The 460,720-nt window shown below is 39.8% G+C and overlaps 3 protein-coding genes, 3 long non-coding RNA genes and 1 pseudogene across 17 annotated transcripts; 2 read left to right on the forward strand and 5 right to left on the reverse strand.

Moving 5' to 3' along the window:
• Window positions 1-28,154: 28,154 nt before the first annotated feature.
• ARL5A (ADP ribosylation factor like GTPase 5A) lies at window positions 28,155-57,375 on the reverse strand. Its single transcript, XM_003990761.6, has 6 exons — window positions 57,009-57,375; window positions 45,690-45,750; window positions 44,845-44,992; window positions 42,906-42,989; window positions 37,490-37,641; window positions 28,155-34,570 (listed from the first exon to the last, which is right to left on the reverse strand). Exons 1-6 carry the CDS (start codon window positions 57,052-57,054, stop codon window positions 34,522-34,524), a joined length of 540 nt encoding a protein of 179 aa, XP_003990810.1. The 5' UTR covers window positions 57,055-57,375; the 3' UTR covers window positions 28,155-34,521.
• Window positions 57,376-61,605: 4,230 nt separating this feature from the next.
• Window positions 61,606-318,808, reverse strand: CACNB4 (calcium voltage-gated channel auxiliary subunit beta 4). 8 transcript variants are annotated; one of them, XM_045033810.1, is made up of 14 exons: window positions 318,301-318,808; window positions 317,725-317,808; window positions 118,860-118,979; window positions 116,905-117,027; window positions 107,415-107,545; window positions 104,946-105,022; window positions 103,389-103,408; window positions 103,086-103,166; window positions 101,714-101,772; window positions 92,485-92,594; window positions 86,729-86,880; window positions 84,300-84,395; window positions 70,562-70,747; window positions 61,606-68,300 (listed from the first exon to the last, which is right to left on the reverse strand). In XM_045033810.1, the coding sequence occupies exons 1-14, from the start codon at window positions 318,358-318,360 to the stop codon at window positions 68,040-68,042; spliced, it is 1,560 nt and encodes a 519-aa protein (XP_044889745.1). In that variant the 5' UTR covers window positions 318,361-318,808; the 3' UTR covers window positions 61,606-68,039. The 8 variants fall into 8 exon arrangements, with proteins under 8 accessions (XP_044889745.1, XP_003990811.1, XP_044889746.1 ...); XM_003990762.6 differs by lacking the exon at window positions 318,301-318,808 and adding an exon at window positions 318,035-318,242; XM_045033811.1 differs by lacking the exons at window positions 317,725-317,808; window positions 318,301-318,808 and adding exons at window positions 203,843-204,002; window positions 209,901-210,701.
• On the reverse strand, window positions 270,502-275,643 carry LOC123379147. Its single transcript, XR_006583200.1, has 2 exons — window positions 275,155-275,643; window positions 270,502-271,474 (listed from the first exon to the last, which is right to left on the reverse strand). It is a non-coding gene; the product is annotated as an uncharacterized LOC123379147 (long non-coding RNA).
• A 13,178-nt stretch (window positions 318,809-331,986) lies between the features above and the next one.
• On the reverse strand, window positions 331,987-383,841 carry STAM2 (signal transducing adaptor molecule 2). 4 transcript variants are annotated; one of them, XM_006935283.4, is made up of 15 exons: window positions 383,656-383,786; window positions 367,092-367,203; window positions 362,273-362,357; window positions 360,832-360,907; window positions 360,615-360,713; window positions 359,539-359,685; window positions 357,316-357,385; window positions 356,536-356,722; window positions 347,259-347,353; window positions 344,604-344,686; window positions 344,376-344,463; window positions 343,310-343,364; window positions 339,247-339,400; window positions 336,448-336,617; window positions 331,987-335,024 (listed from the first exon to the last, which is right to left on the reverse strand). In XM_006935283.4, exons 3-15 carry the CDS (start codon window positions 362,308-362,310, stop codon window positions 334,796-334,798), a joined length of 1,491 nt encoding a protein of 496 aa, XP_006935345.1. In that variant the 5' UTR covers window positions 362,311-362,357; window positions 367,092-367,203; window positions 383,656-383,786; the 3' UTR covers window positions 331,987-334,795. The 4 variants fall into 4 exon arrangements, with proteins under 4 accessions (XP_006935345.1, XP_006935344.1, XP_003990813.1 ...); XM_006935282.4 differs by lacking the exon at window positions 367,092-367,203 and having other exon boundaries at window positions 344,604-344,683; window positions 383,656-383,841; XM_003990764.5 differs by lacking the exon at window positions 367,092-367,203 and having other exon boundaries at window positions 383,656-383,841.
• Window positions 336,617-343,170, forward strand: LOC109502694. Of its 2 annotated transcripts, none has more exons than XR_002161456.2 (3): window positions 336,617-338,575; window positions 341,193-341,413; window positions 342,709-343,170. It is a non-coding gene; the product is annotated as an uncharacterized LOC109502694 (long non-coding RNA). The 2 variants fall into 2 exon arrangements; XR_006583201.1 differs by lacking the exon at window positions 342,709-343,170 and adding an exon at window positions 341,686-341,742.
• Window positions 383,842-399,354: 15,513 nt separating the features above from the next.
• On the reverse strand, window positions 399,355-400,801 carry LOC101080815 (annotated as a pseudogene).
• A 2,399-nt stretch (window positions 400,802-403,200) lies between these two features.
• On the forward strand, window positions 403,201-412,658 carry LOC123379148. Its single transcript, XR_006583202.1, has 2 exons — window positions 403,201-405,602; window positions 412,297-412,658. It is a non-coding gene; the product is annotated as an uncharacterized LOC123379148 (long non-coding RNA).
• The last annotated feature ends 48,062 nt before the right edge of the window (window positions 412,659-460,720 follow it).

The following is a 460,720-nucleotide window of genomic DNA, read 5'->3' on the forward strand; positions in this document are numbered from 1 at the left end:
CACACACACACACACACACCAAAACAAAACAAAAACCAGGCAATATAACCAATGCAAGTGATATCCGTAGGCACATGAACCAAGCTTGTACAGCAGACACTGGATGGACCAGCAAGCAGGACTCTGCCTCAACTCAAAGCATTCACCCAGCAAATATTTATCAAGTGTCAACTATGTGCTAGGAACTGTAATATGGATATGACAATGTCTAAAAGAGATGAAGTCTCTGCCCTCTCGAGTTGACATTCTAGTGAGGGCAACAGAGCATAGACAGCTTAATATCCTAATAGGCGAGGGAAGGGCAGCGGGGCAAGCTGTCTGGGAGAGCCACGGGAACTCTGTGAGGAGGTATTATTGGAGCACAACCCTCGGCCAAAGTGGAGAGTGTCTGAGGGAGCCCCTTCCAGGCAGAGGACACAACAAATGCAAAGGCCCTGAGCGAGGGATGGGCCTGACCTATTCAAGCAGAAACCAAGGCAAGAAGGCTGGAAGGGAGACACAGAGGGGATTAGCGAGGAACCTTTGAGGAATACACGTCAGGGTCAGATGCTGTTGGTCTAGATTATGTGCTTGGAAGGTTTGGGGTCAGGAAGTGGGATCCCATCAATAACCTTGGAAAGGGCATTAGGTGTGATGTGTGGGCTGGTGTCCCTGGCAGACTTTTCGGGGATGGCCAGAAGGCCCCTATTACTTGTGGAGAGTAAATTCTGATCCAAGTCTATTGGACACTATGGGGCTAATTCTGGAACTGGGCATCAGTCTGCTTCCTGTTTCCCTCCTTACTGCAGCTACTCACCTCTGGAGCTGCTCCTCCTCAATAGACTTCCGGGAAAGGTGCTGGGGGAGAAGCAATGTGGATTGTTTGTATTTGCTCTTTGCTTTAAACTCATTAATCCAGCTCCAGCCTGGCTCTTCCTATTTATTTATCAGTTTACTTTTTTTAATTGTTTAAACATTTATTTATTTTCAAGAGACAGAGAGAGACAGAGTGTGAGAGGGGGTGGGTAGAGATAGAGGGAGATACAGAATGCAAAGCAGGCTCCAGGCTCTGAGCTGTCAGCACAGAGCCCGACGCAGGGCTCAAACTCACAAACCGTGAGATAATGACCTCAGCTGAAGTCAGAAGCTCAACCGACTGAGCCACCCAGGCACCCCATCAGTTTACTTTTTATTAGTTCTTTTATTTGCTTTAGAGGACGTGAACATGCCTGTACCCCTTCTGGAAAGTAGATGTCCACTTGCCACACCCCCCTCCCTCAGGAGAAACCCAGGGCCAGGAAACAAGTGACTTTTTCTTTTCTTTTGCTTTCAAAAGGTTTTTTTTTTTAATCAAATATCAACTTTGGAAGATAATATGACAACAATTTCTGCACAACACATAATGATTCGGCTTTTGCCAATATTTTAAAAGTAAGCCAAGAGATAAAACATAGGCAATGACATCAATTATCTCTATGTTCTCGCTTGAGGAGAAAATACACGGGAAAAAGGGAAGGTTGGAGGATTCAGGGTTTCTCTCCTCATTGTTCTACATTGTGAGTTCAGAGTTTGAAAATATGAGATGAACTGGAAGGCATCCCCTTCCTAGCCTCCCTCCTTCAGTCATGAACCCTACAAGCTCCCCAAGGAGCCCTACCATGCCTGCCTATCCCTCTTCTCTTCCCAGCCAAGTCCCATCTCTCCCTTCTTGCCACTTAGGACACGGGTCACACACAGACTGAACTACAGCTCTGAGAACTGACACAGGACGAAAGCCCTCACCCTTGGAATGAAATCCTGTCTCCTCCCTCGGCCTCCTGCCTGTGCCCCCAGGCTCACCTCTCCCGCACTGAATGCGCTCCAATCCCTTGGCCTTCTTGCTGGGAGCTCCAGGCTTCAGACCCGCTGTGTGGCCCCTTGCCTGGAACATTCTTCCCCCAGATAGTCACTGGGTTCCCTTCCTCCCGTCATTAAGCTCTCCGCTCAAAGAGCTCTAGCCTCCCACAGTGTATGAGCCAGCACCCACCAGCCACATCCGTCTCCATCACTTTGCCCTGCTTTACTTCCTTTTGTGGGGCTTATCACCATCTGACCCTTGCCATGTATTCGTCCATTTATTATCCGTCTCTCTCCCCAGGACACAGGCACCTTGAAAGGGACCTGGGGGGGGGGGGGTCATTCTGGTGTGTGAAAGGCATGCCATAAACTTGAATGTGAGGACAGGGTCAGACTTTTTTTTTTTTTTTAATTTTTTTTTCAACGTTTTTATTTATTTTTTGGGACAGAGAGACAGAGCATGAATGGGGGAGGGGCAGAGAGAGAGGGAGACACAGAATCGGAAACAGGCTCCAGGCTCTGAGCCATCAGCCCAGAGCCCGACGCGGGGCTCGAACTCCCGGACCGCGAGATCGTGACCTGGCTGAAGTCGGACGCTTAACCGACTGCGCCACCCAGGCGCCCCCAGGGTCAGACTTTTTGTATACTATGAAACACTAGAAATTGCTTCCTCATTTACAGCATTCATTGTAGAAATGAGGAAAATGAGGCCTCCCTGGAAAGGTAGAATGTTTTCCCCCAAAATCACACAGCCAGTTAGCAGCAGAACCAGGGGGTCCTGATTCTCCCAGGCCCAAGATTTCTCTATCTCTGTCTTTTCTTTCTTTCTTTTTAAAAAAAAAAAATTTAACATTTATTCATTTTTGAGAGACAGAGAAAGACAGAGCACAAGCGGGGGAGGAGCAGAGAGAGAGGCAGACACAGAATCCAAAGCAGGCTCCAGGCCCTGAGCTGTCAGCACAGAACCCACTGCAGGGCTCGAACTCACAAACCGAGAGATCATGACCTGAGCCGAAGTCGGACGCATAACCGACTGTCCGTCCCTCTCTGTCTTTGGTTTCTAATGAACTGGAAGGAAAATTCAAGTAAAAGATATTCAGTAAGTGGTTTTCTGCCTCAACATTCAAAGATAGAGCCAAGAAAGGAAGTTAAGAGCGATCTAGTAAACTTCAGGTGCTAAAGCCTGCAAGGCAGGGATTTGCACAGGGCAGCTGAAAACACTGGCCCTCAGAGAAGGTAAGGAATGTTGCTAATGAGCTGCAGCACTGACACCAGAGCCCCTTTTCCTACATGCACAGCTAGGCACCCACACCGAACTCTTCTAGCAGCCTCCAGGTCTCCCTTTGGGGGTCCCAGTCACTGGTGGATGCCCAGTCACTGGTGGATGCGTTTGGGACTGCAGTAATCTATAGCCTCTCAGATTCTTAACAAGCTGCTGAGTATCCCTCATCAGCTCTGAGGCCGCAGCCCTATGTTTGATTCAGAGTTTAGGGTACATGTGCTGGGGGTTTGAGGGAGGCATGTGGGCGTAGAGGGTGCTTTCTAGAACAATAGCTCATCTGGACACCTTTCTTCTGAGTGTTCCAAGGACTGAGACAAAGTCAAAGTCACCTGCCTTTCCCAGGAGTCACTCTCATCCTCTCTCGTGTCGTAACTTAGCGGCAATAGAAAGAACAGTTGGATGTTCCAAACTAGAGATCCCTGGGCAAAACCGCCATCAGAATTAACAAGCCCATTTAGCACTTTGCAAAGGTGGACTCAAACATGCATGTTCAGGCACCAAAGTTAGTCAAACAGTCCTTGAATAGTTACCTGACTTTGTCTTTTCTGCTTCCTTTCCCCAATACCTACACACACACACACACACACACACACACACACACACACACAGTGTTACTGTTTGATCAGAGGCAGACAACTGAGAGTTGGAACTTGGAAACAGGGTCATATGTTAGTGTTATGTAGACAGAAATTGAGCAGCTCCAAAGGGCAGAATAAGGCTCAAGGGAAGGCAAGGGTAGGCTGTAGACACATAGACATGGGGTTAATATAGAGAGGGATGTCTAATAACTAAGAGCTGTTGGAAAAGGGGTAGCCTGCAAGGTGAGGCAGCAGTTATTGTAACTCAAAGAATAGAGAAGATGGCTGCACAACCTCTCATTAGGAATGCTGGGGGGCATCAGCACCCCACGGCCTTCCAGACCTGAGATGCTAGGACAGCTTGAATGGTTCGCTTACTGTCATCTTTTGTTGAATCATTTTGCTGAACCATCATTTCCTAAAGTCATAGTGACTCATCCATGGTTCATGAGGAAAGCTCTTATCTTTGTATACCAAATGCATCATTTTGAATCTTTAGGGAAGAAGACAGATTTACAAGCAGGGAGTTTATGTTTGCCTTTTGAAGTTAGTTACGTATATTTCTGATATTTTCGCTCTCTCTCTCTCTCTGTGATACATTTAAAAAGAACATCACCACAGATAGCATGCTTGGAGGGTACTGTCAAAATGTCCTCAAAACTCAGGGAGTCCAAATTGATGTCCTTTTCTCTGAAACAGCCACATGAATCCTCCCATTAGCCTAAAAATCTCTGCTCAGCATCCTTGACTCAGCTCGTATCTCTCTGCGGTGAGAGAGGACTCACTAGCCTTAAAGAAAAGGGAAATATTTGCCATTGCCACTGTGAACTTGGGCAAGTTACTGAACTTCTCCAAGACTCAGCTTCCTCATGTGAAATATGGAGACTATAATAGTACTTAGCGTACAGAGTTACTGCTAGCAATAAATTAGATAATACTTTTTGCGATATCTGACACATGGTAAATACTCAAAAAAAACCACAACAAAACAAAGGCTAGCTATCATTAATCATTGTCATCTTCATCATGACCTTTATTAGAAATTGCTACTACTCTTATACTTTGAGCATAGCAAAATGCATAGAGCTGAATCACCCAAAACTATGTTGTATACCTGAAACTAATGTAACATTGTATGTCAACTATACCCAAATTCAAATACAATTTTTTTAATTGCTATTACAAGGAGCACTTAAAGATCTAATGGATTGCCATCCTGGAGGTGCAACATTTGTAGCATTAGAACAGCACAAATATTCTTTGGCCATCGATGTTTTCCTTACTTTGCCTTGGGTGTCATCCTTAATGGCATAGGGTCCATGAGAAGCTGAATAAAAGCACTTCCTAGGGTCAGTAACATTTTTCTAGACAATTGCTAGGAAAAGTGTGGTCTGTGGGCCAGCAGCATTGAAAGCTGGTTAGAAAATCAACTTTGAGGCAGCTGCCCTACTTTCGATTCAGTGCTTAGGGCATGGAGGGAGTTGTTAAATTTGCTCCCAGTTTATGTTTTAAGCAAGCACTAAACATATTAATGCTTATATGCTTAAAATGCTCCAGCCATCCCACCTCAGCCAAACACACTCATGAATTTGGTATATTGTAGGTGCTCTTGGGCAAGAAAAGCATAACCAAGGCTATTTCTCTAACGGTGCATGATGAGCCAAAGTGCATGTATATGTCACTATAGAGGAAGCCATAATTCAATTTAGATGAACAAAATTATTGTGGTCTTCAGAAAGTCAGCTTAACATCTCTCCAACATCTAGGGTCTACATCTAGTGTAGTATACATCTAGTGTATAATAGCAGTTGTTCAAAATATATTTTACAGATTGATTTAAAACTCTGTAGGGTTTTCTAGTTTCTAAAGGATTAAGTCTAAACAATTTATTCTGGAATCCTGTATTTAGCACAATCTGATTCTTCTTTAAATCGGAGATGTACACACACACACACACACACACACACACACACACACTAGAAAAACACTAACTTAAAATTCTCTCTCATGTAAAACAAGTCTAAAGATAAGCAATAAGTAGCCCTGGGCTAGTATGCAGCTTACAAGCATTATTAATGATCCAGCCTCCTTTTCTTCTCTATAAACTTCAATATATGATACCCATTCTCAAGTTACCTCCTGGTCTAAGATGGCTGCTAGAGCTCCAGCCATCTCATCTGCATTCCAAGTCAAAGGAAGAAAGGGGGAATATAATCATGCACTTTCCCAGAGTCCCCCAGAACATTTCTGCTTATATTTCATTGTCCAGAACTCATCCACATGACCACACTTAACTGCAAAAAAGGTTGGAAAATATAATCTTTCTCAGCAAGAAGCTCAGCTAAAAATCAGGGCTAGGTTAAGAGAAGAAAAGATACTGGGGTAGGCAACTAGCAGGGTCTGAACCTTGAACCTCACTTCCAGCCAAATCTACTGCCCACTTGCTTTCATTGGTCTTGACCTGCCTTTTAGAGGTTCCTCCGCTCAATGTCTCACAAACATGGCTCTTGTGTGTCCCACTCATCACATCCCTCTGGCTTGCAGAAGCTTCCAGCTCCCCTTCACTGCACTGTGGTCTCCTCCTTCAAGACTCCTGTCAGGGCTCTCCCCATCCACAAAGCATCTCATCCCATTTTCAACTCACATCTACAAAATGCCACCCCCCCTGTGTTTTACCTTGTTATTTAAGATTTACCTCTACACTGACGGTGTGAGTCTGTTGGGCACAAGGGAGATTTTGGTTTTGTTTGTTTGTTTTATATTACATAGGTTCCATGTCCAAAGTGGGTCTTGAACTCACGACCCTGAGATCAAGAGTCACATGCTTTACCGAGTGAGCCAGCCAAGTGCCCCAAAGCTGATTTTGTCTTTAGCCAAGTTCCTGGTATAGTAAGTTCCTCATTTATTGGGAATAGTCGATACATACTTGTTTCTGTTACCAGTGACAACAACAGACGAAAGTTGAACTTGGAATTTAAGATGTGGAGCGATTGTTCCAACTTGTCAAACTCCCTCTACTCCACTGAATGAAATCATGAAACTACACCATCTCTCCAGTCCTCTTCGGGGTACAAAGTCTAAGAAACGTGATTGAGGGAGTGCCAAAATTTACATAAAATTCACCAAGGACATTTACAACATTTATACACCCTTCTTATGGATGAAGTCAAGGTCTCCTGGATAGTTTCTGATCTCTATTTAACTTTGCAAAGATTCCTGGAGGTCTTAGAATGAGAGGCCAGAAAGGGCCTTAGGGATCATCTAATGAAGTCTGAGCCTCCCATTACATAGATGGGCAAATTGACATAAACTACGCCTAGCAATATAACGTCTCGGCCAAAGTAGAGCCAGAACTAGCAGTCTGTTCTCCAAAAACACTGCGAGTCTCTTACTGCTGTTCTACACCAGCACGTTGGAAGATGTTCACTCTCTTCACTAGCCTCCTCTGGTCAGAGGCCCAAGGGAGGAAGGCCAGATCTGAGGAATTTTCATGCTAAACTAATCTGGACTTTCGAAGGCCTTAATTCTGAAAAGGGCAACCCGGATTTTTGGCTTAGCCACCCTTTTCAGCCTTCAGCCTGGCCTCTATGGAGCATTCCCAATAGCTAAGCAAACAAGCCATTTTCATTGCCACATCATGTTTACAGTTTAGTTTGTTGTTTTGTGTTTTCTTTTCTCAGATTGAGTCCATGGACTAAATAGAGAGGTGACCTCAAACAGTCGGGCAAACACAGCTGTCGGAAGCCACCCCTGTGCACCCTGGGAAAGCGGCTGGTTCTCCTCCAGTAACAGCCAGGAGCGGGCTCGCCCTGAAAGGTCATTGGCTACCAAATAGCAAGCTTGCTCTGAGGCACCTGAGATGTGACAGTTGTTTGGAGTCTACTAATGCTGGTTTTACTCAAGGGTTTGTTTTTTGAGGCAGCCAAGGATTATTATGACTACCACCATTTGCTATTTATTGAGTGTCATGGTGTAAACAGAACAGGGAATGTGTCCATCTTCAAGAAGTAGCTAGCAAACACACAGCGTGTGTGCCGGAAAGGGGACTATGCTGTGTTCTGGCTGATCAACAGATGACTCCACAGCAGCCTGTGGGGGCCTCACACATTACACAAACCTACTCCACCTGTACCGGGGCAGGGGGGGGGGGGGGGGGGAAGGGGGAGGGGGTGGTGCTCAGACTTCCAAGGGCAGAAATGTGTGTGTGTGTGTGTGTGTGTGTGTGTGTGTTGGGGATGGGGGATGTTGGCCATAGCCTGAGCTACCGCTCTAACTTCTTTTCTTTCCTGAGTGCCACATGGGTTTAAATCACAGCCAAGAAAGAAAAGTCCCCTATAATAAACGCGAGTAACCACAGACCAAGGAGCCAAAAAGTGCTCATTCTGAAAGACCACAAAATAACTTCAAACAAACTCCACAGCACCATGGACTTTATTGAGAATTGGAAGGAACTCTAGTATCTTCCAATCCAATCTCCCTGTCCTCCACACAACATTCCTGTCAGATAAACATTAATGCCTGCCTGAAACATTCCAGAGTCTGGGATCCCAGACTCAATTCTGTGAGGCAGGTTTATTAGCAACGCTCTGCTTCGGTTCTGTAATTGTTCAATAGGAAATCGTTGAGTGGCAAGAACTCAGTCTAGAGTATGAAAGAAAAGTAAGAAAGAATATAATTCTGCAGGATCAAAGTCAAAAGAAAATAAATTGGTTTAAAAAAACGTGCAGTACTTATGAGAATGGTGTTAATTTCCCTCATATACAAAAGCACTCATGTAGCGATTTGAAAAAGGAATTCAATAAAAGAAATGAGAACAGACTACGAATAGGCAGTTCAAAAGGAAAAAAATATATACAAAGGACCAATAAACAAATGAAAAGTTTATAATCTCACACATAATTAAGGAAATGCAAATTGAAGCAAAATGTCATTTTTCAATGCCCGATTAATGTTAAATCATTTGTTAATACCCAGAATATGGGAAGACAGGCACTCTCATGCTTTTCTTTCTTTCTTTTTTTAAATTTACATCCAAATTAGTTAGAATATAGTGCAACAATGATTTCAGGAGTAGATTCCTTAGTGCCCCTTACCCATTTAGCCCATCCCCCCTCCCACAACCCCTCCAGTAACCCTCAGTTTGTTCTCCAGATTTATGAGTCTCTTCTGTTTTGTCCCCCTCCCTGATTTTATATTATTTTTGTTTCCCTTCCCTTATATTCATCTGTTTTGTCTCTCAAAGTCCTCATATGATTTTCGTCTTTCTCTAATTTCACTTAGCATAATACCCTCCAGTTCCATCCATGTAGTTGCAAATGGCAAGATTTCATTCTTTTTGATTGCCGAGTATATACCACATTTTCTTTATCCATTCATCCATCGATGGACATTTGGGCTCTTTCCATACTTTGGCTGTTGTTGATAGTGCTGCTATAAACATAGGGGTGCATGTGTCCCTTCAAAAGAGTACACCTGTATCCCGTGGATAAATGCCTAGTAGTGCAATTGCTGGGTCCTAGGGTAGTTCTATTTTTAGTTTTTTGAGGAACCTCCATACTGTTTTCCAGAGTGGCTTCACCAGCTTGCATTCCCATCTCATGCTTTTTAAAAAAAATTTAATTTACATCCAAGTTAATTAGCATATAGTGCAACAATGATTTCAAGAGTAGATTCCTTAGTGCCCCTTACCCATTTAGCCCATCCCCCCTCCCACAACCCCTCCAGCAACCCTGTTTGTTCTCCATATTTAAGAGTCTCTTCTGTTTTGTCCCCCTCCCTGTTTTTATATTATTTTTGTTTCCCTTCCCTTATGTTCATCTGTTTTGTCTCTAAAAGTCCTCGTATGAGTGAAGTCATATGATATTTGTCTTTCTCTAATTTTGCTTAGCATAACACCCTCTAGTTCAAACCACATAGTTGCAAATGGCAAGATTTCATTCTTTTTGATTGCTGAGTAATACTCCATTGTATATATATACCACATCTTCTTTATCCACTCATCCGTTGATGGACATCGGGTCTCTTTCCACACTGTGGCCATTGCCAATAATGCTGCTATAAACATTGGGGCGCGTGTGCCCCTTCAAAACAGCATACCTGTATCCCTTGGATAAATACCTAGTAGTGCAATCGCTGGGTCGTAGGGTAGTTCTATGTTTAATTTTTTGAGGAAACTCCATACTGTTTTCCAGAGTGGCTGCACCAGCTTGCATTCCCACCAGCAGTGCAAAAGGGTTCCTCTTTCTCCCCATCCTCTCCAACATCTGTCGTTGCCTGAGTTGTTAATGTAGCCATTCTGACAGGGGTGACTCTCATGCTTTTTGAAGAGGAATTTAGTTATGTCTGTCAAACTTTAAAATGAACACACCTTTTGAAATTTAACTCACAGATATATTCTTATGAGTATGTAGAAATAACTTCAGCAGTATTTGTAATACAGGAATGTTTGCAATAGAGGAAAGTAAACAACTTAGATGTCCATCAATAAGAAATTAGGATAATAAATTAAAGTCCATCTAAAATGGAATACCTACAGCTGTTAAACCAAATGAGGCAGATCTATATGGATGAATATCAAAAGATACCTAAGATACATTAAGTGAAAAACACAAGGTGCAGAAATGAGAGTGTCTGTGTGTGTGTATACATGCTTATACGTTCATAGAAATTTTTGCAAGACACAAACTAGTAGCAGTAGTTACCATTTATTTAAGATTAAAAATATGCAAAAGCAATACTGTATTTCATCTATAGATACATACATATATAGCAAGTAGAAAACATGCAAGGAATGAGACATAACAGTATAGTTTAAGTTTACCGAAAAAAGAGGAATGAAATTGGTGAGGCGGCCCTAAGAATCTTTAAATGTATTTTAATGCTTTATTTCATTAAGACTATTATCTGTAATATCCTTACGAATATTTGAAGGGGAAAAATAATTTAAAAAGACTCATTTGACTCTACACTTGTTAACCTTTATAAAATCTTAATCAGTGATACAATAATGACTCATTTTAATGTGAAAGCCTGTAGTGAATAGGGATTAACATTTCCCTAGAGAAACTGGATCTACTTGATAGAACATTCTTGTACTAATCTTTCTTGTTTACCAGATTTTTCTATTAATACAGTCTGAAAAGAACAGTTGTGCTTTCATGGTGTGTTTCCGTTTGTTGTCAAATAGCAGCTGATATTTTATCAAGTTAGCAGCATTCTGAGTGCTGGGGAAATCATCCTGGGAACCCCTTACCTTTCTTGCCCCTGTCTTGGAAATCTCTCACCAAAAGTACTATACCTTTTGTAAGTCATGGATTCCCAGGATTCCCAGCAAAATACTACTGGCAGATATTCTTTGAAACTTGGGGTGTGGGGTCTTCATTTTCTGGAGAAGTCAAAATATTAAAATTATTCACTCTGAGCTGTGGGCTGGATTCTTGTATCTGCAGTGAAGGATTCTCCCTTAAATATTATAAACTCACTCCTGCTTACAGATACCCTACTGACGCTTCTGGGAGCCCTCGGTACAAAATGATTCAGAATATACCGCTCAGATTGCTTCTAGGAGCAAAGAGATGGGCTTGGTGGCTTGGCAGTAATTGTCCTTTTGTCCTTCTGATGACAGGAGATAACAGCACTGAGCGATGAAACATAATCAATAGTCAAATGTGGGCAGGAGACAGTTTTTGCTTTGGATACCAGAGTAAGTGGCTTATCTCTTTGCACTACACACATTTTACTCTCATAGTATTGAAACTGAGTTTTAAATACACATAGTGGATTTTTCTCCTGAGCACTGTGCCATGAATACGATGATGAATAATTTTTAGTGAGTGGCTCACATCTAAAAGTCACTTTTTAGGGGACAGTTTCCTGCCCAGAAACATGGGTAAAACTTTTTTCAGTAGACAGCCTGGTTATCTAGTTCCAACTTCCTAACTGGAAACATGGAAACTTGCTGGCCACAAATTAGCGGAAGGAATTTTAAAGAAGAAAAAAAAAGATCGATGTTACATATTCTGCCACCAACAAATCCCAGGAACAGTATGTTTCTGCAAGATCTCTGATAGTGTCTGGATGCATTCCATTTTGAGATACTCTGCTGGCAGAGGCCTTCCCAGCAAAGCCTGCTGCCTACTCTCTCCTCCCACTCCTGCAACAAAGCCTGTTGCCCTCGGGCTGTCCTCTGCTCTCCAGGCTCTTCACAGGTATCTGACAGTCAAGGGCTTTTGCACCTTGCAAGGGATGTCCACCTCCCTCTGGGTCCAGCTGTCTTACTCATCCATCCAGGGCACTCATGGTATCCCTCCCGTTCCAGATGTTAACTGGTGAATGAAGCCTCATCCTGTTGACTTGGCCAATGGGTATAGCTCTCTCCTCCACCTCTTAAAATAAACCTTTCTTCTGAAGCTTTGCATTATTTTTATCCAGTAGCTACCATATATTGGCCACTAGTATGCTCCAAACCTGCACTGTCCATAGAGAACCAATAGCCACATTTGGCTATTAAACACTTAAAATATGACAAGATCTGGGGTACCTGGGTGGCTCAGTCGGTTAAGCGTCTGACTTACTCAGGTCATGATCTCACTGCTTGTGAGTTCAAGCCCCACATCAGGCTGTGTGCTGACAGCTTGGAGCTCGGAGTCCGGAGCCTGCTTCAGATTCTGTCTCCATCTGTGCACAGCCGCCTCCCACCCCCCCGTGCCTCCCCCTCCCCCGCTCATGCTCTGTCTTTCTCTCTCAAATATAAACATTAAAAAAATTAAAAATAAAATAAAATATGATGAGTTCAAATGGAGATGTGCCATTAAGTGTAAAACACACAACAGATTCTGAAGACTTAGCACGAAAAAATGTAAAATATCTCATTAGTAATTTTTACATTGATTACATGTTGCAATAACATGTCATATACTACGTACATAAAATGATATGTGTTCATTCATTCATCCTTTAAACATTTATTTAATGTCTACCAGGGTTCAGGTACTGAACCAGGTGCTAGATGTATGGTGGGGTTTGTGAAATAACCAAAGCCTTTGCCCCTACGGAGATAGTAAATAGGAAAGCAAAAAGATGAATACTCACAAAACCACATGAAGTGTAATGAAGAAACAAGCAGGGTGCTGCAAAACAACAAGGGTCAGAGAGTGAGACCTATTTACCTAGAGTGAGCAGGAAAGGTCTCACCAAAGAGATGACATTGGTGCCGGGACCTGAAAGTGCGATGAGTCAGACGCGTGCAGAATAGGAGGAGGAGGAGATCAGGAACAGAGAGGAAAGTTCGCGCCCTGAAGGTCCTGGAGTGCAGTCGGTGAAGGGGCCACTGGATACCATGTGAGGCTGCTCATGGAAGCAGGGGCAGAGGATGCAGACCTTCTAGGTCAAGGTAAAGAGCTGTGACTTTATCCAAGGTAGAATTGGGAAGCCAATGAAAAGATTTAAGAAGGTTGGTAACTTGATCCATTTTATGCTTTAAATATGTTCTGGCAATTGTGTAAAGAATGGATTAGAGGGCACCTGGGTGGCTCAGCTGGGGAAGTGTCCAGCTCTTGGTTTCAGCTCAGGTCATGATCTCACGGTTCAGGGGAATGAGTCCTGCTTGGGATTCTCTCCCTCTCCCTTTCTCTCTGCCCGTCTCCCACCCTCTCTCTTTCTCTCAAAATAAATAAGTAAACTTTAAAAAAAAAAAAAAAGGATGGATTGGAAGGAACAACAAAGGATGCAGAGAAACTAATTTAGAGGCAATGGAACAGTCCAGACCAGAGAAGGCAGCAGCTTATACTAAGGGGGTGGCAGGGGCAAGTGCATTTCACTTGTCCCTTGGCCCTCCAGCTTTCTGAGTTCAAAGGACTATAAAGACAATAAAATACAAATATATTAATAAGTAGATAATATTAAATATATTAATAGCTAGGGAGAGTCTAGCTATTTTCCTGGTGTTTCCTCTTGCCACACGCTGCTGCTCTGTTCTAGAACTTGATCCCCTATTGCCATCCTATGGGCTACTCCAGCTTGCTCTGAGCATGACCTTCCCTTGATTCCCCAAAGCAGTGCTAATGCAAGTCTAAGGAAGCTGAAAGCTTTGTAGAAGACACAGGAAGCACCAAAGGAAAAGCAAACTTCACTTTATCATCCGCTCTGCCTGTTGCAAAAGAGTGCTCTGGACAAGCTCTCCATCTCTTTTTCCTCTAGTTCCAGGGTCCAAGTGCCTTTTTTGGGGCTTCAGGGGAAAAAAATTAAACTCTCATAACTTCATTACTTACAAATTACCTTTACTACCCACTTTATCTCAACCTCTCACATCCAGATGGGTGCTCAGGTTTGCCACTAAGAACGAAACGGCCCATTGATGCCTGTTCCTAAGCAAAAGGGTACATTTTCCTGTTGAAGCCCTTTCATGCAGGAGCATGTGAAATTAGGTTTTTAAATCACATATTCTTTCCTCCACACTTGTATGACCTTACTGAATCCTCACATAAGTAGATGCTATTCCCATTTGTGAACAAAAGCAAAAGCTGGAAGAGGTGGCTAAGAGAGTAATTTGCTCCAAACCATACAACCAGTAAGGGATGAAGAGAAGATTCAAAACAATCCAGCTGGAATGCTGGCAACCACCAGCCTACAACTCCTCTGCAGAGACAAGGTCACAGGGCAAGGTCATTTTTCTCCTCACAGCTCCACCATATACTCCCCTTCCTTTTGGAAACCTACTTTTCACCTAGATGACTAGAGACACAATAGAGAACAAATTCTATGGAATCTGTATGAGCAAAAAACACATTCCAATTTAGTGCCATTCTTCTTCCTTGTTTTTTCTCTCAAGGACAAACTCTGTGTGCCCAGAATTTATTCTCCCTAAATTTAAATAAAAAGCAATCATTTCCTTTGGAGATCCCAAGTGAAATTGTGCCAGATGGCTATTCCTTGAATTCTAAGCAAGCTTAAGGAAGGGTATGGTCACATTATGTGCATTGACTCATTCTTCATATCAACTCTAATAAGTTGTTGCTATTAGTAACCCCATTTTACTCAATTTGAGAAGAAATTAAATGTCAGAAATAACTTGCCGAAGTGTACAGTCTGTACTTTTGGTTTCAAAAATATGTGGACTGGGACGCCTGGCTGGTTCAGCAGGTAGAGTATGTGACTCTTGGTCTGGAGGTCATGAGTTCAAGCCCCACATTTGGTGTAGATTGCTTGAAACAACAAAAAACAACAAAAAAACAAAACATGTGAAATTCTGAGGCTGTTTAGTAAGACAAGTTCCACAGGAGCCTGTGTGAAGTTCAGTCCCCAAAGCCTCTGTCAGATAATAGAGCATCTCAAAAAGACAAACATCACCTGGGTGTTATTAAGGGCTGGTGCATGAAGCAGATGCCTATCCCATATTGATAAACCAAGGCAAATTAATTTGTATTTAGGTTGCCCCATTTAATCATTGATGTTTTATTTATTGCAATTGAATGAATATGATTTATTCATTTACTCATTTAGTCATTCACTAATTAACTGGCATATGCCAGGTAGTGCAAGGCACTGAGAATACAAAGATTAATGAAAGACTGTACTTCAAGCCCACTGTCTTTAAGGGACAAGCTTGGCATTCTCCCCTCTCTGCCCTCTCAAGCCTGGTGCTTCCAAGGCTAAGGTAAGAGAAGGGGTCCTTCTGTACTGTGACACAGACGGACGTCCACTTTTAGTGGCAGAAAGAGGATTCATGTCAGTAGGCGTGCAACCATCCCAGTTTGTTTTCCAGATTTTCTTTTCTCAGGTCAGCCCCTGCGGTGGCTTCCTTGCTCTTCTTTTTGTTTTAGGATCAGAAACTCTCAGAGCTAAAAGGAGACCTGTGGGGAGCAGAAAATGGCAACTGATATGTGAGGTTACAACACCCCGAGGGGTGGAGAGGCTGTAAAGGTCTAGGGGGAGGGAGGGAAGAGAGGAATTGAGAGAGCGTATGCTCTGCACTGAGTGTTGGGTGCGGCTAAGTGGTCTCGGAGAAAGATTCTGCACCCACAAGTGTTTCATTTTCAGCAAAATAACACTGTCTTGTTGAATTAATGTTGCTTATTTGGATGGTACTGAATTTACAGTTTTAAAATTGGATTTGTAAATGTATTTTGGTTTAAGTGTATAAATAATAAACATCATTTATAAAAATACACTTGATTTAAATGCGTACCGTTATGTGGAATTTTAATTAAAACACGATGGTTCATTAACTTATTTATTTTTAAATTTAAGCCATAATTTATATACAATAAAATCTCCCTCTTTAGTGTAGAGCCCTGTGAATTTTGACAAATGTATAGTCATGTGGCCATCACTACAATCAAAATAGAGAACGATTTCATCATTCCAAAAATGTCCCCATGCCACTTTTTTGTCCCTATAATTGTGCTTTTCCACAAATGTCATATTAATGGAAATGGAACATTATGTAGCCTTTAAAAATTATCTTTGTTGAAGTACAACTGACATATAATTCATTGCACATATTTAAGGGCACGATGTGATGAGTTGACATATATACAGTACATATATAAAGCTATCATCTCTGTGAAAATAATGAATATATCTATCATCCCATGATGTTTCCTCATGCCATGTAATAATCCTACCTCCCACAAGTCCCCCAGCTCCAGGCAACTACTGAACTGCTGTTACTATAGATCACTTTGCATTTTCTAGAAGTTTATATAAATGGAATTATGGGGTATGTAATCTTTTTTTGTCTTGCATATGCCAAGCACAGTAACTTTGAGATCCATGCTCGTTGTTTTATGTATCAATAGTTTATTCCTTTTTATAGCTGCGTAGTATTCCATTATAAGGCTAGAGCTCAACGTGTCTATCCACGCATCTGCTCAGGGACATTTCGCTTGCTTCCAGTTTGGGACTACTGCAAATAAAGCTGCTCTGAACATTTGTGTACAAGCCCTTGTATGGAGCATATGTTTTTTCTCACTTGGGTTAAATACCTACTAGTGAAATGGCTGAGTCATACAATAAATGTAGAGTTAACTTTTTTGAGGAACAGATAAACTATTCTCCAGAGGGACTGTACTATTGTACATCCCCACCAGCAGTGTATGAGCTCAAGTTCCTCTTCATCTTTACCAACACTTGGTTTAATCAGTCCTTTAACTTTAGCAATTCTAGAGGGCAATGGTAACTTCCTTGTGATTTTAATGTGCGTTTTTCTAATGACTGATGCTGTTGAACATCTTCTCATATGCTTATTTGTCGTCTGTAGGTCTACTTTAGTGAAATGCATGTTCAGATCTTTTGCCTATCTGTTAATTAAGTTGGTTTATTTTCTTGTTGAGTTTTGAGTTCTTTCTGTGTTTGGGATACAAATTTTTAATTAGATATGTGATTGCATACATTGTGTCCCGGTGTGTGGTTTATTTTTTCTTTTATCAGTGTCTTTCAAAGAACAGTTCTTAACTTTGATGAAGCCCAACCTGTCATTTTTTTCTTTTATGGCTCATATTTTGTTAATATAATCTAACAAATCTTTGCCTATCCCAAGGTCACAAAAATGTTCTTCTAGGTTTTTTTAATGAGGTTTTATAGTTTTAAGTTTTACAGTTAGGTTTATCTTCCATTTTGAGTTCATTTTTTTTATAGGGCACAAATATGGATCAAATTTATTTTAAAATGGCTCATGTGAGGGGTGCCTGGAGGGCTCAGTTGGTTAAGTGTCCGACGTCAGCTCAGGTCATGATCTTGTGGTCTGCAAGTTTGAACCCTGCGTCAGGCTTTGTGCTGATGGCTCAGAGCCTGGGGCCTGCTTTGGATTCTGTGTTTCCCTCTTTCTGCCTCTCCCCCACTCAGGCTCTGACTCTCTCTCAAAAATAGACATTAAAAAAATTTTTTTTAATGTTCATGTGAACTTAAGTTTTAGAAACACTAATTATTTACTCCAGAGGCTTGGATGACAAGGAGGGATATAAGTAGTTAACAAGAAGAGGGCATAAAGTCAAGAGACATTAAAATTTTTTCTATTTGTTTATAATAGGGAGAGAATTAGATATGGTTTTAGACTGTAAGGATGGAGCCATTCAAGAGAAAGAGATTTAAAATCTAATAAACATTCTTCTTGTCAAAACTGACCATGACCATCTTGATTATCACATATATATTCCCAGCCTCAAACAGAGGCATGCACATAGCAGGTGCTCAATAAAATGTTTTAGAATGAAGGAAGCAAACATTTAAGGAATTAATGTGAGAGACTATGTAACCAAGAGTACAGTTATGGAAGGAGACTTGAGTCAGTCTTAGTGAGGGAACAAATTCCCAAAAATAGGCTGAGGAAGTTAAATATGTAGATAAGAGGGCAGGAAAATCAAGAAGTTCATACCCCATAGCCTTGATTTTTTAAGTTATGAAACAAAGCTTTTATCTGCTAGGGATGGAGCAAAGTGGAGACGACATGACTTGTCCACTGAAGTATTGCAATACCCTCACGAGTGAGGAGGAGCATCGACTATGTGCTGAATTAGGTGCCTTGGGAGACAATCCAGCTGTTGATGCATCCACCGTATCAGGTAAGGATATTTCCCCTGTTCTCAGAGAGATAAAAATCTTACCCCAACCAATAGAATGACATTTTAATGACAAGCACTTGGGAAAGTTCCTGGGGTCAGTGAGGGGTTGCAGGGAGGCACTTTGAATGAGAAATCCTTGCAGAAATGCCCCTCATATCACATTCTATAGGCAACTGTGTCAGTTTGCTCTAGAACTCTCTTTCCCCTCTTCTAAAACTATTCCTTGGGTCTAAAGAAGTCACTTTTAAAAGTGCATTTTCAGATTATCATGTCCCAAATTCTTATTTAGAAGCAGGAATTTTCCAGTTTCTAATTCTCTTTAATTTCTTTTGAACTCTTCCCAGAATCCTCTACATGAAGTTGTGGGGCCAGTGCCTTCCACAGACTCCAAGAGAATCAGGGCACAGCCTGTGGGAAAAATGACGCCATTATCTTACGTGAAAGAAACTTTCCTGTTGGGGACCTCCTTCAACACACGATCTTGGCTTGGCTTTTGCAAAACCATACCCAAAATGTTCCATTAAAAAAAAAAAAAATTAAGATGAGCAACATTTGGCATTATTTTCTCATTCCGTGCCCTCCCTATACCTGTTGTCTTTCTCTATTTCTGTTGCATATGAACTTGTTTTTCTCACCATGAGACAGCTGAGAGTATTAATTCAAATAAACATGTCAATGTCAATCTAAAATGATGAATTCCACACTAGCACACTGCATTGACATGCACCATTTAGAAAACACTGTATTTTGGGGAGAATATGTTTGTTATGACGGAATAAATACATGTCTTTAGTGTAGTCTTACTGCACAAAGATATCACTTCCCTGCTTAAAATCTTCAAATAACTCTCCACCGAATTAAAAAAAAAATTTTTTTTAATGTTGATTTATTTTGGAGAGAGAGAGAAAGAGTGTGAGCAGGGGAGGAGCAGAGAGAGAGGAAGACACAGGACCTGAAGCAGGCTCCAGGCTCTGCAGTCAGCACAGAGCCCAACACGTCCATTGGATTTAGAATAAACTCCAAAATTTCCTCATGGTTTAAAAGGCCCTCAGTGATATGGCCTCTGTACCTTTCAGACCTCATCTCCTCCCACATATGCTCCAGCCATAGTCTTCATTCTCCTCAGACACACCAACTCCATTCCCACCTGAGGCCTCTGCACTTGCGGTTCCCTCTGCCTGGCATGCGGTGTAGACCCTCAGGGACCAGACTACTTCTCCTCATTGAGGTCCTATGCCATTCCCAACTTCATGGGTTCTACATCCTAAAAATCTCTTGAACACATAATTTTACCCTTGAACCCAAAGACTCTTTGCCACATCATCATGGTTCCACGATCCAACCCACCTATACTGTACTACTTTTGTCCCCGATAGGCCATATTCCTTCATACTTTTTGCATGTATGCATATCTTTCGCATGTATTTTCTCTGCCTAAAATCTTTTACCTCTTTTTCACCTAGTTAGCTTACCTGCTTCTTTCACAACACAGCTCAAATACCATCTCTTCCCAAAAGCTTCTCTTGATCTGTCCCCCGGTCTGAGTTAATCGAGTTAAACGTATTCTCTGTGGTACTGTAATCATGTTAATTTGTCCAAATGCCCTCAGTGACAGCACGCAAACCAAGCCACACGCTTCCCAATGACTGGGGGGTATGGTGGTTAAGTGAGAAGTGGATTCCCAGCAGGGATTACACTTCTGAGCCAACAGTGCGTCTCAGGGTGGCTACAGTTAGCTCTTGCCAATGGAACGTGAAAGGAAGTGAGGCATTCCACTTCTAGGGCTGAGGCCTTTAAGAAGCAGACATACCTCCTCCACATTCTCTGTTCACCTTCAGGCTTGATGCAGATGACAGCAAGTCCCTCTGGATGGTGGGGTCGCAAGATGGAAGGACCTGGCCTTCAAACTGGAACACCTGCCCTGGACAATTATGGGAGAAATAAACAACTTCGAGGAATCTCTGACTTACCTTGTTCTAAAGAACAGTTGTTAAGAAGAATATTACACCAAAAATAAAAGAATTGGTTTATAGGTAAATCTGTGGAAAATTAGCCAGCTGAATTCAGAAGCATCTGATTCTTTTTTTTGGATTTTCGGTTCTTATATACTAAAAGATTCAATAAGCTTATTTAGGTTGTTCCAATATTTGAAGGAAAGAATAATGGTTTCGACAACTACAAAATCTCTAAATATGTTAGAAGTTTAACTCAGAGCTATTCTCTATCCATTTGCTTTCAAACAATACTTTAGAATTGTTTTTAATCCCATTATTGTTGAGTGGCCATGGAATTCAAGACACTTGTACATTCAGAACATTAACTTAAATGTATAATTACCAGAAATTATCCATTTGAAATAATGATGCTATTGTTCTACTAAGTCTGTCATTTAAAAGTATGTTGATATACCAGCAGTTTTGTAACACTGTAACTGATTAAGTAACTTCAGTAGTATTTTAAAAAGGAAACTTCAGAGTAGAGTTTCATGAGAATCAGAACCTTCCAAAATTTGAGGGTTGGGAGTTTGAAAGGAAAAAAAAACAGCAGTAACAAAGACAGAAAGAAGAGAGTGGGGGAGAAAGAAAACAAGGAGAGGCCATTCTATTGAAGGAGGTTGTTACTTTGCAGGATCACGAGAAGATCAATGGTACTGAAACTTGGGAAAATTGGGAAGAAGGAAGCAGGAGGTGGGTGGTTTTGACATACACATCACATTTCAGACATCATCTGAACAATCACATAGGGAGCATGAGTCAGTAGGTGACGCGGGTCTAAATAAAGAACAAAGGTCAAGGATGGAGAGGGAGATTTGGTAAAACCCTGGATGACTTCAAGTAGCAGAGCATGGCATGTCTTGAGAAATGCCCACAACACAGGAGTGAAAACGTCAGTAGATGACATATAAAAAATATCCCAATAAAAAGAACCAAACTTGTTAGCTTAGTAGCTAATACAAGGGAGATGCTCTGGCACAGATTTACTTCTTATAAATCTTTGGGCCATTCCAAGAGTACACAGGTCAGAAATTTTATGACTAGAAGCAGAAATACTTATATCTGTTATGTTTTTTACACGGCACAAGCTATTTGTTCATGTATCTCCCTCCCCCCGCCCCCCCTTCCCCAGCAGACTAGGCAACCCTGGAGCATAGGTGGTTTCATGCTCTACATCCATGACCCCTCAGTTTCTAAGACATGGTAGGTACTCAGCTTTTTACTGAATTTTATTTTGCTACTGTATATAGTAAGTCAAAGGGTATATTTTTGGGCATAAGAAAAGCGGAGTGAGGAGATACACACAGCATCAAAAAATCATTTGCAGCTAAAATACTGCCCTAAGAAAATTAGATACATACTTAATGGATTTTTGGCCAGGTCCATTGAAAGCTACTCACTTCATTTGTTTCCTTTGAGCCAAGGAAGGTGGGAATTCTGACTGCTTTCATGCCACTGGGACTCATGCACTTGTATGCTGGTCAGCCTGACACTGTGAGGGAACAGATAACTAATAAATACCTCTGAAACACATTTCTTAAATGTCTTACATGAAATTAGCAATGTAGGTTTAAATTCCAGACACCTATATAATTTTTCCCTCCAAGATCTTACTCTAAAGAACTTTTCCAACAAGCAAAATTCTTAACACTGTCCCCTTTTCCTGAATTCCTAATGTAGGCTATGCAAGTTGGTATGGTTACACTTTGAAGAGACAAAAATATTAAAAAAAAAAAAAAAGCACAAGGTTTTCTTTGATTTTAATGAGTAGACTTCGAGTTCACTTCCCTTAAAATATTGCCCCTGAATTGCAAATTACTTCATGGTCTTTTTTTAAGTGAGCTCTCTTCCTAGACTGACAGAGCCAGCTGCAGCATTGTGCTGTCTATGGAAATGATATCATCAGCACTCTGTCCTTGAATAAGACCACAATCATTACATTTGGCTCCTCTTCACATAGCAGGAACCGAAGAGATGTTTGTTTATAGCAACAGTATTCAGAAGTTATCATTTCTGCACTCTATCAGTTGGCAGCTTAAAATCAAAAGAAAGTTTAGCATGAATTACCTGAATTCCCTTCTAAAGTCAAAGTAGTTTTAATTATAATACATTTAATACATTTGAAACAATTACTGTTTAAAGCGTTCTCGTTTTCTAATTTTCAGTGTATTACAATTAATTTTGATACTAAGAGTAGAAAATTTTAAGAAATAATATATTGTTTGCTTATATTCATTATTTATTGAATATATTTATATTTCTTATACCTCTGTTTTCCAACTTATCAATAATTAACACTGTTAAATATTTGATACTAATTAACAATTCAACCTAATAATTATTAAATTAAAAAATAATTTAATAGTTATAACTAAGTCATTTTTAGACCTGATATAAAACTTAGACTTGTTCCCACAATCCCATTCCTTAGAGAAAGCTACTGTTAACCATTTGGGGTCATTCCCTTCCGACCTTCATTCATATATCAATTTTGCTTTTTCATAGAAGGGTTCTTATATTCATTTTAAGGGGTAGCAAATTATTTTCTCTGAATCAAATAGTTTATTCAATCAAATAATAATTGAAAAAACAAAATATTTGAAATCCATATTCACCATGATAAAATGTTGTATAAATTTAAGTCCCATCTTTTATTAAAAGTTCTTATCTGACAAATATTAGTAAAAGCAGTCCATTAAACTATAATTTTAAATACAAAAATAAGCAAGTGACTTTATAATCCGAAAAAGATTTTACATTTTCTTAAAATAATTATTGCTGTCCCTAAAAAACATCGTTTAAGTTTTATTTTTATTTATTTATTTTTTAATTTTTTTTTTCCAACGTTTATTTTGGGGACAGAGAGAGACAGAGCATGAACGGGGGAGGGGCAGAGAGAGAGGGAGACACAGAATCGGAAACAGGTTCCAGGCTCTGAGCCATCAGCCCAGAGCCTGACGTGGGGCTCGAACTCACAGACCGCGAGATCGTGACCTGGCTGAAGTCGGACGCTTAACCGACTGCGCCACCCAGGCGCCCCCATTTAAGTTTTATTAACATAAAGCTAAAGTGTTAGCATCATTTATATGTACAGTATGACCATTAACTCCAATCTTATCATTTCTATCTTTAGTAAATCAATCCTTTCCATTTTTGGTCAATCATTTTCTGACTTTCAAAGATTGACTGTGAAACATTAATAAATTTAAAAATAAATGTAAAGTTTAAATTAAACTTAATTTTAATTAAACTGCTCTTGTTTTTACCCAGTAAATATTATGGTAACTAACAGAAAATGCACAGAAATAAAACAACTTTACTTGTTTTTTATACAAGCGTTCCACAGAATACCACTTGTGAAAAAGGGTTCCATTGTTTAAAAAGGTCTTGAAAACTGGTGAAGTTGAGGTTTTAAAGCACTGGAAATATGCATAAAGTCATGCATACCGGAATAGCAGGCCTATGCTTACAACCCAGGCTATGATCCAGTCCAGTGTCTAGTTTACAATACCACCGCACTTAAACGAAAACTTCTCGAATCCCCCACTAGAAATAATACTTTTTTCTAATTCTCATTGCATTTTGCTTGTGTCTTTTAAAAATCACCATCTGAATAAAGATGATCTATGCTCAAGAAACCTTCAAAAGCAGTGAAATATCAAGATAATAAATTAAAACAGTAGTTAATCTTTAAAAGAAAAAAATTTTTAAATCTTTAAAAAAAATAAATGTTCATTTATTTTTGAGAGACTGAGAGAGACAGACCACAAGCAGGGAAGGGGCAGAGAGCGAGAGGGAGACACGAATCTGAAGCAGGCTCCAGGCTTTGAGCTGTCAGCACAGAGCCCGAAGCGGGACTCGAACCCATGAACTGCAAGATCATGACCTGAGCCGAAGTCAGACACTTAACCAACTGAGCCACCTAGGTGCCCCAGTAGTTAATCTTTTTATATCCACAACAATTGATGAGAATTCTATCAAAATCATTCAACTTTGCAATGGAGACTGCAATTGGTATTGTATTAGTTGATCAATTTTTATTAATTATCTTGATCTCTCTTCATAATGTCCCCAAATGTAATATTAGATGAACAAAAAGAAACAAAACCCAAGCATCTCATTTACTTATAAATTAAAAACTATTTTTGTATTCCTTGCCATCAAGATGATTCTAAAAACAAAAAAAATGATCCAATACTGCTTTCTAATTATCAATGTAATATGCCTGATATAGAATATTTAGGATACACAAAAGCATAAAGAATTAGAAAAATACCAACCATAATGCTATTGCCTTACAACAACTTGTAATAAGATATTTTCTTCCTCTTTTTTCTATACTTATTTTGAGGTCATACTACATCTAAAAGTTTGTTTTCCCACTTAACATGTCACAATCATCATTTCCCCATGTTATTAAAACCTTTGTAAAAAACATTTTAATCGTACGTTTCATCATATAATTTAATATATCCCTTAGTATGTCAGACATTAACAGATGGACATTTCAATGTATTTTTTGAACGAATTAGCACAGGACTTCCAACACTTATTTTATATCTGAACTGTATTCAATGTAGGGCTTAGGTAGGATCTGATAAAAAGGCAAAACCTTATGAACACTCAGGTCAATCCTCTTTACTGATCCTATCACATTAACTATAAACCATTTATTAAGGGAGAGTAAGGAATAGTCACTATTATCCACTCAGAGTACAGATAAAAAATATCCTACAACCATTAGCTATGTTATTTTCCATCTTACCCACACAAAAATTTTGAACAAGAGGCACAAAGTCTAACATATTCAACTAAAATTTTAAACTTTTATGAGAACAACTTAAGATACCATAAAAAAGGTAAAAAGATTGACACATGGCAAAAGATTAATTTTCTTTAAAAGAACTTTCGCAAAGCCAGTAGCAAAATGTACAAAGGACACAAACTTTTATATAAAATGACCAAAAATCTATGAAGATATTCAAACTCAGTTATAAACCAAAGAAATGTAACTATACAGGTGAGGTATCACTTTTTACCCAGAGATCAGCTGAGACTTAAAAAAATGAAACAAGTTATCACTCGAAATAAACAAAGATGTGTTCCTGCAACTTAATAACTTGTTCATCAAAAGCAATTTTCCTACGAAAGAATGATGAAATGGGAATTCAGTCACACTTGGGAAAGAGTATAGTCCAAATTATTAAATTGAATATGAACTTCCTGTAAGACAAAGAACATTTAACAAAAAAGTAAAAGAAATAGCATTGAATGCTGAGAGTTGTACACTGACATGCTGGCAGGAAAGCATCACTAAGAAGGAAGACAGGTCGTCTGATGCTACATGATAAAACTGGACAGTATTCTTACCCAATGTTAAATAAAAGGGTCAGCTGGAAGAATATTTTATATATATATATATATATATATATATATATATATATATGTGTGTGTGTGTGTGTGTGTGTGTGTGTTACACATATATGTACGTTACACATTTATGCATGTTACACATATATGTATGTTACCTATATATACATACATACATACATATGGTTGTATGTATGTATGTATACATTGGGGAAGACAATTGGGAAATATGTCATGTCGTTTAAAAGTCCATACACTTTGGGGCGCCTGGGTGGCGCAGTCGGTTAAGCGTCCGACTTCAGCAAGGTCACGATCTTGCGGTCCGTGAGTTCGAGCCCCGCATCAGGCTCTGGGCTGATGGCTCACAGCCTGGAGTCTGTTTCAGATTCTGTGTCTCCCTCTCTCTCTGCCCCTCCCCCGTTCATGCTCTGTCTCTCTCTGTCCCAAAAATAAATAAACGTTGAAAAAAAAAATTAAAAAAAAAAAAAAAGTCCATACACTTTGACACAGATTCTTGACTTGTAGACTAAATGAAAACTAAATTCAAGTATTAATTGCAGTATTGTTTTTAATGGTGAGAAATAAGTAACAAGTTAATGTACATCAACAGAAGACTGGTTAAATAAATTGGGACGACCCAAACAGCAAATACATCATTAAAATAATTTTTTATATGTGAAAAATGTCTATAGTATATTGTGGAAAAATTACAGGGCATTTTAGAATTCTATGTTCAACACACACACTCAAATATATACATGTCCATCCCAAAGTGTTGACACTGATTTTCTTAGAATGGTGGGACAATGGATGATTTTAATGTTCTTTTTGCTTATTATATCTCTTTCCTGGTTTTCTTATGTGAATTTTTTATATTAATAAACATGTTTATATACTATAAAGATAATTATAAAAATTAAAGGGGCAAACTGGGAAGTCTGCAAAAATAATGATTAAAGGATTCGACTGATTTATAAGAAAAACACTAGGATTCTAATAATGAAAAGAGTGAAAGAATAAGACATTGAAATACACAGAAAAATAGTATCAATAAATAATTAAGTTCAAAATAAGACAACACGCTTATCCTTTTATTTAAGTGGAAAAGGTTTTTAAAAACCCACAATATTAATTAAATATGAATAGACACTCTGAAATCCCGTATCATTTAATCCGAGTAGTTGCACTTCTGAAATTCTAGCCAAAAGAATATTGCTAACTACAAAAAAATACTCCTAACTATGAACCAAGCTTTCAGTAGAATATGTCCATCACAACGTTCCTTGTACAAGAAAATAATGAAAATACAGCAGAATGTTATTTGGGAATCCTAAACCTAGAAGCATCCAAACATTGTAACTGTTTCAAAAAGATTTCATCCATGTTGATATAGAATGATTTGCTAAAATGTAAGGCATGTAGTGATGTGAATAACTGGTCATTTAAGCAAGTCAAAGTCCCAGAATCACAAAACGTTGGTACCAGTCATAAGAAACCAGTTCACAGGAATGTCAGAGGCTATTTTATGTTGTGAAAGTTTCATTCTTTCATGGGACAAAGGTTATTTAGTAGCAAAAGGGGGATACTCCAGATGTAAAAACGAAAAAAAAGGGCATAAAGATCAGGAAGATGATAGAGATTTTTTTCCAAAAGAGCTGTTGCACCATTTACCATTTCAATGTCTGCAGATGCTTACAATAAACTCTGGTATATTCCTGACATGCCTAGCTGTCAATCCATACACGTTTCAAATAAATAAAATTTGTATATACTTATTACACTGCATGATGTTTTTAGGAACATCATTTTTAAGGAAATAAATCTGATTTCTATCACAAGAGCTAATGAGAAAAACATACAGTCACTTTCAATCCCGTCTGAAATAAGGCGGAATTAAATAAGAACTAAGAATTAAATCAAGCAGTATGTTATAATTACATAGGTAAGAAAAACCTATCTATGGAGGGAAAACCCACAAAAATATTAATAGTTCACTCATTAATTCGTCAACATATATAAATCAAACACCTCTTACATGCTCAGCACTGTGCTCAGTTCGGAGAGATACCAACTGGTAAACATAAAGACTCATAGTCACTGGCTGTCCTGGAGCTTACACTCCAGTGGAGGGAGACACACAATTTTCAAATAAGCATATGCATGGGAGTAACTCCTCACCCCCAACTTCTTTTCTTCATTTTTCTTGTTTACTATCAGACATTCTCATGAATGTTCACTTTAATGATACTCATTTTAAATGACCGGACTTTTCTCATATTTTAAGACAAATTAGTCACATAAACTGGTCGCTATTTACCTGATTCATGGCCAATTCAAATATCCAGATGAAAAAGATAGAAAGCTCTGTATTTATTATCTAAGTTCCATAAGTCCTTAGAGAAGATTAGGACAATCTTTTCATCATTTGCATAATGCAGCTATCATATCTTTTCAATTGCATTGGCAGATCCCAGCCCTGGCCAGTACGTAAAGCTATCATCACTAAATCTAAACATATTCAGAGAATAAGTCAGAATAAAAACACTGACAACACAGATGTGTGAATAATAATTATAATTAACCCCTTCTAAAAGAAAAGGTATATGTAATAGTACATAATAGAGTAACAATTTAACCCATCTTTTTTTTTTTTTTTTCCTTTTTACTCAAAGCATAAAGCAGAGGCAACACTTCATCCCAGGTTAACATGCAACTTAAAAAAAAAGTTAATATACATATTAAACATGGAAATTCACAAGTAAAACCTTATTTGTCATTTCCCCCCAAACATACCTTAACACGATTCCTTTATTTCTTAATAAACAAGGCCCTACCACTGGTCACCTGACCAATGCCTTACATTTCTGGAGCTTGACAGTTTAGTGAGTTATGGACATAAGAACACTGTTGTAAGTAAACTGAAGTAACACATCTGCGAAGCAGCTGATCAGACTGATTTACCAATTGAGGGGTCTCTACTCCAGTCTGCCACTCCCTCCCAGCCTCTGCAAAAACATAAATATCCTCCAGCCACCATGAAGTTTTCTTGTCAAGAAGGCCCTGAAGCATGATTTCCCTAGTTTTCTAACACACATCAGCAGTGATGAACTACAAAGCACCCACATGCTCAAAGATCCTTACTTTTTGGAATATTCCTTGAGTGCAAAATTTTCTTAGGATTCAGAGAAATGCAAGTTCAAAAAAAGATAAAGAGATAAGACAGATTTTTTTGTCTCTTCATGCATGCAAAGCTTGAGTTAAAACCTTTTATCATATTAGAAATTCCAATACAACAAACCTAAAAACTTTCAAAAGGTTTCCTAATTTCTTTGTTGTATTAAATGTGGCTTCAAGTACGTCAATAAACATAGAGCTCAATTTGGGAGGGGTAGATAGACTACTTACAACATATCTTCATCTAGGCTTCTCTAGGAAAATACAATAAACAAAGAAGACTATAAGAAATGTGTCATCTTTAAAATCAATACTGTTAGTAAAATGTATTTTAAGCACCAATTAAAATTAGTATATGTTTTTCTCATCTCTAGCAACCAAAAGAGCCCTTCTTAGATGTAATTATAGCTTCCTCCTCAATGTGTTACCTTGACAATTAACCCAGAAAATATCTTTAAAAGTGCTCTGCAGGTATTACCTCCTCTCAAAAAACCACAGAGGGACAATATAAGAAAAGTCTACTCCAATCTAAATGGCTACTTTAAGCAAAAATAATTAGAGGAATTCTGTATATCACCAATGTAAGAAGTTTTGGAGAAGAGAGTAGTATACAATTATTTAAAGTCATGTACACATTTCACTTTTCCATGCAAGATGATTTAAAATATAAACACAATGTGGTTGTAAATCACTGAAAATACCGTCAAGTCTCTGCCCCCAGAATTTATAGTCCCACTCTATGGTCAAAAAAAAAAAGAAAGGAAGGAAAGGAGAGAGAAAGGAAGGGAAAGGAGGGAGGTAGGAAGGAAATATGAAAACATAATAGTCTATCAAATATTTTAGTTTGTAAGTAGAATCTAAACAAAGAGGAAGGATTTGTCTTGAGCAACAAAATGCATCAAGATCTAAATGATAAAATCAAAATTACTAACCACTAAGTATGAGGAGAATTAAGAGGATACTCTTATACAAGCAATAAACTTTTACTCAGGTTTTAAAATACACAATACAATCTTCTGTGTGAAAACTATTAAAAAAAAAAAAAAAGAAACAGTTCAGTTTTCTAGCCTCTGCAGTAACTAAAAGGCAATGGCGTGGTTTTATTAGGAATGAGAAGAAATGGTTTTGCTCATGTTTCCTAAACTATGGTTTGTTATCTAGTTTTTTGTTTTGTTTTTTTCCCCTCAAATAAAGCACAAATTGTGACTCAGAAATCCTCAGGGCTGTGCCATCAGTACTCCAAACATATAATACCATAGAAAACACATATAATTTATTAGACGGACTTAAAAACCCACACAAATCAATTTTAGGCACTTCTTGGGTACAGACTATGGGCATCTTCTTTCAAAAAACAGGATATCTAATAGGCAAGACCATAAACTTTAATTTTTAGAACAATACAACAACAATTAAACAATTGATTTAAAAAATTGCATAAGCAACCCAACTGTATCCTGTTATAATTTCTTCACAATTCCACACACCATTTTAGGATTTAATAGAAACAGCCATTTTTTAGCATCGAAAGTTTTAAAACTCTCCTTCCTTTACTTCACCGATATGGTCTTAAAACTCATATATTCTTTGAGGAAGCATGATATACAAGTTCTACTTTTATATAGGTAGAACTTTAAATTAGTATTTTTTATACTGTGTCTATATCTATACAGAATCAACATATTATGGTTGATGATTTTGATATCTTCTAAAGTCCACTTCAACAGGTTTATTTTGTAAAGATAGGCTTCTCATTACTAATTCTTTTAGACATCTAATGTTTATCTGTGTTCTTTAAGTAAACATGAGGAAAAAAACAGAATGTGAGCTATGGTTTTAAGGATATCTTCAGGGTAAATACTGCATATACATATGGTTTGGCATCTTTTTCTAACTCAAATAGTTTTATGGGTATCCTCCAAAATGTAATCGATTTTTGGTAATGGGAAGACAACATGCACATAATGTAATCCCTTCCGTGCGTAACTAGCAGCTTAAGGAGCTGGCAAAGTCTAGGTAGTTCTGTTATCTTTCTGAATCTGCTTTTCAGCATATGAAGCTAAAATTAAGAAACATTAAAATGTTAAATACAGTATGAAGGATTTTACTACTGGCTTTTATTTGCTGTATATACAGCAAGCCAATCTTCTGATATACCCCACAACCCTGACAATACACTCTTAATGAGCAAAGTACAAATCAATACATAAACCCAGTAGTGGGGACACAGCCAAAAACTAGAGAACCTACTTAGAAACTGGTGGTTTGGGGAACAACGGCTGTAAGGCAAAGTTCAGAATACCTCCAAGACTGAGTAACATACCTTCGCTGATTGTGAATGAAGATACAGGAGAGCAAGGGATGGCTGAGCTATGAGAAAGCTGATCCTGAAGCAGGAAGTTTTAGAGTACATTTGGACATCTGGGAGGGGTTACTAAGTCATGCAAAGAAACCTTGCCTCTACCCAGCCTTGAAAGAGGGACTGATGCCAAGATACAACTGGGCAATTGAGAGAAGATGACCCCAAAGTCCACAGGATAATCTGGGATGTGCTGCTATCCTCTATATACAAAGTAGAACACATTACAGATATATTCCCAAAAATGCCTGCAGAGAAAACTAGAAAGCTGTCTATAGGTTTTCTATTTACATTAATATAAACAGATTTTGAGGTTGTCTGTACTGTATGTGGTTGCTGTAGTCACAGCAAGAAATGTAAAGTGCCTATGAGAGAGGACAATAAAATCCCATTTCCAGGCATCTTAATTCTATACACTCAGACAATAAAGAAAAGAACATCTCAGGGACTTCCTGCCTTTCCTCAAGCTCCCTGTATTTTCTGTTAACTACCTACTAGGCACTTCGTAAAGGCCAGAAACAACACTCTTCCATCTCATGCCACACTTCTAAAATCACTTTAACTATCTGCATTAAAAATGCCAAGCAGCAGTGCTAAAGCACTTTATTCTTAAGGCAAAATGTCATATTCCATACCCACTTCCCCCTGTCCCCCAAACCACCTGCCTTCACTATATTCTTTGCCCATCATGAGAGCCAAAGAAGTTAGAAAGAACTGAAAATTTTCAAACGAGACTCCTCAATATAATGTGTAAGATATACTTTATAAATGCTATTATCACAAAATTAAACACATTTAAATGCTTATAGCATATGGTTACTTTTATCAAGATATCAAGAATAAGTGTATGACTTTCAAAATTAATATCAAACACGGGATATTTAATCCAGCCACATGTACAGGGGTATGAGGCTTTGTTCTTTTCAGAGGTAAGCACAATGACTCTAAATAAGATGATTGTTTACCCCCAAAAGTAGCATATTAAAAACCAAAAGCATTGCCCTTCACTTAATTCTACTTAAACTACATATAAATTGCCAATATAACTATTCATAAGGCTCGTCATCATATTTGGAAAGAATACTGTTAAAATTATCTTGATGTATATTTATACATGAATTAAAATTTTTTCCTCATTGTAATTTTGGTTTTATGTACAAGCATACAGGTACAACCTTATTTCTAATGCTTGGCCTAGAAAGGTAGAATGTCACAAAAAATAATGTCTCATAAATGTGGTATAAGACTTCATGCATTCCCATGATGCCATGTCAATAACCTACTACACTAAACCAACTGTAACAATGCAGTGCATGCTTTAAACATCCAATTAAGAATAAATTTTAGCCAACAGCTTGTCGACAAGGGAATGTGCTGGTATACTGCTGAATTCACATGGCAGTAACCCACAAGACTAAACCATGAAAATTCAAATTAAAAGATAAATAGGGTAAAAGATGTAGATTTGCTGGACTACTTTACAGAATATTTATCTCAGATGAAAATGCAACATCTGCAAAATGGACCTGGGTTTTTAAGGGAGTTTTTAATATAAAACAAGTGATTCCTAATAGTGATTTGAAAAGTATGAGAACATATGAACAAATAAAGCTTAGTAATTTAGAATTTACTTTTGCAAAAGCAAGTTGACAAATATTAAAATGTTATACTTGCATTATGAACATTATAATATAAATATAAAACGCAAAACATCCACTGTTAAACACTGATCTCCCATGCCTGACTTGGATTTAGCTACTGAGTATATTATATTTTACAGAAAGAAACTTTCAAAGTTTTGTCAATGCTTGTAGTATATACTATTACTCCTCATCAAAATCTGCGTGAAATCCAAAAGGCTCATATTCAAGGTAGTTACTTCTCTTCTTGAATATTCTAAAACATGCCACTTTGGATCAGCCTTCAGATTTTCAGGGCATGAAACATACACAAAGAGAGTACCCAAAACTATGTGTGAACACATTTAGGATAAGTCTGTTTACAATTACAATAAAAATACCTTCAACCTTCATATCTTTCCATTTTCAGTGAAAAACAAAACACCCTAACCAAACATAAGATATTTGGGGCCAAGTTACTTCTTTGTAAAAATAATTTATCATGTGTTGATCGACTTTTTAAACCAAACTCTTAAAAGCATTAAAAAAATTGTGTTTTATAGCTGTCGATGCATTCATGTTGGTTAGTAAGAAGTGAAAAAGAAAAAAGTGTAGAAACAAAAAAATCTCAAAAGTATCCCAACTCCAGAAATAAGAAATTTTCAAATTAAGAAATAACCTTTGTTGCTTAGAAAATAAGTACTTTTCATCTCAAACTCACTCTAAATGCTTGTATAATTCAATACCTAAGAAGACTCTAGGTAAATTATTTTGTAATATTTATAGGATGATACTTCTCTGGGTAGGCATATTTTACACAATAGCTTCCAATTAATGCGGGAAAAAAATCACTTGATAATTTTAATAATTAATGATTGACTGATTAATGGATTAACATTTTTCTCAGTAATTCAGATGGCATAGATCCAACAAAGGGAACAAGGATTGCTCAATGTGAAATTCTGTCCATTCGTAACACTAAGCCAAAAATTTGTAGATACTCCACTCAGATTACATGTTTTCACGTATGTAATTTGAACAACAAAAAAATAGGTACAAAATGTCGAGCTTTCTCCTTTTCTTTCTTTTTCGTTCGTTCTTTCTTTTTTTTTTCAGAGCAGTTCAATGATTTTGGGGGTTAGTTAGTACAATACAGAGAACACAGGGGAAAGCACAAAATGGCACTTAACACCACTGCCAGTACTCATCTCATTACGTTTATAACTAAGGATAGTATTACCTTTTGTGTTATTTGCTTTTCTTCAGAACATAAATCAAAGCCATAAACTTGAACTTGAGGTATATACACAATAGATACACAACCTTATGCAAAATACTTTTCATAAGTAACCTTACATTTTAAAATATTGGAAACTGAATATCTGTGCTGATTTGTATTCTGACTTAATGGAACAAGAAGAGAACAACATTCAACTAGGGAGGCCTATACTGACAATAAAGCTCTTAAAGTTAGAAATGTCTCCTTCTCCCTTTGTACTTACCACAGGCTACACAATGTCCTGAGAGGATTCATTATGAGAAAAATGGCAATCACAGCTTTAAAGACCTTGCTTTGGAAGGGACTAATGAGAAAGCAGATTGGAAAATGAGACTTCATCTTTGTTCTCAAATAAGTGGTCTTAATTATTCTTCTTATAGAAAAAGTTTAAATCAGTTTATTATAAATATATCTAAACCATTAATTTTTGCAGCTTTCAGATAAAGTCCAGCACTTCGTTTATACAAAGTCTATGAGAAGAGGTCAGTAGAGATCATCTAATCTTAAGTCGTGACATCATCCATTCAAGTCCTTGGCATAATCTATAAAGAATATAAAAATCACTTGATTAAATTCAACTAAAAAACTATGAACAACAAACTAAAAGAAGATACCATTTTTCATTTACCTAAACAACAACGATTAAAAAAATCATTAATACCCAATGTTGGTGTTACTGTGGTGAAGCCATACTCTCATACACACATCCATGTTTTTGGTTCTTTTTTGTCTCTAGTGCCTAGGATACTGTCTGACACATAAAAGGAGCTGAGTAATTATACAATGAATATCCACAGAAAATAATTTAGCAATGTGTATCAGAAATATTTAAAATATCAATACTCTACCTTTTTTCTACTTCTAGAAATATATTCTAAAAAAACCATCAGACACAAGGACAGGTTGATGTATAAGACTGTTCAAAGCATTTTTAATGGGTAAAGGTGAAATTTAACTACTTAGAAATAGAGAAAATTAAATTATAGAACATTCATATGATGAAATATTAAAAACTTCCTTTCGAAGACTATATTACAGTATGATAAAATGCTCACGATATAAATGAGGTAAAAGTGGCAGGATACTAAACTAAATATGTAGCTGAGCTGCTAAAACAAAGTATATTTGTAATATGTATATTACATCTGTATATTTAAAAAATTTGAAGGAAATAAAGTCTCTCATCACTAATACTAGTTACTACTGAATAAGGTGTAATTGAACGCAATGCAAAATACAGAAAGAAATGTTCACTATGATAAAACAAACTAAATGTTTACCAAGAGTAAAATTATATTATAACAAGAAGACTGTTAAAGACTGTTATATAATTATCTATGAGGAAGTTTGATGGGTATGAGAAACCATGCTATCGCACTTAATTGAAAAACACCACAACCCAGATTTTTTGTGGAAGTATGAATCTAATATTATAAAAGAAGAAAAAAAAGAAGAAATCACAATGAGGTTAAAAAAAAATGGTTATTTCAGTGTTGGCCCATACTTTCCCTCCTGTTACCAGATTCCTTACTTTTAAACTACTAACAGGAAATGGTACAAAAAATAAGCAAACAGATTAACTCCAAACTGTTAAATGAACAGAAGTTACCTAATAGCAAACTAGAAACCATGCTAAGCATTTAATATCCATTATCTTAATCTTTACAATGTTGAGACCAGAACCCTTCCCATACTACAAGAGGGAATCCAGGCTTAAAAGATGCTAGTAAATGGAAGAGGTGGGGGTCAAAATGCCAACCAATACTAAAACCAAGAATTTAGATCAAGGTGGCTAGACTGCAGAAGGGAAACATTTTCACCCAAACCAAACATTTCCACTTGATAACTACTGCAAAGGGAAGCCCCCATAAACCCAAAAATTGAAAAGATATATGATCATTCATTGATTTCCTCTTTTAAGAATGAAATTGCCAGGGTTCATATCCATCCTAACTAATGATGTATTTTCCACACAATTACTCAAAGTATGTAAGTCAATCATCTACCAATTCTAGATGATCTTCTTTGCTGTCAAATTTATTAAAATCAGTGCTTTTGCTTAAAGAGACCTTTGGTAGACAAAGACAATGTATAAAGATATATCTATAACTATAAATGTATCTTAACATGTATTAAATTATTTGACAAAGAAATATGCAATGGATAAGGTATTTTTTTTTACCTAAATGAGGATGTGGACAATTGGTATTATTTGTGACTTTTTAAAATGCACATATTTGCTTTCTTAAGGTTCTAATTATGCTCTATCAAATGTCTGTCATCAGGTAATACTGCCTTCTAGTTCACTAAGATTCAGCTTCAGCTCCATTTAATTCGTTTTTTCTCTGCTTTTAAATAGATACATGAGGGATTCTAAATAGAGGTCTTAAATTTGGGGTTGAGGTTCTTCTGATGTTAGGTTAAGAGCAGAAGCTTGAGGCAGACACAGATGAGTTAGCTGAAGTGAGAGAAATTCTCTTCCTCACAAGACCAGGGTGAAGGGTGAACCAATATAATGGATTACTGAAGCTATCTTATCTCTGCCCCGAGCTTCTGCCCTTTCCAAGTACCTGAAGATCCTCAACTTCAAATGTAAGACCTCTAATTAGAATCTTCATCTCCAATTTATTTTTCACTGCTTTTAAATATATACAGATCCACCATATTTTGGAAAAACTACACCAAAAATCTTAATTTGCTCATCTTTCTAGCTCTTTATCCTATTTCTAACCTCCTTTATTCCATCTCTCCTAACAGCATTCTCTCCATCCTCCTGATCCTTGACCTTACATTTGGCAATGCTGACAACCACATCTTTCTTGAAATCCTTTCAGGTCTGGGCATTAGACTAGGGCAAAATTCTACTGTAGGCACCTACCTTTCCTTCCCAAACCAGGGACACACTCTCTCCAATTCTAACTTTTTTTTTTTTTTTTTTTACGTGCAGCGACCTCCTCTTGACAAAATGAGTGGCAAAATGGTAGCAAAATGAGTATTCCCAAATTAGTCTTACATTTGAACCCTTTTCTAGTTCAGCTTCTTTATGGATAAAATGCAAACTAAAGACACTTGGTCCACCAGATTATTACGAGGAATAAATGATACACCTGATACATGATACACCCTATGAAAAGCACTGGAGACACAGACTTGCTACAGTGTTAAATCCCACCATCAGTGCACGAACAGTTTCCTGACTTGTCGAGCTCTCCTTCACACTTCCATTTCCCTGAATCCCTACAGCAACTCTATCACCTACACGTTCACATGGATTTGTTCAGTATGTTCATATGTATTACGTGTATGTTACAGGTTTTATTTATAGAACCAAGGTAAAACTCTAATTATAGATATAGATTATCCCTTACGTTGTTTTATACATGGTAGCCTAAATATTTATTGACTTTAAGAAAAAATACATGTTTGTAAACTAAATACATGTTTTCTAAAAGACCTCTTACCCCTCGCCAGTAAGAGCACAGCATGCTTGGATATGCCACTGGTGATCTTTAATAGAAGTTAATTTCAAAAACTGGGAGATTTCTGCTACAGTCATGCATTCTTTAACATCTTGTTTATTAGCAAAAATCAGCAATCCAGCTTTTCTTAGGTCCTATAAAAGCAAATAAAACTGTAAAAAGGCCAGTGCATTTTTATTCACAGATTTTCCAACTTAAACAAATACTTTTGACAATCTTTTAACCTAGAATTCGACTACCTGACATAAAAGCATCTCATGGCTCTGATGCTGATAGATGGCAAACTTAAAACTAAGCACATTTTAAATAAACACATCTGTATTTGTATGGATTTACGTATTTCTTATAGCCCTAAATTACATTTTTTATGGTCCCAATTGCTATATTTAACAATAGTCATGACTTCAAATACATATTTACCCCTTCCCCTAATCCAAAACTAGGTTTCCATGGCCAAGAGCTACTCTTTAGCCTGGCACTCAAGAACTTTTCAAAATTTTACCCCTATCTATTCTTTAGGTACCCATACCTAAAGCTAGTATCTTCTAGGTGCCTAGGAAACACACTATGTACGCCTTAGGGCCTTAGAGCTTAATTCTCAGTTGAGAAGTGCTATCCTAAACCAATCCTATTCTTCTGAGACCTAGCTCCTCTTTGTCCATGTAGATTCCTTAGATTTGAATATTCAATACGGCCATTTTGGACTGGCATTAAACTTAACAAATTTCCCAATTAGACAGTAAGTTCTACCACTTCTATGTTCTGCCTCTGAAGCAAATTCTTTAATCTTACTGAATTTGTTCTTCATAACATTTATTGAGTATCTAATCTGAGCAAGACACCCATTATGTTAACCATTTTCCAAATAAAATCTCTTTTAATACTCACAGGATTCCTGCAAGGTAGGTCTTACTATTCCCATTTTATAGATAAGGAAACTAAAACTCAGCAGTAAGTAACTCATACAAGGTTATACAGCTACTCAATGACAGAACCAGGTTTGAGCTGAGATCTTCCCACTATACCTGCTGCACCTCATCTATAAAATTCTGAGACTATCACCTACCTCCTGCGGATATAGTTTGAATGAATGAACTACTACATGAAAAACACTCAGTTCAGTACCTGGCTTCAGGTAACAGTTCAGTAAATGTTAGTTCGCTTACTGTCCTGAAAACGTGGATCACCTTTATCTTTGTGCATACCCCAAACTGACTGGTCTAATGTTTTATTCACAAAGCAGGCCAATGGTTAGTCATCGCCTTTTGCTCTATCCTACCCTCCCCTCTCCCATTTTTAAAGACGGAAACTTCTTTGATAATCTGCTGAAAGTCATGGACCTTTTCCTCATAAAAATGTATATATGTATATATGCAAAAAAAAGTTTATATGTAATTTTAGGGTGTTAATAGATACTCTAAAGTCCATTCATGGTTCCTAGATTAAGAACCCATGATAGATGCACTCATATATATGTGTGTGTATAGATACACGCGCACACGCGCGCGCACACACACACACACACACATATATGGAGAGATACTGAGAAAACTAAGGTTTTGGTGCTGTGCTTGCAAGTTTTCTCAACTGTGCAGAATGACATCTTTATAGGATATTTTTATTTCAATCATGTGTATCTGTGTCTGAAATAAGAAAGTCTTTAGTAGATACAAATTGACATTGCTCCACATTATTTTACTCTTATGAGAACATAGTTTCAACAATTTATACGATTTTATTTCTGATGTCAATAAAAAATATAAATAGTAAATTTCTTATTTGTTAAAAGGAGTCATGCAAAATGTTTTATACAACAATCAAGACAGACTTTTAGCTACAGCGCCCTCTCCAGGATGGCAGCTATGCTACCATGGTTAATGACAGTTACCTGAAAAACAGGGTCAGAAAAGGATACTCTAGAATGTTAAGTTTTAAGATTTTATGTTCAATTTATTTCACCTATGTTCAGTTCACCTGTCTTATAAACAAGGCAAAAAGTTGAAGGGATGGGCTATAACCAGGATATCTATTATATTCATTATCAAGGATCAAGTACTTTTTCTCCTACCCTAAATGGAAAATAGCATACTTATCAATAGTTGATATGTGGCTGGATCACTGAGTAGATGGACTTTCCATGGAATGTAATCCTTATCTTCCTATCTCCCAGGTTTCAATACCTCTTACTAGTATATGCTGAAATCTTATATAGGTCAGGATTGCTAATGCTGGCATGTTTAAAGAGCACATTTCTGACATTAGAAATACCTGGCACAAGTTGAAACACATAGTTTATGCTATATTATTTGTATATAATCTATACTCATCACTCTTAGTGATGAAATTATTCGAAGAAGCCCCTGGACTAAAAATTGAAGAACAAAAAATAAAGCCATTCTATTGAAAGATTTCAAAGTAAAACCCATATTGAATATAATTTTTCTAGATCTCATAGGTTCAAGTTTTTTTATTTGGGGTTCTTATTTCTTTTTCATTTTTTTAAGTTTATTAATTTGAGAGAGAGTGCATGTGCATGTGTGCACAAGCAAGTGGGGACAGGTAGAGAGAGAGGGAGAGAGATTCCCAAGCAGGCCCTGCACTGACAGTGCAGAGCCCGAAGCAGGGCTTGAACCCATGAACTGTGAGGTTATGACCTGAGCTGAAACCAGGAATCTTAAATGACTGAACCACCCAGGTGTCCCAGGTTTCTTGTTTTAAAAAAACAAACAAACAGCTATTTTCCCTATTTTTAAGCAGTATTTAGCAAGAGAAGAAAATCTTCCTTTACTTTTTTTATTAAATAACTTCAGGATCAATTATACATTATGCTAACAGAAAAGAGATATATTGGATTAAGGCTGTTCATCAACTGGACTTAGCAAGAGGTCAAAGTACAAGGTGAACAGTGGTGATTTTTATCTATTAGCCATTTTAAACTTTGAAAAACTTTCTGCTACCTGTTACAGATTGTTGCTAAGAGTCTAAAAATATTTTTTCATTTAGTGAAAAAGATGAATAATTGCAGCACACGCAAGACATATTTATTTAGCATCTTCCATATGCCTTATGCAGTTGTCAATATGTTTCTCCAAGCTTCATTTGCAAAGATAATTCCTAGAAGTTGAGTTACTCCAAATAAAACGTCATCTACCCTTTTGTGTTTGGAATGATTTTAAAATTCATGATCTTCAAAGTTTTGCACTTCATTTAAGATGAAGCTTTCGGAAATATTTAAAATCATTTTATAGTTTTATGGTTTTGTATTCAGTAATACAGATAAAGCATCATTAGTGATGGTAAAAAGATTTTGTTGGTTGCTATGATATATAAGAAACATCTGACTAACCCCATGTCAAAATCTGTCTTTCACTCACACATTCTCATTCTTTGATCCATTTGCCCCTTTTCAGATTTCTGCCTATTTGGCTCTTTCTGACCCTATTAATTGGTTTAATCCAGCTCCCAACTTCATCTGTAATTCCTTTCTTCTCTGGCACTCTCCCCATTCAGTCTCTTTCACTTTCCAACTAGGCCTTATTTCTGTCTTTTTTTCTTTTCTTCTTAGCAAAGAGTCTGAATAATGAGAATATTTAAGTTGAAATCCTGGCTCTTAAAAATCTGGTCAAGTCAAATAAATTTTCAGGACCTCACTGTACTCATCCATTACAGATGAGTAACATCCACAAGAGAGGAAGTGACCAGCTCAATTTAATGTCCCCAGCTAGTAAAATTCAATGACTTTGAGTCCTACGACTGAGCTCTTTGATCCTGCTATATATTGGCCAATTAGAACAAGGATCAAAGAAGAAGACTATCTGTTAAGAGTATAAAAAACATACTCAAGATACAAATACATTTGTGTCTTCTTTTTCTTTTTCCTAAATCTTCAAACAACAATAACTCCTTGGTGTAAAATACAAAAGGAAAATTAAAAAAAAAAGAAAATCCTTAGTTTTCTACCTTTTTTATAGTTTATTTTTTGTTTCCCAAACTAGAATCAAAACTCGTTAAATGCATGAATAGCAACAGGTATTATCTTTTTTAAAAACCCAAGGGGTTTCACAAAGCTGCCAGAATGAATCCAAGACAGGAGAAGGTGCATCTTTGGTGGGCGTGATCACCACATGGAAAACAGAACTTCAATTAATACAACCACTTTATTAGGTGTCCTTACATCTTGACCAGATGCCAGAAACATTCCAAAATTCCTAATGCAAATCTCAAAAGCAAATCATCAAATCAATATTAAAATTAACATAAAACTTCCTTACAGATACACCAGCTTTTTTAAAGCTTTGTTAAAATTCCACTAAAATTAACAGTTACACATACAAATCTAAACATTAATTTTTCTATTTCTGTCTATAAATATGAGTTAAGAATGTAGTATCTGTTGGGTTCCTGGGTGGCTCAGTCGGTTAAGCGGTCAACTTCAGCTCAGGTCATGATCTCAGTCTGTGAATTCAAGCCCTGCATCAGGATCTGTACTGACAGCTCAGAGCCTGGAGCCTGCTTCAGATTCTGTGACTCCCTCTCTCTCCTGCCATCTCCCCCACTTGCACTCTGTCTCTCTCTCAAATATAAATAAACATGAAAAAAAGAGTGTAATATCTGCAATAAAAGGCACACAAAAAAAATCAACTGCTACTACAGTAAATATTATATGATTTTATAACTTATTATTATTAACTATATTGTTTAGTTTATTTCATTTTTAAATCATGCTACCTATAATAATTCTCAAAGACTAAGAAAATGTGGCTAGTCACGTAGTTTTGTTTGTTTACTCAAAGGGACAATATCAGAGAAACCTAAGAGCGACAACATTTAAGTATTAGTCTGATAACTAAGTTACAATCAAGCCTTACTAAATGTCCATGAGACCTTAAAATCTCATTTCTAGTGATAACCTTCTATATAATTATTGTTATAAAAGGCAAAATGAAAGCCAATTTAGGTCTTTTCACCCAGGAAAACTTCTAGACCAAATTAATCTAGGATAAAAGAAATAGAAATCTATAACTGACTCCACAATCTTTCTGTTGTTTCCAGATACACTTCCAATTTGGGAAGTGTCAAACTGATAAAGCAGAATGGCCAACAGATTTAAGCCCGTATTTAAATCTGAAGTACGGGCACTTGGCTGGTTTAGTCAATACAGCATGTAATTCTTGATCTCAGGATCATGAATTCAAGCCCCACACTGGGCATAGAGCTTACTTAAAAAACCTGTTTTACAAAAATTAATAAGTAATATTATTTAAAAAATAATAACAAATAAATAAATATTTGAAGTAATATCGTAACAAGAAAGTAGAAAGAACAAATGTGATAGCAATATCTCTCACACACACACACATATACACACACACACACACAATGCCAGAATTCTACTTACCTCATGGGCTAACATTTTATAGAGTTCTTCTCTAGTTACAGAAATTCTTTCTCTGTCTGTACTGTCCACAACAACAATTACAAACTAAAATAATTACAAAAAAATAGTGATTACACAATTCAATATTCATAAAATTTATAAAGTACTTAATTGATTTACAGACCACAAATACCAAGAAATTAGAGCCTCATGGTATGGTGTTACTGGAAAACCAGAGATACCTTCTATATACATTGTGAAGCCTGAAGGTTTGATCCATTTCTATTCAAATATCATTTGCTCATTTTTAAGAGAAAATAAGAGAAAAAAGAATACAATGCTAACACTATTAGAATGTTAGTTCTACTACTCCGTTAATATTCTACTCCATTAATACTACTCCGTTAGTATTCTAACCAATATACATGTTTGTTTCTAAATTAATGTCTTGAATGGTAATGAGCTTGTATCCAACTACGTGCACTACAGTCAATATGAAAAAAATACAGTGAAGCTAATATAATGTACGCTAATTAGACTTTAATAAAAAAAATCTTACTGAGAAAAAATATGAAAAAGAATACATTATAATCCTAGATTTTAGATATTTCTACAGATATTATTTATTAATATCGATCTGAAACTCTAAAAGGGCATGATACGGGAGTAATGTGACAGTTAAATCAACTTTTAAAAATCAACAAAGGAAAGAATACATCTATTGAAATCCATGCTTCTCTTGTTTATGTAAATGGTACCTGCTGTCTGCCTGCAAGCACAACTCTTTCTTGAACTAATGATGAGACTAGGGTCAGAAGATGTAGTGAGACCTGTGAAGGAGCCAAGGAGGACTGAGCTACACTGTACCTCTTCTTCACCTGCACGAGTACCAAGAACCACCATGGAAGCAGAACCCGAAACAGTCACTTTATGATGGCACTGGTGATGCCCAGGTTAACTCTGCTTATAAAGAACAAGCACTATGGATTTTTTAAAACCAGCTTTCCATTTCCAGATAAACCACTGTTAATTTTCAGAGTCTTTTCTATTTATCAGATGTCATTAACCATATGGCAGATGGCTAAGAGAACTGCTACTTTACCTCTTCTTTCACTTGACACTCACCTAAGACCCATCCTATTCTAAGGCATTTTAATAAAACCATTAATTTTTAAGATGTTGTCATAACTTTGATACTTGCAGCATTATACACAGAAATACTAACCATATATACCTTTCCTTCTCCAAAATACATGATCAAATGCTTAGCAAAGTGTTAGGGGATCAGGTCATTAGAGACAATTAATAGTGTCTTAATGATACAATATACATCTTTATATACATTTGGAGTTTTATAATCAGTACTACAAAAACAACTGTCACAATAAATTGAACTTTCAATTTACAAGGTCTATACAATAAAGGTCTCAAATGTCATAGGTCTGAATTGCCTCTTGGGAAATAACATATAAATAAAAACATATGATTTATGTCCAAATTGCTTTATAACCAAAAGAAGAATTATTTCATGTGCAATTGTGCTGCATAAAAGAACATACATAGTAAAGGTCTGGCCAGGATTCAAGCCTCCAGAACCCTCTCATTTAACTAGGATTTTCTGTATGCAGACAAAAATAAATACTGAGAGAGAAATAAAATGACAAAGTGTGAGATTGAACTTACTGTAAAAACAACTATTTAAGATGAGTTCTGGGATCCATACATAATCAGACTAATCAATCACCCCTTCATTCCATTTCTCCCTATAGACAGGTTCAATGAGAGTGGATATACAGAACAATGACCCTGAAACAGGGAATCAAAGATTCTATCATGTTTAAATTCTACTTTTATTAACATATTGGGATATTTCAAAAAGATTAATTATAAGAGTTCACATCTAGAAGATATTTCCCAAGCATTCTGTTCTTAGAAGTTTTAGTATATTAAGAAACATTACCTCTGTGTTAGTATAGTAAGTGTTCCAGGAAGAACGAAGAGATTCTTGACCACCAATATCCCACATTAAGAAACGTGTATTATTAATCACTATTTCTTCTACATTACTTCCAATTGTAGGTGATGTATGTACAACTTCATTCATAGAACTAGAAAAAAAAAAGTTCAAATATATTACAATTAGCAGGGAAGCTAGATTGTTTGAGCATTTTGCAATCAAAGGATAAATCAGCATGAGTTTTCATATTTTATATCCAAATGGCCCTTTCCCACTAGCTCAGAAGAGTAAGGTAAGGGTTGGGGCATCTGGGTGGCTCAGTCCTTAAGCATCTGACTTTGGCTCAGGTCATGATCTCATAGATCATGAGCTTGAGTCTCACACCGGGTAAGCACATGCCCTGCTTTGGGGGGAGCATGAGCTCCACTTCAGGTGAACACCAGCCCCGCCTCAGGTGAACGCCACTTCTCTGTCTCTGTCCTTCACTCACTTGTGCCCTCTTTTTCTAGAAAAAAAAAAAAAGGAGTGAGGTAAGGGTTTAAACAGGGATGGAACTAGGTAGTGGATGATCCGGAATACTCTAGATTGAATCCCAGAAACTATATAAACAATATTTCTCTACTTTCTATAAGTAAAAATACTGAACAACATGCTCTACATCATATAAATTTCTAGCTGTCCTACAACAGTTGCTTAAATCTGGCTCCTGGTTTAGAGTCAACCTGACTTCTTACAGAATATTTTAGGTTCCATATAACTTTTTATTGCTTTTGCTAATCAAATATTACCCAGGCAGAAAAAATAATTATGAATGATAAAATAAAAATTTTAAACTAGTTAATACTTACAACTGGTAAAGAATGGTAGTTTTCCCTGCATTATCCAGCCCAACAATGATAACTTTGTGCTCTGAAATTAAAAAAAAAAACATTAATCATTTATTAATTAAAAACAAAAATAGGCCATTTAAGTTCTAACTGTGAATTTTAGGCATCAACTGGGTACATAGTGGGGTGGGGTAAATTAGAAAAAAAGGTCAGCCTTTAAATCTGGTAGCAGAAGGCCAGGTCCCATCATAGATAACCGTAAACTGAGCACATTTAGACCACAGAATTGTTCTAACACCCAATCTAACCAAATTCTAAGGTTAGAATTTGTTCTAACCAAATCTAACGACGTATGGCTATGGTGGCAGCGACTCCCTCTCCCTTGGCTTCTATGACACCACTTTCTCCAAGTTCTCTTCCACTCTCTCGATATATATAGATTTTTTACCACAGATTCCTCTTCCTTGGGTCTTCCTTCAAAAACATTCATGTTTCCCAAAGCTGTCTTCTTCCATTCTCTTCACATTTTATTTAGCAGGCGCTCTTAGGGCCTATCTAGTTCTATGCTATCTAAAAACTATTCCAAAGATAGTATGTGGAAGAAGCTCATTTCCAAAGATGGTGTCTGTATAGTCTCCTCCCTTCCCTGATTCCATGTGAATCTGAGCTGGTCCTGTGACTCACTTTTAACCAAAAGAATATAGCAGAAGTGATGCTGTGTGACTTCAAGCCTAGACCATTACAAACCTTGCAGCTGCCTGGCTCTCTTGGACAACTACCCTTGGAGTAAACTGGACACCATGTAACAAGTCCTACTATCCCCAAACCACTATATACATAAGTCAGAAAGCCTAAGCTGATCATGTGGCTTGACCCTGTGGAGACAGATCACCACATGGTTGCCCCAGCTGTTCTAGCCATTCCAGATGAGATGCCAGACACACAAATAAAGAAGCCATCTTGGATATGTAGCCAGGTCAAGCTATAGATGACTCTAGTTCTAGATGTTAACTGCAACCAAATGAGAATCCCAAGCTAGAACTTCCTAGCTGAGCTCAGTCAAATCACAGAACCATGACAGATAAATGATAAATTATTGCTTTAAGTCACAAAATTTAAGAGCGGTTTGTTACGCAGTGGTAAATAACACAAGCACTATGGAAAAAGACATGCAATTATGTGATCTTGGGCAAATGACTTATTTCTCTAATCCCTAAGTTTTCTCGCTATAAAACAGGGACAACAATACCTATCTTTCAGAGTTGTATAATGATTAAGATAGCACATGAGCAGTGCCAACCACTAAGAAAGATTGTTCCTAATCCCAAATCTCTCCTAAACTCCAACCTATCTAGTAGACACAGTGCCACTCAACATATCCCAAACCCAACATTCAAACCTTTTTCTAATTCTATTCTACCTAATTTGCTTAATGGCATTACCACAAATTCAGTTGCCCCTGGAGCTTATTCAATGTTTCCCTCAACCCCAACAACTAATTTGTCACCAAGTTCTATGGATTCCACCTCAAAAATATATCCTGAACCTGCCTCCTTTCACCGGTCCTAGTTGTAGTCCTTCTCATTTCTTATTGTAAAACCTTCCCTAAGTAGACTGTCTCCAATCCACCTTCCCACTGTTTTTACAGTAACTGTTCTACACTATAAAGCTGATACCACCACTCTTATTGAAATGATGGCTCTCCATTTTGACAGAAAGACATGGCACAAGTTCTCAGCCTTGTAAATAAAGACAGTCATAACTGACTAAGCTCCGGCTTTATCTCTCACCACTACCACCAGGTACCTAGGCTGAAATTCAAGCCATTCTCCCCACATAAGCTGCCACATGTCTTTACAGCAAACATTTCTCTACCTCTACTCGGTTTTTCCCAGAGCCAGAATTATCTTCTCCAATTCTCCATTTAGGGAATTCCTACTAATCTTTTAAGTTTAGTTTTCCCCCCAAAATCACTTTCTCATGCTTTTCCACAATATCTCTAACTAGCACTTATCATTAACTATTTACACATACACTAACTAATCTTCTCAGCCCAATGAGGCATGCTTTATGTGTATAGATCCCAGTCACTACAACTTTTCCTGGCACAAGGTACTCAACAAATGTTGAATTAATTACTATTCATTCTATAAATAATAGATGCTGAGGATTGTAACACCTCACAGTAAGGATATCTTTGAGAAAAAGCCTTTTCAATGAGATGGCATAAGTTTTCCAATAGTTGCCATTTACCGTAGAGGGGAATTCCTATTATACAAAAATAGGAAGATCAAGTAAATAGAAAATTTTAATACAGTCTATTTTCTCCAATCACTCATTTTTCTGAAGAGAGGGCAGGCAGCTTAGGACCACTAGGGTTCTAAAGGGAGATGATCATGTTTCCCCCATATAGGTTCTTAAAAACAATTTTAAAGATGCAGGGCCCAGTACATTTAATCTTTCGAGGTGACTAGGGTAAAGGAACTGAGAAAATGATCAAATACAAAGATGATACTTATTTTAAATAAAGGGTTAATAACATGTAGAGGGCTTGCTAAGGGAAGTTCAGTTGAATGACCACCAAAGGCCTCATCAAGTGATGTTTCTCTCTGGTGAATTTACCTAGTGCATGGCCCTTCATCTCCCAGGTCCACAAACTCAATCCTGCTAGTATCTCAGAGTAGACAGGGCTCAGAGAAAGCAACTCACAGAAATGACATATACACAAGAATGCCAAAATGAGTAACATACAATGAGATCAAATGTTCAAAACTAACCTGGCAAGTGCAGTCTCTCCCTAAGGAAAAGCAATAGGGTGGTCAGATTATTTGGGGAACATGGGCTCCCGTCAAAGGGTGTGTTTTATAACAGACTGGATATATCCATCTTCACATTAGGGCCATACCTGCATCAGGGCCAGATTATAGAGTTCTTGAAGGAAGGTACCATTTTACCTGGAAAGTTTTTAAAATGCATGGCAATTCTGTCTAATTCTGTATTTTTCTATGCCCCCCAGAATAAGCATTCTTCTTTTAATGGTGTATCTCTTCTTCACTTCTATTACTACAACCACTTATAAACATTTTAATTAAGCAGAATTCACATCAGGCTATACTGTGATCTCTGGCTTGGATGAAAATTTTTAGCTTCCCACTTGAATACTAATTTTTAATAATACCATTCTCAAAATGCCAACTATTTTTAGTTTCAGGAATATCATTTTCTAACCTCCACTGTATCACCTGGACTAAATTTAGACAGACTAGACTAAGAGTAGACAGACTAGACTTTAGGCCAATACGCAGGAAGAAAATACAATTAATCTGACCCATGTGAGAAATATCATTCTAAAAAGTATCAAATTAATAGGGGAAAAAGAAACAATACAAATATAGGCAAGAATCTATGAGAAATAACTATAGACTGACTTAAAAAAGTGTGTGTGTACAAATAACACATACAGACACCCCAAATACAAAAAGCATTGTCTGTTACAAAGTCCTTCATCACTTAAAGAGGTTGGAGTTTTATTCTAACCATGCTTCCATTTTTCAAAGTATTTTGCTACATTTCATTTGTAACTGCTATCAGAGCCTGTGGTACACTGTTTTGAGCATTCACACAGAGCCCCTTAACAGCTGAAGACCCCTTAACAGCTGAAGATGAATTTGAATTTAAAGGGGGATGGGAGCCACTTGGTATTATCTCAGCCATAAAGTAAAAGATGGTTCAAATGAGTGCTATCTTTTTTCCATTAAATGAAGTGTAACCCCTAAATGATAAGAATGATTTATAGATTTGTCTAAAAAATTCTAAAAGGAGTTTCTAGGGGCACCTGGTTAAGCGTCGGTTAAGTGTCCGACTCTTGATTTCGGCTCAGGTCATGATCTCATAATCAAGCCTCACTTTGGGCTCTGCTTGGGATTCCCTCTCTCCCTTGTTCTCTAAACAAATAAACTTAAAAAAAAATAAATAGGGGTGCCCAGGTCACTCAGTTGGTTAAGCGTCCAACTTGGGCTCAGGTCATGATCCCACAGTTCAGAGTTTAGGCCCTGTGTTTGGCTCTGTGCTGACAGCTCAGAGCCTAGAGCCTGCTCCGGATTCTGTCTCTCCTTCTCTCTCTGCACCTCCCCTGTTCCCACTCTGTCTCTCTCTTTCTCAAATATAAACATTAAAAAATAGTAATAATAAATAAATAAAAGGCGTTTCAATACATATTTTGAGTAATAGCAGGCGTATATGTAGAAAAGCTCTCCAGCCTTCTAAAAGCTTTTGGGGCACCTGGGTGACTCAGTCAATTAGGCATCTAACTCTTGATTTCAGCTCACATCACGATCCCAGGGTCGTGGGATTGAGCCCTGCATCAGGGTCCACACTGAATATGGAGCCTGATTAAGATTCTCTCTCTCCCTCTCTAAAATAAAATTCTAAAAAAACATTTTTTAATAAAGTAAAATAAAATAAAATGATAGCTTTTAAGGTGAAAACTTACCTAGCTTTGTTTTTTAAAACGGTCTCCTTATTTTAGCCATGCCCCATAGGACTTATTTCCTGACTCCAACCATAGTACTTTTCTACCACTTCTCTAAGGAAGGACTACTAGACAAAAAAATACTACAGAAAGATTCTTTATCATACCTGACCACAAGCTGAACATAAGCAAGGTAAAACTGCTGTGAACAAAACCCACTGTGCAATAACACACAGACATAAACTGAGATAAAGCACATGGCAGAAGAGGCTCATACCAGAGGATTCCATCTTCTCATAACACAAGTTAGTTGCCTGCTGAGCACAGGATGTGATTTTTACAACCACTGCATAGAATGAACTAGAGAATCAATAAGATGGAATCAGATAACAACATATCTTGTTGTGGATAAATATTTAAACTGCCATAAGTCTGTCTTCAGTAGTGCCTAGAAAAAAAAAAAAGGATACTGGGAAGAGAAGGCATGGAGGATAGTAACAAGATGATTCTTGTCTGGCATGGTGGAAAATAAGAGACAAAAGCATCAAAGATGGTGAGAGGGGAAGTAATGTAGCACTGGTTTCTGTACTGGAAACCTCCTTCTTCTATTTAATTTTACAACCTCAATACATTCCTTTGTCACCTGCAAGTGCATAAATATGCAAACATGCCTCCAAATTCTTAAGACATAAGAGAATTTCTAAAGTCCCTCAAGGGAATACAAGCTAATGGAATTAAAAATATAAAGTTTTTTTGTTTTTTTTTTAATTTTTTTTTTCAACGTTTATTTATTTTTGGGACACAGAGAGACAGAGCATGAAGGGGGGATGGGCAGAGAGAGAGGGAGACACAGAATCGGAAACAGGCTCCAGGCTCTGAGCCATCAGCCCAGAGCCCGACGCGGGGCTCGAACTCACGGACCGCGAGATCGTGACCTGGCTGAAGTCGGACGCTTAACCGACTGCGCCACCCAGGCGCCCCAAAATATAAAGTTTTTAAATTGGTAAAAAAAAAATTTAAAGAAAAAAAAAAAAGAAACTCCAATCAAATGTGTGTGGCACCTGGAAAATCTCCAAGGAGCTGCATGTTCTATGGGGCAGTCTAAGATCTCTTTGGAGGGCATTCCAACGAGGAATCCGTGATGCAGAAGACCTTCACCTTTTCACCCCACACGAACACCTACAAGCCACATTCATCACCAATTTCTATCCACCCTTCTCCCCAAGATTTGTCTGTATTTGAATTTTTAAGTGTTTTACAATAAAGCACCAATGGCTGTTTAACTGCTTCCTAAGTCTAAGGTATAGCACATAGACCACAGTGAGAACTACAAAATTAAGATATAACTGCGTAATAGGCTCAAAGATAAAGGTGGCAACTTCATGGTGAAAAGCCAGTTTACTACCAATGATAGGGTTAAATTATTCAGACTTTCTAATACTGTATCAACCTCCTTTGGAAATTCTTAGGCTCCTTCACCACCCCAGCCTGTTCCTCCCATTACCAAGATGGGAGCAGAATTCTACGCAAAACCTAAAGTCGTAGCCCAAAAGTGTTCTAAGGCACTCCAAAACAAATTTTCTACAAAACCTAAAACATAACATGCATACTAAAAGATAAGGTTATTATGGGCAAGTGCAGTAAGAATTTTGGCTATTCCAATTCTTTGATTCATGTGCTTCATTACGAGTTTAGTGTTTAGTATGATTTTTCTTTTAGAGTATCTATGCCACAGCATTCTTATTCAGATAAGCCAAAACAACTACACACGGTTACAATGCTTGGATAGAATTTGGAATTATCATTTAGGCTTCAGTTTCCCAATCAATACTTTACTGTTTTGTCATGAAAATGCTCCTAGTTTCCCCTCTTCATTTCCTTTTGTCACACCCAGACAGCCTATCAGTTCCATTCATTGCCAGGTTCTAAAACTCAATTTATATATATATATTCCTCCAACCACCAGTCAGCAAATTAAACGAAAAGATGTCACTGTCATCCTGGAGGACTTCTAGTTCTGTGAATCATACCAAAGTCAAAAAACACAAATGCTAAGGCAGATAAATTGAGAGTCATTCTGACCCTTCATTATCATCTCATTTCTACACTACACAAAACCCTAACTCTATCTTACATAGAGCAAAAAATCCACCTGTCATGTTGTCTATCGTAGCACCGAACCTGGAATAAAGCAGGTGCTTAATAAAGTATGAATGAAGAAATAAATCAGATCTGGAAGATATAAAGGTTGGACGTGAAATGTCTGATCAAGTCACTTTGTATTAAAAGTTCAATTTTCAAAATCTAGAAGCATCATTAACAAAAAATAGTTTGAAAATAAACTTACTATTTATAACAATAGTAGTAAAGTCTCAGGGAAAAAACACCTCTTTCACACTAAGGTTGCTGAATGAAAAGCGATGATTATACATGGCAAAATCAGAGATGCAATCAGGAAAGAGAAACCACACAATAATTTGAACTTGCTAAGTTTAGTGTAAAGAAAACAACTGGGGCAGGGAGCACCTGGGTGGCTCAGTGGGTTGAGCGTCTGACTTCAGCTCAGGTCATGATCTCACGGTTTGCGAGTTCGGCCAGGCGTCGGACTCTGTGCTGATAGCCCAGAGCCTGGAGCCTGCTTTGGATCCTGTGTCACCCTCTCTCTGCCCTTCCCCCACTCATGTGCTCTCTCGCACGCACGCGCTCTCTCTCCCCAAAACAAATAAACATTAAAAAAAAAGAAAGAAAAAACTATTAAATGGGATCAAAGTAATGAGGGCTTGGCTAATAAAAAATAACGCTAAAGACTATTGGACTGACAAATATAAGGAGAATCCACTACACTTAGGGGCTTAGACAGAGCTTCCCCAGAGGCCCCTGGACTGAGATGCAGACCTCATTGAAAGCCTTGGTTGTGGCGCACAAAAGTAGCTGTGGGGATCTGCCAGTGAATCTTGCTGGAAATCTTCCCTTTAGGGTGTTGGGGAAAACTTCATTGAGAGAGATTTTGCTGGAGGTCCTCCACAATGAAATCAACTGAAGTGGGTGCTAGAAACAGCTGGTGATTGCTAACCACTATGCAGTGCAGGAGCCAGCCACTAGAAAAGGTGTTCACCCTCCTAAAGCAGGACAGAACCTGCTAAAAGCACACTGTACCCAGGAAGAAAAACTGTTTCCTCATTCAACGTCCCTCCAATGCCTTGTCTACTGATAAAGCTTAATATTGTGCCAGCTGGCAAAAGAAAAATATGTAAGGATCCAGCTCCATATCCACAGAGCGTGCAAGAACGAGGATTATGGAGCTAAATTTTATTGCCATAGTCCATCTCTTTGACTGAGCTTCCATATGTACTCTACTCTTCTACACAGCTGAACTCCCATACAAAAAAACCCAACAGCAGCAGGGGTGGCCTTCCCAGCACCAGGCTCCAGCAGCACAGGCAGCTTCATCAGCATTCATTCATAACTTACTCCTTTCCTAAGAGCCAATCAGAAGAATAATACAGGCTATCAATAAGGAAATTTCACAACTTATTCATAGTTCACGTAAATGACAAAGTTCTTAAGTTTAGCTAACGTGAATCCTTCTTACACAAAGAAAGTTTTTTTGTTTATTTGTTTTTTAAAGAGCACTAACTATGGCAATAGATGACCCTGGTTAAAATCCCAGGTCTCTTGGGGCGCCTGGGTGGCGCAGTCGGTTAAGCGTCCGACTTCAGCCAGGTCACGATCTCGCGGTCCGTGGGTTCGAGCCCCGCGTAGGGCTCTGGGCTGATGGCTCAGAGCCTGGAGCCTGTTTCCGATTCTGTGTCTCCCTCTCTCTCTGCCCCTCCCCCGTTCATGCTCTGTCTCTCTCTGTCCCAAAAAAAAAAAAAAAAAAAAAAAAAAATCCCAGGTCTCTTAACTGTAGTGCCTTAAGCAAGTTACTTAATGTTTCTTTGTCCCTATAAATTCGGGAGAAATCTTCCTCCTAGGGTTGCTGTCAAGAGTAAATCAACTGAAGTGAAGACTAAATCAACTAATCTGCGTTGAACCTAACCTTGCAAAAGTCAGCAAATGTTAACTATTATTATCTCATCTCTAGAGATGGAGTTAGCTTATATCCTGTCTCCCCACACTAGAATGAACCCTCCACAAAGGCAGGGAGATTTGTCTGTTTTGTTCCCTGCTTTGTTTCCACCACCTACAACAATAACTGGCACAAACAGGTGCTCAAAAATATTTAATAAACCACTGATCACAAGCCCTTCTATACTAAAAGACACTCATGACAATTCTTCAAAGTCCTACTGTTATAAAGACTTATAACTTAGTAACTGAGAAACAATAAATGGGGGGGAGGAGAATCAAATAAAAAAATTATGCCAATCTCTCCTTTAATAAGACATGTATCTGCAACATATTTCTTCAGTGTTTTAACGTGGCATTTACCAGTTGTGTGGCCCAGGAAAATCACTCCACCGGAACATCAGTTTCCTCTTTTGAGGGGAATAACTACAAAGAATAACTACAAAGAACTGTTGAAACATTATTTTTTCTTTAAATAATGTATATAACACCATTTAGGACAAAATTTATATTCTATTGAATTTAAATATCACCTAAAGGCAACCCCTGGTTTTTCAAGTTTGAGAAGTATGCAATTAGCTTTCACTGTGCACTCAACCAAGCTAAACTTAAACTGAAAAAAAAAAAAAATTCTAAAGGTGTTTCAGAAAAAAAGAGATATGGCATGAAGTTCCCTCAGCACAGCCAATTCTGTAATCCCCTAAAATTTTCCTTCCAAGAGTTTATGTGAAAAGAACATAGGATTGTGTTCTGTACCTTCTGAAGGTAAAATAAAGCATCCAAGATCTATCTGACATATATATCATATCTCCAATTTAAAAGCATCAAAATCTGACATTAGATTTAATGGTGAATATTCTGAAATATGATCCTACTGATTAACAACCACATCATTTAGCAGAATAGTTTATTCACATTTTCACAATATTTTGACATCTAAATTTCTAAAACTTAACTCCACTAGTTCCTCTTACTATTAATTTCTCAACACTGAAAGAAATGTCCAGTCAAAAATTACCACAAAATACAAGCAACAAGAACACCACTATTAGCAATTTTTAGTAGCAACGATGCAGTAACATCCTTATTGTTTACTACTTGCAAGTAGCTGTTGGCAAAGCTGTAATTCATTCTTAAGTTACAGACACAAATAATTTTATCACTGACTTAAAATAGAAAGTGGAGATATCTCATTTTTCTTGCAGGACTAGAGCTCAATCAACAAGCAATATAAATTTCATAGCAGAGCTGAAATACTAGCTTTGCTAAAAATAATACAAAAATTATGGAGGTAAAAACTAGAATAGATCCTATCTACTAGAAACACTACCGATTTTACAGCAATGTGAGTTCCTATTCTTGAGACCTAGAGATTACCTTTCCAATATCTGTAGGCTCCACAGTCACTCACCCAAGATCCCTGGTGTTCTACATTGAGAACATCTAGACCCAAAGAGGTTAAATGACTATGTCTCACTTCCCCTCTCCCAACAGAAACAGCTAGCTAGAGACCAGGCAGATTAGAACTGGTTTTCTCCATTTTAAGAAAAATTCCCATATCAGAAAAATCATTTTAAATATTGCTCTTCCGAGTGTCATGTGATCTACACTACTTTTTTTTTTTTTTTTTTTAAGATACACAGCAATTGCAAGTCCCAGTTCTGCTCCCTTCCTATCATCTTCTTATAGGAGGCTGGATCATGAAGGAGAAAGTGGGGATACGTTGTACATAATAGATGCCACCACTCATTCAGGTCTTTATTGGAAAACTTTGGGATGTGACACCACCACCAGCTCACCCAAGACAAAATAGCAAACTAAGTTACTGACAGCAGAAATGATAAATCAGCCAACATGCGTTAAAAAGGAACAAAAGAGCACCACTAACTATAGTATATCTCAATGACTATGGAGTTTTGTTAAAGTTGTATCCTCTTTCCTCAGTTTTAGAGATTCATCTTGTAACAAATTTTAATAAACCTGATATGCATTTCCAGTCAATGTTTGAGTTCAGATAAACTTAAGCATCCCTGTGTGATAATATATTCTGTATGTAGTAACTTGCTCGTTACCTACATAAACAAATGTTTCGTATGGCATGTTTTCACATGCTTTCAGTGAAACACTTTAACACTTTTCATCCAGCCAAAAAAACCCCAAACCCTCCACTTAAATAAGGAACACAAACAGGAAAATGATCTTAAGCTTAACCTTAAACACAAATATGAATATAGGAAAAGGAGTGAGATCCATTGCCATTCGGGATGCACTAGTCTCCCCAAGGAGAGGGATGGAGGTGCAGGGAGAGCTCATAAACCGAGGTGTACTGGACAACTCCAGAGCGATTCCTCAAGTTTCCCGCATTCTGCAACCCTCCATCGCTCAGTGGTGCGGCTCGGGCCATAACCTATAACCTTCATCCCAGAGGACCCCAGCATTTCTATGTGGTGTCCAAACCCAATTGCTGGAGGAAAAAGGGCCATAAGATAGGCCAGGCCCTACAAAGGGACGTCGGACGTGGGGCAAGAAACCTTTTCCTTTCCAAATCGAAATCGGAGCAATGGGTGCATTTGCAGAATGGATTTCGCAAGTAGGTCCCTTAAGAAAAAAACCATTCCCGAACTCGGGACTCGGGGACTGAAAGCCCCCGGACCAGCATCAACGCAGCCCGCACCCAGAGCTGAGACGGCGCGCAGTCGTACCGCCCACATTCCGGAAGTATTCGGAGACCACCCCCCCCCCCCTCCCGGCCAGGGCCGACCCTCTCCCCCAATCGTAAGCCCTCGGCCCGCACCCCTCACCCTGGTGATTGAACAGTCTCCATATCCTGGTGAAGAGAATTCCCATTCTTGGGCAGCGGACCCCCCCTCCAGCCACCCGGGCCGCCTGGCCTCCCCCGGCTCAGGCTGAAGGGGAGGAGAGAGACGCGCCGGTGCCTCCGCCTCTGCTGCTGCTGCTGGTCCCGCGCTGGCCGCCAGCTCGCTTCCTGGGAACCGGAGGGAGGCCGAAGCCCAGGCCGCCCTGCCGCGTGCGAGGCCCCGCCGCTGCCGCCGCGGCAATCGCCTGGCTCGCGGACATCGCCGCCGCGTTGTCTGCGACGAGCCTCGCGGGCCACCGTCCTCCCCCAGCTCCTCTCGGGCGGCTGCGGTGGCGGCGACCACGCGGGCGGGGGAGGAAAGGGGCGGGACGAACGGGACCTGAGGGCGCAGGCGCGCGGACGGAGGGGCGGAGCCTGAGAAAGGGCGCCCGCTTGGCCCTCTTTCATTTGCTTTTCGGAACGACCTGTAGCCTGCGGGACTGAACCCGGGGGGAAATCGAGGCAGTGCGGACTGCGGGTTGTGACAGATAGCTTTTATCTACTTGCTTTAACGTCCTTGCCCTTTTCATGTTTTTCCCTGCATTTCCTCGACGGAACCATAATGTAGATGTGTTAATTGAATGCCTAATACTCATCCGCAATCTTTCATACACACTACACCAAAAGTTCCACGTCTTGCCCCGCAAAGACTTTGGGGTTCTGTGAGGGAAGCTTAACCTTTCTCTCGCTCGCTGTCTCTCTCTCTCTCTCTCTCTCTCTCTCTCTCTCTCTCTCTCTCTCAAACCTCTTGCCCCTGCCATCCAGCTGAAGCCAGTGGCCTTACCTACGCAATCACTTATTGCACTTAAGGATTGTACGTCAGGGCTCTTCCCTATCCAATCTCCCTCCTCTTTCCAGTCAATCTTGCTCCGAGCAACGATTTTGATCAAGTCCCTCCTAGGGTTAAAAAAAATCTGCGGTAGCCACTAAAACTGAGCAGGAGAGTCCAAATACCTTAGATACTAATTTTTCTCCAGACTGTGGCCCCAAATAGCCTTTCCAGCTGGGATTTCCGTTATTCCAAACTGGTTACGCAGCAGGTCAAATGTTTTCCCCTGCTCTTACAGTCTCCTTGCCTGGACACCTAGAATAGCTATGTCCCATGCTCTGCATGTGTCGCATTGTATTTAATCAACCTTCTACTATGGGATATTTCGAAACTAGCATAAAAGTGAACCATTAGGTTACTTGATATCAGAGTTCTGCTTCCACGTGTTATATTTTATCTGGGTAAATGGCTTAATCTCTCCAGGCCTCAGTTTTCACATAAGGAAAAACAGTGGGTTTGTCCCTAAGGTCTTTCTTTGATTCTAGGTCATCCGATGAAGAGGTCATTTGATAATCTGCTAATTAGTCTCTACTCTTGTTAAAGGCAAGAGGTGGGAAAAGAGAAACTAAAGTTGTTTACTTTTCTTTCAGGAAGAAATCAGAAACAGCTCCGTCCCTTTCTATTCTCCTTAACTTTGGTAAAAAAAGAAAAGAAAGAAGAAAATGTGAAACTTATAAAAGGCATTTTGAACTGTTCTGCCCCTCCATGCTCAAGATCTGAATGAAATTAAACAAAATCAACAGTAAATCACATCTTTCCACCTTACATCTACTAGCTGTACAATATCTTGTCTCAATATATAGAACAAGTAAGACCTTGACAGTCTACATTTCTTCTTAATTGAGCTAGAAAATTGTACCCGTAATACAAAGAGCAGCATAGAGGACTAAAATGTGTCTCTTTTTAAACATCTGTGCAAGAAGGAAGTCCTTTGACTTCTTTTGGAGCTTATGGTTAAAAAACCAAATTTTATTTTATTTTTATTTATTTATTTATTTTATTTTAGAGAGAAAGAGTGTGTGTGAGTGGGGAAGAGGGGTAGAGAGAGAGAGAGAGAGAGAGAGAGGGAGAGAGAATCCCAATCCATGCTTGGCATGGAGCCTGCTATGGGGTTTAATCCCACAACGCTGGGATCATGACCTGAACCAAATTCAAGAGTTGGATGCTCAACTGAATGAGCCACCCGGGTGCCCCAAAAGCCAAATTTAGAGGAGACATATGAAAGGAAAGAAAATACTACATTAATCCATTTTATGTTTATATTTGCATAATAAAGTTCTTTCTAGGCTATTTAGAAAAACAATATTGTTTGTGTAATCAATTTACATTAACTCTTTAATATTTCCATTCTTGCACACTGTAGGTGGTACTTTTGGCAGCTCTTAAGACATTTTACAAACTCCCCACACATCTCTGTCCACCTATTAAATGGTTATCATATCCATATTTACTTGCAAAGTTAGGGCTTAGTCTGCCAGATTATCTCTAAGTGGCTCTCAAAAAAAAGAAAAAGAAAGAAAGAAAGAAAGAAAGAAAGAAAGAAAGAAAGAAAGAAAGAAAATAAAATAAAAAGGGAATTTGCCTAATATAATATTGTCCAACTATAGGATCCATAGGTGAAATATAAATTTGGACCACTATGTAAGTACAGTAATTGAAAATGTTTGTCAAGTAGTATGAAGCTATTTGTGAAAACGAACTCCTTATAAAATCTTTTAAAGACTATCCATGATGATAATAATATGCAAAATGTCATTAAAGAGACTTCTGCTTCCAGGTATGGGAAAGTGGGATAGTCCAGAATTGTCCTCCCATCATTAACAAATAGGAAATTGGACAAAATGTAGAAAACAACTGTTTTCAGATATTGGGCAACATACAGCACAGGATTGTGATCTCTGATAAGAGTCACGAATGAGGTGAGTCTAACCATTACCTGGATTTTCTGCCTGGAGGCAATGCCTAGCCAGTGACAGAGGGGGTGGGAACTCAAATTGAGTCTAGCAGTCTCCTTGAGTTGAAGACAAAGATCAGTGTTCCAAGGTATCAAGGTGGCTAGAATTTGTGAAGCAGAGTGGCTGAAAGGAGGGAGCTGTACAGAGAAAAGCTCCAGAAGCCTGCTGAAGTCAGCGACTAAGTCTTTGGCTATGTATCAACCTGTATCCGTGCAGAAACCCGAGACTAGCCAATAACAATTTCTGAGAAAAAAAAACAAGTACCAGGGAGCCGTAAAACATGTAATTCTTAGAGTTTACTAAGGACCAGGGATGATCTGAGTTCCCTTCCATCAGAGTCAAGAGAACTCACTAAATATATGGGACATTTGGTAGACACCCCAGAGACCTTAGAAGAGGAGCTAAATTAGCCTAAGAAGAAATCCTACTCTAGACTAGTCCTAAAGGAGCTTAAAAACAAACCTTCAGAGGATCAAACTAATCTACAATTGCCTGTCAAAACAAGTCCAGCATTTTTTAGAGGAATATAAGAACAAGCCATCCACAATGGAATATTTACAATACCTTGAACCCAGTAACAAAATTACCGGACCTACAAAGACGCAAGACAATGTGACCTGTAACCAAAAGGAAAATTGCTCTACAAAAACAGATTAAAGTACAGGCAGGTTAAGTGATTGCCCCAAGCTCATAGTTGGTTACTGCCAGATCCAGGCTTTGAACATAGGCCGGAGTTATGGCTTACAGTTTAACCACTATCCCAATCTGCATGTTGTATGACAGGACAAGCAAGATTTTTCTTCACAACCTATCCTATCAGTAGAGATGTGTTAATGACCAGAGAGGTGGCTTCAGGCATATGGCCTTGATGGAGTCGTTGCAGTGAGCTGCAATTATTCTATTTGGGAATTTCGGATTGTTGGTTGAAACGCCTTAATAGATAGGACAGCCCTATTTAATATTTCTCCAATAACTGAAGTATCGTTCATTTAGCCAACATTTACTGTATTCCAGCATTGTGTGCTTCAAACGACTACCAGCGTAAAAACATTTGATGTATGTGTTTTTAGACAAAAGTATTTTGCAGAGAAAAGTTACCATGATCTTTGTTTTTCTCATTTGTAATTGGGTCTAATAATCTATGCCCTTCCTATTTTCCAGGGTGGTCAGATGGATTAAATGAGATAATGCTTGTGAAACAACTTGGCTGCAATAAATCACTGTGTAATTCTAATGCAGTAATTATATTCAACATAGTGCACATTTCTTTTGAACTTCTTGCGCACTACAATGAGAAAAAAGTCAAATGCCAATCAATTCACAGCATGGTCGACTGACATGGAGCACATGAAATGTCAAGTCATAAGCTATGTGCCATCCATGAAATGCTTATGGGTACAGGATAACCTCTGGAAACTTCTGGTAACTACTACATTAAAGTAATCATTTAGAGATTTGTCGGGAACAATAAAGTTTACCTAGTTTAATTTTCTCTACTGTATTTGATCCTGTTTTACACACACATTTTGTAATATATTCTCTGTGTATGGATTTAATTTAAATGCTGTTTCCTAATATAATACTTCTTTTGTAATAACTCATATATCCTAGCAGAGTATTCAGGAAATCATCATTTAGTTGAATCTGTGTTGTGAGAGTAAATGTTTAGGCTTCTTTTTTTCCTGCAAGAGGTATAGGAACATACCTCCAGAATGACATAAATATCTCTAGAATAATATAAAGGAGAGGTATAAGGCTGATTTCAGTGTTTTCTCATTTATTATATAAAAGAAAAAATTAATGCAGTTGATTTATACACATTTAAATTCCATAAAACAAATCCATAGAAATTAGGATACTCTATGCATGCACTCTGCATTTTCTCTGTTAAATGTTTTTCTTCACAAAAATAACAACACATTTTTTTCTTTAAAGCCACAAAAGCAGAGGGAGAACAAAACATGCAGCACTGTACACATTTGCATAGTATATTTTACCCAGCATGCCTTGTAGAATGCTACACATTTACCTATATAAGAAAAATAAAAGGGGGTAAATTTTTAAAATAAATAACTAAAATTTAAAGAAAGAAAAAACATTATTTAACAAAGGCAATATATATTTGTTTCCACTTAGTAGCCGGAGATATAGCAATAGCTTGGGATATCAACAGCCCTCAGAATAGTAGGGAAAATCTTTTTACATCAATTTGCCATGTTTATTTTTAGTGTTAATAAACGTATGTTTTTCCCTCCCGCCACCCAGTCAAAAAAACAACTAATGGCTTTAACTCATGTTTCAAAATAGTATTCAGTACAAAACAAATTGAAGAATCCCTAACTACTTTTTTGTTGTTGTTGGGACATTTGTATTTATTGTTCTGACTTTAGGCTGTGAAAAATAGAAAACATTTCAAGTATGTCCAAAATTCAGAGGAGCCCTATGAGCTCACTTGCCGTACTTTTTGCAGTTGTTGCTGAAGGAGCAGAAATAAGAACAGTAAATATAATATGAATCTTATCACAAAATAACATTTAATAAGTTTTATGCCAGGGAATAAAATAAAATAAATTACATCCACAGGTTGCAAGGCTATGAAATAAATTGCTGGAAAAGGATCAAGCAGCAAGTTAAAAAGATGGTAGATGAAATAAATCTGATAAAACTTAGAATTAAATCTATATATTTTTAAAAAATACGACTGCCAGATTTAACAGTGGATTTTGTTAAGTTTGTGCTATAACAAATGTGCTTCTTTCTCCTCAATCTATTTTCATATTATTGGCAAAATATATATCTTTTATAATTTTGTACTGTACAATATATGTTTTGCTACATTATTTATTTTTCTACTGCTAATGCAGATTAGAAGTAACAACATAGATTTATTTTGGCAATAAAATGCTTTCATTTTAATAACGTCCCAGAAAATATCGTAAGGCATATGAAAAATAGTATGCAACAATATAGCATTAATGATCCTGTATCTTTAATACATCCCTTATGCATACGGAATTCACACTGACTTCAGTTAAAAGTGTGTGAAAATGGCATGCAAGTAGGGCAAGAGTGGCCCTTACATAAATATAGACATAGCCATTTGTTGAGAAATCTGAGTGTTCAAAACATAACTAAGAACACTTACAAAATTGAAAAGCTAGAGGCCAGCCACTTTGGGTTCTCACATAGCTCTCATTTTAACTCCTAATTTTCAAAGAGGATGCATTAGCATACACCCCAGACCACTCTAAATTCATTGGTAACATTTTCTACCATGTTTCAGCAAACGCTTTACATACGTCACAAGAAACAGAGGAAAATTTTTATATGTAACCGTGACTCTCCAACAGTCTTGTTATTCACTCTTAGTTATATGCTTTTCACGGTAAATGGGAGTTACAGCCCTTGTTCAAGATTATCTGATGAGATATTTTATAATCGTCTTTTTTGTCCCTCAATTACAGGAAGCATTTGGGATTAAACGATCCACAAGTAGATAAAGATAGTTGCCAAAAGAAGATGTATTTCATTGGAGAAAGTTCATTTTAATAAAAGAAGAAATCTTTAAAAAGTGATTTTTGAATGCTGTAGCTCTCTGCCCATTTGAGCCAGTTTTACTATTTTGACTAACTTGACTGCTTAAGTCAACAACAAAAAAGTCACCCTTATTGTCTGCAGACAACTATCTTATTGACTGGTTTGCTCATAATTATCATTTAAAAGAGAAGGCCTGCTCTTTGTCCTATAGACACAATTTGAGTAAGTAACTCAGTAACAAAGTATTAACAGTATTTAAAGGTATGAGGAACTAATAAAACAAATTTTATTACATAATTTGCTCTGTTTTCATTCATGTAGTCATCCAAAGATGAGTTTCATATAATTAAAAAGAAAACAACAGGCAACATTGTCATGAAACACAAAGGCAGAAATACAAAAGAAATGAGGGGTACATTCCCATTTATTTAAAACATTTATATGGAATTTGCTCCAATGACATGGGAGTCCAAGATAATGCATACCCTCACCTAGTAAATGGCTGTCCACGGGAGACATTAAGGATCAAAATTTGAATTTTCAAACCAGCTGCACTTAAATATCAAGTCTCTGGATCTATCCTTGCAGGCTTAGAGCTAGATATTATAACAAATTTCACACAAAGGCAATTCCCTTGCAGATTATTTTATTCCCTCTGATGACTGATTTCTTAAATTAACTTTGTGTGCTGGTAAAATGTGAACCAATTCAAAGAAAACTTCACTAACATGGAAGAAATGAAGGGTGACAAGAGTATTTTGGATACAGTTTAAAATTTAAAGGGAAAGTATATTTTAAGAATCTATGCTTTTAGTTTTGCAGCTGGGTTAGCAGTAAGAGTAATAAATTTGATCACTACTTATTGAAAAGTGTTTTTCTCCTTAAAGACAGATTGTCTTCTCTAGAGAAGAGGTAGTATAAATATTAATATATAGGGCAATTTCTATAGTGGCATTACATCATTTTTATTTTTTAGCAAATACCAAAATAAAATTGTATAACTGAAAAAACACACTAGCATGCAAATTAAAGTTGCCTAGAAACATTCTTAACTGACATCCTGGGTCTCAACAGCATTTTGTGATATGTTCATTCAGAGTTTAAATTTGCAAACCACCTTTTGGCATAATTTCTTTCTCTCCCTCCCTTTCACTGACCTAGCTTCCTAGTATGAATTTTAAGGCCCCCACACAAAAGACAAGTTCAAGTATGCAGGTATGAAAAGAGGTTAACATTCCAAAAATACGTTTTGCAAACAACGACAATAATAATTAAAGTAATTAACAAATTACTCAAAGGGAACAAATAATTTTCTTAGAATTTGTTTTATATTTAAAAAGTTCATTTCATTAAGGACTAAGTGCAATGACATATTGTCACATAATTAAGACTCTCTTATTAGGAAAGACTATCAGTCTAAATTGTTAATTTCAATTTTCTTTCCAATAGAACTGTATAAAGATAAGAGAGAATAATCAGTCATTTATAAACATTTCCAAGTGTTGCTTTAAATATTGGTGTAAACAAGATAACATTGTTGATTATAATATTGGAGTCACATTGCCTTGAGAATTAACATCAGGATTGACAAATTGCATTCCCTTTTTTCCAGATCTACATTTCCACATTGTCACACGTGTCTACAATGTTACATGTTCGCAGACTGAAATTACAGAATATGTAATTTACATATTCTGATATATATACTGAAGTTACAGAGTATGTGATTTATACTACAAGTTAAAACATACTTAAAACATTGTAAGACTTGTTTCTCCTGCTTATCATTTGCTATTTTGAAATGAAGTCAGTTAAAAACAAAGTATTTGAGGAATATGTATTTTTCAAAGGTGCTTGATATGCTTGGCAAAAATAAAACTTTCATTTAGTATATATGTGTATTTAAGTATCATTTACACAGTAAACTCTAACACTTAAAAAAAAGGAAATGCATATTTCTTTTTCATTTGGAGAAGATAAACTTGTTAATTACAAAAGGAATGAAAAGAATATGCCAAATCAAAGTAAAAATTTAAATATATCCATCAAGAAAATATACTTTATACCCCTTCCAAGATTGTTAGCTTTTGAATAAGAATGCAAAGCAAAACAGGTACAGACACTTGATGGTAAACGACAGATTGGTTCTGTGCACAGATATTGAACGGACCTCTCTTTATTAGCATATGACATGGGAGACTTAGAAACAAGGCTTTGAGAGGTTTTTAAAAACAAGTGATTTTCAAAAGTTGAAAGAATATGGTAATCTTGCTGACTAGGAAATATATGTAAATGCTGTTGCAGCTACCTGCCATAAAATGTAAATATCTTAAAGTAGTTAAATGACCAGATTGCTAATGCTACTACAGAAAAAGCTGAACAGCTGTCTAGTCTAAATTTATCACCTTGATGCACTCTTTGCAATTAAATACTTGAATGCGCACAAACAAGAAACCAGTAAAGCATATAGAAAAATGTTTTGGCTAATGTTCTCTTTCTCATGCAAATATGTGCTGTACATGTAATAAATATATTTTCATTTGCTGGAAAATGCTCTTCTTTGTTCTAACAAAGTATTCAGTAATGGCAGGTTATATGTTTATTAAAGTGCCTAATGAATACAGCTCTTTGAAATGTCTTAACTGAAAGTTCTGTAAGCTTCATTAGATGACAAAAGAACTCACAAGCCAATATCACATGTTAACTTTTAGAATTTACCGAGCCCATATTTTCAGTTGTATCAAATATGTGAAATAACTTACATAATTATAGGCATCCCCATCATCAGCTAAACAGGTTCATAATGGAGTATGCACAGTGAACAGGAGGAGGAGAGGGAATGTGGGAGGTCACCATGGGCGTCAAGAGATGTATAACTGATCAAGAAATTGGAACTTGTTTTCATGGCGAGGAAGATTATTTAACTGGTGCATGCTTTGAAAGCCTAAATATTGAAAGGCTTGGGAAGAAAATAAGGTAATAGAAATCAATTATCATTGTTTTCAAAATACAGTCTTCATGACATGTACCAGTACAAAGGGATTTTTATGTCTGGTCCTTTGGGGGCTTTAGAAAAATGCATGCATTGTGGATTTTTAGAAACAAGAGGCTTTTCTGAAAGATATTTGTATAATATATAAAAGGGTCAATTTTCAGTAATTCCTTGGATCATAGTGAATCTAAGGCTTCCTTGATAATATAAGACAGAAGGTCACCAATTTCGTAATTACAGCCACTGGAAAAACTGTGAAGATTTCACAGGTGAAGAGGAGTGTTCATTAGAAATAAGGCAGCTCAATCTCCAAATTCTTTATAATTCTCGTCAGTAAAAATGCTATAATTTTAGTGAACAGATATACTCTGAATCTGTGAGTTTGCTTTATATTGCAAGCCTTTAAGTTCATCATTTTTGTTTTCACATTTTTCATTTCATTATTTTGTATAAACACAGCTCTCAATATCAAAATTGAATGTTTCCGTGTAAAACAAGTCCTTAGCACGATTATAAAGAATTTGGGGAAGGGCTAGAACATTCATATATTCAAAGACAGAGACTGAATGAAGCAATGGAAAGATATGCAACTGTGCTGGCAGGAAACACAGGCCCCATGTTTGTGGTAAGTTGGACAGATGAATTCCCATCTGGAGATGTTTAGCTTCGCACTCAGGAGGCTCTGTGCCCATCCTTACTGTCTGACTTCGGATTCCTGGATGTTGTTGTGTATGTAGTTATGCTCAGATTGAGTAAAGGGGAAACAACTCCTCTTTTTCCATTTCCTGTGACCAGCTATGATTGGGCTTCTTTATATTATTCTCTCTCACTGCTAAAGAAATTTTGAGGGTTTTTGTTTGTTTGTTTGTTTGTTTGTTTTTTGCCAACTTCAGACAAGCTAACAGTAGTGACTAAACACAAAGCAAAACACTTTGAATACAACAGCTGTGCCAGGAAAGAAACAAAAATATTAAAATCTGAGGAGAGTGAATAATTTCTGCATTAATTGGAGACTTTTTTTTTTTTGGCATCATCAATACTTTTGGTGAGTTTGAAAGCCATTCTGGCAACGTTAACATATATTAAAATGTTTATACATTCCGACTTTAAATGTAAATTTAGCTTCCAGCAAATAAAACCATACCTGGTTTTGGCTTCTTTTGGTATTTTGATTTTCTCATTAATTAGGTTTTTGGTTTTTTTGTTTTTTTTTTCAGATTTTTAAATTGACTACAACATGCTCAAGTAGACTTTCTAGTCGATTCACCCAAATTCCAACAGGAATTGGTTTATAAATTGGTTCCAACTGGAACTGGTCATTTGGAATTTCCAGCATGGGAAATTATTTTATATGTGCCTTGATAAGTACCCTAAATTACAAATCGATGTGTCTAAATCTAATGAAGAAAACAAAAGGTACTGTTATGTAAATGCCGCGCTTAAAAATATCTATATGACTGGGCATCTAATAACCATCTCGACTTAAGGGCATAATGTTTTTTTGTTGGTTTTTTTTTTTTGCCCCTTACCTAGCATCAAATGACAGCAGCCCACAAGCACAGGAAACACTGTGCTGTACTTGCCAAGTTAAGATGATTGGTTTATCCTAGCAGTGCTATGGCAAATTGTCAACAGATGAATTTTTTGTTTGCTTCTGCAGACTCAAAGCCTATGTCGGGAGTCATGGCTATATCCCCCAGGCGATCCTCGGTTCCTATGGGGTTTGTAAGTGTCCTGGTATGAGTCAGGGTAATCTTCTTCCACAAGAGGGTAATGATCTCGGCTATGCTGGGAACTGGAAGACAAGCGGTTCCTACTCTTCCGAGCCCTTTCATTGTGATAATTTTCATCAGAGGTCATTAGACTTCGTCTTTCAATTGGAGAGTTCTCTGTGGAGTGGTTGCTGTGCCTCATACGCTGACTCTATAAATATCAGATAGTTCAATGGTTAAATCATGTCAGCCTCATTCATCTAGAACATTTAAATATACGTACAACAGTAGGCTATGTACAATAAAACGCTAACTATCAGACTTAATAAAACATTTTGATGCACAAATGGTCTGCTCAAAAGATCTGGTCTATTCCATTCAGGACACAACGTTGCAAAGATACTAAAATGCTGATAGTTTATGAATTTAATTACATAATGCTAGGTGATTAGGCTGCCTATTAAAAATAGAGAATTGAAAGTTAATTGCTGAATGGAACTTAATATATCTAGGAATACCTAATAATTCCACTTCTACTGTAAAACTGAGGATTATTTTACTCTTGGGAAATAAGTTAAAGTTCAGAATAGCATCTGCTATTTTATTTCTCTCTTTAACAGGTAAAATCTTTCTCCTCCTAAAGTCACACACTTCACCTTTATCTAGCTGAATGTCCCTTATGCCCTATAAAATATTTTCATGAAATTACGATTTGTGCTGCCCATAAAATAATGTGTTTGTTTCTTCATCACACATAAACATTAAGGCTCTCAGCAGTATTCTTTCCAAAGGAGTGTGTAATAATTATGGAGCTGGCTAATTGATATTTGCAATTCTTGCTTCCTCAACTGAAATGTCCTGCAAAAATTATCTTCTGATATCAACTAAATTCCTCTAATACCATTTATTGAAATTAATATCTTCAGATACTTATTTGATGGCTCAGAAAATGTTATTCAACATTTTTCTTTAAATCATGGGAAAACACGTATCATAGCTGTGGCTCTCTACTTAGGTAGGTCACCTCCATTAAGAAACAGGATCCCGATGAAACCAAGGACCAAGATACATTTCCTCTAAAGGGACACTCACCTTCACCCAGTGGGAAAATCATTCAATAATTAGAGCCTGTGTCTTTCACCCCGGCCAGGAGGCTAACAATTAAATACTCATGGTCACTGAGAGAAATAGGCTCCAGGATAAAGGGCACCACATTAACTCAAGTGAAATTGGGAGAACCACTCTAGGTGGATGCCTTAGAGGTGATGAGTCCAGAGTGTTATATTCATAAATAAAGTGCATTTCGCTTCTACCTGCATTATAGAAGCATATTGCTTCATGCATCCATTTCTCTCCCATAGTATACAATTTGGAGCCAACCCAAACTAGTCAGTGGATATGACACACTTGGATTAGCACACAGGCAGCGAAACCAGGCAAGAAACAGTCCTGGTGCATACATATATATGTGTATTACCCTAGCACATTTCCCATGTTCATTTCCAGCCTCAAAAGCTGCTCCTTCATAGGGCAGTTTTTTGCTTATAAAGATGAAATTTTGTAGGAGAGTAATACAGTTATAACACAGTATTTCAGAGAGTGCCCTTCCTCTCAGGCTTAACTTTACATGATCTATAATTACGATTATCATTATAACTCTTTAGTATAAAACTAGTCATGATACAAGAGGCTCAATTGACTAGATGTACCTCAGCCACCTGTGGGTTGGGCTCCATTCCAGCAGACTCTCGATAAGTGGTAAATAATTATTGATGTCAAAAGGCAAAATTCACTTTGTATCATAATGCCTCTGGCTCCTGACATCTAGCCCTGAGTGCAACACTAGAATAGCAGAAGAGAAAACCTCCGGTCCTTGAACTTGTCCCCAGGTTTCCTAAAGGAGACCTACCATAGCCGCTGACCAACATGGGCCCCCACACTCCCCCCACCCCAAGAAAACGCAGGGATCCGTCACTGTTTCCAAACAGAGTGACTCTACTTGTGTGCACATTCTGTGTTGAGGAAGCTAAGGGACAGGCCCTATGGGGCAGGATTAGTTAAGGGCAGTCAAAAGGTCCATCTGTCCCCAAATAACTTACTTAGCTTGCCATGGTGCCTTACGCTGCCACCAGTGTATAATCTTTAAGAAGGGACCTGGAGAAGTATTGGACAGTTGCACTGAGTAAGTAGTAAGTGTCCTGGAAGGGTTTAGACACAGGAGGGATTAGTTTGTCTAAGCAAAAGTCATTACACATTAACTCAGAGCAAAGTTCTATGGAAAGGGCCACTGGGGGGAACTTTGCCTAGGGTAGATCACAGTGAGGTAATATTTTGGATTTTTTTTTTTAAAGATAACACCCACATATGTTTTCCTCTTCAGATTAAGGATAATCCCAGTCTTCATCCCCATTAAGTTCTCTGTAGAATCTTCAGTTGTAAGACTGTAAAAGCATGAGTGGAAAGTGGCAATACCTGTAACCCAGAAATTGCTGTGGGGTATGGTGACAGTGCGGTTGAGCCCAAATTCCTTCCGAGCAGAGGGGTCATGGGGGTGCTACTGGTTGTGTGGGTAGCACGCCAGTATGCTTCAAGGTACTCTCCCAGATGTTCACACGCATCCTCCAGCTGATTTTCATCCAATATAACATCAAACATTTCCTGCGGGTGACAAGACAAATCCGTTTTACTTATACTTCACGTTTTAAGCAATGAAACCTAAAATTCCACTTAATGCAGATAAGAGCACCCCTAACATCTAGTAGCAAATATCACATTGGAGAGGCTATGCTGGCAGTTTCTAAAGTTAAAGTCCAGTGAGGAGCTATACAGTTAACCAAGTGCAAATTTGGACATGGTCACGAAAATGAGAGTGCTCATGAAATATTTAGATCTTTCACTATTTAGAAGAAAAAAGATGACGTGAGTGTAAAAGTGTTATATGTAGGGGCGCCTGGGTGGCGCAGTCAGTTAAGCGTCCGACTTCAGCCAGGTCACGATCTCGCGGTCCGGGAGTTCGAGCCCCGCGTCGGGCTCTGGGCTGATGGCTCAGAGCCTGGAGCCTGTCTCCGATTCTGTGTCTCCCTCTCTCTCTGCCCCTCCCCCGTTCATGCTCTGTCTCTCTCTGTCCCAAAAATAAATAAATGTTGAAAAAAAAAAGTGTTATATGTAGAAGACAGCAAAAACATATTTATATTTATCCATACATTCCTATAGAACTCAATTGTACTTACTTCAGAATATTAATGGCATTGAAAGAGGTGTTCTCAAAATATTCTGGGCAATGACCATATCATGGGAATAAACATTTCTCCCCCCCCCCCAAATATCTATGTTGAAGGGAATAACATTTACTAAGGCACTTTTCAGGATGTTTGTGAAAATGTTATCTGTCTCATGATAAAGCAACATGGAAAGAAGGTTTAGGATTAATAATAGAAATGCACATTACAGTGATTTCTGCTACCAAAAGATCATTGTGTGAAATGGTTTAAAAAGAACAAGGACCAGGAGTATTTAATTGTGGGAAGGATGGGGTGACACACAGGAAGTATCTGGTATCCATGTTTCTGTCAGGAAGGACTTTGTTCAACATCTGGCCTGTAAACAGGATGTGTTCTACCCCAGAGGGGCAAAGTGGCACTTCAGTGACCCTGCAGTGTGGCTGGGAACACCGACAGCATTTACCCAGGATGCAGATTCCCTGGAGAGACAGTCAGAAAGCCGTGGCACCTCACAGAGAGAAAAGCCATTCCATAGCTAGTGAAAGCACATCCCCAGCTTTCGACCGCTGCATTCACACCTGCCCTCTCGCAAAATCTCCACCACTACCTACCTGCTTTCACAAACTCATTTTGTCAAGATAAGAACCTTTCACTAACGAATCAAATACAGGGTTACTGCCACCAGCACTGATACTGCAGCTAGATTGTAGGTTCACGGAAACTGGACGACTATGAGTTGGTGGTAGGTCAGCCGACTCACCTGCATCAATGTGAGGCTTCCCTTAAGCAGAAGTCCCCATGGAAACAATCTTTTCCCCAACATTTATACTGGAGCGTTTTCATCACATTGATCTCTACTGCATATTTGGACCCTAATATGCAAAGCAGTTTGCAAGTCATTGGTGCAGTGAGAAATGTTTTGCAACTGGGCAAAGAATAAGGTGACTTCAGTCCAAACCGACTGCTGTTTGAGAAGACTCAGCCAGTTCAACTCATGCAGAGGCTTTCCCCTTATTAGTAGACTTCAGGTGTTGTTTCGTATGTTTTATTTATTCATCAAATATGTAGTCAGGACCTATTTTGTGCTAGGTATTGTAAGTGTACAGAAAAGAAAACAGACATCATCCCTTGGCTTAAGAAGCTCCCCTCTTCTAGTGGGAAAGACACGTAATAAACTCCTTAATACCCCAAGTCACACTGGGACTTTAATTCAGAGCAATCTAGAGACAGTTAATGGTCTCAGCTGCAGCTTCCAATTCTGAATTTAGAAGGAGGCCCAGAGACACATGTGAAAGTTGGACTTTAATAAGGGAGGTAAAATTATGAGTAAATCAAAGAATTCTATCTGTAGAGGGAAGAGAATAAAACAGAAGAAGCAACGGAAGAAAGAGACCATGTGGCCCATGAGAGAATGGAAAAACAGCTCGTTCCTACAGAGTCAGGCAACATACACCCTTATAATAAATCCCCTGTTCCACTAAAGTAACTCACAGACATTTCTGCTTTTTGCAATCAAAAGCCCTTTCCCCACCTTAAAGTAACCCATCAAATGTCGAATCTGAGAATTATTCATACTGCTCTGATATGAACTTGCATTCTCTGACAGCTTTGCAGCACTGACTTGAGTGGGACGAGAACAGGCTTACCCCAGAGAATGTTGCACAGACTCAGACAGATGACACAGGGAGAAGAAAGTTGAAACTGGGCAGCACTGGAACAAAGGCCCACTCTGTCAGCCAGTCCAGGCTAACATGGTTCGCAGTTTCTAAACTGTGTGTGATTTGGAGGCTGCTGTTTACATAATTTCATTTATGTTAACTGTCTAATTCACCCTCATAGGTCTCATTCTATAATGTGGGTTCTCAACAAGCTGTGGTCTCAAAAACTCAATTTTTTTCCTTTCATAGAGTCCCAAGTTAAAGAACCTCCAAGGACACCTGGACTGAGGGTCCTGACTGTCACAGGACAACAAAGCCCAGAGAGGGCAAGACCAGGCAAGCAGCCTCCACAAAAAAGTATTATTTGAATAAGGTTTATATCCACTTGGCTGTTCCACACGCTACAGCTATACCGTCATGCTGCAGATACAATTAAGCATACAGTTTATTACAAGTAATTTTAACAAAGTACTCCTCTTTGCCAATGGACAGAATTTGTATCCATCAGCACACGGCTGTTTGCTCAGCCTCAATCATTTCTAGGAAACGATGCTTTTGCACCTGCTAAAAAAGACAGTTATATGATGGAAGATGATTTGAAACTGCTTTCATGCTTTCAAAAGCACAGAGGAAAGCAAATTTCAGCTTCTGAATGAATACTGACATATGCGGCTTATTTTCAACTAAGAAGAATTTCACAGCCTGTATATCTGTGACAATTTTTCTTTTCAACTGTTGAGGAAATAACACAGCTGATTAGACCAGAGTGTTAGAAAGTGAGTATAAGGGCATAAATTTTTAAAAATATTATACATGAAATTCAGAGAAGCAGCCCCATGAATTATGCAAACTGGCTTTGCCAATTTTTCAAAAATGTAATGGTTCAAGTCTAATTAGTTCCTTACTGTGCAATACGTGAGGCCTCCAGCATGGAATACGGACTCAGAGGGTTATCTGATCAGCAGAAGAGGGTGTGGGTAATAGGACAGTCACAGGCAGTGAAGAGGGACCCACTCAATGACACCATGCCCTTGGTGAGTGCCAGAGATAGGGTACCACTAAGCTGTTTTCAAAGCTCTACCACAGCAAACGCCTCTGCTATACTGTGATGGGATATTTTCTTTAGCTGAAGTGGGCAGAAATAATGTGGCTGCTAAAGTAAATACATAGTGAACACAGGAGTCAAAACCATTGGAAAACCAGGCACAGTAGGTCCCTTTTCTGGATAAGCTCATTCAGGAAAATGAAATACTAAAGCTTTATAAATAAAAGAGTGAAACCCAGGCCTCCAGCTCACCCAGCAGTTCAGAGAACTAGATGACAGGGACAAGAGAAAGCAAAAGACTGATGCTGAACTGAATGGACATGAAGAAAATCGGCAATATCTTTTTAAAAAATTTAAGTACTTAACAACAATCTGTCTGGTTCTCCATCCACAGAGCATCACAAAGTTTCCTACGAAAGGCACCTGAATTAGGGCAACCAACTATCCTTATGTGCCCAGGGCTGAGTGTTTTTGGGTACTTGGGACTATCAGTGCCCAAATCTGGAAAACCCAGGGGGCACTGGAATAGTCGTCCTCCTAGTTTTTACAGAACATAGAGCACTTCTCAGTTCCTACAGTGAGAACTGGAGCAGGTCCCATTTACTTCTGGTACATTCTTTGAGGAGGGGAGATACAGAGACAGAGTGTACAAATCTTTCTTTATAACTATGAAATTCATCCTTTCTAGCACAGAAGGGAATGTGACATATAATTTGTAATAAGTTTTATCTAGCAAGCTTAGCAAGTTGCTAAACATTTTCTAATAAAAAGTTTATTAAACTTAGAAATTAATTTTGCAAGTTAATTTTACCTTTTTTTTTTTTTTTTAAAGCTGGTGCATGACAGAATACTAGCTAGTGAGGAGATTAAATACAAACTCTCCCACGGTATACGCATTGTTTTACATTTACTTGTTGTGCATAGATAAAACCTCATGTGGGGAATCTTTCCTATTTCTAGGAGGAAAAAAAATAATAGGGGTGGGTACGCTTTTATTTCTTTGCTACTAGAATAAAGAGATCCTGAATCTGCCACCATTAAAAAAAAAAAAAACTGGAGGGGCGCCTGGGTGGCGCTGTCGGTTAAACGTCCGACTTCAGCTCAGGTCACGATCTCGCGGTCCGTGAGTTCGAGCCCCGCGTCGGGCTCTGGGCTGATGGCTCGGAGCCTGGAGCCTGTTTCCGATTCTGTGTCTCCCTCTCTCTCTGCCCCTCCCCCGTTCATGCTCTGTCTCTCTCTGTCCCAAAAATAAATAAACGTTGAAAAAAAAAAAAAAAAAAAAAAAAAACTGGAAAATACTATTCAGTAAAATAAAATGGCTGAATGGCAACTATGTAATGCTAATTATAAAATAATTAACCAATGTTTCTTTCATATCACAAGTGCATTTTTGATATTATTAAAGCTTTTGAAGTCCTGAGTACTTAACTCAGTGACCAACTAGTGATGGGAAACTGTTACTAAATTAAACAAATCTAGGAGGTATTATGGGGATAAAGGAAAGCCTACCGATATTGTGGGGCTCTAGCAGTTCATCTCAGGTACAGTTTCCAGCTTTAATAAGCTGCACAGGAAAGACAATCAGAATTTGCCACTAATTTCGGGGGCGGGGGGACATGAAGGCAAAGAGTATCAGTGACTTTGATCCCTTGTAGTTCCTGTCTTAACAATCAATGATGTTCATTAATGAACCCACGCACATTTCCTCACTACCCCCCTCCATCCTGTCCATTCCTATTCTTCAAAGAATATAGCAACATCTACCCGTGTTACTGTCTGTAGAAGCACCCAGTGTTTTTGTTACGTTCAAATTAATCCAATGCTTTAAATCATAGCACTGTTGGGAGTGAACTATCCCTAACTCCATATATCTAAGTTGGGTGGCTAAAATCCCTACAACAAGAGAAGTCTCCTTTGGATTGAGAGAACTAGATCCTATGTGGCCTTGTTTCATGAAGGAAACATCTCAAATTGATTACTGTCTTTTTCAAAAGCAGTATTATGATTAAGCTGTGGATGTCCAGAGGCTCTGTAATAGTGAAAGCACCGCTGGTGACAGTACTTTAAATAGATGGATGAATCCACACGAGTCTAAATAATTTACATAAAGTGGCAGGAAGAGGGCAGTGGAAAATTACTACCATGATAGCAATATGATCAAGGATACGGGGCACCATTATTCACTTCAGAGTGCTTGTATTTAATAGAATAAATCTGAGTCTATTCAGCAGTGGAAAATAAAGGGTGACAGAAGAGAATTCCTATGGTGACTGTAATGTTAGAGGTTTGCAAGACTCCGTGAGGAGATGAGTTCCCCTCTTGCAGAGAGAGCGATCCATGTCATTTTACACGCTCAAAAAAATCACCCAGCTCAGAGAGCCACAGGGTCATCTTATGGTAACACAAGCCAGCTTGTAACTAAGTAGGATTAAAGGATTACATTTCATTTATATATTCAATTGTCTGCCTGTCTACTTTTCTCACCATGTATTATGTAGCTCTTATTACCACAGTACTGGGCCAGTTCGAACTTCGGCCTTCTTAAAATGTACTATTTTCAATTTCTCTGAAAAGGACAAGGGTACCGATACCCAGTGAAAGCAAAATGAAATCTAATCATGTAGTGTATACATGAATATTCCAACTACAAATTCAGGCCAGTCATGTTAAAAAAAAATGGGTCCTAGGTTCATTGGCCCCTCTTCTGTCTGCATCCCACATTTTCTTCCGTGAATCCAGGGCAGTCAATGAGGCACTTCTTCCCTCTTCCAGAGTAGAGCTGTCTGTGGCAGATTAAACATGGCCACATATTCTTTTGACGCTCCCTGCACTGAGATGGAGAATTTATGTCCTCTCTCCTTGAATCCGCGCAGCTTCTGTGACTCCTTGGCCTGGCAGAATGCTGTAGAAGTGACGCTGTACCATTATCTAAGTCCAATATCTAAGCTTAAGAGATTGGAATGTTTGGCTTTCAGAGCCCTGGGAGCTGCCATGTAAGAAGCCTATATCCTTGTGGGAGAGAGCCCATGGAAAAGTCCAGCAACCATGTGGAGACAAAGAGGAAGGAGCTGGCTAAGCCCAGCCGTCCAGCCATCCCCACTAAGGAACCATGTCAGCCACCGGCTGAATACCACCAAATACTCATTGTTTGAAGTCACTAAGTTTGAGGGAAGTTTATTGCACAGTTATGGATAAACAAAACATTGTCCCAGAACAAGGGTGGCGACTTCGGTGCAACTTTGGTAGGGTGGCTACAGGCCTGCCTCCTGCTTCTATAAACAAAGTTTCACTGGAACACATGCACTCACTTACACATTGGGTATGGTTGCTTCCCTGCTACCAAAGCAGAGTTGAGTAGTTTTGTGAAGAAGACCATAGGGCCCACAAAACCAAAAATATTTGCCTTCGGGCCTTTACTGAAAAAGTTTGCTCACCCCTCTCTTAAAAGAAGCTTCACCAGGGTGCCCGGGTGGCTGAGTGTTGGACTCTTGATTTTGGCTCAGGTCATGATCTCATGGTTTTGTGAGTTCAAGCTCCATGTTGGGCTCTGTGCTGACAGTGCAGACCCTGCTTGAGATTCTCTCTATCTTTCTCCCTTTCTCTCTGCCCCTCCCCCACTCATGCTATCTCTCTCTCAAAATAAATAAATAAACTTAAAAAAAAAAAAAAAAGAGAGAGAGAATCTTCACCTGTGAAACCCAAGCTTCTCTTTCCAGGAGGATATATAATAACCAGTTTGCTGCCATTCACTATCTGATGCTGACTTTGGCCAAGTCTTATGTTCTTTGGAAAGCCAATTCACCTCTCTTGGTCTCAGTTCCCTCCTTTGAAAAATGAGGAGGTTGGACTGGATCAATCTTTCCCTAGAAGTGTTCCACGAAACACTAGATCCATAGGATGCTCTGTGGAAAAATGGTTCCACAGTCAAAATTTAAGGGAAACACTGTATACTATCCTGATGGAGATATAAAACACTCATTAGCATATTAAGGCATCTGTAGTAGAGAAATCAGTTTATCTTTGTTTACATAAGTTGTTTCTTCAAACATTTTTGGTATCAGAACTCTCCCCATAGCACCTGCTGACATCACATGGAGATCATATTGGGAAGAAAACACTCCAGGAAATACTACACTGGCTGCTTTTCAAGGTTCCTTTCTGCTTCAACGATCCCTGAGCCTAGGATTCATTTTTCTGGCTACAGAGAGCTAAGTTTTTTCAGCACTATTTTAGACTTCCCTTTCTAAAGACTGCTGCCTTTAATTTCTTAGCAATGTGCGACTCTGCCAGTATAATTTGCTGACTTTTCAGATTGGAGATGTAGTGGCCAATTAAGCAAGTTGTAAACTCTCCTAGAGGAACTAAAATGACACAGTGATCACCAGTCTTTCAGTGACAATTATAATCACGGTCTTAAAGTAAAGTAGGGACAAATGCAGACACATTTTTAAATTACTACTAGTTTTTATAATCCAAAGATTTTTTTTCACATGTGCCAACATAGAGTGTAAAATTCCTTCTTAGCATTACAAATGCTATTCAAACAATATCAAATGAACATGTTTAATAATGTAAACAGTGTTTAGAAAATATTAAATACAAAGTAACCTTACTTATCCAGACTGCTTGTTTAATATTTCAGGTTATCCGATCAATTACATAAAACAAGAATTTGCTGCAGAGGGGAGCCTGGGTGGTTCAGTCGGTTGAGCGCCCCACCCTGGATTTCGGCTCAGGTCATGATCTCACGGTTTGTGGGTTTGAGCACTCACAGTGTGGAGCCTGCTTGGGATTCTCTCTCTCTTTCTCTCACACTGACCCTCTCCCTCATGTGCACGCACATCTGCCCATGCTATCTCCCTCTCTCTAAGTAAATAAACTTAAAAAAACTTTTGCTGCTGAGACATAATAGAGCAAGACTGTCTCCCAAGTGCCTGAGGCTGTGTGAGATTCCTGACATGTGGACAAGTCCTAAGGGACCTCACAGTATTATTTGCACTTAAGTATGCGCCTATATGTTCTTGGTTCCAGCTATTTCAGAGGTAACAGATGCATTATATACACAACTATTCAATTTTCAGCCCTCTCAGAAGCTAAAATGCCTCAGTTTTAATAGGACACAAGTATTTTCTCTAATAGTCATGAGGAATAAATATTAATAAACTCATTCCCATAAAAAGATCAAACTAAAAAGAAACAAGTTTAATTCACCTAGACCGTATCTCAAGAAATCACTTACTAAGACTTCTAAAACATTACTCACCGAGACTTACGTATATATTAGCCTAAACCAGTGGTTCTCAACCAGGAGTGATTTTTTTTTTCCCTAAAGGACATTTGGCAATGTCTCGAGACATTTTTGGTAGTCACAATTTGGAAGTTGTTGCTGGCCAGGGATGCTGCTAAACATCCCACAACGCATAGGACAGGTTCCCATAACAAAGAATTATCCAACCTAAACGGTCAATGGTGCTGAATTGGAGAAACCCTGATCTAAACCACTCTTTTGGGGTCCCTGGCTGGCTCAGGTGGAAGAACATGTGGCTCTTGATCTCAGGGTCATGACTTCAAACCCTGCGCTGGGTGTAGAAATTACTTAAATAAATAAAACTTAAAAAAAACCACTTTTAATCTATAAGACATTTCTTAAGTAATATCTGTAAGGATATTATGATCTACCAAATTGTTTGCTAAGATCTGACTTAGTCAACTGCAATCTATTTTTTAAAAAGTGAAGTGTAGTTGACATATCCTATCAGGACACACTGATTCGACAATTGTATACATTACAGAATGCTCACCACAAGTATAGTTACCATCCGTCACCATAAAAAGTTATTACAAATTATTGACTATATTCCCTATGCTGTACTTTTCATCCCCATGGCTTATATTCATTTATAACTGGAAGTTTGTACCCTGTAATTCCCTTCACCTATTTCCCCTGCCTCCCCTCTGGCAATCATCAGTTTGTTCTCTGTATTTGAGTCTGTTTTCTCCTCTTTGTAGCCAACTGTAATCTTATTAGATTATACAGTCCTTGAAGGCAGGCACGTGCCTTTGAATCCCTAGCACCTAGCAAGGTAACAGGCCTAATGCTTGAATAATATTTGCTAAATGTCATTCTTGTAAGTGAGCCACACAGAATTGAGATGACCAAATATTTGAGTTTGTCTGAGTTAACCATACGGTGACGTGGATACTATGTCCTCAGACATGCTCACGGACCATCGGTAGAAGTATCTGATCTTAATGCCATTTTGTTTGTTTGTTTGTTTGTTTAGCTTCTTTTTTTTAATTCAATTTTTTATTTTTTTAAATTTACATCCAAATTAGTTAGCATATCGTGCAACAATGATTTCAGGAGTAGATTCCTTAGTGCCCCTTACCCATTTAGCCCATCCCCCCTCCCACAACCTCTCCAGCAACTCTCAATTTGTTCTCCATATTTATGAGTCTCTTCTGTTTTGTCCCCCTCCCTGTTTTTATATTATTTTTGTTTCCCTTCCCTTATGTTCATCTGTTTTGTCTCTTAAAGTCCTCATATAAGTGAAGTCATATGATTTTTGTCTTTCTCTGACTGACTAATTTCACTTAGCATAATACCCTCCAGTTCCATCCACATAGTTGCAAATGGCAAGATTTCATTCTTTTTGAGTGTCAAAAAGAATGATCTTAATGACATTTTGAAACAATGAGGATATCACTTTACTTGACATACTTTTTGCTTTTAAAATTTTAAAAAAATTTTTTTAAATGTTTATTTATTTTTTAGAGAGAGAGAGAGAAACAGAGCACAAGCAGGGGAGGGGCAGAGAGGGGGAGAGAGAGAGAGAGAGAGAGAGAGAGAGAGAGAGAGAGAGAGAGAGAATCCAAAGCAGGCTCCAGGCTCCGAGCCATCAGCACAGAGCCTGACCCGGGGCTCAAACTCACGAACCGTGAGATCATGACCTGACCCGAAGTCAGACACTTAACCCACTGAGCCACCCAGGTGCCCCTCTGCTTTTTTTTTAAATACTCTTCTCTTCCTTGGGCTCCATAGCCTTCATGGTTTCACTAACATCTCTACACTGATAACTTCCAAAATCTAGATAGAATCAGTCTTGCAGTTGGAAAGGGTCTTAGACACCATATCCTTCAGCCTTCACCAGAAGAGATTCCTCCCACATCTTGACATCTGTTTCTAGAGGCCACTCCACCCCCACCCTGCCTTCAAATGAATGCAGTGAGAGACTAGGAGCTCAGTACTTAGAAAGGCATCCCATTCTTCCTGGCATTTGCATTTGAGTAGACTTGTAAAATGCCTTGCTCCTTGTGGATGAGTCTGCTCACTCTGTCCAGTGAAATTAGACACGCCTACCTGCTCTCTAGTCAACACAGATCTGCTCCCAAAACTTCTGCAGATCTTGGGGCCACCTCAGGGACCTCACAGAACTAGGCTGCCTGCACAGCATAGACCCTTCTACTTCTCTGAAGGTAGATATGATCAACGAATTTTGAGGTATTAATCTGTGTTTCTCCTTTTGTATTTCCCCCTTTTCTTTTCTACCACTCATGCAGGTGGCAGGGTCTGGGCTTCCTTGTCTGGGGGGCAGGGGAGGGGGTGCTATGGCAGGAAATTGCCAGCTCTCCATTTCCCTTCCTGGGTTTTGTTTCCCAAAAGCCTAAATTGGTTGGAGAGATTTTGCTAACTGACTCAGGAAACAATAGAAGGTGGGGATGCTTTTAGATACAACAAAAGCAAAGAGGAAGTTCCGTTAATAGCAACACTAGGGGAAAAGAGGGAGACACCTCCTCTCCCCCAGACATAGAAGAGAAAGGAAGTCTCCTGCCAATGTCCCAGAGAGGAGGCGCTTATCTAAAGATTCCCTGCCTTACCAAAGATTCTCTGTTCCAGATGAGGTTTGATGCAGCAGAATATCCATCCTTAAGGACCACATGGGCATGGCCAATGGTTGTCTGAACTGGAACTCCCACCCCCAGCCCCCATCCCTGCCCAGTTGAGGTCTTTGTTCTGCCCTGAAGATATTTCTTGCACAGCAAAGTTGGGGCCAAAGATTCACCTGCACTACACAGCTCTGTGCAGAGGTAGAGAGGCATGGGAAATAGAGCTTTGTTGGAGTCAGACAGATCTAGGGTTGAATCTTGGGGCTCATTTACTAATTGTCACCTCCAACAAATTTCTTAGTCAGGGACTTAGCTTCTTTCCCTTCTAGAAAGCAGGGATAGTGTTATCTACTAGAGTACTCTCAGATTTCCTGGAAAATTTGCTGTGATGAGTGAAGTTAGCAGAAACCTCGGGATGAGGGTTAGGGGACCCTGGCACCTTCCAGAACCACTACAGCATTCAAGCCAAGGCCACGCTCTCCACAGGCTGCTCCTAGCCAGTGCCCGAGCACAGCGTGGGGACTAGAGCCTGGACATTTCTGCTAACATGTGACAAACATGCAAGAAATCTGCATCTCAGTCTGAGGCTCCTTCTATCCATTTCTCCTTCCTTCCTCCTTTCCTTTCATGAGATCAGACTTAACGTCTGATCAGAAGGCTCTCCCGCCTTGTTCTGCCCCCTTTCTCAGGCATTTTCTCCAATCAATTTTCAGTTCTAATTCCATTTAGGTGTCTGCTTCCCAGAAGACCCAAATTGATACAACTCTACATAAAACTATTCTAAAAATTGGAAACAATAGCATAGTTCCTAGCTTTTGGTAACTGTTCGATAAAGGTTAACATCCTTTAGCTGGGAAAGATTATAGAGTCAGGGCTGGGTAATACATTCTTCAATATACATGCAGTGCTTTAATCATACGTTCCATTTTGCAAGTGGACTTCATTCACAGGCCATGTGTAGTGAGGCTTCTTGACATAGCACTCCAGCTATCCAAATTATCTGTGGACAGGTAACCAGGCGTGTATATAGGTGGGTGGGGCTGTGAGGGCAGGAAACTGGCTTTGACACCAGATAGATCTAATCTAATCCTAATTTACTGTGTTACCTTAGTAAAATCATTTAACCTCTCTCTCTCTTCAGTCGCTTCATCTACAAATGGGGATAATATTGCCTACTTTACTAGATAACAGTGAAGATTAGAGATAATCTATGTAAAGCATCTAGCACAGTATCTGGCCTATCCAATAAAAGGATGCATCATACTCTTATTACCTTTCATTCACTCACTCGCCAAAAAAAATATTTACTGTGGGCCTACCATAATAAAGGACTCAGATAAAACAGTAAAACGGACAGGGACAGATCCTTACAGAGCCTGGCAGGTTAGGCATGGCACAATGCAAAGTACATCCAATAATTATAACAGAAACACCTAGATGGTGCTTAGTATGTGCCAGTCCCTGTTCTAAGAGCTAAGAGTCACTCGTTGAATCTTTATACCAACCCAGTGAGGTAGACACTTGCTGAAGATTACATAACTAGTGTGGACTTGAACACAGGCAATTTGGCTCCACAGTCCATACTTTTTACAGCTATGCTGTATTGTCTCTCTAAACATCTGAACTAGATTTTATGCTTCCACAGAGCATAAATGATCCTTACACAAGTATATGAAAAAATCTAGTGAATCAAATCAGTAGGAAAGACAGTTATTTCCTTTAGACAAACACAGGCACAGAAGTAGTAAATCAGTAGACACTGATCAGCCACTGGTGACCCATATGATAGCAGTTATGTCCCCCAACACCCACCAAAATCTCTGCCATTTTCTTGGCTTCCAACTCAGCAGCTGTTTTCTGGCAATGGCACTAGGAGTAGAGTTGCTATAATACGGTTTTTCATTTTTCTTAACCCTGACTTCTTCTTTATCTGCTATAACCACAGGGCTCTTCTTGTTCCCATAAATTCTCAAACTTCAAGGTCCTATCTTTTCTGCCTACTGGAACTTCCTGGCAGAAAAGTTAAAGAAAAGTCAAATCAGTATGTTTTATTTTTCTTCTCTGTTCATAAAAGTGCCGACATGACTGGATTAAGTAGTTTGCTGAGTGTTTGCGAGGTAATCAAGGTAGCAGGCAAGGACATCAGATGCTGAACACCAGGTTTAGTTCTTACTACATGGCAGACACCCCCCGTTTCTGGATGCCTGAATGTAGCCAACATGACAGCAGCAGTTTGTTTGAAAAATACCTTAATGTTTACGACAACATGTCATTACCATCATTCTAGAACAAAAATGGCAATGGTAACATGAAAACAAACAACAACAACAACAACAACAAAACCACCACTCTCTCCTGTCTAGGCAAGAATGATTATGACTAAACACGATGGTACTTACTGGGGGGCATTGTGCAAGTTTATCAGCTGCCACCAGTTGAACATTTAAGTGTTTACTTTGGGACTTTCCTCTAGATTTAATCAACCGCTGTAAAACCTGATAGAATAAGACATAAATCAACAAGTTAAAAGAAAACTAAAAAAAAAAAAAAAAAAAGGACAAGATCTTTTAAATAGTCTGTTTAAGCCCTATTAATAGAGAAGAAATACAATATGAAAAACCATATATATATATATAAACTCTGTAATGACATCACCCACTTACACTGGCTCTCAGTTATAGTGGATTTGATAGGTTCATCCTATTCTCGCTCCGTGTGAGGCCTTGGTGGGATCTTGAGTTCCCGCCCTAGATTTTACCCAGAGAGTTCAAAGAGAGCCCTGCAAAAGTGGAGGAACTGATCTGTACCAGGTCATTTATGTCCATATTCAGTTGAGTAATATTTTAGTTCACTATCTCAATGTCAGATAAATATCAGTCATTTATATATTTGGTTCTTTTGGTCACTGATAATTATTAAGGTGTTCCAGTTTAACTTTACATTAATAAGAATGATTTTATGATAGAAATCTAGGCAAAACATTTGCACTGGCATATTGCTACATATAAACCAGTGAATATCTGTTCTATAAATGCTATAACCGCATTTGCCATATACTCCCCTCTCCCTTACTTTTTTAAGCTGAAACAGGGTTCTTCCCCCCAAACAGTACTAGTCAGTGAGGCTCTATGATAACTCAGTGCATATATCCATAGGTACCCCTGTTCCTACACTTAATGACCCCATGGTGACTGGCGCAGGGGTGATGGAGGTTGAAATCTATTCTACTGCAGTGAAGGATGCTTGAATCTCCTTCAGTTCTGGGCCAAATAGACCTCCAGGTGGTCAAGGCAATTTCAATCCATTCTGATGGTTCTCCAAAGGCCCAGGTTTGGTCAGGATCCCCAAATCCATCCTGTGCAGAACCAGTGCCCAGAGAGATGGAAAGCTGAGGGGTTGGGGAAGGGCACAGCTTCTCTAGACATTCTCCACCTGTGAGAGATGACTGGTTGGAAGCTGAATTGGCATTTTAGCACTAAACTGCACTCTTGGAGGCATTGAAAATAAACTGATTATTAAGCTTGTACCTCTCCAGAATATCTATTTCACATTACTTATTACAATATCATCTACCTTTGCGGCATAAAGGCACATGGCAGATATCCCATTGTGTTTAATCACAGCGTATCTTATTCCTTAAAGAAGCCAATCTAAGCATATATATACACACATCAATTACTTTTCCATAATAGATTCTATACAGTAATGTTTGACTCTATACACGATAAATGTAGATTCCTTTCTTGAATTACATACTCTCTCAACTGGGGAGAGAAGATAGGTGTTACAAGAATCAATACTACTCAAGAAATTTACTAGGACAGAACATAAGTCTCTGAAAAGCCATACTTTACTTTTCCTCACCTTTCTTAATCTTTTGTTTCTATTTTGCTCTTGCATAACTGCCCAGTTGGGGAACCACAACAGACAGGGAACTTCTTTAAAACAATGGCTATTCTTTATTTGCTATCTTAGGATTTCTAGAAGCTGTACAGACTACAGGAATTAAAAACCGCCCATTAAAAAGGGCCTCAAATGTGGAGAAACGGGAACCCTCTTGCACTGTTGGTGGGAATGCAAACTGGTACAGCCACTCTGGAAAACAGTGTGGAGGTTCCTCAAAAAATTAAAAATAGATCTACCCTATGACCCAGCAGTAGCACTGCTAGGAATTTACCCAAGGGATACAGGAGTACTGATGCATAGGGGCACTTGTACCCCAATGTTTATAGCAGCACTCTCAACAATAGCCAAATTGTGGAAAAATCCTAAATGTCCATCAACTGATGAATGGATAAAGAAATTGTGGTTTATATACACAGTGGAATACCACATGGCAATGAGAAAGAATGAAATATGGCCCTTTGTAGCAACGTGGATGGAACTGGAGAGTGTGATGCTAAGTGAAATAAGCCATACAAAGACAGATACCATATGTTTTCACTCTTATGTGGATCCTGAGAAACTTAACGGAAACCCATGGGGGAGGGGAAGGGAAAAAAAAAGAGGTTAGAGTGAGAGAGAGCCAAAGCATAAGAGACTCTTAAAAACTGAGAACTAAATGACGGTTGATGGGGGGGTGGGAGGGCGGGGAGGATAGGTGATGGGTATTGAAGAGGGAATCTTTTGGGATGAGCACTGGGTGTTGTATGGAAACCAATTTGACAATAAATTTCATATATTAAAATAAATAAATAAATAAAATTAAAAAAAATAAAAAGGGCCTCAATAAGATACTGTCCTTACTCATGAACAAAAAAAGCACAGAGCAAAGACTATTTCAAAAGAAATGAGCTTCTAATTCTTAAGGCAGAAATGAGGTAATTACCTTTGGAGATGAAACTTTAACATGAACAATAATTGGCGCTAAAGAAGTCTTTATAAGTTGTGCTGGGTGATTGATGGTGTCTGCGTCAAGAACAACCAGTTGCAAAGATCTTGCCAACTCAAAGATTCTTTCAATTTCACTTTGCACTTCCGCTAAAAGGAGAAATAATAAACAACAGGACATGGTTATTTTTATTAATTAGTTCTTATATGTAAAACCATTTAAAACCATTTGGATGTTTGTCTATATTGCACAACAGAACATTCTGAATTTCATGCTTCTGTTAACTTAAGATCTTTCCTAAAGAGAGAGAGATGGGTTGAGTTTTTCATAAAACCAAAAAATTGGTGAAAAAAAATTGAGATGGCTCTCTTGACTCACTTCTTACACTTGCCCTGATATTCAGCTACTTATATAGCTATGTTGTTTTTGATTATTGCTTTGTTCCAAAGAACTTTTATTTTAGCTATAAAAGCTAAAACCACAATTAGGAAAGAATTGAAATACATGCAGAGCAACATTGCATAGAAAGCAAATTATACTGAAATATTCCAGCTAAGCAAGAATTTATATATTGATATTTTGTGAATATGTTTTTTAAAAAATCCCACAATTCATCTGTTTTGACTGATGTGCACATTTTTGTATCCAGGGTTAAATGTTCTGGGTCTACACTTATGTTAACAAACTGCTACGCTTTAATTCAAGTATTAGGGCCAGTACACTTGTTCTAAGGCATAATCTTCAGCATTAAAAAGAAAAACAACTAAGGCCAATTATATTATAAATGCTGCAATGCCTTGAGAATGCAAATCTATTCAATTGGCTGTAACAGCCAAGTGACTGAAATCTCTGTGTGAATCTGGTCGAATAAAAAAATCTAGTTATTTGTCTGAAGTACTCTAGCTATTTTTAAAGCAAAGCAGATTACCTATAAAAACATAATACATCTTTCTAAAACATAAAAAACTTTTTCACATATGTTTTATAAATCATCTGACTTACTGGGTCATGTCTAAAGTCTGAATTAGACTACTTAATTTTCAGAGAGATGATCTTATTTTGCTTTTTACTTACTTTTATTTTTGGCCTATTTATTACAGGCATGACCCAGCAATGTTGTAATCTCATTTAAATTACACAGAGCAAACAAGTTACCTAATTTAAATAGCTTCAAAGATGGCCTAAGTAAGAGGTGATGTTGCTCTAAAAATAACTCTAGAAGAGCTTCTACCACAATGTTGTGATTTGTTTTGCTTATCCAGTATACATTCAAGTTCACGTCACCCACCATAAGCCAAAACCTTCCATAACCAAACATACAGACAAGGTGTGTAGGATCATGGATGTTCAAGACTATCATGTAACTCTAATTTGGGGGGCTTTGCATAATAGCATAAAATTCTGACTTCCCACCAAATCACTGATGTTTAATGCATGATTTGTATTAGAAATATGAATTTAGAGAGTCAACATAGCAATCATTGTTCATATCATCCAATTCCAATGGTCTGAAAGATGTCATGTTACTTTGGACTGTGACTAGCTCTCAAGGTATTTATGTAAAGAATCTGGACAATTAGGCTTATTTGCAAAATTCTTCTGAAGTCATCTAGTACATTTGTCAATAATAAATAACATACCCATCCCTTTTTTCTCACATGTCAAAAACACTTTTTAAAAAAAGAGATCTTTCTTATGAGAGAAGTTCAGAAAATAAATTTTATTTTTATTGTAGTATATTTCAGCCTCAGGCTGTTGGGGTGTGTTCTCCATTTGTTATTGTCATTAAATTGACACTGGTTTAAGGCAACTCCTGGCCAGGACTGTTGTAGAACAAGTCTGCATTGCTTTAAATTTCAAATCTGAATACAACATTTTCTCAAGTAGCAAAATAGCAGTGAGGCAAACTGGACTGCTCTGGTATAAAGAACCCTTGAGACACACTGTGTAAATAACTCAGAAATGCCTGGGCCTTATTTACTCTACACCAGCAATGAGATAAGTGTGGTTTTTGACCTGTGCGGAGGGCAAGCACATCCACAGCTTAGGCAACACAAAACTCTTAGGCAATGGCATTCCAGCACAAGTGGAGAGGTCCTCAGGCAAGCAAGCCAGGAGGCTGCAGATGGCCACACTATATACTAGAGTGGGTCCCTATGTGGATAATAGATATATAGAATTCAATACCTAAACTGTCAGAGAAAGAGAATGGCATATGTATCTACATAGCTCATTTTCTTAAAAACTTGGAGCAAGCCCAGCAATCCTCACTTTCCATGCTGATTCTCAGAAGGTTCCAAAGGAAGTTTCACCATGATCTTATTACAGACAAATGGGGCTCTGAGAAATGTGGACTATGATGCTGGAGGGACCTCAATGAACACTTCTATAACTTGACCACGACTGATCTAGATCCACTTCTCTCTAGCATCTCTGACATCTGTGATCTTTCTTATATCCAAATGCTTAAACTACTTCAATGGCTCCTTTGGGTTCAAAACAACATTGCCCAAAGTGAATACCCTGGAACACTAATCCCGTAAGATATCCTAAGGGGAAAAAAAGATTTTTTTTTTTTTGCAGGCTATAATAATTTCTTTTGGAATTTCAAACATGCATTACCCTTTGTATCTTAATGGCTCTTCGAAGTCTTGCAGTAAAGAAATCTGCCAATTGTTTAATCCAAATTTCCAAATTTATCTGACTGAGGAAAATGTTTGGATGTAACAACTATTAGTATCTTTTAGAACCCACATTTCATAGAATCTACCTTGGAGGAGGTTTCTTTAGCAAGGCATACTAGAGCCCTAACATACTAGCCTCAACATACTTTTTCAGTCTCTTTCCCTGTTGCTCTCAAACCATGCCACCCACTCTCTTTTTTTAAGTATGCTGTGCACAAACTATTTGTTTATCACCTACACAGTGGTTTTTACATGTTGATACCTTTGGACATTCTTGTCTTCCATGAAGAACCAGCTCAAATATAACTTCTTCGAACTCTTCTCTTTCACCTCTTACTCCCTACGCTTCTTTCTCTATACCCCTAGCTTTTTGTTCATAAATCTATTATCAGACAGTATTTTAACCACCTGTCCCTTCTTTCTGTTGGCTTATAGGTAAGACACTGTCTTTAGTTATGTTTGTACTTACTAAGTCTGGCATAATTTGTGGCATATAACAATAACCATGTGATGAGGAAATCTACAAATGTGCATTAACAAGCAGGCAAATGGACATAAGTGGCTCACATAGGGATTATTATAATAGATTTCCATTAAATTAATTCCAATGGCTATAGGTGTATGAATTTACAAAGCAAAGGAAAAAACCAGTGAACTGACACTGCCTTGTTTCTTCATCAATATTTACACTAGCTCCACTCCACTGACTGAAACAGGTGACTAGATTACACAGAATGACTTCAAAGAATGTCCATAAAACCCTTGGCTGGTATAGATGGTTAGAGTCAGGCAACCTCACTTATGCACCTAAGTGTTTTTTAGCCTCTCATTATTTATCAGAAGAAGAAGTAATTAAAAGTCAAAGGCACTTTGTGGAGTGAGGAGAGTGGAAGAGGGAAGAACAGAGAACAGATGCTTGTTCAAGAAATCTTCAGTCTAACTTTTCCAAAGAAGACATCCAGATGGCCAACAGACACACGAAAAGATGCTCAACATCACTCATCATCAGGGAAACACAAATCAAAGCCACACTGAGATATCACTTCACACCGGTCAGAGTAGCTGAAATGAGCAAATCAGAAAACAACAGATGCTGGTGAGGATGTGGAGAAAAGGGAACCTTCTTGCACTGCTGGTGGGAATGCAAACTGGTGCAGCTGCTCTGGAAAACAGTGTGGAGGTTCCTCAAAAAATTAAAAATAGAACTACCCTATGACCCAGCGATAGCACTACTAGGAATTTACCCAAAGGATATATATATAGGAGTGCTGATACATAGGGGCACTTGTACCCCAATGTTTATAGCAGTACTTTCAACAATAGCCAAATTATGGAAAGAGCCTAAATGTCCATCAACTGATGAATGCATAAAGAAGATGTGGTTTATATATACAATGGAATACTACTTGGCAATGGGAAGGAATGAAATCATGCCATTTGCAGCAATGTGGATGGAACTGGAAGGTATTATGCTGAGTGAAATAAGTCAGTGAGAAAAGGACAGATATCATGTTTTCACTCATATGTGGATCTTGAGAAACTTAACAGAAGACCACATAGGAAGGGAAGGGGGAAAAATAGTTACAAACAGAGAGGGAGGGAGGCAAACCACAAGAGACTCTTAAATACAGAGAACAAACTGAGGGTGGATGGGGGAGGGTGGCATCGAAGGGAAAATGGGTGATGGGCATAGAGAAGGGCACTTGTTGGGATGAGCACTGGGTGTTGTATGTAAGCCAATGTGACAATAAATTATATTCATAAAAAAAAGAAATCTTCAGTCTAATTTGGCATCCTTGTCTCTCACAGTATTTAACTTTAGTCACCTAATCTGATTCATCATCATCAACTCTTCCATTGTTACCACCTCAAGGTCAAAATTACTGTCTCTTTAAGAGTGTTTCACTCAGCATGTGAGGGATCTAAATACAAAACTAAGGAAAGAACCACTGATGTCCAAGCTCCTGCCTTCACAAGAACAAACAACTATTCATTTGGTACGTTTAATATTCTTTTTATAAAGCAACCATGCAGCAGACATTTATTGAACAATTACCATGTGCCAATCCCACGCTAGGAATATACAGATGATACTTTGTAGCCTGTTTGCAATCTGTACAATTCTTAGTGCAGGGCCAAGGTATAGCCTTCAATGAATTCTCGATGGGATGTTTAGGCATGCAAGTGATCTTGGAATTTTTTTGTTTTCTATCATCATCTCAGTAGTTTAAGAAAATATAGTGACAGAGAAGACCCTTATCTTTCCCACTCTGCCCATAAGGGAGGAGGTAGCAAAACAAACTGCCCTCAGAATGTGAATGCAAAGCAGACTCCTAGAAAGTTATAAGTGGACTGCACCACTCTTGGCAATCATAGAAACCACAAACAGGCTTTTGAGATGAATGTCATGATTGCCCAGCAGTGTGGACTTGTGTGGATGGTAATTCCATCTTCCACAGCCCTGCTCATAACATGGTGTTATGTAGCTAACAATATAAGGTGTTCTTCCATTTTCCATCATGGTGAATTTCATAATTCTTTCTAACTAGTGCTCCAGGAAAGACACATTTGAACTCCCTACATGTTATTAATGCTCATTGCTATTTCCACTTAAAGATGCGACTGTTCTGGATACTACCAGCTAGCAGCAGAAGCTATACTAAGACACTGTTAGCTAGCTTTCTTCTAAAGATCTGAGAAAGTTGAACATCTCATTTCTTTTCATGTCAGCTGTGATGCAGGTATGGCATATCATTAGCATCACTGAGAAACTTGGGCAGAGTAGAGATGAGTGCTTTCACGTGGTTAGGCAGTAGCAGACCAGGGGAGCCCAATGAGGGTTCTTCCCACCAGACTACTGATTAACTGATTGACTAGAGCTGAGACAGAGGAGGCTCTGGCTGTTGAAGGAGTCTGCTCCCTTCTTTTCCATGATAGCATTCTCTTCAGTTAATCAGCACTTCCCCATTCAGAATGGGGAGAAGACTGGAAAAGACATTCACAAGTGAAACATGTGTCATCCCACTCCGAAAACACAGCTTGGAGAAGTACCATATTTGAACATCTTACCTAAGCTGGACCGAGTGTTCGAACGTTCAATTATTGCTCGCTTGCTGGGATTATTTAGGACAGACCTCTTAGCAAGAGAAATGTCAGCTGTCACTCTTGTTATTGATATCCTATGAATAGGAACACAGAACAGAACAAGCCAGTAGAAATGTTATGGGGCTCTCAAGTGATTTATAACCACAGTATTTAGTAACCACTTTACATACTGCATTGCAACCACAGTATAATAAACATCGCCACAAGTATTTTAAATAGGCTTTGGCTAGTATTAAAAATATAAGTCAGGTATAATGGAGGAAGGTTCTGGCTATTTAACCAAAACAAAAAGCAAACCTGTGGTTAAAAACAAAGCTCTTCCTCCACTACTGTCTAGCTTGTCAAATTCTCTTTATAACGCACACCACACCAGGAGGGAATCAAAATATGTGAATAAACATGCTCTTTCTAGGAAGCATCAATACAATTTCCCTACACTTCACAGTTGATTTGCTCTTGAATAAGACCTTCAGGAACTACAAATGTTCTGCCCAGGCATATCAACCAGAGGGGAAAACCCTGTTCATTTTCATCAACACTCAACCAGTTGGTAGTGATGTTGTATTCCTGATGCCTAACAGTTAATTCATGATACAAGAAGCATCTCTCCACGAGCCCAAAGGAATGTTTCATTTCGAAGAATATGGAAAATATGACTTCTATTCTGCCTGCACAAGATCCGTCAGCATATTTGCTTAGGACTTTGAATGCATAAAGTGGAAAGACATAAGACACTATAGTTGAGGGCAATGTGAGGATTGCGCCCGGATTTTGGCAAGTCAGAAAGTTTCCTGCAGTTACACAAGAGAAGAATAAAGCAAAGAAGTTGCAGATGAACAAAGAGAGGAGTCCATATGCATATGATTTATCAAATAAGAATCTCTGGAATTTACAGCCTTAAAATTCTTTATTTTAAACCGTGACTGATGAATTTCAGGTTATTATCTACCTGTAGAATGCAAAGCATGCCTCTCTAAGCCAGTTACTGCCACCATGGACCTTTCCCCATTCTCATTTTCAGAGCTTTGGCAGAGTTCTGGAATGGAGACAAGAGAGTAGTGCCCCTTCCCTTTTTGCTCAGTGCACCAATTTGCCTTCATTTTTATATTCCTTTGGCAACTGGTGCAGGGAAGAGGTAGAGTTGATATCAATTACTGAGCCATAGTTTTGGTATACTGTCAGCACTCTCAAGAGACTCTTCACCTGACTTCAGTGACCCAAAGCCTTAAGGAAAATTTAAAGTATTCCTTGTCACAAATGGTTCTTTAAAGCTATACAGGCTATCCAAAAGTTCTGATACCATTTTAACGCAAAGCACCTTCTTGTGTCATTGTATTGTATTTATATGCTGTAGATGGTCAGTGAGTTTTAAATTCTTAATGTTTTTAGAATTTTTAGTCACTAATAAATTATTGGAGTCATCTTCATATTATCTTCTACAGAAACCAAGAGTTTTGTGAAATACTTCTGGGCCACCGAGAACACCAAGGGGAGGCTGAGTTGGCAGACCTCCAGCTTTCCCACCTTCCATGTCAGGCAAACGCCTCTGCATTTCTGTTTTCTACATTGGGGATTTATATATGATTTCCTTGTAAAAAGCTGCCCAACTGCTAAAAGACATTGGAAAACACTGGTCAAGTACAACTGCTTCATTTTACCAAGAAAACTGAGACACAGAGAGGAAGTTCCACATGATTAGTTAGAGACTAAGAAGACCTGAAACACAGGCCCCCAAGCACCAGGCCAATCCTTAGTCACCTGAGTGATGATAAGTCTCACAGAGCTTCAGTTTTCTTCTCCAGCAACCCCACATCCCCAGATGTAAGCCAAATCATCAAGTGCAGATGCAATCGATCTTGGCCATGTGCAGAGAAGTGGTCAGGACTTTAGTGAGCTTAAAGTCAAGGGAACCCCATGTCTGAGTCTGCATTACTCAGTTGGCTTTTGCAACTTGAAGTATGAAATCTCATAGGCATCCTGTGTTCACAGCTTCTTTACTTTACAGAATAGAGATTGCTCATTTATTTTTGTGTGTTTGTTTGTTGTTTTAAGGACAGAGTTGTTGGTTAGAAACATACAGTCAAGTTCCAGAGCAATTCAAATACATGACTGGAGGCGAATGGGTTAAATTAGGAACAGAATTCAACTTTCTAAAATAAAGACTTTTGAAGGGCCCAAAAAGTCTATTCTGCTTATGGGAGATCAAAATTTGTAGTTCTATACAAGCCAAATAGTGAGTCTTGGTTCTTAAAATTTGAAAGGATTACCACCATACCATCACATATAGAGTTTTATAAGTTTTTACAAGTTTTACAAAAAAGCAAGCAAACAAACAAAACAATAACACACACACACACACACACACACACACACACACACACACCTGCTTCATATATTCTCCAGACAGAAAAAGGTATGGACAATACAGGGTTCTTTTTCTTGTTTTGTCACCAAAATACCAGCGAATTTGTTAATACAAGTTATTTCTTTAAAAAAAAATGTTTAATGTTTATTTTATTTTATTTTATATTTTTTGAGATAGAGACAGGGCATGAGGATGGGAGGGGCAGATGGAGGCGGAGACACAGAATCTGAAGCAGGCGCCAGGCTCTGAGCTGTCATCACAGAGCCTGATGCGGGGCTCAAACCCACAAACCGTGAGATCATGACCTGAGCCGAAATGGAAAGCTTAACTGACTGAGCCCCCCAGGCACCCCAATACAAGTTATTTCTTAATAAAAGTACACATGCATGCATGAAGGAGCTCAGGACAAGATAGACACAGCCCCAGAAACCCTTCAGTAAGACAAAGCAGAGTTTTCTGTTTTCTACTGCAAAGATGCTTACTATTATCAAAATAAAAAACCAAACCCACACTTTTTTTTTGTAAAAGATTCTCCAGAAATATAATTGAATACTTTTAGTTTATATACTTTTTTTAGTTTTATATACTTAAAAAATATTTTATATACTATATATTTTTATATTTTTATATACTAGTTATATATTTTTGTTACTTTTTTTAACTTAAAAAAATGCCCTTTCCACTTCTTTTCTTGCTGTACTCATTCCCTCCAGTACTTCCACGCATCTTGTTTGATGTATGTTTTTACGAAGTTTCCTAGGAAACTTTTCTGTGACATAGTGTTAGTAGTTACTGGCTGGTCGATTAATGCTAACAGAAGTTCAGCTCCTCAGCAAACTGGGTTTAGTAGCAAATGTCACTGAAAACTAGCAAAAATTGTTCTCTAACTCTAGCAAATCTGAACCCCACCTGTTCTTTATTTCTGTTTTCGAATTCATCATAATTGCCCCAATCTATCATGACCTATGAGTATTAGTTTTTGAGAAAAGATATTACTTTCAGTTATAACATATCCATTCAAAAATAATTGTTATTTCCATATTGGTTCAGAATGGCTATAAGGTCCTTCTATGCTCTATCCTTGCTACATCTAATATGCAACACTGTTAGTACATTAATTAAAAAAAATAACTCCTAGTATTCATAGAGAAGAGTATTCCAAAGAACAGAACAGTGCACTGTCAAGAGAATTGGGATGGAGGGCCTACATAGACCTGAGTATTCTTCCTGGATCTTGCTCTTGCTGGTTGTGTGACCATGGACAAGTCAGATTAGCATCTGAATCCTAATCAACAAAATGGTGATACTGGTCAAAACAGCTAAAATTAACAACTCAGGAAACAACGGATGTTGGTGAGGATGTGGAGAAAGAGGATCTCTTTTGCACTGCTGGTGGGAATGCAAACTGGTGCAGACACTCTGGAAACAGTGTGGAGATTCCTCAAAAAATTAAAAATAGAACTACCCTACGACCCAGCAATAGTACTACTAGGAATTTATTCAAAGGATACAGGAGTGCTGATTCATAGGACACATGTACCCCAATGATTATAGCAGGTCTATCAACAGCCAAATTATGGAAAGAGCCCCAATGTCCATCAACTGATAAATGGATAAAGAAGCTGTGATTTACATGTACAATGGAATACTACTTGGCAATGAGAAAGAATGAAATCCTGCCATTTGCAATAATGTGGATGGAACTGCAGGGTATTATGCTAAGTGAAATAAGTCAGAGAAAGACAGATATCATATGTTTTCACTCATATGTGGAATCTGAGAAACTTGACAGAAAACCATGGGAGAAGGGAAGAGAAAAAATAGTTTTAAACAGAGAGGGAGGCAAACTGAAGGTTTAAGGGGGGCAACAGGGGGAGGGGAAAATGGGTGATGGGCATTGAGGAGGACACTTGTTGTGATGAGCATTGGGTGTTGTATACAAGTGATGAATCATGGGAATCTACTCCTGAAGCCAAGAGCACACTGTATACACTGTATGTTAGCTAACTTTACAATAAATTATATTTAGAAAAAAAATAATAAAATAAAATAAAATAAAATAAAATAGTGATAGCAGCTTTGCCAAACTATCTTCTGGGACTGCCAGTAGGGGCAAACGAGGTAATATACAAAAGTGCTTTGTTAACCTAATATATAGAAGACAATTACTTCTTGTATTTGAAGACTTGAAGGGGACAGTTTCTTTATATTCTGTCCTCGAAAAAAAGCAGTCTACCATGAACTCTCCCACCAGAGTCCGTGGAATTTATATAGACTTTCGGGGGAGGAGAATCAGGTCAGACGTGTTGTAATCAAAACCTGCTAATTTAAGTATTCATGTTTGGCATTAAAGTGTTCAATTACTTATCTCTAGTGTTTGACCACTGATGAGTCTGAATGATTCTCTGAAGAGAGAGAATGGTAGAAAGAGATGATAAGAGGGTGATATTGACTTTGAAACAGAAGGTGCTGTGTTGTTCTTTTCCATTTGTTGACGGCAGTTACAAGGTGTTTTGATTCTGCCATGACTTGGCTGCTCTGTTGATAGCATCAAGGGTTCCCATTGCTGTTTATGAACAAACATTACCTCTCTGAGTCTCCTAAGTTGTATTCTCAGCCTCTTTTCTTCAAATTCTTCCTCAAACCCTTTTTAAAAAAGTATTCCCCCTCCCTTTATTTTTATTTTGGAAAGAGAGAGAGAGTGAGGGAGTATGAGAGGCAGAAGGGCAGAGGGAGAGGGAGAGAGAGAATCTCAAGCAGGCTCCACCCCCAGTGCAGAGTCCTGACACAGAGCTCGAACTCAGGAACCATGAGTTCATGACCAGAGCCAAAATCAAGAGTCAGACGCTTAACTGACTGAGCCACCTAAGTGTCCCTCAAACCCCTTTTTCCTTCGAGTGGCCTTTGGCTAATAACTTCCTTTAACTTCAGATTTTATCTATATAGATTACAGGATGTTCATTTAGGATTTTTGGCCACGATCATGTCGATTACAAAGTGTTCAGTAATTGCCATAGAGCTGATCTGATCTAGTCATCAAAATGCCTAAAGCCAGCAATTTTATTGGAATTTGAAACGATTAGCATAGTTCAACAAATGGCAGTTGGTTGGACTGCCTGCTGTTCTATGAATGGTATATTCAACCAGCTGAACAAACCTCATCCCAAAGGATGATCCCCAATGAATGTTTGTGGTAGAAAATGAAGAGAGAAAAGTTCCACATTGTTGTGAACCCTGTGTGTTCACCAGGCTGATGCCATCGTACCAGCTGGTTCGGCTCATCTAATTTACGATCTGTGCACAGGCACTGTCACCACGTGTGGATATGCACATGAACGAGGGTTCCTCAGGAACTTTTTGGTACTATGCTTTTCATTTTTCTCCCGCGTATTACAGTTAGGCCCTACAGTAGCAATCATGGCGATAAAACTGTCTAATAAGCAGCTCTCAACGGACCCAAATAATTTCTAAGGTATCAAAAAAGGGCAAGTATATGATTTTGTAACAATCAAGCTACTGGACTTTAATCCAATTTGTTGAATTACTGCCTAACCAGGATCTGGAAAACAGTACTGAAGAAAGCCTCTTAGCCAATGGATCCATTTTTTGCTCTTTCTGGAAAATAATAAGACTTTCTCTTGACTATTTTGTCTAACCTACTACATTCATAGCCAATGAAACACTGAGTGGGTTTTCATTAGAACATACTGTTTATGCTGTATCACTGTGCTATAGCCTTCTGTGTAATTGTTCTCTTGGCTGGTTTCAGTTAAAGACTATTTGTTGTTTTCACTCTCTTTATTAATTGGTAAAACATAATACAGCAGATTGTCATAGCTCAAAATGTAAGGCTATTTCCCACACAGCAGATGTGTCAGAGTCGGCGTGAAGCTACAAGCACATGGCTTCTTCCTTATCAAAGTCTCTACATACCCTCAACTAATAAATTCATTACTGGTTTTTCTGCAGCACTGTCCTCTTATTATCTGAAAGCAAGTCCACTCTGCTACTCCCACCTTTACTGTCCATCTTCTATCAACTCTGCCATAAATCAGAGCTCTCCAGCACCGAGTCTCTTTCTCTGGCTATTACTTTGGCTGCTGTTGAAATCTTCCTTTTATCTCTAGATCCTCTGCTGTGCCATCAGACCATATGGAACACTTGGCGTTGACATTTCAATCCTATTTCTACTAAAACCATCTTCAACAATGTGTATAAATGCTTGATGCAGCAACTTTACCTGACTCAAAACAAATCTCTGCTGTTACAATCAAATGCACTTCCTCTTTCTGGGCCTGAAAATTGAGGAAGAACCTCAGATGCTTCATTCTTGAAAGCAGTAATTAAGCCATTCACTTTCTCTTTGTGAAATTTTAAAAAATCCCCTTCTTCTTTTCCTTTCTGTCCTACCTTTCAGACAGTTAAAAATACTGTTATTTATAAGGATGTTACATGGTGATGGAAAGAATCTAACACAAACAGGCTGTGTTATGGGACACGATTGTTCAGCTTGAGGACTGTTACCAGGTCTCATGATGAGGTACAGCTCAGAACTTCCTTAGGTAAAGACAACAGAGGTTAAAACCATGTGACTTCAAGCATAGTTAAAGGAAGTGTGTGTGTGTGTGTGTGTGACCAAGAACACAGAAGACTGAGGGCGCCTGGGTGGCTCAGTTGGTTAAGCATCCAATTTTGGCTCAGGTCATGATCTCGTAGTTCATGGGTTCAAGCCCCACATTGGGCTCTGTGCTGACAGCTCAGAGCCTGGAGCCTGCTTTGGATTCTGTCTCTCTCTCTCTCTCTCTCTCTCTCTCTCTTTCTTTCTCTGCTCCTCCCCCACTCATGCTCTATCTCTCTCTGTCTCTCAAAAATAAATAAACATTAAAAAAAGAAAAAGAACACAGAAGACTGAGCCATGAATGTTAGCTGTCAACAATCCACAGACTGCTGCATGAAGGTAAGGATTAAGGCCCAATCATCAGAAGGCAAGACTAAGACCAATGCTATTAAATTAAAGAGTCGGAGTTCAGCTGTTCTTTGCAATGCTTTTTCAAGAAGTGAATTCTCAATAACCAAACATTCTCAAACAGAAGCAGTTTATCCATCTGTTTGTGGTTGCTGAAGCAAAGAGATTAGAATAAAAGAACTTTTACATTTCCTTCCAACCCCAATATTCTAGTATTCAGTGCTTCATTTGTTTTCTTTGAAACGACCTCATTCTCTGTGTATCTTCTGTTTAAAAACAAGGAGGGTGGGGAGAGGAGCAGGATAAATCCAAGGCTCTCTTAGTAAGCCTTTTGGGTGCACTAGATGAATGTGGCAGAGACGGTTATTTGTTCAGCAAAATCTATTTCCTCTTCCTCCTGAGCCATGGCTAGACTGCATTTCCCAGCCTGTTTTGTAATTCAGTGTGGACACACAACCAAGTTTTAACCAATGAAAAGTGAGGATTCATGTGCGTCATGTCCAGGCTGGCATGTGCCTCTCCCCACCAGCTGACCGGAGAGCCCCCCTCAGGCCGAGGGCTCCAAATGATGGATGGAAGAAGCTTTCTGCCCAATCCTCCCCTCCGCCACTCTATCACTTCCTCCTCGCTGAGGGACACCTGCCTCAGACTGTTAAATGAGCAACAGTAAGCTCCCACTTGTGTTTAAATCATTATATATTTTGGGGTCTATTCATTAAGGCAGCCTGGCACTGTATTAATGTACTCAGCTATTCACATAATGGCTCTGAAGCATTCTGATTTCTTGAACTAAAATCTCAATTATTGGAACTAAAATCTCAGTTTCTTTGTATATAGTCCCAGAAGCTAATGAATATTTTAAGTACGATTACCCAGAAGGCTTTTCTTTTGACAAATGTATACAGTTTGTACTCAAAGCATGGTTTGCTTTTTTCCCTTAAAACAGCATATTTTTCAAAATGTATTTGATGCTATTTAAAAAATATATTTGGTAAGCTGGATGCATGTACCCATACTTCTCAGTATACACTGTGTACATTTTCTTCATTTCTACTATGTCTTCGATATTTGCATGTTATTTTTACAAGGAAGGAGTGTGTTCTGCATTGTAAAAGAGCTTAGTACATCGTATCAAGTCAACATGGACTTTTTCCCATTTCTCTGCGAAACACAGGAACTCTTTCTAGACGTTTTTCACAAAACCTAAATGATAAAATTATTTGATGGCTAAAGACTGAGCCGTATGAATAAGAGGATACATACAAAATACACTAACAAACTACAAGGTGATTTCTGATGAAATGAACCCAGAACTAAGCATCCAAACAAGTACTATTCTCTACAAAGTAGTCACTTAGGGAGGTTTATGATGAAAACATTTCTTGCACTCTTCTTCTGAGAAAACGCTGCACTTTACACCTTCATATGATACACACGTACATGCATACACACACACACACACACACACACACACACACACGCACAGTTCCCAAGTGCTACTACCAGCTTGACCAGCAAGCCACCACATTTATCAAAATATTCTATATTTTCATTAATATATTTCATAAAAATAAGTTTGATATGAATTCACTAACAAGCAAGGAAATAAAGACAAACACATACACTTAATTAAAACAAATGGGTTATTTTCCTTCTCAAGGTCCTTTCTCCCTTAGGGATTCAATGCTATACTTCATAACTTCATATCTTCAGAATTCTCTCATTGTATTCTTCCCTGAATACTGAGTTAACTTTTAATTAGAGAACTTCTGCAATCGCTGGAAACACAGATCCACAAATCAATTTATCATACACGTTCGGTTAAAGGAAAATAAAAATACAAAAACATCTGTATGTCTCACCTCCCATCAAACCTGTGCTTCAGGAAATCAAAGAGGGCTTTCTGCATCATGTCTGTTACCTTTGCAGAGGTGAGAAAAAAAGAATGAGGCAAACACACGCAGAGAGACAGAGAGAGAGAGAAGTCAAAAGTGAGAGAGGTGGAAGGGAAGGGCACTTTGTCTGAGCAAAGACCTCACACAGCCTGTTGTCTCTGAGGGGTAGGGCAGGTTGTCCTGGAAGGCGTTTTTCATGCTTAACCACTTACACTTACTCAAATTTCCCCCTTGGTTGTCCTCTAGGGTGTTGAACGAGCCAGCAGTGTTCACTAGACCTAAGGCAGACTCCCTTCCCTTATTAGGTGATAGAACTGCAGCCAAGAGACCACAATAGGCTGGCTTTGCTTGCAAGTGCTGCCTGTCCTTGACTCGCCCGAATGGGTGCTTGCCTCCAGTGAGGACCAGCTAGAACTCCTATGGCCAGCCCTGGGCTTGGCCACCTGCTAGTCTGTGCATGCTGGTAGAAATTCTCCATTTCTACAGATCACTCGCCTGCTTTTCCTCGGACATTCCCCACTGAGAAGCGAAGGGAAGGGGGAGAGGAAGGAAGGAGACACATTTTAATGTCCCACCCCACCTAGTTTTATCTATGCTAGCACAAAATCAAAATGGAAACACCCGAAACATAGTACTTCTAAAGCCTTCACTCTTTTCCTTCTTACATGGTATTGTTTAATCTCTGAACAAGTTCATTAATACTTTCGTGGACAATTTTTCCCTTCTATGTGTCTTTGAAATAAATGAGAGAAGTATTTGGTGGGGTATGGCATCATGTTGAGCACCCAGCAAGGTGAGGTTTGTTGTGCTTTGAAGGTTTAAGTTTGCTGGAAGATTGCCTACATTGTTCTCTTGTGCTGTTCATACTCATTTATTTATTTATGCATTTATGTATGTATTTATTTATTTAGTTTTACGTAAGCTCTACAGCATGGGGCTTGAACTCACCACCCTGAGATCAAGAGTTGCATGCTCTACCACTGAGCCAGCCAGGTGCTCCCATACTTGATTATTTCTAACAGTAATGGAAATGGTTGAGACTACATAGTCCTTCACTTTGAATTTAATGCAGAGGAAACCTTTGACCACAACTTTCCATCATAAATGTTTTAAGGGATGTATTTCTAAACAAAGTGATACATATAAGATGAGAAGCGTGCCAGAGAGGGAAGAAAGAGTGAAGGGCCACATGAGCCCCATGCTGTGCCACCCGCCTTCACATGTGGAGAATTGGCCCCATCGGTACCTCTCTGTAAGCAGACCCTAGAGGAGCAAGCTCCCAAGGCTGTCTCCTAGGTTCTTGATCAAGAACTGAAGCATAACAGACTGGTATTTGTACCTCATAACCCTTCAGTGACGGCCCCACTAACACCACCGGACGCATGGATGGCACAACATCATAAGGAGGGATGTGCTCCGTCTGAAAAAGATGATTGGACAGCATGACAAGGTGAGGATAAGCATGCCTTCTCAAAAGCCATAGCATCGTAAGTCTCAGGTCGAGCACAAAATGATTACCACAGGTCCCCACCAAGGAGGCTCATCCCTTATTTTATAGCCATTTGGGTCACTGAAATGGAACACTGCAGGCACGTGCGGATAGAAACCTTAAAGGAAGATTTAAAAAGGAAACACAACTTACCACTTTTTGCTTCTGTTTTGCTAAAAGACAACAATGAGAGCCATATCAAAATACGTAATCTCTGTAAATGATAGTACATGATTTTAAAAGATGGAAGAAAGTACCAATTTGTCCCTATAATTCTCATCATGTCACTATTACCCACTCTGTGGAGAACTACTCTATTATTTCATTCTGGACAAGACAATTTTGAAGACAAATGAAAAAACAGACAACTTCTCCCTGTACGAATGACCTTATATCCTCATTTCATGTTGGGTGTGGAGGGTGGACTGCATGAAAACACTAGAAATTCTGGGCCAGCCATGGGCCATAGGTTGTTTCCTGCTACACACAGCATACAGTGTGGCTGAGAACAACTTGGACAAATACAATTTGATAAAAAGGAATTAAGAACGACGATTTGGGTAAAAATGATCATCACCTTAATCAGGAGTTATTTTTGGATTTGTAATTTTGATGAACCAGGAGAAAATTCTGCAGTCCTTTGTGTGTTCGTTAAGTTTTTGCCTGCTTTCCAGGATAGTGACATATTTTTCCTACTATTTTGTTCTTAATTTCAAATAAATTTATAACCGTTTATTCCTGTTCTTTCTTGTTTGTAATAGTGTAATAGGTTTGTAATGACCTAAATGTCCAACAAATGGGGATGAGGCAAAATACATTTGATACCTGATTAAACTGATTTTGTTTGAACTGGTTTTGTTTGGCCATCAAAGTGGGTCCGGTCCATCTGGGGACAACCCAGAGACCTAGTTCAGTTCAGAGCACAGGATATGAGGAAAGATCCACCCAAACAAGGACCCAGCAGTCAGCACTACTCCAGAACCAATCCCGTTTCCTGCAGTTACGGTAGGCCAGGCTAGACCTTACACTTGCCCTTCTGAGTTGGTAATACTGGATGCCCTAATGCAGCATCAATTCTGGGCCAGAACAAATTAGACTATAGGAGTCAGAGAATGTGGTAGAAGGAAAATTCCTGCTTGAATGTCTCCATAATTATCAAATATATAACAACTCTTGATTGGACCACCACTGTCCCTTCATTTCCATTAATTCCAGGGCTTGGTTATCTGCTTTCCAAACAGAAATGAGGTCATCTGGGCCCATTTTCTGCTTCAACCTTTCCAGTCTCCACAGCCCAGGCTGTACCATCTTAAAGTTCCCCATGGAGACTGAAATAGAGCATTTTCTTCAGAGTCTACAACTTTTTTTTTTTCTTTTTAATTGGCTTTCACCATCTTAAAGTCTGTTGGGTTCTTGGGTGGAATAATAAACTTGCTTCAGATTGGTCTGCACAATGGACAGTTACTGGCTCTGGGGGGTAAACAAGATTTTTCAAAATCAGATTGTAATGATTTGAATTTTTAGTATCACAAGTACCCTTTAAATCAAATCAAATTACTATAGAAAGCAAATGAGCAATGAAGAGTTAAGTAGAAGAATTTTTAAATCAAAGCCTTAAATTATTTCCAAATTAGTAAAACTACTTGTGTGTATGTTCAAATCCTAAGGGAAAAAAAAACATTCCATTAAAAAACCCCCTAAAACCCTTACCTGTTGATGTGGGTGTTGCTCGAAATGTCCCTGATACCATTTCTCCAAGACTTGAAGAAGAATTTCCACTGGATTTCCTAGGATAGAGAAAAGGAACTTAGGACTCATTCCCCAGATTCCTTGAAAATAGAACTTGAGAGTACAAAGCTTTCTTTGGCCTAAATCCTACTAAATAATTCAAAACACACCAAATCCTGCCTTGGAGAAGAACTTCAAGAATCTGTCCACATGTTTTCTTTGACCTATTTCTTAGAGAAGGTGGGGAACAAACTGGACCTGGAAATACTATGCAAAAATATCTCTCCTAGTTATTCAATACAGAAATTAGGCAGAAAAATCACTGACAGAAACACTCTTGTGAACTGATGCTTAATACCAGTCACCAATGCACCAGTCAGATGTCAAACACAGCTCAAAACAGCTGTAAGACCTAGAAAAAAACATTTCCTTTTAAAAGTGATTTTATTGGGTGGTGCCTGGATGGCTCAGTTGGTTAAGCATCTGACTCTTGATTTTGACTCAGGTAATGATCTTACTGTTCTGGGTTCGAGCCCCTCATTGGGCTCCACACCGATAGTGCGAAGCCTGACTGAGATTCTGTCTCTCCCTCTCTCTCTGCCCCTCCTCTACTCACGTGTGTGAGCTCTCTCTCAAAATAAACTTTAAAAACAAATTTTTAAAGTGATTTTATGGGAGTCAGAATTAAAAAAAAAAGGTAAGGATTTGGTCACAAAAAACATTAGTTGTGACCTACTGGGCAATTGTTCCATCAGTCTCCTCTTGCTGCTTTGGAAGCTTCCCAGAAGCCCACAGAGTCCCTTGGGAGCCTACCTTCCTAATGTTCTTCCCTTTTATGCTTGAGAGTATGGGCCCTAGGTCAGAACTATCTAATTTCTCATCCTGGCTTTTCCCCTTACTAGTTGTGGTAACTTGGCACATCATATTTCATGTCTTTGAGCCTTAGTTGCCCTATCTACAGAAAAAGTTACACCTCACAGGGTTGTATAAGATCATGGCTGGGAGCTCTTGGTTTTACTCCTGGCCTGCCACAAAAAAAAAGCTTTTATTCAAAAGTACATAATAACATAATAAAATAATAATAAAATAACAATTTTGGAAATGATAAAAATTCATTTATTATTTCATGCAGCGAATATTTATTGAATATCCACTGTTCTAGAAACTAGGAATACAACAGTAGGGGGGAAAGACAAAATCCCTTCCTCACAGAGACAGATTTTAGTGGGAGATATCACTATCAAACAGATGAACAGGTAAATACATAGTATTTCTGACAGTAATAACTGCAATAGGGAAAACGAAGTCAAGGAGAGAGATAGGAAGTAAGGGAAGGGAAGTGGGTACAATTTTAAAGATGGTGGCAGAAAAGGGGTCACTGAAAAGATTATATTTAACAAAGATCTAAAGCAGATGAAGGAGTGAGCTGGTGGAAATATGAAGCAAAGTGTTCCAATAAGAAAAAAAACTAGCAGGTGCAAAGGTCCTAAAGCAAGAACGTGTGTTCCTCATGCTTAAATGCAATCGAGACAAAACAGTCAAGAGAAGAAGGGATAAGAAGAATTAATAATTAATAATATTACAGGCATGTTATATACTAAAGAAGATTGGCAATTAGAAGTGGGGCTAACTGCACTTTTGTGATGTTTTATCATAATTAAGAAGTTCCCATTAAGACAAAGGCAAAGGGCCCCTTAAGAACACAGGAGTTCTTGAAGCAGAAAAGGATCCAACAGAAAAAGGAAGTGAGAGTCAAGAGAAAGAACTGCTTCTATTTTAGGTCTTTCAAAAAATGATAACACTTATTAAATTCATGCTTCATTGTAGGTTCTCAATATATGCAGGCTCAGGATGATTCTGATTTCTCTTTTCTCAGGCTTTGTTTGTATCCTTGGGACCTACAAACACCTGCACTCTGAGATTTTTGTAGCTATTTCTTTAGTGTACTACAGGTTGATTCATCTGAAGTTAGACAGAATCTTCACTCCATTATCAAGAGACGGTAGATGCCGTGGGGTGGAGGCAACCTCTAGCCCTGGGATGGTACCATATGTACCACTACATTACATGCCCGCTTGAGAGAGGGTCTCTGAAAGTTAACCAGGAAGAGCCCTGATGCCAGGTCAGGTCAGGTTCCCACTTACTGTACTGAGAAAGAATGCCCCGTGACCATCACGGAGACCTTAATCTCCAAGCAGGGTTTGCTGAGGCCACAGAAAAATCTCTGCTGTGGAATTCATGGTGATGCCAATGAGGTGAGACTTTAGCATGCAGTGGGGAGAATGAACTCTCTGAAACCCCTCTGTGTCAATGTCAGAAACACCTCATATACAGAAAAGTACCTTTTACTCTCAAAGCATACATATTTAACCTGATGAGCAAACTTGAAAACATCATCTTATTTTTCTACTCACCTCCCAAAATAAGTTTCTAAGAAGGAAGGAGCCTTACCCTCCGTGAAAACGTCCCCTTTTTTGTTCTTGCTGAATCCGTATATTCTCCAGTCTAAGTGGACTTGGGATGAAGCCAATCTCACAGCCCTCTTTCACCAGTCTTCCTATCCACCAATCATTGTTGTATTTCTGGAATGCAGAAATAAAACTGCTATCAATAGTAATTCACTTATCTTCACATTCCATTAATTAATTTCTGGGGGTGAGAAGAACCAAAAATACTCTTTACATTATACTATACTATATTATATATACACACTACATTATATTATACTATGTTATACATATCAGAACATGTATCAACTAAAGCCAAAGTCTACAACCTTTGTATCTAAAGGCCCAGATAGTAAATATTTTAGGCTTTGGAGGCCACATGGTTTCTGGTGCAACTACTTAAATCTGCTATTGTCACATGTTAGTGGCTATAGACAATACATAAACAAATAAGCATTTGCTATGGTTCAGTTAACCTTTTCTTTCCAAAAAAGACAGCAGGCTCTAATCAGCCTGCAGGCCACAGTTTTCCAATCCCTGGACTAAAGTTGGGTCCTAATCTTTGGATTCCTTTGGTCCTTGTCAAGAAGCCCTAGCCAAGTCTTAAGGAATAGATAGTATAGGGATAATTATGCATCAATGTAATTGGAACCCTGGAGAACAAGACAGACAAGTCTGAGATGAAATACACTCAACTGTCTGTTATCTGTCGAAAAGTTTCAGGTAAAGATTCCACAATATTGTCTGTAATCTACTCTCATTGGAGAACTGTAATCTTCCAAACACTGGTTTACAAACTAAGGTCCATCTCACTATCTGCTGAAAAAGGTTATTCTTACAAAAGAAGTATATTGTATATATGTGGAAGTTTTGAAATAATCTCCAGATGGCCTGAAGTTCAATAGAAAAACCAGGATTTCCATTTCAATAAAGTTCCATGACACATAAATTCAGAAAACAAACCCACACAACTGCTTCAGACAATATGGGGTAAGACCCTGTGAATGTGATCCTATTCGGTGGGTCAGCAAAATTGTATTTGGAAATACAGATTTGCTGGAGCCTAAATCAGAAGGTATATTTAATCCAAGCCACCTGCCTCAAAGGAAGGTTTCAGGTAGATGATTTTTAGAATGCAGGTATCAGTCTTATTGTTTACATCCTCCAGAGATGATTCCAAAAACTCTTGTCTTCATCAGCGTGGGGCAAGGTAATTCTCTCTTTTTTTGATCCAAAAAGTATCTGCTTTTTTTCAAAATGAAAAACTATATGTAGTACACTTTGCTTAGCTCAGAGAAAAGGGAAATTTATGTGTATATGACATTGATACACTGTGAAGGAGGAATGGATGGTTTCATTAACTCACTGCAGCATGAAATTCTGCATAGCTTTGAGTAATTCTCAGCAACAGCCTCACACTCAAAAGCAAAATGATATGCCTTACGGATTTGGCCTTTACTATGCACACAGCTCCTACATGAGGCATGCATGGCATGTAGTATGAGACTGCACTGAAGAAATGTGAGTTGACCTAATATAAAATCTTGAACAATCTAAGTCGTGGTTTTTCTATCTTCCCATCTTTTATTTCAGGATAACAGGGCTGAAATAACAGGCCTGTTTATTTTGGAATTAACAAAAGGCAAGAGAGCCCTTTTAGAATCTTTGGTGCACAGGTCTGGAATTCAAATCTTATTGTGGTGGGGACAAAGCAGACTATGAGTCAGAGTGTCCTAGGGTTTAAGTTATTTCCTGAACTTTAACTGAGCCTGCTAGAACGCTAATTTATTAAATGATACCCAAGTGACCTTAAAGGGCTTCCTGAAATGGTTAATGGCAACTTCCCAACCTGTTTTAGCCTAGTTCTAGGAAACAGCGAAAGCTTGGTGATAATCTGGCTCAACGTAAATGAAAAATTCTTTGAGCTACCGGGCGGGAAGTTGCTAAGTACATTCAGGAGCTTAACACACTCGTCATTTGGTGTATGTGATAAGCAGAACTGTAGCTTTTCTTTAAGGTTAGGCTTCTCATTACTGAAAAAAGTGTTTAAAACAGTGCATGAGAGATGGTTTTCTAGATGACAGAAGAGAGAGGAGGCTACAACCTGATTACACAAATGTGTGCAAATGTGGATGTTCCAGGAGCTTGTGCCAGCGTTCTGGGGAGGTCACCTTAGTGTTGCTCCAGTCCTCATTTTCATCTCCCTAACATGATTAGCACTTTCTCTTTCTAAGATGTTTTCTTATCTGTTATCGCAAGCTCTGAAAACAAGTGGCTCTAATCCACATAGGATTACCAGCTCAATACCATCCATCCACCTGCCTGTGTGAAGAGAAAGTCACTGATCAAGGGACATGTAGATCAAAAAGCAACCAACGAGACAAATGGAGAATATTGATGGCATGGAGGAAAGCAATAAAGTACAGCAAGATTGGAATGCAGGTGTGAGTGGGTATGGATAAAATATGTGAGAACCTCTTACCTTTTAAAATTCTGCTTCTCCTTTGAAGCAAGGGGTGTTAGTGACTAATGAACATGGTTTGGTCATTTTTGGTGGAAACGGTGAGACAATCAACTTAACCATTCAGAGGCTGGGGCACATGTTTCAGGCTGAGAGTCCCCGTCTACTAGGCAAATATGGATATCCTCACCACATACACCTTGAGAATGCAGAAGCCATCAAGTCAATGCTACCCCAGCTTCCTGTTACCCATCAAGTCAATGCTACCCCAGCTTCCTGTTACCAAGGCTCTGAACTGTCTGTGCCTTCACCCATCCTTTCCCTGCATGTTACAATAAGTAAGTGGATACCCTGCTGTCAAAAATCTCTCTCCCCTATTCAGGGTTTGGATCCCACCCTTCTTGCTTCCCCCAAAACTTTACTCCATTGCCTATCTTTCCTTTCCCATCAACCTTTCCCTCTCTCTGTTTGTTAATATCAGCCTGTGCAGATGCTCCAAGCGCTTCTCTCTCAAAGAAAACCTCTTTTGACTTCACATCCTCCTCAGTCCACTACCTGGTCTGTGTCAGCTTCCTTGAAAGCATGGTCTGTGTTTACTAAACATACTTCCTAACCCCCTTCCCACTTCATCCCCTTTCATTTGGCTTCCAGACCATGGTCCCAGTGACTTCCATGCTACTGACCACCATGTTGCCGATCCAAAGTTCGTTCCTCACTCCTCATCTTAGGCAACGTGTGACACCATTCACTACGGCTGACTTCTTCCTCCTTTTGTACACACTCCTCTCTTGATGTCTATGTATCGCTCTGTCCCGGTTTTCGTCCTGTATCTCAGGCTTCTCCTTTTTAGTTTCCTTATTTGTTGAGTCATTTCACATAGCCCACCTCTGCAGAATGGAGTTCCTTCAGGTTTGATGCCCAGCTGCCTTCTCTTCTCCCTCTAATCTCCCTTAAGTGACTCTGATCACTGACCCACACAAACTAATGATCTAAATTTACATCTTTGGCCCAACTTTTTTCCTTGGAGCTCCAGATTCTTATATCTAACTTCTACTTGATATCTCCATTGAGATGTCCACTCCTCATCTGTCCTCTTCGCACCCTCATCATCTCCATCCCCATTGATCAATTCATAAACCTTGATTTCCTTGATCATGCTGGATTTCTCCCTCAATCTTAGTTTCTACACCTGACCCATCACCAGCACTCTTCATTGAATGTCTGCAATAGATCTCAAGTCTGTCTACTTCTTTCCATCTCACTGCTGTAATGCTGGCTCAATTCCATTATCTCTCACTGAGAATGGTTCTAATGGGCTCCCTGATTCCATACTTATCCCACTCCAATCCGTGGTCTCTATAACAATCAGAGTAGCTTTAAAAAAAATAATAAATTCATCCCATTCTTCTGCTTTTAAAGTTTTCAATGGTGGGGCGCCTGGGTGGCTCAGTCGGTTAAGTGTCCAACTTCGGTTCAGGTCATGATCTCACCGTTCGTGAGTTTGGGCCCCACATCGGGCCCTGTGCTGACAGCTCAGAGCCTGAAGCCTGCTTTGGATTCTATGTCTCCCTGTCACCCGGCCCCTCCCCTGCCCGCACTGTGTCTCCCTTTCTCTCTGTCTCTCAAACATAAGTAAACATTAAAAAAAAAAGTCTTCAATGGCTTCTCATTCCACTTAGAATAAAATCTGGTCTCATGATCACTTTAAGGTTCTCCTTGACCTGTGCCCCACTTAGTTCTATAACGGTCTCCTACTACAGGTCCCTTGTTTATTGCATTCCAGCCATATGGCCTTCTTCTAGTTAACTGATTGTGCCAGGCTATTTTCCTACTACAGGGCCTTTGCACATAGTGTTTCCTTTCCCTAGAAGGCCTCCTTTTAATCGTTTTAATGCTGGCTCCTCTTCATCCCTCAGGTGTCTGCTTAACAGTCATGTTCTTTAAAAGGCCTTCTCTGGTCACCTCTGTATTTAAAAGTATATATAGGGGCGCCTGGGTGGCGCAGTCGGTTAAGTGTCCGACTTCAGTTCAGGTCACGATCTTGCGGCCCATGAGTTCGAGCCCCGCGTCAGGCTCTGGGCTGATGGCTCAGAGCCTGGAGCCTACTTCTGATTCTGTGTCTCCTTCTCTCTCTGCCCCTCCCCCCTTCATGCTTTGTGTCTCTCTGTCTCAAAAATAAATAAACGTTAAAAAAAATTAAAGTTTTTAAAAAATAAAAAAATAAAAAAAATAAAAGTATATATAACCTCCTCATCCCTATATTTTAATTTTTTTTAGCATCTGCTTCATTTTTTTCCCCAAAGACATAATTTGGAAGTATTTGTTCATTATCTGTCTCCCCACTAGAATTTAAGTCCATGAGGGAAGGAAATCTGTCTGCTTTTTTTATAGCTGTCAGACAACATCTGCCAGGGCCTGGCACATACTAAATGTTCAAGAACTGTATCTTGAACGAGTAACTTAACAAAGGAATCAAATGTACAGCCTCAACCAGCTCACATGGGCACAGCAAAGAGAGACATCTGTAGACATCCAGATGTTTGACCTACTTGCTATCAAGTGGTTAAAATGTTAAAACTATGTACGTCTTGGTGTCAATGATGCCATCTTAGAATGCAGAGTTTCTTTCTTTTTTTTTATGAAATTTATTGTCAAATTGGTTTCCGTACAACATCCAGTGCTCATCCCAAAAGATTCCCTCTTTAATACCCATCACCTGCCCTCCCCACCCTCCCACCCCCCATCAACCCTCAGTTTGTTCTTAGTTTTTTAGAGTCTCTTATGCTTTGGCTCTCTCCCACTCTAACCTCTTTTTTTTTTTTTTCCTTCCCCTCCCCCATGGGTTTCTGTTAAGTTTCTCAGGATCCACATAAGAGTGAAAACATATGGTATCTGTCTTTCTCTGTATGGCTTATTTCACTTAGCATCACACTCTCCAGTTTCATCCACATTGCTACAAAGGGCCATATTTCATTCTTTCTCATTGCCACGTAGTACTCCATTGTGTATATAAACCACAATTTCTTTATCCATTCATCAGTTGATGGAGATTTAGGCTCTTTCCATAATTTGGCTATTGTTGAGAGTGCTGCTATAAACGTTGGGGTACAAGTGCCCCTAGAATGCAGAGTTTCAAAGACAATGATTTTCAAAATTGTTACATATTTAGCATGCACATCACGTTTTAGACTGTGGGATAAGTGCAGGTATCTCAGCAACCTGGAGTGATAGGTTTATGTTGACCACACTCCTGTTTCACTTTACTGTTCCCCCTGTACACTCTTTCCTAAGACCCATTTTCTAACACCTCCCTCTAAGCAGTGTCACTGGAGACCAGCAAGCCTACATGCCCTCTGATGTTAAGCCCCTGAGTCCAACGGGAAGTCCTGTGCAGAACAAGAAAGGCAAGACTGTGCTCCTGACTTGACCTAGTTCTTGTGACCATCTCCCAGATGCCATCCTCACCACCCCCCACCGCCACCCATCCCAGCCCCTCATTCAATCAGCGATGGTTTTTCCATCCAATATATTTCACTAGGTTCATTATCTCAGTATGGGAAACATGCTGAAATCTTCCCTGTTTAAAAAAAACTAAAAAACAGGGGCGCCTGTGTGGCTCAGTGGGTTAAGCTTCCGACTTTGCCTCAGGTCATGATCTTATGGTTCATGAGTTTGAGCCCTGCATTGGGCTCTGTGCTGACAGCTCAGAGCCTGGAGCCTGCTTTGGATTCTGTGTCTCCCTCTCTCTCTGCCCCTTCCCCATTCACACATACTCTCTCTCTCTCTCTCAAAAAATGAATAAACAATAAAAAAATTTGGGGGGAGGCACAAAAACAGATACTCAGATCAATGGGACAGAATAGAGAACCCAGAAATGGGCCCACAAACATATGGCCAACTAATCTTTGACAAAGCAGGAAAGAATATCCAATGGAATAAAGACAATTGCTTCAGCAAATGGTGCTGAGAAAACTGGACAGCGACATTTAGAAAAATGAACCTGGACCACTTTCTTACACCATACACAAAAATCAACACAAAATGGATGAAAGACCTCAATGTAAGACAGGAAGCCATCAAAATCCTCGAGGAGAAAGCAGGCAAAAACCTCTTTGGCCTCGGCCGCAGCAACTTCTTACTCAACACGTCTCCAGAGGTAAGGGAAACAAAAGCAAAAATGAACTATTGGGACCTCAAACCATCAAAATAAAAAGCTTCTACACAGCAAAGGAAACAATCAGTAAAACTAAAAGGCAACCGACACAATGGGAGAAGATATTTGCAAATGACATATCAGATAAAGGGTTAGTATCCAAAATCTATAAAGAACTTCTCAAACTCAACACCCAAAAAACAAATAATCCAGTGAAGAAATGGGCAAAAGACATGAATAGACACTTCTCCAAAGAAGACATCCAAACAACACATGAAAAAATGCTCAACATCACTCATCATCAGGGAAATACAAATCAAAACCACAATGAGATACCACCTCACACCTGTCAGAATGGCTACATTAATAACTCAGGCAACAACAGATGTTGGCAAGGATGGGAGAGAGAGGATCTCTTTTGCACTGCTGGTGGGAATGTAAACTGGTGCAGCCACTCTGGAAAACAGTATGGAGGTTCCTCAAAAAATTAAAAATAGAACTACCCTATGACCCAGCAATTGCACTACTAGGCATTATCCAAGGGATACAGGTGTGCTGTTTCAAAGGGACACATGCACCCCCATGTTTATAGCACTGCTATCAACAATAGCCAAAGTATGGAAAGAGCCCAAATGTCCATTGATGGATGAATGGATAAAGAAGATGTGGTATACACACACACACACACACACACACACACACACACACACACACACAATATGGAATATTACTCGACAATTAAAAGAAATGAGATCTTGTCATTTGCAACTACATGGATGGAACTAGACGATATTATGCTAAGTGAAATTAGTCAGAGGAAAACAAATATAATGTGACTTCATTCATATGAGGACTTTAAGATACAAAACAGATGAACATAAGGGAAGTGAAGTAAAAATTATATAAAAACAGGGAGGGGGACAAAACATAAGAAACTCTTAAATATGGAGAACAAACAGAGGGTTATTGGAGAGGGTGTGGAAGGGGGGATGGGCTATATGGGTAAGGGGCATTAAGGAATCTACTCCTGAAGTCATTGTTGCACTATATGCTAACTAACTTCATTGCAAACTAAACAATAAATAAGTTAATTAGTTTTTTAAAAAGGTAAAAAAAATTTTTTTTAATAAAAACAAATACAAATTTAAAAACACTGCTTCAATTCTATGTTACTTGTCTCTGGCAAGAATGTATTCTCCTTTTCAACTCAAAGCATTTAGGAAGAGCAAATTGCAGTTCCTCTCCTCTGGCCTTCAGATTATGTGGGTAAAGTCCTATTAAGTGTCTTTTTAAAAATAAAAATTTCATGTTTACTTATTTTTGAGGTGGAGGGAGGGACAGAGAGAGAAGGAGACACAGAATCCAAAGCAGGTGCCAATCTCCAAACTGTCAGCACGGAGCCTGACATGGGGCTCAAACCCACGAACCGTGAAATCATTACCTAAGCCACTCAGGTGCCCCAAAGGCCTATTAAGTGTCTTCACTGGGGTTTCAGAGTACCCCAGACACAGTGTACCTAAAAGCCAATTCATAACCACATCCACCCTGCAACAGGCGTCTCCCCTCTCTGCCTTCTTTATTTTGAAAGCTGACACTGCCCATCTACCCTTTCTAGCAAGCTGTAAAGCCTTTCTCCATCCTTCCTTTCTATTTCGCTTTCTCTGATATCCCTTCCCCATGTGAAGTCTCCCAATCCTGTCTGTCTGCCTTGTCATTCTCCCTCCAAGCTGCTCCCTCTCTCCAGCCTCTCTGCTGCAACCTTAGTTCAGCCTCTACAATACTCCCTGGACCATCAGAGTTATTATGCTAAGATCCAAGGCTGGTTGTAACTGTCCATTATTTAAAATTCCTCTTCAGCCCACTGGCTGGTGATAAAGTCCAGTTTTCTTGTTAGGGCCAAAGAGGTCTTTTCTTATCAGGCCCCTGCCTCTGAGACCTGGCTCATCCCCTGCACCACTCCCTATTTACTGCCCTCCAGCCATGCTGCAATGCTCCTGGCTGTCCCTTCCACCAGATGCCACCCCCATCCCACCCAGCCTGAATGTCCTCAGGCTTTACCACTTCTGTAGAGCTCTCTGGCCCTGTGATCCTCCTCCCCACCAGCCAGGTGGTCCCTCCTGCTCCTTCTTCAGGCTCCCACAACACCCATTCAGTTTTACTATAATAGAATTTGTCATCCTTGGCAGAAACTAGGTGCCTGTTAGTCTTTTCCACCAGATTCGGAGCTCCCGGGCAGTGGGGACAGCGAGCCTTCATCTCCAATCTCTCAGTGCCCTGCACAATGTCTGAGATGAAGTAGGATTTCAATTTAGAGTGACTAAACGGAAGTTTTTGATGTAATTATTCCACCTTTCAAGTTGCAAGGCCTCAAGTCCTTCTTGTACTGCTCAATCCTTTAAGCTTTCTGTTTCCCCAAAGTCCTCTGCCCTCTTCTTAGCTTTAATACTCTAATGATTATAATGTCTAGTGTCAGTTCCAAGGTCAAGGTCCACAGGATTACAGCACAGATGTTTGTAATTAAAATATCCCTTGTAAATGGTGCCTCATGAGTAGGGCACCATGCCACCAAATTCACATTTCCCTAAGTTGGATCCATAGATCTGTGGCTCTGCAGTCATACAAGGTGGTTAAAAGGTGACCAGGAGACCACAGGTCTGTCTTAAATCCGTCCTATGATGACGGTGATCCAATATTTTCAATGTGTGATAATGCAAGCGATGATGTCAGTCTTCTAAATCTCAGTGAGAATGAATGGATTTGGAAAGCCCACCAAATTAAATGAGGTAACACCCTGGCAGTTCCTCAGGGCTCCTCTCTAGTTTGGCACAGAGTGGATTCGAGCTCTGGCCTTGCGGCAGTTGCAGAGAATCCTACATTTACCTCTTTAATGTGGAGAAAGTCCTTGGCATCAAAGGAGATGGCCGTGCTTGGAACAGGCACATCCTCATCCAACGCGCCACAGTAGCTCACGTTCGTCTTCACAGCAAATGCTACAGGCTTGGACTTCGGGCAGAACCATGGTGTGAGGATGGGGGAGGAAGACAGAGCAGGATTTTTCATATTGAAAAGTATAATAAGATAATTGATAGTACCAGGCCGGAAGGGAAACCACTTTTCAAACAGGTGTCTCCAATGGGTTCCCTGGCAGCATAGAGAAATCTGTAGCAATGACTCTAACGGTGATTCAACCAGATCAGCCCAACCATTTCCCCCCTCTGTGGTACTTCCCAGCATCCTAAAGACAGAATTCTACCCTAAAGTATTGGGGACGGATGGAAAGATGGAAAGAGGCTCTCTGCTTTCTCCTCTCGTCCTAAGCTTATGTTTGTTTTTTAAAATGATAACCAGTGTCCCTTGGGATACAGGAAACGTGTGCTAGGTCTTACATTAAAAGGTGGTGGTGGGAGTAAAATAAATAGTTTTGAAATAGCCTCCTATTTCTGAAAACCTGTGGGATCTCATTCAGTAGAATACCTTGTCCTGTCAGGAAAAAAGAAAGGCCATTCAGGGGGTAGACAGCAAGGACAAACATCATCTTCTCTCTAGGTAACAAAAGCCGGTTCTGAAACTCTGTTGAGACCAATTCCTCCTCGGCAAAGTGCTTAGGCTGGTGCAGCCTCACAGAGGCTCAGCAAACCAACAGCCTGAGCTGACGGCACTGTGGCCGCCATCTGGGTGACCACAGAGGCCACAAAACACTCTGAAAGAAAACTAAAACAAAAATTAAACACAAATGAGAACACGAGGTTCCTGCAATCTGGGGCTACTTTGTTAGTGGCTCATTGTTTGTGCTGAGAATGTGAGTGGGGGGCAACAGCTGAGGGGAGACCCCAGCTAGGGTCTCACTTTCACGGGCACCACCCCAAACCCCCTTTGGCTAACCGAGCACAGACAGCATGGGTGTTACAGCAAATGAAGACGCCTCATTCTCCTCTTACTACTCTCATAAGATTTTATTATAAAAACAGAAAAAGGAAGGAATTCATATTATTTGAGTTTCAGTTTTTCTTCTAAAAATAAGAAAGATTGGATCAATATGCTTTAAGAAGTCTGTCATGGAAGGCAAGGAAGAGAAGCCGGCGATGACCCCCGTCTTATATTTTGCTATTATGCATAAAACCTCATCTGACAAAGGAATTCTACGCTAAAAAACAAAAACAAGAAGTTTGAGAGACACAGAATGGGAGATCTCTAGTGACTGTTCCGATTCTAAGATTCAAAAATGCAATTTGCTCCTGTGGCCTCTTGTGGGTACAGAGGTTTGGGGCTGGGGGGGGGGTCATCCTTTTGTGTGATATCTGAAGTTCGGCAATGCCTTCTACTGCTCATCTTTGCTGAAATGCTAGTAGTTGTTCAAAGCTCTGAACGTCACCCTGAACTTGAGACAGGAGACTGAAACCAAGAGGCAACTGGTAGAGAGACCCACAGGGAAACCCACAGAACGATAGTGCACGTGTAGCCTGTGATGAAGGCTGAGGTCACGGACAATGAGGGGTCAGGAACAGATAGAGAACCTGTACCTTAGGAGGCTCTCTGCCAACACTGGGAGCGGCATGCTTAATATTAGCCACAACCGTGAAGTTGGAATATAGCCGATAATTGAGCCCCAAACCTAACACAAAGGGTGAAGAAGGATCTGTACCTCAGGAAATGGCCCCCTGGGAAAGTTACTAACCTCTCTTAGGGGATGAATGGATCAGGGAGCCTTGAAATCTGGTGCCTCATTAGGATGATCCTAAAATGACTGTTCCAGAGGAATTTGAGGCAGGGGAAGAGCAGCTGATACCTGCTGAGCAACATGACACTTTGGAACCCAAGAGGGGCAAGAAAGTCACCTTTGCTCTCTCAAGCTGGATAGCGGCTTGTTGCTCTCTCTCTTGCCGAATCGCTTCCCGATCCTCTTCCAAAGAGACATCGGAGTCAGACGGCCTGCTCGTGTAGGAATCCGCTGAACCCTGGAAAGGAGAACCCACAGTGGTTTAAATGAGGTGATGTGGAGCTTCTTAAACTGTCACGTCCATAACAGCATCCTGGAATGAGTTCTTTTCACTTGCATGGGGTTTGATGCACACACTCTGTGCCTCTGTTGCAGGTATACATTTAGACAGCAGAACATAGTGAAGCATCTGAGGGATCCGGAAGGTAGGAATGTTGTGAAGGAAAAGAGTTTGACTAGATTAAGCGCTAGGAAGTGAACTGCGATGAAAATTATGTGATATTTGGTCCCAATTCTTCTTGCTTTATGCTATGTTTATATTAAGCTCACATTAATTTGTAGACCTGAAGTTTCATTCCATTCTCTTATACATACATCTAAAGGAAAAAGAGGCTCCGCTTATGACAAGAGCTAAATTCTACCTGTATCTCGGACTACAGAAGATAGATTTGTCTAAGGTTGCAATACAGGCAAGCAGAATCCTGCATTAGCACATGAGTTCCAGTTCCAGCATCCACACCATCGAACTCTTTCACTGTGAAAATTTCAGTCATTGTCCTATAGTAGCCATACCTGGTCACTATGGCCACTAAGCCATGAGCCTTGAGGATGAAAACAAGGATGTCCTCAACTGAAGCACACAACCTAGAAGGGCTATTTGAGCAACACTGAAATCCAGTCTGACAGAAGTGACAAGGTACTGGGGGTGCCCAGCATCACTCAGTATTCATGCTGTAAGAGCTGAGAACTACGGCAGCTAGTTAAAAGTTAAAAACAAACAAACAAACAAACAAACAAACAAACACCTCTTTGTTTGCCTCTGATTGCTAAAGGAACATCACTGTGACAGTTTCCTTAAGCTGGCATTACCAGTTGATATTTGCATAGATGACGGCATTTACACAGCAAAGGTATTGATGGAACTGGTGTATTTGGCATTTTTCATAAATCATGCACAGATTTTGAAAAGCATAGCTTAATCCATATAGCTGTGAATTTGTTATCCACCTCAGAAAAGAACTCTAAGAATGGTTGACCGCTGAAATGGATCTTTTGAAAGTTTTTCTAAGCTTAGAAATGTTACCATTAGCACAGATTCTCCTGGTAGCCTAGAACAGTAACTCCTGATCAGAGGTTTAATCAGAATACCCGATAGACACTGGTTCTAAATTCTGCCTCTGCAACGTACTTTTGAAAACCTTATGCAAGTGACTTCGGCCACTCCAGACTCAGTCTCCTCATCCACACAATGGGGCACTGCTTGCTTCAAAGAATTAAATGGAATAAGACATAATGAACAGCTAATATTTACTTAGCCCTCACTATCATAGTAGCACAGAGCTAGGGGCTTATCTCTCTGAATCCTTGTAGCAGTGTAGAAGCTGAGATTCAAACTTGGGTAGTCCAACCTTCAAACCAGCAGTTTCAAACCCTACATACACTGAGCTGCACTGGATATTAAAATATTTACTCCAGGATCTGGCATCTGGTAAGCACATAATAAATGGCCATTCTCATTCCTATTTCCTGGTCCTGACAGCTCTACATTGATTAAAAATTAACAGATTTTAATCATTCTTTCAACTCACTCATAATATATATTCATAATAGCCCATCTTGAAATGTATCCGTTTTTCTTATTGTATTTGTTGCCAAGAAAACACGATGGCTTTCCCCCAGCTCTGTTGAAATATAATTGACATGCAGCATTGTGTAAGGTTAAGGTATACAATTTTTTTGATTTGATATATACTGCAAAATGATTACACTTTAAGTTTGATAACTACCATGTGCCCAAATCCATGCACTTTTGAAAATGCCCTTTATGGAGGAAATGGATTTGTTAACCAAATTATAACCAAATTCTTCTGTGCAAACCTACTGGGGAAAAATTTGGACCTACAAAATGGATAAATACAGAGCAACGGACTATTCTCTAGATTCCTCATTACTGGAAAAAAAAAAAAAAGAGCTACCTTGCAATCTTTAAACAAATTCTCTTAGAACACAACTTTTGTCCAGATGCATAAAATCCAGAGTAAGAGAGAAAGAAAACAGCATTCCTAAAATATATATGAGAAGAGTTTTGAGTTAGTTCTAGGGAATGCTTTGCTGCAGTGTGATATGTGCAGTAGATCTTTCTAAGGTACTGGACTGGCTACATGAAGATGTCTGGACTATAACATGATTATGATGCAGGAAGTCAGGAAGGAGGCACTTGCCTTGTTTTGAAAACATGCTGGGGAGGCTAATAGTGAGCACAGGCCACAAGCAAGCAGGCTGCCTGCTGGAGCGGTGGGGTGAACGGCTAGAATACACAATCTACTGTTGACACAAGGAGACGGCTAATTCCCAAAACAACCTTAATGACTTTTCAAATCCTGGCCTTCCGTCATCTCTGAGCACACAAGAAGCAACTCAAGGATTCCTGCAAATGAACTTTACTTTGAAATGTGAACAAGACTGAAAATTTCACGATTATTTAATAAGTTCTACTATTGCCAAATATGTAAAAGCAGAAACTTCTGTTTACTTCCCTATTTCTAAGAATATCGGTTGAAGGAAAGATAAAGCACTGGGGTATCCATTTTCACAATTACAGTTGTTCCATCATTTCAGCATTTACTCTGCTTTTTCTTTTTCTTTCTTTCTTTTCTTTCAATGCTGGCTACATTCTTTGAATATGGAAATCACTGCTGCTGTGTCTCAGGATCCTAGGGAAAACAGAGGTCCAACGTCAAGAGCCCAAATTTGGCCCATGGACGTCTTCTGCTGGCTTGGTACAGAATTGGTTTCTTGTTTTTATTTATTTGTTTTGTCTTGTTTCAGCCGGGTGAAAGAGAGGAGAGACATATCCCAGGGGAAAGGAAGGAAAGGAAAACAAAAAGGATCTGCATTATTTATAAAGACTCAGAACAATAGAGCCACCAAGAGGCAAGAGGAGAGTGCCAGGCCAGACCAGAGGAAGGATCTGGAAGGGAGGGGGCTACAGGAAGCTTAGTACAACTGAGGGTTGGAGGGACTACCAGAGAGATGGTTAAACATTTGTGATCAGGCACAGGGACCTGGCAAGAAGAGAACAACGCTAGATGCTGAGAGGATATAAGTGAAGATGTAAAGGTTACTAGCTCTGGCAAAAGCTGGAAAATGCAGCCCCATCAGCTTTTCATTTTCCAGAATTCCATTTCATAAAATAGGTGAAGAGCGAGCTAACCAGCTTATCAAGTGAGACAAGCCTGTACAAGAGGCACAACAGGGGCTCGCCTCAAAAATTCCTAAGCAGACACCACTGCAAGTCACATCCTGAAGATTCCAATGAACCAAGTAAAATCAGGAATAAAAATGGAAATAAATGCTGCAAATCTCTTCATAAATATCATATTGTATGTAGACGTGTATATACAGGCATACACGTATATGCATATATGTCATTTTAAAAGCATCTTGGTGAACACCAAGAGAGAAACGCACTATCTTTTCATTAACCTAAGGTTTGGCGTCTCCGCCCGCCTTTTATTCAATATTGAAAACAGATTCATGCCTTTCAGGAATCCTTTTGAGTACAAAATACAAAACACTGATAGAAACATTGGGAAATCGGTTTCCCGTTGTCCTGGAAGAAGGAAAGTGACCTCAAGTCAAGCAATGGAAGGACTTCTTCTCAGAGAAAGGGCACGATGTAGGGGAGAGTGCTACCATGTGCTGGTGGGTCAGACAGTGTTACATTTAACACTCTTGCCAGTTCTCACTGGCTGTGGATCTTGGGCAACTTTGTTTTAACTTTCTGACTCTCAATTTCCTCCCCTGTGAGATGAGGATAATAGTAGACACCTTGCAGAATTTCCCAGTGTTTGGTTAGAGACAGAGCATCACTTCTTTTACCATCAATAGGGAAATTCAGGAAATTCCACCAACTAATCTTTGACTCACTAAAATTCTGGACAGCTTTCAACATTAAATTTGTGGCTGCCCCAGAGTTTTAGGGTTTACATCTTGCTCTTTAAAAAAACAAAACAAAACAAAACAACAGCGTTTCTAAGGCATAATTTATATACCATTAAATTCACACATTTTAAATGTACAATTCAATGATTTTTAATAAACTTACAGAACTCAATTTAGACCACAATCTTGTATTAGAGTATCTCTACCACCTCCAAAGAGACCTATGCCATCTGGGCATCCACTTACTTACTTTGTCCTTTTATTATTTTTTTTTAATGTTTATTTATTTCAAGAGAGATTGAGTAAATGTGCACATGCACGCATGTGGGAGAGAGGCAGAGAGAGCGAGAATCCCAAGCAGGCTCCATGCTGTCAGCACAGAGACTGACGCTGGGTTCAATCTCACTAACCATGAGATCACGACCTAAGCTGAAATTAAGACTCAGATGCTTAACCAACTGAGCTGCCCAGGGTCCCCTTACCTTGCCCTTTTAAAACTGAAATATACTCTCTCTCTTTATATGTAATTTTGATATTTGTATTTTATTATTTTACTTTATTATTTATATTTTGTGAGTATTTTACTATTATGTCATTAAACTAGATTAAGGAGGAGGGAAAGTTCACAAATGTTTGATATTAAAATGCACCAATAGCGGAACAGAATCTTGTTCTTGCCGGAACTTCTGGGCTTTCGGGTCAGACAGTCCTGGGCCTCTCACTTGGTAGCTCAGCTGTTCGTTCACTGAACCACTGGTCAGGTTCTGCAGTGTCCACTATGTGAGAGGAGAATGGCTTAACTTTCAGAAATTCTTTCCTCATCTGCAAAGTGGAAATGAAACCCTTCAGGGTTATTTTGGAGAATTAATAAGAGACCATAGCACAACAAAGTGAACAAGCATAATAATGGCATGTACTAAACCCACGCTGTCCAGGAGAACTTTCTGCAATGATGGATGCTCTTTCTATGGGTGCAGTCCAATATGGTAGCCACTGGTCACAGGTGGTTATGGAACACTTGAAATGTGACTAGTGAGACCAACAAACTAGATTTTTCACTTAATTTTTAAATGCTTAAAATTTTATTTTACTTCAATTAATTTAAATAGCCACATGTAGTCAGTGGCTACCATATTGAGCTGCGTGAGAAATAAGCCCACTGACCCAATCAAAAGAGGGACTGGGAGCACAATGAAGCAAGGCTTTAATCAATGTTCTTGCAAGAGCAGATGTCTGATGGACAGGCACACTGGGGTAAGTTACAGCAGGCAATTTATCCCCTAGCATACAAATCCCTCCCCTGGTTCCTCATTGGCTGAGTACTACAGAGGTTACAGCCTTACCCGGATGTCACCTATGCCCATGTAAGGCAAAAAGTCATCTGATTGGAACAAATATACATTCCTTGAGGTGACGCAGAGACTTCAGTTCTCTGGCGTGTGCTCATTGCAAAGCCCGCAAAACAGAGAGGGGAAGAACCAGAAAGCGATGTGCCAGGGTTTGGGACTCCATTGTGGCAGGGCCAGGTGGTGGGGATGGGAGGCTCATACGTTTTCCAATAGGTTGTAAGCCTATTGTTAATTAGACAGCACAGCTTTTACTCGGTACTTCTGAAAATGAATCATCTCCCTTCCTTCTCACAAGCTGTGCAGTAGCAGACATTCCACATGTCAGTTTCGCTTCCAGATCAGATAAGTGAATGTTCAACTTGGTGTAAATTTGGTATGTTAATAGCTGCACTGAGTGGACTAAATGACAGTGGAATGTCCACAGAAACCTGTCCCTCCCAACAGATTTGAGTTTGTTTCTCTCCAACGAGCTTGCAATGACTGGGAGGATGCACTTTTCCACACTGCAGAAGAACAAACCCTTTCCGGATTACTTTCCAAGATTTCCCAGGGTAGAAGGATGAATAGCCCACTCACAAGGCTGCCCTAGGCAAAAAGGTCTCTTAGGCATCCCTTATGTTTACAACCTACCCCCACTTTCTTACAGATGCTTTCTTTTCCCTCACCCCTTTCACCCTTGGAGATGAAGGGTCCAGGCTGCATCTCCAAGTATGCAGGCCTTGGCAGTGTCTGGCACACTGCACAGCCTGAGTTTTGTTGAAAGAAAGACACTCTTGCTCCCATAAAAATCTATCTATTCTCTATTCCATGATTTTAAGTTCTAAGATGGCTGGTTAAGTTCTAAGATGGCTGATCAAAGTTTATGCTTACTGGGTGTGATGGTAATTGTTAGCAGTCCCACCCCCAAAACATGAGTGGGTTTTTTTTTTTTTAGTTTAGTTTTATTTATTTTGAAACAGAGATAGAGAATGGGCAAAGGAGAGGCAGAGAGACAGGGACAGAATCCTAAGCAGGCTCTGTGCTGTCAGCACAGAGACTGATGCGGGGCTTGAACTCCTAAACTGTGAGATCATGACCTGAGCCGATACCAAGAGTCAGATGCTTAACTGACTGAGCAACCCAAGTGCCCCATGATTTTTTTTTTTTTAAGAATTGTGGTTTTCAATGCCTTAAACCAAAGCACTGCATAGTGTGTGCATTCTCAGCACTTTGGCAGAACAAGGACCTTTTGAAACTATACCTTAGAGATGACAATTTAACTTTGCTTTAAGTTACCTTCTGCCATTTCTTATAATTAGGAGGTTGGTTGAAAGAATGAGGCAGCTCTGCAGCCCACTTCTACCGGACAGAAGACCTGAAGGCCAACCACAGCCATAAATCCAAGCTTTGTTTTGGGGCTTCAAAGAGCAGTCAAGTGCAGCAAAGCAATATGACAAATGCTTACTCAACCCTTACTTTATGTTGAAACAGGGAAACTGGATGCCCTTTTTTTTTTTTCTTTGTTCCTTTTCCAGCTTCTATTCTTGTTAGGGCCTGCATGCCCACCCCACTCTACACATGCCTGGTAATGCAAACAGCATATGTCCTCCTTGTAAGGGATAAAGAGATAATGGTATCTTTGGAGTCTTTCAGCACAAGAGATAACATCTAAGGAGTGACCAGGTGGGGTCATCATAAATGTTCTCCAAGACCACTGACTCCAAAGATCTGACTTCAGGGAATGAGCGACTTGTGAAGGACCCCTGGACCTGTCCTTGCTCTGACCAGTTCCTGGATGCCTAAGAGTGACATGTGTACCAGATCACAATCATCGATAAAATCCTAGACTCCAAAGATGAAACTCATGCTCTTTTCCTTTCTGAGTCTCCCAGATGTTCTGTCCACAGCTCTCTTTCTATATCTATATCTTCAGTAAACTCTGCTTTCACTTCCTGCTGGCTCCCATTTGACTTCCATCTTGCATAAAGCTAAGGACCTTCTTGGCTAGTCCTGTGGGACCCTCTTTCTGGGTCCTTGGACCTGACCTGCTGGCATCAATGTGAATTACTAACTATGGACTTTATATTATCCTATCAATCCTATGAAGTAGGTTATAATTATCCCCATTTTGCATATGAGGCATCTGAAGCTCTTAGCCAGTAAGAAACTTCCTCCATGCCACTCTCACAGGGCATTGTGCAGGGGGCAGGAGTGTGGCTAGAATCTTTTTAAAAAATTTCCCCTACAAAATCAGATGCAAAAACTTATGTCCAATATTTTAGTTGCCTTCAGTAAACCAAAACAACATTCTGCAATATTTTAACACTGATCATATACTAAAATTCAGTAATTTGGAATGACAGATGTAGGTAAAGAAATGAGAATCCGAGGTCATAAAAAGTGAATTGCAGGCTACTTTTCAAAAGACATGTTTGCTAACTCCACATAGTATCTCTAGATTATTAAAGTTTTGGTTTGTGGATTTCTTTGAGCATCTGTTCTAACGACAGGATTTTGCTAACTCCACATAGTATCTCTAGATTATTAAAGTTTTGGTTTGTGGATTTCTTTGAGCATCTGTTCTAACGACAGGATTTTGCTAACTCCACATAGTATCTCTAGATTATTAAAGTTTTGGTTTGTGGATTTCTTTGAGCATCTGTTCTAATGACAGGATTTTGATGCTGCATTTTAGTTACTGGTAGGAAATTCGAAGGTACCTTTGAGAGCTTTCTTTTTCTCTTAAATGATAACTCCTTCAACTGTGTTGACACTACATATCTATAGACTATGTCTTATAATTAAATTGTAATTATATATAAATATATAGTTAAAAAGAAAATGCCTACTTTGAATGATCTCATTAGTGGAATCCAAATTAATGGGTTCTAATATAAGTGTTTTACACAATTTATTTAAAAGGAAGTAATATTCATTTAGCAAACTTAACCAACCTCACCCTTCTTGTTGACTAGTTTGACAATTGCTGTAATTGACTAATTTCAGATTGCTATTTCTTTCGCTTGCGGAGAAGACCCATTAACGGAGGTACGAGAACAGCAGAAGAATGTCAACTGACCTCACAAGTACAAAGAGGGAAGTGACAAAAAGGCCTCGATGGAGACGGACAGGAAATCTGCATCAGCCAGAGCCATGTAGGTGCTGTGGGAAAGGAGAAGTTGAAATGTGGGCTGAAGAGCAGATTTGCAAACTAATCACTGGTGATGATGGTAACCAGGGCAGCGGATTCTTTCTATACTGGGCTACTATAAGAGCTGCAATTTCATACAGTTCTACTTAAGATACTGGGGGAATATCAAAAGATAAAGATTACTTCCTGTAGATGGTATCGGGCAAAAACTGCTCTGATAATTAGTGCCTAATATTATACACGTATGTAAAAAGTGCTGCATCAGTGAACACAATTAGTAGTAAGTCAAATCCCGTCTGGGAGACTGAGTGTAGCATAACTTGAAAAGGTCATGATCAGGGTCTTTTTGGGCATCCAATAAGAAATTGTATCCTAAAGGTGGGGATGGTGAGATTACGGGGCTCACTCGCCTTTTGGGAAGGCGGAAGTGATCACCTGCTGGGAAGGTGGCCTCAAGCAATCAGCTTTACCACAGTACAGGCCACAGAACAACTTCATGGGCCACCGAGCTGCCACCCCAGCAACCACCCCTGCCTGGTCAAAACTTAGCGAGAGCTTCTGACCAATCCATGTGACACAGGTGAGTGCCTTGGCGGCTCCACCTGACTAAGCCCAGCCCTGGCACCTGTAAGCGGTAGCCACCGCACAAGGTCTTTATTCAAGGGCAGCAGCTAGAGCAGTACTAATCTAGTTCCCGCTGAGGCGTTAAAAAGGAAATGACAGTATTTGCTCAGGAAACCCTGGATATGCTGCTGGTAGATGCAGCCCTGGATACTGATGAGGTGACTAATAGTTTCTTGTAAATGTGGACTTCTATGGCCCTTCTGGAAGTGCTTCCTTCTCATGTTGCCCCATAGTGGTTTGCAAAGTAACCCACCAAACACTACTTTTATATTGTGGTCTATTTTTGAAAATCATATTCGAGATATGACAGTAAATATGTTTCTCCTAAAAGTAGCTCCAGGCAATCACTTACATCTTAAAAAAAAAAAAAAAAAAAAGACCTTTCCTTCTAGCATATAAGGGGAGGGATAATACAGGCTGGTTTAGAAGAGAAGAAAAACGTATGGAAAGACTTAAACCTCTCCTGTATATTATTTCTGTAGCCTCAGAAACTGATGAGAAAGTACCTTTAATTCTCTGGAAATATTTTCATTCATTCAATTTCTCATTGAGTGAATGTGTTTTGACCGCTAAGGAATCGAGGTGTGTTGTCAAGAAGCAGAAATGCTTCCCTCAGGGACAGCCGCAGGTATAACAGAAGCCACAGGGAAGCATCTACTTCATTTCAGACGGAGACCGTGTCTTACCAGCTTTTGTTGTCCTCGGAGCGTCCAGCACAAAGCCTTGTACCTCAGGGGAGCTCAAAACCACTTACTGAATGAAAGAGTACATTAACCTCAAATGGAAATTTTGATAGGCAACATTAAATATGAATAATCATTATAATATCAAAAACAATAGTAACCGATATCATTTGCTGAGCACTTACTATGTCCATATATACGTACTATGGTTAAAGTGAAGCCTTTTGTTAATTGTGCTCTTTGGAAAAGAATATTTCCTGTTCCTGCGAAAAGGCCCAGCAAAGAAGGCTAGATTGGTATGAGATTTTCTCTTTGGTTGCCAGACAATCTCCTAAATTTGTGAAACCTGTCGGTGTTAAGTTAAAAACAAGATGATATAATCTCGTGGAGTTGTTTACACTTAGGTACAAATGCTATTATTAGACAGTGACTGATTTGAGGATATTTGAGAGGTGTCGTGGGTCCCTTCTCTTCAGGCAGAACACCTGCCACTCTAGGTCAGAGCTGTGTCAACGCTTCCAGTAGCTTAATGTCACAGAACTTGTACCCTAGGCAGCCGTATTCCTTACACATTTGCTATCCCTCTGCTCTTTGGAACCTCGAAAACGACTACACAGTGCCCAGCCCTCCTCATCAGTGTGGACCAACCCCATTTGGAGCGGGGAGTGGCCAGAGCTCACACCCTTCCCCTGGGGTAGTGCCCTTCCTCCCCAGCGCTTCAGAAGTGGGAGGAGATGAAAGTGAGGCTTGTTTTTTGACTCCCATCTGATAATTCTGAGTTGGAGCACAGGAGGTAGAGGAAAAGGACTTATTCTTAGGTCAACCTTTGGAACCAGGAAATGAAGCTTTAATCAGAATAAAACAGCACTTTACAGATGTTATCTAATTTAGGCACCATAAAAACTTTAAGAGACAGAGTTCATTTTCTGCATTGAAGTAAACATGGTTACAGACACCAATAACATGCCCAAGCTTGCACAGCTGGTGGCATGCGGTCAACTTTGGTGTGACCGACTCTAGTCTTTGCCAATAGCTAATAACCAAGCCCAGCAGAGGTGCTGGTAGGCACTGCTGGACGAGCAGATCACTGAGGTTCCAGGCTTAAAAAAAAAAAGTGGAGTCAATTTCTCTCTTTTTGCATTTAAATTGAACTAATAATTACTAGGATGTTATGTTCGCTCTAGCACATTATCTTGATTTCTCTCCAAAGTTCTTTTGAGGCCTTACCGACAGGTCAGGCTGCATGCCCTAAGTCACCCAGCCATTAGCTGGTGAAGCCAAGACTTGCATTTCTTGGCAAGAGCGTCTCTTGGATGATCTCTGAGATTCCTCTGAGATCTGTTCTTAAGGATGTCTTCACGGTGCCAGGAATTAGGTCTTTAAGTACTTGGAGATGGAGTGTTCATTTGCATTGACATCAGAATATGTATAATCAACTATTACTAAGGATGTGACCATCAAACCTGTGGCCTTTCTCTCCCGTTTCTTCAGTCCTATCCATTGCTCATTAATATATTCAGGGTGATCAGAGAGAAAATCAATAGCTGCTCACTTTTTGTTGGAAACTTTTTTGGAGCAAACAAACAAAAACACATTAAGAGATGAAATTATTAAAAACAAAAATAAAAAACAAAAACAAACAAAAAAGATTGAATTATTGATGAAAATAATCCTGGAAGAGATACTATGATATAATTTAATCTTTTTTTTTAAGTTTATTTCTTCATTTTGAGAGAGAGAGAGAGAGAGCATGCAGGCATGCCCACAAGAACACATGCCCATGAGTGGGGGAGGGGCAGAGAGAGAGGGAGAGAGAATTCCAAGCACGTCAATCCCAATCTCTGCATGGTCATCCTACAGACCCCGACGCAGGCTCGATCTCAAGACCCATGAGATCATGACCTGAGCCAAGATCAAGAGTCTGACACTTAACCAACTGAGCCACCCAGGCACCCCTGATTTAATTTATTCTGATCACCTTTATTTTTCATTAGGAAACATAAGGAGAGGGAGAGATTATTCAGATGAGAGCTGGAATAGAAAAAAGCCCAAATTCAGGCTTGGGCTTTGAAGTTAGACTGACCTAGTTGGCATCCTCAGGCAGCACTTACTAGATATTTGCTTCTGAACAAGACATTTAATCGTTCTATGCTCAACAACCTTTCTGAAAAGCAGCATGTTAACCTAACTCATGCACTGCTGTGAAGAGTATGCACTCAGAACAAGTTGAAGCACTCAGCAGAGGAATCACTCCTTAGAGGTTAGCAAATACACTTCAGTTGACAGATTTATCCCAGCTCTTCCCCTGCCCCTTGAGCTCAACTTGCTGTTTTTAACCCCTTTGTAACAAATGGACAGCTGATGGCAACATCACATTCTTTTCTACTACTGGGTAATATTCCACTCTGTGTGTGTATGTGTGTGTATGTGTATCTCACATTTTCTTTATCCATTCATCTATTGATGAACACTTGGATTGCTTGCACAGCTTGACTACTGTAAATAATGCTGCAATAAACATAGGGGTGCATGTACCTTTTTAATAAGTGTTTTTGTTTTCTTTAGGTAAATAAAATGGATGGACCTAGAGAGTATAATGCTAAGTGAAATAAGTCAGAGAAAGACAACTACCATATGATTTCACTTATATGTGGAATTTAAGAAGCAAAGCAAAGAACAAAACAAACAAACAAAAGAGACAAAAAACCAGACTCTTAAATACAGAGAACAAGGTAGTTGTTGCCAGAAGGGGGGGGTGGGTGGAAGGATGGGTGAGACAGGTGAAGGGGATTAAGAGTACATGTGATGAGCACTGAATAATTGTAGACTCGCTATATTGCACACCTGAAACTAATATAACACTGCATGTTAATTATACATCAATAAAAAATGGATAATGATGTAAAGCTTAAATTAATCAACTGAGTAGGAATTAAATGCTCTAGTAAGAACTGTTATCGAAACAATTAAAGGTATTGGCTAAAATGAAATTTAGAAGTCGGGATGGCTTTATTCCTCCATATTTTCTCTGCCTGCCAAAGCTATGTTTACTCAGGAGGCATTCCCTCTTTGAGAATAACCTGAAGATAGTCAGTTGTTTTGTTTTGTTTGTTTTGTTTTGTTTGTCAGAGAGTAGCATGGCTAAGATGACAGTCTTTTGTTTTTTTGTTGTTGTTTTTTTTCAACGTTTATTTATTTTTGGGACAGAGAGAGACAGAGCATGAACAGGCGAGGGGCAGAGAGAGAGGGAGACACAGAATAGGAAACAGGCTCCAGGCTCTGAGCTATCAGCCCAGAGCCCGACGCGGGGCTCGAACTCACAGACCGCGAGATCGTGACCTGGCTGAAGTCGGACGCTTAACCGACTGCGCCACCCAGGCGCCCCAAGATGACAGTCTTTTGAAAGCAGGAATGGTGTGCATGACCCACTCTCCACTCTGAGCTGCGTGGTAGCCCCAAGTGACATGAACACTCGCTGGGCTGATGTGGTGGCCTTGCTCTTTAAGACTCCTGCACCCACTTCACGATGCCTAGGGCTGGGGTAGTCACCAGCACAGAGCATAGTCATGTCCTTTGCTAACCCACCCTCACCAGTCACGGAGTGTAGTCACATCTCTCCTCACCCACCCATACCTCAGGCTTCGGGGCCAGCCCTCTCAACAAAATGAACCAATCCATCAGAAACTTTTAGAATCCTAAATGGGTTCAAAGAGTTACCTCCAAGAGATAAGACACTCTTTTCCCTTCCAAAAACAGAATATGGAGTCTCTGGCCACAGGATACACCTTCAGTTGTTTCAGTTAAGAATATAAGGCAAGGGGCGCCTGGGTGGCTCAGTCAGTTAGGTGGCCGATATCAGCTCAGGTCGTGACCTCATGGCTCATGAGTTCGAGCCCCATGTCGGGCTCTGTGCTGACAGCTCAGAGCCTGGAGCCTGCTGCAGACTCTATCTCCGTCTCTCTCTGCCCTCCCCCTGCTCAAGCTCTCTTTAAAAATGAATAAATGTTAAAAAAATTTCTTTTAAAGAATGTAAGGCAGCAGTTGCTTTACCTTCACTACATTTTGCTTTCTTCCCCCCTATTTCCTCACCCTTTTTGCCTCCTTGAAACATACACTTAAAAAATGAAAACACTCTCATTTTAAAGCTGTGGAGAATTTATTTAAAATAGGCCTTTTGTTATCACTCTCATTCTGAATCTTAATAGGAAAAAATTCAAGAACCATATACATACATAATTCAAATGGCTAGATTTGGAATAAATTAACAAACATTTGAGTACCACAGTCCTACAGTCTCTATTGTTAGGGGTGACGATGTTTCTAGAGCAGAACCCAAGTCTGGGTGAAGGCGAGGCCGGAGAAGAGAAGCAGGGGTTCCCATCAAAACCTAAGAGACAGGATGTCCATTCAGTGCGAAAGCTTTTACCTCACTGGGCTCATCCTGGAAGCTCTTCTCCTTACCCCCCAGCCCCGGTACTGCAGGGGATATAAAACTCCTTCCATGCTGCCACAACACTCAGAGAGACCCACGGTGCAGAAGAGGACAAGTCTGGGACCTGCAGCCAGCACCAGGCAGGCTGACGGGGAGGAGACAGGCACCTCCATCTTTCCAGTGCTGTGTGTACCTATGTACTGGGTGGTGGAAACAGAAGGGACAAGTTCAAGAAGTTCAGTTCAGGGAGACTTGGTCCTTAAATGGAGAACTTACAGCTAATGCAGACACATACACTAACAGTTCTCTGCCCCTTGAATAAAAAGGTTCCAGATGATGAAGGATTATTTCAGTGAAGGTGGCCTTCACTGTTTCGGTAGAAACAGAACAGCACTGGACCAGTGAACACGGATGTGCATGGGCCCTGGGAAAAAGAGGGACCAGAGGTATTTTCCTTGTGTCCCCAGAGTAAGGGTGCTACCAACACCCAGTGGCAAGGGCCAGAAGTCAGTACTCAACAGTCTTGCAGAGGCTGTATAGTCCACTCTACACACAGTGGTGAAATTATGCTTAACTGCTTGGTTCTAACCTCACAGTCTAGCTTTAGTCATTAATACTGGGCATTTTATGGTCTTCATTATTTTCCAAATAAAAGAATCATTTCAAGTGTTGTTAAAAATATATATGTGGGGGCGCCTGGGTGGCTCAGTCGGTTAAGCGTCCGACTTCAGCTCAGGTCACGATCTCGCGGTCCCGTGAGTTCGAGCCCCACGTCGGGCTCTGGGCTGATGGCCAAGAGCCTGGAGCCTGCTTCCGATTCTGTGTCTCCCTCTCTCTCTGCCGCTCCCCCGTTCATGCTCTGTCTCTCTCTGTCTCAAAAATAAATAAACGTTAAAAAAATTTTTTTTAAAAATAAAATAAAATAAAAAACTCTAATAACTTTTACCAGGCTCTGGATACCCCAAGAAGACAGAGCAGGTGAATGGCCCTTCATACATCAAACATACTCACAGGCCCCCTAACAGTGCTTAGTCATGTCTGATTGCCTGCCATCTAATATGGGATTCAGAGTGACAAACACTTGTTAAAAATCAGTATATATATGACCCATGCTAAGTGCATGAAGATGAATAAGGTGTAGTCCTTGCACAACAGGGGCTCATAATCTGAGAGGGCGAACAGTTACCCAAATGACCACACTATGAAGGAGAGCATGAGAAGTGCTATAACAAAAATACAAATCCAATTCGCGAGTAGGAGACAGCAGGTTAATTCTTTTTGGGGAAACAGGAGATCGTAGTGAGAAGGTAAGAGAGTGGTAAGCAGGGCCACCAGGAAGAGGCTGTACAGCAAAAGACATCAGGATAGGGCAGTCCAGATGGAGAGGGCAACAAAGCCAAAGGGCAGGAAAATAAAGGAAATCTTTGAAGAAGGGAGAATTTTGGTAACTGTGTAGTCAGAATTGGGGTGAGAGTTGTGCAGGATAAAAGGCATGTTTCTTGCCATTAAACAGTCTGTAATCAAGTTCAGGGGATATGTGTTCATGAAACAGAGCAATTCGATGCTAGAATAAGATTATTTAAAAAAACAATCAGGGCTACTGATTTTGGAGCTGCAAGAAGGTCAGTCTGAGGTGGCCGAGCCAAAGAACCCTCATGGAGAAGGCAGGGTTTGAGCTGCATCTTAAGGACAGGCTGGGGTCAGGCAAATATTTCCCGGGCATCTCAAGAAAAGGCAGAGGCATTGTGAACACAAGCATGAAAGTAGCACCTTGCCTCGTGTGTTGGGGAATGAGAAGTTCAGAGGCTCCTGTTGACAAGTAGCTGGAAATAAAATCGTGGAGTGAAATAAATGCAGATCACAGCGAACCAGCGGAGCGGGGCGGGGGTGTTTGTAGCCCTCGCGGTTCTGAGTACCTGGCTCCCCCTGCCAGGTTGAGTGGGAGCTTCGGATGGGGAAGGGTGGTTGGGAAGACGGTGGAGAAGCGCGAAAGAGTGCAGTCACAGAGACTGGGTGACCGACGGGATCATGGTGGTGTAACACATTCCAAAGGACATATTCTAAAAATGGTTTAGACGCACGGTAGCTAAACTTGTGGTGCGCAGAGCATAACACGGAGAGTTGTGGCATCACTATGGTATACACCTGAAACTAAGGTAATGTTGTATGTCACCTAGACTTCATTTAAAAAAAAAATCACCAAGTTAAATGGTAAACATCACATACAGAATTTTTACAATAAATGTATGAAAGATAAAGTATTAAAAATAATAGGTACCATGTATTACCTACTCTATTCCAACAACTTGTCAAAATCATCTTATTGGGTACCCAGTGCCTTTGGGATGTTTGTTTTTGTAAACTGTCTTATAAGTGAAGAAAGTTTGTGTTCGAGAGACCCTTTAATGTGCTATTATGGATTGTATGTTTGTGTCCCTGCAAAATTCACGTATTAAAGCTCGAACCCCCACAGTGACTGTATTTAGCCTGAAAGACTTTATGGAAGTAGTTACGATTAAATGAGGTCATAAGGATGGGTTTGGCCTGGCTTCTGTTTCCATGTGGTGCCGGCTCTTCATAGTGGCTCAGCTCTATATGCAAACCTAGCCCTAGGAGATATCCTGGCACCATGTGGAGGCTAGAGCCCCTGAGGAGGCTTAACGCCTTTTGGAGGCCTCTTTCTCCCCATGGGCTTCTTCCCTAGAATGGCTTCTTTCTGAAGCAAGAGCTGGTTTTGTGAGAGCTGGTGCTCACATTGCATGGGTTTTATGGGTGGAGGAGATGGTCTGGCTCCATGGGACCATCTGGTTCAATGGCCTATCTCCTTAGGATGCCCATCTGAGGCTTAGTCAACAAACACTGAGTGAGTGCACTTGAAGTCTTTGTTTCTCTGAGAGGAATCTGATCTTCCTGCTGTTGAGTTCTTTGCAGCTAGCTCTGGAAGTCTGAAAATTAGGAGGTACTTCTCAGAGACCCTTCCAGGAAGAGAGGACTGAGGGTTGGGAGTCTGGAGGTGTCTACAGACTCCTGGCTGTGGTTCTGATGTTAGCCCTCAAATGTGCCTTTCACCAGGCAGAGAAATCTCTTTCTACAAATATATATTCATACATATATATACTTGGCTGTATTCATACACTTTTCTAGAGTTACACAGCTAAAACTTGAAACAGGAGACAAGCAAATTCTGATTCATCTGGCTCCAAATTCCACGCTCTTTCTTACTGTACCTTCTCTAAAACATTTATTAAATGTATAAAATGCTACAGATAGTAATAAAAACAGCAAAAGAACATTTCATGAATAATGAAAGAAGAAGAAATATGATCAGGAGAAATGTGGTTTTGGCGTGGGTGTGCACATCACTTCATGTTGTAATAACAACAAAAATTTACACAAGAACAAAGATTAAATAAATTAATTAATTAAAAGGGTTGGTAAGATACAGGGGATATATACAATTTACTGACCATTTAGCATGTGCCAGGCACTGTTTTAGAGGCAGGCTACAGAGACATAGGAGGTGAAAAACATCTTTTAATTTAATCATTTTCAGCTTGAAGATCAGTCTTGTCCACAGTTTGTTTTTAACTGTATTAAATCCATCAACAAACCGTCAGCATTTGTCTATCTTCTCTGTTCAGCAGAGACAAGGAGAAATAAAAATCATAGCTGATAAGAGAGAAAAAATGGAGTAGAGGTGGGAAAGTTTTAAAATATACTGAGTCCTTTATCTAACAAGTCCAATAAATCCTCATTATTAACTTCATATCTTGTGAAAAGATTCTCAACTTAAGTTGTACAGGCTCAAGGCAATCCTACCTCCAACACTGTACAATTAGTAAATAATCCTACTGCAAAAGATCACAAAGAATTTAAAAAGGAATGTGGATTGAGTTTTGGACATCGCTATTGAAATATATAGTTTTGTACTTGTTCCCGGAGTTATTTATAACCAAAGAGAGCATAAAAACTGACCATGATGAACAAGCAAAATGCCTCACTGGGTGGAGGCTGAAGCTTATCTTAATTTCAAGAATAAGAATTTGAGAAACGAGTCTTTCTCATTTAACGCTTTACTGAATGAATTCCGGATACCCTATTTGTTTTGCAAATTCTATTACTCCACTACAAAATTGGAACCGCAACAAAACCTATTACCATCGGGCATGAAATGCTGTAAAGATGCTGAATATGAAGGAAAAATGAAGCTCACACGGGCAGAACACCTAAACTTGACCAGAAAATAAATCGCTACGTGCGCTGTCATAGACCCGTTCTCATGAGAATAAACTGGATGCAGCTGATGCTGGCAGTACCCTCAGTGGATAACATGGTCACTCATCTGTTGATGGAATGCCTATTTAAGCTTGCATAAAAACTCTGCGGCAAAAAGGCCCCATGAACACCCTGGGAAGTCCTTCAGTGAAAACGCTCCCGGAAAACATGCAAGGCTGAGTTAACCAACTTACACCTCAGATGACTAAATGAAAAATAGTTCTTTGCAAATACTAGAATCTCGTGTTCTAGATAATAAAAGTTAAGTCCTGTCCTGAGATATTGTCTCCATTGATCTTATTTTGGTTTTTGCTTCAGCCACCGGGAAGCTCAGAGTTAAGTTCTAACTTTCCTCTTGACACAGATCTTCTTTAATTTATTATTTCCATGACCCTGATCTTTGCTTACTAACTTTTGTTTGGCTTTATATTTCTTTGAATTCACCTCAAAAACTAGAATGAGATGAGAATAGAATTAAAAAAAAAAAACTACCATGATTTTCACCAAGTTTTATTCTACCGTTTTTGTGATGAGTGAAACTTTTGTTTGTTTTCTATAAAGATAATTCTTTTAAGCCCTTGGTTGCTGCTATCTAGTTAAAATAATTGTTAATTGTGTCTCTTTTTAGACCAGATTTTTTTTTACTCCCTCTCTTGCCCAGGTTTTGCCCAGGTTCCTATTAGCCATTTGGAAGTTTTCAAGTGAGAAATTAGCAATTCACTGTGCCACAGGCTGGCCGACTTCTGCCCATGAATGCTGAATTTGTGATTCATTCAGTATGTTTCTTTCTTTTTTTTTAAATTGAGGTATAATCGACATATAACATTATATTGGCTTCGGGTGTACAACATAATGACTCAGTATTTGTACGTATCGCGAAATGATCACTACAATAAGTCGAGTTAACACCCACCACCACATAGTTACAATTTTCTTCTTGTGATGAGAACTTTTAAGATCTACTCTCTTAGCAACTCTCAAATATGCAATACAGTATTATTAGCTACAGTCATCAACCGTATGTTTCTTTGTGTATTTACAAAGATCAGGCATAAACATGTAGTAAATCAACTCAAAATCTTTGTCCCATTACTCTTTATTTCATCCACATCGAGCTAAAACAGAATTTAAAAATGTCTGTTCATTTATTTCACAAAAAGAAACAAAACCAGGGGCAACGTTGCTAAAAATGATATTTTAAATTGTCCCTGCCCACACTCAGGCTCATCGTTCATCTCTCTCCTCCAGCATGCTCTGGTCATAATATACTTCTCACGCTTTTCCAAAGATGCTTCCTTCCCAGTATGTAGCACATGGTAGAATGTGCTAGAAAATACCTGTTGAATAAGGGGGTGGGGGGGATGCTCTGATACCAACTTGCCCTTGTGCAGGGTGTTGACTATTATTTGAGAACCCCTTTTCTCCTGTCCCTGCGGCAGACTCCATTTCATTGGGCCGCTGTGTTATAATTGTCCGTAAGTGTAGCTGTTTTACCTGATAATAACTACTCAGGGCAAGTACTCCATTGTTTTCATCTTTGTGCCTGCCACGTGGACTTGGCAGATGTGTAATAAATATTTGCAGGTAGGTAGGAAAGGAGGGAAGGAGAGAAGAAGGGAGGGAGAAAGGGTGAAACAGTTTTTTGCATTGCTCTTTAAAAAAGAACGTGTGGCACTTTGCTCTCCACTCAGAGTTGCATTCCACAGAGAAAAATGCTTGCCTCCAATTTTTCAAAGCCACTCCTGCAAAAGCAGATTGTATTTTGTGTTTTACTGAATCTATCCATTCATGATTAATTGAGTAGTTAAGCACTTCCAGTTACATGTGTAGCTGGGAATTCTTCCAGCTGTCGTCAATGTTACTAAAGATTCAAATTCGCAGTATTTATCTGCTGAAATGAAGCCACTGTTACTCCTCAGCCTATCAAAATGGAGTAATAAACTGTCTGTTACTGACAAACAACTGAGTATTTTACAAAAGCTACAAGTATGCTAACTCTAGTTACCCCATTGGTTACTATCATAATAAATATGATGCCATTCAGTCTCCTGTTTTCTTCCACAAACAAGTTAAAAAAATGCAGATATACCCTCAAATTACTGAGCTCCGAGACATTCAACAAAAAGACAGTAATAATAAGCAACATCCTACCAACTGAAATGCAAGGAAATACAGTTTCAGCTTCCAGTTTATTAGTTGGGTAGGAAGAGAGGAAGTGCATGAATTCCATGCAGTATCTGGTGATGAAACGTTCTGAAGTATAACACAGTCTTTTCCAAAAAGAAGAACTAGAATACTATCATTTCCGCTCACAGCCTGCAATCATGCAATGAAGCGGGTCATGATCCAACTCATTTTAGCTGCCAGCCTCTCAGCACGGTTCAAGCACGTGCTAGGATGCTGTGCTATTAAATGTAATATATATAGGGGCACCTGGGTGGCTCAGTGGGTTGGGCGTCCAACTTCGGCTCAAGTCATGATCTCATAGTTTGTGAGTTTGAGCCCCACATCGGGCCCTGTGCTGGCAGCTTAGAGCATGGAGTCGGCTTCAGATTCTGTGCCTCTCTCTCTGCCCCTCCCCCACTAGCACTCTGTCTCTCTCTCTCTCTCAAAATAAATAAACATTAACAAAATTTTAAAAACAAATTATATATATTATACACATATATATGTATACATATATATAACATATATGTATAATATGTATACATATATATGTGTGTGTATATATATATATAATATGTGATATAGGCCTGCAGATGAACCTAAAACATTCAACCCATTCTCCAAAGGAGAAAAAATCTCAGCCACCGTGCCTAGTCATTTTCCGCCCCCAAACTGGACTTCTCACCAGCCAGCTGTTTGTCACCCATCGACACCTCATTGCTAACGTATTGTATTATCAATGTACAATTTCTCATACGTGACAGATAATGCAAATGGACTTTGCTTCCACCTAACACACATCTTCCATATGTGCACTCATCTTTCAAGCTAAAAACGCAACTCTGCAGCAGAGAAGAACAATTAAGAAGTAGACAATTTGTCAAAGCCAAGTGTTCTGGGGGTCTTGGGTGATGACTTTGCTCTCTTTAATTCACGGACCTAAAGATGATAACAATATGATAGAATAGCCACAAATATGCATATCGTACCTTGCAATACAGAGTAGGGGTCAGGTTCAGTTTCTCTCTTCAAGGATCAGTTGCCTTCTATCAAGGCAGGGTCTTTAGCCAACAGATAGTAATTCTTCACGTGCCGGGGAATATCACTGATATAGCTAGCCTCAGCAAGAAAAAGATAAAGAAAGCATCCAGAAAGGCCAGTGTAAAAAGGGCTAGACATCCCTGGTATCCCTGACCAGAAACAAGAATGTGTTCCTTACTGTCTGAAGTAATTTCTTAATGAAACTGTTCAGACAGAAGGATTACTCAACTTCTTATATCAAGTTCATATTCAACTCAATGGGCATAAACCCTGATACAGCCAGATGCCCTTTAAGAAAATAAAGTGTGGGGCGCCTGGGTGGCGCAGTCGGTTAAGCGTCCGACTTCAGCCAGGTCACGATCTCGCGGTCCGTGAGTTCGAGACCCGCGTCGGGCTCTGGGCTGATGGCTCGGAGCCTGGAGCCTGTTTCCGATTCTGTGACTCCCTCTCTCTCTGCCCCTCCCCCGTTCATGCTCTGTCTCTCTCTGTCCCAAAAATAAATAAACGTTGAAAGAAAATAAAGTGTTGGGGCACCTGGTTGGCTCAGTCGGTTGAGCATCTGACTCCTGATTTCGGCTCAGGTCAGGATCCCAGGGTCATGGGATGGAGCCCCATGTGGGGCTCTGTGCTGAGCCTGGAGCCTGCTTGAGATTCTCTCTCTCTCTCTCTCTCTCTCTCTCTCTCTCTCTCTCTGTCTCTCTCTCTCTCTCCCTCTCTCTCTCTCTGCCCCTGTCCCCCACCCCCACTCACTCTCCCTCTCTCTCTTTCTAAAATTAAAAAAACAAAAGGAAAAAAAAAGTGTTTAGCCCAAACTCTACCTTGGTTTCTTTCTAGCTCTGCACAAGCAGCTACCTCATCCAGTCTGTACACACGCACGCACGCACACACACACACCCATCATGCTATCATCTACCTACTCAAAAGTCTCCAGGAATTGCAACAAATCCAGAATATAAAAATTGGCTTTTTCCTCAAAAATTTTAGGGACGCTGTATCAGAAAAGAACTACTCAGATGCATTTCTGTTCTCAGAAATCCTCATTTCAAATGAGTGATTGACAATACAAAAACATTTAAAAAGAAGCATCTATCTGCCTCTTTAAATAGTTTCTCATACTTTGTCACATGAATTTTTAAAATAAGAAATAACCAAAGACATTGGCTGCCCTATGAATAAAAGCAAAAGATTGATTTTTCACTCCTTGTCAGGAATAAAAATTATTGTCTTACATATTATTGTTTACGTGCAATCATTACTGAGCATTATTACCCATATAAACACTAGACATAAACCACTGTTTCCAGTTAATAGGGCAAAGGGGAAGAGGCTAAGAATAATCATTCCAACTACAGAGCCAACAACTCCTTTCATGGCAGGACAAGGGTTTGCCATATTTTCAGGAAATACGTGACCCACTTCCAGTGAGCCACTGTAATGGATGGGAAAAAAGGTGAAGGTAAGATGCACCCATATCATTGAATAATTATCTCTCTGCAGGTTTATTCCCCACTGGCTTATACATGCTTTACAAGCAGAAACCACGCTTTATTCTGCTCCTTTTCTTTTCCTCAGGGTTAAGCTCCATACCTGGTTTTATAAATGTTCATTGAATGAGGGAGCGAGTGAACGAGTAAGTAATTTATACATCAGCACAGAACAGAAGGTGGGAAAAATAGCATCAGAAAGAGCACTAATAAATGATCAGATATTTTCATTAGGGATATGGATGAGTTGTAGCAGTAACAATTCTTTCCTGCATGGTAAAGCTGTATTTTACGTTAACATTTTTTTTTTTCATGAATCAGGTCCTTAATATATTGTCCAGTAAATAAATAGAGGCAAGCAACCCCAATTATTCTAGAGAAAAATATGCTTTTAAAATTAACTTTTTGACACCAATTTTCCATTTCTTTTTTTTTTAATTCCTAGGAAGACTCAAAAAATAAAAGTGGCCTTGACAAGACGGGAATGTCGAGGGGCCAAGGGAAACTGTTATGAGTCCGAGTACGGTGTGGCCAGTCTCCTGCCTCAGTTTCCCCAACCTCCATCCTGTGTGTATGAAAGCGTCTGTGTGGGTATGAGGCAGGTCTAGGGCTGAGCTGTGGCCCTCTAAAATAAGTTTTTTATTTTCGAACAATTTTAGATTTACAGAAAAGTTGCAAAGACAGTACGCAGAGTTCGCACATAGCCTTCCCCCAGTGTCCCCTAACATTAACATCTTCTATAACCGCGGCCGTTTGTCCAAACTAAGAAACTAACACTGATACACTACCACTAACAAAAAGCCAGCTATCATCAAATTTTGCCGGTTTTCCACTCATGTCTTTCTTTCTGTTCCAGTTCAGGATACCATACTGCAGGTAGCATATGCTTCTCTAAATCATCTATCGACTTGATTTTGACTAGGAAAAACTGCTTCAGAGATTGATTAAACATCACAGCCCTTCTTCCCGTTTCCTCCGCCTCATGTGTGCCAGACTGGCCGGCGGCCTCCGTCTCTGGTCTCAGCCAGGAAGAGCACTGCAGGTGCTGTCCTGCTTCAACTGCGGGGCACAGCTGTCCACTCCTGTGGGCTAAGAATATTTCAATCAGGTCAGCACACAGTTTCTAAATAAAAGAAACTGAGGTAGAGTAGAGACGATAGCAAAGAAGGTAGCTGGTAATAAAGAGCATCCTGAGTTGGTTTTTCAAAGGGATCACACGTGGATCAAAAGTTCTCAAATACCCTTCAAGAGGCTTTTGTCTGGAAGCTTAGCTTGGTGCAGTGGGTTAGAAAAAAGCCACCCAGGGAGAATGCACGGATGGGATGGGCCTTTGTTGCTGTCAAAACCAAAACGCTAGCAGGGAGGCCGGAGAGGAAGAGCACAGTAGGAAAGAGGACAAAGGCACCAGGGAGCGCCCCATTTCAGCAAAGGGGCCTTTCAAGGTCCATAGGGCATTAACAGCAGAAAATAAGGAGCTCATTTGCAGCTAATTTCCGTGTTCCCAGGCCTTATAAGATAGAGAGCAATATATTTAGGTAGAGGTGGTGAACTTGAACAGTTTGGAAAGTTTGAAAGCAGACATCACGCAGGGACTATTTTTAATGCAAAGAGAACCTAAACTTTTTGCTTGATGATAAAGAAGAGAGGATTCTATTCTAGTCAGAATAGCAGCTTAAGGCCAGTCACGATACCTTACCTGGCATCCTCAGCTCTGCCTGGTTTGAGGGGTCTGCACTGCAAAGGAAAGTGAAGATCCTGAGGGGAGCATGTGGAGGGTTGCAGATCATGGCAGATCATGGCAAAAAAAAAAAAAAAAAAAAAAAAAAAAAAGGATCAACTAATCTGGAGACAGAGAGCCAAGGGAAGATTTTAAAACAAATGCTTTAAGAATCGGAATGGCTCAAACTCAAGGGCTGAAGAAAAGCAATTTTGCAGTAAGAGCTGGGTGGAAGAAACCATGCCTCTTTGCAGCCTCAGAGATTTAAGTCAGACAGAAACATTTTTGGACCAAGACAGTAAGAGTTTTGAGGTGCAGGACTAGTGTTCTGACCCAGGTTATAAAATCTGATGCCCTATTTTCTCAAGTTCCCTCATACTTCTGAGAGTTTACTTAAATAAGACGGGGTTTTAAATATTTCCCCATTTTCTTTAAGTAAGTAAAAATCAAAAGTGGCAACATACAGCGTTTTGTTAAGTATAAGATTTTTTTTTTTTTAAGGCAACAGGTATTATGTTTAAGAAAATAATAGCTGAATATATTTAGGAAGAAAGAAAACTTTCAGTTTTTACTCTTAATTATTCCTCGGTCTTTTTTTTTTTTTTTTCCAAAGGTTTTCAGGTCTCTTACTGTGATTACCTTCTCTTACCTCCTTTTCATAGCACAGAAAGCCCTCTTCTACATGATTTCTTGATATAACCCTTCTCTATTTGTTATAGAGAAAAACAATTAGAGTGGACATCCCTGTCGTGTTCCTGATCTCAGGGAAAAAGCTCTCAGTTTTTCCCCATTGAGGATGATGTTAGCTGTGGGCTTTTCATAAATGGCTTTTATGATCTTTAAGTATGTTCCTTCTATCCCGACTTTCTCGAGGGTTTTTATTAAGAAATGTTGGGGCGCCTGGGTGGCACAGTCGGTTAAACGTCCGACTTCAGCCAGGTCACGATCTCGCGGTCCGTGAGTTCGAGCCCCGCGTCAGGCTCTGGGCTGATGGCTCAGAGCCTGGAGCCCGTTTCCAATTCTGTGTCTCCCTCTCTCCCTGCCCCTCCCCCGTTCATGCTCTGTCTCTCTCTGTCCCAAAAATAAATAAACGTTGAAAAAAAAATTTTTTTTAAAAAGAAATGTTGCTGAATTTTGTCAAAGGCCATTTCTGCATCGATTGACAGGATCATATGGTTCTTCTCTTTTTTTTTGTTAATGTGATGTGTCACATTGATTGATTTGCGAATGTTGAACCAGCCCTGCATCCCAGGAATGAATCCCACTTGATCATGGTGAATAATTCTTTTTATATGCTGTTGAATTCGATTTGCTAGTATCTTATTGAGAATTTTTGCATCCATATTCATCAGGGATATTGGCCTGTAGTTCTCTTTTTTTACTGGGTCTCTGTCCGGTTTAGGAATCAAAGTAATACTGGCTTCATAGAATGAGTCTGGAAGTTTTCCTTCCCTTTCTGTTTTTTGGAATAGCTTGAGAAGGATAGGTATTATCTCGGCTTTAAACGTCTGGTAGAACTCCCCTGGGAAGCCATCTGGTCCTGGACTCTTATTTGTTGGGAGATTTTTGATGACTGATTCAATTTCTTCGCTGGTTATGGGTCTGTTCAAGCTTTCTATTTCCTCCTTATTGAGTATTGGAAGAGTGTGGGTGTTTAGGAATTTGTCCATTTCTTCCAGGTTGTCCAATTTGTTGGCATATAATTTTTCATAGTATTCCCTGATAATTGTTTGTATCTCTGAGGGATTGGTTGTAATAATTCCATTTTAATTCATGATTTTATCTATTTGGGTCATCTCCCTTTTCTTTTTGAGAAGCCTGGCTAGAGGTTTATCAATTTTGTTTATTTTTTTCAAAAAACCAACTCTTGGTTTCGTTGATCTGCTCTACAGTTTTTTTAGATTCTATATTGTTTATTTCTGCTCTGATCTTTATTATTTCTCTTTTTCTGCTGGATTTAGGCTGTCTTTGCTGTTCTGCTTCTATTTCCTTTAGGTGTGCTGTTAGATTTTGTACTTGGGATTTTTCTTGTTTCTTGAGATAGGCCTGGATTGCAATGTATTTTCCTCTCAGGACTGCCTTCGCTGCATCCCAAAGTGTTTGGATTGTTGTATTTTCATTTTCATTTGTTTCCATATATTTTTTAATTTCTTCTCTAATTGCCTGGTTGACCCATTCATTCTTTAGTAGGGTGTTCTTTAACCTCTATGCTTTTGGAGGTTTTCCAGACTTTTTCTTGTGGTTGATTTCAAGCTTCATAGCATTGTGGTCTGAAAGTATGAATGGTATAATTTCAATTCTTGTATACTTATGAAGGGCTGTTTTGTGACACAATATGTGATCTATCTTGGAGAATGTTTCATACGCACTTGAGAAAAAAGTATATTCTGTTGCTTTGGGATGCAGAGTTCTAAATATATCTGTCAAGTCCATCTGATCCAATGTATCATTCAGGGCCCTTGTGTCTTTATTGACCGTGTGTCTAGATGATCTATCCATTTCTGTAAGTGGAGTGTTAAAGTCCCCTGCAATTACCACATTCTTATCAATAAGGTTGCTTATGTTTGTAATTGTTTTATATATTTGGGGGCTCCTGTATTTGGCGCATAGACATTTATAATTGTTAGCTCTTCCTGATGGATAGACCCTGTGATTATTATATAATGCCCTTCTTCATCTCTTGTTACAGCCTTTAATTTAAAGTCTAGTTTGTCTGATATAAGTATGGCTACTCCAGCTTTCTTTTGACTTCCAGTGGCATGATAAATAGTTCTCCATCCCCTCACTCTCAATCTGAAGGTATCTTCAGGTCTAAAATGAGTCTCTTGTAGACAGCAAATAGATGGGTCTTGTTTTTTTATCCATTCTGATACCCTATGTCTTTTGGTTGGCGCATTTAATCCATTTACATTCAGTGTTATTATAGAAAGATATGGGTTTAGAGTCATTGTGATGTCCGTAGGTTTCATGCTTGTAGCGATGTCTCTGGTACTTTGTCTCACAGGATCCCCCTTAGGATCTCTTGTAGGGCTGGTTTAGTGGTGACAAATTCCTTCAGTTTTTGTTTGTTTGGGAAGACCTTTATCTCTCCTTCTATTCTAAATGACAGACTTGCTGGATAAAGGATTCTCGGCTACATATTTTTTCTGTTCATCACATTGAAGATCTCCTGTCTTTCCTTTCTAGCCTGCCACGTTTCGGTAGAGAGATCGGTCATGAGTCTTTTAGGTCTCCCTTTATATGTTAGAGAACGTTTATCTCTAGCTGCTTTCAGAATTTTCTCTTTATCCTTGTATTTTGCCAGTTTCACTATGATATGTCGTGCAGAAGATCGATTCAAGTTACGTCTGAAGGGAGTTCTCTGTGCCTCTTGGATTTCAATGCCTTTTTCCTTCCCCAGATCCAGGAAGTTCTCAGCTATTATTTCTTCAAGTACCCCTTCAGCACCTTTCCCTCTCTCTTCCTCCTCCAGAATACCAATTATGCGTATATTATTTCTCTTTAGTGCATCACTTAGTTCTCTAATTTTCCCCTCATACTCCTGGATTTTTTATCTTTTTCTCAGCTTCTTCTTTTTCATAATTTTATCTTCTAGTTCACCTATTCTCTCCTCTGCCTCTTCAATCCGAGCCATAGTTGTCTCCGTTTTATTTTGCAGTTCATTGATAGCATTTTTTAGCTCCTCTTAGCTGTTCCTCAGTCCTTTGATCTCTGTAGCAAGAGATTCTCTGCTGTCCTTTATACTGTTTTCAAGCCCAGCGATTAATTTTATGACTATGATTCTAAATTCACTTTCTGTTATATTGTTTAAATCATTTTTGATCAGTTCGTTAGCTGTTGTTATTTCCTGGACGTTTTTCTAAGGGGAATTCTTCCGTTTTGTCATTTTGGATAGTCCCTGGAGTGGTGCAGGACTGCGGGGCACTTCCCCTGTGCTGTCTTGAATAACTTGCATTGGTGGGCAGGGCCGAAGTCAGACCTGATGTCTGCCCCCAGCCCACCGCTGGGGCCACAGTCAGACTGGTGTGTGCCTTCTCTTCCCCTCTCCTAGGGGCGGGATTCACTGTGGGGTGGCGAGGCCCGTCTGGGCTACTTGCACACTACCAGGCTTGTGGTGCTGGGGATCTGGCGTATTAGCTGGGGTGGATCGGCAAGGTGCACGGGGGGGGGGGGGGGGGGCGGGAGGGGCAGGCTCAGCTTGCTTTTCCTTTGGAGATCCGCTTTGGGAGGGGCCCTGTGGCACCAGGAGGGATTCAGACCCACCGGAGGGGTGGATCCGCAGAAGCACAGCGTTGGGTGTTTGTGCGGTGCAAGCAAGTTCCCTGGCAGGAACTGGTTCCCTTTGGGATTTTGGCTGGGGGATGGGCGAGGGAGATAGCCTTTGTTCACGGCCAAGCTGAGCTCTGTCATTGTGGCTCAACAACTCTCCCTCCTGTTGTCCTCCAGCCCTCCCATTCTCCGAGCAGAGCTGTTAGCTTATAACCTTCCAGATGTCAAGTCCCGCTTGCTGTCAGAACACACTCCGTCCGGCCCCTCCGCTTTTGCCAGCCAGACTCGGGGTGCTCTGCTTGGCCGGAGGGCCGCCCCTCCGCCCCGGCTCCCTCCCGCCAGTCCGTGGAGCGCGCACCGCCTCTCCGCCCTTCCTACCCTCTTCCGTTGGCCTCTCATCTGCACTTGGCTCCGGAGACTCTGTTCTGCTAATCCTCTGGCGGTTTTCTGGGTTATTTAGGCAGGTGTAGGTGGAATCTAAGTGATCAGCAGGACGCGCGGTGAGCCCAGCGTCCTCCTACGCCGCCATCTTCCCAAGATCCCCCAACAATTAGAAATACATGAGAGATCAAGAAAGATGTAAATTGAACCAGTTTACTCTATATTTATATGAACACTTAGAAGAATAAAAAGTGATTAAAGCATAGCATTATTCACGCCTGTTTTATTTTATTTTACTTTTAAGTTTATTTATTTATTTTGAGAGAGAAAGTGTATGTGCGTGGACACATGTGCGCACGTATGGGGGAGGGGTGGAGAGACAGGGAGACAGAGAATCCCAAGCAGTCTCTGCACTGTCAGCTCAGTGCTCGATGCGGGGCTGGATCTCACAAACTGTGAGATCATGACCTGAGCTGAAATCAAGAGTCAGATGCTTAACCGACAGAGCCACTCAGGTGCCGCCATGCCTATCTTAAAAGCTTTCCATTGAAAAAGACATATTATGGAATAAAACATGAGAATTTATCACTAGTTTTAAAATAGTCAACTAAAAACATCTTCCATCTTATCTGGATTATAAATTGTTGAAGGTAATGAGTTGTGCATATTTATATTTATCTCAGAAACATGCAATACTTAATGATTGCTCATATTTAACAAAGAAAGCAAAATATTGACCTGCATACAACTTGCCTGCAGAACCTCAAGGAAACAGCAGATTTCCATTCTGGTGCAAGGTCAAGCTTCTTAAACTATGGGCTTAGAACAGTGGTTCCCAATGAGGGGGGGGGGTAGTTTTGCACCCCCCAGTGGACATTTAGTGATGTCCAGAGATCACTGTGATTGTCACACTTGGAGGGGAAGGGGTTGCTACTGACATCTAGTAGGTAGAGGCCAGGGATGCTGCAAACATGTTAGGATGCCAGGAATAGGCTCCCACAACAAAGAATTATCTGGTCCAAGATGTCAATAGTGCAGAGGTTCAGAAACTGGCTTACACCATGGAAAACAGTATGCGTATTTCTCAAAAAAGTAAAAAACAGAACTACTGTATCATCCAGCAATCCCACTTCTGAGTATATACAAAATAACTGAAATTAGGATCTCAAAGACACACCAGCATTCCCACACTCACTGCAGCACTACTCCTAATAGTCAAGATGGAAACGACCCAAGTGTCCATCAAAAGATGATTGGATAAGGAAAATGTGGTGTATACATGCAGTGGAACATTATTGATCCTTATAAAAGAAGGAAATCCTGCAATTTTAACAACATGGATAAACATGGAGATGAAATAAGTGAAATACACCAGTTACAGAAGGGCAAACACTGCCTGATTCCACTTATATGAGGTACCTAAAATAGTTAAACTCATAGACAAGAATGGAGGTTGCAGGGGTGGGGTGGAGAGGGGGAAATGGGCATGGTTCAGTACATATAAAGTCTCCATTTATATTAAGTGAGATGAGTAAGTTACAGAGATCTGCTATATTATGTAGTGCCTATAGCTAATAGGAATACTGGCTATAAACTCACAAAGGGACACTGGGAAGCTTTTGGAAGTGATAGATATGTCTACTGCCTTGATTGTGGTGACTGTTTCATGGGTATATGTTTATATCCAAGTCTATCAAACCATACACATTTTTTTTAAAGAAACTCTGGCTTAGAATCATCAGCTTTGCCCTTAATGATCAGTTTATTTTTTCAAAATTAAGTGGACATATTTAGAAACATGTTTGTGTTTTTCTGATTAACAGGGAAACTATTTACCAGCAACCAACTATAGCTTGACCTTTCAATAAACATCTCAATAAGAAGATAAGTAGGATGTAAGGCAACTAGTAACAAAGTTTGCCAATATTTATAAAGCTGGAGTTGTGATCACACACACCTTGCATATCCAGAAGAGCATGTAGGTATCTCCTGGGAAAGAACTGAAACCATCACAGATGAAAAGACAACTGCCAGCTTGGAAGACTTTGGGAAGACCCAGCAGATCCCGTGTGACTGGATCTCAGTGGAGTCCCTATATATGACACCTGCTGCTGGAGTAGAAGGAATGTAACGATAAAACAATCGCCTGGAAGGACTCTGAGGTGAATTTGGGTCTAGTAATGTGCTGGTAATGGGTTGAATAAAGAGGAACTGCCACATAGAGCTTAGGACTATGTGCCATAGAGAGCTCAGGGCCCTGCAGAACACAGAGTAAGTGTTCAAAAGTATATTAGCTATAATGAGGATAATGAAAACGATTGTCATTGTTATTATGAATACCAAACGAGTCTTTCCAAAATGAGCGCCATTGTTTACCCTCAAACTTCTCCCTTCCATATGCTTTGTCTGTGACAACTAGAAGGGCATTAAAGAGAAAGCTAGCTGGAAACCTCAATACACTGACCAAAAGAGATCTTTTGTCTTGACTCCTCCTCTCAATGTGGCAGAAACAAACATTTTGAAACAAAAGTGGAAAGGGCTGGGGGGGAAAGGATGCTACCAATTTTCACAGTAAGAACATACAACAGCTACCCTCAACCATATGTACTGGTTTGTCCCCTTCCAAAATATGTGGTTTGCCATCGTGGAGGCACACCATGTTTTCCATTTGCCACAAAAGCGTGCGTTTATTTTTTTTTAACACAGCATTTATTCAGCATTGACTAAAGTCTGTTAGTTCATTCATTCCATCAACAAGTATGTGTTAAGCACTCACCTACAGGCAGGGTACTATAGGAGTTGCAAAGATCTGTAGACTGTCTTTCCTCTCAAATTGTTCACAATCAGGCAAAGAGAATGGCAAACTATACCAAGAGACAAATATGGATGACTCCAGAGACTCATTTTCTTTCTGTCCATTTGGCTAGTTGTGCAGAAAGCTGGCTCAGCTCAACAGAAAATAAGCTGATACCAACCACTGGGCTCCAGAGGCTTTCCTCTTCTAATAAGGTCACTTCCCTGACCAGGGAGCTTCCACTGTTATACAATCACATCAATGTACCCTGGCCACAGGCCCTATAAATACAGAGAACGTTATCTACCAAAGCTGTGGCTACAGTGCGTGCAGATATTCACACCTGGATTAAGCTATGGGAGGAAAGTTCAAAGGACTGCATGCATTCTACTGTGTCTGCTAATTATTTATTCTCTAAATAAAACCCATGTTATATCTGCACTGTGTAGCATTAGCATTCCTGCAAGTGACTCCTTGCATATGACACAGAATTGGCAATGGCAGCATGTCCAGAGATGCAAATACCATGTTAACTACATCTATAGTTTACCATCCCAACTTTGTATAGATTTATGACATTTAAAATTTTTCTTTTTGCACAAAATAGATTCAAATTATTATTGACTGAAGAGTTTCCTAAAATCAAAAGGCATATAAGAGAGTTGAGTGAATCCTGTTCTCTAAAGTTCTGTAACACATGGAAGGTGTGCTTTAGATTGGAGCCGACTGTAGAGTCAAGTTCTCTTGAGGGGTGAGCCTAGAATCTTGACCAGGGTAGCCTCAGGAAGTATGGTTCAAAGGAGAGATCATGTTCAACTGTGGGTTGATCTGGGGCCATACTAAGGTAAGCCTTCTGTGAATTCTGCTTAGCAACTGAGGGTCTGCCAATGGGGGTGGTCTGGAATGCATGAGGAATCTCAGGACAAACCTGATTTGCAAATACAGACAGGCTTACATCTATCATTACAGCCATCATCGGCCATGCCCTCACCTTTGAAGAGAGACTATTGAGGCAAATGAGGTGCCTTGGTTGCAAAGTGTAAGAAGGCATTCACTGTCAAAATGGTGCCAGTGCCAACTCAGCATATGCATGATCCTGAGAGTGAGTGCCTCCTTACAGTTGTGCCCTGGGCACCTCTGCCTTGAGGAGGCACCACCCCCAGGATCATGCAAGTATAGGTTGGCATGTGCACATTTCAGAGAGTAAGCACTTCCTTAAATTTTGTACCCTAGGCTCCTCACTTGCCTCACTGCTCACCCCTTCCCTTCTTCCTCTTTCCCGTTTGGTGCCCCCTTAATTTGTACATTAGTCCTCCATGAACATTTTGAAGAACTAGGATCTAGCAATGTCTAAAGGAAACATCAAGACCAGACCCACCATAATAACACATCTTAACTTTGAAAAAAAACTACCCAGACTGAACTCTTCCCTCATGGAAAACCAGAATATACCTTGAAAAGTTCAGATAAAACAGGACTGAATTCCTGACTCATTTTTCTTCCTGCCAAGATGAACACTCAAAAATCCAGCTTCAAAGCCATTTTGCAATGCTTGTGGTTTCCAAATTGAATGCCTTGTAATTAGCTCCTCCTATATGTTTGGTAATCCTATTACAGCAATTCATTAAGCATCACACCAATTTAGGCATTATTAGGTGTCAGAATGTGTCTTTCTTTTGTGAATATTAATTAATAGAATAGTTGTGGAAAGATTTCATGTTATATTTCTTTCTTTCTTTCTTTTTTTTTTTTTTTTTACTTTATCAGTCCAGAGTCTTTATAGTACCCTCAGACCTATACCAGTCCAATGTAACTTATAATTTGGTTCTTTATTTACCAAAGAAGAATTTCCATCTAAACATGAAACTGTATTTTATGAAAATGATACAACTGACAAGCGAAACAATGCTAAGTAGCTAGTTACGATCAGTCTTCAAGATTTTGACAACTGGCCTTAGAATCCTTAGCCTTTGTCACTTAAACTCATTTGATTGGTTTAGGTAGTTTGAAAGAGCTTCACAAACATTGCTCTTTGGAAACAAGTCACAGTTTCACCATCAAAGGATGATGTTTGTTGCAAATGCCAATCTAACTATCATATGGTGAATCTTGGTTTAAAACAGCATAAATGAGAGTGGGTGAGCCACATGGATCTTGTCATGTCTCATTTACACATTCTTCATCCAGGAGTGTATTCATTTCCTATTCTTGCTGTAACGAATGACCACAAACTCCGTGCTTAAGCCAACACAAATTTATTATTTTATAGTTCTAGAGGTCAGAATTACAGAATGTGTCTTACTGGCCTCAAATGAAGGTATTGGCAGGGGTACATTCCTGCTGGAGACCATAAGGGAGAATTCATTGCAGAGGGTGAGGGGGGAATACGATTCCTTGTCTTTTCTAGCTTCTAAAGGCTGCCCATATTCTAAGCAAGTAATGTGTGGTTGAGCCCTTCAGGTGCTGCCAACTCTCTGATTCTTTCTCTTCTGCCCCTCTCTTCCATTTATAAGGACCCTAGTTATTACAGTGAGTCTACTGGGATAATCCAGGATAATCTCTTCATCTCAAAGTTAGCTGATAAACTACCTTAATTCTCCTTTGCCATGTACCCTAACATATTCACAGCTTCTGGGGATAAGTATGTGGACATCTTTGGGATCCACAAGGAGTTTATATAAAATCTGCCCTGTGTGAGGCAAGGGTTTTTAAGACTCATGACATTTCTTTTTTTTTTTTTTTTAATTTTTTTTTCAACGTTTATTTATTTTTGGGACAGAGAGAGACAGAGCATGAACGGGGGAGGGGCAGAGAGAGAGGGAGACACAGAATCGGAAACAGGCTCCAGGCTCCGAGCCATCAGCCCAAAGCCTGACGCGGGGCTCGAACTCACGGACCGCGAGATCGTGACCTGGCTGAAGTCGGACGCTTAACCGACTGCGCCACCCAGGCGCCCCAAGACTCATGACATTTCAAGTGTTGGATCTTTGGCATATACAGTCTGGAGTTTTCTGACAATCAGAACTTTCACAAAAAAAAATTTTTACAAGGCAGTTGTAAATCACACAGGCTATTTTCCTATCATCATTTTGAAACCTTTTGAACTTCACAAGACAGTTTCATAAAGATTTGAGTTGATTCTTAAGGACCAGGTCTAGTCAATACCCAAGATGTGTAGATTTTGCTTACTGTGAAATAACTGCACATTGGAATTTATCCACATTTCTATTTGTGAACCTATGAGGATTGTCAGACTGTGTAAAGGAATGGTGCTTGCTCCCTAACCCACTCTGCAATGACGGGGCCCCTAAAGAAACAGCAACCTGGGCTTCTTAAGTACCTGTCTGAATGTCTGTGAGACAACAGCCAGGACCATGGTGAGATGGAGAGCCTGAAAGTATTGCAAGTAATTTTTTTAAAATAATAATTATTCTCAACAAAATATACTGCAGGTCATAGGTGGCCCCCAGCCACCCCTGCTAGAGGCTGCTTCCATTCTGAGCATGGCTCCAATTCCCACAGTTCCAGAGGATTCATTATGGCTACTCTGCTATAAGAACTTCACTCTACTTTGCCCTCCCAATTCCTTCCCATCCTTAAAGAGTCTGACATCTCATCTTGCTCTTCTACACAGGCACTAGATCTCTCACGAGTTAGCTTGATTTTTGCTGCATTGCTGACCAGACTCTGAACTTCTCCTGTGCTCTGCCCCGGTGCTGGCATCAAGACTATGATCCCATGTGGCCCCAGGCTTGCGGACTGCTAGAGCCGTTCATGTGGCCTTTCTGTAGGAGCCACTATGTGAGAGGGAGCCTCACTAGAGGCCAACGGATGGCCTCTAGCTGATACACCATTTTTCAAGTGCAAAATATTTATATTTGGCTAAATAATCTCAGATTGGCCTACAGAAACGGGTCAGACAATGTAATCACATTAATAAAGCAGAAGCAACAGCACAGGACTGAGACAGGAAACTTGGATTCTATTCCCAGTGCTCTTCAGATCAGTGGAGTAACTCTAGGAAAGTTCCTCATCCCCAAATTGGCCTCAGTTTTCTTATACGTAATATGAAGAGGATGGGGAGATTACTTCCTGCCTCAATACACCCCAGTATTCGTAAAGCGAGATGGGAGCAAGTGATAATATAACACTGAACTCAGGCAGTCTAATTCCAAAATTTCTAATAGTTTTCTATGAGTTTCCACTTCATCTCCACTCAGGAGTGCTGGTTTTTAGATATAAATCTCTGATATATTTATATTTATATTTGTTTCATATACACACACTTACACTTAAAACTATATTATATATATATATATGTGTGTGTGTGTGTGTGTGTGTGTGTGTGTGTATGTATGTATGTGTGTATGTGTGTGTAAAATCTATTCTAAAATCTCCTAAAGTACAAACATACATACATTTCCCACAGAGAAAAGTTGTAACATGGAGGTAAATTACATATAAGGTAGAAATCCTAAGAAGCTTTAACGATCTCTGAATCAATAAGAGAAGTTCTGGAATATAGCTACTTTAGGAGGTTTCAGAATAGATCCCACTTTGTCAAACATTTCAGACAGGCATTTTTCCAACCTAGGGTGTTTACAATACTTATGACATCCATTTTTCACCCTTTAGAATTCCAAGCCCTAGAACACAGCTGATTGTATCACTTTTTAAGGAATCTCAGACAATGCCTCAAGATTGAAACTTCCTGACTAATTTACACAAAGCTGATCATTCCTTCTTTGCATTGTACTATTGTCGTCTGTAATCCTACCACTACTATTATGGTGCATATCACATTGCATTGTACCTGTTTACTCCTCTGCCTCTTCCACTTGTCTGTGATCTCTCTAAGGATGTTCACTGGAGTTTATTCATCTTTGTATCCCCAGCACCCAGTGGAGTGCCTGGCACATAAAAGCCATTCAACAGTATTGATTGAACAAATGACTAAGTTAATTGCTAAGAAAGTTTACCTGCACTCTAAGCTACTTGAGGCATTTCTATTATTTTCTGATTAAATATCAGAGAATGAACAGTACAACGATGTGGCTTTTAGCTAAAACATTCTATGTATTTAGTAGTCACATGACAAAAATAACATAATAATTTGGGGATCTAGGTCATGATTTTATTTGAACATCTGAAGCAATTTCTGAGCATCCTTTAAAAGTGAGCTCCTGGGGGTGTCTGGGTGGCTCAGTCAGTTGAGCATCCAACTCTTGATTTCAGCTCAGGTCATGATCTCACAGTTTGTGGTATGGAGACCTGTATCAGGCTCCGTGCTGACAACACAAAGCCTACTTGGATTCTCTCTTTCCCTCTTTCTGCCCCTCCCCCACTCATGTTCACAGGTGCTTTCTCTCTCTCTCTCTCTAAACAAATAAATAAATACACATTAAAAAAAATGAGCTCCTGAAGTTGAGGTACCCACTTCATGTCAACCTTCATGCCAAACCTGTAGAGCTACATTTAAAATTCCATCAGGTTCATGATGTTGCTGCTGAATGAATTCCATAAGTCACTCATGGGAAAATATCCATCATTTTGGAACTGTGTACATTATGAATACCTGAAACTTAGATGAGCTTTGAATACAGTTAGGGAACTATGCATATTTCTTCTGAATTCAAAGGAGCAGAGTGAATGGGATGCTTGTAGGATTTGTGAACTTCAAACTTTAAGGACAGAAAAAAGGAATGGGGGGAGGGTGAAGATACCAAGTATTCCAGGGAAAGGCCTCGGAAGATTGTGTCAGGGTAGCAACAGTGAGGCAGTGGAAAATGGCAACACCCAGGACATACTTTGAAGTTAGAAGTGACAAGAGTTCCTGATAGACTGCTTTGTGAGAGGAAGAAGAGCTCAACCTGATTTCAGAGTGTTTGACCAAAACAACTAAAAGAACTGAGCTACCGATTGCCAAGATAAGAAAGACTGCAAGAAAAGCAGGTTTGGGGAGAACACTGGAACCCAGATTTGGACACAATGAATTGTTTGCCTCCTAGGCAACCAGGTGGAAATATTGAGTAGGCAGCTGGATATACGAGTCTGGACTTCAGTGGACAGATCAGGGTTGGAGTTATCATTATTGGATGGGAACATTAGAATAAAATGAGTATTTATTATTATTTTTTTTAATGTTTATTTATTTTTGAGACAGAGAGAGACAGAGCATGAACAGGGGAGGGTCAGAGAGAGAGGGAGACACAGAATCTGAAGCAGGCTCCAGGCTCCGAGCTGTCAGCACAGAGCCTGACGCGGGGCTCGAACTCACAGAACGTGAGATCATGACCTGAGCCGAAGTGGGACGCTTAACCGACTGAGCCACCCAGGCACCCCTAAAATGAGTATTTAAAGCTCACAGCTGGATGAGATGAACAAGAGAATGCATAAAGATAGAAATAAAAGATATCTAAGGATTCAGTCCTGGGTCGCTCCAAGATTGAGCACGCAGATGATGAACCAGTAAAGAGATCTGAGTACTAGTGGCTAGAAAGGTAGGAAGAAAACCAAGGGAGTATATATATATAGATAGATAGATACATATAGATATAGATATAGATATATAGATATGGATATGGATATAGATATAGATATAGATATAGATATAGATATAGATATATAGATATAGATATATCTTTGAAGTCAAGTGAAGACAAGCATATCAAGAAGAGAGAATGATTAGTTGTCTCAAATACTGCAGATAGGGCAAGGAAGATCATTGGCTATAACAATATGGAAGTCACTGGTGACCTTGATAAAAACAGTTTCAGTCAATTTGGGGGCAAAAGCCTGACTGGAGTGGACTCAGCAGAGAAAAGGGAAAGAGAAGAAGAAAGCAGAGACTACAACAACTCTCAAAGGGATTTTTGCTATCTAAAGCAGGGTCTCTTAGATTAAGGTGACCAAAGAATCTATGGATAGTATTCAGAAAATTCATGAATTTAGATGGGGAAGGGATTGCATCTTTATTTCCACTATTCTCATTTTCTTCAATTATTAATGTAAAATCAGCAGTGTCTGTTTCTTTGTCCCTACATCTAGAATTCATGGATATTTTCATATCATATTACAGTTGTTACAGATATCTCAAAACATCATGATCATCACTATTTCAAATGTACAGTAATTATTAAACCATCGCTAGATCTCATGAGACTATGCTCTTCTGCTCTAAGTGTTCATACCAACATGGCTGGCCAACTCTTAGCAAATGTGCCCAGAAGTTCAGCCACCTGAGTAGTGAAGGGACATTTTCTCACAGTGGTGACCCAGGCAACTTTGTTGCTTTTCAGTTTTCCTTTTCTATCCATAATTGCTTGTTGGCCAATTCATGGAAGGAGATGAATGATTTGCATTGTTTAAAAGTAATAACATTTGACAGATCAAATAATAATTTTTAACTCTGGTAAGATAGAGTTTTGTAACAGAGGTACAAGGTGCAAGAGCTATGATTGAAGAGAATCTCTGTAGCAAGATGTCTTTAAAAAACAAATTTTAACTTTAGCTTGCCTGTATTTGAGATGTATTATCTAATTCATTAATAAGAATAATATGTTACCACTTCACAATAGCTGAAAGTTATTTTGATAACTATATTCCAATATAATTTGTTTCTTTTGCAATCCTATGTTTTATTTTAAGCATTTAAAAACATTATTCTGAGGAGTCCATGGTCCTTAGCAGGGCATTAAACATATTCATAACCAAAAAGTGAAGAATGCCTGCTGAAAACGGAAGGGAGAAATGATAATGCGAGGAGGAGGAAGCATCAAGAGCATGTTCTAACATGGAGACATACAAAGATATCTGCACTGAGGACGAGAATGATTCAATAGAGAGAGACAAAGAGATGATGTAGGAATAGGGGGAATTGCTAGAGCAATGCTCCTGAGTAGGCAAGAAGAGATGGACCTAATGCACAAATGGAGGGGTTGGCTTAAGACGCAACCATGGAGCATTTGTGCAGTTACAGAAGACAAGGCAGAGAACATGGGTGAATAGCAGGTACGTAGGAAGAGATGATGACAAACTCCTATGGGAGTTCTCCTCTGATTGCTCCTATCATTGCATTACAATGAGAACAGAAGTCATCAACTGAGAGTGGGGGAGGGAAGGAGGTGCTTGAGGTTTGAGGAAAGAGCAGAAGGTATAAATGAAATGGTCGTCCAGAAGAGTAGGAGAGTGAATGGACTAGTAAAATGCAGGGTGACTGGTGACTAGTACTGGGGACCCGCCTGAGGGTAATGATGACAAATTGCATGTGAGTCATCACAATTGCGTGCTTTACTCCAGTTTCATCTAGCTGCAGCGATGCAGGTGCTGAGTAGGTGGAGAGTTGGATGTACCAGGGTTGTGCAAGTGAAGACAAAGCGAGAGAATGCCAAGAATGTGGAGAGTGGCCAACGGCTAGAAAATAAAGAGCTCTGATACAGAAGAAGTGAATGTGACCAATCAGACTCATTTTCTCTTTCTACCTTTCCTGTCTTCTTCCTGTCTCCTGCTTTTCTGGGAGGCAAACATGAGAGAAAGGAAAATTATCAGACAAGTGACCTAGGGAACAGAAGCTGAAATACTGTCTAGTGGAGAGGCACAGAGCAGGCTGTGAGTAAGCACAAGTCTTTTTTTTTTTTTAAGTTTATTTATTTATTTAAGTCATCTCTACATCCAACAGGGGACTTGAACCCATGACCTCAAGATCAAAGGTTACACATTCTTCCAACTGAGCCAGCCAGGTGCCCCAGGTAAGCACAAATCTTAAGTCAGAAATCAAAGTTGAGTAAGAGGTAACAGAAAAAGAAGACTTGGTCAGGTGAATGGTTGAGCATGGAGTCAAGATCTACCAGCTCCTGCTGTTCAGGACACAACTTGCTCAAAACTGGTCCCTGGAGCTGCTTTAGAACCTGAGTACATCACAGGTGTCATCCAGGGCTACCTGGATGAGAGGGTATACAAGCAAATTGGAGCCACTTATTACCTGATTTTTTAAAATACCTTTTTACTACTGAATGACTTTCAACTTACAAATGGGAGCATTAGACTTCCTCGATGCCCACTTTTGCATCACTTTCTATTTTGTGTGCTAAACTGTACATATCTAAGTGTAAGTATCTGAATAACTATAACATAACAGAACCAAAACCAAGCCTCGCTTATTCCCATGTCTCTTAGGACATCCTATTATGCTTGGGAGGCAGTCCACAAATGCATAGGTATGATGACACTTAAGGGATTACACCCTGATTATGTCTCATCTATTTCTGCCTCCTTGAGAAACTGAGTTGCGTAAGTGGTCAGCCAGGTAGTTGAAAAATCAAGTGTGGATTTGCAATCCCTGCACTTTATTTGGCAATACTGATATACCTTGGAGATATCACAGGGCTTGTTTCCAGACCACCACAATAGAGTATCACAATAAGGCAAGTCAAATGAATTTTTTGATTTCCTAGTGCATGTAAAAGTTATTTTACACTATACTTTAGTCTATTAAGTGTGCAATAGAATTATGTCTAAAAATTACAATGTATACACCTTAATTTAAAAATACCTTATTGCTAAAAAATGCTAACCATCATCTGAGCTTTCTGAGTGTTGTAACCTTTTTGCTGGTAGAGGGTCTTTGCCTTGACGTTGATGGCTGCTGACTCATCAGGGTGGTGGTGGCTGAAGGCTGGGGTGGCTGTGGCATTTCTTAAAATAAAACAATGAAGTCTGCCACATCAACTGACTCTTCCTGTCACAAATGATTTCTCTGTAGCATGTGATGCTGTTTGATAGCAGTTTACCCACCACAGAACTTCTTTTCAAAACTAGAGTCAGTCCTCTCAAACCCTACTGCTGCTTTATCAGCTAAGTTTATAGAATATTCTAAACCTTTTATCATTTCAACAGTCTTCACAGCACCTTCACCAGTAATTTCCATCTCAACGACTTCTTTTCTCATACATAAGAAATAACTCTTCACCTGCTAAAGTTTTATATGAGATTACAACAATTCAGTCATATCTTCAGGCTTCACTTCTAATTCTAGTTTTCTTGCTGTTTCCACCACCTCTGCAGTTATTGCCTCCACTGAAGTCAAAGTCATCCATGAGAGCTGGAATCAACTTCTTCCAAACACCCATTCATGTTGATATCATGAACCATCTATTGCAGACTATGAGTCTGGAGTTCTCTCTTATCCAACAAGACAGCAGACACAGAATTGAATACAAGAGAGGCTAATGTCTGGGAGGAGACAAGAGACCCAAACAGGGGTTTCATCTCCATATTTATTGAGAACTCAAGATCTTACACACGTGGTGAATATAAAGAAAACAATCAGACAGGAGTCATTAATTTGTGTGTATAAGAAGCAAAGGGTCTGGGGGGCAAGTGGAGTTTGTGATCAAGGTACATTGGTGCCAGATGGAAAGTAATTTCCTGCAGGTGATATAAGTTTCTCGTGATCCCATTACAATACCTCACTAACCAACCCCGGGTGCTTCTTCCCCGTGGTGACGGCTTTCCGCCCTAAGCTTTTTTTCTAACCCATTTATGTAAGTAGAACTTATTTCCCCACACCATCAATGTTCTTAATGACCTCTACAATGGTGAATTCTTTCCAGAAGGTTTTCAATTTACTTTGCCCAGATCCGTCAGAGAAATCATGATCTATAGTAGTTATAGCTTCATGAAAAATGTATTTCTTAAATAATAAGACTTGAAAGTCAAAATTACTCCTTGATTCATGAGCTGCAGAATGGATTTTGTATTAGTGACCATGAAAATATTAATCTCAGGCATCTCCATCAAGAGCTCTTGGATGACCAAGAACATCATCAGCAGTAGTATTTTGAAATGAATCTTTTTTACTGAGCAGTGGTCTCAACAAGGGGCTTAAAATATTCTTTAAACCATATTGTAAAAAATAAAATAAAATAAACCATATTGTAAGCAGACGTGCTGTCATCCAGGCTTTGTTGTCCCACTTACAGGGCATAAACAGAGTACAGTAAGCATAATTCTTAAGGACTCTAAGATTTTCAGATTGGTACGTGAGCACTGGCTTCAACTTAAAGTCACCAGCTACATTAGCCCATAACAAGAGTCAGACTGTCCTTTGAAGCTTTGAAGCCAGGAACTGACTCCTCTTCTCTAGCTGTAAAAGTCCTAGATGACATCTTCTTCCAACAGAAGGCTGCTTCATCTATGCTAAAAACCTATTGTTTACTGTAGCCACCTTCATGGGTTATCGTAGCTGAATCTTCTGGATACTTGCTACAGCTTCTACATCACCACCTGCTGCTTCATGCTGCACTTTTAGATTATGGGGATGGCTTCTTTCCTTAAACCTTATGAACCAATGTCTTCTAGCTTCAAACTTTTTTCTGCAGCTTTCTCACCTCTCTCTGCCTTCACAGAATTGAAGAGAGTTAGGGCCTGCTCTGGATCAGGCTTTCAGTTAAGGAAATTTAGCTGGTTTTAGCTTCTATCCAGACCACTAAAACTTTCTCCATATCACCAATAAGGCTGTTTTTGCTTTCTTATCATTTGAGGTCCACTGGAGTAGCACTTTTTAAACTTTTTTAAGTTTATTTATTTACTTTGAGAGAGTGTGCACATGAGAAAGAGCATGAGCAGGGGAGGGGCTGAGAGAGAGGGATAGAGAGAATCCCAAGCAGGCTCCACGGTGTTAGTGAGGAGCCTGATGTGGGGCCCAATCCCACGAACTGCAAGATCATGACCTGAGCTGAAATCAAGAGCCGGACACTTAACCAACTGAGCCACCCAGGTGCCCTAGAATAGCACTTTTAATTTCCTCCAAGAACTTTTCCTTTGGAGTAAAATCTTGGCTAACTGACACAAGAGTCCTAGCTTTTGGCCTATCTTGGCTTTTGACATGCCTTCCTCACTAAGCTTAATCATTTCTAGCTTTTGATTTAAATTAAGGGACAACTGACTCTTCCTTACTCTGGAACACTTGGAGGCCATTATAGGATTATGAATTGGCCTAATTTCACTACTGTGTGTTTCAGGGAATAGGGAGGCCCAACGAGAGGGAGAGAGCTGGGAGAACAGCAGGTTGGTGGAACCGTCAGAACACACACACCATTTATTGACCTCCCCATCTGTGGGCATGATTCGTGGCACCCCAACACAACTACAATGGTAACATCAAAGAAAACTGATCACAGATCACCATAACAAATATAACAATAATGAAAAAGCTTGAAGTACTGTGAGGATTACCAAAATATGGCACAGAGACACAGAGTGATACATTGGAAAAATGGCACTGATAGACTTATTCAATGCAGGGTTGCCACAAACCTTCAATCTTGTAAATGATAACAATATCTGCAAAGCACAATAAAGCAAAGCAAAATTAAACAAGGTATGCCTATAATTCAGAACTAACCAAAAATGGGAGTACAGATGGACCCACTACTCTGTCTAAACTCAACAGATAATGGCTTTGCCTTTTGGTTTGTTGTTGTTGTTTTTTAAAGCAAGCTAGCTATAGTCTGTCTCCTGAATATTCTGCTGAAGGTACCACCTGCCAACCCAGAGCTTCCCCTACCCACTGCCATTCCATCAAAAGGCTATTAAGCCACCATTGTGCTTGCAAAATTCCACTCAGTTACTTGTGGGGAGACAAAGGGAGAGAGTATCCTCTAACTGCCAGAGGAAAAGGAAAAGCATGCGTAAGTTCCAGAAATAAAATCACTTACATGAGTGTATGTCAAACATTTTTTCACCACAATCTGCAGTTAAGACATTAATTTCAGTGTGATCCAGCAAACACACATGCACATACACACCCACAACTGAACCCACAGATTCTGAATTCTCAGTGTGGGTAGTGCCCTCGGATAGTTTTCCATTTTTATTCTATTTTATTTCTGGTTTCAAAAGTGCAAGTCATAATATATTAAATGGATTTAATGATCCACAAATGATTTGTCACCTACAGTTTGAAAATATTAACCTATGTGAATTAGGAAACAAAAGGTACTATGGTGTCTCTGTTCTGTAATAGCATACAAGTAATTTTTTGCCACGATAGAAAATAAATCTCCACAGTTGAAAGGAATAGGCAACAATTACCATTATTTGCAGGTAATACGATTGTACACCTGAAAACCTCAAGAGGATCAACTAAAAAACTAGTATGAACAAAATGAAAGTTGAGTAAATTGTTGGTTACTATATTAACACATAAAACCCAATAGTTCTCCTTCACACAAATAATAACCCAACAGACAACAGAGAGGGAAAAACCTCCCATCTAGGATAAAAACAAAATAGTATAATACTTAGGGGAAAATACAGATGCCCAGGCCCTATTTGAAGAAAAGCATAAATTTTCAGCAATGATCATTCAAGAATTGCATAGAAGGACATGCACTGCTCTGGGGTGATAGGAGTCAAAATTGTGAAGATGTACTTTTTTCCACATTAAATTTAATGTAACTGTAATCAAAATACAAATGAACTTTTTGGAAAGAATTTTGACAAACTCATACTCAAACTCAAATGGAGAAATAAACTTGTGAGAAATGCCAGAAAAACTGTCAGGGAAAGAAAATATCAAATGGGAAAACTAACCCTACTAATTATTTAAATGTATCATAAAGCTATAGAATTTAAAAAGTTTGATAGCACAGAAAAAGACAAAATGACTGTAAATACAGAGTTCAGAGAAAGTCCTAAATGTATGGATGTTTTGTAAATAGTAAATGAAGTCCTTCAAAATTGGGGTGGGGCAGGCAAACATGTCATATTAATAAAAGATGTTAAGGGGCACCTGGTTGCCTCAGTCAGTAGAGCATGAAATTCTTGATCTTGGGGTTGTGGGTTGGAGCCGTATGTTGGGTGCAGAGATTACTTAAAAATAAACTCTTTAAAAAAAAGATATTAGGATAGCTGGTTGGCTTTGGGAAAGTAGTTAGATTGGACTCTTATTATTATATTCCCCTAAAATGTCATACAGATCAAAGACTTAAATAGTAAAAAATTTAAGTTAAACCAGTGTAAGGATAAAGTATATACAGCTTTAAAATTTTCTTCATCTGAGGAGTATTGAAGCATGACCCGAATTTCAGAAGTCAAAAAAATAATTAATAGATCTGTCAATGTAAAATGGAATACACATGACTGCACAAAGATAGTTGTTTAACTTGTAATATTGGATGTAATATGAAAACACTCAAAAGTACATAAATGCTCATCAGGATGGAACTGGTGAAACATTACAGCACAGCCCAACCAAGGACTGTTAAGCAGCAAGTGAGAAGAATGAGTGGGTCTAAATGTACTGACATGGTGAAAGGGAAAGTTCTAGAACATATACATTTATGTATACATATATGCACATGTAATATGAACACATATATATATGTAAGTGTCTTAACATACACTATAGATACATGTAATATTCACATTACAGTTTACTATGTGATATATATAGCAAAATACTATATGTATTGTTTCGTCGTTTGCCTTTTTTCATTTAACAATTCATCTTGAAAATATATGTATTACACAAGAAAATGTTAGCTACCTCTGGGGATTAAAATTCTGGGATCCCAGGTTTTTACTTGTCTTACTTCTGTACCATTTGAAGTTTGTTTTATCGTAAGTTTTTCAAAAGAAGATGAGGGGCGCCTGAGTGACTCAGTCGGTTGAACATCTGACTTCAGCTCAGGTCGTGATCTCACAGCTCGTGAGTTTGAGCCCTGCATCAAGCTCTCTGCTGTCAGCGCAGAAGCCTGCCTCAGATCCTGTCTCCCTCTCTCTCTGCCCCTCCCCTGCTAGTGCTCTCTCTCTCTACCAAAAAGAATAAATAGTAACAACGACAACAAAAAAAGGTGATGAAAACAAGCCAGTACCACATCCAAATACACCATGCTCCGTCCCCCTCCGTTTTAACCATGCTCTGCTCCTCTTCAGTTAAAATACATAAACCTATAAACTCACTTCCTGCAGTTGAACTCGCAGGTTATCCTGGGTCACTGCAGTACATGAGCTGGCCGCTAACCAGAAACTGCTACACAATCTGCACTGTGCTTGCTCTGACAATGGAACCAGATTATGAATCATGCTAACTAGTGAGTAAAACACAATGTCTGGAAGCCTGTTACTGATATTTCTATGGACAAACTAAGGCCTGAAATGGCTCTAACATGGCAGGGGACATCAGTTTCAGCTTACTTATAAAATCCAGGTCATTTTTAGTGTGTTCTAATTATTTTTCCTGAAGAGCCTGCTTGCCCAGTCTAGCTGGCAATAACATATGCAGTATGTGACACATGAAGGCTTACTTTAAGGCTCACAAAAAGAACACGGCAGCACCAAGTTATGAAACTCAGGCATCATTAAATTACAAAGTTCAAAGATGCTTCCAAATCACATTTCACACTTCCCATTGGTCCCAGGCTCTCCCTCTGTCACCTTCCTGGAGGCACAGGGCAACACAGTGGCAAAGGGTTTCACCACTCCATGAAACCCTGCCAAATATTCCTATATTGATAAGAACTGAAATTTTGTGGGTTCTGTCTTTAAAAATAATAATTCTTCAAGTTGCACAGTAAGAAGACAAAGAAATGATTTCTACCCCTTCTCAACATTGCCTACAATTCAAATGGGAAAGTGGCAATCTAAATTTCCACCGGTCAGTTTTAAAAATGAGTAGAAAAAAAGCGCAATATACCCATATATTATGCAACTATTAAAAAGAGACACAGCTTTTGATCTATGACCTGGATGCAAGCAAAATGATAAATATGACACAACCTTATTTTCTGTAAAAGTAAAAAGCCAATAAAATGACAAGAGATACTGTAATGATTGAACATGAAGAAATAAATGAAAAGATAGACACTAAGTTACTAGTATTGACTTACTTTTGGAGATGGTGAAAATGGAAGAAAGCTGGAAGAGATGGCTAACTTCTGCTTTTATGTATCACTGGGTTGTTATAACAACGAGTACACATTACTTTTATGATTTTTTAAATTACAAAATAAAGGAGAAAAACATTTTTTAATGTTTATTTTGAGAGAGAGAGAGAGAGCGCACAAGCAGGGGAGGGACAGACAGAAGGAGAGAGAGAATCCCAAGCAGGCTCCATGCTATCAGCACAGAGCCCAACATGGGGCTTGATCCCATGAACTGTGAGATCATGACCTGAGCCAAAATCAAGAGTCGGATGCCCAATTGACTGTGCTACCCAGGCACCCCAAGGAGAAGGGAAGTAAAATAGACCACTGAACAAGTATGCATCCTGAAAGAATCTGTAGGAGTGGCAGATTTCTACCACACATAAAGCTACGAGTGAGACGTGACCCCAAATTCCGAAATAGCCAATGCACAGTAGTTGACAAATGCCATCAGTGAGTGACCTCTGGTGCAGGAGGTTATAGACAACCCTAGAGAATATGTATCTTATGTGAGTTGAATTGTGTCCTCCCAAAAAGATACATTGAGGTCCAGTGGATCAGAATGTGACCTTTTTTGGCAATATGATCTTTGTAGAGGCAATCAAATTAAAATTAGATAACTTTGGGGCCCCTGGGTGGCTTAGTCGGTTAAGCCTCTGACCCTTAGTTTCAGCTCAGGTCATGATTTCATGGTTTGTGACATCGAACTCCACCTCAGGCTCCGTGCCGACAGTGCAGAGCCTGCTTGGGATTCTCTCTCTCCCTCTCTCTGCCCCTCCTCCGCTCACTCTCATTGTCTCTCAAAAATAAACTTAAAATATTTTTTAAAAAATAAAACAAAATTAGATCATTTCGTAAGAGTATATATATGTGTGTGTGTGTGTGTGTGTGTATGTATATATATATATATATATATATATATATATATATATATATACCTTTATTTTTCTTTTCCTGTTGTCATTGGACCTAGCTATTACAAATCTCACAAATGTAAGCATGGAAGAGCCACAGATTTCAGACTTCTAGCTCTCAGAACTACAAATACAATAAATTTCTGTTGTTCCAAGTCACCCAGTCTGTGGTACTTTGTTATGGCAGCCCCGAGAAATGAATACAGTATCCAACAAGTGGTTCATAAATCTCAGTATCTCAATGCTAGTCTTGGTATACATTCAACACAATTTAGCATGCCATCCATGGAATTACATCCTCTGATTGCTCTGTAGACACATGCTGTCTCCAATGAGACAGGAAAACACCTTGACCATGTCTTGTTTTACAATGATAGCTAGCACTTTGATTACTTCCTAAATATTAAACACTGTGCTTTCCATGCATTGTTTTATATAATCCCCATCACAACCCTTGAGAGGTGATCAGTTTTATTGTTATCATTCCTCTTTTTACAGACAGTTTTTTGGAGCTGCAGTTCCCCTAAGCAATGTACTCCAGAGCATACAGTCAGAAGCTTGGACTCAAACCTGGGTCTGACAGCTTCAAGTTCACTCTTTGAGCTGCTAAACTGCACTGCTCCCACTCAGGCTTCCCACAGTGCATGGTACTGTGGTGAGGCAAGGATGGCTTACAACACCTGGGCTTTTCAATTAAGTGTTACACTTGATAACCCATTCTATATATGTTGAGATTTTGTTTCAGTTATAGGATCACCATTAAAATAACTATTCTGAGGATTCTTTTAATTGATGGGGAAGACTGCCTAAGATACATGTTCCTAATAGGTAGCAGCCAAATATATGAAACTTCAGACTTGAAAAAGTAGGCACTATATTATATATATATGAAACTGTCAGACTTGAAAGTAGGAACCGCCTTGGAATATGAAACCCACAGTTTCGTGGCTACAATGTGAAGCTGGGTCTTTCATCCTGAGGAGAACTAGACTGTGAGGGGTATAGATTCTTCCGTACCTACGCCAAATAAAGATAGCAGTGATGCTTTCCCTTGTGTAGTCAATAGCGATCTCCGTACCTCCCCAGAACTTACCTGGACCATCACGGGTAGGTGAAAAATAGATATGTGTTGACTGGCTGATTAACTAAATTAGAACTCTCAGAACCATTAGAACTTCACGACATGGTCTTCATTTGCATGTTACTATGCAGTGTGACACAAGGCTTTCTTGTGCAGATGGAAGGAAAGTTCTTATACAGAAGAGATTAAATGAGAGGTTTTAGAATCAGAGACCTTGATTTACATCTTTGGCTCGGCTACTTACCACCTGTGCTTTTGGGTGGGTAGCTAATTTTCTAAGCCTCAGTTTCTTCATTTGTAATGAGACAACTACAATATACACAGCACAAAGGATTTCCATAGTAAAAGTGAGACATGTATCAAAGCACTTAGTATGGGACAGAATCCATGGAAATTATCATATAGTCTAAAGCAACATCCCTGAACATATGAAATTTTGTGCTCTAATTCTTGGCTTGTGTAGACTTTCCTATTTTAACATAAGAATGGCTTAAATAAGACTGGGTTATTTGAAATTAGTGAAACAAGCTGGTTCATCTTAATAAACTTTTGGAAACAACCATTACATAATTGGGCACACCACTATAGAGGAATCCATATGTGGATATAGAACTTGAATGCAGATGCTGAACTCACTAAAGAAAATTCAAATTATTTCATATTCATAACACTTCATTACAAATCATCAAAATTTGCAATGTCATGATGGACCTGAAAATTGTTACAAGATTTGGTGAAATAGTATTTACCAGGCAGCTAGATATTCCTCATGGTAGGGTATGTTCTTTTATTCATTTAAAATATCAACTTTCAAAAAGGTTTCCTTTAAAAGAAAATGAAATGCCTAGAAAAAGGAGATATGGATTGCCTTCTGAAAGACTATGGTTACCCTTTTGTTATAAGTTTTTGTATAAGTGAATCTACCCATTTTTCAAATTCTCCAACTATTATGGATCCAGTTTACAGATGCTAATGCATAATTCTTAAGCCAACTCTGAAAAACAAAACACACTAAACAATATCAAAACTATGTCAACTTTACCTTAAGATTCACAACTCTTGGTCAATTGAGCAATCTGGTCCATAACAAATTAAATCAAAGTTGTGGAGTAAAGTACAATTCATGAATTTTTCTGTGCTATTTGAAACAGAAACATAAACAGCTTTTGCAGAGTGCCAGGAAGCCCACGTTAATTTTCCAAGGAATGGAAGTTCAGACAGCCCACAGTTAGTAATCCTTGACTGAAGAATTCTGGGAAGCAGCCAACTCTGTTTATTACACAGAGGACTGTGGCTTATTTACAATGAAAAGTCATGTTCAGGGCTCTAATGGGCATTCAGGGATCATAGTGCATTCTGTTTCTGCTCACTTCTTCAGGGAATCTTGGCCAAAGACCCCGGCCAAAGAAACATGAAATCGTAGTCTGACCTCCAAAGAAATTCTGTGCAAATAATTTTGTTTAAGTGGTTCCCATTCCATGAGGAATAGTAAAAGGCTCTGGGTCCTGTTGTGAAAATAACTATTAAAAATGAATCATGCTGTTTCATTTCAGCTCTGTGAATTAATGTGTTCTGTGCCTGGGATGTCCTGGGGTATTTGGTTCTGTGGTCATTTGTGTGTCAACTGCCTCTTTCAGGGATGAAAAGCAGCCTTCCTGGGAGCAAGTCTAACACTGGTTAGGAAGTCCCTAGGGCCTGGCCCACCTCTCATTAGGGAAACAAGATGCCTATTACATCATCAGGTGTAAATTCAATCTCCTCCTGCAGACTAATATGCTGTGGTCTAAAATGAACCAGAAGAACTGCCACTAAAAACCTCTAAAAGCCCTGCTGTGTTTCGAGATTATAAGTGTTCTCTGGGCTCTCAAGGCATAAATCACTGAAGATGCTTCAGCTGATTTATGGAGGTCACTTCATGAGAGTGCATTTGGTATCTTTATATGTCTCATTGAATAAGGTTCTTTTTGTAGGGATCGGAAGTGGCCTTGTCAAAGGGAACATGTGGTAGTCATGGAAAAGATACAAATTACCTTTTAACTCAATTACAACAATGAATAAATTCCATTCTACACTCAAAGAGTTTCCTATTTGGAAATCACTAAAATCAACACATTTCAGTGAATTCCTATCAGAGCAGGCCTTGTAAGTGGTTAGGTTAGATATCGACTTACATGACAGGAAGGCTCTACTCCCTTCCACTCCTTCCTCCCACCAAATCTCTTTCTGCCAGTCCCAGGATTAATTTCCACTCTTAGTCAGTTATTCTTTTAAGTGTTAGAGTTTTGTTTCATTTTATCTTGATCATCCAGAACTCCACATAAAAATCCAAAGACCTCTGGGAGGGGGCTAGCTAGCTACATTAAGCCTTTTTCAACTATCAACTCACTTCCCAGCAACCCAAGAGTCAGTTATGGACCTGGAGGTGAAAGAGGAGGGTAAATACAGGGATCTGAGATGTGAGGTTCTTCCAAAAGGAAGGAAACCTTTCTCAGCTAATTTCTATTTACTATGTGTTTTTGCATACTATGGAGGAGATCAACAGGATATTATGGAATGATACCAACTCAGAAATCAGAGAAAAAACTTAAAGGTCTTCTAAGAAACCAATGCATCATCTTGGCATCTATGGTCTGGGGAATGCTATGCCTGGGGTCGCTCATGGTACCCTTTTCTGTAGACGATGGATATCTGGTGACTTGGAGAATTTGCAATGAACCATGGAGTTTTATATTCTGGTGCCATATTTGATGACTGCTAATTGGCCACTGATGTAATGATCAAATGCCAAGTCCAACTTTATTCAGCTGACACACAGAATCACTTCATTTCAAAGTTGGAGGACAGACACCTTAGAGAACATCTAGTTCATTTGCCAATTTAAGAATCAAATTCCACTACACTGTATGTTAAATAACTTGAATTTAAATAACTAAATGTTTGAAAAAATAAAATTCCATCTAAATAATAAACACTAAGTGGTCTTTTAGTCTCTGCTTGAACACCTGCAGGGCTGGGGAGCTCACCCATTCAATTTTCAGAAAGTTCTGAAATTTTACTCTTATGTATTATAAAAATCTGCCTCCCTGAGATTTCTAACCATGAATGCTAATCCAATACCCTGAGCTCCTACAGAACAAGCCAGACACGCATGACAGTCATTCAAATATCTGAAGACAGCTGTCATGTCCCCTGAATCTATTATGTACCAGAAATGGTGAATAATAAATGCACTGCCTTTGATCTGAAGAAATTCTAGCACATTCTCTGCAAATATGAGTTAATAAGGAGAGCAAAGGTCTTGTCTGAGGTCCTCTCTTGGAATATCCTAACTCTCTACTATGGTGACCTAAACAACCCTGTCAATTTTATCCAGTAGACATAGCTATACAAAATGCACCTGCCTATCTGAAAAGTATGGGTAGGCTATTCAAACCATTCTTAACTATTTGTTTCTTCTATTATAGCTATATATTTGCATCTTCTTTTGGGAAAGACTACAAGATAGAGCATTTTGAATTCCTGGACCCAATTTAACTAGCCCCTGACTGGCTACATAAAACCCTCCTTAGTCAAAGTTTCCTTTTGCATCTTTCCAAGTGGTGTCATGTCTGAGTAAGAGACAGTACTACCAAGGAATGGAACCTTCCCCCTTCAGCATGGATGGGCAAAGGGTATCACTGTTGCTTAGAAATTCATCTATTTTTACTTTCACCTTACATTGGATTTCTAGAAATAAGACTTTTCCCATTGTTTCAGAATTTTACCTGGGTGTCAGAATGTCAGTGAGATAAAAAAAAATTTTTTTAAGAAAGACATTTAAAGTATGAGTAGGGCCGAACTACCACCATTCCTCTGCCACACACAAAAATAAGAATAATTTGGAATTCTCTTGCATTAGGAGAATCTGGAGAAAAGGACAGTAACCTAATTGCAAACAACAGCCTCAGATGTCCAATACTGTGGTAAATACAATGGAAGAAGTCAAAGATTAGAACCAGCAATGCTTTCTGGTGAGAGAAAAGCTGTATTGGGAGCTAGGAAACAGATTCTTCCTCAGCTCTGCCATACTTTGAGACTTTTTTTAAACATTTTTTTTTCAATGTTTATTTATTTTTGGGACAGAGAGAGACAGAGCATGAACGGGGGAGGGGCAGAGAGAGAGGGAGACACAGAATCGGAAACAGTCTCCAGGCTCCGAGCCATCAGCCCAGAGCCTGACGCGGGGCTCGAACTCACGAACCGCGAGATCGTGACCTGGCTGAAGTCGGACGCTTAACCGACTGCGCCACCCAGGCGCCCCCATACTTTGAGACTTTTATCAGATCTCCTCACATATCATTTCTTCGTCTATGAAATAGACATAATACTTTCCCTATACACTTCCCAACGTTACTCTTAAGAAAATCCAAAAAGTCTAGTATATATCATTATAAGATCTTAATCTTGGGGCGCCTGGGTGGCGCAGTCGGTTAAGCATCCGACTTCAGCCAGGTCACCATCTCGCGGTCCGGGAGTTCGAGCCCCGCGTCAGGCTCTGGGCTGATGGCTCAGAGCCTGGAGCCTGTTTCCGATTCTGTGTCTCCCTCTCTCTCTGCCCCTCCCCCGTTCATGCTCTGTCTCTCTCTGTCCCAAAAATAAATAAACGTTGAAAAAAAAAAAAAAGATCTTAATCTTTTGCTTTTATTTTTTGCCCTTCCTTACTGGAGCCCTTTCCCCCTCAGTCAGTGTATCCGTAACGCCTCAAGGGGAATTAAAACTAGCATCCAAAGAGTAACAATTCAGTGAGAAAATAAAAAAAAGTCTATCCTTACTTCCAACCTCAAAAATAGATTTAAAAAAATATTTACATGGGAAAGGAGCTTTGAAAGCCAAAACACTTATTTCAAAGCAGTGGGTTTTGTTGAGAGAACAAAAGTACCCTTGAAAATTAAAGGGAAGATATTCAAGGAGTAGGTCAGAGGCAACCAGATGATGGTAACCTGGATTTTGAGGGTTGGGGGAGAGGGAGGTAGCCCAGGCCTGACCTTGAGGTTTTGTAGCGGGGCCTCAGAAAAAGGGGTCAGGTCTGAGGGGTCACTGGAAATAAATGGAAATGGCCCAGGACTTTCTTTGAATGAATGACAAAGTCTAAAGTCTCCAGCAAGGCATTATTCATTACCATTTATGTGATCACCTTGGGTCCCTTAGGTGGAACTCTTCTCCCTGGCAAGTGAGGGACTTCCATTCACAGCTGTGGGCACCTCACCTGGGAATTAGCTCACCCAAGTAGCCATGATGTAGCAATTTGCTGAGACCCTTCCAAACTTCTTTGTGTGAGTATCCCCCTTCTCAGTGACCCAGGATACTTAAAAGCACCCTTCACTACCCAGAAAAAAATTGATGGGCTAAGACAATGGTGAAACTCACTCTGTTATGACATAGAAATTCTTCAGAAAAGCAATAATAATAATAATCATAATCATAATAATAATAAATACTATACAAATGTAAGAAATTAAGAAACAAATAAGGGGGGGAAGTTCATTTCATTAATTTCAACTCATTTCTTAAAGTAAAAAGCCTCACCTCTTAGATAAGAAGGGCTGAGAATTATATCAAATCTTATATCAGATAATCTGTCCTACTCCTAAATTATACTCTTGTTAGTTTTTCTCCCTCCAAGTTTTATTTATTTAAGTAATCTCTGCGCCCCATGTGGGGCTTAAATTTATGACCCTGAGGTCAAGAGTCACACACTCTTCCAATGGAGCCAGCCAGGCACCTTGACTCTTGTTAATTTTATTTTATTTTTTTTTCAAAGTTTATTTTTATTTTTGGGACAGAGAGAGACAGAGCATGAACGGGGGATGGGCAGAGAGAGAGGGAGACACAGAATCGGAAACAGGCTCCAGGCTCCGAGCCATCAGCCCAGAGCCTGACGCGGGGCTCGAACTCACGGACCGCGAGATCGTGACCTGGCTGAAGTCGGACGCTTAACCGACTGCGCCACCCAGGCGCCCCGATTCTTGTTAATTTTAAAATTGATCCAGAAAAAAAAAGTTGTTCCAGCCTAATAAAATTCACCCAAATAATGATTCCTAGTTTCTCTATATTACTGGCAGTCATTAACATGTATACATACGCACAAGCAAAAAGCAAATTAATAAGCAACGGAATCTAGTTTCTTTTTTCCCTGTGAGGAATGTCTCTTAGTTAATGTCTCCTTCTAGTTAATGTCTCCTTCTAGTTAATGTAACATTAATAAATAAATAGTGTTCTGAGTCTTTACGCTACACACAAGAGATGTGAGGCGCAAGGTGCTGATCTCAAACCATACAGCATGACACAGATTCTAGAATCTCAAGAATCTCCTGAAAAAGAAGTCTCAGAATTGGAGTAGAATGTAGGTAGAAAATGTGTAAGTGGTACCAGAAGAGAGAAAAGGCATGGATGCAGGTGTAAAGGCAGGAGAGGGATAAGTGTCGAGTGAATGGAAAGTCTCAGCTAACTGCTTTCCCCAAAACAGGATTCTGGAGTAGGAGGCCAGATTTCTGACTACTGATGCTTTAGGACTTGGGGCAAATCTGAGTGCTGGGAGTGTCTCTGGGGCATCTAAAGACTTGAGAGCTACCAGCTGGAATTTAAGTCTCAGGTTCAGCATTTACTAACTACTGGGCTTCAGATAAGATATTTATCCTATCTGAGCCTCAATTTATTCATCTGTAAAATGGGCATAATACTACTACCACCTGACGCAGCCTTGAGGCAGAAATATTTTTGCCAACTATAAAGGTTAAAGAAAACAAGGGAGGGCTATGTGCTTTAACAGTTTAAAGTGGAGATAAAAATGCCTTTTGCCAAATGCTTGTGTTTGTAAGGTAGTGTGATTCTAATGAAAGAGGGATGTGTGAAGGTTTTATTTCATTATTGTCCCCATAGCCATAGCACCCTTCTTTTGGCACAGAACGGGGCATACAAAAATGCTCAAACGGGCATTTGCTAACAATAACCTCACGTAATAATCTATTGGTTTCCTCCGTAAGTGTGCTGTGACTAATGACTAATTACCCAGATCCTCTGAAATGGATTTATAAACATAGCCAGTGTCTTATTTTTGGAAACTCTAAGTTGTGGACTGAAGGAAGCCTTATTCTGCAAGTATTAGACTCTCCCATGCTATTATTTATGAGACAAAGAATTCTTCCGAATGAGCAAGGAACACTGAGAAAGTAGATTTCCATTTAGTACAGCCACAGAAATATGTAAAATGAATCAAATCAGACCAGGAGTAATTGGGAAAGAGAGACTTTTCTTCAACTGCCTTCCTAGTCCATTTTGATGACCCCAGAGAAGCACTGAGTTATTCGTTTTAAAATGGTTAATTTAATTTCATGTTATGTGAATTTCCCCTCAATGAAAAAAAAAAGGGAGAAAAAAAATCATAAAACTAGCACCTCCCCTCAAGAAGTTTACGGTTAAGTTCTGATAAAGACAACAGAAATAACCTTTACTCATCCAACACATATTTCCCAAGTGTATGTTTCATTTCAATACCAAGAAATGTACAGTGCAAAGCACCTTCAGGTTAGGGGTTAAATTGTGTTATAGAAAAAAAATGAATGCCTAGAATTAATGGGAAGGAGATGAGTGCTGGCTTCTTAAAGGAGGTAGAACTATTCTGGCCACGAAAGAGACTATAATGAATTTAAGTAAAATGTGAAAAGAGCTTTCAGGGAGAAAGAATGAAAAAAGGCCCAAAAGTCACCCTGAGATGACATAGATGCTGGATAGCAAGGAATCCACCCTGATATCTATGCTCTTCTTTTGTGATATGGCTACAAGAAATACTATTTGGAAATCATCAAGCCGCTGAACAGAGTAACTCACAAAATGGAGAAACACAGACCGCGTTATAGTTAGATGAATGTGCAAGTGTCTGAACACAGGGTACCTATCAGTGTATCAAATATTAGGCAGGAGGATGGATTCCATTTCTGTGCTGTTGGTTCTGAAACATGTCCTGCCCAAGATGTCATTATCAGAAGCTTGGCTGAAGATATAAATGGCACTGATGATCAAATTTATGGTTGACCATGACACAGGGAGAGAACATTCACACATAGGATGACAGATGGAAAATCCATAAAGAACCCTTCTGGCTGAAATGATGGCCATATTGGACAAGTTGAAATTTAACATAGATAAATGTATTTATTTCTGGGGGAGGGGGACTATCCAAGTACAGTTATGAGAGGCCTGACTTAAAACAGTACAAATAATTAAAAGAGCTTGTGGTTTTAGCTGACTATTAAATTAATGTTAACCATGTCAGCTCCCCACCCCCCCAAAAAACTAACATGGGCTTCAGTTCTAAGTGGCTCATGTTAGGAGGAACTGCATCAACCAGGAGAGCCTCCAGCAAAGAACCAGGAGGGTAAAGGATTTTTGAGGATCATTTAAAGAAACTGAATATGTATCATTTGGAGAAGACAATGTATGGTAACTATGTACAAATACTTAAGGCCAACAGGTGAAAAAAAGGCAGAACTAAGGCCAATGGACAATTATTACAGAGCCTCTGATTTTATTTGAAAAAGACTTTTCTGGCAAATAAAGTGTGTGAAAAAGAAACATGCTTCCATACGTTGCCTGTCACTAAGGCTGTTAAAATTGCTCCTGAGTGATAATTTGTGTGGGACACTGATCATCAGATAGAAACAGGATTAGACTTTTAAGGTCCCTTTCAGTACTGAGCTTCCACGATTCAGAGATAAAGAATGCAGTAGAGGTGAAAAGTTAGTCGGAGTTTCTCAGGTCTGATCTGGAGGATCAGAGGAGGATCATGTCTGTATTGAGCAGAAGACAGACATGATAAAAGCTGTATCTGAAGACAGGAGGGAGCACCTGGAAGGGAAAGAAGGAGAAACACTGGAATCCAGGAAGTCAGAAATAGGGCTGTGGCAGTGGTCCAGCTATAAGCCACGAGGGTCTAGACTGGGTCAATATTAACAAGACTAAGAAAGAAATGGCACACTACATAATACAAGAAAAGCTGCCAGGATTTAGTCACTAGCTATTTATGAGACATGGAGTAAAAGCTAAGCTTTTTCGGGGTACCGGACCTGAAGTGATAAGATACTCGAGTAGACATATCTGGTAGGCAACTGGAGACTGGACAATAAATCACAGATAGAGCTAAAGATTGGAGGCTTATTAGGATAAAAATGATGGTTGAAGCCATGAAACAGATGAGCTTCTCGAGGAATAAAATAAGAAAAGAGGAAAAGATCGAGTCTAAAATAAATCTCAGGAAAGAGTAAGTGCAAGAGTAAGTGTGGAAGAGAGGTGGAAGAGAGGACGGCAAAGGTCACAGAGGAGGGACCAGAAGGGCAGAGGAGACCACGGACAACACATGTCATGAAAACTATACCCAGGGCAGAGCAGCTGTGCCAAACACAGCTGTCCTAGTGGTCCAAGGTTGGATGTGTCAAGACCACCAACAGTGGAAGAAGCAGTTTATGGTGGACAAGCCACCCAATTTGTCACTCTACAATAGCTCTGCTTACCGTAGAATATTCCTCCACTATAACCATTTTATATGTTATATGGTTGTTAAGTGCCAGTTAGACACATAGTAAAGTACAACCTGGTCTGAGTTATGGATTTGGGGACCCAAAGCATAAGCAAGGTGAGCTTGCCAAGTTAGACTATATCACATTCTCCATTGAAGAGAACCATTTTATCTCATGACTGTACAGAATTATTAATTTAGGAAGTTTTAGAATTATCTTTTACTCATGAGGCAAACCAGTGACAGAACTAAACCCCAAAGTAGCAAGTTCTGCCTTGTAAATTGTTATGGACTGAGTTGTGTCCCCTCAAAGTCGCATGTTGAAGCCCTAAGCCCTGATATATTTGGACATAAAGACTTTAATAATGAGGTAAATAAGGTCAACTGAAGCCACAAGGGTGGAGCCCTAATCCAGTAAGACCAGTGTCCTTAGAAGAAAAGGAAGACACATCAGGAATGCCCCTCCCCCACCAACAAAGAAAATGTGTTGAAGACACAGTGTGAAGGTCTATGAGAGGTCTAACCAGCCCTGCTGGTACCCAGTCTCTAGAACTATAAGAAAATAACTTTCTGTTGTTTGAGTGTATTTTGTCATGATAGGCCAAGCAGACTAACACACAGTCACAGACCTACTTTCAATCTTGCTTCTGCTCCAGGGTCAATAACCTGCACATCATTTCATATCTTCACCCAGTGTCCCAATCATTTGCTGAGATTAAATTCAATATTTATTGGAGGTTCTACTAACAGAGAAACCCAGACTGCAAGCACCAAGTAATTTTCTGCAGGTGCTTGATGAATTTGTGTGTTAAAACAATTTCTCAACTGTCCCACCAAACTAAAAGCTCACCAAAAGGAAAGCCACAAAAGGGGTAAGGGAAAATACTCAGGTTTTGAAGGCAATTCTATCCGAGGACTACCTCCCACAGGGTGGCCTTACTCAGAGGTAAAACAGGCAGACACGTGACTGGCAACTTAAGGAATTCTGGAAAGTGTCTCTCCTGCATGAACTTGGGCATGTGTGTCCGTATCTCAGTTTCCCCATCTACAGAATAAGGATAATGACAGAATACATCTATAGGGCTGTTGAAAGGAGTAAATGAGCTAATACGGGTGTAGAAGTTAGAATAGCACGTGGCACAAAGCACCATACAAATACTAGCTAGTATTATTGCTAATGTTGTTGTTGTTATTATTATAAAACAGCTCCCCAGTGAGGCTTCAGAGATCAACCTTCCGGGTTTGCCTGGGACATGCCCAGGATGTGCCCAGGATGCGCACATCAATCTCAAGCAAACTTGGGTGGGCTCAACCTAAGAGGTCTCAAATTCTTACGTGTTCACTTCACTGAGGTTGCTACTGAGATGCAAATATTATCAGAGGAGGCAGAGCTGGTTTAAACCATTAGCATTCCTTAACATTTTACAATCAGATCTTCAACTTAGCTAGCAAAATGCTGAGAACAGCAGCCACGTGACAGAGAAGTTCTGAAAAACTTCAGCAGTCAGAAAAAGATCGGAGCTTCAGGCTGTGTGGTTAACAGCCAAGTGCTCTAGCAGGGCATCAGGCAGCTGGCAGGAGGAGGCAGAAAGGGGGCTGGCATGCCAAACAGGGATGAAAGAAAGAAGCAAACAACAGTCCCAGAAAGATGCTGTTTCTCCCTCTCAATTTTCTCGGAAACCGTCCTTAGGTGGGGGGTACTTCATCAGAGTTGTAAGGATCCCTTCCCTAGATCCTTAGAGAAGTGAGATTAGGACTCGGAAGGATTGTGCTATTCTGAGTCCTTTAGAAAACAAAATCTGAGTAAATCCCGATGCTCCGTGCCACAAATCCTGATGTGACATGTGCTCACAGCCTGAGATTTGATTTCAGTCCAATTCCCCGAAGAGAGACACGGGATGAAAAACATTCTGTGTGTGGCCAGTGTGAAGAAAAGAGCGGTCATCAGAAAAAGCAATGCGGCTGAAAAGAATGGATTAAATCAGATCTCCAGGAGAGCGCTCTACAGCCGGCAGCAGGTGCTATGCAGCTGGTCCTGTCATTCCTGGATGGCAGGGTTACCCAGGTGAGTCAACAGGGAAGGAGCTCTGCAGGTGTGCAAATAGATGTCTGGAGCTTGCCTTTCAATGTGTGCTGCTCTGTAAACCTGCAAGGCTGTGGTTCTGGTGCTTTTTAAAGGCGGTGCTCCTTGCTGCCTCTAGTGGATCCTAAAGGGGGTTCCACAAGTTGCATTCCTAACCAGCTTCCCAGGTGATTCTACTGTGATCTGTGGACCATACCTTCAGAATCACTGCTGCAGGGGTTCTGGGTCACACGTGAACTAAACAACTTTAGAAATGGTTTCCAAGTGGCCTGAAATGTGTCTATGCATTTTTCAAAGGTGCTTCTGGAAGCATTTACGGCAGGGCTCTCTTAAGGAGAAGATCCTTTGATTTGCATAAAGCTGTGAGGTCTTCTGGCTCTGGCCACAGAGGTTTCTAACTTGGAATGAGTACTGCCTGCTCTGCTTGCCTTCTGTGAGCCCGCCCTGCACTTTCCGCAGACACCTGCCCCAACAGAGAGTCATAGGAGATCAGATTTTAATCATGTTATGAGAAGGGCTGTTTGTTGGCTGACTAGTCTCTGGTTTACAGAAACAAGCAGCAGTAGACTTAAAAAGGGAAGGAAAGGCTAATGAAAGAGCACAGAAGTAGTATATTAAGAAGTCTTTTCTTAGCTGCGGCTGCCAGAGGAAGGTAGGCATTCCAATATTCCACCATTGGAAGCTCAAGGAGCTCAAGGAGCTCAGACCAATGATTCACGAGGAGGCTTTCTTGGGCCTTCAGTCTGGGGCATGCATAAAACAATGTGGGTATGGATGTTGGGTCATTAGTGCATTTATCACGTTTGGATTGGCTGCTTAAAAATCCCTTGTGAGAAACTAGGAATGAACCTACTGTCATTTTCTCTGTAGAGACCTGAATTTAAAAAGTCTTCCTAGCCCCATGCCACACTCCCTAAGTGAGCCTTTCTTTCCTATTTAGCTGCAGAGCCAGAAGGTAGCGGCACCACCTAGCAGCTGCCTGCAAAGTACGAATTATGTAATGTGTGCTATGTAAGCAAAGAAGAGCAGACACTTAGGCTGGGCAGAAGGCAGCCACTCTTACTTTGATCTCAAATGTCCCTTTATGTGCTGTGACCCAGAGGTCGCAAAAACAGACTAAAAATGATGGGACTAATGGAGCAGCTATACCTGCCAAGTGTCTTACACCCTCAGGGACTTGGAAAATACTAGTTCCTCTGCCCCTGGCCACAGTGCTGAATGGGTGTGGAATGGGGTGGGATTAGAGAGGCATTCACTCCAAGACCTCAAGCCCTTCATGCCTCCAGCCTTTCTCCCTCTCCCCTTCCAATATGCAAGCACATGTTCTGATGCAATAAGTCTGAAATTTATAGAATAAATGGCTGCATTTTTTTTTGAAACTAGGCATCGATGACCTAGCTACACTCTGCCTTCCCTAGTTTCGTTCAGACATCTATTTTGAGAGCTCCTTTGTGCCAAGAACCGCTGCAGGTGTTTGAGACACATGATGAACTAACAGTCCAGTACCTGTCCTCCTGGAGTCTAGTAAAAGTCATAAAGAAGCCATTAAAATACAGTGGAGAGTACCAAAAGTTCAGACTGGGGAGTCATGAGGGACTCTGGCAGGATAAGGGTGTTTGAGCAAAGCCTTTGAGATGTGACAGTTAGTCCTGTGGGCGAAGGAGAGAACATGTGCACAGGCATTAAGGTATGTAAGAACATGACCCATTTGGGGACCTACAAGTAGGCAATGTGGCTCAAGTGTGATGCCTGTGGGAGGAAGGGAGAAACTGAAGCTAAAGACCCCAGCCAGGGCCAGTGCGTAAAGGTCCTGATGTGCCAAGGAAGGAAATCTGCAATGTATTCTGAAGGCCATGGTGAGCCATTTAAGGATTTTAACTAGGTAAGTAACAAGTGAGGGTTGCACTTTAAACAGCTAATTCTGAGAGCAGACCATTCCAAGGGAAGGACTGGAAACGGACAACAGCAGAGGGAGAGCAACCAGTGATGAGGTCATCTCAATAATCCCAGTAGAAGATGGACTGTGGAGACATAAGAAATTCTCTGTTCCCATGGGTATCCAGCTATGTTTTTTTATTGCTCAATATTGGTCTCTAGAAGACATCCTACTGTAATTTTTAGTCTTGTTTCAAGATGCATAACTTTCAGTAGAGACAGTCATATGTTCTTTCCTGTCTTCATGACATCTGCCCTAAAGTTCTCTATCAAAACTAACGACCCCTGCTTTAGCCCCTGTGGAAGACAGTTTGTCAGTTCCTTAAAAGCTAAACATAGAATCACCATATGACCCATAAATTCCACTCCTGGGTATATACTGCAAAGAATTGAAAATAGGTACTCAAACAAACACTTAATATAAAAATTTCCTAGCAGCAGAAGGTAGAAATAGCCCAATGTCCACCAAGAAATGAATGTGGTATATCCATGTAATGGAATATTATTCAGACATAAAAAGGAAGTACTGGTACATGCTACAATATGGATGAATCTTAAAAACATTATGCTAAAGTGAAAGAAGCCAGATATCGAAGGTCACATATTGTATGGTTCCACGTGTCTGAAATATCCAAATAAGTTAAGTTCACAGAAACAGAAAGACTGGATGCCCAGGGTAAGAAGAGAGAGGAGTGGGGAGTGACTGCTTGATGGGTAGCAGGTGTTAACTGTGGAGTTATGAAAATGCTTTGCAACTGGACAGACATGGTGGTTAAATGACATTATGAATGTACTACATGCCACTGAGTTGTTCACCTTAAAATGGTTAATTAATTTCATGATATGTGAATTTCACCTCCATTTTAAAAGATTGTTTTTAAACCTAATGCCCTAATTTCACTCTCCTCTTTCTCCAGCTCTCTTCCCCTATAATCAACCTCCTTATGACTGAAGTGTTACAGGCTTGAGTTGGCCAGAGCAAGCCCTCCAGAGTTGGCACACACACAGGTGACGACATTTTTCAATTTCCCTTAAAGATGCTGAGAGTTTAGAGGAGCTGGCAGAATTAGAGAGGTCAACAAGCACACGTTCCAGTTTGCTCCTTTAAGTGGTGGCATCCGATAGTTTAAGAGAATGAGATATATCCTAAATCAGGGCAACAAGATGAAGTCCATGCATAGGAGGAAAGCTTCTGCATCACAGAAACACATGCGGCAGGCTTCAGGGAAAGTAGCTTGAGAGATGCTTGCAGACTGTAGTTTGGCTTCTGCTGTGGCTGTGCCCCTGTTTCTTCCTACTAGAAAAGAGTAATGATGAAAAACTGGAGTGCTGTGCACAAGGAAGCTGATTAAATCTCCCTCCTCCAGTCTTCTAGAAGAAGGCATATTCTCAGAGACCTCATCTAGTAAACAAAGCAGCATGATATTACTTAGGCTCACCTAGAATTGAAACAGTACTTTCCAGAGCTTGGAAAGTAGCATTGCATACTAGGAAGGCCCAAAGGCTCTGAGTATGTGCGTGGATACTGCCATGGACTAACTGTGTGACCACCAGAAGTTATTTACTCTCTCTGAGCCTCAGTTTCCCTGTCTGCAAAATAGGGGTAATGATACCTATCTCACCCGCTCTTGCAAGAACTAAATGATATATGTCATGCAGCATATTCAGAAAGTGCAGGGTGATATTCAAATTGTGTGATAACTAGTATAATATCAATACCAACTAATCAGAATAAGTGCTGAAATAAGCAATTCAATCAGAATAGACATCATCTATGCCCCACTGTGTGCTTTACAAATAACCATATGTATCAGCCCTGAAATAACCCATGGTTCGCAGTAAGCCTTAAGTGAAGAGTAACCATTATTTGGAAGAGGCAGCTAGAAATAGGATTCTGGAGGTCACTGTTTCTATAAAACACAGACCACTCTTGGACAGCTCTAAGTAGAACACAGACAAAGGCAAGCAAGTACAGGCTGGAAAAGATCTTTGAAGGTCCTCCTTCCCTGGGAGCCTCCTCTTTCTCCTGACCCCTTACCACACCCCACTTATGTCAACAGGTGATCTCCAGGGAGGGTAGCAAAATGGATCCTGTTTCCCAAACATTTAAAAAGGAAGCCCAAAGGAAGTGTAAATATGCATGAGGTATATTTGAAACGGACTAATAATTTGGTTCGGAAAAAAAGGACCTCCGAAGCAGCTAGCCCAGGACTTAAAGGCTGCCCCCAAAGGAGACTAGAGTGTGCACCAGAATGCAAATCAATGCCCTGATGTCTTCATTGGAGAAGGGTTGCTATGGAGTGGGGGGAGGTGTGAGCTGCGCTAACAGCACATTTAGTGATGTAGTTGATTCACATTCTGGCATTGCTCTCAAAAACATTTGAAACATTTATATTCCTAGGAATCGAGGGTAAATTTCAGGGAACTGTGTGAGAAGGAAGAAAACGGCTTCTGGCTCTGCTCAGCGTTTTGCTAGCATGGTCTTCAAGTGTTCAGACCTGGCTGAACAGATATATGGATGAGTGTGAGTGAATGGCTTGTGGAGAAGAAAGGACAGGGTATATTTAGAGAAGAAACCGCATATTACATGGAGTACTAGAATGCAATTTCTGCCCTAGGCTTAAGAAAATTAAGAGATAACAGAGCTGAGATTAAAGATTCTGCCCTGACACAGTAAGTGTACATTAAGAGGCTCGGTCCTCATCACTAAGAACTCAAACAGGGAAGAGATGCAGTAGTGGGAGACCACCATGTTCCCAGGACTCTTCCAGACGCAAAGGAAGCTCTCCCTCCAGAGGCTCCACCTCCCCTCTGCCTCCAGATCAGTCCAGAGGCTTGGGTCCGAAAGCCATGCCCAATCACTAACAGGTCTCCCTCCTTATTGGTCTGTCGGTACTTTACTTATTCTTCTCCTGTTGTTCTGTTTCTTCATTTGATCTGCATGCCCCACCCCCCCAACCCTTAACTTCCCTTTTTCAGGAAGAGGCTCTGAGTCAGATACTTGGATTCAAGTCCTGGCTCTACTGTTTACTGTGACCTTGGACAAATCACTTAAAATCACTAGAAAATGAGTGGTAAAAGTATCTACATCATCAGGTTGTTGTGAAAATTAATGGAAGGAATCCATGTAGAGCACTTAGAACAATTGTGGCCCACAACACATGGTAACTATTATGATTAGTGGTCTGGCTTAAATATCAGCACTTTACGAAGTTATACAGAAGAGTCTCATGCCTCCAAAGGCTTTCTACGATTCCCAATTCCTTTTGTGCCTGGGTTTAGACTCTATGCCAACCCCCCTAAACCTTAGGGGGTTGTCTTCCTATTAATCTATTAATAATAATAACAATAATACCTATACTTTATTAAACTACTATGTGTCAGGCACTTCATTTAGCTCTTTACATATGTTCTCTAAATTGATTTTATCACCACAATAACCATGTAAGAACATTATTATCCTCATTGTACTGATAAGGAGACAAACTCAGGGAGGTAAACAATTTCTCCAAATCCCAACAGTTTGTAAATGGCAAGCACTGTGATGGATCTAATTCTTTTTGCAAGAATAAAGCCCATCCCATTATTTTATGGCCCCTCCTCGTTGTTTCACATAGATGAATCTGGTCCCCTTACCTTAACTAAGCATTTTCACATGGGGCACATCTTCTATTTCCATTATTCTTACAAGAGCCACCACCCCCTACGGTGTTAGACATGCCACAGGCACTACATGTTTGTTTAAATGTTCAGAAAGAAAGTGCATCTGTAAACAATTCTTTGGTAACACTTTGATTTACTTACTGGTCCTGCACAAAAGCCATGAACAGATAGGTCTAGGATTAATTTACAAAGCTGATGCCTTAGTTTTACACAAGTAAGAACTTAAGGAAGTCACCCAGACGGCCCCTTGTCTTTACATGAAGGGGCCTCAGGATCCAATCATACATTCCTGCTGAAGGGATCTACCTGTTCTACCTATTACAGTGAAAAAGCAAATCAGGATGGCCCTGAAGTAGTAAGTACTTGGGTAGCAATGACCAACTGCTGCTACCCGAGAGTTCTTTTCAACATCACACAAAAATTAAGGCTATGAGTTAATAGAGTAATTTTATTTATTATTTAATTTTATTTAGGCAGAATGACTTCCATGGACCTTTTCATAATTAACTTGTAAAGAAAGAACTGAGATGATTTGTTTATACTCTCATCTATAGAGAAATAACTGAAGAGTAGGTTTTATAGGAAAATGATTGAAATTTTCATTGCCAAATACAGGAAAAACCAAAATATCTTTGTTCTGTTTCCAATTTTTATACCTTTCTGTCTCGTTTCCTGTAATCTTTTTGTTTTCATTTGGGTTTACAGATTAACATAAGGTCCATTTATGTAGTGCTCATTCAACTGACCTCATTTGCAGAGTCATAGAAATTTCGGATATGACCATCACAGACATAATGGCTCTGATAATGACAGAGTTGCTAAATGATGATCTGAGCTTGGAAATAAAAGAGAGGAAGTTGCAAGGATCTTATTTTCAAGACAACGTCCCTGAACATGTCCTTGCAAATGAGAACAAGTAAGAAGAAATGAAGAGAATATATGATGTTCAGACAGGATTATTTCTATACAGAATGCCTTTCAGCATTTTCTGTGACAAGTCAGCAGCTCTTTAAATGAGCCCCTCACAATTTCAGAGCTGCACCTGGTTTAATTGATGACTCTCGTCATTTCCTCACTGGTTGGTGCAAACCAGTCCCATTTTCCTATGCACTGAGAACATCAATGTCATGGAGGCTTTGAGCTACAGCATTCATTCACTGATTCAATATTAATTTTACTCTTACCCTTGGTGTAGTTGGGGTTGAAGTAAGGGAGGCACAAAAGAATGAAAGGACTTGGTCCTTGCCCTCCAGCACCCTGTATTTGCAGAGATAAGACACAGACGTATGAAATAGTGAACTAGTCAAATGAGGCAACAGGTGGTTAATGCCCAGGTGAACAGGGTAGATGCTGCTATGTGAGTTCAGAAGATTTGGAAATGCTGGGAACAGTCTCACACAAGTGGAATAAGAGTTGGACCCTGTACAGTACGAAAGCTGTAAAGGGGGGTGGGCAGAGAAGAGCTCTCCCAAAGGAGGGGATGGTGTCTACAATTCTTGCACTTGAGACTGAGCACTGTCTATGTGAGCAAGTCTGAGAGAATCACACTGACTAGAGCAGGGTTACATGGGAATAGCTGAGATATGGCCATATAGGTCAGTGGAGTGGGATTCTATGATACTTTGAATCATCAATACAGTAAAACCTTCCTTTGCAAGCATAATTTGTTTTGGAAACATGCTTGCAATCCAAAGCACTTGTAGGTCAAAGCTAATTTTTCCATAAGAAATAATGGAAACTCAGATGATTCATTCCACAACCCCAAAATATTCATATAAAAATGATTACAATAGTGTAATATACTACAAAATAATAAAGAAAATACAAACTATAAAGAAAAATAAATTAACCTGCACTTAACTTTGAAAACCTTTGTGGCTGGTGTGAGAGAGACAAGAGAGAGGAGGGTTATGGTGTAGAACAACATTCACTATCACTAACAGAATCACTGCTATCTATTGGCTCAGTGGAATCTTTTTCTTTTCAAGCAACTTTAACAAGGAACCTATCCAATGACCTAGAATGAAGCAAAGCATTCCTAAGCTTACTCTTGTATAGAAAAGCAAAGGACTGTCCATAGGTGCTTTGAAGTGACAAAAAATACACTAGTGCCAGTCATGGGCACCTTCCAACGTTCTGAAAAATCACTGACTTCTGCCAAACACCTCAGCCTGAGACCGAGCAGCAGAGCATGAAAGACGATCACCCATAATCCCGCAGCAAGAGAGAGAGAAAGAGAGAGAGAACCACTGGCTCAGTTGTGATCATGCGACATTTGCCATCATGTACTAATTGTATTGCAAGACATCACTAGTTTATCAAGTTAAAATTTATTAGAAATGTTTGCTCGTCTTGTGAAACACTTGCAGAACAAGTTACCCACAATCCAAGGTTTTAGTATATATCTCTAGTATGTCTCAAATTATTAACAATGGCTTACATTTTAAAGTGACTGGTCAAGAAACTGTTAAGTTCCACATACACACACAAACTTGCTACAAATGTTCATAGCAACACTATTCATAACAGTCCAAAAGTGAAAACAACCCAAATTTCCATCAACAAATAGATAAATAAAATGTGTTATATCCATACAATGGAATATTACATGGCAATAAAAAGAAACGGAATGCTGATACATGCTACAACACGATAAACCTGAAAACATTACGTTAAGCCAAAGAAGCCAGTCACCAAAGGCCACATATTGTGTGACTAATTCCCCATGCACAAAATATCCAGAACAGGCCAATCCACAGAAACAGCCCAGGCCTGGGAAAATTGGCAGGAAATGGAGAGTGACTACTAACACGTATGCAATTTCTTTTTGGTGTGATTAAAATGTTCTAAAATTGACTGTGGTGATTGTTGCACAATTCTATGAATATACTAAAACCACTGAACTGCATACTTTGAATGGGTGAATTGTATGGTATATAAATAATATCACAATAAAGCTGTTATTTAAAAGCAAACTGTTAAGAGAAGTGAACTCTAGGGAAAAGGGTGTAAGGAGTGTAGGGTGGGAGGGAGGCTTCGTGTCACCAATTTGTTTACAATCAGCATAACCCCATTGGAAATATCAGAAGAGAAGACTGAGTTTCCCTTATCACACTCTGGCTCTTCTAAAAATAAAGGCCTTTTAGGGGCACCTGGGTGGCTCAGTTGGTTGAGCATCCGACTTCGGCTCAGGTCATGACCTCATGGTTCGTGAGTTTAAGCCCCACATGGGGCTGTCAGCACAGACCCTGCTTTGCATCCTCTGTCCCCTACTCTCTCTGCACCTTCTCCACTCAAGCTTGCTCTCTCTCTCTCTTTCTCTCAAAAATAAATAAACATTAAAAAATAAAGGTATTTTAATTTCCTAAATCTGCTAGCCTCCATTTTAAAATTTACTTTGATTTTTCAAGAATAAAATAATAGCGTGGCTGGTATGTGTGTGTATATATATGTATATACATATATATACACACACATATGTGTACACATATATGTGTGTGTGTGTATATATATATATATATATATATATATATATATATATATATATCTCCATCCATCCCTTGGGAATCCCTGACAAATATATCACATTCAATCATTTCTGACCACTCCCTGGGTTCCTCTTGATTTCTCGAGGAATTAAGGTTATTGAATTTCAATTCCTCCCAGCAACCGTTTATTGAGTGCCTGTCTTGTGGCATGCACGTGAGGTTTGCAAGGCTATGTAAGGGCAGGGAGATGAGTAAGAAAGACATTTCTATTTCAAAGTGCTTGCTACTCCAGAGGGAAATGGGACAAATAAATTAGGACCTGAAAGAAAAGGGAAACTAAGTACCGTGTGCTGTCACCAAGGTGCTGAAGTGTCTACATGAAAATCATCTCTCGAGGGTATGTCAACAATGCAAGTCCTAAGCCCCATCCCAAACTAATTGAATCAAAGTCTCTGAGAAGAAGGCTCCAGAAACATATATGCTTTTCTAATGTAAACTCCATTCCAGCCCATAAAATCCACACAATTTAAGACATTGAGAATGTTTCCAGCAAATAAGTCCAATGTAAGTAACTACACCAGCATTTCCTCCAGTGAATTCTGCAGCATGCTAATTCTTCAAGTAGTTAATAGCTATTCCTTAAGGGGAAAAATGGGTTCTGAGGACAAAGAAGTTTGAAATATCTTTGGGTTAAACAAAATATATTTTTTAATTTATTACAGAATGCTACGAGACTTTAGTGGCCTATTGTATGCTGTGAAACTTTGAGAAAGGGACATAGAATGTGGTTATTACCAAACTTATTTGACTAGGGGATCATTTTTTTTTTCCACATACATCAATGGGCACATCACATTAATGGTCAGAGACTCATCTACTAAAATTAAGAGATAGGGGCACCTGGGTGGCTCAGTCAGTTAAGCGTCCGACTTCGGCTCAGGTCATGATCTCATGGTTTGTGGGTTCAAGCCCCTTGACGGGCCCTGTGCTGACAGCTTTGAGCCTGGAGTCTGCTTTGGATTCTGGTTCCCCCTTCTCTCTGCTCCTCCCCACCTCACACGCTGTCTCTCTCTCTCTCTCTCAAAAATAAACATTAAATTTTTTTTGTAAAAATAAAGAGATAGAGATACTCTGGGAAAATATTATGATCTTCCACTCCTTAATAGAAAAATAAACATATACAACATTATTTTTTTTAAAGATTGTTTTTAAATAGTTTTTTTTTTCCTGGTTACTATCTGAGCAATATCCCAAATGCCCCCCTTTTTTTAATAATCTAGTTGTTACTTAGAATAATACTCATTTACTGTGGAAAAAGATGATTAAAAATCAATTTGAAGGGGCGCCTGGATGGCTCAGTTGGTTAAGTGTCTGACTTCTGCTCAGATCATGATCTCAAGGTTTGTGAGTTCAAGCCCCACATCGGGCTCTGTGCTGACAGCTCAGAGCCTGGAGCCTGCTTCGGATTCTGTGTCTCCCTCCCTCTCTGCCCCTCCCTTGCTCACATGTCTTTCTCTCTCAAAAATAAACATTAAAAAAAATTTTTTTAATCGATTTGAACATTCTTTGCTAAGAATAAGAAGTTCCTCAAGATGGAGAGCACATTTCCTCTATGGTTTCCAGATATGCATATATTAGGATATATAAAGATGGGCACAGGGGCCAGAATGCATAGAGCCAGAATATAATTATTCTACAGCCAGTTCCTGGTCACTGTGGGTCCTGGCTGTCTAGAACAAACCTATTTCATGACCTTGGAATGAAACCAGTAATTTTCTTAGCCAGGAATCGAGACCAACAGCTGAAGGATTGAAAACTTTAGAACCTGGACCCTGCTTCTAACCTGAGCTCCCTTGGGTCAGTTCAAAAGGCATCAGAAGAGGGGCACCTGGGTGGCTCAGTCGGGTAAGCCTCTGACTCTTGATTTGAGGTCAGGTCATGGTCTCACAGTTCATGGGCTTGAGATTCTCTTTCTCCTTCTCTCTCTGCCCTTCCCCTTGCTCATGCCTTCTGTCAAAATAAATAAACTTAAAAAAAAAAAAAGTCATCAGAAGAAATGGCCTAGTTTGCCAATCTCAGTGGCACCATCATCCAACCAGTCAGTCACCCAAGCCAGAAGTTGGGGGGTTCATTCCAGACTCCTTTCCCTTCCTAAGCTAATTAGTCATTAAACCTGCTGCATTTATGACTTAAATATTTCTCAGTTCACCTCCTCCTCTCTATTCCCACTGCTACTGCCCTAGTTGAGGCCTACGCCACCTCACACCTGTACTATTTCGACAGCTTTCTAATTGGACTCCCTGCCTGAATTCTCCCTCCTCAAATCCATCTTCCACTCTGACCAATGCACATCTGATTACACCTTTCCCGTTTAAAAATCTTCCACCAGCTCCTAATTACCTACCGCAAATAATTTCCCCCAAAGTGTTCTGCAAAACACTAACACAATGTGTAATCCACAAAAAAAGAGGGCTCCTTGAAACTGAAAAGTAGGTACAATGAGGGAGAGTGCCTTTTAGTGTCTCATCTGTCTCCACTATAGCAGAAAGGTCTAAAAATGCCTTGGAGACTCAGCACCCAGAAGTAGGTCCAATCCATAAATAAAGAAATGCTTCCAGAGTCTATCAATGTCCTTGGCTAGGGGATCTTGGAAGTCACGTAACATAAACGCTTATGGGGTAATGGGCATTTTTTATGCTTCTCAGAAATGGTAATAGATTATAGCCAGAGCCTACTGAATATCCTCAAGTCTTCTCCAGGAAGGCATTCTTTAGCTTTGAAACTATCCATCTTCTGTTAAGTATGCAGAAGTGAAGTTTTATGTTCACAGCATCTCTGCAAGCCCTAAATTAAGAACCGAAAACTCAAATACTCTAAGAATCAGATAGATCACAACTGAGAGGATTCTGGCTGAGTTTCCAGAACAAGGTATCTGATGTGTGCCCTCCCCCTCAACGTCCTCAAGATATCTTCTTACTAAACTAGTCACTGAGTTAGACAAATCTTTAGTATTTGAGTTGGCTGCTGGCTGGCATTTGAAAGCCAGCTTCTCTATGTAAATGCAACACTCAAATGAAAAATCTAACAACTAGTTGCACATCTTACTGCCAGAACATATTTTAGTTAAAAGGGATATGAATCAAAACTTTCACAGAATCTAGGTTATGCATTTCCTTGTCCTTTTTCTACCTTATTTATATTCTTTTCTATTTTTCCTTCTCTTAAAATTCTTTGGATAATTTATACTAAGTTTGGAATGTAGCATGAACAACTTTTTTTAGCTACCTTTCTATCAGTGTATATTTCAAAACCAGGGCAAAACAATACATATTTATCAACATACTATTCAGTCCTAATAAAATCTTGATAGTTATATCTTGTAGAGTTCTTTATATTGTAGCTTTGATCCAAGGCATTTCTCCCTCTCCCTCTCCCTCTCCCTCTCCCTCTCCCTCTCCCTCTCCCTCTCCCTCTCCCTCTCCTTCTCTTTCTCTCTCTCTCTCTCTCTCACACACACAACACCATTCAAAATACCACAGCTAACGAAAGCATCTATAACAACAAATGGCAATAGTGTACTTCAATTATAAGACCCACCTCACCCTTCTTGCAAGACTGCACTCTGTGGTAATAATAATTTAAGTATTAGAGCTACAAAAATAATATAAGAAACCAATCTCTAAAAACAACATGTTATTTTAGAAGTATATACATTCTGAAAATGAAAACATTCAAGCAGTGTTCATATAATATGTACCCTAGCTTGGCTTTAATGTAGCTCCTTACATATATTTAAAGACTTACGCACTACTTCTCTATTGAGTGTGGACACCCATGTACCAAGTGCACACCCTTCCAGGAGTGAACATCTGAACCTTAGGACCTTATTCCAATAAACTTCATCCACAACTCGCTGCAATCTTCATTTTATTCCCTGTCACCAGAATGGACTCTCTGCTGAGGCACTGGCATGGTTCTAGAAGCATATGGACCAGGTCTCACCGCTGAGAACAGCTTAGCTCTGACCCTGCAGACCATGCTAAAGGCAGGGAGAAAAGCTACTTCCCAGAGTCTCCCTTACCTTAAAAATCATGGTGTTCAGAGAAGTGAGATATCTGCCACACACGGGTGTGTGAGCACTACTATAACGACCTGTCCCAGGGAGGGCATGACACAAAAGGCCAAGATGAGCAGCTACCAATGAGAGAGGCTTCTGCTCCAGACACTAGAAGGATATGGTCTTCCTATCTCTCAGCAATGAATCATGTGTCCCATCCTTGGCCAACTGGCCCACTGGTCAAGACTTATTGCTCTTTCTGAACCCAGAACTCCAGCACATAGTCAGAACGTGAATCTACTCCCTTCTACATTTCCCAAGTCCTAACAATTAGAAACAAGAGCCTTTATTATATACAGCTCCTAGATTCCCACTAGTTAGACTTATTTTCCCAGAAGAGACCCCTAAAATTTCTAATTGAAGTATAACGCACATACAGAAACATGCATATATTGTATGTGTACAATTCAATGGATTCTCACAAATTCTGCACACTGTATAACCAGCAACCAGTCAACACTGACTTCTTAATAAAGACACCCATGGTCTGCTTACCTTTATTAAAAAGGGAAAGGCCTAACCTCCATCCTAATATTTTCCAAGGATTTCATCTACCTTCAAAAACAAGTTCTGCTTCCAACACTGTAAAGGAAACGCTCCTCTTGACTTTCCTGCCCCCCACTTAGTCCATATATCCTTTAACAAGGAGGCTGTTGTCAAAAGTGCAAAATCTCACAACACTAATCCTTACTCCCACCAATCCTCCCACTGTTTTATGTGGTGGGAATCACAATGTAATGACATTAGGACACATCCTAAGAATTATTCTCATCTGGTCATGATGGTGGAGCACAGTGGGGCCACAAGTTGGTCTGCTACATGCTTTTCTCTCTCTGCTCATTATCAGCAGAAGACCTTTCTGTATTTGAAGGCAATCATGGAAGCCCACATAACTTGGCTTCTCAAACCTTCTCCCCAACACTGACATTTAAACCTTTTATTTTATCCCATTTCTAGACCTTGTTGAAGTACTCTAAATCTTGATAATAATTTTAAAACAGAGTACAGGAACGAAAAACTCAGGTCACCATTGTAGTGGAACTATTGGCACATCAAAGCCAACACATATCTCCAATGGAAAACCACTAACAGCATCTCTTTCAGAGCTTCACTAACATCTTCAGAATTGTGGTTTAGGAATGCCTTCAAACTGCATGATGTCATCTACTGAGACCAATATAGTCAGACAGGGCCCATCAGTGATGTGGATGAAATCAACATCCATTTACCTCTCCAGATCACCTTCCACCCCACCCCCCTCTGCTTTTGCACCGTGTTGCTGACCCATAAGCTCTGCTCTTTGGCTTCTGGTTGTGTTTGGCCAGTCAGAACCTTAGCATCGATTAGAGTGAGGGAAGAGAAAGAGATTCCCTGGCTCCCCCCACCATGTGGGATGGCAGTAGGCTGCCTATATCCCTCCCCAAGGAAGACTGTATCCATATCATGATAGCCTTCTTGGCAGAACTCAGCTCTCCTGGGTTCCTGTAACCATGCCCTTTCCTAATTGTGTCGCACCTAAGGGAGGTAACAGTTCTGCAATTACCAGGCCTGGGAGTACTGTGGTATCCCTTGTGGTTTCCTTATACCCTAACAACACCTCTTCTATTTATTAAACCTCTCAAATTATCCTAATTTGAGGATGCTATTTTTCGTAGGGATTCTGATTGATTCTGAAGGAATCCCATTCATAACTTACAGTTCCTTTGGCCTTTTAAATATATTGATATCCCTTTTTACTTTTTAAAAATATCACTACTAAAAAAAATGCATCACTACTAACTCATGCAAATGTTTCCCTGAATTGAAAGTCCATGGAGAGAATTGACAACGAGAAAAACAAAATAAAAATGGAACTTTGGTACTCTTGGCTAAGGCCAAATGTAGCATCCACGTGCAACTGTCACCAAGACCTGCATACAAATAGTGAGAATTCTAACATTTCCCTAAAACACAAAACCTCTTTCTGACATTCTCTAGCACTGAGCTTTTATGTACGTTTAGGTTTTGTGGATGTGCTGTCATTTCAATCCATCAAACTGGAGACTTTCAACCATACCAGAAAGCAGTATCAAACAAGAAAGCTTGAAAGAAACCAGGACTCTAATCTGGATTCCAAAGGTCTCTCCATTGGGGTCAGAGAGCAATCTGTTCTCTGTTTTGGAGATTCTCCCAACTCCCAACTGCTTTGTAAGCTGTCAAGCAAGCACCATACAAATAATGACTGTACCACCCTTCAGCGGGTTATTACAGTTTTTTTATATTATTAACCCTTGCATTTGGCATCATGAAAAGACCACTGCTCTAGTTAAAGATCTGAGGACAGCTCTAGGTCCAGTTCCACAGTAAATTGTCTGGGTCATTCTGCACAAGTTGCCTAACTTCTTTGGGCCTCAGTTTTTTTTTTCATTTATAAAGTAAAGAGAGATGAGCTTCATAAGTTTTTGTGGGTTTTTAAAACCAAATTATAATAAACAGAGACTAAAAAAATTCTTCTTATGAAACCTGGAGGCCATAGCCTAATGCTGCTTCCCACAACCAAGAAACTTCTTTGGAATCTTCTATTTCATTTTGAGCTAATTCACTTTAGTCTTAATTGAAAAAGAATGTTTATTTCAATATAAAAATATTTTACAATACACACCAGTACACATATATAAATCTTTAATTTTGCTAAATTTTAATTTTAATTTTGCAAAATTTTAATTTTACACATATATAAATCATTTAACTCAGCAATTCCACTTCCAGAAAGCTATTCTGGAGAAATGCTCCATGTGTACACAAAGATTCATATGTACGAATTTATCTACAAGATTGAAAAACAGGAAATATTCTAAATCTATCAGTGGGCTAAACTTGCTACAGTAAATCCATACTGTACATCAGCTTATAAGAAAGAATAAATTCATATGGAGAAAATCCATGGTACACTTTTTGGTGAAGAAAAAAAGTCACAGGAAAATATTTATTATGATCATATTCATACTTTTTAAAATTACAAATGTGATATGTGCATTTATAAGTATGTTTTTCTAAATACCCATGTTTGTCAATGCATAGAAAAGAGTCTAAATGGATACCCACTGAGTTGTTAAAAATGGCTGCCTGTAGAGACATGAACAGGTCGGGAGGTTGTTAAGGAAAACCAATTTTTCATACTATGCAGTTTTGTATTATTTACATATTTCCCCCCCCCCAAAACCTCATTTCACTTAAGATACCAATGATTTAAAAAATCAACATTAGATTACATATCACTAAGAGAAAAAAAAACACCAATAGAACAATAGTTTTAAGATGTAGCTCTATTTTAGATGTATCAAAATGTTGGGGGTGGAAGGTGGGGAATGTGTGCCTTAGTATCAATAAAATACAACATATAACTTCAGAAATTGTTACCATATTAAAAATAAATAACATTAGCACTTTAGGAAGACACATCATGTTTCACATACCAACTTGTTGGTTTTCAGTTAACTAATAATTAAACATGACCATCGAATGGTCTTTTCTTTTTAAAATCAAATATCTAGGGACGACTGGGTGGCTCAGTTGGTTAAGCGTCCCACCTCGGCTCATGTCATAGTCTTTGAGTTTTGAGTCCCACGTCAGGCTCTGTGCTGACAGCTCAGAGCCTGGAACCTGCTTCGGATTCTGTATCTCCCTCTCTCTCTCTGCCCCTCCCCCCCTTTCCTTGCACTCTGTCTCTCTCTCTCTCTCTCCCAAAAATAAACATTAAAAATTTTTTTTAAAAAAAATCAAATATCTAAGCTAGCCCTTTTTGATCTGTTTGGTTTTATTCCTTACTCTACTTTATTCTACTGGGCAGTATCCTAGCACTTCAAAAAGTGCAACATGATAACTAACACATGTTCTGTGCTTCCCTACCTTATCAACTTTACTCTAATTCCATTTCTATATTCTAAGCATTAACAATATGATCAACTGTAATATGATTTGGATATCTGATAAATTAATTCTTAATTCTGTCCCTTGGATCAATAGAGCCATTGAATCAAATAAGTCCAAGACATTAATCTCTGGGACTTCAACTGAAATTAAATGATATTAAGCTATCAACAATGACTCTTTGGAAATGAACTGGAGAACTAATTTGTTGACCAGGTATTTTAGCATGATATTCACCACATTTTTCTACCTTCATGATAAATATTTGCTTCCAACTCTTACTTTATTCAAACAATATTTAAGGAACTATTTAAGAGATTGGGCTGAAGTAAAGATTGTCCCCTTTATCCCTTTGACTTTCATTTTATCACAGAGAAAAATTAAACAGATTAGGCATAGTTACTGCTTTTAAAAGAAATGAATGACTTAAAAAATAATGAATGTCTCCTAGAATTTATTATATTCCTGTGGTTTTCTAATTGATTGATTATCGCTTTTAGTACAACCCAAAGGATAATATTGATGAACTGAAGAAAATTTTGTAAAGCAAGAAAACACCCAAAAATAAACATTCTTGATGATTAGGCAATGTTACAATCATAAAATCATTATTTAAACTTTTTTTTTTGGGGGGGGGGGGTTAGGGGCAACAGTCTCCTAGTGCATAGCTCAGACAATTTAGCCAATAAGGAAAGATAGAGATCATTTAAAGCAGAAATACCTCTCCTCAATTATCAATAAGAGTTAGGAGAAGCTCAATTCTCAGAAAGCATTCGTCTTTGATTTTTTTTTCTTAGAGATGAGACTCAAGTGTCTTCAGCTCAAATCCCTGTGGGCTGGGCATGCACTGTGGGTATTGGCAAGCAGATGAGCAATATGCAAAACACCATTCTGGCTTTAGAATTAAAAATCTTAAATAAAACATCTTTCCTCTTCAAAAGTCTAGTCCTCTCAAAGGTGTGCACCAGACACAACTTCCTACTTCAAAGAGTCTGAAAAGGCCAAATGTTCAGACTCTGGGACCAAATATGGAGACCTTACTCAGTATATACAAAACACCACGGTAGTTGAGCCTTTCAAAAAGTAAATGGCATATGGTGGCATTTGTATCCAAACTGAAGAAATTGCTTATCAGCAAACAGAACAGAATTCTCGATGTGAAGAAACCTTAGAAATAATCTAATAAAGATCTTAGAAAATCTTAGAAAAACTCTAATAAAGAGTTTTCATTTTATAGGAGGCAAAACTGAGAATTGGAGGGATCAAATGACTTGCCCAAGGTCACTACTAATCAGTGGCAAAGACCAGGAATTCCACTTCCTTGTGCTCCCTCGATTAGACTCTACTGCCCCCCTTTCTGAAACAAAATACAACAAACTAATCAGAAGGCCTGAAGAGATTAGTACATTCTTTCACTTGACAACCACTGTAATATTTTTGGAAAGCACTGTCAAAAACCATGTAAATGCTCTGAAAATAAACCAAAGGATTTGATGGAAATATCAAAACCTGTAGAGAAAGGACCATGCCAAAAGCTTAAGTATATTCATGATGTGAAGAATAATAATAGCAGAAAACACATGTTTTAAGGGTTACGCATATTACCTTATTTAATCTTCAAAAACACCCAAGATGTAGGTTTATTATTATTAACACTTTAATAATGTGGAAACCGAGGCACAGAAAGTTTAAGAAATGTACCCAAGGCCACAAATTAGGAAGAGGGGAGCTGAGACATAATCCCTGGCAATCCTGCACAGAGTCTCCGCTTTTAATCCCAGCATTATTACAATACATTATTAGTTCATGATACAAAGTACAAAGAGTAATTTTTTAAAAGATTGTGAAAAAAATTTAAATACAACCTTTTTACTCACCAAACTTTTCAACAAATCTGCTAATAAAGAAAAACACTGAAGGTCAGAATCTTTTATGTTATATGATGCTCAAGCTAAAAAGAGAAGAAAAATTAAGGAGTAATAGGATTCAAAAGGCAAAATAAGAATTAAATTATTCACAAATTATACAATCAAGCTCCGGAATAATTGACAGCTGCCGATATTTGTGTTAGGATGTATCTCTTACATCAACTCTCCTGAACAAAAAGGCTGAAAGCAAATTCAAAACATCCTGTTTTAAGTTTAAGACGTTTCGCTATTTCTTTTTTTTTAAGGTTTTTTTTTCTAAAGTGATAATAAAGTGATATCTATACCCAATGTGGGGCCCAAACCCACAACCTTGAGATCAAGAGTCACATGCTCCACCAACTGAGCCAGCCTGGCATCCCTCCTGAACAGATGCAAAAGAAACAAAAATAGGACGCAGGAAGTACTGATACTATGGCACCGTTTAAGACGAGAGAAAAATGCTTATTACTAAAACTATATATTTATATTATAAAAGAATACCTGAATGCAGAGTGAGCCCAAGCACTTTTCTATTTAGATCTTGCAAACTATCACGTGAGCTATCTGAGCCGCCTTCCTTTTGGTCTACCTGTGAGAACTGCAAGAGTGGCTGCACGGTTTTAGCTTAGACTCACACTCCAGAATCTTAAAAAGTTCAAAGTCCAAGCCATAAAAAATCTACAACTCCCAACCTGCTTGCCATTATTTTATATGAACTGTAAAATCCCTTGAGTTTACACACCAAGCAGTGGCCTACTGGTGCCTGGTCTCAAGTAAGGTCACATGCCAGTGTCCTTACCAGTCCAGCGTTTAGAGTTGTTACTGTTTTTCAAGTCAGCGTGGCCCAATGCAAACACGTCAAAGGCAAGTAAATCAGCCTGATTTAGATCAGCTACAGAGTATCTACAGAGCTTTCTTGGCATAATTTTTAACTTAGCCTCATGGATATCTGAGCTCATGACATGATGATCATTGCAAAGGACTGGTGGAGGAGGGAAGAGAGGTAACAAAAAACAGTTAACAGTCCAGTTATGTCTTCTTGTCCTCTTCCGGTGGCTCAGTTTACCCCGGTAAGGGATATTAAAGGGAGATGGTGAGCAGAATGATGAGAGAACCACCCACATAGAAATAAGGTCTACACTGAACTCTGATAGAAAAGGAAAGGGTAAAGCAAGGATGCTTGCTCACCTTCACCCTAAAAGTACGTGTTTTCCTAGTAATTGTCGACCTTCCTACAGAATACCTTGTACCATAAAAAAATGTAGTGTTCACTAAGCACATGTGGAGGGAGTCACAGGGCTATATTCTAAATCCTGATGGACTCATCATAATCTAATAGGAAGAAGAACACCCACAGGAGAGAAGACAGCGAAGTCCCAGAGAAAATGTGGGGATCAATCCTAACACATCATTCTGTCACTTGAAAGTGGAAATGGCAGAGAAAGTGATGAGACTGATGACCTTGGAGAGGCAAATTCATGGGTTCTAATCAGATTTAAGGAATTTCTATAGCTCAATGACAACTACATCTAGAAATCATTTCAACATATATTTTAGAAAACCATCATTGCTAAGAACTGATTGATGAAAGAGAAGTTTCTGTTCATCATTCACCTAGATTCTGAACAAATACCAGAATCACTCAGCTGAGTAAAACAGGTTGATTTTCTCAAATTTCTTACACAAACCATGAGCAGCATTTGTCTTTCCTCTCTGGCCAGTGAAGCCAACAGACCTTGGATTCTTTAACGGAACAGGTCTCATTCTCTAGAAATAGGCCAGAAAGACTTTCTAACCCCAGAAGGTCCTCTGATCTGCCAAACCATAAAGACCTCCAGCCTTCTCATTTCCAAAAGGCATCTAATCCTTAGTATCTCTAGAGTCTTCTTCCAAAAGTCCCTAAACACACAAAGCCGTCTGTCTGAAGTTGATCCTCCTTCCTAGCAAGCACAAGGACATATCTTCATATTTAAAAGAACTATATTATATCTTTGAAAACAGCAATTCTTTATTCTCTTGTGGATGTGTGTCTTTCAACCCTCTCGGGTATCTTTCTTTATGTCAAGAGCAGTTAATTTTTCATCTCCAAATGCTGTGTCGCAGAAATCTCCCACTTAGCGTTAACCATTAATTAGCAAAGCACGGAGCATATCTATATATGAATGTACAGGGCATACAGTGTGCATACACCTGCAGGAACACAGACATTTAGGCAAACATGCAGAGTTGTGCAGCTTATAGAAAGTGAGTAGTTTAAATAATTAACATATAGTTATAATAATGTATAGGTACATATAAATGTAAATATGTGCTTTTATATGTACATACAGATTATGTATAGTTTGTAAAATTCACCTTCACTTTAACTTTTACGTCTGTAACATTTCTAACAGTATCAGTAAATACATTATGCTCCTTTCTGTGACTTACAGAGAATATGTTTTCCTCTCTAGTAAATGCCCTGAATTATGATCTGATCATCTTTTTCACTGAAAAAGATCATGTCTCTCCCTCTCAGTACTTTAGAATTTAAGCATTTGGAAACAGAAGCAATTGTGTTGGAGAAATCAACTATTAATTCTATGTGCAAATAGCCCTGGCTTCACTTTACAAAATACTCTAAGAATCTATACTTCATTTAAATTGCTCAAAGTCACAGAAGGTCTGTGCAGGAGTTTTAAATTTTGCAAAGCATCTCTTGCACGGTCCAGTCTAGTCCTAGTGTGCTGAATCTTTTATCAAATGAGAACATCATTTCACAGCATAGGATGCAATACACACACAGTAGCAGGTTTAGAATGGCATATTCACGGATATGTGCATTGACAGTTTGAAAAGATACAAGGCAGTATGATAACAGTCATTATCTTGGGGTGGATTTTTAGGTAACTTTTTCTACTTATTTGCTTCTTCCATTTACCCCCATAAGAACATCCCTGCTATTGTGTGTATAATAAACCCCTGCTGAATAAAAAAATAAATCTACTCATAATGATCTCACAACAGCCAAAATATACAGTGAATCCATTTATGAAACATGTATACCAATGAGCAGATCTATCAAAATCTATTTTGATCGATAAAAAGTACATAGAGTATACTGGAGGCTCAATGAGTGGAAAGTATCTTGGCACCTGGACTTGTATTAAGACCAAGTGCAGGTAGTGAGAGGTGGAATAAGGCAATCCTGACACAGAAGACAACATAGTACAAGTCTGTGTGCATGATCTATTGTAACTGGCCTGGTCTGGGTATGGACTCATTCAGGAGCACACATTCCTTTATCCATGGCAAGGCAACAGAAGGAGTAAGGTGATGTTCTGCGTGAAATCTCCCATTCCTGCGCAGAGCCCTTGCTGTGGGGCACTGAATCATCTTTTGCACTTCCTCGTATTCTGAATGATGCAAACAATTAACTACTCTCCTGGAAACCAGGGCAGAAGCTAACGGACTTGTCCAAAAAGGCTCCATAGAACTCAAGAATCTAAAATGCCCAGACTCAAGTGTGTTCCCACAAGGCTCTTGTTCCTCTCTCTTTATACATATAAAGCATGAAATACGGAGATTACAACTGAAAAGCTAGGGTATTAGAAGTCTAATATCTATCTCTGGACCAGAATCTTAAGAAAAACCTTGCATAACAGTACCAAAGTCTCTCTCACACTGCGGGGATGTGAGGTGCTAACAGTGTATAATAATGCTTTATTCTTACTCAGAATAAAATATCATCAGTCCCTAGGCAAGATGATCTCATTACAGACTTACTGTGTGAACACGCTGAATACAATCACTTATCACATGTTAAACCCCCACACACCCCGCAAAGGCATTTTCAACAGCGCAGAGTGGTCGGAAATATGTGGATGGCAACCCAGCCCCCCAGAGAAAGTGCCGTACTCAGCTTTTAGTGCCTGTATATTCTTGGACTGCAGCTGGTCATTGGAGAAAAGCCTGTCCACACCTATCCACCAGACCTGATGCAAGAGCTTTGCTTCAATCTGGGCAAACCCCACACTTACAGCCATAAATGCATTGGCACTGAGAAAGACTGCTGAGGATGTGGCACTCCAGGTGTGGCTTTATTTCTCACTTCACCGGGTCAGCTATTTAGGCCTAGTCTTCTCCATTGGCTTGAAGCTTTGTTCACACCATCTTGGGTAACACATCACATTATTCTTCCTTATAAAAACAAATAAACTCAAATGAGCATTCTGAGTCAGTTCACCCCTCCAAACACCTCTGTCTTCCCCTCTAATTTAAGTGACACGCTTTCAGTCCCACCCAACCGAAAGCTTCCCATACTTTCAGGTGAGGATTGGCCAGATGTCTTTCTTCGTTCCTTGGGTTTCCCACCTTCCTCGTCTCCGCAGATCCCCGAGGATCTCAGGCTGCTGGCCACCACTGAGTCACCAGGAGCACAGCACTGCAGTACCTAGCACTACCCGCCATCAACTACCGCCAGAGTCAAATCACTGCACTCTTCACTCTCTCCCCCTCCCTCCAGAAAAACTCAGCTGTCCTGTGAGGCTTGACCAAAAGAAAAAAAAAAATGCTTTCATACTTCTAATGGCTCCCCTCTGAACCAGTGCATCGGAAATTTATACAGTTCTAGAGAACAAGGTGCTGGATACATTAGTTCCTAGCCGACTCTGTTCATTCCAGCCAGTTTCAAAAATAACCTGTTATTCCGAAATAACTCCGATCTACCTAAGTGCAACACAGTGCCCGAGGTAAAATCGATGGTCGCGAATAAAAATTACAATCCAATAAGGCATCACATGTTTCATAACTGAGTGTAGAGAGAAGGGGTGTGAGAAATAGTCAGGCTTCCTGAAGAACCCCAGATGGTTTACTGAACTCCTATAGTTGCATTTTCCATTCTTCCACCCCACTTGCACGTGTGGACTTTCTCTATTTCAGCCACCAATGTTTCAAACTACAGTCCCTTGCAATAAACTGGCAGTGTGATAATTTACAAGCACGCTGGGCAACACTCAGAGAGACTTTGCAGAAACAGAGTTAGAGTCAAAGCTAACACACAGACAGGAAGGAAAAATGGAATGCCTTATCAGAACAGAGAATTTCTATCTTTAATAGAGTACATCATTTGATACATATGTCTGCATTGATGTGTACCATGGGGCTTTTTTGTTGTTATTGTTGTTATGGTCTGTTTATTTGGTGGGTTAGCCAGGGAATCTTATATAACACATTTCCTGTTTCAAATGTAGCAACATGTATGGCATTGCACTCCTATAAAATTTAGACTCCCCACAGCGGGTCCCATTAGCCACCCCAAATCATTTTACCTTGCACGGTTTCTAGATGATTGATGAAAAATCAAGAACTGCCACTAGCCATAGTAAAAGATTCGGCAATCAGCTTTACCCTATATTTGAAAGCTAACATTCTGGTGGTATGATTTTAGGGATTTCAGAAAACCATTTTCATCCTGATTTTAATAGATTACATGAGCCTGACCTACGGAGGGAAAGGAGTCCAGTTTTCTCAGCCAAAACACACGTGAGCCTACTTCAGTCTTCCAGGGCAGAGTACAGTGACTCTACCCTCTGCCTCTGCACTGGGGTGTTCTATGACCACAACCTTTGTATCTGATTTCCTTAACAAAGAAGCAGATCTGCACCACTTGTTTGGCCAGAAAGCACGTAACACAGCTACAGCTGAACAACTTCCATTCATGCTAGCTCAATAAACAATGTGTATTATATAATGAATGAGCCTTTTCTGTGAACCCTTCTATTGGAAAACATAGGCACTTTCTGCATAGTTTAAGCCAGGCTACAAGGAGCAGTTACCCCTCATGAGATCAAACGCGGACTGAGTAATGTATAAATCCGAACAGCCTACACTCTCAGATGCCTTTGCAGGCACCCTAATTTCTTTTTTGCATGACAAGAAATTATATAATAAAAAATAATCTCTGTTCACTCTAAACTACACAGAGAGCATTTACACAGCAGCTAGCAAGCACCCGAATGATGTTGGCTTTCAGCTCCATGTTCCCTGCGTTGCCTAAGAAATGGGGTTGGGGGGGGTGGTTAGTGAGAGGAGGAAGAGGAGGGGAGAGGGAATCAGCTATCTATGAAAATACTTACAGCCTCCGAGTCTTCAATTCCATGCAGGTACAAATTGTCATACATGGAGGTCTGAGAATCCAGAGCACTTCTTTCAAGGCAAAAATAAAATTGCTACAGAAGCCCCAGCTACAGCTAAGAGATAGAAAAGGCCTGTTGGAAGAACTGCGTCTGCCTTATCAATTCCTGTGGATTTACTAGGCAAGATGCTATTCATTCACATCACACAGGGTGAGGTTATCCCCAGAGGCAGTCCAGCCCTGGCATTTTATCTGCCTTCCCAATACAGAGCATAAAAAAGCAAAACCCTTCCTCAACCACAGACTGGTGACTGAGCTAGGAAAGCGGCCTGTGATTGGCTCAGCTTCCCTGCTTCAGTCAGCTGAAGAGCGTTCCCTTGGAGAGTGGAGGGCGCCTCAGAGCATCCTACTCAGCCAAGAGCTGCTTCCTGTTTCGCCCGTACTGTGTAGTTCTGCAATATACACTTATCGATATCTGAAAGGCTGCTTGGAATGCTTGGAAAGGCAGACTCTTGAATACTTCAAACACAACTCCTCACCTTCTTAATTAAATTCACAATGGGTGGGTGGGGGGTGGGGGAGCAAAGGAGAAATTTTATTTTCAGAGAATATTGTATAAAGACAGGCAAACAGATACTAATCTCCATCCAACATCTCTGCTTAACAGATGCAATTTAAGTCAAACAGGCAATAAGTCATTTAAAATTAAAAAAAAAAAAAACCACCAAGGTAAAGGAAAATGTTAAATAAACAGATGGTAAGATTTCTTGTGGGAATTTCTGCTGTAAAAGTTTTCAATGTTCTCGCTGAAGTCTCTCTGCCCCACTGGTAAGAAAATACCTCCGTGACCCAACTGTTGAAGTTTGAAAAAGAAGCCCAAAGACTCTCAAAGCCTTGTAGTTAGATGCAAAATGTTCAATGTCTTTTTAACTTGACATTTTTAACCTCCTATAAGTGACAACTAGTATTTTAACTTCAATCTCTCACCCCTTTCCAATACTTAGACCTTTAAAATTCCTAAGACGGCACTGATCATCTCCCAAAGCCCAAACAGAAAATGCCTACTCTCTCCCTGTGCTCCCACCACACCACAATTCAGCTTGACCTAGGACAGGGCCCACGCTGGAGCTTACCCAGATGCTTTCTGGTCAACCAATAAGGTTCTGCAGCCTTCAAACAGGAGACCTCTATAGCTCACACTAAGAGAAGTCAGCTAAATTTGGAAAAAAAGAAGTTAGTGATGGGCAAAGAACATAATCTAGAGAAACTGCATGACTCACTGGGGTAAGCAGTGACCCAGAAACTCAGAGGCTCTGAGTCCAATATCAGCTTCAGCATTAATTGGTTGGATGACTCTGGACCAGTCACCACTTCTACAGGCTTTAGTTTCTTCACCTGCCAAATTGAGGTAAGAAATAACTCAGAGAAAGAACTTTGAAATCTAAAGTGCAACATAAACACTTATCAATGACAACCCTGCTTTGTCAGCCGGAAGGCATTGGCTGCAGTTCACGGGAGCTCAGCACAGGAGTAACTGGCTGGCCCTGGACCTAGGAAATAAGACCTGTGCTTCTAGCCAGTATCTCTGAAAAGCGTAACTCTTAAAGGAACAAACCTGAATCACAAAAGGCAACCCAAGAGTTACAGCTGTTGAGCAGAGCACTGTTCTTCTGGGTCTGCACTGACCTACCGATATCTTTCAATCATAGTTGCATGCCTAGGAAACAGCACCAATACTTAGTCACTTTCAAATATAAAAGATGGCAAAGGGATTCATCTGTCCTTCAGAACCCCAAATGTCCTTCAGAACCTTCATACAGGATGTCATCTGTGCCATCGCAGAGGGAGAAATGGCAGAAGAGGATGGGGGCAACTGGCAAGATTTCAGAGGGAAAAAACCCAGGGCCAGCTCTACCTGTTGACAACTGTGGGTCCTGGAGCAAGTTCCTGCCGGGCTGAACCTCAGCTCTCCCCTCCATAAAGCAAGAGGACTGTGTCAAAGGATTTGGAAGCTCAAATTCTTGTATCAAACTCTGTTATTATAATTAACTACAGCCACATGGTATTTCAACCAGAATCTGCAGAAAATTGCGGCAAGAGGGTCTTTTCTCTCCTTGGATTTTCTAGATCATTTCCTTGCTTTACCACTTCAATTGGGAGTATAGGTATTTCTGGAGTATCTTTAAATAGGCAACTAGGGGCGCCTGGGTGGCGCAGTCGGTTGAGCGTCCGACTTCAGCCAGGTCACGATCTCGCGGTCCGGGAGTTCGAGCCCCGCGTCGGGCTCTGGGCTGATGGCTCAGAGCCTGGAGCCTGCTTCGGATTCTGTGTCTCCCTCTCTCTCTGCCCCTCCCCCGTTCATGCTCTGTCTCTCTCTGTCCCAAAAATAAATAAACGTTGAAAAAAATAAAAAAATAAATAAATAAATAAATAGGCAACTAAATTACAGGTGAAACGAGAGGCAGTCCACTTCCATAACTCACCCAGGTGAGAGAAACTGCTCCCTACTGGGAAAACTGGGCACGTCTCCTGCATTTCCTGGCCTTGGAGTGCTCCCGACAGCTAATGTGAGAGTCCAAAGGAGGTTTTTAAGGAGGAGGGGCTCATTCTGTGATACACAAATGTATGCAATAAGCAAGTGGGACACCAGGAGGGAGGCAGTGGATAGAGCAGAGCATCCCGTAGTTACTCCTGCAACTCAGCCTCTCCAGGACTAAGAACAATGTGAAGCAGGGGCAGGCTGGCTTGGTCTGCTTCCCAGGACATTACAAGAATGCTGGACTCAGAACCAAAAACTGTTAGAGGTGGGAGGACCTCAGAGGTCACCTAATCCAGCCCTCATTTTAATACCCAGAATGGTTAAAATGCTGTATTGAAAGCCACATTTTTTTATACTTGAGTGTTCCTTCCCCACTCCCTTCTTTTTTTTTTTAAGATTTTATTTTTAAGTCATCTCTATACCCAACATGGGGCTCAAACTTACTACCCTGAGATCAAAAGCCACATCACTGAATGAGCCAGGCTCCCCTCCCCACTCCCTTCTTGATGGGGTTTTCAAGATAAGGGATGAGAAGCAGTGGGCATGTTCCCAGGAGGAATTTGGCAAAAATAGAAGCAGGTCACTTTGGTGGGGAAAACCCCTATCTTTTCTTACTTTCATCCTAAAAGTGGTCCCATCCCAAGTCATTTGGTCACCCGCAGCTGACAAGAGAGAAATCAACGAACAGACTGGGGAATCTGCCCCTAGGATTTCGATCTACACAGACTAAGCACCACACCCGCAAATCACCTAAAGACTTCAATCCAATACTCAGGCTAATCTTAGAGTTCCAGAAGAACTCTAGTGAGAGATTCATTCTGGACTTCCCCAAAGGAACTCTGAGGAGTTTCTAGGAAAATGAACTCCAAGAGAATTTGCAAGTGACAATCTCTGTGCCTATATTCTCAGAACTGAGAGCTGGCGGAGAAGTATTGAGAGACCCCTGGGAGCTTCCTGGGTCTGTTTCAGATCATCTCAAGTCCCTAGTTTTTGATAAAAGGGCCTTGGGATTGCAGCAAGTCTAAGTTCCAAGGGCCACATTTCAATTCTCGCTGCAGCATGAGGTGAAAGCTAGCTAAGGGCCTGGCACCCTCAGGGTTTTAACTTGAAGAGTTCTCTAGTTCAGTGACTGGCTGAGAGGATAAAAGAGACACCACCCACAACCAGTCTCCTTCTCCAACGTCAGGCCAAAGTGAGAACAAGTCTGAAAACCTTGTGGCTCAGCTTGTGTTGGTGTTTCCATGAACACAACTACCTCTCATGTTGAGTAGCCTCCAAAACTGCATAGCCGCCTCCCAGAAAGGCTGCCTTCCATTTTGAAGCTGCTCTGCGGAATGTGTGTTTCACCCAATTCCATTCAAGCCACCTCTCATTACGATCCACAGTTCAAAGTCACAAGACCCCATGAAATGGCATTGCCTACCTGATTCTATTTTGTAAAGTCCATGTGATTCTTGGTATGGAGGTAGTTCTTGCAACTTGACAAATGTCTCATCTGAGCTCAATTCAGTGGAGGAAGTGTTATGGCTCTCGACAAATCAGGAAAGCTCTCTTCGGTATCTCAAGGGAAGAGTTTGGTTTTTGTTGGTTTCAAACCTACGGATATGGAGTTCCTTTCCCTTACCCGGGCTGGGCTTTGTGGTCAGCAAACCCATGGAGTCGGCAGTGCAGTCAAAGGTCAAGCATTTCTCCTTTGCACTTGTCTTGGGAGGCGGGGCGGGAGGGAGAGAAAAGTGAAAAGCTAGCTGATTAGCTCTGAGCTCTAGAAAGCCATGATCAAGACAGCTGGTACTGATTTGGAAGCAAAAGGGAATTCTGCTATCTGATTTTCCATCCAGATTTCTCCAGAATTTCACTTTTCTAAGCCAGCGTAGTTATATGTTCTATAGCAGGACTCTGAGAGGTCAGGGAGAGACAAAGGAACAGTGTTTGGATTCTTATTGGCTCTATGGGCTAAAGCACAAACCCAAGGCTTTTCCTTGCCAATTCAGCCTTGGGGTTGTTTTGCTCTTTGTTTTTGTTTAAGGTTTACTAAGTGAACACAGTGTGCTAGATGATTTTCTCCCTCTTCTGTTCTGCAACTATTAATCCACTCATTCACCTCTAGAAATCTGTGCGGCACTGTAACATTAATATTGTAACCCCTGTTTCCTCCCTGATGTGATTCAGACAGGTGGTACCTGCAGAGCAGACAAAGAAATGGAAACAAAAATACAAAACACTACCATCAATTCCCCTTTTAGTAGTTTTCTGAGTTTGAGTTTAGACTTTACTACCTAGAGAGGCACATCCTGGACTCTCTCTGGGCCTCATCTGTAACATGGAGATAAGAATAGTTCTGGATCGAATGAGTTAATATATGAAGGGTGCATGGAACGTGCCTGGCACATTAAAAGGCAGAAAGGAAGAATTGGTCTTTTTTTTTTCCCAAAGGAAGTAGTATGGAATCAGGGCCACCTACCTCGCCCAGCTCCAAGGCCCCCCACATACTGCAGTTTGTGTGAATGGTACTCCCAGGCACGGTGTAAGAGGAATACTATGGAACAGAGTGGTTAAGAGCAGGGACTCCTAACACATCCCCACTGTGCCACTTCCCAGCTGGATAACACTCAGCAAGCCACTTGGTCTTTTTGTGCCTCAATTTCCTCATTTATAAAATGAAGATTATCCTAAGATTATCGTGCAGATCAAAAGCCTTGATACAGGAAAGTGCTCAGAACGGTGCCTGGTACAAACTCAGTGCTCCACAAGTTTGAGCTGCTTCTTTAAATTCTGGCCTAAAGCCGTGGGATGGGATTTGCCTCTGGGATGGGATTCCTACTGCCTGCCTCTGATGCTGGCCTGGTCCTCTCCATCCCCACCTGGGTGCCTCGTCTCAGCCAGCAGAGCTGAAATCAGCATCCTGCCTCCCGCTGCCCTACTTAACTTCATGCCAGCCTCCTCCCGGTTGCCTACCTGCTTTCTCTGGCCAGGCTGGCTGCTCCTTATGCTGAAGCTGGCATGCACGCCCAGGCCTTCTCAGCTTGAAAGCACCCCGACCCTGCAGCCACCACACTGAGCGCCACATTCTCCTGTGTGTCCCAGCACACGAGATACCCACGCTCCCGGATACCCAGCACTCCGGCCTTCCCAACGGACTGACTTCCGTCACCCCCCCCAGCCACTCCTGGACTGCCCCAACCTGTCACAAACCACTGCCAAGAAAAGGTCCCCCGTGGAAATCCTGTAACACATGCCACTATTGGTTCTGACCAAGGAGGCAAGAGGAGTGTGAGAAAGACCGACACAGAGAGAGACAGGGATAAAAAGGCAGAGACTGAAAACCCTAGAGACACTCAAAGTAAGGATGAATATATGGAGTAGCTCCCTTCCTCCCTGCCATTCTTGATGGCTCCAGGAAAAAAATAATACTTCATAATTCATAAAAGAGCAAGTGTGGGTAAGGTAGAAAATTCCCATGGCCTATTCAACTTGACAGAAAATGACAGATCTCTCCCTGTGATTGACATATTACTCAGAAATCTCTCACTTCCTAAAATTTCCGTTAAAAAAAATTGCCAATCTCTTGACAAAAACATTCCACATAGCCACAATTTTCATTAATGCTACGTAACTCTACCTTCCATTCTTCTCCAAAATGAACTGAGGAGACTAGTCCAGCTGGCCTCCTCTCTGTCACCTATACATCATTTAGCTAATATTATTCATGCTAATTTAACAGTTACAGCTTCTACACTGCCACCTGCTCTGCACTACTTTAGAGGCTGGGGACTCGAGTATCAGCAGGACAGGACTGCATCCTCCTGGAAGCTGACAGAGGGACGACACGGTAGCGATACTGGAGATCTCGAAGACAGAGACTGAACCAAGGAGATGGTTGCAATCCTGGAGAGTAATCTGATTCCTTTATCTGCAAAGCTTCAGCAGGGGAGAGAAGCAGGAAAGGGGGAAGGAAGAGCTCAGTCTCACCGATGCGACAGGGCAGAAATAAATCAGTCACCAACTTACTACGGGGCTTTGGGCAAACCACTTTCCCAAGCTTCCTAATTTGCTATCTGGGGTAAACCTTAGTTTAGGGTTTTTTTAAGGTGAAACTTGTTATATTGCATTTTCTCTACTGTTACCACTTTTAGGTAGAAATTCATGTTTTTCCCTCCCAGAGGGAGTTTTTCTCTCTGATTTGACAACACAGTTTATGTACAGATCCATTTGGCCATCAAATAAACATCCACAAATGTGTATTGGGTACCTAATATCTCCTCCAAACAAAAATGAGATTGTGTCAGATCCTGTCTGAAATTTTTCAAGGCTTCCTGTTGCTCTTAAGATAAAGACCCAAATATTTAATGTGGTCTAGCATGGCTTGATGTTTCTCTTCTGTCACCCCTCATTTTGCCCCCTGTGTCCTTTATTCTCTTCTGTACAGCCAGTCTGCTCTTTTTGGACACATCACACACACCCCACAACCACTCTGCTTTGTCTATTCTGAGTCCTTTGCCTGGAACCCTATCCCTTCTCCCACCTTACCCTCCATAAATATGCATTAGTGAAACTGATGAATTAATACCTTTCTCCAGAATGTGAGTTCTATGCAAAGAGAAAACCTGTAGCTTCTTATTCACCATTATATCCTCACTGTCTAGCACAGAGCCTTGTGCATAGTTTTCAATAAATATGCGAATAATTCATGAATGGCCCTGAACTCCTTGGCTACTTCTGCACTTTGGCTACCAAAACAGTGTAGTGAGTAACACACACATACACACACACACACACACACACACACACACACACACACACAGAGGCTTACAAAATGAAATATGGATATTTTTTGAAGATAAGAAAACCCAGAACATGAGCATCCCTAGAGGGTCACACCAAATTGTCTTCATGCCCTGACTGGGAGAGCAGTCCTGTTCAGATTTAGATTCTTACAAATTAAATAATCTAGGTATGATGTACTGGTGTTGCTTTAACAACATCTTTATTTCAAAGAAAACAATTATCTCAATTTACAATGTGCTGATAATTTGGGGGAGGGGGGCAAAAGACTCCATGATCATTCATATCTTCAGACCCTTGCTCACAATGTTCACTCTATCTGGGAAGTCTCGTCCACTATGCCACACTCCACCCTCAACTTTTTGTATTTGGTGAAGTCATTCCTTCTTGCGAGTCCAGTGTAAATGTCACAAAGACCTTCCCCAACTCCCTCATACATTAAATACTGCTTCCTCTATATTCCTTTAGCACTCTGCCCTTCTCTACTTCTATTAATAGGCTTAACACATGACAATGTACTTTGTCCAATAAACCTGCTCCTTCCACTGCAAGATGAGCAACTAAAGAACAAGAACCATGTCTTACTCAGTTTTGTACCCAAAAGCTTCATTCCATAGAAGATCCTCCACAAATACTAGTTGCAGGAACTAAATGACACACACGAAAAGAAAATCCACATTTCGAGCTCTAATGACACTGCCGTCATCAAAACCCATGCAGACTATGCTGTAGATGTTTGATTCTTAACGGAGTCAAAAGAAAAGGAAATGAGCCAGGAATCTGTGAGGTCAATTTAAAGGCTGCTGTAGATTTAGGGAAAAAAGCCACAAAAATGGAAAGGGGTGTCAGAAACTCAGGTATGAGCTGGACTTGGGTCAGTTGCAGAGTCTTTTCTTAGGTGGAATCTATGAGCAAAGGGGATATTGGTACATGATGGACGAATAGTAGTGTTAGGGTCCTGAGATGTTTCCTAAAGCTTTGCTGCCTCAGAACATAGTTTTGAAGAAATACCTATTTCCCCTTGGAAAAAAGTGCCAGACCATGTATCCTTAAAGGGCAGGAACTATGTCTTTTTCATCTTTATGTTAATAGGAGTTAGACCATCTGACCCAATGCCTATCAAAATAACTAGAAAATAGAAGTTCAGTGACTACACTGGAAAAAGCCAAGTAAGCAAGTATGATATAGATGACTTCCACAATACCACATAGCCTGAGGGGACCATGGTCTCATGGTCCCAAAGGCACCTCACCAGGTTGTGTCATTTCTTCTAATTTTTCTTTAACAAAGTGCTGACAAAACTAAAATGGTGGTCAGTTATAGCAAATCCCCACCCCACCCGCTCCATCTCCTTAAAGCCAGACCATTGTAATGTAAATTTTTAGCCACAATAAGCCTGTTTGTTTTCTGAAACCAAGGATTAGGGACAAAGACAAAATGTTGGTAAAGTAAAAACACAAATTGCCAATTGCATACTGCTTTTTCAAAGCCCAAATGATTTTTTTTAAATTTTCAACTCTATTGAGTTTTTGAATTGAAGTAGACCACTACAAAAAGAAAATTATTCACCACCTTTAGCAAGGTCTATAAGGATTTCCTCATGAAGATTTGAATTGTCAGTATAATTTCTCTTAGTTCCCAATCTGTTTGGTCATTTCCTTTGCAGTACTGGATGGAAAATTAGTTGAAGCACTAAGTCCAAAGCCTTTTCCCAAGAGGCACAAACGGAAACAAGCTGAGTTACTTGATCTAAATTCCAATTCTCAGAAGTGATTCTTGCATCAAATATTCAAAAAAATAACAATCATCTCCACAGAAAATAGTAGAAATTTGGGGACAAATGACAAAAATAATGTATATTTGTACTGACAGAAAACAGAGGAGAATGAAAAAAATGATTAATAATTCCTTATATCTATAGGCATATCTCAAATTCAAAAGCATAAACAAATTAAATAAGCATAAAGACTTTAGAAACACACACACACACACACACACACACACACACACACACACATACTACTGGGCTTTGGAAAGTTGTTTGGCAATGAATGCATTTTTCCTTATGTCAGAAAGTGATCTCTCAAAAGTTAATAAATATAGATTGAAAATTAAAAATAGCAATATCCAGGGGCACCTAGGGAGCTCAGTTGGTTAGATGTCTGACTCTTAACTTTGTCTGAGGGCATGGTCTCAGGGTTGCTGAGTTCCAGCCCCTTGTGGGGCTCTGCACTGACAGTGAGGAACTTGCTTGGGATTCCCTCTCTCCCTCTTTCTCTGCCTCTCCCCTGCTCTCTCTCTCTCAAAATAAATAAATAAACTTAAAAAAAAATAGCAATATCTGGGGGCACCTGGCTGGCTCGGTTGAAAGAACATGGGACTCTTGATCTCAGAGTCCTGAATTTGAGCCCCATGTTGGTTGTAGAGATTACTAAAAAAAATAAATAAATAAACTTAAAAAATAACAATATCCAAATAAATATTTAGGCGCCATATACCTTACAGCACACAAAACTCACTGTATTTCTGAAGCATATATCGAAGGGAAAGCTATAAATACTACATGACCTTCTGGTCTGGCATACTTTAGAAATCTATGTTCTTCTAAACTGGGAAAGGCAGTAGTATCACAATTTTTTAATAACAGTAGTTTAAAACAAATTATTTCTAACAGTCCCTCTAAGTTACTCTTTAACATCCAATTAGCTCTAAATAAATATAAAGCACTACGATATGGTAAACAGGTAACTAGTCAGTCTGGAAATAGTGTCAAATCATAATGTTCCCTTGGTTTCTTGGGCTCCTCTAACCATCCATTCAAACCTATGGATTCCATAAACATGGAAGGACTCTGTTAACATAATTTGGATATGATAACACATTATGAAGACACTAACAGTCCATTCCGGAAAACAGGGGGGAAATTCATTAAACACATTGCTCTCAGAGTACTATCAGCAGGCATTAGGAAAAGGAGTATTAGTAGTAAATGTTCAGATTTACCTAACTTAATGAGAAATTATAAGCTTTTTCCTACAAGTTACCTTTAAAGCTTTCCACCAAAGTCTTGAACTAAAAGACAACGTCAGGCAGATGGCCTGTGGGCCTTGACTAATATAGGCTTACTTTAAAAAACAAAACAAAACGTTATTTAGTACAAGAGTAAGACATTAACCAACCACAATTTTGCAAATCATTATCTTATCTTCCAACAAGCAAATCAACTACTAAAAGTTGCGGGAGAAGAATAAAGGTCCGGTAGGAGAAAGGATGACCCAGCTAAGTTCATGGCAAGTAGAGGTCATGCATTTCCTTCCACATTCACCTCTTGTTGGTTGTGTTTACTTCATGTTGAACCTTATACGTGATGAATATAAAGCAACCGGAATGATCTGAAGGGTTGGAAATCATGGGGAAACTGCCTACCATCACACAACTCTGAAACTATAAACGAAGAGAATATATTTTTCATTATATTTGCCCTCCATCTTCTTGTTTACCATCACTATGTCTTTCTTATCCTTACTTATCCTTATTTCATCCACTCACTACACTTTCCCGAAAACATGTGCTTACAATCCAGCTTCCTGCTGCTTCTTATGCCTGAAACCAACTTAAGCATTTTTCTAGTTGACTGAAATTTTCCACAAATCCTACCTTCACAGATCAACTCTCCACTTTATAATGAGATCTTCCACTGCCAATTCTTCCAGAAAATTTGTTTTTCAAACATTTCCAAGGAGTAGATTTTTTTTTCTGAGTAAATATGTTCTTTTAAAAAGTGATATTGTAGGTAGGGGCACCCTGGGTGGCTCAGTTGGTTAAGCGTCCGACTCTTAATTTTGGCTCAGATGATGATCTCATGGTCATAAGATCGAGTCCCGCATCGGGCTCCACACTGAGTGTGGCACCTGCTTGGGATTCTCTCTCTGCTCCCCCACCTCTAAAAAAAAAAAACTTAAAATATTAAAATTTAAAAAAATGATACTGTGCAAAACTTGCAAAATTCAGGAAAGTACAATGACAAGAATAAAAATCTATAGTCTTACTGCTGAAATGATTATGGTTACTACTTTGGTTTCTTTCTCTGTATGCACTCCCATCTCTGTCAACAATTTTGTTTCACATTTAAAACATGTTCCATGTAAACTTTTGTATTCTCTTAACAATAACAAGTATTTTCTCCCACATTAGTAAAAACTCCTTATAATTTATTACAATTACATAATATTGCATCATATGAATATAATATGCAGTTCTCATTGTTTGGCTCTTATAAATAATGTTAGAATTATATTTGTCTGCAATTCAGATTATTTTCCTGGGCTGAGTCCCAGATATTCTTGGGTCAGAGTGTATGAACATTTTAAGTCTCCTAATCACAATGCCAAATACTGTGCAGAAAGATTTCTACCAATTTACATACCTATTAGTTCAATGTGAAATGCTGGTCCTAAGCCCTATCACTAGCCATGGGGCAAGGGTGGGTGGTGGGGGAACCTAATGGTCTAATTTTTTAAATCTGTTTATTTGATGTGCAAAAAGTGGCATCTCACTGCTGCTTTAATTTGCAGCTTTTGCTAATGAACATATATATTTGTTAATAAACATATTTTTGCAACGCTGCATTTTTTTCATAAGGACGGCAAATCTACTTTCTCTGAGTGACGAATTTCCACATCTAAATAACAAAGACTATGATGTTCTTGTCTCCAGTTTCTTCTGGGAAAGTCTTATGAAAATGGCATTAAAGACAATGGCTCTCAACAATGGCAGAAGATCAAAATTACCTGTGGAGCTTTTAAAAAATCCATTTACACTCTAGAAATAGAGGTTCTAAAATAGTAGAGGTTCTATCATCTATATTTTCTAAAATCCTCACTGCCATTTTAGCAGGCAACTGAATGAAAAGACCACCGAGCTAAGACCACAACAGTTAAATAAAATATCACACTTGTCAAGTAAATAAGAAAGTGCATGCAATTCTTCAGGCAAGTGATGAAGAGTATGTGCCCTATACTATCATTTTATTCTACGCTGCTGATCATACAACCATAAAGCAACTTATTTACTCTGTGAGATCTACTTTTACTGGGTCACATAACATTGCCTATATATCAACTCTCATTTCTAAGAATGATCTTGTTTCACATGAAAAGAAAGTAATCTAAATACTGATGTACCAGCACTTGGCATTTGGCAGAAGTATTTCCACAGTAGATAGGATAAACATCTGGTGTGTTTTTCCAAAATGGCACTTCTTCCAACTCAAAGGGAGCTTCTGCCTATATTCTATGGGCCAGGGATAAGTGTTCATATTACTTACTGATTTATGGGGATGTTTACCAAAATACGAAATCTCAGCTAACCCTTAGACCCACCCCAACACCACTCCCATCTCTAAACAATAAATTACTTCCCTTGAACACTAGTAAGCATCATAGTGGAAGAAGCTATGACTATTAATACTGGTGTCACAGGGCTTAGCATAGTCATAACCTGACACAACCTGGCTTAGAAAGTGCCCTCGTGTCACTCTCAGAGCTAGGTTAGCTAACACTATCAGGGGGCAAAATATGAGGGGAAAAAAGATCTGCATCAGAGACAAAAGTGTTTTCTAAGTCAACTTTAGTAAATCCTATTTGGCTGGAATATACTAGCATAAGAACAGCCTGGGCCCAATCAGACTCTCCTAGCATTGCCTGGACCTGAGGGCCACCTTTAGTGTAATCCCTTACTGCGGATCCCAAATTGAACCGTAATAAATCATTGGCACAAGTTCTGTAAGAGCTATTTCAGAGATTGTTTCTTTCCTTGGTAGGTGCTAAAAGTGACCATCCCGTACCACCACAGAGAGACCATTCTGGAAGAAAGATATGGAAAGAGAGCACCAACTGAAGTGCTAAGACCCAGTACTTACACTCTTGGGTCACAATGTAATGACTAAACCCATATCCTTGACAAATCTGTAAGTGGAAAACTGATTCGAATTTTCCAGCAAAAAAAAAGTAAGGCGCGGATTTTCAAAATTAGGTAAAATATGAATCCCAATGAATTATTTTATCTGTTCTGCAAATAAATTCCCCAAAGTATCAGCATTACCATGCTAACCACCTTGGGCTCTTGGTACAAATTGATTGACAACGATGGATAGGCTATATGAACTTCAAAAATGAAATCTTTATATGGCAATGGATATTCTTTATGGTTTACTACTGCAGCTCAGGGGGGTGCTTCAATCTCTTGGCTTGGTTGAGTTCAGAGAAGCAAAGTGAACACTCTGTTTCATTCTGTTCATCTCTCTCCAGGGGCTCTTTGCCTGCCTTTGGCTTGTACCTGCCATGGACATCATCCTCAAAAAAGCCTCAGGACAGAAAAGCTTGGAGGCCACTGAGTATAACGAACTATGATAATGCATTCAAAATAAAGGGACTTTGTTGATGTTTTGAACTAAGTAAAAGAGAGAGAGAAAAAAAAAAGCATTAACAAGTGCACCAAACTTAGTGACTGGAATTAGCAAATCAGGACACATATACAAAAGTGTAATCACAAGGTCACACGTTCACACCTAGGCATTTAGCTGTGTGTCACTGTAAATCACCACACCAGCACTTTCCCTCCTCTTCATTTTTTTTTATTTTTCTAAATTTAGCGTCATTACAAATGCTGTTAACTCAGATAACTTAGAATCTATGCACAGGAAAGTGAATCACAGTTTCCATGAAATCCACCAATTTAAATGTCTTCCCTTTTGTATATTTCCATTTCCAATGACACTATCTCAATCATTATGTATCATTTTCTGGTGTTCACTCTTGAGGATTTATATACCTGCATAAATTTGCCTGAAAAATATCTTTATATATATTCATTAGAGATTGTACCCCTCCTTTTGAAAATCTGATCCCATGAAATAATTTTTATATTCCCTTATTACCAAATAATTTATTACCAAATCAAATACAATTTTTTAAAAGACTGTAAGTTTGAGATGAGAATACACTGCTTAAATAATCTAGAAATCAAAGTGAAGTAAAATCTTATTGGGAAATTGTTGTAAGTGATTGGCTATAAATTAGTGTTACTGTCTATTTCTTTCTAAAAAAAAGTCAAAGTGGACAACAACAGCAAATGGATAGACAAACCAGGCTTCCTACCCAAGGACAGCGTCTCTTCTATTAACTCCCCTACAGGTGTCTCTCAGTTACTCACCTTCAGTTGCTCTGTGGCCCTGCGGAGCTTTCTAGACCCTAAATACCTCACCTAATACATCAGCCTTTCCTATGCTCACTGCACTCACATACTGGCGGAATCTAAAAACTTTCTCCACCCTACACCAGAGTGGGTTAACAGTCTGATTTTTTTTTAATCAAAATTATGCAGATGCAGCCTCATGACCTCCACTGGTCTCTCCATACTACTGTTTTCGTCAACCCAGGCTGCTGTAACAAAATATGATAGGGGCGCCTGGGTGGCGCAGTCGGTTAAGCGTCCGACTTCAGCCAGGTCACGATCTCGCGGTCCGTGAGTTCGAGCCCCGCGTCAGGCTCTGGGCTGATGGCTCAGAGCCTGGAGCCTGTTTCCGATTCTGTGTCTCCCTCTCTCTCTGCCCCTCCCCCGTTCATGCTCTGTCTCTCTCTGTCCCAAAAATAAATAAACGTTGAAAAAAAAAATTAAAAAAAAAAAAACCAAAATATGATATACTGGGGGGCTTGACCAACAAACATTTATTTCTCATTGTTCTAGAGGGTGGGAAGTCCAAGATCAGGGTGCCAGCAGATTTGGTGTCTGGTGAGAGCCCCTCTTCCTTTTTGGCATATGGCCACCTTCTTGTCATACTCTCACATGGCTGAGAGAGCAAGTTCTAGTGTTTCTTCTTCTCCTTATGAGGGCACTTACCTTATCACAGAGGCTCCACTCTCTTTGTCGAAACCCAATTACTTTCCAGCGGCCTCACCTCAAAATATTATCACACTGGGAATTGGAGTTTCAAAATATGAATCGGTGGGGGACACACTCAGATATAACAACTGCCCAGCACTCTTTCTGTATCTATCAGTTTCTCCTTAGTCCACACAAACTTTCATCACTCTGAAAGTTCCACCTCATCCCTCTTCCTTTACCATTAACAGATTATCTCATGCCCCAACTCTCCAGAAGGAGAACATGTCAACAATCCCTGGGTTTCCTGTTCCATCCCACAAATTGGACCTCTTTCCATTCCATTCCTTCTAAGGTTGAGTTCTTCGTCTGTGCTCTGAACCCCGATCTCTCAGGCCTCATTATGAACCTGGTTCCATACTCTCTTGACAATAACTTCAACGCATACCTCTCACCTGGCTGTTACCCTTAACACATAAGTGTTGTTAAGTACCATTCACTTTCAAGAACAACCGCCCTTCCCTTGCCTTGCCTCTCCACACTACAACCTATTTCCATTTTTCCTTCATAGTCAACATTCAGAGAGTATATCTATACTCTTTATCTTCATTTATTCTATTTAGTCTTCACAATCCACCCATTTCTGACTCAAACTGTTCTCACCAAGGTGGCCAATGACCATTTTGTCAGTGTATCTACAGAATTTCATCTCTCATGACCTCTGACACTTTACACCTCCCCTTTGTTGGAAGCTCTCTGCCCACCTCTCCAATTTTCCAGAATTCTACCTCCAGCTCTCCCTTAGCTTCAACCACCTCCCACCTTCTGATAATTCAGACATAAGTATGTTCAGTTCAAATTCAGGTCTGAAGTTCCAAGTCCTTGTACCCTAAAACAGAATGGCACTTCTACCCGGTTGTCTGATTTAGAGATTTAAAGATAATCCATGACTCTTCCCTTCCCTCCCTCCACTGAATCCCACATTCTGTTATTATTCCCAACACCTTTTGAACTCCTCTTCTCTCAATCCCTAGGAGTTTAGCCTCTCCTAATTTTTTCCCTGCATTGTTGTGATAGTCTCCTTAGTGGCCTTCCTGTCTCCAGCTGTGCCCACCTCTCAAGTCCCACATCTTTCCACTTTAATACCAAAATATTCTGCAAAACTTACCTTATGACCTCCTTTTCTTTAATATAAAATTCAAATTCTTTCATGGATAAAGTACACACCACTTCCTGATGTGACTGGCCTCATCTGCATGACATCCTCACACCACATACTCCAGCCACACCATACAATAGTTCCTGAAGTACTTGGACTTGCTATCCTGTGTTTCTGAAAATACTGAACCATTTTCCTCAAAAAATGATTTCCTACCTCATTCTCTTTACCTTACTTTCTCTATTAGTCATTCGAAAGTCAGCCTAAGCACCTCCTCACTTGGAAGCCTTGCCCAAAGCACAAATCCTTCTGGTCAGAGATTATAAGGTCCCTGCTGCAAGATATCTCAGGCTCCAGCATCCCCATATCCCAGCATGTACCACAGTGTGCTGTCCACACTTAGGTGAGAACAGGGATTCCGGGAGGAACAGGGACTAGACGTTGCTGTACTATCGATTCCTTAAAAACCACCGCAGTGCCTATTCCACAAAATGTGTTCCCCAATTTTTTTAATACATGAAAGAGTTCTACAAACTCTCAGATTAACCTCATCATTGGTTAAGGGGTTTCAATGAAACATATTCTAATCCCTTTTACTCTCTGATTAGACTTAACACACCAGTGTCATGACATTCCTCCTGATGAAGGTACTATTTCAACCGAGCAAGAGAACAAGGGACTAGCCAGTCAACTGCATCGGAAAGAGAGTACTGTGTGCAGAGACACATAACAAAAGATGTGAGGAGAATTTTCAAAAATTAGTTTGATAAAATGACAAGTAAGTCCACTTACAATCTTGCTAATAGTTGTTTAAAAAGTCGTTTTGGAATGCTGTTTTGCAAATGGGAGTTGGTGAATGGTGTAGCTATACAAAATGACATAAACCAGTGGGAATACATTTGCAATGAATTACATATGGAATACAAATTATACTAAGGTTCTTTCAAAAACTGCATGTCTAAGTCCCATTTATCTTTAGACATTTGGTTATACCAGAAAATATCTGAGAGAAGCCTGCTTATGATGAAATCCAGATTATCTCTAACATGTTCCCAAATAGCATTTATTAAATCTCTTCAGAAAGAATGCTTGTGTACTGCTCTACACAATGGAGGTGAGCTGCTCATCACCTCCTAACTCAGAGTTTAGCTCCAGATTAAGCTTTAGGACTCTGAGCACAGGAATTCCATTTTGGAGATGCAAGTTAGCTCTTATTATAACCAATAACAAATAAAGCCAAAATTCCTGATTGGCTGGAGCCTAGCCAGTCCCTTCCTGGACTGGAAGGGAACCAGTCTTCCCAGAAGTTGGTCTTCGCCGTTGGTAAGCTCATTGTGAAGTATGTCTTCATATTAGTCCCTAACAAGACAACTGAGTTTAACTCTTGGCCTGTCTGAAGGCAGAGGGGTTGACCAGATGACTTTTCCTTATCTCCTATTATAATTCTACGTATGTGGTTCTAAATTGGAAGTAGCCATTATGTGCCAAACTCTGTTAATGTGCCAAATGACATGGCAATAATTGAAAAGGGGGTGTGAAGAATGTGCCTCTAACTTTCTAAAGTCATAACCATCTGAATGTAGAGCTTCTGAAAATCTTATTTTGACCATAAAGGTCTTACATGACCAAAATCTTATTTGACTGTAAAAACAAAACAAAACAAAACAAAAAACCCACACATAATCCTTTTCTTCATCTTTTCATTTTTCTGGCTTCCAAATTCTAACAAGTCAGGAAATATTATCTTTATCAGCAGAGATTTAAACAGAGATGTTGAAGGAGATGCTTCTAATGATCTCTTCATCATTTTGTGATGGCAGTCATCTTAATTTGGCTTCCTCCAAAGCAGAACCTAAGATAAAGGATTTTAGGAGCTGCTCTCAGGAAGCAGGAATGAGGAAGACAGGAGACTGGGTCAAGAAGGAAGAAAAGCCAACGAAGAATACTTTCCTGATTCACCATTTCAAGTAATTAGGGCTTAATCCTACTGAGGACTTCTGAGCAACAGGGTAAAATGCCCGTCAAATTGCTCCTCTGAAAGTATAGTAGTTTGAAGGGCATTTAATCATCAAATCTTCTGAGCCATAGCTGACAGAGCGTTAACTCCTCTGCATCTGAGGAAAAGCTTCAGCAAGGACTGAGTAAACTCCAGAGGCTTCAGGAGGAAGCCCTGAGGCAAAAAAAGAGAGACAGCAAGCAGACTTTGTGCACCAGAACTGTCCACCACAGGTGCAGCTTAATTTGAGGTGGAGAGAGGTGATGTGGCCTGGGGCCCCCAAAGTGCCAGCTATAAGTATATGTGGGTATAAGATTCTTTATGCAATGTGGCAAGCTGCACTTGCTATTTTTAAAAAGCACTTTTCTCTTCATTTTGTCCCATTTCCTGGGAATTTTAATTAATAACGATGTGCATTTCCTCCCTGCATTATTAGTTTATCTTTCAAGTAATTAAGAATGAAATCTAAGGGCAAGTGTGGCTTTGGGAGGTTGTTAAGTACATAACTGTGGAGAGAAAAGAAATACAGTAACCACTGGCAGGGATCATTAAGTGGATACCTACTCTGGAGGGCTTTTACTTATCAACACAAAGTTCTAGCTTTTTCTGTAAACATCGTAGCTATTTCACGTGTCATTATGATAGTTCCTGACAGGTGTGAATGCAAACCGGGTCCTTGGGGAGCAAATTTAAGTTTCCAGAAGAGGTGCAACCAGACTCTAGCCACTGCATCAATCAAAGATACAACTCTCAGCCCCATGTCTTCCTTTATTCCACCTGGGACCCATTTTGTCACCCCTAGAAAAAGTTGCTGCTATGAGCACTCAGTCGATGCAAGCTGAACATTTCCCATCCTCTGAGTGACTTTTACTCTGCTAAAATCAAGGTCAAGCCATGTCACTAAAGAAGCTTTGGAAAGATTCCACTTCCTAAATTGCAAATGGTTTTGCAAGCGATGCAAACAGAAAACTTCAGTTTTCAGTACTGTCAGAATGATACCTTCATAGGCTTCTAAAATCAGTAATTATTGTTTTCCTCACACCCACTGACAGTGCTGAAATTGAGTGGATCTCACAAGGTTCTCAACTCTGGTACCTTTTTGGGGAAGTGTAGGAAGAAAGGACAAGAAAACATCTCAGATAAGGTCAGGGTCAGAGATGTTGAACCATGTTTCCTTAACATCTTTTTTAACTATCAAGGCTTTACCCACAAGCTTCCCTCTTGTTAGGAAACACATTTTTGATCACTAACTATATCTAGAAACACTCTTTGAGACAAAGTAATTTGTAGATACCATTTTTGTTTGACCCAGGAAGCCTAGACCTACTTTCAGGGACAGGAACTAGGAGCCTGGGGCCCAGGAGAGAGATATTCATGGGAGCCAATGACAGTTGAGTGAGACCAGGAGGATAAGGCAACGGAGGTGAAGCAAGGATGAAACAACACAGCAGGGAGAAATGTGCAGCCCAGGTAAGGCAAACAAACTGCAGGAGGGAAGTGAGCAGAAAAATAAACTAGTTCTGGTGGTTACTGCTCCGAACAAAGGGGCATAGGTCGGGGACTACTTTTAAAGTTGAAATGGAGGGGCGCCTGGGTGGCGCAGTCGGTTAAGCGTCCGACTTCAGCCAGGTCACGATCTCGCGGTCCGTGAGTTCGAGCCCCGCGTCAGGCTCTGGGCTGATGGCTCAGAGCCAGGAGCCTGTTTCCGATTCTGTGTCTCCCTCTCTCTCTGCCCCTCCCCCGTTCATGCTCTGTCTCTCTCTGTCCCAAAAATAAATAAACGTTGAAAAAAAAAAATAAAGTTGAAATGGATAAATGCAAAGAAACACATTTGGAGAATATCAGTCGAATGTGTCTAACATCCTCATACTGAGGTTTAAATTTTACTAGGATGCCTCCTGGGCTCCGAATGCAAACATTATTGTCTGCCCAGCCTACATCTAGGAGACACATACATGCAAAGGCCAGATTCCTTCTAGCCCACGGATTCCTATAAGCCTTGCAAATTCTTGCAATGGCTTCTGTGCCCAAGTGAAAACAGAAAGCAACTTAGACTTGAGGCCCGTATGCTGATCAAGCCAGGAATTAGATAAATTTGCAGAAACCTTAGTTTTTAAGCTGTTCAGAAGTTTATACTCAGCAAGACATACTCCAAAATATTACTGGCCCAATTATTACCTCCAAAAGGTTGGCAAGCAGAAATGTCAATGTTAACTATGAATATGACTATCCCCTTAGATACATACCAGGAGTGTTCTTGTCCTTTAGATGACACAGTAAAAATATACCTTGAAAACTTCCCCAGGCAGTGACAATAAACCACAAGGCCATTGCAGTTATAAGGTCAAAGGAAAAAAACATCATGTGTGAACTTTTTCTGCAGCTTGTGTTTAGCATAAAAGGTGTTTAGCCCATTAGACTGAATTAGAGTGAGTTTTTAAAAAAAAGGTGCTTAATTTGCAGGCAAAATAACTCAAAGCATAATACCACAGTGGAGATGCTTCATTACAGTCTACCATTTACAAGTCTGTAAGGCCTGGCAGTGCGGCCTGGTACACAGACCCTATGTTATAACACCATCCACCAGCACCTGCTAGAACCATCAACTACTCCTAAGAAGAAGCAACGTTTTCCTTGGCCCAGTTTACTTGAACATTTCCTACAGCTCCTCAAATAGCTTTGATTCGACCAAGTTGTTGCAGGGCTGACCTTGCAAACAAGTTCAAAGCAGTTCAAAGTCTGCAAAGGGAAAATATGCTTGTAGATGAATGCTTGGTGCAAGTCCTTAAGAAGAAAGAATGTTTTCCATTCTGCTGTTGTTTTTCTCAAACGACCATATAAACAACGACTCCAGCCATGATTATCCTTCAGACAACTCACCTGGATTCAAAGAAGGCATTGCCAATGGCAGGTATGGGTATGGCGAAAAAAAAATCCATTTGCTTGCAGACACCGCACCTCTAGCCTGCTCAGACAGAGTCTGAGCAATACAACCGCGGCATTTGTTTTTTCACCCACTTATTGAATGAGGCTCAAACAAAACAAATTTGAGGCCCAGCTTCCCCTGTGTGTTCTTTGACTGTGAATGTCGAGACCCTCATATACCACCCAGACAACCAAAAATGAATGGTGTAAGAACCCCTGGAGATGCTCTGTGATTCAGGGGATTGGAGCAGAGAACTCAGAAGCTCCAAGTGTTAATGCTGGGTCAGCCTACGACTTGCCAAGTGACCTTATATAATCCTCCTGGCTTTCAGTTTTTTCCTTCTGCAAACAGAAAATGCGAGTGTCTCAAAAATTAAAAGTCTGATATCCACTCCCTTCCCAATGCTTTTACCTTTCTTCCAATCTGGAGCTGAGTAAAGCTGCCATTCCATTCCACTGCTAAAGAATACAGAAACTACAGAACAGTTTTCCTATTTTCTTTTGTATGATTGCCTCTCTTCTGAACGGTAGTTTCCAAGACTAAAAACCAAATATCTTGCCTAGGAGGCTAAAGAAAAGGAGGGAGAAACAGAGTTATAGGAAATGTCATGACAAACAGACACAGCTCAAGACAAGCTCTGGTCTTCAAACTGGCAGCTGTTACCAGTGGTGTTTAAGAAAAAACAACAAGGATCTAATCCCTACAGCTGAGGTGTTCTGATGGTTGTATAAATTTACATCATAGGGCATGAGAGCCAAGGGATTTTTATTTCACTGTGGAAAAAAAATAGATAAATAAGATATTTACACTCTGTAGTGGGTTGAATGGTGCCTCCCTTAAGATCTGTCCATATCCAGGGGTACCTGGGTGGCTCAGTTGGTTGAGCGTCTGACTTCAGCTCAGGTCATGATCTCATGGTTTGTGGCTTCAAGCCCCGCATCAGGCTCCATGCTGACAGCTCAGAGCCTGAAGCCTGCTTCGGATTCTGTGTCTCCCCCTCTCTCTGCCCCTCCCATGCTCATGCTCTGTCTCTCTCTGTCTCTCAATAATAAATAAATGTTAAAAAAAATTTTTTTTAAAAGATCTGTCCATATCCAAATCCCTGGACCCTCTACATGTGACCTCATTTGGAGAAAGGGTCTTTGAAGATGCAATTAAGCTAAGGATGTTGAGATGAGATCATCCTTGATTATGCACCTTGATTATGCAGGTGCACCCTAAATCCAATGAAAGGTTACAAGAGACAGAAGAGGAGAAGACACAGACACAGGGGATGAGGTGATGTGAAAATGGATGCAGAGATTGGAGTGAAGCAGTCACAGGACTGGAGGTCAAGGAATGCCAACAACCACCAGAAGCTAGGACAGGAAGGAAGGGAATCTCCTCTAGAGCCTTCAGAGAAAGGTGACCCTACCGACATCTTCACTTCAGACTTGCGCCTTCCAGAACTGTGCGAAAATAAATGTCTGTTGGTTTATGCCACACCAAGTTTGTGGTAATTTGTTACAGCAGCTTCAGGAAACTAATACACACTCTATTCAGCTACAATCAAATCCCTACAGAAACCCCTTTTTGACATATGGAACCATCCTTTTCCCTACTGTCATGTCACTCACATAGGAGCCATCATTTGAGAATATGTCTCAATATTTCACAGCTTCTAGAGTCTACTAATTATGTTGGCACATAATGCTACCTACAGCTCCCTCAGTTTGTTCTGTCTTCTAGAAATGAATGGTTACCAAATAGTTGAAATCAAATAAGTTGGAAACTATGTGATAAGGGGAAAGAGAATATAACCCGATTCCCCAGGCTTACTTTTGTATCCTAACTCTGCCACGTATTATCTGTGTGAATGTCAGTAAGTCCCTTAATTCCTCTGATCCTCAGTCACCTATTTGTAAAGCGGGAACAAAAGTACCAATGCCTCAGATCATAGATGTGAAAGTAACTGAGGACCATGCAGAAATCAACAGTGCCTGCTATCCTAGCTCTATCCTAGCTCTCGCCCTATCATCTCCTCTCTACAAACTAGCAAACAGAGTCACAGAGTAATCCATCCAGGAGAATCAGCGATGGATCTGGCTAATAACTGGCTGCTCATGCCAAATCTGGGTCCGGATGTGGTTTGTTCACCACATACCGCAGAAGATCTATTTGTACAGCTGGCCTCTCCTGAATTCCAGTGCTGTCTAGCCGACTCTGTGAGAACCTGCACACAAGCGGGCAGACAGGCCATCTGCCAGCATCCCCATTGGGTGTGTGAGTGGGGCAGTAAAGCAAGTGACCAACCCCTCCACCAAGGTAGGACGAGCAGGTGAGCCTTATTACTCCCGCTCAAAGTACGGTTACCTGTGTGGTGCTTCTCTCTGTCACCTCAGTGCCAATGCTGGGGACTCCCACCCTAAGACATAGTCTGAATTTTACTTGGAGAACTGTTCTTGCAGCTCTAGCCTCGAGACAAACGCTGCCACCAGCTGCTCTGCATGAGAAAGCAGGTGGCAACAGGGTGCCTTCATTAATTACCTTGACAATCAATCACTCCGAGGCCTACTACTGACCGCCACTAGATGGCGCGGTGGCGTTTCTTCCCAGCTCCCGCCCAGAGTGGCCCTCACCTCAAGCAAGTCACTCCAGATCATTTTAAGTTTTCTACTCCGTAACCCTTTTGAATCCGATCCCATCTGCTGGTATCTTCCAGAAAAGCCTCAGCATTTCTGAACCGTTGATTGTACCCTTTCCTATCTGTCAGCTTTATTACAGCTTTTTTTTTTCTTGTATCTTTTTTGGGGAAATAATTTCAATGAGATTGTCGGATAAAGAGGAAATCAATGCTTATGTCATTGCATCATCTTAACAAAAGCACACCTATCTGAGAAATGCATTAGTCCCCCTCCCCCCGCCAAAAAAGCCCTAGTCTGCTCCTCTACCCCCTCCCTGATTTACTGAACCAATATTCATTCACAGGAGGGGGGCCCAAGTGTGCAGTTTTCTTAAAGCTCTCCAGTGATTCTGATTTCAAGTCAGAGCTGAGAACCACAGAGTTAAACTTCTTGGTATAATTAAGGCAGCAAGTAGAGTGCAAAATAAATCATTAGCAGCCACTTCATTTTGTTTAGGCACCAGGCTATGCCACCCTAAAAGTTAATTGAAAATTACTAACCCAGCTCCAGGACATAACTAGTACTTTGCAATCCAAACCCTCTTTCAGTGGGTGCTTTATTAAATAGAATGCTTGGTGAGGAGTGTCTAGCCAGGATTCTATTGCCATATTCATTTCTTCCTATGTACCCTCAATAATAACACTTACTACCTACTTACCTCACAAGAGCGTTAATTTACAGAATTTGAAAGAAATTCACGCAAACCTTGATTGAAATGGGCAACCTAAATATTGTATCAAATCACTGTCATCAATCCTGTAACCTTTTCTTGGAGATTTTAATAAGAATGTGGTATTAGTTAGCTCAGGCTGTCACAAAATACCAGATGGGCTGGCCTAAACAACAAATATTTATTTCTCACAGTTCTGAGACTGAAAGTCTATGACAAGGGTGCCAGCGGGGTTGGGTTCTTCTGAGAGCCCCCTTCCTGGCTTGAACACAGCTGCCTTCTTGCTGCGTCCTCACATGGCTTCTCTCACCTGTCTCTTCTCATAAGGGCACTAATTCCATCACGAGGGCCCCACCTCCCAAAGGCCCTATCTCCAAATACCTTCCCATGGGGCATTAGGGCCTCAACATCTGGATTCTGGGGAGGGACACAAACATTGAGTCCACACCAAGTATTATGCTCTCACTTGACCTTTCCTCCCACTCATACCTTACGTCGATCCTGTATCCTCCATGATGATGTTCCCTTATGCCAGCAAATGGGTTTCTTTCAGTGCACACCCACCTCACTCTACAGTCTCCCTTCAAACAGTACCATCACTGCGGTGGCTTCACCACATCTACATGCCCAGACTTGCCTTCCTCTGAGACTACAGATAGAGGGTCTGTGTAAAGTGGTGCGTAAATGGGAATAACAATAGTATCTCTCTCACCGGGTGGTTGTGAGACCAAGTGGATTAGAACCAGTGAAGGGCTTGAACAGTGGCGGGGAACATCATATTCTTCTGACACATGCTATCTGTTGTTGTTACCAGTGGGTGTCTCCATCTGGATGCATCCTGGACACTGCCAACTCAGCATGTCCATAACTGAACTCCTTACCTGCCGCTCTGATCTGTTTTACCCTCGGATCCCTTTCTCAGTCAGCAGCATCACTGTCAACCTAGATATCCAAGCTGGAAACCTGGAAGGCATCCTTAACTCCCCACGTATTTCCCCTACTTCCACTGTGCAGGCACCAAATCCTTTCCACTCGAACCTTGGAATTCTCTCTCAGTGACAGCACTCTGCATCTACTCTCCCCTCCTAGAGGCAAATGGTGAAGGAGCCTGAGCTGAGGCAGGCCTGACACCTGTGGCCCATGCAGAGAGTAAGGAGAAAGGTGCAGGAGGCCTGAGCCCATCCCTCCATTCTCACTGCCCCAGCGGTCTCTTCATGGGCCTCCGGTCTCCCACCTGCAGATGTTTGCTGAAAAATAACAATAACTGAGGCCTCTATCGTGTTTATATGGTACTGTTCTATGCACTTTTCACACCATCCCTCACTGAATCTTCTCAATAACCCTATGAGGTAGATAGTGTTAAGATTTCCATCTTACAGAAGGTAGGTTGCCTCTGGGTTCCCAAAGGTTACAGTCAGGAAGTAGCAGTCAGCATGCAAATCCAGGAAATCAGGCCCAGAGTACATGTGCTTAATCACCACCTCTCAGCACACTGGACCTGGCCCAGGGCTGGGTGCCTAAAGAAGGTGGAAGAATGGGTAGCAGCAGCCAGTTCCTGCCCACCTGAAATTTACACTCAAGTCGAGGAGATGAAACCCCTATATTCCTGAACAAAACCATCATCGGGCAAGGCAGTACCTGCTCAGTTATAAAGTGAGTCCTACCGGTATAAACATTTGTGGAGGAAAATTTTACATCAGGTTGGGATTTCAAGGAAGGCATGTGGGAAGCGTGGTTCTGATGGGCTGTTGAAGAGAATGTGAGTCAATGTGAAGGGTCAGTGGGAGCTTTTCAAATCAGGTGGGATGACAATACAAAAGATAGCAAGGAGATTTGTGAGAGGTGTTTTAGAAAGCTGGCTTCTGTGTCCTTCCAGGCAGAGATCTAAAGATGCTGACGATGACCAGCCCTCCAAGGAGTGGCCCAGGCACACTGAAGCCGGCATGCACCCTGTGCCACCGCCAAAGGGCTGCCCCCGCCTTCCCTCCCATGCTTTAGACGTGATCATGGATGTGCCTGTGCCTTCACTCTCTGCAAGTCCCAAGAATCTTGTTAAACAAACTGTTCTAGAGTCTTAAAGGGGATAACTTGCAATACACCAATACTTTTAAAAAATGTTTATTTATATGAGAGAGAGAGAGAGAGAGAGAGAGAGAGCGCAGGCTGGGGAGAGGCAGAGAGAGGGAAACAGAGGATCCGAAGCGGGCTCTGCCCTAACAGCAGAGAGCCCTACGTGGGGCTCAAACTCATGAACCCTGAGATCATGACCTAAGCCAAAGTCAGATGCACAACCAACTGAGCCATCCAGGCGCCACAATGCAGCAACATTTTTAAAGTGAAGCTATTTCACTGTAAAAGTTTGCCTCCCTCTTCCCCTCGCTTAAAAACAAAACCTAGCAGTATGATTTTTTAGGAAGATGATCTTTTTAACACAAAATAATGTGGAGCTAACAGAAATCTAAGATGTATCTGTTTAACTTTTTCTCTGTACATGTACACAACAAATACACTGAGGTTAGACAGTGACTATGGTCTAAATGTCTGCAGTGGAAGATTTTACAAATACTTTCCCAAAGCAAAAGCTTATTAAGGGGATCTATTTATTTTAATAAGAATGCTTCTGTTGGGCAATGGAAAGCACACAAGCTGAATAGCAAAAAGAAATTTTTTTAAAAAAATAAGGATAGATTGGGGCACCTGGGTGGCTCAGTCAGTTAAGCATCCAACTCTTGGTTTCTGCTCTGGTCACGATCTCAGGATCGTGCAGTCGAGCCCCATATGGGGCTCTGCACTGAACATGGAGCCTGCTGAAGATTCTCCCTCCCTCTACCCTATGACCCAGCAATAGCACTGCTAGGAATTTACCTAAGGGATACAGGAGTGCTGATGCATAGGGGCACTTGTACCCCAATGTTTATAGCAGCACTTGCAACAATAGCCAAATTGTGGAAAGAGCCTAAATGTCCATCAACTGACGAATGGATAAAGAAGATGTGGTTTGTATACACAATGGAATACTACTTGGCAATGAGAAAGAATGAAATCTGGCCATTTGTAGCAATGTGGATGGAACTGGAGGGTATTACGCTAAGTGAAATAAGTCAGGCAGAGAAAGACAGTTACCATATGTTTTCACTCATATGTGGATCCTGAGAAACTTAACAGAGAACCATGGGGGAGGGGAAAGGGGGAAAAATTAAAGAGAGGGAGGGAGGCAAACCATAAGAGACTTAAATACTGAGAACAAACTGAGGGTTGATGGGGGGTGGGGGAGATGGGAAAGTGGGTGATGGGCATTGAGGAGAGCACCTGTTGGGATGAGCACTGGGTGTTATATAGAAACCAATGTGACAATAAATTATGTTTAATATAAAAAAAAAAGATTCTCTCTCTGCCCTCCTCAGGTTGCATGTGCACTCTTGCTCTCTCTCCAAAATGTAAATGAATGAATGAATGAATGAATGAATAAATAAAGGTGGAAAGTTTCTTGAAAGCACCAATTGTTATGTTCCAAATTTTTTTTAAAGTTATTTTTAAGTAATCTCTACACCCAACGTGGGGCCTGAACTTACAACCCTGAGATCAAGAATCACATACTCCACCAACCGAGCCAGGCAGGCGCCCTTATGTTCCAAAATTTTTAAACACATCCTATCAATGACCATAATGCAAAGCAGACTTTCCACTTCTGTGCAAATGAACTTCAACCTCAGGACCCATGTAAAATATAAAATTCTGCATGATAATGACATTCTCTTCCTATAATTTAAAGACAATCAGCTGTATTGTTTGCTTTATTAGCCAGATTTTTTTTAAAAGATCTCTGCAGCTGTTCTCATAACTTATGCAGCCCCACTTTTCAAAACAGCTCCTGATGTGACTATTATATTCTGACCTCCTCTCCAAAAGAAAGAAGACACATTTCAGTACAAACTTTACATTTTTCTCCTAGCAGTTTTCCCCCCTTCTCTACTCTCCTTTGTATAAACACCCTGTTTTAGAAAACTTTCTCTTCATTTTCCTGCCTCAAGTGAACTGGAATAAAAATGTAATTCATCATCTATTGACTGCATTAAGGTGTAAATACAGAACTCTCCAGAAGTTTGCAATAGAGAAGAAAGATTTCAAAATTAGTTGTAGAATGCTGAGATCAAGGAAGAAAAACTTTAAAAATAAGTCTTATATATTTGATTTGCTCATTCTTGACACATCTTTGTAGGCACTGGAAGAAAAATGTGTGGGTTCTATAGTTGTACCCTGAATCGGTGCTGGCTGGGGAGCTGTAAGGAGGGCACAGCGTCCCTTGCTCCTTCTGTTTCTTTCCCTCTGATGAGGCCCTGGCACATTCTCCTCATCACCTCCACCACCCACAGCCCCAGAGAGGCCCCAGACCCTCCCTATTCCCTTTCCAGATCGTTCTCTCATTTGCTGGTGCTTCATGTACAAGCCCCTCTCCTGCCCTTCTGTGTACTTCAAAGACAGGTGTTTGTCACACTTGTACTGTGTGCAAACACCATGGTGAAGGTCAAAACTGAAAGCCCTAGTCCCAAGGTATTCAAAGCTGGAAAAAACACAATTTAGTCTCTGCCTCTGTCTCTCTCTTACACACACACACACACACACACACCAACAACCAAAACCCTCCAGCCCATTCTCAGTGGAGCTGCCAGTCAATGAGGGAGGGAACTGAGGTATGAAGTGAGAGTCTCTTCTGTTTTCCTGAAATTATACAACCCACCAGGGTTGGGGTCCAAAGCACCCAGCTAGCTGGGCTGGACTGAGGGTGGGAGGGAAGGAAACAGAGGTGCTATGGCAACCAGGTCAGGTTGGCATTTTCCAACAGGAATACCGTAAATACCAGTGGCTATGGTTTTTTTTGTTTTTGTTTTTTTCCTGTTTTCTTCAAGTCCCGGGGAGTCACGGAGTTCCAGGTCCATTTCTTTAAAAGCACCCGGTAGTGACATCTAGTGGCCACTAGTTAAATTACTCTTGGACTATAGTGCCATGAATAAAGAATTTATGCATAACTTTGAGGAAACTCATAGTTCATTTCAAGTACAACTGTGGCAACCACTGTGACCTAGATTCCTGCTAGAGTCACCTTTTCAGACTTCCATCTCCTCATCTGTAAATAGGAGTAATAGCAATTAGTGATCACGTGGTCTGTGACAAGGATCCAAAGAGATAATACATGCAAATTGCTCTGAATGGCACCTGGCACATAGTGAGTGTTCAGTTAGTATTAGCTTCACATTATTTTCATCGACAGAATGTATCTTAAAAACTTGGAACATAATAACTGGTTAGCTACATTAGTATTCTAATGTATTCCATTTGTCTTTGTCATAACATAAAAATATCTTTCAATACTTAACACAACTGCATTAATTTTTACCCACAATCTTCTAGTACTTTTGACTCAGCCAAAAAGATGAGACTCGTGTGTCATGTGGTCTTGCATGTCCTTGACATCACCCTGCATACCTTCAGGGATGTGAGGCCCTCACATTGAGAAGTTCAGTATTACCTAACACTTGTCTGAAAGCCCAACAGTGGCCCTCACTGCTCTGGGATTACGTATGAAATCTAAATGTCTTAGGTGGGATGTGGTCTATTCAGTCTGCCATAGTCTACACCATTCCCTTTCACCTTGCACTAAGCCACTTCCATTTATGTTGGCCACGGGCTCTGAAAACACTTCAGTTTGATACTCCCATCTAGAATGCCCCCCAACTTCTTTCCACCAAAATCCTGTCTCTCCTCCAAATTCCACCAACTTCTTGGAGACTTCTCTGTTTGTTACATACAGCCCTCAGTAATCTCTTCCTTTTCTTGGTTCGGACATCTATCAGCAGGGCTAATGAGCTTCCTGGGGTGGTTGTTGTAGGCTAAAGAAGTTAAAGAGCACTTTGCACCTGGCACATCACGTGTAGTCCACAAATGAGGCCTGACTGTCCTCGTTTTATTTTTCTCACCTGACAACTCGACCATCTATTATTCTTCTCGTGCATGTGCCTTTTAAATCATTTTTTAAATGACGGCAAAATATACATGACATAAAAATTTACCATTTTAACCATTTCTAGAGTTAAGATATAACTGACACATACTAGTTTCAGTTGTACAACATAATGATTTGATAGTTGTAGATATTGCAAAATGGTCACTACAAGAAGTCTAGTTAACAGGCGCCATCACACTGTTATAAGCTTTTTTTCTTGTGACCATTTTCTTGTGAGCGTTTTTAGTATACAGTTCAGTGGCATTAATTACATCCACACTGGTGTGCAACCATCACCACTGTCTATTTCAGGAACTTCATCTCCTAAAACTGAAACTCTGCCCGTGAAACACTAACTCGCTATTCCCTCCTCCTTCCCAGGCCCTGGCAACCAGCATTCTACCTTCCGTCTCTGAACTTGACTCCTAAGGGTAGCTCACGCAACTGGAATCTTGCAGTACTTGTCCTCTTACGACTGACTTATTTCACTGAGCGTAATGTCTTCAAGGGTTATCCATGTTGCGGCCTGCATCAGAATTTCCTTCCTGTGTAAGGCTCAATAATATTACAGTGTATGTGCATAGCTCATTTTGTGTATCCACTCGACTGTTGATAGACACTTGGGCTGCTCCCACCTTCTGGCTGTTGTGACTAACGCTGCTGTGAACATGGATGTACAAACACCTACCTGTTCAAGTCCCCTGTTCAAGTTCTTTTGGGCACACACCCAGAAGCGGAATTGCTGAATCATATGGTGATTCTACATTTCAATTTTTGAGGAACTGCTACACCATTTTCCCCAGCAACTGCACCATTTTACGTTCCTGCAAGCGATGCACAAAACTTCCAATTTCTCTACATCCTCACCATTTATTTTCTGCTGTTTTGGGTTCATTTATTTTTTTACAATGGCCATCTTTACCATCTATTGCCTCCATTTCACCATTTGCTTTTTACTCCCTCCTTTGTTCAGTCTTCTTTTCCCCCCTAACAGGATCACAAGGTTCTTGGTGGCAGAGACTGTCTTGAACAATTGATCTACACACAAGTATGGGGTCCTGATCCTCACAGTGTGGTCCCCTGTGCATGGGCACACCTGGGAGCCTGTAAAAATTCAGATTCTTAGGGGCACCTGGCACAGTCAGTGAAGCATCCGACTTCGACTCTGGTCATGATCTCGCAGTCTGCGAGTTCGAACCCTGCATTGGGCTCTGTGCTGACAGCTCAGAGCATGGAGCCTGCTCCGGATTCTGTGTCCCCCCCCCCCACAACCTCTCTCTCTGCCCCTCCCCCACTCGCACTCTGTCTCGCTCTGTCTCTCAAAACTAAATAAATGTTAAAAAAAAGATTCAGACTCTCAGGCCATGCCCTGGAACTGCTAAACCAGAATCTGCATTTTAACAAGCTCTCCAGGGGCTCTGCAAGCACTTGAAGAGTTGAGCCTCAGGATGATGAGGGAAGGCAATTTACCTTCATTCTGTCCAGAGGTTCCATTACCTCATCTCGTAGGTGCTTTACAAATGTTTGTTGAAGGGTTAATGAGAAAAATTAACGGCCCTGTTAAGACCCACCATCAGGCAGGCATTTATCAAAAATGTGAAAGAGCCATCTCTTGAAAAGTAGTTCAAAGCAGGTTGACAGGGCAGAGAAAACTGAAAACCAAGAGGAACCTAAGGAGACATGATTAAATGGCATGTGGAATCCTGGGTAGGATCCTGGGACAGAAAAAGGGCATGGGGCAAAAAGTAAGAAATCTGAATAAAGTACAGACTTTTGTTCATAATATGGTACAAATACTGGTTCGTTCATTGTGACAAATGTGTCCTTTTAATGCAACATGGTAGTAACAGAGGATATGGGATGTGGGGTGTATGAGAATTCTACCTTCACAATTTTTCTGTAAATCTAAAACTACACTACAATAAAAAGTTTATTTAAAAGAGGGAGGCATATGGGGCGCCTGGGTGGCGCAGTCGGTTAAGCGTCCGACTTCAGCCAGGTCACGATCTCGCGGTCCGTGAGTTCGAGCCCCGCGTCAGGCTCTCTGGGCTGATGTCTCGGAGCCTGGAGCCTGTTTCCGATTCTGTGTCTCCCTCTCTCTGTGTCCCTCCCCCGTTCATGCTCTGTCTCTCTCTGTCCCAAAAATAAATAAAAACGTTGAAAAAAAAATTTTTTTAAAAATAAATAAATAAAAGAGGGAGGCACAGAATAAGCAGGGCGTCAAAATCACAGCTACGGCAGTGGGGGAAGTAACATTTGTGTCATTAATTTCCTGTCATGGGATTGGTTGATACCAAAACCAAAATGTGTAATCAAAATGACATCTTTGCAGCACTGAGGAAAGATGGCCAGCAGCTGCTTGTCTTTGAATCTGACATCAGTCCAGCCTTTCTCTGCTGGGCCCGGGATGGGACACAGCACACACTAAGAAATATCCAAGCCACTGTCTCATCTGCCTTTTGTGGGTTGAAATGTACTTTCTTGAGATTAAAATCTAAGTTATGTCAATTCTCAGAAGAAAGCACTGATATCAAGTCCGTAACGAAAGTCAAGTGCCACAGGGGGCTAAGTTTTACTGACAGGCTATGAAGTTCAGGTGCTGCACTAACCCTTTACATAAGCTCATTCTCCCTAACCGAAACGATTTCTTTCTCTCTTAGCTCCTCAAAAAGCTTCTTCATTGAATCTGTCACATTTTGTTTATATCAAAATATTGACCTTAGGGAAGTAAACACCATTAAAATCAATTTGCAGTAAAACAATTAGTATAACTAGCAATAATAAAGATCACAGCTAGCTTCTTCACTGTACCGTATTTAAATTATGTGCCACAAAGGGGCGCCTGGCTGGTTCAGTTGGAGGAGCATGCAACTCTTGACCTCGGGGTCGTGGGTTCAAGCCCCACACTGGGCATAGAGCTTACTTAAAAAAATAAAAGAAAATAAAAAATACTGTGCCACATGCTTTACATGTATGATCTCATTTCATTTACTCTAAAGACCAATTCTATGAGGCAGGTGTTATCTCCATGAGATACTTGTTACACACTTTTAAAAATTTTTATTTATTTATGGGTGCCTGGGTAGCTCAGTGGGTTAAGCATCTGACTTCAGCTCAGGTCATGATCTCACGGTTTGTGAGTTCGAGTCCCACTTTGGGTGAGCTCAAGCCCCACTCTGGATGAACACAAGCCTCACTTTGGGTGAGCCCCACTTCTCTCTCTCTCTCTCTCTTTCTCTCTCCCCTACCCTGCCTTCACTCACTTGCACCCTCTCTCTCTCAAAACAAATTTATTTACTTAAGTAATCTCTGTACCCAACATGGGGCTTGAACTCATGACCCTGAGATCAAGAGTCACACACTCCACTGACTGACTGACACTGACAGGCGCCCCCCTTGTTACACATTTTCAACCAGAGAGGAGAGATGGGTGTGACAACAGCACATGACAAAGAATTTGGGACTCACAATCACTGCAAATTCAGTGTGGCACAAGAATGAAGACACGGCCACCAAAAACCTGACATAGTATTGTCTGAATTAACAAATATTTAATACCAAAACAATGAGGAAAAAAACATTTACTAAGAACAGATCATATGCCATAAACTGATGTTTGATCCTTCAAACATGTCATCCATTTATTGCTCCCAATTCCCCTTGGATGAAGGAATTATTGTCCTCATTTTACAAGATGAACAAACTCGGGGCACCTGGGTGGCTCAGTCGGTTAAGCAGCCGACTTTGGCCCAGGTCACGATCTCACAGTCCGTGAGTTCGAGCCTCGCGTCGGGTTCTGTGCTGACAGCTCAGAGCCTGGAGCCTGTTTCAGAGTCTGTGTCTCCCTCTCTCTGACCCTCTCCCATTCATGCTTTATCTCTCTGTCTCAAAAATAAATAAACGTTAAAAAAAAAATTAAAAAAAAAAAAAACAAGATGAACAAACTCGAGGCTCAAAGATCAGAAAACAGCACACGGGTCACACAGCCAGCCTGTGGCAGAGCTGGATTCTGAGCCCAAGTGTGTCTGACGGCCAAGGTTGTGCCACTTCCATCAGGACCACTCTGCCCGGGCAACTGGCCCAACCATGGCTGGAGTCTCACATTTATTCCAGACCTTGCACTATAAAAGGAAGGCTAGGGATCCAAGGGAACACAGCCCAAGGACAGCAACCAGAGAGAGAGGAAATTAAAACATTTTCCGTGAGAAATGGTGAGAGAAGAAACTTGGCCCCAAGGCAGGGAGACCCATTTGAAGGACTCCCATGGAGGAAAAGGGATAGACATTCTGGGTGATCAAAGAAAGCAGAACTAGGGCTAAAGAAGGCCAGAACTAGAAGGAGAGAGATGTAGCTTCAATATGATGAAGACCGCAGAAGAATTATTCCACAAGAGTCACTGTCTCCTGGGGTAATGAGGTCTGCATCCCAACAGGTGAGAGGCCACAAATGATATAGATGAACAGTGATCTAGAATTCCACATAGAGGGGCACCTGGGTGGCTCAGTCGGTTGAGTGCCAGACTTCGGCTCAGGTCACGATCTCACCTTACGGTTCATGGGTTCAAGCCCTGCGCTAGGCTCTGTGCTGACAGCTCAGAGCCTGGAGCCTGCTTCAGATTCTGTGTCTCCCTATCTCTCTGCCCCTTCTCTCTTTCTCTCTCTCAAAAATAAATAAATGTTACAATTCCAGATAGACTTTAAGATCCTTTCTAACTCTGCAACTCAGAACTCAGTTATCCTAATACAGAATTTTACAAGTCCACTTACATAGAATATACATGCGCCATATAAGGATCACACATTTTCATAAAACATGTCTCATTCACACCAAAAATACTGAAGTCTTTGTGAGCACTTCAAACACATCATTATGAATATTAAATGTCATCAGACAGAAGGTAGACAGAAATACCAGTGAGAAAATATATCAAGCTGCAAAAAATGAGCATGTGAAATGTGTCCTCAGGCCTGAGGGGGTCCATCGGCACAGGACCTAGTGAGCCACCATGATGGAATGCCTGGAGATTCACATAGCAGGGAGTCCGCAAAGAGGAGGCCAAATCAAGCACCAGGCCCCTCAGAAAAGCATGCCCTAGGCACAAGACCCTTGCCCCCGCATACTGAAGACATCCTCTTTGAGTCTCTTCATGCAACCATTACTATGAAATCAGCAAGAATGTCAGGTTGTGATCACAAAGAGAACTCTGCAGCAAGGAGGCTCACCCTCCTATTATGCGTTACAGGACAGGCTGGTTGTTTCCTTCAGAAGGATGGAATCTTCACAGCAGACCTTTCACAGATTTCCTGACTTCACTCCACATTATAGACTGTTTCAGGTCTCCTGGACCAATACTTCTCTTCCACTTGTCTCCCCATCTGTTCTGTAGGGAAATTCACTGGCTCAGCAAGTCAGGCCTTTTCTAACTAGTTGGGAAAACACTACACTATCCTGTGAGACAACATGATGTGGCAAACATCATCAACTCATGTAAATAGTGAACCTAAATCATCAGTCTCAGTTGATATACCCAAAGAAGCCGGCAGGTCAATCCGGACCACTTAAGTTTTCTTCTGGGGCAGTATCACATGAAGGAAATGGTTCAGCCATATATTCACCTGGAATTAGTGGTGCACTGCCACCCCCACTGCCACAATTCCTAAGCACCCCTTGGTTGTTCAATGTTAATGAAGTATAGAATATATATCCCAACAAGCAACACACTATGGTTCAAAAAAAGTCCTTCTTGGTCCAGTACAGGTCTCTTTCTAGATCCTTCTTCTTTCTGATGATTTGGGTGCAACCTAAAGAGTCATAATTCCATGGGGCACCTGGGTAGCTCAGTCGGTTAAGCGTCCGACTTCAGCTCAGGTCACGATCTCACGGTTCATGAGTTGTAGCCTCGCATCGGGCTCTGTGCTGACAGCTCAGAGCCTGGAGCCTGCTTTGGCTTCTGTGTCTTCCTCTCTCTCTGCCCCTCCCCTGCTCTCTCTCTCTCTCAAAAATAAACAAATATTAAAAAAATTAAGAATCATAATTCTAAAACAATATAGAAAAACTACTGCTGGAAAAATGTCTTGTTGGCTATTTTCATTTCTCGAAGGTCCTGTGCCTCAGAAAACCAATTACAAAAACGTTTATGCAGTCACTGGGTTCCACTATCAAAAATTAAAATGTTTAATTTAATTTAATTATCCAAAGTAACATTAATCCAAAAGACGAAAACAAATGGAAGAGAAAGTGCTTTAACCCAAGGCTGAATACACTGTTATCTTATATAAAGAGCTCATTTGTCAAAACCATGCAAACAAGTCTCCTAATTTGAGAGAGAAAAGAAGGCTAGACTTGGCACTAAGAGACCTCGTGTTAGTGCCCATTTGGCCACTAAATGGCTGCAAGGATTTCAGCAAGTCACAAATTCCTCATGGATCATTTTAACACACTCTCAAAATCTATGATTATACCTTTATTCCCAACCATCAACACCCCTAAAAAAATCTACTACTCTGATGTCCCTGTTGTGATGAATTTTATCACCATATGCACTGTCGGACACGGGGATGTTTTTTGTCCCTAACCTGTGGATTGAGGCCCAGACATGACATTTGCTGTAGATAATGAGTTGTGAGCAGAAAAGCATGTCACTGCTTGATAGAAGCTTTAAGTGTTACCATGCTCTCTTCTCTCTCTACCATAGAACTGACAAAGTCCCAGACAGGAGCAGTTCTGTCAACCCAGGTCCCAGAGCGAAGATGGCAGTGAGTGGCAGGGAGAGAGAACTATAGCAAACCTGTGATGGTCAGGAAGCACAAATGAGAAATAAACTTTTGTTGTCGTAAGCCACTGAGGCTTTTCAGCGTGTTTGTTAGCACAGCAGAAACCAGCCAATCCTCACTGCTATATGTGCAATTGCCAAATCAGTTAGTCAACGCCTGCAGAAGCGTCGGTCTTCGTGATCACAAGCTCCAATTTTAGAATTGTTTCAGACAGATACGTGCTAAAATACGTCTTTTACAAAACTTAGGCATTTACTCAAAAGCTTTTTCTTTAAGTTGCCACTAAAAATAGGTTGACTTGCTAACCTGGGAACTCTGTAACAGTGGCTCTTTCCTCTTACTAATTACTGTAGTATTAGTCAGAAAAGTCAAAAAATACATAGTGCATCTGTTATGAGCAACAGAGAAAAACATTAGCTATTCATAGCAAAATGAGCACTTTAGGGAGCCTTGAGATTCTCATTCAGAGATACAGGAAGAATTTAGGAATGTAGTACTACAACAACATTAAAATTACTAATGGCAAGAATAAGGAAAAAGACAAAAGTTCCATTTAGAAAATGTTTTGCACGGACGATATATTCCATAACTTACAGAAGGAATGAAACTTGCTTTTTTCCACTCTGAAGAGGCTTCTAAGATCCTATTTTGAATTCAGGTTGCCATGGAAACCAGCAGAATTCTGGATGGGACTCCATCATAATTGCTGCATAATTTGATGCACATAGAAGAACCCTCACTCACGGTCTCAACTTAAAACAAAGCCACAACTCTGCTGTGATTCCTTAGATGAGTCTCACAATTTGAGGCTAAAACATCTATAAAAATTAAGGCTCATGACAATGACACTCTTCCAAACTTATATCTATTTTTCTTGCAAAGAGGTAGGAGTAACTCAACATGACCATGACATACAGTTGTGTCACTTGAAGTCATGTCATGCATGGTATCAGGCATGTCTATGTATGTGTGTTCAGGCACAGGGGTGGCTGGGGAGAGTATCTTTAGGTATAGCAGCAATCATATGCTTCAGAAAAACCACAAAAGCTATGACATAACCACTATACAAACATATGTAGCAATAATAGCTAACATTTAGTGTGTGCTTTCTGTTTTTAATCCTGTTTTTATATTAATGCAACAACCTTATAAGGTAAGTACCATTGTCATCTCCATTTTATAGATAGGGAACGGGAAGCACAATCCATTTACACAGGTTGCCCAATATAAGATAGTAGTTAGAGGTAGAACTGGGATTTGAGCCCAGGGATAACGGCTCCAGAGTCTGCACTTTTAACCACAGGCTTTTCTGCTTCTCTGAGCTTCTCGGAAATTTGCAACTACAAATGTGAGACAAGCTCAGCTCAGGTTAAGAACACAGGCAGAGCACCTGTAATGATAGCCCTACACTCTAGGACGTACAAATAGCTGGGCTACTTAATGAAAATGTGTATGCTTGGGCCCTCCACCCAGAAACTGATTCAACATGTCAGGGGGTGGGACACACCTGCATGTTAACAGCACCTCTAAATGATTCTGATGGAGGTACTCTGCAGGCCACACTTTGAAAAATACTGTCCCCCCCAAATTCAGCTCATGAACACTTGTGGATAGATGAGGCAACTTCACCTACCCAGAGGAAAGCTGAGAAAAAATAGCCTTTAGGGGCGCCTGGGTGGCTCAGTCGGTTAAGTGTCCGACTTTAGCTCACGTCATGATCTCACAGTTTGTGGGTTGGAGCCCTGCGTTGAGCTCTGCACTGACAGCTTAGAGCCTGGAGCCTACTTTGGATTCTGTGTCTCCCTCTATCTCTCTGCCCTTCCCTGGCTTTGCGCTCTCTCTCTCTCTCTCTCTCTCTCTCTCAAAAATAAATAAATAAACATTTTAAAATTAATTAATTAATTAATTAAGGCTTCCTTATTAAAAAGAAGAAGATAGCCTTTAAAAAAATCCTCTGTGGATAAAAAAAGCTGAAAATAAAAGTCTTGAAATAATAAATCTCTTATACTTGATTCTTTAGAATTCTCTTTGAGCCTTTGATCAGTCTACTCATTCTAATTTTACACAAAATTCTAAGCACGGTTACCTGGTTTTCAAGATCACAGAAGATTAAAAGCAAAAATAAAGGGAAAATAAGGCAGAAACACTGACAGTAACGAATGAAGGCAGGTAGAAATAAATGAAGGAACAGGCAGGAAAAAAAATTAAAAATACATTCAAAGAAGCACCAAGGCCTGGGAGCATCAGTGTTGAGACCATTAGCCCTCCACACATCTAGAGGAAGGATTGATTCTCAGGACATGGTAAAAAAATAATATTCTCGATGTCAAGTCATCCAAAAACATAAAAGCGGGGGGGGGGGCGGTTAAAGTTTTATTATATTCTGCATACTATTTTCAAAGGATATCAAGCATTTGAGGAAACTTGCTACTTAAAACAATTGAAACTAAAAACTGGGGTACTTAAAAAGCTGGTATGTGACCATTCTGTCTCTTGGGCTAGAGAAATGCTAAGCAATTTATTGGTGGAGGTGGGTGAAGTCAAGAGGAAAAATGTTGGCTGTTGATTAGGACCTGGGGGGCTGGGGGGATACACATACCCTAATGTGTTTTGTACTATGCTTCTTGTAAAATGTATGTTGCATTGACAATGGCACAATGACCAGACTTTTATGTTGAACAAAGACTCGTATTGTGTTAGTGCTGGCACTTGGGAGTATTTTTTTTTACTAGAGTACAGGCTTTTCACCCAGATAGTAATTTTGAACCAGACTCCTTTTACCTTAATAAAACTGCATGATAGAGGTTATTTCAGATCATTTCTGGTTACCTCTGTGCCTTAGGAATATGATTTTATATACAAGGATCTTTCCTATTCCACTTCTACTCCTGATGACTAATTAGAACTGATTCAAAAAGTTAGATGTACATGTGTGTAAGACAGACAGACAAAAGAGATAATAAAATGAAGGAAAATTATGATTTTGAGTTCCCTATTTTTAGCAGCAATGGCACAATACAGTTCCTCAGTACACGGAGGTAGGGAGGGACAGAGGGGTGGATAAGAGAACTGGTAGGTGGGTTGATGGAAGGATAGATGGAGTGATGGAAGGATGGATGGATGGAGTGATGGGTGGATGGATGGATGGATGGATGGATGGATGGATGGATAAATAGGTAAGTGATTGGAAGGAAGAATGACTATACAGGTAAGTGAATGAAAAGCTTTTCTGATAATACAGAAGATGGTATCTCCCCAGCAAAATAATACTGGTCATAATAGTTTAAAAGGGTCAAAGTTACAAGTGGACTAAACATAGTTAGATGACCACAAAATATATACATGTATGTGCATGCACATGTATGTATGTACTTATGCAAAGGACCGAGAATGGAGGTACTCCTCAATAAAGTCAGTTTTCTCCCTCTTTACTTTTACAATTCTCTAAATGTCAAACAACTCACACAGCTGCTGTGAAACAGGCAGGAGGCCCCTGCCATGGAAATGTGGTCCAAGTCAGCAGGACATGTGGTCGGCCAAAAACCCAAGAGGAATATTTAGACCAAAAAGCAGCTGGGATTGGAACTGAGACGATAAAGAAAGTCCAAGCAATTGATGAAGCTCTAGAAACTTCAGGGAAAATCACTGTGCTTCTATTTGTCTCCAACTCAAGATCCTTAATCCTGTAGCCTATGGTACTGATCCATGTCCATCCTCAAGTCAAAGTCTCTAGAGCTTAAAAGTCCTGGTCCTATTTATTATGAGTCCTACCCTTTTAGGAAAAGGAAAGCCTTTTCAGACTGAGACATACCCAACAGTGTCCATATGAGATGCCAGGGCCATGATAGTTTAACAGGTATTTCTGTGTTCATTTGGATTTTGGCAAAATTAAGATGGTGGTAGCATTCTTCTCACCCTCCTAGGGTGTCTTCTCTTGAGGTTCCCAGGTAAGAACTGGTCAGGATTCAGAAACAGAGAGAGTAAGCTATATTCCTATTGCTTTGAAAGGTTAATAAGAATAGAGACTAGGACTGACCCCAGAAACTGTCCTTGTGACTATAACCCTCCAATGATGTAAGTGTTCTGGCTGCCTCTGATAGATATTCCTCCTGATTCCAAAAGCAAGGAGAAAACAGAGTGCTTCCCTTTATGTATAATAGTAAAGAGAAAGGTTAAGCCATGATACATACATTATACTGTAGACAATCGAAGCTTGTACAATAGGCCTAACCAAACAGCAATAATAAAATAGGTATTAAAGAGGCCATTATACAAATGGGATCCCAAACATCACATAAGTGTAAGATGGGAAATTAAGACTATCAGTTAAGCTGAAAAGATAAAACATTTGGACATGACATGAAAAAGAATCAAGATAAAAAGATGAACTCTGGCCAATGAAATATCTCAGCAACATCCAGGGACACAAGTCTTAGCCATCATGACATCTCTCACACATAGTGACAATGTTTTGATATCACATATTGCTTCTTGTTGAACAAGAACCGTTTCAAAGAGGAAAATGGTCTTGTTTGGAAGAACATTTCTAAGTAACCGATGAGTGTGATTACTTGGGTGATGATATCAACAGACCATTTTGTCTTTGGCCTCCCAAAGACACTTTGGGGAAAGTAAAATGATTTGGGAAAAGAAAGCATAGGACATTTCCTTGTCTAAAACAATACTGGAAGGAGTAAAACGTCCAAACTGGGGCACATAACATGTGTTCTATATAAATACATAGATTTCATCTGCATCTGTGGCTTGCCCTCAAAATGCATCAAATATCTCCGAGACATAAAAATAATACTTTTTTTCATATTATGTTCTCTACCTTCCTTTAAGCAAGTGGAAGAATCCATTTTAGAATGATTTCAAATAAATAAAATTTAGATTGGTACTTAAAGGGTAAAGCTTCAAATAAAGAGAAATATTACCCTTCAGACAGCCAAAGTTTGCTTTAATAAACACAGGGTATTAATTGTTTCAACCCATCCTCCCTTAATATCTGATTCACCTAGAAATGTCAGTAGGCTATCAGTTAAAGCAAGGTTAAAAACAAAAAAACAGTCTCTTAATATAAAAGTGTTTTTCTTTTGAGTATGTTGTCAAACCTTAGAATATTTGACACCCTTTCTAAATATTAAAACAGTGCCTATTTTCCCTTCTCATCCATTTGTTTATGAATCAGTGATGTTTACCAAGTGTAAAAATATCATTCTTTTTAAAGACTTTACAGAATTAGAGACAACGCACATAGAACTTTACACTGAATCTTGAAAGTGAGAAAACTACAAAGCTAAAAGTAACCTGATTTCCTTTTTTACTCTTCCTTTCTTCAATTCTCATCTTTTAATTTTTTTTTTTTTATTCAATTCTCACCTTTTAAAGAAAGGATACTGAGATGCCTGGGTTACTCCATCAGTAAGGTAAGCGTCCAACTTTTGATTTCAGCTCAGGTCATGATCTCACAGTTTGTGGCCCCACATCCGGCTCTGCGCTGACAGTGTGGAGCCTACTTGGTATTCTCTCTCTCTCCCTCTCTCTACTTTGCCCCTCTATCCCCACCCCCATCTCAAAATAAATAAATAAACTTAAAAAAAGAAAGAAAGAAAGAAAGGATATAGCTTATTCTTTTACCTTACCAAGCACTGGCTTTTTGTCTTCTTACAGAAAAGATTTTTCTCTAGTAGAATATGGATTTAAAGTTAAAGGTGTGTACATTCAAGAAATATAAGCTCCTTATCTTCAAACATGTCATTTGATCCAGCAGGCAATGTTCCATAATAAATCACAATTACAGACAAGGTCCCTCACGACTGTGATGAGTGTGTGCAAGCCCACCATGGAAAACTCAAGGGAGACAAGCGGCCCCTTGGCACTGCTCTTTCGCAATCGACCTTGGACGTACATTTCTCTCCCTTCCCACCACCTCTGCATCCCAATATACACCACTCAAACCACCTCACTTATTTTAACTCCTACTAATGAACCCAGTTCGGTTAGTTTTCCCCACTCAGTACACTCTGAGTGAATGGCAGAGATGAACCGCACAGCCACAGCCATTATGGAGAAGCAGTAGAAGAAATGTGACAGCAGTAACTATTTTACAAAGAGCACAATCAGTGGCTCAGACCATACAAAAGCAAAGTGCTTGAGTGCTTTGCAAAAAGCAATTAATTCAGTCCAAGTACAATACAAAAACATGAACAGTAATCAAGAATTACACCTATTGCTACAGTCTTTCTAAAAGCTCCTGGTTTTAATAAGTTGGATGAGAAGTGCAACATTCCTCTCCAAAGAGATTCCAGCATGTCACAGATCTTTATGCTGTTAACATGCTTGATTTGCTGTCCATTGACTGATGAATATACACACACACACATATATATATATATATATATATATATATATATATAATGGAATATTGCTCAGCCATCAAAAAGAATTAAATCTTGCCCTATGCAACAATGTGGATGGAGCTAGAGTATATTATGCTGAGTGAAATAAGTCAGGCAGAGAAAGACAAATATATTATTTCACTCGAATGTGGAATTTAAGAAACAAAACAGATGAGCATATTGGAGATGGGAAGAGGGAAATAAACCATGAGAGACTATTAAAGATAGAGAACAAACTAAGGGTTGACAGAGGGAGGTGGGTGGGGGGTGGGCTAGATGAGTGATGGGTACTAAGGAGGGCACTTGTGATGAGCACTGGGTGTCATATGAGTGATGCATCACTGAATTCTACTCCTGAAACCAATATTGCACTGTATGTTAACTAACTAGAATTTAAATTAAAATTTGGGGGGAAAAAAGAACAATTCAAAGAATTAGACGCCCATTGCAATGATTCAGCAATTAAAAATATAATTGAAAAAGTACATAAAAATATAATTGATATCAATATAAAAATGTTTGATGTGTGATATGAAAGCATAGACTTTATTTTAATAATATGCAACCTCTACAGAGTCACAGAATTCAACATTGGGTATGATTCCCCCTTAATGGAATAACATGAAGCCAAAGAATTATAGAGAGCTGAATGCTCTACTGGGATCCACAACATTGCATCACCTGCAGTGCTGTTTCCACTACTCATCTACTGAATCATGCACAGTCCTCCTAACTGTAATCATTAGGACCCAGGTGATGAGGGCAAAGGAATTTAGGGCTGTTCTGAGGTTGTCTGAGTTTCTATTTCTTGCCAGTATTTGCACCTGGAAAAGTTGAGGAGGTCCAAGAAAAACAAAACTGAAATAAGTTTGGACAGAAAATGAAAAGACAATGGACTCTGGATAAAGGCTACTCTGGAAATGGGATGAGAATAGTACTGGCATTTAATATTAATTCCTGGCATTAACTTTTAAGGACCAAAGTAGTTGGCTATCTGTTTTGGAAATCAACCTAAGTGTACAGCTCAACGAATTAATTTTTTTAAGTTTATTTATTTATTTTTGAGAGAGAGAGAGAGAGAGAGCACGAGCATGAGTGGGGGGAGAGCAGAAAGAGGAGAGAATCCCAAGCAGGCTCTGCAATATCATCACAGAGTCTGATGCGGGGCTTGAATTCACAAACCATGAGATCATGACCTGAGCTGAAACCAAGAGTCAGATGTTCAACCAACTGAGCCACCCAGATGCCCCCAACTCAACGAATTAAAAGCATTTCTGTTATCACAAAGCCAAAAAGAGAAGTTCTAAAAGCACAGGTAAGTACAAATGCCCTAGAGACACATACACCTCTTTGCCATGGTGACAACTGATGAGGAAGCACAATGAATAGATCATGATAGGGGTACATAAAATGTCAGGATTACCCTACCATGTCTAGTTTAAGAACCAACCATTTACCAGTTCAAGGAAATTGAGAAAAACACAAAATGGCTAAAAATGAATATTTTTAGACACTGGATTTATAATTACATAGCTTATGATGGCTACTTCTACTTTATTTTTTTATTTTTTTAATGTTTATTTATTTTTGAGAGAAAGAGACAGAGCGTGAGCAGAGGGACAGAGAGAGAGACTCAGAATCAGAAGCAGGCTCCAGGCTCTGAGCTGTCAGCACAGAGCCTAACATGGGGCTCAAACTCACAAACTGTGAGATCACGACCTGAGCTGAAGTTGGATGCTTAACTGACTGAGCTACCCAGGTGCCTCGGTGACTTCTACTTTGTTGCTTGTCTATTCTATTTTTCTTTATATTTCAGCAACTTCCATAAAGTCTTTACATAAGGGACATTACAATTTTCTTATTGGACAGTCTTAACCTGGCATTAAAATATTATATGCTATTTTAGCTTTGAACTGTGAAATAAAGAGGTGAGATATACTGCCTCAGTCACTGCTGGGTAATTTAGCATACCAACTATGACAGGCACCACTGTATCTTTCCCCACAAGCATATCATTACACAACTGAAGGGTGCTGCACACTTAGTGACCTGTTACTATAACAACGTGCTGGACAGCACTCATTTAGAAATCTCAAAACCAGAAACCTAAAACCTGGCATTAACTTTCAACCAGTTTGTCATTTTGGCTAAACTATTTGCGACCATTAGCTTCTGTACTGCCAGACCAGTAAGCAAGTTCTGGATTTTACTGTTCTCTTGATCTTACCCCATATCCAAAATTTTGACTTTCATTTATATAAGTTAGGTATGATGGCTTGACTGAAAACAGGAAGTGGTTCAAAAAATTTTTCTCTTTCATACAACAGAAAGTGTGACAGTGCAAGCTTCAGAGTTGAGAGGCTAGAACGGTGCGGTGGGAACCAAGAAAGGAAAGGACGTTTTCTCCAAATTCTCCCAAACTGTCTACTTCAATCTACCTTATTCCAGATATTAGCACAAACTGTCTAGTTGCCAGCCCTCAGCCTGCATCATAAACATATAAAAAAGCAGAAATGAGAGAAATATGCATTGAGCCTTCAGGGCAAGGGAAGTGGCTGTAAAAGTCAAAGAATGATTGCTCAAGGGCGAGATTAAATTAGAAATCTGGGTCTCTAGAACATTTCAAATGCTCTGTGAGGTGCAGAAAGTATTTCATTATTGCGACACAAGAGCATCTTATTTAATAGGAAAATAAACTTCAGGAAACTGAACTGCAAAGAAGCCACTGTTTCAGTCAACAAAATCAGATACACTGCAGCTTTAAAGGAATTGTGCCCCCGTGTGGTTTTTAACAAGATTTCAGAAAATGGTCAGCGTCGTCTCACTAGTCACACTTGTTATATAGCATGAAACAGTGCATTTTTCTTACATACACTTTTTGTTTACAGTTTTAATGCGATTCAAGTTGTGCCTAGAGCATTGCGGAAAAGTGTATGCGCATGTGTTTAGAGCCGACAGTGTTGTTCCATCTATCTCTTGCTTAGGAAACAGAGGAGGATGTGAGGCTACAATTTGCAAAGGGCACTCACTGCAGGTGCTGATGCAGCAGGCTGCCATGTGCCTCTACAACAGTGCCCAGCAGAGATTCCTGGGAGCTATCAGAAGCTAACTTCCACTGCAATGGGGCCAAGTGCTCTACCTTTTTTCCTGTTGTGAGCACACCGCCCAAGCTCCTGACAAAACCAGCCCTCCCAGTCATGCCCTGGGTCTGACTCAAAGACTGAGTACCGTAAATTCTCCCTCTTCTCTCCTGCACCATTAATTTTCCCTTTCCACTGGATTATCCCCACCAGTATCGACATATCAACACGCTAACATAAAAACCCTCTCTTGGCTCATTTCTTCCTCCAATTAGCTCCCCATTTCTCCGCTCCCTTTTACTGCCACAGTCATTGAAAGAGTTGTGGACATTAACAAAAGCCAATTTCTTATCTTCCCGTTCTCCCTCTTTTTCCCCCTTCCTCCCTCCCTCCCTCCGTCTGTCCTTCAGTCCATTGTTCCCTCTCTTGCTTATCATGATTCTTAGCTTCAGTGGCTCAAAACTTTATTCATGGCATTCCTGCATCATTAGTGGCCTTATTTTTATTGGGCTGCTTTAATTTGCCATGAACTTTCACATAAAATATGGGAGTTGTAGTTTGTTTCCTAAAGCTCCCATAACAAATTCCCATTCCCTCTTGAACCCATTCCAGTAAGGCTTTCCTGCCCACCACTCTACTGGTCTTACTGAAGTCACCAATGGCCTCCATGTGACCAAATCCATGGGTGAATCTCAGGCTCATCTAACTTAACTCCCTGCCAGCATGATACAATTACCATTCCTTCTTCCTTGGAACCCGTTCTTCCTTTGGCTTTCAGGCATCTTCTCTACTTTCCTGACACTCCTTAGTCTCCTTTGCTAGATCCTCATCTCTCTAACCTCTAAACCAGTGGCTCTCAACCCTTGGTGTGTAGTAGAATCACCCAGGAAACTTTAAGATGCCAGAGCCCACGCCTTGTGATCCTGATTTAACTAATCAGGGGAGGGCCTCAGACACAGGTAGACTATCAGATTGCCCTAGGTGATTCTGATGTTCCTCCAGGACTGAGGATCACTGCTCTAAATGCTGGAACGTCCCAAGGCTCAGTTCCCAGAACTCTTCTCTTTCTGTCTACAGTCACCCTCTGGAAGCTCTCATCATCCAGTCTTACGGCTTTAAATGCTTTTTGCAAACTGATGTCTTAGTTTGGGTTCATCTGAAAGCAGAGCCTGATCCAAGGACTTGGGTGCAGGGAGTTTATCTGGAACATGATCCCATTAATCAGGGTCAGGGAGTGGGCAGAGTAAGACAAAGGATCAGGAAAAGCCAATGTAAATTTGCATTTTCAGAGTCACTATTGTGGGCTACATTCTGCTGGGCCTCCTGAAAAGTGTACAGAACCCACCCTCCCCAGGATGCTGAAGCATTTACCTACTTGCTTCACTTCCCACTGATGGTTTCCCTGGAGGCATTAACTTCCTTGCACTTCTGGGCTGCAGTGAGCTGCAGAGAAGGCCAAGCAACAGAAAGCGAAAAGATAGGCACTTGAGGTGAGTTTGAGCTCACAGTGACCTGCCTAGTGGCAGACATCAAGGTGGGCCAACTGGTACCCAAGGTGGGTGCCACATCTGATGCCTCCAGACTGTATGTATCTACCCCTAACCTTCCCCCTGAACTCCAGACTCACATAACCAACTTGAATTTTGAACAGGCATCCCACACTTAACATGTCCGAAACAAAGTTCCTGATCTACTCCCTTCCCTCACCAAACCTGCTCCTCTCCTGATCTTCAAACAAAGTGCAACCCCATCCTTCCACTTGCTCAGGCCAAAAGTCTTCAAAGTCATCAAAAGAAAGACTACTTGCTTTTTTCTACTCCCCATATTCAATCCATCAGCAAATTCTACTGACTCTACTTTCAAAATAAAGCCAGATCATGACCACTTCTCACCACCTCTACCTCCCCAGTCCATACCATCATCATCTTCTGCCTGAATTAGTGCTACAGCCTCCTAAATGGTGTCTCTGCTTCTACCCACTTTTCCTCCCTTAAATCTACTCTTTAATCAGCAGCCTGCAAAAGCCTGTTAAAACCACAAAAGAGGGGCACCTGTGTGGCTCAGTCAGTTGAGCACCTGACTCTTGATTTCAGGTCATGATCTCACAGTCATGGAATCGAGCCCTCTGTGGAGCTCGGTGCTAGCAGCACAGAGCCTGCTCGGGATTCTCTCTCCTTCTCTCTCTGCCTCTCCCTGGCTCGCTCACACGTGCGTGCTCTCTCTCTCTCAAAAATAAACTAAATAAACTTTTAAAAAAATGTAAGAGAGAACATGTAACTTCTCTGCTCACAACTTCCCAATAGCTTCCCTTCTCACGTGGAGCAAAAGTCAGGTCCAACAAGAGTTGGCACCCTGTGGGGCACCTGGGTGGCTCAGTTGGTTAAGTGTCCGACTTCGGCTCAGGTCGTGATCTCGCGGTTTGTGAGTTCGAGCTCCGTGTCAGGCTCTGTGCTGATAGCTCAGAGCCTGGAGCCTGCTCCAGATTCTGTGTCTCCCCCTCTCTGCCCCTCTGCCCTCACTCATACTCTGTCTTTCTCTGTCTCTCAATATAAATAAACGTTAAAAAAAAATTTAAAGAGTTGGCTCCCTGTGACCTCTTAGATCACAGAAGCTACTCACCCTTTTTGCTCCTCAAACACACCAGGCGCACTTGGCACTTGCTACAACCTCTGTTTAGAAGACTCTTTTCCCATTTAACCACTTGCCTCCTTCTCTCATCTACTGTGGGTCTTTACTTAAATGTCATCTTCTTATTGAAGTCTCTTCCTACCAGCCCTACTTACCATTGCAACACTTTTCTGACCGTAGTTTATTTTTCTTCATTGCATTTACCACGCTCTAACATAGGATGTGTTTTTCCTAACACCTTTTCACTTTCAGTCTTTCCTACTGGAATTTATACTCCATGGAATACTCCATGGGCAGGGCTTTGGGTCCATTTTGCTCCTCCCTGCTAATCCCCAGCACCTAGAATGGTGCCTGTTTTATAGTAAGTAATCTCTCAATAACTAGGAGCTGAATGGATGAATGGTTAGATAATAGTTATGACATTCATTAATATTCACTGGGAATTTTCCATACGCCAGGCACCATAATGAGCTTCCATGGATTAACTCATTTAAGCCTCAAACCCAGTTTAAGAACTAAATTCAATTATGGTCTCTATGTTACATATGAAAAATCGATCACAATGAGTTGCTGAGTCATAGAACTGTCAAAGCTATACGATTATTAAGCAGGCCAAAGATAAGCCCAAATATATCTCATCCCAAAGTATAGACTCTTAACCACTAGGAGACACTGAGACTAACTGCTAATCCCCAAGATTAATCACTTCTCTAGATCTTTAGGGGAACGCATGTCACTGTGACAACAATATCCATGCAGATGAACTTGAGGTGGGAAAGGAGAGTCCACTTAGTGATTTGGGAGCCACAGATGGGAAGGCACAGAGGATGACACAGAGGAAGGGTTGAGCCCAAACCCCCAACCACTGCCTAAGCCAAAACCAATTGCCCTTACCTGCTGGCTTAAGCCATTTTCAGACCTGCCTGGGAGCCTGCCCTGCTCATCCCAGAACTTTGCCATTTGTGAGTAATGCATTTCTTTGCACCCTCTTCACACATCATCAGTGTGGCATCATCAGTCTTGCCAGCAGAACCCTCTCTGCCTGCCAGTACCACCACAAGGAATAGGTCATGTGAGCCAAACCCTAACTGAAGTGAGAGAATGAGGGCGCAGCCTCTAAGTCCCTTTAAATGTAAAGAAATAATTTAAGCCTGGGAATTTCAAGGATTCCCATGGTGGCTGCTGAACCAAATGGTTACTGGTATATTAACTGTTATTGTAACCTTCAGATGATCAAAGAACACAGCTGGGAAAACATGCATTACAAAATTGAGGCCACCCAGGGGCACTTTCACTGCCCCTCTGAATATTTAACCCATATAATTTCCAGATAATGATGCGATCATTTCATCACCATGATGCAATATATATAACCCATATCATTTATATTTGTATTTTTAAATTTTTTTAAATGTTTTTATTTATTTTTGAGAGAGAGACAGAGTGCAAGCAGGGGAGGGGCAGAGAAAGAGGAGAGGGAAATACAGAATCCAAAGCAGGATCCAGGCTCTGAGCTGTCAGCACAGAGACCAATGCAGGGCTCAAACTCACGAACCATGAGATCATGACCTGATCCAAAGTCAGATACTTAACTGACTGAGCCACCCAGACACCCCACATTTATAATTGTCTTTTTGTGAAGGCACAGTATTATTTTAATTTGTTCTCCTTAGCATTCGACCAAGACTGAGACCAAATGAGCAATCTGTTGGTCAAAAATATTTCATGTGTAACCACGTGGCAAACAGCTTGCAGGGAGCTTTGGGAGAGTCACAAGAAAAGAAAGTAGATCCCTGCATTTAGTGCTTAAAATCTAATAAGCAACAGGGAACTCACACAAGTGAGTATCACCAAGAAAAGAATAAATACATAAAAACGCACCAAGTGCTAGGGATAGGAAGCCAGCGAAGCTGGCTGTTCAGAGTGTGGCACTGAACAGCTCTGAGGAGAAAAATCCAAGTCTTTGGGAGAGGACATTCCATCCAGGAGAAACAGATTAAGGCCGAGAAGATGGACTGTGTTGGTCACATGGAAGCAAAGGCACATATCATAATGGTAAAAAGGAAATCACAGAAAAGGGAAGAGACCCTTGAAACTCAAGTTCAAGTTCAAGATGCTTCATTTTCTTTCAGAGCTAACTTGTGTGATTGAGACTGATGTTGAACGAAGCCCAGAGAAGATGGCTCATGCACTGTGCGGCCTCAGGTCTGGTCCAACAAGGGAATGATGAGGAAACACAAGGGTGTAGCAGTCCCTGGGAAAGGGTCCTTGGGCAGAAAGGCATGGGGTAACAAGATATTTAAAGAGGAGAAATAGGGGTGCTTGGCTGGCTCAGTCTGTAGAACATGTAACTCTAGATCTCAGGGTCTTGAGTTCAAGTCTCATGTTGGGCACAGATTTTACTTAAAACAAAATAAGGCTGCACTATCAACAATAGACAAAGTATAGAAAGAGCCCAAATGTCCATTGATGGATGAATGGATAAAGAAAATGTGGTGTGTGTGTATACACACACACACACACACACACACACACACACACACACACACACAATGGAGAATTACTCGGCAGTCAAAAAGAATGAAATTTTGCCATTTGCAACTACGTGGATGGAGCTGGAGGTATTATGCTAAGTGAAATTAGTCAGAGAAAGACAAAAATCATATGGCTTCACTCATATGAGGACTTTAAGAAACAAAACAGATGAACATAAGGAAAGGGAAACAAAAATAATATGAAAACAGGGAGGGGGACAAAACAGAAGAGACTCATAAATATGGAGAACAAACTGAGCTTACGGGAGGGGTTGTGGGGGGGGGGATGGGCTAAATGGGTAAGGGGCACTAAGGAATCTACTCCTGGAGTCACTGTTGCACTATATGCTACCTAATTTGGATATAAATTTTAAAAAATAAAAAGAAAATTTAAAAAAAGAAATAAAAGAAATAAAAACAAAATAAAAAAATAAAACAAAATAGATTGGGGGTGCCTGGGTGACTCGGTCAGTTAAGCATGTTGGTTTTGACTCAGGTCATGATCTCACAGTTCATGGGATTGAGCCCCATGTCCAGCTCTGTGCTGAGTGCAGAGCCTGCTTGGGATTGTCTCTCTCCCTCTGGCTCTATGCCCCTCCCCTACTCATAATCTCCCTCCCTCCCTGCCCTCTCTCTCCAAAATAAATAAACTTAAAAAATACATTTTTAAAGATGATGAAATAACGATGTATTGGGGCGCCTGGGTGGCTCAGTCGGTTGAGTGTCCGACTTCGGCTCAGGTCATGATCTCACGGTCCGTGGGTTTGAGCCTCGCGTCGGGCTCTGTGCTGACAGCTCAGAGCCTGGAGCCTGTTTCGGATTCTGTGTCTCCCTCTTTCTCTGACCCCCCCCCCCCATTCATGCTCTCTCTCTCTCTCTCTCTCTCTCTCTCTCTGTCTCAAAAATAAATAAATGTTAAAAAAAAAAATAACGATGTATTAAGAACCGCACCCTCCCCCCCCCCCCCCCCCCCCCCCCGCCACCAGAAAGAAAGAAAGGACCTAAAGAAAGGAAGATCAACCATCCTGATTGGCCTTGGAACTGTCTCGATTCAAGCAACTAACATCCCTTCCCGGTCCTGGACCGCCCAAGTCCCCAAGATGTTTGGTAACCCAGCAAAGGACAATTCACAAACTATTAAATCCAAGCAAGTAATGAGTCTAAAGTATCATGATAATGAAATAAGGACAGGATAAAAGTCTGAGGGTGAATCATGATTTTAAACTGCAGCCCTATGTTACATGTGACGTGCAGTTCACAAGATCATAGGGAAAGAAAAGAATGCTCAATAACCATCCATTTTTTAAAAATGACTATGTCCATCTATTACTAAAAATCTGCTCTTTCTATCAGCATCCAGCTGTCTGAAAGGTAAACCCCATGAGGACAGTCTTGCAGAGCTAGGGGCTTAAAGCTTTGCACCCTGAGCCATGGTTTATCTAAGACTCAATTAGGGGAGGTCCAGCTCCTTCATTTCACATTCTGGAAAGAGTGGAGTGCAGCACAGCCTCGATGATTCAAGCATCTGCATCCCTCAAGGTACAGAAAATGAGGCAAAGAAGGGACAAGAAAAATGGAACAGGAGGCCCACGACCAAGTCCGATTTTTCAGTCATTCTGTTAAAACTGCCCAGCAGATGGCTTCGAAATATAGATCCAAACACTGTGAGAGCCGGAAGGGATCCTCTTTCCACTAGTCCAGTATCTTTGTTCCACATTTAAGAAATGAGCTGAGGGAGGGAAGAGACCAGCCCAGACTGCACGGCCAGCAAGGGGTAGAAGTCAGATCTCCTGATACTCAGTTTAACCTTCTTTCCCTTAAAGCATGAGCCCAAACATATTTTTCAGCCCATAGAAATCAACAACTGACTTGCTAAACTTGCAACTAATTTAATCCATCAGTGAACGAAGACAGCACATCTAACGCATTGGGTTGTGATATTAAGAATGCTGTAACGAAGGGCGCCTGGGTGGCTCAGTAGGTTAAGCACACGACTTCGGCTCAGGGCATATCTCACGGTTCGTGGGTTCGTGCCCCACGAACAGCTCAGAGCCTGGAGCCTGCTTCGGATTCTGTGTCTCCCTCTCTCACTGCCCCTCCCCCACTTGTGCTCTTTCTTGAAAATAAATAAATAAACATTAAAAAAAAAAGAATGCTGTAATGAATTACAAAGGCTTAAGGACAGCAAATAAAAATCATGGTTTAATCATACACTACTGAAATGCTTTAATAAAACTTAATTTTTCATACTAGGGAATTTTAAAAATCGAAGTTTTTTTTCACTTAATGCAGTTGGTCTTGTCAAAGATGTCAAGATCTTTCCACCTTCAAAAGTTTTTGGTATTTCTGCTGCAAGATTAGTAAGCAGGTCAAATAAGAACAGCAACTGAACTCTCTGGTTCACTGGATCCTCTCAACACTGTGAGAGAGGGCCACTATCATCCCCCTCTACAGATGAGAAAACAGGGGACACAGAATCGGCCAAGACACCTGCCAGTTAACAGCACCAAGACGGGAACACAGAAGTCTGATTCTAGAGCTGGTGCACTACCCAGTTCTCTAAATGCCATTACAGCGAGCTTTAAAGGCCGGACTGCCCTTCTGTCACACTGGATTCCTGCTGAAGAAACCACTGTGTGGACAAAATTAGCTTCGACCTCGTCTAGATATTTGCCCATTTGTCGTCACTAGATCAGTCCCAGAGTTTCCGCGCCCTCGTGAGACAACACTGACTACTGTAGAAGTAACTACCAGGGTTGCTAACACAGGCTACATGATGTTTCATAACATAAGCTTCCCAGAAAAATTAATATAAGGCACTCTTTGTTTACAGTCCCCTTGTATACACAGACTTACTTTCCATACATTCATTTCATCTCTAAATGGCCTCAAGCCTTTTCCCTTTGCACGTATCTGGCAAGACAGTAAACTACTTGAAGGAAGGACTATGTGGCTATTTCTTTCATGTCCGGTTCTCTTAACCCTCCTTCCTCCCGCCTCCTGTACAGTCTACAGCTCAATAAATGCTCTACACCGAAACTGCCGCTGCAGAAAGCCTTAATTCTCCTGCTCAATACCAAGAGGGCTTTTGACACACACACGCCCAAAATTTTAAGGATTGATTCAATGCACTTACTAAACAGTCCAAATGCCACTGCCGTTCAGCGATGCCAGACACGCTCAAATGACACAGACCATTCTCTGAATTTGTGTTTATGTTTATTTATTATTTATTTATTTATTTATTTATTTATTTATTTATTTATTTATTTAAAGTAATCTCCTTCTCACGGTCTGTAAGTTCAAGCCTCACAATGGGGCTCTGTGCTGACAGCTCACAGCCTGGAGCCAGCTTCAGATTCTGTGTCTCCCTCGCTCTTGGCCCCTCTACTGCTTACATTCTGTCTCTCTCCCCAAAAAAATAAATAAATAAACATTTTTAAAAAAATTTTAAAGTAATCTCTTCACCCAGCATGGGGCTCGAATCCACAACCCCAAGATCAAGCGCCACATGCTGTTCTGACTGAGCCAGCCAGGAGTCCCTCCTCTAAGAATTTGTAACCCAGCTAATTTTAAAGGAAGAAAGGCATGGAAGTCTACACTGCATGATGCATTTATTAGGCTGAAAGTTGTACTTTTAAACTGCTTAATTTCAGGTTAAAAAAAAAAGAATATTCATTAGCAAAAGAACATTCATTCTTATATCCACCCACCTCCCCAAGAAACTATGCTCCTAGTGTTAAGTAACCTTGTTTTATTTCCTCACTGATAGGTTTATGTTAAACCCCAAAGAGAAACTTTTCCCCTAAAAACATGTTTTTAGCTTTATTTATTTTTTCCAAGTTGGCAGGCAGAGTCTGCCTAAATAAAAAAGTTTGATTAAGACCTTGGAAAACAAGTAAATTGGGAAACATTTTTTACTAAATTAAAAATTAACAAATTAAAAATTCATAAAGTTGATAAAACTAGTGCTTATTTAAAGAGTTTTTCAGGGTGCCTGGGTGGCTCAGTCTGTTAAGCATCCAACTTCAGCTCAGGTCATGATCTCACAGTCCGTGAGTTCAAGACCCATGTCGGGCTCTGACAGCTCAGAGCCTGGAGCCTGCTTCAAGTCCTGTGTCTCCCTCTCTCTCTTCCCCTCCCTTGCTCGCACTCGGTCTGTCTCTCTCTAAAAAATAAATAAACATTAAAAAAAATTTTTAAAAAGTTTTTCAATTACTCTCCCTTTTCTAAATATTATGGATTCAATTAAAATTCACTTAAATCAATAACTGATTTTTAATTTTTAAAAAATATTTATTTAGAGAGAGCGAGCAAGAGCGAAAGCAGGGGAGGGTCAGAAAGAGATGGGGAGAGACGGAATCCCAAGGAGACTCTGAACTGTCAGAACGGAGCCCGACGCTGGGCTCGAACCCACAAACCTGTGAGATCACGATTGGAGCCAAAATCAAGAGTCGGACACTTAACCGACTGAGCCACCCAGGTGCCTCATTGATTTTTAATTTTTACAATAATAAAACTTGACACAGGCCATAAATGTTGACTTAAACTTTATTATGGAATACAGTTTTCTCATTATCTGACAGCCAGTTTAAAAATACCTGTACACATAGAGAGAATGAGAGAGAGAGAGAAAGCACACAAACACAGCACAAGCACAAGTGAATATCTCTGTGGAGCAGGCTTTGTTCTAGAACCTAGCAAGGTAGCAAGAAGATATAGCCTCTGCCCACATACATCCCAGCAGAGACAAAGGAGGGAATACACAGGTCAACAAACACAAGATAACAATTATAATAACAACAATTAAAATAGCAAATGGTTGTAGTATTTGCCATGTGTGAGGGCATCCTACTAAGCATTTGCATGTATTAACTCATGTAATCTTGCAACAACTCAGTGAAGGAGGTTCTATTATTATGTGCACTTTATAGATGTCAGATGAGTCGACAGGTTAATTAACTACATCCTGTTCACATAGCCAGTAAGTTCTATCCCTCTTCAGGAAATAAATGGCATTCTGAAACTGAGTGATTTCAAGAGAGTTTAATAAAGATTCTCTTCACATAGGTAGGGGAAGCATTCAAGGAAACCAACAAGGTAGTGTAGAACCCCAGGGCACAGAGGGGAACAGGTCTAGCCCTGTGTGCTCTTCTAGTGCAAAGGGCTGAGGTGAGGGAGCAGGTGCAGGAACCAGGACAGTGTCTCTTGGCCAGGGATGTGGCCTTTCCTAGAGGGATGCAGGTGCCAAGCCCGGGAGAAAGCCAGACTCTGCACTGGCCTCAGCTCCCCCCCCCCCTCCCCCCGCAGCCTTCCTGACTAGCCGGCCCAACTGCAAACAGAGGGGAAAGCTGGAGGTGAGAAACCCAGAGATGGGCCCAGAACCAGGTAGAGGAGAGCAGCAGCTAGATGCGGAAGGGGAAACAGGAGACATCCGGTGGCAGCACTGAGATACACCCGAGGGATCTGACACCACAGTCTGTGCTTTTACCAGGCATCTGAGAGCACTTCTGGAACTGAAAATACTATGAAGACAGAAAACAGAAAACTTATTGATGAGGTTGGTGCCGAAAGGGCCCCTTTCTTTGCTTCAGGCCCACGTGAGGAGGAGGGAGCCAGGCAAAGAGCTGGAGGGCACCATGCCAGGCAGGGGATGAGCTGGGCATGTCTGAGGGCCAGAGGGGGCCACATGGCTGGTCAAATACCGACCGTGGAGAATGGAAGGGAAATGAGGATGAAGAACTATGTTGACAAGTGTTTGTCTGTTTGCCGGTGCAATTAAACTCCTGGGCAAGTCCTCGCCTGGTGCTGTGGATGGACTGCCACCCCAACTTTAGAGTTGCTGAAAGCAGCAGGGAGGGTGCCGGGGGGCTAGGCCCAGTATCCTGGAGGAACAGCGGCAGTCTCCCTCTGGGTTGAGGTCTCCTGAGGTCCCCTGAGGTCACTGTGCGGTCCCCAGCTGCCTTTCCAGCACGTGAACATTGCTCCCTATCAGCATCTGCCATTTAGGGCGAGAGGCAGATTCAGTGTGATCTGGGTAAATACCATTTCCAAAAGTAACAGGAACCCAAACCTCCCATCTTTTTATAAATTCTCCTCCACAGACGGTATAATCTCAAAGGACAGAGGAGCCAAACTTGGAAGAATTTTTTTTCCTCCCCTATTTAGAAAGTTCTAAATGATCTGACACAACACTTAGCTAGTGGGGGTGGGAGGAAGTGGGGAGGAGGGCTTCAAGACAAAAGTCACATGAAACAAGGAGAAAAATAAAAAGTATAAGCTTTCACCCTTTTGTAAGAACTCTAATTTCCCTAAATAGAATTATTCACTCCTTCTGTTTTTAGGTAACAGAACTTTCTCTTCCTTATTCGCAAGGTGCAGGTAATCAGCAACATGACAGAAGCAAGAACTTTTTATTGCACAGTGTGTCTGGGTCAAACACTATTTTTAATTCCTGTTTCCTAACACCTGGAAGAAAAAATAAATTTCAGCAGCTCCTTAGGCAGGAAAAGAATGAGTGTTTCTCCCTCACTAAGAAGCAGCTCTTCCAAATAAAACCTGTCAGGCTTAGAAGCAAGATGGACCCAGAATGACATTCTCATCATTACCTGTCTCCCAACAGGGCTGTTAAATTATCAGAATGCACAGGGTCAGTGCATTTAAGTTTCATTTCAAATTAAAATCCCAACAGAAGTTAGGTCGTGCAAAAAGTAGGTCTTAATACACCCATGCTGGGCAGCAGAGCTCCACAGGGAAAGTAGAAATGGAGAGTGGGGTTCAGATGGAAACACCCAATGGACAGGAATGCTCCTGAAGCTTCTGTTAGGGCAGTCACATGGGGCTCCAACAAAGGGTGATGCCAATGAAGGGCAAAGGCCACCCTGCAGGGGGTTAAGAGCAAGGAAAACACGTATCATGCCCGAGGAGCAAGCTGACCTCACCACCTCCTCTGGCCTTCCCTCTTCTTTATTTTAAGCCCCATTACCAACAAAATGGGGACACTGCAGGGAGCTTCCCTACAGAAAGGTCTCTGGTCATGAAAAGCGTCACATAAATGCCAATTTTTACTTCCTGCTTTGCATATGAAGGAGAATGATGTGACTTTTTTTTTTTTTTTCTCTCTAGGTGTCATCAGCAATCTGCTTTGAAAGACCAGGGGGTGGCGTCATATATAGAGTTTGCTGCTTTCTCCAATGGAGCCCTCATAACACCCTTCCAAAACCAGCTAACCTCCAGGGTAAGAGAAAAAGGATATGGGGAAAGAGTTCCCCAGGTCTTCTTATTGTTTACTAAGCGCTGTGTGGTGCTGCTGAAATGGGAGTAACTGGTTTGGACGTTCTGTCCTAAAGATCAACGGCAGGGCTGAGACAGAGGCGCTGACCAAAGGAACCACTTGGGTGGCTGGAGGTCCTGGGAATATACTGGCAAAGTTGTCTCAGTTCTTGACAAGTAGCCCCTGTTGTTAAATGAACAAATTTCCAATGTCCTGACCTAATCATAAATTGACTGGTCTACTTTAAAATCCAATGCCCTCCAAAATGCCAGACCTCTGGGTAGGAAGGAGAGAAGTCTGATTTCCAGTGAGAGATAATTGCCCAACATTGTCTCCACCATACTACAAGCAATATCCAAATGCCTCATGGGAAGCAAGAATGTTCTTAAATGGACTCTTTTATTTTGTATATTTATACCCTTCCTTGTTCCAAAATTTAATTAAGATGACTTTCAAAAATACTAGAATATTGGAATGAACTCACTATGGGCTAAGACCGTCCTTATTTAAAAAAAAAAAAAAAAAGACTGCCCTTGTTAGGTAAATCACAAAATTACATTGCCTAAGCTTAATCAAGAAAAATTTCCGGTATGAGGAGGTTCCTAAGAAAATTAAAATCACAACTACCATATCATTCAGCAAGTCTACTTCTGGATATTTATCTGAAGAAAAGGAAAACACTAACTGGAAAAGATATATACACCCTCAGGTTCGTTGCAGGATCATTCATAATAGTCAAAATAGAGAAACAACCTAAGCATCCACCAATGGATGAATGAATAAAGAAATGTTGTCATATATGTTTATCAATATATATATACTATATATATATATGTATATCATATATATGTCATACATATATATTAGTGTGTGTGTGTGTGTGTACATATATACAGACATATATGGGCATATATTCTAATATATAATGGAATGTTTACATGTATATATATATATATATATATATATATATGTATATATATAAATATAATGGAATATTATTCAGCCATAAAAATGAATGAAATCTTGCCATTTGCAACAACAAACAACATGGATGGATCTTGAGGGCATTATGCTAAGTGAAATAAGTCAGACAGAGACAATTACCATATGATCTCACTTATATGTGGAATCTATTAAAAAATAAAAATAAAGTTTTAAAAAACCAAGCTCATGGATGCAGAGAATAGATTAGTAGTTGCCAGAGGCAGGGGGTGGATGATGGGGAAATTGGGGAAGGGGGTCAAAAAGTACAAACTTCCAGTTATAAAATAAATAAGCAATGGGATGTAATGTACAGCATAGTGAATATTGTTATTAATACAGTACTGAATATTTGAAAGTTGCTAAGAGAGTGAATCTTAAAAGTTCTCATCATGAGAAAAGAAAACCATGTAAGTATGTATGATGACAGGTGTTAACTAGACTTATTGTGTTGATCTTTGCAATATATACAAATATCAAATTATGTTGTAGACCTGAAACTACTATAATGTTATTATATGTTAGTTATACCTCAATTTTTAAAAAGAAAAATAAGTAAAAGTTTCCCTCAAGCTTGTTCCCTCAAGAATTTCTGACTTTAAAACTCAAGAATAAATAAAATTCTCCAGAAAAAAAATTTAGACACCATCATATCAATGAAAATAAAGGTGTTAAATGTGATGAAGGATAGGGGCACCTGGGTGGCTTAGTCACCTGGGTGGCTTAGTCAGCTAGGCGTCCAACTCTAGATTTTGGCTCAGGTCATGATCTCACAGTTTGTGAGATCCAGCCCGTCAGGCTCTGCGCTGACAGCATGGAACCTGCTTGGGATTCTCTATCTCCCACTCTCTCTGCCCCTCCCCTACTTGCATTCTCTCTATCTCTGAAAATAAATAAATATTTTGGGGGCACCTGGGTGGCTCAGTTGGTTAAGCATCCAACTTTGGGTCAGGTCATGATCTCACGGGTTCATGAGTTCGAACCCCACATCGGGCTCTGTGCTGACAGCTCAGAGCCTGGAGCCTGCTTCAGATCCTCCCTCTCTCATTCTCTCTCTCTCTCTCTCTCTCTCTGCCCCTCCCCCACTTACACTTACACTGTCTGTCTCTCTCTCTCTCTCTCTCTCTCTCTCTCAAGAATAAACATTTTTAAAAATTTAAAAATAAATAAGTACTTTTTAAAATAATTTTTTAGTATTTTTTTAATGTGATAAAGGATAGATTTCAATGAGACTGTCAATTTCTAGAAGCATAGTTTCCAGAGCATGGGAAATGATATTCTCAAAATACTTTAGACCACTCAGAGTATATTTAGAGTTTTCAGCTTACTGTGGACCCAACGGCCTATGGATGGACCATGGTTGAAAGGCATAATGTGAAACAAAGTCTTGGCTATGCCTTCAATTATAACATAAAAAAGTATCCTGTGCCCCAACAAGAAATCCCTTCAAAAAATTGCATTTGACAAAAACTGAGTATGGAAAGAACTGCTTTAGATGATACAAAAAGCAGCTATCAGGAACCGTAGCTTCAAAAAGGCAAAAAACCTGGGTGGAATTCTTTTTTGAGTGTTCCATCTCAAAAAATTTATGATGGCCTTAGCCACAAGATGGCGCTCTTACACCATCCTGCACACCTGCTGACCCTGACCGTATATTCTTGGGGTACAAAGAGTAAGTCCCCAAATGCTTACTTAAGGTCTTCTTCCCTGAGCTTCTGTTCTGTTACCTTCTCAATGAGTCATGTCTGAGAATTTTGGTTTGGACATAAATATCGATAATACCCATGTCACCCCCCCCTTTGAAGAGCACTCTAAGATAGACATTGTATTAACCGTATATCTAATCATGTAACAAAGCTCTCTCTTTTGAGGATGAACCAGAGAAAGTGCTTGTATGGCATTCTATATCCCACTGATTTACAAAATGTATCATTCCAAGAAAAATTAATCCTGCTTGGGCCCAAACCTCCATCTCTGCTGAAGAAATACATCTGCAGACATTACACGGAATTGTGCTGTTCTTGAATCCATACAAATCCTAGTTCTGCAAAAGCTTACATCTCTGATTTCTTGATTTAGGTATTTCAAGGCAAAAAAATAAATACCGGCTAACACATTTTGAAGTATTCCATGAACAACTCCGTGTGACCTTCTCACACCTCATGAAGCTACATTTTTCTCATTCTTCTTGCTTTGACCAAAAGCATCTAATCCCTCCTAGGTAAGGGCACAGCATTTAGGACGACACTCTTTCTTTCCTAGAGATGGGAGGAAGAGAAAGAAACGTTTTAGGGCAGCCATAGCTTCCCTTCAAGACCTGAAGGGAGGAGATGCTGTGCCAGAGAAATTTTTCTTCTCTCAATTGGTTGAAAGTCAGCCAGGGAGGCCATCCCGCAGCCAAGACATCCGGAGGCCTGCAGGACTGCCGCGTGCCCTGGCCCCCACCGTCCTCGGAGATGCCTGCCAAACGCTACAGCAGGGAGCTGGCGGCACCCTGTCCTGCGGGGAAGATGGAGCTGGGTTTCAGCAGCTGGATGTGAAAGGTGACGCCCCCCAAAGAGGCTGTAACAAAATGCAGGGCCCAGGGAATCTGTTCATTGCTCACGCTGGCAGGAAAAACTGGGGAGGATCAAGGGGGGGGTCCCCCCCAAAGAAATGCATGTCAGGAACCTAATGCGATCTACCACGCTGTGTTTGGGGGTGGAAGGTGGGAGCGCTGGTTGCTTTCATAAATCCTGCTGATGGCAAAGCTCCCAAGTTCTTTGAAGCACTGAGGATGCTCGCCTGTGATGGGAACACAGAAGAAACAGCCATGTAAGGCCAAGAGGTTGGGAAGCTTGTAATTCTGAGGTTTGCTAATTCTCACACCAGAGTGTAAGCATGCTGGGAAGAGTGGAACAGTCCTCCCCAGCCCTTTTCCAAGTTCTGCTGTCTGCCTTTGCCCTCATGTGCCAAATTCAGGTTGCATATTCCCCATTCAGCTTCTACTAAGGACAACAGGGGTTTGGCTACTGGCAGGCTAGGAGCTGGCGTGCTGCCTGATTGCGGATAACCAGCGTGCTCCGCAGAGATGAAGAGCACTTGGGACTTCCACCTCTGGACCTGAATCTGACTTAACTGGATAAGGGTGAGGGAGCCGCTGGAGACAAGGGAGAGGGAGGGCTGTACTTGCCTCAGCCTCGCCTTAGCCCAGCGATTCCTTCAGCAAATGAACAGCAGAGGCTGAGGCTTCCCTTTCTCCTTGAATCTCTCTCCACAAAAGACCAGGCAATCAAAGGCAGGACAGGCCACAAGCTTAGTTGTTTTCAAAGATGCACAGAAGGTGACATGAGGAGAAGGGTAGAAGGGGGTGCCCCACAGACGGGCACAGAGGTCCTGAGAGGTACTGTGGCTGAGGTCACGTCACATGCTCATGGTGTACAGGGACAGGAGCCCAGGCCTCTGCTCCTCTGCCCAGGTCCCTTTCGGTGCAGCAAAGAGACTTCCATTCTCTTGCCAGGCCTCAATGTCCCCACCTCAAGAGAACATGATGACAGTTCCCCAGAGATGACTCCTTGCCAGTCCCTTGTCAAGCACTCTGGACAGGTACAGAGGGAAGATGATAAACTAATCCAGGACTGACGTCCCTTGTTTAATTTATACAGGAGTTTAAATTAAACGGCATTTTTTTAAAGATGTAGCTCTATAAGCTAACATTTCTTTGCATTAAAAAAAATCAAGAAACATAGCTTTCTGATTTATCTTCCTACTTAAAAATCTCATTATCCTCCAATGTTGAACCCAAATCTTTCCTTGGCCAACATTTTACAGAAAGTCTCCACTGTTCCTACTCTATCCACTTGCCAAACAGCATATGGAACCCTAGAATAGTCTTAGCTGTTTTTACATAGGTTCTATCTTACCTTTCCAAAGTTATTGTTTGCTCTTTACAGAGAATAGCCTTGCTTTATGCTTCTGTCTCTTAATGAAAACATCTGGTTGATAATTCTGCCATTGGCAGGCGTGCAGAACAAGGGAGCAGCGTGGGGCCCAGGTTGCTCACAGAAATACAGAAATTCCTTTATGACACTGGACAAGCAGAGGACAGCTCTGAGAAAATGAAATGAGTCCTCAGAAACATAACTGTAGACATGAAGGGAGCACTAAACCTGAACACATATAAAATAACATCAATTTCTGAAAAGAATTTAAAGTAAAGAATAGAGAACAAAATGAAGATATTTAGTCTTGTGCACACTTTGGGCATAAATCGTTGACAAAGATTAAAGCCCCTTAATTGTATTAGGGAAATGGATATACTTTATTAATGAATGAATTCTAATTCCACATTCTATTTCAACAAAAATTATACTTGCTAATAAATTATGTCTCTCCCCGTCCCCTGTTTTCACTGCAGATAAATTGTTATGTCTCATTTATGGGTTATTCTGAATAAATTAGCTGGAAGATTTTTTTAAGTCCCCAAAATACCAAGAGGTCTAACCCATATACTAGTTAAAAAGTAGAATTTTATATATCTGCTGTATTAGAAAGTTCATGATTTCCTATTTCATGGTATTGAACTCCTACATTTTAAAAAGAATTCAGTAGCATCTAGAACCTTCAAATTTATAAATCCCTATAATCAAGTCTGGCTCAGATAAGAACTGAACCAAAGTATATGATGCCATGTGGATCCAAGGTCTCCTATTTCACGGATATTTCCTCCAGCTAATCAAATTCAGAATGAATTTTTGATGATTAGAAAATGTTTATACCTTACCTAAGAATCCGGCCCTTTTTTCACACCCAAATGTGCACGTTGCCATTGCCAAATGATGGTAATAACTATCTAACCTCTAGTTGATTATTTTCTGTGAAGCAAATTGGTATTTGCAGGACAATTTTCTAGTGAGAAAATGTCCACATAAACAAAACTGCATTACGATCAAATCCCCGTGGTGGTCATCCTGGCAAAGTCCTTAATACCCAAGGCAGTGAAGCAGTGAGTGCAGCCACCAATCTCAGCCTTGAGGGGGAAGCCCTGACTAGCCAGAGCACAATCTGTGAAGTCCATGAAGGCAGCACAACATGGACTTCAACCTCAGAGAAAGCCCTCTGGTTTCTCAACAAACTCTCAGCATTCAATACGATTCTGAAACGCTAAGAAAGACATTAGCCAGTCCCACAGTATTTTGTTTTCCTCTTTGGAAGTTTTCACTGCAGAATCCTCTGTGCACAGATAGGTCTATGTTCTCAGGCTCAAGAATCTGTTTATAAAATAAAATAATAAAAAAAGAATCTGTTAATAAACCATGAATTTATGATGCATCATCGTATTTTAGCTGCATAAACTAAGTACTCAAAGGAAACATTTCTGGAAGAAGGTAAAGGGCGATCTGTAATGCAGACTATAAATTTCTATTTACATTTGCCATGAGTGATTAAATCCAGTAAAAAAAAAAAAAAAAAACAGCATTAATGTGACAATGGGAGAAACATAAAAGTAGGCAATTGGCCGGAGCGGGGCGGGAGGGATGCTATTGCTGGTTATGAGAGACTTTACTAAAATCACGGAAGTCAGGGTTTACATAGGAGATGGCCACAGAGACTCTGCAGGAAGAAAGAAGAATCTGGGCAATTCTGGCCATGACCAAGAGGCTGAGAGATCAAATCACTGGAAACACTTTCCAGTAATCCTCTGATTTTCTGAAAAAGACTGAACCAAGAAATAGCTCTAGGTATGACTTGTCTTTGTTTCTCCAACACCATCAAAAAGGGACAAATGTTGCAAGTGATTAAAAGAGATAGGTTTTTGCACAGCGTTACTAGAAGGAATACTCACCTGTAAATCAGAAGGCCAAATGTTAGCATTAATTCTCCTATTAATTCCATCAGAAAGATGAATATGTTCTGGGGATCTAATATTCAGCATGGTGACTAAAATCAACAATACTGTGTATATCTTAGAAGTTGCTAAAAGAGTAAATCTTAAGTATTCTTACACAAACATTTGTAAGAATATATATAATTCTCTGAGGTGATAAGCATGTTGACTAATCTCACCGTGGTAATCATTTTATAATATATATGTGTATTAAATTTTAAAAATCTAGGAGAATATAACGAAGCCCTTGTCTTGCTCACTCACTCCATCATTGCCAGCACTTGGAATAATGCCTGGCACATAACAGGTGCTCAATAAATATTAGCTGAATGCATGAATGAATGACTAAACTACATAATCTGTTCAGTGCACCGCTCCCGTAGCCAAACCTCACCCCAATGCAAGGGCTGGAATAGACCAGCTCCTGCTTCAGAAGCAACACAAGCTTTTCCCCAGCAGCCAAGGCCAGGTCAGTGACTCTGTAAGAGACAAGCCCCCAGAAGTTCCCAAACTACTTGCTACGAGGGTGGTGAGGCTAAGATGCTTTTGGGGTCCCCCTACTACTGCATCTGTGGTCACCAGCAAGGTCTCCACCAGCGTCTGTTCCTACTGCCTTCCAACCCTAGGAAGGCTGTCTTATTCTGCTTCCTTTCCTCTGTCTGCTGCTATCCAGGCCCTGTTCATTTGCCTGTGGTTTTCCAGGGAACGGGACTGTATCGCTCCAACTCCTTTGCTTAGAAAAAGGCCTGCACCTCTGAGTTCCTGAGGGAGTCCTACAGACCAGAGACTTACTCTTCAAAGTCAGGCTGAGGTCCAAGGAGCTAGACTGGCAGAACCATTGACCAGAAATACCAGCTAAATTTACTACATTATTTATTGCCCATATTGCTGGCCATCTGCTAATAGCAGATAATCACCAGAAGATGATTAAGGGGAAGAAAAATAGTATTTCGCATCTTAGGTTGTCCCTTCTGGCTGAAAAGTGTGGTTAATTTTTTTACACCTTCACACTTGGAATTAAAAGTGTGTGTGTGAATATATATGCATGGTAGGTACATACATTCATATAGAATACACTTATATTCATAAAAATACATACACACACTGGGTTTTTTACATATTTGTGGAAAAATATCTAGAATTCACCTGTTTCTTTTTTTTTTTTAATTTAAATGTTTATTTATTTTTGAGACAGAAAGAGACAGAGCATGAACGGGGAAGGGTCAGAAAGAGAGGGAGACACAGAATCTGAAACAGGCTCCAGGCTCTGAGCTGTCAGTACAGAGCCCGACATGGGGCTCAAACTCAAGGACCGCGAGATCATGACCTGCACTGAAGTCGGATGCTTAACTGACTGAGCCACCCAGGTGCCCCTAGAATTCACCTGTTTCTTTTATCAAGTAAGTAAATCAGCAGAAATTTCATTCTTCAAATATGAAACTAAATTGAGAAGGCTTCTCCTTTTCCAGGCTTTGCAAACATTTGTTTCAATCAGACTTGTTTTTTTTAAGTTCATTTATTTATTTATTTGGGGGGGGAGGGCAGAGACAGAGGGAGACAGAGAGAGAATGCCAAGCAGGCTCCAGGCCATGAGTGTGGAGCCCCAAGCGGGGCTCAATGTCACGAACTGTGAGGTCATGACCTGAGCCAAAATCAAGAGCCAGATGCTTAACTGACTGAACCACCCAGGCACCCCTCAATCAGACTTATTTAATTTAAAAAAAAAAGAATTATATGGAAAAGATCAAAATAAATTACTGATGTAAAATATGCTAAAAACAAAATGTGCTCCTCTCTTTGAACCATGGAGAATATCTGTTAAGATTATATCAAACAAAACTGCACTCCTTGTAAAGCAAAATTATTGAAGATAATCTTCCTTTATAAAATCTACTAGAGTTTAGAAATCACTATTGCTCCCAGGTAGAGGACTTATCAAGAACATCATAACAACAGAAAACATTTAAAGGCCTCATACAAATTAAATCAACTTCAAATAAGACATTCTCAACACTTCCCATCCCACATCCTCACTCAGGTCACTTTCTTTGGCTGGAACACATTTACCCTCATCTCTCCCGGCCCTTGGAAAGCCTGGACACCACAGCAGGCTCAGGGCCTGGCTCGCACAGTGGGTATCATGGGTCTTGTCTCCAACAAAAGACTAGGAACAACCCAAGGGCAGTTCTATTCTTCAAAATCCCCAGAACATGACCTTGCATCTAAAAAGTTCTCAATAATACAAGTTTGCTCAATCGAACTGAATTAAGAGAAAGAAGAGATGGGGAAGGGATGGTAGTGGAGAGAGGCAGAGAGGGATAGGGTGGATAGAAGGGAGCATATGAAGCAAGTATATGAAATGGTATTATTCCAGCTCAGGACTTCAGGCCAGAAAAATCATTTTCCATCGTGTAACTATTCCCAGAACACATAACTAGATAAACATATGGATATATATGGATATTGGAGAGGTATTATTTGCCAACTTCTTTTCAGTGATTTAACAGAGCAGATGAGGTTTCATTTAATATGCTTTAAAAGAAAAGGACTGGGAATATACCCATGTTCATAGCAGCATTATTCTCAACAGCCAAAAGGTGGAAACCCAAATGTCCATCTGCAGATGAATGGATAAACAAAATGTGGTATACACATACGATAGAAAATTGCTCAGCCTTAAAAAGAAATGAAATTAGAATACATGTTACAATAAGGAGGAACCTTGAAAACATGCTAAGTGAAATTAACCAGACACAAAAGGGCAAATACTGTATAATTACACTCGTATGAGGAACCTAGAATAGTCAAATTCACAGAGACAGAGAGTAAACAGTGGTTAGCAAGGGTGAAGGGAGGAGGTCAGGGGGAGTCACTATTTAATGGGCACAGAGTTTCCCGTTTGGGATGATGAAAGAGTTCTGGAGATGGATAGCGGTCGTGGTTGCACACAACAATGTGAGTGTACTTACTGCCACTTTCTTGTAAAAAACAGTTAAAATCATAAATTTCACTACAATTAAAAAAAGACAAGGATTGGGAAAGAGGATCCAATGTATTGCTCACCGATTTACAGGTAACCTCTTTCCCTCTCCTTCACACCCGCCACTGGAGCACATCCTAGAGCCCCCTGTCCTGGGAATTCTCCCTCCTGGTTCCAAGAGAGTCAGGATGGTGCCTTAATAACTGAAGATCCACAGTGTAAACACAGTGGCTTGCAGCTAGCAGGGATTCACTGAATATTTGCAGATTCACTAAAAAGGAAAAAAAAAACAGGTAATGAAATTTGGAAAGTTTTTTTTTTTCTGTTTTGGAATGGAGATTGGAATAGAAGGGGTAAAAAGTACAGATAAACCCAACTAGAATGTAGGCAGATTAGAAATCAACCCATCTTGTTCTTCAGAGTAACTGCAAATCAATGATAGGATGACAAATTTTCTTTAATGACACTTCTATTATGATAGGGAAAAAAATAAATCAAATCATATGTAATTAGGATCAACTTGAGTTAGCTTTTTTTTTAGTTTATTTATTTACTTTGAGAGACAGAGAGAGCATGAGTGGGGAAGGGGCAGAGAGAGAGAGAGAGAGAGAGAGAGACAGAGGGAGAAAGAATCCCAAGTAGGTTCTGCACTGTCAGCGCAGAGCCCGACACAGGGCTCGAACTCATGAACCTCAGCCAAAAGATCATGACCTGAGTCGAAACCAAGTTAGTCCCTTAACTGAGCCACCCAGGCACCCAAAGTTAGTTTTTCTAATAAAATGGAAGAAAGAAATGAGTTATCAAGAAGGAAATGGCAACTTTAAACCTGGAAGCTGATTACATAACAGTAAATGTATTTTTTCCTTTGGCCTGCCCATCCATTTAGCAGGGACGAGAACATCTCAGGACACGGAGCACCCATTTTCTCAGGTGTGACCTTAGGCACAAATGACAACTCCTTCCTGGAGAAAGAAGGAATGTTAGGAACACAAATGCAGTCTGTGACTCAACGAGGTAAAAAGAGGTTCAGTTATAACTGGCCTAGAACAATTCTATAGAACAATCACTAAGATGACTATCTTCCCTCTCTAATTTCTTCCCTACAGTTATAGCTGGCTGCAACTTGACTGCAGCGAACAGGACAGTCTATTTTGCCCTTTTAAAAAAATCTGTCTCTCACACTTCAGTTTTGCCTCACTTCCTTTCTTGACTGTCAGTTAAACCTATTCAGGGCCATGCTTTGACCATCAGAGCCCTACATCTAAATGAGCCCTTGTTTCTGCCTTTTTAAGATGTCACCCTGGGCAGAGGTCTCTGATGGGAGCAGTTAAAATACTGTAGGCATCTCAAAAGGAGATGAGAATTCTGCCTGCTTTTCATCAAACCTTAACTTTTTTAATTAAATTAATTAACCCAGAAATGCTAGTCAGCTTAACATCTCAGGCAGCTTGCCTGAGCCCCCGGGTATCTGGAATAAACTGTCCCCAGGTGCTTCCACCCAGTTAGGAAAAAGTGTTTCTGCCTATCCTGGGCCACAGGTGTTGAGCTTCTGCTAAGAAGAGTTTAGGTCAAGTGGAGTTTCTCAACCTCAGCACTCTTTAACACTGTGGGCCGGGTAAGTAATTCTGTTGGGGGGGGGGGCGCCAGATGTGCGTTGTAGGACGCTCAGTGGCATCACTGACCTCTACTCACTAGATGCCGGTAGCACCCTCTAGATGTGACAACCAAAACCACCTCCAGGTATTGCTAAAATCCCTCATGGGGGCAAAATCACACTAGCTGAGAACCACTGGGATAAAATGAGACTCCATCCTGCTGCCCCCCGCCGTCAGAAACCTCCATCGGAATGCTCCTCCCCCATCACCCTCCACCACTCCAGAGACCATGTGTTAGGTCCAGAAGGGTCCATCAGCAAGCAGCTTAGCTGACCCAAATTAGAAAGGGTGAGAATTTGTCCAAGTGGAAACCAACTGGCCTTCACTTGAAACCCCAGGCTAAATGAAGGAAAGAAGAGAATAAGAAGTGCCGAGAAATAACCCCTGTCTCCCAACTATGAAGGAGGCTGATAAAGCTAGCATTTCGTTGACCAGCCTTCCCTCCCACGCTTCCCTTAGCCAAGGAGATCTCTCCAGGAAGCAGCAGGAAGACAGCCCTCCACCCAGAGACGTGGGCGTACCTGGATCTCCTAGGTATCCATGGGATAGCAGCCCTGCATTTCCAGTTCAAGCTTTGCACCCTACTCACTATCTGACCAGATAAGTCATTTAACTTCTACTTCTTCTTCCTCAGCTGGAAAATGAAAGGGCCAAATCTTTTAGACCTAGACCATTATTTTAGGGGCCCAGTGCTTGGGCAAGGGCACAGGAATGTGGTAGGGGAAGACAGAGGCAGAGCAACCAAGAAAGCAATAGAATAGTCTCAGGTGACTGCATAGGATGCACAAGAGAGGGCATGAGCTAGGTCTTTAAGAAAAGTCAGGGAGGCTGAAGGCCAGCAATGATCAAATGCCATTTTAAGGACATAAAGAAGGAAGAATTAATAAAAAGAAGTTTTTTATATTTTTCATCACTCTCTACATGTTTACCCATCCTAACTGGTGCTGTTCATACCCTGATACCTCCCTCCCCCACTGCATTTCCTTTCCCTCTTATTTTACAAGCCTATTTCTCCATCTTTCTCCCTGTTTTGTACTCAGATCCCTTCGTTTCTGTTCGCTTTTTATGACAGTTCTTTCTCTGTGGCTCTCTTGCTTGCTCTCTCTCTTTCCCTTCCTCCTTCCTTTCCTTCCCCTCCCTCCCTCTTTCCCTCTTCCTCCCTCTCTCTCTCCCTGACCTTCTTCATCATAAGAAGGAAGTAGGTTACCCGCCACAGTCCTAGATTCCATCTCCTTAAAAGATTCAGATCTACAGAAAGAAAGTCAAACTGCGTCCTGAAGGATGAAGCTTCCACATGCTAAGTTCCTGCTTTATTGTATTTCCTTTTATACGACCGGAGTTATGACTATGCTTACAAATGACCATCATTAACCTCAAGTGAGGAACTCCTAGTGAAGGCCAAATGTGTCGACTTGATTGCAAGGCAACCGTGTCTGAAACGACCAGGCCACAGTGTAGAGAGGCAGTACCCAAATGTCTTACTTCGGCCCGCAGAACCCAAGTAAAGAGCCTGCTTGTACTACGTGGACATATCTTGACCAAGCTGGTCCCACTCCAGGACGTGACAAGTTGGATGAGGGCCACAGATCCTTGGTGAAATACAGTTCATCACGGCCAAGCCAGGAAAATGACTTTCCAAAGCGAATCACTGTTCTGAGCCTGCTGCCCGTCGTTCAGACACCAGGAAAGAAAGATTCAGGGCTCTCCCACACCCAGTTGCAACCTTCACCTTCCCCCTAATCTTATCCCCCACAAGCCGATCATAAATACCATCGTTTGCTATTTGTGAAGAGAACACCGCCTGTGAATCTGAAGGACAGCTTTCTGTAATGCTGGACAGTGGGAGGAGGGCAAGTCACAAACTAGATTCACTCTAAATGAGCAAATCAGCACAAACGGAACATGAACAAAACCTCTAATCAGCCACAATCAAATAAAAAGAGACTTCCTGGAGAGGAACAGCCAGATGGGAAGTGAATATCGTTCAGACCGTTAACGTTCCACCAAGGCTCGCTGCTTTTTTAACAAGCAAATGGGGCCAGGTCTGGTAGAGCGAGAAAGAAAAAGGCAGGCACATCCACTTTTTCTAAAAAAGCACACAAAGTTACATGATGTAAAAACAGGTGATTGCTGAAGAAATGTACCTAATAAAATCCCTTCCCTTGACCACGCCTGTCCCTACTTAGGAGCCCAGCTCTCCCTCTGGCTTTCTACTATCATTTTCTTCCTTTCTTTCTTTGGTAACAGCGTTATTGAGATTTAATTCGCAAACCATTCAAATCACCCATTTAAAGTGTACAATACAATGGGTTTAGCGTATCCACAGAGTTGTGTAACTATCACCACATTGGAGAGTATTTCCATCACCCCAAAAAGAAACCCCATTCCCTTTTGCAGTCAGTCCCTCCTATCCCTGAGCTACCACTGATCTTTCCATCTCCATAGATTTGCCTCTTCTGGACTTTTCATATAAATGGAATCATACAATATGTGGGGAGAGAGGGAAGTCTTCCTGGCTTCTTTCACTTAGCATAATGTTCTCAAGGTTCATCCATATTGTAGCAAGTAGAAGTACTTAATTCCTCTGTAGTGCCAAATTATATTGCATTATATGGGCATGCCATATTTTACTTATCCATTCACCGAGCCTCTCTGCTTCTTTTCAGATGGACATTTGGATTGTTTCCACATTTTGGCTATTATGATAAGGCTACAACAAACATTCCTGCATAAATTTTTGTGTGGACATATGCCTTCATTTATCTTAGGTAAATGCCTAGGAATGGAATTGCTAGGTTATAATATAACTCTAGATTTAACTTTTTTTTTCTGAGATGGTGGGCCATTTTACATTCCTACCAGAATTTTCTACATTGCATGATTTTCTACATTCTTGCCAAAAATTATGTCTTTTTTATAGCCATCCTAGTGGCTGTAAAGCAGTAATCTCATTATAGTTTTGATTTCTATTTCCCTAATGATTAGTGATATTGATTCATATGATTATTGACCACTGGTATATCTTTTTTGGAGAAAAATATATTCAGATCCTTTGCCTATTTTTAAGTGGGTTATCTTTTTATTATTGAGTTTTAAGTGTTCTTTATGTATTCCAGACACAAGTTCCTTATCAGGTAGATGATTTACAAATATTTGTTCCCATTCTGTGTGTTGTCTTCTCACTTTCTTGATAACGTCCTTTGAAGCACAAAAATTCTTAATTTTTTTAAAGTTTACTTCGAGAGAGAGAGAGAGAAAGCCCATATGCACACATGCCCACCAAGAGCAGAGGAGAGACACATAGATAGGGAGAGGGAGAGAATGCCAAGCAGCCTCCCCACTGTCAGTGCTGAGCCCAACCCGGGGCTCAAACCCACAAACTGTGAGGTCATAACCTGAGCTGAAATAAAGAGTCAGACGCCCAACCGATGGAGCCACCCAGGTGCCCCAAAAGTTCTTAATTTTGATGAAGTCTGAACTATCTGTTTTTATTTTGGTTACTTGTGCTTTGGTGTCACATCTTACATCAACTCCTTGTAAAACAAGCTTTTTTCAGCTTGTGTTGCTCAGTCTCAAGCATTGATTTTTTTTTTCCATTATAGCAGCAGGGCCTCTCCTTGGCCCAAGTCCCTCATATATGCAGAGACAGCAGACCATACAGCCCATACGTAATGTGAGACATGAATGGGTTTTCATACCCCACTGAGTCCTGCTGCTCTCTGATTAGGACTATGATTATTATTGAATACTCATACTTCTGTGTAGGGCTTTTAGGCTTCTAGAGGCTTTCAGAATCATTAATTACTACTTAAAATAGCTGTGAAGGATAGGAAGGAAGGTAATCCCCACGCCCCCACCCCCTGCCACTAACATCCTGAGATAAGACAATTAAGAAGTTGTTACAAAGACATAATTTTCCTCAGAGAAACTCTAACCTCTGAAATTCCCTGACTAGGAAAGAGGGAGGAAATAGAAACTGGGCAAAGTGTGACAGAGAAGTCAAAGCACAGGGCAAGTGAGAAGCAACTGGAGTCTCATATCCTTACATAGTTACTCACTCTCACTGCCACCCCCTTTCATGACCCACCAGACCACAGCCAGAGAGGAGCCTTATTTGAAAATCTGATTGTATCTGTTGGCTCATTGATATGTGCAAGATTTTTCAGAAGCCAGAAATTTCAGGTTCCCAAATGCTCCTCCAGCTCATCTGCTACAGTCATCTCCCAAGTTTCCCACACTCACACCTTATCAAATTTCTGTTTACCAAAACCATGGGAGCCCCAAAAACTTCGTTTGCTCTCAGATGTACTTTCCTTCTTCTCCACAGAGCAGACTCCTACTCACGAGTGAAGACCCAGACAGTGTTGCATCCCTGGTGAAGTCTTCCTACCTTCACTAGGCAATTAATAGATGCTGCCTTTGTGATATCCTCAGCACTGTCTTCATAGTTCTCGTTGCTATTATAACCCAGATGGCAGCTGGAGGTCTGCTCTTGAGGTTCTAGTTACCCCTGGCTTGCGCCACAATTCCACATTGTGTGGAAAATTCAATACCCATCCAAGATTTATAAACTTCCAAGAGGATGAGGGGAGAGTGGTCTTCCACCCCTGCAGGTATAGTCACTTTTGATTTCCTATCTCCACTGCGCTCTTACTCTTGGCTCTGTGTCTTGTGACTATTTCTTGCTTCGACAAATATGGACCTCAACTCCTTATGCTGATTTCCACTGAAAACTAACGATCCCTGCCCCCTGTATTCCTGTCTTGTACAATTCACTCTCCATGAGTAACTGGCTTCAAATCAGTAGAACAGAGCAATGCTGAGGGATGCCACTTTGTGATCAGATGACAGAAGACTGTAATTTGGTCTTGCTAACAGACCCCCTTTCACGGACTGGAGAGGCCCATGTGGCAAGGAATAAGGGTTAGCCTCCAGTCGACATCCAGAAAAGGACCTTAAGGAACTGAACCTGTCACCATTCATGTGTGTGAGCTCAGAAGCAGGTCCTTGCCCACGAAGTCTTCAGAAGACACCCTGCTGACACGCTGGCTGACCCCTGACTGCAGCCTGAGATGCAGGTAAGCCAAGGTCCCAGCTAAGCCACGCCCAGATTCCCTAACCCACAGAAAATAAGAGATGATAAATACTGTTTATGCAATAGGTAACTAACACAAAAACCTAACAAATAAACAGCCCCATTCACTTGGGACTTCTGTGTGTACAGAAGACTTGACTCATGGTTTAGAGAGAGGGAGGCTTTATATCACAGAAATCCTAAAAACATAAAGCTGAATATTAGACATTTAGTTTGTAAGAATTTTTTAGCCACTCCACTGTGTTATTCAGCCTCTCTCCCTCTTCCTCCACGACATCTTCTACCTCATGCAAAACAATTACCATATATATTTAAAATACACACACATACACACATACATAGAGAGGGACAGAGAAAGAGAAAGAAATTGATTTTGAAACTATCTGACCCTGACAGGTCCTAATGAGGCATGCTGAAAAAGCACCATTCTTCTCCTTAATCTTTGCCTGGGGCATGCAGTGAAGAAAGGACGTTGTATTTTTCTAAGGGCATAGTATAATATAATAAATATAATACAGTTTATCATAATACATTATCATATAATAAATATAATACAGTTTATGTCTTATAATTACTAGTTTGCATGTCTTTCTCCCCCACCCAGACTCAGTTTTTCAAGAAAAGTGACTGAGTTTCATTCACATTTATATCCCCCGTGCACAGTACAAAGTTGATTAAACAGTCAAGACTCAGTAAATGTTTGCTGAATGTGTATTCATGACACAACATTACACTAAAAGATCTACATTTGCAATTAATTATTAATGCATTATTAAATCAAGAGAACCACTATGCTTGGCTACAAGTAAAATTATACTCTAATAAGATCCTCAGATATTTCAAATAACTATAACTCTGGTTCAAGAAAGAACTATAAACTGGTTCAAGAAAAACTATTGCTCTGATAAATCTAATGCTAGAGCATGCTGTGAGGCTCAAATGTATTAATTAAATGCTCTCTTAAAAAGCATATATTCTGGTGTGCCTGGGTGGCTCAGTTGGTTAAGCGTCCAACTCTTGATTTCGGCTCAGGTCATGGTCTCGTGATTCATGAGTTTGAACCCCAAATTGGGCTCTGCACAGATAGTGCGGAGCCTGCTTGGGATTCTCTCCCTGCCCCTCCTTGCCCCCCTCTCTCAAAATAGATAAATAAACTTAAAAAAAATTTAAGCATATGTTTTACCAGATATTCTATAACTCATAGGGGAGTATGTTAGATTTTCAGCTTAGAAAATAATTGCTCAGGAATTTCAAGTGTAGAAATTCAGCAGAAGAGAGTAAAACGTCAGCATTATATTTAAAAGTGAAAAATTGGAAAACCAAATATGCAGCAGCAGGGGCAAGTTAAATAAATCATAGCACATCCATACAGTGGATTAAAAGAGATGAACTAGATCTGATTTATTAACTCAGAAAGATGTCTACAATATAGTCTTGTTTAAAAAGAGTAAGTAACTTGGGGCTCCTGGGTGGCTCAGTCGATTAAGCATCCAACTCTTGATTTCGGCTCAGATCATGATCTCAATCCTCATTGGGCTCTGCGCTGATGGCTCAGAGGCTGCTTGGGATTCTCTCTCTCTCTTTCTCTCTCTCTGCCCCTCCTTCAGTCATGCGGTCTCTGTCTCTCTCAAAAATAAAATTAATTAATTAAAAATAAATAAATATATATATATATAAAAGAGTAAGTAACAAAGCAGTATGTAAATGTTGGTAAAAAATGCATTTGCCTATATTTACATATGCACATGTAGAGAAAAACATGGAAGGATATACCCCAAAATGTTAATACCAGCATTTATCACATTATTGGTAATCTTTATACTTTTTTATATTTCTCAAATGTTTTGTAATGAGCATGTCTTTCTTTTTATTTTTTTTTATTTTGAGAGAGAGCATGCACAAGTGGGGGAGGGGCAGAGGGAGAGAGAGAATCTTAAGCAGGCTCCACTCCACGCTCAGCATGGGGCCCAACGCAGGGCTCAATCCCACAACCCTGGGATCATGACCTGAGCCAAAATCAAGACTGGGACACTCAGCTGACTGAGCCACTGAGGCACCCTACATATATTTCTTTGTAATCAAAATATTTAAAACTGTTTAAAAACAGAGAAAAGACTCAATTAGTAGTATCTTAACTTAGCAAACATGGACTCATAGTCGAAAATTTGCTAAATTAATATTGTGAAATGTAAAAGTACCTAACGTAATCTATCACACTTGAATTTTAAAAGCAACTTTAAATAAGTGGACTCATTTGAGCCCCCCAAAACTTTGTGCAGTAGAAAGAGCTTATTAAGTACATTTTAAAGGTATTAAGTGATTTGTTCAAGTCATACTTCAAGTAAATAAAAAGAGCCAGATGTGGAGGTTAGGGTTTCTGCTTCCCAAAGCAGGAAAGAGAAACGTTATGAATGGTTCCAGATGCAGCTGGTCATCTCAAATGACGATCACAGAAGTAATGACCAAGAACGTTGTGCAAATATTCTGACATCCTGAGTACTGTAATTCTTTCTCAGCAAATACCAAAGACTAAATTCGTTTTCCATGTTGTTTTATTTGGGAAAACTTGACAGTTTTAGTTAACTATTCTTTTCATTGATCCTACAAATAAGCACAGACCACTATATGGAACTCCAAATGCATCCAGACAAGTGGAAAGAAGAAAACAAAGAGTTTAAGAAAAACTATCCAGACAGCCAGGATGCAGGGAAGGGCACACCAAGTCCCCACCACCCAGCCAGAGGTCTTGACAACACTGCGGAGTCACAATCAGCACTGACCAAATGCTTCACTGGCCACTTTCAAGTCATTTTATTTTAGTTTTGATGCAGTCCCTTTGCGTATATGTCACTTGTAGAGGGGAGTTTGCTTTAAATCACAGCAAAGAAATACTCAGAAAAACAGCATTTCTGACAGATACACACATTTCTAAAGCAAGCAAAGGTGGTACACATCCAGAATGGGCATAACATTTATTTTTTTTAATGTTTATTTATTTATTTTGAGAGAGAGAGAGAGAGCATGAGTGGGGAGGGGCAGAGAGAGAGAGGAGAGACAGAATCCCAAGCAGGCTCCACACTGTCAGCACAGAGCCCAACACGGGGCTCAAACTCACAAACCCAAAGATCATGACCTGAGCCACAGGACGTGAGGACCAAGAGAACACCTACCTAAAGAGTTAAAAGCTTAACAGAATGAGCCACTCAGGTGCCCCAAGAATGGACATAAAATTTAAACAGAAGACCCCAAGGGACACCTGGGTGGCTCAGTCGGTTAAACATCCGACTTTGGCTCAGGTCATGATCTCGTGGTTCGTGGGTTCGAGCCCGCATCCGGCTCTGTGCTGACAGCTCAGAGCCTGGAGCCTGCTTCGGATTCTGTGTCTCCCTCTCTCTCTGTCCCTCCCCCGCTTGCACTCTGTCTCTCTCTCTCTCTCTCTCTCTCAAAAATAAATACACATGAGAAAAAAAAAAAACAAACCAGAAGACCCCTGTGGCTGAGCCATACTGAAAATGCTATAGAATCAATCATCTCCTCATCACTGAACATTGAAGGAGGCTCTTCAGGGAGCACTGAACTTGAAGCAGCATAGCAAGACAGACTGCAGGCATTTGGCAGAGGACACAGGGGAGGAGACAGAACTTCCTTAAAGTCTGGCTTTGCTCAGACCTGTGCAATGACAAATTAGGAAGGAAACAGAGCAGAAGGCAGGACGGGAGGTGTGAACTGTGAGCAATTTTAGACAGAAAGGCTGGCACCTCTCTGAAACTGGCATATCCGCTTTGGGACAAGGAAGTGCCCCTTTGGACTTAGATCAGCATTAGGGTGTGGGCCAGCCAGCCACGCAGGAGAGGATCAGCAGATGAGTTGAGAAGCGTTCCAGATGGACCGGAACAGAAACAATGCTGTAACTGCTCCACACTAAGGGACCGGATTTAATATCAGACACACCAAAATGCTATTTATTGGGAATATAATGCACATATATTTATGATTAGTTAACTATTTAGCAAACTGTGTATAGATCATTACACATGTGGTTCAGTTATTCTCAACCAGTTTAGACATTGCCAGTTACAAACCTCCTCATGATCATTAAAGGAATTGGTAAATGAAAGAAAATATAACAGCCAACCAATACTTACTATATACGAAGCAATGTTATTAGCCAGTTATTTTACACGTGCCCATTTCTTATTATCTCCATTTTACAGATGAAGAAACTGAGGCAGGGAGTGGTTTAGCAATGTGCCTGAGGTCACAGGAAACAGTAGAGCCAAAATCTGAACCCAGGCAATCTCATTCCAGAGGCTGTGTTGTAATCACTAGACTATAATAAACCACACTTTAGCAATCCAGCTCCAACTGGGGCACAAAATCAGATACTGGGGCTCTGAGTGCATATACCAGGCAAACAACTCTCCTTGCAGAATGAGAGGCTTGAATAGGTTTTCTGCTTATTATATAATTTCAAGAAACTTCTGTTAACATTAACCATTTGCAAAATTTAGATCAAAAGAAACAACTTAGGGGCGGTGGTTCAGTAGGTTGAGCATCGGACTCTTGTTTAAGGCTCAAGTCATGCTCTCCTGGTTTGTGAGATCGAGCCATGCCTCTCGGGCTCCGTGCTGACACTGTGGAGCCTGCTTGGGATTCTCTCCCTCTCTCTCTCCTCCTCCCCCATTAATTCTCTCTCTCCCCGGCCCCCCCTCTCAAAAATAAATAAATAAACTTTAATAAAAAGAAAAAGAAACAAATTCCACAAAAGACACACAGCATAACTGAGTGAAGCATGCTAGGTGTTAGAAAATGGGAAGTGGGGAGAAGGGAGCTCGTGAGGACCAAGAGAACAAACACCTACCTAAAGGTGTATCTCTAGACAGTCATCTCCCCAGAAGAATAAAGAACTAGTTTTGCCAGTGCTTGCATTTTTTTTAAGGAAAGTTGAAAATTCAGATTCTTGTACAAAATCCTTCCAATTTTTTTCTCTGAATGATGAACCAAACAAAGCCTATCTACAAACTTAGGCTGCCCGTTGGTTCTAGATTCATTGCAGTTCTCAACAGGTAATATGATAATGGTCTTCTGAATGGGAGGGTACTGGAAATTAGCAGAAGTTCTGAAATGTTAAGAAGACAATATTCAATATGTAACTATGCACGGGAGTTGGTTTTAGTCTGGTTATGTCCAATGAATCCAAACAGCTCTCAGGGTTTACTCCTGGTGTAAATGCAACCAGGGACATCTGAGTCAAGAGTCCCCAAAGCGAACTTTAAGCATTCCAGGTGGCATGAAAAAACATCCACCGAGGTGCAGGAAGAAAAAATTTGAATTTATATTTCTATTTTTTTATTCTTTTAAAGATTCTTTCACATGTGTCATAATGTTCATAATAAACTTTAAAGCAGTACAAACATATATTCCTCAAATAACAGACACACATAAAAAAGAAAACAGGCTTTTTCATAATAATTGGCTCTGACAGTTATACCAACAATGGAAATACACTCAAGCAAAGAAAACCATAAAATGGAAGAAATTCTATCTATATACACGGTCATGAAATCCAAGAAATGCTGTCTACGTAAGTATACAGGGAATTCACCAACAAACTCTACATTAAACCAAAAAGTTTGACTCTCCAGTCCCCAGTCAGCTGCTACACAGCAGTGCTCCTATGAAATCAGGAACAATGAGAGGAACCACTCTCAAGGGCAAGGACTGATTCTTATTTTTCTTTCTGTGCCAGGTGCCTGGCACGGAGCAGACATTTCATATACACTCTTGCTGGTGCAGTAAACTATCCTGACTTGCAGGTCTGTCTTCCGTCTCTTATCCACAGGCTGGTGCCAATTTTAAGAGGGGTTATATACGTTTTCCATGGAGTTGCAGTTCTGGCGAGTTCCTTGGCTGGTAACATCTATTTTGAAGGTTTGGTTAGGTCTGCTAAAACCACACAGAGAATCCTTCTAAGTCAGAGTAGTCCTTTAAAGTCAGAGGGAAGGGAAGAGTGTTAGAAAGAGGAGTTCTTAGTAACGAGCTATTCTGACCAGGTCTTCAAGGACTTCACGCACTGCAGTTTCAGGCTTTTTACTATAATGTTTAACTTTCCACACTCCACGTGGGAACTAACAGCACGCAGCAATTTAATGACATAATTTTTTCTCTACTCTCTTCACTCGTGCTCTCCCCCAGGCAGTCCTGGGGTTAAGACTACAGTATTTATTTTTTTAAGAAGAAGTAATATTTTATTATTTTTTTTAATTTTTTTTTCAACGTTTTTATTTATTTTTGGGACAGAGAGAGACAGAGCATGAACGGGGGAGGGGCAGAGAGAGAGGGAGACACAGAATCGGAAACAGGCTCCAGGCTCCGAGCCATCAGCCCAGAGCCCGACGCGGGGCTCGAACTCACGGACCGCGAGATCGTGACCTGGCTGAAGTCAGACGCTTAACCGACTGCGCCACCCAGGCGCCCCGAAGAAGTAATATTTTAAATAACATTATTTGTTATCACAAAAGTTATGTATATATTCATATTCATAGCAGAAAAAAGAAACTAAAGATAAAAATGGATGCTGTTGATGACCATAAATGTATCCATTTAGTCAATGGATCAATCACATCCCTCACTAATCACTTCTCAATGTCTCAGCCCCACATCTTACTCCAGTGCCTGCTGAGGTGACCAGGTCCATGCAAGATTCAGGCAGATTCAAGCAGGTGTAATCTGACAGCACCTAGCCTCTGTGGAGAGGCCTCCACACACCCTCAGGTTCCTACTTCAGAGCTTTCTAATATCAACCAAGATTTAGGGGCACATAGTTATCCACTCCATATTCATGCATTTGCAACCCAACCCCATGCATTTGCAGGGAAGTCATCACCTTGGGCCACTCTTGACCAACAGGGGCAGAAGCCAATGGATACATGCTTCTTCATTTCATTCTGAGATGCATTTTATAAGGCTCCTCAAAGTGCCAGGAATCAAGCACCCATTGCCCTCAACAGTGGTCAGCTTGACAATGTATGCTTGTTTTGGCCTCCCTGCCTCCCTTTTTCCCTTTCTCCATCCCAACTGGGACCACATCCCAAATAAAACCTGCATGCAAGCATTCACCTCAGGCTCTGCTTTCATGGGCACCTAAGCTACAAGAGTTGATAAGGAAGGGGACGTGGAAAACAGACCTTCTGGATTAGGAAGCTGGATCACTCCCCAACTGCTGGTGGTAAGCAGGGTGATGATAATCCCCTGGCAGTAGGGGGATGTAGGAGCATCATACTTACTAATACTCCTACCTGTGGTGGATTGGGATGAGGCACAGATAGAATATGAAGCACTGAACTAAGTGGTAGTAATTGTGGTACTTGAATGATATGCGGTCCATTATAAGAATTACAGAGTTGGTTAGCTTTTGTTAACTGCTTTGGAAGCCTTGAAGAGATGAAACTAAATTACAGGTCCAGGTCAGCCAACCACTAACACAAAGCACACCATGAAATGCTTCTGTAGCAGCAATTCGGTTGATCTTAATCTCCTGCAGCCACAAGGCAGACAGTGCTGAAAATCAGGCTCAGGAACTAACTGGAAAGCTGGAGGCCTGCAAAGGAGACTGAATGCAATCTAAGTACATCTCCTGTCCAAATCAGGGCCCTGATAGGAAAGCAGGTGACTCTATGATCTGAAATCTGGACATCTGGGCGGATGAGCCTAAGAATCTTAAAGCCCTGAATCCTCCAGACCGTTAACAGCAGCTCACTCCTTCCTGCTAGAGGAGAGCCACCTCCCCTTTCCTAGAGACCCTGCAAAGTCCTCACGTAAGGAGATGCCCAACAAGGTAATTCTTGTCCTCTTTGGGATCTGCCACCACATCATCTCATTGTCTCTGAACCAATAACTTAAGAGTCAAGTCTTGTCACAGCCCAAGCAGGGAAACATAGTTCCTGTTATAGAAATAAACTGCTTATTCACCAAAGCAATATATATCAGCAGGAACCAAAAGAAGATAATTTGGAGTGGATCCTAAAGGTTTTAGAGGGACTGCAAAATATATGGCTGGATAAAGAATAACTGATTGACATGGGGCCCTCTCCTATGACTCTGGTTTCAAAGGCCTGGCAAGGACACCAGGACATCAATATCCTAACTGGAATAGCTCCACGAAGCTTGGACAGGACGACGGCTTACTGTTGTTAGTAAGGTACTGAAGCCAAAATGAGGAACAGATCAGGAGGATCAGGCAGGTGAGACTGTAAAGATGAACTTATTTCTAGACACTTGAAGAACCCACCACCTATATTTCCTGGGAAGACACAGAAAAGAATCCTCCCTTCCCCAAGGCAATAAGGAATGAACCAGTGTCTCCGGGATGCACACTTGTACCCTTTAGGAACCGCTTCACAGGGGCGCCTGGGTGGCGCAGTCGGTTAAGCGTCCGACTTCAGCCAGGTCACGATCTTGCGGTCCGTGAGTTCGAGCCCCGCATCAGGCTCTGGGCTGATGGCTCGGAGCCTGGAGCCTGTTTCCCGATTCTGTGTCTCCCTCTCTCTCTCTGCCCCTCCCCCGTTCATGCTCTGTCTCTCTCTGTCCCAAAAATAAATAAAAAACGTTGAAAAAAAAATTAAAAAAAAAAAAGGAACCGCTTCACATCCCCTAGGTCCCACCCCTTCCTCCCATCTCCACTGCAGCAATCAGTTCTACACAGGCTTGCAAGCAGCTTCACACCAATGTCATCTGACCGTGCCTGGCCTCACTCCCTCTACGGACCTTGGCTCCCTGGCCCTGGGCTTCTCTGACATTGGGGTGCAGGACACTCGGCACTCACACATGTGCAACCTGGTAGTAAGAGACAGCCAACTCCTGGGAGGGCCACCCTTGATCAAGGAGGGGCAGAAGGCTAAGGAGAAATGCTTCCCCCTTTTGTTGTCCACAATAGACAGTTCTGACATGCATTTCACAAGGCTCCGTACAGAGACATTGTGTCATCAATCACTAGCTGCTCCTAGCGCCAGTCAACCTGTTAAAACATTCTGATAATGGCTTTCACTCTTCCTCTCCCACTCCCGCTCCCTGGAATCACATTCCAAATCAACCACCTGCACAAAAGCTTTCAGAGCACGGCACCTGGGTGGCTCAGTCAGTTAAGCGTCTGACTCTTGGTTTCGGCTCAGGTCATGACCTCGTGGTTCATGAGTTCAAAACCCACATCAGGCTCTGCACTGACAGCATGGAGCCTGCTTGGGATTCTCTCTCTTCCTCTTTCTCTGCCCCTTCCCACTCATCCCCTCCCTCTGCTCCTTTCAGCCTCTCAAAATAAATAAATAAACTTAAAAAAAAAAAGTATATACTCTTAAAAAAAAAAAAAGCTTTTGGAGGAAATTTTGGACAAAACAAAGCCCAATTACTTAAGGGGAGTATGAGAGAGAAAGTGCTTTAATAAGGATCAAGACCTCAGCCTCCTAGGAAATTGTTCCCATACACGACCAGAGCCTCATCAGCACATACCCAACCCGAACCAACCTCCTACTAAACCTCTATCACAAGCATATAAGCAACACCCTTTTCTTTTTCAGTAGAATCCAATGCTACTTTCACACATACCCTCCACACTGGGTCTTTTACAGCTCAGCCTGATCAGCTGACAGCAAAGAAAGTGAATATAGAGACACGACAATGAAAAATAGGGAGGAAAAGGTTTTATTTAGAACTTAAATCAAACTCTCAGACTTTCTCATAATAGGATTTTAGTTTCAATAACATAATTAGAAAAGCCCACCACAGGGCCAGGCACTGTAGATATGCTTGATACATTTCTGCTGTTTTAGAGGAAAAAAGTTTTTTAAAATTAAAAAAAAAATTTTTTTTAATGTTTATTTTTGACAGAGAGAAAGAAAGACAGAGCATGAGGGGGGAGGGGCAGAGAGAGAGGGAGACACAGAATCTGAAGCAGACTCCAGGCTTTGAGCTGTCAGCACAGAGCCCAACGTAGGGCTCGAACCCATGGACCGTGAGATCATGACCTGAGCACGAAGTCAGACGCTCAGCTGAGCCACCCAGGAGCCCCAGTTTTTTAATGGTTATTTATTTATTTTGAGAGAGAGAGAGAGCACACGAGCAAAGGAGGAGCAGAGAGAGAGGGAGAGACAGAGAATCCAAAGCAGCCTCCACACTGTCAGCACAGAGTCCAACACAGAGCTCGAACCCTCAAACCGTGAGATAGGACCTGAGCTGAAGTCAAGAGTTGGACACTTAACTGACTAAGCCACCCAGGCACCCCTGTTTTAGAGAAAACTTTATCCTTTATTTTAGATCTTAATAGAATAGCAATCTATGCCAATATTTACAGCTAAACAAGCAAGACTATGTCACAACTTCTCAAAATATAAACACTTATAAGTAGTCCCAAAAATAAGAATTAACTTTTCTGTGCAAGGCCCAACCATGCTCTATCAGAAATAGGGCACTTCCTGGGAAAAAGCCAGAACTTCAGCAAGCCGAATACAGCCCTCTTTAAAAAATATATTTTCGTGATTTGCTAGTACACTAGTCTTAGAGAATCATTTATGCACTAGCTGGGTTTGGGGTTGTACCGCTTCATGTGCATCAGCCAAAGATACCAGAACTCAATCAAGCCATCATGGGCTATGCCCCAGAAATCATTCATGCTTTTCCTATATTTAGCACAAACACACATATGCTGAAGACAAAAATGATTGTCCACAGAAACTGCACAGCAACAAAAGAGCTTTGGTTTTGACTTCCAAGTAGACGTTAAAACTAATGCATTATTACTATGCTGTTGACTCCTCAGGGACAGGATAGTATGCAATCTGATTTGGCTAGCAGAAAGGAAGTTAGAAAGTAGAGGCTAATTGAAACAGGTTGTCCAACAGTTAATCATTTCAGCAAACCAAATGCCATATTCTAACCTGCATGAGTATTAAAATTATATTCAAACCTGCTTAATCATAGTTGCTATACATCATAAATGATTCTGGATCAAGAAACAAGTAATCAAAAGCTGCATATTTAATAACTGTTGTTCATACTGAAATTTCTTATGCTATTAATATCTAAGTTCCCTTCTGTGACTTTAGGCTATTTTAAAAGGGGGGAAAAAACACAGAAACCTTGTTACCATGGAGACTGTAAGCCGGTCAGCCCATCTGCTGAAGAGGATATAAAATTTTGTAAGTAGAATTTTAAAAGACTTACTATGAGAAAGACTTCCTCAAACACAGCAGGGGGGAGGGAGTTACAGAAAGTCTGGCAAATGGCCATTTGCAAAAATTTGGGCTATCATTATTTTGATACTAACCATGAATGTGCAATAATTCTTATTAACAGGAAACTATTAATATCTATACATTAGGATATTAAAGATGCTAATGTTTATACCATGTTTTTAGGGGAAAAAATGTAACATTTATATTAAAAAGTGGTCCAGGAAAGCCTACGGTTTGGTTCATTTGATTTTTAAACCTCTCCAGATATTTGCCACAGGTGTTTATAAAATAAATATAAGGCACTTTAAACAATTATGGTGTGAATTTCAATAGTAATATCTTTAGGATCTTATAATATTTAGCCTTTCTCTTTTATTTTTAGATATATGTGGGCCTAACCCAGGAATCTATGTATTCAACAACTTGTAAACCTAGTAGGCACAAAGCCCTGACTAAGACAAAGGCACAAGAGACATCATAAATCAGTTCTTGGCCTTAAGAAATTGAGGGAGGTGGCTTATCTTCATTCATTCACCCATTCATTCATTCATTCATTCATTCAGTAAAAGTTCACTGAGCACCCGCTGTGTACCAAGCACATTCCTAGGCACTGGGAGTCACACAGGGATCAAACGCAACAAAAATCCTTGCCTTCCTGCAGCTCAGACACAGGTGTAATTTACAATTAGATGACAGTCTGACAGGGGCAGTTTAGTGATAAGAACAAGACACTGTAAGAGGAGAGAAATGACTCCTTCTGGGGTGCCTGGGTGGCTTAGTCAGTTAAGTGTCTGACTCTTGATCTCAGCCCAGGTCCTGATTTCAGGGTTGTGAGTTCAAGCCCTGCATTGGGCTATAAGCTGGGCATGAAGACTACTTAAAAAAAAAAAAAAAAAAAAAAAAAAAAAAAAAAAAAAAAGAAAGAAAGAAATGACTCCTCCTGCCAGGAGCAATTGAATAGAGATTCCAAAGAGGGGGCTTCTGAGCTGGGGCTTCAGAGAGGAACAGGAACACACCAGACAAGAGTGGAACAATATTCCAGACCAAGAGAGCACGGAGTGGTGGGAGAAATCTGGAGAAAGTCTGTCACTGAGCTGCATGTTACTTCACAGCTCCAAAACAACTTGAGAAATGAACGTGGCTAGAGGGGCTTAATGAATACTAAATTTGGGAGGAATGTTTGTATGCAAGATAATTTGAAAGTATAATTATTTTCATAAATATCCATGATAAGTGAATTAGTTTTCCTAAACAGCAAAATTCCTAGTTAAAGAACATTCATGCCTTAAGATACGTATCACAAGTCAAATATAAAAATAGCAATAGAAACCTTTGAATGTTTAAACCTTTTTCACAGATAATGTCTCAGTCAAAGCTTACAAAAACCTCGCGATGAGGCACAGCAGTTATTACTTCCATTTTATAGAAGTGGTAACTACAACTTAAAAACATAAATGACATATTCTAGATCTAAGAATGGCTAAGCCAGACCTTGAACTTTGGCTTTTACTGTCAATATTCGGCTCTTTCTACAAGACCAGAATTTTGTGCCCATTTAAGGGATTTTACAAAATAACAGGGAAATGCTCTCACAGAGCAATATATCACAAAAATGCTCCCGGTCTTTGGAAGAAATCTACACACCTACTTTGTACACTTGGCAGAGAAAGAGTAAGGCCAGGAGAACTGAGGACAGTCAGCCATCAGGAAACACAAACGTTACAACGTCAGCATAATAATTTCCTTAACAAAGCGACCTTCCTTCTTGTTATCAAAGATCCAAAAATCCATGCGTCCCACCCTTCACGCCCAACTCCTGCACCAAATCCAACCCACTTGAAAGTGTCCTCTCCATTGAAGTGTCTGCCTTAGCTCAATGCTGTCTGCCTAGTGTAGTAAGCTGGCAATCGTGTTTTTACTATGCTTCCATGAGAATTTAGCCACCGCCCCCAGATTCTAGTGCCATCACCAAGTCTGGCGTTAAGTTGGCAGAAGAATGGAATTATTATGAATTTTGAACAAGCTGATACAGAAATGTAAACAAATGCGTTATTAAATACACAAATAAAAAAAACAAACAGGTTAAATAACATTAAAGAGATTGGAACAGAGTGCAGGATCATAAAAACTCTGAAAAGAATTAAAGATACATTTTGAAAAGAGAATAAAAGACGTAATTATGGGCATATCTGTCAGTCTGCTTTCATTGTTTAAAACAGAGTCCATTCTCCATTACCAGCTGTCTTCTTCAAGAGGGGGCTCCCAAAACTTGGGAAACCCCTTCAACAAGAAATGTAATGTCCTAGGATTAAAATCTCTCATCTGACAAGCAACTCAAAGGACTAATCTACTGGAGACACGTCTCTGGCTCCAGGGTGAAGATCAGGGATCTAGGACCAAAGAGACAAGACCGCATGGAGGCGGATGGGATGGGATTCTATGATAGATCCAGGAATCTACACCCAAAGGCAATGTACAGAGATAGAGTCAAGAGCTGAGCCAGGTAAGGAACCCCAAGGAAGCCTATGTGGACCAAGTTAGAATAAAGTGGGCGAGCAGAGGCAGAATGGCAAGACAACAGAAACAAAGCTGTGTAGTCATCAGTCCAGGAGCTAGGGACCATGAATCCCAGTAGCGGGCTGAGCAGCAGAGGTGAGGAACCCAGAGTAGGTGCCAGAAACTAGCTTGTTCCCAAAGCCTTCAGAGCTACCAACACTTACCACCGTCAGCTCCACAACAACTACCCCCACACACCCATCCTCACCATCACCACCACCTTTACCAACATCCCTGCCACCATCTCACCCCTAACATCACCAACACCACCATCATTGCCACAAATACCACCACCTCTGCCATCACCACAACCACCATCACCACCAGCAGCCATGTCATCAACACAACTATCATCCTTCTAAAATGCTCTCCTAAAATTGTTTTAATGTTTATTTGTTTTTGACAGGGAGAGAGAGAGAGAGAGACAGAGCGTGAGCGGGGGAGGGGCAGAGAGAGGGAGACACAGAATCCAAAGCAGGCTCCAGGCTGTGAGCTGTCAGCCCAGAGCCCGACACGGGGCTCAAACTCACAAACCACGAGATCATGACCTGAGTCGAAGTTGGATGCTTAACAGATTGAGCCACCCAGGCGCCACTAAGATGCTCTCTTTAAAAGCACAGAGGAACCGGCAGAGGCTTTGAAATTTCAGCCTTCCCCACCAATCTCTGGAAAAGGAAGGCAGTAGCACTGATACAAATCGTGGCCTCTACCCTGCTTCTAAAGCAGAATAGCTACACTAGGTTGTTTTAAACAAAATAATTTGTATATGAGATATGCGTACATTATCTCAGTTCTCAAAATTCTCATAACACCCTGTGAGGCAGATGTTGCTAGCCCCATTTTATGGGTGAGGAAAATAAGCCTCAGGGTATTCCTTGCCCAAGGTCGTACAAATAGAAGGTGATGGAGCTCACATTCCAGTCCACCTGATTCCACAGCCGATTCTATTCACAGCTCTGCAGTGCTGCCTCTCTGAAGAAAATGAAGACAGAGCCGAGTCCTTGAGAGGGATTACTGGTAGTGGGAGAGACCTGTAAACATACCATCTCAAAACAATGTGCGAAGTGCTCCAAATGTACTAAGGGAGGAAGAAACTAATTCTGCCCGGGGGTGTTGGAGAAGACTGTAGAGAGGATGTGACATTTATGCAATCGTGAAGAAAAGGAGTAGGAGTTCACCAGAAAAAGCAGTGTAGGGGAGAGTAATCCAGGTGGAGCGCTAGCGGATGCAAAGGACCCCCCCAGTGATCACTTACTCCCTCCGGCAGGCTCTGCCGATTTCCCCAGGTCAGACCTCTGGCCTGATTCACGGCCCGCCCTCAGGTCTGGTCAAAGTACCACTGGTCGCTTTACACCACTGACCCGTACACACCTCGGCCGCACACGCAGCCTTTCCCGTCTCAGCCTTTCCCAACTCCGGCTCAAGCTCCGGAGCCCAACACATGCTGCTGCCTGCTGTGGAAGTCTAGGATGAAAGGATCTGCTCTGCAGGACTCAGGCATCCGGTCCCTGGCCCCAGACCAAGGCATCAGCCACCAGGAGATGAAGATCTGAGGCCAAGTGCTGGTCAGACGGTGCTGACCGAGAGGAAGAACACATTCTTAGACGTGTTCTGTTGAGGCAGAAACTGTCCTTAAGCAAATCCAGGATGGGGCATCCAATTGAAACAAGTAAGAGAATAAAGTTGATGCTCAGCTGCAAGTCACCAGATTGCAAATAACATCCCCGGCATCAAACATGCGACCCAGGGCTTAGGGCATACATGTCATCATAAAGTCTTTTGGGAAAGGGGATTAGAAAGGGGAAGCGTTAGGAGCTAGACGTGCCACGGTAGGGGCCAGGGGGCCATGGGGCGACAACGGCTTTAATTTTTTTTCCAAGCCAAAAACACAGCAGCGATGTCTCTGGGCTCGAATCTATGGGTCCACAAAGAGCCGTTTGTGTGTTTTTGAGAAAACTTTCTGAGACGTTTTCTGAGAAGACCCTCAGTCCACGGATCACCTCTAAACCTTTTTTTCAGAAACACATTCTTCTTAGATACCTCCGCTCTTTTTTTTTTTTTTTAATTTTTTTTTTCCAACGTTTTTTATTTATTTTTGGGACAGAGAGAGACAGAGCATGAACGGGGGAGGGGCAGAGAGAGAGGGAGACACAGAATTGGAAACAGGCTCCAGGCTCCGAGCCATCAGCCCAGAGCCTGACGCGGGGCTCGAACTCACGGACCGCAAGATCGTGACCTGGCTGAAGTCGGACGCTTAACCGACTGGGCCACCCAGGCGCCCCGATACCTCCGCTCTTAAAAGAACACACCAAGTCTATCCTTAGCACAATCTCTCACTTAACTGGCAACACAGACTAGGGCTCTACCCAGGTTCTTATGCAGGTGCTGAATCTCGAAACCAGTGCCATCCTATTCATTTACCAACCAACATTTATTAAGCACATACAATGTGCCCGATGCCAGATACCTACCAGTTCCCTGCCTTTTTCACGCTTATGATCCAGTAAGGACTGATGGGAACGAATAAATAAAAGGAAGAATTCATAATTCAGGTTATGTGAGAGCACATAAGCGCAGGAGGCGGGGGTCTGCCTTAGATGCGCAGCCAGACAAGTGTAAGAAGGCAATGTCTGGGCTGAGATGGGAAGAATGAGAAGGAAGCAACCACGTGCAGAGCTGGGGAAAGAGCATTCCAGGACAAGAGGACAGAGGTGCAAAGGCCCAAAGACAGGATTAACCTTGGTTTATTCAAAGAACACCAAGAAGGCGTGGGCTGGGGAGCCGGTAGGGGGGCAGGGTAGTAAGCAGGAGAGCGGCAGCTGAAGTAAGACAGCCTGGCAGGCGTCCTGTCATGATAAAGCCCTGTAGACAATAAGGAATTTACATTACACTTTAACACAATTTAAAGCCATTTGGAGGGTTTTAAACCGGAGAATGGCATGATCTGATTTCCCTTTTAGAAAGACAACTCCGCCAGTTCTGTAAAGGACGGATCGAGTGATGAATGGAAGCAGGGAGGCTCTTTCGGTAGGCCAGAAGAGAGAGGAGGAGGCTCACAGGAGGAGCTAGGCTGGCGAAAGAAGACAGATGGAGAGAAGTAGATGGATTTGAGATGCCTTTCGGAGACAGAGCTGCCCGCAAGGATTCTTCAGACCCATCACTTCAATGCCATCCCAATTTGCTTCCATGAAGAACAATATTTTGGGAAGATGGTCTATAGCATATGTGAACCATCAGTTCATCTACATCACTGATGTTCATGGGTCCTTCAAGATGCCTCTAGAACTGCTGCAGAGAGCATGAGGAGGAAACCGAGAGCGTGGTCCAGATACAGTCCCTCCCCATCAAAGCATCTTCAAGTCTGTTGATTACCAACGGTGACACCTGCAATGTCATTTGAAGAAATTTTTACTTTTAAAAAAAGTTTTTTTTAACATTTATTTCTTATTGAGAGACAGAGAGAGACAGAGCATGAGCATGGGGTTGGGGGGGTGGGGAGCGGGCAGAGAGAGGAGGAGACACAGAATCCAAAACAGGCTGCAGGCTCTGAACTGTCAGCACAGAGCCCAATGCAGGGCTCGAACCCACAGACCGCGAGATCATGACCTGAGCCAAAGTCAGACGCTTAACCGACTGAGCCACCCAGGCGCCCCTGAAGGAATTTTTATTTTAAAGCCAAACTTTGCAAATCACAACTGTGATAGGGCACTGTCTGCCTAACTGGCCCCAATATCGAGTCTCTCTTTCTCACCAGAAATAGAGCTGTCACGATTTCTAGCCTTCACGTGGCTATTCAGCTAGAGACCACATTTCTCAGCCTCCTTTGAAGGCAGATGTAGCCTCACGACAAAGTTCAGGCCAATGGGTTTTGAGCACAAAAATATGTTCAACTTCTAGGTCATTCCCTTCAAAATGAAACCGCTTATTCTCTTCTTTTGCCTTTGAGCTGCCTAGGAAATAGCGATGACTGTACCAGTCACGTTGGGCCCAAAGATGGAATCTAAATGTTGAGAATGACAGAGCCTGTCCACCAGCCTGGGTCCTTGGACCACTGATCTCAGAATAGAGCCACCTACCACTCTGACCTGCCTATCTACCTCCAGACTGTTAAGTGACCAAGAAATATACATTGTATCTTTTTTGTTTCAGTGCTACAGTATCTTAGTATAGGTCCAAGCAGAGCTTCAACAGCCAATGTGTGATCCACCATGTCTCTCATTCCCTCTTCTGCAGCAAACAGAAATGTTCCAGAGAATGGCTGCCCTATTGGAGTGAGAACACCAAGGACACCTCTAGCTAACCCAGGAGATATACGGAGTATGTGTGCACACCAAGCTTTTATTACTGTAGTTGCTGTTTCAAGGAAGTTTTTATTACTGCAATATCACCTAACTTAAGCTGATACATCCTGGTTGAAAACAGCTGCTCTAAAATCTTCCCCTTGGATTACATGAGACCAGAGAGCAGCATTCATCACCTGAGGAATTTTAAAAAACACTGATGCCTGAGTCCCATCCTCAGAAATCATGATTTAATTAAGCTGGAATGCAGCTTGGGCCCACAGATTTTTATATTTTTACCTGGTGATACTAATAGGCAGCCAAGGTTGAGAAGCACAGACACTAGTGAACCATAGATCAATGGCACCCACATAATTGCTTTTATTGAAGTGCACTCCAGCATGATGAGGAACATTATCCACTGAAGGGTATTATAAGCAACAACTCCAGAATTATGATAAAGTGTCACTTCAGGGTTTAACTTACTGACTTACACAGTGTCGACATTATGAAAACATGGGAGAATATCTACTCTCAGCGTGCTTTTCCTAAACAACTTTACTTTTACCCATGGACATTATACATCCTGTAAGTCATCTTGCTTTCTTCTTTAGGTAGGTCCTAGAAAGTTCAGAGTCAAACTTGAGGTTCCCAACTAGTAACTGACAAGAGTTGCGTATTCAGCACACATTCTTACCCTTATTTTCTCCTTAGTTCATTTAATTCACTGGTGAGGTCATACAAGCTAACTAAAGTCATTTCTAGAACAAGGCAGGATATAAATATATCTTTAAATAATAAATAAGGAGCATGTGCCACTGAGTGGAAGAGGGATGAGAAACAGTCAAGTGCACCAGCTTACCCAGGCAACTTGAACATATGAGGTCTGTTATAAAAATATCCACCAAAGTGTACTTATTAAATAGTTAATGTCACTTAAAAACAGAAATTCCTGCCTTATTTATTGGAAAATGGGAAGCCATGCTGAGTGACGAATGCTAAACATCATGCCCCTGAGAAACTAGGGAGAAGCAGGAAAGCCAATATCGAAAGCCCCTAATGCAGTGTTCTCAAATGATATAAATCAATCTTGCGGTTCCACTCACCTTCAGCAAAGTTTCAATATGGAAATTTTTGTCATTCTTTATTATAGTTTGAAAGCCCCATTAGCTACTTGCTCTTCCTGATGGCTGTGATAATCGTAGCAGTGTGAGCCTCACTACTCTGCCGACTTCCTCTTAATAGCCTCCAGGATGCACATCTGAGAACCATCTTACCACATTACACAAATACTTCATTCTTGACAAGCCGCTCTATTCTGCACATATCCTTTCATGCCGTATGCATATGCTTGAAAGATCTAGAAATTCCAGCTCTATCCCAAATTATCTTTCTTCTTGTAAGCATCTCCGCAGCCTCTCTTTGTTACAATCTAAAAAGGACAGCCTCATCTAATGCTTTCAATAATACTTTATATTGAACGACCCCACGTTTTATGAGCTCATCTCAGCAGCTAAGTGACACAGCATTGCCCCAGAAACAACAGAATACAGTGTCTTCTCCCAAGATAGGAGTTGACTACACACATTTGCAGACACAGACATAAAGTCCTATAATTACTAGTACTTGAAGGAACCTCAGAAGTCACTAGCCCTGTCCACTTAAACCCCCATTTTGCAGACAGAAAAACAGAGGCCCTGAGAAATATTACTTCAGTAGTCATTCCTCTATTAATGTATGGTGTCCCAGAAATTCATTGTTTAGTCGGTTATTTGAATCTTGGTACATATATTTTTTTTTAATGTTTATTTATTTTTGAGAGAGACAGAGCATGAGCAAGGGAGGGGCACAGGGAGAGGGAGACACAGAATCTGAAGCAGACTCCAGGCTCTGAGCTGTCAGTACAGACCCCAATGTGGGACTCAAACCCACGAACCATGAGATCATAACCTGAGACGAAGTCGGCCACCTAACTGACTGAGCCACCCAGGCACCCCTGAAATGTATACACATTTTTTTACTAAGAAACAATGTTACAGAGCTCCTGGGTACCTTGTGTAGTTAAGCATCTGACTCAGGGTTTGTGAGCTCATGCCCCACATCAGGTGAGCTTGAGCCCTGCTTCTCTCCCTCTCTCTGCCCCTCATGGGATTCTCTCTCCCCCTCTCTCTCTGCCCTCGCTCACTTGTGCCCTCTCTCTCTTAAAAAGGAAGGAAGGAAGGAAAGAAGGAAGGAAGGAAGGAAGGAAGGAAGGAAGGAAGGAAGGAAGAAGGAAGGGAGGAAGGGAGGAAGGAAGGGAAGGAGGATGGAAAGAATGGAGGAAGGAAGGGAGGGAGGGAGGAAGAAAAGGAAGGAAGGAAGGAAGGAAGGAAGGAAGGAGGGAGGGAGGGAGGGAGGGAGGGAGGGAGGGAAGGAAGGAAGGAAGGAAGGAAGGAAGGAAGGAAGGAAGAAAAGGAAGGAAGGGAGGAAGGGAGGGAGGGAGGAAGAAAAGGAAGGAAGGAAGGAAGGAAGGAGGGAGGGAGGGAAGGAAGGAAGGAAGGGAGGAAGGGAGAAAAGGAAGGAAGGAAGGAAGGAAGGAAGGAGGGAGGGAAGGAAGGAAGGAAGGGAGGAAGGGAGAAAAGGAAGGAAGGAAGGAAGGAAGGAAGGAAGGAAGGAAGGAAGGAAGGAAGAAAGGAAGGAAGAAAAGGAAGGAAGGAAGGAAGGAAGGAAGGAAGGAAGGAAGGAAGGAAGCAAGGAAGGAAAGGAAGGGAGGGAGGGAGGGAGAAAAGGAAGGAAGGAAGGAAGGAAGGAAGGAAGGAAGGAAGGAAGGAAGGAAGAAAGGAAGGAAGGAAGAAAAGGAAGGAAGGAAGGAAGGAAGGAAGGAAGGAAGGAAGGAAGGGCGGGAGGGAGGAAGGGAGGAGGTAGGGAGGGAGAAAAGGAAGGAAGGAAGGAAGGAAGGAAGGAAGGAAGGAAGGAAGGAAGGAAGGAAGGAAGGGAGGAAGGGTGGGAGGGAGGAAGGGAGGAAGGGAGGAGGTAGGGAGGGAAGGAAGGAAGGAAGGAAGGAAGGAAGGAAGGAAGGAAGGAAAGGAAGGGAGGAAGGGAGGGAGGGAGGGAGGAGGATGTTACAACAGAAAGACTCCCAGATTAGCCCACAAAGCTATACTTAGGATAGCTGGTGGTAAAGTAGCACAACAATTCAGACACACCTAAAGTCACTGGACTGTACACTGAAAAGCGGTGAAGATGCCAAGTCTCATGTTATATGTATTCCACAATTGTAAAACATTCCAATTTAATCCGTGACATGGTTAAAACATGAGGTAAGAAGAAAAAGGAGGAGCAGGAGAAGGAAGAAATTCTGATTATTTGCCGGGGTTCACGTGAAAGTCCTTCCTCGAGTAAACATCTGACTGCTTTCACAGCACCCATTTTCCTCTCCATCTACCACGAGCTCCCAAAACTCCCTTAGGGAAGTGGTGTTCCCCATCCTCAGCCATGATGGGGCGACCCCAATCTCATCCCTAGGAGTGGCCAACTACTGATGTCAGGCAGTCTCCTGACAGCAGCTTCTTCTGCTGGAGCTATGATAAGAAAGGCTACCTGCTCCTCCGAACAGGGCGGTGGGTTAATGGGAGATCCTGAACCACCGTGGCTATTGCCACCACCGTGACAGGGGTTAACCCGAGGTCCAAGGCAGCACACAGAAGGGAGCGCAGAAGAGTATGCAGTGTTGAAGGAACTGCACAGGGAAGGAGCAGAAGCCCTGATGAAGTCGTGAACTTCTAGAACAAACCATGCATGAAGCCGGTCAGACCTATCCCTGGACTTTTTACTTGCATGAGCCAATAAGTCTCTGTTTTGCCTTAGCCAGTTTGTGCTGAGTTCCTGTTTACTTGCAACTGACAGAGTTCCAGAACAAAGCTTAAAATGGACCAAGTTGGATCCTCATTCACTTCCCTCTCTCCCACCGGTCACTGTCCTTCTCCTCGGGCACCCAGAGCCTCCTTCTATCCAAAGGTCTCCATTCTGATACCCCACCCAGGCATGCACTAACTCTCAAAGTAGTCAGCCTCCAATACCATCTTCCCTTTCCTCTTCCTTCTTCTACTCACCTCCCCAATACAAATTCATAAAACAAAAATAAAGAAAACTACATAAATTAATTATGAGTATGTTGTAGCAGAGGCTAAAAAGAGACTCAGGGGTGCCTGGGCAGCTCAGTTGGGTGGGCATCTGACTTTGGCTCAGGTCACAATCTCATGGTTTGTGAGTTCAAGCCCCACATCAGGCTCTGTCCTGACAGCTCAGAGCCTGGAGCCTGCTTCAGATTCTGTGCCTCTCTCTCTCTCTCTCTCTCTCTCTCTCTCTCTCTCTCTGCCCCTCCCCCATTCATGTTCTGTCTGTCTGTCTGTCTGTCTGTCTCTCTCTCTCCTTCAAAAATAAATAAACATTAAAAAGGAGGGGAGGGGAGCCTGGCTGGCGCAGTCTGTTAAGCGTCCAGCTTTGGCTCAGGTCATGATCTCACAGTTCGTGAGTTCAAACCCCACATCAGGCTCTGTGCTGGCAGCTCAGAACCTGAAGCCTGCTTGAGATTCTGTGACTCCCTCTCTCTCTGTCCCTCCCCCACTCACACTCTCTCAAAAAATAAACAAATGTTAAGAAAAAATTTTTTTTTAATTTTTTTTTTTTCAGCGTTTTTATTTATTTTTGGGACAGAGAGAGACAGAGCATGAACGGGGGAGGGGCAGAGAGAGAGGGAGACACAGAATCGGAAACAGGCTCCAGGCTCCGAGCCATCAGCCCAGAGCCTGACGCGGGGCTCGAACTCACGGACCGCGAGATCCTGACGTGGCTGAAGTCGGACGCTTAACCGACTGCGCCACCCAGGCGCCCCAAGAAAATTTTTTTAAGGGATTCAAAGCTTGTATCCACATCAATTTGTACAGATCAACATGCATGGGAGTTGGCTTACAGGAGCAAGTCCTGTGTACATTCCCGGGGCAGAGGCAGAATAGTGCCTGTTCCCCAGTGTGACCCTACAGAGAGATGCAGGCCAAAAGTACAGAAGCTGGCTTTACAAGGGAATCTTTGACATGCAGGGCACAGGGAGTGCCCAGGGGACAGAGTGTGATCCACAGTTGAGGACGTCTGGAACACAGCTTGTCCGGGGAGGCTGAAGGGCATGGTGCTATTTGTTGCCTTCTAGGTTTTGCCTGAGAAGCAGCATCTTAGTTGGCAGAAAGCAGTGTTCTCAAAGACTAAGGCAGAGCAACTGCAGCACAAGAAGGCTTCCTCAAAGGCTGTGGCAGCAGACATCAACAAGGGACAGAGTTGTGAGCACCCCCTCGACCCCCAGAAAAAATGGACAAGATAGTAGGAGGCAGGTGTTAAGGTCCTGTGTCTACCTATAGGTAGGAAAGGTGAACAAGTGAAATGTGGGTTATTAATGGTGATATCCTACAACTTCTCCTGCTCCTCCTTCCTCTTTCCCACAAGATTCGAAAGTGACAGTGTCCACGGAGACCCGCAGGCTGGTGGGGTATGGGGACACCCAGGTTACACAAGGAGAAGAGTCAAAACAGAATGCCAGCGAACGCCACAGAAGGAGATCTGGAGCCATACTACAGAGTTTTATGGGGGAGAAGGTTCTAGAGGGGTTTGACCGATGCTAAAATCATCACCAGGTGGAAATGATGAGACCTTCCTCAAGGAGAAGGAATGGCATGGCTGAGTGGGTGGAGGCGAGAGATCAGGGGCTGAGTCCAAGTCCGGGTGCGTGTGCTTATAGCAGGGGCAGAGGGGACAAGTTTGGATGGGAAGGGAAGGGGAGGCGACTGTGAGAAAGGACAAACAGACTCAGGGAGACTGGGGTCTTTCTTGGGGACCGTGTCTGCTTTGTTGTGGCGGGTCTTTTAAGGATGGTAAACAGGAAGTCAAACTACAGTACTGTGTGAATGACTAGAGCCGCCTGACTCCTGGGAACAAGCATATTTTTCAAATAGGCTGCTCGTTAACCCAAATCATCTTGAAGGTGCTTGGACGTCAGTGAGTGGAGGAAGAAGAAAAGCATTCGGGCGTGTAAAAACAGGTATTCCAGGGCAACACCACCACCGGCACAGGCCCCCTGTCACAGCCCTAGTTTCCCAAGCCCACCCGGGCCCGTGGGGTTCCAGGGCACTTCCGCTTCCGGATAGCTGCTTCTTGGGTTTTCTCAACCAGGAGCCACAGCTTCGTGAAGCACTTAGAAGTCTGTTTTCTGCTGCTGCCTGTGCTTTTAACAAGGCCACAGACGTGGTGGGAGGCCTCTCCAGGTGGATGTTTTTAGCGTATTTATAAGTTGGATATATTTAGGTTTGCCTGCTTACACTTTTTAAACAACCCCGCACATCCACTAAAAAAAAATAACACTGGTAAATACACTTAATGCCACTGAACTATACATTTAAGATTGGCTAAAATGGTAAAATTTCCTATTATGTATATTTTACCACAATAAAAAAAAATAAGCCTAATTTTTTAAACCCCAATGTCCTTCTTTTTTTTTACAACCAGTACTTTTTACTCTTCTTATGTAGAAACAGTAAACAAAATACTTGGAATACGAAATTTGCATTTTATTCGGTTAGTGTAAAAATAGCAATAGTAATAAGAACGCCCCTACAAGGTACAATTACTCTTAGAATGTGTTTTTGACCTCATTTTTAAAAAGATATTATTTGGTTTAAAAAAATAAATAAAGTAAAAAAGATATTATTTGGTTTAATTTTCATTTTACAGGATCAAAAGCAATATTTATATTATATTAAAGTAAGTGAATGGGGGGGGGGCCTGGGTGGCTCAGTCGGTTACACATCCAACTTCAGTTCAGGTCATGGTCTCACAGCTTGTGGGTTTGAGCCCCGCGTCGGGCTCTGTGCTGGCAGTTTGGAGCCTGGAGCCTGCTTCAGATTCTGTGTCTCCCTCTCTCTCTGCCCCTCCCCCGCTCATGTTTTTTTTTTTTTTTTCTCTCTGTCTCTTTCAAGAATAAACATTAAAAAAAATTTTTTTAATGAAGTAAATGAATATGACAACCAATACCAAATGAATAACTGAGCCTTCCCTACCAGAAGGTCTCCCTATAGCACAGAGACCAAAAGAACAAAAAAAATATCCCCCAAACTAAATCACCCCTCAAGCTTTCTGAAATTAGCAGAGAATATTTGCAGCTGACCTATTTCTCTCCCACACGACTGTGTTGATAATTGACTTTTGTCCCCCAGGGAAGTGCTCAAATATAATTGAGCAGCACCTGCCACATAAAGAGTACAGTTTTATGTACCCAATAAGTCCCATAAATATTGTACTTAGCTTGGGACTTGAGCACTCTGCTTTCTCCTTAATTGTATCTCCCAAGGAATAAACATTATAATTACCAGAGTGGAGTTATTACAAACACCTAGATAAAATTTTGAAAGTATTTTGGATTGTAAGTATTCAAGACATTTCTATTATGAAAAATTATTGAAAATGATGGCAATAACTACCTACATTACTCACTTTTTTAATCCCAGTGATCTCATCCTATTATATAAATCCCCTTCTATAGATGACCGTAACTCAGTTTTGTTCAATCCTGATGACAAGGAGGCCAGGGTCAGGGACTTGATTTCCACGCAGGTCAAATAGTTTTGCCCCCGACAAAATTCAGCTCTGTGACCTGAGACTGTAGCTCCACAATAAATATAAATATAATTATGATTATCCCCATTCAACACCATGACTTGAAAAGCTCTCTGGAGCATAAGCTTAAGGAAAGGCAAGTCCCTTAACACAAGTGAGCCAACATCTGCACATTTAGACCAGGGGTTACAACTAGAAAACCTCAGGCTGGTGTAGAGAATATGTTAATGAAAAAAAAAACAAAAAACACTGAAGCCAATCACAAAAGATCACATTTTCTTATATGATTCCAGTTATATGAAATGTCCAGTAGAGGTAAATCTATCGACATAGAGACTAACAGATCAATAGTTGCCTAGGGGTGGGGAGGAGCATGGAAAATGACTGATAATGGGTACAAGATTTCTTTTGGGGGTGATGACCATGTTCTAAAATTAGATTATGTTGATAACAAAAGACAGCCTCTGAATTCCTGTAAGAATGACTTCCCCCTCTCTGTTCCACACATACACACTAAGAGGCCAGGTAAGAAAGTCATGCCTTCAGAGTGTTCTAACAACGGTGATTGTTTTACCCACCTGTTTGATTTGGAAACATTACCAGCATCTGAGTTGTCGACATCAGCACGGGGCCATTTGAGAGGAAAGTAGAGGGTATGACACATTCACCTACGTAAGCTACTATCAATTTCCATTACTGCTGGTCTTTCCAGTACTAAAAAAGACACTGCAAACAAATTTTTCCTAAGGAGTTTAAAAATACTATTATACTATTTGGACACAGTGAACACTACACAAATTCACCATTTCTAGTGATTTTGACAACCCAGAAAAATGCAGATTCTTTCCAAGTTCATGTTTACAAAATCTTTCCTCTCCAAACGAAGGCTGATGGTCCAGCTATTAGACTGCAGCCCTCGAGAAAGATGCCCGCACCAGCAAAGAACATAAAATGAGAAATAACACGGGCCCCGCTGGTCATCCAAATGATTACAGTGATAGGATCAGACACACTCAGTAGTTGTCACATAAGCTGTACAGCCCCGATCTAATTAATGCTTTCGGTGCATAAAGTACAAATGCTGAACGCCCCCTTCAGAGTCAAGTAATCGCCTCTGCTCTGTGTATGTGGTAATAAGAAAGGACACGTTCAAGAAAATAAGAAAGTTTGCAGATGGGCACATTTACTCTAGTTCATACGACAACGATGTTCAAGGAATTTCAAAGCCAGTTCTATATTCAAGCCAGGTGTTGATAAAGTATCAGCCTTCTATATTTCTTTTTTTTTTTAATGTTTGTTTATTTACTTGGTGGGGGAGGGGAAGAGAGAGACGGAGAGACAGAATCCGCACTGTCCCTGCAGAGCCTGATGGGGGGCTCGATCTAATGAACCGTGAGATCATGACCTGAGCTGAAATCAAGAGTCAAATGCTTAACCGACTAAGCCCCCCAGGTGTCCAAGCCTTATCTATTTCTGAAAGCAGGTTGCCATAGCACACAGCTTGTCATTATTGTTACCTGAAAGCCATAAAACTATTCCCTTAAAATGGAATAATTTCGCCTTTTCCTTAATCTCAGCTTACGTCTCTAGTCCTATCCCCACTTCCTGCCCCGTTTACATGGTTAAATCCACATACAATTCCTGATGTGTTGCTCTGTAGTCAGGTTCACAACTTACTCTTCGAGAAGGCAGAGTGTCGTATTCTACCTCAACGTTTTCTTGGTTCACAAAGTACACGAGCAGGTAACTCTGTGAAGCGGGGCAATACCAGCTGCTCAGATCAGAACGTGTTTTTATAGGGGTTCTTTGTGCATAACAACCTAGCTCTTCTTGAGATTTCTCCATTGGCTGTATTCTAACCTGGAGAGGTATTATAAAGACAGTGTGTAATTGGGACGGTTGGTTAAGGAAGTGCTCTGCACGGTCCCACAGAGGAAATGTTGGTGCAACACCCTGGATGCAAAGGGAGTGAAAAGCGTCCAGGTGCTCTGCATCTCTGTCAGGCACACCGTGAGGAAAGACAAACTCAGAGGATCTGTGTTTCCGAGGACTGTAATTCACTCGGCGCACACACTCCTGCTGGGAAGGAAGCTCCAGCAAAGGTGTGAGCGACGGAGAACATGGCACTGTTCTAGGAAATACTCTGCTCCAAGACGTTGCCTTAAAAACGGCATGCAGAGGCAAACACTGAAAGAAGAATGGGGCCTGCACGCCCGCCCCTCTGAGCACACGCCTTCTGATACTTCCTAGGGTCTTCAGGGAATCTGAGTGAAATGCAAGCCTGCTCGCCCTGGTTAGTAGTCTGCACTGCAGAAATGAGACCAAGAAATGGCCAAACTAGGACGTAGGTGAGGAGACTGGATAATGCTACAACATCAGCCAGAAAAGGTGGGTCAGAACTAGGGTGGCTGCATCCAGGAACACCACTGGGTTGGTAGACTCCCCCCCCCAGAAGTAGGGGGACTGATTTCTACAACCAGCCACCCACACGGTTTGACTAAACCACATTCTCTTTAGTCCACCCTTGCTTTGGCCCTTGATGAAACAGAAGTCTCTGCTCCTTAGCACCTACAGACGACACTGCCTGTGGCACCGGTGGAGTAAGTAAGGGAGGGGGGAGTCACGGTAAAACCGAGGTTATTTTCAACTTAAGTGTCTGCACAGCATCCTACAACTTTCTAGAAAGATTAAAATTTCAATCAAAATTTATCTAAGGTTCAATAAAATCTTACCATCCTAAAGTGAAGGATAAATAGTTCTTTATTCTACAAAAGTGAAATTTAGGGAACTCTGTGAGCCAAGAACAGGGACTTAGAGAAATGTACAAGTGACTGGTTAATAGGTTAGTTGCCCAGTAATTGGATTTCTCAATAAGGAGCTTCGTAAATCCCATTCCATTCCTTCAAGCCCAAGAGCAAGAACAAAGAAAGGACAGTTTGCCCGAGAGGCAGAGCTCTTTCTTGGTCTACCAGGTCTCAATTTGGGAAGATGCATTCCAGATGAAATTCGCACAGGAAATAGGTGTGAACTTTTCCCTCAGGTTCATCTCAACTGTACTATCCCATTTAGCCAGGAAGTTCTACTCCCAGAGCAAAAGGAAACTTCCAACTTTGCTAATGAGACGGATTCATCATTGTCTTCCATGCAGCTAAAATATACCAATGGTTGTGCCGGTCCTGGCCAGTTTCCCTCAGGGTCATTCTCCCCTTCCCCTGTGCTGCTTTCTCTCTCAGGAGGGCCAAGGTCTGCAGGCTGCTTCGAGGCTCCCAGGTCAGCGGGCTTCCCGCTGGGCTCAGTCAAGGGCAAGTACTCCAGGAGAAGGGGGAGGCAGAGGGTCACTCCTCATTCTCTCCCCTCACGTGGCTTCTTTAGCAGAAGCTACATCTCCTCTGTAGGTGTGTGTGTGTGTCTCTCTCTTTTAATTGAGGTATGATTGGCAAATAACATTATATTAGTTTTAGGTATGCAACATAACAATATTTCTATATTTTGTGAAATGATCACAATTCCAGTTAACATCCATCATCACACATAGTTATACATTTTTTTCTTGTAATGAGAACTTTCAAGATCTACTCTCTAAGCAACTTGCAAATATGCAATACGATATTATTAATTATATGTACCATGCTGTACATTACATCCCCCATTACTTATTTATTTCATAACTGAAAGTTTGTACCTTTTGACCCCTTCACCCATTTCACCTATACCCCCATCCCTGCCTCTGGCAACCATCAGTCTTATAAGCTCAGTTTTTGTTTTAGGTTTTTGGTTTGGGGAGGGTTTTTAGATTCCACATACAAGTGAGATCATACAGTATTTGTCTTATTTTACTTCTTTCACTTCGCATAATGCCTTTAAGGTCCATCCATATTATCACAAATAGCAAGATTTCATTCTTTCTTATGGCTGAGTAATATTCCATCGTATATATACATACCACAATTTCTTTATGCATTCATCCATCAATCAACACTTAGGTTGTTTCCATGCCTTGGCTATTATAAACACTGGCTGCAATGTATGTGGGGATGCATATATCTTTTCAAGTTCATGTTTTCATTTTCTTTAGATAAATACCCAGAAGTGGGATTGCTAGGTCATATGGTATTTATTCTATTTTTAATTTTTGGAGGAATCTCCATACTGTTTTCCATAGTGGCTGCACTAATTTACATTCCCACCAACAGGGCATAAAACTTTCCTTTTCTCTACATCCTCACCTACATTGTTGCTTCTTGTGTTTCTGATTGTAGCCATCCTAACAAGTGTGAGGTGATGTCCTCTGTCTCTTGCTCCTTTAAAACAGTACCCCAGTGGCTACAGTATCTACCAGGTGATTCTGGCCCCTGTGTTCCGGTAACAGTTTCCTCTACTTGTCCTGCTAGCCTGGAGGTAACAGTGGCTTCCTGCTGTTGCTAACCTCCAGGGTTAGTTTCCAACCTCTCCCACTGCCTATTTAACCATGTCTCTACATTCAAGTTCCTCAGTTGCAAAATCGCAAGTAGTTTTATTTCCTAGTTAGCACTGGCTAATACAATGACTACTAATCAAACAAACCAACCACCATGAACCATGCAAACAAAAATTCCAGCTCATGATAAAATTGGGGAAAAAACTACAGTCTTGAGATTCTCCAGTGGTTGCTTTGTTCCTCACGGTAACCATATAAGGTAAGAATATTTCTAGGATCTAAGAGGAATAAGCTCCATATGTCTTTTCATGTGTCCACATCTTTGTGTTTATACGTCTATCCTGATTATTCAGGGATGAAGTGTGTTGTGGTGGAAAAACTGGAGGATCTGAGTAAGGTCCCCTGTCTCTGTTCTACAACTACTGATGTGACGTCGGTACAGCCTTTCTGTCCTTGAGTCTCTGTTTTATTTATCTGAAAATGAGGAACTGAAGTACTTTCCCTCTGCAATGTCTTCCTGTTCTAAAATTTTGTGATTCTAAGTTTATGGATAAATTTTGCATATATGCATGTCTCTAGGCATATGATTATTCTTAGAGCTATGCACAAAGCATATACCTTCTGTTGATGAATCTGCATTTTATTGGAGAAATGTGTCTCCAAATTATAACCCAAAGAAGTTTTTGTCAGCTTGTTTTATTATAGTATCAACTTAGTAACTAAATATGTTTTAAATCTCTAAATACAGTGTGGGCTTACTGAATTATTATCATGATCGTTTGTTTAGCATACCTAAAAAAAGCCAAGGTTCTTTGATCTAGAGTAGATGATTCCAAAGATGGCTGCGAGAATATCTTCCATTCTACATGCTCTTTTGTAAGGTGACCTTGTTGTACCCCATGGCAAGAGTCTATTTCTTCTTCCTTTGAAACGGAGCTAGCCCTTTGTTTTGATTTAAAGATTGTAACAGAAGGAATGTCATGTAGCTTTCAACAGCAGGTTTTACAAAATCTGCAGCTTCCTCCTTTGCTTCTTGGGATGCCCCTTCTTGGAACCCAGCCACCATGTTGTAAGGAAGTTCAAGCAATCATGCTGAGAGCCCAGGTGGAGGAAGACTGAGCCCCCTGCCAAAACCTCTAGTCGAGCTCTCAGCCAGCAGCCAGCACCAACTGCCAACCACACGTGTGAGGCTATTTTAGACCTTTCAGCCATGCCAGTGCCCAGATAACACCACACAGAACTAACTGGACAGCACACTGAAATTAAAAAAAAAAAAAAATGTTGTTGCTTTAAGCCACTAAATTTGGGGAAGTTTTGTTAGGAGGCAATTTCTCCCCATCAAACAAAGAGTTTAATGTTAGAACACAACGCCATGCCTAAAATATATGAAGCTAGTCCTCATCCATCCGCTCCTTCATTCATCCAAATAAATACTTATTGAACATCTACTACGCTAAATGCTTAGGGTACAAAGACAATCGAGTGCACCAAATGCAGGTATGTCCCTGCTCCAGTGGTACTTATTATCTGGATGAGGGGACAGACATTAACAGAGAAATCTAATTACTGAGACCTGGCAAAATGCACTCTGGAATGAGGTACGTGGTTAAGGAACTGACATCATCAAAGAGATTAGAAAAAGAAATGAAGACTAGAAATGAGCCTGGCTGGCTCAGTTGGTTGATCGTCCAACTCTTAATTGCGGCTCAGGTCATGACCCAAGGATCATGGCATTGGGCCCCACGTCCAACGCCGCATTGAGCATGGAGCCTGTTTAAGATTCTCTTTCTGCCTCTGCCCCTCTCCCCCACTTGCACTCTCTCTCTCTCTCTTAAAATAAATCAATAAATAAATATGTACATACATAAATACATAAGTACATATAAAAAGTAGTAAAAAAGAGGTGAAGACTAAACCTAGGTCTCAACAAAGATTAAAAATCAACTTGGCAGAACGGAGAACAAGAGCCCTCCACACAGAGGGCTCAGCATGTACAAAGGGCCAATGGCAGAAGGGAAGGTGGTGTGTGAGAGACCTGTGTCCAAAGCTAAAAGATAATGGTTTAAGATAAGGCTGCAAACTAGTAGGGGCCAGGCCTTATAAGACTTGCAGTACTGATAAGGGCAGCCTTAACAAGGAGAGGTCAACAGAATAATCACACTCTGATCAGATTTTCTCTTTGAACCCCAGAGGGGAGAAAACTGGGATAACCTCAGTGACAGTAACCTGGAGTACTCCATCACAGCAACTCTATGTGCAGTGACACCCAGAGTATTACAATATTCACTGCATATGGCCATTTTGCCCACACCCTAATTCCTTGCTACAGTTCACTATGTTGTGTGTATATATCTATGTCTCCATAAGTAGATTATAAAATCCTTTGGGTACGGGGACTTCGTCTTTTCATTCCTCTTCCATAGCATCTAGCACAGTGCTGGGCACCGAGCAGATGTTTAATAAGTGCTTCCTAGAGGAGCCTGGGTGGCTCAATTAGTTTAGCATCTGACTTTGGCTCAGGTTCGTGAGTTTCAGCCCCACATTGGGCTCTGTGCTGACAGCTTCCTTTTTTAAATAAGTGCTTCCTAAAATTTTAAAACATGAATAAAGAATCCACTCACAAATGGCCTGTCACAAGTGATCTCCTAGGAAAAAAATCTATGGCCTCATTTGGAAAGCCATTTCAATGATAGCAACAGTCTTAATGAAGTCATGCAGTTCTTGAGTTCCTTGCTCAATGAAAACGGAGAACAGTCCATCACATTTCCAAAGAATGCCTTTGTGTACACTTTGAAGACCATTACTGGGTTACCCCGAGCTCTCTTTATTCTTATCGTGGCAAAATACTTAATCTTCTCACCTTTCCTCAAAGAAACCATTTAGTTGTTTCCTGGATTCATTCCAAAATCTCCATCCCTCCTAGATTGTGGAGACCAGCAATCTAGTAGCCCACGAAACAAGGTCACAGGTTCGAGAGAGACTTTGTGAGCAGTCCTCAGAGTGGAGGCAGGCTCACTTTCTCAGTTTGCTTGTTTTCAGCCCGACTCACATGTGTGCATGTGTATGCGTGCATGTACACACACAAACACTACAACTTTTTACCAGTTTGAAGAAGACTTTAACAATAATAATAAGTGGCGCCTGGGTGGCTCAGTCAGTTAAGCGTCTGACTTCGTTCAGGTCACTATCTTGCGGTTCGTGACTTCGAGCCCCACATTGGGCTCTGTGCACAGCTTGGAACCTGGAGCCTGCTTTGGATTCTGTGTGTCTCTCTCTCTGCCCCTCCCCTGCTTCCCGCTCTGTATCTCTCTCTCAAAAATAAATAAACATTAAAAAGTGTTTAAAAAAATAATAAGAAGAAGAAAAAATAAAGATTAAACAATTTTACTAGGTGACAATAAAATAAACTGTTTTTATTTGCCAACTGTCCTCTGTGTTTCACCATCAGCCCCATATGACCCATCCGATTCGACACATCATTTTTTTTTTTTTTTAGTGAACACTTTCCCTCTCTAATTTTGTAAATAACAGGATACAAAAATGAGCAGCACTATTTTACTGGCATCCCCACTGTCTTCTTCATGTGCGAAGGCATCACACAGACTGTGAGATATCACCAAGAAATCCCATCACTTCAGTGTACCAAGAATTCAAAAACAATAAATCATTAGTCATTCTACAAATAAGAAGGCTCTAATAACATAAACAGCCATTGTGCTTTTTAAAAAAATACTTCGTTGTCACTCAGGTGAAAACTCTTCAATTTTATTTCAAAAAACACAGTTAACTTCCATTTGCAGTAACTTTCCATCGCTTGTCAAAGAAATAAAATCCCTCTGTTATTTTTATTGTAGCCATTACAGAAGGGTCCGTTAGGCCATTTTTAATCAAGATCGTGTGTAGGATACTTACTCAACTGTAAGTGTTCACAAAAATTATGTATTATTTTTACACAGAAAAGAAAAAGATTGTATATATCATGCAATTACAACTAACTTCTATATTTAAATTAGACCATTTTATTAGATCAACAAATCCCAGTTTCAGAAAGATTAATGAAATATATTTGTCCTATACATTGCACCGGTTTAAATTACTCCCAAAATTATTAGCATGCAATACTTTTTACATTTTTAAGACAATACATAGCAACACAGTTATCAAGAACTTATCCATGCATTGTCTCATTTATTGGAGTAAACTGAGGAAAGAATAAGGATATTAGAAAAAATATTGATTGTTTTGTTTGTGGTTGGAAGTCTAAAGCATTAGTGAAGTGACAGTTAAGATGAACTCAAAAGTTTTAGTCAAACAGCTCACAGAATACACTGCTGTATAATTAGTATTTCTAAGAATTTGCAACAATAAAACACCACCAAAAATAGGCACCTACAAAATAAACATCAACAAGATCTCAGTCACATAAGTGAAAAATTTTTTAAAGATGAAGAACGTCTTCGCTTTATCAAATGCACAAATGATCTACGCACTGCAAAGGGAATAGAATGCACTTTTAGAACGAATTCAGGATCCAAAATATATTTACTTGAAGAATGTAAATACTTGGTGCTCCCTGAATTAAAAACAGTAGTGGTAACAATCTGTTTGCAGAAAATGAGTACTGCATAATAAATATTATCTAAATATGCTTTCTAAACCCTTTAGGAGAAGTCTGAGTCCAATTTTGAATCTAAAGCCCATTTGTCCTAGATAATGTTTAAATTGATGATAATCACTAAGGAAACACACCCCAGCTGCCATCATTGGTTAAAAACATATTACACAATGCTCTCAGTGACCTAGAGGGAAAAGAACTTCCCAAGGTCACTCCAGCAGCCCACAGCAGAGCCTGGGATAAAAGCGTCTTGGGGCCACAACCAAAGTATTCCTAAGCCACCCTGAAAGCACACACCTCCAGAGTTTTTCCGCTCCAAAGAGAGATCAAGGTGACTCACTTTTGCAAGATCTCGCTAGCACCCAGCAGCTATGTAGAGATGGTTTCATTTACAGCACATGGGCAGTAGAAAATTAAGGACCAATCTCCTGTGTCAAGGTGAAAGAGACCTAAGCATTCAGTGTAATCGGCGATGTTTTAGCACACAGAACGCTCACTAGAACTACACAGACGGAAACAACTACGAAGAAAACAAACACGAAGTGTAGTACCACCCAGACCCTCGAACTGAGTGCCGACCTTTGCTTATTTCAATAGAACCAGGTCTGGGCAGTCTTTTTTCCCTAGCTAGGCGAACCAAAGCAGAGGTCCCAAGTGACACCAAACTTTCTGCTCAAAGCGTCTTTCATTTGACCAGAGCTGGCAGATCTCTCCCAAGACCCACACTAAGAAGAGTATTCGAAATACGACAAACAGCAGAGACCCCGACCTGTCAGCCAAATTAAACCGTGTGCGGGGCCCCTGGGGCTCTGGTTACTCAAAGTCAAGTACGCGACTTGAAGACGTTACCACACACGGAAAGTGCAACTAGAAATACTTTCAGTCTTAAATTCAACATCCCTGCCCTACACCGGGTCCCCAGCAACTCGCATTCGAACGCACAAACTTCGAGGGCGATGCGGAGCCGCCCGGCCGGGAAGACTTTGCGCGCAGGGGGATGCGGAAGCAGGACGCGGCGGGAGCGCCCGGCCCCTGCCGGAAAGGGGCGCAAGGAGACTCTACCCGCCGCTCGCACTCTGGGTGGCAGCGCTCGGATCCCGGACCCCCGCGCCCCGCACCGGGCCTTCTCCCCAACCTGCCGCCCGCGCGGTCTCCCCGCGCCCGCCTCCTACCTGTCTGAGGATGAAGCTGGTCGAAGTGGTGCTGCCATCGGATCTTTTCAACCTGCTCCTCCGGGTCGTGGTGCCTCGGGCCACCTGGACTCGACACACGGGGCCAGAGAGAAGCCGGTGAGGACCGCAGCGCGGAGCCGGACGACCACCCCGGGCCAGCGTCCGCCTCCAGACCAGCTCCCCAGGGTCTCCCAGAGCCCGTACCCCAGTCTCCTCGGCGGTCCCCAGATACAGCCTCCACCCCCACCCCCCCACCACGAGCCTCGACGGCTGCAACGATGCCCGAGGAGAGCAGCCCGCGAGCACCCACCACATCCATTAACAAAGACTCTCGGGGCGCGGGGTCCGGGTCCCCGGCATCGGCTGGGGAAGGCTGCGGGCTCCAGAGCGGGAGCGCTGAGACGGACGAGGTGAGGAGGAGGAGGAGGCAGAGGAGGAGCTGGAGGAGAGGGACGAGGAGGAGGGGTGGGAGCGCGCGGCGGCCGACTCTCAGGACTGGGGGCACCGCGCTGCCCGCACGAAGGCGGGGCGCGCTCGGGCCGCCGGGGCGGGAGGGGGAGGAGGAGGGGGCGGTACCTGAGCGGTGGGGGAGTGCGGCCCGTCGGCCGGCCCGTTCTTGGCGTAGGAAGAGGACATGGTTCACAGCCGCATGGCGGGCCGGCGCGCGGCGGGCGGAGGGCGGGCAGGCCCCCGGAGGCCGGGGAGCGGGAGGAGAGGAGGGCGGCAGCGAGACCCGCGCCGGCTCCCGGGCTCCCTGCCCGCACCTCGGAGAGCAAGACACCTTAAAGGGACCAAGGCGCTTCTCCCGCGCCCGCAGCGGGGTCCCCGGGTCACGGCCCGGCAGGCAGAGGTCCCGCGGAGGGGGCTTCTGGGGATCTCGCCTACCCGAGCCGACCGGGAGAAGCGCTCCCCCACCTAGCGAGCGCCTTACATCAGAGCTTTCCAGAGGATGGAGAGGGGGGGAATCTGGGGTGGGGGTGGAAGGATTAAAATAGTCTGCACAGTTTCAAATGAGACAAAGGTGGCACGGTTCATGAATCAGGACTTGGGGAGGGACGCTGGTGCAGTGTGGCAGGGAGTGGGAAGAGCCGACCGGGCGCGCGCGGGTGTGTGTGTGTGTGTGTGTGTGTGTGTGTGTGTGTGTGTGTGTGTTGCACTGGAATTTTAAAAGGGCACGAGCAGAACCTTCCTTGCACGACTTCACTCATCAGCCCGCCATGGTAAGGCATGGGGTTTCTGGTTTGTTTTTTGTACTGTTTGGCCAACTCTATTTTCACAACCCGGAGCCAACACATCCAGGCGGCCGCAGGAGAACCTGCCAGCCTAATGGGAGATGCAGCCTCGCAGGAGACTGGCGCGTCCTAAGGAGTTTTGAAGGTCATGTTAGACCTGCTAAAAAGCCAGAGTTGGCCACGTGCCTCCCATTTCTACGCGGATAGCTGTTTTCAAGGGAAGAAACTCATCCTTGAAACCATCCACGATCCATGCCATTGTTGCACCCCTTGGTTTCCTCCTGCAAATACATATAAGAGGTTAATTTGAAATCAAAGCAAAAGCAAACTGTGGAGAAGAGGAATTTGAAGTAATAAGAAGAGGGAAGAAAAATATGTGAGAAGTCAAAAATAAAGAGACCTCATTTAACTATAGATACTGCATGAGAAACCCATCAAAATATATATAGTAACTCAAACTGCTAAATCAGCCCATGTCACCTTGTATTCTAGTATTATTTTTGGTGGAAACAATTGGCCGCATATTGAGGTCCTGATTATGTTACCACCCACCAAACACTTCCTTTCCATTCCCGCCTTCTTCACTTAATCCAGACCTTCATTTCTTTGTAACAGTCTAAAACTAGTCTGTCTTCTTGCTTCCGGACTCAGCGCGTGCGCACTTACACACGCGCGCGCGCGCGCACACACACACACACACACACACACACACACACACAGACTTCATTCCAACTACACGCTACACACAAAGTCATTTTCCTAAAATCTCTTTGCCCAAGTCACTCCTCTAAAAAGCACTCATTGCTCTCAGCAGCCTACAAAATAGGGTTCAGACTCCATAGTCCCAAAGACCAAAGCCCTCTCCTCTCCCCTGCTTTTTGGTCACCACTTCATTTCTCATTTAATCTCTTCATATAGACCTTCCAGCAACTAGGCAGGTCCACTCATTATTTCTCAAACATACTAAATGCAATCCCATTTTAGCACTTCTGCTTTGGAATGTGCCCTACCCCGAGCCCACCCATCCAGCTGAAGCCTACCTTCACCTCCAAACGTGCCCCAGCCAACTCTTGCCCCACAGAAATCCTCCTTGGCCACTCACTCCAGTCCTGGATAGTTTCTCATGCCTATGAAAAACTGGAGTATTTTTCCCCGGGAATTTAGTATAGCTGCTTTGGTTTATTAGTTCTCTTTTTTATGAAAATCTAATTTCCAAAACAGATTTTTAGCTTTTTATCTTATATTTTTATACCTTACATATAGTAGACACTTCCTAAAGCTTATGGATAGTAGTACGTCTGCCAATGCAGAACTCCTTCCATTTTTAGCTCTGAGCCATTTTAATAGCTGATATCTAATCAATATATATAGAATGAGTTATTCTGTGGTTTGAGTTTTCTGGTTTTTCATTGCCCACAGTCGCTGACTTGGAGTTTTCAAAAAAGAATCTACAGCAGCCTGACAGTGAGGTGCACTCTGTACCCACCCCCACCCCACAGCGAAACTGGTGAAAATTGTTTTTGTTTTTGTTTTTTTATTTAAATCTCTGGAATGACCCTAAGGGTACACAACAAATAAAGAAACATTTATTCAAGAAAATTTACTAAAACTCCGTAAGGAAAGTGAGAGTCTGTGGTATTTGAACCAAGACCCGCTCCCTCTTTTCCTGCTTCTGTCCCATCCCGGCAAGGGAGAGACTCCGTTCCACACTGGTGCAGCCTCGAACACAGGGCTTCCTCTCCCGTCAACTCCAGTGGGAGGGTTATCTTCTTTGGATGGACAGGACATTATTTCTCATCCTGCCCCCAGCTCCTTGTGGCTGAGGTTGAACTCTCCTCAAATACAGCAGGGAGGAGGGGCTTCCTTTGTTAGCCCAGCCCCCACTTGTAGGATGGAGGTCTACCCTTGGCACCCTGCCACCGAGGATACTGGAGCCCTGACTGCTCGGGCAGAGGCGAGCCTGGGGGCCTGGGACTGCTGCCCCTCTCTGCCAAGGGCTCAGCTCCTAAAGGGGTGCTGTCACTCAAAGAGAGGTGCACCTTTGTCCCTGCCTCCAGCACCAGAGCTGAAAGAATGAAGGTAGACACTTACTTCTTACCACCTACAAAAATTAACTCAAAATTGACCAAAGGGCTAAATGAAATAGTTAAAAATGTAAAACTGTTGGAAAAAAAATGTACGATAAGGGTAAGCCTTCATGACTCAGATTTGGCAATGGATACTTAGATATGACACCAAAGTACAAGCAGCAAAAGAAAAAATAAATAAATTGGACTTCACCAAAATGAAAACCTTTTGTACTTCAAAGGGCACTATCAAGAAAGTGAAGGTAAAAAATTTTTAAAAAGAAGGAAGTGAAGGCAACCCAAAGAATGGGAGAAAATGTTTGCAAAGCATATACCGGGTAAGGGACTCCTATCTATAATATATATAAGGAAATCTTACAATGCAGTAATAAAAATAATTTTAAAAAAAATTTTAATGTTTATTTTTGAGAGAGAGACACAGAGTGTGAGTGGGAGAGGGGCAGAGAGAGAGGGAGACACAGAATCCAAAGCAGGGTCCAGGCTCTGAGCTGTCAGCACAGAGCCTGATGCAGGGCTCAACTTGCGAACCACGAGATCATGACCTGAGCCGAAGTTGGACACCCAACCGACTGAGCCACCCAGGCGCCCCCCCAAAAAATAATTTTTTAAACAGGCAAAGAATCTGAATAAACATTTCTCCAAAAAAAGATAGCCAAATGACTGATAAGGACATAAAGAGATGTTGGGCATCATGAGTCATCAGGAGAATGCAAACAAATCAGAACCATGAGATACCACTTCACATGCACTAGGACAGCTATAATCAAACAGTCAGATAATAACAAGTGTTGGCAAAGATAGAAATTGGAACTGCAATACACGGCTGATGGGATTGTAAAATGGTACAGTTCCTGTGGAAAACATTTTGACAGTTCCTCAAAAAGTTAAACACAGAGTTACCACAGCAAGTCCACTCCCAGGCATATAGCTAAGATAAATCAAAGAATATGTCCATGCAAAACTTATACAAGAGGGCACCTGGGTGGCTCAGTCAGTCAAGCATCCAACTTTGGTTCAGGTCATGATCTTACGGTTTGTGAGTTCGAGCCCTGTGTTGGGCTCTGTGCTGACAGCTCAGACCCTGGAGTCTGCTTTGGATTCTGTGTCTCCCTCTCTACCCCTCCACTGCTTGCACTCTCTCTCAAAAATAAACATTAAAAAAATTTTTTTTAACTTATACAAGAATGTACATACCAGCATTATTCTTAATAGCCAAAACCAGAAGCAACCCGAATGTCTACCAACTGATGAATGGATTTTAAAAAATGTGGTATATCGGGGCGCCTGGGTGGCTCAGTCGGTTGAGCGTCCGACTTCAGCTCAGGTCACGATCTCACGGTCCATGAGTTCGAGCCCCGCGTCGGGCTCTGGGCTGATGGCTCAGAGCCTGGAGCCTGCTTCCGATTCTGTGTCTCCCTCTATCTCTGCCCCTCCCCCATTCATGCTCTGTCTGTCTCTGTCTCAAAAATAAATAAATGTTAAAAAAAATTTTTTTAATAAAAAATAAAAAAATAAAAAATAAAAATGTGGTATATCTATACAGTGGAATATTGTTCTACAATAAAAAGAATGAAGTATTGATACATGCTACAACATGGATGAGCCTTGAAAATATTATGCTAAGTGAAAGAAATCAATCACAAAAAGTTACATATTGTAAAATACCACTTATGTGCAATGTCCAGAATAGGGAAATCTTTAGAAACTAAAAATACATGAGTGGTTGCTTGGGGCTAGGGAGGCTGGGAGGTATCGAAGTGATAATTAAAGGTAAAGGGCTTCTTTTAGAGGTGAAGAAAATGTTCTAAATTGATTATATTGATGGTTGCACGTATCTGTGAGTATGCTAAAAACCACTTTAAGTGGATGAATTGTATGGTATGTGAATTCTGTCAATAAAGCTGTTATTTTTATAAGGAACTAACTGTGAGACCTAGAGGAGAGCACAGGCAGTAATTTCTCTGACGTTGGCTATAAGAACATTTTTCTAGATGGGTCTCCTGAGGCAAGGGAAACGAAAACAAAAATGAACTAGTGGGACTATGGTCAAAATAAAAAAGCTTCTGCACAGCAAAGGAAACAACAAAACTAAAAGACAATCTACTGAATGGGAGAAGATATTTACAAATGACATATCTGATACAGTTAGTATCCAAAATGTAAAGAACCTATACACAAGCTGGAGAGGAGCAAAGGAGGAGGGAGAGAATCTTAAGCAGTCTTCACCCTCAGTGCAAAGCCCGACGAGGGACTAGATCTCATGACCATGAGATCATGACCTGAGCCAAAATCAAGAGTCAACGCTTGATTGACCAAGCCACCCAGGCACTCTTTTCTGGAATTTTTAAAAATTAAAAAATAAATAAAGGGAACAGAGTTGATTTCCCAGCTCTACCACTTACTTTTTAAAATAAGCAAGTAGATAAAACTATAGTTATGAAAGAGAGGTGAGAGTGTATGTGCAGACTTAGACATCTAAGTGAAAAAAAAGTTTTAGAACAATGATCACATTTGTGCAAAATAATGTCTGTGCATGTTTGTATGTGTATATATGTGTGGGGAGAGGGCACGTTTTAAATGATATACTTCCGTACGATATGAACATTTCACCAAGAATAAAAACTTAATAAGAAGTGTTTTTATCCTATGTACTTAAAATGCTTGGATATTATTTAAAACTACAAAGCAAGTTTGAAGTTTTCCAGAAAAATTAAATTATACCAGGTGTGGGGGGGAAAGCTGTTGTTTTTGAAAGTCTTCAGACCTTATATAAAATTAACTCAGGGCACCTATGTGGCTCAGTTGGTTGAGCATCCGACTCTTGATTTTGACTTAGGTCATGATCACAGGGTCGTGGAATTGAGCCTCGAGTTGGGCTCCGCACTGAGAGGAGTTAAAAATGGTGAAATTGAAAAAAACAAAGTTAAAACAAATAAAAATAAACAACTCAAAATGGATTATACGTCTATGTGTAAAGTACAGAACTATAAAACTTCTCAGAGAAAACCTATAGGACCTTGGATTTGGAGATGAGGTTTTAGATGCATGATCAGGGGTGCCTGTGTGGCTCAGTCCACTGAGTGTCTGACTTTGGCTTAGGTCATGATCTGGCGGTTTGTGGATTCAAGGCCCATGTCAGGCTCTGAGCTGTCAGCACAGAACCTGGATCCTACTTCGGATTCTGTGTCTCCTTCTCTCTCTGCCCCTACCCCGCTCATGCTTTGTCTCTCTCTGTCTCTCAAAAATAAACAAATGTAAAAAAAAAAAAATTAGATGCAAGTATGATCCAAGAAAGTAAATATTGGTATGTTGGGATTTATTAAAATTAAAAAATTTTGCTCTGTTAAAGACCTTGTTAGGAGAATGAAAAGACAAGTGATAGGCTGGGGGAAAATATCTGTAAGACAAATCTGGTAAAGAACTTGCAAACAAAGGGGCATCTGGCTGGCCCAGTCAGAGGAGCATGTGGAGCTTGATCTTGAGTTCATGAGTTCAAGCCCCACATTGGGTGGAGAGATTACTTAAAAAAATAAAATCTTAAAAAAAAAAAGAACTTGTTGGGGCTCCTGGGTGGCTCAGGTCATGATCTTGCGGTTCATGAGTTCAAGCCCTGCTGACAGCTCAGAGCCTGGAGCCTGCTTCAGATTCTGTGTCTCTCTGTCTCTCCCCTGCTTGTGCATTCTCTCTCTCTCTCTCTCTCTCTCAAAAATAAATAAAAACATTAAAACATTTTTCAAAAACTTGTAGACAAAAATATAAAAATAACTCTCAAAACTCAGCAATAAGGGGAACCTGGGTGGCTCAGTCAATTAAGCATCCCACATCAGCTCAGGTCATGAGCTCGCAGTTTGTGGGTTTGAGCCCCATGTCTGGCTCTGTGCTGACAGCTCAGAGCCTGGAGCCTGCTTCAGATTCTATGTCTCCCTCTCTCTGCCCCTCCCTCGCTCATGCTCTGTCTCTCTCTCAAAAATGAATAAACATTTAAAAAATTAAAAAAAAAAAACTCAGCAATAAGACAACAAACAACCCAGTTAAAAATGGAGAAAAGATTTGAACGGATACCTTACCAAAGAAAACCTATAGATAGCAAATAAGCATGTGAAAAGATGCTCAACATCATTTATCATTAGGGAAATACAAATGAAAACAATACAATACCATTACACTCCTATCAGAATGGCTAAATTAAAAAAAAAACAACAACAACGGACAATGCTAGTTGTTAGTATTAGGAGCAGCAGGAGTTCTTATTCATTGGTGATGGGTATGCTAACTGGCACAACCATTTTGCAGACAGTTTATCAGTTTCTTAAACTGTCAGGTTCTTCATAAGCTAAACATAGACTTTCCATACAGTCCAACAATCATGATCCTAGGTACTTACATGATTGATTTGAAATACGACACGAAACCCAGCCCACAAATGTTTATAATGTTATAATGTTTTATTTTTAATTGCCCAAAACTGTAAGCAACCAACGTGTCCTTCAATAGGTGAATGGTATAATCATACCATGGAATACTACTCAGTGATAAAAAGGAATGAGCAAGCAAGCCATAGAAAAACATGGATAAACCTTAAATGCATAGTGCTGAGTGAAAGAAGCCAGTCAGTCTGAAGCTTCATATTTTATAACATTTTTTTTTGAGATTCTAGAAGAGTCAAAGCTGTAAAAACAGTAAACAGGTCGGAGGTTTGGGAGGCAGAGGGTTGAATATGTGAAACATAGCAGGGATTTTCTTAGGGTGGTGAAGTTATTCTGTATGATACTATAATGGTGGATCCATGACACTGCATCAATCAAAACCTGTAGAACTTTACAGCACAAAGTGAGCCTTAATATGTGCAAATTTTTAAAAATTCATTTAAGAAGTTCCGGAATGGAATGCAGAATGTAACAAAAGAATATAACTGTATGACAATGTATGAAACAACCTCACCGAAGAAGGCTGGTGGGGGAGCAAGGATTGGGGAGGGTGGTGGTCTAAGTATCTTTGGAGATGAGTGGAGTCTGTGAGACTAAAGGCCAAAGGAACTGTGCATAAGCACTCTACTGCTGCTGATAAAGTTGCTTCCTGAGGTATGGGTTACCAATTCCGAAATCACTATGCATATATACTGGAATTGAACAATTAAGTAAATCGATGGCACATGATGGGAGCCACGTTTTCTATTGTTGGAGTGGACAGTTACAGATAAATAAGGAGAAGAGGCTAGGATGATCCATGTGGTAATGGATTCAAGTTAGAAACATCAGTATGAACCCAGGTGTAGCTTATATAGATAACTATATGGATAAATGTTTATAAATTTGTATATATATACACAGGTTAATCTACACATATTTTCTTGCTTTCAGCCAAGGGCCGAGAAATAACAACATTATCAGTAGCAACAAACACATGTAGTACCCAAGTCTCGGTTTGTAATACCATCCTTTACCAAAAGCAACCAGGGCACCTTGAAGAAATGGCTGATCCTAAGACTGGGGCAGGAAATATACAAGATGAACCCCGAGTGTCTTGTAGTGCCAGAAAGTAAAGAATGCTTTCAAAGCAAAACAGAACAAAAAAGCACAATGACTGGGGGTATGTCAAAGGGACACAGGAACAAACTGAAAGAGCTCCCAATGACCAAAGTTGGAACAATTTGAGCAATAAAATAAAGTAGTATCGGGATGCATCCCAAAGTATAAAATAGTATCCATGAGTCCATAGTGATAAAAAAATAAATGACTGAATAAATAAATAAGCAAACAATGGAAGAGAAGAGACAAAGCTCCCATGTGGAAGAATTCCAAATAACTTATGTAGTTACTCTACCTGTAAAGAGGGAAAACATGACTCCCCCTTCTCAAGTGTGGGCTGTGCATTAGTGACTTCCTTCCAACATACCATGGAAAGAGGAATTGGAGAAACTTGACAAACACTCCCTCAGTCATGTGATTAAGATGAACATCAACCGTGATGTCATGCTGATAATATGTACCCTTGATATAACATGAAGAGAAGGGTACTTTACCTTTGTGGCCTGCCTCTCCCAAACCTATAACTCTACTGTCATCATGAGGAAAATACCATACGAATCCCAATTGAGGGGCAGTCTACAAAATATTTGACTGGTACTCCTCAACACTGTCGAAGTCATCAAAAACAAGTAAAGTCTGAGAAAATGTCACAGCCAAAAGAAGACTAAATACCAAATCAAAAACCAAACCAAAACCCAAATCACCAAATGGACACATACCACTCCAGGATAACGTTTAAAGGAAGAATTCTTTTAAAAGTTCACATGAAGGTGCTGGATGATGTAAGTTAAATGCCAAATAATATTCAAATTCTGGTTTTTCTACTTTTCTGTCCCGGGGAAGAACACAGACTTACAGGGACTTAAAATTGGAAGAGACCTTGAACAAATCTATACAAATCGGGCTATGTGGGGGCGGGGGGGGGGGGGGTGGAGGGGGGGGCTGTATTTTTAGGCTTCAACTCAGAACTACTCTCCTAGTTCAAATCAGCCTCAAATAGTTGTCACCTGTTGTTTTCCTTAGAAATCCCTTGAATTTTGCGCTTTTCTGTTCAGAAAACAAAGAACTCTACATGCTTCATTAACCTCTTGCTTTCCCAGATGTTTGACCCCTCCTCCTTCCTCACAGATTCTCACCAAGAGCCAGTCTGTTTACATCAAGCCCTGGTCTGATCAACCCACCTGTATGACGGAACTAATTGTACTACAGTGCGCACACTAACTTGATCCAGCCACTATTATGCTGTTCCTCACAGGAGCGTTGTCACATCTGAGGGCATTTTGTAACCATGTGAGCCCTTAGGGGGCCTCATCAATCTCAGTGATGTATGTGAAAGGAAGTCATTACATGGTATTACCTGACAACCACAATACACAGATTATTTCACACCAGTACAGTGGGGAAAAAGCACATGCTTGAGCATCGGATAGACCCAGATTTATAATCCCAGCTTTGCCACTTACTAGCTGTGTGACCTTACCCTCTTCTCCTACCTCTCTACCTAACAAGAAGAGAATTCAGTGACAATGTGTATGAAAATGGTTTTTTTTTTTTAAGTTTATTTACTTTTGTGAGAGAGAGCACACAAGTGGGGAAGAGGCAGAGAGAGAGAGGGGATCCCAAGCAGGCCCTGCACTGTCAGCGCTGAGCCCCATGTGGAGGTTCGAATTCATGAACCAGGAGATCATGACCTGAACCTAAATCAAGAGTTAGATGCTTAACCAACTGAGCCATCCAGGCACCCAAGTATGGTTTTCAATCAAGCCAAAGTGCAATGTCTGACACTATACAACTAGTTGGTTAGTGCATGGCAATGCCACAAATACAACTCCGGCTTGGAAATTCAAGTCTTAGCATCCCCAGCATATAATTGTTATCAAACGCATTAATGAATGCTAATACATCTTTAATTTTTTCATTTTTCAAAACAGAACAGACAAGAGTAGTTTGGAGCTTTTATCCCCATCTCTATTTTCAGGATCTTTTCTATATCTCATAAGGTTAGAAAAAAAAGTCCCAGTTTTAATCATTAAGTTGGATGCAAATATATTAAATCTAGCCTTATTGACAAAAAACTATGGTATACTCATATTAGAGAATCTTAAGAAGAGCTTATTTGACCATGGAATAATAGGCCAACTTAACTTTGAATTTATTTACCAGCCACAAAAATAGTAACACCAGGTTGTAAACACATGTGGACATGTCTATCTCTGTGGCAGATTATAGCATGGCCCACTCTATATTCATTCTCAGTCATCTTGTCCCCTGCCTCCCTCTCTCTTTACAGAGGCTAGAAAGCAAAATACTTACCTTCCCAGACTCACTGGCTCCTAATGGTAGCCTTTTGGGACAGTTCTGACCAATAACATGTGGGTGGAAATCCCGAGGGGAAGGTTTCCCAGGGAAGAAATATGGTGAAGATTATTTTTGGCTGGGGTTCTAAGTCCCATTTTTTTCTTTTTTAATGTTTTTTATTTTGAGAGAAAAAAAGCATGAGCAGGGGAGGGGCAGAGAGAGAGGGAGAGAGGATCCCAAGCAGGCTCCACATCTACATGAGGCTCCACACCCACATTGACATGAGGCTCAATCCCACGACCCTGGGATCATGACCCAAGCGGAAAACAAGTCGGCTGCTCAACGGCCTGAGCCACCCACGCACCCCCTAAGTCCCATTTTTCTATTTAGACAATACGCTTTTGGGGCACCTGGGTGGTTCAGTCAGTGACACATCTGACTTGGGCTCAGGTCATGATATCACAGCTTGTGGGGCTGACACCTGGGTGGGGCTCTGTGTTGACAGGTCAGAGCCTGGAGCCTGTTTCAGATTCTGTGTGTCCCTCTCTCTCTCTCTCTCTGCTCCTCCCCCGCTCATGCTCTCTCTCAAAAATAAACATTAAAATTAAAAAAAAAAAAAGACAATGCACTTTTCACTCTCTTGCTTGGTTACTTGGAGGGAAAAAAAAAAAATCTATGACAACTGAAAATCACCTCTACATACACTGACACCGTTATCATATCTGTTCACCATGGCGAGCTATCTCCTAACTAGATAGCACTGACTCCTCTTTAGGTATGTGACAGAAGTGATGAGAACAACGCTGTTACCTTTCAGGACTATAAACTATATAGCTATGGAGTTGATGCATTACAATTATAGCAGTGTCCAAAAGCAGCTGGTAAAATAAGTCTTCAACAAATGGTGTTGGGACAACTGGATATCTATACGCAAGAGAATGAAGTTGGATTCCCTACCTCACATCGTGTATAAAAATTAACTAAAACTGAATCAATGACCTAATTACAAGAGCTACAACCATAAAGATCTTAGAACAGGAGAAAATCTTCATGACTTGGATTTGAAATGGACTCTTTGCAGGAGCAACAAAAGAAAAAAATACATAAACTGGATGTCATCAAAATTAAAAACTTTGTAAATCAAAGAACATCATCAAGAAAGTAAAATGACAACCTACAGAATGGTAGAAAATATTTGAAATAATGTATCTAGTACAGGTTTAGTATCCAGTATATATTAAGAACTCTTACAATACAACAAAGAGACAACCCAGTTAAAAAATAAGCAAAGGATTTACACAGACATGTCTCCAAAGAGGATATACAGTGGACAAAAAGCATGAATGATGCTCAACATCATTAGTCATTAAGGAAATGGAAATAAAAATCACAAAGAGGTAGCACTTCACATCTACTAAGATGGCTATGATTTTTTAAAATTAAAAATAAGTGCTGGTGAGGACATAGAGAAATTGGAACTCTCTTGCATTGCTGGTGGGAATATTAAATGAATGGCTCAGCTTTGGAATTTTGACAATTCCTCAAGAAATTAAACATAGAATTACCACATGACCCACCAATTCCACTCCTAGGTATATATCCAAAAGAACTGAAAATAGTACTCAAATACATATACACACATATTCATAGCAGTACTATTCACAATAACCAAAAGATGAAAACAACCCAAGTATCCATCAACAGAGGTATGGATGAACTGATATATGAACCTTACATACTGTGGTACACGTGGAGATGAACCTCAAAAGACATACGGTACGTGAAAGCAGACACAAAAGGTCTCATTCTGGAACTAGAGGTAGTGGTTGCACAACATTGTAAATGTACTAAATGATACTGAATTGTTTACTTTAAAGGGCTATTTTATGTGAGTTCACCTCAGTATCTTAAAAAAGGGAGATGGCTCCCTAGACGAAAAGGTGATCAGTAGAGGTCACTGACTTGCTGTAAAAGTATTGGAAAGCCTTTATTTTCCTCATTAGGATATGAAATGGTGTACAATAAGAAGACCAAATTCCATTCTTTAGTAGCCTTTGTGGGAAATACCCATCCACCAGTTTTGTGTCTTCTGTTTGTCTGCTTGCCTTTGAACAGTTCTCCTTTTCATTCAATACTCACTACTCAAGATGGACAGAAGAGTGGATAGTCATAAATTATAATCTTGTTACCATCTCTGACATAAGGAATTATTGAGATGTGATGTAAAACAAACAAACAAAAAATACCAGTAAAATGGGATTATGAGGTTGACAGAGATCAGTTTCATTTATCCATGCAATTTCATTAGAATATAGAAAAGATAATAAAAGTGCTACTACTGGACTGCAGACATTTGTCTCTGAACTCCTGCGACAATCTTACCCACTCTTATGGAAGTTTGAAATGGTTGGTACTCAGATTTTGCTGTATACCTTTATCTATGTTTATTAGATTCCTAGGGCTGCCATAACAAATTTAGTGGTTTTAAGCAACATAAATGTCTTCTCTCTCAGGTTGAGGCTAGAAATCTGAAATCAGGGAGTCAGCAGGGCTGTGTTCTCTCTGAAAGCTCTGGAGGAGAATCCTTCCGTGCTTCCTCCAGCTCATGGCGGCCCCAGGCCATCACTGACCCGCGGTAGCATCACTCCAGTCTCTGCTCCATCTTTACATGCCTCGTCTACCTTGTGCGTCTGGGTGTCTCTTCTTATAAGGCTGCCTTAAATCCAGAATGATCTCACCTCAAGGTCCTTAACTTCCAACATCTGCAACCTCTTTTTCCAAATAAGGTCACATTCTGACATTCTAGGCAAACATGAATTTTGGGGGGACACGATTCCTCCCACTACACTATGTAAGCTACATAATTTCTTTTTTTTGACACAGTAAGGTTTTTAGAGAACTCTAATTCAAACTTAGTTTGGTAAAATTAGAAAAATTCTTCTGAGGAAAATGTAAAAAAAAAAAAAACAAACCCAACTTTAATCTCCAAAAGAAACTAAATTGTACTAACAACAAAAAAATTAAATCCCTAGAAATGAATCCTCCCTTCATTTACTGACTAAAACTGATGTAAGTAAATAAGAAAAATGTCTTTTCACAGAAACAAAGCATGATAGGTTGGTGCTCTATTATTTATAATTTATTACTTACAAAAATAACTTGAGCTTTCTCATAACAGTTCAATAAATCCTCTCCTAGAAGAGACCAGACACTTATGATTTTTACAATGAAAACTTTTTAAAAGATCTAAGCCATAATATTTCTAATATTCAAAATAAATTTTTAAAAATTTTGGAAGGTGAAACTTTATAATCATCTTCAAAATGTAGTGAAATTTGTTATGTGGTCAACTTATCAACTACTTGAAATAGAATCAGATGACAATGTATCTGCAAATAATTTAAAATCCTAATTGATAAATATTGTAATTATTTAATATTCAGGTAATTTTGTAAATTACCAAATTACAAGACAATGTTGGTAGACTGTACATTTTCCAAACTATTTTATATATCCCAACACTCCATATATTTTAACACCCAAGGGAAATTCTACATTGATGAAAAGTGATTTTATTATAAAGTTTCAGAAATTTTTTCTAATGTACCAAGATTTCATATGAAAATGCAGAAGTTGTTTTTATTTTTTTATAAAACAGCAAGTATGAACCCAATGTAGAAATCTGGTATTAGACAATTCCTTTGGCAGAAAACATTTAATTATAAAGAGATCTTAAAATAAATATAACCCATAAGATCATGGAAAAGAAAGAAAAATAACCCTGTTATTTCCTATTAACACCAAAAATATCATCTTAGTACACAGATTTAGTAACATTTTATACTATCAACAACCTGCAACACAAAATTCATTACAGTATGGCCAAAATAAAATTGTTTTTAATTTAAGAGGGAGAAGAAACTTCTGGATGTATAAAATTTCACAGATAAATGCCAATATACAGTATTTATATACATGTCACCTGTTATGTTATTCCAAAACTACATTTGGTGAACTTAATTGGCTGATCCCAATTTAGTGGGTGTGCCATATTTCCCCTAGTTCAAAGACTTAAGCGGAATTAAGCTTTTACAATTCAGAACACAATTATACATGAAATATTTACAGAAACATTAAAATAACTTTATTAAATACTGTTTAGGAGGAAAAAACGTTAAGATTTTCGATATATATGCAAACATGAACTATTATCAAGAGCAGCTTCGTAAATGCTTTTTATGTTTTTTCTTTAAAGAATAGAAGTTTCGTTTCCAAAAAAATAAGGTGCCATTTTAGAAGTTTTTTTATAAGTGTATAAACGAATTCACATGGAAGAAAAATACTGGATGAAAAAAAGAACGTGACATACTCAAGGTTAAAACTTTTTCAGCTACTTCTATCTGAAATGAGACAATGACAGAAATTAGGCTTTCAAATACTGCTTGTTTTTTCCTTTAAATGTAGACCAAGTAGTATGTAGACTTTTATTTTCGGACAGTTTCTTTGAAAAAAGAACATACTTATCATTAAATTTCTGTAAATAGATAAATGATAAAAATTTCCAGCACACTGTCTTCAAATGGATCCTTGGCAGAAAGATTAAGGGCTTTCTTTAAAAAAACAATTTAGAAATCTTGCCTCCAGGCAAGTAACCACTTCTGTCCTTTGTTTTCCCAGTCTAAGTACCAAGTACCTGTAAGCATATGTATTCACCATCTTCTATTCCATTGTCTAAAAAGTGGTAGATGATGCAGTAGTGTATGAATTTTTAGGAGAAAACATTCCCTACTGGTTTACTACCTAACTCCTACAGTATGTGGAATCTATTAGCACTATAAACTAATTTATAAAATGTAGGCTTCAGAAAAACTGTCTTGATAGCTTCCCTATCAACCTATTGCCTGCTATTATCCCACAGGCTCAGAATTATCTCTGAAAGGAATGGCCAAATTTTTCAACAGCCTGGCATAGCAATGGTACTTCAATTGCCTCTTTAAAGAAACAACACAGCAATAAGAACACTTATTATTCATGCTTGGGATATAGCACATCAAATTACTAGGAATGTCTCATGGCTCAAATTCACATGTAATCCGTAAAAAGAAAATGCAGCATCTCTGCACACACCACACTTATTAGAGGATGGCCAACGTCACTTTAAAAGGTCATTAGTGGCAATTCTAAGTACAAGGGAGCCTTGTTAGAAAAGAAATGTTTATCTGCAGGGAATGGGGCATTCCTCAGCTCACTGCTGGCAGGACTGGGGACTAGCTAAATGCTTTATCATATATCTGCATTTATATGGTCTTCACTGTTAACTACAGAAAACATCTTTGTTCCTTCCAAACTGCTCTTGCTTCTGTCGACAATTATATGCTAATTATTATTCAACATAACCGGAGAGCAAAACTGACAGGACTGCAAACAGAACCGCAATTTAAGGAGCCAAGGGAAATATGTTGGCAAGCTAAATGCTCACCCAAAAGGAAGTTCGCCTTTTAAAATAATGGTTTGTGGGGAATACTGAAAAAACATGCAGACAAAAAAAATATTCAAAGGTTTGAGTGCGCTCCCAATTATCATGACATTTTAAGGATTAATGGTTTCTTTAAAGTAAAATTTTATCTCCTGCTGTTTAGTGTCATAAGGCTACTGATTGGGTGTCCAGATTTGTGTAGAGAGATCTGAAAGGAAGACAGGATTAACTGGAAGCTACCTGAAGCTGCCTCTCATCAAAAGTTGACTTCAAACAAATTGGGCTGAAAAAATCCTTTCATGGCCTAGCAGAGTAAGGTAAGTTTTTGTGCTTTACTTATTCATGGTTCTTTTGAGTTGAGAAAAACTATTTTTTAAATATTTTCAGATTTGAATCACTGGGGTCAAGTAACACACATATGAAGGCTTTGGAGAAAATGCTTGCTTTGTTCTAAAGAAGAGGCTGCTGATGGTAATTTGTTTGCTGCTGTGCAACTGAATGAGCGGGAGCCGCCACCGGAAAGCCTGCCAGTTGCGGCAAATTGGAAGTAGCGTTCCGGTACGATGACATATCCACAGACATCCCCATCTGCTGCGTGTAAGCAGCTGTACCAGCAGCTGATTGAAGGTTAGAGTTCTGGTTCATGTAAGTAGGGTTGGAAACAGTGTCTTGTCCAGCGCTACAAACAAAATTTTGAAAAGAAAACCAGATTTACTTTGCATTATCAAGGTCATGGTCAGAGATCAATCATGAGACAATAAAAATTCCTTTTTCCATCTTTGTAAGTTTATGTAACTCTGCTGTTCCGATTATGACTTCATTATTCCAACTAGCCAACACTGTGAATGTAATTTTTAAATTTGGTAAGGAGAAAGTACTCAAAAATGAAACAAAATATAAGATTATATGGCCTATTTAATTTTGTTTTCTCCAAAATCTATCACTGCAAACATATAAAAAATCTTTTGAGGAGATGCAGACTGTGTTTCTCACAGTGGTATCCTTGGTCAGCTATAACGAGAACCGAACTCCGCTCAAGTATACCTTCAGCCATATTCTCCCTTACGCTGTCTCTCAATCCAGGATGGAGGAGACCACCTCTTTTCCTCACAGACTCTTTACACTTTCCTTTGATAGGACACTTTCAGAGCTGCCCTGCTAACTTAATCTGAACCTCTACATAAAAATAGTAAGGGCAAGGCAAACAGTGTAATCCACACAGGACCCTGAATCTACCCTCAAGGTAGTCTTGACCTATAGTTTACTTATTAACACGACACCAAAACAAACAAAAGAACAAGTTGAGAAATCACACCAAACTGCAGGACTCTGCTTGTTCTTGTAATTACCATGGCATACATTTTTTTTTTAAAAAAAGCTTTGTAATATGTAATTTCAAATTACTCAAATACACTGCTTACAGTATAGGAAGATTAATGTCTATACCGCTCCAGTTTTTTTCTCCATAATTTCTAGTCTCACACAGAATAACAAAATTTTACATTTTAATTGAACTAAATACCAATGTGAACAGGTTTACTTAATTTTCAGTTAATATCTAAAGTTTATATTTACGGAATTTGGGTGGGAAGAGACCCTAGAGATCATCTACCCATGACTGTATTGAATGAACATTTTGTATTGCTAAGCAAAGTTAATAGAAGGCAATAATTTAAATATGATTTTCAAAACAGAAGTGTTAGTATAAAAAAATCAGACCACAAATTCCACAGCTTACACACACTTGGGAGTCAAAGTTTTCTGATATTCAGGAATGCATGCAAATCAATATGCCTGGGACTACTTTACGAGGCTGATTACAGCATAGTGCTGAGTGTATCATGGGCTTGGTCCCTGTAAGGGACAGTTATCTTTATTTTGTCCCAGGGAACCAGACTTTAGGCCATGTTTGGAGTACCATTTTAGTAGAGGTATCAAAGCTAAGAGCAGCACCATTCTGACTTCATGGGTTTATGAATGGGAAGTTCTGTAACTTCATCTCAATTATTATTATTATAAAGAGGTCAATTTATTCTCATTATGAAAGTGTGTGAAACCTTAATGTATGTAATTACAAAATAACACAGCTCCCCAAAACTTACCTTAAATATGGAGTCTGTGCAGGCTGTGTTGTCACTGAGGAATTTACATTTGGAGGCAGAGATCTCAGTGGACCAATCTGATCTGGTCCTAGGCTGTAGCTTTGGGCCACAGTGACTTGGTGAAGGCTTTGACCCATATAGTTTCCACCATGCGATTGAACTGGGTATGTCTATTAACCAAAGAGAAAAAGTTGACTCACTGATTTCCCAAACATCTGCCTAACATATTTAAAACTTTAAAAAACTTAAATGAAATAAAATGTAGTTCTACCTACAAAATCTAAAATTCTAAAATCTGGTTCTACCAATCTATCTACCCTAGTACAAAAAGTAGACAGCTTCGAAATTACAGTGCCAAATCTGTGGAAATTTGTGATTTATTTGGTTGTTCTTTTATTCTGCGGGAGGTTGAAAGGAAAGGAGGTGGCATATTTTTCAGCAGCAGGCTGGAGTCCATCCGGGTTGCCTATTGCTCAGTGACCTGCCTTGCTGCAGAGCCACAGGAAACTATACACTCCTCGAAGGGCAGCCCATCATCACTTCAAGTCACCATCCAAATGGTGAACTTCACCCTCATCCCAGGATGACTTATTCAACTCCTTCCTAAGAATGAAACTTGAGAGGAGAAGAATAAATGGTATCAGGGCAGGGCGCAGATGCTCTCTAGTAACATCTCCTTTATTTTCTGCCTTTACAACAAATAGGACAAAAGCAAAGATGATTTTTAGGTAAAGGAGAAGATGTATCCTCCCTCAGGAAATAGCAAAATGGTCTAAGTCTCTTTGGATATTTCATGTGCCCTACCTAACTTTCAGGGTAGTATCTCCTTTAAGGACCTGCCTACCAAATATAGCATTCAAAACAATGCACACACTTAATAAATAAATATTAGACAGTGATTATCATCACTCGAATTTTAAACAAAGCTATTTGTTTTTTGTTTTCTTTTTTATCTACATATAACTTTTTAGTTCACTTACACAGTTATGGGGATTTCTGGAGGCAGTTTGAACTGCACATAATAAACAAAGCTATTTGTAAAGCCCGCTGACATGAAAACAGCATGCTAGAAGTGCCAAATCAACTTTAATGTAGTTGCAATCATACCGCTTCCTTTGTCAACATGTAACAATCCACTGACAATAAGCTGGGAACTGACCTCTGCTGCAGTGTAGGGTTCCTGAGTAGCCTTTACAGATTCAACTAATGGTGTGTTACTCCAACTTTTTTACTATGGAATTTTCTTCTAATTAGAATAGGAACTTTGAATCGTTTAAATGCTATTATACATAAATAGTATATAAAGAAGTTATGTGAAAAATCAGAGAGACAGAAAGCTTAACTTTTTAAAACCCTGAGTTGTGCTTATTAGCAAAACACAGATTGTAAGTAGTATGCAACTAAACACAGAAACCTGATACAAGAATGACAAATAACCCTTTATAGACACACAAAGAAGCAAATAAAACACAGTTCCATCATACAATGGTGGAGACACTTCTTTTTTGTTCCACTTTCACAGGAGCAGCAAATTAACTCGTTGAAAACAGAAGCACTACTGAATAAACTCCAGCTGTCTTTTGCACCCAGAAATCCTTTCTACCCTCACATATAATGATCCTTTCACCATTTTCCAAAGTTTGGGACATGGCATATTTGATAAATGCATCTTGTCTGATGTGACAGTTACCATAGTAACCATTCTTTTTTACTTAATTATGTCATGTCAAGTCATCTAGATTATGCACCCACATTCTATCTTTTCTCCTTGGTGTCTCCTTCACACACTCCTTTACATATCAGTTCCCATAAATTAACATGAATTTTGTTCATCCAAATTCATTCTGAATTCAATTGCTAACTGAGTAAAATTTGAAAAAGGCTTCACAATGCTTGATAATGATTATAAATATAAGTATTCACTTCAGCAGGAAGCACAGACAAGATGTAAAGTCCTGGAAAAAGAAGCTGTTCATGAATGGCTTACGGACCCTGCACCTATAGGCCTGCATCATATCCTTGCCACACATGAATTTTTGATAATATAAGTCATTCATCAAAGGAAAAACAGAGAACATGATCTCAGGATAAAAGAAGTTCATTAACTAATAAGCCTTCCACTAATCATGTAAGTCAAATAAACCTTGAGAGAATTTTTTTTTTTTAACGTTTATTTATTTTTGAGACAGAGAGAGACAGAGCATGAACGGGGGAGGGTCAGAGAGAGAGGGAGACACAGAATCCAAAACAGGCTCCAGGCTCTGAGCAGTCAGCACAGAGCCTGACGCGGGGCTCGAACTCACGGACCGTGAGATCATGACCTGAGCCGAAGTCGGCCGCTTAACCGACTGAGCCACCCAGGCGCCCTAATCTTGAGAGAAATTTTAAAAGAAATGGTAAATCTTGCTTGTTGAGCAACAGGAACTGCATCAGTATCTCATAGAGAGGACTTGTGATGGGTCAAGCATTGTCTTAAATCAAAGGACTTAAACTTTTAAATAAAGGATTTGTGCTTTATATTTACAAAAGCAAATGAAGAACCAGAACTCCCATCATATATTTAACGATCTCGTTGTTCACATTAAAAATGAACTAAAATTATTTGTAAAATATCAATATCTAATTTCTCCTGGCAAACGCTAATTGTTTAGCCCATATATATATATTTTTTACTATAAAAGATGAGTTTTATGATTTTATTCATGGACCACAGACATTTTGATATTATGCTTTAAGACATTTTTTTGAACTTAAAACTGTTTTCCTCATTTTGAAAAATGTGCTCAAAAATACTCTCACCTGCATTGGAACCCCAGCTGATGAAGGTGGGTAATGTGCTGGAGGATGGAGCTTTGAATAGACTGGATATACTGGTGCTTCATTCACCAACCTGTTATATAGTTCCAGGGCTTCCAAGACTTTTACATTCAATTCAGACAATTCTGAATGCTTCCTGATATAGAAAAAGCACTTTAATTTTCTTCAATGCTTTTCAGCATGTATTTAGGAACATAAACTACTTTTTAAATTTAGCACATTTTCTATTCATATTTTAAAAGGTTCTTTACATACAATGAAATATTCATCATGAAAAATGGGAGGAGGAATTACTGAATTCTCATAATAACTAGGCTAATATGACATCATAATATTAGGGAAAGTCCCTTCCACACTTCATAAAAATGCAATCAATTCATAATTTTGGTGCCAGGACAATTCTGTTTCACATGTTATAGGTTTCTCTTGAAATCTCAAGTACAAAGAATAATAATTTCTCAATTTTGGAAAAGCCCAAGCTTTAATTAAAAATCTAAGTAAAAGAAAGTACTCAGGCAAGGTCCAGAGCCTGCTCTGAAGCACGATATGACTGAAATCAAAACACACTCACAAACAAAATTACACATTTTCATTTGCTTATATTCACTAATGGATCCAATGAAAAAATCCTAATAATTATCCTTGAAAATGCAAATGAAAACAATGTATATATAAACTAGTCTCTACTACTCTTGTTTGTTGGTTTCTTTTGAGAAGGAGAGTGAAACCAGATACCTTATTGTGTAAATAACAAATCCAAGTAAGAGCATTCTCAAATTTGCCCAAGGAACTCTAGTTCAAATCCTTCTGACTTGGTACAACTTTGTCTGTTACCCTGGAGAGTAATAAAGAACTCCCATTGCAACTCACAAGTTCATATGAATTAAATGGCCACATCATGTGGCACCCACAAGCCTATTTATTAAATATAGCTCTTTTTATATATATACAAGGAGGCTAAAAAGACAAGAAGCAGAGGCAGATGACCAGACACAGGGCTACCAAATAAATGACCTGGATTGAGTCATGTTAAGACTTATCATCTTTCCTCTCTTATAATCTGTTATGTCTGAAATAAACAAAAAGATGCAGTTTCCTGTCTTCCATGTGTAACTATATACAGCAAGTCAAACTGTTTTCAGAGATATCATTTGTAAACCATACAGAAAGGATGAGAAATTAGTGTCCATGCTAACAAATATGTGACTAAGAATTAACCATGGGTATTTGGTCCACATAACCCAGTATACTGATGAAACACCAAGGAGAACACAGATATCACCTTTAAAGATACAAGACATAACCCCAAAGCAATTAAATTTTTACTGAACTGTGTCCAAACACTATACTATCACAAAGAAAATGGAGCAGAAGGTGTGGATCTCTCCTTCAAAGAGACTGCAATCTATTAGACAAGGCTAAGCACATGGAAAATAGCAAACAATATAAGATGGCATATGACTGCAAAATTATATAAAATTATAGGAAACAGAAGAGTTTAGAGGAGGAGGAGGAGGAGGAGACTAACTTGGGTTGTGGTAAACTGAAAAGGCTTTATGAGAAGCTGGGACTTAAATAGGCACCTGAGGAAGGATGGATAGGCCCAAGTAAAAAGGAAGACTAAGATCAGTGGGACAGTGCAAATCAAGTCAGGCAAAAGGAGTGAGGTTACACAATGGAAGAATGAAAAGGGCAATTTGATCACGGTGGTAGAAAATGATTTTTAGAGGGCAGTAGGAAATAAGGTTAAAATAGTCTGGGATATTGTTAAGTTCAGACTATGGATCTCTTCAATAAATCTATCTAAACTTTTTTGGAGTCAATTTACATGTTTGCCTGACATAATTTCTTAGTGTGATAAAGTCTATAAAATCTCATTCCAAACAATTACAGATAGAAAAGAAATGTAAAATTTCTTTTTCTGGCAGTAAAGTTGTTTTTATTAGGGAAAACAAATTGATGGTGATCCAGTCAAGGGAAAAAACAGTATTTTATTCATCTTTGAATGCCTGACAAAGAGTCAAAATTTGTTGAAGAACAGCAAGCGTTTTCCAGAACAAGAGCTGCATCTGTAGTCAGTGACCATGGGAAAGGAAAATGCCAGCTGGACTACTCAGAAACTGAAACTGAAGAGAGAACTGGTTAACAGGTGAGCTATGACTCAAAAAATTAACTCCTATCAGAAATGGTTGCTCTGATTTTTAACTGTGCTAGACCTTTTCCTTTGAAAATACTCCTTTTATCGATAAAAAAAAAGATTATGTATACTGTCATATCCTCTGCTTTTTCATTACATAGTATGATATCTTTCTATAATCAATAGATATTTACCAATGATAATGCTTTTTATTGTAGAATGTATGGATGTAATTTTTTTTTTTAATTTTTTTTTTCAACATTTATTATTTATTTTTGGGACAGAGAGAGACAGAGCGTGAACAGGGGAGGGGCAGAGAGAGAGGGAGACACAGAATCGGAACCAGGCTCCAGGCTCTGAGCCATCAGCCCAGAGCCCGACGCGGGGCTCGAACTCACGGACCGCGAGATCATGACCTGGCTGAAGTCGGACGCTTAACCGACTGCGCCACCCAGGCGCCCCGGATGTAATTATTTTTAAATCAATCTCACACTTAAAGACATTTTAGTTACTGCCAACTTGGTTGCTACAAACCTAATTTCAATAATACTGTGAAGAATAAGAGTTAAATCTTTGCGTATGTCCCTGTATACTTAGTATGGGCCTCAATTTACTGGGTTAAAGATTATGGACTATTTTTAAGGTCCAGAAAGGTTTATGATAATTGTACTCCTAGCCACACCTAAGGTAATACTGGCATTTTTCTTTTTTCTTTCTTCTTTTGTAAGTTAATTTATTTTTGAGAGACAGCACATGCAAGTGGGAGAGGGGCAGGGAAAGAGAATTCCAAGCACACTCAGCTCCGCCAGCACGGAGCCCCATGTGACTCAAATCCATGAACCATGAGATCATAATCAGAGCCAAAATCAAGATGCAGACACTTAACCCTGAGCCACCTGGGCACCCCTGACATTTTTCTTTTTAATCCTCTCCAGTTTTATTATTCACTGACCATTAACACCCTTGCACTGAAATAAAAATAGGAGATGTGTTAAGTAGACATTTAATGCTTTTTCCAAAATAAAAATATGATGAAACTACCACCATCATTTCATTAATTTTTGATGGGTATTTATTTTTCATTTTTGTAGAAGATATAAGGAATTTATAAAAAATGTCTCATGGAAAGATTATAATCTTCAGTGACTAGAGAAAATCTTGCTGCTACTACCCTTCTCTGGTAAACGCAGATAAGAAGTAGTTCCTGTTCTTTTTGTGCAGTTTTATGCTGCAGTTCAATAAACAGATTCCAGAAAGGGATGACAATGGAACACTAAAGCCTTGTCCTTGTCTTCCATTCACCATAGGTTCTCCCTGAGACTTCAAATAGAAAGCTCTGAGGAACCAAAGGAGGCAAAAATCAATGAAAAGTTCCAAATGCTGATAGTCTATCCTTCAGTGCTGTTGCTGTTTCTAAGGAAGAGTAAGACTACATGGAATAAGGAGATTAAAAGGATAACAGAAATACAAGGGAGAAAAATGAGGAGAGGTATGTGGACTGGAGTTAGCTTCACAAACCCAAGGGAAATTTCATTTGAAAGATTTACAAATACTACTTCTCATCACAGAGTAAGACAATGCTTGCCCAAGATCCCAGTTCTCAATCTGTGCTCTATTCACTTTTTATTCCTCATTCCTCATTATCCCTCAATTCCAGTCCAAGTAAGAAAATGAAAGTTGGCACCATAAGAGCAAGAACCCACAATTCTACGTATACTATATGGCCATGGAAGAAAACTGCTACCAAAATAAAAAGTACCACCTTACTATTCACTTGTAAGAGTTTTGGAAACTGAGAAACAATTTCAACAGATTGAACAGTTCTACAAAACTCAGTCTAAAATTTTGCCAAAAAACAAGTAATCAAAAGAAAATTATACTTGTTATTCCCTTAACAAAGAATCTCACCGATCAATCTCTTCAAGTTTTTCATCTATCATTGGACCCATCTGTTGGCAGATATCTGTAAATACAAAAATACTTTTGAATCTTGAAACTTAAACCAGTTTAAGTCAATTTCAAAAGCTTTTGACAATGGACCACACCAATATACAACACCATGCATAATACAAAGAAAATGAAATTTATGCTAGAGAAACGACTATGAAAGACCTAATTTTAATACTGTTCATCACCAATATTAATATCATACAACCAAAGGGAAAGTCATAATCAAAAGAGAAATCCCACCATGTCCCACCAAGTAAGTGCTAACATTACAGACTATTAAATCTGGAGTTATCTTAAAATCTGGAAAACTATTATTAGCTACGTATATTAACTTGAGTCACAATGTGTAAAATATATAATTATGTACAGATTAGATATGAACTTTTTCATGTATTTAAGCCATTTCAAAATCAAACATTTTGTGCATTTCCAAATGTAAACACTAATACAATGAATAGAGTAGTATCCTGTATTTATAATTAGACTTTATTCTACAAAAAGATTTAAGAAGATTTATCCATTTATCAGAGATTTTTCTGATTAAAGGATTAAAAAAAGGCATAAAAACATTTGTTTTAATTGTTTCAAATTTCTGGGGATTAAAAGGACACAGCATGCATCAAATGACTACATTACAAAATTAATACAGACCATATATAATTTTGCCCTTTAAAATCATGATACAAGAGAATTAAAAGAGAAATAAGAATTGCTAAAATTTTAATATAATTAATTTAATATGTTCTTATTCTTAATTCTGTCCTTTTTCGGATTGCAAATCTCTTCATCCAGTATCCCTGGTGGGTTTACAGAAAAACAAAGACTTCCTTCTTGAACAGGATAGGCAGGTTTGTAACAACATCTTCCAAATCATATATTTACTATTTTACTATACTGGTCTGTTTTCCACCAGAGAGAGAGTTCTAATTTATAGAAGCAAACACAAAGCAGAAGATATTTAAGACATTATAAACAACTAAAATATTAAATGACAATGAAGTAATCCCTAACACTGATTAAGTACCTTCTAAATCCAAGAGGTCTTGGGAGTCTGGTTTTGAATCTGTTGGATCTATACTCTGGAGTACCTGCAGGGCTCTATCCATCTTATCCTAAAAAAGTAAATGGGCACTTTAAAAACGCAAAAGCTTTCATTTCAATGAACATAAAAATTACTCTTTCCAAGTATTCTCAAGGATAATAGATTTTAAAGTATTGATAGTTTAACTATTAAACAAAAGAAGAACTCTACCTCATCTATATAAACAGGCTCAGGCTCTGATTTCTTAATTTCCTCCTCCTCCTCATCAATTACATTCAATTTGTCCACAGCTGCTATGGAAACAAAGTAAACTTTAAGTTCCTCAGCATTTACTTTGGTATTTTAGTTACTAATATATAAGTAGCCTGTGATTATCCGTAAGAAAAAAAAAAAAAGGAACTCTTCAGTCATCACATTTCATAGGTAACATACATTATTTCATGTGTTCATCCACTCATGCCACAGACATTTATTAGCCCTTACTACTATGTGTCAGGTACTGTTCTAGGCATTGGATATACAGAGTGAATAAAACAGACCAGAATCTCTGTCCCAATGGAACTTACCTTCTAGTGGAACAAGTGAGCAATATTAACGGGAACTGTCATTATAGGCATTTTCTGAAAAACTAAGTGTTTTTAACACTAGGGTTAGAGTCAAATATATGAGCTCCTTCAGTACACTTTCCTTGCTATAAAAATGTATTTCCCATATGAACAAAAAAACACTCGATTTCATCTTCACCTTAAGAAAAAAATATCCAATTTAAACCTAACTTTGATAATAGGTTAAAAAAATTTTTTTAATGTTTATTTATTTTTGAGAGAGACAGAGAGACAGAGTGTGAGGGGGGCAGGGCAGGGCAGAGGGATGGAGACACAGAATCGAAAGCAGGCTCCAGGCTCTGAGCTGTCAGCACAGAGCCTGACACCGGGCTCCAACTTGTGAACTGCAAGATCATGACCTGAGCCGAAGTCGGACGCCCAACTGACTGAGACACCCAGGCGCCCCACTTTGATAATAGTTTTAAAGCAATAGGAAAAAAAAAAAAACGCCTTTCATAAAGAGAAGGTTAAAAGATAATTCATAAACATACATATCCAGAAAACTATTTAAATGTTCACTAGAGTGCTGCTATAATGTACTGTATTTTAATAAATTTTGATAATAAAATTACAATAAAAACCTACCTTGCCCCTAATCCAAAAATCTCTGTGCTCTGTAGGCCACATTGAAGACACTGTGTTCTCTCTGAAGAGTATATAAGGTTTCCAAGAAAATGTATAAATACCACCCCCCTCCCCAGAAAAAAGAAAAATCTCTATAACCAAAGGATTTTTGAGTCCTGACAGCTGCTTACTTCAAATATGTGGCTAACTTTCAAACAGGTCCTAAGGAGCAGAGCTCAATATAACATGAGGATGTACTGAAAAGCCAGAGTATTTTTTACTTTTAAAACCACAGCTCAATCTCTCCAGTCTATGCCAACGGGAAATTTCTATGTAGGATCCCCTGAGCATGGTCTCACCAAGTTATTAAAAACAGTGCCTCCAATTTTCATAACTACTTAGTTTACAAGAATAAAAAGTACAAATACAGGCAAAGTGCTCAGTCTTTAAATGAGTCTTCACATGTTTCAACTTTAACTGAATGCCATCACTCCATACAAAGATGATATTACACACAATGCACAGAGCTTTCACAATTTTTTTCCCTAAAACTGATAATACAGACTAGCACTGACATGTCCCACAAGTCAGTTTAAGTACATCTAAGAGCAGACCAGCAGACTTTAGAATCATGGCTCTAGCACCTACTAACCTCATAAACCCTCAGCCTCGGTTTCTTTATCTGTAAAATGGGGTAACAAAAGTACCTATCTCACAGACTTGTGAGGATTAAATGAAATAGTGCAAGCCAAGGACTTTGTACAATACCTAATAAATGAGTACTCAAGAGGAGCCTGAGTGGCTCAGTTGGTTGAGAGTCCAACTTCAGCTCAGGTCATAATCTCATGGTTTGTGAGTTCGAGCCCCGCGTCAGGCTCTGTACTCACAGCTCAGAGCCTGGAGCCTGCTTTGGATTGTGTGTGTGTGTGTCTCTCTCTCTGCCCCTACCCGGCTCGTGCACTGTCTTTGTCTCTGTCAGCTGTTCTTTACATTCAGTTCCCCCCCACCTTCCTGCCTGTGTAACAAATGGAAGCTTTCTCTGCATGGTTGACAGAAGATCTGAAGCAGGAACCTACAGTCTTAATTATACTGCTGTATTATTGCTTCAAGGTCCCAAGTTCCCTGATCAAATCAAGGTGAGGAAAAGTCTAAAACTTAGGAGTACTCCTAACCCTTGTAATCACACTTGGCACTTGTCAACCAGCCCCCCACCATGCCACCTACTCCCGTCAGTACTATGGTTCAGTGATGAATAAAATCCATATTCTACACTGAACTGACACACACTGTCTCTTAAACCATAATTATGCTGATTTAAATATTTACATGGTCATCACAGATTGTTTTATGCCTTCTATGTAACTATGTACATTAATTCTTAAAGGGTTTAAAATAAAATAATTCTTGGAAATGACCTGGGATAAATTAACCCCTTAACTTGTTAAGAAGTAAGCTAAACTGTAGTGTCTATAAATAATTTAAAACAAGAGTTAAATGCCAATCTACTTTGTATTCAAAATTGAACCAGGGCACCTGCCTGGCTTAGTTGGTAGACCATCTGACTCTTGATCTCAGGGTTGTCAGTTCAAGTCCCACGTTTGGTGTAGAAATTACTTAAAACAAACAAACTAAACCATAAACTTCAAGTGTAAAAAACTTTAATAGATTTACTCTTCACCCTTAAAACTTAACTTACCTGCCTCAGACTCTATGTTTAAATTAGTTGTTACAAAATTAGATGGGAAGAGTCCTGTTCCTCTGTGATTTTCTCCTTTCCACCAATTGGCATCACTGAAAATACCGTACAAAAATGTCATTTGTTCCTCTACATTTTAGTACATTAATGGCAAGAAGAATTAAAATAAAAATTAAATTCAGCTTATTTTGAAAATAATACCTCATATCCAACTATATTTAAACAGTTCTTATACTTAATAAAAGATACAAAAAAGCACAAATAAAGCAAACATCCATATTCCTATATTAAAATTTAGAACCATTAGCAAGTGATCATATCGGAATCTGGGCTTTAAAAAAATAATAAAAATTATAGGTAACACTGAATCCTCTTTATCAATAACCCCAAGTCCCAATCCCACATCTAACCTGCCAAACCGCTACCATAAAGCTGGTATGTGGCCTTCCTGCAAGTGTATATTTTATTTGTTTACAAATACTTATAGCAAAGTCTATAGATATATTAACCATTATAGATTTCTACAATTCACTTTATTATTTTCATATCTTATTTATCCCTTTTAAAGACTCATTATACAAACACAGTATATTTGATTTACTGATCTCCATAATGATGGACACTTCAATATTTCCAGCCTTTCACCATTATAAAGATTGGAGTGATGATCATTCTAGATTCTAGTGCACAAAAGCAACAATTCTTTAGGCTTATTCACACACATGGACTTGCTGGGCCAAAGGATATAAACATTTTCCATTTTACCAAATATTGCCAAATATTCTCAAAAGTGGTTGTAGCCATGCACCATCCTCCTTCCCTGAGCAACATGTGAGAATGTCTTTTTCCCTCACCTGTGTTAACTGTCCAAGCAACACTTGCTATCAGACAGGAGAGAAACCCTATCTCATGGCTGTGCTCATCTGCACTTCCTGAGCATGTGCATGTGTTGCTGGGCATTCAGACTGCCTCTTCTGTAAACTGCTCATTCATGTTTTCTGTCCATTTTCCTTTTCCCACTGGGCCATTTATTTGTTTTTATGGATCTATAGGGGTTCTTTATATATTCTGGATAGCAACTGTTTGTCTGAATTATGTAAATGCCTTCTCTCAAACTGTTACTTGTCTTTTAACATACATTTATGGTTTCTTCTATCGCATGGTGTATTTTGTTTCATGTAATCAAATTTAGCAATCTCTTACGGTTTATAGTTTTCTTAAAAGAAATCTTTCACTATCCTTGAGCTTCTAAATCTGTTTTCCTATATATTTAATAGTTTCAGGTTTTCTTTTTTATCTCTCCCCTGTGTGTAAATCTTTAATCATTTGGAATGAAACTGTATGTACTATGTGAAGCTGAATCAAAGTTTTATTTGTACTGTATAAAGAGCTATTAATCCCAGCAAAAATTTATTGAATAGTACATCATTTTTTCTACTGATTTATAATATTCTATCTTAAGCAGGCTGCTATCTGTTCGTGAGCAGATGGATCTGGATTCCATTCTGTTGAACAGTCTATATATTTATTTACTACAGCTTGTTAATATGCCTTGATACTTGGCAGGGAAAGTACTCTGTCTTGCATACTTTCATATTTCCATATTAATGTTAAAATTAAAATGTTTTCAAGTTCTCTGGGGGGAAAAAAAAAGTCCTGTTGGGATTTTAATTAAAAATGCACTGGGGTGCCTGGGTGGCTTAGCCAGTTAAGCGCCAACTTCAGCTCAGGTCATATCTCATGGTTTGTGAGTTTGAGCCCCGTGTTGGGCTCTGTGCTGACAGCTCTGAGCCTGGAGCCTGCTTCAGATTCTGTGTCTCCCTCTCTCTGCCCCTCCCCCATTAACATTCTGTCTGTCTCTCTCTCAAAAATAAAATAAACATTAAAAAACTTAAGGGGCAACTGAGTGGCCCAGGTGGTTGAGCATCCGACTTCGGCTCAGTTCATGGGTTTGAGCCCCACGTCGGGCTCTGTGCTGACAGCTCAGAGGTTGGAGCCTGCTTTGGATTCTGTGTCTCCCTCTCTTTCTCTGCCCCTTCTCTGTTCATGCTCTGTCTCTAAAAAATAAATAAATATTAAAAAAAATTTTTTTTTAAGTTAAAAAAAATAGTAATTAGAAATGCACTGAATTTATGCATTAATATGGGAAAAATGACATCTTTAGAACATTAAAGTTTTATTCACCATGAACATGGTATCTCTCTCCATTTATATTTATATAAACGGGTGCCAGAGTGGCTGTCGGTTAAGCGTCCGACTTCGGCTCAGGTCATAATCTCACAGGCTGTGAGTTTGAGCCCCGCCCCGTGTCAGTCTCAGAGCCTGGAGCCTGCTTCAGATTCTGTTTCCTTCACTCTCTCCGCCCTTCCTCCACTCATGCGCTCTCTCTCAAAAATAAAAAATAAAATAAAAACATTATATTTGTATAAACATATTATATGTATATATTTCTTTATATCTTTCAAAGAATTTTATAACTTTCTCCATAAAGTCCTTATATATCTTTATTAGGTTTATTTATCCCTAGATCATCTATATTTTTTATTACTACTGAGAATGGCAATTTTTTTCTATTTTCTAAAAGCTGTGATTAAAAATTTTTTCTATTTTCTAAAACCCACTGATTTCTGTATGTTGAGCTTGTATCCGACAACCATGAACTCTTACCAATTTTAATGGTTTGTCCATCGATTCTCTTGGATTTTCTATATGGACAGTCATAGAATCCAGAAAGGATAATTTTGTCCACTCCTTTCCAAAAATTTGACTTATTGAGCAGACATTCTTAAAAATGAAATTTCAGGATGAATTAACTTCTACGATTCTGAAACATAATTTGACTTAAAAAGTACCACAAAGTGAACTCCTGGGTGGCTCAAACAGTTGGGCATCCAACTCCTGATCTTGGCTCAGGTTATGATCTCGCGGTTCATGGGTTCGAGCCCTACGTCGGGCTCCACACTGACAGGAGCCTGCTTGAGATTCTCTGTTTCCCCCTTTCTGCCCCTCCCCTGCTTGTGCTCTCTCTCTCTCTCTCAAAATAAATAAATAAACTTAAAAAAAAAAGTACCATGAAGATGCAAGCTATGTATCATCCAAATGTTTAAAACCAGAAAATAATTGATGTATTGACAATTGTAATATATGATGTCTGCTGATGTCTATTTAGAATGAGAAATTCTCTCTGACACACATGCTTTTTTAAATTAAACCTTCCATTTTAAAAAGGACAGCTGAACTCAGAGCAATTTTTATATAAAACCAGAAACTTCAAACCTATGAAATGGACACAGATTTGAACTTATCAACAATTTTATGTGTAGCCTTCCCCAGGCTTGATGAAACATAAAAGCAGACAAAACAACCAAATGCCATGTCAAAGCATGATGACTCCTTCCTAGCCCTAACCCAGCTCTACATTCTCTCCACTGACAATGAGTTGATTCTTTGGAATGTTAATGATACAAAATACTGTTCAATTTTTAAATTTCTAAATTAAGGCAATTCAGCACAGTAATTTTACACAAACTGATCATTAAACACAGCATTTATATTTAGCTTTTTTTTATATTAAGTAAAAATAAATCACAGCTGAGTGAAAAATGATAAACACAGAAACTTCACTGTCAATGAACTGATCATTCAGCTAACACTTAGAAAAGACTACCAAAGAGAGGACAAGTGACATTAGACTAAGCAATGAAGTTACAAAGCTAATGGAGATAGGGTTTCTGCCCTCAAGAACGAAAATCTAGTGCTAGTGCAGTATTTTTCAACCCTCTCATACGAGTTAAGAACATGTTACCTTGCTTTACTTTGTAGGATTTGTTTTCTCCTTCTCCCTTCCTCTCAAAATCAACTCATGTAGCAGGACAGACATGTGGAGCAGTGACTGCAGTATAGTATGAAAAATGCCACTATGCTCAGGGATGTATAGCAGCAAAGAGAAACTATTTCTAACTACCGGAAACTAACAGCAGAGAAGATTTAAAGGCTTCTAAGAAGATATAAAATCTACATGGGTTTTGAAGATTAAGCAGGCAGTACCAGGAAGAAAATGAAATTAGGGTTATGGAAATAAAAATGACATTCTCTATTACCATTATGAATAAGCAAGAAAATAAAAACACAAAGAAACAGAAAACTGCACACTAACAAAAAACAAAGTTATCCTGGCTCATTTTAGGTCTCAAAAAATGAAAACCTGAGCCTCTCCTTTAAGCTAATGACTTCCCAACTAAGACAACTTATTTACTGTCTTTTGTAATGACAATGGCTGAAAATAACTGATGCTCTATTTATGGATATGATAATCATGTGAAAAAAACACAAACATACAAGTAGTGAATCTGGAAATCTTAGTGATCTTGTGGGGATCGTTTCCTTAATATACGTATTTTTTAATTTAGGGGACCAATCCTTCTAAAGCCTGGACTCCCTTGCAAATCTTCCTTGCAAGTAAACTTCCTTTTCTTTTCTAAATGTGTCTGCCTCTTTCGACAGGAGTTTCCAGGAATAAAGAATCAAATGTGCAATGCTGCACAGGATCTAATCACAATATGGCATTTTTGGAAATGCAAGAATTCTACTTGATTATTTGAAATAATACATAAAGAGTCAGCAAGGAGTGGTGAGATAAAGCTAAAAATGTAGAAAGTGAAAAGCTTTTTTAGTATACTTTGTTTAAGAAATGTGTGCCTTTTCTATTAGTTCAGTGTTTCTTAAGCTGAAATCCAAGAATGATGTAGCTTCAAGCAACTTCAAGTTCTGTATGTGAAAATTTTAATTTTGTGCTTTCATTTCCACAGCAATATGAAAACAATGAAGATGGGCATATTCTGAATCATTTAGATGAACTTCTTTCAACTGAAGACTGCCATTTAACTTTTTTTAATTTTTTATATTTTTTGCCATTTAACTTTAATACCCAAGTTTGCATTTGAGCTTAAAAACCTTTGCAAAGATAATCCATCATCCAGAACAATAACATGTAACCTATAGGTGTTAATGAGGAGGTCTATGGCAATTTTAAGATTGGGGTAGCCAATCAAATGACTGTAATCAACCTACATATTCCACCATATTCATGTTGAGTCTCTTAGAAGTTACTAAGAAAAAAGTTCTTTTTTATAGTGTTAAGTCTCCACTGAAAATAGTTTTATGAGTCTAAGTTGTTAAATGTATTTGTGCCTAATTAAACATGTGTGAAAAGACACATGCAGCACAGCAACATAACCCTTTACTCATGGCAAGCCTGTAGACTATAATAGGAGTATAATGCCACGTGAACACCAAATGATGTCAAGGGATACAGTATGCATGAAGGATTCATGACAATTACAAAAGAAAAAGTCAGAGAATTGAGTTATTATAGCACAGGGTAGTAGAAGCCTACTGAAGATAAGTGATAAAGTATCTGTGCCATTAATCAGTACCCTGTAAGTAGCAATTTATTTTCAAATATTCTCACTAGATCAAATACTCAAAATTTGAATCTTAGAGCAAAAACTACTCATTTTATAGTTTTTTTTCCATTTATTTTATAAATGTCTTTAATTTTCTAGTTGCATAACAGTATTTAAAGTATAAACTTAAGTTCCTTTGTAAATATTCTAACTAAAATTACACTAAGAAGCCTGACATTTCAGACTGTCAGTGTTCAGAGCCCACACTACTTAGTCGTCGTCTTCTTTTTTTTTAATGTTTATTTACATATTTCTTTAGAGAGGGAGACAGAATGAGCAGGGAAGGAGCAGAGAGAGAGGGAGACACAGAATCCAAAACAGGCTCCAGGCTCCGAGCTGTCAGCACAGATACCGACGCAGGGCTCAAACTCACAAACTGTGAGGTCATGACTTGAGACAAAGTTGGACGCTTAACCGACTGAGCCACCCACATGCCCGTTTATTTATTTTTGAGAGAAAAAGAAACAGAGCATGAGCAGGGGAGGGGCGGAGAGACAGGGAGACACAGAACCTGAAGCAGGCTCCAAGTTCTGAGCTGTCAGCACAGAGCCTGATGCAGGGCTCGAACCCACGAACCGCGAAATCATGACCTGAGCCAAAGTCTGATGCTCAACCAACTGAGCCACCCAGGAGCACCAATATTTATTTACTCTCATTCAGGAGTCATGTGTTCCATTCTCAATGACTTAAAAAAAAAAAAAATTCTTGGGGCGCCTGGGTGGCTCAGTCGGTTGAGTGTCTGACTTCGGCTCAGGTCACGATCTCACGGTCTGTGAGTTCGAGCCCCGCGTCGGGCTCTGGGTTGATGGCTCAGAGCCTGGAGCCCGCTTCCAATTCTGTGTCTCCCTCTCTCTCTGACCCTTCCCCGTTCATGCTCTGTCTCTGTCTCAAAAATAAATAAACGTTAAAAAAAAAAAAAAAATTAAAAAAAAAAAATTCTTAAAACAAAAAGATTATTTTCTTGATCACCTAAGAGACCTTCCTTTTCCTACTCTCAATTTCTTGCAAAATTTTTCCTATCCCATCAAAACCAAAGTTCACCTGAAATGAACTCTCAGCTTAAGCTTTCTTTCCCAGATGCTTGCAACCAGTACAAATCTGGTCTCTTCTGGACCCCAACATTGCCTCTTTTATGGCATTCACAGTCTGCATTCCATACTAATACCTGTATAGAAATTTCAACTCCCTTACTTTAGATTTTATAAGACAGAACCGCATCCTCATTCATTTTTATATAAACAGAGCCTAGTACATAATACTTTTTCAATAACTATTTACTGCAGCAAAGTAACACTATTTTGTGTATATACTCATTTAAAAATGCACCAGACTAAATACCCTTACTAAATTATTTGTAATGGATACCAAATGCATCTACAATCTCTGTTCACAGTATTAAGATATTATGTCCACCCTTACTAAATTTCATCAACTTTTTAAAAAAAATTTTTTTATCTTATTATTTTTTAAAATTTACATCCAAATTAGTTAGCATATAGTGCAACAGTGATTCCAGGAGTAGATTCCTTAGTGCCCCTTACCCATTTAGCCCATACCCCCTCCCACAACCCCTCTAGTAACCCTCAGTTTGTTCTCCATATTTATGAGTCTCTTCTGTTTTGTCCCCCTCCCTGTTTTTATATTATTTTTGTTTCCCTTTCCTTATGTTCATCTGTTTTGTCTCTTAAAGTCCTCATATGAGTGAAGTCGTATGACTTTTGTCTTTCTCTGACTAATTTCACTTAGCATAATACCCTCCAGTTCCATCCACGTAGTTGCAAATGGCAAGATTTCATTCTTTTTGATTGCCAAGTAATACTCCATTGTATATATATATATACCACTTCTTTATTCATTCATCCATCAACGGACATTTGGGTTCTTTCTATACTTTGGCTATTGTTGGTAGTGCTGTTATAAACATGGGAGTGCATGTGTCCCTTTGAAACAGCACACCTGTATCCCGTGGATAAATGCAATTTAGTGCAATTTCTGGGTCATAGGGTAGTTCTATTTTTAGTTTTTTGAGGAACCTCCATACTGTTTTCCAGAGTGGCTGCACCAGCTTGCATTGCCACCAACAACGCAAAAGAGATCTTCTTTCTCCGCATCCTCGCCCTATTTTTTTATGTTTATTTTTGAGAGAGAGGGAGAGACACAGCATGAGCAGGGGAAGGGCAGAGAGAGAGGGAGACACAGAATCTCAAGCAGGCTCCAGGCTCTGAGATGTCAGCACAGAGCCTGACGCGGGGCTCGAACCCACAAACTGCAAAATCATGACCTGAGCCAAAGTCAGACGCTCAGCCAACTGAGCTACCCAGGCACCCCACATCCTCACCCTATTACATAATACTTTTTCAATAACTATTTACTGCAGCAAAGTAACACTATTTTGTGTATATACTCATTTAAAAACGCACCAGACTAAATATCCTTACTAAGTTATTTGTAATGGATACCAAATGCATCTGCAATCTCTGTTCCCAGTAATAAGCTATATGTCCACCCTTTTACTAAATTTCATCAACATTTTTTTTTACGTTTATTTATTTTTAAGACAGAGAGACAGAGCACAAGCGGCAGAGGGGCAGAGAGAGAAGGAGACAAAGAACCCAAAGCAGGCTCCAGGCTCCGAGCTGACAGCACAGAGCCCAACGTGGGGCTCAAACTCCTGAACCGTGAGATCATGACCTGAGCCAAAGTCGGACGCTCAACCAACTGAGCCACCCAGGCGCCCCTCATCTTCTTTTAAAGGCAAAGTAAAAAACAGAATTAGGCCCAATAGAGACAGACCTACCTACCTACCTACCTACCTACATACATTTATTTATTTTAAGTTTATTTATTTTTGAGAGAGAGAGAAAGAGAGAGAGAGACAGAGTGTGAGAGGAGGAGGAACAGAGAAAGAAGGAGATACAGAATATGAAGCAGGCTCCAGGCTCTGAACTATCAGCACAGAGCCTGACGCGGGGCTTGAACCTACAAACCGTGAGATCATGACCTGAGCCGAAGTCAGATGCTTAACCAACTGAGCCACCCAGGTGCCCCATGATCTACCCTTTTTTAGAAGTTGAAGTGTAGCTGACATACAATACTATATTAGCTTAGGCGTACAACAGATATATTCTTTACTGCAACTTTAAGTGATAGAGTAATTGTGAGGGAGGGTACAGTAGCAGATTTAGAATTAGAGAAGACCTGAGCATAGCTTTTGGTTGCTTTTACCAAAGATAATATAGCTGTATTTCTTCCTGAATTTTTTTACCAGTTTTTTTTGATATACACAACTCCCAGTGCAAATGGATTCAGAGGACCAAATATTTATGCTTCACAATTGTGATAAGTAACATTATTTAATACATCTTTTATCCAAGATATAGAGAATACTACCAAATTTAACAAAACAATAACAAACTCACATTACCTAGTCTAACTAACTTTTATTTTTATTTTTTAATTTATTTATTTTGAGAGAGAGAGAGAGAGAAAGAGCATAAGCAGGGCAGGAGCCGACAGAGAGGGAGAGAGAATCCCAAGCAGGCTCCACGCTGTCAGCACAGAGCCCGATACAGGGCTTGATGTCACGAAGCATGAGATCATGACCTGAGCTGAGCTCAAGAGTCAGACACTTAACCAACTGAGCCATCCATGCATCCCTGATTAAATTTTATTTTAGAAAAAAATTAAGGTATGAAAAGGCTCTATTATGATTTAAATATACTAAGTCAAAGACCTTAATATCCATATTCTAAATTAAGAATATTATACTTAATAACTTCAAAATATTCCAGAAATTAAGATAGAAAACTTACCTGTCATCCAAAACAATAATAATTTCACCGTGTTTAAAAGTAAGTTCATTGTCCTCAACGGCTTCAAAATCGTATAAAGCTCTCACTTTCCTTGCAACTTTATTATTTAACTGAATTTCTGCAGATGGATATAAGGATTTCGTTTCTGTGTGCTGCTGCTTCTGCTCTTGTAATGATAATTCAATAGCTAATTTGAAAAATTAAAATGCAAAAAACAAGATAGCCAAAATTAATTCTGATTTTTTTAAAGCAAAAAAGAAATACTTTTAATGTAATACTTAATAAGAATAAATCAAGTTGAGTATTTTATTTGTCCAATTAAATGCTAAACAGTTAACTTTTTTGGAGTGTGGGAGGACAGGGCAGAGAATCATGACATTTTTTAAAATAAAGTTTTTGCTCATTCCTTATTATCACAGTCTGTCATATACAGCAGCTATTATTTTTATAGCAAACAGATTGTGACATTATAATATGGGTAGCTTTCCATATAGGACAAGCCGTGAACATATTTCTGTGCTTGACTCATAACTTTGGCATTAAAGAAAAGGTGAAATGAAATCTCTCCAAAGGTAAGACATTAAATACGTATTATTGACAAGGATTATGAATTAAATCATTCTTGTATCATGTTAATTGTTTTCCTTACTTTTCAGACCCTACTAGATATGAGGCAAAATAGTAAAAGCATACCCAGTTTGATTATAATTTTTATTTAAATAAATTGTTCTGGCAAGGATGTTTTAAGCAATATTAAATTATACACGCTTGAGCATTTACCTTTAGCTATGTCTTCATCTTCTTTGTTTTTGTTCGATGATGTACCATTCTTGGCAGCAGCTGAGACAGTCTGTAAATGTATGAGTAAAATGAACACAACTACTGTTTCAAAGAAAACACAAGCTCTATAATTACTCGCACATGTTAATTTTTAAAAAGCTGACAAGAGTTTCTTCTAAAAGTGAAGTTCTTTGTAAAAATTTAAAGTAGCAGTTTTCAAATACTAAAATAAAATACGATGGTTTTCAAGAAAACATAATAAACTCACAAGGCACAAACTGGCTTACATTTTGCATAAATCTTAGTATATGACACAGATCATGGCATACAGAAAATACTTAAACACAAATCTTTCCCAATTGGACTTTCCTAACCTCAACTGTCCAAGGTATTTTATTCAGTGAGGGACACTGAAGTCTAGGAGAGGCAGCAAGAAGCCATAATAATTACTGAAAAGAAGAGGGTGGATGGAGACAATAGGTGCGGTTCTAGGAATACTTATTAAGCTCTTTTAGTACCATTGTACTTGAATCATGGTGGCACCTCAGGCACATCAGAATTAGGAGGCTCATGCTTAAATTTAAAGGCATGGAAGACAGGGGTGCCTATGTGGCTCACTCAGTTGAGTTCTGACTTCAGCTCAGGTCATCATCTCACGGTTCATGAGTTCGAGCCCCATGCTGGGCTCTGTGCTGACAGCTCAGAGCCTGGAGCCTGCTTCGGATTCTCTCTCTCTCTCTCTCTCTCTCTCTCTCTCTCTCTCTCTCTCTCTCTGCCTTTTCCCTGCTCAGGCTGCCTCTGTCTCACAAAAACAATTTTCAAAAATAAAAAATAAAAAATAAATTAAAAACAACATTAAAGCCATGGAAGACAGAGATGTCCAGGATCCTGAACCATCAACCAGTTCGTTAAACACAGGTTTTTACCATAAGAGACTCTCCTAAAGACTGAGAACTGAGGGTTGATGGGGGTGGGAGGGAGGGGAAAGTGGGTGATGGGCATTGAGGAGGGCACCTGTTGGGATGAGCACTGGGTGTTGTATGGAAACCAATTTGACAATAAGTTTCATATTTAAAAAAACACACACACAGGTTTATAATGACATGCAGAAAGGACAAAGCAGAAAAATGCTTGCTTTTATTACTTATAAGGTTTTTGTCCCCAAATTCTCCCTTGAACCCTTAGTTCTGCTCAGCTATAAAGATTCTTTTTGACTGTGTAGTCTACAGTCCAAAGAAAAATAAAATATACAGTACTTCTCTTAGTTTCTTTCCCTAGTCCATATCCCAATATTAACTGGAAGGAAAGAAGCACGGAAGCAAAACTTAAGATAGTGTTTTTCTCACACACTTAGCCCACTCTGTGGCTTATTATCCTGACCTTCACCCCTGTCCTACTAAAGCTATCTTCCCATCTCCTCAAATAAATTTCTAGTCTTATAGTTCCCCTTATCTATTTGTAAACCATTCCCTGCAGGCATATTCACTCTTCAAAAAATTGGTGTTGAGCTTTCTCAATTCCATAAACTTGTTTGTATCATTCTTCCCCCAGTAGGATCTCCTCTCCTGTCTACATACTGAAATGCATTCCAGTCTAAAAATTCTACCTCTTTACCATCCCAGTCTGTAGTTACCTTTCTCTCCTGGCATCCTGTCTTTGTTACCCATCCTACCCATCCCTCATCCATATGTGTCACTTATAATTTAGTTATTTTTCACCCGTCTATAACAATCCAACTTTACTATAAATTTCTTAAACATAAGGGCTCCCTCATACATATATGCCTTTTGCATGACTCTAGACTTAGAGTAGCATTAAACAGATTATTTATGGCTGATTCACTTTCCAAAGTTCTGATAAGTATAAGACATTCACTCAAGAGGGCGCCTAGATGGCTCAGTCTGTTAAGCAGCTGGGTCATGGTTTCAGATCAGGTCATGATCTCACGGTTTATGAGTTTGACCCCACACTGAGCTCTGTACTGCCAGTGATAAGCCTGCTTGGGATTCTCTCTTTCCCTCTCTCTCAAAATAATAAACTTAAAACAAAAAAAGAAATTCACTCAACAATTAGAACATCTACTAATATAAGGCGCTATTTCAGATAGGCACCTGGAGAGTGGAGGTGGGAAATGATGATTAAGACAGACTTTGTCCAGCCTTTATATGATACGTACCTTCAAAATAGTATAAGATCAACCATGGGTGTAAGTGAATCTCTTACCTGAGAACCTGCTGGAGGAAAAGTAATTCCTTCTTCTTTCATAGATTTAATAGTTGCAGATATTAGACTAAACTGAGGATCCTTCTGAAATTCTTCTGACCACTCCACCATTAAAGATTTCAGTTTTTCACACACTTTAGGATGAGCCTATTAAGTGCAATGCAAAGAAAGAAATAAAACTATGGTTAAGTAATGGTTAAAGAACTTGAAACATTTAACAAAGAGAATTACCACCAAAATTAAACATCAACGAAAGTCCAGCAATCCTCAGCCTACATGAGTACTTGGTAAATGCCTATTTTTGCTTTAAGATAGAGTTATTTCTTGTAAAATTACCTTTTAAACATCAATTTCTAACTCTTACTATAATGACAACAGATTTTTTATATTCAGAGGTTATTTCTTGTTTTCTTAATATGCTCAACATTAGACTAAGCTTTTTATATCAACCAAACTAAAATTCTGGAATTTTACTAATAGCGAGAGAACGGTGCTTCAGAGTTTCTATCCCAAGGATATCAATAACAAACCCTATTGTGAAAACACCCCCCACCCCCCGTCCCGGCCCTGCTCTAAAGTAAAGACCCCCTTTGCTTGTTATCTCTAATGTGAATCTGGACAGGATAATGGTAGTTTGGACTTTGAAGGTACGGAAACCTAGATCTGAACCTCAGCTGTGCTACTTACTAGTCACATGACCTAGGACAAGTTACTCAACTTCTCTCTAAGGCTCAGTTTCTGTATTGATAAAAAAGGAATGACAAGAGACTCTAACTTCTAAAAGTTATTAAGAGCATTAAACAAGATAGTATATGTAAAATTCTTAGAGCAGTGACTGCTTACTAACTCTCAATAAAGAAGAGCTATTATCACTAGTATATATGTTTTGGGAAGAAAAACAGGTTTTGGTGCTTCAAATGAAAACATCAAGTTTTAGAAAAGGAAGTTTATTTCATCTCAAACTTATCTGAAAATTATTTCATTTATAACAATTTTATTAACGCTTTATGGAGTTAAAATGACATACAGTATATGCACTTTTTAATGACTTAAATTCTTCTCTTTTTAAAATTTACCTTATTTTTTATCACAGCACGTACTTCTGTTGCAAAATCACGGGAACATACTTCTAAATGAAATATCTTTCCACAGTTTGCCACACAAGCCCCAAGAAGCTATTAATTAAAATAAAAATCAATATACAAATGTTGAGATATTATCTTATTTAACTTACTGAAATAAATACACATTTAAAATTTGGGTCAAATAATAAATAACATGACTTTTACTTACAGTTAACGCCTGCAGAGCAACATGAGGAACCTTATGATTTACCCTTTTCATTATGGCTTTTAGGCAATCTTTTGCTCTAAGAAAAAAATGAAAAAGGTTAAGGATTTATTCAGAATTTCAACTTAAACATTAAAAATATAAGGCCTACCAAATAACTTTAAATTTAAAAATAAAATCCTGCAAGGGCACCTGGGTGGCTCAGTCAGTTAAACTTCTGACTCTTTGGATTTCAGCCCAGGTCATAATCTCACGGTTTGTGAGATCAAGCCCCATGTCAGACTCCATGCTAACAGCTCCCTGGAGCATGTTTGGGATTCTCACTCCTTTTTCTCTGCCCCTCCCCCATGTGTGCATGTGCTCTCTCTCTCAAACATTAAAAAAATATTTCCTAAATTGTACACCATAAACTAGTATTACACTGTGTATTAAATAACTGGAATTTAAATAAAAACTTTGTCCCCCCCCAAAAAATATTTTCCACTGTCCACTTTCCTGTGCCTTAATATTTACCAATGCCTTCCAGTGATTTAGCACTGTCCTCCCCTGCTTGCTTGCATACACGTGCGCACAGGCTCTCTCTCTTTCTCTCTCTCAAAATAACGTTAAGTAAATGAGTAAATAACATCCTGCAAACTTCATTTCATTAAAGGAATAAATCTGTAAAATGATTCTACACAATCTTTCGTTCATAGAACTGCAGGACTCAAAAAAAAAAAAAAAAAAAAAAAGGAGCTTGCTGTAAATGTTGTATAATCCCCAATCAAGAGCCAAATCATTTCCAAAAGATCAACACAAAAAAACTACGTCATATAAATTACCTTTTTTTCTTCAAGACAGGTTTAGTGTTCAGACAACAAATTCTTATCATACAAAAAATTACCGAGACATAGTCTTCAAAGTTTTCAGTATAAACATGTATGAAGGTACTTTGAAAAGTTGTAATGTTAAAACAAATACTTTCATCAGTCTGCTAAACTTCTAAAGTATAGATCAGTTCAGCTTACTTATTGCATTCCCTCCCAAAAGCACTCTTCTTTATATTCACTTTTTCATCATATTATTATTTTCATCTATTCATTATCAAAGAGCTTTTTCAGTATATTACCTACTATATTATTCTATTTATCTACTTTATTAAAAGGCTCCCATACATGTCTAAGTCACAGGGGAATTCCCTAAACAACTTTCATTGTTAACACGTGTTCCTATTGTGTAAAAGCCCTAATTACGTATTTTAATATGTCTCAGGTTTTCAGTTGAACTCTTTTCCATTTGTTCTTTCATGATAAGGTTAGTCCCATAAATCTGACCACCAGGATCTCTTTACTTTTGTCCCCCAAAAGTAAACAGTAAAATCCCATTTTCCTCTCAAAGTTGTATCAGGCAAAGAGACAGGTAATTAAGCTCCTAGACATTCACCATGCATGACTGGGCATCTTACCCATTAGGAGTGCTCCCAACTTTGTCACATATGTCCATAATAAGACTCCAATCTTCTGTAGTGTTGTACTCATTTGTGGCTTTTTCTATAAAATATCAGCACACACAAAAATTAGGACATGTCTCAATTAACAATAAAATACCAAAAAAGGCACAGTAGTTAAAACCTTTTCTTTTGCCAAATATAAAAGAACTACAGAAAAATTTCAGAAGATAAAGTATTTTCAACTTTAAATTGTATAGCTATATGAATTAAATGTTCTAAGGTACACCAATAAAATTTCTTCTAAACAGTGAAATAATACTAAATAAGTTACAAATCAGCAATAATTCTATAAAATTCTAGGGGCGCCTGGATGGCTCAGTCAGTTAAACGTCTGATTCTTGATTTTGGCTCAGGTCATGATCTCACGGTTCACAAGATGTGCTGTCAGCACAGAGCCCGCTTTGGATTCTCTGTCCCCCTCTCTCTAACGCTCTCTCAAAAATAAACAAACATTAAAAACAACAACAACAACAACAACAACAACAACAACAACAACGCTTTGGGGCTCCTGGGTGGCTCAGTCGGTTAAGTGTCCAGTTAAGCGTTCAACTTCAGCTCAGGTCATCATCTCATGGTTTGTGAGTTGGAGCACCGCGTCAGGCTCTGTGCTGACAGCTCAGAGCCTGGAGCCTGCTTCGGATTCTGTGTCTTCCTCCCTCTCTGCCCCTTACCCACCCTCTCTTTCTCTCAAAAATAAACATTGAAAAAAAAATTTTTTTTAAACCAATGCTTTTGCAAATAGTGAACAGTAATCCACATTTTCTTATATGATGATATATATTTTTAAGGCTTTCTTTCAAATTAGAATTTGATAGGATTTTTTTAAAGCTTATTTTTTTATTTTTTTTAAAAAAATTTTTTTAACGTTTTATTTATTTTTGAGACAGGGAGAGACAGAGCATGAACAGGGGAGGGTCAGAGAGAGGGAGACACAGAATCTGAAACAGGCTCCAGGCTCTGAGCGGTCAGCACAGAGCCCGACGCGGGGCTCAAACTCACGGACCGCGAGATCATGACCTGAGCCAAAGTCGGCTGCTTAACCGACTGAGCCACCCAGGCTCCCCTAAAGCTTATTTTTGAGAGAGAAAGAAAGAGGGCACAGAGGAAGGGCAGAGAGAGAGGGAGAGAATTCCAAGCAGGTTCAGCGCTCACAGCATGGAGCCCCCGACATGGGGCTCATCTCATGGTTCGTGAGATCATGACCTGAGCCAAAGTTAGAAACCTAACCAACTGAGCTACCTGGGTGCCCAACAAAAGCATTGTTTTTAAAGGGCAAAAGAGGAAAATGATTAATAAAATAACAGTAAATTCATACAACAGAATATGAAAATTGAGTCATATATAACTAAATGTTCAAAAAATGTATAAATCCCAAAATATAATGATTTGGTTTATACTGAGTTTAAAAAGCTAATGGCAGAATATATGACATTCACAATAAACTTTCTAAACAGCTTTACTGAGATACAGTTCACATCACAATACAACTCACCCAATTTAACGTGTACCATTTGATTTTTTTAGTGTATTCAGAGTTGTGCAACTATCACTATTATCTAATTCTAGAACATTTCACCACCCTAAAAAGAAGTCCATACCCATTGGCAGTCACAGCCCAATCTCCCCCCGTAATCCCCACCCTAGATAACCACTAGTCTACTTCATATCTCTATAAATTTGCCTAATCTGTATTTCTCATATAAATAAAATCATACATGGTCTTTTGTGACTAGCTTCTTTCATTTAGTACAACGTTTTCAAGTTCATCTATGCTGAAGTATGCATCAGTACTTCAGTTATTTTTATGACTGAATAATATTCCATTTGTAGATCTACCTCATTGTATTTATCCATTCACCAGTTGAATATTTGGTCATTGTTTGGTTTTATTTTTTTTTTAACTTTTTGGCTATGAGTAGTGCAATGCTACTATGAACATCTCTGTGCAAGTTTTGTGTGGTTTATACCTCTCTCTTTGGTATGTACCTAAGAAAAGTGCTGCGTTATATGGTAAAAAAATTCTCTATTTAACTTTTTTAGGAACTGGCAAAAGTTTTCCAAAGCAGTTGTTCCATCTTACATTCTCACTAGCAATATATGAATGTTTCATATAAGGTTGTAAAACATTAAAAAATACACTATAGTCTTTAGTGATACATACATAGGTAGTAAAAATATTTATAGCATACACATAAGAATGATAAATACCAAACTATCCCTCATCCTAGCAAACTAGGATGAGGGATCAAAACTGGGTACACAGGGGCTTACTTGTATTTATAAAATTTTATTTATTAAGTTGTACATGAAACATCTAGAGATTATTTTATTCTCAGCATGTTTTTGTGGTCTGAAGTATTTCATAATCAAAATAACAATTAAAAAGTGAACTGTTAAAAAGCATGATGAGAGTATCATCACTGAATTATGTTGCATTTTTACTTGATTGACTTTTACAAAATTTCAAAATCAGGAGATACTTCTTTTCTGCTAATATAGAGGGATACGGATATAAAAATTATGACTTTAGCAATATTTTTAAATCTAATCTCTTTTAATAAACACATAATTTCAAATATGGTCAAACCTGAGTATTATATTCATATGGACTTATCACGGTGATAAGCAGGAAGGATGGTAGAATTCTAGAGCTGTTCTTTTTTTTTTTTTTTTAATTTTTTTTAATGTTTATTTATTTTTGGGACAGAGAGAGACAAAGCATGAACGGGGGAGGGGCAGAGAGAGAGGGAGACACAGAATCGGAAACAGGCTCCAGGCTCTGAGCCATCAGCCCAGAGCCTGACACGGGGCTCGAACTCACGGACCGCGAGATCATGACCTGGCTGAAGTCGGACGCTTAACCGAATGCGCCACCCAGGCGCCCCGAGCTGTTCCTTTTTTAAAAGGAATAATAAAAGCCAAAAAATAAACAGGCTTAGCAAACAGCTATACTTTACAAGTAGGAGAGAAAAATACAGAATCTAGTTAACCTCAGTTAAATGCCAGAACTCACTTTTAAAAACCATGCAAACTGCTTCACACTATTATAATGGATGGAAAGCAATTATTGTGACAAGTGTAATAAAATGACAAGCCAGAGATTTAAGAAATGTAATAGATTTTTGCCTACTATCAGTTCTAGACTCAAACACTAGGCTATGACATGGAAACTATTCGCGTCCAGCTTTTGTCCTTGTACAAAGATGACTAATTCTTCTACATGGGAAGTCAGATCAGGCTGTATATTTTAGAGGTTTAAAATATTTAACCACTTCTTTTTTCTTTTCTCTTTTCTTTTTTCTTTTCTTTTCTTTTCCTTTCTTTTCTTTTTTAGAGAGAGAGTACAAGCACAAGTCATGGAAGAGGAAGAAGAGAGAGAGAGAGAGAGAGAGAGAGAGAGAGAGAGAGAGAGAGAGAGAGAATCTTAAGGAGGCTCCACTCAGCACGGAGCCCAACGCAGTGCTCAATCCCCCGCCCTGCGGCTCGTGATCTAAGCTGAAATCAAGAGTTGGGCGCTCAACTGACTCGGCCACCCAGACGCCCCTTAACAATTTTTTTATTTCATATCTAATAAATTCAGGGGGCCAAGATGGCAGAGCAGCATGGAAGTTCCCGGCTTCTCTCATCCCTGAAATGCAGCTAGATCAGCACCAAACCATTTTGCACACCTAGAAAATTGATCTGAGGATGAACACAACAATCTGCATAACTTGAGCCATAGAACTCGGCAGATACAGATCTCAGAGAGGTGAAATGGAGGAGAGAGAAGCCACAGGGGGTAGGGAGCTGTTTTTGCGGAGAGGGGACAGAGAAAGGAGGGGAGAGTGCATGAGAAGCACTCTCCCCAGAAGTAGGTGGAGAGAAAGAGAAAGAGTGGAAACACCCACACGGACTGAACAAGAAAGGGAGAAAGAGGTTTCAATTCCATTAGGACTCTATAAACAGGGGACAGCAGAGTCAGAAATTCTGTAGCTCAGTATCTAGCAGTGCCCTGGTGGGAAGGGCAAATTCCCAGGAGCAGGCAGTGAGATCTGAGGGGTCTGTGGGCCACACAAGAAGCGGTTCCTCTGCTAGGAGGGCATTTGGTAGAGGCCATATGGCCTCCTCACAGGGAAAGGTCCCAGTGGACCCTACCTGGAGAACAGCCACATGTGCTCATATTGGAACAAAGACACAAGGGTGTGGTGAAACCCGGTGCCAGCTGTGTGTTGTTTTGCCATAATCTCTGAACCTCTGCTGCCGGGCAATCACACAAACTTTTTCTGGGGCAAGCAGGCACCCAGCCACAATCTTGGAACCTCTGCAACAGTGACCGCACAAACATTCCCAGGGGCGAGCCAGGACCCAACCACTACTCGGCAAGACCCTCCCCAGAGTGCTGGAGTCAGTCCAAACCACAGGGCTCTCAGAAGTGAGGGGTTTGGAAACAGCCCCATATGACATATAATTCAGGAGGGAGGTGCTGCTGCCAGGCTGACAGCTTGGAAGCCAACAGCATAGATGTGGGGAGTGAATGGAAGCTGAAGACAAAGGAGGGGTGCTTGATTGCCGGTCACAATTGCTGAGCGCAATTATTCTGGTACCAGAGACTGGGAAGCTGGGTGATGCCATTTTCACCTCTCCCAAGCATGCACACACACCTGCACGTGCACCACACCAATCCACCTCAGTAAGCTAAGCAGCACCATCTAGTGGAGAACAGCTGTTACGCCAAGCCCCGTCCAACTGCGCCAACCAAGCTCAGGCCCTAGAGGACCACCACAAGTCTCTCCACCTGCTTAGTGCTTCACAGTTGACTTCCAGGGGAAACTAGATGTAATTTCATTCGGATTTCATTCTGTTCACGGGTCCATCTATTCATTTCTTGTCTTTGTTCTTTTCTTATTCTTGGATACAGAAAGAGAAAAATTTATTTTTATTTTCTGGGGTTTTTTAAATTTTTATTTTATTTTTTTACTATTTTAACTTTTTAAAACATTTTTTGTGGTTTACTTTCTTCATTTCATTCTATTTTATTGCATACATTTTTTAAATTTTTAAATGTTTTCTTACTTTTTTTCTTTTCTTTCCCACATCTAACGAATTCGGTGAATTCAAAAGTACAGACAAGAAAAAAACTTCTACCAACCTCTTTTGAAACCATGATGCTTATCTTTCCAGATATTTTTCTACATGAATATGGAAAAATAAAAATATATGTAAAACTAAATAAAATAGAATTGTATGTATGAGGTGCCTCCAAAAAGAGCACCCAAAAGCTGATACCTCCTTCCCTGCCAAAGTTATGAACAAGTTGAGAAACAAAGAATAAAATATCATTGCTATTACTAACAGATGCTGTAGGTTTATTAGACAAATGGGCTTGCTAATTGTGAACCTCAGAGGAGAGCATGTCTTAGCACTAAACAGGCACAGACTGCTCCCTGCAGGATAAGCCTCTGCACAACTTATTCCATGGAGGAGATGAGAAATCACTCGATGGCTGTGGAAAGACTCACTAGCTCTGACACATCGATGAAGTGCATCCACTGGGCCAACTAGTCTCAAATTTACCAGTCAGATAAGTCATTACATCAAGGTTGAAATGACTAAGGGAGCCAGAGCAGACTCAGGGTGAACACTAACGGAATTCCCTTCTCAGCAAGGAAACCTCAGAGGTAGAGAAAAAGTATTCCTCACTAATACTTGTGATCATATTAAATGTATTATTTGCTAACTTGCATTTCTACTTATATAAACACCTATGTTCATAATTATACACCTATAACAATATTTTTAAATAACAGTGTGATGTACCACATATACAGAGTGGCCACAAAATACCTATACAATCAACACATTGATTTTTTTAAAATGCTTTCTCTGCCTTAAGTGCATTGTTTTTTACTATTTTTTTTAAGTTTATGTATTTATTTTGAAAGAGAGAGCATGTGCACATGGGCTCATGAGTGGGGAGGGGAAGAGAGAGAGGAAGAGAAAGAAACCCAAGTGTGGAGCCCAATGTGGGGCTTGATCTCACAAAACATGAGATCATGACCTGAGCCAAAATCAAGAGTTGGACGCTCAACCGACTGAACCCCCCCAGGCATCCCAATACACCGTGATTTTAAATCCACCACGTACTCAGCCTCTCTTATACTCACTGGTATCACTCATACTGATGTCCCACATAGAAGAAATATAAGATAATTTAAAAGTGGTCAGGATTTCACACAGAGGCCCTTCAGCATACTTTGTCTTTCATGTCTCCACCCGACCTCTCTTCCTCTCCTCAACCCCAATAATGAAGGTAAGCTCCATGATGGCAGGAATTTTTGTTTTGTTCACTATTATTTCTAGTGCATGGAACAGGCTGAAGCACACAGTAGATACTCAGTAAATTCTGGTTTGATAAGTAAATTGAATGATGCTGGTTGCTCCTCCATATCCTATTACTGTGGGTACAATGATGCCCAATGTGGTCTTTCTAAAGTGTGCACAAAGTTTTGGACTAGCAAGAGCTTCTGGCCAGCTAGTTTGCTGAGCAAACATCCAAAGGGGCTATACAGGATCAAACTTCACTAGCAACACCATGTGGCAATAAAAGGCAATAGCACTAGTGGGCTTATGAGGTTCCAGTTCTCTGCTTGTTTACTAAAGAGGAATGACAATACCTTTTTGGGAGTCTTAACCAAAAGCCAAAGTAAGTAGGGAAGGGACTGTCTCAAGAAGGAGGCAAAGGGCTTCCTGTGCTGTGATATACAGGTGACTTCAATGGAGTCTGAAAAGCAAATCACATTTATTATACATGACTTGCCAGTCTCATGCTCATCCTTCTCTTTGCTTATGACAGGGTTTTGTTTTTGCTGTACAGATCTAACACTCCTTTTCATACTATCATTTGATACAGTGTTTAGAACTACCTGATGATTCGACATTAAGCTATATTCTCTTTTATATATGTATTATTTCTCGTTAATAGGTAAATCTTTAGTCTCTCTGGAATTTCATTTGGTACACGGAAAGAAGCAAGGATAGAAAAATATTTTTACTAATTATTTGTCAGTAGTTCTAACATCTAAGAATCTATCATTTCCTCTTTGATATGAGAAGCCAAGCATCATCATTTACCAAATTTTGTCAGTACACATATGCATACAAAGAGTTGAATCTGATTTGAGACCATCTAATAACCTACCCATTATTGATTACTCGACTTTTAATGATTATTTTTTTCAATTTCAGTCCTGTGATACACAATTAAATGTGAAATCTATTTAATACCTACCAAAAACCATTCCAACAATTTTAAGTATATCTAAACAGTGTTTTTTATTTTATTTTTATAGAAAATGCAAAAATCCTGATTTGAATACTCTATCCAGCATAGTTTATGGTCTACAAATACAGGGCTCACTCTTTTAAAAAAGTATAAAATCTGAAGACTTTATAATGGTCTGCCAAAAAGGATTTCATTTTTCAAGTGAACTAAGTAACAGTCAAATTATGTACTTAGGAGCATTTTAAACTCCTGGAAAAAATTTTAAATATTATAATTAAGGAACCATTCTTTTATAGCACTGTCACTTTGCCCAGTGTTGGGGGCATACTTCACATTATCCTGTGTCAAATGCATAGAGTGGGAGAGAGTTTAAAAAGCCCTCCTGTGGCCTAAATTCTAAATTTCCAGGGTTTGGTGGGTGTAAGTCATAATGTTTCATCACCAGGTTTTGATTACTGTATATAGAAAGCCTCAAATATCCTGAAATACTTCAGAAAGATTCTAACAATATCATATTCCGTCCATCAATACCTATAAAGAACAAAAAGGCGCCCCCTCTACACAGTGCATTGTGGTTAGCATAAAACTTTAAAAAGAATTCAAGTCTACCCAGAAAACTTTTAATGAAATAGGCTCTACCAGTAATTTTTAAAATTTAACTATATAAAAGAAAAATGCTCAGAAGAGATTTATAAGGTTCCTCCTACTATGTTTGCAAATAAAAACTCACGACTGGTCTGCCTCCAACCATGGCAGAGTGTCCGCTATCAGATTTGCTATTCTACCAAAAACAAGAACAAAACAGGCCACAATATATAATGCAATTGTGTTCAGGAAATGAGTAACAGGCAGTGCAGGTCTGAGATCTTTGAGGGAAGGGAAATGTGAAGTAAGCCCTATAATGTCCCTAGTTTTTACCTGGGAATACTTTCCTGTCCCAACACAAGGAGAACTAGCCCAAGTAGAGCAACAGACCAAATTTCTGAGCACAGGGACTTACCATGGGTCCTCGGTCAAGGGCTAGGCTACTTGAGTCTCTAAGAAGTCTAGCAGAGATCACCGACTATGGGGCTGAAAGGCTGTGCAGTGCAGGGAGTCTTTGCAGTTCTTGTTTGTGTTCCCACAAAATTCAGATATTGAAGCCCTAACCCACAGTGTTGCTGTATTTGGAGAATAAACCTCTAAAGGTTAAATGAGGTCATAAGGATGGGATCTTGATCCAATAGGATTAGTATCCTAATAAGAAGAGAACACAGAGCTCACTATCTCTCTCTCTCTCTCCATACATGCGCCAAGAAGAGGTCATGCAAGCACACAATGAAAAGGTAGCCATCTGCAACCCAAGGGTAGAGACACCTCACCAGACACCAACCCTGCTGGGACCTTGCTCTTGGACTTCCCAATTTCCAGAACTGTGAGAAAATAAATTTGTTGTTCAATTCACCTAGTCCAAGGTAATTTGTTATGGCAGCCCAAGCAGACTAATACTCCACCCAACTAGAGTACAGAGAACATTTCAGGCATTCAACTGAAACACCAAAAGAGAATAAAGGCCCCCTATAATTTAATTCAATATCAAAACAGACCTGTCACACAAAGAAAACCAAAACGATCCTCTAATAACATAATTACCTGACAGAAAAAACTCAAGACTCTTTAAAGGAAGGCAACATAACCTAGCCTCCTTGCAAAGAATAATCATAGTGAACAGCATAATATAAAAAAATACCAGTATACGAGAAAGTATCCCATAATCAAGATAAAAGTAATCAATAAAAAGAGATAATAACATAACTGAAATATCAGAAATAGCAAAAGAAAAAAGTACTTTAAAGCAGGTGTTACCAAGAACTTAAACCAAAGGCTGGTTGAGTGCTCAGCAGGGAAAAGGAAACTATAAAATTGAATTTGTGGAACTAAAAGGTACAATATCAACCAAAAAATTCACCAGATGGGCTTAAAAGCAGAATGGAGACCACAGAAACAGTGAATGTGAAGAAAAATCAATAGCAGTTATCAAATTTGAAGAATAAAAAAAATTTTTTTAACTGAATAGTCTCCATATATTGATTTTTTAAAACTTGCTATGTAACCAATTACTGCAAATTAGTAGTTTAAAACACCCATTATTAGTTCATAGTCGTACAGTTAAAATCTATGCAGCCTTGGCTAGGTTCTATGCTCAGAGTATTACAAGGCTTATTGTTGGTGTTTGATGTTACTTAGCTAAAACATGATAACTAGATTCATGCATATTGGAACTATGTAAAGTGAGGCCTACCTGTACATTAAAGAAAGCCAAGTTTAAATCTTTCCTCAAATGTGCATGAACTATCAAAACCTAGAAATAATCTAGGACAATATACATAATATATTCTCTAAATACAATGCTTTTTTATTAGACCAAATGTAATACCCAACCAGATGGAAATTAACAATGAGGCATATAAATAATTAAGACTGTAACAAAGCAATACAAAAACTTGTTATAAATAGGATATGACATATCAGTATCTTGGGACATAACTAAAGCAATGCTTAGAAGGTAGACAAAATTTGTTTTTTATGTATTAGTAAGAAAAAGACTAATTATTTTTATACCTTAAAATTGTAGTAGGAGAATAGGAGAAAACTGGAAAAAACTTTTTTTCAATAGCAAAAATAAACTGGAAAATGGAAAGTAAATGAATAGAATTCATTTTTGGTTTGTAACAGGAAACCACAGCTAACAGCTTTTACTAAAGATATAAACATGTTCTTTCTTTGGACCAATTCATTATGAACTTATTAATTACTGAAAATATAGTAGAGCCAATTCTTTCTAGTTTGTAAATAAATCATGGGGCACCTGGGTGGCTCAGTTAAGCATCCGACTCCATCTCAGCTCAGGTCATGATCTCATGGTTTGTGAGGTTGAGCCCTGAGTCAGGCTCTGTGTTGAGAGGCTACTTGGGATTCTCTCTCCCGCGTCTCTCTCTCTGCCCCTTCTCTGCTCGCACTCTCTCTCTCTCAAAATAAGTAAATAAACTTTAAAAAATAAAATAAATCATACATGTTTAATGATTAAAATAACAATATATACTTGTTATTAAGTTTCCAGACCACACAATTTTTGTGTAAATTTACACTAAAAATATTTAAATGTCCAAAGCCTCAACCTGACGTTTATAAATATTTCACCTCTTTCTCTGACTTCAATAACACCCATACTTAGCATTCTACAATACTTGGGTTTAACATACATTTTCTCATTTACTCCTCATTTAATGTCTTGATTTGTTTGGGTATATTTCATTGCTGTAAATCTTCAGTTTACTCTGGGGAAAGCAGTAATATAAATTTTACCTTAAAATACACTGTTCGTGGGGAGTGACTCCATCAGTTAAGCATCCCACTCGTGGTATCAGCTCAGGTCATGATCTCATGGTTCCTGAGATAGAGCCTGACATCAGGCTCCACATTAGGCTCTGTTCTGACAGCATGAAGCCTGCTGGGGATTCTCTCTCCCTCTCCATCCCTCTCTCTGCCCTTCCCCCACTTGCATGTGAGCGAACATGCTCACTCGCTCTCTCTCAAAATACATAAACATTTAAAAACATATACTGTTCATTATCTTCTAAAATGAAAACTTACCACTCTGAGTGCTGAATGATAGGTAATAATTTTTTTTAATGTTTATTATTTTTGAGAGAGAGAGACAGAGAACAAGCAGGGGAGGGGGAGAGAGAGAGAGAGGGAGACAGAGAGAGAGAGAGAGACAGAATCAGAAGCAGGCTCCATCCTGTAAGCTGTCAGCATAGAACCTGACGTAGGGCTCGAGCCCACAGCCTGTGAGATCAAGACCTGAGCTGAAGTTGGCCGCTTAACCCACTGAGCCACCTAGGCGCCCTGGTAATTTAATTAAGAAGTAACAGCTTCAAAACATTTTACATATACTAAACCAGTTACACTTCAATCCAACAAAGTAAGGATTCCCCATATTGTGGATGAGGAAACATACACAGAAAAGTAACACAAGATCACACAACTAGTAAGTAGTAAAACAGGGATTTCAATTTGGGAAGTCTAGCTCAGAGTATCCTCTCTAGTGTAAATATTAAACAAACTGCCTCTTGAGTGCAATTTTTGTTCAAAACTGCTAACGTAACTCTTCCCAACAAGTTAATTTTCGGTTTCCCTATATACGAATATTTTAAACGTACTGAATAGGACAAACACAAATTCAAGTCTTATTTATAAGGAAAGGATCATCCAGTATCATCTAATCTACAGCCACATCATCTAAAAATGCAATATATTCATAGCTTCTTGCTCTGGTAGAATACTTAGAAGAGTGACTGCCACTCTTTTGATTTCACGTGTTACCACTAACATTTTTGGGGGGGGACTAGGAAGAGTTAGGTGAGTTAGGCACGTAAGGAAGTTAGGGAGGGGGAAAACCACATCAAAATCACCTTTTACTGCCTTCTAATATTACAAACCATCTGTTAAAAAAGGCAAAAGGTCTGGGCGCCTGTGTGGCTCAGTTGGTTAAGCATGTGACTTAGGCTCAGGTCATGATTTCATAGCTCATGGGTTCGAGCCCATCATTGGGCTCTGGGCTGACAGCTGAGTCGGGACCCTGCTTCGGATCCTTTGTCTCCCTCTCTCTCTGCCCTTTCCCCACTCACACTCTGTCTCTCTCTCAAAACCAAATGAAACATTAAAAAAAAAAATTTTTTTTTAAAGGCAAAAGGTCTAAGACCAACCTTTATATTCCTGCAAGTTCACTTTCTGACTGGCTATTACTTCCAAGGTCCCATCTCTAACCTGTCAGATGAGACCCATGCCACCTCCCACCTCCACAAAATGGGCATGCTCATTTCCACAAACACACTTACATTAGGGAAAAAGGAAGAAAACAGAAAGGTAGTAAGCATAATTGTAATTGACCTATCAGGAAACCTCACGTGCAAGCTGGAAAAAAGGAAAAATGAGTCTCCGAAGTAGCCAAAACGTCATAAGCAGAGGAGAATCAAAAGCAGTTAGACTGGACAGGGGATCACATGACCTCTGCAAACTAAGGAAATCCTCATGCATACTCTGTATGCACCTGTGAAGTACACATATCACCCATTAAACACTTAAGACCTGTCTTCTATACACCCAGCTCTGAAACTACCTTACTAGCCTAAGGTCTCTAGGTAGGTCACCTCAGCTCAGACACAAATCTGAATCATGTTCTTATTTGTAAAATGGAAATTAAGATGGCTGCCATGCTTAAAAGAGGAGTTGTGAAAAGATAAGTAGATGAAACACTTAAACAGATACTTCAAAAAAGAGGCTATTCATTCATTCATTTTTTTAAGTAAGCTCTACATTCACCACGGGGCTTGAACTCACAACTCCAAGATCAGCAATCGTATGCTTCATCGACTGAGCCAGCCAGGTGCCCCTCAAATAAATATATTCAAAGGTGTCCAACATCAATAGTCTCAGATAAATGCATATTAATACAATAGTGAGGTAACACTAGAATGGCTAAAATTCTTAAAGTATACTACCAGTTACAAATTTCTGGCATGAAATTGAAGTCATATGAGCTAAAAATAAATAAATGGCATGCTTCAGAATACTATGTTATGTGGGGCACCTGGGTGGCTCAGTCAGTTGAGTGTCCGACTTTGGCTCAGATCATGCTCTCGTGGTTCCTGAGTTCAAGCCCCACATCGGGCTCACTGCTGTTAGCACAGAGCCTGCTTTGGATCCTCTGTCTCCCCTCTCTACCCTTCCCCAGCTTGTGTTCTCTCAAAACTAAACAAACAAACAAACATTAAAAAAAAAACAAAAACACTGATTTTCAGAGGACAATGTCTGATCTATGTCACACTGACCTTCTTACGTTCAATCCCTAAACTAAATACAAATAAATATTTATTCACTATCAAGTAAAGCAACAGAGCCTCATTAGGCAATAATGTTAAAAAAAAAAAAAAAAAAAAGTTCTTCCCCTTCCACCCTCAAGGGCATAGCACTACTAGGAAAACCAAAACATGTCTATGCTAGATTTAAGCAGAGTTTTTACAAAAGAATGTTAAGATAACTCATCCCATGATATATGAAAGCAAAAGAAGCTGGTCAGATTACAATAAAAAATCCCTTTTAGTTCAAATGAACTAAATTCTGAGCCACTACAATTATCATGTTGCATGTGAAAATTAATAAATGCTTCATAAAAGAATATTTACTGACCAGAGTCTGAGAGTTTTTAGATACAATAAAAATTTCACTAGCAAACAAGTTTTTTTCATCCTATATCATTACTATCATTTAAAAATTCTATTAAATAGGGATATTGCACATAAGACAAATTTTCAATTTTTCATTTCTCTTCATACTTTTATAAAAGACCTATTAAATACAACTTCTGAGGATGCACTGAAAGTCAGTCAGAACTGTAAGTACTTCATGGGATCTTCAGTTTTCAACATTCCTTAACCAGAGGAAACTAAAGAAAATCCTCTTTGAACGGAACAGTGATGGCTGATACAAGCAAGTCTCAATGGTAAAGAAATAGAAGTGTTTCACAGGGTGTTGTAGGAGAGGTGCTTATCCTTCAGACACCAGCAGATATACGCCCATTAAAAAAATATAACGTTAGGGGCGCCTGGGTGGCGCAGTCGGTTAAGCGTCTGACTTCAGCCAGGTCACGATCTCGCAGTCCTTGAGTTCGAGCCCCGCGTCAGGCTCTGGGCTGATGGCTCGGAGCCTGAAGCCTGTTTCCGATTCTGTGTCTCCCTCTCTCTCTGCCCCTCCCCCGTTCATGCTCTGTCTCTCTCTGTCCCAAAAATAAATAAACGTTGAAAAAAAAAATTTTTTTTTGAAAATAACGTTAAGGGTGGTCTAAAAGATGGGAGCAAAATTTATTACTCCAAAAGAAAACTGAAGGTGCCAATAAGCCAATGTGAAACTCAGCCCTAAAAAGGAAAGGATATGGGAAAAGGAGCAACATCAAAATGTCTCAGGTTTCTAGAAATATTCTCACCAATGGGGATTGACAAATATTGCTGATTGACAGATATCTGAAATAGAAGACCATAGGTAAAAACATTTTTAAAAACTTTGTAAAAGACAAAGTGAAAAACCAAAAGGAGTCAGGAGGGAAAAGGCTAGATCTGGGGATAAAGGCAACCAAGGAAGGAAAAAAATAAATTTGAAAAAAAATACATATCCTTAAGTTTTATTTTGATATTTAGGGGACAGATGCTCAGCATTATCAGTTGTCAAGTAACCAGACTTTGATATTCTATGCTACACACTATAAATAAGGTCTACTCTTTTAACACTCAAAACACCTTTACGTTTCTTTCATTTAAACAAAAAAAAAGTGGCGTCGAGACACATCCACCTAAGAACACTTCTATGGTATTATGTTGTATATTCATTCACTTGTAGAAAAATTATTCTCTTGCCCTCTTGCCTTACTTTCAAACTATAATCTAAGTAAGCTTAGAACTAAATATTATTGTAAGGAATAAAAACATCTATTTTTAATTACCAACATCATCAGTTCACATGAAACAAAAATTATAATGCCTTTTCTCTTAAATTCTAAGAGCATAAAAGAAATTTCCTTTTAGGATTTCACCACTCTGATCATAAAACCAAATGAAAGAACAAAGGCCAAAAACAGCAAAGACAGAGGAACTTGCCCGAGGCCACTGGCATTTCAATGTGGTATTGGTGCAGAATAGATAGAGAATAGTGTAGAAGGACAGGAAGCAGAGACACAGACTTCATAAAAGGAAATGTACTGTAAGGAGAGAGTGTTTCCAAAGTCATGGGGAAAGGACAAACAATGCAATAAGTAGTGATTAGACAACTGATTGTTGCCTACTATAGACTGATTATCCAAATTCCTCCTCAGATCCTATGCAAAGATCAAGTCCAGGTGGATTAAAGACCTAACTATGAAAATCAAAACTCTAAACTTTCAGAAAAAATATGAGAAGATCCTTATAATCTCAGGGTACAGAAGGCTTTCTTTTCTTTTTTTTAACATTATTTATTTTTGAGAGAGAAGGAGAAAGAGAGAGAAAGCAAGCAGGGGAGAAGCAAAAAGAGGGAGACAGAGGATCTGAAGCAGGCTCCGCGCTGTCAGCACAGAGCCCAATGCAGGGCTCGGACCCACGAACTGTGAGATCATGACCTGAGATGACGTTTCACGCTTAACTCACGGAGCCAGCCAGGTGCCCTGAGAAGGCTTTTTTCAAATAAGAAAAATGAGGGCACCTGGGTGGCTTAGTGTCAAACTTCGGCTCAGGTCATGATCTCACAGTTCCATGGGTTCAAGTCCCACTTGGGGCTCTGTGCTGACAGCTCAGAGCCTAGAACCTGTTTCAGATTCTGTGTCTCCCTCTCTCTCTGCCCCTCCCTCGTTTGTACTCTTTCTCTCTCTCTCTCTCTCTCAAAAATAAATAAACATTAAAATAAATTAACAATAAATTTAAAAAACAAGAAAAATGAAATCAGACAGTATCACTAAATTAAAACTTTGATTTTCAGGGCACCTGGGTGGCTCAGTTGGTTAAGCGTCCGACTTCAGCTCAGGTTATCATCTCGTAGTTAGTGAGTTCAAGCCCCACGTCAGGCTCTGTGCTGACAGCTCAGAGCCCAGAGCCTGCTTCAGATTCTGTGTCTCCCTCTCTCTCTGACCCTCTCATGCTCTGTCTCTCTCTGTCTCTCAATAATAAATAAACATTAAAAAATTTAAAAAAAAATTAAACTTAGATTTTCTTAATAAAAGACATCAGAAAATAAAACACAACAAATTGAGATATACACCTGCAACTGACATAACCAACAGAAGATTAGGAGAGAATGTACAAGGAACTCTAAACTCAGTAAGAAAAAATAACCCAACAGAAAAATAAGTAACAAGCAGATAATGTATAGAAAACAGAATAACCACGAAATAGATGAAAAGATGCTCAACTTTACTAACAATGAAGTTGAAATGAAATGAAAACACTGCCTACCCTATTTCACACCCATCAAATGGGAATAAATTTTAAAAAATATGGCAATACCCAGTGTTCGTAACGATGTGGAACAAGAACGAACTTCACTACCACTGCAGGTGGGAATAAAATCTCCCACAAGCACTTGGAAAGGCAGTTCTACACTAATATTTTGCAAGTTTTCACTATCTAAACTTTAATTAAGGCATTCCCCTTCAAGACACAATCCCTAGACAATCTCTCACTCATGTAAACAAGAAAACATGAGTAAGAGGCTTTACTGCACTGTTGTCTATAGGAAAAATGGAAAAAACTTCATGTCCATTAATAGGAGAATGAACAAATAATGTGGTACATTTGTACAGTGGAATATTACACAACTATTAAAATTAATGGAAGTAGAGCAATAAATATCAACAGAAATAATCGACAAAAATGCTGAGGTGCATTCACAAAATGCAAATAACAAAGAATGACACTTTTTATAAAGTTTACAAACAAATAAAATACATACAGTATATTTGTATGTATATTATATCATAAAACAGAGTTGTATCTTTTTGGAGTGTTTAACTCTGAGAAGGAAGGAAAAAGAATTGGATCAGGTCGCTACTAAATACACCAGAGAAATTAAACTCTATCAGGAATTTTTCTTAAAAAAAAAAGTGTATAAAATATTAGGCTGGACAGAATTGGCTGATAGGAAAAGGACTTTATGTCATAACCTATACTTTATGTTAAAATACATTAATTAAAATTTATAACTATCTGAAAGCTTAACACTGTAAGCAAAATACAGAATGAAATTGGCTGTTAAAGCTACCATTCTCATCCATAAGCAAAAAAAAAAAAATTTTTTTTGTAAGTTTTTGTAAGTTTTTTTGTAAGTTTTTGCAAAGATCACAGCAACCTCATTGTGTTCAAGCAAGTATGTTAATAAGTATGTAAATGTTATAAATTTGAACATATTAAGTAAATTGTATTATAGGAATACTATCCATTTTTTATGTAAACATTTTTTTTAAATTTTTTAATGTTTGTTTATTTTTAAGAGAGAGAGAGAGAGACAGAGCGTGAGCAGGGGAGGGTCAGAGAGAGGGAGACACAAAATCTGAAGCAGGCTACAGGCTCTGAGCTATCAGCACAGAGCCCAACGCTGGGCTCGAAATCGCACACTGTGAGATCAGGTGAAGTCGGAAGCTTAACAGACTGACCCACCCAGGCGACCCTCTTTTTTTTTTTTTTAAAGTAAGCTCTATGCCCAACCTGGGGCTTGAACTCAGGACCCCCAGATAAAGAGTTGCATGCTCCACCCAGTGAGCCAGCCAGATGCCCCTATAAGCATTTCTTATAAAACGTCACTGGAGAAGATTCCATGACCGAAAGCCCAAGTTACCTCATGGTCAAGCTCGTCTAACACAAATGAAAAGAAACAGCAATATGTGCATTCAAATGTCACTTAAAAAAGTCTACTTTTAAGACGAAAGTTCGCCCTTCAATGCACTGTGTCAGAAGCATTTTACAGAGGTAGAATTTGAGCTCAGCTTTGTGAGACACAAGTTAGTGTATCTGTAAGGGAGGCAATACCAAGGTTGTTGAAAAAAGAAAAAGGTGGGGTGCTGGGTGGCTCAGTCGGTTAAGCGTCCGACTTCGGCTCAGGTCATGATCTCACGGTCTGTGAGTTCAAGCCCCACGTCGGGCTCTGTGCTGACAGCTCAGAGCCTGGAGTCTGCTTCGGATTCTGTGTCTCCCTCTCTCTCTGCCCCTCCCTCCCTCCCTCCCTCTCTCTCTTTCTCTCTCTCTCTCAAAAGTAAAGATAAAAAAAAGAAAAGAAAAAGGCTATCACTGAATAGTAAATGGTACAAAGGCAAAGAATGGCAAAAAAAAAAAAAAAAAAAGAAAAAGAAAAAAAGAAAAAGGTTGTCTGGCTTGAGTATCAAGAAAAAGATGTCCGAGTAAGAACCAGACGTGGAGAGTAGAACAGACGTCCTGACTTGGGAAGCAATGTAGGGAAACTGAGAAAATTGGTACAAAATATAAGGAAATGACATCTTCCTTTTTAACACTAACCACTCAATCCTCCTACTGTGGCTCTGTCCCTCATGTTTCACTCTCCCCTTGGAATTCCCTCACAATGGCTGCCCCAACCAGGCTCCACCTCAAGAACGCTTACGCACCTTGGGGGTGACTGAGGATGGTGGCATGTGTGTGGATATATTTTTTTCTTCAGCCCAGCTTCAAAGGAATTTTATGGGACAAAAAATAAATGCAGATTTGAAGAAATCCAATAAAATATTTAAAGATCTCTAATGCCATGACAGCTAACATACCCTTCAGGGTTTATAGGATCTGACTCCAAGAAAAAAATAGGAACCTGCCAAAGATCCTTACTTCCTAGGCTTTGGCCTGCTTCCATCTGACAAGTCATTTACCATCAACAACTTATGAATGCCTTCGTAGACATTCTGACCCACTACAGCTTTTTCTCAAGGTCTGAGGAAAGAATTTCCTCCCCACATGAATAATGTTAGAAAGAATTCTCAACCTCCAGTGAAACTGCACCTACAAAAGGAATGTAGTTTCATCTCTAAAAACCCTTAATTATAAAATGACCATATACAATTCTGCAGGCAGAATTGCTGTCAGGAAAGGAGTGGGGGAGAGAGAGAATAATGTCAACACCTTTACAGAGAAAGCATGTGCCTGAAAAGTCCTTGCTGTCTCTTCAGGGAAGTTGACTTTTAAAGAAAAAAGGAATGTAAAGCATCTTGTGTATTTCTAGCACTGTATTTATCACATTATATGACAATTATCTTTTTATATGTGTATGTATCCTCCATTAGACTGAGAGTTCCTCGAGGGCAGGGATTTTTGTGTCCCCAGAACTTAACACAAATCTGAAACACAGTAATCACTCAATGCCTGTGTGCTGAATGAAAAGTGAACCAAAGGGGGCGCCTGGGTGGCGCAGTCGGTTAAGCGTCCGACTTCAGCCAGGTCACGATCTCGTGGTCCGTGAGTTCGAGCCCCGCGTCAGGCTCTGGGCTGATGGCTCAGCGCCTGGAGCCTGTTTCCGATTCTGTGTCTCCCTCTCTCTCTGCCCCTCCCCCGTTCATGCTCTGTCTCTCTCTGTCCCAAAAATAAATAAACGTTGAAAAAAAATTTTTTTTAAAAAAAGAAAAGTGAACAAAAGAATGACAAAGAAAATAAATATGAACAAAAGAATGACAAAAAAATCTGACTGAATCACAAAGGGTAAGTGAAAAGGCAATGACACTGCAAAGGAACATATTCCTGTAGACATTTTAAATTAAATAGTAACTTTCTTATATTACTTAACTATTTCAAATTTAAAAGAGATTTAAGTTCTGAAAAATATGATATATAACTTTTCTTCTGTGATACAGAGTTAAGGGCAATTTAAACTCCTTCCTATCTCATTCCACTTTTTCTTCTAATTCCATTCATTTGTCTAACAGAAGTTACCGGTGGGCCTTGATCAAACTTGCTTTTACTATCAAACTGACTTTTGGGCAGTGACTTCAATCATACTTAAACTAACAAGGACTTGAAGCTCTGGTTGGTGGCACTGCCCATGAAACGCTCTCTACACAGCAGTGGTTTTTGTTTGAACAGCAGTGCCTCTTTTACTACAGGGGCATTAAACTGTGATCCACTAAGACATTCAGGGACATCCAAGAGTCACTGAGGGGAAGGGTTAGGAAGGCAAAACAGGCAGAGCAACTCCGCCCACTTCTACCAGTTTTCAAACAGAAAACAATAGGCTTCCGGGAAAGATTGCCCTTGAAGAAAGAGTTCTACAGATTTTCAAGTCAGAAAATAATTTGTCTTATTCTATTTTGACTTGTTTGATTTCACTAAGACAAAACGAAAGTCTTCAAATCAGCAATAAAAAGGAGAGGTCTCACTGGAACAACAGAAGACGTCCTTAGGTGTTCCTAAAAGCAGAGCCTGTGAGCCTCGACCTGATGCTTCCTAGATTTATGCCAGTCATCTGTGTTAATCCACCAAGAAAAAAGCTGAAAGAAATTATGGAAATACATATTTGAAGACTATATAAGGGTCAAAAGATAATCATAAATTTTTTAGGTCTCTAGGAATAGAAGAAGGTTCTAACATACATTGTATCTGACTTTTGAACATGTTTTTGGAATCACATAACACACCAAAATAGGGCACTTTCTATTAAGTCTACTCATCATTAGAAAAATGTAACTGAAAAGGTGGCTCACCGCTTTGATGTGCTGCATTCTATGTGACCGGCAATTTTCAGCCATGGGTTTTTCCATTCCACTAAGTCCTAAAACTCTACCTAGGGTTCTGTTAACTCCTGCTACAGAAATGTGTACGTGGCCAGTTTATTTTACTGTTTTTCTCATTCCACAATCACTAAAGACAGCAGCAGCACTCTTACAACTCCAACAAATAAAATAGTAGTTGTTCTGATCTGTTTTGACATTCTAGGGTTTTCCTTTTCATACCCTAAGACACAGCATCTCGTAGCACTTGCGCCGTCTATGGATAGAGAGTACCACTCCCAAGCATTGTAAATAAATCCCGAAGCTATGCTATCAGAGCTTGGATGCGTTTGTATATGAGGGAAGTGAAATGGGTTTCTCCTATTGAACGGAGGCAAGTCGAGGTCCCTAGTGCTGCGCTGCCTCAGACAGCTGGGTCTGTCCACCGCTGCACCATCTCAAAGCCGGGGGTGAGGGGTGGGGGGAACGGTAATGAACCAACTATAGAGGGAGCAGGAAGTTTGTATCATAAACTCCGCAATTGCTTAATTAGTCCAGTCCCCTGCGAGCCACAGGCTCTTCCCTATTCCTGCGATTGGCAAAGGGAAATAACCTCTTTTTCAGGGTGTCCAATCTCAGGTAAGAGGTACTCTCCAGGCTGCCAGCGTCGCGCCAAGGTAGCCCCACTGAAACGTCCCCGCGACTAGGCAGCGGCGCCGCCCCCTTCTCTCCCTTTGCTTGGCTTTCCAGTCCTCGGAGTCGCCACCGCCCACTTTCTAGCACGACAAACAGCGTCCTGTGCGCGGGCCCAGCACTTACCCACGTCTTGCTCGAAGGGGTTTGCAGTGAACAGAGACATCTTGCCGGTGCCCGAGCCCTAAACGCTGTGGTCTGGCCGAGGCTCGGCGGCTGCTCCGAGCTGGGTGACCCGCGGCTGCCGCTTCCTAGACGGCTCCGCTCCGACCGCGTCCTCGCACTTCCGCCACCGCCACTGTCCGGCCCCCGCCTGACAGGCCAGCTGCCGATTCGCACTCCACCCCCTCGCTCCGGCCTAACTCCCCTCCCGGAACGAGGTCCCGCCGGCGCGGGGATTCTTTCAGCGCACCTGTCGCCTCCGCCTCTCAGGAAGAGGCAGCAGCCCTGTCCCAGACTTTCGCGGGGGGTCAGGCGGCCGCCGCGGCCACCTTTCCATCGCTAGGACCCCGGCAAGCCACGGAGCAGGGGACCTTCGGGGCCGGAAGTTGTCGCGCCTAGAACTGGGCAACCCTAGAGGCCCGGAAGCCGCTGTGCGTGCGGCGACACCCGGAGGGCCGCGGTGTTGCCGGATTTTCCGCCTTTGGAGTCTCTAGTTCTCGCTAATTTAATTCGTTCCTAAGCTGCAGCCTAGTCCCTCGAGGGCGGACCAGTGGCTGCGTTCGCGTCACAGTCCCGTTGCCCTGGAAATGGATGGAGCCTCCGCGCCTAACCCCTGCTGGAATAACCCTCCTGGAAATCGGTGGTGGACCTATGGCTCTGTGGGGGACTCCCTAACTTTTCGCTTTCCATCGTGTTCTCTGAACACGTGATCACACTGCTTGACTCTGGGAATCCAAAGACGAATGAGGCACACACTCCCTGTTTTCAAGTTGCGGACAGTTTTGTAGGGCCAGTGTATAGCTTACACAAGACCGTATATTATGATCCTAATAGAGGGGTCACAAACTCAAATATCCATAGGAGCCAGCCAGATACTTAGATGAATGTAAAAGTGCAAGCATGCTTCCCAACCACATACTCCCTATCCCTCGTACCCCTGCTTTCTTTCTCTGTAGCATTTATCACTTTCTAATAATTTACGTAATTACTATGTTTTCTGTCTCTCCTCTTTAGAATACAAACCCCTTACCAGTTTTGTTGACTGCATTATCCCCAGCATCCAATACAGTGTCTGGCAAGTAACGGGTGCTCAATAAGTACTTTTCGAATGTAATTGTGACTATCCAACTGAACAGTACATATCTAAAGATGGCAGCTGCTAGTGAACTTTAGCATTTGTTGCAGTGTGGGCCCCACTAGAACGTAAATGATTTTAAAATGTTTAGAATTACTTTCACATTTTAACAATGGGTCAAACAAAACCATTTTACAACCTTTAGTATAAAGAAGATGTATAGAAGAGTGAACCCTTGCACATGGAATACTTCAGAACATTGGTTGCATATACTATAAAGATAGGTGCACAAATAAACATTTGTGCTGGTTTTCAAAAACTGAACTTAGGATATTAAAGATATGTTTGGAGACTTTGTAGATGGATTTGTCTAGGATTAAGACTTAGTGTTGGAAGGGAAAACTAGGTAAAGAGGAAATAGATTCGTAAGAGCCTTAAGCTAAGATTTTAATTTTAGCATATAAGGCACTAAATACTCATTTAAAGATTTTGAGCAGCAGAGTAACATGCGAAAGAGAGTTCCTGGATAGTAATCTGACATCAGCATGCATGATGTATTTAAAGAAGCAGACCCTGGCAGAACAGTTTCGGAGGCTATGGCAGCACTTGAAAGCCATTAGAAGAGGTACTGTTGAGGAGCTGGTGTTGAGACAGGAAGGAGCACAGGGCTGAGGATTAGCAGTGGAAAGCATTAACATTTTAAAGACAGTCCTCTGTATCTTTAAGAGCAAGCATACCCAAGAATCTATAGGTATTTATCTTTCTCTGGGTGTCCTCAGTCTCTTCGTGAGTTCCTCCAATTAACAAATTTCCAAATGGTCACTAAGAGCCAGACTCTGTGTTAGAAACGAGAGGATACAAAGATTGTCTGTTGCTACTTCACCTAATGAAGTTATTGAGGAATTAAAAGATATGTTAGTGACTGCTCACAAATTCTGGTGTGCAAAGAAATGCAACTTTTTCATTTTTCTATAATGCAACCTCTTTTGAGGCCCCTAACAGGGGCTCCCTGATAACAGAAAATGATCTTATCAATTTCAGTTCAATTCAGTTCTTTAGTTTTCTTGGTTATTTTGGGTTTACGCTCAACAAATATATAATATCCTGACCTCAGACCACTTTCCCTGAGCATATACCAAGATCCATCCCCAGCCATGTGTGTTCTTCCAGTTCTGCCAGTAAATGTTTGGTGAAGAATCCTTTTTCTTTCAAAACAGGGACAGTGCTTCCCCAGTAAGACCATAATGAGAGCTGACCCTAGTTACTGGTCTAGAAACACTGGAGATGGTTGTGGCAAATCTCAAAAAGGGAATCTAACATCTTGGAAGGCATCTTCATAAGGTGAGACTTCTGTGTGGTCTTCAAAACGAGGTCACTATTCTGTAGCAAGGGTGAGTGTCCCTAGTCCAGAGGACTAAGGTTAATCTATCCACTAAAAGTTCTCAAGAGTATCCACCCAGGTATCTCCATCCTAGGTCTTAGGGTGTCAGGGTCTCAGTCTTCTCCCTTCGGAGCCCTGACTTTAATTTAGGAAATATGCGGTGGGTTTCTGAATTCAACCTTCTAAATTCTGCAACTCTCAGAGTCAGGTCCTGAGTTTAATTTTTTTTTTTTAAACTATCATCTGTCCCTCTGGCTATAGTAAATAAAGCACTCTCATCCCCCCTCCTCATTTTTTTCTTTGTGTTTCAGTTGGATAATCTCTCCCTCTTTCTCTGATGAATGGTATATTCTTTCCCATGAATTTCCAAAGCATTTTGTTTGTGTTATTTTTTTAAATAATTTTTTTTATTTTGGAATAATTTTAAATTTACAAAAAAGTTACAAAGATAGTATAGAGAGTTCTCATTTACCCCTCATCCTGTTTCTCCTATTGTTAAGATCTTATGGTTCCATGATACGTTTGTCAAAACTAAGAAACCAACGTTGGCTCATTGCCATTAACTAAACTCCAAACTTTATTTGTACTTTACCAGTGCTTACATTAATGTCCTCTTTTTTTCCCCAAGTATGTCAGGGTTCCCCAAGACCATCCCAATTTCAAAGACTTGCCAGGACTCAAGAGTCAACATGTAGTCATCCTCATGACAATGATTTATTACAGTGAAAGGATTAAAAAACAAAATCAGCAAAGAGAAATGGTACATGGGGTGAAGCTCATTGCAGATTCAATGCCTAGGATTTTTATTAGGGCTAGTCACACAGGCACCCTCTAGCTAACATGCACCCAAATTTCTAGACTCTCAGAAGGAAAGCAGGTGTTCTGCATAAACCGTGTTGGTTCTATAGTTTAGGTGCCATGAGTCATTCTTATAAGGGAATTGTGGGAGTTCTCCCAAAAATCTAAGCTCCCAGACACTAGTCAAGGACCAACCTTGCAAGCAGGCCTTTTATAAGGATAGCAATCTCAAGACTGCAATATTATCTCTTTTCTGCATACCAAGGTACCACATATCATTTAGTGGCCATGCCTCCCTAGTTGTCTCTGGTTTGTGGCAATTTATTAGTCTTGTTTTTCATGACCTTGATAGCCTTGAGGAGTGCTGATCAGATATCCTGCAGAGTGTCCCCGAATTGAAGTTTGTCTCATGTCTTTTTTGTGCTTAAATAGGCATTACAGGGTTTTGGAAAGAATACCTCTGAGGTGAGGTATCCTCATCACATTATTGTAGGGGGTACATGATGTCCACATGATTTCTGGTGATGGTAACTGTTCAGCACTTGGTAAATGTACCAGCTGCCAAGTTCTTCCGCTTTATAGTTAATAGTTTTCTCTTTCCATACTCTATTCTTAGGAAGCAGGTTACTGATGGGGTACTGGGTGGCTCAGTCGGTTAAGCATTCGACTTCGGCTCATGTCATAATCTTGCAGTTCATGAGTTGAAGCCCCACATCCAAGCCTTGCCCAGGGCTCTGTGCTGACAGCTCAGAGCCTGGAGCCTGCTTCCGATTCTGTGTCTCCCTTTCTCTCTCTCTCTCTCTCTCTCTCTCTCTCAAAAATAAATAAACCTTAAAAAACATTTTTTAAATTTAAATTTAAAGGAAGCAGTTTACTGAGTCTAGCCCATCCTTAAAGGGAAGAGAGGGAATTAAGCTTTACTTTCTATAAAGGTGAATATCTAAATATATTATTAGAATTCTCCTGTAAGGAAAATTGGTCTCTTTTCTCCTATATATGTATTTATTAAATTGTTTAATTATGTCCAGGATGAACTCATGTATTTTATAGTTTGAGTTGAAATCCAATAATATGTTTTGTTATTATTGTTGCTGTCTTGTTTGGTTTTGCTCAAATTGTTCCAGCTTTGGTCACTGGGGGCTCTTTTTTTTTTTTAATGTTTTTTTTTTTTTAACGTTTATTTATTTTTGAGACAGAGAGAGACAGAGCATGAACGGGGGAGGGGCAGAGAGAGAGGGAGACACAGAACCGAAGGCAGGCTCCAGGCTCTGAGCCATCAGCCCAGAGCCCGATGCGGGGCTCGAACTCACGGTCCACGAGATCGTGACCTGAGCTGAAGTCGGACGCTCAACCGACTGAGCCACCCAGGTGCCCCACTGGGGGCTCTTCTAAATGACTTCTAAGTCCCCCCCTTTTTTTTTTGAGAATTTCTTTACTTTCTGGTACTACAATGCTTCAGGCTCATCTAGTATTTTCTCTGCCTCAGTCTTAGATGCAACCATTTCTCAAAGGAACCCAGCTTCTGAAAGTCTCTTTAAAGGCTGCCATAGATGATTTCTAGCCTTTATGATATGCTTTGAGTAGATAGCTGGCTAACCTGAGCTTGTCATTTCCTGCAGCACATTAATAGCAATTAATAATAATCAACCAACTCCACAGTACTTATAATTGTCTTCATCTTTCTCAACTGCTAGTTAGAGCTATTATAAAACCAGTGCATGCCCTTCACCTATGCTTAACCCCAATTTACCATGGTCTTAGTAATTGTGATGGTACAGAGATATTTCTCAAATTTGGCATCCATCAGAACCAGCTGGTGGGGGTTGTTAAAAACACAAATTACTGGACCCTACCTCATAGTTTCTGATTTAGTAAGTCTTTTGTGGAGCACAACCTAACCCCTAAGCAGACAAATATAAAACCCTCCTGCTACAGACCTATTTTCTTCAGTTTCTTTTACTTAGCATATCATGTCTGGCTTTCAGCCAATAATTACAAGGTGTACTGAAAGACAAAACCAACACAAAACAGTAGAAAGAGCAAGCATTAGAACCAGACTCAGACATGGCAGGGATGTTAGACATTTCTTAAACTCACAGATTCTTCAGCCATGTCCAGGCTATTGATGACCCCATTAAAAACATTATTTTCTGTACAGTATTTTCGATATTTAGTATTTCCTTTTGATTCTTTCTTCGGGTTTCTGTTTCTTTGCTAATATTACCCATCTGTTCTTTTTTTAAATTATATTAGTTTTAGGTGTACAACACGGTGATTTGACAATTACATTTGACCTTTGAATAACATGGGGCTCAGGGGTGCTGACACGCTGCAGAGTCAAAAGTCCACATATAACTTTTGACTCCCTAAAAACTTAACTACTAATTGCATTCTGTTGACCAAGGCCTTACCAATAACATAAACAGTTGATTAACATATCTGGTATTTTATATATACATTATGTGTTGTATTCTTACAATAAAACCAGAGAAAAGAAAATACTATTAATAAAATCATAAAGAAAAGAAAATATCTTTACACTTCTGTACTGTAAAAAAAATCTGCATGTAAGCGGACCCATGCAGTTCAACTCATGTTGTTCAAGGGTCAACTATATATCCATTACAAAATGCTCACCACTGTTAAGTGTAGTTACCATCTGATTTACCCATCTGCTCTTGCATGACAACTCAGAGCCTGGAGCCTGCTCCATTAGCACCTTTACATATTAATATAGTTAATTTAAATCCTGGTATGATAATTCTAATATCTCTGCCATATCTGGGTTTAGTTCTTTTAAAAAAAAGTATTTATCTTGGGGGGGTGGGAGGGGCAGAGAAAGAGAAGAAAGAGAGAATACCAAGCAGTCTCCACACCATTATGTGGAGCCCGATGCAGGGCTCAATCTCGGGAACTGTGAGATCATGACCTGAACCAAAATCAAGAGTCAGACACTTAACCCACTGAGCCACTCAGGTGCCCCTGAGTTTAGTTCTGATGCCTATTTATCTGGTTAAGGGTTAGGCTGTGTTTATTGTTTGCTGTAACTGTAGGTTTCAGAGACTAACTTTCTTCTGATGTGCTTGTTTTTGTCTCCCCTGTTGTCTTTGGGTTGGTTCCTGAGAGACTTTTTTAAAGCATTTATTTAAGTGTAATTGACATACATTATATTGGTTTCAGGTATACAACATAATTATTCAAATTTGTGTACATTGCAAAATAATCACCACAATAAATCTAATTAACATCTGTCAGCATACAAAGTTACATATTTTTTCTTGTGATGAGAAATATTTTGAGATTTACTTTTTTTGCAGTTTTTAAATTTACAATACAATATTATTGATTATAGTCATCGTGCCATATATAAATATATATATCCATGACTTACTTATTTTATAACTGAAATTTTATACCTCTTGATCCCTTTCACCTATTCTGCGTGACCCCTACAACTATCAATTTTCCTTTTTTTTTAGAGTAATATTTGATTTTAATTTTTATTTATTTTTCTTTTTTCCCCTTTTTTTTAAATTTAGATTTTAGTTAGTTAACATACAGTGTAATATTGGTTTTGGGAATAGAATTCAGTGATTCATCAGTTACATACACTACCCAGGGCTCATCACAAGTGCCCTACTTAGTACCCATCACCCATCTAGCCCATCTCCCACCCACTTCCCTCCATTAACTCATAGTTTGTTCTTTATCATTAAGATAAAGATTGTGTTGTTTCCCTTTCTTCTCTTTTTTCCCCACCTTCCCATATGTTCATCTGTTTTGTTTCTTAAAGTCCATATATGAGTGAAATCATATGGTATTTGTCTTTCTCTGATTGACTTATTTTGCTTAGCATAATACATTCTAGCTTGATCTAGTTCTGTGAAAAATGCTATTGGTATTTTGATGGGGATTGTATTAAATGTGTAGATTGTTTTGGTTAGTATAGACATTTTAATAATATTTGTTCTTCCAATCTATGAGCATGGAATGTCTTACCATTTCTTTGTGTCACCTTCAATTTCTTTCATTGTTGTTTTATAGTTTTCAGAGTACAGATCTTTCACCTCTTTGGTTAAGTTTTTTCCCATGTGTTTTACTATTTTTGTTACAATTGTAAATGGGATTTTTTAAATTAATTTTACTTTCTGTAAAATTTACATTTCTATACACTTTAGAATGTATAGAAATTTCTATACACTTTAGAATGTATAGAAATTACATTTCTATACACTTTATTATCAGTGTATAGAAATGAAATATATTCCTCAACAGAGATACTGTGTCCTACAACTTTACTGAATTGATTTATCAGTTCTAGTAGTGTTTTCATGGAGTCTTTAGGGTTTTCCATATATAGTATCATGTTATCTGTGAAGAGTGGAAGTTTTACTTCTTTCTTAACAATTTGAATGTCTTTTTTGTTTGTTTGTTTGCTGTGCCTAGGACTTCCAGTACTGTGGTGAATAAGAGTGAGTAAACATGGTAAGAGTGAACATCCTGTCTTGTTCCTGACCGTCGGGGCAAGCTCTCAGTTTTTCCTCATTGAATATGATGTTCAGTGTGAGTTTTTCATATATGGCCTTTATTATGGCCTCTACACCTACTTGGTTGAGGTGGGTTTTTTTGTTGTTTTGTTTTGTTTTGTTTTGTTTTGTTTTGTTTTGTTTTGTTTTGTTTTTAGTAAGCCCTACTGCCCAATGTGGGGGTTAAAATCATGACACTTAAGATCAAGGGTCATATGCTCTACCATCTGAGCCAGCCAGGTGCCCCTTGTTGAGGGTTTTATTTTTTTTAATCATGAATAGATGTTGTACCTTGTTAAGTGTTTTTTCTGCATCTATTGAAATGATCATATGCTTTTTATCTTTTCTCTTATTGATTAGATGTATCACATTGATTGATTTGTGATTGTTGAACCAACTTTACATCCTTGAATAAATCCCATTTGATATGGTGAATGATTTTTAATGTATTGTTGGGTTAGGTTTGCTAGTGTTTTTTTGAGGATTTTTGCATCTGTGTTCATCAGAGTATCGGCCTATAGTTCTCCTTATTTGTGGTGTCTTTATCTGGTTTTGATATCAGGGTAATGCTGGCCTTATAGAATGAATTTGGAAGATTTCCTTCCTCTTGTATTTTTTGGAATAGTTTGAAAACCATAGGTATTAACTCTTCTTTAAATGTTTGGTATAATTCACCTGTTAAGCCATATGGTCCTGGACTTTTGTTTGTTGGAAGTTGTTTGATTGCTGATTCAATTTCATTGCTGGCAATCAGTCTGTTCAAATTTTCTATTTCTTCCTCATTCACTTTTTTTTATAACGTTTATTCATTTTTGAGAGACAGAAAGGGACAGAGCATGAGTGGGGGAGGGGCAAAGAGAGAGAGGGAGTCACAGCATCCAAAGCAGGCTCCAGGCTCAGAGCTCAGAGCTGTCAGCAGAGCTGACAGAGCTGCAGGTGTCTTTAGCTGCAACCCACGAACCGCGAGATCATGACCTCAGCCAAAGTCGGGCGCTTAACCGACTGAGCCACCCAGGCGCCCCCTTCCTGATTCACTTTTGGGAGGTTATATGTTTCTGGGAATGTATCCATTTCTTCTAGGTTCTCCAATATGTTGGCATTTAATTTTTCATGATATTCTCCTATAATCCTTTGTATTTCTGTGGTATCAGTTGTTATTTCTCCCCTTTCATTTCTAATTTTGTTTATTTGAGTCCTCTCTTCTTTCTCTCTCCCCCTCAATTAGTCTGGCTAGAGGTTTATCAGTTTTGTTGATCTTTTCAGAGAACCAGTTCCTGGTTTTATTTATCTGTTCTATTGCTTTCTTAGTTTCTACTTCGTTTATATCTGCTCTAATCTTTATTATTTCCTTCCTTCCGCTGGTTTTGGGTTTTGTTTATTTTTCTTTTTCTAGCTCCTTTACATGTAAGGTTAGGTTGTTTATTTGAGACTTTTCATGCTTTTTTTTAATGTTTATTTATTTTTGAGAGAGACAGAGACAGAATGCGAGTGGGTTAGGGGCAGAGAGAGAGGGAGACACAGAATCCGAAGCAGGCTCCAGGCTCTGAGCTGTCAGCACAGAGCCTGACACGGGGCTCAAACTCACGAGCTATGAGATCATGACCTGAGCTGAACCTGGCATTTGACCGACTGAGCCACGCAGGTGCCCCAGAGACTTTTCATGCTTCTTAATGTAGGCCTGTATTTCCATAAACTTTCCTCTTAAAACCACTTTTGCTGCATCCCAAAGATTTTGGACTGTTGTATTTTCATTTTCATTTGTTTCAATGTAATTTTTTATTTATTGGTTGACCTCTTCATTGTTTAGTAGCATGTTATTCGACCTCCATGTATTTGTGCTCTTTCTAGTTTTTTTTCTTGTGGTTGATTTCTAATTGTATATTGTTGTGGTTAGAAATGATGAATGGTAGGACTTAGATCTTTTGAATTTGTTTAAGACTTGTTTTGTGGCCTAATAGGCCATCTACTCTAGAGAATGTTCCATGTGCACTTGAAAAGAATGTGTATTCTGCTGTTTTAGGATAGAATGTTCTAAATATATCTGTTAAGTCCATCTGGTCTTGTGTGTCATTCAAAGCCACTGTTTCCTTGTTGATTTTCTGTTTGGATGACGTCCCTATTGATGTAAATGGGGTGTTAAAGTCCCCTGCTGTTATTGTATTACTATTGATTAGTTCCTTTATGTTTGTTATTAGCTGCTTTATGTATTTGGGTGCTTGCAGGTTGAGTGCATAAATATTTACTGTTTTTATTTCTTGTTTTTGGATTGTCCTCTTTATTATTATATGGTGTCCTTTTTTATGTCGTGTTACAGTCTTTGTTTTATATTTTGTCTGGAGACTCTTAATGATAGAGAACAAACTGAGGGTTGCTGGAGGTGGGGGGCAGGTAAGAGATGGGCTAGATGGGCGATGGATAATAAGGAGGGCACTTGTGATTAGCACTGGGAGTTAGATGTGAGTGACGAATCACTAAATTTTACTCCTGAAACTAATATTACACTATATGTTAACTAACTAGAATTTAAATAAAAACTTGAAACAAAAAATAAAGTCTATATTTCCGAGGTGAGTTTTGCTAACCTAGCTTTCTTTTGACATCCATTTACATGATAAATCTTTCTCTATCCTCTTAATTTCAATCTGCAGGTGTCTTTAGGTCTGAAATGAGTCTCTTGTAGGCAACATATAGATGGGTCTTATTTTTTTAATCCACACAGTGGATTAACAGCTTCTAAGCTCCATAGAAATCTTTTTCTCCCTCTCTCCTAGCACAGGCACCACAGTATTTTGGACGAATGTACTGGAAACCCTGGAGTAAGCGCTAACTCCACTATTCTTTCTAAATTTTTCACTTATTTTTTCAAAACTTTTTGCTGTTCCCGTCCCCCTTTCTCCTTGCCATTGCTTCCATTATATCCCAGGCCATTGTTTCCTCCATGTCTTACAATTCTTCCTGTTGAAAAAGGGTGCCAAATGTAGGGAATACAAAGAGGCTGAGATCAACTTTATGCTTTGTTAACCAAGTCACAAGCCCATAAGGCTGCATGTCTCTCAGAAAGGTCTTTTCTCTTCTAAAGACCTCTACATAAAACCAACTTAATTATCCTGAAACATCATTTTTATCATTTTGTTCCCTTAGTCAAGAGCTTACTGAATTTTTCCTGCCACAGAAAGTTCAATCTAGGATGCCACTGTCTGGTAAAGAACTCATTTTTCCTTACCCAGTAATTTATTTTCCGTGGCTTAGTGCATCTGTTTTTATTTATTTATTTATTTATTTATTTATTTATTTATTATTTATTTATTTATTTATTATTTTTAATATGAAATTTATTGTCAAATTGGTTTCCATACAACACCCTATGCTCATCCCAACAGGTGCCCTCCTCAATACCCATCACCCACCTTCCCCTCCCTCCTACCCACCCATCAATTCTCAGTTTGTTCTCAGTTTTTAAGAGTCACTTATGTTTTGGCTCCCTCCCTCTCTCACCTTTTTTTTTTTGTTTGTTTTTTCCTTCCCCTCCCCATGGTCTTCTGGTGAGTTTCTCAGGATCCACATAAGAGTGAAAACATATGGTATCTGTCTTTCTCTGTGTGACTTATTTCATTGAGGGTAACACTCTCCAGTTCCATCCACATTGCTACAAAAGGCCATATTTCATTCTTTCTCATTGCCATGTAGTACTCCATTGTGTGTATAAACCACAGTTTCTTTATCCATTCATCAGTTGATGGACATTAGGCTCTTTCCATAATTTGGCTATTGTTAAAAGTGCTGCTATAAACATTGGGGTACAAGTGCCCCTATGCATCAGCACTCCTGTATCCCTTGGGTAAATTCCTAGCAGTGCTATTGCTGGGTCATAGGGTAGGTCTATTTTTAATTTTTTGAGGAACCTCCACACTGTTTTCCAGAGCGGCTGCACCAGTTTGCATTCCCACCAACAGTGCAAGAGGGTTCCCGTTTCTCCACATCCTCACCAGCAACTATAGTCTCCTGATTTGTTCATTTTAGCCACTCTGACTGGCATGAGGTGGTATCTCAGTGTGGTTTTGATTTGTATTTCTCTGATGAGGAGTGACATTGAGCATCTTTTCATGTGCCTGTTGGCCATCTGGATGTCTTTACAGAAGTGTCTATTCGTGTTTTCTGCATTTTGGATACTAACCCTTTGTCTGATATGACATTTGCAAATATCTTTTCCCATTCCGTTGGTTGCCTTTTAGTTTTGTTGATTGTTTCCTTTGCAATGCAGAAGCTTTTTATCTTCATGAGATCCCAATAGTTCATTTTTGCTTTTAATTCCCTTGCCTTTGGAGATGTGTCGAGCAAGAAATTGCTGCGGCTGAGGTCAGAGAGGTTTTTTCCTGCTTTCTGCTCTAGGGTTTTGATGGTTTCCTGTCTCATATTCAGGTCCTTTATCCATTTTGAGTTTATTTTTGTGAATGGTGTAAGAAAGTGGTCTAGTTTCAACCTTCTGCATGTTGCTGTCCAGTTCTCCCAGCACCATTTGTTAAAGAGACTGTCTTTTTTCCATTGGATATTCTTTCCTGCTTTGTCAAAGATTAGTTGGCCATGCTTTTGTGGGTCTAATTCTGGGGTTTCTATTGTATTCCATTGGTCTATGTGTCTGTTTTTGTGCCATATTTTTATTTTTTTATTTTATTAAAATTTTTTAAATGTTTATTTTATTTGTGAGAGAGAAAGACTGCGCATGAATGGGGGAGGGGGAGAGAGGGAGACACAGAGGCCGAAGCAGGCTCCAGGCTCTGAGCTGTCAGCACAGAGCCTGACGCGGGGCTTAAACTCACAAACTGAAAGATCATGATCTGAGCCAAAGTCGGACGCTTAACCAACTGAGCCACCCAGGTGCCCAGTGCATCTGTTTTTAAAGTCAGATGAAACTTCAAGTCACAGCCCTCCCACTTACTATGTGATTTTGGGAAAATACTTAAGTTCTAGGAACCTCAGTTTTCTTATCTATAAGTGTATACTTCATCAGTTTGCTACAAAGATTAAATGGGATCAGGAGAGCTTTTCATATAGTAAGTGCTCAGAAGCACTTACTGTAGCACTTAAAAAAGAACAATGGTGGATGACAATGGTGGATGTGTCTTATATTTGCACTTTTCAATACAGTAACCATTAGCTGCCTGTAGCTATTGATCTCTTGAAATGTGGCTAGTGCAGTTAAAGAACTGAATCTTTAATTTTATTTCATTTAAATTAATTTAAACTTAAATAGCTACATTTGCCAGAGGCTGGCATATTAGAACAGCACTAGACAATATCATTAACATCATTTGAAGGAGAAATAGAAGTGGTTTTTTTTTTGTCTGTATCACTTGTGCTTCGTGATATTTCATTTCCAAAAACGCATGCTTTCTTCTTTCCCGTATCTTCATCTTTTACCTCTTTTTGTTTCACATCTGGGAACGTAAAAGCTGATTCAATACCCGCATTGCTCAGTTGCTCCCAATTCACATGTCTTCCACGTCTCTGAAACTTTTATTGAACACATGAACACCATTGCACTACTTGGCAATCAATGTTCCTTTAACCTATTGCATGTGATAGTTGTAACTCCCCAAGAGAACAATATAAGGATCTGTGTGGGCTTTTTAAATTAAATTAAATTTTATTTTATTTTATTTTATTTTATTTTATTTTATTTTAAAGAGAGAGTGAGCAGGGGAGAGGAGCAGAGGGAGAGAAAGAGAGAATCCCAAGCAGGCACTATACTCAGCATGGAGCCCAATGCAGGGTTTGATCCCATGACCCTAGGGTCACAACCCAAGCTGAAAACAAGTCATATGCTCAACCGACTGAGCCACCCAGGCATCTCAGGATCTGTGTGGTTTTTAAATTCTATGCCCCTCCCAAGAAATTAACCCATTTCTTAGAATACTGTAAATACTGAATTATAGATTGAAAGTTTGTGCCCCACCCCCAATTCATACTTTGAAATATAACCCTTAGTAGAATGATACTTGGAGGTGGGACCTTTGGGAGATAATTAGGTCATGAGAGTGGAGTCCTTGTGAATGAGATGAATACCCTTATAAGAAGAGGCCAGGGAGCTAGCTCCCTCTCTTTTCACCATGTGAGGATATAACAAGAACTTTGCACTCTGTAACCCAGAGAGGATCCTCACCAGAACCTGACCATGCTGGCATGCCAATCTCAGACTTCCGGCCTCCAGAACTGTGAGAAATAAATTTCTGTTGTTTATAAACCACCCAGTCTATGCTATTGTGTTATAGCAGGCCAACCAAAGACACACTGAATAGGCCTATGTTTGATTGATTACTTGTCCTTTATTTCTCTAATTCCTTCCTCTCACCTTCCAGTCCTCACTATTGTTCTCCTGAAGTTGGCTGAAAAGAAAAAAGAAGTGCCCAAATATTCAATAAAATTCTTATTACTTTTTTCTTTTCTATCTTTGTATTACTTTATTTTCCCCACTCCATCACAATGAATAAAAGCATTTTTCAAGTGTATTATATTTCTCACATTTCATATAGTAAATATTGGGTGCCTACTATTTGCAAAATACTAGTGGTGGGATAAGGGTTGATGCTGAGGAAGCATGAAAATTATATAATAACTGCCCTCAAATGAATTATATTCAGATAGGAGGAGTGATTTATGCAAATGACCGATTAATGGAAGAGAATACATAGGCAAAAGACAGAGAAATACTAACTGTTGGTTCAAGTGAACAATGGTATGTACACATTTAAAATATTTTAGTTGCCTAGTTGAGGGTAGTTAGCCCAACAAATATGGTGTTGGGAATAGTTCTGATTGTAATTGAAAAGATATATCTCAAACTAAACTCTCACAAATTGGGGGCATCTGGGTGGCTCAGTCGGTTGAGCATCCCACTCAAACTTGGCTCAAGTCATGATTTCAGAGTTCGTGGGATCAAGCCCCATGTGGGGCTCTGCACTGACAGCATGGAGCCTGCTTGGAATTCTTTTTTTTTCTTTTTTTTTAAAGGCTTAAAATATGTTTTAATAAGTTGATGCTGCATTACTGCTCCATTTCTCAGAAAAGCTCCAAAGATATCAGGAACAAATCAAGCGTGGCACACCAATAAAAAAATGCACAGCGTAACTACCTAAGATAGGCAAGACTAAGAGCTACTGTCCAACCTTCAGCATACAGCAACCCTGTTCCCAAGATTGTACTAGGCCTATCAAGAAAAGCTGTGAACAGCAACATCATAGACAGAAAAGGGCCATTCCTGAGTTACCCTTACCCAAGAAAAAAGATGGAGGCAACTTAACACAAGATTTTTTTTAAAGATACACTAAAATGAAAATCTCTAAGAGAAAATGTCTTCCTTAGGACACGAAGGGGTAATATATGGGATATAACAGAACTGTATGTATGTTGTCTGTGACGTCTGTGGACATTTGCCTGAATTCCCACCTGCAAGTGGAGCAATGGGGCTAAGGTCATTGGGGGATGTTTGTTTTTGTGGTGTAGGTGGCAGTGTCTCTGGGTTTGGAGGGTGTAAGAATGAGAAAGCAAATAGAACAGGATGGACAAAGAATGGAGTGAGCAAGATTAACAGGGGGTCTAACTGGCTCCATTTTGTCATGGTTCTCCCACCCCCACCCCAGGCCCTCAACAATCACAGGAGACTTCAGGAATGCACTGCACAGAATCAATTAGCTAGACGATATACCACACAGAACTGATTTGTTAAATTTTATTGTCCCCCCTTGCCCTCGGCCTCCAGCATACTCCCTTAGAGTAGTACAGGCAAGGAAGACCTAACTATTGGGAGAAACCCCTAACACTCTTCCAGGGCAGAATTCTGGCTAGTCCAGAAAGGGTCCTTCTTTTAAGGGTTTTTGGGAAACGAGACACTGAAATTTTTATTAGTATCGGCAACGTTTGTTTGGAGCAAATTCAGCTCCGGGAGTTGCACGGTTGAACGCAGGAGGGGTTCCATCAATGGCCCCAATTCCTTCCATGGTAGTAGCTTGGCCAAAGCGTTCAGTTGTTGGTGGGGTCAATCCCAAGGTTCCATCTGGCATCATAGTGGCAGGTCCTGGAGGAGCTGGGGTACCAGCTGGCACTGGAGCAGGGGGCATGGCGCCTCTGTTGTTTATGCCCAAAGCACCTCCCATAGCCATCTGGCCCATCCGTATCTCCTGTTCTCTGCGTCAGGGAATGTTCCCTTGAATCCTTCCTGCTGTCGCTGCATCATTTCTTCCCATTGCCGCCGCATCTCTTCTTCATGGCGCCTGCGCTCCTCCTCCTGCCTGAGCTCCAGCTGCTTTCGTTTTTGTACTTCTTGGTTGTGCAGCTCTTCCGTCCTCCAGAGTTTTTCTGGACGCCTCATCAAATCCTGTCTCATTAACATGACTTGGTGTTCATGGCGAGCAGCCCTCATCTCCATCTCCAGCTTCTCACGAGCTTCCTTGATACTGCGATCCACTTGGTCCTGCTGCTGCTTCTCCTCTCAATGAGTGCCTTCCAGCATATGGCATCCTCGTAACTCAAAGGAGCCAGGCTGTGCAAATCTGGGTGCCTGTTCTCGCTCCTTATGAAATTGCTGGTTCTTTATAACCAGCTTCTCTGGAATCCCTCTTCATCGTCCAACTGGTCCATGGGCTCCACAGCCACAGGCTGAGGAAATGTGGTTAACAAGAAGGAGCCTTCACTGCACCTGTCCAGAGCTTTCCAAGCAGCTGGCTTCCCTGAGAATTCAACAATGCCTTTTCCTGAGGGCCTTCCTCAATCATCCACGAAGACTACAGCCCTTTCCATTTGGCCAAACACAGAAAAAGCTTCCTCCAGCAGTTCGTTGGAAACATACTGAGGAAGGTTCCGGACATGAACGATGCACTATGGCGGGCAAAGCGCACACGCAGCTGCTTTCCACGAAGTGCCATGTTGTCCAGCTCCACTTTGGCAGTCTCCGCTAGGGTTCGCATTTCCAAGTGGATAAAGCCAAAGCCCTTATCCTTATAAATGAAGATTTCACCTGCCTTCCCGTATTTCTCAAGTAGTTTCCTCATCTCCTCCTCAGTGATGTCAGCAGGAAGATTGCCCACAAAGAGCCGGCAACGTTGGGTGAAGGTGTTCTCTCCTGGTTTCCCAAAATTCTTCAGGTCAATAGTCAAGCCTTCATTCTGGCTGCTGGCTTGCTGTCCATTTGCAGGTAAAGGTGGCGGTGGTGGCTGTTGCTGTTGCTGTTGGTGGTGCTGCTGGTGATGATGCTGATCATGCTTCCTTGGAGTATGGTTTTGTTTCTCTAAGTTAAAGGTTTTATTGCTCTGCATTTTTGCACCCCTCTACCGACTGTTCTCCTCAGAGTAACGGCAATGCTACACGGCCTCCACCATCCTGAGACTGCGTGGAATTCTCTCTCCCTCTCTCTCTCTCTCTCTCTCTGCTTCAACCCCACTCATTCTCTCTCTCTCTCTCTCTCTCTCTCTCTCTCTCTCTCTCTCAAAAAAACTAAAAACACAAAAACAAAAAAAAAAACTCTCACAAATTGGATAGATTGGATCTTTAGCAAAATAAAAAGAGAAACTGTATGGGAAGTCTAGAAAGAAAAGAAAAAGACCACTTTGGAAATCAGCTTATGGAAAAGTAAAGGATAAATGGAAACAATACTAACATTAAAAGGTCCTGATGAAAGGGTTGGAGAAGAGAAAAAGACACAAATTCAGAAAATTGTGTGCGTGCATATGTGTGTATGTGTTTTAAAGAAAGATCCTGAGGACTTACAGTCCAAGATGGCAACATAGGAAGACCTTGAACCCACCTTCTCCATGGAACATACCAAATTAATAGAACCAATTAATAGAATAATTCCTGCTGAGGAAGAACTGAGGGCTGACTGAATAGTTACTAAACAACCAATGATAGAATGACAAGAGAACAGCAAGAGAAATGCAAACAAGGTAACAAAGGAAACTTCCAACGCTCTAAACTGTGAACAGCAGTGGGGAGGGATAGTATTGGGGGATGGGAACAGATCCCTCTGCTTGTGCACAGAAAAAAAAGCGGTGGTTTGAAAGGGCAACTAGGATATAGAAGACAACAGTAGAGCTTCACCAAGAATGAAGGAACTACAGGAAAGCTCTCCAGGTCAGAGGGACTAGAGAATGACAGAGTTTATGTTCCCACCCCACCTTAAAAGCCCAGACCTGCTAGAGCAGGGTCTGGACACCATAATGGGCAGGTCTGATGCCCTGACAGGCAGGCCGAATGCCATAACTGCCAGGTCTGGTTATCACAAGGAGCTTGTAACTTCAGCAAGCCCAGGGTCCACAAGCCCACACCAGCCCTGGTAAGCACTGGGATATAGAAATAGAAGTCTCAGTTTTAAAGGGCTGAGGAGCTGCAGGGATACTCTCTCCCACTTCACCTTAAAAGCTCAGACTGGGACAGGGTCTGGCTCACAGTGACCTTGAAACTTCAGCACCCAGGCTCCATAAGCCCACACCACCCTCTGTGGTGCTGGAGCACAGAAAATAAACTGTGTTTTTTAATGTTTTTTTTTTTAATTAAAAAAAGTTTTAAATATGTTTTACTTTTATTATTTGTTTTTTTTAATTTTTTTAAATGTTTATTTTTGAGACAGAGAGAGACAGAGCATGAACGGGGGAAGGTCAGAGAGAGAGGGAGACACAGAATCCGAAGCAGGCTGCAAGCTCTGAGCTGTCAGCACAGAGCCTGACGCAGGGCTTGAACTCACAGACTGTGAGATCATGACCTGAGCTGAAGTCGGACGCTCAACCGACTGAGCCACCCAGGCGCCCCTATATTTTACTTTTATAATTCTAATTTGTCTTGTTTTAATTTTTGTTCTTTTTAATTTTGTTTTCTTTCTCTTTTTTTCGTATTTTCGTACTTTTCTTTCTTCTTTCTCTCTTCTTCATTTTCTTCTTTCTGTAAAAAGTCACAGTTCAAAAGAGGTAACTAGCATACACAGCCACAGCTCCAGCCAGCTAGCAAAACTCACCAGGCACACATAGGGACACCATACACAAGATCACTCCTTCAATTTTGGACAAGTAGCGATTCTGCCTAATCCATAGAAATAAATAGAGAAAGTCAAGCAAAATGGGGACACAGAAGAATATGCTACAAAAGAAAGAACAAGAAAAAAACCTCAGTTGGGGTGTCTGGGTGGCTCAGTTGGTTGAGCGTAGGACTTCTGCTCAGTCATGATCTCAGAGTTCCAGTCCTGAGTCAGGCTTTGTGCTGACAGCTCAGAGGCCGGAGCTTGCTTCAGATTCTGTATCTCCCTCTCTCTCTGCCCTTCTCCTCCTCATGCTCTGTCTCTCTCTCTCTCAAAAATAAATAAACATTAAAATTTTTTTTTGAATTTAAAAAAATAAGAACTAATCAGAGCTGAATAATACAATAACTGAAATAAAAAGCACACTAGAGGGAATCAACAGTAGATTACAGGATACACAAGAACATATCAATGATCTAGAAGATAGGGCAGTGGAAAGCACACAAGTTGAATAGTGTTAAATAATTAAAATAATTTTAAATATAAAATAATTAAAAAAAATTTTTTTAAATAAGGATAGATTGGGTCACCTGGGTGTCTCAGTTGGTTAAAGCATTCGACTCTTGATCTCGGCTCAGGTCATGATCTCACAGTTCATGGATTCGAGCCCTGCATCAGGCTACATGCTGACAGCAGGGAGCATGCTTGGGATTCTCTCTCTCTCTCTCTCTCTCTCTCTCTCTCTCTCTGTTCCTCCCCTTCTCATTTTTTTCTCTCTCTCAAAATAAATTAATTAATTAAAAAATAAACTTAGATTAAGAGATCTCTTAAACAACATCAAGGAAACACAGATTCACACTTATAGAGGTCCCAGAAGAAGAAGAAAGAGAGAAAGGTGTAGAAAGCATGTTTGAAGAAATAATAACTGAAAACTTACCTAAGCTAGGGAAGGAAATAGACATCCAAGTCCAAGAAGCACAGAGAATAAGATGAAGCCAAGGAGTTCCACATCACAGCACATAATAATTAAAATGTCAAAGTTTAAAAATTAAGAGAAAAATCTTAAAGACAGCAAGAGAGAAACAAAAGTTACCTACAAGGAAAAACTTAAAAGGCTGTCAGCTGAGTTTTTGGCAGAAACTTGGCAGGCCAGAATGGAATGGCATGGTATATTCAAAGTGCTGAAAGGAAAAAAACCTGCAACCAAGAATACTTTACCAGGAAAGTTTATTCAGATTGGAAAGTGAGGTAAAGAGGTTCCTAGACAAGCAAAAGTTAAAGGAGTTTATCACCACTACACCAGCCTTCCAAGAAATGTTAAAGGAAATTCTTTAAATGGAAAAGAAATGGTTCTAATTAAACATGAGGAAGTTATGAATAAAAAGATGTAAAATATGACAACATATATGTAAAATGTAGAGAAGGGAGTTAAAAGGGAAGGGAAGAGGGTAAAGAAAAAGAAGGTTACCCCCCCCCACCTTTTTCTGTGTGTTTGTGTTTGGCACGTGTTTGAACTTAAATGACCGTCGTATCTATATAGACTGCTATTTACTTTGGATGTTATATATCAACTTCACAGTAACCACAAACCCAAACCTTTGGTAGATATACAAAAAATAAAGAGAAAGAAAGCCAAATGTAACACTATAGAAACTCATCAGTCACAAAGAGAGCAAGAAGAATCGAACAAGGAACTACACAAGTAACTAGAAAATAAATTTAAAATGGCAATAAATACATAGCTATCAGTATGCCTAAATACTCCAATCAAAAGACATAGGGTGGGGAATGGATAAAAAAGCAAGACCTATCAAATGCTGCCTGCAGAGACTCCCCTCAGACCTAAGGGTGCAGACAGACTGAAAGTAAAAGGATGGAAAACACTCACCAGGCAAATGGAAGAAAAAAAAAAGCTGGGATAGCAATACGTGTATCAGACAAAACAGACTTTAAAACAAAAACTAACAAGAGACAAAGTCCTTACATAATGATAAGGGGGTCAATCCAACAAGAGAATATAACAATTGCAAATATCTATGCACCTGACACTGGAACGCCTAAATACATAAAGCAAATATTAACAGACATAAAGAGAGAGATTGATAGTAGTAAAATAATGGTAGGAGAAGTCATGAGAATAAGAGGGACGGAGTCAATGGTATTATAATAGTGATGTAACAGGTCAGATGGTAGCTACACATGAACATAGCGTAATGTATAAACCTGTCAAATCACTAAGTTGAATACCTGAAACTAATGTAACGTTGTATGTCAATTACACTCAAAGTAAAAAAAAAAAAAAAAAAATAGGAGGTTTACCTTAAAAGCACACGGCTACAAAGGCCTAGCTTGACAAAACTAGGATCAATTGTTTGGTTCTCAGTAATCCAGTACACTGATGATACAATTGAGGAGTGATATAATGTAATCACACCCAAAATTAGCTTAATATTTACCTCATAATTTATTTAAAACTGGAAAATTATTCATTTTTCCCTTTATCATCATCATTACCATGGTCTGCACAGTAGGTGGCGACATTGCCTCACTCCTGGAATCAACCAGGATGGCCTTAACTACAATACACAGATGCAAACTTTGAAACAAGTTTCAGGGACCTAAATTGGCCAAAATTAAAAACATTGCCCTTTCGGTGAGCCTGGCTAGCTCAGTCAGTGGAGCATGAAACTCTTGATCTCAGGGTTGTGAGTTTAAGCCCCATGGGTGTAGAGATTACTTTAAAAAATAGCAATAATAAATATATACATACATACATACACAGCCCTTTCTATTTACCTTAAGGTCGTATGAATAATACCTCATTATAACACATCAAATTTTTATATATTTTACATAGAGTTTAATAAGTATTTACTGACTAATTCATTTTGCCAGTGAATGTCAATAAACTAGTTTCCTATTTTTAAAAATAATATTCACTTAATCTTCATCATGCGAATGTAATGAACTGTCTTTTTTTTAGTTTTAATGTAAAGAAATTATTTGTTTATACTTGGTTTCATTTTGTATTCGTCATTTAATGATGTTTATTAGGCTATGATGATTGAACTCCATGAATCTCTGTAGAGGTACAGTCAGAAGAACAAACACCTGGCAGGGCGCTAAAGACAGGTAAAATATCAACACACAATTGAGATTTAAAATGTCACTTTAAGGCAATAGATAGCCACATTTACAGAGTCTATGGGATAGACAATTATCCTAAAATTTACCACTTTTTACTTTAAAAGATACAGCCTAATTCTAGTATTCAGAATTTATTCAATATTTGTACTCAGTTATATCTTCCTAAGATCCTATTTTTTTAAGTCTTTCTTTCTCTAAAATACATAAGAATTATTTTTTTTAAGTCTGTCTTTATCTCTGTCCAGTTTGGGTTCCTTTTTTTTTATCCTTTCCATGATCACTGTAGCCTTATTTGAAGTGAAACATTCTAAGTAGAGACATAACATGGTTTTATAACAGGTAGAATTATATTCCTATTTTTGCTTCCAGTAATTTCTAAAACACTAAATGTGAACTAATAGCTTTAAGAAACCAACTTCAAAATGCTAAGATCCTCTTTTGGGGCATAATTAATACACTCCTTCTAACTCAGCATACATGCATCTTAAGTGGATTTTCCCCAAATATCTTGTCATGTTCTCACTTTAGTTGAAGTTTATCTATTCTTTTTCATCAAGGGCAATTGTCAGTTGAAGAAACATTCCAAAGATTTACATAAGGAACAAGAAACTGCATTTGTTGCAAGAATTCACCTTATTTTCTACAAGTATATTCACATTTTTAATAAGACATTTTATGGGTCTCAAGTTAAGTGTAGAGACAAGATGTCCTAAAAAAGCTTTAAGTTTTCTTTGCACCAAAAAAAAAAGTATATATAATATCAAATAATACCTCTCTAATGTACCAAAAACGTGACTTACAGTTTTGGATCACCTGCACTGCGTGGACATGTAAACAACTGTTAGTTGAACAAATGCACCTGAGCATTCTCCATGTCCTGAGTTGCTTTGATTCCGTCCATGGGCAGGGCCTCAAGTACCCTATTAGAAGCTCCCATCCATCTTCAAGCCTTACATAGAAAGAAAAAAAAAAAAAGTCTTGCTAGTTATCTCCCTCCTGCTTTCTCTTATGAACTGGCTTATTCCACTCAGTACATCTGATTCGCAGCCTGTGTCACATTCCCTCTACTCTGCTGTTCCCCTTCTAATTACCATTTTGGCAAACACATTCAACATTCATACCAGTTCAACTCTCTGCCAGGCTTGTCCCAGATTTGCTGTCAGGTCTGTGTTTCAGATCTTCTTAGACATCAAATTCTGTGACCGTCACACATTAACCCAGTCTTGGGTCACCAAGGCCCCACACCATCTGGGAGGGAAATTCAGGGCAAATGTATGAAGATGAGAATGAACTAGCAAAATTTTTTTTAATTAATTTATTTATTTTGAGAGAGAGAGCATATGGTGGGAAGGGCAGAGAGAGAGAATCCCAAGCAGTTTCCTTGCTTGATCTCATGTATTGTGTGATCATGACCTAAGCCAAAGTCAAGAGTTGGACGCTTAACTGACTGAGCCACTCAGGAGCCCTGAGCTAGCAAATTTTAAACAATGGAGAATATTAACAACTTCAGGAGTGGAAATAATTAGACTAGAAATAGAAAATCTGTAAAGATTATGGGCCCAACTAATTAAAAAAGTATAAGGGAAGAAGTTATAAGTATCATAGTGTCAATATAGGAGGGCCCAAACAAGCTTACTGTAGGTCTCTCTCCTAGAGATATCAGGGAAATCACTGTAAGAAAAGATCAAGGCAAGAATTGGAAGGTTTTCTTGTGGAGGAAACATTTTACCATCTCTATTTATTATTATACTATGTTAAATTGCCTTATTCAATAAGTTTAATAGGGGCGCCTGGGTGGCTCAGTGGGTTGAGCTTCTGACTTCATCTCAGATCATGATCTCACAGTTCGTGGGCTCAAGCCCCGTGTCGGGCTCTGTGCTGACAGTTCAGAGCCTGGAGCCTGTTTCTGATTCTGTGTCTCCCGCTGTCTCTGCCCCTCCCTTGCCCTTTCTCTGTCTCAAAAATAAATAAAAACGTTAAAAATTAAAAAAAAATAAGTTTAATAATAAATTACTTTAGACATGGTAGCATACCAAAGTGGAAGTGCCATAAATGTTAAGTGACATTGTTGAACTCCATGACAAGCAAATGTAGTGGTGGATCACCCTCCACACTTTAAGGTATCTAAGATTTTTTAAATATTTAATATTTTTAAATAGAAAAGACATTATTTTTTTATCTTATTTTTTATTTTTTAAAATTTACATCCAAATTAGTTAGCATATAGTGCAACAGTGATTCCAGGAGTAGATTCCTTAGTGCCCCTTACCCATTTAGCCCATACCCCCTCCCACAACCCCTCTAGTAACCCTCAGTTTGTTCTCCATATTTATGAGTCTCTTCTGTTTTGTCCCCCTCCCTGTTTTTATATTATTCCTGTTTCCCTTCCCTTATGTTCATCTTTTTTGTCTCTTAAAGTCCTCATATGAGTGAAGTCGTATGATTTTTATCTTTCTCTGACTAATTTCACTTAGCATAATACCCTCCAGTTCCATCCACGTAGTAGCAAATGACAAGATTTCATTCTTTTTGATTGCTGAGTAATACTCCATTGTATATATATATATATATACCACATCTTCTTTATCCATTCATCCATCGATGGACATTTGGGCTCTTTCCATACTTTGGCTATTGTTGATAGTGCTGCTATAAACTTGGAGGTGCATGTGTCCCTTCGAGACAGCACACCTGTATCCCGTGGATAAATGCCTAGTAGTGCAATTGCTGGGTTGTAGGGTAGTTCTATTTTTAGTTTTTTGAAGAACCTCCATATTGTTTTCCAGAGTGGCTGCACCAGCTTGCATTCCCAACCAACAATGCAAAAGAGATCCTCTTTCTCCGCATCCTCTCCAACATCTGTTGTTGCCCGAGTTGTAAGTGTTAGCCATTCTGACAGGTGTAAGGTGGTATCTCATTGTGGTTTTGATTTGTATTTGCCTGATGATGAGTGATGTTGAGCATTTTTTCATGTGTCAGTTGGCCATCTGGATGTCTTCTTTGGAGAAGTGTTTCTTCATGTCTTTTGCCCATTTCTTCACTGGATTATTTGTTTTTTTGGCATTGAGTTTGATAAGTTCTTTATAGATTTTGGATACTAACCCTTTATCTGATATGTCATTTGTAAATATCTTCTCCCATTCTGTCAGTTGCCTTTTAGTTTTGCTGATTAGAAAAGACATTTATAAATAATGCAGAAAACATTTACTTACTTTTCTATAAAACCATACTCTAAAAGCTGTGAAAATAGTTTTATGGTTGCAGTATATTGTACCTCAAGAAAAATGGAGAAACTCTCAAAATAAATCTAGAAAGACATCATCAGACTGATAAGCTATATTGGATCTTATTATCTGAAAACCAGCCCAATTATTAAAGCTATAACTTAAGAAACATAGATGTTAAGAAGGAATATGATCAGAGTTTAAAAACTGTATCTCATAGATGCATAACCCTATTTTTCAAAACACACAGTCATGCATTATTTTTCATCTGATTATAAAAGTTCAGTAAATACTAAGTATTATAATCATTTAAAAAACAGCATATAAAACTATGACAGGAATTGGTAAATTAATAATATATCTCTTAATGAAATATTAGTGTATTAAAAGTGGGGAAGATTTCTTTGTAGTTTGTAGGAGATACATTTAAGACAATGAGCATAACTTAATTAAAATGAAAGTTATACAAAGGATGATAAATTTAAGACACATTTTAAAATTCAGGCTGGGAAAGTCCTCAAAGTTAAGTGATTCCAAAGAAGGTTAAGATCAATTTGTAGGGATGACTGGGTGCTCATTCGGTTAAGCGTCCAACTCTTGGTTTCTGCTCAAGTCATAATCTCGCAGTTTGTGAGTTCAAGCCCTGTATCAGGCTCCATGCTGACAGTTCAGAGCCTGCTTGGGATTCTCTCTTTCTACTCTCTCTGCCCCCTCCCCCCCCCCCCACTTGTGTGTTCTTTCTCTCTCTCTCTCTCTCTCTCTCTCTCTCTCTCTCTCTCTCTCTCTCAAAATAAATAAATAAACTTTCAAAAAAGATCAATTTGTAGATGATATATCCATAATGAGTTGCATAATCCATCATGAGGTCATCCATAATGAGAAAATAGAGAACAATATTCTTCCACAAAACATCTCTGTGTCTAAGAATCAAATCTTAGATGCTGAAAACAAAGATCATGAAATCAAATGCCATATTCTTCTAAATACCCTGTATGGGAGTCTTAATCTACTACCAAATTACTATTTAACCTTTCACCACTAAGATTAACATCTTCCATATTCCACTTAAAATGACGTCGCCTTTGTGTTCCACATTAATTCGCACACTAGCAGAATCCAGGCAAATCAGTTATCAGAGAAACGGCAAAATGAAAACCTAAGTGTAACAAATGAATGACTTTACCACTTGAATACCCAACACATGTTTCTTGCCCTCATTAGAAAATAAAATGTGGAGTGCCTGGGTAGCTCTGTTGGTTAAGCGTCTGACTTTGGCTGAGGCCATGATCTCCCAGTCTGTGGGTTAGAGTCCCACATCAGGCTCTGTGCTGACAGCTCAGAGCCTGGAGCCTGCTTCAGATTCTGTGTCTCCCTCTCTCTCTCTCTGCCCCTCCCCCACTTGCACTCTGTCTCTGTCTCTCTCTCTCTCTCAAAAATAAATAAACATTAAAAAAAAAAAGAAATAAAGAAAATAAAACGTTTGGGGCACCTGGGTAGTTCAGTCAGTTAAGTGTCCAACTTTTGATCTCAGCTCAGGTCTTAATCTCCAGGATGAGTTCAAGCTCCACGCTTGGGTGTGCTTGGGTATGAAGCCTATTTAAAAAAAGAAAATTTAATTGGGGCACCTGGTGGCTCAGTCGGTTAAGTGTCCGACTTTGGCTCAGGTCATGATTTCACAGTTAGTGGGTTCAAGCCTCACATGGGGCTCTGTGCTGACAGCTCAGAGCCTGGAGCCTGCTTCGGATTCTGTGTCTCCCTCTCTCTCTGCCCCTCCCCTGCTCACATTCCATCCCTCTCTCTCCAAAATAAATAAACATAAAAAAATTAAAAAAAGAAAATAAAATGTTCATTATCTTTGTCTTCATAAAGGGATCTGAAGGTTTAAACAAAGGCATATTAGAAGCACATCTCTTTCTTTAGCTAGTTCCCAAATACCTTTAAAACATTTTTTTGTTGTTGTTTAGGGGTGCCTGGCTGGCTCAATTGGTAGAGCATGCAACTCTTGATTTCAGGGTTGTGAGCTCAAGCCCTATGGTGCATGAAGGATTCACTTAAAAAAAAAAAGAAAGAAAAAAATTTTGTTGTTGTTTATTGACTTCATCTAATCCAACTAGTACAAACTCTGATATTGACTCAGAGCTAAGAAAGAAAAATATAGTTCTAAATACCCCACCATAATATTGTTTTTAGTTAAATGACATTAATGAGGTTTTGTTTCAGAAAAATCTTTCAAATAGGACTCATTTAACCAAATCAAAGAAGGTTGAGATGGCTTTCCAACTCCTTTAGGCAAAGATTTATATGTCAGACAAGACAGTGAAAACAAAGTATTTACCTATTTTTCATGAATTATCTTATAGTTCTTAAGACATAGGATAGGGGAACACAGAAGAGGCTTGTTAAAGTGTTGATTGTTTTTGATGACACAAATTGTGTATAAAATCTCAAATTACTGAAAACAGTGTGACTTAAAAGGTTATAAAGCTATATTTCCACACACATCTATGTAAAGTCTATGATAATCCAAGCTGTATGTCTGTTTCACACTTCCTACAACTCATGAAAAAGTTGAGGGAAGATTCCAGAAGATGGACAAGGGCCAGAAAGACCAGAAGTAAATGCACTCTGAGAAACAAGTTCAGACTCCCTGAGAAGTAAAGGCAAAGGACCAGTAGGAGGCATCCATCCAGCTCAAAGGGAAGAACCATGGAGAGGAGATCTGGCAAGAGGTTAGGAGCAGAGGAAATGAGGAGACAGTGGCAAGACAGTATGAGCCAAGACAGAGCGATGATGCTAGAGGCTCATTCCTGGGTAGTGGCTGCAGGTTTACACACACAGAGTAAAGGTAGACAGTCTGGAAGATCTGAACAGGATAAAATGAGGTTGCCGATCTCAAGAAATTAACAATCTAATTGGAGAAATTTAGCTTATACCCAAGGAAAGTTAAATAACAACATAGGACAATAATTCAAGTGGTGTTGCAGAGGAATGTACAATTGTGAAATACCAAATTATTTGTCAGGGAAATCTTCAAAGTAGAGGGGAGCTTTGAGCTCGGTCTTGATGGATGAGAAGACTATAAATAGGTACAACAAATTTAGGGGTTAAGAGGACTGAGAAAAGGGATGGGGCCAGAATATATCTGGTATACTATGAGAAAGTAAGTAAACCAAACTGAAGGGCATATAAATCATGTTTTTAATTTTAATTTTTAATTTTTAATTGAAGTATAGTTGATCCATGATGTTATATTAGTTTCAGGTATACTTATTTTTTGTTTCTTGATGCTTTGACATCCTGGTGCCTTGTTGTCCTGAGGACAGACTTCCCCTCTAAGGGGTAGGTAGCTAATTCCTACGGATAGCAAACCACTGGCCTTCAGAGGACAAGCACACTTTTGATATGTAAACCAACCAATCCCGTGCCCCTACCCACCATCTGCCTCCTTTTATCAGGCTCCTGCACTTCAGGACACAATTTTCCTGCCCGAAACCACCCAAGGGCCAGGTAGCAGACAACCAGAGAGACCACACCTGTAGCCCCGAGCCCACAGAAGTTATTCAAACTATCTGATCCTAAACCTATTCAGCTGCTCACTCTGCCTCATCTGTTCTGTCCCATGAAAACTGCAATCAAGTCTTTTGGCCACGCTTTCCCCTGGCTTGTTGTGCCTCCACACTGACCACGGTGCTTCCTGTGGCCCTGGGTAGCATGTTGTGCCTCCTCTCCCTGGGAACTGTAAGTAACCCACCATCTTTTCAGTGGCAGTCGTCTGCTGATCAGTTGGCTTTACTGAATAAAAACAAAATCCTGGGTACATTTTATTTTATTTTATTTTGAATGTTATTTATTTGGGGGGAGAGAGAGAGAGAGGCATGGGAGGAGCAGAGAGAGGGAGGGAGAGAGAGAGAGAGAGAGAGAGAGAATCCCAAGCAGGCTCTGCACTGTCAGCACACAGCCCAATGCCAGGCTAGAATTCACGAACTATGAGATGATGACCTGAGCCGAAGTTAAGAGTCGGATGCTTAACCGACTGAGCCACCCTGGTGTCCCCATTTTATTTTATTATGATTTTTCCCACCCACACAGTGTTTTTATTTTATTCAACTATAGCAAAGCGCAGAATTAACACAACATTCTGCAATTCCAGATTGGCTTTTCTTACACAAAGAGTGACCAGTTTAACAGGCACAGAAAAGGATTTCTGATGACCTCTCACCCAGCCCTGCAGTTCATCTACATGGCTGTCCCTTAACTGCAAAGCGACTCTCCCTATTGCTTTTTCCAGTACTGCTCTTGAAAGGAGCCAGAGCAGGACCCTGACCTTTAGTAACCAGTCTGAGATGAACCACATTGGGGGTTAGTGGACAAGCCAGCCTCTGGCTGTCTAGGTGAGACACAGCCATGAAAACACGACTGGGTACACTTTAAAAACAAGAGATACAGAATGCAGAGGATTTATATAGAACTTGGTTCTTGGAGTGCAGTCTAAGGAACCCTGGGGTGCCTGAGACCCTTTAGGGAGTCTGAGAGATCAAAATCATGCACCTAGTAAAAGATCCTCTCAGAGTGCAATGGATTGTAATATAGCAGAGTACAAAGACCATCGATTTGGTCTCAGATTACTCGTTGTAGCTAATCTTTGAGAAAGTTTACCACTTGTTGAATATTGGTATCAGAAGAGAATATCTATGGTTATCTATAAAGCTTTTAAAATACTTTTTCCCTTTCCAACTGTGTATCTGCATAAGACCATATTTTCTTCATATACTTGAACTAAAACAACATTGAGTGCAAAACATATCAGAATCAGCTGTCTTCTATTAAGACAACTAGTCAAGAAACTTGCAAAAATAAAAGTGCTATTCTTTTCACTAAATTGATTTAATTTGGAAAATACATTTGGTTTTGATAAAAAGATATTTATAATATCATGTAATGTGCATATTGTTATTTTTTAAATAATTTTTTAAGTTTATTTTTTAAGCTTATTTTCAGAGTGAGCAAGTGGGGGGGGGGCAGAGAAAGAGGGAGAGGGAGAATCCCAAGCAGGCTCCATGATGTCAGTGCACAGCTGGATGTGGGGCTTGAAGTCCTAAACTATGAGATCATGACCTGATCTGAAATCAAAAGTTAGATGCTTAACTGAATGAGCCACCCAGGTGCTCCTGCTTATTATTATTTTTAAACAAGTCAATAAATCTTTTCAACATTTCTCAGCTTCAATTTCAAATATGGTAACTTTCAATAGGTATCAGCTACATTTAAAAATGTAAAAGGGTCATGAGACCAAAATTTTGAGAACTGCTGGTGTAAACAAATAGCAACAAATAAAACTGGAAAGGCAATGAATAACCAAGCTACAAAACAACCTGAATTGCAGGCTAAAATTGGGATTTTTTTGTGGAGGTAAGGGAGTTTCAAATAGAGAATATGATGAAAGGAACTCTTTAGGAGGAGAACTTCCACGTATGTGCTTATGTATGTAGGGCAGTTTGGAAAAGGCATATGTGTCTATTTGGTTGTGTTTTAGTGGAAAGGGAGGTGGTGTCTGAGTCAGAGAAACCAGGCAGGAAGCTGATGGAAAATCCTAGACACGTGATAATCAAGGTCTTAATGAGGACCAGGGGCACCTGGGTGGCTCAGCCAGTTAAGCATCTGACTTTGGCTCAGGTCATGACTAAGGTCATGATCTCACAGTTTCTGCGTTCGAGTCTCATGTCAGGCTCTGTGCTGACAGCTCAGAGCCTGGAGCCTGCTTGAGATTCTGTCTCCATCTCTCTCTGCCCCACCCCTGCTCGTGCACTGTCTCTCTCTCTCTGTCTCTCTCAAATATAAAATAAGCATTAAAATTTTTTTTAATATAAAAAAATTTAAAAATTTTAAATGTTTATTTATTTTTTTATATTTATTTATTTTGGAGAGAGAGATTGCAAAGGGTGGAGGGGCAGAGAAAGAGGGAGATACAGGATCTGAAGCAGGCTCTGGGCTCTGAGCTGTCAAAACAGAGCCCGACGCAGGGCTCCAACCCATGAACTGTGAGATCATGACCTGAGCCGAAGTCAGATGCTCAACTGACTGAGCCACCCAGGTGCCCCTAAATATAAAAAAGTTTCTTAATGAGGACTGTAGTAAGGGAATGAAAATAAGAACTAGTATTTGCTAAAATTTGTTGAGTGCTTCCTGTATGTACTAGGCACTGTGTAAAACACTTCGTTTGGATTATCTCATTATCTTCTCAACAGTCTAGTAGTTAGCTTTATAAATTCTATTTTATTTTTTAAATGTTTATTTATATATTTTTGAGGGAGGGAGAGAGGGAGAGAGAGAGAGAGAGAGAGAGAGTAAAAGCAGGGGAGGGGCAGAGAGAGAGAGGGAGACACAGAATCTGAAGCAGGCTTCAGGCTCTGAGCTGTCAGCTAGAGCCCGATGTGGGGCTTGAAAACACAAACTGTGAGATCATGACCTGAGCCGAAGTTGGACACTTAACTGACTAAACCACCCAGCGCCCCTATAAATTCTATTTTAAAGATGAGAATACTAAGGCACAAAGATCCTCATGTAAGGCAGCAACTAAGGGATGAAGCTGAGGTCTGCATCCAAGCAGTCTAACTGCAGAGTCTCAAGAGTAGAGTCAGTGCAGCATAAAGGAAGAATCACCTCAAGCATTGAGCGTGGCAGATGCCTTTGGTGTCTTCTCTGATCCCCTTACCGGGTAGTGTACCCATGCCCAGCTACCATGAATGTTGGGTGCTACTGACTCACAGCTGCACCCCTAAGAGGAGAATGGCACTTGGCTGGCAGGGGATGGTTAGGAGAGCCGGGAGGCTGCTGCTGCTGACTCCTGGCCAGTCACTGTGCAGCTGTGCAGGAAAGCCTCTGGGGCAGGTGCTTGACTCTTGCTTCATGCTCAAGTGCTCCCAGAAGGGTCTGGCCAGGCTAAGGCTACACCTCTCCTGAAACTACACCCTTGTCTGGCTCCTTCCCCTGCCCTCTCTTGCTACCTTCCCTCTCTTACAGTGTCTGGGGAAAGTGCTTTCTCAATAAACCAATTGCACATGAATCCCTGTCTCAGGCTCTGCTTCTAAGGACCTGACTGAGACACTGAGGAAATTCATTTAAAAATTCCTTTTGGAACTCTTTTGGTGGGTCTCAGACTTTATAGCTGTCTCTGTGATGGAGTGACTTTTTTTTTTAACACTCAGATACATTGAGAAATGCATTAAAATTAAAATCTGAGACACATTCAATCCAAATCGTAACTCCAATTAGAAGCTTCGGTGCTTTTTTTTCTAATCAAACTATTCTGGGCACTCCAGTCTTTAGCAGAAAAGAATCACCTTGAAGAACTTTTATGCTTTACTCATCTTTATATCCCAGCAGTACCTAGCATGGTGTTTTGTATTTAGGAGATATATACAAAATGTATCAAATAAAAAGAAAAACCCGTGGAATTTATTAAATCACTTTACTGTCATCTTTATGCGAAAGAATATCCTTCTGAGGATCTACTATAGTTCTTCTCTTGCATCTGCCTGAAACTCTCCTGGGGGAGCTTGACAAAAATGCAGTTTGTAGGGCCTCATCTCTCCCACCCTCCCTCTTGTGATTTTGATTGTCTAGGGCTGAGGTGAGGTTAGAAATTTACATGTTTAGCAACACCACACACACACACACACACACACACACACACACAACATTTAAAAAATTAGAAAAAAAATAAACACTACAGATTTTAATGCAGGATGTCTTTGGGCCACACTTTGAAAAACACTGCTTTAAAATACTTAAATATGAACTGAAGCCACTTATTTAAACACACACACACACACACACACACACACAGGATTTGGGATCTAGGGGACAACCTTCTCTCAGTCATGAACATTATCTCTTACCCATAACTATCATTATAAGAAGTACAGGACAATTTCAGGATCTTGGAACATTTTCAGACTTGCCAAGTTTTATTGAGATTACTTTGTTGCTGAACACAGGAACAGTGAAAAAATAATGTTTCTGACAAGCTTGGTATTTAAATGTATGTCCAACATCCTATACAGTCTATCATTAGATGCCTTCTAACATGCTATTAGTACTCCTAGGGGCCTTGGCTATCCCACCACACATTAACCACAGTGATTTGTACAGCCTTCAGGCAATTCGCCCTTCCATCCTTCAAAACAAAAATACAGCAATGAATGCTTTTGAAGTGTCTCTGAGGTAAATGACCTCTGCCACCTAGAAAGCACTATTAAAGTGATGTCTGCTCTGGGAAATTGTTGCTACAACAGTATAAAGCTGTCAGTGACCATGATGACCGTGAAAAAGCCAGAGGTTCTGCAATGTCTCAGAGGGGTTCGTTCTCCATACTGAAAGTCAGTGATTTATGATAAACCATGCTGTGAGGGACATCTGAAAAGCTTATGACAGAATCATCCCCAGCTTATTCACAGTCTTTCTTGTCTCTAGGAACAACCCTAAAAAGACCGTGAGTAGGTTGGCCAGCCATGGCATTGCCACAACAGTGGGAAAAAGCACTTTTACCCTCTTATCGATGATTATGTAGTAACATTCCAGGGCCTTTTTCTTTTCTTTCTTTCTTTCTTTTTTTAAATTTTAAGCAGGCTCCATGCCCAACATGGGGCTCAAACTCACAACCCTGCAATTGTGAGTTGCTTGCCCCACTGACTGAGCCAGGCAGGCACCCCAGGGGGCAGATTTTACTTCTGCCAGTTGTCATCAAATTTTAAGTGTCTATTTAGCAAACATCTTGTCTTTAAATATGACTTTATAACTTAAGATTTGGAAAGGTTTCTCTCCTAGCACAGAGGAGTAAGCTCCTAACAGACTGAAATTCCAACCAGATAACAAAAGAGAAAAACTACCTGAGAGCTCTGCAGAGTGAACAAAAGGCAGCAAAACTGGGGGGAAATTAAAATTTGAGAGACATGACCAGCGTGAGGTGAATCCTGTTCTGTTTTACAGCTTGACCCCAGAGGTAGACTGTAGATGAAGCAAGATGTGAGCAGCTAAAACTCTGATAAGTAAATCAGCCATCCTCTGTCCTGAGCAGCCGAGGGACAGAACCTGACATAACAAGGGCTTCCAGAGACTGAGACGGAAACCCCAGAAAAGAGAGAGCCTAAGAAGTGGAACCCAAAATTCCTGTGTGTAAACTCTGCCCAAGGCTGACCTCTGAACAACACATCCATAGGGCGGACTATCGCAGTGCTCCTAAAATAAAATATCTGAACTGGGATTTGAGCTTCCACTGGTTACAGGCAAGAAAGAGCTTGTGGTATAAGTTTAACCAATTTGTATCCTGCTAAAACAGAATCTCAATCCTCTTTGGAGAACTATGAAAGAAACCAGAGTCCAGAATCCACAGCATAGCATTTACAATATCTAAGATATCACCCAGATTCTCTTGACATTCAGGGAATTAAGGGCATATAAGAGAAAAAAAAGTAATCAATGACAGCAAATCCCAGATCCCCACATGTTGGAAATGCCAAAGGCCTTGAAGCAGCGATTATAACTATGCTCAGTCAGGTAAAGCACAATATGATTGGACTGAAAGGGTAGGAGGAAATCACTGCAGAGAAATAGAAGCTATAAACACAAATAAGATGGAAATTCTAGAGTGAAGAATTCATTACGTGGAATAAACATGTCACTGGGTTGACTTCATAGCAGAATGGAGATGACAGAGGAAAGAGTCAGAGAACTTGAAGATACATCAGTGGAAATTATTCAGTCTGAAGAGAGGGGAAGATCAAAAAAATTAAAAGAATAGAACCACAGGGACCTGGGGATATAACAAGCAGTCTAGCATAATGTGTAATTCATAAATAAAAGTTGACAAAATTGACAATTCCGTAAATAAAGTTGAAGAGTTTAACACAATTATGGTTGGGGATTTTACACAGAAATTGATGAAAGTGCTAGAAAAAAAATCAGTAAAGACCTCCCGATTATGAACAACACTGCTGACTATCCTGACCTAATTGACAGTGTTGAATGTTACATTTTGGGGTTTTATTTAAATTTTTTTTTTACTTTTATTTATTTTTGATAGAGAGAGACAGAGCACAAGTGGGGGAAGGGAGTGAGAAAGGGAGACACAGAATCCGAAGCAGGCTCCAGGCTCTGAGCTGTCAGCACAGAGCCCCATGTGGGGCTGAAACTCAGAAACTGCAAGATCATGACCTGAGCTGAAGTCAGATGCTGAACCGACTGAGCCACCCAGGTGCCCCATATTTGTGGGTTTTTTTTAAAGCTTATTTATTTATTTTGAGGGGGGGGAGAGAGAGAGAGAAAGAGAGAAAATGAGTGAGGGAGGGGCACAGAGATCAGGAGAGAGAGAGAATTCCAAGCAGCATGGAGCCCAGTGTGGGGCTCAAGCTCATGAACTGAGAGATCACGAACAGAGCCAAAACCAATAGTTGGATGCTTAAGCAACTGAGCCACCCAGGAGCCGCTGAATATTTGTATTTGAAAAGAACTCTGAAATCAATGGCCTAAGTTTTCACTAAGAAACTAGAAAAAGAGCAAATTAAGTGCAAGAAAAGAAAAACTTAAAAGGACAGTGTGAGAAAGAAAATTTACAAGTTAGTATCATGCATGAAGTACAAAACCCCTAAACAAAGAATTAGCAAATCAAATCCAGCTAAAAAAGGATAATGTGTTCCACAAAATCAGGTTTAACTCCAGAAATACACAGTTTAAATGACCATTTTAACAAATGAAAGGAGGAAGTTCATATTATTATCTTCACAAATGCAGAGAATACATTTTATAAAACATCATTTGGGGCGCCTGGGTGGCGCAGTCGGTTAAGCGTCCGATTTCAGCCAGGTCACGATCTCGCGGTCCGTGAGTTCGAGCCCCGTGTCGGGCTCTGGGCTGATGTCTCGGAGCCTGGAGCCTGTTTTCGATTCTGTGTCTCCCTCTCTCTCTGCCCCTCCCCTGTTCACGCTTTGTCTCTCTCTGTCCCAAAAATAAATAAATGTTGAAAACATCATTTATCTTCATGATAAAACTCTTAGGAAACTAGGAATAACAGAGAACTTTCTAAATTTGACAAAAAGTATGTATAAAATCATATTCCAAGTTTTATTCATGAAACAATGGAAGCTTACTCTGGCATTAGGAAAATGGCAAGGATAGCCACAGTAACTATTTATATTCAATAGTGTATTGAATATTCTAGGCAAACAGAAAGAAAAAGAATAGAGATGAAAAGGAAGAAACATTTTTTTTGCAGGTGAGAAGATGATTGTCCACATAACAACCAAATTTAATCTATGGATTAATCATTAGAATTAATTTCAGAAACTTAGCAAGTTGCTAGGTACATCAATATTATTATGTTGATAAATGCATTTCTATAAACCATGGGAAGGAGTAATGAAATTGCACCCCGTACCTTATACCATACATACAAAAAAAAGATGGATTACATACCTCATAGAAATGCAATACAATTAAACTTTGGAAGACAATATTGGATAATATCTTTATTGAATTATGGTAGGGAAAGGTTTCTTAAAACAGAAAAATATAAAAAACAATGAACCAACTACATTCAAGTTTAGAACTTCTGTTCATCAAAAGACAACATTAAGAGAGTGAAAATACATACCATAAGCTGACAGAAGATAATTGCAACACATATAACCAATAAAGGATTCGTCCAAAATGTTTAAATAATTCCTGTGACTCAGTAAGAAAAATACAAATGCTTCAGTAGAAAGATAACAACAGAAATAACCAGAAATTTTGCCAAGATGAAGCAGACATGGCTCATAAGTACGTGAAAAGATGTTCCAAATCTTTTGGTAATCGTGGACCTTCAAAATAAAACCAGAGTATGGAACCACTTCACACACCAGATTGGAAAACACAGATCACTAACTTCATTTATTTTCTCTGCAGATCCATTCCTTGTGATTCGACTGCTTTAATTTTCATGAGAAATTCAACATTGTCTTCAATTCTCTTCTTAATAAATGTGAGAAACTCACTTTACGTATTGATGATGCTACTTTCCCTGTTTTTACCCTTGTCTTGATTGCTAAGTGGGTAAAGTGTTGCCAATGCACTTTGATGACAGTTTTCTTTCTACTCCCCCCTCCTTTTTTTTTGAGGGAGGTTGGAGGGGCAGGGAGAGGGAGAGAGAATCTTAAGCTGGTTCCACACGCAGTGTGGAGGCTGACTTGGGGCTCGAACTCATGACCGTGAGATCATCACCTGAGCCGAAATCAAGAGTCAGACACCTAACCGACTGAGCCATTCAGGTGCCCCTCTTTCTACTTTTAACCATATCTCTGTGCTCTATTTATTTCTAGGCTGATGGCATTTTCTTATTTAACCCCTTAACAGCTATTTCAAAGTAAACATTATATAGTTAGACTTATTGTTTAATTGTGATTCTTTTATCATGCTGAGTGACAAAGTAATTGACTTTGCAGAATTTATGTGCCAAGATTTTACCTGAAATATGTTCCCCACATAGGTCTCGAGTCATATTTTTTTTTTCCTTGGGAGAGGACTGCTTTTTTTAATGTTTATTTTTGAGAAGGAGAGAGAGAAAGAGACAGAGCGTAAGCCAGTCAGAAAGAGAGGGAGACACAGAATCTGAAGCAAGCTCCGGGCTCTGAGCTGTCAGCACCCAACGCGGGGCCCGAACCCACGAACCATGAGATCTTGACCTGAGCTGAAGTCCGACGCTCAACCGACTGAGCCACCCAGGTGCCCCAGGACTGCTTTAAAAAAAAAAAAGATTTCTGGAGGGACAACTTCAGGCCACCAAGATCTTAATGTGAATTTATTTATAAGAGTTTCTCCTGCAAAACAGAGAGCATAAAGCCTAAAATGGATGCAAGGTAAAGGAGACATATGCAGCAAAAGGAAGAAAAGAGAATCCGGAAGCAAGTGGAAACTGCTAAGAGCACAAACCTCATGATGTGCTTAGCCCTCCTCTCAAAGCCTACTTTCAACTGCTGCTTTGTCTCTGCTAATAATCTCCATGAAAATATTGTAGATGAAATAAGTTAAAAGACATTTAAGTGGTAACTTTATCTGAGGAAATGGAGGTGGGTTGCCAGGATACAGGCATGTCCCGACACTGCTGTTTTACAAAATTTTTAATCTTATTTTATGATCAAGTGGCACACCAGTGTTCTCAATGAAAATAATTCCCAGTCTTTGTTAGCCTAAGATTATACGAATTCTCTTCAATGAAGAAACTTCTTCCTGATCTAAAGACCTCAGTAGGAAGGAATAAACAATTTTGGACATTAGATAATGACTGCAGTGACATGGACACATGATGTTGCACTAAGACCGTGAAGAAGAGCCTTGATTCAGGTCCCTCCAAAGAGATTATTCCTCATAGATCAAGGAATTCTGATTACAGACTTCAAGTCCCTGGTCTTCCATTCTGGCTTCTAAAACAAGTTTCTTTCTTCATGTATACTTCTATTCCCCAAGTGATAGGTGAATTGATTCCCATTTTAATATTATTTTAAAATATCAAACCTACACCAAAGAGCTAGAACGTGAAAAACCAGACCAGGATCTTATAAAAAGTACTCCTGGAGTCCCATATTTATTTCATAATATACACCAATGAATCAAAGTTAAACCATCAGTCATTTTCAAAGAAGCATTCAAGTCCATTTTTATATTGCATTCAAAACACACAACACAAGGCTTATGATTTGACTTTATAGCAAGTCATAATATTCGAAACGTAAGTTTCAGTATTTGATGCTACCCTTATAGCTATGTTGGAACAAAATTGAATACATTACCAGGAGGATGTCTCAGTGTTCCTACTTACAGCAAGCTGGTTCTGGCCCTAGTTATTAGAACGACATACGTTTTTAAACCTCTGGGAATATTTTTTTCTGGGTTAAAGATTTTTATGATCTATTCAGCTAGCTACACTAACTGTAAATAAGCAGCAAAAACTACCAGCACATTTTCTATTGCTAAGTATATAGGCAATATAAAAGTTAAAGCTCTTTTTTACTGAAATTACATGTATTCTTTTTCCTTACCTGCAATCTCCAGTAAGTACAGATTCTCTTCACGTTATTTTTTCCAGATTTTGTGTTACTTAGATCAACTTTCAAGATGTATGACCTTTACCATTATCACTTTCTAATCTGACCATGGTATGTCAGTATGAAAAGGCCCATGTTTTTTAAGTTTTATTTTGAGAGAAAGAGAGAGAGAAAGAGAGAGAAAGGTGGGGGGAGGGACATAGAGAGAGTGGGGGAGAGAGAGAATCCCAAGCAGGCTCCACGATGTCAGCACAGAGCCAGAAGAGGGCTTGATCCTATGAACCACGAAATCATGACCTGAGCCGAAATCAAGAGTCAGTCACTCAATTGAGCCACCCAGGCACTCCTCAAAAGGCCCATCTTTTGATATCTAATATTTTTGGTAACAGTTTTATTAAGATATACTCACATATAATGCACCTAATTAAAATGTACCATTCGAGGGGTGCCTGGGTGTCCCAGTGGGTTAAGTGTCCCACTTTAACTCAGGTCATGATTTAGAGGTTTGTGAGTTTGAGTCCCTGTGTCAGGCTCCATGCTGACAATGCAGAGCCTGCTTGGGATCCTGTCTCTCCCTATCTCTCTCTTTGCTCCTCCCCCAGTTTTGCACATGTGAATTCTCTCTCAATCAAAAAATAAACTTAAAAAAATAAAATGTGTATTTTGATGGTTTTTACTATGTCACTTATATAGACGACTATTATCACAATCAATTTTAGAACATTTTCATAGCCCTAGAAACACCTTCACTCTCACTTCTCAATTTTCCCACCCTTAAGCAACTGTTAATCTACCTTCTGTTCCTATAGATTTGATTATCCTGGAGATTTCATATAAATGAAATCATGTAGTATTTGGTCTTTTGTGACTGGTTTCTTTAACTTAGCATAATGTTTCCAAGGTTCATCTATAATTTGTATCAATATTCCTTTATATGGCCAAATAATATTTCATTGCATTCCATTGTATAAATATACCACCTTTTGTTTATCCATTCATTAGTTGGTGGACATTCGGGCTGTTTTTTCCTCTTTGCCATTATGAATATGCTGCTATGAACATTCATGCACAAGTTTTTGTGGTAACATATGTTTTAATTTCTCTTGGGCATATATGTAGAAGTAGAATTGCTGGGTGTTTAACTTTTGACGAAATGCCAAACTGCTTGCCAAGGAACTGCAGCACTTTACGTTCTCACCAGCAACATGCAAGTGTTGTAATTTCTCCATACCCTTACCAGTGTTCTTCATCATTTCTTTTCGATACTAGCCATTCTCAGTGGGTGTAAAGTGGTATCTTATTATGGTTTTGATTTGCATCTTCTTGGTGACTAATAATATTGAGCATCTTTTTGTGTGCTTATTGGCCATTTGGATGTCTTTTTTGAAGACGTCTTTTCAGATTCTTTGCCCATTTTTCAGAAATGTTTATTTATTTTGAGAGAGAGAGAGGGCAAGCAGGGAAGGGACAGAGAGAGAGAGAGAGAGAGAGAGAGAGAGAGAGAGAGAGAGAGATCCTAAGCAGGCTCCATGCCCTCAGTGCAAAGCCCAACATAGGGCTTAATCTCACTAACCATAAGATCATGACCTGGCTGAAATTAAGCATTGGGTGCTTAACCAACTGAGCTACCCAGGTGCCCCTTTGCCCATTTTTTAATTGGATTATTTATCTGTTTATTATTGAGTGGTGGGAGTACTCTACAATTCTAAATACCAGTCCTTGTTCAGTATTTGAATTGCTAACATTTTTGCCCATTTTGTGAGTTTATTAATTTTCTTGATAGTGTTGTTTGACACACAAGTGTTTTTAATATTGATGAAGTCCAATTTATTTTCTTGTTGCTCATGCTTCTGGTGTCATATCTAAGACAATATTGCTGAATCCAATGTCCTGAAGATTTACTCCTATATCTTCTTCTAATATTGTTTTAGATCTTAGTCTTTGATCCATTTGACTTCATTTATTTATATGGTGTGAGGTAGGGGTCCAAAATCATCCTTTTGTATGTGGCAATCCAGTTGTCCTAGCACAATTTGCTGAAAGACTATTCTTTCCCTATTGAATTGTTTTGGCATCCTTGCAGGAAATGAATTAACTGTGAATGTGAGAGTTTATTTCTGGATTCTCAGTTCTGTTCCATTGATCTTTATGTTTGTCCCTATGCTAGCACCACACTGTCTTGATTACTGTTGCTTTGTAATAAATTTCAAAATTGGGAAGTGATTCCTCCCACTTGGTTATTACTTTTTAATTAATTAATTAATTAATTTTAAAATGTACTTGTTAGCATATAGTGCAATAACGATTTCAGTAGAATCCAGTGATTCATCACCTACATATAACACCCAGTGCTCATCCCAATCAGTGTCTTTCTAAATGTCCCTTGCCCATTTAGGCCATCTCCCACCCAAAACCCCTCCAGCGACCCTCAGTTTGTTCTCTTTATTTAAGAGTCTTTTATGTTTTGTCCCCTCCCTGTTTTTATATTCTTTTTGCTTCCCTTCCCTTATGTTTTTCTGTTTTGGATCTTAAATTCCACATGAGTGAAGTCATATGATATTTGTCTTTCTCTGACTAATATTGCTTAGAATAATACCCTCTAGTTCCATCCATGTTGTTGCAAATGGCAAGATTTCATTCTTTTTGGTTGCTGAGTAATACTCCATTGTGTATATATACCACATCTTCTTTATCCATTCATCTGTCAATGGGCATGGTTATTATTTTTAAAGATTGTTTTAGCTATTATGGTCCCTTATGTTTCCAGATGAATTTTTTTATATAAAAAACTTTTAATGTTTATTTTTGAGAGAGAGACAGAGCATGAGCAAGGGAGGGGCAGAGAGAGAGGGAGACAGAATCTGAAGCAGGGTCCAGGCTCTGAGCTGTCAGCACAGAGCCCAATGTGGGGCTCAAACCCATGAACTGTGAGATTATGACATGAGCTGAAGTCTGATGCTTAACCGACTTAGCCACCCAGGCTCCCCTTTCATATGAATTTTAGGATCAACTTATCAATTCCTTTAAATAAGTTATCTTGGATTCCAAGAGTAATTGCATCAAACCTGTAACTCAATTTGGAGATTATTGCCATTTTAACAATATTAAGTCTCCTGATCCATGAACATGAGTTGTCTTTCCATTGTTTAAATCTTTAATTTCTTTCAACAAAGTTTTGTAGTTTTCAAAATATTTTTTTCATTTCTTTTGTTTAACTCATTCCTAAGAATTTTATTTTTTTGATGCTATTGTAAACTGAATTGTTTTCTTGATTTCATTTTCAGATATTTGAACTTGATTTCACTTGTTTATTGCAAGTGCATAGAAATACAATACTGATCACGTATCCCACAAACTTGCTGAACTCATTTATCAGATGTTTTTTAGTGGATTCTTTAGGAGTTTCTATGTACAATATCTTGTCATCTATGAATAGAGCTGGTTTTACTTCTTTTCTGATCTTTCCTGACTAGAATATCTATTACAATGTGGAATAAAAATGGCTAAGAGTGAAGATCCTTGCCTTGTTCTTCATCACACAGGGAAAGCATGTAGTCTTTCACTGTTAAAAATATATTAGCCGCAGGTTTTTTACAGATGCCCTTTGTAAGGTTAAGGAAGTTTCCTTCTATTCCTAGTTTTTTGGGAATATTGTGAGTTCAGAAAAATATCCCAACATATATCCTTTATCATAAAACAGTGTTGGATTTTGTCAAAAATTTTTTTCTGTGTTTATTGAGATAATCATATAGGTTCCCCCTTTACCTTATTCATATAGTATATTACACTAATTTTTTCTTTCTTTTTTTTTTCAATTTTAAACCAAGAACAGGGGCTTATATAACATTTATAGTCAAGTTAGCTAACATACAGTATATATAGTGTGCTCTTAGTTTTTGGGGTAGATTCCCGTGATTCATCAGTGATTGATTCATCCTATGATTCATCCAATGATTGAGCACTGAATACCCAGTGCTCATCCCAACAAGTGCACTCCTCAATGTCCATCACCCATTTCCCCCTGCCCTAGCCCCCCCATCAACCTGCAGTTTGTTCTCTGTATTTAAGAGTCTCTTATGGTTTGTTTCCCTCTCTGTTTGAAACTAATTTTTCCCTTTCCCTTCCCCCATGGTCTGCTGTTAAGTTTCTCAAGTTCCACATATGAGTGAAAACATGTGATAACTGTCTTTCTCTGACTGACTTATTTCACTTAGCATAATACGCTCCAGTTCCATCCACATTGCTGCAAATGGCAGGATTTCATTCTTTCTCATTGCCAAGTAGTATCCCATTGTATATATAAATCACATCTTTTTTATCCATTCATTAGTTGATGGACATTTGGGCTCTTTCCATAATTTGGCTATTGTTGAAAGCGCTGCAAAAAACATTGGGGTATATGGGGCGCCTGGGTGGCGCAGTCGGTTAAGCGTCCAACTTCAGCCAGGTCACGATCTCGCGGTCCGGGAGTTTGAGCCCCGCATCAGGCTCTGGGCTGATGGCTCAGAGCCTGGAGCCTGTTTCCGATTCTGTGTCTCCCTCTCTCTCTGCCCCTCCCCCGTTCATGCTCTGTCTCTCTCTGTCCCAAAAATAAATAAACGTTGGGAAAAAAAAAAAAACCATTGGGGTGTATACATTATTACATTAATTTTCAAATGTTGGGCCGTTATATAACATATAATATATAGTAGTATAATCATTATATATATATATATATATATATATATATATTCCTTTCTATGTGCTGCTGAATGTTGAATTAAGGTTTTTGGTATTTTATTAAGAAGAAAATTTTCTTTATAAGGGATGTTGACAAATACATAACATTTCTATACATTATAGGCATATAAATGCCTATATAAATGCATATATATGCACACACACACACATACAATATTGCTTTTAAATCACATAGGAGGAAAAAGATAAAGAAAAGAACATCTGTAATATTTTGTGTCATATTCTTTGAATTTCCTATTGTGAGTTCAGAAAAATATTCCAACATATTTCCTTTCAGATTATTATGGTTTGATTATTTCCACCAATAGTTCCAATCCCCATAATTCATTTTGGTGTTTTGTCAGAGATAATAATTATTTTTCAAACTGCTAAGCAACTATGCCAGATAAATCATTGAATAATTCTCCCTTTATTGACTTTCATCATATTATAAAGTAGTATACATAAAAAGATTTGCTTCTCTACCATTTTGTTTGTAGTAGACATCTCCTGCTTTCTTCCTTGATTCTGCCCCTCCACTTTCTACCAAGTTATGGTATAGCTGCCAAACATTTTAACACCACTATCACTGGCTCTAAAATGCACACATGATGGTCGGTCACCAATTTTAATACTCTAATCCCTTGTTTCAAGAAGTTGGTGCAAGTAGTAGGGGTAGGACCCAAGCAGGTGCCCAATCCGTTCCTTGGATTAAATATAACTTTTTCAGAGAAAGAAATTCCCTCTGAGATTGCTGACTTGGACAGTGTCATTTATATTTCTTACACTCTAGTAGTTTGATCTGGAGGCTTAATCAGATTCAATTTTATTTCGCCAGGCTACTTCGTGGGTGGCATTGTATACTTCAACCAGAAGACATCCAATGTCTGGTTGATTATCTTTTTGGGCTAAAACCAACAATTGATGTTCAGTGCTTAGATTTGTTAATTCATGGGGGATATAAAATATAAAAGTGATACATCAATTCTATCATCTCTTTGTCATGTATTATCTTGACTATTTTGAAAAAAATATTTTGTGGCTTTTTTAATTCAAGTGTAGTTGATGTATAATGTTACGTTAGTTTCAGGTGTACAACATATTGATTAGACAAGTCTATATGTTATCTATGTTCACCACAAGTATAGTTACCATTTGTTACCATACAACACCATTACAATATCATTGACTATATTCCCTATGCTGTATCTATTATCTTCATGATTTATTCTTTCACAAACCGGAAGCCCATGTTTCCCATTCTCTTTTACCCATTTTACTCAACCATCCACCCCCATTTCATCTGACAACCACTGGTGTGTTCTCTGTATTTATCGGCCTATTTATTCTTTTTGTTTGTTTGCATGCTTATTTGTTTTGTTCTTTTATTGTTAAAGTTTTAAATTTATATTTGTTTTAGAGAGAGAGGGAGAGAGGGTCAGAGGGAGACAGAGAATGTTCAGCATGGAGCCCGATGAGGTGCTCAATCCCATGATTCTAGGACCATGACCTCAGCTGAAATCAAGGGTTGGATGCGCAACCAACTGAGACACCCAGGCACCCCTGTTTTGTTCTTTTAGATCCCACATATAAGTGAAATCATAGGGTATTTGTCTTTTTCCATTTGACTTCTTTCACTTAGCATGATACCGTCTAGGTCTATCCATGTTGTCACAAATGGTAAGATCTCAACCTTTCTTTTTATGACTGAGTAATATTCCAGTGTGTGTGTGTGTGGCGGGGGGTATCACACCTTCTTTATCCATTCATCTATGAAAGGACACTTGAGTTACTTCCATATCTTGGCTACTATAAATAATGCTGCAGTAAACATAGGGGTGCATATATCCTTTCAAATTAGTGTTTTCATTTTCTTTGGTAAATATCTAGTAGTGGCATTACTGGATCATATGATATTTCTATTTTTAATTTTTTGAGGAAATTTCATACTGTTTTTCACAGTGGCTATACTAATTTTACATTTCCACTAACCGTGCATGAGGGTTCTTTTTTTCTCCAAATTCTTGGCAACACTTGTTCTTTCTTGTTTTTGACTTCAGCCATTCTTACAGGTGTAAGGTAATAGCTCATTGTGGTTTTGATTTGAATTTCCCTGATGATTAGTGATGTTGAGCATCTTTTAATGTGCCTGTTGGCCATCTGTATGCCTTCTTGGAAAACATATCTGTTTTAGAAAAATATCTGTTCAGGTTCTATGGCCATTTTTAATTTTTTTTTAACATTTATTTATTTTTGAGACAGAGAGAGACAGAGCATGAGCAGGAGAGGGTCAGAGAGAGAGGGAGACACAGAATCGGAAACAGGCTCCAGGCTCTGAGCTGTCAGCCTAGAGCCCGATGCGGGGCTCGAACTCACGGACCGCAAGATCATGACCCAAGCCGAAGTCGGACGCCCAACCGACTGAGCCACCCAGGCGCCCCACTCTGGCCATTTTTAAATTGAATTGTTTGTTGTTTTGTGTTAAGTTGTATAATTTCTTTACATATTTTGGATATTAACTACTTACTGATATATCATTTGCAAATATCTTCTCCCATTCATTAGGTTGCCTTTTCATTTTGTTGATGGCTTCCTTCGCTGTGCAAAAGATTTTAATTTTGATGCAGCCCAATAGTTTACTTTTGCATTTGTTTCCTTTGCCTGAGGAGACATATCTAGAAAAATGTTGCTAAAGTTGATGTTAAAGAAATTATTGCCTGTTTTCTTCTAGGTGTTTTGTGGCTTCAGGTCTCACGTTTAGGTCTTTAATCCATTTGGGGTTTATTTTTGTGTGTATGGTACAAGAAAGTGGTCCAGTTTCATTGTTTTGCATGTAGCTGTCCAGTTTTTCCAACACCATTTGTTGAAGAGACTGTCTTTTCCCCAGTGTATGTTCTTGCCTCCTTTGTCATACATTAGTTGACCAAACAGGTTTATTTCTGGGCTCTCAATTCTGTTCTATTGATCTATGTGTCTACTTTTATGTCAGTACCATACTGTTTTGATTACTGCAGCTTTGTAGTATATATGAAATCTGAGATTGTAATACCTCCAGCTTTGTTCTTCATTTTCGAGATTGCTTTGACTATTTGAGGTCTTTTGTGATTCCATACAAATTTTAGTATTATTTGTTCTAGTTCTGTGAGAAATGATGTTGGTATTTTAATAGGGATTACAGTGAATCTGTAGATTGCTTTGGGTAGTATGGATGTTTTAACAATAATTCTTTCCATCCATACACATGGAACATCTTTCCATTTGTGTCATCTTCAATTTATTTCTCTAATTCTTTTCATCTTTTATAGCTTTTAGAGTACAGGTCTTTCACCTCCTTGGTCAAGTTTATTCCTAGGTATTTTATTCTTTATTTGGCACAATTGTAAATGGAATTTTTTAAATCTTATGCTATTTCATTATTCTTATATGGAAATGCAACAGATTTCTGTGTATTAATTTTGTATCTTACAACTTTGCATTCATTCTAATAGTTTTTGGTGGAGTCGTTAGGGTTTTCTTTAAAAAAATGTTTTTAAATGTTTTATTTATTTTTAAGAGAGAGAAGGAGAGCACAAGTGGGAGAGGGGCAGAGAGAGAGAGGGAGACACAGAATCTGAAACAGGCTCCAGGCTCTGAGCTGTCAGCACAGAGCCCAACATGGGGCTCAAACACATGAACCACAAGATCATGACCTGAGCTGAAGTCAGATGCTTAACTGACTGATCTACCCAGATGCTCCTAGGATTTTCTATGTGTAGTATTATGTCATCTGCAAATAGTGAGAATATTACTTCTTCCCTTCCAATTTGAATGCCTATTATTTCTTTTTCTTGTCCGATTACTATGCCTAGAACTTCCAGTACTATGTTGAATAAAAGTGGTGAGAGTGGACATCCTTGTCTTGTTCCTAACCGTAGAGGAAAAGTTCTTAGTTTTTCACCATTCATGTTAGCTATGGGTTTGTCATATATGGCCTTTATTATGTTGAAGTCTGTTTCTTCTAACTCATTTTTTGGAGAGTTTTTATCATGAATAGATGTTGAATTTTGTCAAATGCTTTTTCTGCATCTATTGAGATGGTCATATGATTTTTGTCCTTCATTTTTAAAAAAAATTATTTAGAAAAAAAAGTTACAGAGAGGGAAGGAGGCAAACCATAAGAGATTCTTAAATACTGAGAACAAACTGAGGGTTGATGGAGGGTGGGGGAGAGGGGAAAGTGGGTGATGGGCATTAAGGAGGGCATCTGTTGGGGTGAGCACTGGGTGTTGTATGGAAACCAATTTGACAATAAATTATATAAAAATAAATAAATAAACATTAAAAAACCCAACTTTTTTAAAAAACATAAGTACTTTAAAGGAGTCTAAACACTGTTTTAGCTGTATAAATTTTGATATGTTATATTTTCATTTTCTTTGAAACATTTGCAAGTTTCCTCTCTGATTTCTTCTTTGATCCATGGGTTATTAAGATGTGTGTTCTCTAATTTACAAATATTTGACAATATTGCAGATATCTTTTTGTTGTGATTTCTAATTTAATTTTGTTTTCGTCAGAGAACATACTCTGTATAATTTCAGTTCTTTTTAAATTTATTGAGACTTGTGTGATGGCCCAGCATATAGTTTATCTTGGTGAATGTACCGAATGTACTTGAAAAGAGTGTATTTACAGCTTTTGGGTGAAAAAATCCATAAACATCAATTAAGTCAAAAAAATTTATATTAGAGCACACAAGCAGGGGAGAGGAGCGGGGCGGGGGGGGGGATATCCATGCTGAGCATGGAGACCAATGGAGCCCAATGTGGAGCTTGATTCCACGACCCTAAGATCATGACCTGAGCCAAAATCAAGAGTCAGACACTCAATCAACTGAGACATCCAGGTGCCCCTATCCTTCATTTTGTTAAATTTGGTGTATCACATTGACTGATTAGTGAATATTGAAACATCTTTGCATCATTGCAATAAATGTGGTTTGCTAATATTTTATTGGGGATTTTTACAACTATGTTCATACTATGTTCATCAAGGATATTGACCTGCAGTTTTCTTTTTTATAGCATCTTTGTCCAGTTTTGGTATCAGGGTAACGCCAGCCTTGTATAATGAATTTAGATGTTTTTCTTCATTTTCTAATATTTGGAATAGTTTGAGGACAATAGGTAGTAACTCTCCTTTAAATGTTTGATATAATTTACTTGTGAATCCATTCAGTCCTGGACTTTTGTTTGTCTGGAGTTTTTTTTTTTAATTACACTTTGGGGTGCCTGGGTGGCTCACTCAGTTGAGCGTCCAACTTTGGCTCAGGTCATGATCTCACAGTTCATGAGTTCCAGCCCTGCATCAGGCTCTTTGCTGTCAGTGCAGAGCCCACTTCAGATCCCTTTCTCTCTCTGCCCCTCCCTCATTCATGGTCTCTCTCTCAAAAATAAATAAACATTCAAAAATTACAATTTGATTATAGTTTTTAAACTACAATTCAATTTCGTTACTAGTAATGAGTCTGTTCAGATTTTCTATTCTTCCTGATTCAGTTTTGGAAGATTGTTCTGATTCTAGAAATGCACCCATTTCTTTTAGGATTTGTTGGCATATAATTTTTGTAGCATTCTCTTATAATTTTTTGTATTTCTGTGGTACTGATTATTTCTCCTCTTTCATGCCTGATTTTATTTATTTGTGTCCTGTCTTATTTTACTTGATGAATCTGGCTAAAGGTTTATCAATTTTGTTTATCTTTTCAAAGAACCAGCTCTTGGATTCATTGAATCTTTTCTATTGTTTTTTAAGTCTCTATTTCATTTCTTTCTGCTCTGATTTTTATTATTTCCTTTCTTCTGCTAATGTTGGGCTTTTTTTTTTTTGTTCTTTTCCTAGTTCTTTTAGGTATAAGCTTAGAGTATTTAGTTGAGCTTTTTCTTATTTCTTGAAGTAAGCCTGTATTGATATAAATTTCCTTCGTAGAACTGCTTTCTCTTATTTTTTAAAGTAAACTCTTCAGGAGAAAATTTTTAAAACTTTAAAATTTTCTTTAAACCTTCATATGAGACTCCTAAAACTATTTATATGGATGTGAATCTCTTGTATTTAAGGATTTACAGAGATGAAAACTGAATAAATTTAATAACCAATACTAATACCTAACATCTATTGTATGTAATTTTTTCTTTACCTTCAAATAAAATCTGTCCTTCTACAAATAAAGGACATTATTCATTATTTTTCTTAGATAATCAGCTGTTTATCATCCTCCAAGAGTTTTATTTTTCAGTTTTCTCTTCATGTCATATAGTGAACCACTGGTTTCAGAGAAACGAGTGGTTTCATTGTTGTGCAAATCAACAATCTAATTAAGCTTTAATTTTATGAGGCAAACATGTAGGCAAAGTCTATGCATATCTAGCAGTCAATTTTAATGTAAAGAATGTCAAACATAGATAGTTATTGCAGAATACCCAATTTCACAGTCTCATGAGAATAGACATTCAACTTCCAATGTGTCCATTCCAAAGCAGGACAATGGTGTTAAAGTCATAAATCAACTTCCATTCCTGAGTAATTGGCAATCTCTAGGAAAATATGTTAGACTGAGCATGAGGTGATGGTTGGCAATCTCCAAAACTTATGTATTTATCTTCAGCTAACTGTGTCTAAAATATCCAACTACCAGATAAACTTCTACTTCAAGTAATTAGAAACTAAGTAATTTTTAAAATTTTTTAATGTTTAATTTTGAGAGAGAGAGAGAGAGAGACAGAGCGTGAGTAGGGGAGGGGAAAAGAGAGAGGGAGACACAGAATCTGAAGCCAGCTCTAGGCTCTGAGCTATCAGCACAGAGCCCGATGCGGGGCTCAAACTCACGAACCTTAAGATTATGACCTGAGCCAAAGTTGAACTCTTATCTGATGAGCCACCCAGGCACTCCAAAACTAGGTAATTTGAACTAATTCTCCTGCTGAGGACAATTCTAACTATTGGGGAAATGCTAAAACCATATCAAACAAAAATAAAGAAAAATGCCTTTTTGCTTAAAGGTGTAAAAAGTCAAATGGACTTTCACAGCAATATTTGAGAGAAACTGAAAATCCAAAAATGTGTACTTATCATTTACAGTGACTTTTCTTCTGGAAACATTTGCCAGTTAAAGAAGAAAAACCAAGATTCTGATTGGTTCATTTAATAGCCTAATGGAGCTAGTATGATAAAACTTGGAGTCCAAGATCTGAAAGGGAAGAGTCGCCATGTTAAACCTCTCCCCATGTTCTGGCTGGAATCTTAAAGGGCTGAACCTTGGGGAACTAGTCATCACTGGGATTAGGTTTTATATCATGTTAATCTCCAGAATTTGATTAAGTATATTTCAGATTAGGGGGTTCCTGGGCAGCTCAATTGGTTTCACGTCTGACTCTTAATTTTGGCTCAGGTCATGATCTCACGTTTCGTGACATCAAGCCCCATGTTGGACTCTGCACTGACAGCGTGGAGCCTGCTTAGGATTCTCTTTCTCTCCCTCTCTCTCTTCCTCTCCCATGCATTCTCTCAAAATAAATAAATAAACATTTTTTTCAAAAAGTTTATTCCAGATTGGTAGTTTCCCAGAGCTTGGCAGAAGGAAAATAAAATCACTATGCAGTATTGTAATATTATCCTAAGCGTCAAATTATTTCTGTAAGTTTTTCCAGTATAATGTCTAGCACGCAATTAAAAGTAACCAGGTACCCAAAGAGACATGATAATATAATTGAGAACCAGCAGGAACTATAGGCAATAGAAAAAGGCACTCAGAGTCCATTAGCATCATCAGGAATAGACCTTAAAATAAATGTTTATTATCTTCAAGCAGGTAAAAGACAAGATTGAGAATTTTTAAAGATATAGAACATAAAAGACTTGGAAGCCAGAAGACAATGATAACTGTAAGGCACTAAAAATAATAAGCACCAAACTAGAAATCCATATGTAATGAAAGTAGTCTTCAATAATCAAGGGGATATAAAGACATTTTCAGACAAACAAAAACTGAAAATTAGTCACGTGCATATCTGCACTAACAGGAATAATACAGGGTATTTTTTAGGTAGAAAAAAGAAAGATCCCAATTGGAAACGTAGATAGGAGTGAAAACAATGAGGTGTAAACATTTGGATAAATCAAAATGTGTATTTACAACATAAATAGTAATAATAATAACTTTTGGTCTTTAAGATACAGAGAAAATACATAACAATAGCATATTTGTTAGAACAGAGAAAATATTGTTGGTGTTCTAAGGTTTACACAATTTGGGGAAAGAGGGTAAAAGTAGTGATAAATGTCAGATTTTGATAAACCACAAATTCATGTTGTAATATTATGGTAGCCACTAAAAGTCTGATAAAACAGTAAATATTTTTTCAGCTAAATATGAGTCAAGGTTAAATATTGAGATTGAGTTCATTTTAATAATTGGAAATTTGACTAAACCAGAGAAATTTTAATGAAATATATCCTTCAGAAGACACGGCCTCATTTTAGGTAATCAAAATGTGAATAATTGCTACTTCCTTAAGCTTCTATCTTTCATTTATGGCTATTTTATCTTTTCCTTATAATTTCTAAGAAGACAATTGTTTCCTAAAGGATTTGTTTAACATTTTTAAATTTCACGCATTTTATTCTTAACCAAAAATAAAATGGAATTAAACATGTGCAAAATAACTGAATGTCAAGTAACCAGTTATGCAGCCAGCTCATTTACACTGAATTAGTAATTTGCTCAGTCTGCAATTTATGTTAATTAAGGAAAGATTATCTTATGTTATACATTTACATAATGACATAAATGTCTCCTTCTCTGTAAATGTTATTATTATCTTAAGTTTCAGTTCTTTTTCACTATTAGTGTCTTAGATAATTCCATATAAGCTATTTTCATTATACTTTAGCTGGCACTGTAATTGGGAGACTATTCAACTTAAAAGCTAAATAAGTATTGAAAACACATAACATTTTCTTGATTTCCACAAGCTGTGTGATGCTCTGAATAAAATGATTACGACAACCACTATGATATATTCATTTAAAAAATATAAGTAGGCTCTTATATGCCTTATAAACTCTATATATTTTAATGTAATTATGCTTTTATGAAATCTTTCTGATAAATATATTAATAGTAAAATACTTATGAAATATGTTGGGTTTTCCCCCCTATTTTGCAGAGATTAAGCTGTGGCGTGGTTGTATGTATTTATTCTGAATCTCTGTCTAGCTAATTAATTTTATGTGCATAGTTTAAGGCCCCAGTGACTGGTCAGGATGATCAGGGGAGAAGGGAGTGGGGAGGACATTTTATTAGTTGTCTACAGTTCCTACACTCATCAAATAATTGTCATCTTTCTGAAATAAGTGAAGACCAAACTTTCAGTTCCATCTTAGCTACTGACTTGTTTTGTCAACTCAATTTACTTCTTTGGGCTTTTCCATTTTCCTCTTAGTAACTTATCCTTGTCTATAGAGTCCTTGTCTATTAGAGCAATTTGATCCCGGTAGAAAAGAGTTTCTGCAAATCCAAAGTATATTTGTCATCCTTCACGGAATACTGATATCTAACGTTTTCAGCTAAACAAAACAAAATAAAACAAGTGTTTCCCTGGGCATATTAAAGGCCTCAGCAGAAAGCTAGACCTAAATGCAAAGCATGTGCAGAACCCAGCAACCTGTCTAAATCAATGAATCTGTGGTGTTTGCCGTCTTGTTGTCCATTGTTTACTGTACTTGTTGACGGTAAGAGGCTGTTTTTGCAGTATTCCCCACTAACGTTCATTTCTGCTGTCATGGCATCTTTCCACCCAATACCTTGTTGTTTATTGTGAGTCAGAAAAGCATCTGCAAGAGAAAACTTAGCTGATCCCACCAGAGACTTTAGGCCCAGCTGAAGCACCAAAGAAGCTTTGGAAGGAGCAAAGTCTAGACATGAGCAGCTGCTAACAGACATCCCTGTGTTTGTTCTGTAGTGCCCAAGGACCTCAGTGACTGCTGCCTGAGCTGTGAAGGGGCCTGGTTCTATGTAAGAGCTGAACTTGCAGAAATTGGAGATGAGTTAAATGTTAAAAATAGATCATTGACACCACTAAATAAGGAGTATATGTAAATCACTAAAATGTGAGTTTCAGAGTCATTGTCAAAAGAGTCTTTAATAGTAAAAAGTGAATTTTTCTCAGTGAAGATAGGGTACTAGAGAGTGAGATCAATAAAGTCACAGAAACAGGACGATAAATGATATAACTAAAGAAAGAAGTAGGTACTTTAGGCCTAGGAAAAAGTCATATTTGTGCCCTGTGAGTGCTTATGGCATAAAAAATATCCTGAATATGGGACTTGAGCTTTGATTTTAATGTTTAAGATTAGAAAGTGCCAGGATAAGAAATATTGTATATACCATTAAAGAAACAGGTCTTAAAAAGTGTTCTAATAATGAGAATAGAGAGGAAAGGAAGGCTTGGGGAAATAGAAAACAGAATCAATTGACATTGCATAAAAAGAGAAAAATATCAAAAGGGAAAGGAATTGAAGGACAGAAAAGAGAATTAAACGTTAAATATACTGACGAGAAATGTACATTCATCGTAGTGACTTTGCAGTGTTATTGCTACTATGGTTTACAAGATGCCTTGAACAAGAATCAAGTCATAGAATTTCACCTTCTTTTATATCTGTTTATGGAAGAAGGAGTTTGCTATGTAAGCAAAGCAGGGTGAGCTCGAGGCATACTAACAAAGATATCATGATTCCTCAAAGTTAGAGCCTGGTAAGATTAAGCCATAGCCCAGAGACACTTCTGTCTCAGAGAAACAAAGATGATGGGCTCCCCTGCTGGGATTACTATCCTAATTATCAGAGAACCATTGTTTCTTTCCACTCTTGGGCATCAAATAGGCTAACCCCCTCAACTTCAAATAACCTCCCACCAGTACTGAGAACATTCTCTGGCTCGTGCTTGCCTTCTCAAAAACCAAAGGCACTTGGCTGTAGGCCAGATTTTAGTATTACAGTCCTTGGCACATTTCCATCAGCACTGGATTTTAACACACACACACACACACACACACATTTTAACATAGACAATTTAAAAGAAGCCTGGTTTACTTTTTTTAAACATTAGTATAAGAAAGAACTTTCTAGTATTTCTTTTAACAATAACTTTGATCTCTTGCCACTGAACTGTCTTATAGGAAAAGTCTCCTTATGATGGATTTTTTAAAATGGAAATTCTAAAGTAATATCTTTAAAGATAAGGAACAAAAAAAGAACTCATCTTTGAGCAAATTGCGTTACTACAAAATAGGAACATAAGCACTGTTGATAGCCACGTTTCCTCTGAAATAGAACTTTATCCCAAAATTCTATTAAATCTCAAATATTTTAGTAAAACTGTATGAGGTATACATGCATTTATTTTCTTTGGCCTTAAATGAGACCTACCTTCATCTTTCTCTTCTCAAGAAAAATTCACCTCCCTTATGAAAAAGAGTTACAATTCTAGATATTTGCTTCCTGGGAATAGAATAGCATCCACCAGTGGATATTTGCATTTTATACCTTTTGATAATTTATTTACCACCCACTTTGTTTTTCTTCTTCTTAGTACAGCTGTGTTCCCTCCACACCCAAATATGGTCTGAGTCCTGATACACAAGGGTACACTAACTTCATTACAGCTGTTGTCTGGCCAACTCTTCTCCTCCTCCACCGGACTCCACCCTTCTCAGGGATCCTAGGTCACGACTGATGCAGTGAGGGGTAGCAAAGAGATCTGGAAATCTGGAGTCTCAAATTCCAGTCAGCTAATGAGACTAACTGTCTGTGTCATCTAAGAAGTTCAGTCACATTCATAGGTCTTGGAAAATAATGACATTAGACTGTTGGTCATCTAACATTTCTTCCCCTTCTAAATTCTATGATTTGAACACTGTTTCTTGGTTCCACTGTTTCTAGAAGAGGAAAAAAATAAAAAAATCTGAAAGATGTCTTTCTGAAAAGAGACCATGTAGCAAAGAGAACTCCAATCTTATTATTCATTTACCACTCAACAAGTGTTTGTTGGACATCTACTATGGTCCAGGCACTATGCTGACTAGGCACTGAGTCTTAATTAATTACATTTATGTTTGTTCATTCCCAAACTATTTTATTGAAGCGAATTTTACATAACATAAAACTAACCATTTTAAAGCGCACAATTCAGAATGTTCACAATGTTGTGCAGCCACTACCCCTATCCTAGGTCCAAAACATTTGGAAGGATGGAAACCCCATACCTGCTAAGCCATCAGTCCCCACGGTTCCCTCTCCCTACCCCTGGTAACCACCAATCTGTTTCCTGTATCTATGGATTTATTTATTCTGTATATTTAATATAAATGGAATCATGCAGTATGTGACCTTTTTTGTCTGGCTCACTTAGCATAATGCTTTTGAGGTTTACCCATGTTGTAGCATGTATAATTATTTCATTCCTTTTTCTGGCTGAATAGTGTTTTATTGTATGTATATACCACAATTTGTTTACCCATTCATTTATTGATGGACATTTGGGTTGTTTCCACCTTTTGGCTATTGCCAATAGTGCTGTTTTGAACACGTGTGTACCTCAAACAACTTTTAAGATCAACAATTATGGCTCAAATACACAGTTTATGGCCAGGACTCTTACAAATACTTTTGGAAGCAGTTAACTGTCTTCCTGAGCTGGATTCAATCAAAGCTGTTACATTGTCATCTAATCTCTGACTTTTTCATTTCTTTGTTCCCAGTTTTATTGCTCAATAAATTGAGAAAATCTATAAAATATCTTCTAATCCTTGCTGTGTTCCTATAAATGTATAAGTATAAAACTAGAATCCAACAAATGTCTTTATAATCAATGCCACATACAGTCATATAAACAAGGAGCCATTAGTATCAGAAAAAGAAAAGACCATGTTTGACTTTAAAATGTTTCCAACTGATCAATTACTTACCAGAAAGGGGAGCAGGGCAAAAGTGCCAGGCTATTTGCTATTCAGCTCAGTTAGGGCAGCAAAGATATCTGTGTTATTTTTATTCTTTAAATTACAACCGGTGGAAACCATTTCTTTTCTTCATTATATAATAACTGGATAAGAATTGGTTATTTAATTTGTGTTTTTCTGTTCATAGGCCAAGTTGCAAAATCACTTGAACTGATGTTATAATTTTTAGATTCAGCTTAATAAATACTTTGTGCCAATTCCTGGTCCTCAATATCTAAGACATCTGTGGTTTTCTTCCAATTTCCCTGCTTACCAGTCTTAAGGATCCATGTACTGTTTCCATTTTTAGATTCATTGGCTCAGTGTAAATTTGTAAGAGCTAGTGATGACAAAAACCAACCCTCAACATTCACACACGCACGCGCGCACGCGCATGCACACAGATACACGCACACACCCCGCACCCATACATACACACACATTTAGTGCTCTTTTATTCTCTTCATCGACTTAAAGATTTAGGCTTCACATGATTCACCAATTTAGAACTATTTTTAAAAAAATATTTCCCAATAAGTTCTGGCTTGGATTAGGTACAGGTTTAAAAATGATACAAAGAAATTTTTGCAAACTGACAAAGAGATAGTGCCTTTGTGAGTCAAAATCTTACTATTTTTCTAAAATAATAGACTTCATTTTTTCTAGTGTGGTACATTCACTGCTCTGTCCAGTGATAATTCTTTCAATCCAGTAATCAGTGTGTGCTGTCTTTATATACACAAAGTACTACTGCTGTCATCCGTCCATTCGGGCTTACAGTAAATTAGTAACCAACAGTTTTATGCTTATGGGAAGCCATGCTTTAATTTTTTTTTTTTTTTTTGGTAATGTTTATTTATTTTTGAGAGAGACAGACAGAGTGCAAGTTGGGAAGGGGCAGAGAGAGAAGGAGACACAGAAACCGAAGCAGGTGGGGCTCGAACCCGGGAACCGTGAGATCAGGACCTGAGCCGACGTCGGACGCTTAACCGACTGAGCCACCCAGGAGCCCTGGGGAAGCCATGCTTTAAATGTAACTTTTTCATGTTGAATCATCTTAAACACATTAGAGGACCTCAATAATTGAAGAAATATCCTAATATCTCTTATAAAGCAAAGGATCATTAAGAAAAGTAAATTATTTCTTAATTATTAAACTATTTTGCAAAATTAGATTTTCCTATTGAGTTTGTCTCAAAAACAAGGTGCTAATATCTTAAGTAATAAAACTTCCATTTACACAGTTCTTTACTTTTTCTCTTGCATTTTCTCACCTGTTATTTTACTCACACAGTTACAGTGCTATTATCTACACACAAGTGAAATACCTTAAGGTCTTGCTGCTCTCAGTGTGGTCTGAGAACCAGCTTTATCACCAAATGAGTTGGTTAAAAATGCAGAATCCCAGGCCCCACCATGGACTTATTGAATTAGAGTCTTCATTAAGAAATATCAAGTGGTTGGCCCTGAGTTTTTTAATAGTAAATCTAGGGCCAGAACCTACATAGTCTACTGATCTGCAGCTCAGAAATCTGTCATCTGACTATCCTGAGTGATAATGAACAAGTAACATGAATGTAAGAGAATCAATCTGGCATTTCTACTATGTCCGTGATGTATGTCATTGATTACATCAAACAATAAAACTTGTAGGATCCAGGAAACAAGGCCTGGCTGCAGACAGAATGGTCTGATGAATCTTTAGAGGACCATCTGTTTTCTTCGTCAGATATTCAGCAATAATTTCATTAGTACTGAGAACAAAATAACTGCTTTGCTTTCTTTAACATAAAAATAAAGGTAACAGGAATTAAATAGTAAGCCAGAAGTTGGAAATAAAGTGCTCATTAAGTTTACCAACCCACTCTGAGCACAAAACAACATACTAGCATTTTCCATGGATCGGTTAATGCTTTTTACAAAGATAATGCTTTCTTTCCTTAGTTTCTCATTGCCATGAGTAAAATATTAATGAGACCCACCTTTCTGAACAAAAAGTTATCTTCCCCTCTGGCTTGCCAAGGTGCTTTTTATGATAAGATTTTATCTCAAGAAACTTCCTTTTAAAATGCAAATATGAGTGCTGATGTATTAATATGATAATGAATAATAATTGCATTTCTGGAGTTTATCTGATTGGTATAAAACAGGGTCCTCTAGAAATTATTCCCAGCTCCAAAGGTTTATAAATGTACATCAGGTGGGGGCACCTGGGTGGCTCAGTTGGTTAAGCGGCTGACTTCAGCTCAGGTCATGATCTCTCGGTTCACCGAGTTTGAGCCCTGAGTCGGGCTCTGTGCTGACAGCTGAGTGTGGAGCCTGCTGCAGATTCTGTCTCTATCCCTCCTCTGCTCATACTCTCTCTCTCTCTTTCTCTCTCTCTCTCTCTCTCTCTCTCTCTCTCAAAAATAAATAAACTTAAAACAATTTTTTTAAATATACATCAGGTGGTAGTGGAAGGAGGTGCACAGAGAAGAAAGATGGAAGGTCAGGGGGATCCCTGGGGTTGGTGATAAACAAGAAAGCCATTCAAATTCTATATGGCTTCACACTTTCAGAGTGTTTCCCCTTATTTGCTTTGTGTGGTAAGGAGATCTCTGGGATGCTACTGAAGATAGGGGAAACCAAATGCAGGGCAAGCCTTTGGGTGGGCAGATGCCGGAACCTACCTAGGGAAGACACGCTGAACATTTGGAACTACCTTTCCCCAGGATTCTGTCCCACAGAGCTCTTTGGGATGAATGTCTGGCTCCTGACCAACAGAGATCCCATGTGCATTCACAGGGGAAAGCACTGCTTCCCAGGCACTTTCCTGTACAGTCTTCCTGCTCAAGCGAACTCTCTCTTAATTGACTCAGGACAGTAAAATTCCCTAAAAGACCATTTGTTTACAAAAAAAGAGAAATGAATATTTTAAAGTCCTTTTAGTTTTCTTTTACTGTTTCCTCCTAGTTTACCCTAGAGAAGGGAATCCCAAGAAAAAGGACATTTAAATACTGGAATAGTTTACAAGGGAGGTTGTAAAATCATCATAAACTGAGATATTTAAAAATAAAATAGCATCGAAGGCCTTTGGGATGATAAGATAGACATTGTCTTAAAGGCAGGAAAATGGACAAATTTTTTTTTTTTAGTACTTCGGCTCAGCAACTCACAGAAAAATGCAATGTCTATGTTTCAAATTAGGCTTGGGACGCCTGGGTGGCTCTGTCTTTTAAACGTCCGACTCTTGATTTTGGCTCAGGTCATGATTCCAGGGTCATGAGATCGAGCACCGCGTCGGGCTTTGCACTGGACGTGGAGCTTGCTTAAGATTCTCTCTTTCTCTCTCCTTCTGCCCCTCTCTTCTGCTCACACTCTCTCTTTAAAAAAATACAAACAAAAAAATAGTTTAGTGTTGAGTCCCTAAACATTTTAAAATTTCACAAAAGCGTATGTTTGAGATTTTGTGCTTGATTACAGTTTGGTTTGCAAGGGCTAACTGTAAGTGTAAGGACACCTAACAAAATAGTTTATACATTCAAGATGATTCTTAGGTGTTATGTATTATCAGAAATCAACACTAGTTTCTGTGTCTTTTTTTAAAAAAATCCGGTTACTCTTTGTATGTGCTTCTGTGGTGCTTCATGCATTTTAATTATAAATTATATTTATGCCCAAGGTATAAATATCATATGATAAAAAGGATGGGATCATAGTGAATTATACACTAATTAATTCACTAAAATTATAAATTCACTAAATTTATTTATACACTAAAAAAAAATTTTTTTTTTTTTAACTCAGCCCTAAAGTCCTTTCTTGCTTCTTGTTCTTTCAGGTCTTAGATACTTTAACTTAACTCTGGTGAGTGACTCAAGTTAATAAATTACTCTTAAATTATAAAGTATGTAAATTTAGCAGACTTGATCCAGGCTGATTTATACATTCTATCAACTTGATCCATTTATAAAAGCTAAATGCAACCTCTTAAAAATCTTATGGAAAAGATTTTAGAAATATATTTAAAATCCCTTTGTAGCATTTTAAGAAAGTTCTGTAATACATTCATTAAGATTTTTTAATTAATTAAAACAATAAAAGACAGTATGATATTATGGACTTATTCCTTTTTATTAAAATTAAACTTAAGGTACTTAAATATGAAAAGGAGCCTCTTAAAATATCATATCTGCTTAAATTTTGTAATTTGTATATGATAACATATTTGGAAAATGGTGTGAATTTTAGTGACTAAAAATATTAAAATGGATGAAATGATCCCATTTTTATATGAATAAATATTGAGAATTATTTTGTTTGGGAAAAATGTATAAACTAATCAATTTATAGTTCCATGTAAAACTATGTAGATAGAGATGCAAAGATTTTAAAATAACAGGCTGTTTGCTTATAATATTTGCATACTGAAGTCTTCCAAAGAGAGAAGTATACATTAGTTTTATAAATATGCAATGTAAATACATTTGTAATGTACATTTGTGTGTGTGTATCCATCCCCCAAAATACACACATATACGTGCCATACATCTGCCAAAGTGATGGAAAATGAGTCCATGAATTCTGGACTATTTTTCATCATTGCCTGGTTTAAAATAGAATCTATGCATTAATTTAAGAAGTAAACAAAGCTAATAATCCAAGAAAGTGCTCACTGAGCATAGATCTTTGATAAGTCTATACTAAGTATGGGAATTCAAATTAGATGAAGTATTCATTGAGGAAGGCTACCATGTTGGGTATGTCTAGAATTTGACTTAAGATCATAGGATAATTGTTCTGCGCTTCAAAAGAGTGAATGTGACCATTAAACCTTGGCCTGTTGTGATATTATCAATTTGCCTGACATACTCCGGAAAGCAGTTATTTTATAGATTCAGCTTTTATATTGGGTTAGGTTTTATAAAATATCTTTTTACACAAAGTGAAAGGAAGGTTTAGTACCTGACCAGTTGTTTCTTTTTTGTTTTTAACTTGAGATACACAAAAAGTGAAAGCCCCTGTAGCCCCACTATTTGTTTCACCCTCAGCCCTATCCTCCTGCTTCCACCATTTAGCCACACGCCCAAAGAGAGCTCACCATTAACAATGTGGTACTACAAATTCTTTTCGATCTTCCTCTTTCATACAACTATATTGATCTATCTACACAGGCTTTACAAAAACGGATCAGGTTCGGGGCGACTAGGTGGCGCAGTCGGTTAAGCGTCCCACTTCAGCCAGGTCACGATCTCGCGGTCGGTGAGTTCGAGCCCTGCGTCAGGCTCTGGGCTGATGGCTCAGAGCCTGGAGCCTGTTTCCGATTCTGTGTCTCCCTCTCTCTGCCCCTCCCCCGTTCATGCTCTGTCTCTCTCTGTCCCCAAAATAAATAAACGTTGAAAAAAAAATTAAAAAAAAAAAATGGATCAGGCTAGCCATACTGGTCTATAATGGGCTTCTTCCCCGTATTTGTAAATCTGGACATCTTTCCATATCATCATACATGGATTTTTTTTTTTCACTTTCAATGAGTGGATTGCATACCAGTGTATATCATAATCTGTGTAGCTATTCCCTATTGATATTTAAATTATTTTCAGGTAGATGTTTTTCTTTCATGCTACTAAAATCACCATTTCAGGGAATATCATGTAGCTTTACGTACTTGAGCAGCATTTATGTAAGAGAGATTCCCCCATAGACCAGTTCCAGTTCTTGCTCAGGTCACCTTAACTGGGATGCTGTTAGAGCCAATGGTGCTTTTTTTTTTTTTTTTTCTGCATGTTCTTGACCATTTTCTCTGTTCCTTGGAAGGTCCTCTGCTTTTCCTTCTACCTCTTTTGTAGTTCCTTCTCTATGCAGTTTGCTACTACATTTTCCTCAATGCAACCTCCTCAAGTTCAACCTAGATACTCTTCTCTTTGCATATTATATTCCATCTTTAGACACCTCATCAATGACCAAGGCTTCACTTACCATGCATACAAGAATGGCATCTATATTTAGAGCTTCATTTTAGACCTCTCTGTATTCCAGAACTATGTAGATTGCAACACATTTGTTACTTTTTAGATTACTTTTGATTTATTTTTCTGCTCTGTTCCTTCCTTCATGACCCAAGATGCATAAATTCTACTGCCACAAACTCATTTTATCTAAAACTGAATTCATAATTCTATCAAACCCAGCCTACCCCAGTATTTTCTTCTTTTTTTTAATGCTTATTTATTTTTTAAGAGAGACAGAGTGTGAGTGGGGGAGGGGCAGAGAGGGAGGGAGACAAAATCTGAAGCAGGCTCCAGCTTCTGGGCTGTCAGCACAGACCCGGACACGGGGCTCAAACCCATGAACCGTGAGATCATGACCTGAGCTGAAGCTGGAGACTTAACTGACTGAGCCACCCAGGCATCTCCTGCAGTATCTTCTTTTTTTTTTTTTTTTTTCAACGTTTATTTATTTTGGGGACAGAGAGAGACAGAGCATGAACGGGGGAGGGGCAGAGAGAGAGGGAGACACAGAATCGGAAACAGGCTCCAGGCTCTGAGCCATCAGCCCAGAGCCTGACGCAGGGCTCGAACTCCCGGACCGCGAGATCGTGACCTGGCTGAAGTCGGACGCTTAACCGACTGCGCCACCCAGGCGCCCCTCCTGCAGTATCTTCTATCTGAGTAAAGGGTGCTACCATCCAAATGGTTGCACAGTAGAAATAATTACCCTTATGCAATTTATCACCAAACATAATTTTATGTCCTAAAGATTTCTTTAGTCCATCGGCTTCTCCCTATCTCTACTGCTACCCAACTAATTCATGCTACTATCATCTCTTGTCATTGTAAAATCTTCCTAATTGAGTTCAGCTGCCTATTCTTGCCCAGTTCTAATCACGTTTCCTTCAGATTGACCTTCCCTCCTCACTTTTGCTTTTCAGCCATACCAGCCTTCTTGCAATTCCTCCAATGTTCTTCTATGCTCCCTCTGTCTGCAGAACATCTTTATTTGTTTACTTCAAGACTCTGGGGTTTTATCAGTGAAAAAGACAGGAAGGTTTTCTTCTTCTAAGCAAGCTTATATTCTAGAGGGATAGAACAATAAAAGATATACAAAAAGTCAATTACAAAAACAAACAAGACAAACATTAGACCAGTGATCATTGTTCATTGTTACTTTATGCTCTCATGCTGTACAAGAGAAGGACTAACTGGCTCCTCCTTTTTGGGTAAGCAGGGAAGATTCCCTGAAGAGCCCTCTCTTGCAGTTGGGATTTGAATGAAAAAGTAGCCAACATGCAGAGATCATGAGGAAGAACATTTCAGGCAAAGGGGACAGAGAATACAACAACCCTCATATGAGAATGAGCTTAGCTGTTGGACTAGGGTGGTAGGGGTGGATGTGGTGAGAAATGAACAGATCGAAGACATGCTTGTATGTGTTGTCCTCTCTATCTGGAATATTTCCCGTCCTTTTAACTCATTAACTTCTATAGTCCCTCCTTTTCCCCAGTGTAGTCCTACTCATTCTTTGATCTCACTTCCTTGGGGAGGCCTTTCCTGACCCTGCAGACATGATCAGGTTCCCCATGTACATATATAATGCACTTTTCCTTCAAAACATACATCACAGTGTAGTTTAGTAACATTAATCTCTTTGGTGATTTGATTAATTTTTCTGTCTGCTTCATAAATACTCATTCCATGAGGGTCAGAAGCTGTCTGTTTTGTTCAATATTAATTTCTTAGTTTATAACATACATGAGGCCCTCAATAAATATTTGTTAAAGTGAGATTGTTGGGTTAAAGGTATGTACCTTTTAGATTTCAATGGATATTGCCAAATTACTTTCCTCGAAATGCATACTGCTTTCCATTTCCATTAATCATAAATGAAAGCATTCATTTTCCCTCATCCCCAACAGTCTTGTATGCTAGCATTCTGTTTAATTTCACCACTATAGTAAATGGCCACTTGCATTTTTTCTTCATGAGCACCTACATTTAAGACAAATCCAATTATAGTAAGCTCATGTCCATAGTAGACTTTTAAGGCCAAAATTAACTTCTTAAATTATGGGAATGGCTTATTCCCATCTAACTCTCCAGTTTGCATGTAACACACTGTACATCTCCTATTCCGTGTTTGGAAGTTTCTATGCTTGCATATGCTATTTTGGCAGCCATACTCTATACAGTAAGGAGAGATTGGGCGCCAGTGAAAGACAGGTGGGTTCTGGGCCTCCAAATGAAGAGATAACAGAGAGGAGAATTAATTAAGAGGAGAATCCCAGAAAAGGGATGAGAAAGAATTAGAACAGAGAAGAGTCTTGTAAAGGTTAGGGATAAGGTCGAATCTAATGGTGTAAAAGCCCTTTGGCAAGTATACATGAGGTCTTGATGAGTCCTTAAGAACTTGATAGAGCCACTATTTCTTCAATATTTATTCACCAAATGAAACTAGGAAGAAAAGACAGATTTGTTGGGTAGTAAAACAGAAGTGGGCCTAAATCTAAAGAGGCTTGGGTTGAAAGAATTAGACAAATATATTTGAAACCAAGGACCACTAAGATCTTACTCATTTGAACAAACTTGAACCTAGATGTTTGTAAATGTGCCCTAATAGAGTCTCAGACTTGTAGTAAGGTTGTGTTCTTGCCAAGAAACAGCACATAATCTTTTTAAATGTTTGTTTGTTTGTTTATTTATTTATTTATTTATTTATTTATTTATTTATTTAGAGTACACATGTGCATGAGCAGGGGAGGGGGAGGCCCAGAGAGAGAGGGAGAGGGAGAATTTCAAGCTGATAGCACAGAGCGAGAGCTGGGGCTGGATCTCATCAATTGTGAGATCCTGACCTGAGCTGAAGTCAAAAGTCAGGCACTTAACTAACCAGGTGCCCCACAGCACATCCTCTTTAAAGAGGGGCCTTGGGAAATCCTAGAGGAGGGGCTAAGCACCTTAGCTCATAAGTATAAGGCCCCAGAGCCATGGGTGATGACAGAAGGAAGTGTCAGCAAAGTAGTTGTCATTATTTGGGACTTGGCCATAAGGCCTGCATGGTCATGGTTGTTTACTTATGGCAACAACAGTGAGCAGGGACCCAGGATTCTAGACAAGGAACCCATGGGTACAAGTAGTCACTGAGTCTCTATAGCCCTCACCTAATGATGGACTAAATATTAAGGGTCATCAGATTGGGGGTGAGAGAAGGAGTGAGAGGGCAGGGTATTTGAATTAGCCTAAGGACTGAGACAAGGCTGAAATAAGTTATGTACCAAGCTGTTGAAAGCTGGAGAAAGAAGGCAGAGGGAAGTGAGGTGGAGTCCAGCAGTGGCAAAGACCAGTGATACACTGTGGGCTCCCTACTGAGCCTAAATTACTTGAATGTTTTCTATCACCTTCTCTATGCATGATAGCAATTTTAAAATTAATTTCTGCAGGTTTTTGGATTTAATAGTTTCCTGTGTTGTCATATGTATGAGAAGGAATGATTTATCTTGGAACATTAAGTCCTAGAATGCTGCAATGGGGTGAATGTGATGGAACCCCGAAGGTGTATTAAGCTTAGTTCATTCATTTCTCCTTTGGGAAGAATTTCACCGTACGTTTTCTAGTGCATTGTCTAGGCTGGTTTTCAATGCTTCATTGGTATGGATTTCTTTTTTTCTTCACAGAACATACCTCACTATTAAATAAGTCTCACTGCTACAAAATCAGTTAGACTCCCTGCATTTTCCTATTTTGTTTTATCTCACCACTTGTAATTCGTGATAGTAAATAATTCCCCTCCCAGTATGGCACTTTAAAATAAGCACTATCTATTTTCACAAAGTTCTGTTAAGATTATCTTTTGTGTTTCAGTCCAATATTTTACCTACAAGCTCTCCTGGTTCCAATTATTAACAACCAATCTGAGTCAGCAGATACCCTTGAACACGCACTGTCTGCTCCACCTAGATATTTTTGTAAATGCAGCACCTTTAGAATGGAGTAAAAAATCCTCCAAATAGGGGTGCCTGGGTGGCTCAGTCAGTTGAGTGTCCGACTTTGGCTCAAGTCATTATCTCACAGCTCGTGAGTTCGAGCCCCGCATCGGTCTCTGTGCTGACGCTTGGATCCTGCTTCAGATCTGTGTCTCCCCCTCTCTCTGCCCCTAACCTACTCACATTCTGTCTCTGTCTCTCTCAAAAGTAAATAAATATTAAAAACTTTTTCTGAAAAAAGAAAAAATCCTCTGAATATCTTGAGAATTATTGATATTGTAAACGGGAAGAAAAATATGTATTTCATGTTTTTATACATGTTCAGAAATGAGATGGTTCTAGTGAATTTTGACCCTTTAAGAAGTGCTAGCAGCAATACAGCAACAATAATAGTAACAAATATTAACAGTAATAAATCACCCATGGCTTCACTGTTCTGCTTTTGTCATGAAGGCAAATATAATCTTCTTATCATACCTTGTATTCAAATGAATCTAGTATAATTTTCAGGGCTTCTTGGTAGCAACAAGAACATTTCAAATATAACAGTTAATTTTTAAAGACAGAATTAAGAGAGAGTATCTTCCTATAGAGAAAAAAATCGGATCTCTAAAAATGATAACTCACTGTCAAGACACAGAAGCTGGCCAAGTGCTGAAAAAAAGCATGCTGCTATATAGGCAATTTAGTTGGCAATCCTATCACTACCTGCTGTGTGTGTTTGTGTCCAGATGGCCAACATGCCCAGCAACTCTTTGAATCACAGGTGGTGTTGAGGTGCTGATTCTGCTTGGGAGATTGTGGGTGGCACCCACCTGCCCCAGCAGGTAGGCTCTCTAAGTGAAACCTGGCAAGACATAGAATCATTGCCATCCATGTGTGGGTGATGATTGCTGATGCTGAATGAGGGGATTACTGATTATGCAACAAGACAGCTGAGTAAATGGGTATTTCCCTTCTCTGAGCTGAGACGATGTTTCTCAAGGTGTGTGTGTGGTCTGAGGACCCCCTGAATTGGTATTATTTGGGTGTTTTTAAATTTTTTTTTCAACGTTTTTTATTTATTTTTGGGACAGAGAGAGACAGAGCATGAACGGGGGAGGGGCAGAGAGAGAGGGAGACACAGAATCGGAAACAGGCTCCAGGCTCCGAGCCATCAGCCCAGAGCCTGACGCGGGGCTCGAACTCACGGACCGCGAGATCGTGACCTGGCTGATGTCGGACGCTCAACCGACTGCGCCACCCAGGCGCCCCTGGGTGTTTTTAAAACTGCTTAGTGGGTCCAACCTCTGGCTTAATCAATCTCTAGAGAGAGTTCAGGAGACTGCACTATTTTAACAAAATGTATTTTTAAGCAAACTCTATGGATGATTCTTCTGAGCATGAGATTTGAGAACCATTGATTCATTATCAGTGGGATGATACTTAACACATGCAAACACACTGCTTTATGGAATTTAAAGAGAGCACAAAAGCCCATCTGTCCATTGGCACAGCTACATGCTGCCAGTAACCGGGTGGTTAACCACATAGTTTTCTCTGACCCTCAGTAGTCTTTCCCAAACAGTGAATGCCCTCAGTATTTACATATGGACAATGCAATTTATGGCAGACATACAATTGGGATTTTCCAGGACAGTTCCAATTTCGTGTTATTTTATTCTTTTCAATAAAAGTAGCCTATCAAAATGAATTAATATTTTATAATTCTGCAACAGAAAAATACTTCGCAATTAAATCATGTATTTGAAAAAAAATGTCATTTGCCCCCGCCCTTTCTGCATCATTCAAGTAACGCCAAGAACACTCCATATGTACTCTTCTCCAGATTGAAGTGACACAGAGAGCAATTAATGAAATTCCTGGCTTTAAGCTTTTAAAAAGACTTTAAAAATACATAAGAGGCAAGAGTCTGAGAGCGAAAGCACTTGGAGTGGAGTGAAACAGCGTCAGAGACACAGAAGAAAGGTTTTTTTTTATAAATTATTTTTAATTCTAAAATCTTTATTTTTAATATCAAGAGCCAAGTTTGAGAGAACAGCCTACATGAAAAACCAAGTGGTTAAAGAAGGCACCATAATAGTAAAGATAATCTCTTCACAAATAGAATAGGAAGTACATTTTTTTCCCTTGCTAGGGGTGGGAAAAAAGTTGAGTGACTATGACTAAGGTTGCCATGGATTGTCTTTGAGAAAGAGCCCAGTGTCCTAGGCCAAGTCCTAAAGTATAGAGTTGGGTGGTTTGCTGATAGAAACTCCAAATAAATTGGGCGATAGTTGGATCTCAGAGCAGAAGAACCATTACATGGCTTCCTAGGATATAGCCTGGGTGTTTGCAAAGTCCTCTGTGCTGCATGAATGGCCAGGTCGCTATCTAAGTGGATGGGCCTGGGGGCCTGAACCAGCTGACTTGGAGGTACTCAGTGTTGGGTGGAAAACGTAAAGTGACCTTGCTGGACCCAGAAGCAAAGAGAAAAAGATCATTGGCACCCTTCAGTCACTGAGGACAATGGGTAGAAAAGTGAAATGAACAACTCAAGGGAGGCCCACAAAGACCAGCACACCCTCTCCTCTATGCCAGGACATGATGTATGTGATATGTATCTTGAGGCTTTATTTACTTATTTACTTAGCTATATATATCTTGAAGTTTCAGACCACCCTTAAGGAGACAGAAATAGAGTAGAAGAATCTCAAGTTTGCCTAAGTGTTTTTAGACAAAAGGACCCAAGTTTTAAGCTGGAAGTCACTGTGTCATGTAGTCAGTCAGTCAGAAACATCAAATTCAATACAACTTTGTGAAGTTTCATATGAGCAAATTCATAAACCAATAAGAAATTATCAGTCCACATATTCTGATATTTTGGCCTAGAAAATATGGCCATCATGTTTACACTGGGCTATCCTACCTTGTATTTTCCTAAAATTGTTCTCCAAATACTCTAGGCTGTCTAACTTCCAGCTCTCTGACCAGTTTAAGATCAATGTGTCCTCTATTCTCTGTCTTACATCTTCTACATCTCTGGAGGTATGGAAGTAACGAATGAATGAATGCTCTACTCAGATATATGTGGAATCTCAATTTCAACAAATTAGTAGCTGAGGAAACATACTAATGGATCAAATGTGTAGAAAAATATAGTTTGGATATTTTCCATGAAAATTTAGGTGGCCCTTACCTTGGGTATTTGTACAATATATAGGACACCTGAACAGAAATAAAGCACATTAAAGCAACAATCTGTTTAAAGTGTCACTTTTTTTTTTTTGGCTCTGGACACCAGAATATTGATAATTATAGTCAGCTAAGGACTTCAAATCTGTATCTTTACCTGGAATATTCTTTACATTGAAAATAAAATTATTGGAATTAGAAGAGAGTGGTTGAACACCCACCAGGGCAAAAAAGTATATACATTTTGCCATAGAATATGTTATAGTTTTTTTTTGGTTTATATCATTTGCTTGTCATTTTGTTTCTATGCCTTATGTGGTAGACATTGCTTTCTGATTACCAAATTTTCTGGGTAAGTCCTTTGTAGTTAGGGTTGGCCATATGTTTAATTCCTCATCAATAAAATGAGAGCAGAAGTGACATAGGCCACTTCCAAGCCTGGTTTCTAGAAGACTCCCTCTATAGCCTTTCCCTACCTGGTTCAATCTAAGTGCATGTTGAAGTCACATGTTGAAGATGGCAGAATAACAAAGTGGAAAAAACCTGGGTCCCCGACTCATCACTTGAAGAAGAATCTCACCAACAAGAAGTATCCATTTTGAGTACTGGGTGAGCAAGAAGTAAACTGTTATATTAAGTCATGGAAACTTCAGGGGTTTTTGATTTCAGGAGCATTAGCTACTAATAAGTTCATACATCAGTCTACAAATATTATACGGTGAGATGCAAACTTCTAGTTTTTCCCTCAATAAGAAATTGGGGGGCGCCTGGGTGGCTAAGTCGGTTAAGTGTCTGACTTCAGCTCAGGTCATGATCTTGTGGTTCATGGGTTTGAGCCCGGTGTTGGGCTCTGTGCTGACAGCTCAGAGCCTGGAGCCTGCTTCAGATTCTCTGTATCCCTCTCTCTCTGTCCCTCCCCCACTTGTACTCTGTCTCTCTCTCCCTCAAAATAAGTAAACATTAAAAAAAATTTAAAAAAATAAATTGGTAAAAACCCTTAATTAGATGAATAGGCTCATATGTTATTCAAGCAAAAATACAAAAATTGATTCAAATCATTTGAGAATAATACAATTGCTACTTCATATTAAGGACCTATATGGTTATAGCCTTTTTTATTCATCATCTCATTTAATACTTATTTATGGTTTTATATTAGGTACTAAGATTACCCATTATAAACTCAGGGAGGTTAACTTACTAGACCAGGATCACACTACTGGTAAGTGGTAGTGACAAGATTCAAACCCAGATCTGTGGTTCCAAACCTCAAAGCCTTGAACATAATGTTATGCCCTTTGTCTTTATTTTGTTTGCTTTCTATCCCAGTGTGGTTTGTGCTAGGGTATTCTTAATGTGAGAGCCTTACTACACTTTGCAGAGTTTTTTAAAAATGAGTTTCAATCTGCAGTTGTGCCAAATTCATTTTATGAATTAGATTTAAACATTTGTATTTCTCTCTCTCTCTTTTTTTTTTAGAAAGGTTTAAATTCTTGAAGATTCCCTGTATGTACCTTCCAAAGGTCACATACTTTCCCAGGAATTACTCTGTTTGCTAGTCAATAATGAGGACCCTTTGCTTTCTGACCAACAGACAGGAATGTTGTTTTTTTGGTTTGTTTGCCTTTGCTCCTTTTCAAGGGAAGAGCAACTTCATGGTTGGAATCCAGACTGAAAGTGGATACCCCCTTTGGGTAAAATATAGATGCCAACTTTACTGCAATCTCATCTGGAATCTTCCCTGGTTATAGCAGTTCAGATATTACTACAAACAATCTCATATCCCATTTTGTGAAGACTGTTTCAATTATCTGCTGCTATAGATAACTAACCAAACAATCAATGATTTTAAAATAATTTATTCTTATCTCCCTTAATTCTGTATATTTATTAGGCTCAGCTGGGTGATTCTGATTTGCAGTCTCTCATGCAGCTGAAGTTAGATGTTGGCTAGGGCTACAGTTATCTGAGAACTCAACTGGATGTCCAAGAGCCTTATTTTTCTCATATCTGGTGCCTGGGCTAAGGTGGCTTGAATAGCTGGGTAGTGCCTGGGCATATCTCTCTACATGGAGCTTCCAAGTGGCTAGCTTGGTCTTCATTACAGCATGAAAGTCTCAGGGTAGTCAAAGGTTTCATATGGTAGCTGTCTTTCCCTAATGAGAGCATTCCAAGGAATCAAGGTAGAAGCTGCAAGACTTCTTCCGACCTAGCCCCCTTGAAAGCCATGCAGCATCAATCCCACTGCACTCTGTTGATTCTGTGATAACCAATAGAAGTCAAGACAAGGGGTACACACAGGCATGAGTACTGGGAGCCATGGTTCACTGGGAGACCATCTTTCCCCCAGGCTACCCTCATTGAAGGAAAAAGACAAACACGGAGATGGCTAAGACTTCTAATGCTAATTGAAGTAGATTTCCAAGTTTTCTCCCATCCTTTGACTGGTTCCCAGAAGATGTTCAAATTTTCCTCCTTCAACTACTAATGTTGCTTTCTGCCATCTGGTGACTTTAATTAGCAACTGCTTCTGCTGTCTTTATCTCACAGTATGATCTTGTCATTATTGTTGAGCTTTGAACTCGCTTTTGGAGTGATGTGATCCTTGCTGCTTCTCCATAAGATGTGATAGACCTCTGATTTACTTGGAAGAGTCTTTCCAGGGGCATCGCTGTTATGGATTTTTTATTAGGCTCCCAAAAGAGTAGTTTATTTCCCTCAAAATCTTATGGATTTTTCCATCACTGTATTTTGGTCAAGTTCCTCCAGGCTAAAGGCATCACTCAGAGACACACCCCAAACTGTCTATTCCTTGCCATGAATCTGCCATGGTCTTCTGTTTCCTGGGATTCCAGTATTTGCACTAAATTCCCTTCACTGCTTAACCCAAGAAACCTCTGACCAGACATGCTAGCTATGTGACAGAAGTATTGGGGGGAGAAGGCAGCAAATGTGCAACTTTCATGATACTAATTCATCATTCTGCAATGTTGGGCATTTGAAGGGTCCAAACTGAAATTGCTGAGTTCAAACTATGTAAGTAAAAGCACAGAGATAAACAGATGAGAATTAAAATGTCAGCTTTATTACTGATTTGCCACTCTAGTTTTAGATCTGTGGCCAGAGAGATTGCTAACAATCTCATGCCCCACCTTACCCAAAGGCTGAATTTCCTCCTGCAAAAAAAAAAAAAAAAAAAAAAAAAAAAAAAACCCAAAAAACAAAAACACAAAAAACTGCCTACTAGGGTTATCATGTCATGAAGATAGACCAGAATGCGGCAGTCACATGGCCAGGTTGGCTCCTCAAGGAAAACCCGAAAGGGCCCAGCCCAGACAACGTGTCCTTCTTCAAAACTCATCAATGAGAACAACCATTTCTGTCATAAGTTAGTGAGGAAGTGGGGAGAAGCTGAAATATTCCTCTTCTACTCATCTGTTCATGCGAAACATGAGAACAAGGGAATATATGTTTTTCCTTATTGTGTACTAGGAAATATGTGTTTTTCCTTATTGTGCATTCTCCCTCTCCCCTGGGATGTTGGAGAAGAGGCACATAGCACTCTGAAATTTCCAACATACATACCTGTCACTGCAAGGAGGGCTGTTGGTGGCCATGTGAGAGTTCCTGAAATAGATACATATATAAGTATCCCCATCCACCTCTGAACCTTTTTATATTGGTTCAAAAATACCATTGTAATTACCTAACAAAACCACATCTGTGCAAATGAGGTAGAAAGATAAGGATAAAAACAACTTGGAATTTAGATTTATGATGCAAGCCTGATTATACTCAAGTATGACCTAATAATCCCACAATTTTTTCCCGTGACGTTTCATCTGAAGGCCTGTTTGTCGTCGTTTAGTACAAATGAAGCAGGAGTGTCATGTTTTATATATAGATATATGAATATGTGTGTGTGGGTGAATGAGTGTGTAAATTGCTTGTTCGTGGTAGAATAAGCATATATGAATGCGATGTCTATGCCTTCCTAACATAAATATTCCATTGGTTTCTGTTATGAGTTTTGAAACTGGAGGTTTGGACCCCTGTGAGTTACCTCTCACATGTGATTTGTGCATTAAACATGTATGCATGTTTAGATCTGTGGCCAAAGAGATTGCTAACAATCTCATGCTTCTTTATAGCTCTTTTTATGTATGCTTCTTTATAGCTCTATAATTGTCACATCTACATAATATATGTACTGAATAAAGAGCTTATTTTCCTTTTGAATTAAAATCTCTAAAGTATAAATCCATCTCTACAAGCAAAAACACTGATCAAAAGATGAAATGAGGGGCACCTGGGTGGTTCATCAGTTGAACTTCTGCCTCTTGATTTTGGCTCAGGTCATGATCCCAGGGTCACAGGATCGAGCCCTGCGTCAGGCTCTGCGCTGAGCATATGGATCCTGCTTAAGATTCTCTCTCTCTCTGTCTCTCTCTCTCTCTCTCTCTCTCTCTCTCTGTCTCTCTCTCTCTGTCTCTCTCTCTCTCTGTCTCTCTTTCTTTCTCTCTCTCTCTCCCTCCCCCTCCCTCCCTTCCTCCCTCTCCCTCTGCCCCTCTCCCCCACTTGCTCTCTCTTTCTAAAATAAAAAAAAATGAAACAAAAACGAGAAAGTTCTACTATAATTATGATGAGCGATAACTTCTGGTGGTGGATAATGGGGAACTGTGCAATGGGCTTTACAAGTCACAACTCTACCACAGTGCATCTGACAAGCAGCTGGACCCTACCCTGGGTCTCTAGTAGTTACCTAACATCCCAGGAATGTTGTGCAAATGAGTTTCAAAGAACATTTTTAAGATCTTGTAAGTAGGTAAGGAGCAAAAGAGAAGGTCTTTACCATCCCACTGCATTTTATGTTTAATAAACTCTTACATAGCACATATTAGGTATTGTTCTAGGTACTTGGCATATATTAGGACATCTAGTCCTCATAGCTAACTGATAAGTGAGAAACTCCTAGTAGCTCTGTTTTGGAGAGGGAAATTGAGGCATAGAGAAGTTAAGTAGGTGGCTGAAAGTCAGCCAGCTGAGCCTTGAACCCAGAGAAAGCTGGAGCTAAAGCCTGTGTACTTTGCTCCCTCAAGCCTGGGTGCTCTATTCCTAGTGATCCTACTGCTCACCTAACCTAAAGCAAATTACTTCATCTTACTGGGCCTTTAACTGGTCATCTTTAAAAGATAATTTATCTATAGCTATTCTTTGCTAAACACATCTTAGTGATACGGGAAGAATAGATGGATTATGAGCTTCTCAAGAGTTTTTACTTGAATTCAGGATAGAATTTTAAATGTCTTTGAGTATTTTTTAAAGTTTATTTATTTATTTTTAGAGAGAGAAAGAGAGAGAGCACAAGCAGGGGAGGGGAGAGAGAAAGAGAGACAGAAATCCCAATCTGCATGGATAGCATAGAGCCCGGTGTGGGACTCAAATTCACGAATTGTGAGATCGTGACCTGAGCTGAGATCAAGAGTTAGATGCTTAACTGACTGCACCACCCAGGCACCCTGAGTATTTTTTAGTATTTGGGGGAAAACTAGTCAGTTGTTTAAATTTCATAAACAAATGTCTGGTCTTATTATGCTATTTCAAACGCAGCAAATAAAATTTGAGGCAAATTGAATTATTTGATGTAACATGAAAAGCCTTTGACAGAGAAGGTTTTCAAACTAGAAGCTCTAACTCCCCTGGGCTATTATTTAGTCTTGTGCATTTGCCTCCTTCGTGTTCTATCAGATGACTGCTTAGTAGCCTAGCTCCTGAAATGAATCCACCCTCTCAGTTGTGTTCCCAGGTCCAGACCTTAAACTCTGGCCACAATTATTAACACTAATTGGTAGGCTCAGCAGAGAGGCTGAGGGCTGAATGAGCACCAGGAACAAAAGTGGGTCCTCTCCTTAGAACTGTATGAATGAAAAGGGTGGGAAAGTTCAGCTTGCTGCTGCCTGCCCTGAATCCACGGTGTAAGAAAGGACTTCAGTCTGGCACACCTCCCGGCAAACACAATTTAAAAGAAATCCCACTAGGCAAAATTTTCTCTCTAGATTTTATGAGATTATATAGATCCTAGTTTTAGAGAAACATACAAAAAAAGGAACCAACCTATCCCATATCCTCTAGGCCGAAATGGGATCGTGTTTAGACAGTAGCTTTATGAACTACGAACTTGACCTGTGAAGCCCTGACCCTGTGATTTTGATCTACACGGAGCTTCCATTACTACAGCACCCAGCCAGCAACTCACTCCAGGATCCTAGGGAGGTCTGGTGGTCATGGTTCTAGTGTATTCTGTACCCATGTTGCCAAAGAAACAAAAACAGAAAGGGCAGGAGCAGGACTCCCCAGGTTTCAATAAACAGAAAGAGGCTCTGGACAGCTGCAATGGGAAAAATATCACATGCAAATTTCCTTTTATGGCAGCAGTAAAATTATGAGATAGATAGGTTTAAATTGGAACACAAAGAAGGGAGACATCTCCCTGTGGAATGTGTGTTCCTGTTTGGCCAACAGGAATGCATGGCATGGATTTAGGTTGAAGTAGAAAAGTAAGGGGCGCCTGGGTGGCGCAGTCGGTTAAGCGTCCGACTTCAGCCAGGTCACGATCTCGCGGTCCGTGAGTTCGAGACCCGCGTCAGGCTCTGGGCTGATGGCTCAGAGCCTGGAGCCTGTTTCCGACTCTGTGTCTCCCTCTCTCTCTGCCCCTCCCCCGTTCATGCTCTGTCTCTCTCTGTCCCAAAAATAAATAAACGTTGAAAAGTAAATACCTCATGAATTCCAAGACTATGCTATTAGCTGGTCACGATTAGCTTCAAAATCTGGATAATTTGATTTCTGAAAATTTCTGAATGAGTACCACCAATATTTTTTTTTCCTTCTATCTAGAAGAGATCTAGGTATAAGAAGTAGGATA

This window comes from Felis catus, chromosome C1 (assembly GCF_018350175.1).
Source record: "Felis catus isolate Fca126 chromosome C1, F.catus_Fca126_mat1.0, whole genome shotgun sequence".
Lineage (NCBI taxonomy): Eukaryota > Metazoa > Chordata > Mammalia > Carnivora > Felidae > Felis > Felis catus.

Bases quoted from the DNA above. Each gene is read 5' to 3' on its own strand.
- ARL5A (XM_003990761.6), bottom strand. From the start codon at position 57,054: ATGGGAATTCTCTTCACCAGGATATGGAGACTGTTCAATCACCAGG. The intron at 45,751-57,008 runs GTGAGGGGTGCG...TTTTAATTTCAG, and splicing joins GAGACTGTTCAATCACCAGG to AGCACAAAGTTATCATTGTT. The intron at 37,642-42,905 runs GTAAGTAGAATT...TTGCTTTTATAG, and splicing joins ATAAAATGTTAGCCCATGAG to GACCTAAGAAAAGCTGGATT.
- CACNB4 (XM_045033810.1), bottom strand. From the start codon at position 318,360: ATGTCCTCTTCCTACGCCAAGAACGGGCCGGCCGACGGGCCGCACTCC. The intron at 118,980-317,724 runs GTAGGAGGCGGG...TCTCCTTTCCAG, and splicing joins CCAGCTTCATCCTCAGACAG to GGTTCAGCGGATTCCTACAC. The intron at 107,546-116,904 runs GTAAATGTAGGA...TCTGCATTCCAG, and splicing joins ACTTTCTCCACATTAAAGAG to AAATACAACAATGATTGGTG.
- STAM2 (XM_003990764.5), bottom strand. From the start codon at position 383,695: ATGTCTCTGTTCACTGCAAACCCCTTCGAGCAAGACGTGG. The intron at 344,464-344,603 runs GTAGAGTTCTTC...TTACTTTTTTAG, and splicing joins AGCCTGTTTATATAGATGAG to GATAAGATGGATAGAGCCCT. The intron at 336,618-339,246 runs GTGAGAGTATTT...TTTGGTTAATAG, and splicing joins CAGCTGGGGTTCCAATGCAG to ACATACCCAGTTCAATCGCA.